At 41.8% G+C, this 576716-nt stretch overlaps 1 protein-coding gene across 12 annotated transcripts; it reads left to right on the top strand.

The window, feature by feature from the left end:
• Positions 1-135219: 135219 nt before the first annotated feature.
• Positions 135220-544876, top strand: MYCBP2 (MYC binding protein 2). 12 transcript variants are annotated; one of them, XM_074962200.1, is made up of 85 exons: positions 135220-135507; positions 155961-156036; positions 168104-168319; positions 182662-182815; positions 197972-198168; positions 200371-200613; positions 200903-200974; positions 202690-202786; positions 209351-209424; positions 212654-212792; positions 213666-213742; positions 227221-227425; positions 233793-233957; positions 234650-234808; positions 243329-243533; positions 244142-244287; positions 251914-252015; positions 264606-264725; positions 266451-266532; positions 270886-271003; positions 272149-272353; positions 272732-272885; positions 280680-280852; positions 292194-292319; positions 292410-292537; positions 300717-300808; positions 311517-311651; positions 311738-311821; positions 318547-318643; positions 320626-320818; positions 321753-322027; positions 323543-323764; positions 331936-332127; positions 336599-336805; positions 339463-339594; positions 340312-340490; positions 345898-346040; positions 347283-347383; positions 351442-351660; positions 357840-358065; positions 358486-358604; positions 363836-363923; positions 381984-382033; positions 387379-387551; positions 387995-388139; positions 392161-392370; positions 399032-399087; positions 399675-399790; positions 406312-406409; positions 411953-412069; positions 412883-413023; positions 430147-430221; positions 432649-432873; positions 433758-433890; positions 438916-439041; positions 450499-450654; positions 467396-467497; positions 469025-470674; positions 472742-472911; positions 483437-483681; positions 484514-484681; positions 485864-486021; positions 486817-487016; positions 487703-487852; positions 494517-494677; positions 495786-495942; positions 496724-496948; positions 501765-501830; positions 504286-504525; positions 505429-505518; positions 508953-509033; positions 510285-510551; positions 515166-515449; positions 515721-515817; positions 520705-520824; positions 524525-524626; positions 526653-526781; positions 529348-529480; positions 532366-532469; positions 535617-535805; positions 536530-536637; positions 540512-540721; positions 542448-542555; positions 542761-542926; positions 544131-544876. In XM_074962200.1, the coding sequence occupies exons 1-85, from the start codon at positions 135224-135226 to the stop codon at positions 544244-544246; spliced, it is 14238 nt and encodes a 4745-aa protein (XP_074818301.1). In that variant the 5' UTR covers positions 135220-135223; the 3' UTR covers positions 544247-544876. The 12 variants fall into 12 exon arrangements, with proteins under 12 accessions (XP_074818301.1, XP_074818295.1, XP_074818305.1 ...); XM_074962194.1 differs by having other exon boundaries at positions 505429-505527; XM_074962204.1 differs by lacking the exon at positions 430147-430221 and having other exon boundaries at positions 505429-505527.
• The last annotated feature ends 31840 nt before the right edge of the window (positions 544877-576716 follow it).

Below are 576716 nucleotides of genomic sequence, written 5' to 3'. Positions count from 1 at the left end.
GTTCCCCATATACAAACTAAGGATAATACCTACCAGATCAAGGTGCTGGTAAGCCTTCATTCCTTAACATCTGTAAAATAAATAGAGGTCCTACAGTAGAAGGAACTATCAAAATGCACATTATTAGTGTTTTTGTTATGTTCATACTTTACAAGGGACATCAAACAGTTTAGGATCATAGTTAAGAAACCTACACAAGTTTTGTCCAGGAATTAAAGAGATTCATCTTCTGAAAAAATGCCAGCTTCCTAGAGATCCTTTGGCTTGCTTACTGAGGGTATAACAAAGCTGCAATTAAAAACCTGGAGTTGGCCTGTGACAGCTGACTTGTACTATTTAATTGTGGTGTAGCCTTCTGGGCTTGGGCTGAGCTCTAGGACCTTGCAAGGTAGGAGCATCCCAGACCTTAGGCAGCAGCCCAAGCCCAGACATTTATACCACAATTAAATAGTCCCTTAGCCCAAGCCCAGAATCAGCTGGCATGGGCCTGCCATTGGTTTTTAGTTACAGTGTAGACATACCCTCAGTGCTAGATTAAAAGATCTACATTTTAAACAGAACGCCACTTCCTGCAACTCCCATTTGCCAGGAATGGTGAACCACGGCCACTGGGAGCTGCAGGCAGCCGTGCAAAGTAAACAAACTGTCTGGCGACCTGCCAGCGGATTACCCTGACTGTCCATATGCTGCCCGCAGGCCGCAGGTTGCCCACCACTGCTTTAGGGCCTGTTCACACTGTGAAATTTGCCTTTGTCCTGAATCGATTTCCAAGAGCCAGTCTTAAACCAGTCTTGGCAACACAGGCCTGCTGGCCAGTACAGGCAGATCATATTTTTGTTTTTTGGAATGGTTATTGAAACCAGCTCAAGAGCATGTAATGAACTAGTCTCAAGTGTTGATTTTAACAAACCATTCCCCTGAGCACTGTAGCCAACGCTGTGTTGGGAAATGCATATCCTGAAATCACCTTCAAAATCAGTTCTGGAAGCCATTTTAGGACAGGACAAATTTTGCAGTGTCGCTGAGGTTTTATGATTGCATTAGAAGTGCCGGGAGTAATTTCATTTAAGAGGTATGTATCTGTGGGACAGGTTAGATGCTGAAAACTCCTTGTCTAGTCAATTGGCATGTGGGTAGTAATCCAGAACATGTAGATTCTAATATCAGTTCTACCAGTGCCTTGCTGTGTGGCCTTCAGCAACTGCCTTAATATCTCTGACTCTCCATTTTACCAGCTGTAAAATGGGATTAATGATATTTACCTAGTGCACCTCCCAAGGGGGTTTGCTGTGAGAATTTCTTCTATATGGATATGTAAGTGCTAAATACTAGACTTTAATAATAGAGGTATGTACATTTGTCATCAAGCTATGAAGTTTTGCTTGGGGTAGGGATGCCACCAGTTAAAGTGACAAATCACTCAGCATGAATCTTGATTTGCAAATATCATAAACTCTCCAAAAACAGTTCATGCAAAATACATAGTGTGAAATAAGTTCACCCGAAAGCAAAAGTGAATAAATGAGCTTGACAAACAAATGTGTGGTAACACTGATCAGCTCACTGACAATTCACAACCAAAGACAGGGCTAAGTTAGATGAATTGGTTGCTATAAATGGTTCACACAGCTCTACAGTACCAATAAAAAAAACTAAACTCCTGAATGTATTCTACTGTGTTCCGTTTCTAAATTCAATTTGTCCCTTTCTATGAGAAAGGGAAAGGGAGGGGGATCAGGTTTTGTAAATTCTTTTCTTTCCTGTGAAACAATGTGAGTAAAGAAAAAGGCTTTATCAGAGCTAGTCAGCAATTCCACATGACAGGATCTAAGTCTGGCATATAGCATACTTTTTTTTTTTTTTGGTAAGCAAAGGCTTCTGTTAAAATGACATTAATTTCTCCCTTCCACAGAGGAGGCTAAAATCAATACAGGAAAACAATGGTGAAGCAAAACAGCTCATATCAACGTGTTGAGGAATGTCCAGCAAAACAGCCCAGTTAAAATGCAGTGGTCCAAAAAGAACTATGGTCACCTGAAAAAATAACCACAAAGTCTCCCTTCATGCACAGTGTGCAGTATTCACATTTTCCTGAATGTGTATTTGATGGACATTAGTTATGTTAAAAGTCCATATTCCAAGAAATGAGCTCCCTCATTCCTCAGGCCTTCTGTTCCCCCCAAGTGCCTTTGACATAGCCATTAGGGCTGGGCTGACAATTCAGCATGAGTCAGCCATGTTGTTCTGCCAAACCATACACAAGCATTGATGGTTCAGTTAATAGATATCTATGCCTTGAACCAAAGACAGAGCTGATCACTTTTGTCATGATCAGCCCAGAAAAGCCCTCAGTTGGAGGTATCATATTTATGAGAGTTATTTTAAGGCTGGTCAGTATCAACTGATCATAGAATCATAGAATATTAGGGTTGGAAGAGACCTCAGAAGGTCATCTAATCCAACCCCCTGCTCAAAGCAGGACCAATCCCCAACTAAATCATCCCAGCCAGGGCTTTGTCAAGCCGGGCCTTAAAAACCGCTAAGGATGGAGATTCCACCACTTCCCTAGGTAACCCATTCCAGTGCTTCACCACCCGATCAGTGAAATAGTGTTTCCTAATATCCAACCTAGACCTCCTCCACTGCAGCTTGAGACCATTGCTTCTTGTTCTGTCATCTGCCACCACTGAGAACAGCCTAGCTCCATCCGCTTTGGAACCCCCCTTGAGATAGTTGAAAGCTGCTATCAAATCCCCTCTCACTCTTCTCTTCTGCAGACTAAATAATCCCAGTTCCCTCAGCCTCTCCTTGTAAGTCATGTGTCCCATCCCCCTGATCATTTTTGTTGCCCTCCGCTGGACTTTCTTCAATTAGTCCACATCTCTCTGTTGGGGGGGGGACCAAAACTGGACGCAATACTCCAGGTGTGGCCTCACCAGTGCCGAACAGAGGGGAATAATCACTTCCCTCGATCTGCTGGCAAGGCTCCTACTAATACAGGCCAATATGCTGTTGGACTTCTTGGCAACAAGGGAACACTGCTGACTCATATCCAGCTTCTCATCCACTGTAATCTCCAGGTCCTTTTCTGCAGAACTGCTGCTTAGCCAGTCGGTCCCCAGCCTGTAGCGGTGCATGGGATTCTTCCTTCCTAAGTGCAGGGCTCTGCACTTGTCCTTGTTGAACCTCATCAGATTTCTTTTGGCCCAGATTTCTGATGGCAGACTGCCTCAGTAAGATCACAGATCATTATGATGAAAACACAGATGTGCTTCAGTATGAATATTTTTCTAAGGCTATATCTACACTAGAGAGCTTACAGCTGCACAGCCATAAGATCTCTAGTGTAGCTGCTCTATGCCGACAGGAGAGAGCTCTCCCATTGACATAATTAATCCACCCCAATGAGTTTCTCCCACCAACATAGTGCTGTGCACACTATCACTTACGTCACACAGGTGTGTGGAATATTCACACCCCAAGCAAGTTTTGCCTACATAAGTGGTAGTGTAGACATAGCCTAAGTAATTTACTTTTGCATAAACCGTGAAGTTCACCCTTATCCAGAGTGCCAGGATCATACGTATGCAACCCAGAATTTAATGTGGAAGAGAAAACAAAATGAAATGTAATTCCATTCACCTCTAATAAGGCCTTCTTGCCTCTTTTTACTATGGCTGTGTCTACACTAGCACTTTTGTTGGTAAAATGTTAGTCAAGGGTGTGGGAAAAAACCCCACACTCCGACCAACATTAGTTTCATGGATAGAAGTGCCGGTGTGGACAGCGCAATGTCAGCGGGAGACACTCTCCCTTTAGCATAGGGCGTCTACACGGGAGACCATACAGTGCCGCAGGTGTAGTGGTACAACTGTGCCACTGTAAGGTCTCTAGTGTAGACATAGCATAAATCTCAGATATTTATGCTAAAAGGAGAGCCAGTTACAGATCATCTTCTTGGTCCTTCATTTAAGTAACTGAAATGGCATTAGTCATTGCACAGAACCAAAGAAATTAGAGATGCAAGCAAACTTTTATGTTAGCTAGTCCTTCTCTAGGCTCCTACAATCCATGGCAACAGACTGGCAAACACAACCATGACTTTGTTGCAAGATGAGGTGAAAAGAGATGCTGAGATGGAAGAGAGTAAGCTCTTATTTAAACATTCAGGTCATAAAATACAGTTCAAACCTGGGTACCTCAAGCCTGGCACCCAAGTCAGAGCGACCTGATTTTCAGATACATTGAGCTGTTGCAGATTTTATTGTAGTCAATGGCAACCACAGGCACTCACGTTTGAAAGTCAGGCCATATTTGTAGGTGCCCAAATATAGAGTAGGGTGCCTAGCTTTAAGCATAAGAGTTTGAAAATTTTGGCCATCTTTTCTCAGCATAACAGAGAGAACAGGGCCTTATCCAGCACCCACTGAAACGGACAGCCTCTCACAGTGACCCGCCTCCCTGTGACAGACTCTGCTAAGGAAATGATCTAACCCAGATCCACCTGTGAGTAGTCCATCACCTAGCTGGCTGGGTGGTAGTTAAATAGTTAAGAAACACCTGGGCCTAATAAAGGGCTTATGATGGTCAATCACAAAGGCCCAGACTACAGAGAGGAAATTCTTGAGAAAAGGGACATTGCAGTGGCACCTGTTAGAGACCTCACTAGAAAAGGGGGATGCAGGAAAGATGCTCATGGACAAAGCAGGCATTGAAAGGGCTATGAGTGGCAGAACCCTAGGAAGGCTGGGTCCCAGCAAAAGGACCTTACCAGGCAGCACCAAGAGGTGCAGGTTGTTGGGGGAAATTACATGCTGCTCCAGAGAAGAGCTGCAGTGCCTTCATCTCTTCAGGGGCCCTGACTCCTTTCCACAGAAGGAACCCCAGGTGATGGCAGAAGGACTGATCCCAGAAGAGTGTCCTGGGATGAGAAGGCCTTACTGGCAAAGAATCTGAATGGAGGAGATGGATAGTCTCACTTGAGAAAGATCGACTAATACTAACTTGCCTCCACCCTTAATTAGGACACTGGAGAAAGGAGGTGCTTGCATATCTGTTCAGCCATTGATTAAATAAATAGACCCCTGAAGGGGTACAGGTCACTATATACAAGACTCACTGAGCTTACAGATATCCCATAAGGGGAAACCAAGGCAGGAACACATCCAGGCCGGGCACAGCAATGTCACTGTTGACGTAACGGAGTGCTCCGGAGTGCAAGTTCCCTTCACAGTTGCCATCTTTCACGTGGTAAATAAGCACCCTGACTTTCACAATAAGCCAAAAATCAAGCTAATCCCATTTCAAAACAAGACTAAAACAAGCCAATCCCTAAGAACCCCAACACTCTATGTGACTAGATTCCCCCAGCATGCAGTCTTGGACTGTGGTGGGCCCTCTGTGCACCCCTGACTCTCTCCACCCCTTGCCCCTGCTTGCTGGGAGCTGATCAAAAAAAAGAAGCAACAAGCTACAAGCCAAACAAGCTAAAACTACCCAAAAGCAACTCACAAGCCAATTAAGCCAAAAACAAGCCCAATTTCTGCGTTTTTTTCATGGGTTTGGCATATCTGGTTTCCTTATTATAACACGGCCATTGTGCAAACATCAATGGGCACTGGATCAGACCCAAAATGCATTTCTATTTTGAAGTCCTCTTTCATATGACGTTTTCTATGGCAGGTATCTAGATAATGCAAAATCACAACAGCTTACACTGTATATGGTTAAATGAAATTAGCCAGAATGACATTTAGTGTAGTATAGATTATATATGAGTTCAAACCAAGCCCCCCGATGAACCCCACTCTGGAGCTGAATTTCTCTAATGATTTTAAATCAAAACACCAAAATGAAACATACCTTACTATACAGGGGTTCAGAGTTCTGATGCATCTCATCTCTTATATAAACACAGAGCTGATGAGGTGCATGCACACACAGTAGAATAGCACTGCATATCTGTAGTATCATTGAAAAAGCATATATAATCAGTACTGGTTATGGGTCTGTTTAAACACAAGTTTGAAACTTTAAAAATAAAATGGGGAGTGATTTTTGCACCAAGTATAAATTTTCTATTGTCATTTTAGTAATCAAAGACAACCGTTTGCAAGAGCATAAAAACAACAGGATTGAATCCTTAGTGTTTTTATTTGGCTTTACTCAAGTTTCCACTACAATCATCTAGACAGATTCCCATTGAAGAGAGTGAGTAAGGAACTCAGGATTTTACCCTGACCTTTGCAAAATGCTGCACTGAAAAACTAGGCATCTCTGGTGTTATATTTCAAAGATGATGCAAAACTGTGCAACCTTTAAATTACAGCTGATGCAAGTAGTACTGTTACTTAACACTAAGAGAGTTGAAGTTGTGTCCTAGCACTCACCAAGGTAATAGGTATTACATTGCATTCTTGTCATTGGGAAAGCTGGAACTCTAATTAATCAAAGAATGAATTAATCCCAGTCTGTCATTCTTTAAGTGCTTCTAGATTCCACCTACAGAAACTCTAGCAGACTTAATACATAATACTTTTCAGCTATGGCTCTTAAAGGACTTTATAAAGGTGAGTAAGAATTATTAACCCCACTGCAGAAAAGGGCAACAGACAGAGGTTGTTACTTGTTCCAAGTCACACAGCAGCTGAATGGCAGTGGTCCAAACTGAACCCAGGTGTTTTGAGTCCCAGTTCTGTGCCCTACCCACTAGACCAGATTTCTTTCCCCTGTGGAAGAATGCAATCTAGTTTTAAAAAATTGGAGCTTTGTGCATGTTACTGTAACAGTAGAAATATTCCACGACAAATTTCATTGATATTTTCCCATAAATCCTGCAGACAGGATTTTTTTAAAAGATGGATGACTTTATTGTGTATTGATGCAAGCTAGGAATGATCATATTATCTCATTTCAGGACAAACTGATCATCTAGATTGAAAGGATTTCCTGCTATCTGGTTGTACAATGCTGTACTTATAGGTGCTGTCATGGGCATTTTCCTTTTGTGTCTCTGAATCACAAGGTATAAAGTGCACCCTAATGAACTGATATGTCAAACGTTACGTTTCACTAAACAATTACCAAGTCTCAGTTTAGCATATAAACAACAAAATTAAAAGAAAATGCAACTGAGAGTTGACAAAACTGAAAAATGTTTCAAGGAAAGAAGTAAAGAATCTCACACAGTCTGTTAAAACCAAATGGATTTGTAGAACAGCACCTTTGAAATCTTGACTTGTGGCTAGATGCTGCTTAGTCCTTATTATGGGAGAAAGGAAGAAACCCCTCTCCCCTTTGCACTGTACATGTATGGGCCAGGCAAAATTGCTATCCTTGTTCTCAAGTCAATACAGGGGTTGCTCCCTCCTTACTACTCAGGGTAGACAGTACCCCAAAGGGGATAGGAAAGGCCTCCACACACACACACATACTGCTGGCCAGGGGAATTGCCAGCCATTCAATGGAGGAGTATGCTGCACACCTTAAAGGGTTGTAGTAGCTTTTGCATTTTCCTCACACACCAGGTGCTGTAAGAGGCTTATTTCAGATTGTAGCCCTCGAAATTCCTCCTGAACAAATATGGCTCCATACTGTCTCCAGTGTCAGGCTTTGGCATAAATGCCACAATTTACACCTTTATGTATCCAGAATTGTTTATTCCATAGACTCAAATTATAAACAGGTATATAATGTTTTTCATTTTAAGAAAGAAGAGAAAAATGCACTCTGAGGGAGCCAAAAAACACATTGCTTTCTTTCCCCTCCCCCTTGGGACTGAACCTATTAATATATGTCATCACAAGATTCAAATGTATGACCCTGGCTGCCTTACTAAGCATCAAGACCTAAAAATGAGGTTTATAATAAAAAAGTAACACTGGAAGCTTGAACTGATGCAAGTTAATTTCTTAAACCTTCTATAAAGATTTTTTTTATAACCTCAGCTTCATGGTTTTCGCACTTCTGTCAATTGCACAGAAATAGATAGTGAAATATCAGGTTTGTGTGGAACGCAGATGAATAGCAATTTAAACTCAGACAGCTACTGCTTTAAGTTGGATTTGAAAGACTGGACTTTTAACATTTTTCTTTTGAAGTACACATTTTTTATCACTTTACAAGGAAGAAGTGTTTGGTTTTAATCTGTAAACAATACAGTTTTCTCTAAAGACTGGGTGTCTTCAGACTCTCTTATGTGTCTAGAGGGAAAAATTCTCAGTCTACAGACAAATCCCCACCAGACTGGCTGCTTCCTCCCCTCCCCCAATTCCTCCACTTCCTCGAGAAGGGCAGCCCATCAGAGCTGCTACATGTGCCTAGTTAATCAACACAGAGCAGCAAGCGCTGCCTCCTGCTGCACGCTCAGGGCTCTACTTATACTATTCTTATATTATTTTAACAGTGTGTGCAAAGACCAGCAAGTCCCTACAGGCTCAGCCACTCTAGCTGCTAGTGGGCTCCCCACCCCACGACTGGGAGGGGAAGTGAGGCTCCCCTCCACTTGAGCTAACCCTGTACCTGATTTGGGAGGTGTGATGAAGAGGCCCCTGTTGGAGGTGCCCCCACTCCCTCCCAGGCCTGAAGAATTGCTGGCACTGGTTCAAGAGGAGAGCATGACCAGGAGCAGCAGAATCAGGGGTATTTGGGAATATGGCCATATTAATTTGGGTGCTGAAGTGGCAGGGGCCATATTAACTTATTGGGGGGTGGAGTCAATATTAATTCGTGAGGGCTGGAATCTGTGTATAAGGGGGCAGAATGAGTTTATATTCTGAGGGTCACTAAGGGACAACAACGTTAAAATTATGTGGGAGAGGAGGGGTAGTATTAACTGGTATTCAGGCCCAGATTAAAGAATGATGGGGCCTCATGCACTGTAGAAACTGGGAGTCCCAACTTCTGTAAACTAGACAGCAAAGCACCCCCACCCCACACACTGACACTCCCCACCGACTGCCCCTCTCTCCATGACACATACCCTCCAACAACCCCCCACCAGCCCCCTCCCACCCCACCACCCCCCACCGCACAACCCAGCAGTCCTGGGAAATTGATATGTACCAGGCTTGTTATCCCAAGAGGAGTCTCTGACATGCTTCAAACCAAATGCACTGCTTCAGGTAGAATAAACAAACAGATTTATTAACTATAAAGATAGATTTTAAGTGATTATAAGTCAAAACATAACAAGTCAGATTTGGTCAAATGAAATAAAATCAAAATGCATTTGTCAAATATAAAGGGAAGGGTAACCACCTTTCTGCATACAGTGCTATAAAATCCCTCCTGGCCAGAGGCAAAGTCCTTTTACCTGTAAAGGGTTAAGACGCTAAGATAACCTCGCTGGCACCTGACCAAAATGACCAATGAGGAGACAAGATACTTTAAAATCTGTAGGGGGGGAAACAAAGGGTCTGTTTCTGTGTGTGATGATTTTGCCAGGAACAGAAAAGGAATGGAGTCTTAGAACTTAGTAAGTAATCTAGCTAGATATGCGTTAGATTTCTGTTTTGTTTAAATGGCTGGTAAATAAGTTGTGCTGAATGGGATGTATATTCCTGTTTTTGTGTCTTTTTGTAACTTAAAGTTTTGCCTAGAGGGAATCTCTGTGTTTTGAATCTAATTACCCTGTAAAGTATTCACCATCCTAATTACAGAGGTGATTCTTTTACCTGTCTTTAATTAAAATTCTTCTGTTAAGAACCTGATTGCTTTTTCATTGTTCTTAAGAGCCAAGGGTTTGGGTCTGTGTTCACCTATACAAATTTGTGAGGATTTTTATCAAGCCTTCCCCAGGAAAGGGGGTGTAGGGTTTGGGGGGAAAGATGTTTCCAAGTGGGCTCTTTCCCTGTTCTTTGTGTAACTAACTTTGGAGGAATGCGGGATTTGATGATACAGGAACAATTCCTGAATATGTCCAAGGAGGATATAAAACAGTGTTTATGGGATAAAAAAAATGGACTCATCAGAAAATCTTGCTTCTTATGCTGATCAATACGAGCAGTCCCAGACTGCCAGAGAGGCGGGGCAAGCCAGAATAAAACGGGTGAAGGGAGGAGAGAGGAACAACCCTGGTCACAGTTGGAGCGGATACCAGAAGGGACACCCTCAGACCACACCCTACTACCAGGGGCAGCCCAAGGCCCCAGCCCAAGGAACACTCCAGACACCTTATCATCCCGCCACACCGTTCTCCAGCAACCCACCTCACCCCAGTGACCCATCAGCTGGACGATGTTTTAAATGTAATGAGCCGGTGCATGTAAAGGCCAACTGCCCCAAGAACCCCAACAGATTACAGTTCATTGCACCGGAATCACACCAGAGGTCCTCAGGCCTAGATGCCTCCCAGATACCCTCAGAGTGGAGGGAAACTGTGAGTGTGGGCGGGAAGAAGGTTACAGCGTGGAGAGACACTGGAGCACAAGTTTCGGCTATCCATGCTTCCTTAGTGGACCTCAATTTAATTGACCCAGAGATCCAAGTGACAATTCAACCCTTCAAGTCCAACTCTTTCAATGTGCCTACAGCCAAGTTGCCTGTCCAGTACAAGGGCTGGTCAGGAACGTGGACTTTTGCAGTCTATGATGATTATCCCATCCCCATGCTGTTGGGGAAAGACTTGGCCAATCATGTGAAGCTAGCCAAGAGGGTGGGAATGTCACACCTAGCTCTGTTCCGGAACCTTCTACCAGGACCCGGTCAGAGGTGATGGAACCGGACCCCATGCCAATGTCTGCAACGGCAGTAGTGGATCCAGTCCCAGAACCGGAACCGGCAGAACAACCAGCACCAGAACCATTGCCAGCACTGAATCCAGTACTTGCAACCCCAACGCCAAAGGGCCCCACCGAACCTGCACCGGCAGCGGCAGATAACCCTACACAAGAGGCTCAGCCGGAGCCTGAACCCCAACATAGTGCACCAGGGGGAGAGCGGTTCACAGTCAATGGAAACAGCCCCATCCCCTACAGTGCTTCCAGAGGGACCAAGCCTAGGTCCACAATCCAATGAGGAACTGAGGTCTCCAGCCTCAAGGGAACAGTTCCAGACTGAACAGGAAGCAGATGAAAGCCTCCAGAAAGCTTGGACGGTGGCCCGGAGCAACGCACTGCCTCTCAGCTCTTCTAATCAATCCAGGTTTGTGGTATAAAGAGGACTTTTATACAAGGAAACTCTTTCTGGTGGACACCAGGAAGACTGACATCCTCAGAGACAGTTGGTAGTTCCAACTAAGCACCGGGTAAAGCTATTAAGCTTAGCCCACGATCATCCTAGTGGCCATGCCAGGTGAACAGAACCAAAGACCATTTGGGAAAGTTGTTTGACTGGGAGGGAATGGGCAAGGATGTTTCTACCTATGTCCGGTCTTGTGAGGTGGGCCAAAGAGTGGGAAAACCCCAAGACCAGGTCAAAGCCCCTCTCCAGCCACTCCCCATCATTGAGGTTCCATTTCAGCAAGTAGCTGTGGATATTCTGGGTCCTTTTCCGAAAAAGACACCCAGAGGAAAGCAGTATATACTGACTTTCATGGATTTTGCCACCCGATGGCCGGAAGTAGTAGCTCTAAACAACACTAGGGCTAAAAGTGTGTGCCAGGCACGAGCAGACATTTTTGCCAGGGTAGGTTGGCCCTCCGACATCCTCACAGATGCAGGAACTAATTTCCTGGCAGGAACTATGGAAAGCCTTTGGGAAGCTCATGGGGTAAATCACTTGATTGCCACTCCTTACCACCATCAAACAAATGGCATGATGGAGAAGTTTAATGGAACTTTGGGGGCCATGATACGTAAATTCGTAAATGAGCACTCCAATGATTGGGACCTAATGTTGCAGCAGTTGCTCTTTGCCTACAGAGCTGTACCACATCCCAGTTTAAGGTTTTCACCATTTGAACTTGTATAGGGCCGCGAGGTTCCCACATCTGTACCCTAGAGTTCAAAGTGGGGAAGGAACCTTGACAGCATTCTAAGCTGATCTTAACACTTTCAGTGCTCTTACAAACTTAGATGCTTCTCACCATAGTCTGGCTGGTTGCCCTTCAGCCAGGCTCTCCCCTTTGATCAGCACTTCAGTTACTTGGTGGTGATGTCTGTAAATGGAGGTAGAAGAGAGAGGAAGAGCATGGCAAACATTTCTCCCTTTTATCGTGCTCTTTCTTCCCTCTTGGCTTTGCCCCCCCCTTCAGAGTCAGGTGAGCATTTCCTCATCACAGTCCCAAACTGACCAAAGGAAGAGGGGTGACTCACTTGAGAGTCCAACAGATCCTTTGTTGCTGCCTAGGCCAGTGTCCTTTGTTCTTGTGAGGCTGGGCTGGGTTTGTCCCATACATGCCCTAATTAGGTATGAACTGCCCCTCTGCTCTTGGGGAGTTTTTGCTTGGGCTTGCTGTAAGCCATGAGGACACATTTTCAGCCTCATAACTGTATACATAAAATTACAACCTATAACAACAATGCTCAGTACATCATGAGCCTTCTGAAGACACCTGACATGACAAATTTTGCATTAGATACCATACAATCATATTATAAGGATGAACATGGGGATGTAGGGTGTTCCCACGAGGTACAGAAAGTCACAAGGGTTTTTTGTTTTTTGGCTAGAACAGGTGGTGGGGTGTTTTGATCATTTAAATTTGTTGGAAGAATCAATAACAACTGAAACTGCAGTAAAAGTTCACACAAAACCCTGTTTAGTGGAACTGCAAAGTTTTACAAACTGCTGTTTCTAAAAAGTTTTATAGTATTGTTATCCCCTACAAAACTATCTCGATAGGCCATATTAAAAGCTAAGATTTTCCTCCTGTCAAAAATTCATTTAAAGCTAATAGGAATTACTCAAACTATAAGACGTCAGTGCCTTAAGAGAAACTTACTTAGATTCATTAGTTTTACACTTGCTCCCCTCCTTGTGAACCATGGAGTAGACAACTGGGGCTTGGAAGGGCTTTATTTTCCTTTCCCCTTCAAAAGGGCTTTATTTTCCTTTCCCCTTTACAATAATAAATAAAGAAAACACTGAATTTGGAACAGAAGCTCATTTATCTCACGGTAGTAAAAGTGGACAAATTTTGTCATGGTGCAAAACTACTAATTAAAGCACTATCACAGCTCTGTTATTTTTAACATATCTCAGAGACTGAGCAGCCTTCATATGTGTTGCCTTCGTCGAATCTTTGGAAACTCCTGGAGGGACAGAGTCACCACTGAGGTTTTCAAGCAGGCCAGCATACCCAGCATACAAACACTCCTCAAACAGAGACGCCTCCACTGGCTTGGGCATGCATGCCAAATGAATGATGGGCGCATCCCAAAGCGCATCCTCTATGGCGAATTGGCATCTGGAAAAAGACCCAAAAGACACCCAAAATTGCATTTCAAGGATGGGTGCAGGCAAGACCTCAGAGAAATGAATGTGGACAAATGGGAAGATCAAATCCAAGACTGCAGCCTTTGGAAACAAGAGCTTAACAAAGGTCTCTGGAGTTATGAGAGAAAGCAGTCCAGCTCATCAGAGGAGAAAAGAGCTCGCAGAAGGCAGAGCCCAAAGGGTCGAAACATCACTTTTAAATGTAACAGATGTGGCAGAGATGGTCTCTCTCGAGTGGGTCTCTTCAGCCATGTCTGCAGATGCCATAAAACCAACTGAGTACATTCTTTACCTGTCAGGGGTGCATACCCAGGGTCTCTCGAGACTGAAGGATGCCTACTGCTACAATTATTAACACTAATAAAAAAAAGTTGTCTATGCCTCTTCACCAAGCATGACCTGGGTATTATTTTAAAATGTGTTGAGTGAAATTAAATGCTGATTTCATCCTACTTATGTTTTCCCTGTGGTTTCAGTTGGATATCATGCTTCACTTTTGTCCAAGCCTGTTCTGCAGTTGTGCTGACCTGAAAAGAGCATATCCTGGATTTCACCCTGGAAATTGACTGCATTTCAGTGAAGGATCAGGGATCCAAAAGATCCAAAACACTTCATGTGACAAGATACAGGAATCTCTTCATGCACCACTGAAATGCAGTTCTTTGATTAAGAATGCAACAGCCGTGTAACAATTCACAACAACTTTGTGACAAGAATAGTGTATCCAGCTGGAAGCACAGGAAAACACAGGTTCTATAACCTGCACATATTTATCCAAGCTGGAATTTGGCCAAGACATCAGGGCTTGATGATCAGATTGTCAGTGTTCCATCTTACCTGCAAGGGGGCACTTTCTGCACCACAACATCCCCTCCCCCACTGCATGGGCATTGGTTTAGTACCTACTCAGCATGAAGAGAGCTGTATACTGAATCACTGGTGCCACTTGTTGCAGCATCCTTTGTTTTATTAATGCCAGCTTGTCAAGGTTCCTTCCCCACTCTGAACTCTAGGGTACAGATGTGGGGACCTGCATGAAAACCTCCTAAGCTTACTTTTACCAGCTTAGGTTAAAACTTCCCTAAGGTACAAACTATTTTACCCTTTGCCCTTGGACTTCCACTGCCACCACCAAACGTTTATCCGGGTTTATTTTATTAGGAAAGAGCCTGTTTGGAAACATCTTTCCTCCCAAATGCCTCCCAACCCTTGCACCCCACTTCCTGGGGAAGGTTTGGTAAAAATCCTCACCAATTTGCATAGGTGACCACAGACCCAAACCCTTGGATCTTAAGAACAATGAAAAAAGCATTCAGTTCTTGAAAAGAAGAATTTTAATAGAAGTAAAAATAAAAAGAATCACCTCTGTAAAATCAGGATGGTAAATACCTTACAGGGTAACCAGATTCAAAATATAGAGAATCCCTCTAGGCAAAACCTTAAGTTACAAAAAGACACACAGACAGGAATATCCATTCTATTCAGCACAGCTTATTTTCTCAGCCATTTAAAAAAATCATACTCTAACGCATATCTAGCTAGATTACTTACTAAGTTCTAAGACTCCATTCCTGTTCTGTCCCTGGCAAAAGCATCACACAGACAGACACAGACCCTTTGTTTTTCTCCCTCCTCCCAGCTTTTGAAAGTATCTTGTCTCCTCATTGGTCATTTTGGTCAGATGCCAGCGAGGTTATTCTAGCTTCTTAACCCTTTACAGGTGAAAGGATTTTTCCTCTGGCCAAGAGGGATTTTAAAGGTGTTTACCCTTCCCTTTATATTTATGACACAGCTCCTGTGGATTTTGTGTCTTTGCTTGGAGGTTTCCCACTGAAGCACTGAGCAGGCCCAACCTTGCTTACTTTGAGAGAGCAGATTTCATGAGATAACAACCGAAGTTGTGTTATAGCTGAAGATTTAGTCACACATCCAGATATGCATGTGTATATGAAGAGATACATCAACCTTAAAACATTAGCCAGTTTTACCTCTAGCTAAATGGGTATAGTTACCACTGTATCTGTATTCTCTTGTGTATTAAACTGCAGGCAGTCTCAGAAGAGTTCCATCAGTCAGTATTTAAGATACTGTCAGGTGGACTAAGGATGAAAAAACAAAAATCATTTACTAGTTTTTTTATAAATTAGAAATGTGAATGTCTGCAAAAGTCATCTGCCAAACTTCCTAGTTAGTTAGTTGTTTCTTAAATTAAGCTGGGTGAATAGAGGACTTCAGCTATCATTTCTAAGATTTTTTTCCCTTCTCTGAATTATTTTGCTGATATCCAAATATTATTGATGCTTAGCTGTGAAAATATAACTGATTTTTTTTCATGACATCTCTGAACTGGAGAGAAATCCAAAAACATTTCCTTTTTATCAAAGAGCTACATTTCAGCTAAAATTCTGGGGATTAAAGAAGTGATCTTAAAGTTTCATCTTGTAAAAATTAATTGTAATACGTTTTGCCTCAAAGATGTGAACTCTGGCCAACCAAGTACTTCAAGCTTGCTAGTTAACTGACATTCATGAACAATTAATTTTTAAGGCTCAAAATGACAAGTGAACCTAAATAAGTTGCTAAACATCACACAATTGAGCCTATGAGAATTCTCATCAAGAGAACTAATGAGGTTACCAGAATTTATATTATCGGAATGATATCACATTATCATTATATCGTGTCACTCTGAACATGTTTTCTTTAAGCTTCAGTGAAACTACTGTTACTGAACAGTAATTCTGCAGAGAAAACAAATAAATACCCTGCAAAAGAAATGAAGCACAAAATGAAGGAATGTTAGCTTTGCCATACCAAACAGATAGTTGATCTGTCTAATTGGACCCGAAACCTTTCTCCATCAATAGCCAGTACCTGGCATTACAGAAAGAGAAGAACTCCATAATGTACCTACCCAATTTCCTAGTGCCAAACATACTTGACCCTACAGCATATTTTCTGATGCAATGTCCAGTTTCATTTTAAATGTCCCAACCAATGCAGCTCCATCACTTCCCTTGGTAGGCTACTATCCAGTATAAATCGAACTCAGTAGTCTAATTTGAAACTGTGCACTGATGCAGGGTTATAAGATTGAGTAAGAACTCCTGGTTCAAGTGCACAGGGGTAAGATTTTTTTAAAAGGGCTCCAGAGGTGACCCTGGCAACTACAGGCCAGTAAGCCTCACTTCAGTACCAGGCACATTGGTTGAAACTATTGTAAAGAACAAAATTGTCAGACACATAGATGAACATAATTTGTTGGGAAATAGTCAACATGTTTTTTGTAAAGGGATATCATGCCTCACCAATCTACTAGAATTCTTTGAGGGGGTCAACAAGCATGCGGACAAAGGAAATCCAGTGGATATAGTGTACTTAGATTTTCAGAAAGCCTTTGACAAGGTCACTCACCAAAGACTCTTAAGCAAAATAACAGGTTTCAGAGTAGCAGCCGTGTTAGTCTGTATTCGCAAAAAGAAAAGGAGTACTTTGTGGTACAAATTTGTTGGTCTCTAAGGTGCCACAAATACTCCTTTTCTTTAAGCAAAATAAGTAGTCATGGGATAAGAGGGAAGGTTCTCTCATGGACTGGTAACTGGTTAAAAGATAGGAAACAACTGGTAGGAATAAATGGTCAGTTTTCAGAATGGAGAGAGGTAAATAGTGGTGTCCCACAGGGATCTGTACTGGGCCCAGTCATATTTAACATATTCATAAACGATCTGGAAAAAGGGATAAAAAGTGAGGTGGCAAAATTTGCAGATGATACAAAACTACTCAAGATAGTTAAGTCCCAGGCAGACTGCAAAGAGCTACAAAAGTATCTCACAAAACAGGGTGACTGGACAACAAAAGGGCAGATGAAATTTAATGTTGATAAATCCAAAGTAATGCACATTGGAAAACATAATCCTAACTATACATATTCAATGATGGGGTCTAAATTAGCTGTTACCACTCAAGAAAGAGATCTTGGAGTCATTGTGGGTAGCTCTCTGAAAACATCCACTCAATGTGCAGCGGCTGTCAAAAAAGCGAACAGAATGTTGGGAATCACCAAGAAAGGGATAGATAATAAGACAGAAAATATCATATTGCCTCTATATAAATCCATGGTACGCCCACACTTTGAATACTGCATGCAGATATGGTCGCCCCATCTCAAAAAAGATATATTGGAATTGGAAAAGGTTCAGAAAAGGGCAACAAAAATTATTAGGGGTATAGAACGGCTTCCGTATGAGGAGAGATTAATAAGACTGAGACTTTTTAGCTTGGAAAAGAGGCGACTAAGGGGGGATATGGTAGAGGTCTGTCATCCAACAGGTCTATAAAATCATGAGTGGTATAGAGAAAGTAAATAAGGAAGTGTTATTTACTCCTCCTCATAATACAAGAACAAGGGGCCACCAAATGAAATTAATAGGTAGCAGGTTTAAAACACACACAAGAAAGTATTTTTTCACACAATGCACGGTCAACCTCTGGAACTCCTTGCCAGAGGGCGTTGTGAAGGCCAATACTATAATGGGGATCAAAAGGGAGCTAGATAGGTCCATCAATGGCTATTAGCCAGGGTGGGCAGAAATGATGTCCCTAGCCTCTGTTTGCCAGAAGCTGGGACTGGGTGACAGGGCATGGATCACTTAATGATAACCTGTCTGTTCATTTCCTTTGGGGCACCTTTAGCCTTTAGCCACTGTCAGAGGACAGGATACTGGGCGGGATAGACCTTTGGTCTGATCCAGTATGGCTGTTCTTGTATAAGATGATACTTGGGCCTACTACTCCCCCCCCCCCCGTCTGTCTTCCCTGCCTCAACACAGGTGGTGAGGAGTAGCAAGGAATGGGCAAAACTTTGGTTCCATTCCTGCACTTCCAATAAGTCTGTGAAGTTCTCATAGGACTTACAGCAAAGTCACAATCTAGTCCACTCTTAGAAATCTTTCCTGCTATTCAGCTTACGTTTTCCCTTCTTAGATTTAAACCACTCATTTCAATGGGGTTGGGATTTCACCTAAAGGGAGTATTTCCATTGAGTTCAATAGGACCATTATTACTTGCTATTTATTTTTATTGTGCCAGTTAGTCATGTCAACTAGGTCTCACTATGCTCTCTCTTCAACTATGGTGTCTACGTGCGTACACACACACTGTAGATATTTATGCACCCTCATAAATATTTTGAAAGTACGCAGCTCTGATAAAAAAATGCTGGGGAATGAGAAAGTATGACATGTCCAAACTGTCTTCATTTCATACAACCTGCCTTAAAAAAATCCTCCGTATCCTTTGATCCAGAACAATCTCAAACCAAGATCTATTAACACAGTGCAGCCATGAGGATCTGAGCACCATCATTGCCAGGAGGCGTTGGAGATGGACCGGTCATGTGCTTCAGATGGAAACTGATTCCGTCATCAGAGTAGCAATAAGATGGACACCTGAAGGCAAGCGAAAATGAGACCGCCCAGAAACAGACAGGAGAGGAGGAGCTGCGTAAGATAGATGGAGGAGGGGATGAGGATGATAAATATTTTGATATAGTCAAGCTATATAATTCATTTACTCTTACACTGATAAGTGAAACCTTCAAGCCTTTTACAAATTGTGTTACACTGCTTTAAGCGCCCTTCGATTTTTCAATAGCTTTCTGATATTAAGGTACCCAGAACTGAATGCAACATTCCAGATTTGTTAACCAAAGCCCATACAGAGTGGTATATTCACTTCACTGCTCCATGACGAGGTCTGTATATTCAATCCTAAATTGCATTGGCCTAGTTTTTTGCTGCCATACTGCACTGTAAACTCATACCTAATTTGTTGCCCATTATCATCCAAGTGTTTGCTTTTCTACCCCAATGAATTAAAGTATGTTGGATTATTTTTCTCCCAGTGTGGAATTGCTTGTATTTTCACTGAGTTTATCATAATCTTTTCTTCACAGATTTCTCATCTCTGTTCTTTTGTGTTACTACTTTGTGCTCATTGATATTTGCAACACCTCATAACTTAGTATCAACAAACAAAGCCATGAACATATTTGGGGTACAAAATATATCGGAAGGACAGAACAGGTCGTGCGGGTGTCGGGGGGGGGAGTGGTACTATATGTAAAAGAAAATGTAGAATCAAATGAAACAAAAATCTTAAATGAATCCACATGTTCCATAGAATCTCTATGGATAGTAATTCCATGCTCTAATAAGAATATAACAGTAGGGATCTATTATTGACCACCTGACGAGGACAGTGATAGTGACAGTGAAATGCTAAGGGAGATTAGAGAGGCTATCAAAATAAAAAACTCAATAATAGTGGGGGATTTCAATTATCCCCATATTGACTGGGTACATGTCACCTCAGGATGAAATTCAGAGACAAAATTTCTCAATACTTTAAATGACACCTTCTTGGAGCAGCTGGTACAAGAACCCAAAAGGGGAGAGGCAACTCTTGATCTAGTCCTGAGTGGAGCGCAGGATCTGGTCCAAGAGGTAATTATAACAGGACAGCTTGGAAATAGTGACCATAATATAACAACATTTAACATTCCTGTGGTGGGAAGAACACCTCAACAGCCCAACACTGTGGCATTTAATTTCAGAAAGCGGAACTATGCAAGAATGAGGAGGTTAGTTAAACAGAAATTAAAAGGTACAGTGACTAGACTGAAATCCCTGCAAGCTGCATGGACACTTTTCAAAGACACCATAATAGAGGCTCAACTTAAAATGTATATCCCAAATTAAAAAACAAAGTAAAAGAACTAAAAAAGAGCCGCCGTGGCTTAACAACCATGTAAAAGAAGCAGTGAGAGAGAAAAAAGCATCTTTTAAAAAGTGGAAGTCAAATCCTAGTGAGATAAATAGAAAGGAGCATAAATACTGCCAAATTAAATGTAAAAATATAATAAGAAAAGCCAAGAAGGAGTTTGAAGAACAGCTAGCCAAAAACTCAAAAGGTAATAAAATGTTTTTTAAGTACATCAGAAGCAGGAAGCCTGCCAAACAACCAGTGGGGCCCCTGGATGATCGAGATACAAAAGGAACACTTAAAGACGATAAAGTCATCGCAGAGAAACTAAATGAATTCTTTGCTTCAGTCTTCATGGCTGAGGATGTTAGGGAGATTCCTGAACCTGAGCTGTCTTTTGTAGGTGACAAATTGTCACAAATTGAAGTGTCACTAGAGGAGGTTTTGGAATTAATTTGAGAAACTTAACAGTAACAAGTCACCGGGACCAGATGGCATTCACCCAAGAGTTCTGAAAGAACTCTAATGTGAAATTGCGGAACTATTAACTATGGTTTGTAACCTGTCCTTTAAATCAGCTACTGTACCCAATGACTGGAAGATAGCTAATGTAACACCAATATTAAGAAGGGCTCTAGAGGTGATCCTGGCAATTACAGACCGGTAAGTCTAACATCAGTACCGGGCAAATTAGTTGAAACAATAGTAAAGAACAAAATTGTCAGACACATAGAAGAACATAAATTGTTGCGCAAAAGTCAACATGGTTTCTGTAAAGGGAGATCATGTCTTACTAATCTATTAGAGTTCTTTGAGGGGGTCAACAAACATGTGAACAGGGGGGATCCAGTAGACATAGTGTACTTAGATTTTCAGAAAGCCTTTGACAAGGTCCCTCACCAAAGGCTCGTATGTAAATTAAGTTGTCATGGGATAAGAGGGGAGATCCTTTCATGGATTGAGAACTGGTTAAAAGACAGGGAACAAAGTGTAGGAATAAATGGTAAATTTTCAGAATGGAGAGGGGTAACTACTGGTGTTCCCCAAGGGTCAGTCCTAGGACCAATCCTGTTCAACTTATTCATAAATGATCTGGAGAAAGGTGTAAACAGGGAGGTGGCAAAGTTTGCAAACAATCCTAAACTGCTCAAGATAGTTAAGACCAAAGCAGACTGTGAAGAACTTCAAAAAGATCTCACAAAACTAAGTGATTGGGCAACAAAACAGTAAATGAAATTTAATGTGGATAAATGTAAAGTAATGCACATTGGAAAAAATAACCCCAACTATATATACAATATGGTGGGGGCTAATTTAGCTACAACTAATCAGGAGAAAGATCTTGGAGTCATTGTGGATAGTTCTCTGAAGACGTCCACGCAGTGTGCAGCGGCAGTCAAAAAAGCAAACGGGATGTGAGGAATCATTAAAAAAGGGATAGAGAATAAGACGGAGAATATCTTATTGCCCTTATATAAATCCATGGTACGCCCACATCTTGAATATTGAGTACAGATGTAGTCCCCTCATCTCAAAAAAGATATACTGGCATTAGAAAAGGTTCAGAAAAGGGCAACTAAAATGATTACGGGTTTGGAACAGGTCCCATATGAGGGAAGATACAACAGAAAACCATCTCGAGCCCCCATCCAGCAGCCTGAGAAAATGAGACACCACCCCTGGGCGCCTCTGAGAGGCAATACTTCCCCATACGCAAGCATAGAGTCTGAGTGTAGAAAAGAAACTTTTAATAAAAGGAGGGAAGTAACTGGGCGTTAATTTGGGAAAACACCACAAACAGGGTTCATAAACATAAACCATGATCAAAAGACCCACCCCCAAGTAAGTTGGTCAGTGTCCTTTTCCCCTGAGGTTCTTAAGTCCAGCAACCCAAAAGTCCCTTTCACGTGCCCAACCCTTCTCTGCACCCCACTCACAGTTGCTGTCCTTGGTCAGTGCAGACCCAGAATTCAGAGATGTATCTGCAGAGTTCACCTCCTTCCACCCCCCCGCCCCCCCCCGGCCGAGTGGAGCGTGTAAAGAGGCACCTTACTCACTCCGCTTCTTGAGCACTCGCTCACCGCCTCTCTCTGTGGAGCTCTGCTCTGGCCCTCTCCGCCAGTTGCCCTGTTGGCCTTGCCTTTCTGCCAACCACCCTGCTGGCCGCTCCTCTCTGCCGGCCGCACCCCTCCACCAGCCGCCCTGCTGCACCGTCCGCCTCACCAGCCACTCGTTTGCCGACTATCAGTCACCTTCTGCTGCCACCTGCCTCTCTGCTGTGACCTCCTCAAATCAGTCTCTTAGTAATTTTCAGCTCTTTGCAGGCTGGGCAGAAACACAGTCCTACCACATCATGGTTTCAGCTCTGACTGAGCATTTAAAATAATAAAGAAGCTCCTAATGAACCCTATTTAGCTCTTTCTTTGAACAGTGGGGAGGAACAAATGTAACCACTCCAAAGAGGATTCTTGGGGAGGCTTTGCAGCCTCCTGGCTCGGACACCAAGCCCCACCCCTCTTACTTTCACAGGGCTCTGGCATTTGAGCCCCTGGCTTAAGGGGGTTCTTTCAACTGAGGGTGACCCCCTTATTTGGGACAGGTTAAGCACAGTCCTGCTTCCCTGTATTCCTACAGTAATTACAAGATTGGTATTTCACTACCCCTGCATTCAGTACTAAGGTGATTTGTAACCCAACACCAGCCAAAGTTAATTACTTTTACACCACTCTATCTGCTGAATATCTAAGTAGGGCAGGAGCAAACTGGATTTACATAAACACACCCAAAGTCTCTCCTCCTCCCAGCTAGCCATCAGGGAAGCATTCATTCAGATCTTGCTTACATCTGAATTCTTTTCTTCCACTGATTTCATAATTCTTCTAAGAAAGTTCTCTGGCATGATTTGTTCTGTATAAGCCCATTCTGCTTGATACTCATAGTTCTGTTATATTCTAAATGGATAATAACTCTTGTCCCATTATTTAAAGACATTAGACTTGCCAAACTGTATTTGCCAGAATTACAGTTCTACTTTCTAAATTGGTAGTCTCCCCCCGACACACACACACCCCATTTAGAAAAATCAGTGATTTCTGATCATCCAGCTTACTTTTTCTTGCATTTCATTTCCCTGTTCATAAAGTGTATAAAAGCACTTACTCTAAAGATCTCTGACTCGAATAACAGTAGTTCATTTTTGTTTTGTTTCTGCTCTTAGCTATTCTTTTAAGCCTCAAATGATTCTTCGTAATCTTGTTCAGTTGCCTCTGCCATTGTCCCATTCATGTGTTGGTTTCTATTTTGTTTTGTTCTTTTAATCCTCAGATCTTTGAACAGTCCTTCATTTAGCCAGATTGGATACTCCTTATTTTCTTTTTCAGTTAATTTTTTTCCTTTATTGAAACATCCTCTTCTATCCTCCAGTCTTCTTCTGCATGAGATTGAATAATTCCTCCCATTGCACATTGTTCAGATTTCTTAATTCTCTAAAGTATGCTTTCTTGACATTTGATACCCATGCAGTAGTGCAGTCTGTGAACGCTTTCCATACTGTATTAAACTAGAGTAGCTCATAGTTGCTGATCACATGATTCCTTGTTCTCAGTCTCAACATTAGCAATAAGCATAAGCAGGCTAACTCTGGTTGGATTCTTTCTTTTGTCTTGTGTCACTTAAGAGGCTCATGCATGATGCATCTTACTCCTTGTATTTGTTACCAAGTGGAGGTCATTGCAGTTGAGATTCCCTCATCAGGACAGTATTCTAGGCTTTCAAGTACCTCAAGAACTGATCTACAAATGTATCATTCATTCTCTCTAGGTCCTGGTGTTATATAGTTAATGCCCACTCAGACTTCTCTCATTTTTCTCACTCTTTTCATCCTTTAGAGAATTTCAAAACCATGCTCCACAAGTACTGCAAATGCTTTTGAAACTGCCACCTTTTTTGTCTCTCCGCTATAGAGCCCATCTATGACATTTATATTACAAAAATCCAATGAGTCACAGACTATCGTGTAGCATCACTTTTAGAGTTATTACTATTAAAATCCTAACATTACCACAAAGGTTCATGTGCAAGGGTAACAATTTTCAGGGTGAGCTCTGTAACTCCTGCTTATTTCACCATACTCTTTGCTTTTTGTGTGTAGACATTATAGTACATTAATACTCCACTTATTATTTGCCTTCTGTTTCCTAGCAACTCCATCTGCTGCCTTATTTTGTATGATGGAAGTATAGATCATAGAATCATAGAATATCAGGGTTGGAAGGGACCCCAGAAGGTCATCTAGTCCAACCCCCTGCTTGAAGCAGGACCAATTCCCAGTTAAATCATCCCAGCCAGGGCTTTGTCAAGCCTGACCTTAAAAACCTCTAAGGAAGGAGATTCTACCACCTCCCTAGGTAACGCATTCCAGTGTTTCACCACCCTCTTAGTGAAAAAGTTTTTCCTAATATCCAATCTAAACCTCCCCCATTGCAACTTGAGACCATTACTCCTCGTTCTGTCATCTGCTACCATTGAGAACAGTCTAGGGCCATCCTCTTTGGAACCCCCTTTCAGGTAGTTGAAAGCAGCTATCAAATCCCCCCTCATTCTTCTCTTCTGCAGACTAAACAATCCCAGCTCCCTCAGCCTCTCTTCATAAGTCATGTGCTCTAGACCCCTAATCATTTTTGTTGCCCTTCGCTGGACTCTCTCCAATTTATCCACATCCTTCTTGTAGTGAGGGGCCCAAAACTGGACACAGTACTCCAGATGAGGCCTCACCAGTGTCGAATAGAGGGGAACGATCACATCCCTCGATCTGCTCGCTGTGCCCCTACTTATACATCCCAAAATGCCATTGGCCTTCTTGGCAACAAGGGCACACTGTTGACTCATATCCAGCTTCTCGTCCACTGTCACCCCTAGGTCCTTTTCCGCAGAACTGCTGCCTAGCCATTCGGTCCCTAGTCTGTAGCGGTGCATTGGATTCTTCCATCCTAAGTGCAGGACCCTGCACTTATCCTTATTGAACCTCATCAGATTTCTTTTGGCCCAATCCTCCAATTTGTCTAGGTCCTTCTGTATCCTATCCCTCCCCTCCAGCGTATCTACCACTCCTCCCAGTTTAGTATCATCTGCAAATTTGCTGAGAGTGCAATCCACACCATCCTCCAGATCATTTATGAAGATATTGAACAAAACCGGCCCCAGGACCGACCCCTGGGGCACTCCACTTGACACCGGCTGCCAACTAGACATGGAGCCATTGATCACTACCTGTTGAGCCCGACAATCTAGCCAGCTTTCTACCCACCTTATAGTGCATTCATCTAGCCCATACTTCCTTAACTTGCTGACAAGAATACTGTGGGAGACCGTGTCAAAAGCTTTGCTAAAGTCAAGAAACAATACATCCACTGCTTTCCCTTCATCCACAGAACCAGTAATCTCATCATAAAAGGTGATTAGATTAGTCAGGCATGACCTTCCCTTGGTGAATCCATGCTGACTGTTCCTGATCACTTTCCTCTCATGTAAGTGCTTCAGGATTGATTCTTTGAGGACCTGCTCCATGATTTTTCCAGGGACTGAGGTGAGGCTGACTGGCCTGTAGTTCCCAGGATCCTCCTTCTTCCCTTTTTTAAAGATTGGCACTACATTAGCCTTTTTCCAGTCATCCGGGACTTCCCCCGTTCGCCACGAGTTTTCAAAGATAATGGCCAAGGGCTCTGCAATCACAGCCGCCAATTCCTTCAGCACTCTCGGATGTAACTCGTCCGGCCCCATGGACTTGTGCACGTCCAGCTTTTCTAAATAGTCCCTAACCACCTCTATCTCCACAGAGGGCTGGCCATCTCTTCCCCATTCTGTGATGCCCAGCGCAGCAGTCTGGGAGCTGACCTTGTTAGTGAAAACAGAGGCAAAAAAAGCATTGAGTACATTAGCTTTTTCCACATCCTCTGTCACTAGGTTGCCTCCCTCATTCAGTAAGGGGCCCACACTTTTTTTGTAGTTAAGCAAAAGCTACTCAACTCACTACTTTCTACTTAGTTAAACCCAACATGGTTAGAACCAAGCTATCCCTTCTGCATAAGTGAGGACCATTTCACCCAAACAAGCAATCTTACATCATTGCTGAAAATATTCCAGCATTCCATGAAACCCAGACCTTCTTTGCAGTCAGTCTCTCAGCATGTGGTTGGCACCATAAAAACTTCAGAAAAGAACACTAATATCCACTTAGTCTTCAGTTGTCTCCCACAGTCCACAAAGCCATCTTTGATGTGCTGGATCTCTTTGCCCATGATGGTTGTTACTCCATGTGCTACAGTTAGTGGGAGTTCCCCAGTATGCACACCCTGCAGGTGAGATAGGTTGAATGAACTTTTTTAATTTTGGAATTTCTCACAGAATGGGAATTCCAGGTTCCAACCAGTCCTCCCAAATGTAGGATGAGACAATGGCAGTATTTTCTTATATTGTAGATAGGGAATACCTCAATATATTAGACACCATACATGACTGCTTCTTGGAGCAACTTGTCCTGGAACTCATAAAGGGAAAGGACTACATCAAGAATTGCCTAAGTGGAGCACAGGATCTGATCCTAGTGATGCATATAGCTGAACCGCTTGGACCATAATGTAATAAATGTAACATCTTTGTAAGGGGGAAATGCCAAAGAAACTTCAAAAAGGGGGAACTACACAAATAACGAAGCAGATACTTTTTAACTTGTTAAACTTAATAGACAAAAATGAAATGCGTGAAAACTGCATGGAGATTATTTAAAACCATAGAGGCTCAAACTAAATGTATACCCCAAATTAAAAAAAATGGACAAAAAATGCTATCATCACTAAACAGCGGAGTAAAAGAGGCTGTTAGAGGCAAAAAGTCAAATCCTACTGAGGAAAACAGAAAGGAGCATAAACTCTGTCAAGTGTAAAAATATACGAAGGCAGGCCTAGAAACAATTTGAAGAACTACCACCTAAAGACAAAAACACCAAACATTTTTTAAGAGTACATCAGAAGCAGGAAGTCTGCCAGACAGTCAAAGGAGTCACTGGATGATCGAGGTGCTAAAGGAGCACTCAAAACAGACAAGGCCACTGTGAAGAAGCTAAATGAATTCTTTATATCAGTCTTCACTGCAGAGGATATGGGGGAGATCCCTACCCCCAAGCCATTTTTTTAGGTGACAAATCTGAGGAACTGTCCCAAATAGAGGTGTCGGTAGAGAAGGCTTTGGAACAAACAGTAGTAAATCACCAGGACCAGATGGTATTCACCCAAAAGTTCAAGGAATCCAAATATGAAATTGCAGAACTACTAACTGTGGTATTACTTCTGGGGAAATTTGGCACCACTGCATGTGCATAATTAACAAGAGTAGTATAAGGGCCCTACCATCAATCAAACCCTGACCCCGCCCCTTGACCCCTTAGCCCCGCCCCCTTGACCCCCTCAGCCCCGCCCCTTGACCTCTTAGCCCCACCCACCGGAAGTCCCGCCCCATGGGTTATTACTTCCGGGGTCAAGGCTGCCACATGACCGGAAGCAAGGTGTGTCATGTGACACCCACCCCACCCCTTGACCCCTTTAACCCCACCCCTTGACCTCTGCCCCCCCCACCGGAAGTCCTGCCCCATGGGGTATTACTTCCAGGGTCAAGGCTGCCACGTGACCGGAAGCAAGGTATGTCATGTGTACCCTCTAACAACTCCTCCCACTGCCCTCTACCAATCAGGATGGGTTTCGCCCCGTAGGACTTCCCCCCCAAGAGGAGCTTTGACCAATCAGGGCGAGTTCCGGAGCGGGGTGTCCTCTCCGGAAGTGGGTCTTGTGACCCCTCTAACAACTCCTCCCCCCCCCCTACCAATCAGGATGGGTTTTGCCCCGTAGGACCTCCCAGAGAGGAGCTTTGACCAATCAGGGCGAGTTCCGGGGTGGGGGTGTCCTCTCTGGAAGTGGGTCTTGTGACCCCTCTAACAACTCCTCCTCCCACCCCGCTACCAATCAGGAGGGGTTTTGTTCCGATAGGACCAAGAGGAGATTTGACCAATTAGGATGAGTTCCGGGGGCGGGGTGACCCGTCCGGAAATGATTCGTGTGACCCCTCTAACAACTCCTCCCACCAACCTCTACCAATCAGGCCGGCCCGAGAGCAGATTTGACCAAAATAGGGCAGGTTCTGGGATGGGGTGAACCACCCAGAAGAGGGGCGTATGACCCCTCTGCCAATCAGAGCGCAGCACCATCACCCCATAAGGCCCAGCGTCGGGCAGAAGAGGCTGTCTTTTACCAAGAGCGCGTGTTTTAGAAATCGTGGAAACATGGACTCCTTCACCACCCCCGTGAGAACTTCGGACTTTGTTTTAGCCCCGAGGGCCTTCAACAAACCGCGGAGAAAGCGCTACATCAGCGACAGTTCCAAGGAGGAGGAGGGGGCAATTGAGGGGAGCCCTTTGGCCCAGCCATTGATGGATACCCCGGACCCTGAAACCCAGCCGCTTGTGGGGCCCCACGATGAGCGTGATGGCCTCTTGTTGGCCACCCCCCGGGAGGAGGAAGGTGATCGCAGCTCGGGGAAGTCACTAGTGGACAAGATGAACGCTCAGGTAAATGAATGCTTAAGAAGTGACGGTCGGGATGGGGTTGTAACGGGGCTAGGAACCAGGGATTGTGTAAATCAAAAACCGAGCAGTGGGGTGCTTACGCTGTTTCTTTTTTGAAAAAAATCTCTCAACAGCTCAATGATGCCTTTCTAGAGGACCCGGAGACTCTGGACAGCGTTGCACCAAGCAACGAAGATGAACCGGGCCCACCTTGTTTTTGCTCAACGCCAATACAAAATGTTGAAGAGGACTCCGAGGATGACGGCTATGAGGAGTTTAGGAGGAGGCTTGGCATGGAACTGACTGAGCCAGTGCCACGTCGTGAGCGTAACAAAGTCATGCGGACTATTGTACGCGTTGCTGTTTATTCTGTTCTTAATCACTGTCTTAGGGAAAAGCTTTTTGAAGATTGTGAGGGCTGTGTCATAGATGCACCAGGCCAGCGGCACCATGACTGTGTGACTTGGACTTCAGTGGATATAAACTGCAAGCTCCGGGGCCTGTGTGCTGAGCTGTGTTTGGAAAGCTTATTAAACACTGTGATTGCCATAGGTTATGCTATGCAATGTCTATGCCTAACCCAAGAACATTTAGCACAAGGGGTGACCTTGATAAATGCTGTGCAATTCAGTGGAGACCCTGACCATGTTTTAAAGAAAATGACCAAACCGGAAGATGCCTGCTTAGAGCGTTATATTGACCGTCTGGTCCGCACAAAAAGTTACAGAACCCTGCTTAAGAAAAAGGCTATTTGTAAGAAATCTAAAAGGATTAAGTTAGAAAATGGTGAGGTGCCAAACATGCGATATACAACTTGGTAGCTGTAAATTTTAAAAAAAAATCTATTGAAAAGGGCTTTGTGACTATTTGTATTTCTGTTAAAAGGTCTCTGGCCCTTAAGGGAGCTTAAAGTCTTTTTTTCTTTCTTTCTTTTTTTAGTGGAGCATCTTGGTTTGTTTTGAAGGAGCTGTATGTCTTTTAAATAAAAAAAAATTGTTTGTGAGAACCTAGCTCTTGTGTCTTTTGTGTAAGAGAGACCCATTTACAGCAAAAAAAAAAAAGCTGAAATGTATGTTGTGGGAGGGGGAAAAATACCCTAAAAATGTGTTTACAATAAAACAAACGGGGATGGTTCAGACATGTGGTTGAGTACAATAGAGTTGACTTATTCTGTTGAACTGAACGGGTTTAACCACCCCCCCCCCTCACTGAATAGCCAGGGTGACTGTGATTACTCACCCTTGTTGCCATAGGGTTAATTTTGATGGGGGTGCACCCATAGTAAGGGAGGTGGGTGGGTGAGGATGGTGAGTTCTGATTAATATGAAATGAAATAAAACCTCAGGAGTTTGCAGATGCTATTGGGCAGTTTAAATATAACCCCTGGAGTTGGTGGAACGCTATAGGCCAGTCTAAATATGGCCCAGGAGTTGGTTGAAGGCCACGGGGCACTTTTTCTAGAAATCACCCCCCGTCCCACCAAACTTTAAGCATGAAAGAACATGTTTTTAAAAACAAAAACAAGCCCCAAGACATTCATTGATATCTGCAAAGGGCCCCTCACTTGAAATGGTTACTGTAAGAAGGCCCTACAGGGTGGGGGGAACAAAAAGTATTTGAACTTAAAAAAGAAAAGCAGCCCAATTGTGCAGAAAAACTTATTCCCCACCCCCGATCACAAAAGGGAATGCTAGGGAGGGGTGATCCAATCAACCTGCTAACTATTTTGAAACAAAAGAGTTAGGATGGTGTAAAAAAAAACAAACAAAACCTCAGGTAGCTTGGAGACTGTCTCTTTCAACAGAAACTCTCTTGAATTGCTGCTGGGCTGCAAGTGGAGGTATGTTCCCTGGTTTTTTTTTTAACTCTGAAAATATATATATATTATATAATGCCATTTTTTGGCCATGCTATCTTAGTAAATAATGGTGCATATCTGTATTGCAGTGTGATCTGTTTAGCATGGAGCCAGTAACTTTAAGTTGCAGTTCATCACCAGGCCAAAGTAAAAACCATTTTTAACTGTAGTTGTGCTTAATAACTTCAGGTATTACATAGGTTGAATAGGGATTTGGGAGCTAATACTAACTAACATTTTGGCTTGTTTTTCTTACCCCAAAGACCCCAAGCACACATGGCTGGGGCAGGGCGGGGGCCAGAACAACCAGGGATCTTTTTAAAAGCATGTGGGTTTATTGAAAAGTATTTTGTTGCAAACAGTGTTTTAAACTCTGTGTGTGTGTGTGTGTGTAAAACATAGGCGGTTTTTAAAAAGTATATGTCTACAAACTGATGGTGATGGTGTGTTTCCAATTAGCAGGGTTTTTACTTTGCAAAATGAGATGTATTTAAAAATATATATATATATTTGTGGGGGTTGTTTTCAAAGTGGTAGAAATAAACTCAAAACCTGTGATTGTTGTACAGCCTGAAATGGATTGTTTTGTTTTAAAGCTATGACTTTTTTAAATAGAAAAAACACTCTAATGGATATTATTTTATTTTATTTTAAAGTTTACTAGACAGTTTCATGTGTTTTATTAGAACGTTGTTTGCTTTACAGCACGGTCAAAACTTGAGCGGGTAAAAATGCTCAAAAGAAAAAGGAAAGAGACAATTGAAAAGAAAAATTCACAAGTATCAGTGACAGATGGATGGATGAAGCCGGGTAAATATATTTTGCTTATTAGTCTGGTTAATTTATGAGGTTTTGTATTTTAAGTACATACATAGGTGTGGGTGAGAAAGCTGGCAAAGTTACATTTTTGTAAAATGCTTTTTTTCCCCCCTCCTGCCCCAAGCAGGCATATGCAGCCCTTCTGACAAGGCTGTAGTGGGAGCTACAAGGACCCCTCCCCGAGAACCACCAAAGAACCAGGAATCTGCTTTGAGACCTTTATCAACGCAAAACAGCACAAGAGTGCAGATGAAGCATCAGCCCAGTCCAAACCTCATTTACATCAAACCCAAGGACAAAACAAAACACTCTGGTAAAAAACATCCATGCAAAGACAACTCCAGTTCCTCAGCGGCCACCGCCACGCCAAGCCCTGAGAAAACTGTGAGCGAAAACGCCCACATTCACAAACCCGGAACAGGCGCTCTAGGGATTGTGAATAAAAAACCAAGGATTGAAAACACCTGCGATGCCAAGGTATTGCAACCATGCAAACACAACTCCAGTTCCTCAGTGGCCACCGCCGCACCAAGCCCTGAGAAAACTGTGAGCGAAAACGTCCACATTCACAAACCCGGAGTAGGCACTCTAGGGGCTCTGAATGTGTGCAGAAACACACACATTCACAAACCCAGAGCAGGCACTCTAGGGGTTGTGAATAAAAAACTAAGGACTGACAAAGATCCCCCATATTCTAGTATTTGGGAAGAGTTTGATGCTTCATTCAGAAAACTGATGGACGCTGTATCTTCGGGGAGTCTAAAACTACGGCATTCTAAAAAGATTTGGAAAAAATACGACGCTTTGTTCAGAAAACTGATGGACGCTGAATCCTCAGGGGGCCTAAAAGAAAGGGGGGCTGGAAAGGGTGGCTCTGATCAGGCATGACTAGGTGTGGAAAGGGGTACCCTCAAGGGTGCACATCAGCTCGTGTGTAAACAAAAGGGCGGACGGCGCTTGGGGGATAAACAGATGGCTGCCAAAAAATTCCAGGCCAGGGTCGCTGTAAAAATTTTAAAAAGGGCTAAAGAGGTAATGAGGGAAAAAAAACAAAAAGAGATGCCCCCTACCAGAGGCTCTCAAACTGGCATGTCTGAAAATGGGGAGGCGAAATCAGACTCTGGTTTAGAAAATTCCCCAGAGTGCTCTCTAGACGGAGGCCCATCGACTCCCAATGCCCCTCACGGAAGCGTCTCAGAGTCTGACTCTCAATTAGTATCGGATGTAGAAGATGCCACTGATGGTTCCGTAGAGGAACCCCCAAGTAACCCTGAAAATGCAGAGGTGTATATGGAGAGAGTGAGAAGTTGGCAACGTGAATTACCTAGATTTGGGGGGTCGGTGTATTGTGAGGAGTTTCGTTTTGTCCATCTTGAGCAAATAAATTCAGCTCAACAGGCTGTTGAAGCCATACACAGAGGGATACAGCTAGTTCTTGATGATGTTAATGGTAGGGTAGGCCCTGATGATTACGTACAGTTACGTTTAGAGAGCCGTCGTTTAACTAACCCTTTGTTTTCAGTCAGAAGAACTAGGGATGAGCTGTCCGTTGAGGATTTCTTGAACCAGACCTCAAAGCTGCTTCAGAGCAATAGAGAATTGCATTTCGATGGGACGTTGCGCCTTGTTGTGACAGTTGTAAAAAATAGGGGTGGGGGAGCTCGAAGAGTTTTAAATTCTATCCTTAGTAGTCAGATTATTCATAAAAAGAGACAATGTTTAGTAGACCTGACTTACACCGGTACCAATCTGTGTTTTGCGGGAGGGCTCTTGGCTGTCATGGCCGGTCATAAACCTACAGATGCAGAATTGTTAGCAGAGGCGAGAAAGTTGCACGAGAAACTGGGGTGGTCAGATCAAAAAAAGGTTATGCTCACTGATGTAGCAAAGTTTGAACAGCATTTAGGAGTTAACATACAGGTGGTGCTGTATGCGGTGAAAGGTGGCTGGGGTTTTTTTAAAACAGGGGGCCCCGTGTACCCTAAGACTTATTTCATCCTGTTGCACAATGAACATTACTATGGGGTTCTGGATGTGAAAAAGTTGTTCGGAGCAAAAAATTACTGTGAGTTTTGCCACACGGTGTACAGTCACGACCATTCTTGCAGGTATCGTTGCCGTCTCTGCTTGAGCGCAACATGCTCTGACAACATGGGTGTGCAGCTGAGGTGTCCTAGCTGTAAACTGTATTGTCGGTCCAAAGAGTGTTTAGACAGACATGTCAACTGTGCGTCAAAAAACCAAGTTGAATGCCTGTCTAAAACTTTGTGCGGTAAGTGTCAGGCGTACGTGGACAAGCAGCACAGGTGTAAAGGGAGGCGCTGTAAGCAGTGTCAGGGTTTGATCGTTGGAGATGTAGACATTCACCTCTGTTTTATGGACAGCCTTAGAAAGCCCGAATCATCAGAAAAGTATATTTTTTATGATTTTGAATGCATGCAGGAGACTGGGTTGCACACTCCCAATTATATTTTTGCAATGTCCCTAAAGCCGGAAAAATCCTGGGAATTTAAGGGTGACGAATGTCTTTCTATGTTTGTTAAGACCTTTATTGGCAAAGAGTTCCGGGACTACACGTTCCTAGCACACAATTCCAAAGGTTATGATGCGTATTTCTGCGTTAGACAGTTACTGAAGGAAAAGATGTGCATAGAACTGATCACTCAGGGCAGTAAACTAATGTGTGTGGAAGTTAAGGCCCTTGGCATTCGTTTTATAGACTCTTTAAACTTCTTGCCCATGAAGCTTAGCAAGCTCCCACAGGCGATGGGGTTTGAAGGTTGCAAAGGGTATTTTCCACATTTTTTTAACACTTTAGAAAATCAAAATTATGTGGGGCCTATGCCCGGTGTGGAGCACTACGGTGTAGAAAGCGTGATGCCCAGGGAAAAAGCAGAGTTTCTCGACTGGTATCAAGACCACAGCTCTGAGACTTTTGACCTGCAGAAAGAGCTTGCGTATTACTGCCAGCAGGATGTAAAAATTTTGAGACAGGCTTGTATCCTATACAGAAAAGAAATTATGAATATGACGGAGAAGGTCGATCTAGTAGAGAGAGAACCCGGTAAATTCACTGAGATAAAACTGTGTATAGATCCGTTCCGGTACATAACGCTGGCATCCGTCTGCATGGCTATGTACAGGTTTATGTTTTTGGAGCCTAACACGGTAGCTCTTCTCCCTCCAGACAACTATCACAGACAGAAAAAGAGATATTCGACCCCATCTATCCAGTGGCTGTTGTATATCTCTCAAAAAGAACATATACAAATACGGCACGCTTTACAGGGTGGGGAACTACAGGTAGGCCCCTACTTTTTAGACGGTTATGCCAATATTGACGGGGTACACACAGCCTTTGAGTTTAATGGGTGTTTTTTTCACGGCTGTGTCGCCTGTCATTGTGAAAAAGCACAAAATCCTATGACGGGGACAACTTTTGGGTTTCTTTATTACAAGACGCAGCTCAAGACCGACTATCTAAAACGGCTTGGTTTTGTAGTGAGGACTCTTTGGGAGCACGAGTGGGTGGTGATGAAAGAAACAGACAGGGAGCTTGCGAGCTTTTTAAACCGAGCCCAGTTATCCCAGCCTCTCATGCCTAGGGATGCTCTTTTTGGGGGGAGGACGAACGCCATCCGTCTATATTATAAACCTAAGCCCGGGGAAGAAATCCACTATTATGATTTTACCAGCTTGTACCCTTTTGTAAACAAAACGAAAGACTACCCTATCGGGCACCCCGATATAGTTTATGACAAATTTGGACCCCTTGCAAATTATTTTGGAATTGCAAAAGTTAAAGTGTACCCCCCACGAGGCCTCTTTTTCCCATTGTTACCTGTCAGAGTGGGCGGCAAGCTTATGTTCCCGCTATGCCGAACCTGTGCGGAAACCGTGCAGCGGGAGACGTGCACCCACACTGACGAGGAGAGGGCCATCCTGGGGACTTGGTGCACTGTGGAATTGAACGCAGCCATAGCGAAGGGGTACGTGGTGGCTAAAATCTATGAAATCTGGCATTTTAATGAAAAATCTGATAAACTCTTTTCGGAGTACATAAAATTACACCTCCGCCAGAAACAAGAGGCTTCAGGGTATCCCAGCTGGTGCACAGACGAAGACAAACAAAATAAGTATGTTAACGATTTCTACCAGAAAGAAGGCGTGCTTTTACGCCGACACGAGATCAGGCTAAACCCCACTAAACGCCAAATTGCTAAACTGTTTTTAAATTCTCTGTGGGGTAAATTCGGCCAAAGAACCAACCTACCCAATACCAGCATCGTGAGAGACCCCGACGAACTCTTTCAGTACCTATTTTCCCCCAACTACAAGGTTTCATCCTGTGAGTTTATCGACGATGAAACAGCGTGCGTATCTTGGAAGCACGCAAAAGACCGTTATTCTGTCTCTGGCAATACCAATGTTTTCATAGCCTGTTTCACCACCGCTTATGCCCGCTTAGAACTATACAACCTCCTAGACAGATTGCAAGAGCGGTGCCTGTACCACGACACTGACTCTGTGATATTTGTGAAAAGGGAGGGGGCCTGGAATCCCCCTCTGGGGGATTATTTAGGGGACCTCACGAGCGAGATCCCACCAGATCAACACATCACCGAGTTTGTGTCGGCAGGCCCAAAAACATACGGGTACAAACTGTCGGGAGGAAAGGCTTGTATGAAGGTCAAAGGTATTACTCTGAACGTAGCAAACTGTGAAAAGATCAACTTTGACAGTTTGAAAGATCTAGTCCTGGACTATTGCACGGGTCTGCGAGAGAACCCCTCAAAAAAGATAGAGGTGCAGCAACCCTCTATTGTAAGAAACAAAAATCAGTGGCAAATAGAGACAAAAACCCTTAAAAAAACACAGAAAGTCGTTTACAACAAGAGGGTCCTAGGAGAAGGGTTTAAAACCCTGCCCTACGGTTTTTGAAAAATGGATACGAGGTGGAGACACCCCTTTTCTGCAATTCTCGCGGGGCCTAGCAACTGCGGGAAAAGTTACTTTATAAAAAATGTATTGGATAATGCCAAACAAACATTGTCTGTTACGCCTGAGAATATTGTGTGGTGTTACAGTTGTTGGCAACCCTTGTATAAAGAACTGCTCTGTAAATACCCCTTTATCAATTTTGTGGAGGGTCTGCCTGATGCTTTTGACGATGACCATTTGTTTCCTACCAATAAAGTGAACATGATTATCATAGACGATCTGATGAACTCCGCTTGTGAAAGCGATGAAATCGAGAAAGCCTTTACCAAGTACGTGCATCACAGGAACCTGAGCATTATGTATATAGTTCAGAACGTATTTTGCCAGGGAAAAAAGAGTCGCACTATTAACCTAAACACAAAATACATGGTTCTGTTCAAAAACCCCAGGGACAGATTACAAATTGCTACACTCGCTCGGCAAATGTACCCCGGCAAAGCTCAGTTCTTTCTAGAAGCTTTTGAGGATGCTACCAAAAGGCCTTATGGCTACCTGGTGGTGGATTTAAATGCTTCCACACCAGAAGCTTATAGGCTAAGAACTGGTCTTTTCCCTCCAGACTGGCCGGCAGTTTATACTTTAAAAAGAACAACAGCCCTGTATAAAAAGAGATGAATTATTGGCAGGTCCCTTTTTAGCAGCCGGGGTTGCTGACTGAAAACATGTCTAGCTGCGTGAAAAGAAACCTGGGCCTTTTAAAATTACTTAGCAAATCGTCCCCACAGCAAAGGAGGGCTATACTGTGCTCGGCCTCTGACGATCTAGTAGCAGCCATCTCAGAAATAGCGCTCAACACCTTAAAAGGAAACGTACCTTTAACACCGAAGCAAGTGCGTGTGCTGAAAAAGAAACACACGCTTATAAAAACTTTGTGTAATAAAAGGGTTTCACTTAAAAGAAAGAAGCATCTGGTGAAGCAGTCTGGGGGGTTTATAGGACCCCTGTTAAGTTTTGCTATCCCTCTGATAACGGGGCTTTTAACTAATCGATAATGGAGTATGCAGAAAAAATGTACCTGGTGCCCAGCCGGCAGTAGGAGCAATTAAGTGCTCCCCCTCCGGCAGAGGAAAATATCAGAACGACTGCAACTCGCTTACTGGATGCTGAAATGAAATCTGTTCTTCAAAGAACTGACTTAGGTGAATATGAAAAGGCTAAACTTTACAGCACCGTGCTTCAAAGGTACCTAACGTACGTGAAGCAGAACGATGTGGACAAAGGAAAACTAAGTCTGTTTCTACCAGAACAGGAACAGAGTGTGACTGCCAAACCCTCCGAAACACCAAAGACCTCAGACTCTGTTGCTCAGGAGGTGTTGGATAACGTGAATAAGCGTTATAAGAAAAATGCATCAGTATTGCTAAATAAGCTGGGCCAAGATAAAAACATTTCTTCATGGACCGATAAAGGGTCTTTTGTGTACAAAGGCTCTGTGGTTAATGGTTCTAACATGCTCGACTTAGTCAGGGCCGTCACCCAGACGCGCTCTGTTCCTAGCAGACATGTACCTAAAGGATGGGATGTGTTTATGAATGCCATGGCGGAACTGAACATGCCATCTTCCATCATGGGCAACGCGACCAACAGAGATCTTTTGGAACGCCTCAAGGCCTCAATCGCCGACACCGGTGTGGACCAAGAAACAGTGACCCCTTTTTTGCCATCTAAAAAACGAAAATTGGCTAAAAGAGCCGAATGGCTCAGTTTGTGATCTTTTTCACGTTCTATTTTTTTTTTAAAAACTGGTAATGTTTTGCTTTAAATAAAACATTTCTGAATTGGGTCATTGTGTTTTGTTTTTTTTTTTTAAAAAACCACGCCAAACATCGATTGTCTTTAAACTCCCTACCTGGGGTGCTTTATTGGGTAACATGACTATGAAAATCGTTGCAAGATACGCATGTCTGGGCTTGTTGAAACATGCTTTGAGCAAGGCTAGGCATGGCCAAGTATTTAAATTTATTTTTTACAAAATTCATCACCATCCGGTCGTTTTGCACTAAGTCATTAGAATACAATTTTAAAATCCGGTCAAAAGATAAACCCTTGCTACGATGGTGTAAGAAAAACACGCAGTGATAGCCGCAGGCAACGGAGCTGGGGTCTTGTAATTGTCTGTTGTGAAACACAATGTCTGTGGCATTTTTGTTTAAAAATTTCATAATGCTTTTAGGAAAGAACACACTGTTCGGGGGATGCCCGTATGAGTCAAAAAACTCTCCAAGGTTACGCTCCACCAGATACACGGCAAGCCAGTGTTCACCCGGTCGGCTGTGTGGATGTGTGTTGACCACCAAACCTAGGGGTCTCTGAGACAGCTTGCCGCCAGGGAGCCAATCGCAGGGAAACACGTCTAAGAAATTCTTTTTCGTGTAAGGGTCTGTTGATAAGACACGTGAGAGCTGCACGGTGTCCATGTTCACATGTAGTCAAACAGAACATTTCTCCTCTGATTTATCTCTATTACGTTGTCAAAAACCCCATACACGATCATATTGACGGTAATGGTTAAAGCCTTCCCAAAACGAATTTCTGCTCTCAGGTTCCCGGTTTTAATCAGGGAATAGTGATCGGCGCATTCCTGGTCGGGGGACAGGTCAAAGGCAAACATGGTGTAACCCTGTGCAAACTCCTCACGGTCGATTAACAGAGAACGATCTTTCATGTGTTTACCGGCCGTCTGTACCAGATTCATGTATTCTCTCACGCAGCGTCCTGCCTCGAAGTCTGGTTGCAGAGGCTTGGTCGGTATCTGCTCACCATCCACATACAAGGCCACAAAATTAATATCGTAATGCTTAAAATGAAAGGGATTTTTAGCGTAACTTCCGCTAAAGGCATCGTTATCCACGAACCCCAGGACAAGCATTTTGGGCAACTGTCCCAAGAACAGGTTCTCCTGGTTACTGACCCTGCTGCCCGCAGGGATGCTAAACACTTTCATTCCCACACGGTCCACAGGGTATTTGGCATTAGCGGTAAGCAGGGCCTCGGCGTGCCCCAGACGAACGCTCGGGGCCACACGTACTTTCTTCACAAAAAGGGATGCTGATAGAATGCGCAGTTTAAAGCCTTCGGTTCCGCTGCCCATTAAACAGAAAGGATCTTTACTGCGCGTCAGTTTAATTTTCACATCCACTCCGTTCAACAATAGTTTTTCTTGAAAAAACAGGTCGCTGTGTAGATGACCCAGAAGTTCTACTGTTCTGCTTTGAGCGGTCAGCTTTGCACGCCTCACAAACCCTAGATTCTCGCCATCCAAGTCTGTGTCTTCCTGTTGTCCGGCAGTGTCTTTGTAAAAGAGGCCAGCAGAAAATTGCGTGGCGAGGGTGTCGTTGCTGTAATTGAGCACCGATTCTATAAAGGCCCTGTAAGGGTAACAGTTGTTGCTTTGGCTTACAAGACGGTCTCCGAGCGTGACATCCAGCTGACTAAAAATAGAGGCCACTGGGTAATTCACCAGGCCCACCTCGGCACCCGTGTTGAGTTCAGTTCCGTCTCCTTTTACAATCTTGCAACACAGGTACAGCAGTGTGTTGTTTAAATCCATATAATCTACGCCATTCCCTGCTATAAAGAAGTCAATGGGGGCAGACTCCGTAACGGCCGACAGAGGTGGCACCTCGATGTAGATGCTTTTCTCAATGCTGGTCTGCGTAGGGGCTATTTGGAACAAGTCTAGTTCGGATTTGGTGCATTCTTCAGACCCGCAGTGAACGAAAGTCATGTTGATTAAAATATATCTCTCGTATCAGCCGGCGAGTGTTTCCTCTTTCGCCCAGGCTTCCTCTTGGACTTTCGCTTATGGCCGACCCTGCGGGTCAAAGCCCTTCTTTTAAAGGGTTTCGGGGGACCTGCGCGTCGCGGGTATGACGCATTTCTCTTTCTCTTCTTCCTCCTTTTAATGTACATCAGCCCCGATCCTTCCTGTGAAGCTGTGTTCCCCACCTTCTCCAGAACAGCGCGGGAGACGTGACCTACCACATCTTTAGCTATGTTTTGAGCGGCGGTTTTTACGTGGGGTTTAATAATCTCTAGCCCCCTCCTCAAAAGCGGTACGGCTTTTCGAAAGAGGCTACGGAATATTCCACCCACGCCTGCCCCATACATCACGGGGGCCCCATGATATCCAGGAAGGGCGTATCCCGCCTGGGCTTTGTAATAGTTTCTGTAGACGTTGGGGTCGCCGTAATTTTTTAGGATCGCCATAATACTGTTTTGCTTTTTTAGAAAACTCGCTCTCTCCGGGGGCGCAGGTGTAGCTTGATGATCACCTTGCCAAAGCGAAATGAGACGCTTTTGTTCTGATCTGTCTTTATTTCAATGGTAATTGTGTCGATGTGGTGTTTACTGATAGGGACGTAATGAGGTTTATCGTAGGTGATGGTGACAAACTCGTTGTTCCTTCCTTGGACGGGGACACAACGTAACAGGGGAACAGAAAAATCCCCCACAAACTGATGTTCTACGATATCCGTGTACAGATACAAGGAATTAAAACCCCCTGTAATGTCTGCCGAGAAAGGGAATTTTTGGACGCTGTGTTTGGGGCCCAAGCCCAGAATGTTAGCTAGCTCCCCGCTGGTAGAAAACATATAAGTAAAAGCGGCGGATTTAAGTCTAATTTTTCTACCCACAGGGTCATAGTTCATGACCATCTCAGGCGGTCCGGGGTGACGAGCTATGATACTGTTCATATGATCCAGTAATTCGGGTATGGACGCGTAATAACCTCGTCGTAGGATGAAACTCCATGCCATATCTCCAAAGGTGACTTCAAAAGGGGTGTCTTCGTTGATAGTGTTCCAGCTGTGCGGGTATTGTATTTCCACTAACCCCACCTCCTAGGCACCCCGGAGATCCAAGGGCTTAATTAGCCGTATTGTAAAGTTCGAGCTGGTGTTTTGGGGAAAAACTGCAGCGCTGGCGTTGCTGGGCAAAGTAATGTAAAACCCGCCGTCGCTCATCTTCTCTGACTTTGCGGGGAAGAATAACTTTTGTTTGTTTGTTGTTTGCGTCTAAATGTCACAGAGTTGAGAAGCTTTCACCCAGCTGTTAAACTTATCAGGCCACCCCAACCATTTTACCAGTAGTTGCTTTTTTCTCCCTTTTCCTTTCTCCGCTAGAACTTTTTCAACCCTGTAAATCCTGTCTCGTTTGGGGTTTACTTTTTGTAATTCTTCAGGGTAAAAAGATCCAGTAACTGTCTCACCCTTGTAGTCTTTTAATCGGTATACAGGTCTGTGACCCCTGGTTAAGCCTTCATCCACTATGAATATCTCATCGGTAAATGTCTGTTCATAACCTTTTTCGAAAGCTCCTTTGGTTTTAGATAGTCTCACGTGGTCGCCTTTTCGAAAAGGGGCAACAACCGGTTTTATTTTAAAATCATCTCCATAAACCATTTTCCATACCTTCAGAGAATTTGAAGGGTTAACATCAGCGGGTCTGGTATGTATAGTTCTGTGAAAGCTCTGGTTGTAACTCTTTATAAAGTCAGGTAACACATCGATGTAGCGAAAGGTGTTATGGGCTGTAAAATATCTCCACATCCTAGTTTTTAAAGTTCTGTTAAACCGCTCCACAACCCCTGCTTTGACTTCATTATTAGTAACAAAATGGTGAATGCCATGCCGTTTTAACAATCTGCTTAAGGGTTTGTTTAAAAATTCTTTCCCCCGATCGGTTTGTAATTTTTGAGGCACACGCCCTTCGCTAAAAATAGCTTTAAAGGCCTTGCATACCTCACCACTCGTCTTGTCCCTTAGGCCTAAGGCCCAGGCATATTTGGATAGAATGTCTACCACTGTTAAGATGTACTTAAAATTGCTGTTCTGTTTGGAGAACTGGTGCATATCCACCAAATCTGCCTGCCATTGCGCATCCACATCTGAAACAATGGTCTTGTTTCTTTTAAAACGTATTCGAGCCGGTTTGTGTAAAGTATAAGCATCCTGGTCTGAAAGCCAAGCTGTTACTTGTCTTCTATTTAAAGTTTTACTATGCTTTTTGGCCACTTGAAAAAGAGGGTTCACCCCGCCAAAGCTCCCAACTTCCCCGGGGGTGTAATATATTTTCTTTAACAGAGCCGCCTGTGGAGACATGACTGTTACTGGTACCATCTTTTACTAACACAAGTGTGGGTGGGGGACAACATTCATATTAACACGTTTAAATAAGTTTTATTAATCGCCTGGTTTAACACAACCTTTTACAACCGCCTGTAAAAATGGACGCCATGACTCCTAACATGAGGGTGTCTGTGCTGGTTCATTCTTCCATTTTGTCCTTTTCCTCTTGAGATCTGTGTCTCAGACATGAGCAAAAACAGCTGACGCATGATACATTTACTCCCACAGGGCTACCGATGTGTAAGTTCTCAAATGCCTCCAGAAAGGCATCATCGAGCTGTTGAGAGATTTTTTTTTTCAAAAAAGAAACAGCGTAAGCACACCACTGCTTGGTTTTTGATTTACACAATCCCTGGTTCCTAGCCCTCCCCCGCCCACCCCCATTACACACCCCCACCCCCGACCGTCACTTCTTAAACATTCATTTACCTGAGCCACGTCTTTTTCATTCACCTTGTCCGCCCGTAACTCCCCCAAGCCGTGATCACCTTCCACCTCTCGGGGGGTGGACAACAAGAGGCCATCACGCTCATCGTGGGGCCTCACAAGCAGCCGGGTTTCGGGGTCGGTTTCCGGTGTGTCCATCAACGGCTGGGCCAAAGGGCCCTCCTCGGAACTCTCGCTGATGTAGCGCTTTCTCCATACAAGTCCAAAGGCCTTCGGGGCTAAAACAAAGTCCGAAGTTCTCACGGGGGTGGTGAAGGAGTCCATGTTTCCACGATTTCTAAAACACGCGCTCTTGGTAAAAGACAGCCTCTTCTGCCCGACGCTGGGCCTTATGGGGTGATGGTGCTGCGCTCTGATTGGCAGAGGGGTCATACGCCCCTCTTCTGGGTGGTTCACCCCATCCCAGAACCTGCCCTATTTTGGTCAAATCTGCTCTCGGGCCGGCCTGATTGGTAGAGGTTGGTGGGAGGAGTTGTTAGAGGGGTCACACGAATCATTTCTGGACGGGTCACCCCGCCCCCGGAACTCATCCTAATTGGTCAAATCTCCTCTTGGTCCTATCGGAACAAAACCCCTCCTGATTGGTAGCGGGGTGGGAGGAGGAGTTGTTAGAGGGGTCACAAGACCCACTTCCAGAGAGGACACCCCCACCCCGGAACTCGCCCTGATTGGTCAAAGCTCCTCTCTGGGAGGTCCTACGGGGCAAAACCCATCCTGATTGGTGGGGGGGGGAGGAGTTGTTAGAGGGGTCACAAGACCCACTTCCGGAGAGGACACCCCGCTCCGGAACTCGCCCTGATTGGTCAAAGCTCCTCTTGGGGGGGAAGTCCTACGGGGCGAAACCCATCCTGATTGGTAGAGGGCAGTGGGAGGAGTTGTTAGAGGGTACACATGACATACCTTGCTTCCGGTCACGTGGCAGCCTTGACCCTGGAAGTAATACCCCATGGGGCAGGACTTCCGGTGGGGGGGGCAGAGGTCAAGGGGTGGGGTTAAAGGGGTCAAGGGGTGGGGTGGGTGTCACATGACACACCTTGCTTCCGGTCATGTGGCAGCCTTGACCCCGGAAGTAATAACCCATGGGGCGGGACTTCCGGTGGGTGGGGCTAAGAGGTCAAGGGGCGGGGCTGAGGGGGGTCAAGGGGGCGGGGCTAAGGGGTCAAGGGGCGGGGTCAGGGTTTGATTGATGGTAGGGCCCTTATACTACTAACAAGCCATATTATTTTTTGTGCAGTAAAAAGCTTCTGCTGGAAAGTTGCTGTAGTTCTGCCTTTTGCCCACCAGAGGGCACTGAGGCAGTAGAAGAGAGCAGCAGCTCCCAGCCTGCTAGGGAAGAGAAAGAGCCTGCCTTCTTCACAGCACCTGTCAGGTCAGGTAAGGAAACATGGGCTATGGGGAGACAGACAGCATGGGGCTGCTGTGGGGTCAGACAGGGCTCATAAGGGATAATGGGGGAGGAAAGACTGGGGTAGGGGCTTAATGAGAGTGGAGGCACAGGACCACGGGGGGGAGGGAGGTGCAGGACCACATGGTGACAGGGACGGGGTGCAGGGCCACATAAGGACAGAGGGTGGCTGAGTGGTAGTGGAGGGATACTGTGGATAAGGGATACAAGGAGACATGGGGGTGTGGGGACAGGGGCAGATGTGCCTGACTGAATGGGAGAGGCTAGGGGTCAGCCAGGATCTGCATAAGGGAAACTCCCCAACAACCTGATGATCATAATGGTCCCTTCTGACCTTAAAGTCTATTACTCTAACCCCTCCCCCCCCCAAAAACCCTATTCTATACTTTTCCCATCAATACCCAACAACTCTCCAAGTTCACACCCAGGCTCCTTCCCAGCAATTATTTCCCTCTCCCTTGGCTCCTCTGTTACCCCTGACTCCCCCAAGCCTTTGCACTGCTTCTGAGGGGTACAGAAAATATGGTTCTATATTGTAGTTTAAATAAATTACTCAGAGTTCTGTATTAATATGCCTATTAAAGAATCTATTTGTCAAAAAACATTTCCTGAATCTTTTTTGTTGTCTGTATTGTTATAGACATACTTGCTGATGGGTATTTTTAAATAAATGACCAAAAATAATTGAAACTGGTGTGATTATATTGTGTTATTTTGACAAATAAAATATACAGAATTTTGCAGAATTTGAAAATATTGTGTGCAGAATTTTTAGGCACAGAATTCCCCCAGGAGTACTGCGGTATGTAACCTATTGCTTAAATCAGCCTCTGTACCTGATGACTGCGGGGTGGGGGTAGCTAATATAATGTCGATTTTTAAGACTCCAGAAGTGATTATGGGGATTATAAGCCAATAACTTTGGTACCAGGCAAATTTGTTGAAACTATAGTAAAGAACAGAATTATCAGACAGATAAATACAGTATGTTGGGGAATTGTCAATATGACTTCTGTAAAGGGAAATCTTGCCTTGCCAATTAGAATTTTTGTAATTACAGAAAATTTGGGTCTAATTCTTGGTCCTAATGAGGTTCCTTCACAGCACTCTGGCTGCACAAAGCACTCTTAAACCTGGCCTAAGTGGCCAGCTGGTGCAGGGGAATCTTTGGGATGGTGAAAAGTTGGTGTAATCAGTTTTATGCCACCTGCCTCACTCCAGCATTCCCTTATAGGGTCATGCCCATATGTGGCCAGACCATACCGTACCCAGACATTTTACAGGCTGCCATAAACAGGGGCTGACCTAAGCCCCAGCCCCACTGATCAAATGGCAATAAAGTCACCTTTGCCTCTCCCCAGGTGCTGAGCTCAGCAGCTGTCTACCTCAACTGCCCTGTATTCACAGTTAGAAAACAAACAGGAACTTTACTGGCTGTTTGCATTTATTCCTTTTGTGGTTGCCACTGGCAACGAGACTATTAAGATGTAGAGAATATAATAAAATATCTATTTTAATCAGCAGAGAATATATTGCTTTGCCAATTATACAAATATATTAGGGACAGAGTAAGTGAAAAATATGGGCTTTTAAAACTGGTTCTATTCTGTACAAATGGAATCATCTATCATAGTGATTAGATTATAGGAACAATAAATGAGTGGCTGTCACTTAAATCATTATGTATCTCCTAGTTTTGCAGAATAGCATCTGCTCTATGATTGTGATTTGTGTCTGTGAAGAAAGACCCTGAGGAATAAAAATGCATCTTATATAATGAAAGCATATTTTTGAATGACAGAAGACTATAGGCCATATTCTGCTGCCATTACACAATGGAAGTTCACTGCAAGACATCATTTAATTTAAAGGAAAACCGTTCGTCAGTACAAAATGGTGCAATTTTTTGAGAATTTAAGTTACACAAAGAGGGAAAGAAAATATGACAAACGAAGAGCCCAAAGTAAAGAAACCAAAACCTTTTCATTTCCCAAGAGACAATACAGATACCCACTATATCCAACAGGTGCTTGGGTTGGACAGGTGTCATTCTCCCTGGCTACAGTGGTTTGCAACACGAAAGATAAGATTTGATGTCAGAAGCCTCCTCCTTAAACTTAGAGCCTGATTCTCCTCTTCTGTGTTGTGTAAATCAGGAGTACATCCACTAAAGCTAATAGAATTACACCAGCATAAAAGTGCATGAAGAACAAGGCCCAGGAACTGGAGTATTGGCTTGTTAGTGATCTATTACATTCAAAGGAAGCAGTTATCCTCAATTAAGCAATCCTGTGGAGAGATGGAGGTATTCCATATGACCTATTTCAATCCATCTATTATTTTCACACCTTTACTAACTTTGTTATACATCAACTAATATTAGAGCTGTATTAAAAATACTGGCAGATTTTATTGTATTTAATTAATTTTCTTACTCAAAAAAATACAATGCAGTTATTACAATTATTAGGAAGTGAGACTTTGCCCCATGTTTCCACAAAAGATTTTTTCTGAGAAAGTAACATCTGAGGTTGTTGGAGCTTTAGTCCTAAAATCAAAAGCAAGCGGTTCTGGCAAAAATCAAAACAAAGTTTTTTGATGTTTTCTTTTCAATACACAAGTGGGGCTTAGGAGCCTAAGGCTGGATCTACAAGAGGATCTAGAGACTCAGCATTACAATGCCAAACTTTTAGACACTCTGACATGTAGTAGAATCCGCAGCCTTGAATTAGGGAGCCTGTACAATACAGGGGGAGAGGAGAAGCCAAAATGCTGAATTGGCCACCTTACCTAATCAACAGGAGGTGGTGATGGGGAAGGGTGTGGCATCACAGCATGCCTACCAGATCAGGACCCATACAGAATAACAGTGGTGCCCTTATACCCAATAGTCCAGTGATTAGCACAGTCACCAGACATGTAGGAGATCTGATTCAAATCTCTCATCTGCCTGACCTAGAGCAATGACTTGAACTCCGGTCTAACACCTACCCTCATTTATGGGATATTTTGGGGCATCTCTCTCAATGTGTTCTCAGCTATTCCACTTTGTATAAATAATTAGTTAGAAATTGGGCCAGAGAGGGAATGACTGACTTTCAAGCCCAGTGGTTAGGGCACTCACAGAGGAGGAGGTGGGAGACCAGTGCAGTACTTGAAGTATTTTATACGAAGTTGAATAGCTTCAACAGGGAAGCTTGTGGGAGACATAGGCCATAGCTCAGGGCACTTTCCTGGGAGGTGGGAGACCTGGATTCAAGTCAGTTTCAACATCAGGTAAAGGGAAGCTTTGAAGCAAGGTCTCCCACATTGTGGGCGAGTGTTCCAGGTATAAAGGGGGTAGCACCTCTTGCTGGGCTGGAGGTTGGGAAATCCAGTAGATTTGATCTGAGCACACCTACTCACTCACACCATGCAACTGAAAAAGGCAGGGGGAATGCTTAATTTGAAAATCCCACCAGGACTTAGGTAGGTGCTAGGTGAGGCAGCTGAGAGTATGGCCACTACCACAAGTTTAAGCACCTAGAAAACTTTACAAACAAAAGTTTAGGTGCCTAAAGGATCACGCAGCTGATGAACAAGGATTCTGAGGATCTAAATTTTGGATTTAGGTGCCTGAAAAGGCAGTTAGATGTCCAAATCCCCTTGTAGTATAGCCCCCAAGTCACCTAGGTGACTTTGAAAATTTTACCTAAAGGTGCCTAGATGCAGATGATAATGGAAGAACCTGAATAGAATAGACCTCAACCAGTCTTGAACCAGAAGTCTTCAGACATGAAAATCCAGAATACCCAGCAGTGAACCTGATAGCACTCTTTCCTGAAGAGCACAAGTGAATCCTGGCCCTACTGAAATCAGTGGCAGTTTTGAAACACATGAGAAGTCATTGAGAAAAGGCTTCATTTGTAAAATACCTTAAATTGTGAAATGCAAAAAAGAAAACCAAGACTTTCCCAGAAATAATCTTTATTTAACTAATTAGGGCAGAGCTTTCCCTCTGTGTGATGTGCACCATGCAGATTTTAAAAAAAGCAAGTCTAACACAGCATCTGTGGCTGCAGATAAATAAATAAATAGGATAGGACATAAAATCTTAGCTTTGACGGTTTGGTTTTGTAATATTAATTAAATGGTTTCTCTGAACTATTGCTATAATATACAATTAATCTAAACAGTTCAGAATGTTGTTAATATCAATAACCTGTTGCTATGATTCTATACTCATTTTAAATTCTCATTTAGGTTACTCACTTATTTACCACTAATCAATGCAGGGCAGAAAAAAAATTTGGAATATATTTTATTTACTACCCTATGACAATTTCTAGAAGGACTCAATGGGCCTCACATCCATCATTTTACCCCCCTGCTAGGAGGTCAGCGGGGAAAAAGCAAAGCATTTTCCAACCCTGGGATTAACAGTAGATAAAGGTTTTTGGTGGGTTTGTTTTTTTTTTAAAATATACTTGGTTACTAAATGTTGGAGATCTTTAAAAAGTTACATATACGCTACACAATCAAGAAATCTCATTCAATGAGAGCATGATGCAATGTGAAGGAAGGCACTTTCATTATTTATGGCTTGATCCTGAGAAGTGAGGACTTAAATGGTAGTTTTAGGACTTCCGCACCTCCTAGGATCAGGCTTTTGGAATAGAGATGCCGAATGGGAATTTCTACAATGGGAAATTTACCAGTGTCACTATTCTGGCATAATAATGCCATTGTAGTTATACCAGTATCCCTCCCCACGTCAGCACTCTTATTCTGAAAGGTACAGTTGTATAACTGCAGTGATGATATTATACTGGAATGTATACAAGCCCTAGGAAGAGATTGTGGCGATTTATCATTCCCTAACCGGGAACTGAAACGTAAGAGGAAGAACACGTTCAGTCTAGCTTTTGAGGGGGAGGGGAGAAATGCACTTTTAAAAGCTTGTTTCGGGGGGTTGCAGGAAATCAGCTACTGCTATGTGAATGCTAGAATACTCTTCCCCATCCTTTTAATTAACTGCAGTACTGAGCAAGAGCCCTACTTGCTTTACTCATGCAAGTGACCCCATTGACTTGAATTAAACTACCTGCAAGATTAAGAACAGAAGGATTAGGCTCCAGGTGTGGAAAATCCATTCCATTCTTTGTCTAATGCAAGTAGAACAGTTGTCAACTTGATTTATCTGCACAGAGCCTGGGACTATGGGGCCCTGATCCTTGATTGTATTGCAGTACACCTGACAAACCTCAAAACTAACAACTCCCAACAGGGTGATTTGGTAGTAGGGTGACCAGACAGCAACTGTGAAAAATCAGAACAGGGAGTGGGGTGGTAATAGGCACATATATAAGACAAAGCCTCTAAAATCAGGACATCTAGTCACCCTATTTGGTATGGAAATGGGATAATAGCTGCTCTAACAAAAGTACATATACTGATTAGAGTTAGGAGGTTTTGCTCAAACAGAAAGTTTTACCTTAACTAGTGGCACCTAAGAGCTGCCACAGTTTGCTATTTTGATCTTCATATCCTTTTATTCTCTTACTTACTGAGGCCAAGATTCTGCCACCCTTTACTGGTGCTCTGTATGCATCATGGCAACTCTTGCATTACAGGGTGTATACACACAATAAATGCCAGGCCAAATTCTGTACTCAGTTTACACTAATGTAAAGCTGGAGCGACTCTGAATTTAGTAAATCACTTCAGCCTTATCCAAGTGTAACTGGAAAGCAGAATTTGACCTGGAATGTCATGTAAAAGTTATTTTAGAAATAAGTAGGCCAGCAAATATTTTATTGCTGTTTTTATTTAATACATGGAGAATCCTATACAAGATACCACTCCTATCACACAACCTAGTGCACAGAGCCTAAAGTATACCTAAATATACTGAGTGCAATTCTGCTCCACCTTTATAGGCAGGTGTGACAGTCTATGCCTCTAGGGTCAGGGCAGCGCAGCCTAGCAGCCCGAGTCTATAGGGGTGGGGCACCCACCAAGGGGTGTGGCAGCCCAGGTAGGGAGGCCCGGGCCCTCCCAACTGCACCGGGCCCCGACCCAGGGCCCTAACAGTGGCGTAGCAACTTGCCACTGACTCAGCGGGGGGGGGGTTCTACCAAAACACACTGAGGTTTCCCAGGTGGGAGGTACCACTCTGTCACCCTCCCTGGGTCACTTCCTACCAGTGTCTGTGCTGGGGTCTCCCATGAGACTTTGGGTTCTCCATGGTCACCTGGGCCAGTCGCCTCCTGTGGCTCCTCCAGTCGCCGGAGTTCAAGTGGTCCCAGGGAGGCTCCGATTCCTGGTGTGCTCAGGCGCTATGGCTGGCCCTCCGCAGGAGCTTCCCAGACAGGTCCTTCCCCTGCAGTCTCCAGCCCAGAATGAGCTGGGCTTCCTCCCTTTATACTACTAGAGCATTTGGAGCATACCCAGTCCTGCCAGGGAAGTGGGACTTCCGCTGTCAAAAATATGGGCTTACCCCTGTCTGGGCTAGTGCAGGGTAAGCAGACCCCGTTACAGAAGGCTACAACCATCAAGCAACTATTTTCGTCAGTTTGAATGGTCACGAAAGGCAGGTCTTTTCTTGCCTAAAGGATGTTTAGAATTTTGTCAGTAAATCAATGTGCTTAATGCATGTGTACTAATAATGCAAAATTTGAAAATTTCTAGTAGGGCTGTCGATTAATCACAGTTAACTCACGCAGTACTCTCTGTATTGCTGTACAGGTCACCTGGACTTTTTTTTTTTTTTTTAAACACACACACACACACACACACACACACACAGAGGCAGACTTGGCACAGCTAGAGGCATTGCACATGCACCATCAGTGCTAAATCCTAAGTATAAGCATAAAGTGGTTTGACTTTGCAAAATGTCCATCTCAAAGATCTGGCCTTCCTTCAGTTGCTCATCATATATTCAGAAGCTCTTTGGCCATGTCACCAGGATGGACAAAAATACCACAGCACACCATGCTTTCAGACTCTTCATTGGTATGCTAAGGGATGCCTTCCTTGGCACTGACCATGGGGCTGCACAGAGACTAATAGATTTTCAGGACTGAACCATCCTGGGAACCAGAGGCGCCAACTGTCTGCCCCAGGCCTCGCCCCCACCCCACCCCTTCCCCCAAGGCATCGCCCCGCTTTGCCTCTTCCTGCCCCCACCCCACCCTTTCTCCCAAGTCCCCACCCCTACTCTGTTCCATCCCCTCCCCCGAGCATGCTGTGTCCTCACTTGTCATCCCTCCCCCACAAGCCTCCTGCATGTTGCAAAACAGCTGATTGCAGCTGGCAGGAGGTGCGGGAAGAGGGGAGAAGCACTGTGAATGAGATTATGGTATTTGGAGGAGGGAAATTTAGCTTTATTAGAAACTGGAGAACCTTATGGGAAAAGAAGAGCCTATACAGGAAGGGTGGACTCCACCTACACCAAAATAGAACCTGATTGCTGACATATAAATTAAAAAGGTCACAGAGGAGTTTTTAAACCAAGGTCTGGTGGAAAACCAACAGGTGCAGAGGAGCACATGGTTTGGACAGAGACATTTATTAACGGGGATACTCTATATCCTACTGAAGAGGAGAGGATAAGAGATGATAAAGTACAGGTAGGAACTGAGGAGAAGCAGTCAAATTAAAGAGTCCAATTCAAATCATATCACATGAAGGCAGACAACTAAATATTGACAAATTGTATCAGCACATGTATAAAAGTGCAAGAAGTCTAAATACCAAGATGAATGAACTTGAGTGCTGGTATTAAATGAGGCTATTGATATAATAGGCACATATAACAGAAACTTGGTGGAATGAGGATAATCAACGGGACATGGTAAAACCAGGGTACAAAATATATATGAATGACAGTAGGTTGCGCTGGTGGGAGAGTGGCACAAAGGATAGAATCAAGTCTAGTAAAAAATCTTAAGCGAATCAAACTGTACCACAGAAACTCTATAGACAGACATTCCATGCTTGAAAAATAAGAGTATAGCAGTAGAATATGATACCAACTACCTGACAAGGCTGGTGACAGTGACTGAAACACTCAGGGAGATTAGAGAGCCTACAAAAAACAGAAGAGGAGGACTTGTGGCACCGTAGAGACTAACAAATTTATTTGAGCATAAGCTTTTGTGAGCTACAGCTCACTTCATCGGCTATCATATTGTTTTTCAACTCAGTAGTGTTGGCTTCTCCAAAAGGGTGTTTTCCAACCCAGTCGCCCTGTGGGGCAGGGCAGCAGATCCTCTTGGTCACCAACATATAGGTGGCCTCCGGCGGGCACCACAGGAAGGTTAAGGATCTGTTATTCTCGCTGCCCCAGTAACTAGACCAGAGTAGGAGGATCAGTGGCGAACCACGTCTTTTCCCCCTAAACTGTGCAGACTAGTGAAAGAATCAGCGAACCTCAAGAGGAGAGGTGCAACCTCCTTATCCAGCCGGAGCCCCGGCAGCTCGGGAGGAGACAACCCCACCTCCTTAACGAAGCTGCTTCTTCCTGCCTCAAGAGCCCGACTCCCCAAAGTAGAACACTTTAAGAGAGTCAAAAAATAGAAAACCCAGTAATAATGGGGGATTTCAACTATCCCCATACTGACTGAGTACATGGAACCTCAGGACAGGATGCAGAGATAAAATTTCTAGACACCATTAATGACAGCTTCTTGGAGCAGCTAGTCCTGGAACTCACAAGGGGAGAGGCAATTCTTGATTTAGTCCCAAGTAGCACATAGGATTGGGTCCTGAACAGCTTGGTAATAGCAACTATATCCTGATTAAACTTAGCATCCTTGTAGGGGAAGGGATACTAAATAAACCCACCACAGTAGCGTTTAACTTCAACAAGGGGAACTACACAAAAAGCAAGGAGGCTAATTAGATGGAAGTTTAAAGGAACAGTCACAAGAGTGAAACGCCTGCAAGCTGCATGGAAACTTTGAAAACACTGTAATAGAGGCTCAGATTAAATGTATACACCAATTTAAAAAAATAGTAAGAGGAGCAAAAAAATGCCATTATGGCTAAAGAGAGTAAGAGGTGATTAGAGACAAAAATTGGAAGTCACATTCTACCGAGGAAAATAGAAAGGAGCATAAGCTCAGGCAAGTCAAGTATAAAGGTATAATTAGACAGGCCAAAGAAGAATCTGAAGAGCAACTAGCAAAAGAAATGAAAACTGACAGGAATTTTTAAAGTACATCAGAAGCAGGAAGCTTGTCCCCCCTCCCACAAAAATATCAATGGGGCCCCTGGACAATAGAGGTGCTAAGGGGGCATACAAAGAAGACAAGGCCAGGGCAGAGAAGCTCAGTGAATTCTTTGTATCAGTCGTCATTGTAAAGGATATGGGGGAAATCCTCACTCCCATGCTGTTCTTTTAGGTGACACATCTGAAGAACTGTCCCAGACTGAGGTGTCAATATAGAAGGTTTTAGAGAAAGTTGATAAAAATCAAAATAGTAATAAGTCTTTACCCAAGACTTCAAGGAACTCAAATATTAAGTTGCAGGACTACTAACTGTGTTATGTAACTTCTCTCTTAAATCTACTTCTGTTCTACGTGACTGGAGGGTAGCTAAAGTAATGCTGACTTTTAAAAAGGGCTCCCAAGGCTATCCTGGCAATTACAGGACAGTAAGCCTAACTTCAGTACCAGGCAAATTAGTGAGGCATGATTTCCCATTTCAAGAGCTGGGTTGACTCTTCTCCAACATATTGTATTAGTGTCTGATAATTCTGTTGTTTCCTACAATTTCAAACAACAATCTATTAGAATTTTCTGAGGGTATCAACAAACATGTGGACAAGGGTGATCCAGTGCATATAGTGTACTTGGACTTTCAGAAAACCTTTGACAAGGTCCCGCACCAAAGTCTCTTAAGAAGAGTGAGTAATCATGGGATAAGAGAAAACGTCCTCTCAGGTTAGTAATTGGGTAAGAGATAGGAGATAGAGGGTAGAAATAGATGGCCAGTTTTTACAATGGAGAGAGAATCTGTACTGGGACCAGTCCTGTTCAACATGTTCCTCAATGATCTAGGAAAAGAGGTAAACAGTGGGGTGGAAAAGTTGGAAGAGGATACAAAATGACTCATGATAGCAGTCATCTTTAGATTTAACTACGTTACAAAGGGAGCTCACAAAACTGGATGACTGGGCAACAAAGTGGCATATGAAATTCAATGTTGATAAATGCAAAGTAATGCATGTTAGAAATACAATACAACAGAGTTTATATTAGCTGTTACAACTCAAGAAAGATCTAGAAGTCATCATTGATGTTTTTGAAAAACTATCTGCTCAATAAGCAGCAGCAATCAAAAAAGCTAACAGAATTTTAGGAACCATCAAGAAAGGGATAGATAATAAGACAAAATATATCATAATGCCACTATATAAGTTTATGGTACACTCACACCTTTAATATTGCACGCAGTTCTAGTCACTGCATCTCAAAATAGAGATATTAGAATTGGAAAAAGTAAGACAAGAGCAACAAAAATGATTAGGAGTATGGAACAGCTTCCATATGAGGAGAAATGAGAAAGACTGGGACTGTTCATCTTAGAAAAGAGATAACTAGAAGGATGTGATAGAAGTGGGGAGAAAGTGACAAGGGAAGTGTTATTTACCCCTTCACATACACAAGAAACAGGGGTCACCCAGTGAAATTAATAGGCAGCAGGTTTAAAAAACAAAGTCAACTTGTGGAACTCATTGCTAGGGGATGTTGTGAAGGCCAAAAGTATTACAGGGTTCACAAAAGAACTAGATAAATTAATAGATCCATCAATGGCTATTAGACAAGATGGTCAGGAATGCAACCCCATGCTCTGGGTATCCCTAAACCTCAGACTTGACAACAAGGGATGGATCACTCAATAATTACCCTGTTCTGTTCAATCATAGAATCACAGAATATCAGGGTTGGAAGGGACCTCAGGAGGTCATCTAGTCCAACCCCCTGCTCAAAGCAGGACCGATCCCCAATTAAATCATCCCAGCCAGGGCTTTGTCAAGCCTGACCTTAAAAAGCCTCTAAGGAAGGAGATTCCACCACCTCCCTAAGTAATGCATTCCAGTGTTTCACCTCCCTCCTAGTGAAAAAGTTTTTCCTAAGATCCAACCTAAATCTCCCCCACTGCAACTTGAGACCATTACTCCTTGTTCTGCCATCTGCTACCACTGAGAACAGTCTAGAGCCATCCTCTTTGGAACCCCCTTTCAGGTAGTTGAAAGCAGCTATCAAATCCCCCCTCATTCTTCTCTTCCGCAGACTAAACATCCCCAGTTCCCTCAGCCTCTCCTCATAAGTCATGTGTTCCAGTCCCCTAATCATTTTTGTTGCCCTCCGCTGGACTCTTTCCAATTTTTCCATATCCTTCTTGTAGTGTGGGGCCCAAAACTGGACACAGTACTCCAGATGAGGCCTCACCAGCGTCGAATAGAGGGGAACGATCACATCCCTTGATCTGCTGGCAATGCCCCTACTTATACATCCCAAAATGCCATTGGCCTTCTTGGCAGCAAGGGCACACTGTTGACTCATATCCAGCTTCTCGTCCACTGTAACCCCTAGGTCCTTTTCTGCAGAACTGCTGCCTAGCCATTCGGTCCCTAGTCTGTAGCGGTGCATGGGATTCTTCCATCCTAAGTGCAGGACTCTGCACTTGTCCTTGTTGAACTTCATCAGATTTCTTTTGGCCCAATCCTCCAATTTGTCTAGGTCCCTCTGTATCCTATCCCTACCCTCCAGCGTATCCACCTCTCCTCCCAGTTTAGTGTCATCTGCAAACTTGCTGAGGGTGCAATCCACAGCATCCTCCAGATCATTATTGAAGATATTGAACAAAAACGGCCCAAGGAAAGATCCTTGGGGCACTCCACTTGATACCAGCTGCCAACTAGACATGGAGCCATTGATCACTACCTGTTGAGCCCGACAATCTAGCCAGCTTTCTCTCCACCTTATAGTCCATTCATCCAGCCCATACTTCTTTAAATTGCTGGCAAGAATACTGTGGGAGACCATGTCAAAAGCTTTGCTAAAGTCAAGGAACAGCAAGTTCACTGCTTTCCCTTCATCCACAGAGCCAGTTATCTCGTCATAGAAGGCAATTAGATTAGTCAGGCATGACTTGCCCTTGGTCAATCCATGCTGACTGTTCCTGATCACTTTCCTCTCCTCTAAGTGCTTCAGAATTGATTCCTTGAGGACCTGCTCCATGATTTTTCCAGGGACTGAGGTGAGGCTTTCTGGCCTGTAGTTCCCAGGATCCTCCTCCTTCCCTTTTTTAAAGATGGGCACTACATTAGCCTTTTTCCAGTCATCCGGGACCTCCCCTGATCGCCATGAGTTTTCAAAGATAATGGCCAATGGCTCTGCAATCACATCCGCCAACTCCTTTAGCACTCTCGGATGCAACGCATCCGGCCCCATGGACTTGTGCACGTCCAGCTTTTCTAAATAGTCCCGAACCACTTCTTTCTCCACAGAGGGCTGGTCACCTCCTCTCCATGCTGTGCTGCCCAGTGCAGTAGTCTGGGAGCTGACCTTGTTTGTGAAGACAGAGGCAAAAAAAAAAACAACATTGAGTACATTAGCTTTTTCCACATCCTCTGTCACTAGGTTGCCTCCCTCATTCAGTAAGGGGCCCACACTTTCCTTGACTTTCTTCTTGTTGCTAACATATCTGAAGAAACCCTTCTTGTTACTCTTAACATCTCTTGCTAGCTGCAACTCCAGGTGTGATTTGGCCTTCCTGATTTCACTCCTGCATGCCTGAGCAATATTTTTATACTCATCCCTGGTCATTTGTCCAATCTTCCACTTCTTGTAAGCTTCTTTTTTGTATTTAAGATCAGCAAGGATTTCACTGTTAAGCCAAGCCGGTCGCCTGCCATATTTACTATTCTTTCTACACATCGGGATGGTTTGTCCCTGTAACCTCAATAAGGATTTTTTAAAATACAGCCAGTTCTCCTGGACTCCTTTCCCCCTCATGTTATTCTCCCAGGGGATCTTGCCCATCAGCTCCCTGAGGGAGTCAAAGTCTGCTTTTCTGAAGTCCAGGGTCCGTATTCTGCTGCTTTCCTTTCTTCCTTGTGTCAGGAGCCTGAACTTGACCATCTCATGGTCACTGCCTCCCAGGTTCCCATCCACTTTTGCTTCCCCTACTAATTCTTCCCGGTTTGTGAGCAGCAGGTCAAGAAGAGCTCTGCCCCTAGTTGGTTCTTCCAGTACTTGCACCAGGAAATTGTCCCCTACATTTTCCAAAAACTTCCTGGATTGTCTGTGCACCGCTGTATTGCTCTCCCAGCAGATATCAGGGTGACTGAAGTCTCCCATGAGAACCAGGGCATGCGATCTAGTAACTTCTGTGAGTTGCCGGAAGAAAGCATCTGAAGCATCTGGCACAGGCCACAGGGCTAGATGGAGCCATAGGTCTGACCCAGTATGGCCATTCTTCTGTTCACTGATACTTCATATTATTGCAGGCTCAATTCTTTCTGTTAAGAAAGCAAACAAGGATCAAGTGGTTCATTCAGTTTTGGAAGGTATAGGCTATTAAAATGTAAGCAAAGATTTAGAGTCAGCTTGCTAATACCTATTCAATGATTTTGTACCAATTATAAATATAGATGCTATGTTGTCAATATTTTCCTCCAACTTCATTGATTGGAAACAATTTCCTTTTAGGCATTGTTGCTTCATACACATGAATTTGGTCTCTGAATATATTCATGGGTCTAAAACAAATGTTTGATAAGCTTGCCTTTTTGGTTTTAATAGGTCAGGTGATAGTATCAAAACTCCAAGTCAGTTCAGTTCTTAACATCTTCAAAGTATATTTTAAATTCATCTGTAATCTCAAGACCTATGAAGCTATAGTAATCTGTTGAATTACAGCTCAGAAATCATCATTTACATTTTAAAGGCAGAGGTTCCTAAACTTTTGTCATAATGTGACCTGTATTTTAATACAGAGTCTATGGACCCTACTCTTCACAAATGGGAGGCAAGGGGGTCCACAGGGTTGTGATCTCATAACATCCCTGTATCAATTTCAGGGATTGCCTACAATGAAAATATTAGGAATGTTTTTACTTTTTAGCTGTTTAATGCAGTTTGCCATCTGAAAATTTGTAGAAGAAGCCAGGCCCATCCATGCCTATTGAAATCAATGAAAAGAGAAATCAAGACCAACAAGCTCTCTGTGGGTCCAGGGCAACTCCTGGGTAGACCACTGTGTAAGAACCTCTGCTTTTAGGAATGTAAATATCAAATGGTCTCATGTTTAGATAAGAACCTGTCAAAATAAAATTCTGGGTCTGCATGGAACCCATCAGCTCAGTTTCTAAAAGAGCTGCAGCTCCTCACTTATGGAAATCTGGCCCAAGGTATCTTAAGTTAAGGATCCAAACAGTGAATGTTTTGCTCTTGGTCAAAAAGAAGGACAGACACAGCAAAGTGGCTGTAAATATTAGAAAGGCTTCTGAAAGTAATTCAGAAGTCTTGTAAGCTGAGCCTAACCCACGCACAGCATAACTGAAGTGTAATTTAATAAATATTTATAACTTAATTATAGTTTAATAAATATCAAATTGGGGGCAGTATCATATGATTGGAGAATAGCAAACCTAGTAACTAAATTTACAAAAGGGAAAAAAAAAGTGATCCAAGCAACAGATCCATTAGTCTGACCTCAATAGTAAACAAGGCTTTAGAACAAATTTTGAAGGAAAGACTAATTAAAGACATGAGGAAAATAGAAAATGGGATAAAAGGCAACATGGGTTTATCAAAGGTAGGTCATGCCAGACTGACCTGATTTCTCTTTGATAAGCTAAATCACTAATTAGAAGAGAGATGCCTTGAGAGATAAAGGTAGGTTTATCTGCACTTCAGTAAAGCACTTGACGTGATACCACATAGGAAATTAATAGTTAAACTGGTAAAGATGGGGATTAGTACAGAAATTGTAAAGTGGGTAAGGAAGATGACAGATTACTAGTGGAGCTCCTCAAGGGCCTGCATTGGGACTGATCTTAGTATTTTTATTAAGCACAGATCTGAGCACAAAAATTTGGAATATGCTAATGACAAAGTTGGGAGGCACCATCAATACAGGAGGAGGACTGGAGCTATAGCAGTGAGATAACATGCAAAGTCATGCACTTGGGAAAAAGAATTTCTGGCATTAACTAGGGACTCATGAGGTGGAAACAGAAAGAGACCTCAGTGATCACAGGATAACTATGATCTACCCGTGTAATGTGGCTGTAGAAAAGGAATCCACAAATGTATCAGGTGAGATATTTCTAACAGAGATAGGAAAGTATTAATGATATTGTACAAGGCACTGGTAAGACCTCATTTGAAATACTGTGTACAATTCAGGTCACACACTTTCAAGAAAGATTAGTTCAAATGGGAATAGGTGCCAAGAAGGGCTATTAGGATGATCAGGGGAATAGAGAGCCTCTCTTATGATAAGGGACTGAAATAGCTTTTGCTTTGCTAGGCTAAACAAACCAAGCTGTGAGGGGTTGTGACTGTTCTCTATAAATACAGACGGGGCATAAGACAAAGGAGGACGAAGAGCTATTTAAGCTAAAAAAGACAGTATTGGCACATGAACAAATGTGTATAAACTGGCCTTTAATAAATTTCAGCTGGAAATTAGAAGGTTCCCAACAATGTCCCCTCTAATTTTGTCCATCCATGTGTGGAATGAATTTTGTTATGTGCATCATATAGAGGTAATGTGCAGATGTGCGCCACCAGTAGAAAGAAAAAACTGAGATAAAATATATATTTTTTAAAAGTTACCATAGGGATAATTACTCCAGCCAGAACAGGTTAGGCATTTTAGAACTCACTACTCAAAGAATTAAATTTAAGCGTGAGAGAAATAAAAATTATGAAATAGACCGGTCAAAAAAACTAAAACAAACTTTGAGAGAATCATCAAGTAGTAACAACAACAAGTATGTGCTGGGAGGTGAGTGACAGAGACATGTGTGCACGTGCCTGTGTGTGTTGCCCCTTTAAGTACGCTGCCCTTTTAAGTAGATTGGCACTCACCGGTCTGAAGCCTGCTTGTTCAGACACAACAGCAGCCCCCAACAAGCTCCCTCCATCCCACTCCAGAGCCCTGTTGCGTCCCCTCCTGCTCTGTGGAGACAGGGTACAGGGGCAGGAGGAGGGGGACACCCTGACATGAGCACCCTCCCTCCGCTCTGCACAACCAGCGGGAGGCTCCCGGGAGCAGCTGGCCAGGGGCTCCAAGGAAGAGGGGAGGAGCAGCGTGGCACTGGGAGGAGGAGCATCTGAAGTGCACGGCCCTTGATACATTGCTGTGTGGCCACGCAGCTCAGAGGGAACTTAGGTTCCCAACCATCACAGGAATAGTCTAGGTCTAGAATAGCCTCCTCATAGGGGTGGTGGGGAATTAATTTCTGACTTGTTCAGTTTTTACACCCCAGCTATTTGTTATTTTTAAAAAGTTAAAGTAAACTTCGCCCTTGGACAAGAAGAACTCCAGTGTATGTTTTCTGACTTTCCTCACATAAGTTCCCAGTCATTCAGGGCCCAGTCCTAGCCCCAGTAAATAGCAAAAGCATCCAGTCAAGACACCTTATAATAGATCATAGTGTCAAAAGTAGTGGATATGTTTACAAAGATATAACAGTACAACTACCATATTACGTTTGTATTTTATCAGTTATATGTAGTTTTGCAATTTATTAATGAAATTATTCAACGTCCTTCACAACTCTACACCACTGCTTATCTGCTCTTCTCTCTGTACAGCATCTCACATCTAAACACCTCTGCTGCTCCGTCAATGAAGCCAGCGTTAGAGGCCAATTTGTCTATTTCTCCACAAGAGGACTGATTTCTCCCCACTGCTACTTATGATAGAACACACTGTCCCTCCTCCCCACACCAAGAGCTATTGTTTAAGGCTAGTAGCAAGAGCAGTGCAGGAACCTGATCTTTTTGTTTTGTGGAAAATTCTGCCATTTTGACTATTTCCTTCATTCTGAAGGAAAACAAAAAAAACCAAGAATTCGGAATTTTCTGCAAATTGAAATCAAAAATATTTCACTCTAAGAGTGAAACATTTATTTGAATTTTGGCTTTTTTATACGTTGTGTAACATAAAAGTTCCAAAATTGAAAAGAAGAGTTTAAAGCAGAAAATAGAAGGTAAAAGTGGAACATTTAGATCTATAGAAGTGTCTCCCTCACCCATTTTTCTTTCAAAATGAAATTTAATTCAACTTGACGTTTCCACAAAGCATGTAGCTTTTGACAAACTGGCATCTTCTGATGGACAAACATTCCATCCGAAAATTTCCAACCAGCTCTATTAACCACTTCTTCAATTCCCACCTCAATACCTACTCTAGTCTGACTGTCTGACTGTCAAAAAGTCAGCCAACAAATATTGACTAGATTGAGTGGCAGTTGGGGAGAGTTGTTTATTTATATATTATTTCAAATAAAACTATAGATTCTTCAAGGCAGGGATAGTGTCTTCCTAGGTCTTTGCTCAGCACCTTTTATAGTGAGACTATGTTCCTGACTTGCGTCTTTGGGCACCATCGCAATAAAAATACTAAATAATTGGGGTGGTAAAGTTCCTAGTTCTGCACAGAACTTTGAGTTTGTCCAGGCTCCAGGAACTTTACAATTGAAAAGCCAAATCCTGCAGTCCTTGCTCAGGCAAGGCACCACTGAATTTCATGAGGGTTTTGCTCATTGCAGACTAAAGAATGGGGTTCCAAACTTGACAGATGTCCTGATTAGGCTGTTATCTGTGTAGTTTAGAAACCAATCCTTCATTCCTTGCACAGGCAAAAATCTGTATTTCCTTTAAATAAATTAGCTCCTTTCAAATAAAAGACCCTGACTTCCCATTCAATCCTCAAAACCAGCTGAGGACCTGGCTCCAAGTATCTCAGCTAGTGAGTCCAAGCAGATGGCATGTTTAAAAGCAGGCCACAATGTAGATACAATAAGTCTTGGCTATCTGGACCTGCACTGTGTGTTTCTCTGGTCTCCACAAGGCAGCATGTATTACAGTTTATTGCTTATGTGATCTGGGATATTGGTGAGAAACACGTTCAACTGCCTCTCTGTGGGGAGGCTGTGTGAACCAACCCTGACTCCAAAGAAAGTACCTAGGCAATCACGTGTTTTAATGTCTGATCTATTTATGTGTCTAACTTAGTCCTCCAATTCTCACTCAGGAAAAATCCTTATTAGTTATAATGGGGTTCAGTGTTTCCGCCTTTGCACCCCCCCTTCTCTTTTCTTCCCCTCTACCAACCTGCTTCTGTCTCTGCTTTTTGGGGAGGGGGGGTGAAAGGGGAGAGAAGAAGAGGAATGAATAATTAAGTGGGGAGCCTCAAAGAAAATTGGATTTGATTGAACTGTCTTCTAGCTTTAATCCCATCTATGAGTCAACACTTCAAGTCCTTCTCCATTCCAGTCTGTCTTGAAGTCATTCCTTAGAACCCTGCAGCTAATCAAATCCTTTTGTACAACAACATCCATCCATCTAGTTTTGGGTCTTCCAATCCTTCTAATACCCTCCACTTCTAAGTTTGACACCATTTGATATATTCTTCCAGTTTTAGTTCCACATGCCCAAACCAGCTAAAACCTGGATTCCTTCAGCTTTTTTAGCATTAGCCCCACCTTCACATTTACTCTAACTTGTTCATTCTGAACATGATCCATCTTGTAATGCCAAGCATTCATCTTAACGTTTTCATTTCCACTGTATTCAGGATCTGCTTCTGTCTTTTCCTCAGTGCCCAGCATTCAGAGCCATACAGAAGTGCAAGCTTGTTGAGCTTACTTTTAAATTTGATAGGAGAATGACTATCACAGACCACTCCACTCACTTCTCTCCATTTAATCCATGCTTTTTCTGTTCTACTTATAAATTAATTTGGTTGAACTGGCTCTGTGTGGGAAATTAATTCTTTATTAAAGACTTAATTTTACAAACAGAAAATCCATCAGGAGCCAAATTATCACATCACTTGCACCCACACACCACTCATGTTGACTTGGACATAGACAAATTTACTGTATGTGCAGTAAGGACATCAGCAAAGTGCACACGTTTGTCCCAGAACAGCCATACAAAGCACCATATACCAATGGGGGCGTCAGGCAAGAATAGTATCAGATTCCCAATGCACAGGAAGAAGGAGAAAAACATTGACAAAAGGAGACAGACCACACCACTGAAAACAAGACAATCATACAAATATAAAAACCATAGTTATTACCTTAGCAACTGTAGGAGATATGCCAGTAAAATCCTTGAGGAAATCCGAAGCACATTAAATTCTTAATTTGATACAGAGATGTTCCTAAACCATATACAACTCAAGTGGCTGACAAGTTTGTCAGTACACACAGAGTTTATTCAACCTAGCAAAGGACACTCATATTTCACAATTTCCTGAAGTGCATTATAAACTGTGAGCTACTGAACATCTGGAGCTGCAGCAGTTTTCCATGAAGAATGGATGAAGTGCATTGGTCTCTAAGGAAAGCATTGTTTCTGATGGTGGCCCAGATTATGTAACTGCTCAGTGTTACCAGGTATGATTGATTTAAACTAAGTGCAGATCTGACACACCACAAGACTTGTCCCAATAACAACACTTTTTACAATTAACATAGTACTTAGATGTTGAAAGAACTTTACAGTCATTTACTAATTACTACACACAATTAGCACTGGTAAAAAAAGTTGAGTATTTTTTGAGAAAACAGATTTTTCACAAAATTTCAGTGTTTTAAAACCAAGAATAGTATTTGTGTCTCTTCCCCCCCACACACCCTTTTCACTGACAAAGTGGAAAAAAAAGAAGGGGGGGGTTCCGTTTTTTAAACTGAGGTGTCATTGTCAGGGTGTTCTCCACACCCACTCTCTGAAAAACTGGAAAATCCTATCCCAATTCTGTGACCATTCCTCCAGAACAAATTGCCCCCCTATAGTGTATAAACTTTAAGGACACTCCCTTTCACAATGCCGAGAGGAACATAATATTGCTGAGCGCATTAGACTAATGGTCCACTTAGCTAGTATTCGGACTCTGACCATGGCCTGTGCAAGAGGAAGGTGCAAGAAGTCTTTTAGTGGACAATTATGTAACAACCCACCTATAGGGAAGTTTCCTCCCAGCCATAGTCAGTGGCTCTTTTGTTCTTTGGAAGAATTCTAGAAATTGGGGGCTGCATGTTTTGACTTTGTCCCAAATGATAAAATATCCCAGAGTGGATGCACTGAAGGGAAGCCACCTCCTACTCTCTTCATTCCCCTTTTTACACAGACATGTGTTGTGGTCTATCAGCAGGGCAAAAGCCAGCTGAGGCTTAGGAACATTAAGAGTACTATTTTCTAAAAGATCCTTGAGTAGGGAAAATCCCTTGTCTTTCCACTTGTACCAGAGTGCACTCTTTGTATCCTAAGAGCCAAACACCCTTTCAAGGACACCTCAAACATTTAAACTCTAGCTTGAGCAAACCAAGAAAGATGAACTTGCAAATACAGCATCTTCCACACCATGTCATTCATCTTTTAAGAATTAATGGATTAGCAATGAAATCACTGACAACAGATGAGCTCAGTGCCTGGGGGAGCTGGATTCACATCACTTGCTTACACCTCTGACCTTCCAGCACCTAGTTCATCATCCTCTAATGAGAAGGATTGCTAGTGTTTACAAGCAGTATGAAAAAAAGTTTTAGATTTTTAAAGTTTATACTTCCCACAGCAACAGCAGCCTGAAATCTTGTAACAATAATCTTTGCTTACTTTCCCCTCCCAGAGAAAAATATTTGAGGATGGAAAAAAAAAAGCTTTCGGGAATCTCCAAGGGAATCATTAACAATAGACTCTAAGAATCAGTTGTCATTTTCAATGATCTCTCCCTTCCCTCCCTCTTCCACAGGGGCAAATGCAGTGGTTTCCATTAAGCAAGATCACTTCTATCAGCATTTCATAGACAGTTCCCTTTAAAAACCCTTACTAGAAAATTTGAGAAGCTTAAATGACTATTTAAACTTGCTTCCCTTTCCTGTGCTAAGTGGATACTGTAGCAAATAAAGAGAACCATGGTGTCTCTTTTTCAGTAAACAATCTGCATTAAGTCAGAGACTTCACATCAGATTTCCAGGGAAGTGGGCTGCAAGAATGAGAGTTTATTTGCTTGTTTTCGTGACCTAGCCTGCTGCCAAGCAGATAAGGGAGGTCTAATTAGTTGTGAGAGCAGAGCCTCATGAGGCTATAAAATTCTTCACTCCTACTATGTGGAGCTCAGTGGTGGAACCTTCTCATTCCTAGCTTCTAATCTGTGGTCTGGGGTTAAGCTTTCCTGATTCAGGCACCCTAGGCTTGATCCAGCAAGATCACTACATACATACTGAGGCGGATTAAAGTTCCCTGGGCAAGAGCAAGTGGGGTGCCCCTCTCCACCCCTTCTGCCTGTAGCCCCGCCCACAGCCCCACCTCTTTCTACCGCTTCCCCAGGGCCTGCCACTGTTCCTCCCACTGCAGCCCCACAACCCTTTTTGCTACTTTCTCCCCTCCCCATTCACTGTGGCCCCAAGACCAGAGAAGCTCTGCCCCCACACCACGGCCCCAGGGCCACAGCGGGGAGCGAGAGCTCCTCCAGTCCCAGGGTCTGGGTGCTGGGGCTTCTTCCGCTCTGCCCATCCAGCATTTCTGCTGGGGATGGGGGCAGGGGCCATGGGCCACTGGGGCAGGGGGCTTCCTCCATCCTGCGGCTTCCCCCATCCCACGGCATCCACTGGGGGCTCCGAAAGCTTAACCCTATTGCTGTCTAACCGTTTATGGCATTTTGATCAATCGCATTTTATAGGATCTAAAGGGGAAGCCATCACAATGGAATGTTCCTCCCCGCACCATATACTTTTTTGTATTTGAGAGTTCTTCACCTCGTATTTACACAGCATGCTCCAGTTACTCCACTCCCTGTCGTGAGACATGTAAGAGCTGGCTACTTTGGCCTTACATCCATTGGGAGCTACCCCAGGCCGGGAGGTCATGTAAGTAGTTTCCACTTCTCTTGGGCTGCTCATGTGGTACATGGGAAGTGGTACAGGGCAGAGAATCTTTCCCTAGACTCTTAATTGTGACCCCTGGACCTTTTTGAAATAATGCTGAGCTCAGGCTGAAGAGGTTGGAAGCACTAGTTTAGGGTGTTTCTCTTGGTGGCAATAAAATGCAGCTGAAACCTTAAACTGCATTTGAGCAATTCTCAGGCTTCCCAAGGTCCCATGTCCATACTGACTGGCACTATGTCTATAACCAGTAGGAGCAACTTACTTTTAGTGACTACTCCCTCGGAGTAGAGGGCATCCAAACTTCTCATTTAAAACTTGCTGTGAGTTAACACACATTCCACACTCACAAGGATATACATTGTGGGAGATACTATATTACATTTGTTACTCTTCAAAGTAATGTGTTTTCAGGTATAAACAGGAGTTGGTTATCATTTGTTCCAATAATATTCAAGGTGCTTTACAGAGCTGCAAAGAGACCTAATCCCTACCCTGGAGATCTTACAATCTATGCAGAAATCTACAGCTGCAGGAATGGGGAAGACAGACATGGCAAAGTTGTTGCTCCAACACACCCCTTCTTAGCTAGATATGGTAACCATAGAGACCTCAGGAGGTCATCTAGTCCAACCTCCTGCTCAAAGCAGGACCAACACCAACTAAATCATCCCAGCCAGGGCTTTCTCAAGCTGGGCCTTAAAAACATCAAAGGATGGAGATTCCATCACCTCCTGAGGTAACCCATTCCAGTGCTTCACCACCCACCTAGTGAAATAATTTTTCCTAATATCCAACCTAAACCTCCCTGACTGCAACTTGAGACCATTGCTCCTTGTTCTGTCATCTGCCACCACTGAGAACATCCTAGTTCCATCCTCTTTGGAACCCCGTGAAGGCTGCTATCAAATCCCCCTTCACTCTTCTCTTCTGCAGAAGAAATAAGCCCAGTTCCCTCAGCCTCTCCTCATAAGTCACGTGCCCCAGCCCCCTGACCATTTTCATTGCCCTCCACTGGACTCTCTCCAATTTGTCCACATCCTTTCTGTAGTGGGGGGCCCAAAACTGGCCGCAATATTCCAGATGTGGCCTCACCAGTGCCAAATAGAGGGGAATAATCACTTCCCTCGATCTACTAGCAATGGTCCTACTAATGCAGCCCAATATGTCGTTAGCCTTCTTGGCAACGAAGGCACACTGTAGACTCTCACCCAGCTTCTTGTCCACTGTAATCCCCTTGTCCTTTTCTGCAGAACTGCCACTTAGCCAGTCAGTCCCCAGCCTGTAGCAGTGCATGGGATTCTTCCATCCTAAATGCAGGATTCTGCACTTGTCTTGGTTGAACCTCATCTGATTTCTTTTGGCCCAATTCTCCAATTTGTCTAGGTCACTCTGGACCCTACCCCTACCCTCCAACATATCTACCTCTCCCATCTTAGTGTCATCCGTGAACTTGCTAAAGGTGCAATCCATCCCACCATCCAGATAATTAAACAACAAAATTGCAGCACACTTTCCTCAGTGCCCCTCCCCCAATGTCCTTTAGCTTACTCCAGACACAAAAGTGTCCCAGCCCTCCAGCCAGATGACTCTGCAGAGTTCTGCCCTTCCGAGGCCACAGAATCCCTCACTAAACTCCTAAAGGAAGTTATACAAAAACAAAAAAACCACAAACCTTCAGTCCAGTCAGGCTCAGCAGGCCAGTTCCTCCTCACAGGTGCAGGCTTCCAGCCTCCAGTCAGGCTTCCAGCTCATTCTGTCTACTCTTAGCCTACTTCCAGGTTGCTTCTCAGAGAGAAGGAACTTTCCACATCCTCTTCCATTGATAGAGTGGCCACCTGTTCAGGTTTTTCCAGGAGCATCCCTTTTTTTGAAATAGTTGTCCTGGCAAGCCCATGAGAGTGCTTAGTATACACTGCCAGCTACCCAGTTTTATAGGGTCATGCTCCCAGTTGTACCTCAGGGCTGATAGCCCTATCTATAGAGGTCAGGTCCCCTCCCCCCACTGGACTTACTCCACTCTTTATTGAAAGAAGTCATGCTCTTCCCCAGCTGGGCATTATTTCTAATTAGGCCTGGCCCACCCTCCAAGCAGGAGCAGACAAGTTAATTAGCTTCTCAAGTCCATATTACCTCACATATGCCATGAAAGGGTTAAACACTCCATCACAGGAGGTAATAAGTGCCCTAAAAGTTCCTAGAAAGCTCAATAGTTCAAAGACTATGAGACCTTTCAGAAGTGCTCAGAATGAGACACTTTCATTAGGAAAATCCTGTGTTCTGCAGAGTTAAACATTTCATACTCTTTGCAGGAATGTGCCTCTGCTGTTTAAACTGTGCAAAATGGTATAGGTATACATAAAAATCTGATAGCCAGATGGCTAACTAACCAGTTTATTAATGAAACATCTATTACACATAGAAATATGAGCAGCTCCATTTTTCGTACAAACTTTTCAACCACTTTTACATAACGTTTTTCCATTTGGGCCCCATTTTACATTGTTACTGTGCTTTGCCAATAGATTCCTTAGGGTAGGGGTAATCAGTTATTTTTTGTCAAGCTCCAGATTTCTTGGTCAAGGTATAGTCCAGGTACAGACTCCAGAGAAAATACAAAAAAACAATAATGATAATAAGTAAATAAAAAGATTTCACAGTCCATTCAAAAGCATCTGATGGTCCAGATTTGGCCCGTGGTCCACCTATTGACTATCCCATCTTAGGCCATAACTTGAATGTTGGTGCAAATTAAGAATAGCACACACTGTTCTATCAACATGTACAGCATGAATTTATAGATTTTGCATAGTAAGAATATCACACACTAGCACTTTGATAACATGTGGTAAGAAAACTGATCATTATGAAGGGGAGACCTGTATAATACAGTAATTTAATAACAACTTGGCATTTTAAAAAATATGATTAAAGTAGTAACAGGCAACATTCAAATTAAAGGGGACAAAATTCTGCACTCAATTACATACTGCAGATTGACAGTATCTCTACTGAAGTCAAAATATGCACATCTTTTTTTTAAAAAAAGGTGATTTCTGATTAATGTGTCAAAATCCACTGTACACTCCAGGGGGCAGGAACTGTTTGCTATATGTATGTACAACGCTTATCACAAGGGGAGCCCTGGTTGAGGACTCTAAGCAGCTACTGCAATGTAAATATTAAATATGGCATTTGGAAAAATTATTAGTTTTCCATTTCTTTTGTTATGCTCATTTGCCAAGTTTTGGCCTGAAGTAAATTCTAACAGTGTAGTTACAAACCACTGTGAAAGTATGATGCACAGTGGAAACAGCAACTCAGTTCTAGATATTCTATAAGAACAAATTTACCTAATCACTAATTTCAAAATTTAATTTCTCTTAATTGATAAAACAAACAGTTATAAAAAAGTCACCAGGACCAGCTGGCATTAACCCAAGAGTTCTCAAAGAACTCAAATATGAAATTGCAGAACTGTGGTAGGTAACCTATCATTTAAATCAGTTTTTTTTAAATCAGACAAGTGAAGGATAGCTAATGTGACACAAATTTTTTTTTAAAAGGCTCCAGAGGTGATCCTGGCAATTACACACCAGTAAGCCTAACTTCAATACCAGGCAAATGGGATGAAACTAAAGAACTGAATTATCAGACACATAGATGAACATGACTGTGAAGGAAGAGTCAATACAGCTTTTGTAAAGGTAAATCATGCCTCACCAGTGTATTAGAATTCTTTGAAGGAGTAAACAAACATGTGGACAAGGATGATCCAGAATGTAACCTTTGGGTAGTCTAGTGTTCACTTCATTACCCTTTTCCAGTGTCTTTAAAGAACAAAAACCCCAGCTCCCATAGAAAAGTAGCTGGAGACCCATAGTTCAGTCTCTAAGGATCTTCAGCAATGATTGCACAGGGTCAACCTCCCTACCTTCAAGTCCCAAAAGGAACTAAAGAAATGAATTTAACTAAATCTAATCTAATTTTTACAGCATAACATGGCTATTTTACAATCACTGTTATGTATAACTATAAATAAAGAAAAATTAAAATCTGAACAGGTCAGTCCCCACAGAAACACATTTATAAGAAACAGAGTTCCCAAAAGCTTAGGTTTAGTTCACCTAAGTCTCAGTTAGAGAGTCTGATCTATACAGTCTGCTGAGTTTAAAACATCTTCCCTCCACTTGCTTGTAGGAATCTTCAGTTGAAATCTCCATGCAGATAATTCCTCTCCTGCAGTCACTGTTTGCTTAATCAGCTAACTGATTAAGCAACCACTCAGTTAAATGTATAGATTTAAAGAAAACCCTGCTGCAAAAGGCTGCTTTCTGCTCCTGGGCTCAGCTTCTTCCAATTCACACAGGGCACATGGCCCTTTGTAAAGCAGCTGCCCTGACTGCTTGCCCTCATGGAGTCTGACCGCAGCAACAGGGAACCTATTGGACCAGACCCTAAACTACCAAACCCATTCCAGAAGCTTCTGGATGTCGAGTGCTAAATCAGCCTAGCCACAGTGACCCAGACACAACTCACTCCTACCTTGAGTCCCCGCAGTGGGTCTCAAAGAGATATCTCCATGCATCCGATGAAGTGAGCTGTAGCTCACAAAAGCTTATGCTCAAATAAATTTGTTAGTCTCTACAGTACCACAAGTACTCCTTTTCTTTTTACAGAACATATAGTGTAATTGGACTTTGACAGCCCTGGACTTTGACAGCATCTTTCAAAAAAGCTAAGAGAATGATAGGAACCATTAGGAAAGGGATAGATAAAAAGACAGAAAATATCATAATGCCACTATATAAATCCATGGTATACCCATACCTTGAATACTGCATGTAGTTCTGATCATCCCATCTCAAAAAAGACGAATTATGATTGGAAGAGGTACAAAACAATTGATTAAGGGTATAAAACAGCTTCCGCATGAGGAGAAATTTAAAAGACTGACTTTTTAGCCTGGAAAAGAGACAAAGGGGAGATATGATAGTGGTCTATAAAATCATGAATGGAGTGGAGAAAGTGAATAAGAAAGTGTTATTTACCCCTTCACATAACACAAAAACCAGGGGTCACTCAAAATTAATAGGTAGCAAGTTTAAAACAAACAAAAGGAAGTATTTCTTCACACAACCCACTGTCAACCTGCAAACTCATTGCCAGGGTGTGTTGGGGAGGCCAAAACGATAACAGGATTCAAAAAGATATTTGTACCAGGGTCCACAACCCACCCCTCTTCCTGGGGCCCACTTGCTGCCCCCAATAAGGCTCAGAGAGGCTTCAGGGTTGTACAACACCAATGTCTTTATTTACTTAACTTTATCCCACCACCAGTGTCCATCTATGTACAGGATTAATCTCCTCCTTTACAAGCAGAGCCAGCCAGAAGGCCTCCAATTCCCTGAACCCCCCCCCCCCCACCTTCTGGCTCCCTCCCAGCCTTTATAGCTCTTGGCTTGTCAGGCCAGCAGGCGTTGCCAATCCTCAGGCCAGCATCAGGCCTTTTCCATCAGCCCCAATCTGTTTCCACTGATTGGAGCTGACTGTAGCAGAGGCTTTTGCACCAGCACCCTGCCACAGTATTAAATAAGTTCATGGAGGATAGTCATGTACAATGCCTGCCAGGAATCAGGGCAAAGCTAATCTCCAGGTAACCCCACCAGTACAGCTGGCCTGCAGCAGGCTGACTGCTTAGCCATGCAACCTGATTGGTTGCAGAGGCCAGCAGTCTGGCTCTTAAGCCAGCAGCAGGGGTTTCCTGGCTTCTCAAAGCTTATGCTTACTGTTGTGAATATGCCTGCCTTATTCCTAGTCACATCTCTGCCCTGTGACCGTGCCTCAGTGGGTCACAACTGAGTATCAAATTCAGGACAAACTGCTGAAAAATAGGGCAGACACACCCCAAAACTGGTGATTATTCTCCCATGAGATATAACAAACCAGCAACCAAAGTAAACTTCTGTTTCACCACACTGGCTAACAAAAACCAGAAAAGCAGTTTCCTTAGATATTCCAGTCCTTGTATCACCACCAAAACCACTAGACTTAAAGATGAGTTGTTCTTTAAAACCAATTTAATCAGATAAAAGGTTCTTCTGATCCCAAAGGACCAGCCACAGACCCAGGTCAATATATAACTCAGATCTTACCCAGAAATCACGCCACTGCCAATCCTTTAGTATCTAAAATCTAAAGGTTTATTTATAAAAAGAAAGAAAGAAAGGTGAGAGTTAAAATTGGTTAAGGAATCAAATACATGCAATAATTGCAGAGTTCTTGGTTCAGGCTTGTAGCAGTGATGGAATAAACTGCTGGCTTAAGTCAAGTCTCTGATTGCTTCCAAATCATTGGAAGGTCCTCAATTCCCTGGTTAGAATGCTCCTATTAGTGTAAGTCCAGAGGTTTCAGCATGAAGGAGGCAAAATGGAGGTGTTTCCAGCGCCTTTTATAGCTTCTGCCAAGGGAAAGGAATCCCATTGTTCTCACTGTGGAAAATTACCGGTAAAAGATGGAGTTTGGAGTCACATGGGCAAGTCACATGTCCATGCATGACTTTGCTTAGTTGTAGCAGGAAAGTCCATTAAGAGTAGATAGGCATCTTCCATTGTAAGTTAAGTGTTCTTTAATCAGCCATTCTACTTGACTAGTTCCTTCACAATGTGCTGGCTAAACACCCTGTTGGTGCTACTCAGAAGCAAACACCTTAGAAATACAGGTACATAGTTAATATTACTAACTTCGGCTACAAAAATGATACATGCGTACAAATAGCATAATCATATTCAGCGAATCATAGCCTTTCCATAGACATCTTACATGCTACATTTTGTACAAGATTTGTTGCAATTATATAACAGTAGTAGCAACAATGATCTACAAGCGCATAGTTTAATCAGATAACGTCACAACCCCTCCTTGCTCCAGTTCCTGATCTGTGGTTTGACTCTTGGCTCTGGCTCCTGATTATGGACTCCAGCTTGACCCTTAGCTCTGGTATGTGGTTTCTGCTTTCTACTTTGACCCTGGGCTTTGGCTTCTGACTAAGGCTCTGACCCTGACCACTAGGCTTGCTGCCTGCTCTGACGACTAGGCTAGACTGGCCTTGTCCTGATTAGCTGGCACCAATAGATTGTTGTGGCATCAGAACTGAAGTAGGCACTAGACTAAGAGAACCTTGGCAATACTGCATTAGGAGGCAATCTGTAGGTGAGAGGTGCAATTACAGGCCCCCATTGTGCAAAGATTTGCACACAAGCAAAAGGTCAGAGCACATGTATAGTCCCCATATAACTTAATATAATAACACCTAGTTCTTATAGTGCTTTTCATCAGTAGAACTCAGAGTGTTTTACAAAGGTAGTAAATATCATTATCACTGTTTTACAAATGGAGAAGCCGAAGTCCTCAAAGGGGAAGTGACTCGTCTAATGTCAACCAGCAGAGCAGTGACACAGCCAAGAACAAACCCTCCATCTGTTGAGTCCTAGTCCAGTGCGCTACATGCTAGGCCCCACTGCCTACATTGCTTAAAACTAAGCCTGTACCTAAACTTTTGCAGGATGGGTTCCTTAAAGGAAACTCCAATAAGTGTTCCAATAGAATTTTTCTTTCTTTTCTGATCTGTAAATTTTGATCATCAATGGACATATTTTTGTTGGTTTGTGCATGTACAGTGAAATCAACACTTATGGATAAAAAGCTAATGCTTCCAAGCCTAAATATAAGCTAAGAAGAAAGGATAGGTTTTCAAATGGCATCAGGAAAAGTTTAAAATAGCTAGGAGCTGCAGCGGGGAAGATTTTCACATCAACAGTGGTGAGATTGTGTGAAAGATGACACTGATTGAATGTTTTCACTATGGATTGCGACCTCAGTTTCTTTGTAGCAGCACTCTGATGTGATATTTAAAGTGTTCCACTGAAATTCTGACACTTCAGAATTTCCTCCCACCCCACTGTCCTGCTGGTAACTGTCCTGCTGGTAACAGCAGGACAGTGGGGTGGGAGGAAGTTTTGTTTCATGGTCTCTGTGTGTACATAATGTCTTCTGCAGTTTCCATGATATGCTATGCATCCGATGAAGTGAGCTGTAGCTCACGAAAGCTCATGCTCAAATAAACTGGTTAGTCTCTAAGGTGCCACAAGTACTCCTTTTCTTTTTTCTTTTTACGAATACAGACTAACACGGCTGTTACTCTGAAACTTATCAGGTAGTATGTGCCTGTTTCTTCTAATCAGAAACATGTAGGGAGAATAGGGGCACACAAACATCTGGATGGATACACTTACATGTTGTCATTCTTGGGCCTTTATATAAGAGCACCCACTGATAACTAACAAACAGAAAAATTCATGTACTAAATAAAAAAATACAACCTATTTGTAATGTAGAAGGTAAGTATACTTGTCTCAAAACCTCTTAAGTTGGGATGGAGCATTGTTTACATTTTATACATTTACAGCAATTTCCTATCCCAAATAAGAGCTGGCAAGAATACTCAAAAGTGTTTAACATGTATTTAAATTTGAAATAGCTGTTTGGTTCAACCAGTTCCATGCCTCTTTTTGATCCTTGTTTGTAAGCATTTCCCTCAAGCATTTTTTGTTATATGTATACATATAATCACGCATGAAAAAAAGTATTTGTGCACAAACAACATTATGCTGCCCGTAGTGATTAGTTATTCCCCTGTTTGTAAATATTTCAGTCATATAATCAGGAAATAGAAATCAAACCATCTGACTCAAGTGACCAGTTACACAGCAGTTTATGAATAGCCAGTCAGCTGAAAATAGTTTGTCTAAACTATTCAACAAATATTTATAAATGACAAATCACAATCAGTTCATGGGTTAGTGGATAGAAAAAAGGACACAATCCATCTATAATTTAATTAAAATGAATAACATGACTAGCTCTCATCCTGATCAATCAAATGTGTTCTAATAATTTTGAAAAAAAGAACAACGCTTTTCCATATGCAACTAGAGTTGCTTAACCGGATTTGTAAAATCTTATTGATAGTAAACATACATTTTCTACATGGTTTAAGATGGGATACTTTAATCTTCATGAAATAGGAATCTGACACTAACCTAGCACCTTTCTTCCTAAAGAACTTTAGAAACCATGGGTCACTATGTAGTTGTCATGTGCACATAAATCCATGCCAGGAAATCCACAGCCAGAAGGGAATCAGTAGATGGACCTTTTCCCCACTTTGTAGGTTTTGGGATGTAGGCAATAAAAGACTAGAGAGGCTACTTTACTTTATATAGAGAGGTCCTATATGACAATGCTACAGAGAGGCATTCTTGGTGGAGACCAAATTGTTATGGGCATACAATCCTTACCCAGCAATGTCATCTAAATTGCCATCCCAACACAGATTATCAGAGTCCTAGCAGAAATGAACTATGGTCTTGTTGATCAGAACGTTTCTTTTGCACTGCTTTTCACTTAGAGTAATTAATTCATCACTAGTAAATTTGATGCTTAATTTTATATCAAAAAACTTAAAGAACCTAAAAGAAAAGGAGTACTAGTGGCACCTTAGAGACTAATCAATTTATTTGAGCATAACCTTTCGTGAGCTACAGCTCACTTCATCGGATGCATTCAGTGGAAAATGCAGTGAGGCGATTTATATACACTCAGAACATGAAAAAATGGGTGTTATCATACACACTGTAAGGAGAGTAATCACTTAAGATAAGCTATTACCAGCAGGAGAGCGGGGGTGGGGAGGAGGGAGAAAATCTTTTGTAGTGATAATCAAGGTGGGCCATTACCAGCAGTTAACAGGAACATCTGAGGAACGGTAGGGTGTGAGGAAATAAACATAGGGAAATAGTTTTACTTTGTGTAATGACACATCCACTCCCAGTCTCTATTCAAGCCTAAGTTAATTGTATCCAGTTTGCAAATTAATTCCAATTCAGCAGTCTCTCGTTGGAGTCTGTTTTTGAAGGATTCTAGGTGGACTCCTCCTGAAGGTCGAAACAACAGACCGGACTTCTACATAGAGTGCTTCCACCAACGTGCACAGGCTGAAATTGTGGAAAAGCAGCATCACTTGCCCCATAAGCTCAGCCGTGCAGAACACAATGCCATCCACAGCCTCAGAAACAACTCTGACATCATAATCAAAAAGGCTGACAAAGGAGGTGCTGTCGTCATCATGAATAGGTCGGAATATGAACAAGAGGCTGCTAGGCAGCTCTTCAATACCACTTTCCACAAGCCATTACCCTATGATCCCACTGAGGGTTACCAAAAGAAACTACAGCATTTGCTCAAGAAACTGCCTGAAAAAGCACAAGAACAAATCCGCACAGACGCACCCCTGGAACCCCGACCTGGGGCATTCTATCTGCTACCCAAGATCCATAAACCTGGAAATCCTGGACGCCCCATCATCTCAGGCATTGGCACTCTGACAGCAGGACTGTCTGGCTATGTAGACTCCCTCCTCAGGCCCTACGCTACCAGCACTCCCAGCTATCTTCGAGACACCACTGACTTCCTGAGGAAACTACAATCCATTGGTGATCTTCCTGAAAACACCATCCTGGCCACTGTGGATGTAGAAGCCCTCTACACCAACATTCCACACAAAGATGGACTACAAGCCATCAGGAACAGTATCCCCAATAATGTCACGGCAAACCTGGTGGCTGAACTTTGTGACTTTGTCCTCACCCATAACTATTTCACATTTGGGGACAATGTATACCTTCAAATCAGCAACACTGCTATGGGTACCCACATGACCCCACAGTATGCCAACATTTTTATTGCTGACTTAGAACAACGCTTCCTCAGCTCTTGTCCCCTAATGCCCCTACTCTACTTGTGCTATATTGACATCTTCATCATCTGGACCCATGGAAAAGAAGCCCTTGAGGAATTCCACCATGATTTCAACAATTTCAATCCCAACATCAACCTCAGCCAGGACCAGTCCATACAAGAGATCCACTTCCTGGACACTACGGTGCTAATAAGCGATGGTCACATAAACAGCACCCTATACCAGAAAACTATTGACCGCTATTCCTACCTACATGCCTCCAGCTTTCACCCAGACCACACCACACGATCCCTTGTCTACAGCCAAGCTCTAAGATACAACCGCATTTGCTCCAACCCCTCAGACAGAGACAAACACCTACAAGATCTCTATCAAGCATTCTTACAACTACAATACCCACCTGCTGAAGTGAAGAAACAAATTGACAGAGCCAGAAGAGTACCCAGAAGTCACCTACTACAGGACAGGCCCAACAAAGATAATAACAGAACGCCACTAGCCGTCACCTTCAGCCCCCAACTAAAACCTCTCCAACGCATCCTCAAGGATCTACAACCTATCCTGAAGGACGACCCATCACTCTCACAGATCTTGGGAGACAGGCCAGTCCTTGCTTACAGACAGCCCCCCAACCTGAAGCAAATACTCACCAGCAACCACACACCACACAACAGAACCACTAACCCAGGAACCTATCCTTGCAACAAAGCCCGTTGCCAACTGTGTCCACATATCTATTCAGGGGACACCATCATAGGGCATTATCACATCAGCCACACTATCAGAGGCTCCTTCACCTGCACATCTACCAATGTGATATATGCCATCATGTGCCAGCAATGCCCTTCTGCCATGTACATTGGTCAAACTGGACAGTCTCTACGTAAAAGAATAAATGGACACAAATCAGATGTCAAGAATTATAACATTCATAAACCAGTCGGAGAACACTTCAATCTCTCTGGTCACTCGATCTCTGACTTAAAAGTCGCTATATTACAACAAAAAGACTTCAAAAACAGACTCCAACGAGAGACTGCTGAATTGGAATTAATTTGCAAACTGGATACAATTAACTCAGGCTTGAATAGAGACTGGGAGTGGATGAGTCATTACACAAAGTAAAACTATTTCCCCATGTTTATCCCCCCCCCCCCCCCCCCCGTTCCTCAGACGTTCTTGTTAACTGCTGGAAATGGCCCACCTTGATTATCACTACAAAAGGTTTTCTTCTCCCCGCCCCCTCCCCCCCCCGGCTCTCCTGCTGGTAATAGCTCACCTTAAGTGATCACTCTCCTTACAGTGTGTATGAAAACACCCATTTTTTCATGTTCTGTGTGTATATAAATCTCCTCACTGTATTTTCCACTGAATGCATCCGATGAAGTGAGCTGTAGCTCACGAAAGCTTATGCTCAAATAAATTGGTTAGTCTCTAAGGTGCCACAAGTACTCCTTTTCTTTTAACCATTACATAGTCTATATCCTCTAGCACTGTAACTTGTTTAAGATGACACTGGGTCAATGTGTGAACAGACTAAAAATTAGGAATACAAATTTCCTTCATTCACTCCTTAATTTGAAAGCTTTGTACAATGTGACCATAAAACATTATTCTATGCTATAACTTTAACATATACGTATTCTGTTTTACACTGTATAGATATAAAGCACATACATTGCCTTTATGATACTGGATTTGATAAATGCCATATATTCCTTGTCACAGAAATTAAACCATGATTTTTCTGGGTAGTTTTAATCATCCTCCATCAGTTGCATCAGTGGTGTACACATTTTCTGTAAAGTAAAAGCCTCCTGTTGTAAACTCTGAGGATTCTAGCATTTGTTTAAGATTCCCTGCTTGGTTTTAATCTTTCAGTTTATGTAAAATTGGTTAATTTGGGCCATTAGCATTTTGTTAAAGGGTCACTGTCAACTTGAAATTTTGTATTGGTGTAGCGCTGTTGGGCCCAGGATGTTAGAGACAAGGTGAGTGAGGTGATATCTTTTACTGGACCAACTTCTGTTGGTGAGAGAAACAAGTTTTCAAGCTTATACAGAGCTCTTCTTTAGGTGTGGGAAACTTACTCAGAGTGCCACTACTAAATACACTGTGGAACAGATTGATAAGCAAAAGTAGTTAAACATTTCAAGGGACAATTCAAGGTAAAGTGGCCTGCTAACACCCCTCTAGTCATAGGGAGGGAATGAAGGAGGTGGGGGAGTGAGCATCCGATGAAATGAGCTGTAGCTTATGCTCAAATAAATTTGTTCGTCTCTAAGGTGCCACAAATACTCCTTTTCTTTTTGGAGATATGACAGTTTGCTATAGTGATTTCAGGTGCTATAGGTAACAATAGTTATTTTAAAAATCAGACAAATATGATTTTATAGTTGTCTGTTGTAAGATCTGCTTGGTGTGAGGGTGGCATGGTTTTCTTTGTTGAATTTATGTAGCAATTTGGACATTTTCATACATTTGCATTACACTGAAAAAAGTCTATTTTATTTTGATTACAATTAATAATAAAATAAAGCAGAAGTATTGCATTCTACTTGTAATAAGGAAGAGCAAGGATTCAGTGATCAGAGGACCAATTAGCTGTACATCAGATAATTTCACAATTATTAGAGTACCTTCTTTAAGCCTTAAAGAAACCATGAACTCTTGGAACACTCTGCTAAGATCCCAGAGAATAATAGACCATAATTGTAATATAAAGGGAGTGATATGCAACCGAAAGTACATAGCCCTGAATGTCCTTTTGGATTAATTGCTGTTTAAAGGACTATAGGAATAGTTATTAGGGTTAGATTTAGAATCTGGCCTATGGGGAGAAACTGTAGTTATCACCTTATTCTCGGCTCCTTCACATACTGCAGTGGCTGGGAGAGCAAGAGAAGGATTAAAAACAGTTTCTGAGCAATAGCACTTTCTGTTTTATGCATTACATTCCAAACATCAAAGCAGTCCCTGTGAATTGCCAAAGTGCTAATAAAATACTACTAAGAAATACGATGCTAATGGCTCTCCTGTATGTCAGAGGATCTGCTAGCAATAGTGGCCTATAACATGTGACAGTTTTCTTATTTTATTCACTGGCCATACATTCCTGGAAACAAATGACTTTTGGGGTTGTGACAAGTGTATCTGATAGGTTGCTGTGTAGAAACTATTAACTTTAATAATAGAAGACAAGCTGTTTATGTAAATAATGACCCATCATTGTGGCATCTGATTTTATATGCCTGCTAAGCCCACTCCTGAAGACTTTACTGAGGCAAAAGTCCCATAGACTTCACAATTGCGTTTCAGTGGGCTTTTTGGCTAAGTAAGAACCCCACTTTTGTAAACTGCCTATTTGTGCTTTTAGCTCAGGAAACAATGGAGAAACTCAAGGCTGCCTACATGCCACTCATAGCACAGTTTTGCATTTATATGTTGTATACATTCATAATTCAATATTATTGGATTGACTCAACTTTTTAATATAAAAACAATCTACAATGTATTATTTACACAAACTGGTCCAGATTAATACTATCATGTATGAGTCTGTAGTAAAAAAACCCCTAATTCCTGTCCAAATTAGATTATTTGAGTCATTTCTTATTCTCTGCTACATATCTCCAAATAAAGACAAGAAAAAAAAATCAGACATAAAAAGTAATACTAACAAGAGCAAAAAATTGTAAAAGCAGCTAGACCCTAGTTTAGACAGGTACAATCAAAGTGAAATAAGTAAATATAATCAATGCTCTTTCATTTATTTTAAATTATGCAGGTCTTTTTTAATGTGTACATAGAAAGCAATGCATAATGTTGTATACATAACTAATCATAATACTACTAAATATTTTACACTCCCCAAGTTTCCACTTCCTACCTGTGCTTTTAAGAGTGATTTTCCCCCCCCTTTTAAAACAAGAATTGTTTAGCTGTAGAACTACAAGAGGAATGAAAATAAAGTAACAACACTAATTGCAGCATTAATGGGGGTGGCGGGGGGGAAATACATGAAAGCATGCAAACACAAAACCTCTGAACTGCAAAAGTACATAAGAACAAATTGTGAACCAGCATGAAGATTGCAAACTTTATATATATATATATATATCAATGAAGCATGCCCAACCCCACCCTCCTACTTACTGCTGTCTTTGGGGAATTCCACTGGTCTGAAAGTGATGATAATCTGATGGTTATTTAGCAACCCAATGTAACATATTGGTAGTCTTAATCCAGCTCTTAATAGACAGAAATGGCTCTTATTGGCAGTTTCAGCAAAGATGGTCACTGATTATGTGGACATGAAAGTGAACTGCCTTCTCATCTCTAAAGATGATTCATCCAGAAACTCTTGAAGCATTTTGACAGGGAACTCTAAACCTCTTCTTCAGACACCTTGTAGCTTCTCATTCAATAAAGTGTTTATTTCCAAGTGACTGGATTTGATCTCTGCTTTCAGCTCATCTCCCAATCCTTTCTGAGACCTGAGAAAAGACCTGTGTATGTTTTCCTTCCTATTAGTCTGGTTTTAAAACTCCCAGCCTGCTTTGATTTCCACAAGCTATTTGTTCCATCTCAGTTCAGCAGGAATACTAGCTCCCAATTTCTCTCCTTGGTAACTTGATCCCTCTCTGATGACCCACTGTTGTCCCTTTGCCAACTGGTAGCAGTGTTTGGAGCCATGAAGGTTAGTTTCCTGTTGAATCGGACATTGGTGGCATAGTCAAGGGATCTCCTAGTATAATTTATTTAGAGAATGTCCAAGTCTCATTTAATTGAATGGAGGTGGACTTGAATGCACACAGGCAACTTCCTGATACTTACATGACACTTTCTGATTCCTTCATTTTCTTCAACTCAGAACAAAAAATGACAAAATTGTTTTTAGTTACAATTTAAAATTGCACAGCACCCATTGCCTTACAACCCAGCATGGGGCAGAAACTGCCACCTCTTGGGAGTTAAGTGATATCTTCTCATCTCTCATTCTCCTTTCTTCCTGATCTCTGTACTGCTTTTCATATTGTCAACCACGACATCCATCCCAACCTCCTGGGACCATTTGTTGGAGTCTCAGCGAACTGGCCGCTTTGGGTTTGCTCCCATCTATCAGAGTCCTCTTTTTTTGGAGCATGCAGCAGAGAGATAGGCTAATCTACTAGATAGGGAGCTAGCCCTGAAAGACCAGGGTTCAGGAAATCACACCCCTTTTTTGTTTTTGAATTACCCACAAACAGACTTCAATTTATGTGATTGTTATTCAGTATTTGAGGAGTGATATTTGAACACTTCCCAGCCCATGTTACTAATAAACTATTTGTTATGGCTGTTCCTTAAGTGCACTGTCCAGTAGCTGCTATTCACACTGTGTGACTGTCCACTTAATTTGCATAGTATTGTTTCAAGTCCCTGTTTGGATGACTCAAATCCCCAAAGAGCTCTCAGGCTGGCCCCATAAAACACTTTTAGTTCAAATACTACCACAGATAAAATGTTATGAGTATTCATCATGCAAATATCTGTCCATAAGCATTTTTGCAAACATTCATTCATATGAACACTGATGGAAGTGAATAAAAGGGCTCATAAATATCAAAAAACCTGAATTTGTTTAGATGTTTGTAATGCCCTGGAGTGAGGGGGTCAAAGGCAGTCCCAATCAGTGGTCAGAGTTCACACGAGGAGTCCAATAACCAGGAGAGCCAATCCAAGGGGAAAGAACACCAAGGCAGAATCAGGCAGGGCAACAAAGTCGGGTCAGTTGTGTACAAATAGTAATGAGCAGGCAACAGCCTGTTGCACAGACAAGGGCAGAAGGGAAGCAGGAAGTTTCTATTCAGTACTAGCCAATCAGGGTCACGTTGGCCCACCTGAGTTTGTGAATTGCCAGCTGATCTAGTGAGTCTGTGTGGCATGATGGTTAAGGCTGTGTCCTGAAAACCCGGGGGGGGGGTCCAAGACCATGCTCCTGATAGGTACATTCTTTTCAACGCTGTCCACTTTTACTATATTTTCCCAGCTCTCTTCATAATCCCTTGTGTATTCAAAATCTTTTTATCAACACTATATTACCATGTGTGACAGAATGTACCCCTGTATCCACACCTTACACTCTGTTGTAGTAATTTTTGTACAAAGTATGCCTTGTGAGGTATCATCTGAAAGCTCATAATTTGCTGGTCACGATTGTCCTGATAATATGTGTGGCAACATTGTATGTGAAGTTATAAGATTTCCCTGTATGTTTATTAATACATGTTCCAAACCACAGCAGAAGTTGGCAAACAGGTCTGTCTCAAACAAAGGAATGCCTACTCTGCTTAATTTGCACTTAAGCAGGAAACAGAGTCATCAACGGAAGGAAAACAAAAGAAGCTCCAACAGTTAAGGAAAAGTAGCAGGGAACATGCTTCCCTATAGACTCTTTGGCTCCGCAGTCCGCAGTGATCCGCTCAAGGTCATGTATTTGTTCAATATCTTCATAAATGATCTGGAGGATGGTGTGGATTGCACTCTTAGCAAATTTGCGGATGATACTAAACTGGGAGGAGTGGTAGATACGTTGGAGGGCAGAGATAGGATACAGAGGGACCTAGACAAATTGGAGGATTGGGCCAAAAGAAACCTGATGAGGTTCAATAAGGATAAGTGCAGGGTCCTGCACTTAGGACGGAAGAACCCAATGCACAGCTACAGACCAGGGACCGAATGGCTAGGCAGCAGTTCTGCGGAAAAGGACCTAGGGGTTACAGTGGACGAGAAGCTGGATATGAGTCAGCAGTGTGCCCTTGTTGCCAAGAAGGCCAATGGCATTTTGGGATGTATAAGTAGGGGCATAGCCAGCAGATCGAGGGACGTGATCGTTCCCCTCTATTCGACATTGGTGAGGCCTCATCTGGAGTACTGTGTCCAGTTTTGGGCCCCACACTACAAGAAGGATGTGGCTAAATTGGAGAGAGTCCAGCGAAGGGCAACAAAAATGATTAGGGGTCTGGAACACATGACTTATGAGGAGAGGCTGAGGGAACTGGGATTGTTTAGTCTGCAGAAGAGAAGAATGAGGGGGGATTTGATAGCTGCTTTCAACTACCTGAGAGGTGGTTTCAAAGAGGATGGTTCTAGACTATTCTCAGTGGTAGAAGATGACAGGACAAGGAGTAATGGTCTCAAGTTGCAGTGGGGGAGGTTTAGGTTGGATATTAGGAAAAACTTTTTCACTAGGAGGGTTGTGAAACACTGGAATGCGTTACCTAGGGAGGTGGTAGAATCTCCTTCCTTAGAAGTTTTTAAGGTCAGGCTTGACAAAGCCCTGGCTGGGATGATTTAATTGGGGATTGGTCCTGCTTTGAGCAGGGGGTTGGACTAGATGACCTCCTGAGGTCCCTTCCAACCCTGATATTCTATGATTCTATGATTCCTGAATCTCATCTGGAAATGTTTTCAAGAGGGGGACTCACACTCTAAAACAGGGGTCTCAAACTCATTTACCTTTGGGCCAGTGCCAGTCCTCAAATCCTCCCAGAGGGCCAATAATATCACTGAAGACGGTGTTCAGAAAAGAAAACATCTATATTGTATTTTTTATTTCGAATTTCTTAGAAATAACAAAACTGTCCTACAACTTTATAGAATTCTTCACCTGCCAGAGAGTTTTTAGTGTTTGCCAGACACCTGGCAATGCTTCAGTTCTGTCAGTTTGTTGATGTTTGGCCTCAGTGACTGAGCAGTTGAAACCTTCAGGATTGCAGCAAGGTGTGCATGTGTTCGGTATTTTGACTTGTTTATATTCATTATGGAAAAAAGTTTCTCACAAATGTAAGTACTACCAAACAAGGACATGATTTTTCTGAAGGTTTTGCAAAGATTTGGGAAAGAGGGTGGTAGCTGTCTGAAGAACTCTGTGACATCCTCAGTTTCTCTGAATTTAGTTTTTAAAGATGTGTTGCACTGTATATCAATGAGTTCCATTTGTAAATCACATGGTGCTGTTTCCACATCAATAGAAAATGGATTAGCAAGCATATCGAAGCTTTCTTTGTGCTTTCTGAAATCTGCAAACCGCTGATCAAATTCTTGCAAAAGCAGGTCAAGCTTAGTAGTGTATTCAGAACAACTGAACTGTATTTCAGAGCCAAGCTCTTCCACAAGTGACTTGCATGCTGGGAAATGAGTGAGATTCCCCTGGGAAATCTGATTTTTCCACAATTTTAGTTTAGTTGTCAATGCTCTCACATTATCATACACTGCTGTCACCAGCTGGCCTGGACCTTGCAGCTTCAGGTTTAAAATATTCAGCTCTTGTGTTACGTCAACAAGGAAAGCAAGATTTGTCATCCATTTGTGATCTTCAAATTGTGGTACAAGCATTTTGATTTCTTCCATGAATCTTTTCACCTTTTTTCAATTCAAAGAATCTCTTTAAAGTGGAACCCCTGCTTAGCCAGTGCACCTCAGTGAAGTAGAGCAAGTCACCGTATTTAGATTTAATTCCCTCCAAGAAAGCACAAAACTGTCTGTGCTGCAAGCCCCTTGAGTGAATGTAATTCACACATTTCACAACAACTGACGTGACATCGTCAGATTTCAAAGATTTACTGCACAGTGCTTGTTGGTGAATGATGCAGTGCAACGCTATTGGTTGCTCAGTGTTTTGCTCAGCCATCGTTCTTTGTACTAGTGCTACCAATCTGCTTTTTTGATCAATGATTGCTGGGGCCCCATCAGTGAGTAAGCCTGCTAACAAGTGCCATGGCAGACTACGTTGTTCCAGTGCTTCTGTGAGGCAGTGAAAAATGTCAACAATGCGCGGTAGAACAGTGGCCAGTGACAAGCTGAGCAATTCTTCAGTTACTGCAAAGTTTTCATCAACACCTCTCACAAATATGGCAAGCTGCACACTGTCAACCAAATCTGTACTCTCCTCAATTGCGATTGAATACGCGGGGAAAGCTGTGCCTTTCTCAATGAGCTGCCCATCGATATCTTTAGAGAGCGCAAGAATACGCCCTGCTACTGTATTTGGAGATAGGAGAGATTTTTCAGCAATATCAGCCTATCAGGACATATGATCTCACCAACTTTAATAAAGCATTGTTTAATAAATTGACCATAAGTAAATGGCTTCCCACACTTCGCAATCATTTCACTCATGACCGAACTTGCCAAAACTGCTGACTCTGACTCTTTTCTCGCTTTCTGAAAAAGCTGCTGCTGCTTCACTAAGTCTTTTTTCAATTGTAAGACCATCTTCTCTCTCTCTTCTCCCTGATATTTATCATATTGCTGTGCACGTTTCGTTGTGCAATGTCGTTTGATATTGTCGTCTTTTAAAACAGCAACTTTGTCTTTGCAGCTCAAGCGTGAGGCAGTCTGTTTGTTTTGTCATTGAGTACAATCAACCGTTCATTTATCTTGGAGTTGGCGGTGTTCGTCATCAATTTTCCTTTTTTTAGGTTGAGACGTCTCTCTGTAAGGCTGTTTACAAGCAACCCGTGTGTGTGTGTGTGTGTGTGTGTGTGTGTGTGTGTCAGAGAGAGAGAGAGAGATGGGTTATTATTATCTGTGCACAATGGGTTATTATTATCCCTGTGTGACAGCTGGGGAACTGAGGCCTGGCCCAAGGTCACACAGGACATCACTGGCAGAGGCAGCACCAAGAGTAGAAACATGGTCTCCCAGGGACCACCAAGCACCTTCACCAAGACCATCCTACCACGAGGCAGTTCCTGCTCCACTTTCCCACACTCCACGCTCTGCTGACAGCAGGACCTTGCTGGGTTGGGCCTCCTTAGAGACAAAAGCGGTTGAGGAGGAGGCCTGCCCACTGGTCAGATGCCCGGGGTGAGGAGCATGGCTACTACCCTAAAGAGATGGGGCAGTGGGTGGTTTTAACCCTCCCTGTGTGTCTGGGATTATGCTCCCATCAGGTTCAGTGCCTCCTGGTGCTCCTGCTGAGATGGCCCTCTCCTACACAACCTACCAACATTACATGGGACAGTGGGTAAAAAAGTAAATAAAGGGCCCCATTTCATTACACAGACCTGCAATGCCAACAGCTAGAAAGAACCTCTTTCCTTTCTTCTTATCTTCACCTTATCGTATCTGCAGGCACCAGGCACATCGCCTCCATGCAGGCACCGTCCCCTGGAGCTCCCCTTGGCCACGGAGTCAGCACTTGGGGAGGGGGGATGGAGGCAGCGTGCCCCCTCGTACTGTCATTGGAGCTTCACGAGTCACGCCACCTCCCAGCCCATTTCCCACCCTTTTCCCTTGCTCCCTTGGCCTCATGCCGCCCTGGCTGACTCTGCCCAGCAACTTGTGACACTGCCTCCATGGCTGACTCTGCCCGGTAACTCATGATGCTGCCTCCATGGCTGAGTCTGCCTGGCGACTAGTGATGGTATCTCTGTCCCTCTCCCCCAGCCAATGGGAGCTGTGGGGAGCGGCACCTGCAGCAGACAGAGCCATCAGTGTGGCTCCATGGGTCTTTCCTCCACAGCTCCGCCAGCAACAGCAGGGATAGGGAACCACTTGCAGGGAGCTGAGCTGCCTGAGATAAATGTCCCCCAGGCCACAGACCTCAAAAGTTTTACAAATGACACGTTGCCGAGTGCAACCCCTGGTAGGGTCCCAGGAGCAGCAGGATGGAGCAATGTTGGGGAGAGGGGCATGTGAATCTCTCCTGCCCATTCCCCTCCTGCCCCTCTCCCCCCTGCCCCTCCTGGCCGGCAGCCACAAGAACCAGATGAAAGAACTTTTTAAAAAGTTTCCACGGGCTGGAGTGCAGAGGCTCTCGGCAGATGGCCTGCAGCCAGGACTTTGAGACCCCTGCTTTAGAAAGAAGGGACAAACATAAGAGACACCCAAGATACCCCCAAACACACCCATTGGTTCACTGCACCAGAAGGAATAAAGGAAGTAGATGTTGGACTGGAGGGGGGTCCTGTCCTAAGAAGTTTTGTCAGTAAGACTGCGGCGAGCATGTGGGGAGAAAACTTTGCTTTGAATTTACCATCATTTAAGTTAGGCACCAGTGGCATCTTATCTTTATTTTTCTTGTAGCCATTTCTTACTTTTATGCCTTGTTACTTGTACTCACTTAAAATCTCTTTGTAGTTAATAAGCTTGTTTTATTTCATCCATTCCAGTGTATTTAAACTGAAATGTTTGGGGAAACTCCATTTTGGGTATCAAGATGTGTACATATTATTTCTATTGATGAAATGACTGACTTTATATAAACTTGTATTGACCTGGAGAAGGCTGGGTAGTACAGGACATACATTTTTAAGGGGAAATCTAGGACTGGGACTGTGCTGGTGTCACCCTGCAATATAACCAAGGCTGATAAGAGCCAAAGTGTGGCTGGCTGGCTGGCAGAGGCATAGCTGGGAGTGACTTGGATGCTGGAGGCTGTTTGTGAGCAGTCAAGGCTGGGGGCTACAGCAGCAAAGAAGGTAAAGGGCACCCCAGGTTAGAGGTCAGGGGTAACAGTTACTTATGAGTCTGGATTGCAGCCTGGTATGTTACATTGTGCAAATACGCATCTATTATAGCCACTATCACGTATGGTCTTTCCATCATTTAGTACATTCTATGCCCATTGGATGTCTATTTTTTCCTGGTTATTTTTACTTAGATTAATTAACTTTCATCAGTCTCCACTGAATTTCATTTTGTTATATTCTACCTATGTTTCTAGCCTAGCTAGGTGCCTGATTCAAAGCCCATTGAAGTAAATGGAGGTCCTTCCCTTCAGTGGAGTTTGGATCAGGACCTATGTCTTTTTTATGTTATTTTTCTGTCCTCGCTGTTGTCTGCAACAGCAGTATCTTCTACAAATTGAAGGGAGCAAAGAGAAAGAAAAGACGAAAGAGCAGTGGGATGGAGTGAAAAGGAAAGAGTGAGACACAGGAAGATGAAGACAGTATCAAAAAGAAAAAGATGGTAGAGGGCCACATTTCAGTCATGGCTGTGCTCATATTGAGCACACCAGTACCAATACATTAATATATGCACAAATTGGAGTTTGCACACACCCGATCTCTGTGCAGGGTATATTGGAATGCCAAAAGGGGAGCACGCACTTCTGGAAACCTTGCACTGTTGAGAAGAGGATAAATTAAGAAAGTATAAGAAGGGGAAAATGAAAATGGGAGACAGAAAAAGTGCAGGAAACAAAGGACTAGGAAAACATAAAAGCAAGAAAAGACAAATGTTAGGGTTAGTATTTTTTATTTATGCTACTCATTTTTGTTTTCTTGTATTTTCCTTGCACAATGGTACAGGCAGAGCCATACCTAGGGTACAGCGAATCTGGGCAACTGCTCTGGGCCCCATGCTTTGGGGGGCCCCACAGGCCAGCACGATTGGCCAGCACAGTCGGTCCTGTGGCACTTCCCCCCCCAGAGACAGCCCAGGCACTTCCCCCCTCTAGAGACGGCCCTGGGTACAGGTTCCATTGTATTAATCCAAAAGATGGCTAAATTTGTGTGTTTGTTTACAAAAGACCTCAGAGTCATAACAGATGCTATAGATTTCCATAAGAGGGCATGACTAAAAAAACTGATTAAATTAACAAGTAAGATTTAGCCTGAATATTATGGAAAATGCTCCTGATGCCTGCATAATATCCATGCCACAACATGCATGAACAAGGCAAGCAGGATTTGGACCAGTGAAATCAATAGACTGTAGAAAATCTCTGACGGGAAGTGGGTAGAAGCTCCATCACTTGATATAGTAAAAAACAGCCAATATCAATACTAGAAAATATTCTATAGGGAACAATCCTGCACTGGCAGCATGATAGACTAGATGACTCACTAAAGCAGGTCTTTCCGTTGCTAATTTGTAGGAGTCAAGAACTAATAAAAATGATTGATTTCTAATGACTGTCACCCTGAAGATCTCGGTATTGCTCAAAAGCATGCCTTGTACCAACAGAAGTGGTCCAATAAAAGATATTACCTCACCCACCTTGTCACTCCCATTTCACTCAACTTTCATGGAAATATTTCCATTAGCCTTGCAAAAACAAAGTGACTATAAATCCACCAATAACATTCTGCTAGTTATCTCTTACCAAATGCACACCTTACTATAATGCTGAAATTACAGTGTCTTCTCTAACAAACCCTCAGCTTTATATACAGCATGCTGTTCTAATTGTAAATCTGCTTTTTCTGGTACTTTCATGTTTCTGCTGTAGAAATAAAAAATAAGCTAAGTTAAGATACCTTCCCTCGCCTCTGAAACCAGAGACAAATGTTCTCACCCTAATCTAATATCAGAATTTAGATCTGATGTAATAATATTACCTAACTGCATGGTGCAAGTCCAAATGTTTTTCTATTGCATTACTAAAGCAGACCAGGGATGCTGTTAACTACCAGTGACTCAATATGCAGCTCTCCTGAGAATAGGTCTAGTAATTGCACATACAGTCATTTAGAGATTGCAAAGCTACCCCTCTCTATTCCAAAGCACGAACATTGTGAATTTATTTTTCCCCTCACACCCTATTTACTCAGGATTAAATTTAGTTTAAGATTTTTTCAGTAATCTCTTGAAGATATTAGGTGAAAAATTCATTCTTAAATTGCCAATAAAATAAAACATAAGAACGATTATATTAACTCTCCGCAAAACTTGAGAAAATAAAAAGATTAACTTTAAAAACTAATGAAAGCTTAGACAAGATAATGTTTGCTAACATCTTGTGTGCATCTCATAAATGATACAGTGCATAGCTATCTGTCTGCATATTATTTTATAAAGAACGCTGATAGCACGGGTGATCTAGAACTTTTGCAAGTTAGAAGACGTAAACCTTCAAGGCTTTATGAAAACATTATACATATGTCTTAGAACTTGTGTAAACAATTCTTTTTTACATAAAATTAGTGTTCATCAACATGGCTTACTCTATGCATAGCAGTGGATAATGCTTATTTATAATGTGTGTAAACTTCAGAAAATAGTGAGATTGGAGGAAAGAGAGGCAATATTGTTTGTAATACTAACACTGATTTAAAGGTCAGGATGGACTAAATAATTACACTCCAAGCAGAACTGATGTACTGGATAAGATCCATTCCTTCGATACAGTAGAATTTATAAAATGGGCAGTAAACTAATTGGTTGGGATTTTCTTATTTTTACAGTAGGGTTAAAATATTCATTTTGTTAATCTTCATCATGATGGGCATAAGCAGGCATGTTGATTGTGTCTGGGCTGGTACATTTTCATAATGCATTTGCAAGATTAGCTTAATGTTTAAAAATTCAGTTATTTAAACAATCTAGATTTTGTTCATATAGTTGTAAATGTAATAAAGTTACTTTAAATATTTAAGGCAATCTATATGCATTTTCATTCCGCATTGTTCCATTCCTTAGATTCCATAAGCCTCTTCTCCTTCACCTTTTTCCTGTTGCTTTAAACCTCTTTCCCTTTTCTTATACTTTTTACAGTTTTCCCTCCCCTTCCTCCCTTCTTCTGCCCCTTTCCTCTCTCTCATTTTTGTTGCCTATGGCTCCTGTACTCACTCACTGCTATTCACAGTCAGAAGTTTGCTCCTGCACTTCCCCAATGCCTGACTTTTCTGCTTGCACTATTGTTTAGCAATTTAAATTGTAGTGACTGATCCTGCTTCCGTTGAGACCAATAAGGGTTTGATTTGAATGAGAGCAGAACTGAGCTCTTAATCAGACACAGGGTGCACCAGCTTCTTCATTACATTTTAAAAAATACAAATGGAAACTAAAAGTTACCAACCAAGTTCCTGGGGGGTTGAGGAAGATACATCAGGCCAAAAAATAGACTGAACGATGGGGAAGGGAGACAGGTCAGCTACAGAGATGGAGAGCAAAAGCAAGGGACTAAAAAAAAATAAAATAAAAAAAATAAAATCACAAAACAGGATAAGAAATATACAGATAGGGAGTAAAAGAATAAAGCCATCGGGAACAGGAAGGGAAGGGATACAAATGTATAGATCAGTATCAGCTATATTCCCCTCACTGAATTAGCACTTCAAAATACATAATTATGGTATTCTTAATCAATGCATGTAGATATTTCCTGATTGTTCTTTCAAACCATTTGATTTAGTTAAATGCAGGAGGCAAAATCCTGCAGTCTTCACTCAGTTTTGATGGACTGAGGACCACAGCATTCCACCTGTTTTATTTTTATCTAGTATTCTGATGTTATCTGTATAAAATATTCTCTTCAACGCTTAGCCGAACAGTCGGCCGTAGCAATCTTTCGCCATTTAGTCTATTCCTGTGTGGGTGCAAGGGCTTGGCAGCCCGAGAGTCCAACATTGGAACAGACTTGATGAACCCATGTAATAGTGGGTCTGCCTCTGGGCCGCCTCCACCCCTTGGTTGGTGGAATTTTATCCCAGATGTTATAAGCCACCCAGAGAATGACATTCGCTGGAACGTCTTGTGGCATTCTCATGACGTGTCCGAAAAGCATAAGGCACCGTCTGCAGACAATGGCCCTAGTAGTCTGTAGACCAAAGCAACCACAAAGATCTGCATTACAGATTAAGTCATTCCACTTTATGCCCAGTATACAACATTGGCATTGTGTGGAAAGCCTACAGCTTTGCCAAGTCTGAGCGGCAAAGTGTCCATGTTTCACAGCTATACTACAGTACGGTGAGGATACAGCTCGAACAGATCCTGAACTGGGTTGTCGTGAGGAGATTATGTTGATTTCATATTCACTGTAGATGACCTATGGCAGATGCTGCAGTGCCAATCCAATGGAGAACCTCCATGTGAGAGTTGGAGGAACTAGTGAGTATAGAGCCCAGATAGCAAAAGCTGGAAACTGCTTCGACAGCTTCATTATTCAAAGAGATAGGAGTCGCAGGTGGACCTGGTCCTAGATTTTGCAGCTTTGTCTTTGATCACAAAACATGGAGGCCAATCTTAGCTGACTCCTCCTCCATTTGCTGGAGTGCCTCATGAAACCTGTTGGGGCTCTGTACTAGAAGAACAAAGTCATTGGCATAGTCAAGATCTGAGAGCAAGAGATCACCAATCTTAATGCCTATGGACCTGATGGAATGCTGCATTATGAAATCCACTGCCTGACCAAAAAGTGTATGAGCCAAGACTCAGCCCGGCCTGACATCAGATACTGATTTAAATAGTTCCGCCATCCCATTCCCCAGACATACACGGAAAATGGTTCCATTATGCAGCTCTCTAATCAAGTCCAGCAGAGTGCTAGGGACATCTATGCCCATTAAGGCCTTCCATAGCGCGACACAGTCAACTGAATCAAATGCAGCCTTAAGATTGACATACGCTACATACAGGGGCTTCCTGAACTCATGGTGTATATCCAACAACAAGCGGAAGGCCTAAATGGCATCTAATGTGGACCTGTTCCTCATAAAGCCTGACTGTTGGGGGCAACGCTTCCAAAGTAGCAGAGGCTCCAAGTGTGCCAGCGCAAACACCTTCCCTGGAATGGACAGCAAAGTGATCAGCCTGTAGCTCTTACAGGCACTGCATGGTCCCTTGCCCATATAAAATGAGATCACAGTACCATCCTTCCAGGAGGTTGGCAAGCTTCCAGACAAAAGATGGCCAGAAGTGATTCAGCTATGGCGCAATAGCACATTTTAGCAGCTCTGGAGGGATGCCATCAGCACTGGCTACATGCCCATTTTTCAGTTTACAGATGACACACTTCATTTCATCCAATGTTGGTACATCAGTACAAGTCTCTGGGTCCAGAACTACAGTGGCTACCAGATTGTCAAGCTCTGAGCAAGCAGCAGCTGGAGGGTGGTCCAGGGCACTGTGATAATGTTCCACCCAGCATAAGAGGATATTGCTAGTTAATCACAAGGTCTTGTGACTGCATGGGCTAATCACAATTAAACCCATGTTACAATGATAGTGTGTGGGAGTATTCTCTATAGCCATGTCTTGTTTTGGTAGGAGTTTTCTTCAGCAAGTTCAATTGATCTCTGAAACACCAATTCCATCACTTTAGCTCCACAGTACATATGGTTTACCTCCTCTGAATGTATTAAGATGCAGTTTGTGCTCTACACGCTCTTGTCCAATAGCATACAAAGCAATTAGCTTCCAAATCAGCAGCACAGACAATATCAAGTGAATCAGAATAAGTGAAATATGAAGAGGCAGTTCTGCTTGACACCATTCAGTTAATTTGGCCACTACCAATTAAGGTGTCATCACAGGGTCTCCACAGGCTTCCTTCCTCTTGAGCCCGTGCCCTGTGTTTAGGCAGGTAAAATAGAGAATCTTCCATGCCTTCTTTTGCAGGATCACCCAAGTGTCTTTATTTACAGCATTCATGCAGTTCCCCCAACAGCTAGTGCCCCACAGACCCTCCGCAAAGCCGGGTCTCCCAGCTTTCAAAGTTTCCTTCTTTAGTAAGGGGACAACAATACCACCCTCCTACCTCCTTCCAAGCTAGCCTCCCCACTGAGGTTTTCCCAGGGCTTTTATAGCCCTGTCATGCCTCAGCCCAGCTGTCCAGCTGTCAGCACTTAGCTCAGCATGTTCCGCTGAGCCAGCCCTCATTAGGGCTTGCAGCTGGGCTCCCTGCTGAATACCTGTGTCTCTACCCCGGCCTTCTGGCCAGACAGCAGGCTGCAGCAAGCATTTTGGCAGGGCATTAAAGGGGTTTACTCCTGCCCTGCCACAGGTGTATTACCAAAAAGAGGGCTAATTGCTATCATCAGGTAGGACAGAAGTACTGGATAACCAGAACTCACTGGTAGTAATGATACAGGGCCTTGGGACCAGTGTTGAACATGGATAAAAGTTACTTGGCTTATTTTCAGTCTGGAAAAGAATGAAGTGTAAGCAGAGTCAGGATGAGCTCCACCCTGACATCTGGTGGTGAGGTGTGGCAAGTTGTGGAAAAGAACTTCAGGGGCTGATCTCATTTGCATAGGCACACCCATCCTGCCTAGAATGAGGTCATAGCTGCCCAAATGGTCACTTTGACTGCTGTGGGATCCCCAGTGTCTCTGTTATTGGGGGCAGGAAGAATAAATTGTTATTACCCTGATTATGGGAATCAAGGACAGTGGAACTGCACTTGGCCTTTTGTTATGATGGAGAGACTCGCCATCAACTAAGTAGCACTCGCTAGGCAAGGGACATGGGTTCCAAAACTCTGTGAATTGAGGGAGGCTAGGGGTAGGTATTAATGCTTAGTGGCATGGGCCCCTGGTGAGGGCCTTACATGCTAATTGCACTTCCTCCTCTCTCCACTGTGGTACATCAGAGCTAATTTTGATTCCATTAGGAGTCTAGTTACAGGCTGCTGAGCTGAATTCACTTTGGGCTAGTAGTGCACCAGCACTGAGGCTCCCCTACTACAAGCTGAAATCACTGAGTGTTGTGTTAAGTAGTGGGGGAGCCTGAAGATATATGGTGGAGCAGTTTGTGGGATGGCGAGCGGAGCAGCTGGTAGAGCAGAGCAGTTTGTTGGATGCCTAGAGCAGCCCATGGGGTGGCTGGCAGAGCAGAGCCCCATGGAGAGGTGGGGCTGTCAGCTTTGGTGCCCCTTAAACCCCCCCCCCCCAATCTCCACCCAGATGGGGAGGTAAAACTCTGCAGGTAAACTTTTGAACTCTGGGGCTGCCCTGATCAGGGACAGAGACTTTTGGGTCATTGGACTTTTGGGACTTTGGGTGATTTTGGGTTGCTGGACTCAAGAACTAAAGGGAAAGGACATGCCCCAATTTGCTTGGGGTGGGTTTTTTGCTCATGGGTTGTGTTATGAATCCTGTTGGTGGTGTTTCCCCAACATAATGCCACATTGTTTCTCTCTGTTATTAAAAGGCTTTTTTGTTACACTCAAACTATGTGCTTGCGAGAGGGGAAGTATTGCCTCTTGGAGGTGCCCAGCGGGGGTGGTATATATTTGTCCCAGGTCACTGGGTTGGGGCTCGAGCCAGTTTTGCATTGTGTTATTGGAATGGAACCCTTAGATACTGAACCCGGCCCTTGTTGCTGCCAACTCTGACAGGCAGAAGGGTTACAGAAGCAATGCTTTTTAGCCAAGGAAGAGCACCATCTGCCAGCTCACTAAGTTTTACTGGGCAGCCATAAGCACCAAGATGTTATACATCACTAGAAATAACTTTGACCACAGACAGTGATCATATAGTTTAAATAGCATTTCCATCCCACTTGGCTATTACAGGCTTGCACCGATGCCCTAGGGACAAATATATCTGTCACATTTGTGTTGATTTTGGGTTGAACAGGTCAGGCAGTTACAGAAGCCAGATCTGCCAGCTTCTGCAAGCTCCGAGATTTACTATAGTTTATACTGTCCACAAGAGAACAAAAGGGTCAGTTTTATCCTATTAATTACCAGTGCCAAGAATCTCACCCAGACCTAAGAGGAACATAAGGCATAAATCAAAACCTAGCATTTCCTTGCATAAAGTGGGAAAACTTTGGCACCATACCTGAGACAGTAATAAGATACACTAGAATTATTGTACTATATATGGCTTGCAAGATAATTCAGTTTTAAGTCTCAATAGGCTTCAGAAAGAAATATCATTAAAGACTGATGTATGCAAGGTTTTAGAGAGTGCCAATTTTATTTCAGCAAACCACTATCAGATAGATACTACACTATTTGTAAACTATGTCTAGTATCGCCAGCCTAAGGCATTAAAAATCATGTCAAGCCCCCCAAAATAACAAAAAAAATAGGGTTCAGTTTGTCTTTTGGTTTCTGTGCCTTTGGGTGCACCCGCTTCACATTTTCAAGCTTTTCTCCGCAAACATGAGGGCTAGACTCTTGCATACATAATTCTCCAAACACTGACTTCAATGGTGCAGTATAGATTTATACCAGCTGAGTATCTGGTCCTATGTTTACTGTTCATCTTTGTTAATCTCTGTCTTCAGGATAGGAGCTGCAGGTCTGATTCTCCACAGCCTTGTGTCTACTGTAGTCATTTATACTGGGCCAAAGTGGGTATGAAACTCTAGTTGATCAAAATTCTCCACTCTGTTGGCCCAAATTCATATCCCTAATATAGAAGTGCTGCACCAGTATAATGTGGGTTTTACATCAATCCAGTCTACTTTGGTAAATTATCAGATTAAGCTGCTCTGGTGTAAATCCCACTTTGTGCCAGTGCAGCATGCCTGCATTATGGGTTGAACAAATGTGACTACACTGATGTCATTAAATGATATGAAAATCCTTAATATAGAGAGGGCTTTATGGCAGTAACATTGACATAAATGTCATGTAGCATAAATGACCAATACATAACATGCATGGCAGCAGAGAATCAGAATAAGAATGCTTATAAAGTTTCTCTGGATGAAGAGTACTACTTGCTGCTCATAAGTATCAGTTAGTATTTGATAATTGGCCATGCCCTCAAAAAGACTCAAATTCTACCTGGTCAGTAATTGATTTAATAGCAATGCACAGTTTATTTAGGAATCTATAGAGAAACAAGAAAACTCTTTGATCTCCGATAGTAATTATGGCCTACTGGAAACAAAAAATCATGGGTATGAAGAACAAAATAGAAATATGTGGGAGAAAAGCACCACATTATGGGCCTCAGTTACTGACAGATGTCAAATTAGCTATCTGGATAAACAGCATCTGTTTAAGTAACTCCACACTAGTCATACAAAAAGAGGAGGGTGCCCAGATAGGGCAGACGCCTACAAAATAGAACTAGTTGAACTATTTAAAAAAAAACAATTTGCAATGTTTGGTCTTGTTTTCTGTTTGCAAATTGTTTGTGAATAAGTTTCTGATTTTTATTAATTTGTTCACCATTCCTAATTATGTGAGGACTGTTTTGTGCAAACAAATTTCAGCATATGGATTGCACATAAACCCGGCTCTGGGTATTTTTGAGGAAATACAAACCCTTTTAAAATGATCAGTGCTAAATTTTATAGGAATATTAATATTTACTGGTTACCAGGAGGTATGTATCTACAACCTGATGAGCCATATCTTCTGTTGGTATATATTGGCATAGCTCCAGTGAAGTCAATGGATTTATGCTGCTTTACAACATCTGAGGATCTGGACTGCATGGTTAAACAATAATCCCATGTATCTAAATGCACATACCCAAGGGATTTTACAGCAAAAGTGTAGCCACTACATAAGTTTAGGTGTCTTCAGGTTTAAACAAAAGTTGATCAGGGATTCTGTGGTTCTTAAAACTGGGACTCAGATCCACAAAAGTATATAGATGTCTATCTCCTAGTATATAAGGGAATACACGTATCGTGTTGTTCATAAATACTAAAAGGAGACAAAAGTATTAGGTGTGTAACACATGTTTGTTAATACATGTTTGTTACTAATATTTTACACTGCATATAATCTGGAAACACATAGAAAAAAATTGCTAAAACAGTGGTCTGTCAGTTTCTCTCTGTCAGTGTCTCCTGCTGAAGCTGTTCCACTTTGTCTAAATAAATATTCACTGGGCCAGAAAGAGACTGACTGACTCTATAGCCCAGTGGTTAGGGCACTTATGTGGGAGGCCCAAGTGAAAGTCTCTGATCTGAGTGAGGCAGAACAGGAGTGAACCTGTATCTCCTACATCCCACATAAATGCCCTAATTACCCTGCTATTGGCGATCATGGGGAAAAGGCTCTCTTTTCTTTAAAAAAAAAAAACATACACACACTCCAAAAGGTCTCAAGTTTGTCCTAATGTGGAATGGAGAATTTTTGAATTCTCAAAAATTTTCACAGGAAAAGAAAACAATTCCCCCCACCCCAGCTCTATAGAAAAGATTCTATTGCAAACCACAGTACTACAATACCACCATAAAAATGGATGGGAGTTTTGCCACTGAGTTTAATGGAAGCAGGATCAATCACTTATTGAATAAATATCTCTTCTGGTAGATATGATCTGTACAGATGGATTTAGAGGCATAGGAGCAAAAGAATCAGAAATAAATATTAGTATCTAGATTCATCCTTGGTATAAGACAATAGTTACTCAGGCTTTATACTGGCATAACTGAGAACAGAATTTTGTCCAGGGTCTTTAAATTTGCACTTTCCCTTCTCCTATTTATCTTCTGTGAAAGAATGTGTACGTGCTTCTCAGAAGAATGCCGAAGTCGAATGCTGACAAGTAACTCTTTCAAAACCTGAAAAACCAGTCAGTGAGTTGAGTTTGGTGTGATGCTAATTATTTAGTACTTTTATATTGCCTTTCATTTTAAAACACTCAAGAAATGCTAATTTGATTAATCCTCACAACGCTCCTCCAAAGTGTTTCTAAATATTTTTATCCTCATTTTACTGATGCAACAGAGAGAAAAGTCGTGATTCTCCATTGCTTTGAACTTTGTATAGTTCTTTCCATTATGCAAAGTGAAATATTATCACCTATGTAAGTGAATAGAAAATTTTGATTTGGTACCATTTTATATTCACTTTGCACAAGTATGGATGGCTTACAAAAGGTGCAAGGCAGTGCATAATCAGTCCTAGAAGAGTTAAGTGATTTGACCAAAGTAAAAAAAGTGATAGTATCAAAGCCAGCTAGGACAGAACCAAGGTGTTCCTATCTCTGTCTCATGCTGTGACTCTGTCATGCCATGACTTTTCTTTGGAGGTTCAAGCTTGTAAAATGCTGGCTTTAATGGAAGTTGAGAATTTTCAGCAACCATGTTCTTCAGTAGCTTCAATTTCTAAACTGTGTCATTGGATAACGAATATGCTGTTCATGAAGCGAGACAATCTCATGCTGATAAATCCCAGGATAATGATGGGAAGGTCCAGATCAGAAAGAAGTGGTAGTAGTGCTTTTCTCACCAGAGGCAGATGGAAAAACATGCTCTTGGCCAGAACTGCTACCTGCGCATCCAGGAGCAGCCCTGCACCTAAAAGAAATCGCAAGACTGCAAACCTATGTCACAGATATCTGACATCTTCCATCTCCCGGAAAGGAACGCTTCAATTTTCCTCTTCTTTGTACTGCCACCAAAAAAGCCTTAAATAAGTAATCTGTGAAACTAGAAAAATATTCAAACAGTCAGAAAACTCTGATAAAAATGTGATGTGATAAAAAGCTGTATTTTAAACAGAAAGGAGGCGCTATACCTTATGTACTTCCCACTGAGAAGTCTTTCTGGAGCACAAATGGAAGAAAAGCAACCTTACATCGCTATCTGGGGTTTGGGGGATGATAGCTATGGTAAGAAAAGTTATTAAACTCAAAATAATCTATAATTTCTGGACTATGAAGACATTACATTTGGAATGGGAAAAAACTTGAACCCTAATGCTTAATTTAATTCTGGATCAATACAAAAAATAAAGACAGAGCAAATGTAGAAAGATTGAGTAGATGTTTGGACATATAAAATTCACAGGCCAACACCTTCTGAATCAAAGAGTTAGCCGCAAAGAGAAAAATCCGTCAGGGTCTGTGAATCATAGGGCGTAAGATATAAGGAGTAATCCTGAATTTCAATGACTGCTTTCACGTGCCAGCCAAACAGGCTTTACCTTTTACATCATTCATCATTTAAGAATCATGTAAAACAACTTTCCAGGGTTTCATATTACAGTCTATGAAATATTGAAATAACTCATTCCATTAAAAATATGGAAATGTTAATAAAAAAGTATGTATAAACTTTTGTAACTTCACTACCAGATTGCCAGCCTGCATAGTAGCCCGATAACTTTGCCATTCCAAAAAACATACAGCCCCAAATGTAACCCGTTCATAGGCTGATTATGATTTTACCTCAAGCTTAATACATCTCCACTGTTTTTTCAGTAAATGTATGCTTGCACTGAGTTCAGACAAATTAAGTCCTATTTCCTAATATATTTTAATCTTTCTTGATTATGCCTAGACATTAATAGCCCGCTTTTCTTATAAAATTCTCCTCCCATTTTAGTGTTAGATCATGACTGTTTACTTTTTAGAGAAACATTTTGAGGGGGTTGGTTACAGAGGTTTAAGGACTATTTGTTAAGATATTACAATGCAGTTTAAGTGTCATTCAGGATTTGTTAATGCTTTCATGTATTTTTTTCTAAAATGTAATACAAGTTCCATATGAAAACGTTATGGAGAAATAATACTAATTATGCTATCAGATTTTAATATCAATTAAATGAGTGCTTCAGAAAATCCCTTGACTTAAGATATAGAAGCAAATTCTGCATTGACTTATTCCTCATACAGACCCATTTTCAAACGGTTGCCCAGGGAGTAATTTACTGTACCACAGTACTTTGCATAATACTGTTGGAAAAGTCTGATATGAGTTAACCATCTTTAAATCCTCCTCAATATTTGCAGTTGAGTTAAATATTATAAAGAATTGCAGAGCCTGTGTGACTGGATACTGAAGACCTCTTTGATCATTACTATATCACCTCTAATATGACACTATGACTAAGATTCTCCAAATTGGCCAATGGATTTTGATGCTGAGGAATCCAAATTCCTTAGGCAGCTTTGAAAATGTCAGCCTGTATTCTAAACAAAAACTATACAGTTATTATTTAAGCCTATGTTTGCTATCATTGAAGAGAACTCAGTAGAAGAATATTACCCAATCTCTAGTGATATGGCAAGTTCCCAACAGAGAAAAATTAAATTAATGGAAGTCCATTGGTGTAGGGTGAAGTAGGAGGGAAATAAAGTAAATACAGTAGTAAATCATATCAAGTAAGTCTCCATAGCATAATCTTTTCACTTCTGGAACCATAGTTAGATCATTATATGGGGAGGCAACTTACATTATATCAATGAAAGCTAGCCTCAAGATGAACTTCAAAATATAACATATATGGTTATTCTGATACATTGCAAAATGCACAGTAGTCCTACTATCCCACTAACATTTGAAATCATACTGTATCATTTTCCAAAATGCACTTTGCTCTGTGCAGTAAACAAACTATACTATCTCTAGAAGAGTCATTCGTCTTTTTATTGCTTTTCTTAATACATAAAACCTATTTTTTGTTTGGCATGGAGAGATTAAGACTTATTTCATACTAGGGTGTGTGTGTGTGTGTGTGTAAAAATATAAAATCTCCCCAACATGGTGTGAAGAATCATTGGAATTTTTCTTTGCTTTTGTAAACATATTAATTTGGAATAAATACACCGCTATCCTCAGAAACCTTTTCTGGCAATGATTATCATTTTACCCCAAGCTCAATGTTTCTCCACTGATTTTCAGTAAATGTACAACAAAAAGTCCTATTTATCTCAATTTCTAATATATTTTAATCTTTCTCGACTAAAGGAAGATCATGTGGGACCTATTATAGCTCAGTAAAGATTGAGTTGAGTTTCTGCACTTAAATCAAGGATTCCATTTCTTTGATATGTATGAAAAATAGTGTCTCCTCCCTAGCATTACAGCACTCACTGAGTATAGATGGAATTTTCTGAGGATTTACCAGTGAGTTTGCTAATTAATTTGAGTTTTAATTTATTTTAAAATGGGCTTCATAAGAAATTTAGCACCCTGATTTAGAACCTTTTTTGTCCCTAGTGATTTTTGAATTATAATTAAAATTCACTGAAATCTTGTGCGTAGGCTATATTTGAAGGGTTTTTAAAACTGATTAATGGTCATTTTTTGCAGTCATTCTTGATCGTTTTTCCTTCAGCAGAGGCTGGTGAATAATCTTCAGAGAATTCCATGAAGAACTGCCCTCTTTCAGAATGTCTGCCATCTTTCTTTGTTCTGAATGGGACTGAGATCAAAGGCTTTCCCCCCTTTAAAAATGTAGGTTTTCTTTTGGAATTATTTCTAAATAGAGAACCAGGTCTCTAAAGAAAAAGAATTGGCTGTTTTTATTTACAGGCATTTTATTCTCACAGGAGAAAACGTTCAATTGATTTAGAGTTGTGACAGATCTCAGCTGGGCTGTGGTTGTAAAAGCAATCTATTAGGAATTAAATAGTTTGTTGCCAGAACTGCCCTAAAAAGTAAACGCTTTCTCAAACTTTATAAACTGTTCTATAAGCTTCCACTTTAGCTAAACACCACTGACTGCAAGTTGATTGGATAATCTGCTGAAGAAGCCATGATACAAGAGTGTGCTATACCTGGTCTAGTAGTATGTTACAGAGCCTTTAGATAAAGGTGTACTTTTCTGAGGGGCTTGTTTAAGTCGCTGCTCCATCTTTATCTTTTTTGTAAGGCAAATTTTCAAAATCCCATGTAAGTCTTCAAAAACTTACTTAGTTAGAGATAAGACACACACAAAAAATCTAAATCTAAGATTTAACAGTTGTGAGTCTGCCAGTTTGACAGACCTGCAGACAGATTATGATCTCATTTACACTGCTGTAAATCCCAACCATCTTCATTGTTTTAGAGTTATTTCAGATTTACACCAACGTAACTAAGATCCACTCCAACGCTCTATTCAGAAAAGAGGTACAGCATGGACAGCATTTGTTAAGTTTCTCCACAATGTCCTGCTAATGTGCTAGAAAGGGGACCTCTAAGCCTGATCCTGCACTCCCTACTCATGCAAAACTTCTCCTGATTTTCCCTTTCCACTTAAATGGGACTTCTGTCTGGTAGGGCTCATGGCCCCAGTTCAGCAGCTGAATTGGGGTGTACAGCAGGAAGAACAACTAAAGATGAGTGTAAGATAAAGCAGCACTCCACCACAAACACATTAATTTACACCCATGCCATCCCCAATATTCCCTGGGCCAAATTCATCCCTTTTATAAATATGTTCAACTACCATTAATTTCAGTGGGAGATTCATTCATTTATGCTACACCTGAATTTCATCCCAACAGAATATCGCATTGCTGTGAATTACATTTGTTTTGCACAGCAAATGCATGATAAATTGATGCAAGCTACACTACTTACATTCCTTATTGGAACTTACCCCACCAGTTATATTACTGCTGAAACGACCTTAATCTTCAACCTGCCTATCACCCTACCCCATCCCATCCTTAATATCCTTTCAGGAGCAGGTTTGAGATTTTCCCTGGCTCATAGAGGTCAGTCTGCCAGAAAAAAAAAAAAAAGATTGCAAGGTCAGGATGAAATCCCTTTGACAAATAGTTGCTTTATAGAGCAAAGCAGTAAGAAAATGAAAAGCTGTGACAGGATGTATCATTCTGTCCCATTGTTGGCAAAAATAGGGTTAACCCTCTCTGCATGAGCAGAGAAATTACTACAGCTGCTTCCTTGCCTTCAGTGCAGGTATTGCCAGGGAGCCCAGCCAGGAGGGAGAAATGTATGTGGTTAACAGGAGTGAGTTAATGTACTCCAAAGGGAAATATAAGGCAGGTGTGCGCTAAAGAGCCTAGCAGCATGTCATAACTTGTCCTAGGGGAAAAGCCCTGACTGAAGAAAGTTTCTCTCAGGAGTTTCTGGAAGAAGTGAGGAATTTTTGTTTGCACATAGTTTTTCCTTTCAGTTTATTTATAAATCGGGACTGGAAGAAGCTCATTAAGAGTTATTTGACTTTTGGACTGTACAAAGGCCCTTTGGATTTCATTTAGAACTGGACTGTGAGAAGCCCTACCCCGTTGAATTAGTAATTGTGTACTCCAGAATAGCTCTCTCTTTGACTATGACCCATCGGATTTGTGAAATGGACCTATCAGATGGAAGATTTCCCTCCTCAGCTCAAATATGGATTGGGGGAGAAAGGAAGAAGCTATGCTCAGCTGGAAAGCATTCTCACAGGAGGAGGGTTTTGAGTTGGAGACTCTCCCCATTAAGTGATGCTGATTGAAAGGTTCATGTCACTGAACTACAGTTTTGCTTCTTGCTAGCACTAGCAAGGGGATACTACACTGCTTTTAGAAGCTCCTGCGAACTGAATGGTCTCAACGAGAGATGGGGAGGCAGACGGCACAGCGTTCTCTACTATCTGAGCATCTTCACAACTTTCAGCTGTTAACAGTGGGAATTACTTTTGGTCTGTTCAGCTGAGCATACAAGGGCCATAAAACATCTTTTGTGACTTGCACACCACAAAAGGCTATGTACTGATTGGAAAGGGCCTTATAAAGCTGTCATGGCATTATATTCTGGTAATAGAGTTCTCTCTCCCACAATAGCTTATTCAAACTGACAACCTCAAATTTCTAATTTAATAACTAGCTCCCTCCACACACCATTTTCAGATTTATTTAAGAAAAATGTCAAATACAATAACTATAACCTTTTATTGACTTTTTTTTTCTTATTACCACCTTCTACTAACTGCACCAGGCAAGGTTCATCACTAAGAGCCTGTCTTCACTGCAAAGTGAATTCAAGTTATAACTCAACTGTTGCTCCTAATTTGAGTTCCATCCATGCACAAAATCCCTTAACAAGTGCAGTGGTGCTTTTGACTCAAGTTGGCTGGCCCATCAGGGGGTATAGGCTTACAAGGAGTTAGCACAACTCATCAGCTGATAACATGACTACAAGTTAGCTCAACTCAAATGCTGCTAGTCCGCCCACGCCATCTATCAATTCCACGAGTGCCCAGAAAGGACAGACAAGTTTTACCACAATTCACTAGGAAATAATTCATAGAGCAGCTTATTGCATTGCAAAGAACCATGGACTGTGTCCCCAAAAGCGAGCGCAGTGCCAATGTGGGGACAGCAGCTCAAGTGTTATATTGCAGGGTGGCTGATTTCACTCCTCTCAAGTTAAATTGAGTTACTCAAACTAGGCTAACTGTGCAGTGAAAATATACCCTTAATAACTCAGAGTGCTGTTTGATTCCATGGAAGATTCAGTCTTGAATCTTCAGCTAAACTCAATTCTATGTAGCAGAAAGTGGAGCTGGAGGAAACAAACAATATAGTTAATTTATATTTTTCCTGTAAAGTTAACTTAAAAAGCTAGATGAGACACTACTTCAAATACACTATGCATAAAAGGAGAATTCCCATTTTCCTCATCACTAATCCAGTTCACTAATTTGTATTCTCTTAGGAGCTGTACTGGTCTTGTAAATGGGGCACCTTGGTAAGGATCCCTTAAATTACAAAAGTGCCTTACTTTAAATTTTCACTGAAGCATTGGAGTTAATCTAGTCTGCAACAGCAGTTCTCTGATTATTAATTTAAAATCACATTTGCTAATCTCTTTCATTACATTGTTTCTTAGTATTTTACATGCACATTCCATAGTCTCTTTTCTCTTCCACTTAAGCTTGTTTTACCTTTGGTGTGTGGGGGGGGGTGTTTCAGCTTAACTTCTGATGCATTTTCTTGCAAGGCATGTTTTCAAAGTTTCTAATATAAGCAACTTTCTCACACATTAGAATTTATTAGCACTGACAGTGTGCTCCGTGCTATTCACACAAATAAAACACATTCCTTTCCCTAACGTTTTCACAATCCAGTACAGAAACAAAAAAAAACCATTTCTCACATCAGGTGCCATTATGAGTTTGAGATGAAGTAATCTTACAGATGACATTTTTGATAAACTTTATGCAAAATGTGTGGTTTGAGAAGAGGTGTTTTGGTACAAAAGAGGGAGACTAACTGTTTCAAGCATGCCGGCTGTGTGGAAGAAGCCATATAGAAGAGAACTGAAAAAGAACATAGAGGGGCAGATGGGAAGAAAACCTGGAAGGAGCAAAAGGAGAAGAAAGAAATGAGGGCAGAGATAATAAACAGGATGGGAGCTGTGCAAGATCTTGCAAGAGAAGATGAGAAGTTTAAATTTAATGTTAAAGGTGAGGAAGAGCCAGTGAAAGAATTTTAAGAAGGGAGTAATTTTAAGTGGCAGGACAGGAGGGTGGTTTTATAGCACCAGCATTTTAGGTGACATGGAGTGAAATATAATGGAGTGAAGTCAGATGCAGGCAGAAAGTCCATTGAGTTAGAGAACAGTCTTAAGTCATTCTCACTCAAAATCCTCAAAACTTCAGGGTCAAAGGTTTATGAGTGAAATTCTCACTCTACTGAAATCAATGGCAAAACTCCCATTTACTTTAATGAGGCCAGGATTTCACCTTATAGATTTAGGCCCTTATTCAACGAAACAGTTGAGCACATGCTTAACTGCTCTGCTGAACTGGGGCCTTATATAAATGTAGTTTGTAAATCAGTAAGTTTTTATTTATTTATTTATTTATGGAATCTGTAAACAGTGTCTGCAAAATGATATCCCCAAAGCCTGCATGGTTAAATTGGACAATAGGAGGTAAAAGCCCTAACTGCAGCACACTATTCAAAAAAATCTGGATCAGATCTATACAAGTTATAGGGCAGAATAAAACTCTCATGTCCTGGTGACTGGAAACTTTTCAGAAGTTAGTAACAAAATCTTACTGGTTCCTGAAGGGAAAACTAAACCAAATTCTTGTGAAATCAGTAGATCTGTTACAGCAGAGAATTAGGTATTTTCAACTCTGCTGCTGACCCATTTTCCTTTTATTCTCCTGTGACCTAGAGCTGGATCTTGTACCTCCAGAAGTAGTGCTATCTTCTTCTATTTGAAAGGAAAACTTTCATATGGAAGTAGAAGTTCAATACACTGAAAGAAACAGCACATGTACTAATTTGAAACTGCACCACATGGAGTTTAATATCCTGCATAATAATCAATGTAGTCCTATGTTTCACCTACAAATAGAAAGTGTCATAAGGATATCCTGTATTCTGAATGATCCATTCTATCTTAGCATAATACTATAGCTCAAAACAAGTTTTGTTCATAAAGTACCCTCCAAAACTATATCAATGCTCCTCCAGCAAGAAGAGAGAAAAGTCTGTAGGAATCCAAAGTTTCCTAATTCTATGTCATTGTTCTAACCTGTTCATGGGCCGAATCTCCACTGCCTGACACTCTCTGGAGTCATTTACAGCTGTGCAAAGTGGGTGTAAAATAGTATCATTTCCCCCATCACAGGTCAATCCCCAAACGGCTGAATTCACAAGCCTTAAAGACAGCATAAAAACTGCCCTAAGGCAGGGCACGAGTTGGACTACATAAATGCCAAGTATTATTAGTATTAATTTTACATCTTGAATTTTTAAAAAATATTCCCTGAGATGTTAAAAGAATTAAACAATTAGCATTATTTTGCGGGCCCAGAAAAAACAATGGTTTTTGCCCCAACTGAAGTAGTAGTTAACTAACAAAAGCCCTGATGTTGCAAATGTTTATGCATGTGCTTAACTTTACTACTGCAAGTAGCCCTGTTGACTTCAATGGTACTACCCGCAGCAGTAAGGTTAAGCAGATATGTTTGCAAGGTAGGATCAGACACTATTATCAGAGCTGTGCAGATCTCAATCAATTATACTAGCTCATATGCAAAATATATTTTAGCATGACAATGCTTTATATACAGGGAAATTGTTACTGAACTGTACTCTAGTTCAATTCAGAAATAATCTTAAAATCCACAAGGTAAAAGAGCTTCTTGCAAAAAAAGAAAAAAAAAGTGGTAAAATAAAGTTAAAGTGCCAAACCTCAAGGCTTAGGCTCCAGCTCTGACTTGCAACTGAATGATGAGACCAAGGATCACAAGACAGCAGCCCAGAAGCTGCACCTACTATCAAATATCTTTGACACAGTGGGGGAGCTGACAGGAGGAACAACAGGCTGAGAGACTTTCTGGCAAGTAGAATGAGAAAAAGTTGGGGTGTGGCTCCAGCTAAAGGAAGCCAATGGGAAGAGCTGGGAGGATAGTAACTGGCTGGCAAGACTCCAGAATACTCAGGAGTGGTTCCCTTGATGTGGAAACTGGGGAATGAGCCTGAGCAGGCCTTCCTTGGGAACTGACAGTGGAGGAGTCAGGGTAAAGTTTTTAAGAGGTAAATGGGGTCATGTAGGAAGTAGCCCCAGCGCTAAGGGGAGTGAATGTAAAACCAGAGTGGACAGTTTCTTCACTTACCAGGGTCTTTAGTCAGGCATGGAGGGGAGTACTGTGCTCTGCTGTGCCCTTATGGTGCTACTTCGAGAGGTATAGAAATCCTGTCACTGAATGGAAACTGGACTGTTGAGCCTGAGAAAGGGCTGAAGGCAGATCCTTGTATTCAGGGGGAAATAGGGTTGTTAACTGGATACTTTTTATTTGGACTTTTGTGCAGATCCACAGTAACTCTAGTTGCAGAAGCCTTTACTTTTGGATCTAAAAAAATATGACTTGGTGGCAATTTTGTTCGATCCTATCTTTAGCTTAATAGATTGAAAGGCCTAAAGGGATGAGTATATTCATATATTCTGACCTCCTGTGTAACAAGGGCATAGGAATTCCCTAACTTCATTTGTTTGAGCCAGAGCATCTTTTAGAAAAATATCCAGTCTTGATTTTAAAATTTCTAGTGATGGAGAATCCATCACAGCCCTTGGTAAGTTGTTTTGATGGTTAGTTACCTTCACTGTTAAAAATTTGCATCAGTCTCACATCACATACATACACAGTTCAGAAAATAGATGTTTCTGTTTTTAAAGTATGGCATCTTGCCAACCAAAATATGTTTCAGGGCAGAAACCATTGTACCAAACCTTGTTTCTGCTATGTTTTACAAATACCCAATGGAGAGAGAAACCGATCAGCTAGTCCTAGACAAAGGGATTAAGAATTGCAATACATAACCTTTAATCACCTAGAAAAATCACTGGAACAACAATGGGATCCACAAAGTCTGGTATAGGTGCAAAGGCTGAGACAGGTACCTAAGAATGGGGTCCACAAACACCACCTTTGGCAGGTAGGGTCATGCTCCTTCCTATTTTCAAAGAATAAAAAACTCTGAGACCTTCCTCTGATCAACTGTCTCTTGGTTTATTTCACCATGGTATCCCCACCCCCTATACAACCTCATGCAGCCCTGTATTTACAATATCATACAATCCTTAGCTCACTCAGCTAAGGAGGGAGGATTCAGAAAGTATCTTCCACTAAGAGCTCTCAACTGAGTCTGAAGAATTCACCAGCTTCTTTCATGCTAGAAGGGCATGAGTCAATACACAGTGTGATGCACCATGTGTAGGTATCCCAGTGTACCACTCATCATTATCCTGCACACTGTATTTTGGGAAATTTTGGCAATGCACAGTGAGGCAGAAATTAGTTGCGCAAGAGTACCTGAGAACATCATGCAATTTTCTCCATCACATAATGCCATCCATATCCTGTAATTTTCATACCTTTTTAGAAATACCACAAACCTGTGTGGCACTTTTGCTGTCTGCCATCTGTGACAGACGCATGGAGCCCATACAGCTCTGCACTATTGTTACAAATGTTGCAAACAGAGAATGCACAATCCTCCGCTATTTGCAGAACTACAAGAAGAACTGCAACATCAGGGGACATGATGAGTTCTTTGAGGACAGATTCCTAAGGAAAGCAGTGAAACCAAATGAAAGGTGGGTGGTGGAGGTCACAGAGCAACTGCAAAAAGCTGAGTACTGTTTCTGGACCTGAGAAAGAGACACTGACTGTTGGGATCACACTGTAATGTAAGTCTGGGACAATGAGCAGGAGCTGCAGAACTTTTGGATGCGAAAGCTCACGTTCCTGGATCTGTGTGCCAGGTTCATCCCAGCACAGGGACAGCAGAGTGAGAATTTCACTGACAGTTGAGAAGCAAGTGGTGATTGCACTCTGGAAGCTTACAATGCCTGATTGCTACTAGTCAGTGGAAAATCATTTTGGAGTTGGAAAAACCACAGTGGGGGCCGTAGTCATGTACATGTGCAGGTCATCATTCAAGCACAGATGCTGATAAAATCCGTGTACAATGTCTAAATTTAGTCTACTAACTAGAGTCTACAAAAAGAAAAGGAGTACTTGTGGCACCTTAGAGACTAACCAATTTATTTGAGCATAAGCTTTCGTGAGCTACAGCTCACTTCATCGGATGCATAACTAGAGTCTAGTACAGTATGAGCTAAAGTTTAGCATGAAGATGCCTGTGTCCCTCAGATATACCAATCATTCCACTTTTATGGTGATATTGATAAATGCATTAGAGCTCAGGATCAACCGCTTAGGAAATACATTACAGTGCTTAAGCACTGACATTTTTGTTGTTAGTGCAAATTAGCAGTCCTTTCTCTATACCTCTTTAGTGAACTGCTATCTGGCAACAATGAGGATTTATTATTTATCTTTAAAGAGCAAGAGCCAAGCTCTGGTCTCGCTTACACTGCTGTAAGTCCACTGGCATCAATGGACTTTAACTAGTGTTACTGAGAGCAGAATTTGACCCAAAATATTTAAAATCTCCATTTTTCAGAAGCAAAAATACAATATAGAAAAAAATATCAAGAAGCATAGGGGGACTTCTGTATGACAAAAGAGTAAAAAAAAAGTAAGAATACAAGGCCTATTTAGAGAAGAGAAGATTAAGAAGAGAGATGACAGAGGCAAATATAAAATAATGGGCTAGAAGTTCCTTTAAGAATTGCCTATACAGAAGGAAGAGGAACATTCACCCAAGCTTATGGAAAAATGCCATCTAATGTAGCATATTCAAATTCCCTGAAATAAGTTATTAACAAATTATTATTATTTATTATCAACTCTGAGGAGGTACTACTCAAGTAGAAATATTTTATACTGCATAAGGCACTTCACCAATAGAGAGAGTTGAAAAGTTTGAACAAAATAGTTTACCATCAGAAAATAGGATTTTGTTGAAATTATAATTTTCCATTGTAAAAGATAGATTTTGGTGGATTTTCTGTCAATAAAATCAGAAACATTTTGTTTTGGGTCAAGTCAACATTCATCTGTGTTCACCTGAGATGCCACAGTGTAACACGAGACTCCCATGGTCCACCATCACAGCTGAGCCAGAAAGTGAGGATTAGTGGTTTAGCTGCTAGCCTATAATCCACAAAATGTGTGTTCAAGTCCCTGTTCTTCCGTAGGCTTCCTGTGTGATCTCTGGCAAATCAATTAGCCTCTCTGTATCTCATTTCCCTATCTATAAAATCAGGATAACTGTACTGTGCTTCCTCCAAGAAGTTGTTGGCATCCTTTCGTCTGCAAGAGACAGTGGGAATGGCAGCCTGTGATGTAATTGGTTTGCCATGTCTCATGTGACTGAATAGTCCAATTTGAGATTTGCATGATCTTTGGCAGTTATTGCAAATGTATGTATCTTGATTGGGGGCTGCTTGCTTCGTACAGGCTCTTTTCTCTTCGAGCTGTAGGAGCCAGCTTCTGTCATGGACTTTGATACCCTGATGGAGATGATGGCACCACTTGGTACAATCAATTGCCAAGATTTCCCATTGGTCAGTATCAATTCCAAATTCCTTCATATCTCACTCATATGTGTCTTTATAGTGAAGCTTGGGATGTCCTGTTCTTGTTCCCTCTGATAGCTCCATGTTTAGCATGTCCTTGAGTATGCGTCCACCTTCCAATCTACTCAGATGGCCCAATCAGCACAGTCATCTTTGTTTGAGCAGGGCTGTCACACTTGGTAAATTTGCCCTTTGAAAAATCTCTGCATTGGTGTCTTTATCTTGCCATTTGGTCTTAAGTATGCAGTGTAAACAACATAGGTGGAAATTGTTTAATCTTTTCTGCTAATGAGCATAAGTTGTTAATGTTTCCCCCCATACATGAGAGTGCTGAGGATCATAGGCGCCGAGTTTCTAATATGGTGAGGGGTGGTCCCCCCAGCTCCATCCAGGCCCCGTCCCCACTCCACCCCTTCCCCCAAGGCCCCACCCCCACCCTGCTTCTTTCCACCCCCACCCCCACTCCGCTCCCACCCCACCTCTTCCCGCCCCGCCCCCTCCCCCGAGCATGCTGCACCTTTGCTCCTCCCTCCTCCCCCCACTGCCTCCTGACACTGCGAAACAGCTAATCCATGGCAGGCGGTAGGCGCTGGGCGGGAGGGGGAGGCACTGATTCACAGGGCCCGACGGTGGGCAGGAGGCGCTTGGGGGCGGGGGAGGTTCTGTTAGGGGGAGCACCCACCATTTTTTTCCCATGGACACAAGCTTGGTACACTAGCATTTTGGTCTTGATGGTAAGCTTTGAGTTGTTCCAGGCTCTTTTAGTATGCTAAAGGTGGTGGCAGCCTTTTCAATGTGAACATTTAATTCTTCATCCAGTGAGAAGTTGCTGGTCATTGTAAAACCTAAATAGCTGAACTTTTGGACTATTTCTAGCTGGTTTGCATTTAAGGTAACTGAAGGATCTTGTGGAACCCCCTGTCCTAATACAACCGTTTTCTTGATGCTGCTGGTGAGAGCAAATGCCTGACAGGCACTTGAAAGACAGTCCATGAGTTCTTGTAGTAGTTCTTCTTCATTGTGGGCTATGAGGGCTATGTTCTTTCCCCTACACTCTTTGGAATTTCTTCTCAGTCTCTTGAACTGTGCGTTTAAGGACATGAAAGATGGAGTGTATCTCCACACAAGATCAGATGGGAAATTCTTCAACCTGTCCCGACATAAGTCAAAGACTTAAGTCAAAAAGGTGCTAATCAGGGAACTTCAATTTGCTGATGATGATGCCCTCATAGCCCACAATGAAGATCTATGTCAAAGGGGTATTATAAGGGAAAGAGCAAACAGCTCTTGTAAAGGCAAATCATGCCTCACCAATCTATTAGAATTCTCTGGTGTCAACAAACATATGGACAAGGGTGATCCAGTCAATATAGTGTACTTGGATTTTCAGAAGGCCTTTGACAAAACCCTTACCAAAGGCTCTTAAGCAAAGTAAGTAGTCATGGTATAAGGGGGGAGATCCTCTTAGAGAGCAGTAACTGGTTAAAAGATAGGAAACAAAGGGTAGGAATAAATGATTGGTTTCACAATGGAGAGAGGTAAATAGTGTGGTCCCCCAAGGATCTGAACTGGGAACAGTGGTGTTCAACATATTCATAACTGATCTGGAAGAAGAGGTAAATAGTGATGTGGCAAAGTTCGCAGAGGATACTAAATTATTCAAGATAGGTAAGTCCAAGGCAGACTGCAAAGAATTACAAAGGAATCTCACAAAACTGGGTGACAGGGCGACAAAATGGCAGATGAAATTCATTGTTGATAGGTGCAAAGTAATGCACATTGGAAAACATAATCCTTACTATACATACAAAATGATGGTATCTAAATTATCTGTTACCACTCAAAGAAAGAGATCTTGGAGTTATTGTGGATAGTTTTCTGAAAACATTGGCTCAATATGCAGCAGTGGTCAAAAAAGCTAACAAAATGTTAGGAACCATTAGGAAAACAATAGAAAAGAAGACAGAAAATATCATAATGCCCCTATAGTAAATCCACAGTACGCCCACACCTTGACTACTACATTTCTAGACACCCCATCTCAAGAAAGTTATATTAGAATTGGAAAAAGTAAGAGAAGGGCAACAAAAATTATTAGGGGTATGGAACATTTTCCATATGAGGAGAGATTATAAAGACTAGATCTGTTCATCTTAGAAAAGAGATGAGTAAGGAAGGATATGATAGAGGTCTATAAAATCATAAATGGTGTGGAGAAAGTGAATAGGTAAGTGTTATTTAGCCCTTCACATAACACAAAAACCAGGGGTCATGCAGTGAAATTATAGGCAGCAGGTTTAAAACAAACATAAAGAAGTACTTGTTCACACAGCGCACCATCAACCTGTGGAAATCATTGCCACGGGATGTTATGAGGGCCAAAAGTATAACTGGGTTCAGAAAAGAATTAGGTAAGTTCATGGAGGATAGATCCATCAGTTGCTGTTTGCCAAGATGGTTATGGTGTCCTTAAGCCTCTGACAGCACGACTCACTCGATAATTGACCTGTTCTGTTCATTCCCTCTGAAGCATCTGCCATTGGCTGCTGTTGGAAGTCAGGATACTGGGCTGGATGGACCGTTGGTCTGACCCAGTATGTCTGTTCTAATGACACAGACATTATACATATATAAGGGATAAAGTTAAAGCATTTGAAACTTAAAGGTAGGAAACTTTCATTTTAATAGATTCTTTTATTCAATTTCCCTTTATTTCACTTTCATTTAAAATCTTTTCAAGCAAAAAATATTGATCATTTTTAGATGTAGTAAGTCTTTACTGGAAAGGGAGGAAAATAGTCAGTTAGTTATAAATGGTAGCTCCTGAACTCTTAAAATCTGATCCTGTTCCTTCTTAAGTCAACTACACACAGGGAAAAAGAGTAGAAAAAACAGCAGAAGATAGAAACTGCAGTTTCTATTTATGTCTTTTTTACTTGTAGACTAGCTGCTGGGTAGGGTGAGAATGGTGAAAGGCTAATCTTAAAAGTGAAAGGAAATTCAAGGATTTGATAAAACTAGTCATCCATGTCAAATCAAACTACCTCCATCCCCTAACGAGAACGTGCAGAGGTCTGTCTTCCAAAGCTAGAAACAGAACCCAGATCTGTGGGGTAGCAGGCCCATATTTTATTGCCTAGACCTTGGCCTATCATAAAAATTGCTTCAAAAATTTGCACTTTGGCTAACTGTAAAATGGGCTACTAATGATTTCCTGCTTTTGGTGCTTTGAAATCTGTACATAAGAATACACTACACAAGAGCAAAGAACTACCATTAGCCATATTTTCCAGATGTGGTAACTAAGGCTCAGAGGTTCAGGGACTGGGCTGGGAGGCATTGTGGTCTAGTGTCTTTAGGCACTGCGTATGGAACCAGAAGACCTGAGTTTTACTCTTGAGTTTGACCCATAAGCCCCAATTTTACAATGAGCTCTGCATGAGTATTGGCGGTCTGCATGATGGAACATGTTGCGTGATCAGGGTCTGAAACTGCTCTGAATTTTTAGCACTTTTGTGAAACAATATTCAAAGTAATGTTAAGCTGTAGTGTGCATGCATACGTGGCCGGCATAGTTAATTATTTAACATGCAACTGTTGTCAGGTGTGAATAGTGGCTCAGATGCATAAATGGATTTCGCTTTGCAATGCTGAGCATTGCAGTGCCTAGAAAATCACAGAAATACTGATCCACAAAGCCTGAGTTAGGTGCTTAGGCTCCCTATACAATGAATGGGGAGAGTTAGGCATCTTAGAATGCAATCCACAAAAGCCAGCATCCTAGGTGGGGAGCTGCCCAAGCTAACCAGTGGGACTGCTCCACTGTGGATAAATAGTTAGTCATTGAACCAGTGGCTTAGAGTATTCTCCTGAGAGGTGGAAAACCCCTGTTCAAAATCCTTTCTCCCCTTCCGGTAGAAAGGAGGGAATTGAACCTGGGTCTCCCACGTCCTTGGTGAGCGCTCCTATCCCTCTGGTCTAAAAATTATAATGTGGGTGCCACCACTTATTCCTTGGGCCAGATTCTGAATGTCTGAATAATCCAATCCGGTAAGCCTCTGAGTATGACTACTGGACTGGGCTCCACAAGCAGGATAGGTGGTGTCAAGGTTCCTTCCCCACTCTGAACTCTAGGGTACAGATGTGGGGACCTGCATGAAAACCTCCTAAGCTTACTTTTACCAGCTTAGGTTAAAACTTCCCCAAGGTACAAACTATTTTACCTTTTGCCCTTGGACTTTCGCTGCCACCACCAAACGTCTAATACCGGTTACTGGGAATGAGTCCGTTGGAAATGTCTTTCCCCCCAAAATTCTCCCAAATCTTACACCCCCTTTCCTGGGGAAGGTTTGATAAAAATCCTCACCAATTTGCATGGGTGACCACAGACCCAAACCCTTGGATCTTAAGAACAATGAAAAAGCATTCAGTTTCTTAAAAGAAGAATTTTAATAGAAGAAAAAGTAAAAAGAATCACCTCCGTAAAATCAGGATGGTAAATACCTTACAGGGTAATCAGATTCAAAACATAGAGAATCCCTCTAGGCAAAACCTTAAGTTACAAAAATACACAAAAACAGGAATATCCATTCCATTCAGCACAGCTTATTTTCTCAGCCATTTAAACAAAACAGAATCTAACGCATATCTAGCTAGATTACTTACTAAGTTCTAAGACTCCATTCCTGTTCTGTCCCGGGCAAAAGCATCACACAGACAGAGAGAGAGACTTTGTTTTTCCCTCCCCTAGCTTTTAAAAGTATCTTGTCTCCTCATTGGTCATTTTGGTCAGATGCCAGCGAGGGTATCCTAGCTTCTTAACCCTTTACAGGTGAAAGGGTTTTTCCTCTGGCCTCTGGATTTTATTCCTCTGGATTTTAAAGGGGTTTACCCTTCCCTTTATATTTATGACAGGTGGCTAAATGCCTGTCTTCTTCTGATTTGTGAATTGCTTTGGGGCTTTGGTGGGATATAGGCATCTGGATGCCTAGAGTTGGACAGCAGTGTGCATTTGCTCAGACACAGAGACTTAGACACCAAGGGAACTTTTACTGTGAAAACTTAGGTGTCAAGTGAATGTAGGCACCTACAGGGTTCTAAGAGTTTTGTTGGTCCCATGAAGCCTAAAACTGGGACTTAGATTCTTAAGTCTGGGGTTTAAGTACCTAAATACCTCTGTGGATTGGGGTCAGTGTGCCTGATCTGAAGCCAACTGATGTCAATGGGAGTCTTTTCATTGACATCAGCAGACATTGGTTCAGCCACAGAATGAAGCAGCGCTCCACAGAAGTCATTAGCTTGGCCAATGCTGTTCTGTCTTTTAAATAAAAAATCTGGGAATCTGGTCATACAATTTAAGTATTTTTAAATTATCTTTTATCTACATGTAATATTGACCACCTCAGACATCATCGGTGAGGATCAAACATGGGACCTCTTGAAGTTAAAGTATGAACCTCTACTGCCTGATCTAAAAGCTACATCTCACTTAGCTAGGGCTGTTGCAGGCTCATCAGTCTCTAAGTGGCCTAGCCACCACTAGAGGGGGACACAGTGCCACACTGAACCGGCAGGGGTTAAATACATAAAAGAAAATTATAAAGATGTTAAACCTAGGAAATTCCAAAACCAAAAAATCCTTTTGTTTCAAAAACATGTAAAGGTTTGTAAATTAAAACAATATAGCTACCTATCACAATTTACAAAATCCACTAAAAAGGAAATGAGTTATTAAGGACATTATATATCTTACACTACAATAAAAAACATATTACTCTTAAGTATAAAGAAATGCAGATTTTATTGCAACAAAGTCTGACCCCAACTAAATAATATTGATGAGAGACAGAACAGTAACAACACAAACCCGTTTTGAAAAAGAAAAATATTTTTGTCAGATTTTGCCGGTACTTACACATATGACCTGAATCATGTGAGTTGTCCAATTGATATTAACGGGAACATTCACATAAGTCAAGTTGGGTGTAAATCTTTTTATGATCCAGAGGTAGATATGTACCTGCTAATGACAAGAGCCTCCAATGCATGTCAACTTACACTCATAAGACCACAAATTGATTATTTACATTTTTTTCTACATCATACTCAAACATCAATTATAATTATTCCTTAAAAAGACTGTATCTGTCAGTTAATAAATTGCTATAGTAGCATTACCGGGTGTTCCTGTTACACATAGTCTTCTACTTTTTTTCTTGGGTTGCAAGCAAATGTTCAGTTTTAGGAAGACATGTTCTCTATGTACATATGCTCTTTATGCAGTGTTGTTGTAGCCACGTTGGTCCCAGGATACTAGAGAGACAAGGTGGGTGAGGTAATATCTTTTATTGGACCAACTTCTGCTGGTGAGAGAGACAAATACACAGAGCTCTTCTTCAGGTCTGGGAAATGTACTCAGAGTGTCACAGCTAAATAACACATCATATATGTGTTAACTACTTAGTCTAAATAATTGGTTCCACCTTGTATTTAGCTGTGACACTACGTACATTTCCCAGCCCTGAAGAAGAGCTCTATGTAAGCTTGAAAGCTTGTCTCTCTCACCAACAGAAGTTGGCCCAATGAAAGATATTACCTCACCCACCTTGTCTCTCTAATGCTGTTGTTGTTAGTTAGGGTTAAGCAAGATTCTGTGGAGAGGCAGCTGTTTGACCAGGAGGAGACTGGCACATGAAATTGCAAGCCCAATACCAAAGATTTTTAATGAATCTGTAAAGCCGGGAGTCATACCCTAAGACTGGAGAATTGCTAATATAGTTCCTATTTTTATGAAAGGGGGAAAAAAGTGATCCAAGAAACTATAGGCCTGTTAGTTTGACCTCAACTGTGTGCAAGGTCTTGGAACAAATTTTGAAAGAGAAAGTAGTTAGTGACATAGAAGTGAACAGTAATCGGGATAAAATACAAACTGGTTTTTCAAAAGGCACCTCATGCCAGATGAACCTGATTTCATTCTTTGAGAACATTACTGATTTTTTTAGACAAAGGAAATGCAGTGGATCTAATCTACCCAGATTTTAGTAAGGCACTTGATACAGTTCCACATAGGAAATTATTAGTTAAATTGGAGAAGATGGGGATTAATATGAGAATTCAAAGGTGAATAAGGAACTGCTTAAAGGGGAGACTAAAATGGGTCATACTGAAAGGGTAACTGTCAGGCTGGAGGGAGGTTACTATTAGTGGAGTTCCTCAGGGATTGGTCTTGGGACCAATCTTATTTAACATTTTTGTTACTGACCTTGGCACAAAAAGTGAAAGTGTGCTCATAAAATGTGCAGATGACACAACGTTGTGAGGTATAGCCAATATGGAGGAGGACTGCAATATCATCCAAGAAGATCTGGATGACTTTGTAAACTGGAGTAATAGAAATGGAATGACATTGAATAGTGCAAAGTGGAAGGTCATGCAGTTAGGGACTAACAACAAGAATTTTTGCTATCAACTGTGGACTTATCAGTTGGAAGTGATGGAGGAGGAGAAAGAGCTGGGTGTATTGGTTGCTCACAGGATGACTATGACCTGTCAATGTGATGTGGCCATGAAAAAGTCTAATGCAGTTCTAGGATGCATCAGATGAGGTATTTCCAATAGAGACAGGGACGTGTTAGTACCATTATACAAAGCACTGGTGAGACCTTATCTGGAATACTGTGTGCAATTCTGGTCTCCCATGTTTAAGAAAGATGAATTCAAACTGGAACAGGTGCAAAGAAGGACTACTAGGATGATCCAAGGATTGGAGAACCTACCTTATGAGAGGAGACTCAAACAGTTTGGCTTATTTAGCCTAACCAAAAGAAGGCTGAGGGAAGATATGATTGCTCTCTACAAATACACCAGAGGGATAAATACTAGGGAGGGAGAGTTTATTTAAGTGCCAGTGTGGACACAAGAACAAATGGATATAAACTGGCCATCAACAAGTTTAGGCTCGAAATTAGGCAAAGGTTTCTAACAATCTGAGGAGTTTCTAACCATCAGCTTTCCAAGGGGAGTTCTGGGGGGCAAAAAACCTAACTGGCTTCAAGACTGAGCTTGATAAGTTTATGGAGGGGATGGTCTGATAGGACTGCCTACAATGGCATGTGGCCCATCAGCAATTGCCAGAAGCAAAAATCCCCAACAGCTGGAGATGGGACACTAGATGGAAACAACTTTGAGTTATTACAGATAATTCTTTCCCTGGTACCTGCCTGGTGGGTCTCATCCATATGCTCAGGGTCTAACTGATCACGATATTTGGAGTAAGGAAGGAATTTTCCCCAGATCAGATGGGCAGAGACCCTGGGGTTTGGGGGTTTTTTGCCTTCACCTGCAGCATGGGGCATGGGTCACTTGCAGGTTTAAACTAGTGTAAATGGTGAATTCTCTATAACTTGGAAGTCTTTAAACCATGATTTAAGAACTTCAGTAATTCAGCCAGAAATTAGGGGTCTATTTCAGGAGATGATGTGTGAGGTTCTGTGGCCTACAATGTGAAGGAGGTCAAGATGATTATGATAGTCCCTTCTGATCTTAAAGGTTTATGAGAGTTTCCTTGTGCCTGGTGTGGGTCACAGTTGAGAATGACAAATTCAGGACAGACCCCAAAAAACCAGAGCTGTCACATCCCAAAACTGGTGGTTATTCTAACATTAGAGTTCACCAAACCAGTAACAAAAGTGAGCTCCTGTAACACCACACTGGTTAACAAGAAGCCAAAGCATAGTCCCCTTAGGCAATCCAGCCCCGATCACCACCCAGACTTCTGGTCTTTATGATGAGAGGTTACTGAAAACCAGATTCATCATACATAAGTAGGGCCCTACCAAATTCACAGTCCATTTTGGTCAAGTTCATGGCCATAGGATTTTAAAAATAGTAAATTTCATGATTTCAGCTATTTATAATAATAACTTTGTGACCCTCCTGCAACTCCCTTTTGGGTCAGGACCCCCAATTTGAGAAACACAGGTCTCCCCTATGAAATCTGGATAGTATAGGGTAAAAGCACACAAAAGACCAAATTTCACAGGGGGAGGCCAGATTTTACAGTCCGTGAATTTGGTAGGCCATGAACCTATACATAAGGTTCTTCTAATTCCAAAGGATCAGCCACTCCCCCAGGTCCATATGTGTACTTTAGATCTTACCAGATATAATGCTGTAGCCAGTTCCTTTTGTAACTAAAAACTATAGGGTTTATTAATATAAAAAGAAAATAAGAGAGTTATTCATTGGTTAAAGGAATCATATACATTACACTTGATTTTAGAACTTGCAGGTCAGGATAAAAGCAATGATGTTAAATCTGCTATCTTATAATAAGTCTCTCTGGTACGCCCATTAGATTAGGGGTCATCAGTCCATTGTGCAAAGCTTTTCTTTGTTAGCAGTCATGTCCAGAGATGTGGAGCAGGAATTAATATAATCCAGTGATGTCACAGCCTCCTTTTATACTTTCAGCCTAAGCCTATGTCTACACTATGCACCTTTTAGTGACAAAGCTGTGCCAAGTCATGCCACTAAAAGGCATGCAGTGTAGCCACTGTTTATAGGCAGGAGAGAACTCTCCTGTGGTCAAAAAACTTCCACCCCCAATGAGCGGCGGTAGCTTTGTCAGCAGGAGAGCTCTCCCGCTGACAAAGCACTGTTTACACCGGTGTTTTTCATCGGTAAAACTTGTCATTCATGGGTTGTTGTTTTTTTGCTTCACACCCCTGAACAACAAAAGTTTTACTGACAAAAGTCCAGTGTAGACAAAACCTAAGTGTATGGAAAGTTACAGGCAAAAGATGGAGTCTGAGATCACACGTCCTTGTCACATGTCCTTACATGCCTTGCTGAATCATGGGGCAGCTCTCGGAAACATCTCCAGGAGGGGCTCATTGGGTGAGCAGATTGTCCTTAATGGGCCATCAAGCAGGCTGGCTAGCCTTGATGCAAATCTCTTGGGGGGGGGGGGCGGGGGTGTCACCCAAGGATACAACACATGTTTGAGATACAAATACATAGCATATAAACAGGATTGTCATATTTATCAGATTACAACTTTTCCATTGATACCTTACATGACATACTTTGTATCAGATTTAGTGCAATTTTGTAAGGCCCTGCCCCCTTTCCTGTCTCTTTCCCCAAGACCCTGCCCCTGCCCTACCTCTTCCACCCAAGGCCCCGCTTCTGCTCCACCTCTTCCCTCAATGCCCTTCCCCACCTTTTCTCCCGAGGCTCCACCCCCTGTCCTGCCTCTTCCCCTGAGGCCCTGCCGCTGTCCCGCCTCTGCCCCTGTTTCACCTCTTCCCTAGAGGCCCCACCCCTTTCTCTGCCTATTCCCCCCTTGCCCCTGTTCTGATCAGACTTTCTGGTCAAAAACTGGGCATCTGGCACCCTAAATGGCACCTGGACACAGAAGCCAAAATCCAAACTGTCTGGGAAAAACCCAGATGGGTGGCAACCCTACTTTCTATACAGCATCACATCTTGGTCACTGAGTAGATCAATTTTCGAGGTAGAGTTGCTCCCTGAGCAGCTGGGTGTTTGGTGTTAGGCTGAGATACTGAAAGAAGGGATTCCCTGCATGCTTCTTTGTAGTCTATTCTATTCAGTTTCCTATATTGCCTTCCTCACACAAATATGTGAACAACTTCCACCAGTGCATTGAGCACTTCCATTCCAGGACTGGAGTATGTATGTGAGTAAAACAAGTTACACTTAGAATTATACCAAAATTCAGCATCACTGACTTGTCCTCCACTGGGAAGCCAGCCTGCTAAGCTCTGAAAGTCTGCTACCATTCCAAGGAGGGGCAATACTGGTGTCAGAATGGAATACTGGTGTTGGAAGAAGGGGAAACAATATATTAAGTGATATTTCCCTTTTAACAGAATCCCTTAAGACAGTGGTGGGTAACCTATAACCCGCAGACCGCACGTGGCCTGCCGCAAGACAGTTTGTTTACATTTGCACGGCCACCCGCAGCTCCCAGTGACCGCAGTTCACCGTTCCCAGCCAATGGGAGATCAAGAAATCAAGTTAAAAATAATACAGTAAAAACATGAAGAGTCCATGGGTCAGAGTTAAGAATACTTTTTGTAAATAATGTGATAGGTGAAATTATTATTTAGCAAAATTAATTAATTTTTTTTTGTTTTGGATCATAGGTATAGGTGTGTTATACAAAGAGAGAGAATGAAATTCTGCATTGGGCAGTAGTCAATACCTACTGTTTCAGAAGAAGCCATAATAAACCCCAAACATACAAAGTAGCATAGCCATGTAATGTTATGGCAGAATTCCTTACAGTTGATCAAATGGGCTCCAAACCCAGCCAGGTAGATTCCTGTTTTCAGTGGTGCTCTGTGTAGGCATATGGGTTCCCTCATGTGGCATTCAGGATAGCATCAGGTTCTTAAAGTGCATCCAAAATTACTTATACATTTTACAGGATGGAGTGGGTATAGAGTTATCCAGCTCAGCAGCTAAAAAATACACAAGCAATAAGAGAGGCTGAGACAGAAGGAGTGACAGCTCATAGACCCGAAGAGGCTCAGTAGATGTTAAAACACTTAATAATAAACAAACAAAAATACTACTATATAATCAGGCATTACATGGTCTTACTGAAAACTTACAGATAAATTGTATTAATTAGGCTTACATAATTCCCATAGAAAATGTCATGACCATGAAAACTTTCACGGAACAAATAACCTCACCAGGTTATTTTCACAGCAGATATGCCAGCACTCAAATGAGATCATCTTTACAACGGAAAAAGTAATTCTTCAGCAACTAACAGTATTCCTTGGTGAGACAATAAAGAAAAAATATTAATGAAAAATGCCTGTTTAGCTTTGCCTCCTGCACTTGCAGCTTGTTTCACTTTGTTTCAGTATTCATTTAACTTTGCTACCAGTGGACAATAGAATCTGTACAAATTTGTCAGTAAAGTCCATATTTCAAGGAAAGTAAAAAATAGAACCAAATAATGTGTTGAATAATGTACTTGATGAATTTAATTATATTTAAAAGCGTAAAAAAATCACCCTGACCCAGGCATGAAAGAATGCAACATAGGTAATAATGAGATGCAAGAGTATATACACCCCTTCAACAAAGTTTCCAATAATAAATGAGGTCCCAATCTGCAAACATTTCTGTACATGCATAATTTTATGCATGTAACTAATCCTATTGTGTTCAATGGGACTTTTCATGTACATAAGAGTTGGTGTGATCTGGTTCTAAGGGAGCAAAAATTGACAAGGTTGTTATGACATCAAAATCCTGAGATATATTTTATATGAGTACAGACACAAAAAAATGATTACCTTTGTGTGTTGTATTTTACAATAGTTTAACAAGCAAAATGTGATTTTAAAATGTTTTAAATACATTTTAATGTAATTGTATATAATTTTAAATATATATAAAAGTCTAAGGTGCTGTTGCTGAAGAAATATTTCTCTCCTGTCACTATGACCACAACATCCTCCTCCTTAAACTCCCACTGACTTAAGTGGGAACAGGACTGGGTCCTAAATTCATTCACTGAATTCCTGCCTTTAATCTTATCAAATTCAAGATCTTTAATCTCACCTTCCAGACCCTACATAGGATTAAATGCTGCTGGTTTTATTCACTTGAGTAGTCTTATTGACTTCAGTTGGAAGTCTTGTATGAAAATCAAGACAATCTGAGGCCATGATCTCACTCCATTCTACATCTTTGCTGTAATTTAGGACCTCAGTAGTTCACCAGCTTTCTGTAGGCCTTCTGCACACGAATTTCACTGTTATCTGAACAGTCGTCCATGCTTTGTCTTCTCTGTGTAAACTGCAAGTTCTCTAAGGTCCTGTTTCAAAGCCTATTAGTTTTAATAGACTTTAATTAGGTTATAAGGAAGGGATCATGTGTTTTATGTTTTAAGTACTTTGAACATTTAGTATTGTATAAATGCTTAATATATCTTCTGTATTTTGTTTTTAAAGACTTAACATCAAGAAAAACAACTGCTTTTAATTTATTCACATACTGCAGTCCTATTTGTTTTGTTTTGGATTTTTCCTCTCTCCTCTACAACTAACTAACTAACTAACTAAAATGAAAAGTAATATCTATGGCTAAAATGTGCTAGTATTTCTGCAATTACATTTTCAGTGTAAACTATTACTGAATGTATTTTTTGCTATAGACACAATGTGTCTATAGCAAAATGTGTATAAGAATAAACATGATGGTATGGAGTGTTCTTTCTTTTTATCTTTCTGCACCCTCAGGTGTGTGGGGCATCCATTAGCTTTTACCATTTATTTTGGTCTTGTGCTGGTAGGTTCAGGCTTCTGAGTGCCATGCTGATTGATTTGGCTTCTTTCTCTATTGTTCTGTGTAATGTTTTGCTAGGTTGTCCTCTTTTTCTCTTTCCATGTGGTGTCCATATTATCACTTGCACCGGAAGTCATGTTATTGGTAGCCTCAAAGCATGCCCCCAATATGCACATCATCATCTTCTTACTATATTTGATGCTTTAGATTGGTTTGGTTTACTTAGAATTTCTGATGCTGAGAGAAACTCTTTTCAATGGACTCTGAAGATCTTCCACAGGCATTTACTTTGAAATGAGTTGATCTTTTTATCTATTTCTGTTGTAGATTTGCTTGACTTTGCGCCGTAAAGGAGGACAGACGTGATGCTGGTGTTAAAAATTTGTATTTTTGTGTCCGTGCCAATCATGCTACTTTTCCAAATCGCTTCAAGTTTATGAAAGTTGTTTGCTGCTTATGATATTTTTGCTTAACATCTAGCATGGTGTCATCATCATTGCACATCTCACTCCCTAGTAGATAAAATGGCTTACTTCTTGTAGTGTTTCTTTGTTCATCTAAAGGTTACTTTGGGGACATCGATAGCCATATATTTTGTCTTCCCTTTGTTGATGACCACACTAGTTTCTGTGGGATGGTAGAAATATTTTATTGACATAAGCTTGAAAGGAAAGCATTATTCATGAATGATGGGACTGTGAGTTATGCAGATCTCAGTAAAAAGTTCTGTTGGCAAAAATCTGAACTGTATTTATTATGATTTATGGCATGACCTGAGCTTCCTGATGGAAATGTAGGTTTGTATTACATTGTTGTTTCCCTTTCTTTATATATATATATATATATATATATATATACACACACACACACATGTAAGCAGAATCAGAATGAGCTCTACCCTGACATCTGGTGGTGAGCTGTGGAAAAGGACTTCAGGGGCTGATCTCATTTGCATGGGCACTCTCGTTTGCATAGGCACACCCACCCTCCCTAGTATGATGGACTGCTTGCCCAAATGGTCACTCTGGTTGCTGTGGGATCCCCAGTCTCTCTGTTATTGGGGCAGGAGTAATAAAGGGTTGTTATCCTGGTTATGTGAATCAAGGACAGTAGAACTGTGCTTGGCATTTTATGACAGAGGGACTCGCCCTCAACTAAGTAGTACTTGCTAGGCAAGGGACATGGGTTCCAAAAATCCAGTGAATTGAGAGAGGTTGGGGACAGGTATATGTACTTGGTAGTGTGGGCTCTAAACACTACATTGACCCTCTCTTTTCTCTATGGTGTAATAACAGAGCTAATTTTGGCTCTATTAGGAGTCTTGTTACATGCTGAAATTGCTGATACCTAGGTCTAAGCATTAGACCTACTTTGGGCTAGTGGTGTACCAGCACTGAGGCTCCCCTACTACCAGCTAAAAATCACTGAAGGCTGAAATCACTAAAGAGCTGTGTTAAGTGGAGGGGCCTGAAGACAAGTTGGTGAGTGGACAGCAGGATGGCTAGCATGGAGAGTGGAGCGGATAGCCAGGTGGCTGGCAGAGAGGAGCGGACAGCAGGACAGCTAAGGGAGAGGCAGTGAGAGTGGAGTGGATAGCTGGGTGGCTGATAGAGAGGTGTGGCTGGTGGTGAAGACTGCAGCAGAACCCCCATGGAAAGGCATGGACTCAGCCATTGACCCGAGCAGTGGAGCATGTAAGATGCCCCCCAGACCTCCCTCCACTTCCAGCCCAGCTGGGAGGTAAACTCTGCAGATGAACTTCTGAACTCTGGGGGGCTGCACTGACCAAGGACAGAAACTGGGTGTGCGGGGGTGACTATTGGGTTGGACTATGGCTGGACTCAGGACCCCGAGGGGGAAAGGACACTGCCAAACTTACTTGGGGGGTGGGTCTTTTGCTCATGGTTGGTGTTATGAATCCTGTTTGTGGTATTTCCCCAACATAATGCCACATTGTTTCCCTCCTTTATTAAAAGGCTTTTGCTACACTCAGACTCTGTGCTTGCGAGAGGGGAAGTATTGTTTCTTAGAGGTGTCCGGGGGGTGGTATGTAATTGTCCCAGGTCACTAGGTGGGGGCTCGAGACGGTTTTGCATTGTGTTATTGAAACGGAACCCCTAGATACTGAACCCGCCCCTTGTTGCTGCCAACTCTGATGGGCAGAAGGGTTACACATAGACACACACACAGATGTCTTTATCTGGGGAAGCAATATAATTGGATAACAAGCATTCTGTGCACCGAGACTATAATGGGGCAGAACTTTTTACACTTTTCAATAAAATAGCCATTTCCTAAATACTCTCCAGAGTGTGTAGTTACAGAGTGATATGTGCATTACTCAGAATATGGAAATATTCAGCCTTCAACTTAACTGACTCACAGTTCATCCAAGACATATTTATATGACATCATAAATACATATCTGATTTATGCAAACTGTTACTAAAATTGCTCACGGAATGAACAGATAAGTAAGAGATAATATAAGGAGGTTTGTTTTTATACTGGATAACTACAAGACTTGGGTGCATTGTGTGGCATGAAAATAAAGACTTACAACCCAAGAAGTGGAGTTATACTTCTTGAAATGTTATTGCTTTCTTCCCATGGAAAGTGAGCCTTGGAGTTCCTTTGATTTTTTCCCCTTCGACACCTACTCCCCCGGCTCTCCTAACCCAAACATAGTTACTGTTTTTCTGGCTAAGAACTTAGGGTCTTGTAGATGTTGCAATGACTCTTCTGGCCAATTCAGTGTGATACTAGGCACTCTCGTCTATCGGAACCAAGTGTGCTCTCATTGCAGTGCATGCAGCTAGCTCACCCGGTCACCCTGCTGTTTTAACAGAAAGCTTTTTTCAAATTGTAATAAAAGCAAATAATTGCACAAGGCAGTACTAATTCCAAATAAATCTTCAGCAAATAACATTCTTCCTTTCATAATTCTTGTTATATGATTGTCTAATGAATCATTTCTGTGCCTATAATGTAAAACTTTATACAACAAAATTACACCATTCTTGGCCTATACCTACAAGTTGTAAATTTAAATGCACTCATTTAACATGGTAGTGTCATATATGTTACCACCCAATCAAGATAGGATGATCCTTTGTGTGTGCACTGTTGTAACATCAACATGGTCGTCAGCGGGCGGGATCAAACCTGGGCCCTCTAAAGCTTAATTCATTAGCCTCTAATGCATGAGCTAAAAGCCACATGGCCCTTAGCTAAGACTGTAGCAGACTAATTAATCTCTAAGTGGTCTCAATGCCACTAGAAGGGATAAAGCACCACATCCAGGAGGTGTGTAAGTTACACTGCACATTGTGACAATTTCATAAACAAAGGGAAATATTTTCCCCAACGTAAAGAATGAAAACTACAATAAAATCTTCCGAGATGAGTTAATAAATCTTCTGTGGATTTAAAATTAAATAATTAAGAAGTTTATATAAAATGTGTATCTTTTTGAGGTAGGTTCTGATACTGTGCTGATTGCCATTGTAATACTATTTTTTTAATTGAAATCACTACTGTACATAAAGGAAATCATGATTCCCACCTCAAGAATTAGAATCTAAATAAAACAGAGTACACAGTATGAAATGATATACATGCTGAAGGTCCAAACTTCAAGAGCAGCAATTTTATATCTATTCAGTACGTGCATTACTGCTGACAGATTTCATATAAGCAAGTTTTAAAAAAGGAATTTGAAAGAGGATTTTAAAGTGGTTGCACTAGGAGACACAAAGGCAGAGGGTTCCCTGTTCTTTGCAAACAACTCTCACTTCAGACTGACAAACTCACTACATCAAATACATTGCTTACCAGGTATTTATCTGTGAAGGGTAACAAGTAAGGTCTATACTGAAAGCTTGCAATGTATAATGTTCATAATCATGGTGTGATATGTGTATGGGTAGTATTTAAGGAATAATGTAACTATGCATCTGATGAAGTGAGCTGTAGCTCACGAAAGCTTATGCTCAAATAAATTAGTTAGTCTCTAAGGTGCCACAAGTACTCCTTTTCTTTTTGCGAATACAGACTAACACGGCTGCTACTCTGAAACCTATACTGAAGTTGTTAAAAGGAGTCACCAGGCAGTGATATTATTCAGTGACGGCCTATTTATGCAGGATGAAGTTGCCACCCTGCCCTCATTATCTGGTGAAGTAATTCAAGGCTCAGTTGTCTATAGGAAAGGAGTACTTGTGGCACCTTAGAGACTAACCAATTTATTTGAGCATCCGATGAAGTGAGCTGTAGCTCACGAAAGCTTATGCTCAAATAAATTGGTTAGTCTCTAAGGTGCCACAAGTACTCCTTTTCTTTTTGCGAATGCAGACTAACACGGCTGTTACTCTGAAATCAGTTGTCTATGATTGCCCCGCCACAGAACAGTTAATGGAAAACCATCAAAGTCAACTGCAAACAATCAAAACCACTTGGTGGTAGAAAAGGAACATTATAACACACAGGGGATCGCCTTGTCTACAAACAAAGAAACAGGTCTGTTTCAGTATAACAGGGTAGGGAGAGGTATTCTGTAACCATTCACTGAGGTGAAAACTTGTGGAGTGGGGATGTTTTCATTAAAGTTTGGATCCTGCTTCCTGTGCAGCCAGCCAGCTCTGCAGCAGACTGAACTTCAAGAGGAAAACCAACTTTATTAGCTAGGAAAGATAACTATTAATAGGTGTAGGCCCTAGTTCATGTTTTATAATTTTGTTTTATATTGTGATAGTTTGTTTTCATCACTCTTGTTTCTATTTGAATCTCTATTCTTTTTTAAATAAACCTACTTTTGTTTTAAGTCCTCACAAGTGCTGTGTGTTGCACAGGGGAATGGTGATTTAAGATAAAACTAGGTACACTGCTTCTTTGGGGGCAGAGGATCTAGGATTCTGTGAGCAGTCAGTGTCACTGGCTGGATATCACAGGGGAACACTTCACGGGGATTCAGAGTCTGGGATGCACCTCTTGTTAACCTACAGGTCAACACTTGCAGATATAGAGGGCTTTGAGTTAAACCAGCCTTCGTAGGGCGCAGTAGGGAAAGCGCTGCAATCTGTCCACACTGACAGCTTCAAGCGCACTGGCGTGGCCACATTTGCAGCAGCATTGGGAGTGGTGTATTATGGGCAGCTATCCCAGCATGCAATTGACTGCAACATGCTTTTCAAATGGGGGGGGGGGGTGGAGTGTGACAGGGAGTGTGTTGTGTGTATGTGGGGGGAGAGAGAGTGGGTTTTTGGGGGGCTGAAAGCATGTCAGCATGCTGTCTTGTAAGTTCAGACAGCAGCAGACCTCCCCCTCCTCCCCGCCTCTGTCTCTCACATACAGCATTCCACAGTAACGGCTTGCTTTGTCTCGGAGCTGGCTGTCAGAAACGGAGCTTTCAAAGGGCATATCTGCATTCCTAGGCGAGTTCAAAACAATGAGAAGAGTGTCCACTTGACCTAAGGAGATTATGGGATGTTTCCGGAGGCTGATCAGAGTGCAGTAATGCAAAACCTCATTCACACTGATGCCCTGGCGTTTCAGCCACTATGCAACAAGCGTTAATCTTCTCGCCGAGGTAGAGTTCAAGGAGCACTCTAGTCGTGGAGTCAGAGCACTCTACGTGCCTTGCCAGTGTCGATGGGGAGTGAGCTAGGGCACCTGGGGCTGCTTTAATGCTCTCTAACTTGCAAGTGTAGCCAAGCCCAAAGATAGGGATAGCCCAGAGGAGAGTGCTTTAGTGGCTGAAAGATTGGTAGAGTTAAGGAGCTAACGTCTAGTTACAAGTAAGTTTCCCTCATGCAGGAGGTAGGGGGTATGACTCTCAGTCCTGGGTACCCTGAGAACCATCAGAGAGGGAGAGAGAGTTACAAGCATAACGGCCATTGTGGAAGAAGGCTTGAAGACGACTGGGAGAAGGATACAAATGGATCTCTTGGAGGAGGGGGTAGGGAGAAATAAAGCAAAAAATGTAGGATAAAATGTTTTTCCATGTGCAAAGCCTTAAAGGTAAGGATGAGAAACTCTAACTTGATGTGAAAAGAAGCAGCAAGTAAATGAATACAATAAGAAAGGAGACATGATTGAAGTAGAAAGAGAAGATTGTTATATAAGAGGCTGCATTTTGTCTTGGGAAAATAAGCAGGGCAAAATGGGATTTGGGTAAGCACAGAGGAGCTTACAGTATTATTGAACTGAATAATGGTCAGATGGGCACAAACAAGGATTCTAGTTGTGGGAATGGAGAAGAAAGTGTGGGATTTAGAACTCTTATAACTGAAGAAACCAAAAGGACAGATGTAGCCCACAGGGGCTATACCAGGGGTGGGCAAACTTTTTAGCCCGAGGGCCACATCTGGGCGGGGAAATTGCATGCATGGCCGGGGCAGGGAGTTGGGGTGCGGGAGGGAGTGCAGGGTGTGGGAGGGGCTGCAGTGTGCAGGAAGGGGCTCAGGGCAAGGGGTTGGGGCAGAGGAGGGGTGCGGAGTGCGGGAGGGGGCTCAGGGCAGGGGGGTGGGGTACAGCGGGGGATCAGGGCAGGGAGTTGGGGTGGGGGGTGCAGTTGGGGTTTGGGCTCCGGCCCAGCGCTGCTTACCTGGAGCAGCTCCAGGCTGGCAGCGGTGTGCACCGGTGCCAGGGCAAGCTCCCGGCCTGCCCCGCTCTGGCCCCACGCTGTGCCGCTCCCGGAAGCGGCTGGCACCACATCCCTGCGGCCCCTGGGGAAGGGGAGGCAGAGGGCTCTGCATGCTGCACTTGCCTGTGGGTACCTCCCCTGAAGCTTCCATTGGCCACAGTTCCCCATTCCCGGCCAATGGGAGCTGCGGGAGGCGGTGCCTGGAGGTGAGGGCAGCACATGGAGCCCTCTGCCGCCCCCACCAGGGGCCACAGGGACGTGGTGCCATCTGCTTCTGGGAGCGGCGCGGGGCCCGCGGCGCCACTGGGGTGGCAATCCCGCAGGCCGGATCCAAAGCCCTGAAGGGCCGGATCCGGCCCATGGGCCATAGTTTTGCCACCCTTGGGTTATTCAGTTAATTTTTTTACAATTTGAACAAAGAAAGACTTAAATATGGAGAATGATTTATAACATCTCATTGAAACCACACCTGTCAATATTTGAAATATATAGATATTTGAGAGTAAAACAGAAACACAATTTTTAACTGTACTGAAATACATATAATTAGGAGTGTTTTGGAGGGACTGAGTAGAAAACATTAAATTATATTCCAAAAAATATAGTCTTTCTATCTATGGGTTGGCAGAACTATATTCTGACATTTTTACTTCAGGATCAGTAGGGCCTTACCAAATTCACTGTCCATTTTGGTCAATTTCACTGTCATAGGATTTTAAAAATTGTAAATTTCACGATTTCAGCTATTTAAATCTGAAATTTCACGATGTTGTAATTGTGCAGGTCCTGACCCAAAAAGGAGTTGGGGGAGGTGTGTGTCACAAGATTATTGTAGGCGGGATTATGGTACTGCTACACTTACTTCTGCACTGCTGCTGGCAGTGTCGCTGACTTCAGAGCTAGGCAGCTGGAGAATGGTGGCTGCCACCCTTACTTTTGCGCTGCTGCTGGCAAGGCACCGCCTTCAGAACTGGGTGCCCGGCCACCAGCCACTGCTCTCTGGCCACCCAGCTCTGAAGGCAGCGAAGTAAGGGTGGCAATACTGCTACTCCCCTAAAATAACCTTGCAACCCCCCCAGCAACTCCCTTTTGGGTCAGGACCCCCAATTTGAGAAACACTGGTCTCCCCCATGAAATCTGTATAGTATAAGGTAAAAGCACACAAAAGACCAGATTTCATGGTCCGTGACACGTTTTTCATGGCTGTGAATTTTGTAGGGCACTAAGTATCAGTGAAGTGGAATCTAGGCATCCTCTCCTTTTTCCTTATCTTTATAGGTCATCATGGTTTAGCGGTAATCTGTAAAAACTGAAGCAAGAAGGAAGATGGCTGCCATGACCCTTGTGGTAGTCATGTGCCAAATCTGACTAATTGTTTTGCTCCCTATCCAGTTAATTACCATTTGTGAGGAAAGCTAGAAAACAAAAAGGCAGCAGCAGGCAGATTCTGGTAGCACAGGGAGATCAAACAAAATGCCAGGCCCCTGGCTGCAGCAAAAATGGGAATTCCATGGCAAAAATGAATTCTGGGGTTAGAAAATTGTGAAATTCACAGGTGAATAGGACAGTTCACGCTTCTTAAATGCATTGTTTCAAACTCAGGAATCTACTACTCCATTGGATTATGCCCACTTTAGGTTATTTCTTCAACTATAAGGACTAGAAAGGTAGTTGTAAAATGAAAGCTGGGACTCTGTATCAAGGACTAAATTCTGTGACTGGAATCACTGAAGATCTAAAGCTTTGACGACTGGGTTGCCAACTCTTGTAATATTTGGTGTTTATCTTGAAGTCCCAACTGCTAGAATTTGCCATACCGCGCCTGCATGTTTATAAAGTGCCTGCCACAATTGAGCCCTCATCTGCTAGGGCCCTCAGGCATTAGTGTGATGCGTACTTTGTGTATGTAGACGAGTGCACTTGCATGCCCGTACGCATAGGGCTGTGGAAGGCTGAGCGAGCAGCAGCAGCCGCCTCCCCTATGTCCGCCGCTCGGCGCTGCAGGGGGGAGCCGGCTGTCTAGCGCAGCAGGTACGAGCGCGCGAGAGAACAGAAAGGCTCGCTCCTGGATTGCCCGGGGAGGGGGCGGTGTTGAGGGGCCTGTCGCGCCTGCGCAGTCCCGCCGTGTGTGGCTGACACACGGAGGGGGTGGGGCCGAGGTGGCTGCGCTGAGGGCGGCGGCGGCTGTGAGAGAAACTCCGCGAGGGGAAGCGGCGCCGGCCTCGCCCCCTGCAGCGGGCGTAGGGAGCCAGTGAGCGGTGCGGGGCCCCCGGGACCCCAGCGGATACACAAGCGCGCGCCCCGGTCCCCAGCGCGGCCCTTCCGGGACCGCCCTCCGCCGGCAGGAGGGGGCTGCGCGGGCGCTGCGGCCGGGTCTCCAGCCGGAGGAGGCGGCGGCGGCAGGGGGCCGCTGGGGGAAGCGGCGTCACTGCGCCCCCTGCCCCGGCCCGGTTGGATGAGCAGCGCCGGGGCCGGTGTTGGCGTTTGCGGCCTCCCCATGGCCGGGCCCCGGCGGTGAAGGCAGCGGGAGCCGCCTGTGTCTGTGTCTCGCCGGGGAGGCAGCTCAGCCGCCAGGGGGCGGGGAGGGGGATGTGCGCGGCCGCCTCAGCCGCAGGGACCGCCGCCGAGACTGGGGCCGAGGGCGGCTTCTTCTTCTTCGCCTCTTCCCGCGGGTCCTGCCCGGCGGAGGCCGGGGGGCCCGAGGAGAGCTCAGCCATGGGGCTCGGGGCGCTGCCGGGGGCGGCGGGGCCGCCACCGCCAGGCTGCAGGGACCGCTACCAGCTGCTGCTCTCGGGCCGGGCCTTGGCCGACACCTACCGGAAGATTTACACGGCGGCGCTGAGCGACAGGGATCCGGGGAGCCACGCGAGCAGGTAACGCACCCCCGGGCCTGCCCCTCCCGGGCCAAGCGGGACGCCCTTCCCCCAGGCAGCTACCTGGCGTGTCATGCACTCTTCTCCTTAGCTGCCAGGGCCGTCCTATGCTAGAGGACTAATGCGACCATTCAGGATGGTAAAGTACCCCCATTGCTACCTAGGGTGTCCGCAGAGGTAACCCCCCAGCTTCCCACCTGAGCAAGTAACGCACCCATGCGCCCGTCTGGAGTCAACTGGCAGGTAGCGCCCCTCCCCCGCCAGGACCCAGAGTTAGATAACGAGCCAGCCAGCGAGGTGATCACCCCCGAATCCTGGGGCTGTGGGGTAGGTAATGCCTCCCTCAGTAGAGCCTCCATGCAAATACCATTCCTACACTTTTCCCCGGGGGGCCACAGAGAACAGAGCTCACAACCTTACTCCTCCCTCGCTGGAGTCCCCCAAACAAATCACCTGGCCTAGTGACTACTCCTAGCAGGGTGATTTTGATAGGTAGTATGTCTAATTTGCTGTCTCCCCATCTGGATGGGTAATGCACTAACCCTGCAACTGAGATCATCCACGTGGTATTACACCCTCACCCCAAGGCAATACACTCAGCTAATGTACCATCATTGGGGCCTCCCAGTTAGGTAAGGTGCCCATCTCTTCTGCCCATACCTGTGTCTCTGAGCTGTTACTCCTGCCTCTGTTACCTAGCTAGCACATGTAATATTTGCCAACCAGCTCACTGGGTGCTTAATGTGTCTCGTGCTCTATCCAGTTCTCTGGGACAGGTAAGGAATTCTCCTCAACTGGATCTGCCTTGGCATGTGTTGCACCTACTCTCTAACCCCCAGACAGATAACACAGCTGGTGCCTTCGGCTCCTGGGCAGGTGTGAGGTCCTCTATCTAAGTTTTAGTCTGCCATGGACAGACATATACTGTGCCCATTCCCCAGTCATTGTTCTCTCCCCAGGGCAGGTTCCGTGCCCAGGTACTTTGACGTAAGGCAAGAAGGCTTCTTGTTGGGGACCTGTGCACCTTCTAAGTCTGCTTCCCCCGCAACCCTGGGCTAGGTACTCTGTCTTTGTGCCAGGTATTATGCTCTCCCCCTCACACAAGCCCCTGTCCCCGCTTTGAGGGCCATCCTTCAACCGATTCTCTTCATCCTAGACAGGTGCCCTCCCCCATGGTCTGTAATACATGGGGTGGGGAGGATGCAGGATCAGAGGTGAGGGCTATCCCAGGAGATTGCCTTCTTGCCCAGCAGCAGCACTGGGAGTATGTGAAGTGCTAGGGAGATGAGATGAGGGCACAGGCACACTACATACTCCGTCCTGCCTAGCAGCAGCTGTGGGAGGTTGCATGAGGCAATCTGCAGCAGTGGTGGGGAGAGGGGAGGACGGATGTGGGTCCCATATGGCCTCTGAGTTGGTTAGGTGGAACCCTGTGGGGCTGTTGGGGTAAGATGGCTGGTGCAAGCTGGGTTCTAACCCTCCACTCTCTGGCTTCTGGGAGTGGGGGTCAGTGTGTGGTGGTGGCAGCAGCTGCTGAGACAGTATGGAGTGGGGTACTGCCCAGAACCGGGGGTGGGGCAGAATGGGGCCCGGTCCAACCAAAATGCTTACAGCCCCATTTGGAATTAGGGCAGCCTTGACCCTGCACATGATTGTTTCTTGCCATGGGCTGCAGTTTAGGGATGTGCAAATGTTACATCTTGCACAGGGAGGCTGCAGTGCCTGATTCTCCCATTCAGCACTGAAGGGGATAGGCGTTAATGTGTACATTGACAGCTTAGGCCCGTCTGTGCTCAGAGTCAACAGTGAGTTTCTGGGGAACTGGGTGTTGGGACCGCCACATGAAAATGACCTAAGAGGCAGGAGCAAGTAGGGTGCTCACATCTCCCCAGGCTGGGTCACAGTGGGGGACCCCCCTGGTGGCCGCTTCTTTGTGCGCAACAGTGGAGAATGTTGCTGTGTTGAATCCCTTTCGTTTCAGCGGGGTCTGCGTGCATCTTTCACTCTTCCCCTCGGAGATTGCTGAGGATTTCAGTGACATGTTCACCTGTCTCTGTTTGGAGACCCTCCTAAGCACAGGAGCTGGAAGGGTGCTGTATTGATTCACAATCTCGAGTTGAATTAAGTTGTGACATAGAGTGAGCAGAGCCAGTCACAATAGAAGTATTAGCTCTGTGAATCAACTCCTTGACTAGTAAATGCTGGTGAAACATTAAAATTAAGTGGGTGTTTTTTTTTACAGTTTGACTTTACTTACTCAAATTATTTTCCCCTTTCGAAAGAACAGGGATCCAATAATTAATTGTAGCCAGTGTGTCTACAAGAGAGAAGTAATTTTACAAACTACAAGAATAATGCAACCTTTCTGATTTATCTGTTAGCCAGTAGGTGGCTCTGGGTCCTGACCTTTAGTGTGTGTGTGTTTTTGTGCACCACCTGATTCGGTCCAAGCTGTATAACCAATAAACTGTCATATTTCAGACTGCACCTGTGAAAATCTTGCTGCTTTTGCTTCTGCGATTCCATGTTTCTCTGTTTTTTAATATTTTCTTCTCATCATGAGCCTTAAAAATCAGTTTAACCTGTTCTGGGACTACAAAGATTCATCCTAGGAAATTCAGGTTCAGCCTTAATTATATGGTTATTGCAAGGTGTTGTGAGAGAATAGAATTAAAGTTGTTCTGGTGTCTTAACTGTATGTTTTCACACCTTAACACATTTGGATTTCTTTTAACATTAATTCTGAGTTTGGGTTTATAATGGTTGGTTTTGGAATAATTAGTGATTGCCATGATTTTTACTCTTAAATTCCAGATATGTCCTCTCTTGGAACTCTGGTTTAACAGAGTTTTATTATTTTTTTTTTTTAAATTAAAAATGTCTTACCTTAAAGAAGAAACAAACTTAAAGATGATAGCTTGTGGTTTCTCAGAGTTAAAGATGTGTAGTATATTAATCTTAAACTATTTTAAAATTGTAAATTAAGGCCAGGTTCACTGGTATGTTTTGGCTCCTTTGAATCACTTCGGAGCAGCACAAAGAAGCCGGAATATATTAGCCAGGTAAATAAGATTTACAGCTGCTTTGTCATTGGAGCAGTGCAAGCAACTATAGAGTACTGCTGAATTTAGCCCTAATTTGCCATTGTCATCCACGGAACATTTTAAGAGCAGACACAGTTGTTTCCAATGCAGTGACAGCAGCTAAGCAATCTCCCAATTAGAACTCATGACCAAAAAAAGCCAGTCTTTATCTCACCACGAACTCATTACAACCAAAAGAATTGTGGCATGCAATTGCTCTGTAGAAGAGTGCTGGTAGTCTGAGTTACCACTGTCATAATAGTTAAGTGTGTCCTAAGTTATTAACCTCACACTGCCTGTAGTCATAAGTAGAGCTGGCTGAAAAATTGAGTTTTGAATGTTTTTGATTTAAAAAGGTAACATTTTCTCTAAAATATTTGCTGAAAATATCCTTTTTTCCCATCCAATTCTAGTCATAACTAGATGCAGTAGTTAATAACTTCGACTGCATTAGGTTGTAATTAAGCTAACAGAGACTATACGTGAAGTTTTAACTGAAGGCTGCTGTTCCATTATTAAAATCATTTGGGTAAGTAATTTTTTTTAAAGGACCCATTTCAAATAATTTAAACTATAACCAGATTTAGAAGTTGACTTGTAAATTCTCAAAAATTTCATTCTGTATTCAGAGAATGCTGTAATTTGGGGCATGATACACTAATTTTCTTGCATAATGAAGATACTTGAATCTTTTTTAACTCAGTTGTAACAGTGAAGCTGTAAGTAATGCCTCTGTTATAGTCAGATTTATGATAAAAGCTTGCTTTTTACTTTGTTTTGAAAAGTTAGAATTCAGAGCAATATGAGATTGACCAAGCACTGCCAATGCAGAGTTAAATATAGATTATTCAAGAATCATGTACAGAATTTATGAATGTATACTCGGAGGTTATTTGTACTAGTTGTCATCTAAAAGTAGTGAGTGAGGTATCACATGCTGAAAAGATTCAGTAATAGGTATTGAAGCAGAGGTAAAGATGTTTCATATTTCTTACGTAGGGTTAGTTACTATCTGTATTTTAACAATGATGTTTTAGTGTACACCATTATCAGAAATGATTAGACAAAAGCTTTTTAAAGCATTTGACATAGCGCTATGACTAATGTCAAACTTCTTGACAGTTGATTAAACTAAGATCATTTGAAAAGATAAATGAACTTTGGTAAATCTACATTTAACCTCTATTTTATGATGACTGCAATATTAGGAAACTTAAAAACAGTGCTATTGTGGTTTGAAACCTTCCCTAGTAATCTAGACCAGGGGTTCTCAAATTTCATTGCACCGCGACCCCCTTCTGACAACAGAAATTACTACAAGACCCCAGGAGGGGGAACCAAAGCCTGAGCCCATCCAAGCCCCACTGCCTTGGGCAGAGGGCATGGGGGGGCAAAGCCCAAGCCCCACTGCCCCTGGTGAGGGGGTGGGGGCAGGGTAGCCGAAGCCAAAAGGCTTCAGCCCCAGGCAGAGGGCCTGTAACCTGAGCCCCACTGCCCAGGGCTTGAGCTTGGGCTTGGGCTTTAGCCCTGGGCCTCAGCAAGTCTAAGCCAGCCCTGGCGACCCTATTGAAACAGGGTTGTGACCCACTTTGGGGTCCCGACTCAGTTTGAGAACCCCTGATCTAGACATATTATTGAAAAGTGAATCTAGTTTTTTAAAAGCTCAATTAAGTTTTGACTCATTTGCTATAAATAAGGCTATATTTTAGTCACAGTTACTTTTAGTAAAGTCATGAACAGGTCACGAACCGTAAACAGAAATTCACGGGCCCATGACCTGTCCATGACTTTTACTAAAAATATCCACTGTGACTAAAACTTGGGTGGGGAGGCCGTGGGTGCTCTTGGGGGGGGGGGCAGTCTGGAGACTCCCCTGGTGCTGGGGGAGGTGGCCCAGGATCCCTCCTGGTGCTGGCGGAGGAGGGGCCGGGTGGCGGTGTGGCGCACAGCCCCAGGACCCCTGCTGGTGGGGGTGGCAGACTGCAGTGCACAGCCTGGGACCTCTGCTGGCGCTGGGGTGCAGTGGGCTACGGTGCGTGGCCTGGGACCCCTGCTGGTGCGGGGGGGGGGGGGGGTGGGTGTTTGGCAGGCCTGCCAGGGGCTTCCTACCCGGCTCTGTGTCCTTGCAGCTCCTAGGCGGTGGAGGCAGGGGCTCCCCTGCTCCTGCCAGAAGTGCTGGCTGCCACAGCTCCCATTGGCTGGGAACTACAGCCAATAGGAGCTGCGGGGGTGGGGTCTGAGGGCTTGTGCAATGTGAAGCACAGACCAACTCCTCCGCTGCCTAGGAGCTGCAGGGGGGCCATGCCAGTTGGAGCCGGGGAGCTCCCCACCCTGAGGTAAGTGCTCCATGTATCCTCCAATCCCCTGCCACTAGCCCTGAGTCCCCTCCCACACACCCAAATTGCTGCTGCTGGCCCAGGGGCTGAGCCATCACCAGCTGCTGCAGGAGTCATGGAAAGTCACGGAATCTGTGACTTTCGTGACAGACTTGCAGCCTTAGCTATAAAATATATTAATTTAACATTATAGGTGCCTTTCCCTCAATTTAGCACTTTCCTGCTTCTTATGTTTATTCCTCCATATTACACTGCCTAATGAAAAGAAGCTGATTTCTTGGTTTTGAATCAATTCTTTGGATTGGTTGCCAAAGGATACTGTTAGGCCAGCACATCCAACCCTCTTAATGGATATCTGCACATCCTCTGTAGCAAGCTGTCCACTAATACAAGTTCTTTTTTGGTCCCTCTCCCTCACTTCCGCACAGTTTGATGAAGAATGCTTCATCAAATGAAGTTTGATGAAGAATGATAAAGATGCTTACTTCCTTCAGACTTTGAAAACTTTTGCTTGCTTTTCACACTAAAAGCCAAACAGCACTTGTCATTTTTGAAAACATTAGGATGCTTTTTACCTTGAGATTCCAAAGTTTTTTAGTTTCATTGCTTCAGAACTGCTTACAGTGCTGAATGCAGCTTGAAAATACATTAGTCATATTTAGCCAGAAATAATGGACTGAATTATAGATTATACAACCATATTAATAACATAATGAGACACTGGTGTTTCTTGTGAAAGGTATGTGCATTATATGACCACATTCTCCATACTTTTTGTAAAATAAGATTTGCTAGCCTGTTCAGAGTTTATTTTTCTGGTTTCAAACTATCAGACTACATTACATTATACATGGATAATTGTATTTTATTGGAAAACCAACAAAAGCTGTTTAATTCAACATTGTAGCCGTGTTGATCCCAGGATATTAGAGAGACAAGGTGGGTGAGATATCATCTCTTATTGGACGAACTTCTGGTGAGAGAGATGAGGCTTTCAACAAATTATGTAACTTCTGAATATTTGAGAATCAGTGATATAGTAGCAGACTCTCTTTAATTTATACATTGTTTTAATCTTTTCAATTTATTGTGATGTTAGTTAATCCTCATGAGTAGCTGAATGCATTTATTTTTAGTCCTGTTTCTTGTCTTACACTAGTGCACAAGGTGTACCACAAGAGGATGTGTACTTTTAAAAGGTGGGTGGTAGAAATTCTGACAAGGCTTAAGAGGTTAAATGTTGATGCACTGTGCTATTTAAAACTATATTAATGATGGAAGTAGTGGAGGAATCAAGTAAACTGATTCATTGTAAAATTGTTAGTAAATGTTGAAAAGGGGCTTTGAGGGAAGGAGATGTAGAAAATCATAATTTGAATAACTACTACTGAAGTCAAAGCAGTTTAAAGTGATGAAATGTACTATGAGTGATTCAAAATGAAATGAGGCATTGAGTAATTTTAAAAATATGACTTTAAGTGTTGGGTATACAGTGGGAACATAGAGTTTATATGTGGGGCTTTGGAAATTAGAAGAAAAATCTTGTTTTGGCAAATGAAGAGGTGGAACAATCCTGACTATACATGCCAAAGGGCATTTTTGTCTGTTTTTGTGGTCTTGATTCAGAACACTATCTTTAAAATATTTTAAATTTTAGACAGGGTGCATTTATTTTGGAGTGGATTAGCTGATTTGATGAAATTGCATTGTGTAGGGATTTTTGGCGATTCTCAAACTTCATTGCACCATGACCCCCTTCTGACAACAAAAATAACACTTGACCCCAGGTGGTTACTGCTGAAGCATGCAAGTGAATCAGGATAGGGAAGTTTGTGCAGAGGTGTTTTTTTTTTCCTGTACGTGCTTTGAGGGAGTGTTTTTTGTGAACAATATATTTTGTAAGTATTAAAAGTGAATTTTAATAAAACAAAGCTCATTATGGTGGAGTGAGGATGTTGAAAGGAACTGCATTTTGAATAGTTTCATCTCTCTATAATTCTGGATTTTTCCCTCCCAAGGTGTGTTGTAAATTACACTCAACAGTCTTTTCAGTTTGTATTATAATATCTCGTTTTGAAGAGTGGTAAGTATTTTAGGCAGCACATTGTGATACATCAGTTTTTTCCTTAATGATTGCATGCTTGCTTTCTTTAGAAGATAGTGATGATTGGGTTAGTGTATGAGTGCTATGGGGTGCTGGTGGCCTGTGATATACAGGAGGTCACACTAGATGAGCTGGTTGTCCCTTTTGGCCCCCAACTCTGATTGTTATCTAATCTTTTAAATAAGTGTTACTTTTTTGTATCAACATTTTTATTTAAAAAAAAATTTCTATATAGAGGGGAAATAAGACAAACTTAAATGTATGAAGAGGTGGAAAGCCTCAGTGTAGCTGTTTGCAGGGTATCCTGCTTTTTGCTATCCAGTCATTTTTGCATTCTTCCTGCCTTGCAGTGTGGTTGAGAGTTACAGTAATCAGTTTCAAATTATATTTTTGCTTTTTTAAGTTTTGTAATATTAGCTTCTGCATGGTCTAATAGCGACATTTAGGCATCTTGCAATTTTATGTATAGATGCTATAGGAAGCTCAGTATGCCTTCTATCATTCTCTTACACAGAAAAATGCGTTCTAGTGCCTGCTGTATGTACTTCCCTGTTACCAAAAAGCTCTGGAAAGCAAGAGTATGACAATTTAAGAAACGTCTTGGTTAACATTAACTAATTTGTCCACTTTATTAAAAACAGGTTTATTTATAAACAGGGAAAAAAAATCTGAAACATATATGCCCTTCTAATGTGTGTTAAAATCTTCAACTGCACTTACAGTGCTTTTGAAAAACATGGTAAATGACCCTGCCCTTTCTGGGAAACCATGTCCTGCAGACGTCTGTAGTCTTGAGGTATTGTGTTGTGATAGTACCATCTGAAATTCTAGTGTTGTCAGTCCTGCTGAGCTCGACTGTCATCTTTTGTCAAGTAATCTGCAATGAAGATTGATCTATTTTCCTAGTCCTGTTAGATTTAGGAAGGATATTAATTTTGTAACTAATGGAATGTGACGGTTAAGACCAGCTCCTGCAGACTCCCATAAGGGGATTTCACGTTTCTCTTCATAGTTAAGAGCAGAGGAAATATATCAAGACTTGATAAGAGATGGGGCCAAGGCAGTTATAAAATAATCATCTCTTCTAATAAGGGATCACACTTCAGGCTTTGCCCTGGTGTCTACCCATATAACATAAGCCCAGAAGGAGACTCTATACTTCATGATTCAGACGGTCAGACTCTGAATGTACTAGTAACCCATAGAATGCCTACTTGGTCGAGTTCTCTTGTCCCATCATATTCTTTTTTTCTTTTAGGGTGAGCATTTGTAGTTCAAGGTCCTTCTGCATGATGCTCTGCACCTTCACTATGGGGGTGATTTTGTTGGAGAATCTCTGGCTTCTCATCTCCACATGGTTGGTTGGTATAGGCAGAATCTGAAATGAGGCAAGTTTTTTGTGAGCTGGGTAGAGTATTTTTACCTATAATTTCAAATCAGTGATATAAAAGCCCTTGGATCAGTTTTTCTTTTTCAGAACTGTTATCTGAGGAATACTTCTGATATCTAGGTATGAAAAATGCCTTATTTTTATGCCTTCTATCTCTGGAATGCTCCACTTAATTCCATCTGCCATACTTCCTTCTTTTGATCCCTTCTTAAACCCCTCCCTTCTTCATTGGAATCTCATTAAAAAATGTATCAAACTTTGAAGGCGCCATGCATGTGTCTTCCAAGTGGCTGTCTTACCCCACAGTTCTCTCCTTTTTCTTCCACTCTCTCCCCGTGTTTTCATCTTCTTCTGTCCCTATCTTTCTTTATATCATAATCTATTGGTACAGAGAATCCAGTCCTTAATCTGTTTTCATAAAGTGTTAGGTACATCTGTGGTCCTATAGACATTATATGCCAAAAAACTACTTTCTTTTAATGTTAATGTTTTTTCAAAACTTAGGAAATGCCAGAATTAAATTTGCCCATGGAACTTCAGTTCTGCCTTCGTGTACATGTGGTGTTATGATACAATCTTTAGTGACATGATTGCTTACTCTTTTTTCCGTAGGACCCTCCCTTCTTTGTAACACTGGATGCTCAGTGCTTATTGAATGAGACAACTATTCAATATTTCTCTTAATTTTCATCATTCAGTTTTTAGGACCATGATTTATTAACTGCACTCCATCCAAATATGCACTGAATAAATTTTTTTTAAACTATCTTAGGGGCTTTTCCAATGCACTTATTAACCATACTATATTAGTACCTTGGAGTAATTAATGAATTTATATCCTAGCATCTTTGAAATAAGGAAGTAGTAGTTTTCCATTTATAGATTGTCCAAAATGTGCAAAAGAATCCTCTGATTCTATCTTAGTGATTGGGTACTTATTTTGAGACATTACCTCTGAAAAATCAGGTATAGTGAGCACCTGCTGATCTCATTGACTTCTGTTGAAGTTGAGAGCTTAGCACTTGAGTCAGGCCACCTGTGAGTGTTAGGATGAGCACCAGAAAACGAGAACCACACACTTAGCAATCATCTCTTAGAACCAAATTTTCAGGTCTTCACAATTCATAGAATTTAAGGCCCGAAGGGATCATTAGATGGTCTAATCTTACTTGCTGTATCTCACAGGCCATTAAATCTCACCCAGTTATCTCTGTATTGAGTCCACTAACTTATATTTGACTAAAGCATAATTTGTTTGGCTAAAACCTATCTTCAGGGAAGGCATCCAGCCTTGATTCTGAAGACATCCAGAAATGGACAAGCCTCCATTTCCCTTGATAGTTTGTTCCAGTGGTTAATCACTCTCACTGTTAAGTGTGTGCCTGACTTCTGTTGTTAAGTTGTCTGGCTTCAGCTTCCTGTGGTTGGTTCTTGTTATGCTTTTCTTTCCTAGATTAAACAACCTTTTAGTACCTAGTATTTTCTCCAACCAAAGTTACACACTAGTGAATTCACCTCTTGATTTTCTTTTCAATAAACAGATTAGGCTCTTTAAATCATTCACTGTAGGGCATTTTCTTGAGTCCTTGAATCATATTTGAGGCTGCATTCTGCTCCTTCTCCATATGGACACCAGAACTGGATGCAGTGTTCCTTTGTTATTTTCACTGATGACATGTACAGACCTTTACTCCTCATTGCTACTCCCCTGTTTACACCACTAAGGATCATATTAGCCCATTTGTTGCAGCCTTGTTATGGGGTGGGTATTCTGTTTCTTGTCTGCTGTGAGCTCTGAATCCTTTTCAGAGTCGCTGCTTTCCAGGATAAAGTCCCCCATTCTGTAAGTGTGGTTTGCATTCCTTTTTCCTATATGTATATCTTTGCATTTGGGTTTATTTAAATGCTTTTTATTTTAATGGGCCTGGCTTATCAAGCAGTCCAGATAGCTCTGTATGACTGCCCTGTCCTCATTATTTAGCACTGTGCCAATCTTTGTGTCTGTGAAGTTCCACAGTGCTTTGTTTCTGCCTTACATCCATTGGTTTTACTTAAGAAAACTTTTGGGAAGGAACTGAACAGCACATTATTGATAAAATATTTTGTTTTTTCTACTGTTTTTTTTTATAGCAACATAAAGAACGAAGAATGGTACAACAATATGGTAACTGGTCTGGGTTCAGTTACTTTGCCATGGATTTTTCGTGTGATTTTTGGCAGGTTGCTTAGTCTACTTGTACATCCAATTTGTGTGGATTAAATGGGGATCATAGTGCTTCCCTACCTCAGGGTTATTGTGAGGATAAATCCACTAAAGGTGCTCTGATTCTATGTTAATGATGGAGATATAAATACCTAAGATAGACCATAGATGTGCATGGTGCTTGGTAATTCAGTTTCAGAAAAAAGTTTTCATGCTAAATTTGGGTTCTTAACAGTGCACTTTTACAGCTAAGTTCTAATTGCAGTACCAAATTCTACCTTCATCTAATATGTTGACAATAGGAGTTGCACAGGTGTGATTGAAAACAGCACTGTATCTGCAGAATCTTTAGTGGAGTGGTATGTGAACAAGAAAGAAAACAGCTCATTTTTCAGAGGCCAGGTTGTGTTTGCCGAGCTGACAGGTGTGTTTTTACTTGCTTACTGAACAAATTTGACCTGGAAATGACTGATTGACCAATAAAAATGGACTCCCTCCCCCCCTCCCCCCCCGAGCCATTTTTAATCACTTTAGAACTGAGCCTAACTTTTCTTTGATTAGTGCCCTGTGGGTTCTCCAGGTCAGGTGTGCATGCACCTCCTTTTGCTTTTGATGGGAGATTTTCAGCAGCAACGCCTGCTTGATCCACACACGCCCCCATCTATCCTCGTGTCCTGTACTGAGACTGTTGCCGGCACCCAGTGCCAGAGGCAAGCAACAGCAGCAGTTCGTTGCCCAGTGTGCATCACCCAATAAACACAACGGGGTGGAGAAGCAGAAAAGTTTATTTGGAGCTCCAAAGAAGGTACAGGGAGAAAAGAATCTCAAATCCTGCACACTGAGCAGGCAGTCTCACATACCTTTATACTCCTTATCTCTATTGCATTACACATCAGCCAAGTAAAACTGCTTTGCCTTATATGGGTTACAACCATACTCTTTCCGGCAACCTTTAATGAGCATTTTAGCAATTCAAAACAACAGCAAAGCCTGCTTAGCCTTGCGATTAATGAGGCAAGTAAGCAGTTATGTCCTTGTAGCTGATTCCTGCCGTTATCCTAACTTGGCGCTAGCAAAACCTACACAAAACAGCTCTATCTGCAGCTGCAGCATGATTTTGGGAGTACAAGGGCTTTCTCAGGCCAGCTAGGACTGAATTCTGTGAAGGGGGGTTGAGCAAAGAGACTTCCTCGACACTCATGGCCTTCCATCCCCTCGACTTACCCTGGGACCCCAACAAGACTATATAGGGCTATGGCGGATGAGCTACCTTCAGTTCCTTCTTAACTGCCTTGGCCTGAGACAAACTGTCTGATTGTGCTGCCTTGTTTTGCTAACTATGCAATTTGTACTTGATAGTGTACTTAACCTTTAGTTTAATTTGTACTAATAAACTAGTTTCAATAGCTTTATTATTTTTTTTCCCAGGAGGCTTTTAACAAACCTTTCCCCCCTACTCTCCCAACAACTTTCCTTCCTTCCTTGTGGGAACTTTCCTTTCTTGAAGGAGCCTTTTTTCTTGGGTCATAACTAAATCCACAGGATTCAAGCATTGCCTCACTTGTTGGGAGTCCTCACCAGTTAGAGATGGCCATTTGCACTGTATCTGCTGCTTAAGGGATACTCAAGTGCTGTCCAAGGGCACGATCTGTTTACGATTCAAGAGTCATTTCAGGAAAGAGAGGGAGGTAAGCTTAGACTCTCATGATGGAATGCTCCCTCTGACAGGCATCAGACCCAGACCTGTGCCCCTTCTTCCCCCATTCAGTGGTCATCAAGTGACCACAGTGTCCCATTACCTCTGAAGCTTGATTGTCCTCTTAAAAAAAAAAAAAAGAGAGATCTGCAAGTGATAGCATGAAGTCCTCTGTCAAGAGAAGCCCTAAATCTCCTCAGAAAGAAGTTGGGCCCTAAGAGACCTGCCATACTGGAAGTGCCACAAAAGGCATTGCTGAGGTTTCAAGGATTCTCTGTACTGAGGGTCCCTCTATATCTAAATCTAGCATTAGGTACCATATAAGCAGGATCAAGGTGCTAGGAGACTCCAGAGGCTCTGTGCTGAGGAAGATGGTACCAACTGTGACCTTCACTTCCTCATCGCTGCATATGGTACCCAGATCCATCAGTTAGCTGATACTGGCGAATTCTGCATCACTCTCAGTATCACAGGTTGCTGCTGCTGAGACTTGTCAGAGTTCTTCATAGAGCCACCCAGTACTGCAGGAATTCAAATTCTCCAGAGACCTGTTAATCTCTGACGAATCTGAGTTTTCATTCAGTGATGGAACACTGCCAATCCCATGACCTGCTTTATCCCTTGTGCCACATCACTCACAGGTACTGACTAGTTCCTTGCAAATGAACAACCTGCTACTCCATCATTGTCTGTCCCCCTTTTGGACTTTGGAGATGTGACAGACTCCCCAGGATGCAACCTGGAACTGGGGAACCGTTGTGCCCTCTTAACTCGCCAGCCTGGCTGCCTCTCTCAGTGCTTTGCTAGTGACAACCAGCAAACCCCTCCAGGCACTGTTATCACTCAGCATAGCAGCATGTGGCGCCCCACACCTGGCTAGATTTATTCCTGAGGGAATTCTGCGCCAAACAATTAAAAATTTGGCACCAAAATATTAAAAATTCTGCACACAATATTTTAAAATTCTGCATGTTTTATTTGTCAAAATAACACAATATAATCACACCATTTTCAATAATTTGTTGAAAAGTACTTTGAAATAAATTACCAAAATAATGGAAAATGTGTTATTTTGTCAAAATAACACATGCAGAATTTTAACATTTTAAACTTTCTGGAGCAGAATTCCATCAACAGTACTAGGGTTCTGTGTGGCGCCGTCTGGGTGCTGGCAAATCAGACCTGGGTTTATAATTGAAGTAATTTTGGACAGAAATTAGGGAGTGAGAAGAACTATTGTCTCCTGTTGCACTCTGTACCTCAAAGCACCACCCTGGAGCCACGTATGCACTCCATCATATAATTATGATATATTTTATACAAAGCATGTCATGTAAGATATCCTATGAAAGGCCATGATCTGCTGAAACCCATTGTTCCGTCAAAATATGTACATCAGAAGTGTTTTTTCTTGTATATGGTGTTGGTTATGTGATAGGAGAGCAACATCATCTGCAAAGTCCAGGTCTTCAGGGCATGAGAAGTGTCCATTTACTGCCTCTTGGCGTGTCTTCTGTTGTACACCGCGTTACCCATTCGATGACAATGTTGGAGGATTGCAGACATGAGACACCCTGACGTACTCCTGTTTTGACTTCAAAACTGAGCTCGTGATCAACACTGCATGTAAAGTTGAAATAGAATCTTTTGATGACGTTGATTATACGGAAAGGAATTCCATATGCCTGCAGAATGCGCTATAGGCTGGTCTTGTGAATGCTATCAAAAGCCTTCTCAAAGTCTATGAAATTTATGTAGAGTTGCCATTGCCATTCTAAGCACTGTTTTCTATTATGTTTCGTAGAGTGAAGATCTGGTCTGTGTATATCACCTGTCTGAAAACCGGCTTGCTCTTTTCTGAGAACACAATCAACTGCCTCTGATATATGCTGGACTATGATCTTACACAACACTTTGCGTGGCACAGATAAAAGTGTGATACTATGCCAGTTATTACAATCACCGAGAGTTCCTTTCTTTGGTATCTTCGCTATAACCTCATTGGTCCACTCATTTGGCACTTTTTCCCTTTCCCAGACTGATATAAATAGAGGGGCCAGGATAGATGCTGCTAATTTAGGATTTACCTTGAACAATTCTGCATTCAAGTTATCCTTGCTAGGAGCTTTCCCATTTTTTAAGGATTTGATAGCTTGAATGATCTCTTCCTTAGTTGGGGTGTCTGTGCTGATATCAAGATCATCTTCTGCCTCCTGGATGTTTGCTTCCTCTTTAGGTGGCTCCCTGTTCAGCAATTCTTTGAAATGCTCTTTCCAGCGTATTTCTTGTTCTTTTTCAGTTGTTAGTAGGTGTCCTTGTTTGTTCGTGATGAGTGTTTGTTGGTGTCTGCTGTTTACCACTGATAAGCCGCGTCATTTTGTATATGGTTCCTTGTTCACCACGAGCAGCTGCATTCTCTGCTTGTGTTGCCAGATTATCAGTATAATGCCGTTTGTCCGCTCCTACAAGACGTTTAACCTCCTGGTGTGCCTTGCTATACTGCTCGTGATATTTGTCCTTTAGCTTCTGGGATTTTGTCTAAAACTTTTTTCTTCAGGGCTCGTCTGGTTTCTGTGGTGGTCCATATGCTGGGTGTAATCCTCTTCTTCCTGTAGCGTAGACAGGCTTCACTGCTCTGTTTATAAATTGATGTTACTTTGTCCCACTTCTTGTTGTTCTCCTCATCTGCATTACCTTCCCCTTCATCAAGGTCTGCAAGTGCTTGAAACTTGTTCTTTAACTTCAGAACGAAGGCTTTTCTGTATTTCTGCTATCAACCTTCCATTAACACCCAACCTACTCACAGAGGACTCAGAAAATATTCTTTACCCCAACCCGAATGCTCTGTGACTCAAGGCTTGGTGCCTGATTGCCTGTTGGGGATAGAACTCTCCTGTTTTACAGAGATTCAAGAGGTTCTGTTGAATAGTAGAAAAGAATCCGCTAGAGAAAACTTATGGGCAGAAATGGAAGAGATTTTACCGTTAGTGTACCCTACAATACTTGTGGCACCTTAGAGACTAACCAATTTATTTGAGCATAAGCTTTCGTGAGCTACAGCTCACTTCATTGGATGCTCACGAAAGCTTATGCTCAAATAAATTGGTTAGTCTCTAAGGTGCCACAAGTACTCCTTTTCTTTTTGCAAATACAGACTAACACGGCTGTTAGTCTGAAACCTACAATACTTGTCTCCTACTGACTCTCACCTCTCAGAAATCCTAGAGTACCTTGTTGATTTGAAGAATACAGGCCTTTCTCTGAGCTCTGTTAAAGTTCATCTAGTGTCTGTCATGATGTTCAGTGCTGGGGTTTTGGTGTGATCATCCTGCAACTTCTGGGTTCATCAAAGGGTTATCTAACCTGTTTCCATATGTCAGGGAGCCCCCATCCTGGGATTTGGACTTCGTCATTAACTCTGATGCAACCTCCCTTTGAACTGCTGGCCATGTATTCGCTCTTATGCCCTAGTCAGGAAGACCGCTTTCTTGTTGACAGTCACCTCTGCTTGGAAAGTTGATGAGTTAGGGGCTTTGATGGCTACACTGTTTTCTTTAAAGACAAGGTACTCCTCTGGCCATATCAATGGTTCTAACCTGAGGTCGTCATGGATTTTTGTATCAATCAGGCTAGTCATCTCCCAGTTTTTCACCATAAACATCATTAGACTAGGGACGATGACATCCTTCACACCTTGGATGTTAGAAGGCTGTTGTCCTTCTGTTTAGACAGGACTAAACCCTTTCAGGCCCCTCTTCCGTTATTTGTTTCTGTCACAGATAGAGTTACAGGAGCACTGGTGCCCCAGAGACTTTCTCCTTTGATACAAAGCTGCTAATATTCCATTCCCTTCTAAGTTCATTCCATCAGATTGCAGGCCACTTCTGTTACCCTACTAAAGAACGTTCCTATTTTCAGAAATCTGCAAAGCTTCCACATGGGCCTCCATCCACACATTTCTCAAAGCACTCTGCTCTAGTGCATGCATCTTGCATAGATGCTGTGTTTGGGACTGCCATCTTCCAGTCAGTTTTAGATCCTTCTCCAAAGCACCCACCACCTCTGAGTACTACTTGGGAATCACCTGAAGTGGAGCATCCACAGGGACATTAAGTGAAGAAGGAAAGTTTATTTAACTTATACAGTGACTGGAGTTCTTCTTGATGTTTGTCCATATGAGTGCTCTACTTCCTGTCCTCCATCCCTTCTGCTTTGGAGTTGGGTTTCCATGGAACTTCTACAGTAGAGAAGTAACTGAGAACTGTTTGTCCGTTACAACCCTATGTACCCCTAGTATGGGGCACAAGGATAGGTGTTTTAGCACTTGATACACTCAGAATAGGGTGAGAGATGTAGCCTGGAACTGTAACTTTTCCATAATGTGAATTTTCTCCAGCTTGTCCTAACTCCACCCCTCATTCCTCATGGAGAGGACTTTGCAGGGTCTGGAGATGGATGGTCCTTTTGAAGACTCTGAAGTTCCCTTTCTGTTTGACAATAGGAGTTCCATATGTGCAGGATTCTTCCATGCACAAATCAGGAGGGAGATGATTGGGACCATTGTTGGTTGATTCGATAACCATTTAAAATTGCATTACTTGCATGATTTAAATAGACATTTGAACGAGGTGAGCCTCATCTAATTTTAATAATAATTGTGCCATGAACTGAGATAAGATGGAGTAGGGATGTTCAGCAGGCTTTGTTTTTCTTTAATTGCAGCCATTTTAGATGACGTTCTAATTTTCTTTCTTTACTTGTGTGAACAGTGTTTCTAAGCCCTACATGCCCATTTTAAAGAGACAATAATTTATTTGACTAGCTTTGCACATTTATGGTGCAATATTGTTGCTATCAAAACAAATGAGAAAACTACTGTAAGCATCAATGTGAGCAGGCGTGTGTCCTTATTACTTAAAGAGCTGGATGCAACAATTGAGCCAGTTTTAATGAGAATTGAATTTGTATATTGAGTTTGGAAGAGAAGCTGATGGAACAGCCAATTATGATTGTATATGGAATTAGGAAATAGATTCAGTAGCAGTAACTATCATTGTAATCAATGCTTAAACAAATTCACTACTTTACTAGCCTGAGCATACCTGGGGTCACTGCCAGCAAGATCCACTGAAGTACCTTGATAAGGAGTTTCTTCTCATCCTAGCATCGAGCCAACAGTTGGGAACGTGAAGGTGGTGGAATTTTTAGTGGTTTCACTGGACACTCTTTGGGGCTGCATATTTGGTATTTGTTCTGGCTAGAGGGTGTGCTACAAATTTTAGATGGCAACATCTTCTAATTGCTGGAAGAGAGAATATTCTCCTCTCTCTTTCTAGAGTGTGGCCGTTGTGAGCGGAGAGTGTAGCATGCAAAGGGTAGTTTCCAAGAAAGTGTGCTTCACAGCCTCATTCTTAATAAGGTATTTAATGCATCCTGATAAATGATCTCATCTTTGCTTTGTTGCCCATAGGGGAATCTTTTAATTATATATGAGTTCAGGATCCCTTAGCTTAATTATTCAACAGTCCTGTGCTCTAAATTGGGGGGCTTTTTGTTAACAAAGAGCAGCATGAAAGAATGTTACATTGAGTATTGTAAGTGCCTAAGGACTTATTGCGTTAGGCAATGTGCAGACACAGAAATAGATGGCACCTGCCCTAAGGAGTTTACAGTCTTAATAGACCAGACACACACACAGTGAACTATGTGTTGGCAGGTGAACACAATGAACACAGTGATGGCAGTAAATTTCATGTTAGTTTCATGACTTATTTTCTGGTAGGGAGTGAGGATGTTGAAAATGAATGGTGAATGAGACATGGTAGAGGGGGATGTGTAAAACAGACTGAGGGATGGAGAGGGTTGGAACAAACTGAGAGTCAGCGCAGGCCTGAAAAAGTGCAGTCAAAACTGTAGAAAATGCTCTGCATGTCCTAAAGTCTTTGTTTTCACAGTTTCTGTAGCTGTTCCTACCAGTTGGAGTCTCTGGATGGTTTCTCCCTGCAGTTTTCCCCCCAAGGCCACATGGAGTGTGTGTGGCACCAGCCCAATATTTTAGCTCTAGTATCCCCAGAGTAATGATGTCTACCCTACAGGGTTCTGGGACCAAGGAATGGTGGGGGGGTTTGGCTCTGCCTGGGCCCCATTTTATTCTCTTTCCTCAGTGCAGCAGTCTCTGCTTTAGCTACTTCTGTAGTTTCTCCTACCAGCTGGAGTCTAGGGCTGGTCATGTATTTTCAGAGCCATCTTTCCTTATGGAGGATTTGGATCTGACTTAAGTTAAATATTTTACTAAAAATGTACACGTTCTATCGTGACAGAAGTACAGAATGGCTGTGTCTGTACTGAGAATTTTTTGCAATTCTTTCTACCATTTGGCCTGCACAGTGCATCACCATCAGGGCTAACAATGGTGAAAATGCTAGTATAGAGAGTGAACAGATATTTTTATTGAGGTGACATCTAAACCTACTTAGAAAGGGGAGAGAAGAGGCCATTGGTCCGGGAGCTCTGAGAGTCCCACTAGATTCAGTGGAATAGTGAAGTATAACTTAAATATCATTGATGCATTCTTTGCACCGTTAGCTATAGCAGGTGCTGATTGCTTTGGGAAGGTACCCATAAGTAAGGCTACGTTTTAGTCATGGGTATTTTTACTACAAGTCATGGGCAGGTCACGGGCAATATACAAAAAGTCACAGTCCGTGACCTGTCTGTGACTTGTACTATACCCCTGACTAAATCTTGGGAGTGCTGCGGGTGCTCGTTTGGGGGGGAGGGGAGGGGGCACACAGGTGCTGGGGGGTGGGGGGAGGATGGCCTGAGGGGGCAGGTGCTTGGGGGCGCTGTGGGTGCTGGGAGGCACCACGGATGCTGGGGGAGTGCCGGGGGAGGGGGGCGCAGGTACTGGGAGGGGTGGTCTGGGGGGTGCCAAGAGTGCTGGAGGAGCAGTCGGGGGAGGAGGGGCGCTGCAGGTGCGAGCAGCCTGGGACCCCCCACTGGTGCTGGGGGGAGTAGGCAGGGCTGGTAGGCGCCCTAGCTGGCTTCTAGGAAGTCGTGACATGTCCCTCCCTAAGTTCCTAGCTCCGCGTGCTGCCAGCTCCGCAGCTCCTGTTGGCTGGGAACTGTGGCCAATGGGAGCTGAGCAGGCGGTGCATGTGGGCAGAGGCAGCGCATGGAGCTAAGAGCTGAGGGAGGGACATTTTGCTGCTTCCAGGGAGCCCTCCCAAGGTAAACGCTGCCCAGACCCCTCATCCCCTCCCGTGCCCCAACTTCCAGCCCTGAGTCCCCTCCCACACCCAAACTTCTCCTGCTGCTCTTGGGAGGGCAGGCAGTGGCCCATGACTGTCCCAGCCGCGGCCGGTGTGTCTGGCCCAAGGGCTGCCTGAACTGCTGGGGCAGTGCCAGAGCCAGCTGCACAAGTCACGGAGATCCTGGAAAGTCATGGAAACTTGACAAACTCTCAGCTTTACCCATAAGGCTCTTGGAACATTCATAGTTTGACCCCAGCAAACTCCTTCCAGGTGCTGCTGCTGTTTCCTGTGGGGGTGTGGTGGTAGAGGCAACAGGGCCAAGTATCTACTAAAAAATTTTTCCAGTTAAAATTTAATTTTTAGTCTCATGAATGTTTCACTTTTTCAGGAGTAAGAAAATCTTAAGCAAGAAAAAACTGAAAAGGAAACAGAAGACTAAATTGAAAGTGAAAACACGCAACAAGGTAAATGATGTGGATCATATGTTCAATTTCAAATAGACCAAATATCTTTGCATTAACCAAAATAATTTCAGATGAGGGACAGATAAAGAAAAGAATGTTAACCAATGCAGTTATTTCTGTCATCTTTTTGAAGAAATAAAAACAATAGTGTTTGTATCCAGAGTGTACAATATGACTTTGGCTGCAAGCTTAGAGTTCTGAAATTGTTTGGGTTCAGTGCATAATTTTATCAAAATTTATTTAGTAGTTATAGTGTTCAGTGTGAAATAACAGTAAATATTTTTGGAGAAATAGTTTATAAATTCGATTTCTTTCATACTTAGTTAAATAATCTGTTAGGTCATAAAGCTTGAAAATTTTACTGTATACATAACAGGACAACATTATTGTGTGAGGAGAGCTTTCCCCACATTTGCTGCTGGGAAGACAAGGCCCCCAAGCGTCTAATCAATTTGAAACCTATGCCTCAGCTATTAGGAGAGGCAGAATTTCAACACTTTGCCCTGTCCCCTTCTGTGGGAACCGGAGTTTGGTATAGACTCTTACCGCTTTCTCTCCCCCGTTGTTCACCAGTGATTGCCTCATGCTATCTTGAACAGCCCATTAAGCTTTATAACACCATTTTATGCCGTTATCTCCATTTAGCTCTAAGCAACACTAAATATGAGAAGATATTTGTAAATTTTACTCTGCTGCATTGGAAAGCTACTGTTTGACCATTAGAGACTGAGGATAGGGTACAACAGAGGATTGTCTAGTTATATGTTAAAGAGACAAGGTGGGTGAGGTTATATCTTTATTGGACCACCTTCCGTTGGTGAAAGAGACAAGCTTTTGAGCTCTTCAGACCTGAAGCTCTGTGGAGTTTGAAACCTTGTCTTTTCACCAACCAAATTGGTCCAATAAAAAATATTACCTCTCCCACCTGGTCACTCTCGTATTTGGGGACCAACATGACTACAACAACAGTGCAAACAATAGTTATATATTACAAAATATTAATCAAATTTTTAAAAAATTCAAAAACAAAAGGATTTGATGTATATTTAGTTTTATCTTTACTTATACCAAAACATTTAGTATTTAAATTAATATGATTAATTGAACATTGTTTTTGCTGAAATTTGCTCTTTCTAAAGAAGTTTTAAACTGTTCTGTATTCATGTGGACATGGAACTGGATCCCTTTGATTAACAAAAAATGGCTCAAATCAGGTAATGCAGATAGCACAGCAAAAAAACAGCAGTTAGAACTACTGTATTTTCTACTCTGAAAGGCAATAGAATACCCCTGTAATGAACAGTTTACTACACGTCAATTCTCTACCTTGTCCATGTCTACCAAGCCTACTGTAGGTACTCAGACTCCAGAAAGATGGGTTTGGAAGGACAAAACCAGAACAGTTTCTCTAGCTCAGAGCTCAGTCTTGTCTCCTGGGACACTTACCATACTGTTATGCTTAACTCAACCTGGGGCTAATCTTCAGGACTGTTTCCTCCAGCAAATAGTTAGTTTACTCATATAAACTTAGTTAATTTCTAAACTATTTTTCAGTTGTTTGGTAATTAGAGGGTAGCTTTTGCCTTCTTTCAGTTACCTTAGCAGAGCTCCTCCATTATCAGATTGGCTTCCAAGATAAAAGACAAAAGTAAGAAGTCTAAGTAGCACTATAGGATGTATTTGGTCTGTGAACATTTCTCAATCTCTCAAGAGCAGTTTGTGCTTTCTTTAAGTAGGACATATCTTCAGCTCTGTACCTTACTTCCAGCAACAGACCAAGGCAGCCTTTTATTCCCTTGATGGTGGTTCAGCGAGGTCACTGTCAAACAGGAGGATGAATCTCAGACCTCTGCACTCCACAAAGCTGACAATAAAGCAGATTCCTTGGGCCCCTTTCTTGCTTCCATTACATTCAGTGGAAAGGCTTGGTACTTGAGGAAGTCATAGGTCATCTTGAAGGCTGTAGCTGCTTCTAATCCACTAGTACAGACTCTGCTCTAATTGACCCTCACAGTTTGCATCTGCCACCTAAGTGATTTGGTTTCCAATATTTTTTGTCTGTGTTTACAATAATTTTCATGTGAAGTGTTAAGCTGGCTTTGTCTTTGAGGCGGCAAAAGTTTTGTTCCTATGCCTCATTCCACTTTTTGTAATAAGGTACACAGATCCTTGATACTGGGGTCTCTGTAATATGCAGCCTTGGAGGCAAACAGGACTTTGTCAGTCAGTGGTATAAGAGGTCTGATTCCACATCTGAGAAGTCTGCCAGTTTTGTGTTTGCCTCTGCAGCTTGAGGAAGTCATGACATCAGCTCATTGCTTCAGAGCACATTGAAAACAAAAAAAACCCTCAAAATTTTAAACGCCCCCCCCCCCCCTTTAGTTGGCTTTAAATCTCCTGGCTCTCAGAATCTGTTTATTGGGACTGTCCATGTACTCCACTGCTGCTCCACATAGTTACTGGGATTCTCCATGTACTCCACTGCTTATTCATGCAGAGTGCAGCATGTCAGACTACTAAGAAAGGAAACGCAAGATACTACTGATTGAGTGCCTGGATGGAGACCTGCACTTGTTTCTGTGGAGACTCAGGCTAGAGCAGAGGTTCCTGCTGTATCCCCTTCCTTGAGTAGTGGTGCTCACAAGAAGCAGTGGGAGAGTCCCATGAAGAAAATCCTCTGGGCTGGGTGCGGGTAGTAGGCCTCTTTTCCCTACACTCTGTGTAGGTTAAAGTGCAAAAAGTTTCCCACATAGCCATCAGACTCTTCTCTTGCAGTTCTGATGGAGCAACTGTCCATCTCCCCACTTCTGCTGCTGCAATGGTGGGATGACGCTGATAGAGACCCAGAAGAGAGAACAAGGAGAGCCTGCTAAATGGTCCCTCAGGCCTAATCCCTTCTCCCATTCTGTAGCATTTCCACCACCCAGTGACTCAGAGCTACTTTGTTTAAGTGATAGGTTTCAGAGTAGCAGTCGTGTTAGTCTGTATCTGCAAAAAGACCAGGAGTACTTGTGGCACCTTACAGACTAACAAATTTATTTGAGCATAAGCTTTCGTGGGCTACAGCCCACTTCATTGGATGCATGTAGAGGAAAATACAGTAGGATGATTTTATATACACAGAGAACATGAAACAATGTATGTTCTTCCCTGTCCAGCCCTTTCCTGGGCAGTTCAAATATTAGAGGTCCATTGCCCCTGTAAGGGATCAAATATGCAACAGGAATATGCTATTTTAACTGGAGCTAACCAAACAGCTCAGTTTAACTGCAGCACTGGGTTAGTTTTGATTAAAGAATGAAACAAAGTTATTGAACTACAAAGAAGTAGATTTTAAGTGTGTACATGTATAATGTATTAAAGTCAGCAATGGTTACAAGAGTGATACAGAATAAGCACTTACTAGAAACTAAAACTTAGCAAACTAGACTTGTTTCAAAATAAGATCTTTATTACATGTTCCCAGCAACATAGCTGACTGAATTTTCAAGTTGGGATCTGCCTCCAAAGGGCTGGTTCATTTGTCATCTTAGGTGAAATAGCGAGAGGAGAGTCTGGTGTGTTTTTGCCCCTCACTTTTATAGTCCAGACTCCCTTGAAGTGGATTTTCTGAGGATTACGTCTCAAAGCAGATTATTCAAACAAGAAAGAAGGTTACCCCTCCGTTGAAGTGGATTTTCTGAGGATTACGTCTCAAAGCAGATTATTCAAACAAGAAAGAAGGTTACCCCGTGCTCGCTCTTCTCCCCTCTGTATGCTGAAATGCAGATTTGCCTGGTCTCCCTCTTGCTGTCTCAAGGATCCTGTTTACTACTTATATGTAAATTGAAGGAAACGCACATTACGTCATTTATGATACACTTGCTTAACCATTCCTACCTAGTTAGGGCTATGTGAGTTTGAGCATGCAGCGGAAATTTGTAACCTTACATATAATGTTGCAGCATACATTTCACCATGATATTATTGACCTGCGAGTTATTAGTTTTCAAGTGATACCCTCACAAGCCATATTTTGTACAAAGATTATTGTACAAAGTAGTGTGTAAGATGTGAATACATGGGTGTATTCAGTCACAAAGGTTTCCACTCTCCAGGGAGCTTGTAAATTGATCTCCACCTGAGGAGGATGGTTACGGGAAACATTTTTTTTTAAAAGAGGGATGTGGGAGGTCTCAGTGCTCAGACTCCTAATCGCACCAACAAGAAGCACAAACCTGCTCTGGACCGATCTGCCTGAGATGGATAGAAAAGGGAGGAGTAAGACCAGCTGACAAAGAGCATGGGAAGAAAAAAGACCCCCCTCATCCACATTGTCTTCTGAGGAATCTGTGGATACCTCAGGGAGGTGCTCTAAGAGACACAAAGCGGAATCTGCTTCCCACAAGAGAGATTAATTTTGATACTCTTCTTGGGAGAGGGTCACCTCTTAGATTCTGTTCTATAGATCATAAAGAGTAGGTGGCTCAGGACAAACTTCTTCCCACTGATTATTTTATCACTATACTTAAAAAGACAGTATCTATATTGGGTTTGCTTCTACAGGAAATCCCTATAAGAGAGGAGGAGGAAAGCCAGTCTAATAGAGAAAGTGAGACCACTAAGCAATATAACCTTTCTGGTTCCAGACTAGAACAATATAGCTATGTAAATCCTCCCGGTCAAAAAAAATTATCAGAGGAAAGGGAGCTTACATGGAAGACCAAAATGCAGAGCGGCATTGCCAAATGGTGCTACAGTGTGCCCCAATCCAAAGTCAAATATGGTCTCCTTTCCTTATGTTGATGCTCTTTTCCTTCTAGTCCAACACAACCAGTCTTTCAGATGGAGATCTATTGCCAAAGGACCTCACAGATTAGGAGAATAGAATCAGACAAGAAAAATTTTGAGGCCTTGTCTGCTGCCTCAGTTTGTTTTGCAAAGGAATTCTGGCATGGATTGACAATCTGAAATACCTCTGAAGCATAGAAAGGCTTTTAAATTAGTTGCATCTCTGAAAAAAGATGTCTTTAGAAGCAGACTTCATATTTGACACCTCCCTTGTTGCCCTCTGGTACTCAGCTAGAGCCAAGATGTGATACAGTAACTCCTCACTTAAGGTTGTAGTTATGTTCCTGAAAAATGTGACTTTAAGCGAAACAATGTTAAGTGAATCCAATTTCCCCATAAGAATTAATGTAAATAAGAGGTTAGGTTCCAGAGAAATTTTTTTCACCAGACAAAAGACTAATATATATTACACACACACACACACAGTATAAGTTTTAAACAATTTAATATTGGTACACAGCGATGATGATTGTGAAGCTTGGTTGAGGTGGTGAAGTCAAAGGGTGGGATATTTCCCAGGGAATGCCTTACTGCTAAATGATGAACTAGCAATGGGCTGAGCCCTCAAAGCTTAACACGTTGTTAATGTAGCCTCACACTCTACAAGGCAGCACGAATGGAGGGAGGGGAGACAGCATGGCAGACAGAGACACACACCGTGTGTGTGTGAGAGATGCGCATTTCCCCTTTAAATACGCTGACCCCACTCTTAAGTACACTGCCTTGTTAAGTAGATCAGCAGGCTGAGACTGCAGCTACTGCCAGGAAGCTCCCTCCCTCCTGAGCCCTGTCCTGTGTCCCTCCTGCTCTATGGAAGATGGGTAAGCGGGGTGCAGGAGCAGAGGTGAGGGTGACACCCTGACATTAGCCCCTCTTTTCTCCCTTCCTGCCGGCACAGCAAGCAGGAGGCTCGGGGAGCAGCTCCAAGGCAGAGGGCAGGAGCAGCACATGACAGTGTAGGGAGGGACAGCTGAACTGCTGGCAATTGATGGCCTGCTGGGCAGCTGCCGCACAGGGAACTTAGGGGAGTGGGGAGCTGATATGGGGGCTGCCGGTGCACACTGGTTCCAAGCCCCCACCAGCTAGCTCCAGTGGGCTGCTCTTCCTGCAAGCAATGGACAAAGCAGGCGGCTGCCAAACGGAGTTATAAGGGAGCATTGCATAACTTTAAATGAGCATGTTCCCTAATTGTTCAGCAACGAAACAACGTTAATCGGGACGACTTTAAGTGAGGAGTTACTGTTGTATGCTGATCCATGTGGCCCTGGGAGTGAAAGAGAGATCCACAGATTTACTGCTCTCAACCACTTCAAAATACTGTGACGGGAAGCTGTTTGGCAAACCTGTGGGTAAGCTGGTAGTGGACTTCTTGGAAAGATCAAGTTCCTAACAAGCAGGATAGGAGCGACTACAGGTCTTACTCTATATCAAGGTAGTCCTTTTACATTGGCCAATATAGAAAATCCCACTGGAAACACTTAAGAGGAAAATGAAACAGATCCAGCGGAACATGTGGTGGCAGAGGTGAGTTCTTTGGTTCAACCTCAGATTCCTCAAAACAAACTGCATCTCTGGCAGACACCCCAGTATAGAGAGCGGCCCCAGATTAGTAGTTGATGGCTGCTTCAGTTTGTAGTGTTCTGGCAAGTGGTGACCCTTGACAAATGGATTTTGGAAACAGTGCAAAGGGGATAGTCTTTTGGATTTTTTTCAAATTGAGACAAATTTATCCCATTTCCCTTGCTAAAGGAAGGGAAAAGACGAGACATAAATGGCCATCGTTCATCTCCTCTGAATGGGAGGAATAGAATCTGTTCATCCTCCAGAGAGGAACCAGTGCATTCACTCCATTTTCTTATTCCAAGACTTTCTGCCCTCCCACCCCCACCCCCCCCCCCAAAAAAAAAAAAGAAAAAAAGTCAAAGGCTGCAAGGCAGTTCTCAGTCTGAAGGTATTTCAAAAGGTTCAGGGAAAAAAAACAAAAATCAAGATGAAACCTTAAATCCACACTAACGGCCATCAACGAGGATACTCTAGGCCAGGGCGTCCTTCAGATCTAGTCATGTCAACTTCCATATCCCAGTTTGGCTGTCTAACAGATGCTTCTTGTGGTTTGCTCTTAGAGAACAGCACCACCAGTACTTATCTTCTGGTTTAGCAACAGCCATGCAAATATTTATGAAAATGCCAGTAGTGTTAATACTAGGAATGGGGTTCTTGCCTATTCTTTCCTGGATGACCTCCTTTTTCTAGCCTTATCCAGAGTCAGAGCTATAGCCAGCACCAGTCAAGATGCTTCAGTACCATGGCTCTGTGATTACATTTGGAGAATAATCATTTTAACACCTTTGCAGTGGATTTGCCACCTCAGAGAGGAGAATAGATGCCGTTCTCCAGAAAGTTTTCATATCACAGGAAAAACAGGAGAAACTGAGGAATCTTATCAAAACTGGTCAGCCCCTCTTGGGTAGTATCCACTCACACATGGTCTATTCTGAGATCAGTAGTCTCTTGTGTGGATAATCTTTAGTGGACCCATGCTTATGTGAGGATGCTACAGAGCATCCTCTTGTCCTCCCTCACCAATCTCTTTTCCACCCTTCAGTGAAGGTATATACCCAAGAGGATACTCAGGTCCATCAGATAGTGGGTTTCAAGCAATTTGAGTCAGGCTTCCTGATAGGCAAACCACTCAGGAAGTTATTGCCACAGATGCCAGTCTGGAAGGATGGGGTGCTCACACCAGGTCAAGGACTTCCTTGGGATCTGCTCCAAATAAGGGAACGAACAAACAGTACAAACTGCTTAGTGCTCCCATATTTGGACACTGGTCATGACAGACAAATACCTTGGTAACGTCCTACATCAATAGGTGAGGGGGAGCAAGGTCCACGTTCTGATAAAGAGGTTACTTGCTAATGACTTTGGCAGATTCTTCTCTGCTCCCTTCACATCCAAGGGAAAAATGAATGTTAGAGCTGACTGGCTTAGTTGGGAACAAATAGATCATTCAGAATGGGAACTATACCCAGATGTATTCTATCTCTTTGTAAAGGACTTTAGTCTCCGATCTGTTTGCCTCCCACCTGAATCATAAGGTTCCATTGTACAGGGAAGAAATGATGACTTTTTAAAAAAAATCAAAGCATAGAAAATTTAATTTGTCCTATCTTCCTAGAGGAGCTCCTCATCTTTGCCTTTTAAGGAGAAGTTTTTGAATGTGAGAGTGAAGGGTTATTCTACCAGAATGTTCTGAAAAAATGTTTAAAAAGAGAGAATTGTCAATGTCAGTTTGACATTGAGAATGAGCAAAGTAAAATAAAATATGAAAATGAAGAGAGATGGCACTAGAAAGGGAGAGAACGTTACACGTATAATGTATTTCTGTTCAGGATCTAAAGAGGAACTTTAGATTTCCAGTGACAATACATTTCCTTAAAGAGAAGACAGGGCTTTGCTTACTCTTGCACAAGTGTTTCAGACACCTCCTTGGATTGACTTTTTGTCAGATTCACAGCCTCAAATGTAATAGCTGGAAGTCAGAGTGTAGCTGGTGTGTTGCAGACCGGCTGCTGGGGTCAGAGTTGCTGGACCAGGCCTATATTACACGAACACTGAGGGTGGGACCCGCATGCTGTTTGTGAGCGGCCCAGAGCTGCAGCAGCAAGAGGGCAGGTTTTTCCATCGGATTCACAGTCTCTTACCTGACTTTGACCATGCCTGCTCTTGAGCAGTCATGTTCCTTGTTGGTGTAGGATATACTGCTTAACCCTAGAAAGCTGTCTACCAGCAAGTGTTCACTACTATTTGAAATGGACCAGTTTGGTGCCTTGGGTGAGGCAAAAATCTTAGGATCTTAATTTGGTTTCAGCTTCAGTTAGGAACTTCCCTTTTGAGCCCTTGTCTGATTGGTCATTGTATTGTTTATCTCTTAAAATGGCTTTCATTATTGCCATAGCCTCAGCCAGAAGAGTGAGCAAGTTAAATGTCTTAATGGCTGAGCCACCATTTATGTCTTTTCAAAAAGTTAAGGTGGTTATTATGCCTGATCCCTGGTTTTTACCAAAAGTGGTGACTGATTTTCACATGAGACAATTAATTTGCTGGTATTTTTTCCCAGAGCCGTATATTAATAAAGGGGAATCTGTTTTATGTATTTTGGTTGCAAGAATGCTCTTGCATGTTGTTTTAGATTCAGGTATTTTAGTTTTTGAAAATCATCTAGATTATTTCTGTTTTACCCTGTAACCCACATGATTCTTAGCATATCTTTCCAGACACTAGAAGGATTAAAAATGTATTGTTGAATGTTACACATCCCTGTACCCATGACAGCATGATTACATTCCACTACAGCTATGGTAACTTCTCTTGCTTACCTTAAGCAAGTTCCAGTTACTGAAATTTGCGGGGTGATGACCTGGACCTCTGTACCCACTTTTCTAAGCATTAGGCTCTTAACTTGGCCATAGGGGGTAATGCTAGATTTGGTAAAGTGGTGCATCAGTCTCTATTCAACTGGAACTCTGTTTCCTCCTCTGGGTTATTTTCAGCACTGCTTATCAAACAATCCCATGAGTGGGATGTAGAGCCACTTGAAGAAATGGAGGTTACTTACTTGTAACCAGAGTTCTTCAAGATGACTCTGCATAGTCACACTTCCACCTGTCTTTTGGTTTGTCTGAGTGCTCTCTTTTTAATCTCTGGGCTGGCAGTGGAGGGATCTGTGGTGGTAAAGGGCACTGCACTCTCTTACATAGCCTTGGAACTTGCAGAGATGCTGAGGGTAGGTATAGGAGAGGGCACAGGAGCTCTTGAATGGTTATTGCTTGGAGAAGTTTTTATTGTTAGGTGCCATTAGGTGGTGCAATACCCATAACTATAAATATACAGAGCCCTCTCGAAGAACTCAAGCTACAAGTAAGTAACCTTCATTTTCAGACCCTGTTGGGCCAGACTGGCTGTTAACATTTTTGATAGGTGATTTTTAGCATACCTCATAGACATTGTGATTATCAGGTCTTTAATGAATTCTGTGGTAGCATTTTTTCACCTATATCTGTTTTTTGGCATCTTTGCCGTTGATTATACAGTGATGATGAATATGAGCACCCTTATGTATATAGCTACCAGACATAAAAACATAATGGCAACTAAATCAACATCTCCTTTCAATTTCTCAACAAAATTGCACCCCTAGCCCTCCAGCCCTCTTTGAACTCCTGCACTAAAAGATAGACTTTTATAGTATGCCCTCAAGATCAATACATTTAGGACCAAGGTGAATAGTGGATTATTCCTAAAATTATTTATCTATATCACAGTAGTGTGTTGGGGCTCCATTTTCTTATGTACAATACAAAACACTCTTTGTCCCAAAGAGCTTACAGTCCAGATAGACAAGATGGAGTATGAGGGGAAATAGAGGCACAACAAGGTGAAGGGATCTACCTATGGTCAAACGGGAGATCAGTGGCAGAATCGGGACTAGAACTCAAGTCTCCTGAGTCCCAGCCCATTGGACCACATTGCCTCTCCAAATTGAATGGGCTCTCATGGAAAATATTCTGCTATCAGCTCTCTGCTGTACTGATGGGGTTCTAGTTTGAATACATCCGCAGAATGTGTTAGCTCAATGCAGAAGGACAGATGGGTTGGAATACCTAAGGTTTGAAACCTAAACTATCAATTAAAGAATATAATGCTTAATACTGAAAGTAGGACAGGAGACAATTTCTGAAAGTTGGTCAGCTCATTGTAAAGATGCAGGAAAACAGTCTGTAATACTTAGTCTAGTGCTAAAAGGGTTGACTTCTGAAGTTATGTGAATGTACGTAAGATGACGTGGCCACCTACTTATAAATAGGGGTGGGTACTGCAACATATATAGATCAAAGCTTCATGCAATTCTAGTGAGAATGAGTTTAAATACAGAGATTTCAAATTTACCGCACAGTAGCTGTCATTGCAATAACATTTGGCTTTATGTGGAAGATGCTCCAAAGAACCTTGATATGTGCCCTACAGTTGTTTTGCAGTACAAGGGGAAGCATTGCTTATGAAATAACTTGCTTTTGATTTGTATAATTAAGGCCAGTTTATTCAGCTTTAGGGCTGAAAACTGAGGTGACTATCTATTTGGCTTATAAATAATTGCAAACAGTCTCAAAAGTTTATGTATCGACAAAATATACTTCTGTATATATGTATTAAATTTTTATGCTATTTAATGTCCTGCTTCTATAGAAATTACATTTTTGTTTTGAGTCTGGAGCTTGTTTTATTTTGAATGAGACATGACAATCTGGTCAGAACAGATTTGTCTATTTTTTCAAGTATTTTTATTAAAAAAGCAGTCATGCTCTGAAAACTGGCATTATGTGTTTTCATGTTCGCTTCTCAGTGAGTTCCATATCAAATTTGTGAAGCTAGTTGGTAAAAGGATGATGGCTTTAACTTCTGGCTTGGCAGTCGCAAATTGAGATCTCAGAATCAGTCTCTATTCTCTAGGATTTGTTGGAACATAGTTAACATTCTGTTTAGTGTGCGACTCAGGAAAAAAAATTATTTCCCCTGTTTGTATTTGCTCTGCAGCTCTAATGAGTAAGAGGTAGTAAAAATGAACTTTTTAAGAAAAAAATTCTTTGAATACATACATAGGGATCTCATCTGTTTAGCATGAATGTGCCTTTTCTGCAGTCAACTTTCCGACCATAATCACATTTTAGTGTTAAATTTGTTCTTCTGTGCCAGGGTTTAGGTTAACATTTCTCTAGGCTTCCCTGTTTGTTTTCATGAGTTGGATTCCCAAATGCATGTCATTGTTGTATAAATTACATTTAAATATAAAAAGGCAAAAACATGTCTTTCTCAGTTGATTCTGAAATCCTGTCATGTGGTTTTCCTGTTGCTGTATTATGCAGCATATGGTGTCATGTAAAATTTCCTAATTTGAAGACTTGTGTGTTATTTAGGGTTATGATAAAGAAAGATACACGTGCTGATTAAAATTGCGTATTACTGTGCATTATGAATGACGTGCTGCTTTTCTCTGCCATATGGAGTTCTGGTCATCCATACTTGAGAAAATAAAATATTAGCCCACTTTTTACCATTGTCTGGCTAAAGGGATAGTGAGACTTTGATATTTCTCTTTAGTGAAATTTGAAAAGTTTATTAAACTTTATACATGGAAGAATTAACTTTCAGCCAAAAATAAAATCTTATTGTTTTTCAGACAGAAAACTTGGAGAGTACAATAACCATACCAGATATCAAATTACACAGCAACCCTTCAGCTTTTAATGTTTACTGCAATGTCCGCCATTGTGTTTTGGAGTGGCAAAAAAAAGAATCATCCGTAACTTTGGCTTCAAAGAACACTGTGCAGAGTGGGGATTCAGATAGTGATGAAGAGGAGGAGTCTAAAGAGCCGCCCCTCAAGCTTCCAAAGGCAAGTCACTCTGGATAATTTTTCATGTGTAACTTTATAGTCTACATGGCACATCTGTGACAATTTTATTCATCAGCATTAATTTAACCCTTTCTCAGTTGGGTCCTTTTACTTTATGACAAGTTGTTAGGAACATAGTAATGGTCAGACCACTATCCATCTAGGCAAGTATCTTCTCTGACAGCGGTGGATACTAAATGCTTCAGAGGACTGCAAGAAACGCTGAGGTGGTTACTGAGCCCTTGTCTACCCTGGGCAGGGGAGATGGATCTATGTTAAGCAACTTCAGCTACGTGAATAACATAGCTGAAGTTGATGTACTTAGATTGACTTACCGTGGTGTCTTCACCACGGTGAGTCAACTGCTGCCCACCTCCCCCCCCCTCCCCCCCCCGTGTCGACTCTGCCTGTGCTTCTTGCAGTGCTGGAGTACAGGAGTTGACGGGAGAGCGCTTGGGGTCGATTTATTGCATCTAGACTAGACTCGATAAATCGATCTCCGCTGTATTGATCGCTGCCCCCCAATCCGGCGAGTAGTGAAGACATACCCTTAGAAATAAGCTACCCATAGAAGTTTCTTTTTTAACTCCCTCAATTAAAACTTGGCTTATTCTCTGATTTTATGAGTGTTTATATTACTTCCAAATATTTAGTTTTTCAATCCCATCTTATGTAACTGGGTATTTTCATCCTCCATATAAATATTTTGTCCTTTTTTTGAAATCTTGCTTGGCTCTTGGCTGCAATGTTTTGTGGCATTGAGTTCCACCAGTTTGTCTGTATATTAAGATTGTTGACAGAATACTTCAGTAATAGCCTTTGGAATTTAATGACTTTAACGATTTTGCTATGAGTGCATGAAAGGATGCTGTTCAATAGTGGAATATTGGAAAGAAAAGCTGGTGGGAATGGTTAAACTGCATCGTTTTTCTTACCTGCATATTTTATTTGCTCATATGTCCGTTTACTAGTTGCATTTAACTATTGAGTATGCCTTTTGTGAATTCTGTTTTGCCTACCAATTAGTGTTTAATATATGTAATCTATTAATCTTGCTTCCTGTCATCTTTCCCTGATGTGAGCTTAAAGGGGCTTGGGCAGAGCAGCTTCACATAGTTCTTTTTTATGTGACTTATTATGATAAGGTTGAATTAAATACTACTAAAATTGCCTTTTTTATGTTGGTGGTGGTGTTACCTGGAAAGCAGGAATCTTACAGTTGTTCGAGTTTACAGATGTTTTGTCATGAAAGGTTAGGTTGCAAGGCCAGAGGGGATGCTGGGGAACTTCAGAGGGACTTAACCAAAGTAGATAATTGGGCAACATGGCAGACACAATTCAGTGTTGATAAATGCCAAGTAATGCATGTTGGAGGGGAAGGATCGGTAGTAATAATGCACTTTTACAGAGTTCTAAATAAACTGTATCATCTCAGCTCATTGAAGGCTTGCTCAATGTGTAGCTTCAGTTAAAAAAGTAAACAAAATATTAGGATGCATAAGGAGTGAGATGAAGAGTAATATGGAAAACAGAATGCCATTTTGTAAATCCGTAGTATGGCTTTAGTACTGCTGACCCTGTATCCAAAAGGATATTTGAGAGTTAGAGGGGGTTCAGAGAAGAACAAAAATTATTACGGGCATGGAAAAACATTTACGAAGAGAGTAGAAAGATTCCTGTTGTTTGTCAGAAAGGAGAGGAGAAAATATGAGAAGAGTCTATAAAATGAATGGTGTGCAGAAGAAAGATTGGGAACGTCTGTTCTTCCTGTCTCAAAACACAAGCACCAAGGGGATGGACATTCATCACAATGAAAGGTGGTAAATTTAAAACTGATAAAACGAATACTTTTTCACGCAGCACTTAAATTGTGAAAAAATTGGAACAGGATGGTTTTTGAGCCTAATAACTTAATAAGGCTCAGAGGGATTGGATGTTTATGTGGATAATTTTGTAATAGTCCCCTCCAACTGCATTACTTGGCATTATCAACACTGAATTGTGTCTGCCATGTTCCCAATTATCTACTTTGGTTAAGTCCCTCTGAAGTTCCCCAGCATCCCCTCTGGGCTTGCAACCTAACCTTTCATGACAAAACATCTATAAACTCGAACAACTGTAAAGATTTCTGCTTTCTAGGCAACAGTGAAGGACAGAAGGAGACAATAAGCTCTGTTTCAGGATGTAAATAATCTCTAATTATAGGTATTAAGATGAGACCTTTGGGAGGTGGGCTGACCCCACGTATATCTAGTGTGGGGTGGTGGTGGTTGGGGGTTTTTTTTGTACATTCCTTTGAAGTATGTGGTGCTGGCCACTTCTGGGAGCAGGATACGCAGCTAGATGAATCGTGAATCTGATCCAGTATGGCAATTCCCATGTGAGGGTACAGAGCCTGTTTTCTTTGTAAATTTGGTTGATAGCTTCTGAAGGTGAAGTTGTAAATGCTGCCTACCTTGATTTGTTTACTTGGGAGGGAAGGGATTTGTGATTTTTAATAGTGAATATGACTTTGTCACCTGATCAAAATGGAATGAGGGACAGCTTACCTGTGTAAATGTGTGTTTAAAAAAAAAAGCTATTTTAATGTCTTTAAATACTATTTGCAGTTTCTAGAAATACTTCCATAGTAAGGCAGTATTAGAGCAGTGTGAATAAAATTTTCAGAAGTGACTTAGGCACCAGATTTTCAGTTATTTTGATACCTAAAGATGCAGTTAGGCATCTAGTGGGGCTTTAAAAAAACACCTACACAGGGTAGGCGCCTAATTTCCATTGTAATAATTTGGAATTAGGCCTCTAAGTTGCTTAGGTGCATATCTGCATCATTAGGCACCAAAGTGCCTTTGAAAATATGGACCTTTTGGAGCCCAACAGCTTGTCTACAGTGCACCAATTGCTGTGCATTACTTGTGGTGTGGACTGTGTTCCAGTGCAATGAAAGTCCCTGGTTGTAGCTTAGTGGACTTTCACTGCTCCATAGCAGTGTCCACATGGTGTGTTACTGTGAAGCAAGCTGGTGTGCTTTAGATTTACTCTAGCTTGCTGCACAGTATCTCTCTGTAGACAAGCCGTATGTTTTGTTGAAAATCTGTAGGATTTAGGAGCCAAAGTGCCTAAATCACTTTTGAAAATGGGACCTAGACTCCTAAGTCACTTAAGTGTTCTTGAGAATGTTACCTTCATTAATAGGTGAATTGCTTTATGATATTTCTTATGCGCGCGCACACACATATATACTGGATTGGCATAGGCTATTGAGCTCATTTTTTGTTAATTTGATATAAATGAGGAGAGTTGTTGCAGATGATTTGAAGTCTCATTTTAATAATTACTAGACTTATTTCCTTTGATTAAGATACTGGGATAAATAGAGAATATTGATAAATATCTTTTATGTTTGTTAAAGAGTCAGAGGGATGAAAATGGAAACTGGAAGAAAATCTTACACCTAACTTTTTCCACTTTCACAACTCCTCCAGTGCTAAGCTTCTTTTGTCTGAGATTGAGGCCTGGTTTATGCTAGAAAACTAGGTCACTATAACTACGTTGCTCACAGGTGTGAAAAATCCACACCCTTGAGTGGTATAGTTAAGCTTACCGAAGTCCCGGTGTAGATAGCATTAGGTCAATGGAAGAATTCTTCCGTTGACCTAGCTATTGCCTCTCCGGGAGGTGGATTACCGGCATTGGTGGGAGAATCCCTCCTGTGGCTGTAGATAATGTCTGTACTGAAGAGCTGTGCCACTGTAGCATTTTAAGTGTAGACAGGCCCCTAGAATACTTGTTTTTTAATTCAAATCCAAAATGGTTTTCCAATTGACAGTAAAGCTGGTAGTTGAAAACAAGCAGAAATTTATTGTTCTTTTTGTACAAGATACATTAATAAACCTCAGTGAAATCTCTGGTTTTGTTTTCTGAAATCCGATAGGCCAACAAGCAAACCAAATGGTTTTGTATAGGCTTTTATTTGAAATATAGATCTGAATGAAAAAGTCTTTGGAGGTTCCTGTAAACAGATGATGTTGGAGCAAAATTTGCTATTTCCTAAATTGCTGTGCCCCTTCGTTAGTCTTAATGCAAGGATTTTGTATTCTTTCTGTGATGAAAGTGTAGTTATCAGTGGTTCACAGTCATGCTGGAAGGGCATAACGAGTGGGATCAGTTCTGGGTCCAGTTCAGTTCAATATCTTCATCAATTATTTAGATAATGGCATAGAAAGTACATTTAAAGTTTGCAGATGATACCAAGCTGGGAGGGGTTGCAAGTGCTTTGGAAGATGGAATTAAAATTCAAAATGGTCTGGACAAATTGGAGAAATGGTCTGAAGTAGATAGGGTGAAATTCAATAAGGAGAAATGCAAAGTACTTCATTTAGGAAGGAACAGTCAGTTGCACACATACAAAATGGGAAATGACTTCCTAGAAAGGAGTACTGCGGAAAGGAGTCTGGGAGTTATAGTGGACCACAAGCTAAATATGAGCGAACAGTATGACGCTGTTGCCAAAAAAAAGAAAAAGTGAACATCATTCTGGGATATATTAGCAGGAGTGTTGTAAGCAAGACATGAGAAGTAATTCTTCTGCTGTACTCCATGCTGATTAGGCCTTAACTGGAGTCCTGTGTGCAGTTCTGGGCGCCACGTTTCAGTAAAGATGCGGACAAATTGGAGAAAGTCCAGAGAAGAGCAACAAAAATGATTAAAGCTCTAGAAAACATGACCTGTGTGGTAAGATTAAACAAACCCAATTTTTTCAGTCTGGAAAAGACGAGACTGAGAGGGGACATAAGTTTTCAAGTACATAAAAGGTTGTTACAGGGAGGAGGGAGAAAAAATGTTGTTCTTAACCTCTGAGGATAGGAGAAAAAGCAATGGGCTTAATTTGCAGCAAGGGAGGTTTAGGTTGGACATTGACAGGAGTGGGTAAGCACTGGAATAAATTGCCTAGGGAGGTTGTGGAATCTTCATCATTGGGGATTTTTAAGAGCAGGTTAGAAAAACACTTGTCGGGAATGGTCTAGATAATACTTAGTGCTGCCATGAGTGCAGGGGGCTTGACTAGATGACCTCTCGAGGTCCCTTCCAGTCCTATGAGTCTATGAGATGCAAACGTGTGTCTGAAACAACAGAGGGTAGGAGAATGGATATCAAGAGAGCAGATACTACCTGTGGTATTGGGACTAACAGTCAGGTTGGCGATACTAGTAGTAGAGTAACTGTACTTAGTCGGGTGAGGAATCTTGGTGTAGCCAAGCAGAAACAACTAAGATGTCTTTACACCAATGCAAGAAGCTTGGGTAACAAAATGGGTGAACAAGAACTCCTGGGTCAGGAAGTGAAACTAGATGATATAGAGATAACAGAAATATGGTGGAATAGTAGTCATGACTGGAGGGTATGTTCTGGTCAGAAAAGACAGAAATACAGGTAAAGGTGGTGGAGTAGCATTGTATATTAATGATAAAGTAGGCGATCCAGAAATTTAGAAGTGATTGGATAAAATGGGCAATCTATTTGGGTCAAAATCACTTTGGCGAAGAAAGGTGTAAAAGAGGCTTCACTGGGGTAAAGACTCCTATGATCTGATATGGATAGAGACTTCTTTAATATTTTCAATGAGATATTCATGCAATTCCCAGTAGTATTTATGGGAGACTTTAATTTCCCAGAATAGATTGGAGGACAAGTGCTACTAATAATGGTAGAACCCAGATATTCCTGGATGTGATAGCAGACAGATTTTTTTTCGCCAGGTACTCACTGAACCAAGAAGAGCTGATGCCATTGTAGGTTTTGTATTGGTAAGTATCAAGGGACTCATAGAAGAACTGGTTCTAGAGGACAACCTTGGTTCAAGTGATCATGAGTTAATTTACTTGAAACTAAATGACAGGATATTTTAAAAAAAGGTCTGCAACTAGGATTCTTGATTTCAAAAGGGCAAACTTTAAAACATTGAGGGAAGTTGTTAGGGAAGTGGACTGGACTGAAGAACTCACGCAGCTGAATGTGGAGGAGGCTTGGAATGATTTAAATCAGAGTTGTAGAAACTATCTGAAGCTGCATCTCAAGCAAGGGGAAAAAATGTGTAGGGAAGGGTTGCAGACCAAACTGCATGAACAAGCATCTCAAACAGGATAAGAGAAAGCAGAAGGTTTACAAGGAATGTAAGAAGAGATCAGCAAGGAAAGGTGACTCTTGGAGGTCAGAAAGTGTAGGCAAAAGGTGGGACCTGCCAAAAGCCAAACAGAGTTGGATCTTGGAAAGGAAATTAATACAATAGTAAGAGTTTCTTTAGACATATAAAGAAAAAGAAAACAAGGGAAGAAGTGAGACTGCTAAGCTCTGAGGATGGGGTGGCTATTAAAGATAATCTAGATGTTTCCCAACACGTGAATACTTCGCCTCAGTTTTAAATAAGGGTATAATATGGCTCTAATAATAGTGGCAGGGTGGCTAATGGAAATGAGGATATGGAAGTAGAAATTACTACATTCTAGGTGGAAGTCAAACTGAAACAGCTTGGGACCAAATGGGGACCCCAGATCATTTCAATCAAGAATATTAAAGGAACTGGCACATGAAATTGCAAGTCCAATAGCACGGATTTTTAATGAATCTGTAAACTTGGGAGTTGTACCCTGTAACTGGAAAATTGCTTATATAATGCCTGTTTTTAGGAAAGGGAAAAGAAGTGATCCCATTAGTTTGACCTCAATTGTATACAAAGTCTTGGAACAAATTTTGAAAGAGAAAGTAGTTAAGTACATAAAGGTAAACAGTAATTGGGATAAAATACAACCTGGTTTTAAAAGAGGTAGATTGTGCCAGACCAATCTCTTTCTTTGAGAAATTAACTAGTTTTTTTTTTTTTAGACAAAAGAAATGCAGTAGATCTAACCTAGGTGGTTTTCAGTAACGCACTGCACATGGGACATTATTAGTTAAATTGGAGAAGACAGGGATTAATATGGGACTTGGAAGCTGGATAAAGAACTGGTTAAATGGGACACTATAATGGGTCATACAGAAAAGTGAAATGTCAGGCTGGAACAAGGTTACTAGTGGAGTTCCTCAGGGATCGGTCTTGGGACCAATCTTCATTAACATTTTTATTAATGACCTTGGCGCATAACATGGGGGTGTGCTAATAATTTGTGGATGACACAAAGTTGGGAGGTATTGCCAATACAGAGGAGGACCAGAATATCATACAAGATTTGTGTGACATTGAAAACTGGAGTAATAAACATGGGATGAAATTTAATAGTGCAAAGTGCAAGGTCATGCAATGAGAATTTTTGCTATACGCTGGGGACATCTCAGTTAGAAGCGACTGAGTAGAAGGAAGACCTAAGTGTATTGGTCAGTCACAGGATGACTCTGAGCTACCAGCGTGATGCAGCCGTGAAAAAGGTTAATGCAGTCCTGGCATGCATCAGGTGAGGTATTTCCAGTAGAGATTGGAAAGTGTTATTACTATACAAGGTACTGGCCAGACCTCATCTAGAATACTGTGTGCAATTCTGATCTCTCATGTTTTAAGAACAATGAATATAAACTGGAACAGGTACAGAGAAGAGCTACTCGGATGATCAGAGGTGTGGAAAATTACCTTACGAGAGGAAACTTAAGGAGTTTCATCTTGTTCAGCATAACCAAATGGAGGCTGAAGGTAGATATGATTGCTCTCTGTAAATACATCAGAGGGATAAACACCAGGGAGAGAGAGGAGTTATTTAAGGATGCTGATATGCTCTGGATCTAACTGCAGATGTAGAGCGCTGGGAGTTAAACCAGCCTTCGGAGACCGCAGTAGGGAAGACTCTGCCGTGTGTTTACACTGTCAACTGGAAGCGCGCTGGTGTGGCCATATTAGTAGCTTTTGCAATGCCACAAAGAGCAGTGCATTGTGGTAGCTATCCCAGCGTGCAAGTGACTGCAACATGCTTATCAAATGGGGGTGGGGGTGGAGTGTGACAGGGAGTGTGTTGTGTTTATGTGGGGGGAGAGAGTGTGTTTTGGGGTGCAGAGAGTGTCAGCATACTATCTTGTAAGTTCAGACAGCAGCAGGACCCGGCCCCCCCCCCCCGCGCCTCTCTCTCTCACACACCGCACTCCACTGTAATGGATTGCTTTGTCCCGGAGCAGATAAGCATGCTGGCTGTCAGAAACAGAGCTTTGAAAGGGGATATCCGCATTCCTGCAGATTTCAAAACAATGAGAAGAGTGGCCACTTCAGGGGATTATGGGACGTTTCCAGAGGCCAATCACAGTGCAGTAATGCAGGACCTCGTTCACACTGATGCCCGGGCGTTTCAGCTGGGGCGCAGCAAGCTTTATGCTTCTCGTGGAGGTGGATTACCAGGAGCGCTCCAGCTGCAGAGTCCAGGCGCTCTGCGTGCCTTGCCAGTGTGGACGCGTCCAGGGCTAGGACGCATGGGGCTACTTTAATGCACTCTAACTTGCAAGTGTAGCCAAGCCCTAAGTTGAGGGTCAGTGTTGGCACAAGAACAAATTCATATAAATAGGCCATCAATAAGTTTAGGCTTGAAATTCTAAACATCAGAGGAGTGAAGTTCTGGAACAGCCTCCCAAGGAGACCACTGGGGGCAAATATTCTAACTGGGTTTCAAGTCTGAGCTTGATAAGTTTATGGAGAGGGATGGTTTCAGGAGAGTGCGTACAATAGCATGTGGTCCACCTGTGACTGCTAGCAGCAAGTATCCTACGGCCAAAGATGGGATATTAGATCAGGAGGGCTCTGAGTTACTACACTGAGTTCTTTCCCACTTGTGTGTCTGGTGTGTCTCGCTGATATGCTCTGGGTCTTACTGATTTCTGCACTGGGGGCCAGGAAGGAATTTCCCACCAGGTCCGATTGGCAGAGACCCTGGATATTTTTCACCTTCCTCTTCTGCATGTGACACCTAGTGACAGAGGATGTGGGAAAAGATAATGTACTCAATGCTTTTTTTGCCTATGTCTTCATGAACAAGGTCAGCTCCCAGACTACTGCACTAGGCAGCACACTCTGGGGAGGAGGTGACCAGCCCTCTGTGGAGAAAGAAGTGGTTCGGGACTATTTAGAAAAGATGGATGAGCACAAGTTCATGGGGCCGGATGCGCTGCGTCTGAGGGTCCTAAAGGAGTTGGCAAATGTGATTGCAGAGCCATTGGCCATTATCTTTGAAACGCATGGCAATCGGGGGAGGTCCCGGATGACTGGAAAAAGGCTAATGTAGTACCCATCTTTAAAAAAGGGGAGGAGGAGAATCCGGGGAACTACAGGCCAGTCAACCTCACCTCAGTCCGTGGAAAAATCGTGGAGCAGGTCATCAAGGAATCAATTCTGAAGCACTTAGAGGAGAGGAAAGTGATCAGGAACAGTCAGCATGGATTGATCAAGGGCAAGTCATGCCTGACTAACCTAATTGCCTTCTATGATGAGGTAACTGGCTCTGTGGATAAGGGGAAAGCAGTGGACATGTTGTTCCTTGACTTTAGCAAAGCTTTTGGTATGTTATCCCACAGTATTCTTGCCAGCAAGTTAAAGTAGTATGGGCTGGATGAATGGACTATAAGGTGGATAGAAAGCTGGCTAGATTATCGGGCTCAACGGGTAGTGATCAATGGCTTCATGTCTACTTGGCAGTCGGTATCAAGCAGAGTTTCCCCAGGGTCGGTCCTGGGGCCAGTTTTGTTCAATATCTTCATTAACGATCCGAAGGATGGCGTGGTTTGCACCCTCAGCAAGTTTGCAGATGACACTAAACTGGGAGGAGAGGTGGATACACTGGAAGGTAGGGATAGGATACAGAGGGACCTAGACAAATTAGAGGATTGCGTGAAAATAAATCTGATGAGGTCCAACAAGGACAAGTGCAGAGTCCTGCACTTAGGACGGAAGAATCCCATGCACCGCTACAGACTGAGGACTGAATGGCTCCAGTTCTGCAGAAAAGGACTTAGGGCTTACAGTGAATGAGAAGCTGGATATGAGTCAACAGTGTGCCCTTGTTGCCAAGAAGGCTTACCGCCTTCTGGGCTGTATAAATAGGAGCATTGCCAGCAGATCAAGGGAAGTGATTATTTCTCTCTATTCTGCATTGGTGAGTCCTCATCTGGAGTACTGTGTCCAGTTTTGGGTCCCACACTACAAGAAGGATGTGGAAAAATTGAAGAGAGTCCTGTGGAGGGCAACAAAAATGATTAGGGGGCTGGAGCACATGACTTATGAGGAGAGGCTGAGGGAACTGGGATTATTTAGTCTGCAGAAGAGAAGAATGAGGGGGGATTTGATAGCTGCTTTCAACTACCTGAAAGGGGGTATTAAATGAGGCTATTGATCTAACAGGCATCACAGAAACTTGGTGGAACAATGATAATGATTGGACACGGGTAATACCAGGGTACAAAATATATAGGAATGACAAAGTAGGTCGCGCTGTTGGGGGAGTAGCATTATATGTGAAACAAAACATAAAATCAAATCTAATGAAAATCTTAAATTAATCAAACTGTACCCTAGAATCTCTATGGATAGAAATTCCGTGCTTGAATAATGAGTATAGCAGTAGGAGCATACTACTGACTACCTGACTAGGATGGTGAAATGTTCAGGAAGATTGGAGAGGCTACAAACACAGCAGCGAACCCAATAACAATGGGGGATTTCAACTACAGTAGAACCTCAAAGTTATGAAAGCCAGAGTTATGAAGTGACTGGTCAACCACATATTTCATTTTGAACCGGAAGTACGCAATCAAGCAGCAGCACAAGCACACATGCGCGCAAGTACAGTACTGTTAAATGTAAATTACTACTAAAAAAAAAAAAAGTTAAAAAAAAATTTGACAAGGCAAGGAAACTATTTTTGTTTGTTTCATTTAAATTAAAATGGTTAAAAGCAGCATTTTTCTTCATAGTAAAGTTTCAAAGCTGTTTTAAGTCAATGTTCAGTTGTAAACTTTTGAAAAGACAACCATAATGTTTTTTTTCAAAGTTATGAACAACCTCCATTTCTGAGGTTTTTGTAACTCCCCCGGGCGACAAGTTTTAGCGCTGAAAAGCTGAGAGCTCTTCCCCCAGCGATAAAGCATGTCTACACTACCCACGTCACAGTGCGGCCGCGCTGTAATGTGGGCAGTGTAGACATACCCTTAGTGACTAGCTATTCCAGGATGCAGTCCTGGAACATACAATGGGAGACAATTTTTGACTTAGTCCTAAAGCACGGGATCTGGTCCAACAAGTGAATATAGCTGAATTGCTCAGTAATAGCAACCATAATGTAATTAAATTTAACATCCTCGTATGGGGAAAATTGCCAAAGATATCCACCATAGTAGCATTTAATTTCAAAAAGGGGAACGACACAAAAATGAGAGGGCTAGTTAAATGTAAATTAAAAGGAATAGTTACGAAAGTGAAATTCCTGCAAGCTGCATAGAAACTATTTTAAAACACCACTTATACCCCAAATTATAAAAAAAACAAAAAACAAAAAAAACCAGTAAGAGGACCAACAAATGCCACCATGGCTGAACAACAATGTAGGAGAGGGCAGTTAGAGTCAAAAAGACATCCCTTAAAAATTGGAAGTCAAATCCTGTTGAGGATAATAGAAAGGAGCATTAACTCTGGCAAGTCAAGTGTAAAAGTATAATTAGGCAGGCCAAAAACAAATTTTAAGAGCAACTAGCAAGACACACAAACTAACAGCAGTTTTTAAGTACGTCAGAAGCAGGAAGCCTGACAAGCTATCAGTGAGGCCACTGAATGATTGAGGTGCTAAAGGAGCACTCAAGGAAGACAAGGCTGTTGTGGAGAAGCTATGTGAATACTTTGCATCAGTCTTCACTGCAGAGGATGTGAGGGAGATTCCTGCACCTGAGCCATTATTTTTAGGTGACAGTTCTGAGGAACTGTCCCAGGTTGAGGTGTTAATAGAGGAATTTTGGAACAGATTGATAAATTGAACATTAATAAGTCAGCAGGCCCAGATGGTATTCACACAAGAGTTCTGAAGGAACAATATATGAAATTGCAGAACTATTAACTGTGATATCCTATCCTGAAGGATGACCCAACACTCTCACAAATCCTGGGAGACAAGCCAGTCCTTGCCTACAGACAGCCCCCCAACCTGAAGCAAATACTCACCAGCAACCACATACCACACAACAGAACCACTAACCCAGGAACCTATCCTTGCAACAAAGCCCATTGCCAACTGTGCCCACGTATCTATTCAGGGGACACCATCACAGGGCCTAATCACATCAGCCACACTATCAGAGGCTCGTTCACCTGCACATCCACCAATGTGAGATATGCCATCATGTGCCAGCAGTGCCCCTCTGCCATGTACATTGGTCAAACTGGACAGTCTCTACGTAAAAGAATAAATGGACACAAATCAGATGTCAAGAATTATAACATTCATAAACCAGTCAGAGAACACTTCAATCTTTCTGGTCACTTGATCTCTGACCTAAAAGTCGCTATATTACAACAAAAAGACTTCAAAAACAGACTCCAACGAGAGACTGCTGAATTGGAATTAATTTGCAAACTGGATACAATTAACTTAGGCTTGAATAGAGACTGGGAGTGGCTAAGTCATTATGCAAGGTAACCTATTTCCCCTTTTTTTTCCTAACACCTCCCCTCTCCCCCCCAGACGTTCTTGTTAAACCCTGGATTTGTGCTGGAAATGGCCCACCTTGATTATCATACACATTGTAAGGAGAGTGGTCACTTTAGATAAGCTATTGCCAGCAGGAGAGTGGGGTGGGGGGAGGTATTTTTTCATGCTTTGTGTGTATAAAAGATCTTCTACACTTTCCACAGGGTGCATCCGATGAAGTGAGTTGTAGCTCACGAAAGCTTATGCTCAAATAAATTGGTTAGTCTCTAAGGTGCCACAAATACTCCTTTTCTTTTTATAATAAAGAATGTAATTATCAGACACACAAATACAGTATGTTGGGGAAGAGCCAGCACGGTTTTTTTAATGGATACCTGACCAATCTATTAGAATTATTTGAGGGTGTCAACAAGCATGTGGATATGTGATTTCATGGATATAGCGTACTTGGATTTTTAGAAAGCACTTGGCAAGGTCCCCTACCAAAGGTTCTTAGCAAAGCAAGCAGTCATAAGATAAGAGGAAGGGTTCTCTCATAGATCAGTAATTGGTTGAAAGATAAGAAACAAAGGGTGGAGGAATAAATGGTCAGTTTTCACAATGGAGAGAGGATCTGTACTGGAACCAGTCCTGTTCAATATATTCATAAATGATCTGGAAAAAGCATAAACAATGAGGTGGCAAAATTTGCAGGTGATACAGAATTACTCAAAACAGTTAAGTCCAAAGCAGATGTGAAGAGTTACTCAGTGGTCTCACACAACTGGGCGAGTGGGTAACAAAATGGCAGATGAAATTCAGTGTTGATAGGTGCAAAGTAATGCATATTGGAAAACATAAACCCAATAATACATACAAAATGATGGGGGCCATATTAATTAGCTGTTACCAGTCAAGAAAGAGCTCTTGTGGTCATTGTGAGTAGTTCTCTGAAAACATCTGCTCAGGGTGTGGTGATAATCAAAAAAGCTAACAATGTAAGGAACGATGTGAGCATTGTGATTGGCACTGCAATAAGGTGATTACACCCTTTGAGCTCCGACAGCAGCCTTAACCCCTCAGTGTGAATGTGCAGAGTCCATCTGAAAGAACTCCAGTTATAAGTAACCTTCATTTTCTGTGTCACTGTAAACTTATACTGTCACAGGCTTTCCAATAGAAGCTATTACAGGTGCTAAAACCAAATTGGGCCTGTGCCATTCATGTGGTTGGTAACCAGGGGGTCTGCAGCCCAGAAAGCCAGTCTAAGTATGGTTGAACTGCATGACTCCACGCAGAGTGAGGTGCAGGAAGCCAGGCCAGTCACACAAGGGATGCATTTGAGAGGAAATAAAGAGGTCCAAGGTATAGTTTGTCCTGTAGCCACGACACTATCTAAAAGTTGAAAACAATCAGCTTTATTCAGGGGTTTTTAAATATTAAATATCTAATTATGTAGACACACATTCTACTCTGAAACCATTCATATTAGAATAACCGTATCTCTGTTTCATATTCAAAATTATACTTTGAGAATTTGGTTTGATTATTTCTGTCTATGGACTGCTATGATCTTCTATATTTACATAGTAGAGTTTGTGTGTTAAGCTAAAGAGAAATTCATACCATTATGTAAATATTTTTATGGCTGAAATGATCAAAGCATCCTGATAATGGGTGTTAAAAATGTGTGTTGTACTTTTTTAGATCATTGAAGTTGGACTATGTGAAGTTTTTGAATTGATCAAGGAGACAAGATTTTCCCATCCATCACTGTGTCTCAGGAGTCTTCAAGCTCTGCTTAATGTGCTCCAGGGCCAGCAGCCAGAAGGCCTCCAATCAGAGCCTCCTGAAGTTTTAGGTAATATTTCATTCTTTTGCTTGAGCTTATGTTTGGCACACACCCCCCCACCCCACCCAAAAAAAAAAAGAAGGTCATTAGCTGTGAATGAGAAGAGGATGGTGTTTTCATCTATTTTAATAGATTATTTGTACAAGGGATTCGTAGGGTTTGTATTCGGTTCTCTGTTATAAGCTGATACATTTAATTGTTCTGGGGCCTTGACTCCCTCAAGGGAATTGGACACTCTTACCCTTTATCTTTGTAAAAGAGACACCTCATTCTGTGCTTTTGACATGCAGTTCTGTGGTTATTGGTACAGTGTAGTGATAAAGAAACCAGAAAGTCCAGCTAGTTGAGGTTCTTTTTCGTTTTACTAATCCTATAAGACATTGGTCTCGGAGAAAACAAGGCAATGCTGTGGAAGGCCACTATTCTATACTACTAGTGCATGCTAAAAAGTTGTATATTTATCTATTGTATAAAAGTTGAATAATACACAGAGAAATGTCACGTTTTGTTTGTTGTCACTCTTGCACAATGGTATTGTTGCATATAAATGTAATATCAGTATTTTGATTCTTTGGTTTTTGGTGGTACTGACAACATGTTGATCTACCTCTTAACAGCTCTGCATATGAAAAGTAGTGAAAGAAGTGCATGCAGTGGAATTAATTACACTGTGGAAATGATCATAGAAAAAGTCTTCACCATAGTAATAGAGTAAGAAACTCACGCTGTCCATGCTTGTACTTGAACATCTATTGTTCTAAAACCTGTTCAGACTCCTTGGCTATTGATACCACTGTACATTCCCAGGCTAGAAGACTAGCTTCGGTATTCACTTGCAGAGATAACCAATACAACTGGTACATATGTTTGCACAAAACTTCTAATTATGGTGAGGGGTACTGTATGAAAAATTGCTAGAAGTTGGATTTGATATCCAGTTGTATATCAAACTACACATTGCTGCTTTGTAATACTGCAGCTGACATGAAGAAGAAGAAACACTAAAGAGGAAGATTTTCTCCGTGTTGTTCAACAGCCAAACAGGAAAAAGAAGTGCATGTGATCACAAATGTTTTTTATTTTCAAGACATAGTTTACAAAAAAAGTAGGGCTGTCAAGTGATTAAAAAAATTCATCACGATTAGTCGCACGTTAAACAATAATAGAATATCCTTTATTTAAATATTTTTGGATGTTTTCTACATTTTTCAAATATATTGATTTTAATTACAGCACAGAATACAAAGTGTACAATGCTCACTTTATATTTATTTTTGATTACAAGTATTTGCACTGTAAAAAACCCAAAAGAAATAGTGTATTTTTCAGTTCACCTAATACAGGTACTGTAGTGCAATCGTGCTTAAATCTACTTTATAAATGAAGAATTATGTTCAAAAAAACTGTTTCATTTTTGAATGCAATGTAGAATTGTAGAGCCTGCAAGTCCACTCAGTCCTACTTGTTCAGACAATCCCTCAGACAAACAAGTTTGTTTCATTTGCAGGAGATAATGTTGCCTGCTTCTTGTTTACCATGTCACCTAAAGTGAGAACAGGCGTTCTCATGGCACTGTTGTAGCCAGCGTTGCAAGATATTTACATGCCAAATGCACTAAAGAGTCATATGTCCCTTCATGCTTCAACCACCATTCCAGGAGACGTGTCCATGCTGATGACGGGTTCTGCTCAATAACAGTCCAAAGCAGTGAGGACCAGCACATGTTCATTTTCATTATCTGGGTCAGATGCCACCAGCAGAAGGTTGATTTTCTTTTTTGGTGGGTCGGGTTCTGTAGTTTCCGCATCGGAGAGTTGCTCTTTTAAGACTTCTGAAAGCATGCTCCACACCTTGTCCCTCTCAGATTTTGGAAGGCACTTCAGATTCTTAAACCTTATGTCAAGTGCTGTAGCTATCTTTAGAAATGTCACATTGGTACCTTCTTTGTGTTTTGTGAAATCTGCTGTGAAAATGTTCTTAGAACGAACAACATGTGCTGTGGGTCATCATCCAAGACTGCTATAACATGAAATATATGGCAAAATGTGGGTAAAACAGAGCAGGGGACATACAATTCTCCCCCAAGGAGTTCAGTCTCAAATTTAACGCATTATTTTTTTAACGAGCGTCATCAGCATGGAAGCATGTCCTCTGGAATGGTGGCCGAAGCATGAAGGGGCATACGAATGTTTAGCATATCTGGTACGTAAATACCTTGCAGTGCCATCTACAAAAGTACCCTGCAAATGCCTGTTCTCACTTCCTGGTGACACTGTAAATAAGGAGAGGGCAGCTTTATCTCCTATAAATGTAAACAGAGTTGTTTGTCTTAGTGATTGGCTGAACAAGAAGTAGGAGGGAGTGGACTTGTAGGCTCTGAAGTTTTACATTGTTTTGTTTTTGAGGGAAGTTATGTAACAAAAAAAAATCTACATTTTTTAAGTCGCATTTTCACGACAGGTTGCACTACAGTACTTGTATGAGGTGAATTGAAAAATACTGTTTCTTTTGTTTATCATTTTTACAGTGCAAATATTTGTAATAAAAAATAATATACACTTTGATTTCAATTACAACGCAAAGAAAAGGAGTACTTGTGGCACCTTAGAGACTAACAAATTTATTTGAGCATAAGCTTTCGTGAGCTACAGCTCACTTCATTGGATGCATTCACAAAAGCTTATGCTCAAATAAATTTGTTAGTCTCTAAGGTGCCACAAGTACTCCTTTTCTTTTTGCGAACACAGACTAACACGGCTGCCACTCTGAAACCTGTAATTACAACACAGAATACAATATATATAAAAATGTAAAAAAAAATCCAAAATATTTAATTTCAATTGGTATTCCATTTGTTAACAGTGCTATTCAAATTGCGATTAATCGAGATACGTTTTTTAAAATCGTGATTAATTTTTTTGAGTTAATCGCATGATTTAACTGCAATTAATTGACAGCTCTAAAAAAAAAGCTAATTTTTGAGTAGCTCGTCATGCCTTCACAGAGACGACATTTTAAAGGTTGGGTAATTAAATCTGGTATCTGTTCAGGCCATACACATCATCTCACTGTAGAGGCAAACTAAATAGGTAATAAGAGGGCCCTGTGGAATGGGGACTGTATTAGTTCATGTTCCACTACTTGATTAAAAAAAATAATGGAGAATTCCCGAGAGTAGTCTTTTCTCAGCTGAGCAGAATACAAAGGCCGACGTTTTCTTTTTCAGTCACAAATCCAACCGAAAAAGCTATGGGTGAATTGTAACCCTGGCTAATTGGTCTTCTGTAGGCCTTTGCTTCTTTTTCCCTGTTGTCCAGAATACGAAGGCAAATCAGGCAAGAAAAGGAATTGCTAATACTAGTGACTAATCCCTCCTGGTGTAGAATGTAGGTTTTTAGACCTACTGGAATTACTCTTTCATCTTCCTCTTCATCTGCTCACAAGGAAACATCTGTTATTTCCCAGGCCCCTGGTTTATCCATATTCTGGAACCTTGTGTCTTGGCTGTTGAATGGTGAGAACTATGCAGGAAAGACTCTCTTCTCAAACTGAAACTTTCCATTTTTCAACAAAGTCATCCAGTAACTCAGACTTTTCCAGGGCTTGAAATAAATTCAACGGAGGATGCCACTCTAGAGGAATTGAGCTCATTTCAAGCAAGGATTACTCGGATTATTGATTTATTCATAGACCAGTGTTCTTATTCATCTTTTAAAGCAAGCACACTTCACAAACATATTTTTGTAATTTCATCTGTTACAAGGTAAATAAACCCACTAATTCTCAGATAAAACACAAGAGAACAGATCATTTAGAAAATAATGAACACCCTAAATGCAATGCCCCTCACTAGCTCTCCTCCAGAGTCCAGGGTTCAGGAAGGGACTTCGGCATATTGGACTGCTTCTCCCTCGGAGTCTTTCTGCCTGGCATGCCTTCTCTGTTCTTGGCTGATGTGTGCCCTTCCTTTCTCCTGCCCAATGGTTCCTGTGTCTTACTCCAAGCTTTACATATTTATATGCCCCCTTTCCAAGAAGTGGCTTTCTTTGTTCTGCCTTTTGGTAAATTTCCACTGCTTCAGAACTCCCCCTTCAGTCAGACAAGAGGATGTCTCTTTCCCCAGCAAACTCCCTTAATCTGCTGGCTAGTCATTAAAAGTTAAGTACTCTTCATGTCCTCAGTCTGGTGTGTACCTGGTGCAGGTCTTGCCCACAATTGTGGATACACATACCAGGGCTTTCCATGATACAACAGTATCATGAAAACTTCAGAATAACTTCATAATATGAACCAAAGTTCATTGTTGCACAGAGAGGGGGCCCTGAGTTACCACTGATACTCCTGATCAAAGCCAGTTCCAGAGGCTAGCTGGAGATAGAGCTAGAGTCCTCAGAGACAATGGTTCTAACACTGTCCATTGACTCTCTCCAGTGTTTGCTGAGGGGCGGCTTATCTTGAGCCATTTTTTCCTTCCGGACTTTTTTTTTCTTCAGACAGACACTTATTGAGTTAAACCAATCAAGTCTTACAGAAAGCACCCCAATTACCAGGCCGACATATAGTATTAATAAATTATTACAAATTTAAATCTGTCATTCTCCATCAGTGACCTATCTGAACACCGTAATGCATTTATCTTGACGATACCTTGTTTGGTAGAGCAGCTTTATCTCCATTTTACAGATGAAGAGCTGAGGCACAGAGAGACTAAGGTCTCTGTGACCCAAGGTTATACAGGAATTGTGTGGCAGAGCTGGGAATTGAACCCGGGTCTTAAGTGCCTTGCTGGCACCCTAGCCATTGAACCATCCTTCCTGTCATAGATCAATGGAACTATTGGGCAGTTTTTATTAGAGACGAGTGAATAATTTTTTTTCGGTTCAGTGGCTGAAATGAAAAACCTTGAAAAAAATGTTTGTGTTGAATCAAAACTGACCTTTTTTTCCCCCCCCTCACAGAAACAAAAACTGAAAAATTTAATTTGGGTCAAATGAAATGCTTTGAATGTATACTGGAAACATTATTTTTGAAACAAAATGTTGATCCAAAACATTTTGGACACAGCTATGCAATAGATTATATGTTGCTTTTCGGAATGGTCATTATTGATGGTTCTATATGGTGTGCAAACACATATAATCACATGTTCTTTTCCCCCAGAAGGTTGCCATCTAAAATTATTTTACAGATAAAATTGATCTTATTTAGGCTGCTTTCATGACTACTTTGAGAAATAGGGTCAGAGTTAGAAGGGAGGAACACAAAGCTTATACAGGTGGTTTATTTAATTTTGTCAGGGATTTGTATGTGCTTGAATAGTTGTGGCAAACCATTTGTGAGATGGACCAATGTATTTCATGCTTGGTTAAAGCAAATAGAGAGATCTTGGGCCTATGACTGAGTGACTGAAGAATAAGTCATACTTATCTAAGCCATGGTTAGATCTTTGCTTGGGAGACCTTCATTAACAGCTTTACCCAATGTTTGTCAAGAAAATTGAGATGAGGCAACCTAGTTACGTTTGGATTCCACAGGTTACTTTGATCGTTATTAGTCTGGAGAGAAGAATAGAGAGGGAGCTATACATGGTAAATATTGGTCACTTCTTTATTTCATCTTTGGAAGGCACTCAGGTACTGTGGTGAAGAGCGTGGTATAAGAACTTGAATGAATTCAGATCTGCGTATGGAAAAGACTGATAAAGGTGGTGGTTATCTGCATGAATGGCAGTGTGTCTAGATGGATTCTGTTTTTCATCAACTTTTTGTGCCTTTTGATTACAAGATATTTTTACTCTTTTGAAAGTGTGAAGAGTGCCCTTCAGTGAATTTCAAGATTTTTTTGGCTTCAGTAAAGGTTGATCTTGATTTCTGGCTCCTTTACTTCAAACCCTGATTCTCTAATCTCATTGCTTCTGACTGTCATGACTGTAACTCAGTCTAGATAAAGTTATTATTAGTAAATATTTCTACTATGATAGTGCCAAAGACTTAGGACCTACTGTGCAGGTGCTGAACAAACACCAAAAAGAGACATTTCCTGCTCTGAAGGGATTACAATCTAAAGACATAAACAGACAAAGAGTAGGGGATGTGGATACAACATACAAGCAAATTATTATTGTGAAGAATTGGCACAGCTTTTTAATGCATTTTATAATTTTTTAAAATTGGAGTTACAGGTGGGGAGGAAGGGAAGAAGAAAAGGAAAGAGGAGGAACAGTTATAACTTGCCTCCTGTCTAGCCATGATCTTCAGGCTAGGTTTTTAGTAGGTATTATGGCAGAGGTGAATATTAAGGAGGGTGTGAAGGAGGATAAGGTAGTGGCTGTTCGGATTCCATCAGGGAGTTTTCTCCCTGTGCATAAGGGGCAGCATGGGAGTAAGCATGAAGATGTTTGAGAGAAGCTGACGGGTGGAAAGAGCTGCTAGAGCAGGGGTGGGCAAACTTTTTGGCCCGAGGGCCACATTGGGGTGTGAAACTATATGGAGGGCCGGGTAGGGAAGGCTGTGCCCCCCAAATAGCCTGGCTCCCGCCCCCTCCCACTTTCCACCCCCTGACTGACTGACTCCCCCTCAGAACCTCCGACCCATCCAACCACCCCTGCTCCTTGTTGCCTGACTACCCTCTGGCCCCTATCCGCCTCCCCTCCGCCCCGCAACAGGCCCCCGGGGACTTCCACGCCCTATCCAACCACCCCTCTTCCCCGACCTCCCCAGAACCTCCACCCCATCCAACTGTTCCCTGTCCCCTGACTGCCCCCCTGGGACCCCCTACCCAACCCTTCCACTGCTGCACCTGCACCATGCAGCTCAGAGCAGCAGGAACTTGCAGCCTCACTGCCCGTGCTCAGGGGCTGGGCAGGATGGTCCCGCGGGCTGTAGTTTGCCCACCTCTGTGCTAGAGCAGATGCCAAAGTCAATATAATGGGAAGTTACTAAATCAGTTAAGTAGGATAGGGGTGAGTTATGAAGGGTCCTAAAAGTAAAGACAGTGAGTTTGTATTTAATGGGGAGCCAGGTCAGGCATTTTAAAAAAGGGTTGATATGATAGGAGTGATGACCCAAGAAGATTTTAGCAGCCCTATTCTTAATACACTTAAGGGAAAGTAGGTTGCCATAGCCAAGACATAAAATGATGAGGACTTGGACAAAAGTTTGATCAGTATGGAGAGAGAGGATGACTGGATTTTAGAGATGTTGTTTAAGAAAAAATGGCAAAATATGGAAAAGACCTGATTATGTGAAACCGGTAAGAGGGTTGAGTCAAAGATGACACCAGATTACAGGCCTTAGTGTATGAATATGTGCTTTCAAGGGTTAAGATGTAGGTGGGCGCCGTTTAAGTTGACTCATTAGACGTTTTGTTTTAACTAATTTTCTTGGTTTTTGGCATCAGTACCTAAGTATTTCTTAAATATGGGCCAAGATTGGACGCTTGAAGTGTAAAAATGGCTTTTGCTTGACAACTGTAATATAATTCAGAATTGCTTACTACAGAGGCATAACAGTGAGTTTTAAAAGAGAACGTAAGTTAAATTTCTTAGGTTTCTGCTGTGTTCCACCTGAGAGTGGTTGATTTCAGTGGTGAGTAAAGCGATTACTGTGATTACTATGTTTACAATGTATATACAATAGCTTCCAAAATATTTTTGGAATTCTCTGCTATGAATGATGCCATGTATAGGATAATATGTTTTGGTTTTTTAATCTCTTTTTGGTATCTCTCTGCTTCCAACAAGCCAACAAATAAATGGAAAAGCTAATACAGGATCTCTACAGTTTTACATGGAGTCTTCACATTTTCAACATATCAGTCTTTCAAATAAATTAGGAATAATATTAATAAGTATTTATTTAGAAGATAATACTCATTTCTGGGCAAAAAGAGAATACCAAATGGCATTTTATGAAGGCATCCTTTGTTTCTCTATAGTGAAGGCTGTGCTATAGTTTACATTTAAAATAGGGTAAAATCCTTCACTAATATTTGAATTTAGTCTCTAAACTTAACACTCAACTCTTCAGGGACAGCTGAATTATTAATAAAATTTGATCAAAGATACTGTAACTTGGGCACAGCGAACATTACAATTTAGCTTCTTTAATAATCTCTTCTCTTGAGTTGTTTTTTGGAGCTGTGTATCTTAAAAGGTCTCACCACAACTACACACAGATACAAGTTATAAGATCTCAAAGATACGTCAATCATAGAAATGAGGACTGGAAGGGACCACAAAAGGTCATCTAGTTCACCCCCATGTTGAGGCAGGATTAAGTATATCTAGACCATCCCTGACAGTTTTAAAATACTGAACCTCAACAATGTTGTTAATCCTTATTGGTCAATTTAATTTAACGAAAACCAGCTGATGGAATTAAGATTCATTAGCTATTCCTATTCTCTGATACTCAGCCTTGCAATCCTCAAATATATTCTGAGGGGTTCAACCTGGGCAGCAAGATGTTGAGCAAAAAAATTGGAAGGGGAGAAAAGGACTGAGCGGAGGGTCTTGGGTGAGTGTGGAGTCCAGCTTCAGGGCACCAAAGCAATGTACCGCACCAAGTAGCGGCTACTAGGTCTCAAGCAGTTCAAAGGCCAATGCCTTGATACGTTGCGGCTGAGCTCCTTCTGCCGCCCGGCCCCCCAATAGCTCTGCTTCCATTCCTGTGTCCCCCTGTACAACCTCCTTTCATTTCTGTGTCCCCCTGTACAGCCTGTTTTCTACTGCCTAGTTTGCTTCACATAGTTCAGCTTTGCTCTTTGCTACTCTTTCCTTCTTCGAGTGCTTGCTCATGTCGATTCCATTGTAGGTGTCTGCGCACCCTCGTGCACGGTCGTTGGAGATTTTTGCCTTAGATTTTCTGGAGAGCCACGCTCATGCGGTGGTATATCAGGCGCCGCCGACCCTACACCCTCTCGGTTCCTTCTGACCAGTTTTTCCGCCTTGAACTTTGTGCCTTAGGGCTTTTGTACGTAGTTTGCATATAGTAGTGTTGTTAGTTGTTTGTTTAGTGTTGGTTAGTGGTTAGCATCCCAGGAGGGGCATGCCCCGGTCTTCCGGGTTTAAGCCCTGCTCGGAATGCAAGTGCCTCCCATAGCAGCTGCCTTAAGTGCGTGGGGGAGTCACACGTTAAGGATCGGTGCCAGATCTGCAAAAACTTTTGGCCCCACACCCAAAAGGAGCGGGATACCCGCTTCAGGGCTCTCCTGATGGAAACCGCCCTCTGCCTGGCTTTCAAGCTGCCAAGGCAGGTTGCACCAAGTGCCTCTGCCTCTGTGAATAGCACACCGCCGGCACCCGGCTCCTCCCAGCACTGTTCATCGCCAGTGCTGAATTAAAATGTGAAGAAGTGATCCCCGGCACTGAGCACAAAGGCCTAGGGGTCATCTACTAAGGAACCTGACCTGGCTGCCAGACTACTCCAGAGCCATACAATCATGCCTTCCCAGCTGGAGCTCCCAGCCCCTTAAAGGTCTGCCACTGACTCCCAGGAGCAGTATGGGACCCAGACCCCTGCCTGCACTGTCATCATCCCAGGCTCCCCAGGCGCAGAGAGAGCTCAGGTCTCTTCCTGCTCCAATGACAACTATGGTGCTGCAGGACCCGTTTAATGCTCCCCAAGAGGGCAAGCCTGACGTTAAGACCCCTCAGAGGGCAGGGAAACACCGCCGGTTGCTGGACAGAAGACAACGATCTTCACCATTGAGTTGAGGATCCTGAGGCAGGTCTGAGATGCATCGTTGGTCACCCAGGCTGATGTCCAGTTCCCCTGGCGCTACTCACTGGCACGGGGGTCAAAGCTCCCCCGTTATTCCTGGCACTGTTAATTTTCTTGCCAGTCATCCTCTAGGCATCAGTCCCGATTGCTGGTGCAGTGAGAATGTTCCCCGTCTCGATACCGCTCTCCCCGGTACCATCAACAGTCTACTACTCCTTGTCAACAGTCAACTGTGATCACGACCAGTCAGCAAAAACAAGTGTCAACTGCCCCTCCCTGGTCACCAGAAGGTGATTCCTCTGGTATGGAGGGCCAGTTCAGCCCATTGCCCAGGTCCCATTGATGAGATTGGGCACAAGAAATTCTCCTTTTGGCCCGTGGCAGCACAGCCAGTGGCCAACACAGTGACCTTATTGGAGTGCTTGGGGCGTATTGGTCATGATGATGCCCCCTTTACAGCATTGCTCGATAGCTGCAGTGGAGCAGCATTTGGCAGCACAGCTGGCACCGGGCCCAGTACCAGAAGCCTGTTCAGAGATTGGGGTGGAGGAACCTGTGCCCACCGCTAAGCCGCCTCCTCTGTTGGTGTTTGAGACCTTGGGACCTCCCACAGTGGTCCAGTTTTCCTAGTCATCCCTGGACAAGGCGGTCTCGGGACCTTCAAGAGCTAGCCTGCCGGATGATTTCAGGGAGCATCAAGCCCTTCTCTAGCTCACAGCCAAGAACTTGGGGCTCGAGGTGCAGGAAATGAAAGAGCAGGAGGATACCCTCTTAAATGTCCTCTTGGCCTCTACTCCCACCCGGGTTGCCCTTCCCGTGTATGAAGGGGTTCTCAAGGTACCCAAGGCCCTGTGGCAGACCCTTCCTCCATTCCTCCCACCTCAAAACAAGCCAAGAAAAAGCATTTTGTTTTGGCCAGAAGTTTAGAACACTTTTATACCCACCCTCCCCCAGCTCATTGGTCGTGTCTGTGGCCAACAAGAAGGACAAACAAGGTCCCACTTCCTCCACTCCCAAGAACAAGGAAGCCATGAAGCTTGATTTATTCGGGAGAAAAATTTATTCAGCTGCCAGCCTGCAATTCCAGGTGGCAAACCATCAGGCCCTGTTGGGCAAATATAACTTTAACCTCTGGGATGGTTCAAAAAGTTCCAGGAATCCCTCCCTCAAGGTCTGGCCCAGGAGTTTGGCATCCTGGTAGAGGTGGGTACTGTGGCAGCCAGATGCTCCCTGCAGATGGAGTGGGACGCAGCGGACTCGCTGGTTAGGGAGGTCGCGTCAGTGGTGGTCATGCTGCGCAGCTACTAGCTGCAAATGGTGGGCCTCTCCCAGGAGAGGCAGACCTTGATTAAAGACCTTCCCTTTGACGGAGTTGGTCTTTTCACTAAACAAATGGACTCCAGGCTGCATAGGTTGAAGGATACTAGAGCTACCCTTTGCTTGTTGGGCATGCACATGCCACAGTCAGCCAGGAAGCGCTTCCGACTGCCAAGACCTGGGCAACCCCGTCAGGCTCTACAAGAAGAAGGGATGTCAGTTTAAGTACTGGCGCCCTTCTTCCTCCCATTCACCCGCCCAGCCTGGGCCTGCCAAACATCTAGGGGGACAGAAGGGGTCATTTTGAGGGTGTGCCCGAGAGCAGCATCCCAGTCAGCAAACCGGATCCTGTCCTCCTTTTCCTCAACCACCTCTCACCGCATGACCAGGCCGAACGGTAGGGAAAGTTGGACCGCTGGGTCCTGGACATAGTAGCTTGGGGCTACACCCTACAGTTTTTGGCTGCCCCTTCTTCCCCCCCCCCCCCCAATTCCCTGTCCCTCTTCAAGGACCCTTCTCATGAGCAACTCCTCGTTCAGGAGGTTGAGAAGCTCCTGTGCAGGACGTTCCTTGGGACATGGTAGATTCTACTCCTGCTACTTCCTAATCCTGAAGGCCAGAGGGGGCCTCAGACCCATCCTGGACCTGCGGGGCCTCAACAAGTCTCTCAAGAAGTTGAAGTTCTGCATGATTTCCCTGGCCTCCATTATCCCTTCCCTGGATCCAGGGGACAGATACGCTGCTGTCAACTTAAAGGACTCCTATTTTCATGTCTCCATATTCCCAGGTCTCAGGAGTTTCCTGTGTTTCATAGTGGATGGGCACCACTTCCAGTTCATGGCGCTAACCTTTGGCCTGTCCTTGGCTCCCAGTGTGTTCATGAAATGCGTGGCACTGGTGGCGGCTTACCTGAAGTGTCGAGGGGTCCAGATCTTCTTGTACATTGACGACTGGCTCATCAAGGGCAGGTCTCCGGAGCAGGTGCAAAGGAACTGTGATCTGGTGCGGTCCACCTGCAGCAACCTGGACCAGTTAATAAACACAGAAAAGTCCACTTTAACGCCAGTCCAATGCATAGAGTTCATTGGAGTGGTTCTCGACTCCACACGGACCAGGGACTTCCTTCTGGAAGCCTGTTTTCAGGCCATGTTGGACCTGGCTCTTTACGTGGTAGATCATTCGCTCACCACAGCCCACATGTGCCTGCAGCTGATGGGCCACATGGCTGCGTGCATGTACATGGTCAGCCATACCTGACTTCATCTGAGGCCTCTGCAGGTATGGCTGGCCTCGGTCTAAATCCCCAACAGGCATGCCCTGGATCAAGTGGTCACGGTGCTGACCCACATCCTCTTGTCCCTGGACTGGTGGCTGTATCCCAAGTTGGTGCTGCAAGGAGTTCCCTTTGCGACCCCATCCCCGTTGCTCACCCTGGTCTCGGACACGTCAAATCTGGGCTGGGGAGCCCACCTGGGTGAGCTCAACACCCAGGGCTGCTGGCTACTAAATGATCTAGCCCTTCACGTCAACGTCAGGGAGTTCAGAGCGGTTCGGCTGGCCTGTCAGCTTTTCTTGTCCCACCTAAGCGGCAAGGTGGTGCAGGTTCGAACGGACAATACCGCCGTAGCGTATTACATCAACAGGCAGAGTGGCGCCAGGTCTTCAGCCCTTTTGTCGGGAGGCGCTCAGCCTCTGGGACTTCTGTGGGCGGCATACCATTCATCTGGTAGCTGCCCACCTGCCTGAAACCAAGTATGTCCTGATAGATCGCCTCAGCAAGATCTTCTCATCTCGCCACGAATAGTCACTCCACCTGGAGTTGGTGTCCCTAATCTTCTGCAGGTGGGGGACTCCCCAGGTGGACATGTTCACGTCCAGGCAGAACAGAAAGTGCCATGTGTTCTGTTCTCTGCAGGACAGGGGCAAAGGCTCCCTGTCAGACACCTTCTTGATTCCGTGGTCAGGAGTGCTGATATGTGCCTTCCCACCGGTGCCATTGGTCCACAGGGTCTTGCTCAAGGTGAAACGAAACAAAAAGCGACTGTTACCTCATAGCCCCAGTGTGGCATCGTCAGCACTGGTCCGGCATGCTGCTGAGTCTTTCGGCAGCTGCCCTGTTGCAGCTGCCTCTTCAGCTGGATCTGATATCTCAGAACCATGGCAACTTGCTGCATCCGAACCTGGTGTCACTGCATCTGACCGCTTGGCTACTGCGTGGCTGAGTATGGACGAACGAGAGTGCTCTGCTGCTGTCCAGCAGGTCCTGCTGGACAGCAGAAAACTGTCTACCAGGGCTACCTACGTGGCAAAGTGAAAGTGGTTCATGTGCTGGGCGTCGGCTCGACACATTCATGCTGCAGAGGCCCTGCTACAGGTCATCCTAGACTATTTGCTGCACCTTAAACTCCAGGGCCTGTCGCTTTCTTCAGTCACGGTACACCTGGTGGCACTCTGTCCTCTGTTTTAAGGCAGGATGGTCTTCGCCCATCCCATGATGGTGTGATTCTTGAAAGGTCTGGAGCACTCTACCTGTATGACTGAGACCCAGTTCACCTTAGGGACTTGAATCTGGTACTGTCAAGGCTCATATTCTCCTCCCCCCTCTCTCTCCCCCTCCGGTCGAACCTATGGCTTCCTGCTCTCTCATGCTTCTTTCTTGGAAGGTTTCATTCTTGGTTGCTATAACTTCGGCCCGCAGGATGTCTGAGATCGGGGCACTCATGTCAAAGCTGCCTTATACTGACTTTTATGAGGACAAAGTCCAGTTGTGTCCACACCTGGGTTTTCTGCCCAAGGTTGTCTCCCAGTTTCACACTGGTCAAAACATTTACTTACCAGTTTTCTGTCCTAAGCCTTATACCACGGACAAGGAATGCAGGCTCCATATCCCGGTTGTCAGACTGGCACTGGCCTTCTACATAGATAGAACAAGACTGTTCCGTAAGTCAACGCAGTTATTCGTTACTGTTGCAGACAGAATGAAGGGTTGCCCACTGTCTTCCCAGAGAATCTCGTCTTGGATCACGGCCTGCATCCGCTACTGTTACGAACTGGCGAAGGTGCCTATTATGAGTATCGTGACGGCTCACTCGACTAGAGTGCAGCAACCTTCCTGGCATAAGTGCTGAACCAAGAAATCTGTCTAGTTGCTACCTGGTCATCTGTCCACACATTTGCATCACATTATGCACTTACCCAGCAAGCTCGAGATGACACAGCCTTTGGCAGAGCCGTGCTGCAAGACTTGATCTGCGAGCCCACCTCCGAGGATACTGCTTGTGAGTCACCTAGAATGGAATCGACGTTAGCAAGCACTTGAAGAAAAAACTTTACTTACTTTTTCGTAACTGTAATTCTTCCAGGTGTGTTGCTCATGTCCATTCCATTACTTGCCCTCCTACTCCTCTGTCAGAATTGCTGGCAAGAAGGAACTGAGAGGGCATGGGGTCGGCAGTGCCTGGTATACTGCCGTATGAGCGCGACGCTGTAGAGGGCGCCACAGCTGACCCTACGGGTACTGCTAAGGCAGAAATCTCTGACTGTGCACGTGGGCGCGCACAGACCTAGAATGGAATGGACATGAGCAACATGTCTTAAGAAGAACAGTTATGAAAGGTAGGTAACCATTTTTTACAGTCCTCTGAAAGGGAGAACTATTTGTTGGGTTGTGGGAGGCAGAGATAGCAAAGAGGTTTATATATTACTTAGTGCCAGACATATGTATGTAATTAGATTAAGCTACCTGAAGTCAGAGTTGTCTGTGCACTGAAGTGTCATTGTGAGGAATTAATGTGTAAGTAATGTGTAAATGTTGTAACTGAAAAGGATTTGAACATGACAGAGGTTTTGATATTAAATTTGGGTGACAAGGCATGTGAGATGAAGCTTGTGTGTGTGTTGGTTTAATCAGGTAATTTTTAATTATGTTGATGTGAAATGCAGATGAGCAAACATAATTTTTAGTTAAATAACTTTATATAGGATAAAAATAACTCAGAATTTGCAGGGGCGTGATGCATGTATTGTATCTTTAAATTTTAAGTTAACTGATTTTACTTCATTGGAAACTGTTTAGTATGATTTGGTGATTTGTTATACCTATGTAATTGTTATATTTTATTCACAGAGTCTCTCTTCCAGCTTCTTCTGGAAATAACTGTTCGTAGCACTGGAGTGAATGATAGTACTGGACAATCCTTGACGGCACTTTCCTGCGCTTGCCTGTTCAGCTTGGTAGCTGCCTGGGGAGAAACAGGAAGAACACTGCAGGCAGTCTCTGCTATTCTCACCAATAATGGCAGTCATGCTTGTCAGACTATTCAGGTGTTGTACTAAACCTGTTCTACTTGTAGAATTTTGATTGGTCATATGCATGAGTTCTGGAAACATTCTAATACAGAAATTAGGGCTGTCAAGCAATTAAAAATATTAATTGCAATTAATCGCACTATTAAAAAAAATTATTCACGGTAGGTGGAGTTTTAATCGCACTGTTAAACAATAATGGAATACCAATTAAAATTTATATTTTTGGATGTTTTCTACATTTTCAAATATATTGATTTCAATTACAACACAGAATACAAAGTGTACAGTGCTCACTTTATATTTATTTTTGTTTACAAGTATTTGCACTGTAAAAAAAAATAGTATTTTTCAGTTCACCTAATACAAGTACTGTAGTGCAATCTCTTTATCCAGAAAGTTGACCTTACAAATGTAGAATTATGTAAAAATAAAACTGCATTCAAAAATAAAACTATCTAAAATTTTAGAGCCCACAAGTCCACTCAGTCTTACTTCTTGTTCAGCCAATCGCTCAAACAAACAAGTTTGTTTACATTTGCAGGAGAAAATGTTGCCCGCTTCTTGTTTACAGTGTCACCTGAGAATGAGAACCGACATTTGCATAGCACTGTTGTAGCTGGCATCACAAGATATTTACATGCCAGATGTGCTGAAGATTCATATGTCCCTTCATGCTTCAACCACCATTCTAGAGGACATGCGTCCATTCTGACGACGGGTTCTGCTCTATGAAAATCCAAAGCAGTGCAGACCAACACATGTTTATTTTTATTATCTGAGTCAGATGCAACCAGCAGGTTTTCTTTTTTGGTGGTTCGGGTTTTGTAGTTTCTGCATCGGAGTGTTGTCCTTTTAAGACGTCTGAAAGCATGCTCCACACCGCGTCCCTCTCAGATTTTGGAAGGCACTTCAGTTTCTTAAACCTTATGTCGAGTGCTGTAGCTGTCTTTAGAAATGTCACATTGGCACCTTCTTCGTTTTGTGAAATGTGCAGTGAAAGTGTTCTTAAAATGAACAACATGTGCTGGGGCATCATCCGAGACTGCTATAACATGAAATATATGGCAGAATTAGGGTAAAACAGAGCAGGGGACATACAATTCTCCCCCAAGGAGTTCAGTCTCAAATTTAATTAACGCATTATTTTTTTAACGAGCGTCATCAGCATGGAAGCATGTCCTCTGGAATGGTGGCTGAAGCATGAAGGGGCATACGAATGTTTAGCATATCTGGTACGTAAATACCTTGCAGTGCCATCTACAAAAGTACCCTGCAAATGCCTGTTCTCACTTCCTGGTGACACTGTAAATAAGGAGAGGGCAGCTTTATCTCCTATAAATGTAAACAAAGTTGTTTGTCTTAGTGATTGGCTGAACAAGAAGTAGGAGGGAGTGGACTTGTAGGCTCTGAAGTTTTACATTGTTTTGTTTTTGAGGGAAGTTATGTAACAAAAAAAAATCTACATTTTTTAAGTCGCATTTTCACGACAGGTTGCACTACAGTACTTGTATGAGGTGAATTGAGAAATACTACTTTTGTTTATCATTTTTACAGTGAAAATATTTGTAATGTATACTTCGAATTCAATTACAACACAGATTACAATATATATGAAAATGCAAAAAAAATCCAAAATGTTTAATAAATTTCAGTTGGCATTCTGTTTAACAGTGCAATTAAAACTGCTATTAATCGCGAATAATTTTTTTGAGTTAATTGTGTGAGTTAACTTCGATTAATTGATAGCCCCAACAGAAATACATTCAAATTTACTGGCTTCATTCACTATTGAAATCAGTTTTGAGAAAGAGAAGAGGAGATCCATTTTGGATTGCCATGCATATTATGGAGTGAATCAGTTGGAGTTTGTAGGAAGTAAATCTTACCTTTTTTCATGTATTTCTCATTAGTAAGAATGAAAGCATAAATTAAGGCTTACATTTTAGTAAAACAGCTTTTTCAGAGATCCAGTGTAGTTGTAGCTGTGTTGGTCCAAGGATATTAGGGAGGGAAGGTAGGTGAGGTAATATCTCTTATTGGACCAACTTGTGTGTCTCATCAACTGAAGTTGTTACAATAAAATATATTACCTCACCCACATCGTGTCTCTAACTTTTTCAGAGCCAGGATTAGTGACTAAAGCTTTATTTTCACTTCTGTATGTTGCTTAAGTTGTAATGTTTTGTACTATCTCATCGGGTTTTCTTTACCATTTAGGTGCCAACTATCTTAAACTCTCTTCAGCGGAGTGTTCAGGCAGTTCTGGTGGGCAAAATCCAAATCCAGGACTGGTTCAGTAATGGGATAAAGAAAGCAGCCCTGATGCACAAATGGCCATTGAAAGAAATTTCTGTAGATGAAGATGATCATTGTCTACTTCAGAATGATGGTTTCTTCCTGTACCTTTTATGCAAAGATGGACTTTACAAAATCGGCTCTGGCTACAGTGGGACAGTGAGGGTAATGTGACTCCTGAAAACTCATGATATCAGTTGTAAAAATTTTAATTTAAATGACATTTTATGATGTCTTGCTTGACTTTTAGATTGTCTTGTAACTTAGTAATACTGATAATTATTTTTTAAATATATTGATTTTAAAATTCTTGTAGTGTTTGTTCACCAGCTTCTCATTTCTTGTTCTGTTCATTTCTCATCGCTGTAGAAGATAATGTTTCTAGATGAGAAAAGATTAACTATAAAACTGTCGTTCTAACAATTGTCAAACTAACTTTTTTGTTACCTTACAGGGTCATATATACAATTCTACATCCCGCATCAAAAACAGAAAAGAAAAAAAGTCTTGGTTAGGGTATGCTCAGGTAGGAGAATACATAAAACAAAAAACATAAAAGAATTAACTTAATATTTAATTCAAATGTAGCACAGTTTAGGACAGCTTTATACAAGTATTACATCGTTCCTTTCTATCTGGCTGTAAAATAATAAAGCCAATTCAGTGCAGTTAAAAATTCTGTTGTGGATAGGGGAGGGACCTCTTTTTGTTTTTCTTTTTTTTATGCTGGCAGACTAAAAAAGGGATAATGCAGTATCTGCTTTAGCCAGACTATATTGCAATATTATCTCTAAAATTTGAAGATCTTGCACTATTTTGTTTCTGAATTCTGTAATAAGACGTAATAAATTTTGTATTTCCCTTTTAGGCAATCAAGCCAAAAAGTATTAAAAATATGACTTTGTGGTTATAAAGCAGTACAACACTGTTTTAGGCTATTGTATCGGAAAGCTCAATTACTGTTTCTAATATAACCATGAATGGCATGTTTAGTTACCAGTAGGTTTTCTTTCAGTACTGTTTTACTACTTTTCTTTATTTTTGAGCTATTTTCTTAGCAAGATTTATTACATCTTAAATCATTTTGAGCTGAAATAATCCAGTGCATTTTGAGCATCATTTAATCGCTTTGTGAAACTGCTGACTTATTCAGTCTTTTATCTTTGAAATTAAATACTACTTTTAAAAATATATACTATAGTATTACATTTATTCCATTTGTACAGTACATCATTTTTTGTTTAACATTTTAACAAATATATTATCAAAATATGTATTAACACAAAATATCAATGCAGGAAGATGTGTTCCATCTGTAGCATTTTTCTGTCTATTGCAGAGTAATGTGGTCAACACAATCTCACTATTTCTAAATTACTTTTCCATAGACAGTCTTGTCTATATTTCATATTTGTACTACTCAAACCTCCCTGATTGGCATCTGAAGAAACTTGTGATTCAGCCTGGGAGAGTACATATGTTTACAGGATGGTCCATGGGCACTCCGCAGGAGTACTCTATACTTGGGTTACTGCTATGTACAGGGCTTCTCCAGGAGGCGAAGAGATGCTGTTCTTGGGGAAGCCATGGAGGATGAAATCTGTAGTCCTGAAGCATGTCCCTCATGCAGCCTGCAAAGGTTGAAAGGAGAGGAGGAATGTTTCAGCAAACTATTTGGGTGTAACCATGTGTGTTGGGGTTGGTGTTATCAGAATTGCTGTGTCTTTTGGAGATATCTTCACTGTAGTGCTTGGGGACAAAAGAAATACACTGGATCTTGTTTTCTGTAAAGCGATTTTTACCTAGTAGGTGACACTATGGTATAAATAGGAATACATAACAGTAAACAACACTCAAAAATTCCATTAACCTTTTAATACATTGATCTACATTCATGTCTCTAATACACAGATTCGAACAGTTGCTATTGTAATTGCATCTTATTCCTATGAAGAGAATCCTGGAGAGGGAGCATGTGGCTTCCAGAGCAGTGTATAAGCACAATGTCACCATTCTGGTGCACAAGGAAGTAGGAATTCCAGAGTGCGTTCAACTTTCATTTTGTATTAGAATTAGCATAGAGAATAAGGTGTGGACCTGAAGATGAGAAAAATCTGATTTTGAAAACAAATAGCTAATGGGGGAAAAAAGTAAATGATTATCAGTTTGACAATATCCCTTTAAAAGTGTTTATGAAGATTATACTTTCATTCTAATGTCTTTTTCTTTTTAATTTACCAGAGTTATTTGTTGTATAGAGATGTGAACAATCACAGTATGACAGCCATAAGAATAAATCCTGAAACCTTGGAACAAGATGGTACAGTTGCTTTGCCAGGTAGGAAATTCTAGACGTTACCAAGAGTGGTGGGAATACTTAAGGGACACCATACCCTGAGATCAACAGGGGCTCTGCTAGAGAAGTAATTCATAGATTTTAGGGTCAGAAAGGAGCGTTGTCACCAAGTCTGACCTCTAGATAACTTTGGCCACAATATTTCACCCAGACATTCCTACATCTATTCCATCAGCTTGGTGAAATTAGAGCATAACTCTTAAGGCTGTGTAGCGTCTTCACACTACAGCTTACGTTGGTATAAGTATTGTTGCTCAGAGGTCTGAATAATCCACTCCCCTGAATGATGTAAGTTACACCGACCTAACTGCCAATGTGGACAGTGCAATGTCAATGGGATAGGCTCTCCTGCTGACATAGTTGCTGCCACTTGTGGGGGCTGGAGTAATTAAGTTGATGGTAGAGCTCTCTCCTGTCTGCTTAGAGTGTCTGCAATAGCAGTACTACAGCAGCGTAATTGCACCACTGTAAGCTCTTTAGTATTGCCATAGCCTCAGAAACACATCCAGTCTTGACATAAAGACTCCAAGTGGTGTAGAATATACACATCCTTTGATAATGTCTCCCAATGTTTGTTTACCCTCACTGTTAAAAATTTGTATTTATTTCCAGGTTGAACTTCAGTAAGTGGACTTTATTATGCCTTCATCTGCTAGATTAAAGAGCCCTCTAGTATCCAATATCTTTTCCTTGACTAAACACTTAGACTGTGATTATATTTTCTTTTAATTTTCTCCTCTGAGCTTGAGCTCCTTTAGCTTCTGTCTGTAAAGCTTTTTCACTATACCATAAGTATTTCTTGTAGGTGAAAGTATGTACCAGAGCCAAAGGAGACCGTTGAAAACTGAATGCCACTAAACTCCCGAATATGCAAATCTGGGATGGTGGTTTTCAACCTTTTTTTTTTTAAATTTCTGGACCCCTAAAAAATTTCAAATGGAGGTGTGGACCCCTTTGGAAATCTTAGGTATAGTCTGCGGACCCTAGGTTGAAATCCACTATTCTATGGTTCAACAATCTTTCGCAGACCCTTAGTATAGTGTTAGATTTAGTGTTAGTTGTAGCTTAAGTATTTCCCTAGTGATGTCCTCACCAGGTTTTAAACATTGTCTGTCATGTGGGGGAGTGATTCTCCAACAACGATTGCTACACATGGTGCTTGCTGTGCCTAGGCAAAGCCCATGGTGAGGAGCAGCGTTTGATTTACAAAACGTTCACAAAATGGATTCAAGTGGCGAGGGATCTCTGTCTGAAGCTGCACTTGCTCGAACAGGCCATGAGGCCTACATTAGCACCGAGGCCCTTGTCATCCTGCGTTTCTGAGTGCTGCCACTTTGCATCCTGGAGCTGGTGCCTCTCCAACGAGGTGGATTAGTTGCTGAGGAAAAGGTCATATAAGACCGACTGAGGCCATTACATTCCCTTGGGGACTCGTCTTCCTCTGCCAGAAGAAGCGTGGATAGGCGTGGGGTGAATGCTGGTGTGTGGGATGGGGCAGGTTCCATCAACTGCTCTGGTACTACAGAAGGAGGCCAGAGATCCTGTGCCATTGACTCCAGTTCTAGCCCTGAGGTGTCCGTTTGAGTGGTGCTGGCACCAGCTGTTTCCGTGCTGGTGGCGTATTGGGCAATAGCAAATCTCTGCCTATCTGTCTAGACTTCGCCCTTGACCCAGGACTTCGACAGGTCTGTGTGCTTCATAGCCCTTTTAGCTGGCTGTGTAGCTGAACCTTTGGGTCTGTTGGCACTTTACCCCGATGTTTCCCTTTTACAGTCAGTAGAAGTGGGGTAGGTTCTGGGCTTGGCGCAAGGGACCTCCTTCACATTGGGAGCGTCTTCAGCAACCCTGTGACTGGTGCTGCTGATGTTACTGTAGTGGCACTCACTGCCATCCGCTTTGGCACTGTCAGTTACCTTGGTACTGCTGCCAACTTCATTGTCAACACCACTTCTGGCACCGGAAATGGTGGAGATGTAGTTGGTGCCACTGGTACTGTTTCTACCATTAACACCAGCTCCCTCTTTATTCTGGGCTATGGTTGAGTTGGACTGTTTGCACTGTTAGGGCTGGCTCCACTTTTATTCCTCTGAAGCCTTGGAAGCTTCGGCATCGCAGTCAGGATCTTCCTCCTTTCTTTCTCCATCGCTTGAGCCACATCGGGGGCCATTCATGGAGCACTATGGGTACCAGGACTAGTGCTTGTATCAGGGTTGGGATGGGGACCTTGGGCCTGGCACCTACTGGCCATCAATGCCTTAGCCATGTCAGTGGCCTCTGTAGAATCCATGCGACTCTCCTCAGTCGCAGAGGTCCCGCTCCTCATCTCGCTCGAAGGTGAGATTACCGACGTGGTCTGTAGCTGTGGTCATTGAGCTGCCAGAGGCCCAGAAGCTGGTGAACCTTTCCCTTGTGGAATCTCTAGGGTGGTCCTGTCCAGGTCCATCAGTTCTGGAGCAGGATCCTGCTCTGGTACAGTAAACCGATTTATCTTTGTCCCCAGACGACTCAGCGGTACCTGGCTCTTCCTCCCTTTTGGTGTTGGAGGACTTCAAGACATAACAGGATCTTTTGTGGTGCTAAGCTGCTTCCTTGGGTATTCAAGAGGAGTTCCTGCAGTGGAACACCTACAAGTTAGTGGGTATCTTGTGGCCATCTATTCCTGGGAGAGTCTCCCTCCCTATTAACAATGCACTCATTGAGCCCATTAAGGTCTTCTGGAGCATGCTGGCTTCGGTACCACTTACAGCAAAACACATGGAGAAATACTACTTTGTTGCAGTGCAGGGATTTGAGGGATTTTACTCCAATCTGGCCCCAAATTCCCTAATCATAACTGCAGTGAATGATAGAGCTAAGCAGGGCAGTTTAAGTGTACTCCCAAGAATAAGGATTCTAAATGAATGGACCTGATGTTCAGGAAGATTTACTCCTCCTGTTCCTTGCAGATGCGAATTGTTAACCAGCAGGCACTGCTGTCCAAGTACGACTTTGTGAACTGGACAGCTATGTCTGAGTTTGCAGGCCAACTGCCTGAAGCTTCGAGAGGAATTTTGGGTGTTCGTAACCGAAGGCTGCTTGCTGGCTAAGACTTTGTTGCAGTCTGTGCTGGACATTGCAGATACTTAGGTTAGAGTGGTGTCCTTGGTGGTGACCGTAAGAAGGGCTTCCTGTCTGCAGAATTTGGGCATTGTTCCTGATATGTAACAGGCCATAGAGGATTTTCCCTTCAATGGCCAAGCGTTGTTTTCAGACAAGACGGACGACACTCTGCACTCCTTCAAGGATTCTCTGGCTACCCTACGTTCCTTGGGTGTATGTTCGCTGGGGGTGTAGAGGTGCCACTACGGTGGTGATCATCAGAAGCAGTATTGCCCACAGCACGTATTTGGGCAGACTTTCCTGCTCCAGAGACAGTGGGACTAACCCAGATAATGGTATAGATCCCATAGGAGGAGGCAGTCTGGTCTGTTGTTCATCCAGTCTACACACCCTCCCCTGGCACCTCCCAAGTGTCCATATTGAATGCTTGGTTCAGAGAAGTGTTCCAGTTGGCTGTTGTGCTTCCACAATGCTTGGGGCTCTGTCGTCACTGACAGCAGGGTCCTAAGCACCAGCAGACTGCTATGCCATCTAGTTCCTGTCCATCCCTCTCTACCCATCTTTCATGGACCCTCTCACAAGATACTGCTTGTAAAGCAGGTTTGCTCTCTGCTGGCTTTGAGAGTGGTGGAGGAGGTTCTTTTGGGACACTGGGGTCATGGCGTCTATTTCCAGTACTTTGTGGTTCCCAAATGCAAGGGAGGAGGGGTTGATCTTCTTGATACTTGATCTTCGCTGCCTCAACAAATATATCATATCTATGAGATTCTGAATACTCATTCTATCAACTGTCCTCCCCGTGTTGTCTCCGAATGACTGGTTTGCTGTCCGGGACTTTCGGGATGCCTTCTTTCAGGCCATAGAAAATTCCTTTGATTTTTATTGTAGTAGAGCTCCATTTTCAGTATATGGTGCTTCCATTTGGCCTATCTTCTGCCCCTTGGGTTTCTACCAAATGCATGGTTGTCATGACAGCATATCTTAGGAAGAAAAGAATCCATATCTGTACGATTGGTTACTGTGGGGTAGGTCCAGAAAGGAAGCTTTCTCATGTCGCCACTACGCTGTGCTTGCTCGACCGTCTGGGTCTCATCCTAAACATCAGGAAATCAACTTTGGATCCCACTCAGATAATCAAGTTCATTGGGGCCGGAATAGACTCTGAGTTTGAGAGCATTTCTGCCAGCCGACTGACCGTTTTCTGTTGATTCATCACCTTTGAATCAGTCTGCAGTCTTAGCCTTCCCATACAGTTCAGCTGTGCTCCTGGGCTGCATGTCCGCTTGCATGCAGGTGGTCTAGCTTGCAAGATTATGTGTTCACCCTGTCCAAATGTGGCTCAGGATGGTTTATCATCTGACTCTTCACCCCCTGGACAGGTTGGCCTGCCTTCCTCAACTGGTCCTGGACTCCTTGCAATGGTGGACGCTTCCAGAGAATATTTGCCAGGGTGTTCCCTTTGTCTGGCCCTTATCAACCAGGTCTCTTGTCACCGACGGCCCCCTGATGGGTCAGGGACCTGAGGTCACTGCAAGTTCAAGGTCTGTGGTTGAGCAAGAGTCCTCTCTGCATATCAACATGCTGGAGCTTCAGGCCATCTACAATGCATGTCACACTTTACTGGACTGTATCAGGGTCTCAGTGGTTCACATACTTACCGACAATTTCACCGCAGTGTTATGTGAACAAGGGACAGGGAGCATACTCCTAGATGCTCTGCCAAGAGGCAGTCATGTTGTGATAGTTCTGCATTGAGGAGAGCATTAGTCCATTAGCCAATCATTTGTCTAAGGTCCAGAATCATCTCTCAGAGCACCTCAGCAGGAATTTTTCCCTGAGTCCAAAAGTGGTCTCTGAAGACTAGTGTTCTCTGGGTCATCTTTGTAGCTTTGGGCATCCCAACAATTGATCTGTTTGCTATGAGGGACAACAGGAAATGTCATCTGTTCTGCTCTTGAAGGGTCCTCTGTCCAGGCTCCCTGTCCAATGCTTTCCATCTCAGCTGGCAGTCAGCTCTCCTCTACGCTTTTGACCCGATCCTGATCATCCCACAGGTCATCCTCAAGCTGAAGGTGGGTCGAGACAAGTTTTTTCTCACTGCCCTGGTGTGGCTGAGGAGTGCTGGTTCCCTGACCTTCTTGCGCTATCAGTTCAGCCTCCCATACCACTTCCTCTCCATCCCGACCTAGTTACTAAGTATTATGGCCATACATTGGATCCCATCCTCAGCTCCCTGCAACTAACGGCGTGGCTACTTCATGGCTAAATGAGAAGGAAGAGCGGTGGTTGGTAGCTGTTTAGCAGGTCCTACCCAACAATAGAAAACCCTCCACCAAAATGGCCTATTCAGCGAAATGGAAGCAATTTTCAGTGTGGTCATTGGCCCTTGGAGTTCAACTGACGTGGTTTCTATCCAGAACATCTTGGAGTACTTGCTGCAGTTAGTTGTTGGGACTGGCATTTGGCTCACTGACAGTGGATTGCACAGTGATATACGCGTTTCTACTCCCATTCAGGGAAGATCAGTCTTCTCCAGTACCATGGTAGGAAGATTCTTAAAAGGGCTTCTTCATCTCCATCCTCCTGTCCAAGAGCCAGTTCCTCTGTGGGACCCTACCATGGTCCTAGTAGCTTTAATCGGACCTCTGTTAGATCCCCTGGAATCCTGTCCCTTTCTGGTTTTGTGTCAGAAAACTGCATGCCTGATAGCGTTAACATCCACAAGGAGTATGTGTGAGTTGCAGGCTCTGATGGCAGAGCCTCCTTACACACAATTCTCCAAGGACAAGGTAACTTTACGATCACAGCCTGAGGAAACACTTGACATAAAAAATTTCAGATCAAATGGGTAAAGACTGACCAAGATATAAACAACTAAAAACAGGGTATTACAATGGGAAGTGTCAGGCAACCTTAATAATGATTGTGCTACCAATACTGAATAAAAAAGAACTAGCTCATTTGGGTGACCTTCTCCTTAAAGCTACTGGCTCCAATAAAATGTTTTTACTTAAAATTGCAAGTTTATATCACTAACAGACATCTTGTTAGATTTTAAGCTTGTTCATAGTAGTCTGGGTTACCCATCACATATATACTGCTATTATGCTAAGCATTTGGTATTGTGGAAACCCCCTTTGCTCCAGATGCTGTATGGTTTTAATAATTATAAAAGAAGATAGTAGTAAACGTTGCATTTTTTGGAAGTTTTGGTGCATATTCATTATTAAAACATGAAAAGAAAATTTTTTGGAAAGAAAAATCCTAGTAAAGAAGAACATGTAAAAACTCTAGTTTGCGTTCTGCAAAAATGGACTTTTAAATTTGGTTGCTTTTTGGGCAACCTCCTTTAACACCAGTGATAGTGCTTTGGCAAAGATACGGAGTAGAATGTCTTTAATTGAGGTGAATTAATGCAGAATACTTCATTTTTTCCTTCCTACACAGATTGCAACACTGAAGGGCAGAATATCCTTTTCACTGATGGAGAGTACATTAATCAGATAGCAGCTTCTAGAGATGTAAGTATTCAATGTATAGTGTAGACATTTTGTGTTTTTTCTCAGCCAACACAGATGTCACTGTACTAAGTGGTCGTCTTTCAGATAAAAAGACGGACTCCTTTTGGCTAGTGTAGATAAAGGCAAAAACGCGTAGCTAGAAAAAATGAAAAATTGCTAGGCATCTGTCAAGAGCTTAGATTTCATACTACTTCATCTTCAGTTGTGGCAAAATATCCTTTTCAGACATATATTTTACGATCAGTTTGGTAGCTCTGCTTCTGTATATGAGATTTTGTGGGCTGAAAAGTTTTTTGTTTATTTTAATGTGGCTGGCTGGACTTGCTTGCTGTTAGGTCATGCTGTATATGAGTATATTTTCAAGGTGATTTGCGTTATGCTTTTCAGTAAAGCCTGTTCTGTTTCAAAAGAACACTGAGGTTAAAAGGGGCATACTTTTAACTATTGTGCCATTTGGAGTTTCTTCACTTTATGATGATGTCTGCATTTCTTTTTAAAACAGGTTTCCTTCAGATAAGGTAGTAAAAAATTGTACGCTTACTGTGATGGATTGAATTCTAGTGTGACATTTGGGAATGGTATCAGGTTTCATGTTCTGTTGAATAAATGATGGATAATTTTTAATTTCATTAGAGGCAGCATTGTCTTGGCAGGAGAAGGGGGAAACAATCTAATAGCAAAACCATGATTGGCTGCTCATCCTATAGTAAAATTAAACACTATAAGCAAACATTTGGTTTTTAAAGCCCCCTACACAAATTCATTGGGTGAGATCTTTCAGCAGGGATTGCTATTAATATGGCAAGTTTATGGAAAGGGTTTATCTTGTGAAAAATGAGTTAAGCAATGAGTTAAGTGATCTAGGTGTTCTCTTTCTGACTCTGCCATGGATTTCCTGTGTAACTGTCGCAGTTCATTTAACCTTTGCTTCAGTTTCCCATCTGTAAACGCTGTCCTTATACTTCGTTTCTTTGAAGAGGTGTTGAGGTATAACCCACTTATGTTTGTTTGTAAAGTGGTTGTCTGCAAGCCATTAAGTACAAAGTATTATATTACTATTGGGAATATCTACCTTCATGGATAATCCTTTAAAAATAGTTACCTACCCTTATGGATTTTCTGTCCAGTTTATTCATTTTTTTAAAAAGGCATTTTGCATTGCTATACTTTGTAAAACTATATGTAAAACCGTTCTTCTCCACACACTTGGCATACTACATTTGAGCCAAGTGTGTGGAGAAGAATGGTTTTACACATACATTTGGGCGTACCTACAGATACACATCCTCAAATGTGAATTTCATTTTTGGTGGTTTTTTATACTGTAGGAACGGAATGTGGGGACAGGTGTTGGTTTCAGATCCTCCTTTCATTCATGTAACTGAAAATCGACTTCAGTACACAAGTATCAAACTTCCTTTATGAAATGTGCTTGGAATAGAAACACATTTTGTAGGTGTAAAACTCTAATCTGTAGTTAGCATTCAATCCAAACTTCCCTAAAGTAAAAAGCTGTTAATATGTGATTTAGTGGTCTTGGTTCAGTTCATCATCATAAAGAATCTGGAGACGTGAAGTCTGGACCTAGATACAGAGCTGAAGTTCCTCAAAATTTGGGGAAGTTTGTCTGTGGGATTCTATTTCAGATCTATTATAAAAAGTAATTTTCTCTCTGATACTCACACCTTCTTGTCAACTGTTAAGAATAGGCCACTTCCACCTTGATTGAATTGGCCTCGTTAGGACTGACCCCCCCCCCCCTTAGTAAGGCAACTCCCATCTTTTCATGTGCTGTAATATATATACTGCTTACTGTATTTTTTACTCCATGCATCTGGTGAAGTGGGTTTTAGCTCAAGAAAGCTTATGCCCAAATAAATTTGTTAGTCTCTAAGGTGCCACAAGGACTCCTCATTGTTTTTGCTGATACAGAATAACACAGCTACCACTCTGAAATCTGTATTTCAGATCTGTTTTGTGTATTTACGTGGTGGGGTGTGTTTGTTTTTGTTTTTTTGCTGTGCCAAGTTCTTGATGATAGCGTTCATGTGGGATAGTTCGTACCATATTTAAATTTTGTGTGTGATCTTTTCCAAATGGCAACTGAGAAAACTCATCTAATATTCTACTTTATTATTATTTTTTAAAACACCTTCTAATTTTCAAGATTTTGGAATTTTTTTTTAAAGCGTTACTTTTTTGTAATTTCCAGCAGTAAAAATGGAAGAATGGATTGAACTTCACATTGCACAGATTGACCTGACTTTTTTGAATACACCGCTGAATTTTTTTAGCAGCTGAAAATTAGAGTATATAGTTTGTTGAATACTTGTCTTCTTTAACATCTACGTTCTTTTAATCTCTGATGTCAGTGTAGTCAGTCCTCTGATTCTTATCTAACGTTTCTCTTTCCTTGTATGTTGTTTTGCTGTTAAGAAGAAAAACGAAGTTGGTATGAGGGGGAAAACCCAATTGCTTAGGTTGTGACACAAATAAATCAGTTTTGATTCTAGCCTTGATTCATTTCTATTTGAGGGGACAAACAGATCTGTTAAGATAGGTAATATGTATGCTGAAATGCCTATGGACAAGAGTTACAAAAGTCATGTTACAGTTTTCATGTTAGCTTTAAAAGTATGTGTTCTGTGTTATCTGACAGTGTTAAATTATTTGTAGCAAGAGAAGTACCAGACTCTGACCATTTTATTGGTTTTCTTATGCACACTTACTACTTAGCTGTTATGAAATGAACCATAAAATGTTTACTTAAAGCCTTTTAGTAAACATACACTGTGAAGCTGCCAAGACTAAAAATTGGTCAGCATAACTTTTGCCCCATGGAATAAACATTAAAAGACAACACGTTCCATGGTTTTAGGAGTTTCAATAACTTGTGTGTCTTGGTTTGGTTTTTAATACATTTGAAGCAGAAGCAGTTATATATTTGAAAAAGTACGGTTTTTAGGCCTATCTCTTCAGGTCTGTCTGTTTCTAAAACATTTTACTTGTCTTTTATTCTTTTTACACTCTTTTTAACCAATTATTAGTCACTTTTCTACCTTTAAAACCCCCCATAATTTTGTCAGTGTGTTACCTACTGATTTGTTTTGAAGGATGACTGGAGATGCACAGTATACTCTTTGCAGGGTGAGATTAAATCAGACTTACTTGTGGCACAGAAACTAACTAAAATGTTTGTTTAATGGTTTAAATGATTTATTTGTTACAGGATGGCTTTGTAGTTCGAATATTTGCAACAAGTACGGAGCCAGTACTGCAACAAGAACTGCAGCTTAAACTTGCTAGAAAGTGCTTACATGCCTGTGGTATCTCATTATTTGATCTGGAGAAAGACTTGCACATTATCAGTAAGACTTCATTTTGTAATGTCGTTTTCTTTCAACATTATAAGTGGTTTATAATACAAACTTCATACTATAATTCAAACCAATATATAAAAGTGAACAAGAACAAGTAAGGGGAGCAGCAGTGGTCTTTTCAGACTGAGAGCTCCATTCAGGAGTGGTGGAAGCTCACTAAAAGTTGGGGGGCCACCTGCGCCTGAACTGCCCCTTATGCTGCCCCTTCTCCAAGATCCCGTCCTGGTCCCACACCGCCTCTTTGACCCAAGATCCCACCCCCCACTTGCCCCTCTCCACCCCCTCCCCTGGGGCAATGCTCCCTCTCCCCACCACCCCTCTGTTCGAGTGTCCCTGGCTCCATTACAAATATACTGGTGACTACTAACATGGACCTTCATAGTTCTTAAACCCATACCCATATTGGTTTGTAGCAATCAACTTTATCCTATGTAAAAAAGGATCATTGTTTAAAATAAGAGTTAGCCATGCCTCTACACTTGGAATCCATGTGGATTTAAAGTGAAACATAGTTGTCCTTTTGGAATTAGTTTAGAACTTTCCCATTGTAATGAAAGTAATTGAAAGTATACTTTCTGAAAACGTTCATGGAAAATATATTTTATTTTAGCTCTGATTTTTTTCTATAATTAGAGGTATGATTGTAAACTTGAAATTTCATATCACTTGGATTAGTTCGCGTTGAAAGAAAGCTTTCTTGAAGTAATTGTTTTTCTGAGGTTCTGATCATATTGTCAATTGACATCAATGACAAAATCTGCTTCTACAACTGTGCAGGATGAGGCACATAAGGAAAAAATTATCTTTAAAACCAACTACATATAAATTGCATACCTAATTTACATCTTGTTATGCTCTCAGGTACAGGGTTCGATGAGGAGTCAGCTGTTCTTGGTGCAGGAAGAGAATTTGCGCTAATGAAAACTGCTAGTGGAAAGGTATTAGAAATATTTCATTATTGATATTAAATTGCATAAATAATGTTACCAGATCTTGTTATGAAAATTAGGTTTGATATATTGGTTTGGAAAAAAATGATTCATTTCTGCTTCTACAAATAATGTTATTGTACATTGACAGTTGGCTATAGTTTTTATATATTTGCTTTCACTGTGATGTAGAAAAGACAAACCAATAAGATTAAGTAGTGTTCATATAGCAATTTAATTTTTTTATAACCCTCTCCTAAACAAAATTATAGCAACAAAAATTACTGGATTATTCTTTCATTAACCAAATGTCATATGTTCACATTTTTTCAGTCCTATCAAAATTAAGTACTAAATTACAAGTAAAGCCTATATGTTCTTTCTTAGTATGTCTGTGTAGTTGAACGTATACAAAACTTGCCTTAAAATTTACTCTCTAACTTTGTCATCTACTTAATTTCAGTTTTGTTAAAGCAGCTTCTGGCTTTTCTAAATGAAAAGTGCTCCTCAGCTGGAATCCAAAAGAATGTCTAGAGTTATTGCTGGGTTACAGAGAGGGAAGGGCCATAAAATGATGTTGTTGCTTTAACAGGGGGTAGCACTATTAGTTACAGCAGTGGATCTCAACGTATTTATCATTGTGGGTTGCATATGCAGCCCACAATGTGTTATGTGGGCCGCAGGTTGAGAACCACAGTGCCCCCCTGCCCAGAGACTCCTCCACAGTGTGGGTCCAGGAGCGGAGCCCTGGGTGTGGGGCCGGGCAGCCGGACTCTGCCCCTGCTGCCCAGGACCGGGTATCCTAAAACCTGGAGCTGCTGTAGCACTCCCCCACCGCCTCACTGCCCAGAGTGCGCCCTGCACCCCAAACCTGCCCAGAGACACACTATCCCGCACCCTGCCCCCCTACGGCACTCACTAGCCCCGTGCTGGCAGGAGCGCTCCAGCAGGCTTCCTGACACTGTCCCCCTCTTAGCCAGCACCGCCCCCTTTTAGATCAGAGCAGCAAATTTTGAGGGTTTTTTAGCACATAACTGTGCTAAAAAATTAGCTGTGTGCTAATTGGGCTGCTGGTTGAGAACCGCTGAGTTATAGTGTTGCATAGTAATTGTAAATGGATTGTTTTAAATTCTTGCATATACGTTTGAGATATTTTTCTTAATGAGTAGCTAAGAAACAGCCTTTAGACCCTAAATGTACTTTCTAAGCTGTACTATCAAATAATTTTATTTTTATGTCATAATTTAGGTTTTGTGTTTACCAAAAAAAAAGGGTGGGGTAGTGGTGGAGGAGAGATTACAAAGCATACAGTGGATCAAATGCTTCCCAGTGCGGAAGTTCTGTGCAACGTCCTTTTCACCACTAAAATGGTTAGTAGAGCTTTGTCCAGATGCTTTCTGGAGTGGTGAGTCTCACTCATTAAGCTTAGACATGTTTTCATGAATCTTTCTTTTACATGTGAATGAAAGCAGGTTTTTTATAGATAGGAATTTTAAACAGTTTTGTAATGGTGGAATTCCATACGCTACTTTAAATAGTATTACGTTTTAGCTCTTGTGAGGTATCACAATGATCAGTTTATCTCCAGTCCAAATTGGATGAAGTGAAGAAAAGAAACAACACAGATGGTGAAAAGTAAATTAAACTTAAAAAATTCTCTTCAGTTTTAAAAAGCTTTTTTGTTTACTTAATTTGTAAAATTTAGTAACTCAAAATGGATTTCAATGTGGATAGTTCAGTTTTTTGTACCTTGTCAGTGCCTCTTTTAAGGAAGCAATATCAATGCAGATTTTTTGTTGGAATACTAATTTTTTAAAGAGGCTGGTATTTTTAAATGGGAATCTTGAGGAACTCAGTGAGAACTATTTAGTTCAAATTGTATGTCTAAAATCAACCTTAATGTGAGGTTGCAGTCTTCTGCAAATAAACAGTTATTTTGCTTGAATTGTTTATCTACAAGCCCTAGATACTTCTACAAACCTTCTTTATGCTGCGTGGTTCTCCACAAGTTCTTAACAGGTTGCTTGTTGCTGTATATTTAGAGTGTAGACCTGATACTTTCTCTTGTACCCTCAGTTGGCTTAAGCCTATTCCTAGTGGTTAGGAAGGTTAGCTCAGCTCAGTGGAAACTATTTTCACTTTTCTCAGAGATATGCTGCATATTAGTTGATGTCTGTGGTTTAACTGGAAAAGTCAGCTGGGGAAAACATTTTATCTTAGTTACAGTTTGTATGACCTTGTGTATTACCTATTGTGATTTTTCCCATTTGGACAACTGTTTAGATTTTTTCACGGCTGTTCATAGCGAACAGTTTAGGGAGATATTTTATTTCCCTAAGATCAGAGTTCTGGTTTTGGCATGGTAGTTTGAACCTATGACAATGGGCATAAAACTTACAAATCCAAATTGTGTCTGAGTCACAATAAGGTTTAACCATGTAAAAATAGAAGTTGCTCAATCTGGAACCTTTTCAAATGAAGGAGATTGCAAATGAATTTGAAGTGGTTCTCTTTCAAATGTACAAAATCCTTTTCAAACCAAACATGGTAGTTTTCATAGCTCTGATCCTCTGTAGTATTATGTTTGATTTACTGACAACCCTGATCTTCTTCAAGAGTGCTGCATGAGGTTTTACATTCTCTAAGAAAGGTAAACTTTGGAGACAAAACAGGTTCAGAGACACTCTGATGATGATATTGTCTAACAGCTTATGAGACATTGGAGATAAAGGTTTCTAAACTGCAAACATAGTCAATGGTGCTGTATGTGGTATGTCAGCAAAAAATTGGCCTAATGTTTTGTGGTTGTTCATCAGTAATATACATGATGATTACTGTGGTATAGTAACAAACATTCACTTTTAATTTACTCATCCACAGTGGTTGTAGGTATTTACTGAAAAATTAATGTTTTAACATATTGTATGTTGAAATCCACACAAAGTATCGTATCCAGTGATATGTCAGTGTGTGGATTCTTTGAGTACTGCAGTGTTTTGGTCAGTTTCATTTTTTGAATCCCATATTTACAAGAATGCAACTTTTTTCTATCAAATGTTTTTTTAAAAAAACATTCCTGGAATCAGTTTTTTCTCCTTTGTTCAACATTTTCAGGATCGGGGTTATATCAAAAAGTAGCACTATGATACTGTTAGGAAGGTGGATTTCAAAATAAAATAAACTAGTCAAAAAGATCCTGAAGTACAAAGTGAGGAAATCAAAATCCTTAGAGCTAGCATGGAGATCATTTAGGAAAATCATCATCATCAGTTATGCACATTCCCTTTTAAACAAAATAAAACAAAAAGTAGAAAAAGCTCAGTATGGTTAAAGGGCAAGTTAGAGAGGTTATTTGATGCTAGTCTTCAGAAAATAACCATCCAGTGTCTAACTTTCCTTTTCTAATTGATAAACTAGGAAAGAAAAGTCTCTGACATCACTGGCAATATCTGAATCCCTGTTGATCAGGCTTCAAGTTAGGGCAGGGTAGAGAGATGATTCTTGTTGCTCTAATAGAGAACTTCAACGTCTCTGTTTAAAAAAAATAACAAAAGAGGAACTATACCTTCCGAAACACTCTGTGTAGTATTTGACACTGCTAATCATAAAATATTTCCTGACCTTCCAAAAACCTGCAGAGATTAATGGAAATGCCCTGAAAAAGTTTGAATGCTTCTCAGACCAAACCCAGAAGGTTGTGTATACTCTATCTCCATAGCCTTTAACTTCAGGGTACCATAATGCTCAGAATTCTGCTATGTATATCTGAAACCATGGGAATAGCTGGTGAAACAGATGCTGAGATGTGAGTGCTACACAGACAACATGCAGTTGTGCATTCATCACCTTTACATCAAATGCAAATAGCACAATCTCTACCTTTTTTAATGCGTCGCTGAAATCAGTAACTGATCAGAGTAGATGAATAAAGTCTGGTAAGAACCATCTCTGGGTATGTCTCTGCTGGAGCTAGAGGTGTAATTTCCAGCTCAGGTAGGTATATCTGCATTAGCTCTGATAGAACCAATAAAGAAGCAAAAATTATTCTTCATAACATTGCCTTCATGCAATCCTGCTGGAGGAGCTGCATAATCCATGCTGTTGTAGATTTTTTGAGTAGTACTTGATAGGAGGTGTGACAGGGTCGGGCCAGATGGCTACAGGAGAGTAATAGAAGGCAGATATATTAGCCTCAGGTTAAGTAGGTCCCTTTTCCATGGGTAAGGTAACAGGGAAGGTTCCAGTACAATCAGGAACCTTCTGGAGACAATTAAGACAGACAGGCTGATTAGAACACCTGCACTCAATCAAGAAGCTGCTAGAATCCATTAAGGCAGGCTAATTAGGGCACCTGGGTTTAAAAAGGAGCTCACTTCAGTTTGTGGTGTGTGGGTAAGGAGCTGGGAGCAAGAGGCACTAGGAGCTGAGAGTGAGAAAGCATACTGTTGGAGGACTTAGGAGTACAAGCATTATCAAACACCAGGAGGAAGGTCCTATGGTGAGGATAAAGAAGGTGTTGGGAGGAGGCCATGGGGAAGTAGCCCAGGGCGTTGTAGCTGTCACACAGCTGTTCCAGGAGGCACTCTAGACAGCAGCATTCCACAGGGCCCTGGGCTGGAACCCAGATTAGAGGGCGGGCCCGGGTTCCCCCCGAACCTCCCAACTCCTGGTCAGACACAGGAGGAGTTGACCTGGACTGTGGGTTCACGAAAACGGCCAAACTAAGGGCTGCCATGAAGCTCCAAGGCAAACAAATCTGCCAATAAGTGCAAGACCCATCAAGGTAGAGGAGGAACTTTGTCACAGAGGGTTTACATATGCATGATCTTCACATTCTACAGTCCATTTACTGCCAGAATAGTATGCCACCCCCCACCAAATCTCACTGAACTCCCTGTAAATTGCTCTTTATAATGCAGCTGGAGTTTTATTAGAACCAGGAGTCCTAGTTTTCGGTGATTTGAAAGAAAAAAAAAAAAGAAAAACACCCAAATTCTCTAATTTAAAAAAAAAATTGCCTTTTTTCCGCTATTAAAATGAAATGCTGAACTTTAGTTTCCTTAGCCACAATATATACAGGTATTAGTTGAACACAATGTTTTATTGATATATTTACAATTTTTAAGCAAGTTTGAAACCACCAATGCCATCAGTCATAATAAAATAAAATTAATGGAATGAGCTAGTCACAGTGCATTGTTTCTTTACTATTGTCAATGGTCCTGCTGTTTCAGCCTCTTGTTTTCATTTTTTTTCCATTCAGTTTTAGTGCTTTCCATGTGTTCTACAATTGTCTGTCTTCGAATGTAATCTACAGCCTTGCTGCATACAGTACAGAACAGCACATTGCCACCAATGTGAAATTTGTCCAGGCCAAACTCATTGACACTGTCTTTAGGGGTGATTTTTAAAGTTTTCAACAACTTTTTATAACTTTAACTATGTCTGGAGGCTGAAGTGAAATTTGAGATGTGCATCCAACGCACTGGAACTGGAGTCTTTTGCCTATCAGTACCTGTAGAGGGGTGGCACTTGCACCTTGTGGCTGTGGCCCCTTCTCTGGCTACATGAAGTGGCGCTGCCCCGACACCCCTCTGTTCCTTCTTACTGCTTGTGGCTGGAGTCGGAGCTCTGTGTGTGATTGTAGTCTCACAACTTTGCATTTAATCTTAGCCTACTTTTATTATATGTATCAGAGTAACAGCCGCGTTAGTCTGTATTCGCAAAAAGAAAAGGAGTACTTGTGGCACCTTAGAGACTAACCAATTTATTTGAGCATAAGCTTTCGTGAGCTACAGCTCACTTCATCGGATGCATACTGATGAAGTGAGCTGTAGCTCATGAAAGCTTATGCTCAAATAAATTGGTTAGTCTCTCAGGTGCCACAAGTACTCCTTTTCTTTTTATTATATGTAGTTAGTGTTAGTTGCTATGTAGTGTTCCCGGTGATGCCCTCATCTGGGTTTAAACATTGCCGTTCATGTGGAGGAATGATCTCGAACAGCGACCCCACATGTGGTGCTTGCTTTTTGTTGGTAAGGCACACCTTAAGAGCGTAGATCATTTAAGGAGAGGACTCAGGTTGCGCGGGAGCTTTGCCTCAAGCAGCACCTGCTTGAACAGGCCATGTGAGATGATCTGGTACTGAGGCCCTCCTTGGGCCGGAGCGCACCCTTGGGCTTGGAGAGCGCTGCTGTCTCTTGTTCTGGGGCAGGTGCCTCCCTGAAGAGGCTCAGGAGCCTTTCTCCGTCATCTGTGCCAAAGAAGAGGTCTCATAAGACAAATTATAATGGTTCCAGGTTGTGGGGCAACTCCTTTGCCTCCCCCAGAAAGAGCTCAGACTGATGGAGGGCTGGCTCTGTTGCGCATGATGGCGCAGGTACCTTTGGCTCTTCCCTAGTACTGAGTAGGGACGTCATAACCCCAATACCATTGTTCCAGTTCTGGTCTCCGGATGTTCGTTGAGTCCGGTACCGACAAGGGTGAGGCCTTACAAACTGTATCCACTGCATCAAAGTACCAGACTGTGGTAGAATTGCCCTGCCTTTCGGGCCCATCCTCATTGCTGGTCCAAGATTTTGCAAGTCAAATACCTTCGATAGCCCCTCCAAAGGAGTTTGCCACCAATCATTGGGCCCCTCAGCATTGTACCCAAGATGCTTCTCCCCTGGTGGCTGGGATGGGTATGCTACCAGAATCAGTACCGAGGACCTCGGTACTGGGACCATCCATAGCCCCGCTACAATTGATGCCACAGCTGCTTCCATGGCAACTGTCACCACCCTCAACATTGATGCACTTGGGTGCACAAGGACTGATGCTGCCTGCGGTACCAGCATGATTGATACTGATGGTACTGCCTTCATCGGGGGCACTGATTCCAGACTCGTTTTGGGCAATGGATGAATTGATTTGTCTTTTGGCTCCCTTGGGAGTTGCTCCACCCATGTCTTTGAGATCACAGGACTCTTCTGCTTCCAAGTTGGGGTCATCCGCCTCCTGCTCTGCTTAGCCTGCCAGTGGACCAGTATGGCTGCCGCGGTTGACATATGCCCTGGTTGGAGGTCCCTGGCCTGGCACCTACTAGCCACCAATGTCCTATCCGTATCAGTGCCTACCTTGGAGACCGTGGGATGCTTCTTGTTAGTGGAGATCTTGCTCCTGGTCCCATTCAAAGGCAAGATTGACAATGGTGGCTGCAGATCAGCTGCAAGCTCAGACATCGGTGGTTTTCCTCCCTGAAGAGCTGCTGGAGTCTTTCTGTCCGGGTATGTCATTCCAGGAGCAAGAGCTGGTTTGGCTCAGCCAAGAGCCTTGTCCTCATCTCCAGATGATGCAGTGCTGCCTGGTTTGTCCTCCCCTTCTATTCTGGAAGACTTTATGGCATACCAGGACCTTTTACGCTGTGGAGCTGCATCCTTCTGCATCCAGGCAGTGTTTCTTCAGGAGAACGCACACACACTGGTGGACATTCTACAGCCATCTGTCCCTGAGGGAGTGGCCCTCTGGAGTAATAATGTGCTCTTCGAGACAGTGAGAGCCCTGTGGAGTACATTGGTCTCAGTACCACTGGTAGCTAAGTGCATGGAGAAGCGCTACTTTGCTCCTGTGCAGGAATTTTAAGGGTTCTGTTCCCATCTGTCCCTGAATTCTCTGGTTGTAATGGCAATGAATGACAGCGCCCGACAGGGTAAGTTCAAGCCCATCCTCAAGGATAGAAACTCCAAGTAGTTGGACCTTTGGCCAGAAAGGTCTATACCTTATCGTCCCAACCGATCAACAAGCTTTGCTGTCCACATTTGATTTTCTCAACTGGTCAGCAGTGTCCAAGTGTGTGGACCAGTTGCTCAAGGGCTTGCTTGAGGAATTTAGGGTGTTTGTTACAGAAGGCTGGTTTGTGGCCAGGATATCACTGGAGTTTCCCCTTGATGTTGCAGGTGCTTCAGCCAGGGTGATGGCCGCTGTGGTTACTCTGAGGAGAACTTCCTGGCTGCAAAACTCTGGGATCACTTTGGATGTCCAGCAAGACATTGAGGACTTGCCTTTTGACATCCAGACCTAGTTCTTGGACAAGACTGACACTTTTTGCACTCCTTTAAGGATTCCCAGGCTACCTGGAGGTCCTTTGGGGCGTATATACAGCCCACGCAGAGATGCTGCTGTGGGGTTCAGCAACAGGAAGCAGGGCGACTACCCCAGAAAGAGGGATAGGTCTCACAAAAGGAATCACTCAGGTTCAGGGTTCAGTCAGTCCATGCCTTCACTTGGCACTTGCTAAGCAGCCATTTTGAGTGCTTGGTCCAGAGCACTGTTCTAATTATTGCTTTACCCTCTTTGTCCCCATGTTCCTTTGGGGACAGACTGTCCCATTTTTACAATGTGTGGGACTTGATTACCTCTGACAGTTATGTTCTAGACACTGTCAGATGGGGCTATGCCATCCAGTTCCTCTACACATGCCATCCGTATCCCACTGTTCCTCTTCAAGGACCCGTCTCACGAAACACTGCTCATTAAGCAAGTCAGCCCTCTGCTGACGTTGGGAGAAGTGTAGGAAGTTCTGCTAGAACACTGGGGCCACGGCTTCTACTCTTGGTACTTCCTGATACCAAAACCTAAGAGTGGGATAAGATCTGTCTTTGACTTTCGCGGCGTCAACATATTCATCAAATACATGAAGTTCAGCATAGTCACTCTATTGGCTTTCTTCCCCGTGCTGTCTCAGAAATGACTGGTTAGTTGCTTTGGATCTCAGGATGCTTACTTTCATATGGCGATTCTAATGAATCACAGGAAATTTTCTTCGGTTTGTGGTAGGAGAACATTTAGCCTCTCTTCTGCCCCCTGACTTTTCACCAAATGCATTGCTGTGGTCATGGCATATCTCAGGAGGAAAGGAATCCATATCTTCCTGTACCTTGACAATTGGTTACTGAAGGGCGGCTCTAGAGAGGAGGTTCTTGCCAATGTCACTATCATGTTGTCTGTGCTCCACCAACTGGGGTTAATTTTAAATGCCAGAAAGTCATCGTTGGCTCCCACTCAGAAAATTGAGTTCATTGGGGCCCTGTTAGATTCCACGAGGTCGAGAGCGTTCTTCCAACTAATTGTTTCCAGGCATTTCAACAGCTCTGCCTCAGTCTGCAATCTCAGCCCTCCATGACAGTCAGGATGTCTCTGAGCCCGTTGGGACATAAGTGGTCTAGTTAGCCAGGTTATACCTTCACCATCTTCATATGTGGCCTCAGGATGGTCTACTGTCCTGCCTTACATTCTCTGGATAGATTGGTTTGTGTTCCTCCACTAGTCCTAGACTCCTTGAGCTTTTGGGCATCCCCATGCAATGTGTACTGAGGAGTCCCCTTCACTCAGCCTTCTCCAACCAAGTTTAGTTACTAATGCCTCCCTTTTGGTGGGGGGGCAGGGAGGAGGGATGCATCTGGACTCAGTGTATGCAGATCCTGGGGTTGGAACAGGAAACCTCGCTCCATATCAACATTTGGGCCATCCACAATGCATGTTGTGCCTTCCAATACCATATCAGGGACTCAGTGGTTCACATATTCCCCGATAATACCACTGCGATGTGAACAAACAAGGAGGAGCACTTTTCAGGTTACTCTGCCCAGAGGCCATCAACCTGTGGCAATTCTGCATCAAAGAAGACATCCCTACGGTAGCAGTCCACTTGCTGGAGATGCAGAATTGTCTTGTGAACCATTTCAGGAGGTTTTTCTCCATGAGTGGTCCCTGACAGCCAGTGTCCTCAAGGTCGTTTTTGCGATCTGGGACATCCCCACGATTGACCTCTTTGTGATGAGGAAAAACAGAAAGCGGGGCCAATTCTGTTTTTGGGGGGGGGCTCAGCCTGGGCTCCCTCTTGGATACTTTCCACTGCAGCATGTAGTTGACTCTGTTGTACATCTTTCACCCTATTCTGATCATTCCTCAGGGCATCCTCAAGCTCAAGGTGGATCGGGGCAAGCTCATCTTAATTGTTGTGGTGTGGCTGAAACAGTGCTGGTTCACATACCTCCTTGTTCAAGGCTCCCATACTGCTTCCTCTCTGTCCCGACCTGCTCACTCAGAACCATGGCCACACTCTCCATCCTGTGATCAGCTCCATGCACCTCATGGCATGGCTGTTGCATGGCTGAATGAAGAGGTAGAACAGTGCTTGGTGTCTGTCCAACATGTCCTATTCAACAGTAGGAAGTCCTCCACTAGGACAGCCTACTTAGTGAAGTGGAAGAGGTTCTCGGTGTGGTTCTTGGCCTGCGGGACCCAACCAACAGGGACTTCCGTCTAGGACATGTTGGAGTACCTACTACATCTTTAGAAATCAGGGCTGACTGAGTTCACTGAGTGCATTTTGCAGCAATATCTTATTTAGGGGAAATCAGTTATTTCCAATACTACCGTGATAAGATTTCTGAAAGGGCTTCTCCACTTACATCATCTGGTCCGAGAGCCAGTCCCATTGTGGGACCTAAACGCAGTTCTGGTGGCTCTAATTGACCCTCCATTGGAGCCCCTTGCATCCTGTCTGCTGCCCCTCCTGTCTCAGAAAACTGCATTCTTGATAACCATTACATCTGCAAGGAGGGTGGGTCAGTTGCAGGCCCCGATGGTGGGCTCTTCTTACGTGCATTTCTCAAGGGGCAAATAGTGCTTTGGCCACACCCAAAGTTTTTTCCAAGATGATCTGAGTTTCATCTGAATCAGGCGGTGTATTTATCTGTGTTTTTTCCCCAAGACGCATTTCTTTCCAAAGGAACAGCTCCTCCATATGTTGGATGTCAAGCAGTGTCTAACCTTTCATCTGAACAGGACTGAACTGTTTCATACTTTGCCTCACTGTTTGTTTCATATGCGGACCTCACAAAAGGGCCAGAGGTCTCTGCACAGACCATCTCTAGATGGATAACCTCTTGTTCCAAGACTGTGTATGAGAGCTTCAGCTATGCCTTCTCAGCAGATACAAATTCATTTGATGAGAACACAAGCAACTCTGATAGCGTTCCTCAGTGATGTTTCCATATTGCTTTTGAGTGAGCTGAGGCCTTGTCTACACTACAGGAAGGTCGATCTAAGCTACGCAATTTGAGTTATGTGAGTAGCATAATTCAAGTCGATGTAGCTTAGATCTGCTTACCGCGGAGTCCACACTACGCGATGTCGACTGGAGACACTCTCCTGTTGACTCCCCTTACTCTTCTCGATCCGGTGGAGTACAGGAGTCCAACGGGAGAGCGATCTGTGGTCGATTTAACGGGTCTTCTAAATCTACCACCAATGCCTCGATCGCTGCACATCGATCCCCCGGTAAGTGTAGACAAGCCCAAAGTGGCGTATATGTCTACATCAACTCCAAGAAGGAGGAATGGTTATTTACTGTAACTGTGGTGCTTTGAGATGTGATGCAGATGTGTATTCCATGACCCACTCTCCATCATAGTCTGCACTTGAGCTTTTGGTGCAAAGGAACTGAGAGGGGGTTGGGGCAGTGTCACCTCAAATAGCCACAGCCATGACGTGGGAGTGCTGCCCCTCTACAGGTACTGTCCGGCTCCAGTGTGCTAGGTGTGGCACACCTAAGTTGAATACATGTCTGCATCACATCTCAAAAAAACACAGTTACAGTAAATAACCGTTACTTCTTCTTGCCTTTTGATGTTCCATGAATCAGGTGAGTCTGTAAAAGAACTGTCTATGCCACTAAGAATGGCACTTAGCTAAAGGGTATGATGCCTGCAGTGCTGTCTCAAAGAAGTGACCAAAAGTACTGCAAGACTGCTTCACAAAATGCTGCCTCAAGAAGTAGTATGAGAGTCTAAAAGGCAAAAAGTAAATACTTAGGTAGAATGGATTTAGCCTGTAGAATTAATTCCCATAAGATATTGAAGACCAAAGCTTGGTGGAATTCATAAAGGGAATAGACATATGGATATTTCAGTCCTAACATATGGGTATAAAAGCTGGAAATCCCCTAGAGCTACAGACAGACATTTAAATGCCTTCCAAAGCAAAATGCCTCAAAAACACTACTTTCATAAATGGAATGAGTCTATAACAAATGCCAAGATTTGTTGGAGTTCAGCAACCCTTTATGCCAACGTTATTCAGAAAAGAAGATGGAAATATATGGGGCATGTGTAAAGAATAAAGCCAGAATAGCTGCCATGATGGGTATGCTATTGAGAAGCTGGAGGAACATGCAAAATGGGTGGATTGAAAGAATCCCTCCACTGAGTGCTACTCAGAGGCAAAACCTATGGGATTTAACAACACAGAGGATATGTGAAGAGTGGCCCAGGATAGACCGCTTAAGTGACAGATAATTGCGTGGGAAGTATTCAGAGATTCAGATATGGAGAAGAGTACGTTACATAGGATATATTTTTTGAATGAACTTCTGTGTCTTGTAGCATAAACCAATAATTAAGCTGATGGGGTTTAAGAAGAAATGTCCTCTGTGGGCAGGTCACTTCATAATTGTGCACTGTAAGGTCTCTTGTAACTTGGTACTGGTTATGCTGCAGACAGGCTACTGGGACCAGGTGCAACAGTGGTCTGATTTGGTATTGCAATTCTTATCATAGGAATCATAGGGTGATTAGAGTTAGAAGAAGCCTCAGGAGGTCATCTAGTCCAACCCGCTGCTCAAAGCAGGACCAACCGCAAATAAATCATCCCAGCCAGGGCTTTGTCAAGCCGGGCCTTAAAAACCTCTAAAGATGGAGATTCCACCACCTCCCCTGGTAACCCATTCCAGTGCTTCACCACCCTTCTAGTGAAATAGTTTTTCCTAATATCCAACTAGACCTCCCCCCATTGCTTCTTATTCTGTCCTATGTTTCTAAAAAAGGAGAGTTTTTGGTATTGGATGATGATTAAATTGATATTTTTTTAAAAGCAATGTTCAGACTGACATTTCTTAATTTAACTCATTTTACCAGTGTTTTAGCATGTGCCTTGTACCAGATCATGACACTAGTACCAAAAGTACAATATGTACTAACATATTGAATAACTGGATAAGTTAAAGAATGTGTTTTTTATTTTGGTTTCCCTTGGTCTTTTTGCTTTGTAAGCATGCTTTCTGTTAATCTGCTCCTGTAATCAAATGAATCCTCATGTAGTTTCGGGTGCATTAATGCGTAATTAACTATCAAAAGGTTTTTGAGCAAACAAAGGAAGAGAGCTATGGCATAGAGTATCTTGGGGAAAAAATACATGTTGCTGTTGTATTCCATTTCACCTTGCTGAGGTCATAGCTGGAAATAAGTCCAGTTATGGTTGTCATTTATAGTAAACTTTTCTAAGGTTATTATTAAGACTGATTTTTAACTTATTTACCATTAAATCATTAAATGGGAAAAATCCTTGAACCCCTTTAATTTGAATCTTGCTTTTATTAGATACAGTTATTGTTTCATTTTAAGTATTATGATACGATAGGAGAACAATATAACTCTTCCTTTCAGATTTATTACACTGGCAAATATCAGAGCCTGGGAATCAAACAAGGTGGTCCTTCAGCAGGAAAATGGGTTGAACTGCCAATCACGAAATCTCCAAAGATTATCCAGTTCTCCGTTGGACATGATGGTTCGCATGCCTTACTTGTTGCAGAGGATGGAAGTGTATTCTTTACAGGCTCTGCTAGTAAAGGAGAAGATGGTGAATCAAGTAGGTTTTACAATTGTATTATCAATGGCTTAATACAGAATTAGTACTCGTAAATTATACCAGTAAAATCAGCATTAACCAGTCCTTAAGGTGTGAAAGGAAAAATGGGTAGACTACGAGAGCAATGCACGAGCATATCATCAACATGCTTGTGCACATTATCTGCAAGTAAACACAAGTTTGTGTTTGAACCCAGCAACTAACATGAAAAGTTATGTTCGCAAGCATGTTAGTCTTTAAGGTGCCACCGGACTCTTCATTGTTCACAAGCAAGAATATTAGTGTTTCCTCACGCACAAATGTAGGAAAACAAGGAAATGCAGAATTAAGAGAGACTTTCTACACAACCTTAACACTGGCCTCTTTGATCCCAGCCCTTAAGAGACCCTCAGAATGTTTACTATTTGGAGCTTTGGGTGTGATTCACAGCTCACATAGACATGCTTGTGCTAGCTCTCATTGACCTAGCACACTAAAACCAGTAGTGTAGCTAGAGTAGCATGGGCAACAGTGACTGGTGGCATGGGCTAGCTGTGTTGAATGCATACCCACTGTGTTCATATGGGTTTATGGCTGCGCTGCCTCTTAACACTTCCTGTGCTACCTCGGTGATACTATTTTTTGCATGCTATTTCAATGAGAGCTAATTTGAGTGTGTCTAATTGAACTGGGAATCAGACCCCCAGCTCCAAGTGTAGATATACTCTCAGAGGGATCCCTGAACCTTAACCCTCCATTAGCTTCTGCAAACCATCAGCAAGTCACCCCGGGATCATTGGTGCTGGAGAGAGTGCAGTGAAGGTCCATTGGACTATAAATTGGAGTGTTGATTTGGAGTTGTATTGGAACAGAGAAGACGACAGGTTTGATTAGGGAAGGGATTAGGATTCTGTTAGATTCTTGCTTTTGATTGATATTCCCATTTGATTAGTTAAGGTGGTTTGACCATTTTGGGTGGGAAGAGTTATCTTAACTCTGCATTTCTTGGTTTTACAACATTTATATTTTCTTATAATGCTGTTGTTGTAAAGGTTGTAGTAGGACGCCTCGCCTCTATGTTGCAGCAGGGTGACAGTTCTGCTATAGTTAAGGTTAAGACCTGCTTTTCTGTTTTAAAGCTTGGCTGTTCTAAGTGCTCTAGAATTTGCATAATTAATCATGGTGTCTTGAAATTTGCTGTGCCTCATGGGGTCTTGGGGTACTGTCAGTGTTCCAAAGTTGGGACCATTTGACTAAGTGATTCACAAGATACAGCCCTTCAGGGGAAAAACAGTTTTTCTTAAAATTGATGCTTTCTGAAGGGCAGAAATCTGAAGTAAAAGAGCAGAAATACTGCTCCAATTAAACTCTATGAAAGGGGGATTTTTATTTTGGGGAAATATAATCAGAATACAGTAGAATATTCAGAAGGCATTGAAACTATTTTTTGAAAATAAAATGAACTCCACAAGCAAATGCTTGCCTGGAGGGGAGGATGATTATGGATGGAAAAGTAGGTAGGACTAGGGGGAGAGAGGCATTTGTATCAGGTGATGTGGAGGAGATGGGTACTACTAGGTGGAGGGGGACACTTGGATGGGGATTATGAGGGTAAGGTGACAGGTGGACTGGGAGATAATGGGGTAGGGGTGCCTGTCAGCCCCATGTTCACCTCCTGTGTGTGTGCCATGATCTGGAGGTCCCCAGCCCATCTACAGGGGTGTGATTTGCCTATCTGTTTCCGCTCCTCCCTGCCATGTGAGCCAGGTTCTGAAAGGGACTTCTCTATCTGGGGTGGTCTGAGCCCTTCTCCTTCCCCACTGCTCCCCCGGTGGTCTGATCCCTGCCCGATGTGAGTGTCAGCATCTGGGGGGTCCTGCCCATCTAGGGGTCTTCCCCCCCCTCCCCGACGCCTCATGTGAGCCAAGTTGGGGGAGGGGAGAGCTTGCCTTTCTCGGAGTGTCTACCTCTCTCCCTAGCCCTTCCCCCATATGTGAGCCAAGATATGGGTAAGCTCTGTCCTTCTGGGTGAGGAGTTTAAACAAGCATGCTTGAAACATTTGCCAAGAATGACAGGTTTCAGAGTAGCAGCCGTGTTAGTCTGTATTCGCAAAAAGAAAAGGAGTACTTGTGGCACCTTAGAGACTAACCAGTTTATTTGAGCATAAGCTTAAGTGAGCTGTAGCTCACGAAAGCTTATGCTCAAATAAATTGGTTAGTCTCTAAGGTGCCACAAGTACTCCTTTTCTATTCACCAAGAATACACTGAAACTGAGATCAGGATCCGAAAAAATGGGTGAGCTTGATATCTTATCAAAACTCTTCAGCCCTAGTGAGGGGGGAAGGGAATACTCACTGACATGACTGGAATAGTTCACATGTCTCAGAACTATTGTTTCAGGCTGTACTCATCTCCATGGGATATTCTTTCAGCAGAGAACTTCTCATTGAGCTGAATGGGTCACTTAACACCTCCCTGAGCTTTTTATGCTGCTGATCCATGTGTAGAGCTCCAGGAATCATATAGTATTATAATATAGTACCAGCTTTGTTCTAGGTAACATTGGGAAGCCCTTCCTGTTTAAACAATAAATCTTCAAAATCTAAAATTTGCATGCATACAAATTGTCTTCACAGTTGCTATGCCTCATGGGAGTGCAAGCTAGGGTTAGTGATCTAAATGTGGGGTCATTTGATACAGCCCCCAGAAAAAAATCATTTCATTAAGTTCAGATCCTAGCAACTTTGAATTTTTGAAACCCACCTTGTGCAGAAATCTGAGAATAAACTAAACACTTGGGAAAAATCTGCCTCTGTCACAGGGTCTGTGTGTGTGTGTGTGTGTGTGTGTTAAGAAATATAATAAGAGTACAGCAGAATATTCAGAAGGCACTGAAAATATTTTTGAAAAGATAAATTACACATGCAAATACTCAGTGGGAGGGAAACGATCATATTAAAACTGTCAAGATTTTGGGGCATAGACAATGGATGAGATTTCTCTCATTGTCCTTCTTAGCAACTATATATTGCAAATGTTTCAAAACACAACCATTTTCACCATTCCGCTATAACAGAATGTACAGGAGTAGGGAGGAGCACTGAGGAATCACATAGTAATCGTGTGGCCTAGTGGAAGACTGCTGAACTGAGACTGTTCCCATCTCTGCCACTGGTCTGCTTCATGACCTTGGGCAAGTCACTTCACCTCTCTGTGCCTTAGTTTCCTATATGTAAAATTGGGGTAATGTTGTAAAGTTCTTTGGGATCTAATAATGAAAAGCACTGTATAAAAGCTAGGTCTCTTGATTATTACCTCGCCTCAGTAGCATATCCGCTTCAAACCTAGATGAGAACTACAACTGTCTAAATGGACCACCAACTCCTATAATAAACATTTCTCTGAATTTCCGGGTTTTTAGAAGTTTGAGTTTTGCTGAACTTGATGTTTTGAAGGTGCAAACTGTCATGGGGCAACCTTACCTCTGCATTAATAAAGTTTGTTACCATTTAATTTCCTGAGTTTCTGATGCTTGAGTTTTAAGATTTAAATTCGTATGTTCTGGAAAGGTATGAGGAGCAGAGGGAGGTGCTAAGTGACGACAACCTAAATTCCCTGTTAAAGAAGTTGTTAGGCCGTGAATTTTTTGAGAAAGTTGAGGTACTGAGTAGGGCACGATTTGAGGCAATTATGGGATGAATGGGTGCTCTGGGGAGGTTTCCTGAGCATTTCTCAGCTGCTAAACTACTAACTGGAGGTAACACTGGGAAGCAGTGGGAGCCCCAAACTGCAGGGCTGTACCAATTAGATCAGCTATTGGTGCTGAATACTAGATGAACTCAGTGGCAGTCCATTAATATAATTTTAGTGGATACTGCCCAGGGTTTAGGTGGGGTCCATAGAATTGATTCACATAAAACTCATCAGAGAAGTCAAGCAAATAGAGAATTTGAATTCATGGTGCTTTGGGGTACAGGCCTCTCTCTGAACCACGGGGGTGTGTCTGTGGACAGGTCATTCACTCAGCCTCTCAGTAACTGAGGTTTTCCTTGAGGAGCTGGTGTTGAATCTGACTGGAGTGACGCCTGAGCAGTTTCCCAAGGCTCAGCTCTTCCTGGTCTCTGCCCAATGTGCCTGTGGTATCCCCCGAGTTTCCTTATTCTCAGCTCGTCTCAGTTCTGTGTGATCTGCTCTAAGCATGCCCATTTTTAGCTCCCCATTCTAGTTTCAGTGGTGAGTGTCTGTGGCTGGCACTGAACATGCCCAACTCTCAACTACCCACCCCAGTTTCCGTACTTGTCTGATTCCTCATTACTTGAAAACTTAAAACCAAGTAATTTGGAGAAGGAACTCGGTGACCATATGGCCTCAGATTTGCACCACAAAGTCTGACTCTGAGGTCGCTTAGCTATTTTCAAATCAATCTGTCTATTTGTATTCCTTTTAAAGCATTTTGAAAACAAAGTTGTGCTCGCCTTAACTGTGAAGTCACTACTGCACTTCCATAATAAAGTGATAGTAAAATTAGATTTCTAAACAGAGGTTGCTAGGCTATTGATTGATCAAGGAACAGTGTAAACTGTTTTAATTTTCAGATCCGGATGATTGAGTACAGAAGAATACCTTTTGGCCTTCTGCCACCATCTGACTGTCTAAGGTCCATTCAAAGAACAGCTGCTAAGATCATCTGTTCCGACTGTGCAAACTTAGGCTGTCTACACTGCGCACTTTACAATGGCGCAGCTGTGCCATTGTAAGGTAAGCAGAGTAGCTGCTCTTTGTCACTGGGAGAGAGGTCTCCCAGTAACCAAATAAAACCACCCCCACTGAGGGGTGGTAACTTTGACGGGAGAGCAGGTCCCGCTGACAAAGCGCAGTCCACACCGGTGCTTTCCATTGTTAAAACTTTTTTCATTCAGGGGTGTGGTTTTTTACACCCCTGAGCGACAAAAGTTTTAACCATGGAAGTGCAGTGTAGACATGGCCTTAGTCTAGTTCTAGTCTGAATGGTGACTCTCTAAAAATGGCATTGTTGAGTTGTGTGTTTGTGTTTTTGACTTCATATCTGATATGCTTAGTTCACAAATAAGGGTACCTCTATACTGCAGTGAAAAAAACCTGTGGCACCGCGTCTAAGAGCCGGGGTCAGTTGATTCAGGCTTTAGGCTGCATGGCTAAAAATTGTAGTGTAGATGTTCGGGCATGGGTTGGAGCCAGGCTCTGAGACCTGGTCCCCTTGCAGGGTTTCAGAGTGTGGGGTCCAGTGGATTTGGTGGGTCCCAAACATTTAAGAGTCCCAAACATTTTCCCTTGTGGTTCAGGTGGCAACAGAAAGGGGCCCCAAAACTCTGGTGGCAAAGTTAGGAGACAGTTGAGAGGTTTAAAACTAAACTACAGTTGCAGCCTTGATTATGCTGAATGTGTCTAGAGGAAGCTTTTAAAATTAGTAGATATATATTTAAGATGTAAAATATGACAGACTGTTTAAAATTTACTTGTAATTTCTAGGTTTTCTGAACAATTGCATGAAATCTTAACAGTAATATCATTGTCGATTGGCTTTCATTGGGGCTTTATCATGTTATAATTTTAGCTAAAATATATACATAGTTGTGCTAATTCTATTAGGGAAGCTAATATTGTGGCTTCTATTGAAGCTTAATGAGACTTACATGGGAACATGATCACGTCTTGATCTGAGAGATTACTGGAAGATTTAAAAATTTTTAAACCAAGATTTTAAAATAATAAAAATCCGGTCTGCAGACTTACTGTGATACAAATGACTTCAGCTTCTGCTTATGCATCTTTTCAGTTTCAGACAAAAAACTTTTGTGAGCAAGTATTGCTTTTTAAAAAGAAAAAAGAAAAGGAGTACTTGTGGCACCTTAGAGACTAACCAGTTTATTTGAGCATGAGCTTTCGTGAGCTACAGCTCACTCACGAAAGCTCATGCTCAAATAAACTGGTTAGTCTCTAAGGTGCCACAAGTACTCCTTTTCTTTTTTCTTTTTACGAATACAGACTAACACGGCTGTTACTCTGAAACCTGTCATATTGCTTTTTAGGATCACTTATTGTTATATCGAGTATAAACGAACCAACTAAAGAAGCCTTGCAGAGTCGTCATAAAAATGTCAGCCTAGGCACAAATTTTGCTTGCTTACCATTCCACTAATGATAAAAAAGTTAATGGTATTTTACAAAAACAACCAAAAAATTACTTTCAGTGGGAGAATCAGCAAACAGACTTTTGTAGGGATAGTCTAAGGAACCTTATTGTATTATGAAGCAAATGTTCATAGTTTAGCTGGTGAAAATCTTATTTTCTTCTTGCCCTCACTTCTTGGTGAAGCATATTTGTAAAATACCTTTCTTCTTTTAAAGCTAAAAGCAGACGGCAGTCAAAACCTTATAAGCCTAAAAAGATCATTAAAATGGAAGGAAAGATTGTAGTATATACAGCATGCAATAATGGGAGCAGTTCTGTCATTTCAAAAGATGGAGAACTCTATATGTTTGGAAAAGATGCCATTTACTCTGACAGCACAAGTAAGTTGATATTTGAGAAACATTATTTAAAGCCAAATAATGCCAGTTAAGTACAGATGTAAGAGAGACATGTCTTTAAAATATTGTTTGGTTGCATTTTTTCAGCATTGACACATGCCAGTTTAAATGAAATGTTAGAGAAACTTTTGTTCCAATTGGATTATGGTTCTGTATGAAATCACTTTATAAAAAAAACTTGTATATTTATTGTATTGACTGGGCAGATTAGTTATGACTGTTCTTCCTTCCTTCCTTTTTCTTCACTACCTGTGGCCTTGTCTGCACTACAGATGCTACAGCAGCACAGCTACAGCGTAGACACTTGTTACAGTGACGGAAGGGGTTTTTTTTCCATAGCTGTAGTTAGACCACCCCCTTGAGAGGTGGTAGGTAGGTCGACAGAAGAATTCTTCCAGTGACCTAGTGGATATCTATACTGGGGCTTTATGTCAATTTAACTACATTTCTCGGGTGTGAATTTTTTACACTACTGCGTGACATAACTAGGTCAACCTAAGCTTTAGGTGTAGACCAGGCATTTGTTTTACTAACTCCAATATTCTACCATTCTCACCTTACCTCTACTCCCGATTAAAAAATTAAATGTTTTTTAGCACTACTTGTGATATAGTGAATCTCTGATCCAGAGAGAGAGAATCCTGTTCATCATCCAAATGTTTTATATCTCACAGGTTTAGTAACAGATTTGAAAGGCCATTTTGTGACTCAGGTAGCTATGGGCAAAGCTCATTCATGTGTGTTAATGAAGAATGGAGAGGTTTGGACATTTGGTGTGAATAATAAAGGACAGTGTGGACGAGACACAGGCTCCATGAGCCAGGGAGGAAAAGGTGAGCTGCTTGTTTTTAGAAAATAACAAGAATGAAAATATAGTTAAACTTTTATTCAGATTGTGTTTGAAACAGTATATTCTTCAAGTGATGGTCCCTGTTGTATTCTACGGAGGGTTATGTGCATGAGCCTGGTGCTAGAACTTTTGAAAGCAGTACTGTTTGGCGGTCCGCGCATACGCCCTGAGCTGCCTTGTGGTTTTGCCTGAGGCGATAAATGGTGCCTGGTTCAAGTTGGAGCTTTTACTCTATGTCCTTGTGTTGCACTTTCCAAAGCTTTTCTAAATATCCTTAATACTGTTCGTAGTTTAGATTTATTATTTGTTCTGTATTCCCTTTTTTTATTTTTGTTTGAATTTATCCTTTTATACCAGATTTAGGACTTGGGATGCCACTTTCGGAGTGTTTGTCACCAAACACTCCCCAGGCCTGGGTACTGGATTATTCTGAAGCCTCTGGGGTTCAAAATCTGTGTTTCCTGCCCTCACTCATTTTCCATCAGCTTGGGGGAAATCCACATCATGTCAAGGTGCAGTATCTGCCTCTCTTTTCCTGCCTGTTCTCAAGAGAATTGGACTCCCACCTCAGGAAACACCTTAGGGAGACTGCCATGGAACTGTCATCGGATCTCGGCCGGGGAATCGCCCCGCACATTGTCCTAAACAGGTGAAGAGTGCTTCCCTGCCATCGGGATCCGCTGGTATCAGTGCTAAGGACCCCGCGCTGGGCCTACCTATGAACCAAGGAAGCATGTGCATAAGCATAGCAGTAAGTCTTCCTCCAAGTCTAAGGATTCGGCACTGTCCATAAGTTCTGTCCATGAAGGAGCCACATGTTCCAAGTCTCAAGACCGAACAACAACCACACCAGTTGCTGGATCCGCTTTTGCTGATCATAGATCCTGCGACTCCACCACTTGTGTCCCCGCTGGCATCCTGGGAAACATCAGTCTCCAGACAGGTGCAGTTCCTGATACTGGCTTCTTCAGCGGAACGGGTACCATTCCCCCTAGGAGACATGGAAGCACTCCAGATCCCCATCTGATGTTTGTACTGGAGGGACTACGGTCTCAGTGGGCCCAGATCTGATCACCAAGTTGAAGGGACCCTTCCCCCGCTATGTTCCTGCCACCTCTGTTTCATCTGGCACTGGCATTTGGCAGGATTTATGATTTGGACATTACAGATGTCTGACATGGTCTACCGCTCCTGTTCCGGAAGCACAACTACCGGAAGATTCCAGTGGTGCTGTGGCAGTTCCCCACCTTGCCTGACCCACAGAATTGGTATCCGGGACTTCCGCATCTCGTCACCACAACTCTCATCAAGTAGGCGTTCCAACATGACACCGGATGACGCGCCAATTAACCCCTTTCCAATGGTACCAATGGATCCGGAGAGGTATCCCTTATCCTCTTCAGATGCAGCCACTTCTTCACTCCCCTCCTCTCCATCGGACACCGGACTGTCATAAGTTCCAAGAATTACTGCGGAGAATAGCCAATGCGCTGATGATCCCATTATAGGAAGTACAAGACAGTCAACACCAGCTGCTTGACAATTTACACACTTTGGTACCAGCGAGGGTAGCCCCGCTAATCAATGAGGCCATCCTCCAACCCCAGCCACATGTGCACCTTCATCAAAAGGGGCTGAAAAAAGGTATTATGTCCCTACCAAATGGTCAGAGTTCCTGTTCTCTTATCCTCCCCTGAACTCATTGGTTATCCAGGTGGCTTTACAACAGCCCTGCTCCAGCCCATCCGATAGAGAGGGTAAGAGACTAGATTTCATGGGAAGAAAGGTCTTCTCCTTGGCAGGACTTCAATTTAATATTTCAAATTACTTAGCCCTCATGGCAGAGTATGATTTTATTAACTATGGGCAATTGGCTGAGTTCGCAGATAAGCTGCCTTTGCAAGATTGGATCTTTCCAGGCAGTTCTGCAGGAGGGCAGGTTACTCACCAGGCCATGCTACAGGCTGCAGTGGACTCCTCAGACACAACTACCTGTGTCTTGACAGTGGGGATTGACATGAGGAGGGAATCCTGGTTACAGTCCTTTGGCTTCCTTAGGGAGGTGCAGAACACCATACACTGAGCCCCACCTCAGTCCCCAGAAAAATCATGGAGCAGGTCCTCAAGGAAACAATCCTGAAGCACTTACACTAGAGGAAAGTGATCAGGAACAGTCAGCATGGATTCACCAAGGGAAGGTCATGCCTGACTAATCTAATTGCCTTCAATGATGAGATTACTGGTTCTGTGGATGAAGGGAAAGCAGTGGATGTATTGTTTCTTGACTTTAGCAAAGCTTTTGACACTGTCTCCCACAGTATTCTTGTCAGCAAGTTAAAGAAGTATGGGCTGGATGAATGCACTATAAGGTGGGTAGAAAGTTGGCTAGATTGTCGGGCTCAACGGGTAGTGATCAATGGCTCCATGTCTAGATGGCAGCCGGTATCAAGTGGAGTGCCCCAAGGGTCTTTCCTGGGGCCGGTTTTGTTCAATATCTTCATAAATGATCTGGAGGATGTGTGGATTGCACTCTCAGGAAATTTGCGGATGATACTAAACTAGGAGGAGTGGTAGATATGGTGGCAGGTAGGGATAGGATACAGAGGGACCTAGACAAATTGGAGGATTGGGCCAAAAGAAATTGGATGAGGTTCAACAAGGATAAGTGCAGGGTCCTGCACTTAGGACGGAAGAATCCAATGCACCGCTACAGACTAGGGACCGAATGGCTAGGCAACAGGTCTGCAGAAAAGGACCTAGGGGTGACAGTGGACGAGAAGCTGGATATGAGTCAACAGTGTGCCCTTGTTGCCAAGAAGGCCAATGGCATTTTGGGATGTATAAGTAGGGGCATAGCCAGCAGATCGAGGGACGTGATTGTTCTCCTCTATTTGACATTGGTGAGGCTTCATCTGGAGTACTGTGTCCAGTTTTGGGCCCCACACTACAAGAAGGATGTGGAAAAATTGGAGAGAGTCCAGCGAAGGGCAACAAAAATGATTAGGGGTCTGAAACACATGACTTATGAGGAGAGGCTGAGGGAACTGGGATTGTTTAGTTTGCAGAAGAGAAGAATGAGGGGGGGATTTGATAGCTGCTTTCAATTACCTGAGAGGTGGTTCCAAAGAGGATGGTTCTAGACTATTCTCAGTGGTAGAAGATGACAGGACAAGGAGTAATGGTCTCAAGTTGCAGTGGGGGAGGTTTAGCTGGATCTTAGGAAAAACTTTTTCACTAGGAGGGTGGTGAAACACTGGAATGCGTTACCTAGGGAGGTGGTGGAATCTCCTTCCTCAGAAGTTTTTAAGGTCAGGCTTGATGAAGCCCTGGCTGGGATGATTTAATTGAGGATTGGTCCTGCTTTGAGCAGGGGGTTGGGCTAGATGACCTCCTGAGGTCCCTTCCAAACCTGATATTCTATGATTCTATGACTATAGACCTCCCATTTGACAGATTGCACTTCTTCAGTCAGAAGACGGATGAATTCCTCCACTCTCTAAAGGACTGTAGAGGCACTCTAAGATCTCTGGGTATTTACATACCAGGACTAAGAGGAAATTCTACCTCCTGCCCCAATCGCATCGTTACAGGGTCTCACAACTATACCATTAACATACCTATGAGCCTTCTCAAAAGCCCTGTAAGGTTCACAGACCACATCTGCCTATGTCGACTGCCAGTCGTCTACTCAGTTCATCCAATTGTCGCGTAAGCGGTATTTCTGAGCGTCCTTAGAGAGACGTCAATCACTTCATACACCAATGTCCATCCTGTCTACCACCTTCACGGGCTGTCTCAAACTCTTTCTGCCGGCATGGAAAACAATAGCAATGGACAAATAGGCCCTAGATATTATCTAGGGTGGCTACGTCCTAGAGTTTACAGTGATGCCCTCGTCTCCTCCTCCTCTGTGGTCCACGTGCATGGAACACCCATGCAATGATCTCTTCTAGCTAGAGACTTACTCCCCATTGCAGAGGGAGCTGTGGAACTAATCCCAGACCCTTTTCACGGAACAGGGTTCTACTCGAGCTACTTTCAAGTCCCCAAAAAGAATGGAGGATGGGGACTGATATTGGATCTTCAGCACCTGAACCGTTCCATTTCCAAATGAAGAGTCCGTATGGTCACAGTTGCATAAGGGAACTAATTTCTTTGGTGATCTCCAACCCTTGGATTATGGCCAAAATCTGCTTTTCTCTCTTGGGACAAATGGCCGCCTGCATGTATGTCATACTGTTTGCATGCTTACACCTGCGCCGCCTTCAACTGTGGTTGCAGAGGGTCTACTCCCCCATGTACTAGCTGATGAACGCTCTGCTCCACATGCCACCAGAAGTTCTCTGCTGACTACAATGGTGGATGAATCTGCTTGGGAATTACCTCCCTCCTGTCCTTGTCCACCGTTAAAATCATAACAGATGCATCCCGCCTGGACGACTACATGACACAAAGTATCTGGACAACACGGGAGGCTAGGATGCACATAAACATATTGGAACTCTGGGCAATACTTAGTGTGCCAGGGTTCCTGCCAGCCATCCGGGACTGGTACGTTCTTCTCATGTCAGACAACATCACCATGGTCTTCTACGTAAATAAGCAAGGGGAAACGTACAGAAGCCTTACGCCTATGGGAACACTACGTTCTTCTGATAGTAGCCTACCTACTGGGCACCCAGAAAATGATTGTCGATGCAGAAACTTTGCAACTGACCATGAATAGGAATTGCACGACTCTGTAATCATGGACATCTTTGACTAGAACCCCAGCAAGGGATCTTTTTGCATCCCATAACACCACTTAGTATTGTTCAAGAGGAGGAACTGGAGCCCAATACACCCAGCATTGTTCAAGAGGAGGAATTGGAGCCCAATCACAGGGGGATGCCCTAGTCAGACGATTGGTTGGACTGCACAAACTATGCCTCCTCCCTCTTACCCTTCCTACCATGAGTAATCCACAAGATCAGACCAGAGAAAGCAACAGCCATCCTGATAGCCCCCTTCTGACTTTGCCAATTCTCCTTTGCATGTAGAAGCAACCTCCACTCATGAGAATCTCCAAGTGGGTTTCTGGGTGCATTACGTGCTGTTATCAGTTATTGGGATGATCCCCACCTGAAGAGATTTGGGCCCATTCTATGACAGCACAAGCAGAAACTAGAGCCGCGCTCCACAACGTACCCATCGCAGACACATGCATGTTGGCCACATGGAGTTAGGTACACACCCTCTCCATACATTGTGCTCTAGTGTATGTTTCCGCAACAGATGCGTCATTTGGAGCAACAGTCCTCCATTCCACAGTCTCCTTGTAGCATCCTCCCACATACCCTCAGTAGAATACAATAGTCACTTCTTCGTCACTCGAAGAAGAAAACGAAGTTATTTACCTGTAACTGGAGGTTCTTTGAGATGGGTGGTCCATATCTATATTCCGAACACTCCCTCCTTCCTCTGTGCTGCAGATCCAACAAATCTGCAGAAGAAAAGGAACTGGAGGTGCTGGTGGCCACTGCACCTTTTATCACCTCGGGTGAAACCATGAGACAGTACAGGGTGCATGCGCAGACTGCCGAACAGTCCTACTTTCAAGAGTTCCAGCTCTGGGCACGCGCATGCACATAACCCTCAGTGGAATTCAGATAGAGACCACACATCTTGAAGAACCTCCAGTTACAGGTAAGTAACTTTTTGTTATTCCTATTGTAGAGTTTACATTTGGAGCATATTATAGTATGACAAGCCAAGAAAGCATAGCACTTTAATGTTGTCTGTCTCTGTCTGTCTCTCTGTTAGTATTGCTACATAGTTGACTTTTAGACATTATTAATATTCTTCTGTTAAACGAATTCATTAAATGTTTTCATTTTGCCTTTTGGTAACTGTGTATTGCCATAATATAAAATATCTCAGATGCTTTTCTTTTAACAGTGGTCCCAAGGCATTTATTGGTTCTTAGATACCTTCCTTCCACTTACATTTACAAAGAGGGTATTTACATTTTACAGTACATTTTACAAATATAGCTGAAAGGATTAGTTAACCCAGAGGATTTTTTAAAAGTGATCTACTACAAATATTAAGAATGAAAAAATGCATAGAATGTCCTGTTTCATAATAGATCTCATTTCTCTCCTCATGTTTTTAGTTCTTTCCCCATGTATCATCCCTGTATTACAACCACATTTCACTTTTTACCTTCCTTTTTGACTATTTTTATTATCTCCTGGTCCTGCCACACTATTGAATTCTTTTTTCTTCTCTTCCAACACCATTTGATCCTCAAGCTTCTTCTTCGTAAACTACTTCCCCCTTCTATACTTTTTCTTTAGCCTTGAAAAAGATAAAATATTTTTCATTCACTTCCCTTTCCTCTCTTCAGAACTCTTGCATTTTTGAACATTTTCAATATAAACACTTCCGAACATACCATTTTGATATATTTCACTTTGTGCCACTTCCAATTATCAGTGCCTTTGATATGGCATTTCTGCCTGTAATTAACATATTTAGTGATCGCTACTGCATTTCAGATTATCATGGCAACTCTTATAATTAATTTAAAAACGATCACTGTGCCAAAAGAGAGACAGGGTTTCAGTGGCATTATCATATGATCGAGCGGTTGGGGAAGCAAGGAGAGACTGCTGAATTGGAATTAATTTGCAAACTGGATACAATTAACTTAGGCTTGAATAAAGACTGGGAGTGGATGTGTCATTACACAAAGGAAAACTATTGCCCCTTGTTTATTTCCCCTCCTGCTGTTCTCGTAAAGTGCTGGAAATGGCCCACCTTGATTATCACTACAAAAGGTAGTGTTCCCCCCCTCCCCTCCACTCTCTCCTGCTGGTAATAGCTCACCTTTCCTGATCACTCTTGTTACAGTTTTCAGAGTAGCAGCCCTGTTAGTCTGCATTCGCAAAAAGAAAAGGAGTACTTGTGATACCTTAGAGACTAACACATTTATCTGAGCATAAGCTTTTGTGAGCTACAGCTCACTTCATCGGTAACTCCCGATGTATGGTAACACCCATTGTTTCATGTTCTCTGTGTATATAAAATCTCCCCACTATATTTTCCATTGTATGCATCCGATGAAGTGAGCTGTAGCTCACGAAAGCTTATGCTCTAATAAATTTGTTAGTCTCTAAGGTATCACAAGTACTCCTTTTCTTTTTACGGATACAGACTAACACGGCTGCTACTCTGAAACCTGAGTAGTTCCTGTATTTGAAGAGGTTATTTTAAGGAAATATATCCCAGGACACTATGATTTGTTTGGGGCTGGGGTGGGGAAATCTATTTTCAAATGAGCTCTGTTTGTTAGTGTGTCAGTTAAGTTTGTCAAAGATTTAATTTATACTGGGCATGCTGCAACCCTCATCCTGGGGCTGAGCAGGATGTTCCCTGCAATTGTTCCTCCCAGGTACTGTGGCTCCAGACCTGGGAACTGAGAGCAGGGAGAGACAGTCTCTTCTGTGCTTTCAGTGCTCCTGCTGCTGGCTCTCAAGCAGCATAGATGAAGAGGAGGAAGTGACATGACTGAAATGCAAAGGGGTGAGGTTCTGGGCCAGAGTGGAGGAGTAGATTGGAACAAGGAACCTTAGGGTGAGAAACAGACTGTGACATGGGGAAGGGTGAAGACAAATCAGATGAGTAACCGCGTGAGACTAGAGCTGGTTGGACAAGGAGCCAGGTGAGGGAGAGTGGTATTGGGAGCTGGGGTGGAAGACCGAATTGGACAAGGACAACCCTGGGACTGGCTGGGAGACCGCTAGGGATGATGAGTCCAATAGGATGAAGTCTGGGGCTAACTAGATGGAGAGACTGGGATGAGAAGGTGGGGAATCCTCTCACTGAATGAGGCAGGAGATTTGTTGAAAAAATAGAACGCGATCATGTTTTTAAAGAGTTTGTCATAATTTACGTGCACAAAATGGCCAAATTAAGGTTGCATTGGCATCTTTAATTCTGACATTTCTCAACTTGACTGTGATGTTGAAACCTTGACATTCTTTTAACATTTTTGATGTGATATTTATTTGTGTGTGTGTGTGTATGTGTGTGTGTATATAGCATATATATATATATATATATGCGCTATACAGTATATTACAAATATATCAAAATACAAATGAGTACAAAAAGAAAACAAGAATGAACAAATTAGAAATAAAAACACAATGATAGACTAGATTTGTGCTTGTTTTCCATGTTTTGGCTGTGCTGTTAGGGAAGCGTTAAAACAGTTCTGGGTCAAATTTTCCAAGGAATTTTGCATGTACGTGACTTTTAGACTCATCTTACCAAAGTTATGTATGCAAAATTGAGCCTTTGAAAGTCTGTCCCTAATTTTGTAACTCTGTTAATTGTATGTATCAAAAGATCCAATTTTTATCTGACTTGCCCTTGTTTTAACATTTTCCTTATAGCACTGTGTATCTTAACATAACTAATGTGAATTGTTGAAGTGTTTCAATATCTTTGTCAATAGGTTTTGTAGTTGAGAATATGGCAACAGCAATGGATGAAGACTTAGAAGAAGAACTGGATGAAAAAGATGAGAAGTCCATGATGTGTCCTCCAGGCATGCATAAATGGAAGCTGGAGCAGTGCATGGTATGCACTGTGTGTGGGGACTGTACAGGCTATGGAGCCAGCTGTGTTAGTAGTGGGCGTCCAGACAGGGTACCTGGAGGGTAAGTGAATACATTCATGCAAATATCTTTCATACAGTATGCTGAATAAGTAAAATGTGTACAGAATGTAATCAAAATAGATGTTTACTTTACTTCACTTCAGACCTCAGTCTTAAATAGCACTGTATCTAAAGAAAATATTGCTTATCTATTTTTAGAACCAAGAATATATTTAACTTTTGTGATTTTTTTTAAATAAACATTTTAGTAATGGTAACAGGTGACTTAAAATATTTCTTATGTTTATTCAAAATAATTCTCACAAAAGCAGAAAGGAGGAAAGTGTGTTGAGTATAAACAAATTTGGTATGCCTAATGACATTGAATGCTGCTATTTAAGGTATGGGATTTCTGGCTTTGGATATAACTTTTTTTCTTAATAAAATGGAAGATGAATAGTAGTTGTAAAACCATAGACGTGGGGCTGGAAAGAACCATGTGTGGTTATCAAGTCCAGCCCTTTGCACAGAAGGCAGGACCAAATAAACCTAGATCATCCCTGACAAATGTTGGTCCAGTCTGTTCTATTACATCTGTAGTTCAAATACTTTTTATGTAATATTGCTTGTCCTGGTAGGTTATGGATAAAACTTATTTGTGTTCTGTAGAATCTGTGGCTGTGGCTCTGGTGAGTCTGGCTGTGCTACATGTGGTTGTTGCAAGGCCTGTGCTAGAGAGCTCGATGGTCAAGAGGCAAGGCAAAGAGGAATTCTTGATGCTGTGAAAGAGATGATACCTTTAGATCTCCTACTAGGTAAGTGAGACGAAACTGATAAACAGACATATGCCAGTGGTATAACTTTTAGTCACACAATGCAACCAGCTTCCCTTTAGAATTAAATTTGGGCTTTGTAATCAGTCCCCATACATACTACTTTCAGAGTAACAGCCGTGTTAGTCTGTATTCGCAAAAAGAAAAGGAGTACTTGTGGCACCTTAGAGACTAACCAATTTATTTGAGCATAAGCTTTCGTGAGCTACAGCTCACTTCATCGGATGCATACTGTGGAAAGTGTAGAAGATCTTTTTATACACACAAAGCATGAAAAAATACCTCCCCCTGCCCCACTCTCCTGCTGGTAATAGCTTATCTAAAGTGATCACTCTCCTTACAATGTGTATGATAATCAAGGTGGGCCATTTCCAGCACAAATCCAGGGTTTAACAAGAATGTCGGGGGGGGGGGTAGGAAAAAACAAGAGGAAATAGGTTACCTTGCATAATGACTTAGCCACTCCCAGTCTCTATTCAAGCCGAAGTTGCAAATGAATTCCAATACTACTGTAACTAGTGGAAAAATAGCAGTTAGTCAAGAAATTGGTACAATCTTATCACTTTTATATGCATTTTGATTTTCTGGTTGTAGAATTTTATATCTTCCATTGCAGTAACACTGCTGAGCTATGTTCTGTCATGACAGTTTTAGTGCAGTAGGTTTTCGCTTCCCCTTGTGATGACACTGCTGGTGTCATGAGGCTGTTCCTCTCCCTCCATATTAGCTCTAGAAGGGAGGCTTGCCACAGGTCTATTGCCAGAAATTGGTACAACAGGATTTTACATAAAAACATGGGGTATTCAGTCCCAACACTGAATAATTTTTCCTCCCAAATTTTTTGGAGAAAGTGGGAGGTGGCAGAAATGTAAAAATAATTAACTCTGTGGAAGAAAGTGAGATTATGTATAACCAGACTAATATTTAAGAGCTGAAGCCAGAAAGAATAAATTTAAAAAAAAAACAAAATGACTTCTCTAAATGCAAAGTTTGGGGCCATGACTTAGAAAATGTTTTTAATATTGTATTCCCTAATTTTATAAGGCTGATTATTTTCCTAGTCTCAACTTCCTCCTCTTACTGTGGTTTATTCAGGTACCCGTTCAGAACTTCATACAACATGGAGTTAATAATGAGGCGATTTAGTCCAGGACCCAATTTTGGGGGTTCTAATGTGTGACAACTAACATCTTCAGATATTTAAAATTTTTCTTTCCTCAGTGTTCATCTCGCCAAGTACTAGCTTCTTCAGAATCAGAAATCAGTGTTAAAACATGTAGCATAACAGTTGGATTTTAAAAGATATAAAATGTTGCAGGTGTTTCTCTTACTGCATTGGTTGAGCAGCAAAGGCAGACCCCATGATACCTGCTATCGTGTGTACTCGTGATGCTCTAATAGCATTGGAGGGTGCTAGTGTTGTGGCACTATAATTATTTGCTGCCTGTTTCTGAAGGATTCTCCTGTTACTTGCTAAGGGGCAGATTTTCTAGTCTGGACTACTGTCAGTTTTAAAAAGATGGGACACATTAGGATTCTTTATTCTGAAATTTGTTGATTTCTGAATTGATTCTGCTTAGTTTACAATTAAGAATATATTTTTCTAACTGGCAGTCCTGCAAATTTACATGTGGTCTGAATCTGAAGATGGATTGTTTTCTTATTGTACGTTGTTCTGATGATGATGGTTTTGCAGAGCAGAAGTAAACTATTGGAATACTGTGAACACTTCTGTTGATACACAAGGAAAACTAGATTCCACCACTTAGCTTTGTTGTCTTTGTGATCCTAATAGAAGTAAAAGCAGTAAACACGTATGCTTCTTTGAGTGTTGGGTCCCCCTATATGGATTCCAAACATGGGCGTGCATGTGCGCCATATGCCAGAGCCAGAAGGTTTTCCTAGCAGTGTCCATTGACCTGCACGTGCATTGTACGTCCCCTCATGCTCATAGCCGAGGGTATAATAGACTGCGTGGGTCGATGCTTCTCTACTTCCCTGAGTCGGAACCCCTCTTCCTTTGCTCTCTTAGCCTAGCTAAGAGAGTGGCCTTTTCATCCATTCTTGTACATAGTTATAGCTAAGCTTTTTGTGTTCTATACTTGTTTTATCCTTAGATAGTCTAGTTAGTGTAGTTGTTCCCGTTTGGGGATTCCCTCCCTCCCTGGGGACTATGCTCTGCATTCCCGGCTTTCAGAACCGTGCCTCTTGCCTGCACTCATTCTCTGTGAGCGATGAGCACCAGCATTGTCTGTATTGCCTTGGCAGGGCTCACATTGTGGTCCGCTGTGCTATCTGCAAATCCTTAATGCCCTGAACACGGGAGGCTCAAGAACGTAGTCGCCTCCATCAAGACCTTCCAGAGGTGATGTTCCCCCAGGCGCCTTCAGATCCTGGATCGGCAGAACTGACGGTGGAGCATCCATCACTGGCATTGAGTGCCCTTCCCAGCACCTCCCAGGCACTGAATCCATTGGTACTGAAGACAAGAGACAAGCCCCACTATGAGGGGGGAAAAAAACATGGCCATGGCCATAAGAGCAGATCCTGGACCGGGACTGCTCATAAGCTCATTGTTTCTTCCATGAGCTCCACCAGGTCAGGTGAGAGGTTGCACTCAGATCCATCTGCACAGGCGTCCAGACTGCCCTGTGTTGATTCCGTGTGGACTCTCTGGCCTCTCCAGAGCTCTGCCTCGCACTCCCAGATGACTGGAACCGCTTCTGTCCACAGAGGAACTGCTCCTCCCCATCTGCGTTTTCTGCTCCTCTCTGGACCTTCACTCACCACCATCCTCCCCTTGGTTGAACCTTTGCTCCTGCTACCAGAAAGACCCGCTCTGTTGCCACATGCAGCCCTCTGGTACTTACGGTCTCCCACACTCCCCTCCCCCCGGAACCATTGCCGGAACCATCTTCCAAGTCTGAGGGCTTCTCAGAGACAGAGTCCTTGTTTTCTCCCGTTCCTTGTCAGAATCTGGAATCATACCCCAGATTGCACTATCCACCAGTTTATGACTGTGCTTCAGAGGCCTGGCATTGCTACCAATGAAGCCCGCCAATGGCCACACTTGGATCCCTACTGGGGATGCCAAGCACCATTGGTCGTCTCATATCAACCATCCTCCATTCGCCCTACAGCACCATTGGTGTATGAGGAAGAAGACAACATGGAACCAGTACTGCCAGTCTCCACTGCTGCATCTTCATCTCCAGACGAGGCATTTATTCTTTTCTTGCTCTCTCCACCAAATGACCACCAATAATACCACATGTTGACTAACCTCATCGCGGAAATCTCTTCATTCCCGCTGACTATAGCCAGGGTCTGTCTGCCTGCCTGCTGGTCTGGTCTGTGTCATGCCAGGCTCCGGATGCGACCCCTGCACAATGGCTGGTGACACTCTCTATTCCCAGTCCTGAGACCCCCTGGAAAAGATTACCACCATTCCTCAAGCGATATTTACCTTGCTGTGTTGGTGGACCAACTACAAAACAGCCCTGGAAGAGGTTCCATTCGACTCTCCACTCCATCGAGTTGGTGTCAGACGCCTGAGACCTTGGGTAGGGGGCACATATCGGCGTCCTCCAGACTCAGGGGATGTGGTCCTCGGATGAAGGGCAGTTGTACATAAAGAGCTCTGAGCAGTCTGGCTGGCATGCGGCATCTTGTTGCCCCACCTGTCAGGCAAGGTGGTACAAGTCCTGACAGACAACACAGCCTCGATGTTCTACATCAAGGGGCAGCATGCTCGGTGGCTCTGTCAGGAGGCGCTCTGTCTCTGGGACTTCTGCATGAGCACGAGATTCACCTGGAAGCTTGTCACCTTCCTGGCATCAGGAATATGCTGGTGGACCAGCTCAGCAAGGACTTTTCCTCTCATCACAAGTGGTCGCTCCATTCGGAGGTAGCCTGCATGATCTTCCGAAAGTGGGCAACTCCCCAAATGGACCTGTTCGCTACCAGACAGAACAGGAAATGCCACCAGCTTTTTTTCTCCTCGGTAATGTCTGACCAAGGGCTCCCTCTCCAATGCCTTCCTCCTGTCGTGGTCAGGGAGCCTGATGTACGCACTCCCTCCAGTTCCGCTTATCGGCAAGGCCCTGGCAAAGATCGAGAGACAAGGCACAGGTCATCATGATCGCCCCGATGTGACCTCGCTAGCACTAGTTCAGCACGCTCATGAGCCCGTCAGTGGCCCCTCCCTGGCCCCTGCCCAACCGACCGGACCTGCTGTCACAGAACCATGGTCAACTTCTACACCCCAACCTCAGGTACCTCCACCTCTCGGTGTGGATGCTGAGTGGCTGAACCCGGAGGAATGGACCTGTTCGGAAGGAATCCAACAGGTCCTCCTGGAAAGTAGAAAGCCCTCAATTAGACTGACTTACGTGGCTAAGTGGACGAGGCTTTCCTGCTGGGCGTCTGAATGGAACATCTCTCCCCACGTTCCTCCATACAGGCTGTCCTGGACTGCCTGCTCCATTTGAGGGACCAGGGCCTGGCACACTCTTCCATTAGAGTGCATCTCACGGCCATCTCCGCTTATCACCCACCGATCCAAGGACAGACTGTGTTTTCCCATGACACGACAGTCAGATTCCTGAGGGGACCATGACAGGAGAGACTCTTCCTGCAGGTATGGGCTCCTGTCCCGCAGTAGGATCTTAACTTGGTCCTCTCTAGGCTCACTGGCCCGCCCTTTGAGCTGCTCCTTTTCCTATCTGTCATGGAAGGTCGTGTTCCTGGTGGCGGTGCCATCGGCGAGATGAGTCTCTGAAATTAAAGCCTTGACCTTAGAACCTCCGTATATGGTCTGATAAGGTTCAGTTGCAGCCCCACCCGGCCTTCTTGCCAAAGGTGTTCTCCACCTTCCATGTGAACCAGAACATCTTCCTCCTGGTGGTCTGTCCCAAACCGCACAAGACCAATGAAGAGAGGCGTCTTCACGCCCTTGACGTCCGCAGGGCCTTGACTTTCTACTTAGAATGTATCAAGCCTTTCTGTAAATTGACTCAACTCTTCATCGCTACAGCATATAGGATGAAGGGTCACCCAGTGTCCTTGCAGAGGATTTCGAATTGGATTACCTTGTGCATAAGGACCTGTTATGACCTGGCGGGGGTTCCGCTGCTGCTGATTGTCAGAGCCCACTGGATGAGAGTGCAGGTGTCTTCGGTGGCCTTCCTGGCACACATCCCTATCCAGGACATTGGTAGAGCCACAACATGGTCCTCTGTTCACCCATTCACCGCACATTATGCCATCACTCAGCAGGCCAGGGATGACGCTGGGTTCAGTAGAGCTGTGTTGCAGTCTGCACATCTGTCATAAACATAAAGATACGGGTAATATAAAATCCCTCCTTGTAGCTGTACTGAATCGCTTTACCTATGAGGGGTTAAGAACCTCAAATAACCTGGTTGGCACCTGACCAGAAGGACCAATAAGGAAAGGAGATACTTTCAAATCTGGGGGGAGGAGGGTTGTTTGTGCTCTTTGTTTGTTCCCTCTCCGGATGGAGAGAGAAGCCAACTACGGACAACATCTCCTGAAAACATACCTGGAATAATCCATCTAAGAATTACAGAAATAGTAAGTGAGGCAAGGAAATGCGTAAGGTTATCTTTTGTTTTAGCTTGTGAATTTTCCCTATGCTAAGAGGTAGTTTTATTCCTGTTTTATAACTGTGAAGCTGAGTGCAATAAATCTTTTTATTACCCTGTACAGTTACCTTCCATCCTGATTTTGCAGGAGTGATTCTTTTACTTTTTTCTTTGTAATAAAATTCTTCTTTTAAGAACCTGATTTATTTTCAGTGTCCTAAAAACCGAAGGATTTGGTCTGTGCTCACATTGTAACCAATTGGTTAGTATATTAGTCTCAAGCCTCCCCAGGAAAAGGGATGAAGGGGTTTGGGGGGAATAGGGACTCCAAGTGACCCTTTCCTGAATTTTTGTATAAATCACTTGGTGGTGGCAGCAATACCATCCAAGGACAAGGAAAGGAATTTGTGCCTTGGGGAAGATTTTAACCTAAGCTGGTAGAATATAAGCTTAGGGGGTCTTTCATGCAGGTGCGCACATCTGTAACCCAGAGTTCAGAGTGGGGAGGGAACCCTGACAACGTCTGTGAACTCCTACCCACCTCCAGGGGTATTTCTTGGGAGTCACCTAATATGGAATGGACATGAGCAAGCACTCAAAGAAGAAAAGACAGTTACCTTTTCCGTAACTGGTGTTCTTTGAGATGTGTTGCTCATGTCCATTCCATGACCCGTTCTCCTTCCCCGCTTTTGGAGTTTCTGGCAAGAAGGAACTGAGGGGGTGGAGAGCCACCGGCGTCCCTTATACCGCACCATGCAGGTGCCACTCTAGAGGGCACCAGAACCAGTCCCTTACAGATACTGCTGAGGGAAAAACTTCCGGCACTAGTGTATGTGGTGAGTACACACGCCTAATATGGAACGGATATGAGCAACACATCTCAAAGAAACCAGTTATGGAAAAGGTAAATGTCTTTTTTTTTTTTTTTTTGAGATGTGTATTTCCTATTTGGATTCCAATACCTGCTCTCCATTCCCTCTGCTGTGGATTGGACTATTTAGAGGTAAGAGGGATACTGGAGAGGCGTCGACCCGCACAGCCTATTATACCCTCGACTGTGAGCATAAGGGAAGTATGATGCATGTGCAGGTTAACGGTCACTTCTAGGAAAACCTTGTGGCTCTGGTGTGTGGTGTGCAAGCACACCCACATTTGGAATCCAAATTGGGAACACGCGTCTCAATGAACCTCCAGTTACAGGTAAGTAACTTCCTCTTTCTGTCACTTAAATAAGCAGTTGTAACTCTGAATACAATCAAGGAAATCTGTTAGATAAAAGATGCCATTTTCATGGTCACTTTTCAGAGTAGAATCATACTTTAAATAAGCTTATGGGTATTTTAATATTAGTGTGTCTCTGTTGCCCTATGCCTGCACTTAGGTTTGTATTAATCTTTCCATTATAACCCCCTATTTTCAAGGTGTTATAACTTGGTATTAAATTGATCAACATGCCAAAAATAACAAGGTTGATATACAAGCTTGATACATAATAAATGGATTAATAAAAATAATGCAACTATTTCTAAAATGAGCTGCTAACTGAAATACAGTGTTATTCATTTTCATGTTGCTGTCATATATGCTGTACCTAAAGAAAAGTTTAAATAGATCAGTATTGTTTTAAATAGAATTTGTCAACTTGTAAGTTCTCTGGTCTTATGTTTACTGGAAATTTGGGGCAAAATTAAAAACAACCAAACTCTTTTTTTAACAAACTCTAAAAATGTGTTTAGCTGATAGATAGGAAGTACAGAAAACTATTGAACGTTGAAATTGTGACAGACTTATGAAAGTAAAGAAATCCAAAATTGAGGCTGACAGTGCATTCTGAAATCGTTATGTTGCCTCCTTCCTTTATTCCTAAACATCTCAGCATAGCTATATAAAGGACAAATTATCGAGCCTTAGCTTTCATTTTCTTGGCTATTACTAGGTTTTGTTACATTCATCATATTATTTGAACATAGATTTTGTATTTTTTATTTATTAATTGATGTAGCTGTCCCTGTTCCTGGGGTTAATATTGAAGAGCACCTTCAGCTACGGCAAGAGGAAAAGCGGCAGCGTGTAAACAGGAGGCATAGATTGGAGGAAGGCAGAGGTAAGAGATTATTTGTTACTGAATCGAGGCTAAAATAAGGATAAATGCACACCGTTTCTAAAAACGGACTAGGCCTTGCGAAATAGGCCTTTTTTTATTGAAAAACTGTCAAACATGAAACAAATCAGGTTTAAGTGTATATTCAGTAGAGGTTTGCACTAACTGAACTTAATAGATTTTTTTAAAAAAATCAATATACCAGTGCAATTTTATAATACAGAAAAGGCCTGCAAGGATTCAGTAATACTGCTGTGCAGTGGCTTGAGAATTTGGCTTCCATTAACCCTATAATGGTGGGATGGGAGACAGAACCACTGAGAATTTAGATCTAGGCCTTTAATTAGACAATTAAAAGATTAGCACAGTCAGAGATTTCACCTGAGATGTACAGGGTCAGAGTCAGAACTCCTAAGCTGTGCTGTTCATTGCAACATTGGTGGCTACTAAAGTATTTGTAGTCTTTGGTTTAAGAAAGAATGGGGTTCTTTGTTGTGCATATATTACTGATAACTGTTGGATAAGACGGCTGGCCCACTGTCAGTCCATATGTTTTCAGATAGGTATTTGATACAGCATGAGCTAAGAGAGTCATAAAGGTATTGTGAGGGGATGTACGAGTATTTCCTTCCCAAAATCTTACTCATCGGAATGTGTTCACTTTGTGTAAGTGCTAAAATGGGAATAAGATTGCGGGAACAAGTGGTTCTTCTTTGAGTTGTGTTTCTGTGAGTGCTCCACCTTAGGTGTATCTGTGTTCCTGCACCTAGGATTTGAGATTTTCAGCTGTAGTGCCCATTTGGGCCTCACATGCACTCCCCCCTTCGCGCACCATGTTTGGCAGTTACATAGTTCTGTGCAGCCAAATTAATCTCGATTCCTTCTCAGCTGCCCTTGTCCTGAGATGGAGTCCCTAGCAGAGCCCTTTCTATCAAGTTCTTAGTGTCTTCGTTCTCATTTGTCATAGAGATAGTGTTTCAGTTAGGATTTTAGTCATTTAGAGTTGTTCCTGTTCTTCTTTTTCCTTCATTCAAAAAAAAAGTCTCCATTATTTATCATTATCCCCTCGATTAGAGTTGTAGTTTCTACATATCTTCCCTTTAGGGAGATAATCCCTATAACGGGTGTTATGCTCAGATCCCCCAATTTCAAACAGTGCCTCTATTGCTGGGAGGCCATCAGGGTCAGTAATGGTCCCTCCCTTTGCATTCGTTGTCTGGAAGAGGCACGCATTCCCCAAAACTGTATGTATTGTCTTAAACTTAAGGTACAGACTCGGAAAAACTGTGAGCTGAAATTAAAATCGATGGAGAGCTCAGCTTCAGATCCTGGTCCTGGAACCCTGCCTGGACAACGGTTGCTGTCAGCATCAACATCAGCCATGCCACCCTCCCTGCTAGTTTTGAAGAGAAAATAACAGAGTCCCTGTGAAAAGACAGTAAAAAGCAAGCTTCAAGTTCACCTAAAAAGAAACCACCAAAAAGAAAGGGGTCCCAGAGAGATCATTAGCTTCGGCACTGACAGGTATGAGACTGAATACCTGTGACACCCCTGGGGCCTCTTGGTAATGTCACCAGTAAGTTCAAGGACCCCAAGAGGGCAGGACTGGATAAGGTGGCATCATCAGGTAATAGGGGTAAGGAAAATATTGGAGTCTCAAAGATGGTACCGACAGCACCAGCTAGACATACCGCACCAAGTGCATCGGCACTGACAAGTCCACTATGGTGCCGCCCGCTGGACACTCTGTGGAATGCAGCGTGATCCCAGCACCGACGACATCGTCAACAGCAGGACTGATGCAAATGTCCCCATGATACCGAGGCAAATTACTTCCATGGTACCAATGAATTTAGATTCCCAATACACTAATGTCTGATGCACTGAAGTCTCCACTGCTGTGTACCAATGTCGCTGCAGTACACATCTCATCCCCAGATGTGCATGCGGTACCTACCCATTTGCCATTACCACCGAGGACTTCTGAAGTACGAGATCCCACTCGAGCTTGGAACCTCAGCCTAGTGCTACGATGCCTCAGTGTTTCCCATTTGAGCCTATGGCAATCTGCTTGTTCATACCTGTGAAATAACATACCCATATCTATGAAAAAGGCCTTTCTTGTGACCATCCCATCCACTCGAAGAGTGGGGGAAATAGAGGCTCTCGTGGTGTACTTCCCTGTACAGTCTTCAAAGATAGTTACATTAAGACCACATCCAAAGTTCCTATCTAAAATACCTTCCTCATTCCACCTGAATCAGCCTATTCATCTTCCATCGTTCTTCCCTAAACCATTTCCTTCCCATGGAAATAAACGGGAGGCCGTGTTCCACATGCTAGGTGTTAGAAGGGTGCTGAGCCTTATATCTTGCACGAACCAAACCTTTCAGAAAGACAGCAAGATGATTTCGTTCTATTGCTGAAAGATCAAAAGGATCAGCCATATCTAAACAAAGGCTTTCAAAATGGATTTCCAGTTGTATTAATCTTTGTTATCGTCAGCATGATTTGCAAATGCCTCCAGGGACTAGAACGCACTCCACGAGATCACTTTCCACCTCAGTAGCTTTCCTGACCAATGTACCAATCACGGACATTTGTAAAGCAGCGACCTGCCTGTCTTCCCACACATTCACCAAGCATTATTTAATCACACAGGACTCTGTGGATGCTCTGTTAAAACTGACTGACTGTTTAATCATCTTGTGACACTCTGTACCTCAAAGTAGCACCCTGGAACCTCCATATTCACCACTCTCGTATAATTATGATATGTTTTGTACGAAGTATGTCTTGTGATTTTTAAAGATTTTGAGCTGTTGGTACACACAATCTAACAGGATATTAATGTTTATCGTATGTGAAGTATTACTATATGAGTTAATAAAATATGTTGTGAGGTTGGGAATGCCCATGGCCAGCTGTTCAGTTACAACAAAGGAGTAGCCATCACCGGCCAGATGGTCGTTAACGGCACATCCATGTACAATGTACTATCCTGGAGGCTTCTTGGAGAAGGGATGTATACCCTGGGGGTGGGCTAGCCCACGTCCCAGCAATGATTTTTGTAACAGCTGGAAGAACATTTGCAAGAAGAAAAACTTTGAACTGGGGAAGTTTGGTCCCAGCTTCGAAAGTGCTCCAGTCTGTGTACTAAGGAATGTAACCTGCTTGTACCATCTGTTAGGGAGAGACACTGCTTGGTTCAAATTTTGCTTTGTCTGAGTTACAGTTTAGGCTCTGTTTCTATTTTTGTTTCTTAGGTAACTAACTTTGATCTCTGTGCCTGCTACTTGTAATCACTTAATCTACTTTTCTATAGTTAATAAATCTGTTTTATATTTTACCTAAAACAGTGTGTTTGTGGTTGAAGTGCTAAGAGAATTTCAGCTCAGGTTACCAAGGCTGGTGTATGTCCATTTTCCTCTGAAGAAGTGGCAAACTAGGTAATGTGCTTATACTGGCCAGTCTTCTGATCCGTGCAAGATGATACAGTTCTGTGGTGCAAGACTGGGCTGAAGCCTCTCCATTGATGGTTCATGAGTGGCTGGGAGATCATTCATGTAATCGGTTGGGTGTGTTCCTGCCTCTGGATGGCTGTGTAAATGCAGTGCCTGTCAGAGGCTTGTAGCTTGACAGCAGCAGCACAGGTTGGTAGGTTTGGAGGGCTCAGCAGTCCCACAGTCCAGGTTGTATCTCCTTAGTGATGGACAGTGGTCCAAGTATCCATGCTAATTTCCTTAGATCTGTCAGCTGCCCTTCATATATTTTGACCATGAAATGTTGTTGACACCTCTGTGGATGATAGCTGGAGTAGATAGAATTACACGTTTCGGTGGGAGGTCCCAGAGGATTGCTTTATGTAATCCTAAGTCCACCGTAGAGGGATTTCTCTTGTGGGGTACCACAAGGTTCTAATCTGCATCTGTAGTTGGAGCTAGGGGTGGGATGCCCGGCTCAAGTAGACCTATCCATGCTAACTCTGATTGGATGAGAGCTACTCTTAAAGGTCTCCTGGAAGCTGACTGTATCTTGGAATACAGCTTTCTGCTGGATTGTGGATATTAGCTTCAGGGAACATTATACCAGTTAGTAAATTGTACTAGCTTTTTATTTTCTTCTGTCTGCAATTAAGGGGGTTTACTTCCATCTACAGGGCTCTCAATGGTTTAGGTCTTAACTGCCTCTTTCCTTGATTGAGGCCAATTTAACTGCATGAGTCAACAGTTCTGGGGAACTCACTTCTCTTGTAGGTGTAACAGAGCCCATGTTTGACCTTATGGGCATGGGACACAGCCCGGCCCACCGTTTGAACAAGCTGCTGTCTGAGGGTTGGGAAATTGCTGTAAATGGGTAGAAATGTAGGTGAAGTCTTTTTAGTTTTGTTTTGATTTTCTTCGACTCTTGTAATTTTAAAATGTTTTGTCATAGAGCAATTAGTACATCCATCCAGAGTACCTTGGGAATGGACACATTTTATATATTTTTAAAAAGTGTATGGTGTGTGTGTGTGTGTGTGTGTGTGTATGTATGTATATGTGTGTGTGTGTGTGTGTGTGTATATATATATATATGTATGTATATATATATACGAAATCTATATAATTGTGTATACAGATATGCTCATATATACATTTATAAATTTGTGTGTGTTTAGTGGAGGGTGTTTTCTGTGTTTGTATATTTTGATTGCTGTCAATCAAGAAATTCAGATAATTTTGTTTATCATCTGGCATCCTTAGACTTCAGGTTAGACCTGCTGAGCTCTGCATGACTGAAACTCAGGGCTTGTCTATACTTACTGGGGGATTGATGCGTGATGATCGATGCATCTGCAGTCGATTTAGCAGGTATAGTGAAGACCCACTAAATCGACCGCAGATCAGTCTCCTGTCAACTCCTGTACTCCACCGGATCAAGAAGAGTAAGGGGAGTCAACGGGAGAGCATCTCCCGTCAACATAGCATAGTGTGTACCCCGCAGTAAGTAGATCTAAGCTACATCGACTTGAGTTACGCTATTGATGTAACTCAAATTGTGTAACTTAGATTGACTTTTCCCTGTAGTGTAGACAAGGCCTCAGAGTTCCCACATAGTTTATAAGCTTTGCAGGAGTTCAGTTTCAGCATTAAAGAGCTTTACAGCTTACCAAAACTGAAGCTTGAACATTCAGGGACTAGCTGCAGTATACTGCTAGTTATCTAATTGGGGAGAGCCAGTAAATTGAAAGTTTACTGGACTGTGTTTGTATATATTGTGGTGTGGCTGTGTATCTCCATTTCAGCTACATGATTAAAATATCAGTTTGTCATGATGGTCTGTTGGTTTCTTACTACGATGTGTTAGTGGCTATCAGTCCTGGTAGATTTGTCGTGTTCAAGCTTTCAGCCTGAGATTCAAATGTGTTTCAGAATAACTCAGGTGGTCACCATCCATAATTTGGGGGCAGATATTTGAGCTATTCAGCTCAAGTAGCAGTTTAAAAAAAAAAACAAGTTAAATCACCCACAAGTCTCTTGGTGACCACTCTGGCCTGGCAGAAACAGTTGTCTCCTGCTTGTTCATGGTTCAGAGGCTGTCTCAGGAGCAGGGAAGTGACAATTGGATAGAGCGTGTTGAGTTTGGACTATCTCCAAGTGGTGTATGGGCCTTTGGTGACTGCAGCTGGCTGGAGCAAATTAGTGCAATCTCTAGATTGCATTAACCTACTACTTCAAGGCTAGTGCAGAGAATCAAGGAGCTATGAATGGTGGTTAATTTCTCACTTCTCTTCTCCTGGCTTGCCTTGGTTGGCCATGTTGGGGATGGGAGTCATCCTTCTCTAGATATTCTATAGTCTCAGGCAGAGCCAGTCTTAAATTCTTATCCTGCTCTTCTTGGGATGGACACGTTCTGTCAGGAAAGCAGGCAATGAAGCAGTCAGATATTCTGCCTCCTGTTTTGTGGTGCAGCAGGACACAGTTGAGATTGAGGTGCCTTAGATTATTTTACTTTTACAATTGTTCCACTGATTTTTTTTTTTAAGTTCATGTTTGGTGTTGTAGTAATATTTATTACTTAAAAGAAGCCTAGGATTTTCAGCCAGTCTCTTTTCTGCTCAAAGATTCTTCTGTTATTGCTCAAAAGCATGAGAGAAGAGGCTTATTTAAATTTACCATTCCTAAAAAGGAATTAAATTTATAAAATTCAGTGTGTTATAAGATATGGTAAGAGTAAATGCTCCTCGTTTACTTTTTAGTTTAGTTCATAGCATTCTCAGTTTGATGCAGGAACCCTTAGATTACCCTCACTGTGATATAAAATTGGTGATTTAGACCTTGGTGTGCTTGTTTTCTTCCCATATTAAAAGAAGTCTGTAATCTTAGTGGTAACTGTCCTAAAGTGAGACCAAAAAAAATCTGGAAGTTGGTTGCATCATACTTTTAGCCAAAGCTGCTGAACATTGAGACAGCATAATCTGGCACTGTCTGTGCCAGGTAGTTAGTTAGAGAGACCGGGTGGATGAAGTAATATCTTTTATAGGACTAGCTTCTGCTGGTGTAAGAGAAAGCTTTCAAGATTACATAGAGTTCTTCTCCAGGTCCTGAAGAAGAGCTCTGTGTAAGCTTGAAAGCTTGTCTCTTACACCATCAGAAGTTCGTACAAGAAAAGACATTACCTCACCTGCCTTGTCTCTCTAATATCTTGAGACCAGCACGGCTACAACACTGCATAAAACAATGGATGGCTAATGGTTTTTGAATATGTAATCAAGTAACGTACTTAACCACTTACTGCTGAACTTTTAAAAACTATTTTTAATACGGCTAATACTTCAGCTTTTTAAATGGTGGTAATATCACAATAAAAATACGCATTTTTAAAGAAAAAATCACACGGTAATTGCAGCTGGATTATTACAGGTTAAATTATTTAAATCTATTTAACATTTATCCAAGATTTCACTTTGTTGACCTTTCCTTGAAATAAAGTTACCAATAGTACTGCTTATTACATGTCACTGAATAACCATCTTAATTTCCAGCAAAATGTTATTCAAAGTGTTACTTTTTCATTAAACATTTGATGAAGTTAACTTTATAGTTACATAAGTTAAATGCATTATCTTGGTGATTCCAGGATCTACTGTTGTACTTTTTTCATAGTATATTATGTGTTTCCTATATCTAGTATTGCACTTTTTTTCATAGTATGTGAAGGATCTTTTATTTACAAACCAAACCAAACCCACCTAACTGTTACATAATTTACTTTTGATAGATCAAGACAAAGCTGAGTTCTTTGCCTCTTCACTCTGATGTTTACTTAAAGCAAATATATTTCCTTGACATTTCACTTCCTTTACCTAGTCCATGTGAATTCAAACCGAAACCTCTCACATACTAACCAGTATAAAACAAACCTGTTAATATATAGTGATATCTTATGAAAAACTCTGAAACACTGGAATCCACTCTTTAATATATATCACAGTAGTATAGATACTCTTGTGGTTTTGGAGGAACTTTATTGCATGCTTCTGCTTGTAGATGCTTCAATTTTACAAGAAGTTTATTTGTTGAAATTGCACATGCATGCCATTGAGCCAAAAGCAAATTTTAAAATTCCACTTGAATTATGTGAATTTTTCAAATGTGAAAATAAATAAAACCCCAACTTTTAGATAATTCAGTTACATTTTAAAATGTCTGATTTGCCGTAGACTCTATCCCCAATGAGGGTAGTGTCTGACGTGTTTTAATGTATATTACAGACTCTGTGTACTTGTATATGTATACATTACATGTACTAAATTATATTAAAAGAATGTCTTGAGGGCATGATTAACTTAGGAAATGCTTGGGCAACCTTAATTTGGAGCCCTTGTGTGTACACATTATGGTATAGTCTTTAGTTACATGATCACATACTAATTTCTTTCTACAGGACCTCTTCATACAGTGAACAGAATATCAGTGCTCACTCATTGAGCAGCTATTTGATATTTAATTTTATCCTCATTGTTCAGTGTGTGGCCACAAGCCTTATTACTCCACACTATTCAAACCATGTTAGGAATACATAATCATACAATCATAAATTTGTAGGACTAGAAGTGCCCTCGAGAGGTCATTTAGTCCAACCACCTGCACTCATGGCAGGACTAAGTATTATCTAGTCTATCCCTGAGAGATTATTGTCTAACCTGCTTTTAAAAACCTTCAGTGATGGAGATTTCCCAACCTCCTTGGGTAATTTATTCCAGTGATTAGCCACCTTGACAGGAAGCTTTTTGTAATGTTCAACCTAACTCATGCTTGCTGCAATTTGAGCCCATTGCTTCTTGTTTTATCCTCAGAAGTTAAAAAGAACAATTTTTCTCCCTCCTCCTTGTAACAACCTTTTATGTACTTGAAAACTGTTATGATGTTCCTTCTGTCTTCTCTTCTCCAGACTAAACAAACCAGTTTTTCCAATCTTCCCTCATAGGTCAAGTATTCTAGACCTTTATTTTTGTTGCTCTTGTCTGGACTTTCTCCAATTTCTCCACCTCTTTCCTGAAATGTGGTGCCCAGAACTGGACATAATACTCCAGTTGAGGCCTAATCAGTGCGAGAAGAGTGGAAGAATTACAATCCTGCTAATACACCCAGAGTGATGATTTTTTTTTTTTTTTTGAAATCTTACCCTAAAACAAAAGGTGACCATAATCAGCCATAAGGACTATTCTGGTCTATTCCTGCCTTGAAATAAAAAAGGGTGGCTGTCAGGATGAAATCAAATCATACATTAATACATTTAATACAGAATACATTATTTTAACCGTCAATCATTATAACCTCTAATACAAATATAAAATCCTCCTTCTCCTCCCTTCCCCTTTCTAGTCTCTTTGCCCTGCTAGACCCAATTTGCCCACCCTCCTCCCCTCATGTTCCTTTTCCCAGTTTCCTCTTCCCTGGCTACTACTCCCTCTGGACTGTTAGATTTGTGATGATGTTGTGAAGATAAAACCTGCTGTAATAATAGAAGCTGTATGAGAAGAAAGGGAGAAGAGTGAAAAATATTACCAGAATTGAGTGTTAGGACAGGGAGAGTTTTAGATGCAAAAGAGATTTGGGGATACAGAAGTGTTAAGTTTTTAGTATATTGAGTTTGAGCATGTGGCAAGACATCCAGGATATGGGAAATAGGAGACTGAACAGAAAGGGAATGGTCCAGTGGAGAATAATATCTGAGTCACTGGGGTAGAGATGTTAGTTAAAGCTATGTCAATGGGTATACTTGTGATAGAAGAAGAAGAGGCAATCTTCTCTGCTACACCAACATAGTGAGATGAATGGATTATGATGATCATGAAAAACTACCAAAGTGTGACAAAAGGTAGAGGTTGGGAGAAATAGCAAGAGAGTTAAGTGTTCAGGGGTTCTGAAATCTGAGGAGAGAACTGATACAAAAAGGTGCAAATGACCTTGATACAGATAAGACAGATTGTCAGGGGCTAGGCTGTAATAGAAGCCTGGAGATTGTCAGGAAGAGTTGATTAGTATTCTTGATGAGGGCTGGTTTAGTTGAGTGGAGGAAAGAGAATTCAGATGTACACAATGGAACTTATGAATATTTGCACACATGAAAGAGTGAATGAAATAGTATTCAGGTCAATGAGATTATGCTCTGTTCAAGAAGCTCAAAGGAGGGAAGGGATACGGGCAGTGGACTGTAAACACAGATTCTGACTTCTCTTTTGAGGTCAATGATAAAACTCATTGATTTCAGTGGGAGAAGGATGAGGCCCTACATTTGAATGTCTCTGGTTACAAAGAATACATGGTGGAAAATAACACGGGATATACAAGCGAAATTTTGTACAGAATTATTTTAAAAGTTTTACGTAATGCAGCTACAAGGCATTTTAATATATCTTATCACATTTTTGGAGAGAGTATCTCAGCAAAAATTGTAGTTCTGGGATCTTTAAAATAATAAAATAAAATATATTCAAGTGTAAATGTGTTCTCCAAATTATGTCCTTTACAAGAAAAGTTTAAAAAATAATTTTAGATTTGAAGCATTCCATTGTAAATATGTCACTATAATAAACCACCAAAGTGCATAGTTTTATATAACAGCTTCCCCACAAAGAATGTCTCTAGGTAGTTGATAATTTGATGGACATTATTTCTGAATTTCAAATTTAGGAAATGTGACCAACCATATAATTTTCTCTGTTTTAGTGTTGATATGGTGATATTTTAATATTTTGTGCCAAATGAATACTTTCAGTATAACAGAATAGCCAATAATGTATGGTATATAAAATTGCTTTAGCTGTAAGACAGAATGTTAACTATTTAGGGCCAAATTCTTCTCCAGCTTACAACTCGTGTAGTCCTATGGGCTTTAGTAAGGTTCCATGTTTATAAATCAAGGCAAAAATCTGTATCTTATGTGAGAAAATTACTGCATCTTTGAATAATATTTTGGTCTTGTCTTCAAGAATTATCAAATTAACTTATTTTTGACCTTGTAAAGCACAAGAGCAATGTAGAATTCGAATCATTTTTTCACACTTTTAATTTGAATTATTTTTTGTTTGAACACACTGTTTCCATTTTGTGAGCTTTCCTATGCATGTGCAAAATGTTTCTCCTCAGGCCCCCTTGTATTTCCTGGTCCTATTTTTATGAATCATCGAGAGCAGGCTCTAGCCAGAATCAGACCCCATCCAGCACAGCTAAAGCATAAGCGGGACAAGCACAAAGGTATTTGGTCTTCCTTATTGACTAGGAGGGACATATGCCCATCCTCCAAGTCATTTCTTCCATCCACTGAATCTTTGTTTTCAGAGAAATGCACAAAAATTATTCTGCTCTTTTCTTGTTAATCTTCTGTAACCTGAGGAGAAAAAACACATTTTATATGTTTGTTTAATTTAAAAGTATGTATGTTTGACACCCTACATCATCTTTGGTTTTCTCTTTTTTCTTTGATAAAGTATGTCATTTTATTTTTCTGTGTCTTTTCTAATTTGTTTAAATAAAACTAAAGAAATTTATACAACTTTCTAATTTTTTCATTGGGACAGGTAATTCAAGTCTGGCATATGCATTGTAATTTCATTTACTTGTCTTAATTTTATGATCTTGTACAATGCGTATCTGTTGCAGTTGCTAAAATATTGTTTATATTGCAGATTCATTAATTCAAGGCTTCTTTGATTTTTTTGTAGGTTTACCATCTATAAGTAAGCCTTTTTTGATACTTCTGGTTTACAAATGTTAATTACTCAGTAAAAAATTACATTTAGATAACAGAAGACTTATGTCAAATGTATTGACACGTATGCTTTCAAAGCTTGCTGCAAGTAGTTGGTTTCCATCAACTTTTGGTAATAAAGCAGTGGTCATTGTAATCCTAAAATGGATGGGGCAATTTCCTCGCTCACTTTTTGAATTTTGTCTTTCTTTTCAATACTAGTTCCTGTCAAACAAAGTTCTGTGGCTTTTTAAGGTCTTCATGGCAAAACAGTATCTACAAGTGTTTACTGACCTTTTGTAGTAGTAGCAGCAGCAGGATGCTCTGGTGCCATTGTGACCAGCAACAGTGGCAAGACTAGCAAATTAAAGGATAGTAACTATACTCTCACTCTTTCCATGGAGCTTTCCCAACCAGCTTTCTTCAGTTCACCAGCTGGTGTAATGACCAGGAGCTTGCTGCCTGGTCTTCTGTTTTGCTAGCTTCCTGCATGTATTATGCAAGCTCCTTCCCTCATTTCTGTGTGCAAATATAACTTCATTGCCAATCTGTTTTACAGTATTCTAAAATGACACCCTAATTTATAGAAAAGGTATTTTAGTTAATTTCCAGAAGTTTACAAAGATATTCTGTTTATTTTGTCATCTCTAAGTCTGTACATGGTACCTAGTGCAACCTGTCTTTACATGGAAAGCAGTAGTGCTAATTTTTTTTAAAAAACCCACTAAAATAGATTCTGAAAAATGTATCTTAAACAAATTTCAATGGGTTTTGTGACAAAGGGTTTACTAGCACTTGTTTGGGATGAAATGCATTTATGGTTTTGTAAAACAGAAGTAACATGGCCAACTCAAACTCGTAAAAAATCTCTCTCACACACATACACACCATTGTGTTTGTATAAAAAGGAGTAGAATGGCTAATTTATTTGTAAATTGACAGCACTATATGCGCGACTGTTATAGTTTTCTTAAAGAAGTGGAGGTGCAGTACAATTTTCATGCAACAAGTCTGTGTATTTAACACCCATACATTATATTAGTTCCTGTTTTGCTGAGTTAAATTAACTTGTTCATTCTGCAGAAGTTATTAACTAGGTTAATAGTTTTTTCCCAGTTCACAACCGTGTCCATTAGCAGATTCTGTTTGCAAATAGAATTTCAGTGTATCATATCTCAAAATCTGCTTTATTACCAGTATATGCATTTTGACGTCTTTAATCTGCTGTACTGCAGGTTGTTCTTGCTGTTACCTTATTCATACGTTTTCGTTTCCCACCCTTGCTCATTGTTCATTATTCTTAAATTTGCTTTTTGAAAAGAATCAGAATATAACTATGAATTATATGTTTGTAGATGGAAGTGGAGAAAGGGGTGAGAAGGATGCCAGCAAAATCACAACCTATCCTCCAGGGGCTGTCCATTTTGACTGTGAACTCCGGGCAGTACAAGTCAGTTGTGGGTTTCACCATTCAGGTACAAAGCTACAGCTTTTATCTAATGTGTGCACTTGTTGAAAAAATTATGTGATCATGTGCCATTCCACTCATATAACTACCATGAACTGCCTCCTTTAAAGAAAGGTGGTGTTAATCCTTACCCAAGTAAGTTTCAAATCATTGGTATTTTTGGGGTACAGTAGAACCTTAGAGTTATGAATACGCGGGGAATGGAGGTGGTTCGTAATTTTTAAATTGTCCGTAACTCTGAACAAAACGTTATGGTTGTTCTTTCAAAAGTTTACAACTGAACATTGACTTCATACAGATTTGGAACTTTACTATGCAGAAGAAATATGCTGCTTTCCCTTTATTTATTTTTTATTTTTAGTAGTTTATATTTAATACAGTACTGTACTGTATTTTTTTTCCATCTCTGCTGCTGCCGCCTGATTGTGTACTTCTGTTCCAAATGAGGTGAGTGGTTGACTGGTCAGTTCGTAACTCTGGTATTCATAACTCTGAGGTTCTACTGTAATTCCAGTCTTCAGCATTCTGTTGGATATCTTGATTAGCCATCTCTGTGCGGGTGCAAAGGAGTGATTAGGTTGGATTAACATCTGCAGGCAACTTCGGTCCTCTTCACCACTGAAGGAGGGTTAAGAAACCATACAGTGGTTAAGAAACCATCCTCTAGTGCTACTGCACTCCACTCTTCCTGCCAGTTGCCACTCTGAACTGTGCCAGTTGCAGAATTCTGAACTGTGCAGGGGATGGGTATCCCATGTGGCCCACATAAATTCTTAACCCCTGTGTGGTGGAACTGCATCTGCTATGCATCCATGGGCCCTCAATTCCAAACAGAGTAGGTTCAGAATTTGACCACAAGGCAATATTTATTGTTATAATAATTTTAGTGAGTTTTTGGGTTAAGTGTAATTTGGAGTGCCATTGGAACAAATTATAATCCAGCATTATAATTGATTGGAGGCTCCCAAATTATCTCTAACATGGAAAAAATTGTTTTAAAGTACAGTTATGATCACAAATCGACTGTGCAAAAATAATATCCTTGTTTTATTCAAGAAAATTGTTTCATGCTGACAATATGATTGGGCAGGTACTGTATTGTGTGTTGTACAGTACTAAAGAACTCTTGTGAAGAAACTTAAACACACAGAAACAAGACATATGAGGAACAGATGAATGAGAAATTAGTGGCCTTGAAAAAGTGGATTTTAATGGTAGGATAATATTTTTCCGCAGAAAGATGAAAATCAGTCTGCACAGGTTCTTAGTAGGCAAACAAATGTAATAAATGCTTATGGCAGTCAGTTAACTGGTAATTTAATCCAGCTGTTACTTTTTCTAATTTTGCTCTGATTGCTACTTTTTGTTTTGTTCGAATGAAAATTTGATGATTTTTGTAATTAAACCGTTGAACAAAACATGTTTGACACGGATAGTTCTGTAATCTGTTTGTTTAAATTAACAGATGAAAAATGTAATTAGTGTTAAACATTTCAATAGCTTTTCTCTTACCAGGGAAAGGCTTCAGTGGGACTACTCTCAGGTTTAAAGTTAATTGTATGCAAGTCTTTGCAGGATCAAGAACTAAATAAGTTAAAGCCAAAGAGGGTAAAATTATTACCCTATACAAATATTTTTAGTAATATAAAGTACACATCAAACCCAGGCATGTGTGAGGTCCTTCAAATTGTCAGGAAAAAAATATTCTGAAAACAAAACATTTTATTTTTAGTGGTTTTGATGGAGAATGGTGATGTTTACACATTTGGATATGGGCAGCATGGGCAGCTGGGACATGGAGACGTTAATTCCAGGTATGTTGTAAATAGGTTAAAGAACACATTTGTACTATTGAATTTCATTCCATATCTATGAATTGGATTACATATAATGGATATATTCTCCATTACTGAGGAGATGAGGTAGGGAGAATATTCAGGAGTGACATAAATAGGGCAGGACTTCCTTAAGCTCTGCTAAAAATTTTAGAAAATGTCTTCTGCGCATATGCAAAATCTGTCAGCTGTTTTCAACTTTATTTTCCTCTAGAATAAGCTAAAAGCATTTAGTCTTCAAAGAACTGTTCACACGAAGGTCTAAATGTTGTGTTGCTCTGTCTTTTTTTAAAAAAAAAAATGGTTACAGGAATTTTGATCTGTGGAAAAGTGGTTCCCTCTATTACCAGTTACTCAAAAAAATAGCAGGAAGGGACTTTGCTCAGACTTTTTAAGAACAAACAGTGCCTGCCTTCTGGCAGATAGGAACCAGGGAAAATTTCAGACTCCAAAGTATTTCAGAAACTTTAGTTTAAGAAAACTATCATACAATTCAAAGTGTTTAGCTTTTTCTTTGGTTTGAAAATTTCTATACATTGTCTGGGCCCAAAGATGAAATGTTTTTGAAAGTTATTGCAGACTCCCTTCATGCATTGTGGTTTTCCAGACATATTAAGACTGCAGTGGATAAAGATTTCAGTGCCAAAAAATCTGCCAACCTTGTGAGTTCCACAAGGTAAAAATATGTGCTGAAATCCTTATGCCCTTAAGAACTTCAGTAAAGAAACTTCTACATATTATTATGTTTCTTACAATAGTTCCTAAAGACCAACCAAGAATGAGGTCCCATTGTGCTAGGCACTGTACAAATACAGAGTAGTAGATGGTCCTTGCACTGAAGAGCATACTGTTGAAATAGGCAAGATAGACACAGCGTGGGGGAAAAGATATAACACCACAAACAAAGTGAACAATGTGATGGCAGCAAATGTTATGCTTCACGGTTTGCGGTTTTTTGGATAGGCTTATGAGACGATAAGCTAAATGGAAAACTTTTGAAGGGAAGCTAGGTGAGGGGGACAGGACAGGAGAGGAAAAGGGTAAGAAGAGTATGTATGGTTGTGGAAGCACATATTAAAGTCAGAGATAATTTAGACTACATCCTTGAAGTGCTTTGCCAGTATACAGTAACTCCTCGGTTAACGTAGTTATGTTCCTGAAAAATGCTACTTGAGGTGAAATGATGTTAAGCGAATCCAATTTCCCCATAAGAATTAATGTAAATGGGGGGGTTAGGTTCCAGGGAAATTTTTTTGGTCAGACTAATATGTATTTATACATACACACACATACACAGTATAAGTTTTAAACAAGCAATTTAATACTGTACACACCAAGGATGATTGTGAAGCTTGGTTGAGGTGGTGAAGTCAGAGGGTGAGATTTCCCAGGGAATGCCTTACTGTTAAATGATGAATTAGTACTTGGCTGACCCCTCAAGAGTTAACACATTGTTGTTAATGTAGCCTCACACTCTACAAGGCAGCACGAATGGAGGGAGGGGAGACAGCATGGCAGAGAGAGACTGACACACACACCGTGTGAGAGAGAGACGTGCATTGCCCCTTTAAGTACGCTGACCCCACTCTAAGTCTTTTTAAGTAGATCAGCAAGTTGAGACAGGTTTGAGTAGCAGTCTGTTTCCGCAAAAAGAAAAGGAGTTCTTGTGGCACCTTAGATACTAACACATTTATTTGAGCATAAGCTTTCCAGAGCTACAGCTCACTTCATCGGATGCATGCAGTGGAAAATACAGTTGAGACAGCAGCTCCTGCCAGGAAGCTCCCTCCCTCCTGAGCCCTGTTGTGTCTCCTCCCTTCTCCCCGCTCTGTGGAGATGGGGACACCCTGACAATAACACCCCTCTTCCCCGCCCTCCCTTGCACAGCAAGCAGGAGGCTCCTGGGAGCAGCTTCAAGGCAGAGGGCAGGAGCAGCACACAGCAGTGGGGGGTGGGACAGCTAAGCTGCCTGGCAATTGATAGCCTGCTGGGCAGCTGCCACACAGGGAATGTAGGGAGAGGGGAGTTGATAGGGGGGCTGCCGGTGCACCCTGGTTCCCACCAGGCCCCCACCAGCTAGCTCCAATGGGCTGCTCTTCCTGCAAGCAATGGACAAAGCAGGCGGCTGCCAAACCACGTTATAAGGGAGCATTGTGCAACTTTAAACAAGCATATTCCCTAATTGGTCAGCAACATAATAACAAAACAACATTAACTGGGATGACTTTAAGTGAGGAGTTACTGTATTATACCAGAAAAGTGCTCCTAATGTGGATGCTGCTTATACTGGCAAAACTAGGCTTTTGCTGGTATAGCTTATTCCAGTCCTCCTGAGCCAAATAAGATTAAGTAGCAAAAGTGCAGTAATATAAGTTATCATTTTAAACAAAAGTCTGTAAATAAAGTCAAAGGACTTGTCTACATGTAAAAGTCTTGTGGCACCCCTACGCACTTCTCCCCAGTGTGATCACAGTTATACCAACGTAAAGGCAGTTATAACAGTGCAGTTTATACCAGTTCCAGAACTGAAATAACCTATGCCAGTATAAGGTTCATTATACCAGCATAACTTAGTCTAAATTAGGGCTCAGCAAAAAAGTCACATCTCTGACAGTTATATCAGTAACATTTTTAAGTGTAGACCAGCCCAGAGTTCTCATAGTAATGCCAAATCTGCCATACTGTCAATGTGTAAGTATATAATATTTTATTCCTCCTTTAATGTTAAAGTGCCTGGTGCTGAAAGGTGCAGTGCACCTCAGGATCGAGCCCTAAATGTGTAATTTAATATATTTACTGTTTGTTTTGTTGTATGTATACCATAAAATATACAGGATTGTGCAGAGATAATGTTCCTATAAGCTCCTAACTTAATTTTCCTTTGTTTTCAGTGTTTCAAATTCTAGCCTTAACATCACATTAATTCACTAAATGCTTTATATTTATATAATAAAACTAAATTTCCCTCATTTTTGTTTCTGATTATCATCAGAATATCTGGTGTTTTACTACTTTAACTATTTTAGAATGATAACCTTTGTGCAGAGGGAACCATGTCTGTCCAAATGAGCATATTGCTGACCAATAAGAACTGAGTTTTCTACAGCATATTAAATAATGTAACTTGCCAAAGTACATTTCACTTGTACATTACCGCTTTTACCCTTGGCTCCAGATTTTCTTTCCTTCATTATATATCTTTGTGTATTTTTCCTGTCATATTCAGTGTCCTTCCTTACCTTGTATTCTCTTTATCTCTTCTCTCATTTTTTTCATGCCTAATCTATCCATTGTCCTTCCCTCTAGTCATCAAGGATTCTCTGCACATGGGTTTCAGAGTAGCAGCCATGTTAGTCTATATCCGCAAAAAGAACAGGAATACTTGTGACATCTTAGAGACTAACAAATTTATTAGAGTATAAGCTTTCGTGGGCTACAGCCCACTTCATCGGATGCATAGAATGGAACACGTACACGCACGTTGGAAGTTACCATACAAACTGTGAGAGGCTAATTAGTTAAGATGAGCTATTATCAGCAGGAGAAAAAGCTTTTGTAGTGATAATTAAGATGGCCCATTTAGACAGTTGACAAGAAGGTGTGAGGATACTTAATATCGGGTTATTCAGAAATAGCTGTTCCACTTTAAATTTAGACCCTGCCTTAATCTGAAACAATTTGCAAGTGTAGGCAAGCACTTAGGCCATGATCCAAAGCTCATTGAAGTCAGTGTTGACTTGTCAGGCCTTTAACTTGCTCACCTCAGTGTTTTGGGTTTTTTTTTTTTCTCACCTCTCAATCTCACTGCTTCTTTTCTCATCTATCACTTCAGGGTTTCCCCCCCACTCACCACTACTGTCCTCTCCCTCAGATACACTCACTACTTCCACTCCTATTGCTGAGAGACAGGTAGGGGGACTTTGGTGTTTTCCTTAAACGCATCTGTATTTGGGAGGCGCACAGAAGACTTTTCAGGTCTTCTGGTGAGATTATTCTTTCTAGTATCTATGGACTTTTGGGGAAAGAGGGATGGTCTAATGCCTTTCCCTCCGTTTGAGAGATGCAGAACCAGGATCTTCTCTCCCCCTCTGCCCCTCCCTAGACAGCTGGGGTAGAGTGTCATCCAGTAGTATTGCCTGCCATGCTTGGGACTGGAATACTAGCCAAATATTCAGTTGCATGGTAATACAAATAGTATTCCAGATAGTGTCTGACAAATGACAATAACAATATTACTTTGTGATCAACTGCACTGTTACTAACATTAATACTGCATGTGTTAAATGTTGCATGAAGATGCACTGATACTGGTGTGGTTTTATTTTGACATAGGGGGTGTCCCACTCTGGTGCAGGCATTACCAGGTCCTAGCACACAAGTTACTGCGGGAAGCAACCATACAGCCATTCTCTTAATGGATGGACAGGTCTTCACATTTGGAAGTTTCTCTGTAAGGAAACATTTATTTTTACTTTTGGAAATAGTTTTTTATCTATATATTGTACACTTAGAGTTACAGTAAATAGTTTTTAGAAAGATTTTTCACGGTTGCATACATTTGCATATACCTAACTTATGCCTGTGTACATTAAGTGTTTGTGTGTCTTTATTTTAAATCTGGTTAGAAAAGCATGAAAACCTGTGAAAATCTCCTGCTGTTCCTTATTTATTAGTAAGTGGGTCCCATATCAAATTTACATGGTTTACAGGGGGAACTGTTTTTTCCCCTTCTAATTGGCATTAAAGTCAAAATTATCTTCAAACTAACATGGTGGGATTTCATGGCATCTGTAGAATATTTCTTCTACATGAGAAGATAATGCAGTGAGAAGGTGGTTAATATTGTTCAGAGCACTCCTGGCTTACATCAGAGCTTCTGCTTGGGCTGCATGGGAAGTTGTGGGAGGCAGCTAGGGAGGCAGTACCTTCTGTTTCCTCACACCAATGGTAGGGCTGATTCAAACTCTTAAGGTTAAAAATTGTAGGATGTAGCTCACATTCATAACTTTGCCAGACACTAAAAGTCATCAGCTGAATAGAGGCTCTGGATTTAGGGCTTATTACAACAATCTGCAACCCACTAACAACAAGCTCCCCCATCCCCAGCTGCTTCCTCTCCTCTTCATTCTCTCCCTATGACTGGTGTGGTGTTAACAAGCCACTTCACCTTGAATGGTCCCTTGAAATATTTGATTCACTTATGCTAAACAATCTGTTCAAACCTTGCATTTAGCAGCCATATTTTGAGTTAGTTTCCCAGACCTGAAGAAGAGCTTTGTGTAAACTCAAAAATGTGTCTCTCTCACTAACTGATGTTGGGCCAATAAAAGATAATACCTCACCCCAGGAGTGCTGGAAGCTCCCTAAAAGTGTGGGGGGGGGCGGGGGGGAGGGGTCAGTGGTGCCTGACCTGTGGCCCCACCCCCTGCGCCGCCCCTTCCCCCGAGGTCACGTGCCACAGTGTGATGGCATTATGAAGTAAACTTTAAATGGGTCATCTTTTTCCAATTTTCCATTTTGTATATGGAAACTGCTATTTTATCCATCTGAAACTATTGTTGCTAGTATTTACCAGTTACTGAATTCTTGCTTTAGAAGGGACAGCTTGGCAGACCAATTTTGGATATGCCATACTGGAATGCAAAGCCAGCATCCATGCCTAATATTGGATCTAAATATGGACGCAAAGCTACTTGGATTGGAGCAAGTGGAGATCAGACTTTTCTTCGGATTGATGAAGCTCTCATTAACTCTCATGTTCTAGCCACGTCGGAGATCTTTGCAAGCAGGCATATAATAGGTAAGAGCTCTTCAACAGTATTGTAAATTAGTTCATTTAACATACATTTAGTGAAGGGACTTGAAACATTACAGTGCAAGCAGTGGAGGTAATAAGTAAAAAATGCAAATTGAGTAAACTCTTACCTTATGAGACTCCATTTTACTTTTAAGGTATTTATATTGTATGTGGTATCCTAATTAACTTACAAATGTAATTTTATTGTTAATAAAAATCCTCCAAGGTACTCTTAAATTTTTAATGTTCCAGCGCAGTTAAAAAAATCTCATCACACCTATGAAATATTGTACTATGAGTGAACTTTCCTTGTAGTAGTAGTATTACTTCAGAGATGGAGGCTAGCATGTGACAGATGGACTATTTGTCTATTTTTTCCAGGTTTGGTCCCTGCTTCTATGTCAGAACCGCCTCCGTTTAAATGTCTTCTGATAAATAAAGTAGATGGGAGTTGCAAGACATTTAATGATTCTGAACAGGAGGATCTTCAAGGGTTTGGAGTATGTCTGGATCCTGTTTATGATGTTATTTGGAGGCAAGTGTGGTTTGTAGTCACAGAAAGGGGGCATCAGTATAGAAATAAGATTGAATTTATTAGAACAATTTTGGGTAGCATCATCTGCTCACATAGGTTCAACTGTCATTTCTCTTACCTATCGTAAGAAGACATCTGTTCAGTCTCCTTTGTATCTGTTGCCAGGGCTGTTGTTTCTCCCTGGCTCCAAAGCATGTGCTGTCATGCCCCTCTTTTCAAGGAGGTTTATTTCTTTAAACAGAGGTTATCAAACAAACAGGAAACAGTCTTAGCTCAGTCCTTGGCCCCAGGCTTCAGGGTCAGCCCTCCCAGAGGTCTCTAGCACACCTGTTCCTGGCAGCTTCCCAGCCTTAATCAGCTCCGCTCCCATCCTGGAACAGCTGCCACAGGTCTGCTTCCCTGAGCCTGTTGGCCCCTTGCTCTAGGGACGCACAATAGGAGCTAACTGCACTCCAGTTGGCTTTTCCTCCCCAGGGCTTAGCTCGCTCTATCCATTCCTCTCCACGGCTCAGCCTATCTGTCTTTCCTCCCTCCAGCTGCCTGTTAGCAGCCCTTTTTAGGTTCAGGTGTAGGCTAGCACTCTTTAATTAACTGAATTGGACTTACCTGCTCCAGTTCAGGGGAACTGGCTCAGTCTATCCACAGCAACCAGCTACTCTGTGACAAACTCTATCTCTGTTTTTCTTCTTCGATGGCTTGCTGTCCACTTAAGCTCAACCTCCATGGCCGAAACAGAGCTGCTTCTTTTTCCTCCTGAATTCTCTTCACATCAGTTGGTCTCTGTTATTTTCAACAACTCCTCCAGGCTCAAAATATTCGGTAATCTTAAATTCCTCCATCTGTGTTCCTTTCATTGTGTCCAAGCCATATTCAGATTTTACTGTTTGTTCCTCCACAACGTATCGTGTATCTGAATCTTCTTGCCTTGCCCAACAGTTAAACCGCTTGTTTATGTCTTAATCACTCAATTCAGTTACTGTAGGATCTTCCTCAGCAGTCTCACTGATTGGAGTTTGAACTGATAGGAAGGGGGAAGAAGTGGTACTCTTCTAAGCTCTGCCCACTTGAGACATAAAAATAAGAGGACATTCCAAATAGATTATAGCTCTTCCTTTGAGTGCCTCTGTATGTTCCCACTCATAGAATGCTCCAACCAGTGCAGCCTGAATGGTAGGATTCTACTAGCAGTAACCATTGGAGTGTCTGTGTGGCTTGGTCCCTATGCGTGCTTCCCTCACCCCTCCCCGCCGGATGTTTTAGGGATTAAAAGTTGCATGGAGTTCCACCACCTCAATTCCTTCAACCGTGATCAGCTGGACGGTTACACTGTTGCTGCGTGATCCTTATGGAGTAGTAGCTAGATAGTTTGTATTGGTTAGTTGTTACCTAAGTGCTTATAGTTATATATTGTTAGAGGTAGGTAGCTAAAGGATAACATGTTGGATCAGAAGTTAACAAGCCTGGATTCAAAAGATGGTTCTCATGACAGGCAGTATTCTCAGCATCAGATGCACATATCAGATGCTTGGCATGTTTGAGGGAAGATCATTCTCACTCTGAATATCCAATCATGCATGAAGAAGGACTAAGAGTGAGAGAGATGAAATAGGCTCCAGTCAGTTTTATTGCAGGAAGCACTGACCGTGGCAGCAGATTCTCAGAGAGTGGTTGTAGTTCCAATCAGTTCAGCTGGGGAATAAAAACAGATTCAGCTTCTATGTCAATGCAAGATATGACATAGTTAAGGATCCAAAAAAGAAAAGTTTTGGATCAGTGATAAACTCTATTTCCATAGCTGTCCCATTTCAGAAAGAATCGGTTGCAGTACCAAGAAAAAATGTGCAGATCTCCTTGGTGTCAGCCTCAATACAAAGAACCAATCTGAGAGTAGCATTTACAAGGACAGAATCTCATTATAGAGCCAGGATCTGACTTAAAATCTCAGCTCAGAGTTGGGAGTTGTCCTTGTACAGATCTGACAATATCACATCTGGAGGAGCCTGTCCTCATGGTGAGATCTAAGGATCCAGTTAAAAGAACTGATGAGGGTTTGTTAACTAGCACAATACTGTTAAAGCGGTAGTTCATCATATGGATCCATCTGTGGCTCCATTGACAGTTGAGCCTGGTATTGCTTCTTAGGACACATCACTTGGGTTGCTGCAAGCAATCAGACTGACTGCTTTTCTGAGAGTCAGCAAAGAACAGGAAAGGATCAGGAGCACTGTGCTGCTGCATTCTATTAAGATCCCTTCATGATCCCTGGAGAAGAACTTCTCTCTGCTCTCCATTTCAAGGAGGTATTGTCTCAAGTCCTGTCTGAGCCTCGAGTGATTTGGAGCTTGAAGAGAAATACAGATCACAGATTAGAACCAGGAAAAAAAAATATAATCAGTTCAGTGCAGGATCTGCAGGCACAGAGATATTTCCAGCTCAATCTGTCCATGGGGGTTTTGGCCTGAGTGGCAGATACCTCCTTTAGTAAGATGGTCTCACTGGCCATTTCAGGCACCTTTTAGGAAGGTGTGAGGACAGATTTTCAGCAAGACTATATCAGGAGGACATTCAGTTGTTGAATCCAACGGATAAGGACCAGCCAATACAGCTTCCTCAGAAGAAGTCACCTAAGGAAATTGGTAAAATATGAGGACGAGCTGGAGCTAGTAGATTCTGATTCAGAATTAAGGGATGTCTTCTCCAAATGGAAATGTGGAGGACATCTCAGTATTATCACCATCAGAAGATGGCATAGCCTTTCAAGAATTAGCATCTCGAGTGTCAAAGATGCTAGATATTCCTTCTGTTTTTGTGTAGGAATCATCACATCCTCTCTGATATTTTGGGGTCAGTGGTTAGGTAACTAATCATATTTCCCTTGTTATGAAATATGTCAACCACACAGCTTCTCTCTAAAGTTGATATATCAGTTCCCTGAAGAAGGACTTGCTATGTTTCATACTTGCGAGCCTCCTAATTCACGAGTGGCATTTCACAGATCAAAAAATGCCCAAGCTCACTGCTCCATCGGATAACGAAGGGAAGAGACTGGATGTGTTAGGAAGAAATATGTTTTCTTCAGAGAAAATCAGCATATGCATATCCAACTATGAAGCTGTCATGGCTAAGAGACCAATACCATTTCTGGAGCAAAATATCCTTTTTTTTAATGTGCTTCTAGAGGAACACCAAAGATTATCAAATGCTGTTTTGACTGAAGGACTGAATGTTGCTAAGCAACAGTTGACTGTGGCTTTGAATCTTCAGATATTTCAGCAAGATCAGTAGCTTTGGCTGTGTCACTAAAGAGACACACCTGGTTAAGATTGGTGGGACTCCCTCATGAGACAGAAATGAGGCTCTTGGACCTTCCATTGGAAGGAGAACGTCTGTTTATTGTTCAGACTAAAGAGGTACCTGAGAGCATGAAAAATGTAAGATATGCTAGATCTTTTGGTTTCCTTAAATAGGGAAGAAATTATATTCTACTTCATTAAACAGGTATCAAAGGCAATATCCACAATTTTTGTCTCCTTCACATCATTACAGGTACCAGAGAAGGGCATATCATTTTCATCTGAAACATACAGCATCAACATCAATAGAGCAAGAAAGTTAAACCTTGTAATAATAAAGGGAAACTTTTGTCATTTTTGTCTTCTGCATTGCCTCTGATGCATCAGATTTGACATAATGACACAGAGCTTCAATCCAGCCCGTATGGGCATTATTTAATCCATAGTTTGGGGATTAGTTGTCCCATTTTTTTAGCAGTGGGAGTTAATAACATTGGACAGATGGATATTAGAAGCTCTTTTATACGGTTACACAATTCAGTTCAGAACCTCTCCCCCCAACAACCCACCCACTTCCTATTTGGGGAGAGATCAGTCATCTTGATTTGCTAGAAATGGATTTCCAATCTCTACTATAGTTAGATGCAGTAGAGGTAGTTCCATAAGATCACAGAGGGAAGGGATCTGGATTTAAGGAAATTAAACACTTTTATATAAAGGAACTTCACTTCTGCATGTTGTCTCTAACACCTTCTCTTTCCCTCCAGGATTGTTTTGCAGCTCTGATCTTAAAAGACCCATACTTCCACATTTCAGTGACAGTAAACCATGTCACTGAAATTTTCCTGTTTCATTGTTGGAGACGACCATTTTTCAATACAAGACCCTCCTGTTTGAGTTATCTGCAGCACCCAGGGCATTTACAAAATGCCTGCCTGTTGTGGCAGTATACCTAAGCAGGCAGGGGATGTATCTATACCTGTACCTAGATGATTTGCTAATAAGGGTCATCTAGGGAAGAGATCTTGTAAATTAAATATATTCACTATTTGTCAGTCTGCGATTACAGATAAACTGTGAAAAGCCATGTCTAAACCCTATTTAAAGGGTTCCTTGTTTAGGAGCCATAGTGGATTCAACTGTGAAGAGTGCTGTTCTCCCAGAGGGGAGAGAGACCAACATAAAAAGACGTATGTATTTCCTCTGCCGCTTACCGAGACAATTGATTCTTTACGTCCTTCAGTTGCTGGGTCTGCTGGCATCAACCACAGCAGTGACTCCTTATGCTGGTCTTCAGATGAGGTCTTCAACACTAGTTAGCAAAGAATTACAAACCAGGTTTAGACAGTATTTCCACATCAGGTGTATCATCATTTAATGTGGTGGACAAACAATCAAAATGCAATGAAAGATGTACTTTTTCAATCTTACATCATCAGTAATAGTGACCATGGATACATCAACCCTAGGATGTGGAGCCCATCAGATCAGTGAATTGTTGATCAGAGATCATTGTTCATCAAAGAAACTTACACATCAATATTTTAGAACTGAGAACAATCAGACTAGCTCTAATGTATTTTCTACCTCAGCTCAAAAACAAAGCAATTCTGTTAGTAATAGACTAATGACAGCATTATATCTGTGAAATTATGTATCTGAACCTTTGGTCCCTTCACTTGACTACGCGGGGAATAGATCTTTAGATAAGCTAGAAGAAAGGCTTTCATTAGAAGTACAGAATGGACTGTTTTAGTCTAGAAAAGAATCCACACAAAAGTGCTATAGTCTTAAATGGAAGAGGTTTTTATTGTGGATTTCCATGTATAACATGGATCCTTATATGGCACCAATTAATTATGTATTTGAATATTTATTGTATTTAAAACATGTCTTTTTTTATCTTCAGTTAAGGTTAATCTCTCAGCCATATCAGCATAGCATGTACCTGTAGAGGGGAAAATCAATTTTTGCTAATGAGATGCAGTTAAGAGGTTTTGAAAAAGCCTTAATAATTTGTATCTTTCAGTACGAACTCCTGTGCTCTCTTGGAATCTGAATGTATTACAACACAATTAATGGAATCTCCCTTTGAACCCATTCTTTTTCATTGTCAAAAAAAAAAGTTTTTGATAGCAATCACTTCTGCAACATGCATAAGTAAATTACATGCATTAATGACTGATCTACCATTCACTATTTTTCATGAGGATAAAGTCGTCCTTTGCACTCACTCTAAATTTTTACCCCCCAAAAATTCTGATTTTCACATAAATCAATCTGTAATTTTACCAGTCATCTTTCACAAACCCCGTACTCATGATGGGGATGCTAAATTACACGTGTTATATGTGAAGAAAGTGTTGTCTTTTTATTTAGAGAGGACTACAGCATTTAAACAGTCTTCCAAGATGTTCATAGCTTGTTGACCAAAAAACAAGAGAAAAGCTGTTTATATACAGAATCTCTCTAGATGGGTTAGATTTTATGAAGCATATAAATTGAAGGGATTATCCATTCCTCAAGGCAGCAGAACTCATTCATCTAAATCAAAGGCAGTGTGCATGGCTTTCTCTGGATATAGCTCTCTGGTGAAGACATGTACAGTAGTAACCCATAGTTGTGTTCACACTTTTAGTAATCATTGTTCTTTAGATTTGGAATCTAGATCTGGTGCAAAGTTTGGCAAGGCAGTCATGCACTCCTTGTTTAACTAGAATGCCTCTTGGGTCAGAGTACTTGTTAATGCATCCTATAGGTAGGAATACGCAGAGGACATTCAAAGGAAGAAATGGAGTTGATTTACCTGTAACTGAGATTCTTCAAGATGAACTCTGGATAGTCACACTCCCCACCCACCTTTCCCCGCTACCTCAGAGTCCTACTTACCAGAGGGCTGGGGGTTGCAGTTGAATGAACTGAGGTGGTGGGTCATCACACTCCTTTTAAACTCTTGCCCTAGAACTCAAGAGGTCAGTAGGGGTAGGGAGGAGAGTGCAAGGGAGCTGCATGGATGCTTCAACAGCTATTGCTGGTAGAATTTTACCATTTGGACTGCACCAATCAGAGCATCCCATGAGTGTGAATATGCAGAGTCCATATTGAAGAACCTCGGTTACAGGTAACTAACCTTCATATATTCAAAATATGATAATGTGGGCTTTGATGGGCTCTTCAGGATGGACTTCCCTTCATCAGAGTTCAGATACACCTATGAACAGAGATGAGTTAAGGCAATAGGTATATGCTTAAGGCTCTACGATGACATCAGAATCTCAGCTTTCATTTAGAGAGAAGTTTCTAGCCATCATGATTGTGAAAAAAATCTTGAAAATATGAGTCAAGTGGAAGTGTTGCATAAATTTCTGCCTGAGTCAAAAAATCTATAGGAAGGACAAGTGGTAGCAGCTATAGAGCCAGGGAGGAAGCCAGTTAGCCCACGTTTGTTTAGAAGGGATGCAGTCTGATTAGGAGGCAGGGCTTGAAAGGCCATCTGGGCTCTGCAGGACTGGATCCTTTTCATAGGGCCTTAGATGCCCTGCTCAAATCTGTGGGATCTGTTTAGATGACCTGCTTGGATCTATGGGATCTACTTTCCCTTCATGTGGCTTTTATATGCTCTTAGGGCTTTGTTTGTTTCCACCTACCCTTTTATCTTCATGAATCGGATGAAGAGGAAAAAGATGCTGTAGGTCTTCAAAATATGATTGTTCTTTCCTTACTAACATGCTTTGATGAGCAGTGAAATAATTTCAGTGTCAATTTTAACTGTCATCATTGGGATACCATTGTTAACAAATACTTCTCACTCATTTCATTCCCTTTCTACATCTTATTCCATGCTGCCCCTACACATAGAAGGTTCTTATAATCAATTGCTACGTTACTGTGTTCAGATCATTCTCCCTTTAAAAAAAAAAAAAAACAAACTCATGATATGGGTCATCCACAAGAAGGTACTGTCTGAAAAAAAACAAGCAAAAATATATTTTGACCCCTCACCCCCATGATTTACGTGCATCAAAACTGCATAACCTTATGACTTTCAGTTGAAACCTTTGCTGTTCTTTGCCTCATCCCCTACTGTTTTGGTACTGTCACTTGTTGTATTGCATCTATTAGATTTTAAGCTCCTGAAGTCAGCAACCATTTTAATGTCTCTTGTTAGCTCTGAGATATGCTTAGAATATTTTCTGGATGTTCTGTAATTTAAATAATCTAATGTTAGTTTGAATTTAAGGTTATTAAGAATGTTTGGGGCTATTGTTATATTTTGTAATAAATAGTGGTTATCTTGCATAACATGTATTTCATTGGTACAGTAGATTGCAATCCTAACATTCCCTACTAGTCAGAACTATCATAAAGTAGTTTTCAGTAGATATTAAAATAGTTTAGCAAGTTTAGATATTAAAATAGGTTCAGTTAATTTTTTGTTACGTTAAATTTAATTTTGTTGCTACATTGAAATCTTTTTTTTAACCTTGTGTTTTTGGGTCAGGTTTCGACCAAATACTAGAGAACTGTGGAGTTACAATGCCGTTGTTGCTGATTCCAGGCTTCCCTCAGCTCCAGACATGCAATCGCGATGTAGTATTCTAAGCCCGGAACTTGCTCTTCCGACAGGATCCAAAGCTCTAACCACCAGGTCTCATGCAGCTTTGCACATTCTAGGTATAAATTTATGGTTGATGAATCAGAAAGCTGAAAAGTAATAGTAAATGCACTCTGCTCTGTGTGTGTGTATGTGTGTGTGTGTTTTTGAGTAGTGTCCCCATGAGTTTTCCACTTCAGGTGTGTTTACACCCCATACATCGGAGAGCAGAGTTTTTTTTGTATTAGTGCTCGTTCGATTTGCATATATGCCCTACGCATCCTCATGCCCTGCACAGAGGCTATATAGGGCTGCATGGTAGAATTGCTCTCAGTTCCTTCTCATCCGCCTCAGCCTTTCTATTCAAAAATAGTCTGTTAGCCTCTGTCTCTCATTTCTATTTATTTTGTTTCAGAGGAATTGGTCTCAAAAGTTCTGCTCTGGGTTTAAGGGCAGGGCTAGGAAGAATTGTGAGATAAGATTTAGACTCTTAAAAATGGAGCATTCTCCCTATCCAGCCTCAGATCTAGGCCAGGATGCCCATCCGCTCACCGCAGACATCGACCTGGGAGTGAACATCGTGCCCCTTTGACTTCAGCACATTCACCTGGATCTGTTGGAGGTAAATCCTCAGAGAAGACCTAAAAAAGGAGAGCCCATTCTCCTCAGAAGGAGCTTACTCTGAAGTGTCTGTCTCCTCCAACTAAGACTGTTTCAGAGACCTTACGTCCTGACCTGGGTACTGTTGAGGCTCCAGGCACCATTGGTACTGACCTCATGTCTGGGCCTCTGGTCTCTTCTAAGAACAGAGACATCAAAAATGCTTCTGTACTGAGTCCATCTGTGCCACAGAAGCAGAGCTCAGCCGCAAAGGAGTTTAAGCACTCTTCTATAAAAGGTAATACCTGGAATTCTTTTGGTACCATCTGTACCTATGTTGCCCTCCAAAACAAAGACATCCTCAATACTGGGTAAACGGCATGCATCTTATGCAATCTTGGTGCCCCTTAAGACTTCTTATCAGTATTGACTAATCTACCAGGAGAGACCTGCTCGAACAGCTTATGTCCTTGGTATCGACAATGGAATATGACCCTGTACTTCAAACTTACCTAGTACCACAGGAATTCAGATATGCCAGAGATCTCCTTGTTTCGGATAAACTGGAGTCTCACTCGCTAATGGGTGCCGAAATACTATCTGTGCTGGTGGAACTATGGTAATTGAAATTTGACCTTTTCCTGGTACTGCTCAATTCTCCAACATCTTCAGAGTGTGGTGGAAAGGCAGGACTTACATAAAACACGGACCCATGCACCCATGACCTGCTTCGAGCACAAGTGGATGCCTCCCCAAGTGTCATATGAATCTGTTCATTGGGCATACTGGGATCCTTGGATGGCATATCACCAGTAATTTTCACAGGCTCATAGTCTGTCGTGTGGGGTCTACGGAAGAATAAATCCATCTACCCTGTCTATCCCACCTCAGTTCCCTTAAGGTCAAGAGTCCATTGAGAAACAGGAAACTAGAAGAGATAAGAAAGTTATGACTTAGACAAATATTTCTTCTTCCTCTACAGATGAGGCAGTTATTCCCTCCCCGACCTTCTACAACTGATGATTTCTGAGACTTCCAGGAGTTAATGAAACATATTGCAGATCCCCTTGGAGGAGGTCAAAGAGTCATAGCATAAACTCCTGGGTATCCTTCAGTAGTCTCCTTCTGCCCATGTTGCCCTTCCCACCAGTGAGGGTTGTGCTGGATTCTGCCAAGACCATCTGTCAGACACCAGCAACAATGCCACCAATGTGTAAATGGGCTGCTAAAAATATTACAACCCAACTAAGGATTCTGAGTTCTTGTTTACCCATCCTGCACCCAACTCCCTGTTTGTGGAGGGAGTGGTTGAATGTGGCAGGCAATACCATGCTAAAGCCACTCTGTACGATAAAGGTTAACAATGTCTTAATTGATTTGGCTGCAAGGTCTACTCATCCACAACACTTCAATTTAGAATAGCAAATTGTCAGGCTGTCATGGCTGTATACAACCATTCAAATTACACCAATTTCTCCATCTTTATTGAACATTTACCAACTAAACAGAGTGAGCAGTTTTAGGCTATAATTAGGGGCAACTGTTAGCCAGAACGTTTTCTCAGGTCTCATTGGGATGCTGCAGCAGTGGTCATATGCACAGCATCCTGGCTTCAGCTTTTGGAATTTCCAAGGGAGGTCTAAAACATTGTTGAGGACTTTACCTTCAGTGGTTTCAAACTTTTTGTGGAATCCAAAGACAAATACTTGCATATCCTAAAGCAGGGGTCAGCAACATTCGGCACATGGCCCATCAGGGTAATCCACTAGCAGGCCACGAGATATTTTGTTTATGTTGACCGTCCACGGGCATGGCCCCACGCAGCTCTTAGTGGCCACAGTTCTCTGTTCCCAGCCAATGGGATCTGTGAGAAGTGGCGGCCAGCACATCATTGTGGCCCGCCAGTGGATTACCTTGATGGGCCGCATGCCAAAGGTTGCCAACCCCTGCCCTAAAGTATTCCAGAGCCACCTTGAGATCTCTTGGGATTTACACACTTGCGTACAAAATAAGGTTTAGTAGATCCCAGATGGCACAGAGATCCTGCCCCACATAATTTTCAACTTTTCAGAGACCTTATGAAGCACTCAAAAAGAAACTGTCTGTTTCTTCAGTGTCGACCACTTAAGTCTCATCAACATATAAACGGCAATTATGACAAGTTGGTCGTGGTCCTGAAACATCCCATAGAACTGAGCTGCATGTGCACCATTCTGCCGCCTCCCTCCTTTTTTGGAAACCACCTCTCTCGTTTTCAGTTTGCATGGGAGTTGATTACATCAGACAGATGGCAGTTGCAAGATTGGGGTATTCCATCTGTTTTTACCTCCTTTTCCTCTTACCCACGTCTCTTCAGGGACCCCTCTCATGAGTCTTTCTTAAGACAGAAAGTCGTTTCCCGTTTCTGCATAGGAGCTGTAAAAATGTTCCAGCTCAGCACAGTGGGAAGGGCTTGTACTCCAACGATTTCCTGGCCCTGAAAAAGAATGGAGGATGGAGATCAATTTTAGATTTAAGACTCCTAAACAACTTTGTGAAATCCTCAAAATTCAGGATGTTGACAGTTGCAGCAAAAATCCCATCCTTGGAACCGGGGGATTGGTTTTCGGCTCCTGAACTTCAGGACACATATTTTCATATGTGATTCCTCCATTTTGCAAGCAATTTCTTTGGTTTCTGAAAGGTCAGGATCACTGGTAGTACTGAGTGCTCCCATTCAGCCTCATTTCTGCCCCAAGGATGTTTTCGAAGGTGTTAGCAATGGTCACAGAATTATACCCAGGCACTGGAAATAAGCTATTTCCATATCTTGATGACTGGCTGTACAAGGGCCAGTCTTACAATCAGGTTTGCCATTCTTATCGCAAAGAGTGGTCTCTGTTCCACAAGCTAGGGTTGCAGCTCAATGTTGAGAAATCTACTTGGACTGCAGTTCAACAAATAGGGGCCTCCTTAGATGCAATATCATCCAGGCCTTACCTTTCTGCAGTCAGATTCCTGGAGTTAATAGGTCTAATCTCAAAGATTTAAACCAACCGATACACATCACAAAGAAATTGTCTGTAATTGCTCGGACACATGGCAGCATGTACCTTTTTGATGCTTCGTGGTAGGCTACACCTTTGATATGTCCAGGGCTGACTCAGAATTGTTTCCACAACTCAGTTTGTGGCAAGACCCAGTCAGGTTTTGTGCAGGAGTTCTTTCATTCAGACTCCTCCTTCCATCACCATAATGACAGAAGCATCACTGATAGACTGTGAAGCACATGTAGGGCCTGTACCACTCAGACCAAATGGTCAACCCAAGAGGCACTGTTGCACATCAACCACCTCAAGTTGAGGCAGTCAGGAATGCCTCTGTCTGTTTCCTAACTTTAATCAGAAACAAGTGTATAAGGCTCTTGACAGACAGCATAGCCTGCATGTTCTATATCAATTGATGGGGAGGGGCCAGATCGCCTTCTCTTTGTGCTGAAGCAATAAAACTCAGGAACTGCTACTTAGACAACTGTGTACTAAACTCTGCTTCTGCTTCTTCAAGTAGTGTCCCTATCGGTACTACACTGTAATTATGCTTGCATCCTTGTGCTGCAGATCAGAGAACTTCGGTAGCACTGTCCATTTTGCCCACGCATGCGCTCTCTCCTCATGTCCTGCCACAAGGCTAGTCAGCGCGTAGGGATTATATATGTATTTATTTATTTCCATCCTTCTTTTTGGGGATCCTTCCTTCCCCAGTGGCCTGTGCTCAGTTCTATGGGCGTCAAGAAGTGCCTCGCCTGCAATGAGGGTATCCCTATCACAGACACGCATTCACAGTGCATTTGTTGTCTCGGGGAAGGACACATTCCTCAAAGGTGCCCTTTCTGTCAGCAGCTTAGACCTCGGTCTCCCAAGGACAGAGAACTGAGGCCGACGATTATATTCATGAAGGCAGCACTCAGACCTTCTCTGGACCTGTGCCAAGAGTCTCCACACAGACATGAGTCTTCCCCACATCCCTCAACATCCAAGGGCTTTTGGGTAAAGAAATCTTCCGCCAACCTCTCTTGTAAGTTAAAAAAGAGAGTGTGAAGTCCCCAGAGTGAGCTGCGAGCTCGCTGCAAATTATCACCAACGTGCTTGGTAACCATGGTACCGAAGACAGGCCAAGCCTGGTACCCATGGCTCAAGGAAGACTACGGTGACAGGCACTGTTGATGTGTCCACAGACCCAGTGGGCATGGGCACAGAGTCAACGACACCTAAGGAGAAGGACAGGACCAAACACTCAAAGGCACCACTGGTACACGATGTCCTGTTGGTACTGACACCTCTTTCTGTACCTGAATGGCCAGTGTGAACAAGATTTCTGTCCCCCATAGCACCACTGTGGCACTGAGCCAGTCGGCACTGCTGGAATTCTGGCACTCGAGGGATCCCCGTGTAACTGACATGCCGAGGCTCTTCTCCTCGGCACTGGGACTTCTGCACCAAGTCTCTACCCAGCACAGTAATCTCCCCTACTGCCTTGCCATGTTCCCCTGCTTTCCAGTGCGGACTCAGATAGCAAACCAGAGGAGGGGCTATCTCTGTACTCCCCCCAAACCCTCTACGGGGCCCGATACCAGCAGGGCCCCTGGGCATATCTTCAGATGGTCCACTGCTGCCATCCTCTTACGGCCATCCATAGGCACCACCACCCAAGTGTCCATACTGGGACCCCTGGGCTGCATACCACCCCCCATGCGTCTTGGGATTCTAGTCCCACGTGTGAGCCCCTGAGACACACTTTCTTAGCCACGGTGTCCAGGACTTTGGAGGAAGTCAAGGATATGCACCACAAGCTCCTGGACATCCTTCATTCATCTTCCTCTTCAAAATTGTCCCTCCCTATCAATGAGGCCCTTCTCGACCCTGCGAGAACCATATGTCAGACTCCAGCGTCGGCTGCGCAGACTTGCAAGCAAGAAGACAAAAAATACTATGTCCTTGCGAGAGAAACAGAGTTCCTCTTCTCCCATCCTCCATCCAACTCTATTGTAGTGGATGCTGTCAATTCTCATGGCTGTCAACATCACATGAGGTCCACTCCCTACTATAGGGACTACCGTTTGGACTTATTTGGGAGGAAGATGTACTCCTCGGCCATGCTTCAGTTTTAGATCACCAGCTACCAAGCGCTTATGGCAAAATATGATTACGAGAATTATTTGAAACTGAACAGTTTTACTGAGCAGCTGCCCAAGTCGCATCGTGAACAGTCTCTCTGCAAAGAGCTCAGTGCCCTCAAAGGGAGGATCTTGGATGATTGCCTGCACCTCCTTCCAAAGCAGTTTCCACCCGAAGATTCTCCAGGTGAATTTCTAATTGTATTATATAGTGCTACAAATCTGCTGAAATTCAGCCTCTTAAGATGTTAGCCCATTCCAGGTGGTCTTGCTCTACCTCTGTGATGCTGCTCAAACATGTTCCGGTTCTGGGCATTTGCAAGGCTGTAACTTGGATGTCAGTACATACCTTTTCTAGAAATTGTGCGATAGTCTAGTCTTCAAGATCAGATGCTGCCTTTGAAATACAGCCTTGATGTCAGTCTTGGACGTGATTCCAAAGCCCCCTCCTACTGTTGTGAATGCTGCGTGGTAATCACCTGAAATGAAGCACCTATGGGGACACTACTCAGATAGGGAGAGGTTATTCACCCTTTGCAGTAACCGGGATTCTTTGATGTGTGTCACCATGAATGCTCCACTACAGTCCATCCTTCTCCTCTTCTTCATAGTTTCCTTTGGGGACTTTGCAGTGGAGAAGGAACTGAGGGCAATTTGACTGCACAGGCCTTTGTAGCGTCAGTGCAGGGTACAAGGAAGCGTAGGGTGCATGTGCAGGTCAACTGAGGACTGCTACCAAAAAATTTTGATCAAAGGTACATTGGGTGTAAGCACATCTGAAGTTGAGCACCCATGGGCACACAAATCTCGAACTGCATTTACTACACAGGGTGAGTAACCTTCCCTTCAGTTATAGCCTTCAGGCTGTTGGAAAACACTTATTTATTTATCTTTTATGTCTTAGTACTATTATGGAGACAGAGTTATGGATAGAAGACCTCAATTTAAGAAACCAGTACTTAGTCTGGTGGCTTTCCAAGTTTTTGGGTTTTTGGGTTTGATTCCTTTTTTTCCTACATTTGTAGCCCTTTTGCCAAACATTAATGGTAATCAAATCAAATGGGTTTGTCCCCCTTTTCAGTCTTCCTGCGAACTGTTTGTGTTCTATACATCAGTTGTATGAGATAGGGCATGCTGACTGACAACTGTCTGATATGGAGGGTCTTAGAATGAAAGTTCACAGGTAAAACAGAATTTCCCCTTAATAGAAGGCTCTGTAATCTGGCGAACAAAAGGTATAACAATGTCCAGCTAGACACATTCAAACTGAAACTAAAGTGAGGATAACCATTTTTAACCATGAGGATAACCATTTGAACAACTTAACAAGGGATCTTTTTGTTCTCTATCACTTAAAACTTTCAAATAAAGATCAGATGTCTGTCTAAAAATATTCTCCAACTCAACCACAAGATATGGGCATGATGCTGGAATTACTGGGTGAAATTCTGTGGCTTGTGTTATGCAGGTCAGACTGTATGACAGGGTGGCCAAACTGCAGCTTGTGAGCCACATACAGCTCTTTTACAGTTAAAAGTGCAGCTCCTGGGGCTCACTGTCCCCGCCCCCTTCTCCTCATAACAGACTGGCTGGGAGGGGAGCTTGTGGTTTCTGCCCTCTGGCGGGGCTCAGGGCACACCTGTCCAGCCTTAATCTCCTCTTTTCCAAACTAACCATATCTGGTTCCTTCAGCCTTTGCTCATATGGCTCGCATTCCATCCCTTTGATCATCTTTGTTGCTCACCTCTAGATCCTTTTCAATTTCTCTGCATCCTTTCTATACAGCTGTGACCAAAACTGGACCCACTACTCCAGCTGTTGCCTAATCAGCACTGAGTAGAGCTGTACTATCACCTTCTGTGGCTTGCATGCTATGCCTCTGTTAATGCAACCCAAAATTGCATTTGCTTTTTTTTTTGCAACAGCGTTGCATTGTTGACTCATGCTGAAGTTGTGATCCATCACATCTCCCAGATCCTTTTTAGCAGTGCGGCTGCCAAGCCAATTATCCCCCCTTCCATATTTGTGCATTTGGGTTTTCTTCCCCATGGTAACACTTACATGTCACATATCTGGTGTGCTTGGAGGAGTCTCACTTACAGGCCTGTAGCCTCAAGTCCCTGCAGGTCTGAGGGGTGAATATCTTCGAAATGACACATTGGGCCAGAAAGTTCTCTGAGGCCCTGAAGCCAAGATATCTGCCCCCAGAACAGTCTCTTGTGCATATCCCTATATTTTGCTGAGGTCCTTGCCTTCTGTGCCTATGAGACACTTGCAGGTATCAGAGTTGGCTGCAGGATCTGGGTTTATTTTCATTACCAACTGCCAGAGGCACTATCTCATGTCAGCATCTTTCAGCTGCACCATACCTAAGAGAAGCCCCCATGACCTCGCACTGATGGCAACCTTGATGGCACCAGCGATTCTGGCACCTGCTCCTGCCTTGGTATCAGAACCACCCAGAAAAGGTACACTATCTGCTTCTGTGCCAGTGTCAACCCTATTTCTTAGCACTGACTTCTACTTCCACAAAACTTCTTCCAAAAATAAAGAGAAGAGGAAACATTTTGGCATGAGAGAACTTGTATATGAAAAAAAGAACATACCCACTTTTCTACACCAAGCATCCCAATTTGGGAGCCATTGCTGCCAAATCAATCTGTGTAGGATGAGTTGGCACTGATGTCAGAGGATCTCGATCTTCTTCCAGTATCTAGGAAGAAGACTGTATCTCCACGTCTTAGTACTTCTGGCAGGGATCCTGGTATTCTCTCTTGAAGTCACAGCCTGTTTCCCAGCCCTCTGGCCAGATTCTTCCAGTTCATGGAAGTAGTAAGGTGCATTCTAAGGCAGGCTCGTGGGTCCCCAATGCCATGCTCTGTGTCTCAGTACATTTCAGCCCATTTTTCACCCTATCCCAGATGTCTCTTGGAAGGAGATGCTTCAAGATCCTGTATAGCTGCTTACATGGCTTTTCATACAAGGGTGAATTTAGGCCCATTTTGAAGCAGCTAAGCTAAAACCCTGGGCACCATCTGACTCGCACTCTAGAAGAGATGTCTCCACTTCTTTGGCACTGGTGAAGACACCACAACTGTTGGCACTAGTACTGACTGTTCTGATACCTACAAATTATACCAGTTCAGCTTGCTGTCCCTTTCAGGGACCTGACACATCGACTAATGGAAGACTAGGATATGGGATATTTTGGAAGAGGATGTCCCTTAGGACACTGACAAATCTGCTGATGGATATAATGTAGAGATCACCTCACCTGATGAAAATGTAAGATTTACTGTCATGTCATCACCTGATGTTTTCAAACAGTTTGCCATCTTCACATAAAGAGCCTAATCTGGAAAAAGGTACTTGTACAGTGGAGCCAACAGATCTCTTGTTGGCATCTTACAGACCCAGGCTGAAGGGGGAAAAAAACCACGATCCCCATTAGCTATAAGTTGTGGTTGAAACCGGCTTCCACCTCACAGGTCTGTAGTAGAACACACTGTATGTATCCCAGTTCTCTTTGAGGAATTCCATTTTTGGGGTAACCCCTGTCCCCAGTTCCCTTGTGGTATCTGTAGCCCAGGATGGATTAAAATGGCCCAGATCTCTTTATTCAGCACCCAAAGATGGGGAAGGCAGAAGACTTGGTTGACTTTCGATTCAGGTTTTATTTTGCAGGCTACTTGGACATGAGAGTGGGAAGTTGCCAGGCTATAATGGCAAGGTATTCCTATTGTGGTCTGGGAAACATTGAGGCCTTATCTGTACACCACGACCTCTTCAGTGGCGCAGATAACATGGTGCTAGAGAAAATTGAAGTCCACTAGGGTCACTGCTAGATCTTGTAGTCTTTCTTAGCCCTTGACCTTTTTTAGAGATACCTACCATCCTTACCCAATTTCATGTTCTACAGATGGGACAGTCTTAATTTGGCAGTGATTCTCTTCACAGAGAAGATTCCAGTCCCTTTCAAGACCCACCTATCATAGGAGGCCTTAGCAGCAATAAAGGAGCCAGCATCCTCAACGATCATCAACCCAGACCATTTCATCTGTTTGTAAGAAGTGGATTTGATGGTGCACCCAATAGATACACACATTTATTTTCACCATCTAATTCCATTCTGTTCGCTCCTTTCAGTCCTCATTTATCCTTCTTTTACACCACCTGATGTGTGATTATTTCCAGTTGCTGGATCTGGGAGACTGTACTTGACCCACTTTCCATCCAGTTTGGCACCAGGCCTCCTCACAACTGTCATCCCCTCCCTCTGCAGGAACGCTTCTTATGAGAAGGTCCTCCTGGAAGAATTTGACCTGCTCCTGTCAAAGGTACCATAGAATAAGTCCTGCTAGAACACCAAGAACAGGAATTTTACACTTGTTGTTTTCTCATCCCCAAGAAAGTAGGAAGTCCGAGAATCATTCTGTACCTGAGGAACAAATAAGATAATCAAGAACTTGAAGTTCAGGATGACCACTTTAGGGGATCTCCATTCCTTCATTGCTGTAAGATGACTGGTTTGCAGCTCTAAATTTGAAGAATGCATACTTCTACATACATTCTTTTCCTTTGTGACAGCTTTCACTGATTGGCCATGCAAAGATAGAACTCTTTGTGGTAAGAGAATAAACAACTCCTTTATATTGCACCAGTTAGATAGGGAAAATATTTTCACAGTTTGCCACATGGCCACATCAACAACAGTATTTAGAACTCCTAGAGTTGTCCAAGGAAACTCCTCACCTGCTTCCTCTTTTCCAATAAAATGGAGGTCAGTTGCAGAATCTAAATCTGACTGGAGGATAATCTCCTAATCTGTATAGACTCTTTTTATGCATACAGAGTGCTGATAATTCTCCTTCACTCAATGAAGGCATCTACCTTAAAGCATTATAGACAAAAATGGACATTTTATGCCTGAGACACCCACCTGGAGAGGTGGGAGGCTGTCTGCCATGGAGAAAGGGACTTAGCAGCCCCCAGAGACAAGACTCCAGCCATGGAGCTGTTGACCTTGGAATATTTCACTTTAGCACATCAGCATGTTCCTACGAAACTTAATTTTGCCAGAAAAATTCTGACCAGCTCTATTTCTAAGCAGAGACTCTCTCAAATGGATTAAGAAGTGCATAGAGCTATACTTAACTTCAGCTAGGATGCCTGTTCCTGCAGCTAATCTCAGTTTTCTACATGTTGTTTCTCCATCCTGATCTTACTGTTGATTCTAGACCCATTTGATAAGAATATGTAGAGACTGAAAGTCAAGTGAGAAACTTCTGCTTTAACTCTTCATTTTACTTATGTATATAAAGCATACCTGATGCCAAAGGAGGAATGTGTATGTAAGGCTGTTGTTGAGAGGTTCTAACATTGGCCACATAACAGGTTTAGTCAAATATTTCTTAGTTTATTGAGAGCAAATTCTTAGTAAAAAAAAGTTGCCTTCGGTGATAAGGCTGTATATTTTAGCACAGTGACTTCTTCAAGCATAATTGGAGGCAAAGTTCTATTCTTCTGCTACAGTATGCTTATGTGGGTGAGGGGCAAGATGATGGTGCTGCTGATACCTTTTTTTCTTTAGGAGCATTCAGCTTTTCATCATAGTTCCACCAACTGTGGTTTCCAGTTACAGAAATTGAATATTTTTTATTTTCTTTCAGGTTGTCTTGATACATTGGCTGCTATGCAGGACTTAAAAATGGGTGTAGCAAATACAGAGGAGGAGACTCAAGCAGTAATGAAAGTTTATTCCAAAGAAGATTATAGTGTGGTTAACAGATTTGAAAGTATGTACTCAGTATAATCTTGCTCAACAAACAGACTTTCATTCCACAAATATGGTTCTATATAGACCTATAATTATTTGTTCCTTGTAGGTCATGGAGGAGGTTGGGGTTATTCAGCCCATTCAGTGGAAGCTATCCGTTTCTATGCCGATACTGACATTTTACTTGGTGGTCTTGGCCTTTTTGGAGGTAGGGGTGAATACACTGCTAAAATAAAGGTAAGAGACGATCTCTTTCAAAACATACTGTTTTAAGGTCATGGGTTTAGAAATGTAATTTAGAATTGATAAGGTTTTTTAATGATTTTACTAATGGGGTGGAAGGAGCCTTGCTGTACAATTGTAAAAGCTATCCATCAAAAAACAAACAAACAAAAAAACCCACAGAAGAATATGAATCGGGCTCCTCACTGAGGCAGTATTGATTCAGTGCCTCATGATGATGGTAGTATGGGGGAGATATAAAACTGAGAGCTTCGCCACTCATCTTTAAAATCCTGTGCAACTTTTTCAAGAACAGGGGTATTGATTGGCACTAAAGTCCTGGCCAAATTTAAATTAAATGCTTTACCACTTGTCCTAAATTCCTAAGTAGCATTTCTGTTAACTTTTGGAGCTCTTCATTGATGGTGGATGAAGTGATTAGAAACTTTGTTCATTGAAGTGCTTTTTGTATCATTCAATACAAAAGGAGAATTCATATCGTATTTTTGAAGAGGCGATATTTTGGTGATACTCTTTTCTTAGACATTACAGCTTGGGCTACTAGAAACTTTAATGTTGAATAAGAGCATGCTGTCATACTTATAGCTGGGGATGGGTGACCCTTATATTGTTTTTCCCCCTAAAACCTCCTGCAGTGTTGTTGAAAATACTGCCATCAGGCGCCTCAAAGCTTAAAATCTAAATAATAGGTTTGGTTATACAGGTTGCCATCTAACCAAAACATGCTAAAAACTATAAACAAAATTCTGAGTACTAGGCTATTCCAAAAGAAGGCAATTGAGGGCAACACTCGGTTAAAATAATGCATTTAATAATTGCAATTCATTTGCTAAATTATGAGTAAAATCAAGTGATTTTTCTAATGATAATTCTTCCTGATTTTTTTGATTATGTGAAAATGGAGACAACATAGGTTCTCCAAAAAGCTTTCCATAATTTTCTGGAATCCATCCATCAAAGCAGCAGTAGTAAGCTTCCAGAAAGATAATGTGATAACTTCCAAAAAGTCCCGTCTTCTTTCCTAGTCATGACAGAAGAACTCACTGTTGTCTAAATGTTTTCATTGACCTACAAGTTGATCTGGCCCTATGCAAACACAGAGATGATACCATCTGTGCCGGAAAGAGATTACAATCTTAGGCCCTGATCCTAGAAACATGCCTGTGACTATCTTTACGCACTGAGTAGCCCCATTGGTGTCAGTGTTGAAATTACTGATTTCAATTAATGTATCACGAAGAAAAGACTTGATACTTCTAAGGAAAAAACCAAACAGGAAAAAAAAGCTGTTTAAAAGAACTTACCCATTATACAAAAGCAAAAAGGCACAAACCATGTTTTTCCACTTTGTAGGTCTTCATTGAGTTACTCAAATGTAACTTCATACAGTCCAGGTTTCAAGATGGTCATACTTTGCTGAGTTGATGAATCTTACCATAAATATGATTTTTTTGTCATTCAAAGATTTTTATATTGATGAATTATTAATTCCTGTTCATAGGGATTTCAGAAATGCCTCAGAGGATGTTGAAAGGAAAGGAACAAGTTAGGTTATCTAATTTACTTAAAACCTGCTTTTTCTGGTTCACAGCATGTCATTCAGATGTCATCAGTTACTTAGTTATGCTGCCTGAGATCTGTTCATCTTTCAAACAAGTGGGATTATTAAGAGGCTCTATTTAAGGAAATTTACAGGCTCTGTTCATCAATAACATTTCTAGAGGGGAAAACTGAAACTGTGCTCATATAAACAGATTGGATTGCCATATGACTAGGATTGGTGCAGAGAATCAGAACTACAAGTGATCAGTAAGAGCTAAGATTCTTCATTTGTCTCTGTGGATCACTCTCCAGGTGTGCATATGCCTCGTGATATCTTTGAACAACAGTGTTTTTTTGGGTTGCACTTGTGCCCTGCATGCTTCTGAGCCTCCTCACCTGATAGCATAATGGGCAGAGCACCTGCCAGCATCTCTCAGCTCCATCTTACTGTACATGACAGTGAGGCGGGCCCAAACTCTGTCTGCCTGCTACTTCCTAGCACATTTCCTATAGCTTTATTTTCCTGTAAGTTCCCCCTTTATTTCTCTTTCTTTTAAAACCTTTCCTTAAATTCAGTCCCCTTAAGAAGGAGGAAAACAATTAGCTTTTTGCTTTGTGTCAACACCTCTTCAGTGGTGGATTCAAAACCTTTGTGCTTTAAACCCTGTGCTTGTCTTGTGACTGTTTCAATCCCTTACAGACGATCATAGCCATTGTTTGTTTTGTCAGTGAGAGCCATGTGCCCGACTGATGCTCCATCTGCCCATCATTCTCCTCAAGCTCATGAAAATTCAGCGATACTTGGCTGAAATTACATCTTCTGGAGCAGTTTGGGAGGAAGTTCACATCCAGAAGAACTGGCATCAACCTCTGTGTCCCAGTCTGTCAGCTTGGGTGTGACTCCCAAGACTGGTACTGGTAAAAAAAAAAAAAAAAAATCTGACCCAGCACCCACAAGCTATAAGTAACAGCAGCCAAGGACCACTTCAGTACTAATGGGTGCTCTGGCATTGAAGACTGGAACCATGCTGTGGAAAGGTATCAGAGCACCGGACTAACCAGGGTTCCCAGCAGTGGTCTTCCCCAAAGAAAGGGAAAGTTGTGGCCTAAGAGCAACTCTTTCATTTATTTATTTTTTTTTTGCTCTCTTCCCAAGAAAAGAGCACTAGAGCTGTGTGAATAACTGATTTTATTTATCTTTTTATTTTCGTTCACAGGCAATTCTGGGGGTGAGGGGAAGAATTGTAGTTCAGGTTGAACCGAAACTAAAAATTCTGAAAAATTTCAGCAAATTAAAGTCAACAAAAAACTAAATTTGATTTGTGCTGAAATGAAATGTTTAGTTTCTGGGCATTTTTGAAATAAAGGCAAAAGAAAATCAATGTCTAGATTCACAAAACGGCTGCAGGAGAAGGTAGTGGTGGTGGTTTTGCTGCTTGCCTTCCTTATAACCTTTAGCCCCGGGATTGGAGCACTCACCTGGGATGTGGGAGACCCAGGTTCAAGTCCCCCCACTTTGCCTTTCAGGGTTCAGGGACTTGAACCCCCCATCTAGGTGACTTCCCTAATCATTGGGGTAAAGGTTATAAAGGAGGCTCCTCCTCCTCCAGCCATTTTGTGAATAGTGCTTAAGTCCCCTTGTGAATCTGCCCCTCCCACCACCCCAAAAAAGATTGGCCAAAACTGTTTGGGTCAATTTTGGGTCAAATTCTTGAATAGTTTAGAGTTGACAAAAGCTGTATTTTCCAGCAAATAAACAATTTTCAAAAATATTTCTCCTAGCTCTACTGAGCACAATGCCCTCTACTGAGCTACGTCCTGATAAACTTTCATACTATAGGGGCAAGTGCCGCTGTTCAATCTCTGACTCTGCATCAAAGGGCCTCAAGGTTACACCAGAACCTGGGACTGGGATAGATGCCTCAGTGCTGAAAATCTCAGTACTGACATCAGAGCTTGCATTGGCAGTTAAGGCACTAATATTCCCTGATGATTTATTACTGATGGAAGCTACTTTCTCTCCAGTATCACCCTCTCTACCGAGGGCACGTCATCCGGCACCAATTTAAAGATCTCAGCTCCCCATAGTGACGTCAGCTCAGAGATCACCACCACCAATAGAGGAGATCTTCACTCTGGTCACTCTCCTAATTGCACCATATTGACACCCCCACCCCTATCCAACCAGCAGTCTTCACTTCCCTACTCACCAAGATCAGGAGATGGTTCCAGAGTAGAACACTCATTTCAGAGCCCCATCTTATCCATCATGTGGATGGCAGTGGCCCAACCTGGTCAAAGCAAACCATGCAACTTCCCATTTGGGCCATAATGGGCTTTCCAGGGCCCACCCTCCAGAATTGGGTCTGCTTCCTGATAATCATGAAAATGTAGCCGGTTTTATTCTCCTGTGGCCTCAGTTTCAAGACCTCCTTCAGAAACTTTTTGGCTTAGTGATGAAGAACAGATGGATGAAGAGTCAGGTTCCCAGCTTCCAGACCAGTAACCTTCAACTTTTCCCAAAGATCATTATCCTTCCTAATGATATAGTTTTTTCTGTTCCTTTACCAGCCCTGGATGATTTCAAAGTCTTTCAGGAGTTGCTGTCTCAAAAATTGTGCATGCTATTGAGATTGAGACCTCAATGATCAAGGAGATGGCCCCTAAATTATTTGGTATCCTCTGTTCTTGGTGGGTTAGCAACGCTTAAAAATAAAGGTATTTTAGAGCCAGCTAAAGCTCGCTGGAGGGCTCCTGCTACCTTTTTCCCAACTAGCAACCAAGTGGGAAAGAGATATTAAGTGTTACAGAAAGGCTTTACAGTTCTGCACACATCCAGTCCTTGGATCTCTGGCGGTCTCTGCAGTGCAGCAGAAAGCCTGACAGTTTGGCTCATCAGAGGCTACTTCCAGAGCTAAAGACCCCCCAAAAGTTGGATGTCTTTGGGAGGAAAGCTTGCTTCTCCACTACGCACAGCAAGTTGCTAAGCGTTGTTATACACAGTGAATTACTAAGTGTAGTACATTAAATATAATTTTTTGACACGGGACAAAGTATCTCCCTTCATAAACAAGCTTCCTCCAGAGCCCAGAGAGGAATTAAAGACTGTAATCTCTGAAGGGTGGAAAGTGATAAAGACCTCTATATGAGCAGTTATGGATGTTTCTGATACTCCAGATGGGTCCATGGCCATAGCTGGTAGAGTGAGGAGAGCTTCAGGAATCCCAGAAGAGGTACACATACCATAGAAGATTTACCCTTTGAAGGAACTGACTTGTTTAGTAACCTCACTTTTGAGACTTTTTACAATTATTAGAAGATTCTAGGGCTACTTTTGGCTCCCTAGGCTTTTTTACCCTGACCTCAAGGTGGAAGCCCTCCAGGTACCAACATCGGCCCAGACTGAGGGCACCCTCCCACTCTCAGCAAGAGCATGTTATAGAGGTGAGGGCTGTCTGAGGAAGAAACCCAGAGCTTTGAAGGAAGTCACCTTCCGCCATAGTCACCATCCACCCCGCAACATCTTTGAGACAGCGGGTTTGACCTGAAGGTCAAGAGTCACACCTGAGCCAACAAGTGGATACTAGAAGTCCTCTTACGTGGGTATGTGATGCAGTTCCAGTCCCTACCTCAACCTCTTCAGGAACCTGTTCCCACAAGAGTCAGCTGAAAGAAGTGGCCTCCTTGCTTTGCCCAAGAGCCATTCAGGCGGTACCTATGGAATTCACATACCCATATTTCCTTATTGTGAAGAAGAAAGGGGGTCTTTATCGTATCTTCAACCTCAGAAGACTGAACAAATATATATTCTGTCTCAGATTCAGGATGGCAGTGCTACCTTTCATCATTCCTTCTCTACTGGCACAATACTGGTTCATAGCTTTGAACCTCCAAGAAGCATATTTCCACATTTCAATCTATCTGACCCATAGGAAGTATCTGTGATTCACAGTAGGGCCCAGTCATTATCAATACAAAGTACAGCCACTTGATCTGGCCACAGCGCAGAGAGTATTAAATGTCTAGCTGCAGTAACTGAATCTAAGAAAACAAAGTCTTGGGTCTAGTTATATCTAGATGATTGGCTGATCTAAAGCAGCAGGATATCACCGCAGCCCTGAACACCATCCTCAATCTGGTCAAAGAGCTGGGCCTGATAAACTACAACAAATTGTCACTCCGACCATCGCAGACAGTAGAATTCATAGGAGTTTTAATCACTTCCAAATTGGCAAATGCACATCTTCTGTAAGAGAAATTCCATTCTATTCAATCAACCCCAGTGCAAACCGGTCTCAAACTTTTAGCCAATGTGTCGATTTTCACTTAGGTGACACTACTATTCAGACATCTCTTACATCTGTTGTGGGACTGTCTGAGCTTTGTGTATCAACTTAAAAAACATCAAGTGCATGCACATGTTGTAGTGCCAGCTCATATCTTTTTATCCCTAAACTGGTGGATGTATTTCCAGATTGTTCTCTACCCATCCATCTATAAAGACGCCTGTCACAGTTGCTCCAGGAACAAGTTGGGGGATCATGCTACACCTCTTTTTAAATGCATAAAATATCATAGAATCTCAGGTTTGGAAGGGACCAGGAGGTCATCTAGTCCAGCCCCCTGCTCAAAGCAGGACCAATCCCCAATTTTGCCCCAGATCCCTAAACGGTCCCCTCAAGGATCGAATTCACAGTGCGGGGTTTAACAGGCCACTGACCTATCCATATGGTCCAAGAAGAATGTGAGACTCCATATAAACGTCCTGGAACTTAAGGCAATTAGGTTGGCCTGCAAAGCATTCCTCTAGCTTTAAAGTATTCTGTCACACAGATCCTTATATACAACACATCTGCAATGTATTATGTAAACAGGTAGAGGGCTGCCCATTCATCACTACAAGGCATCCAGAAAATGAACATGGTGTCACTTTAATGGGATAACCCCAATTGGTGGTCTTCCAGGGACCAACAAGTTAGCAGTCTTTCTCATCAGTCAGTGTGTCACCAATCATAAATGATCTCTAAAGAGCTACGTCCTCTCACTGATGTTTCAGCAGTGGAGAATATCACAGAATTATTTGCCATCAAAGAGAATGCAGAGTTTTGCCTGTGGCTCTGTGGGTGCCTGAACCTAAGATCTATTCAAGATGCGTTTCTCATACCGTGCTGTTGAGGTCTTATATACATTTCTGTCGATGCCCTTGGCACCCTGGGTTATAGGGAAAATCAGGATGCAGCTATACTGATCCTGATAGCTGCTCATTGGCAGAGACAATTCTGGCTAACAGATTTTCTCCAGATGTCCGCTCTCTGCCCTTGTATCACTTTAGGACTGTCCAAACATAACATCACAGAGCTGTGGACAGATTGGGTATGGATGTACAATCACTACACCTAATAGCTTGGATGTTGGCTGGTGAAGGGCTACTACTAACAAGAGACTGTTCATTACAGGTATAAGAAATCCTCTTAGCAAATCTTTTTTCACTTGGAGGAGAACTATCTGGACAGCCCAGGATGACAATGACCCTTTGAAGGCCCCTTCCCCCAAGATCCTTGACTACCTTCTGCAACTGAAACTGTCTGGACTCTCCATTAGTTCAATCAAAGTTCACCTTGCAGCAATCTCAGTATGCCACGTTCTGGTTCAGTCATGCTCTGTATTCTCCCATCTTTCTGCTTCTAGATTTTTAGAAGGGTTGAATCACAGTTACCCCACCAGTTAGGGAGCCCCTTCCCTCTTGGGATCTCAACATTGTCCTCGCAGGTCTCAAGCGTCTGAATTTGAACCCCCTCTCTGAATGTTCTCTTAACCACTTTACTCTCAAGATAGCCTTTTTGGTGGGTATTACATCTGCCAGATGTGTCAGTGAACTCCAAGCCTTCATGGCTAATCACGTCAAAAAGGTGGTGTTGAGACCTCATTCTAAGTTTATTCCCAAAGTTGTTTCACATTTCAACTTAAACCAAGCAATTAATCTAAAGATTTCTTTCTAAAATCCCATTTTTGTCCAGGAGAGGAAAAAAGGCCATACTTTAGATGTTTCTAGGTCCTTGTTATAGTCACTAAAACAGAGTCCTTTACATGGCCTCCCATCTTTTTGTTGGTCTAAGTAGCACTGCTAAAGAGTTAAGCCATCTGCTTTCAAAGAATAACTAAATGCATTTCCCAGTGTATATGAATCTGTCACATGGATGGTGTATCCCTTCCAACAAACATTAAGGTTTGTTCAGTGAGAGCTCAGGCTGCCTCTTGAGCATGTTTTAGAAATATCCCCATACCTGAGATGTGCAAAGCAGCTGCTTTGGAGTAATTTTCTCCATGCCCTTGATTTGACAGCAAGGGTTGGAAAGGCAGTGTTAGTCATTAGTTATTAGCTGATAAGACTCCTCAATACCACTTTCTAGATGAGAAACTGATTGCCAGTCACCTAGAGTGGGATCCACACAGACATACTCCGAGTACTACAGTTACTGTAAAATAAATATCTGTTCTTTTTTATATTTACTAATGGTAGTACACTGTTCAATAGTGTTGCTATAGAGAGAGGCAAGAAAGAATGACAAGCAAATGAGAATGGTAGAATGAAATTTGTAAAGATGGAGAAATATTTTATTTATTTTTGCAGTTGTTTGAATTGGGTCCAGATGGGGGAGATCATGAGACCGATGGGGACCTTCTTGCCGAAACTGATGTCTTGGCATATGATTGTGCTGCTAGGTAAATCATTTTATTTACTTTCTCCAAAAGAGGCTTACTGTCTTGTTGGTTTTGTTTTGGTATGCATCTTAAACATATTTTGAAGGTATGCTAAGTAATCTGTGTTGTTAGACTCTCTAACATGTTGTGCTGCATTTATTATCTTCAACAAAAAGAAACAGAGTGAAAAGAGCAAACAAAAAAACAGTTCAGATATTGTAGGGAGACTGAGATATAAAATGGAAAAGTGAAAGCCTTCCCCGTCCCAGCCCAACACATTTATTTTTCGGTGGAAATGTAGACATTAAATTTTGTATCTATTTGATTAAAGGATAAAGAATAGCTTTGAGAGAGCTGTAGCAGAAGGGCACTTTTTTACATATATGCTAGAAGGTCCAAATGTGGAATGTATTGATATATTTCTCAGAACTGACTAATATTGTGATTACCAAAGGAAAGGACACTGTGTTGTGCTTTATCCATTTTGGGAGTGGGGGAAAAAGAAGCATTCTTCACTGAAATATCAATATGTATGGAATTAGGAGACTTTTTAACGGGGGAGATGGGATGAATTTACACATATGCTGAGGAACTAGGAATGACACATTTCTGTAACGATACTCAACTCAACTCACCTTTCAAAAAGCACATCTGTACCTTGAAGTCTGGATTCTTGAGTGCTCAGTTACCTAGTGATATCTTCAGCCTCCCTTTGAACAGAAATTGTACTTAGATACTGAAAAGGGGTGTAACCAGGAGGGCATATAATTTGCAAATAGAAAGTGATCCACCAAAAACTGCTTTGACTGCCTTAATTATTGTCTGTGTGAATGAAAAACAACTTTTCTTAAAGTTCATTTGCAGCTGCTTTGGCCTTTCATGAACTTTCTGAATATAGGCAAGATTCTTTGTTAAAGCTTGTCATTGGGTTATTGAAATACATAATGGATTTAAAACAATCCACTTCCCATTTTTTTAAAAAACAAAACAGTCACTGGGTAGTAATAGTATCAAATCAAGATAATGAGATTGTCTAAAAGATAATTAATCTTACATTATATTCTTCAAATAAGAGGGGAGCTACTAATTCCTAAATACTTTCCAAATGTAGTGACTGTCCTACTATGAACAGTTATCCTGCCAATATTTTTCACTTAACCGTCCTGCCCGTTGTGAAGTTTTTTTCCTGTAAATGTAATGTGAAAAGGTTCCTAGGCTTTTCTCTGGGGTCTGTTGAAGCTATTAGAAAGCACACCCAGTTTTCTGTTTCATTTGATATTGATTCAGTAGGTTTTGCTTTTTTCATGGGTAATCGTGTCTAAACAACAGGCTGACTATACCTTTCTCACAGTTTAATACAGTTGAATGTCATTCCAAGTCAGTTAGAGTAGCTAGCTTTCTAACCTATGTTCGTTAATTAGATTTGCTAAACTTCCACATGGTCTTTGCACACTTTTACCAAGATATTGTTGCTTTGATTCATCCTTCAGACAAGAAACCAAATTTGGCTCAACAGAGTCACAGAATCTTTTTCTGTGTTAGAGTTGCTCAAACTGTCCTGCCTTCTAAAATTTTATTTCTGGGGGTGTCTCTCTCGCTCTCTCAGCATTTTTCAGAGGTATCTTATTTCTCCATATATTTGAAAATATCCAAATCATACAGTCCAAATAATAGTCATCCTGTTTGTTTCTTACTATCTTTTGCAAACTGTTAAATTTTAATTTTAATAATATCTTAGTTTTTTTAGATTTGTGACAGGGCATGCATTATGATTAGTATTTTAAGAGTTGGTGTATAAATTCTCATTTGTAAATATTTTTTGGAGAAGCACGTTCTTGCTTACCACTCACCTGTTCCACCCTCTCAACAGACTTGAGGTTTTTCTAAATGTTATTCAACAAATTGGCTACTTTGGGAGTATTTTCACTTCCCATTTGAAAGGAATGTGTGACATCATGAATATTTCATGGAGGCACTATTAGTTGCTCCTTGTTGAGTGAAGCTGCTTAAATGTACATATATGGGAGTTCCTCCAAGGCTTGTTAATCCATTCAAGATGTGTATTTTCAAAGAAAATCTATTGCAAGTAACTCCCCCTTCTTTATAGTCTAGGAACTTTCCTTAAAGATTTAGAATAATAAAAAAAGAAACTCCTACAGCCCTACGCTGTTTAATTCAGATTTAGCTCTCCAAGCAAAATTTTCTATCACACTTAACATAAGCGTTAGTTCACACAATACTGTCTCCCCTACTACTGAGTCCTAGGTCCCCAGTTTCCTGTTAGATACACTCATGCAACTGATGAGTTGATTGAGGTCCAGGTTCTTTTTCAAGTGCTGGTCCCTATGTGTATTACAGGTGTGGGTTTGCATGCACATCATGGGTCCAAGTCTGGAAATTCTAACAAGCTGTGTCCCTTGGCCCACACATATGCAGTAGTTCTGCTTGTGCTCCAGACCAAGGGCATAAGAGGAATGGGGGACTGATGCCTCTCCAGTTTCTTCTTACGCTGCGTGGCCTGAGTCAGAATCCCTATGTTCACAGATTTCTGTCTATAATGTGTTAAATAGATGTTATAAATAGTTGTACTGAGTCTTGTTAGCTTTTATGGTATAGTTCTTTCCCCATACCGGGGACTATGCCCAGAGTCCTGAGAACATAACAGCCATACTGGGTCAGACCAATGGTCCATCTAGCCCAGTATCCTGTCTTCCGACAGTGGCCAATGCCACGTGCATAAGAGGGAATAAGAGCAGGTAGTCATCATCTGATCCATTCCTTGTCGCTCATTCCCAGATTCTGGCAAACAGAGGCTAGGGATACCATCTCTGCCCATCCTGGCTAATAGCCATTGATGAACCTATCCTCTCTCCATGAATTTATCTAGTTCTTTTTTGAACCCTGTTATGGTCTTGCCTTCACAACATCCTCTGGCAAAAAGTTCCACAGATTGACCGTGTGTTGTGTGAAAACATACTTTTTTGTTTGTTTTAAACCTTCTGTCTGTTAATTTCGTTTGGTAACCCCTAGTTCTTGTGTTATGAGAAGGAGTAAATAACACTTCCTTATTTACTTTCTCCATACCAGTCGTGATTTTGTAGACCTCTATCATATCCCCCCTCAGTTATCTCTTTGCCAAGCTGAAAAGTCCCAGTCTTATTAATCTCTCCTCATATGGAAGCTCCATACCCCTAATCAGTTAAGCAGTGCCGCTCCAAGAACAAGCTTGGGAGTGGAGGCTACTGCTGCTAAGCCCAAGGACTCCTGATTTAGGGCTTCCCTGGAGAGTAGGCTTTACTCTCATGATCACAAGGACAGATCCCTGTCCAAGTCTGTTCATAAAAGAAAACATCCCTTCTTGATCCCATCCAGGTTGGGTAAGCCTTTGCTCATGGATCTTAAGAGCTTGGGACCTCTGAAAACCCTCAGGCATTGACATCCACTGGCTCTAAGGATATGTCTACATAGCAAAGAAAAGCCTGTGGCTGGCCCATGCCAGCTGACTCTGGCTATGGGGTAGTTTCATTGCTATGTAGACTTCCGGGCTCAGGCTGGAGCCCAGGTTCTGGGGCCCTCCCACCTCACAGCGTTCTAGAGCCCAGGCTCCATCCAGAGCCTGGAAGTCTACACAGCAGTAAAACAGCCCGAGCCCCACAAGCCCGAATTGGCTGGCAAGATGTCTAGTTGCTGTGTAGACATACCCATATCAGTCCAGGACCTGACTCCTGTGTAGTACCAGGCCCTTCCTTTGAAGAACCACCCAACTGTGAACTCTTAAGACACATTGGAACCATTGGTCCCATTCATCAGAATGCCCCAAACACCAAGACATATGGACATTTATACTTCACCGGAGGATATCTTCCTTCCTTACTCTCAGTCCCCTCTCTTCTTGGCCCATCCTCCCTAGGGCCATTTCACACCAGAGGATGAAACTGATGACACAGGAGACATCTCATCTCCAGCCCTCGGGCAGATCTGGTACTGGCTTCCCCTCTAATAGGGAGAGAGCAATTTTAAGACTCGGACAAATCATATGTTCCAGCTAGTCGCAGTCCTGACACAATCAAGGAAATATGGACTCCCTTCTTGCAATTATGCTTTCCCCATGGTCCTCCTGAGACAATTAACTCCTCCTTTAGCCTACTGGCCCCCATGGGACCTGTATGGCAGATGCCCTGGATCCATCTTTGAGTCACGCCATAGCTCACCTGCTTAGCATCTGTCAGAGTACGAGATGGAAGATGTTGATCCAAGTCCGCAGATACTGACTGGAATCTGATCCTCGTTTTTGGATGAAGCAGTTACTCTATCCTCACTGTCTCCACCACTCTTCCATAGACAGTACTAGGAGCTGCTGCAGAGGATAGCCAGTGAACCTGAGATTCCCATGAGAGGAGGTTCAGGACCTCCAACTCCAACTTTGCAGCCTATGTGTGCCCTGTTACTGAGGCCATCCTGGAGCCAGCCTTGATGGTATAAGCAGGCATAGAATCATAGAATATCAGGGTTGGAAGGGAGCTCAGGAGGTCATCTAGTCCAACCCCCTGCTCAAAGCAGGACCAATCCCCAACTAAATCATCCCAACCAGGGCTTTGTAAAGCTTGACCTTTATAACTTCTAAGGAAGGAGATTCCACCACCTTCCTAAGTAACGCATTCCAGTATTTCACAACCCTCCTAGTGAAAAAGTTTTTCCTAATATCCAACCTAAACCTCCCACACTGCACTTTGAGACCATTACTCCTTGTTCTGTCATCTGCTACCACTGAGAACAGTCTAGATCCATCCTCTTTGGAACCCCCTTTCAGGTAGTTGAAAGCAGCTATCAAATCCCCCCTCATTCTTCTCTTCTGCAGACTAAACAATCCCAGGTCCCTCAGCCTCTCCTCATAAGTCATGTGTTCCAGTCCAATCATTTTTGTTGCCCTCTGCTGGACTCTTTCCAATTTTTCCACATCCTTCTTGTAGTGTGGGTCCCAAAACTGGACACAGTACTCCAGATGAGGCCTCACCAATGTCGAATAGAGGGGAATGATCACATCCCTCTATCTGTTGGCAGTGCCCCTACGTGTACATCCCAAAATGCCATTGGCCTTCTTGGCAACAAGGGCACACTGTTGACTCATATCCAGCTTCTCGTCCACTGTAACCCCTAGGTCCTTTCTGCAGAACTGTTGCCTAGCCGCTCAGTCCCTTGTCTGTAGCAGTGCATGGGATTCTTCAAGAAGAGACCAAGGTCACAACATCAGAAGACCACCCCAGCTGACAAGGGCTCAAAGAGGTTGGACCTTTTGGGAAGAGAGGGTGTTTTTTTTCCTCTGCAAGCCCCCAATTCTGTATTGCTACCTTTCAGGCCTCATTAGCGAAATACAATTTTAACAGTTACTCCAGGCTGGTGGACTTTAAGGACATGATTCCCCTGAGGGTAGAGTTCAGTTTCAATCCTTCATCAAGGAAGCCAAGTCAGTGGAAAAAATATCCTTACAAGCTACTCTGTATGCAGCGGATACATCATCTAGAAGTATAGCCACTGGCATAGTTATGAAGCATAAGTCTTGGCTTTACTCTTCAGGGTTCCCCACAGAGCTCCAGAACACCGTATGGTGACCTACCTTTTGACGAGTCAGATTTGTTTAACAAGAAGATGGATGAGGCCTTACATTCATTGAAAGACTCTACTCCCTGGGAATTTGTACTCTGACCCTGAAGAGAAAAAAACACAGGCAGATGTATGAACCAGGCTGCCTCCTCCACAAACATTCTGTCTTCAGTGTCCAGTTGAGCCTCCTCATAAATGACAGAGAAGTCAGAGGTCTCAATTTTCAGTTTCCTCTGATGCCATGACGTTACCCATTCCTAGCCACCTGCCCAGGACTCTTTTTGATGCTTCTGTTGAGAACTGCCAGCCATTACCGATGACACCCATTTCTTCCCCGCTTACCTTTGGGGGCCACCTCTCACTTTTTTCCCCACAATTAGGACCCTATCGCCACAGACAGTTCGGTTTTAGAAATTATCTATCAAGGTTATGCCATTAAATTTCTCTCCTGCCCTTCCCCACAAACTTCCTTCCCGGCTCCTCTTCGGGGACGACTTTCATGAAGAGATTCTTCAACAAGAGGCAGACTCTCTTCCAACGAAGGGCAATAGACGGAGTGCCATCTCAGAATCATGGGGAGAGGCTTTTATTCCCCTTGTTTCTTAATCCCCCCCCCCCCCCAAAAGACACAGGATGGAGACCCATTTGGGACCTTCATAAATGCAACATCTTTATTCAAAAGTTGAAATTCAGGATGGTTACACTAATATCAGTATTCCTACAGGAGGGAATATGGTTTGTGGCTCTCAATATGAAGGACACCTGTTTTCATGTAGATAGTCATCTGTCCCCCAGAAAGTTCTTTTAGTTCATGGTAGGTCAGGAACATCTCCAGTTGAAGCCCTTCTTTTTGGATTGGCAAAAGCACCCAGAGTATTCGCTAAAGTTTTCTCTGTGGTGGCAGCCCAGATCAGATGTCAAAGTTACAGTTTTCTTCTAATTGGACAACTGGATCCTAGTAGGTTGTTCCGCCATGGGGACAGATCAGTGACTTTGTTCCCACTCCATCTTCTAGCAGCCATGGGTGTCTGTGTGAACAAATAGAAGTCCATTTTAACCTCCAGAGCTACGCTGGATTCCCTTTCAGCAAGAGCTTTCCTCCCCACAGAAAGATTTCAGTTTTAATGAGAAATCTAATAGCACGGATTATCCGTCAAAGACTATGGTCAGTGTGCCTTTCTCTCGAGTCACATGATCTCACGTACTTGAGACACCATTCGCCAGGCTTCATCTACAATGCCTACAGGCCTGGCTTCTATCTATCTCACCAGACAAGGACCACATGAGCACCAGAGTGACTGTTGTTCCCACCAGGGTCATTGCCTCTCTTACTTGGTAATCGAACCCGGATCAATTGAGAATAGGCATCCTCTTCAGCACTCGCACACGCAGTGCTACCATACACATCCCTCCAAGGTTGGAGGGCTCACCTGAATAACTACACTGTACAAGGTACCTGACTCCACAGAAGGCCAGACAGTACATCAACTTGCTGGAACTGAGAGCGGTCTGTGTGGCACGTAGGGTTCTTCTCCCTTTCATTCATTCTCTCCATGTCCAAGTAATGTCAGAACAAGGCTTTTTATATTAACAAGCGAGGTAGAGCAAGATCCCTTTGTAGTTAGATGAGGCGCTGAAACATAAACCCTTGTATCAGAGGCCCGGTATGAGGCCTAAGACCTGCAACTAAAGTAATGGTCAAGATTTTGCCAGCTTCTGTGAACAGGGCCTGCCTTTTGCTCAGAACTTAACTTTGCTTTATATTAGCTTCATCTAACTACACCCTTCACCTCTGCATAGAAGCACTCAGGCTTTGGAATTGGTGCATCAGAAACCACGTCACTACCTAAGCCACGTACCTTCCAGGTATTCAAAATTCTGCAGCAGACAACCTGAGCAGACACATTTCTGCGGACCACGAGTGGGAAATACACAGCTCTGTCCGGAGCGAGATATTCGGTCAGTGGGGAGCACCTCAGTGGGATTTCTTCACACCCAAAACAAAGAAGAAACTGCTTCTCTATTGTTCCAGAGCAGCTATGAGCCATGACTCTCAGGGCAATGTTTTCCTGCTGTAATAGACAACAGACCAATTCAGATATGCATTTCTGCCCACTCCCCTGCTACCACAGGTCTTGAGAGAGGTCCTTCAAGACAAGGTCAGAGTCGTTCTCCTTGAACCCAACTGGTCCAGGCCATTTTCATTCCCAAGGAATGACACTTCTGGGAATGTCAGTCAGTCCTCGTATCAGGAGCCGTCCCTTCCCAGATATCTTTACTCAGGAAGGCATCAAAATCTGACATCCCAATCGAGATCCAGTTCACTTCATGGTTTGGTGTTTGAATGGACATCAGATCTAGAATACTCTTGCTCGACAGCTGTCCAAGCCATTCTTAATAAAAAAAAAAAAAATAGGAAAGATTCAACCAGTAGTTGCTATGGAGCTAAACTGAAATGTTTCTCTACCTGGGCACAGTCTTCCTCAGAGTTTTCTGGTATCCCAGTTGTGTTAGATTATTTCAGTGGTTACAGGTACACTAACACATGTATGCCTGTGACAGTGGACCAGCTCAGTCAGTGGCGGGATTGCCCCCACGCCAGATGAAGAGTTAAAGCAAGGTATCCGAACATTTATAGACTGAAACAAACAATCTGGGATAAGCAATTTACATATCATCTTACTTGTTTACCTCCCCTTGTACTTTTCTCTTGATGTTTCAGATAAAATATCCCTATTCATCACTTTTGTCAAACTATTTTATCGTGTGCTTGGTTAGTGTGTTCTTGTGCTGCCCTGCTGGAATGTGTTTACATATTCATTGTGTTTTAGCAATGCTAACAATACTGGTGCCGAGTTCGTGTACTGGACACTGGCTTGCAGGAAAGCACCTGCTTTTGACAGGGGCTGACGGTTGCTCATAGCATAACTTATGCTGACTTAAGTTCAGGCCTCAGGCCTTGCACCAGGCCCATGCTTCAGGCTCTCTCTTTCTACTACACATACTAGTTAGGCCTCTGCTGCCAATGCTGCAGTGGGAACAGCAGTACTTCCAACATCTTTGTTGACAACATCCTTGCACCCACGTCCAGTCTGAAGGGTTGCATACACAGAGGGACCTGCACTTGAAGAAATTGAGGTTGCTTACCTTACAGTAACTAGTCGAGATGTGTCGTCCCTACTAGTATTCCACTACCCATATTCATTTCCCTCTGCTTCAGATCCTATTGGATTTGTGGTAAGAGGAGGAACTGGAGAGGCATCGACCCACACTGCTTCTTCAGCTCTTAGGCTGGAGCACTAGGAGAACGACTGTACATGTGAGGGCGAAAGTACATTGCTTGTTAGAATTTCTGGACGTGGGCGCATGGCACTCATGCATACCCACGTAAAGTATATAGATAGGGACCATACCTCTTGGAGATATGCATATGTCACACCTGTTTCTCATTCACATCAGACAGCTACACTAACCTGCCATTCATTCATTACTTCATACCCTCATGACTAATTCACATGTACTCTGGCTCATCCCCATTCATTTTCAACCTGCTGTCTTTAGTCAGTCCCAGCTCAATCACCAGTTCGTGAACTGATTCCAAAATATTCCCAACTCAGTCATAACTTCATTCACTCACTATTAACCCCATCATCAGATTTATCAGTTCGGTTTTCCGTCTCTTTCCCCTCACCCAATTCATCAGTTCTCTTCACAGCTCCACTAAACTGTTCCCATACAGTCATGTCTCTTTAAAGTTGTGTAGCTGTCTCAACTCTTTGCACATTGTTGGGCCACCGCATAGTACATGGTTGCTCCTTTGTGTCTTTCCCCAGTCAGGTCTCAGTTCTTCCTTTCATAGCAGGTGTTTCACCTCTGCTTCATTTGCAACGTTGCATCCATCCCCTAGATTGTGGAGGGACTGGGGGTTCTGTCCCTCTCCTTTATCTGTGGAGGGGCCAAGTAAGGAGCCAGATATCTTCTCTTCTCTCTGTGCCTGGAGAGTGGACTTGCAGAACTGGGTGAGTGCAGTTGGCAGCTTTAGAGCAGTACCACTGCCAAGCTTCACATAGCCAAAATACTCTGGATCTGGCCTCAGCTAGCCAGGAGATGAAGAACAACCATGTCTTGGTCCAGGAGAGTGGGACGCCTGGAGGAACTGCTGATCATCATTCCTCAGTCAGTATATGCATAAGGTAGGAGGATTCAAAGGATTCTACAGGTGTCATTGCAGGAGTTCTTCACTCACTCACGTGCTGAACTGAGGTAGAGTGAAAAAAGGTCCTCTTACAGGCCCAAATTTGTATCAGCTTCTCTCTTGCCACCTGTCACAGCAGCAGGGCTACATTCAGTTCACATTTCTAAGGTTATTTTTTAAGGTTGAAAGATGACTTTAAAAAAATTAATTAGTTATTGGTGAAATCCTAGTCCTAGTGAAGTTCACTGTATTCACTATTAATCCCATCATCAGAATCAATGTGAAATCATTTCAGGGAAACAGGTCTTCCTTTACAAAGAATTTCAGGATTTTACTTTGTACATATTTTCTGTGTATTCTCTATTTGTGTATTTTGACACCCTTCCATGTAAAGTTCTTATTTCCTTTCATGTGAGTATATTTATATTAACATATTCCTTAGAATTTGTGTAATATCCTGAAATTCTTTATAAAAAGACCTGTTCCCCTGAAATGCTGTAAAGCTGTAGTAAAAATTTGTGTTGACCAGGTTATTTACTACGCATTACTGCAAATGTTAATATTCTGTGTTTTGTTAAACTAACTGCATTCATTAGCCTAGCCAGCATTTTAAATCTGTAGTTGATCTGTAGTCTGCTATGTTTTAAGAACAATTTCAAGTTTAGTTTAGTGGATCACTGGATGTCCTGGCTTTCTGAAAAAAAAACAAATGAAACAAAACAGCCACACTCCACACACTGCCAGCATGATGCAAAGTAGTGTAAACTTGAGAGTGGAAATAGGTAGATATTTCATATTGTCATCATCCTTCTGGTTCATTTGGGTTTAGGATATTTACTGTGGATTCTTTTTTCAGGCTAGTTGATGAATTTCATACAATTTAATTTGCAAATTAATTCAGACTTTTTTTTCTTTAAACTTTGCTTCTCTCAGAGAAAAATACGCAATGATGTTTGATGAACCAGTTCTCTTGCAAGCTGGCTGGTGGTATGTAGCCTGGGCACGAGTGTCAGGCCCAAGCAGTGATTGTGGATCTCACGGACAGGCCTCTATTACAACAGATGATGGGTAAGTTATTTTTGTCTCTCTCATATATTTGTATGAAATAGAGTATCTAATATTACTTGAATGAAAGTTGTTTTTTTTTCTTTCAGCGTTGTTTTCCAGTTTAAGAGTTCCAAGAAATCAAATAATGGTACAGATGTTAATGCAGGACAGATCCCTCAGTTACTATACAGGTAATATTTTCATCCATTTTTGGGTCAGGTTGTGGAATCGTTCTTTTTTTTCTTGTTTTTTTGGAACAGAAGTACTGTAAAGATAAGCCTACCGTGCATGATAGGGCTATTTTACTGGGTTAGAAAACTGTTGTTTGAAAACTTGTGGGAAAATTAAGTTATAGCTGAAAAGATACAAAGAAGGGTATGTGTCATACCAAAAGTTTATTTCCATCTGGTTGTGGTGTGTTAGTATTGAGATTTTGAATTAAAATATTTGCAATATTTCATCCTTAGTTTAGCTGCTAGTTTTGTGAATACTGGTGTTTTATCCCAAAAATAGTTCATTTTTGTGACAGATTGAAGGTCCTAAATGATTTGGCTGGCTCATTGCTGTAGGCTGTTTCTCAAAAACTACCATACAGAATTTCATACTGCAGTGCTTCTTAGACAAAATACTCAAATGGTGCTTATACAGGCCTTGACTATGTATTTTTGTATTGTATTATCACCATTATCATTATTATCATTGTATTGTATTACCACCATTTTGTTCTATGGTTCACAGCTTCAGCTGTAAGTATTTTAGGCCCCAATCATAAAACTTTGCATTTGATTCTGAGAGCCTTGGATTTCTTGGCACACATTCCAAGGCCAGTAGATGACGAGTTGTTAGTAAAGCCCACTCTCACAAACAGTAAACCACTCTGGATTTTTTTTCAGTGTCTTTCAGACTGGTTCCTCTAAGTGCTACCACTGAACAAACAGTAAATATGCATGACAGAAAATATTGCTTAATTGGGAGTTTTATCGAATGTTGCTTTTCACTTTGCGCATACAACGTTAGCTAAGATCAGAGTGTTACTTGGGGATTTCCTTGGTGTGAGTGAATTGACACCTTAAAGTGTGGTAGGGATAAAAAAATGAAATATGGGCTACAAAATCTTGCTTAGGGCATGTCTACATGTACAGCAGTGCAACTGCACTGACGCAGCTGCACTGCTGCAGGGCATCTAGAGAAGACGCTCTATGCCGATGGGAGAGAGGTCTTCCATTGGCATAATAAAACCACCTCCGCTAATGGCAGAAGCTATCGGCAGGAGAAGCTCTCCTGCCATCATAGCGCTGTGCACACTATCACTTATGTTGGCATAACTTGTGTTTCTTGTGAGGAGGTTTGTTCACACCCCTGAACGACATAAGTCATACTGTAGAAGTACCCTTAGGGTTCTTGTGGCTGTGTGAATCTTGCCTACTGTTTTACTTTGATTCCAGTCTCTCTCTCATTCTCTGAAAGGTCAAATGAATGTGACCGATTCAGTTTACATATATGTTCAGATAGTTCATTTAAGACTAGCAACTAGTGAAAAGTTTGCAATTCACAAAGATATCGCTGAAGTAAAGACAGTTTTTTTTAAATTAGTCTCATCAGCGATGCACTGCACTGTCCTCTGCAAAAGAGAATTTTCCATTTGTTTAACTTTCTTAGGATGTAATATATTCCCTGAGGTCAGCTGCCACTCTAGATTCACAGTGTTGGGAAGGGCTGTCAACCTGTAAAAAGATATTGAGGCAGCTCTGAATAATTTTGTTTCTTTGATATTCTCTTAAGTGTTCCCTGTGTTATATTTTCTTCTCTTCCTAATTGCATAATTTTGGGCTTTCTCTTTTGAGGCCCAGCCCTTCACGTAGCCTTGGAGGTTTCCAAGACCCCTTTCTCAAACTCAAGGGACCCCAGATCTCCCGTCCCTCTTGTTGTGAGACTCCTCAGAGTCCTCAGTCTACTCCTCTGCATATTTTCTTACTCCAATACTATCTCTTTGAAATGCTACATGAAATGCTCCATTAAGTAAACTTGCCAGTCAGGAGAGCTTTTGTTAACCTGTTGTTTTCCTGCTTATCTCCTCTTTCAGAAAGCCTTGCATCTCTTTCCCAGCTTTTTTCCATTTCATTCCATTCATTCAATAAACTTACTCCTTCCCCCCCCCCCACTCACCCCCTCCGCACCCCCAATTCAGATACTCTCTCTCTTCTGAGGCTAAAAGTTGAAGGCTAAGCCTCAGACACATTGATCTACCTTTAAAAAAAAAAAAAAAAAAAAAAAAAGTCTAGGAAGCCTAAAACAACAGCAACAAAATATCAAGGCTGAAAGCCAAGACTGGAGAAGCTTGCTCTCTGTCCTTACAGGAAAGAGAAATTTCCAGCGTAGTTTCAAGAGAGACCGTTTCAGATTCAGATGGATACCTGTAGGCTATTTCAAGAGAGTAGAATTGACAGTTGTATTTCCAATGTCAATTAATTCTATATTTTGCTTTACAGTACAGAAATAAAAAAGCACCTGTCCTGGTGCTTAGGCACTTTTAAAGCAACTTTTTAAAGTACAGTAATATGGATATGGGGCACACCACTGATTGGGTTGACATATGTACCCTCTCTGCACACATGCATATCATTACTAAACTTACTTTGTTTTCAATGAGGGTGAGATGTGATGTGGAAATGTCAAGTGGTGCTTTTACCATAGAAATGGACATAAACGACAGCATAACATGTTAAAATATTTGCATTCGTTTCTGTTAGTTTAATGACTGTATTATTTCAAGACATAAAATTGGATTTCTTTGTGACCTCAAAGCATCATAACAATCTAAAGAGTAAACCAAAATCTAATAATGAATTTGTACAGGTATCATTGAAATGAAGGTGACATTTCTAGTCAATATCATTATCCTCTTGTTCATCATTTTTATGTATTCTGTCGAGAGTGCATGGGTTACCAGAGTCTTCATTGTCTTAACATGTACACAGTTCTGTGCAGGGAGGATTGTTGTGACTACAGGCACACTTGATTGTCCTTAAGGGTCCAGGTACAAAGGGGATCTTGAAGCTAAGGTATCACTGGGCCCTTGAAGAATTCATCATCCACATTTTTCCATCCATATTGCAAGGATGATCCAATATCTGGTTTACCTATGTGCAAAGACATCCAAATCTTTGTTTGCTGATATGCTCTTCAAAACTATCTTCACATGGGGGGAGTTTGGCCAGTAACTTGCTCTTTTCGATGGCTAGATTGAGGTGTAATCAAGTCAGATGTCTATGGGTCTCCTTTTCTTAATTGCTCTGGTCATACAGCACGGCTACCAACTTCCTTGTCTCAGAAATTGCAGCTTATCCATCACTCTCTACCAATTTGGCAGGATCTCTGAAGAAGTAAGCTCCTTTTATTTTGACAATGTTAAACACAGATTTTTCCCAATACCAAATAGGGATGACAGAGTCACATCCTGTTGTTGTGTATGTTGCAGAAGTCAGAAGTGAGTGTATTATACATTGCATGCCCAGGTTATGAAGTGACGCGTTTCAGTTGTGCTAGTAATGGTGCTTGTTTCAATCCAGGTTGTCAGTATATTCCATTTTTGGAAGGTAGTGAACAGCAAGGATCAAAACATCTGTACCATCTGATCTAATTACTGTAGATTTGATACCAAGAGACCCAAGAGCCATGTTGGCACATACAGCATGCAGAAACATCCTTGTGTTCGCTGCCTCTTGAATGCTGTACAAGTCTTGGGCTTCAACACCTCTACTGATGATGGACTTTGCTACTTCACCATTGAAAAAGCCTCCAGCTAGGAGGAATGTTTGTGCTGGGTGTGGTTCTGCACTCTCAGGTGCATTATGAACCATACATTCACAGCGGAATTTTACAAGTGACTGCTTGTTGGGTGCCACATTTAGAAACTTTTCAGCGAAGACATAGGAAATCCACCAATCACCTGGTATTTCTTCCATCCAACTTTAGATCCTGTCTGGTGCTGTCTTTCTGCACTTTTCACAGAGTTATTGTTGTCATATCAGTCAGACTTCAATTACAGAATTAGCTTTGTCAAATCCTTTTGGAACCTACATTAAGTACTCAGGAGCCAATTCGTCAAATGTGTGGAATTTGTCTCAGAGCCATCATTTGTATGACAGCCATGGCATCTCTGATATACACTGGTTTCTTTGTTGCGTGCTCTTAAAGCTTGAAAGCTTCTAGCTGATGCCAAAATTCAGCTCTGTCTATTCTTATCATTGTTCCATCAGCATGGAAGCACGGGTCCTATTGGATGACTAAGAACAGTTGCCTTTGAAACATCATCTCTGCATCTTGCTAAAGACAGGGCTCTATGGGAAACAGTTTTTGGATTGATAGCTGCTGTGATTGTCCCCCCGTTGGACTTAAATTTCGTCGTCTTGACCATGTCAGCAAATCAGCCCTTTAGACCCCAAAGCCATTGAACTTTAAATTTGCCATTTTCTTTTTCCTTGCTTTCCATCGTGATCAGGGTTAGACAACTGGATGGCTATACATTGCCAGCATGGTCAGGGAAGGAGGGGAAGCCAAGGCCATTGTAAATAATTTTCGATGTAGAATCCCATAACTTTGATTCAGGTAAATAGTAGGGGCTAAAACACTTTTTTGTAGACTGGGTGAGCCATCAAATACCACTTCTCAACAGCATTTCTTTGACTTTCCCTCCTGTCAAAACTTCAGAAGTTCTTATCCTGTTTTCCAGTCAAGCATGGAAAATTGCTTTCTTATATATACACCTTTTTCTTTCTATGACTCCTTGTGTTTTCAGGAAGTCCGTGAAGGACTACCACATGCTGGTTCTAATTTGCCCATCTTGACCAAGAAGCCATTTTCTTGAGGCCTCTTTAGATAGATCTCCATCCCACAAGTGAAAATATCACTCTCCTTGGACATGCTTCACTGGGCTTTCTGGTACAAACCTGAAACTGAAAAGGAAGCACTAGGAACGTGCATTTTTCCTCACTTGCGCAAATAATTTAATCTTCTCCAAATATTCTGAAAAACAGTGCTTTACAGTTTAAGGAAAGGGTCTTTAGGTCATTGAAATTAAAGGACAAGTCTTCACTTTGGGATTTGCTGGGAGACAGGGTCCTCTTGTGAGGCACACTCATATTTTCCATTTCTTAAAAGCCATTTCTAATCTTAAATCCCATGTCAAGGCTTACCTTCCAACCTGGAATCTCACTTAAGTATAATAGCCTTGACAATCTTTTCCTTATTTTCTCCGGGATGAGTTTCCCTTTTCACTTCAGTGAAGATGTAGTCTTAATATGACTGTGCCTCAGTACAAAAAAGCTCTGTGTTCTTTATTTCACAGACTCTGAGAATTTCCTGTCTAGGAGGGCTCCCTTCCATAAATGCAATAATTTGGATGACCTGCTAGAAGTATAATTAATATATAAGCAGATCAGAATCAAAGTTCTGCAAACCTGCCACCTAATCCTCACTATTTCACCTTTGTGAGGGATTACCATCTAGATGTCCAAGTCTTCAGCCTTGAAACACAAAGGCCTGCAGATGGTACTTCTTTCCTAAGTCATAATTTCTCTGTGTGTGTGTTCGTTTCCTGCCTTCCTTTTGTGTGACACTACTTTGGGCCTGCGTCTCAGTAGTCTTGAATCTGGATTATCAAATGCACTCTGCTGGAGAACGGGACAACATTATTCTGCCTGTAATTTGGGTTTCATAGGAGCGTACCTGCCAATCCATAGTTCCCTCTATTTCTGCATCTTAATTCTGTTTCACCATAAAAGGATCCTGAATTAAGCAAATCTTTGGACGTTTCTCCTGAGGTCATGTGCCTTGTCCTGTATTTTTCTGTGTTCTCAATGCCAGAAGGAAAACTTGCAATAATGAAAACAGAAAAACTCATTAGTAAAGCTCAGATTTCGTCACAGCTATTTTTAGTAAAAATCACAGACGCATCATGAGCAATAAAAAATTCACGGAAGCCCATGACCTGTCTGTGATTTTTCCTAAAAACATCCATGACAAATGAGTATGGAGGAGGGTCCACTACCCACAGCTCTGGGGTCCCCCTGCTGCCTGGCGGCTAGGAGCTGCTGGGGGCCCGTTGCCAGAAGTGGCTGAGAGCTGTGGGGCTGCTTGCTGACTCTTCCATCCTCAGAGCAGAAAATGTCCCGGAAGTGTCTGGAAATCATGGACTCCATGACTTCTGCAGCCGCTGGTGTGGCTTCTGGGGCAGTCTCAGGCCACATACACCCCCAGCAGCAGGAGGAGTTTGGGTGGGGCTGGAGGTTGGGGCACGAGAGGGGGTGAGGGCTCTGGGTCGTGCTTACCTTGGGGGGGGGGTCTCTTTGGAAGTGGTTCCCAGCCAATGGGAGCTGCGGAGCTGGCAGCTCATGGAGATAGGAGCTTAGGGAGGGACATGTCACTGCTTCTGACTTGAGCCCCCCTGGACCGCCCAGCACCTGCACCCCCCCCCCCAAACACTTGCTGCACCCCATGCTCCCGCCTCTGAATACCTGCAGCACCTCCCGGGCCGCTGCCTCCAGCACCCACAGCACTCCCAAGATTTAGTCAGGGGTATAGTACAAGTCATGGACAGGTCACAGGCCATGAATTTTTGTTTACTGCCAGTGGCCTGTCCATGATTTTACTAAAAATACCTGTGACTAAAAGGTAGCCTTACTCATCAGTGTTTGTTTGAAGGACAGCCCTCCTTCCTAATAGTGCAGAATCCAAATTGGCAGATCTATTCCTCTGAGAAGAATTGTTTACTTCACTTCATTTCTAAAGTAACATTTCTAGGTAATCCCAGTAGGATATCCCTGTACTGCATTGTCGCTAACCAGTATAATAAAACAAAACATGCTTAAAAACACAATCAGGGTTTATCATTTCATTTCTCAATTTCTGCTTTCAGACTGCCAACAAGTGATGGCAGTGCATCAAAAGGAAAACAGCAAACCAGCGAGCCTGTTCATATTTTAAAGAGGTCATTTGCAAGAACTGTCTCAGTGGTGAGTACCAGTTACAGTCTTCATTTTCTGTGTATTCTTTTCTGATTGCAAAATCTAAAGAATTTCAAGGAAATTTTTTTAATTTTACTGTATTTTCTGCTACAACTTAATAAAAATTCACATACATTGAGAGGAAGCTAGATGTATTCATGTATTAAAGGCAGTTTTTTTCACTTCTCCGTCAACATTCAAATGCAAACTCATGTCCGAGTAAACTTTGATTATCATTGTGGTTGTCCAGAAAATATAACTGCATATTTATTGCAGTATGTTTTTACCTTTTAATGAGTAAGCTAGTTTGGAAAATTGCCTTCACTTTTGATGTGTAAATATTCATATGTATTGATAGTATCACAAATCATTGTCTTTACCAGCTAATAAGTTGTTAATGATTCCACGCAGTTTTGAGGCACCTAGTACTGTCTGTTGCAGGGGTGGCCAACCTGTGGCTGCAGAGCCACATGCGGCTCTTCAGAAGTTAATATGTGGCTCCTTGTATAGGCACCAACTCCGGGGCTGGAGCTACAGGCATCATAATCTCCTCATTCTCCCCATCTAGGGAACTCTCCTCCCTAGATGGGGAGAATGAGGAGGTCAGGTAACCCAGATAAGTCCTGGGGTAGATAAGGAGGGAGCCTAAAGAGAGAAGAGACTGTAGGTTGGCGTTGGAAGATGCCTGCAAACACTGCAGAAAGGAAGAAGGCTCCTGAAGGGCCCTGATTCAGCAGAGGGAAGTCACCAATGGGGAAGAAGGCTTTGGAAAAGGCAGAGAAAGCTAAGATCCAGGCAAGAAGTACTGGGAGAGCAGTAAGTGAGACCATCAGGAGAAGGGGCTGTGCCCAGGTTGGAACTGGAGCAGAAGAGTGTTTGAATGCTTGAAGGAAGGCAGACAGACCTCAAGGAGGAGTGGCTGTGCCCAGTGTGAGACTAAGGCTGAAGAGACTTTATTTTGAGTTTATTTTATGCTAATAAACCAGACCTCAAGAAGGGGAATTTTTATTGGGCAGAAGTCTTTATGGAATTATTGAGAAGCCTGAGTGAAGAGGAAAATGAGGCAGGGCGCCCCTGACCACAAGGGGCACTAGGGAGGCAGCCCACCCTGTTACATTCAGCAGCTTTTTTTTAATGTCCTTTTTTATGTGGCCATCTGTGTTTGAAACTCCTTTAATTACCCAGTCTGTTATCTGCTGTCCTCCTTTAGGTTTCTCCTTAAAACTTTCCATGTGGCCAGAAAACCCTTGTTGCCTTCTTTTAATAATAGCATTAAAACAAACTAACAGTTACTCTCCATCAAACCTATGTTTTGTCATCCCTTCTCATATCATGTCATGTCTTAACCTGAATTGTAAACTATTTGGGATGGGGACATCCTTTCTCTTTTTCTGTTTAGGGCACTTTATAAATAACCAACACGTTTTTCCCCAGAACTCTTAGGTGTTCCTAGGCAGTGTCCCATCCAAGTACTGACATAGTTTTAAACCTGGCTAGCTTGTAAGCTCTGACATTGACAGCAGCAGGCATGTAGTTATAGATTCTTTTTCATTAAGGCAAGGATGCACTCAGTTGAAAATAAGTATTTTTTGAAAATTGTCCATGGTTCTTATTCAACAACTAAAAACAATTTTTGAAAGCTTATTTTAATTCATTATATATTAATTAGGGCTATCAGCTATGTTGATCACCTGAATATTTTATATATGATAGAGAGGCTTATCTTCAGTTTTCAGTTTCCACTCACAAGGTATTTTTGTATACAATGCAGGCTGCTGGGGGTGTATCTGTGTTATAATAGTGAAGTAGATCCTGCATTTTTCTTTTCTCATACTCAAATTAAAAGCACTCTTTAATGTGGTTAGTAAGGTTTTGTGTGTGTGTGTATTGACGTAAGAGTTTTTTTATATTACAGATGGAGATAGGTGCCATTAGTTTATAATCTTCCTTAGAAATTTGAACTAGACTTTTTTTTTCCTTTCCTGAAATAGGAATGCTTTGAGTCATTGCTGAGCATTCTTCATTGGAGTTGGACAACCTTAGTGCTAGGAGTTGAGGAGCTTCGGGGATTGAAAGGATTCCAGTATACAGCTACCCTTCTCGATCTAGAGCGGTTGCGTTTTGTGGGCACTTGTTGTCTTAGGTTGCTGAGGGTCTACACATGTGAGATATACCCCATGTCAGGTAATATTGTTTGGTCTGATGCATGTGAATCATATTTATCAGCAGACAGGTAACGTACAATATGGAGATAACTTGAGTAATAAACTAAATTTTCAAATAATTGATTTTTAGCAGCTGTAGCACAGTTTGAAATATTTTTATTGGAGCAATTTAAGAGAGTAGGGATTGATGCATTCAGAAATAGGAAACTTTTGCACTATCAATTATGTGCCTAATGGAACATATAGCTGCACATGTTTCCGTAACCTCTTAATTATATCGAAATATATTTTCATGCTTAAGTACATAACTATGTCTTCAGGACTACCCTGTGGTTTGTTAACCAGTTTCTGTGCATAGTATTTGCTTTGCTAGTAAACATAATCCATTAAAATTTGAAAGCAAATGTGTTTGCTGTTTTCACACTTGCAAGCTAAGTGCATCTTTATTAAAATTCAGTAGCGTCTGTAAAAAGAAAAGGAGTACTTGTGGCACCTTAGAGACTAGCAAATTTATTTGAGCATAAGCTTTCGTGAACTATAGCTCACTTCGCTATAGTTCATGAAAGCTTATGCTCAAATAAATTTGTTAGTCTCTAAGGTGCCACAAGTACTCCTTTTCTTTTTGCGGATACAGACGAACACGGCTGCTACTCTGAAAAGTAGCGTCTGTATATCTTTGTTTTGTTTCATTAGGATCTAGGACTGAAAAGATTCAAGTTCTTACGTATATTTAACGTTGCTTAATTTTGATTTGTCTTGCTTTGTGTTGGTATATACAATTACTAAACTGCTTTTAAATTTTCTCTTGTTAAAAATGTGTAAGTACTCTTTTTAACTTTCTGTGTAACTTTTGTGTTTAGCTACTGACTATAATTTACATTTTAATAGACAAGAATATACACTGATATTTTGTTAATTGTAAATTTAATGTACTGCTTCTTGTCACATTCTAGCTACTGCTAAGGCTGTTGTAGAGGAAACTAGCAAGTTAGCAGACTGCATTGGGAAGACAAGAACCTTGCTGAGAAAAATTCTATCTGAAGGTGTTGATCACTGTATGGTAAAGCTGGACAATGACCCCCAAGGATATCTCAGTCAGCCCCTGAGTCTTCTAGAAGCTGTTCTTCAAGAATGTCATAACACTTTCACAGCCTGCTTTCACTCTTTCTGTCCAACACCAGCTCTACAATGGGCTTGCCTCTGTGACTTGCTGAATTGTTTAGATCAGGTATACCCTAAATAACATCACTGAACAGTAGTTCTTACAATGCTGTGCTGTAAAGGGACACAAAAATAAGATTCCTATTCTACTTTTTTTCACTTTTTTAAGCTAGATTAATTTTTATCCTGCTTTTACAATTCGAGTTGTGCTATTCACTTCTATAAACATACTATAAATCCTATAACTGCTGTTTTATGATCTAAGGTACAATATTCTGGGTGGGGTTTATTATGAATTGACAATGACATTCTAAGTATAGTCTCAGATAGAAGGTGTAATAGAAAGGGAAGAAGAGACAAATTCTTAAGGCTTTTATAGATACCCTTTTGGACACAATATTTTGGAAAATGGTGTAGGATGCATTTATTTACTGGATAATTTTTTATTTGGTATTTGTGTTTGTGGGATTTGCCTTTGGATGGAAATATTTAGTTGAAAATGCACAAAACATTTTAATTAGTTAAATTAAAATACCTTAAATGTTCTGGATACATAAGAAAAAAATAAGCATCAGCTTTGCTTTTAAAACTTTAAGAAACAAAGGAAGTATTAACTGTAGTTAGTGAATTGGCAGATTGTTTCTGGTCACCACAGGCTGGATTTTCAGAGGTATTTAGATTCCTAAAGATGCAGATAGGCACCTAGTGGGATTTTCAGAAGTGTCTGTGCAGGTTAGGTTATTTATTTCAATGGGAGTTCATTAGGCGACTAACTCTCATTGAAATAAATGGGAGTGTCACAGTCCCAATAGATCCCTATTGAAGCTGTGACCTAATGTGGTGCAACACATGAATAGCTGTAAATGAAACTGATTCTTTGAAGCCTACTAAGGCCAACTTTTATGGTTAAAATCATTCATATGCTTAAGTTTATTGTTCAGCTGAGGACATAATAATTTTCAAGTTTAAAAGTTGTAATTTGATAATGTCATAAATTTGCGGAAGTAAAACAACATTTGAGAGAAATAATGTGTTAATAAACTTAAGCTAAAAACTGTTTGAGAGCCAAAGAGTGAATGTAAAATTATACAAGAGAATTGACATTTTTATGCTTTGCTACTTACAGCAAACATTTTAAAAATAGCTTTAATAACTAAAGTGCCACTGGAAAAAGCCTTTCACTGTGATGTAGAAGCTTCTTGCATAAAAATTAATATTAGTTTTAGTGGCACAGTAACCTGAATGTTACTAGGAGAGAGGAAACTACTGTGAGAATAGAAGAATGGTCCCTTGTTTAAAGAACTAGACTATAATTCAAGAGGTCTGGGTTCAGTTCTGCCTGAAATATAGCCTGTGACACCTTGGGCAAGTTACTTAGGAACCGAGGAGCAGAGAGACTATCTGTAAAATGGGGTTAATAGTACTTCCCTACTTCACAGAGGCGTTGTGAGGTTCTCAGGTACTATGGTGATGGAGGCCATTTAGGTATGTAAGGTGGAATGTGCACAAAATAGTAGTATGAATTTGAAAACCTATAATTCACTTATTATTTGATATTTTCTTTCTTTTTTTTTTTGTAAAGGACATCCAGGAAGCAAACTTCAAAACATCAAGTAGCCGGCTTCTTGCAGCTGTAATGTCAGCCCTGTGTCACACTTCCGTAAAGCTGACCTCTATCTTTCCTATCACTTATGATGGCGAGGTGTTGCTGCGATCCATGGTCAAACAAGTCAGCACCGAGAATGACTCTGCACTGGCCCACCGTTTCCCTCTCTTGGTAGCCCATATGGAAAAACTTAGTCAGGTTAGGAAACTTTCTGAAATCTATCTATTTAATTTTTTTGTGACAGCAAACCATTAGAATGGAAAGGTAATCTGAGTCCGGTTTATAGGATTGTAGCTGAGGTTGCCTACATGTTTCCATTCTAAGTGGTCTATTTCAGATGCTTACAACTTTGTCAAAGATTCATCTTTTAGGCTGAAACTTCCCACATTTGTTCTCAACTGGAGAGAAAATTAATTTTTGGAAAGTTTAATCAAAAGTAGCTTAGTCATTTGAGTACATTTTGGGAAAATACCCTTTTGTTACTGTTAGTTTTATTACATATTTTTCATTAATAATCTCAGTTTTTTATTGACTTAGCACATGTGACCACATAAGCTGAGTAAGGCTTTTTTTAATGTGTGTCCATGATCAGTGAGACTGATGGGCTTCAATGAATGATCTCATACTACTTTTGGATCATAAATAAGGCAGGAGTGAGCAGTGATTGAGGCTGGTCCTGGGAGATTGGAAGGTCTGCAGTGAATGAGTCAGGGGACCACACATAAGCAAGGATTAAAAAAAACAAAACCCACAAGCCACGCAGCCTCCACATTGAATGAAGCAGGGTCCTGCAGCAATAATAGTATATGTTCAAAACCAGTACTGTACTTTAATGAATCAACGTGACAGATGCTAGATGTTTTGAAGGATTGGCCCGGGCCCAGAATCTTGTATAAGAAGCTTTTGATATGGGTGATAGGATTAAGAGAGCTGCTGTCTCAGCTCTTAGTTGGAAGCCTGAAGATTTGCTTCGCTGCGGTAGTCTGGGTTCCACCAAAAGTTCAAGAAGAAACCTGAAGAACTACCCTGCCCTGGGGAGAACTGCTTTGGGGAACAGCAGAAATCTCTCCACTGAAGGCAGAGTAGATGTTTACTTGAGTGGGGCCTGGCTGTATTTCACTTTCCTCACCACTATTTGTGGTGGTGGTTATGTGTTTTTCTACATTAATGATTGGCTTTCAAGGTGTCCAGTACCTCCCTACACAGACAAATCAGCTCACTAGCAGCAGAAATGAAAGATTCTAGGCCCCCTGTCCACAAGCACCTAAGAAGGGTTTTTGAAGGGTTCCAGAACATCTAGACCAGAGGTGGGAAAACTATGGCCCACGGGACCATCCTACCTGGTGCTTGAGCTCCTGGCTAGGGATGCTAGCCCCCGGCCCCTCCCCTGCTGTTCCCCCTCCCCTGGAGTGATGACACTGTGTGGGCAGCGAGTCTGGCTCCATCCAGGCAGTGGGGCTGCGAGCTCCTGCTGCTCTGAGCGGCATGGTAAGGGGGTGGCAGAGAAGGGCATTGGGTAGGGGGTCCCGGGGGGCAGTCGGGGACAGGGAGCAGGGGGAGGTTGGATGGGGCGGAGGTTCTGGGGCGCGGCAGTCAGGGGTCGGGGAACAGGGCGGTTGGATAGGGTTTGGGAGTCCTGAGGGGCCTGTCAGGGGGCAGGGGTGTGGATAGGGGGCGGGGCAGTCTGGGGACAGGGAGCAGGGGGTTTGGATAGGGGATCGGGTCCTGGGGTGCCTGTCAGGGGGTGGGGGTGTGGATAGGGGTCAGGGAGCGGGGGTGGGAGGTTCTGAGGGGGCACTCAGGGCAGGAAGTGGGGGGAGGGGTGGCTAGGGGGCGGGGACCAGGCTGTTTGCGGGGCACAGCCTTCCCTACCCGGCTCTCCATGCAGTTTCGCACCCCGATGTGGCTCTTGGGCCAAAAAGTTTGCCCACCCTTGATCTAGACAGTCAGCTACTTGCTGTAGTTTGCCAAACCACCTTACTGGGGGGAGTTTGGGGCCTTTTACCATGCCGGTTAGTGGTCCTTAGCTACCTAGAACACATGGATCTTGAGTATTATGGTTTACCTGCAAGATGAAATTTTTTAATAAGCCCAACCTCTGTAGATTGCCCCTGGCCTCTGGGTACACTCTTGGGTATGGCCTTATCAAGAAGGGACACAGTAGGAAGTAAGTTCCTTCTGGCAAAGAGAGCCGTTTATTCCATTTTCTTCCTGATAATCGAAGACACGCAGACTCCAGCCCATTTTGGTGCTATGGACTTGTATCAGTATTTGGTCAAGGAAAAATTCAAGATGGTCACATCTTCTCTTTCCTGCCCTGGATGCTATTGATGCTTGCCTATAGGGATAATTCCTTATCACCACAGTATCTTAGATTAATTGTAGGAGGAACATCATGACTACTTGGGGATCGATTCTGCTTTGAGCAGGGGGTTGGACTAGATGACCTCCTGAGGTCCCTTCCAACCCTGAGATTCTATGATTCTGTGATATTTTCAGGGCTTTGAAGCTGGCATCAGTCCCAGTTTTCACAAAATGCTGGGTGATGGTTGTGGCTTTCTTGCACAGTTTGGGAGTTCACATGTTCCCCTAAATGGATGATTAGCTCACCCATGACACCACTCTGGAGATATCAGATTAATCTAATTTACCACTTACATTTAGGAAGTCTGGGGTGGTTTGTGTTGAGTAGGTTCAGTGTTTGAGCATGGGTCAGGTGTAGCAAAGAGGCGCTATCTACACTTCATTATCTCTTCTTTGATATATCTGAGCTACACCTAAGTTTGTCTTAGTGAAGAGAAGATGTTAGCCATTGTCCTGCAGTACTCATACGCTCAGTTTCCTGAGTGTTCTGTAACATCTGGGTAGAGTGCTAGTATAGGGTGTTGATGTTTTGGGCTGTCAAGTCCACGTTGACACCAACCCAGTCCATAGCGTTTGTAGAAGCGAGTCTAGACTCGATCGCAGCCAAAAGTGTATCTTCAGTAGGACAGGTTCCAGGCCACAGAAGAGCTTGCTGCACAACTTGGTCTAAGCCCACAGATGCAGATTTGCACCTGTTTCATGCCCCTCTGTCATGTGGCATCCTGCATTTGTGTAATCCCATTTGTGAGACATGGTTACCTACATGACTAGCTTCACACAGTTCACTCACCAAACAGAGACAGTATAAACAAGTTAGTCTCCCTCCCACACAAGAGGAGGGAGACTCCCTCCCAACAGCGTTTCTAGCCCTGTGAAGAGAATAGGAGCTTGGTTTTTGGATGGGCACTTAGCCTAGAAAAAGCTTGTTCAGAGGCAGTTGGTGCTATTCTCAACAGTTGGAAAAAGTCCATGAGAAAATGCTACACATCCAAGTGGTAACAGTTTTCCATCTGGGCCAATAATTGTCACATAATTCCAGGAGAAATCGACATCCCTACTGTCCTGGACAACCTCTTCTCCATGAAGATCTCAGGTCTTTCACTTAGCTCCATAGGTGTCCACTTGGGAACTATTAGTGCCTGCCATCCTCTAATCGATGGCTGCTATATTTTGTCCATCCTGTAACAATTTATTTTTTGAAAGACTTAAGTGAGAACTTTCTCAACTGTAAGCAAATCTCCTCCATCTTGGGACTTCAGTCTGGTCCTCTCAGCACTAACAAGGCCTCCTTTTGAATCATTGGTGTCTGGCTTCCTATATCATTTCTCCATTAAAGCCATCAACTCCATTGGATGGATGAAGTGGGAGACTTTGTGGCAAACCCACAATGCAGTCCTTCACAAAGTTAAGATTGTGTTGAGACTGCATCCTAAGTTTATTCCTAAAGTGATTTCAGACTTTCATCTCCATCAGCCCATCACCTAACTTTTTTCTGAAACTTCACACCACTAGCAAATACAAACATCAGCATTTTCTGGATGTTCATAGTGCAGTGGTATTCTATCAGCAAAGAATAAAAACCATTTAGAAAATTGCCTAGGCTGTTCATATCATTTGCAGAATGAATGGCAGGGAAGCCATATTGTTTGAAAAGACTTCCCAAGTGGATCTCAGGGTGCATCCTACTGTGTTATGAACTAACACTGCTCCACTACAAGATTTGAAAGTCCACTTTACCAGAGCTCAGACAGCTTCAATAGCTTTTGAGAGATGTCCCTATTAATGTAATCTGTAAGTCAGTGCATACCTTCTCTAGATATTAGGCCTTAGTACCAGCCTTGAAAGCTGACACTTCTTGGGTACTGCTGTGCTCCCATCTGCAGTGTCCCAGTCTTCCTCACACCCACCACCAGAATAGACACTGCTCATCAATCACGCAGAATGGAATACACAAAGAAGAAATGGGGAGGTTACATACCTGTGCTGTGGCTGGAGTTCTTTGAGATATTTGGTCCTTATCTGCGTTCTACTATCCATCCTCCTCCCTCTGCTGCAGACTTAATTCTTGATTCATGCTAGAGAAGGAACTGGAGAGGGTGATTGGTCTGTACAGTGGCACCACAGCAGTTCTCCCATGTTCCTTTTCTCCTTGGCCATTCTGGTGTGCTTTGCACGCATAAGTTGCGGATGAACAGGTGCAGACTCATGTACAGGATACATTTTATTGTCCCATGCAGTGTTTTATTGCTTGAATCATGAACCGGACAACCCCAGAATTGTCCATTGACTGCGTAGGCTGCAGGACGTGGTAGAATGGAGCGGGGACTCAGCACGTGGAGCTAGAGCTTGTAGCTTGATAGTGAGCAACCTCTAAAAAAGCTCCTGGTGCTGGACCCTGTCCTCCTTCCTCAATCTCTGGCCATGTTGCAGGAACTACACCATCGGTTTCTCCTCCTGCTAGCTAGGTTGCCTTCCTCTGTCTATAGCCTCCTCTTCTCTCTTGTAATCAAGCTGTTCATCAGCCCTGGCCAAAATTCGTGCATCATTTCATTCCTGACTCTTCTTGCATATTAGTTGAGAATCTGCTTCCCCCAGTTCCTGGTTCCTTGTGTCTGTCCAGCAAAGGTGAAAGGATCTGATAAGGAAAATAAGAGCACATTGTCTGATCCGGGTGTGGGGTGGGGAAAAGACGATTGCCCTTTTTCAGGGACTTCAGTACTTCAAGGTCACAGGATATGATATTTTTATAAAAATTGGTTTTATTTTATTTGTCACTCACTGGCCGGTTTAGACGCTCCTGCAAGCCATGCTTTAAGCCAAGAGACACGATAAATTGACATACCAAAATCAATTAAAATAATAAACAAGTCTCCATATTTTTTCCCATTGATACTGAGGTTTCCTATGAAGAGGACCCTGTTACTATGATTTTACAGTCCTTTCAGGCAAGACAAAGTCTGGAGGACATTGTTGTCCTAGAAGTGCCTGAGTAGAAACAAGAACTTATATTACAGACCAGCGGAGGAGCGCCATCCATCTATTCTAAGGAGATTTTTTGGTATCTGGTGTCCGATCACATCTATGAATGAAGAGGGCTTCTGAGCTACAGAGGCAGCCATAATAAGTGTGGTCAGCCCTGGAATTTAACTAACCATCTAGTGTTCCTACTATGTGGGTATGTCTACACAGCCCATGGCAGCGAGCCTCCCAGCCTGGGTTGCTGGACTCAGGCTAGTACTCCAAAACTAGCTGTGTAGGCAGGGCTTTGAAGTTTTGGCTTGGGCTGAAGGTTGGACTCTGAAGCCTACCTACCTCCCTAGGCTTCAGAGTCTGAGCCCCAGCCCAACCCACAATACCAACAGATATGTTTAGCTGTAGTGCAAGGCTGAGTTTGTTGACGCCAGCTGAGAGGCTTGCTGCCAGGAGCTGTATAGACATACTCTGTGAGAAGTTCACATGCATCACCAGCCAGGAATGGGTGAAAAATTGTGACAAAATCAATAAGATTCTGATTTAGGATGGAGACGCATTACAGCCTCCTTACACCCACTCTACATTCCTACATAGACCAAATAGGCAGCCAAGGACAAAATACATTCACTGCTATCATTTGGACTGACGATACTTCAGCTGAGCCAAGAGACGGTCCACTGTGATGAAGTTAGACAGTGCTATACTTGCAGGAATAAGGAATGTAAGCTCCATAAATCTAATACATCAACTCATTTTCCTATCAATAAGAGTGTAGCTAGTAAAAAGTTAACGCTAACTGCTTGTTTAACTTTTTTTTTGCCATTTCCCTGTTTTTTTGCCATCCCCTTTGAATCCCTCAGGGTGAGGGAGCGGCAGCTATGGAAATGGTGTGGAGTCCACCCCCAAAGGAAGCATGCTACCAACCTTTTGCTTGTAAACATAATATAATTTGGTGTATCCTGGAAATCCCTCCCATTCTTAGCAATAATTCCTTCCCCCCTGCCCCCCCCCCCCCCGCAATGGTAGTTGAAATCTCCCAGGCTCCAACTCTCGTGCTTGTTTGTGCTGTTTTTTTGGCTGTGGGCTGCTCCCCAGGGCCGTCCCCAAACAGATCCTCTGAATATGGGCCCAGGATGTTCTGCAGCTGCTCTGGCAGCATAGCCTGATCTGGTACTGGCATCAGCAACAGGGTTACTTTGAGGGGTTGATCCAGCAACTGCAGGCACTCCTCTGGTTCTGCCTCGTGGTTATAAGCATGCCATCCCTGCTCAGGCCTCTTGGTGTGGTCCCCAGCACTTGATCAAATTCCTTGTAGAAGTGGCAGGTAGACTGGGAGTTCTCTGAGGTGTGGTTTCTGTCCCTGGGTTTGTGGTAGGCATTCTTGAAGGACTTAACCTGCTCCCAGCATTGATCTCTGGGCTGGTGGAGCACAGGTGCTGTCAGCCTCTCCAAGATGCTTGTGTACACATGCTCATTTCTTGAGTTCTTGCTGAAACCATGGCTCTTGTTCTCCTCACACCACAGATTCATCAGAATCTTTCTGTGTTCCTCTGTCCAGCTAGCAGTATGCTGAGGGTTAAATGCCAGGCAGTTGTGTTTTAACCCGGAGGTTGCTTCCAGTTCCTGGAAGTCAGATGGGAAAGTTTGGGGATTGAAGGTTCAGAACACACAGGCCTAGGGGACTGTGGGATAGCAATGATGGTCTTTCCTAACACAAGTCTGGTGACCTGGGCTTTGCCTGCATCCACACTCCAAAGCTAGCAGGCTTGGACCTGTGCCACAGTAGGATATTGACTCAGACTCATACCCCTGGGCTAGTCAGCAGGCCTGCATCTTGAGAGGCTTCTGGCACCTCTCAGAAGGTTTTGTGTGTGGATGGCAGGGTGGATAAAAATCTGATTTAAAAAAAAAACCAAAAACCAAGAATGCACTTTTATGTAGAAATCCATGATTAAATCGAGTCTTCCTGACTAGTGATTTAAATCAGATCCACTCTGGTGGATGGTGGGGGGGGGGGGTTGGGTGCAAAGCTGACTCAGAGCCTGGGTTTACTATCCAGTGTAGACATACCTTTACAAAAAGCGGAAGCTTCTGGGACAGAGAAGACATGCAGACTGATACATATCTGCTTAATCTCTGCATTGACTTTCATTGTATGATTCATGATTAATGCTATATGAAAAAAGCTGAGACAGTCTCCTCCAGTAGGGAGAGCTTCCATTGCTGGGATACAGCTATTGATGAGGTAACAGAATATAAGGGTCTATTATGACCGTTGTGGCTATACACAAGCCTATCTAGGAATTGTCTTTCAGGTTATAGCATAATATTCTTAATGAAACCTAGTTTTTATTGTATTTGAGAAGAAAAAACATAAATCTATGTCTGGCTGAATGAATTGTTGAATTGCTACGATTGTACACTAAACATGAATTAGCGTCAACATTTTCCTTAAGTCTTGATTTTTAAAAGTTATGATCTAATTTAAAAAGGTACTGATACCTCAATTATTATTGCAAGATAATTAAATTATTTCATTACAAGTTTACTTTTATGTAGAGGTACTGGTGGTTGAACTGGTAAACCTTATTCTCAGAAAAATTTAGGGTTTTTTCTGTTAAAGTAGACCCACGTTTCAAATAAAAGTCGGAGTTTTTTGGATAGGAGGTGGGTGTTTTCCTTGGAGTGCAGAGTATCGGTGCAATTTTAAGGAATCAAAATTTAAAACTTGCATCACCATTGTAGTTCTGAGATATGTCAGCATCAATGCAAAAAATGCAATGATATAAAAAGATATTTTATACGTTGATGTATGTGAAATTTTACTGGATAAATCTGCTAATCATCTTATTCAGAGCTCATGCAAAATGTAGGAATGTGAATTTAGCGTCACAAATTTTTTCGTAAGGTTTGATTTTAAAGTGATCTGAAGTTCTAATTTAAAAAGGCACTGATGTCTCAATTTTTATTACAAGATGATTTGTATATAGAGATACTGTTTATCATTTCTAATTTTTCTTTTCATACCACAGAATGAGGAAAATATCTCAGGGATTACAAGCTTTCGGGAAGTGCTAGAAAAAATGCTGGTTATTGTTGTGTTACCAGTCAGAAACAGTCTTAGACGAGAAAATGAGCTCTTCTCTTCACACCTGGTTTCCAATACCTGTGGCCTTCTTGCTAGTATTGTGAGTGAACTTACAGCTTCTGCACTGGGATCTGAGGTAATAATGATTATGTAAAATTATCTTTGATATAAGTGTGTTACAATATTTGTACATTATGAGTGTAATATTTACTGTGGTAGCACTTAGTTTCTACCTGTGTGAAAATTTTTACTGGTTTTACTGCTGTTCCTCATATGTATAGGAAGTCTCTCTCAAATCACTAAAATATTTCTTTTTAAATTGTGTAATCACTCTCTATTATTGAAGTGTTGTTCACAATTAGCCATTTTTTTATGGCTGAAGAATACAATGCACCTTCCCCAAAATTACAGCAATTACTCTTTGGGTACAGAATTAATTTTCTGAGAATTTACAAATAATACTGTTCAGGTAGAGTTAAAATTAAATGTCATCTCTTTTAAAGGCGATTTGACCACGGCTTCTTCCTGCTCCTGAACACAAGCCAGATAGCTGTTACTGGCTGTTAAGGCATGCATCCTCCTTCCCTTCAACGCCCTCCACCAATTGGTCTTTTAATCACCATCACCTCTGCCACAAGGGCATTTTTTTTTCTCAAACTAAGTTTCTAATTACCAATATCAAGCCTTGCAGAAGGACTCCCCTAACCTTCTTTTGCTTCCTATCCTGCACAGTATTCATAAGGAACTGTTCAATTTCACCCCAATCTGATAAGGAGTGTTGAGGAAACCCAGAAGTGCCTCCATTTTGACAGACCCACCCACCCAGGGCTCCTTGGACCTCAGAGTGGAGCAACCTGGCCAGCGGATAACTCCAATTCATGGCCATGAGTTTACAGATTATATCCACTAATAGTAGAACCTTATTAATCAAGGAAGGTTCATATAATATTTAGATGAACTGTAATACAGATAACCATTGATATGATGGGTTAACAAGTGCCTTTTGAATACTTCATGACTACATATGGCATTTCAGTCATCCAGTGTAGCCTTTTATGAGTGCAACATTGTTACAGCTCCTCAGCCCAGGAGTCCCATTTGCCCATGCTCCAGCCCATAAAGTTCATCCAGTGGGCAGCTTGACTGACATCTTTAAACTGTCACCAACCTACTCTCCTCCCAGCCATGTCTCGAATGGCAGTATAGCCTACCCCAAGGGTATAAGCGAAGCTGTGGATTAACTTCCTCTCCAGTTCCTTCTTTCCACTGCATGGCCTGAGTCGGAAGACTCTTCTCTCACCAAAGCTGCTTCAGTCGTCTTATCTGTGTACATATATTGTAAATGGTTCTTAGTGTTTATAGTTTTTAGTGCTTTCCTAGTAGACTTTTTAAGTTGTATAGAGCATTTTTTCCCTGCCTTGGGGACTCTCCATGTTTTCTCCCCTTGGAAGAAGGACTGTGCACAGAGTTCCAAGGCTTAAGAACTGTCTCCCCTGCTCCTTCTTGGTCAGCAGTGACCACCAATGCTGCCTTTACTGCCTTAGAGAGGCTCATGTTTCTGCCACGTGCAGCATCTGCCACTCCTTCCCACCCCAAACTTGAGAAGGACAAGAGCTTCAACAGAGGAAGCACCTCATGGAAAAAGCCATGAGACCCCAATCAGATCTAGACCAGGAGGACCCCCCACATCACATACACAGTCCTCAGTCTGCAAGCAGTGCCCCTCCAAGCATGAGCTCTCAAGCTTTTCATGAGAGTGAGGGGCACTCTCACAAATGCAGGACCAGATCCCCTTCTAGATCTGATCCCAAAAGAAGAGATCCCTCTCTGACTCCCTCCAAATCAGCTGAGTCCTCATGCTTGGGCCCTAGAGACTTGGATCCGCCTAAATTTTTTGATCAGAAGGCTAAGGCAGTATCCATATCAATCTCTGAGAACTACGGGCAGTACGAAGGGCCTGCAGTGCTTTCCTCCCACTTACATGGTCCTGCCATATCTGAATAATTTCAGACAATATGATGACTGTCTTCTACATAAACAAACAGGGAGGAGCAAAATCCTTCTGTATAGAGGTGGTCCACTTATGGAACTGGTGTATCTGGAATTACTCCACCCTTTTAGTGATGTACCTCCTTCATGCACAAAACTCTCTGGCAGACAATTTCAGCAGACACATCTCCATAGACCACAAATGGGTGATTCACAATTCATTTTCATTGCACCTGTCGGGCAGGTGTCAGCAGTCTTACTGAATAGTTAGAACTGGGTTGAGGGCATCAGGGACCAAGGGTCAGAGCCAGGAGCTGGGAAGGGAATGCGGGGCTGGAGCAGGATAGGATCAGGGCTGGAGAAAGATAATAGCAGGCAGAGGCAAGAGTGGTCAAAGCTGAGGGCAAAAGCATTGAGTAGTTGGTGACCAGATGCTGCTGATATTAAAAGCAGGCCTGCTGGCTCTCTTCAGCCAATCAAACGGCAATCCTATCACAATTCAGTTGAGCTCATTAATCAGCCTGGAGGCTGGCCTAGCTAATCCTCAGGCTCAGCTGGAGTTGCTCGATCCTGATAGCAGTCAGGTGGCCCAGGCAATTCTGGTTTCTATACCTCCTGCAGATGTTCACCAGTCCTCCCATCAGCATCTAGCCCTTCCCAGATCTGCTGAATCAGGAGAATGGTGGGATCAGATTGTCTGGGTTCTCATATCTCTACATCACAGCCTGGTATTGGGATAAGCATCAGACCTACAGTGTTCATTTTCGGAGTCCAGTCGGACTGTTCTCAACCACAGCAGAAAAGACTCCACCAGAAAATGTTATCTAGCTTAATCAAGGCATTTCTCTTACTGAGCACAACATCATCTCTTCTCTCCAGAGACTCTGCAGGTATCTCTGGTATTGACTGCCTCCTCACTCTCAAGACAATCAGGTCTTTCTACTGGCTTGCAGTGGGTCCACTTAGCAGCAATCAGTGCCTTTCACCCTCTGGAGGAGGACTATTGTGTTTTTATTTACCAGCTTACAACCAGACTCCTAAAGGGCCTCACTAGGACCTTCCCAGCAGTAATGAAGCCCACATACCAATGGGACCTCAGTCTTGTATTCTCAGTACTTAGATTGTCCTTTGGACTGTTAGCTGCATGGTCAGTATCCCACCTCTCTATGAAGATCACCTTTCTTGTTGCCATCGTGTCACAGGAGGGTGAGTGAGCTGGGAACTCTCATAGCTGATCTTCAATACACCATGTTTCGTAAGGAAAAGGTTTCCTTTTGCCTCCACCTGAAAGTCATCCCTAAGGTAATCACCAAGTTTCATGTGAATTTGCCTACCAATATTCTTCAAAACCTCGTGCTTCCAGTGAGAAGAGACTTCATTCCCTTGACCTCTGAGGAGCTTTTAACAGTTTACCTGCAAAGAATGAAATTAATTAGGAAGTTGTCTATTTGTCACTATAGCGAGTGATGGGGGCAAGCATTATGTGCTCAAAGACTCTAGGTGGATCTCTGGCTGTATCAGCCTTTGGTATCAGTTAGCACATTTTCCTTCTCCAGACACCGTGAGATTCCATTCTAGAGCACAGGCAACTTCATTAGCATCTCTTCAGGAAGTACTTGTATTGGACATTTGTAAGGCATCCTTTGTGTTCCATCCAGAACTCCATGAAGTATTACACTTTAGTCCAAGCCTCTTCTGCAGATGTAGTCATCGGGGCAATAGTATTATACATCTATACTGCTGCATTCTTGTACCCCCTCCTAGTTGAATACTGCTTAGCAGTCACCCACATGTGCAATACACACAGGGACCAGCACTCAAGAAGAAAGAAGGTTACTTACCTGTCTTTGAGGAGGGTCTTTGAGATGTGTAGACCATATCTATATTCCACTACTCATCCTCCTTCCCCTCTGCTTGGGATTATATCTGATTTCACGATAGAGAAGAAACTGGGGAGGTGGTCGATCCGCACCTTCCCTTGTAACCTCGGTACTGAGCATGAGGATATCAGGGCACAGATGCAGACCCAACGGACACTACCTGCAAATTCTCCTTTCTCATGCACATAGAGAGCATCCATACCGTGTGTGGAGTACAGATAGGGACCACACACTCAAAGAAACTCCAGTTATAGGTAAGTAATTTTCCATTTAGTAGTACAACAGTACTTCCAGAATTTTGTCATATCCATTCTTAAAACAAAAGCTGCAAAAATCAGCTGAACTTTTTGATGCTTAAGAGTGAGTAAAGTGATTCATTTGATCTGCTAAGAGTGACAGAAGTGATACATGACATTACCATATTGTATATCTTTCCTTAAAAAGAAATTTCAAGCTAAATTTGCCATTTTAAAGTTTCTAAACTATTTCCTACCTAGTTTTGTTAAAAATATGTAGTCAGATATTTTAGACAAATTGAGAAAGAGATGCAGTTACTATAAATCTTTTTATTTTTAACTAAAGTTGCAATAAAGTCCTCTTTTGTGATGTCTCTGATGTTCTAATATCTGCTTTCTAAATTTACTAAGTTAAAAATATGTATATAATTGGGATAATTTTGCTTTCTTCCATTTAAAGCAAAGTATATTCTAGTTGTTGCTTACATTTATTTCTTTACAGGTTGATGGACTTAACTCCCTTCATTCTGTCAAATCCAGCACAAACCGGTTCACTAAAACAAGTCAGGGAAGAAGTTGGAATACCGGTAATGGGTCCCCTGATGCAATCTGTTTCTCTGTGGACAAACCTGGTGTAGTTGTTGTAGGGTTTTCTGTTTATGGAGGAGGAGGAATTCATGAATATGAGCTGGAGGTGTTAGTTGATGATGTAAGTATTGCACTTTAACATATATTATTTTTGTTTGTTTGTTTTTAAAGTAGGACGTGTATATTTTTACTCTCCAAGATATCAGTGCACCAATACAGTATGTTACGAACTTATATTAGTATTAATATTAGTAGCATTATTCAAAATAAAATCTTTAAACTCTTTGGATTTAATAAATACAATTATAGCACTAAAGAGAGAAGCTGTGGTAAAGAGAGGTCATATCCTTTCAGCTGAGTTTTATCAGTATATAGATAAGTTGTTTCCCACCTCAAGGGTTGGGAATGCCAGCCTATTCAGAGATGGGAAGTGTGGCGGAGGGAAATCTGAAACAGAATCGAAGTGAGAGTAAAGTTGTTTCCCTTCCTCCTTACAAATGTGCAGCTTTAACTATGAGTAAAGTAGCAGTTGGCTTCTGAAACGTGCCCTCCATCTTTCCCTGCTTTCTCAATTAACCCTAATATAACCATACACGGAAGAAGCTCACATGTGCATAATTGTGAGTCAGGTATTCCCTGAGAGAGAGAGGATGGTTTTTTGATTGCAATGATGGACTGGGACTCAGAAGTTTTGAGTTAATTCCCATCTGTGACATAGACTTCCTTTGTGACCTTGGGAAGTCACTTACAGCTTTATCCAAAGCCCACTGAAATAAATGGAAGTCCTACTGTATATTTCAATAGGCTTTGGATCAGGCTCTTAATCTCTCTGTGACTAATAACACCATCTATATAATGAGGGGTAATATTTCCTTTCACCCTTTGGTTTAGATTCTTAGATGTTCAGGACAGGGCTTGTCTCTTACCATGTGTTTGTACTAGCTTATTGCAGAATGGGTCCCTGATATGTTATGGCCTCAAGGTGTTACTGTACTACAAAAAATTAATCAGTAAATTACCCCAAGTTTTTGTTCTTTGCTCTTGTGGCACTCATCTCAGGTGCAAAAGCACATGTATTCATATATTCATGTATGTATTTGGGGGAGGGATAGCTCAGTGGTTTGAGCATTGGCCTGCTAAACCCAGGGTTGTGAGTTCAATCCTTGAGGGGGTCATTTAGGGATCTGGGGCAAAAAATGGGGGATTAGTCCTGCTTTGAGCAGGGGGTTGGACTAGATGACCACCTGAGGTCCCTTCCAACCCTGACATTCTATGATTCTATGTATTCTGGTCTCTGAATTTGTCCTTAGAAATTAGTTCCTACTCCATATGGCATGTAGCTTTCTGGTGAGTGAGAGAAGGGAGGAAAACACCTAGGAGAGTTTGGGGTTCTGTAGGACAGGAGAAACCAGAGGGAACCCCCAGAAGAAGGGAAACAAAAAATGGGGGATGGGGATAGAGGAGGAAATCTTTTTGAAAGCAATATATACAGATAAGAAAAAACAAAAGAGGAGGTAAAATAGCATAGACAGAAAATTGACCAAAAAAAGGCAAAAATATACGAGAGTCTGGTGTGAGGTTTGGTAGATGGAGAGATCACATTGGTAGATGCGCAGGTGAACGAGCCTCTGATAGTGTGGCACCATCATAGGGCCTAATCACATCAACCACGCCATCAGAGGCATGTTCACCTGTGCATTTACCAATGTGATATATGCTGTCATGTGCCAACAATGCCCCAACATTGGTCAGACTGGACAGTCTCTACGTAAAAGAATAAATGGACACAAATCAGACGTCAAGAATTATAATGTTCAAAAACCAGTCAGAGAACACTTCAGTCTCTTTGGTCACTCGATTACAGACCTAAAAGTGGCAATTCTTCAACAAAAAAAACTTCAAAAACAGACTCCTGAATTAGAATTAATTTGCAAACCGGATACAATTAACTTAGGCTTGAATAAAGACTGGGAGTGGATGTGTCATTACACAAAGTAAAACTATTGCCCCTTGTTTATTTCCCCTCCTACCGTTCTTGTAAAGTGCTGGAAATGGCCCACCTTGATTATCACTACAAAAGGCCCCCCCCCCCCCCCCCGCGCTCTCCTGCTAGTAATAGCTCACCTTTCCTGGTCACTCTTGTTACAGTCTGTATGGTAACACCCATTGTTTTATGTTCTCCGTGTATATAAAATCTCCCCACTTTTTTTTCCACTGTATGCATCCGATGAAGTGAGCTGTAGCTCACGAAAGCTTATGCTCTAATAAATTTGTTAGTGTCTAAGGTGCCACAAGTACTCGTTTTCTCTTTACTTTTTATGAGGAGAGCCTTAGGTTACATCTACATTACAAACTGCAGCAGTACGACTATACACTTGCGACACTGACAGAAGGGGTTTTTCTGTCACTGTAGTAAATCCACCCCCTTTAAAGGCAGTAGCTAGGTGAATGGAGGAATTGTTGTACTGACCTAGCTGCATCTACAGTGGAGATTAGGTTGACCTAACTAAATCGCACAGGGTGTGACATTTTTCATAGCCCTAAGTGACATAGCTAGGTTTACCTACGTTTTTGGTGTAAATGAGCTATTTATTTGCTGAAGGGTTTTTAACTCTTTAAAAACAGTGGTATTTGTGGTACACAGAGTTCTGACATAGTGCAATCTCTGTGCAGGAAAATGTAACTTTGAAAGTATTATTATTAGAATAAGTGCATAAGCTGAATAAATGGTTACATTTTGTACAAATTAAAAATTGATTTTATATTTCCTCAAACTAGAGTGATCATGCTGGAGATTCAACTCATTCCCATAGATGGACATCTTTAGAGTTAGTTAAAGGAACATACACCACAGATGATTCCCCCAATGACATATCTGAAATTAGACTTGACAAAGTTGTGCCTCTGAAGGTAAATAAAAGGAAAAGCTGTGTAATTCCCCATTTATTGTCAGTAAATGCTATGGATTTTTTATTTAAAAAAATTAAATATTAGACTTAAATTTGTGTTGAAAAATAGCTGTGGTTCTATTTCTTTTATAGATGTGACAAGTACATGCTTCATTTAAATTTATATTGTTTTGTTGAGAAATAAAAAACACAACATATCTAGAAAAAACTGTCATTTCATTAGCTACCCAATAAGTGTCAAGTTCAAATCTAAAATGAATGAAATTTTATTTTTGAGTGTCAGTGTTCAATAGAATATAACTTGTATACTAATTAAAATATAATAAATATTTTTAGATGCACAACATTTTTGCACATATATATGTAGGCAGCTAATTTTGCGGAGTTTCTAGTCAATGGGGTACGTTATCTTTTAGTTATTTTTTAAAAAAAAAGAAATAATACAGTTTACATCACTGTGAACAAAAACTTTGAGGGCAGACACTTCTGACTTTTACTAGATGCCACACTTTTTTCCACTTAAGGGAATACTCTAAAAATAAAATTGAGTTGAAAGTTAGTGTGTGTAAAATACTTTTCAGCCGTGTACTGTTTTTAATATAATTGAATCAAATTATATTAAGTAGAAATGTGCTTTCAACATGAATACTACAAACTATTATGAAACAAATTTTGTGTACCAGTCTAATGTTTGCTGTTTCTGGCTTTTGTTTTGAAGGAAAATGTGAAATATGCAGTCCGTCTGAGGAACTATGGAAGCCGCACTGCCAATGGAGATGGAGGAATGACCACAATCCAGTGTCCAGATGGTGTGACATTTACGTTCAGTACATGTAGTCTGAGCAGTAATGGTACAAACCAAACACGAGGACAAATTCCACAGATTCTTTATTACAGGTCTGTGAGCTCTCATGCTTGATTAAAAAATATTTTTCATAAAAACTTAACATAAATCCATTTGAGAATTCACAGGAACTAACAAATCTAAGTTAATTTTGTAGAGATAGCAGCTTTGGTTAGAACAGTATCTTGCTCTTCCAACTCAATTATGTTGTCTTTAGCTTTATTTTATTGAAAACAGTTGGCTTTCTGAATCATGATCTGTCCTTCTCACCCAGGACATTTGGGTTGTGCCTCTCTGCCATCAAATCTTGGAGGCAGTTTAGACTTGTCCATGAGGCTCTGGTGCAAGGCTACACTTCTGATCTCACTTCAGATTCTGAGCTCCACTCTGGCAAACTTTGTGGTAATTTAACTCTCCTGCTTTGTCCATTGTTATCCTGACTTTTAAAGCCAGATTTTGGAGCATCAGTAAGTGACATTTGTTCTTCCCTCTATCTTTCATGCAGGTTACACATTTTGAGGGGGATCATTCCTGGAATGGGATCACCCCCTGAGAACTTTTCCTCTATCTTGTACTTCCCCCACCTCTCAAAGAATCAGATTGTATATAGAAATGAGTCTGTTTATACAACTTCTGCCTCATTTGATTTAGAAGTTGAAAGGTGTGTAGAGAATGAGGCAGGGAACTGCAGGAAGAGAAAGTGGTTACGTCCATTGAATGCCACCCAAGAGAAGGCTCTGCCACAGACTTCTGTGTTACACTGGGAGAGTCACTAAAATTAAATTTTTTGCAGGTGGCTACTAACTCTGTTTCTCATTTTCTGGGTGGCCAACTTCAGACACCTAGGGCCTGATTTTGACAACATGTCAATATAGGAATTGTTGTCATTCCCACTGTGATAAATAGTTTAAGTTCTCTGCATCAGAATTAGGACTCCTGTGAGATAGTTGATGGGTCTGCACTTTCAGGGAGTAAAGGGAGAAGCTGAGGATAAGAACAGTGTATCAAAGCTAAATAATTTCTTTCTGTTATTGTTCGCTACAGAATATACTGGGGAGATACCTAGTCCAGACATAAAAAAGAAAAGGAGGACTTGTGACACCTTAGAGACTAACAAATTTATTTGAGCATAAGCTTTCATGAGCTACAGCTCACTTCATCAGATGCATTCAGTGGAAAATACAGTGGAGAGACGTGTTTTCTTACCAATTAATAAAAATGACATACTGTCAGTGATCGAAATTGTGGTAGAGGTGGTTCTGGAACAAACTGATAAAATAGCAACAAGTCTCCAGGAACAGATATTTATCCAAGATTTTGAAGGATCTGAGCATGAAGAAACTAAGCTGCCAACAAAATGATATAGTTCTATTAAAGATCAGCTACTACACTGAGAGATTGGAGGGTAGTAAATGCATCTAATTTTTAAATGTTAGTAAGTGATGTTACATAAGAATGTCCATACTGGCTCAGCCCAGTGGTCCATCTAGCCCAGTATCCTGTCTTCTGACAGTGGCCATTCCAGGTGCTTCAGAGGGAATAAACAGAACAGGTAATTTTCAAGTGATCCTGTTGTCCACTTCCAGCTTCTAGCAGTCAGAGGCGAGGGACATCCAGAGCTTGGGGTTGCATCCCTGACCATCTTGGCTAATAGCCATTGTTGAACCTCTTCTCCATGAACTTACCTAGTTCTTTTGTGACTCCTGTTATAGTTATGAATATGTTGAACAGCACTGGTCCCAGTACAGATCAATGTAGGACACCACTATTTACCTCTCTCCATTCTGAAAACTGACCATTTATTCCTACCCTTTGTTTCTTGTGTTTTAACCAGTTACTGAAACATGAGGGGACCTTCCCTCTTATCCCATGACCGCTTACTTTGCTTAAGAGCCTTTGGTGAGGGACCTTGTTAAAGGCTTTCTCAAAGTCCAAGTACATTATATCCACTGTATCATCCTTGTCCACGTATTTGTTGACCTCCTCAAAAAATTCTAATTGGCAATTCTGCTAGATTGGCTTGATTGCCCTTTATATAAGCCATGTTGACTCATATTGGTAATTTAAAAATTGAGCCTTATTTCCGTACTATATAAATTGGTTGAAACAAAATTATTTAATACCTAACTGAATATTGTATTATATGATATAGGGACAAAACAACACAGCTTCTGTAAACAAATGGAATAATTAAACCTATTCCTAGACACTGAGTTTTAAATTAACTGTACCACTTAAGAAAAAAGACCCAGACACTGTGGAAAACTCAATGAAAACATGTTTTCTCCTCAATGTTCTGTGCCAGATCAGACTCTAGTTTGGTTCCTCCTTTCAAGCAGATGGAGACAGTGCATATAGAAGTCTTTCTGGCTTATAAGCTCAGTTGTTCCTGTCTACAGCAAGTGATGAGTTCAGTACTTCACTATCACAAAGGATTGAAGAGAAAATAAGGGTCAGGGACCTCAAAAAACATGATGGGTCTGTGTGGCTGTCCTAGGCTATACTCAGGGACTTATGAAAACATTTGTTTTGCCTTTCTCAGCTTGCGGTCTGTTTGTTGAAGATTTCTGACTCTTGGATGATCAGGCCTAGGAAAGAATAGGCAAAATAGAGGACAAGATGTTGTCTACCAGAGACCCCTTAACAGCTAGGAAATCCAAGGAGAGCACAGGACAGGGGAGCATCCCTCTCACAAAAGCCACAGGTAGTGCTCTACTGAGCTAGTCAGTGAAAACAGTGGGAGTGTGGGGAGTTCTGGCATATCTCACCCTGGATCCAGGGACTAGGGATAGGTGAATTCCCCGTTCAAGAATCAGACTACCTTTCTAGTTATAGTAGTAGCCCTTGCTTCTCAGGGGTAGACTGCCTACACTCCTCTGTCCTAGCAGCATTTTTCTCTTGGTCAACCCACCCCTCACAAGAAAGGTTTCAGTCTGCCTACAATGGAGACAGCCCAGCAGCTGCACTTTGCTAACAGTCGCAGGGTGTCCAACTCAGACTCTGACTTCAGATTTAAGCTCTAACTTCAAAGGCTACAAATTGAAGTGAGACTAACCTAAGAAAAAGAGGGAGCATGGAACTGCTCCCCCTCAGGTATAGACGTCTCCCAAAGCCATCTTGGATGCACGGTAGTAAAATTCTAAGCATGTATTCAAGGACCATTGTTTCTGGTCCAAGACTGAGGTCCATAAAATCTTTGGGATGCACTTCCAACTGCTTTCTGCAGTCAAAATGACTTGAAGGTGGTGGCTAGAAAGCAGGAACCTGCAGAAGAGTCACCCCTGATGGTTGAGTCTATGGGTGGGAGCCTGTCAGGGAGGGAAGCCTATCTTTGAAATGTGGTAGCTCAGGTTAAATGGTTAAGTACCAGTTAGGTACAGACAGGCAACATGATCTTTGTTTGGTACATAAACTCTCAAGAAGTCCAAGAAGCAAGGACACAGCTAAGGAGGTGTTGAACTTGCTTTTGATGTGGGCAGAAAAAGAATAGAAAGATTGATCAGTTGGCACTGTTTGTAGAAAACTGAAAAATAGCATAGAAGGCTGTAACATCTCAGTATGCAGACATGGTAAATGTGGCAGCAGAGTCTCAGTTCTGGGATGCATTGACAGCACATCTCCTAATACATGGTTCCATTGTCAATGACTACAGAAAAAGATATGGTGATTTCAGTTTTGATGATCTCTCTGGAACAATGTACCACAGTACATCATGTGTTGGTTTGGCAAGTATTCTCTACTTGGTGTGACAATTGAAGGATTTACTCCAATACTGTAGTCCCCAGTGTTCTGGATATTTTTGGGGGTGGTCTGGATTTAGGAATAAGTTCTAGTTCACTGAAAATCCACTTGGCGGTAATTGTAACCTTACAGGATCCTTTAGATAAAATGCCATTAAGGGCATGTTCTGGTCATATGTTTCCATAAGACTCTGAAGAATCTGAGGCTGCTTTTCAGGTCACCAGTTACACTATGGAACTAGACTTGGTCCTGAACACGCTTGCCAAACTACCATTTGAGCCATTACAAAGAATTTTCTGTGGCCACTCTCACTTAAACTCCTGTCCTTGGTTGCCAAAAGTTCAGCCTCTTTCATTGTGTTTCATCAGGAGGAGGAAGTGCTTAGGACAGTTCCAGAAATTTGGCTGAAGGGTCTCTTTATTTTAACCCCAAATATAAATATTCCTCCTTTGTGTCCTAATCCAAGGAACAGTAAGGAACCAAGATTGTACTGTTAGTTTGTGATTGATCAGAACATTAAGAAGGTCCCAAGAGAACTCAGAAGTTCAGGGGGTCAAGGAGGCTTTCCTTCATGGAAAAAAGAATTTAAGAAGGGAAAAAGCAACGGCCAAATCTACCCTGTCTTATTGGATAAAATAACTCCCCAGTGAGGGTTACATCAGTAGCAGGAAGGAAGTCCCAGAATCACTCAAGAACTGCTTGTCAGAATTATTGGCATAAACATCTTTGCCGGTGTGAAGAAGTCACTTGGACATCACTCCATGCCTTTTTCAAACACTATTGTGTTGAAGAAGAGGCCCAGGCCTCTTCCAATGCAGTATTCAGAAGGAGCATCATATGTGGTGCATTGTGGGATGCTAGTCCCACGTAATGGTCTAGACTGATACTTTGGAAAATCTCAAGTGTCTTGGCTAGCATAGAGAGTCCAGGAGAGAATGGGACATTTTCCTTATCCGATGACTTCTCTTTGCGTTTGACAGTTGAGACCCTCCCCCTGTTCAGAGTCTGGATATAGTTTGTTTGGGTTTAAAATAGTGTGTGTTTAAAAATATCATATGACAGCTTTCAAAGTGTCTACTGAGCTGTCTAGCACCTTATGTGCATGACTGGAAAGGTTTTGTGTACTGCTCAATTAATTCATAGGGAGACACTATGTCCTAGCATAATCTTTTTCAAAGAAAAAAGTTATCTTGTAGGAAAATTTGCCCATCCAGGGCTGTTCATCATAAAATTATTCCGTCAGTTAAGAGGGAAAGACATTTCCTAAGGAAGTGCTATCACTAAAATTTCCATTATAGAAGTTTTATACATTCCTGTAGTGAATCTGATAGAATCTTTTGTTGGATTAGATGGACAATTGACCTAGTCCAGTATAGCAGTTAGGATGTTTCTGTGGTAGAAGATTTGAAGAAAGCATCTAAATAGAGGAATATATTTCAACTTTGATATACATTTTCTCTTCAAATCAAAATAAATTGATTCGGAAAGGTTTTTATGTAGCTGTCACTTTCAGTATTTCTTCCATGGTCTCTCACTACATGCAGTATTATTTATTTTGTTCATTTTTGTGCTGTTTCTTTATAAATGAATTGATTATCTTTGTGCAATTTAAAATAAGCCTCTGTCAAGATTTGCTTTAAATGTCAAGTGTATGTAATCATATCCTTTAAAGGTAAAATTTGATATTATGAACTCACTTTAACTTAATCCGCTATCCAGGAGTGAGTATGATGGAGATCTACAGTCACAGCTTTTAAGTAAAGCTAATGAAGAAGATAAAAACTGTAGCAGAGCTATTTCTGTTGTGAGTGCTGTGGTACGAGCTGCCAAAGACCTGTTACACAGGGCTCTTGCTGTAGATGGTAAGACTTTTTTTCTAATTGAAACTTAGTTTTATTCTTTGTCAACACGAATTAATGGTAGAGAGATCAGTGTCTCTACAGTATAGATAGTATTAACATAAAATTCTTCCCCCTCCTGACCCCCAGGAATATTCATCTACTGTCAACGGTGCTGGAGCCTTCCCAAAAGTGGGGGGCCTCCCCCCCCAAGACCCTGTCCACAGCCAAGCCAGAACAGGGTTGGGGAGCCCACCCACCTTGCTCCCAGGGAGTGGGGGGCCGAAAGAAGCCCTCTGCCCGCCCCCTGGAGCTCCTGCCTAGGACAAGTGGAGGGGTCCGTTCCCTGCAGCTGCCAGCACTGCTCTCCCCGACCCAACTCCATCTGGGGGAACTGCAGAGCCACAGCCCTGCCATGATAAGAGCCAGGCGGGCAGCTGTAGGGAACTGCGGCAGACCCTCAACTGAGGCTGCGCAGCCCATGTCCCTGTTCGCTGGGTCCCCTGCCTAGGGCAGGTTGAGGTTCTGCTGCGGTTCCCCACAGCTGCCCAGGCTTTCCGGCTGGGCTCCACGCTGGCCTGGTTGGAGGGTGGGGCCTCACAGGGAAGAGAAGGGGAAGGGGGCAAGGTCTGCCCCAGTGAAAAATGGATGGGCCATGACCCACACTTTCAAAAAGTGGGAGGGCCCTGATCCCCTCCCACCCTCCCCTCGTTCTGGTGCCACTGCCTACTGTATACAGCATGCTTTTAATTACCGTGTTTATCAGCAAAACTGTTGAAGATAATGTATTTGAGCATTTTCACAATAAATCCCCATTTTTAGGAGGTTATCATTTGGTCTTAAATAATTTAGTGTTGTTTGGGCTGCTACTTCAGAATAAGGATTAATTGACTCTAAAATATTAGACCATGTTTTAGAAATTTGTTGTAGATTTTATTTTTGAATTTAACAGTTTTTATACCTTTAGTAGTAATATTTGACAGAATACTTTTTCTGCTCTAACAAATGAAGCTTTTTATAAAGTGAATGTTTTAAATGGGGATTTTACCTTAAAATGAATTTTGCAGGCTCTTAAGTTGACTCTGAAACAGGGTGTGCTTTATGATGAAAATAATTTATACTGAAAATGCATCAGTGTAAACATAAGTTTTTACTCTATAAACCATTACTATACAGTTGGCAAAACAGAAGAATTTAATTTTGTCAGAGCTATAATACATTCATTATAAAGAATGATATCTAAGTATTGTAATTATCTTTGTTTAGCTGAAGACATTCCAGAATTGCTCAGCTCTTCCAGTCTGTTTTCAATGCTGCTTCCCCTTATAATAGCCTACATAGGACCAGTAGCAGCAGCTATTCCCAAGGTATGTTCTTCAGTAGCCTGTACAGATGATTTTTAAAATGCTGTATAAGAGATGGCTGTGGTCTGAAAGGCACTTTTGTGTTTGTGTATACTTGTGAATTCCTGATTCACCTTAGAACACTTGACACATTAAAGGCTGCCTCAGAAGTGTTAGGGTTTTTCAGCCATGGTAACAAGAATTGCCTATAGGCACTTTCTCTACCCTTACCTTTCTCTACTGTTGTCTCAGAATATTACTTATGATCTAAAAGACCAATTTATAGCAATGTTTTCATAGCCACTTTTTCATAGATTCATAGAAATGTAGTGCTGGAAGGGACCTCAAGAAGTCAGTAAATCCAGCCCCCTGTGCTGAGGCAGGACCAACTAAATAAACCTAGACCATCTCTGACAAGTGTTTGTTCATCCTGTTCTTAAAAATCGCCATTGATGGGGATTCCACAGCTTCCCTTGGAAGCTTATTCTAGAGCTTAACTACCCTTATAGTTAGGTTTTCCTCATATCTACCCTAAATCTCCCTTGCTGCAGATTAGGCCCATTACTTCTTGTCCTACCTTCAGGGTCCCCCTCAGTCTCAAAATTAAACATGTCCAGCTTTTTTAACCTCACTTTGTACCCCAACCCCAGTTCATTCACTAACTCAGCATTTAGATTCGTCGTCGTCTTCTCCTTCTTCTCTAACAGCATTTTCCAACTGCCTCCCCTTCTGAAGTCATCCAAGCCCCTTCCCCAGCTTGAGCTATTCTCCAATGAGCTGTTCCCTTCCCAGGTCAGCATTCCATGCTGCTGCATCACAGCTGCAGGCCCTAATAGCATGTCAATAACTCAAACCTGTAGCAGGTGCTAGTGCTCTGGTCATGGTTACTACACAGTGAACAATTGATAACTACTCTCTGACTACGATAGTTCACCCAGTTCTGCATGCACCTTATAGTAATTTCATCTAGACCGCATTTCCCTAGTTTGCTTATGAGAGTGTTATGTGGGACTGTGTCAAAAGCCTTACTGAAATCAAGATTATCACGTCTATTGCTTCTCCCAGTCAACTAGGCCAGTAACCCTGTCAAAGAAAGGAGTTATGATTGGTTTGGCATGATTTGTTCTTGACAAATCCCTGTTCACTATTCCTTATAGCAGGTTTCAGAGTAGCAGCCATGTTAGTCTGTATTCGCAAAAAGAAAAGGAGTACTTGTGGCACCTTAGAGACTAACCAATTTATTTGAGCATAAGCTTTCGTGAGCTACAGCTCACTTCATCGGATGCATTCAGTGGAAAATACAGTAAGGAGATATATATATACACACAGAACATGAAAAAATGGGTGTTATCATACACACTGTAAGGAGAGTGATCACTTAAGATGAGCTATTACCAGCAGGAGAGCGGGGGCATTATGCTCTAGGTCAGCGGTTCTCAAACTGTGGGTTGCGACCCCATTTTAATAGGGTCCCCAGAGCTGGCTTAGACTTTCTGTGGCCCGGGAGCAAAGCCCGAGGGCTTCAGCCCTCGGCATCGGGACTCAGGTCCCCTGGCTGGGGCTGAAGCCCTTGGGCTTTAGCTTTGGCTCCCCTTCCACAGGGCGGCTTGGGTTGGCTCAGGCTTCGGTCCCCACTCCTGGGGTCGTGTAGTAATTTTTATTGTCCAAAGGAGGTCACAGTGCAGTGAAGTTTGAGAACCCCTGCTCTAGGTGCTTACAAATGGATTGTTTAATAATTAATAAATAATCTTTCCAGGTGTTGGAAGATAGGCTGACTGGTCTGTAATTCTCCAGGTCCTCTTTGTTCCCCCTTTTTAAAAATAGGTACTATGTTTGCCTTTCTCCAGTTCTCTGGGACAGACTGTAACTGTCCTCCATGAGTTCTCAAAGATAATTGCTAATGGTTCCAAGATTGTCTCAGCTAGTTCTTTAAGTACCCTATGATAAATTTCATCAGGACCTGACTACTTGAATACTCTCTTTTTAATTTCTGCTGTTATAACATCTTCAGTCCACATGGCTGTAACTTGCAGCCTCAACACTAATTTTACCAAAAAATAACACAAGATTCTTTAAGATGGACGCTTTCCATCTTCTGCAGTCCATTGGTCACCCCAAAGTAACAAAAATGAGGCTTATTGATAGAATTTGATATTTCATCATTCACAAATTAAGCAATAGCCTCATGGGATTTAATTGTTTGCTTTAAAATGTTAACATTGCTGTGATTCTGGATCTTGAAATGGGATTTCTTTGTTTTAAAGAGAGACTTTCCCGTTTTTTTGTGTGAAAATAACTTTGTTTCTGGCTGGGTGAAATCTGTGCCCCTCTTTAGAAAATTCATATGTGAGGGTGATTCTCTATTCATCCATTTGAGGGGGGGGTTGTTCCCCAGTTTGGTAACTTTTGTGGCCTATGTTGATGATTGATCATCTGCATATTGCTGTGAATGGACATTGCACTATAGTTTGGAAGGTCAGTGGCAGATGTGGATGGCCCTTCTCTGAAGTGGGCTTAAAATCTAGAAACATAGGTTTAAAGTTAATTTTACATTGTTTATAGATATGTTAAACCCAATTGGAGGAGAGGGACATATTTCATGTTTAATTATGCTCAATGGCAGGGATACAAATTCAAGACTTTTTATGCCCCTAAATTCACAATAGTTAATGTCTGTAGGAGGTTTGCATAGGGATCATGGGGAAAATACAGCATTTATGTAGTAACTAAACTTTTATTTACTATTTATTCAGTGTCTTATTTTCTAGGGCTGTCAATTAATCGCAGTTAACATAAACGATTAACTCAAAACAAATTAACTCGATTAAAAATTATTTGCGGTTAATCACACTGTTAATAATAGAATACCAATTGAAATTTATTATAAATATTTTTGGATGTTTTTCTACATTTTCAAATATATTGATTTCAATTACAACAGAGTACAAAGTGTACAGTGCTCACTTTATATTATCATTTTTATTGCAAATGTTTGCACTGTAAAAAAGATAAAAGAAATAGTATTTTCAAATCACCTCATACAAGTACTGTTGTGCGATCTCTTTATAGTGAAAGTGCAATATAAGAAATGTGGATTTTTTTTACAAACTGTACTCAAAAACAAAGCAATGTAAAACTTTAGAGCCTACAAGTCCACTCAGTCCTACTTCTTGTTCAGCCAATTGCTAAGACAAACAAATTAGTTTACATTTATGGGAGATAATGTAATAATGCCTGCTTCTGATTTATAGTGTCATCTGAAAGTGAGAACAGGTGTTTGCATGGCACTCTTGTAGCCCGTGTTGCAAGGTAACTATGTGTCAGATATGCTAAACATTTGTGTGCCCCTTCGTGCTTTGGCTACCATTCCAGAGGACATGCTTCCATGCTGATGCTGCTCATTAAAAAAAGAATGCATTAATTAAATTTGTGACTGAACTGCTTGGGAGAGAATTGTATGTCTCCTGCTCTGTGGTTTTGCCCGCATTCTACCATGTATTTCGTGTTATGGCTGTCTCGGATGATAACCCAGTACATGTGAATCAATTTAAGAACACTTTCACCACAGATTTGGCAAAACGCAAAGAAGGTACCAATGTGCGATTTCTAAAGATAGCTACAGCACTTGACCCAAGGTTTAAGAATCTGAAGTGCCTTCTAAAATCTGAGTGGGATGAGGTGTGGAACATGCTGTCAGAAATTGTAAAAGAGCAACACTGATGCAGAAACTACAGAACCTGAACCACCAAAAAAGAAAATCAACCTTCTGTTGGTGGCATCTGACTTGATGATGAAAATGAATGTGCATCTGTCTGCATGCTTTGGGATCATTATCAAGCAGAGCCCATCATCAGCATGGAAGCATGTCCTCTGGAATGGTGGCCAAAGCACGAAGGGGAGGAGGGTGTGGGGTTGTTTTTTTTTTTTTTTTTTTTTTTAAGTAAACCAAATTACATGACTGAACATTGGTAGTGTTAATGTTGAGACTATTCAAAACAAGTACTATAGAGAACTATAGGCTTTTTGACTTTTTTCTTCCCAATATCATATAATATGTTATCTTCTACTGTGTCATGCTGCAGGTTGCTGTTGAAGTCTTTGGCCTAGTACAGCAGTTACTTCCCTCTGTAGCTGTTTTGAATCAGAAGTATGCCCCTCCTTCCTTTAATCCCAATCAGTCTACAGACAGCACCACAGGAAACCAACCTGAACAAGGGCTCTCAGCTGGTACTACCTCTAATCACTATGCTGTCATAGAAAGTGAACACCCTTATAAACCAGCTTGTGTTACCCACTATAAGGTAAGGACCATTTCTGTGTCTGTATGCAATTTTTAATATCATAAATTCAAATTATGCATAGATTTTTTTTTTTAAGAACATCTCTAAAGTTGTTACCTAGTTTGTCTCTATGCTGTGAGTATACAGCGTTTGCACTGTTGTTTGATTTTATATATATGAATCTCATGCTATAATGAGTTATGTACTTGTTCTGAGGCAACTGATGCAAAGCTGTACATAACCTAAGTCTTTTAGTTAAATTCTCATTTTGTATACGCATTTTTAACAGTTGCTATAACTCAGTTTCCTGATGTTTTCACTGTTGTAACATACTATCTGATTTATTTTCTGTTCAGCAGTGACGGTCTTTTTGGATGGTTTCTTCAACAGTGTAAAGTTTTATTTCTTGTTATGAATCAAAATAAACAAAGGATAGTTTAATATATGTCACATTTTCAAAGTTTAAAGGAACAACGCTAGATAGTTGTGTAATGCTGTGCTTTGACTGAAGCACCTTCCTTGTGAGCTCCTGGCAAACTCCTGCCTATTCATGAACCTAACAAATAATACCCCACAAGTTTGCTCTCATAGAGAAAGATAGTCCAAATGCGTATCCCCAACATTCTTATTGAGTGCTAAAATGTACTCTTATGAAATCTGATATCAGAGCTTTGAGTGTAAGTATAGTTAGCTCTAGGCAAGGGGAGACCCCCGATGCTGTAGCACCACCAGTTTGTTTTGTTGGCCAGGAGATCTGGCAGTTGAAATTATTCGTGAAGTCTCCTCGAATCTGACCACCATGTAGGATGCAGAATTCTCAAGAGGTTAAGTCCTGCCTGTAGTTTTCAATAAATCATATTCATTTCTAGAGTTGATGCGTTTCATAGTGAAGTCAAAACTGTGAAGCAGAAGGTTGCAAGTACTGAATCAATACGAGCTGCAATTCATTCATATCTGCTGCTCTTGAAAATAAGGAGCTCTATTTAGAGAGCAAGGCAGCTGATGCAGAAAACAGAAATAATCACCTGAGCTTTAACCTCTCTGGGCTTCCTAAAGGAGTTGAGTTTCTGACCCTGTAATATTTTCTCCATACATGGAACCCCCGAAGTTCCAGACAACATACAAAGAAATCTCTTAATTAGTATGAGTTAAAATTAATATAAAAGGGTTCATTTAAGAAACTTAGCACACTGTCAGATCTTTTTTGTCTCCGATGATCTCAATAACATTTTAGCGTACTCCTTCAAACATTGCCAATAGATGATTTATTAGGTTACATTTCAGGAAATGATACCGAAATTAAACTAACTTATTAGTAATTGTTATAATTTGTTGAGTTACTTCTAATGTTACAACAGCCCCATTTAAGATCAACCTGATCATCAGCTTTCCTCTACAGTTAATTTGCATGCTTAATTCTGTTGATTGAAATGACTCAGTGATGAGGAATTCTGTACATATGTGTAAAGAGTTCCTTGGTAGAATACTAGGTCCTCAGCTCTCGCTTGTCTTGAAGTTCTGTAGCTACATGCTGACATACTAAGGGTCTGATTCACCAGTATGCTTCAGTTACTTTGTACTGTTTTAGGAGAGCACAAAACAGCCAAAGCATACCACTGAATCTGTCCTTAAAAGTTAATACTCAAAAAGTTATCTAAGATTGATACTATATATGTTCAACTCTGGTGGCATTCTCTTTGGGTCTCTTGTTTAGTGTTTATATATGAAACTGATTGAAAAATAAATCCTGGACAAAAACCATTTAAACCATTTAATATTGACCGTGCCGATCAGTAGTTTTAAGGGGAAAAAAACATTCTGTGGATATTGTAATTATCCCAAGACAAACATTACAAACCCGAGAAATTTGGACTTTAAGGTTAAGATGAAAAGAAGTCCAAAGAACAAGGCATGGAATTGCATAGGTAAGGCACTCACATGAAGTAAACTGTAGGTAAGGCCATCACATAAAGTAAAGATTAGCCTGATTTTTAAAGAGATTACTCTGAGACAAAAAACATTAAATCCATTAATCATAATTGTGTGGTTATTGCATGGAATATTGCATGGTAAAGCAGGAATAAGTGGCAGAGGGACTTAAAATGATGACAAGAAGCTTATGCTTGATTTGGTTGAGAATGGGGGAGCCATTAGAGCAATGCAAAAAGAAGGGGGAAATGGTCTGGAAAATGGGTAACTAAGATGAATCTGTGTACAAAAGATTGTTCTCGTGCCTCCTTCTTTTGGATTTCTTTTCAAGGATGATTGGAATCTAATAAGGAGAACCGAAATTGCAGACTAGTTTCCCACAGTCCCCAGAAGTCAGTCATTTGCTTCTATTGTTTTAGATAAAAATAACCTGTGTTTTTTTTGAGTACTTATCTACATGTGTGTCACTTCTGGTGTGCATGTGCCAGAGATTGGAATATGTTAGCCAGTGGTGTCCGTTGGGCCATGCCTGTTCCTTTCATGCCTTTTAGCACCCTCTCCCCCCCCAAGAACATAAAGGGGGTGGCACAACCAGCCAACTCTCATTTCCTTTTCACTGCCTGTGGCTGAGACATGGCGCTGACTTAGCAGTTTTTGGTCTCTTGTACTTCTGCTCCCACTTTTCCCAATTTATTGTAAATAGCTGTCCTTAGGATAGGATAGTTTTAATGTAGTTTAAGACAGTTGACAGGAATCTTATTGTGTCTTAGTGTAGGATTTAGTTCAGGCAAGTTCTTTTCATTCAGCCAGTACCAGGAGTCAGCCTTAGAGATGGTCAAAAATCTCTTGGCTTCAAAATATTGTTCATTGTATGAGGCAGCTCTACCCCCAACCATAGACATTCTACATGCTTATTTTGCCCTGGGGACGAGCACATTAAAGACAAATGTACTTTGTAATGTACTAGTAACGAACTGCTGAATCCAAGGAGGCAAGATTTAAAACTTATCTCCTGGATAAATTCATGAGACCTGCCTCTGGTCCAGAGAGGCAGGATCCATCTGGTTTGGAGTAATCTTCAGTTAGAATGCTTCTGTTACGTCCTCATCTTCCAGGACTATCTCTGTCCCTGTGAGGCATTTTCTTGCGGCTTCCATGGCTGCTCCTTCCTCACATGTTGAGAGAGGTAAATCCCTGCTCAACTTCTCTAAGGTCTCTAAGGAGCATACGAGTGGGTCTCCCACTAAAAGTTTTTTGGGAGTACAAAAAAAAAGGGACAAATCTCTCTGTTTCTGCTAATAAAGACACTTCAAGGCTGAGTCATAGTGCCCAAAAGGACTTAACTGTTGCTCACTGCTTGGTACCACCCCAGGGCCTTCTCATACTAGTAGGCATCACTTACACTTCAGCACCAGTAGTTATGGTATCAACTATATAGGCACTGTTGAATTTGGTACTGACCCTTTCAGCTTCTGTTTTGGCACTGATGCAATTGGTACTGATGTTTTTTATATCAGAGATTTGACTCTGTCCTTTTGCTTTCTTTGTCCATATCGGGTTTATCTCCAGCACTATCTAAAAGGCTCCAGCACAACATAATTCTCAGATCCCAATCAAGTCTGCTGCTCCATTTGAGGGAGATCACTCCTTTCTCTTTTCTGCTGTGGACATAAGTGGGGGTGGTTCCACCCTCCAACGGTCCCTTTTTTATGACCCATATATTTCAGACAGACGTCCCAAGGATGGGGGTCAGGGTAGCTTAGGGAAGGACCCCCTGCCTGCTATATCCGCCTCCCACTCTTTATCCCTATATATCCTCCTCCTGGCCTTATTGGGCACTGTGGTCTGTTTAGCACTCTAGAAGACAGTAATCTACCTGAAGTATAACAAGTCAGACCTCCATCCCTGCAGCAGCCATCTACCATCAGCAGCAATAACAGTCTGTCCATATGTTTTATACAGATGTTTCAGGCCATTGGTGAATTACCTCATCATCAAACAAGATTGTTGAGATATGGGTATAGTAATGTATCTTTCTTTCATACCTCAAAATCCAGCTCTCGATCTACATGATCTATATTCCCATTCAGCAAGCACAAAGGCAATATCTCTGTTTTGTAGTTGGTAACTCACATTAGTAATACAAAGTGTTCCATTTTGGATTATCAACATCTGTATAGCAGTAACAGCAGCCCACCTCTGAATTGGCTAGCTCATGGAAAATCTCCTCAGCAGGTAACAATCAATATATACTGTACCTATTGTTGAGGTTGGGACTAAAAATAAACAAAACAAATAACATTTAATTTCTACACAGAAAATAGAATCTATTGTAGCTCTCATAGACTCCTTTATGGTGGAGGTGTGTCTGCCTCAAACCAGATTCAACAAGTGTCTACGATCACCCAGCCCCGGCAGACTCCTGAGATGACCCTGAGGACACATCTGCATTTGCTAGGCCATATAGCCTCATGGACGTTTGTGATTCCCTGTCCCAGCTTCATCTAAGTTGTCATCCGAGGATAGCTGAAGTCTTTTTATCATTTCAGTTTGCACAGCTTAGACATGCAGATCCAAACTGGTGGAAGGACGTTCAGCAAGTATGTCAGGGTGTTCCTTTCTCCCTGCCATTTCCTGTAAAGTATATAGTGACCCATGCCTTGATGATCAGATGGGGAGAGCATTTGAATGCCCTCACAGTATAAGGTTGGCAGTCCAAAGAGGAGGCTTGTCTGCATAGCAACATCCTAGAGCTCAGAGCAGTACGTCTGGCTTGTATGGCTTTTCTGACTCACATCAAGGCCCAAAACATCCAAAGAGTGATGGTCAATACCACTTCAATGTTCTATATCAACAAGCAAGGAGGTGCCAGATCTACTCCCTTATGCAGAGAAACTATTGTGCTGTGGAATTGGTGTATCCACCACTGGATAATCAGAAATTAATCTGACAGGTCTTCATGACATATTGGCAGATCATCTGAGCAGACACTTGCACAAAGAACCACTTCATACAGGACCTCAAGTGGTTGATAGAAGACTCTGTCATCAAGTCAGTATTCAGGCATTAGGGCTTCCCCATGCAGGTTTGTTTACAATCAGAGGAAATAAGAAATGCAAGTTTCTGCTCTAGAAGAGTTTGAGCCCTGGTTTGAAGGCGGATGCTTTTCTGATTCCATGGAATGACAGTCTCTATTATGCCTATCCTGTAATCCCATTAAGACCTTGCAATTTGAGGAAAACCAATCAGGATTCTGCATTAGTCATTCTCCTAACTCCAGCCTGGCCAAGGCAGTATTCATTTCCAAATCTTCAGACTTTATCCAAATATCATTTCCTCTTTTGCCAGACTTGGTCAGTCAGAACAACTGAAGCACACTTCATCCAGATCTTGCCTCTCTCTATCTCATGGCCTGGAAGCTCTCTAGTTAAAAGATATGGAGAAAACTTGCTGTATGGATGTGCAGAATATCTTGATTCAGAGTAGAAAAGATCCTAGTAGGTTTGTTTGTTCTGCAAAATGGAAGTGCTTTTCTAGTGGTTAGCCTAGCGTAACCTCTCCCTATCAAAGACAGAGATCCCTCATATTCTTGAATATTGACTGTCTTTGAAAATATCTGGATTATCTATATATTCTCTGTTTGTTTGGCATCCATTTCTGCTCATCATCAATTGACTCAGGGTCATGTTTTTTTCTCATCATCCCGTGATCATGTTTCTTTGAGGACTCCTTCAGGTATTTTCTACAATCCGAGGACCAGCCCTGTCCTTGGATCTTAGTATCATCCTTAGGTTCCAATGCAGAGCCAATTGAACAATTATGACCACACATTTGTTAGATCGTCTTTCCCTGAAGATGGCTTTTCTTGTGACAATTGCCTTGTCATGAGTGGGTCAACTTCAAGACCTTATAGCTGGTCCTCCTTATTTGATCTTTCTCAGAGATAATTAAGGTGTGGTCTAAGTTTCTCTGAAACTCAAATTTTCATTTGATCCAATACATTAATTTGCCTGTCTCTCCTCTTCCCCCCCCCCCCCACCAAAAAAAAGTTGATCAAAAGGTGTAGCCAGCCTGCACCCTTTAGATGTTGTCCACGTTCTAGTATTGTATTTACCCAGAACAAAATCATCAAGAGATAAGTAACTTTCCTTTATCTTTCAGTACTTGACCATTTTTAAATTTTAAGTTTAAAGTAAGATACTTAAACCAAAATTAATGAGAAGTTGTACAATGATTTTTGTGTTTCGTTTTCTGACTAATATTTGTTTTAGGTGACTTTCCCAGAATGCGTCAGGTGGATGACAATAGAATTTGATGCTCAGTGTGGCACAGCTCAATCAGAGGATGTCCTTCGCTTGCTAATTCCTGTCAGAATTCTCCAGAACTCAGGATTTGGACAAAAGCAAACTTCTGTTCATGAAAATCTTAATTCATGGATTGAATTAAAGAAATTTTCAGGCACATCTGGATGGCCTACCATGGTTTTAGTGTTGCCAGGTAAAAAGAGTTTATAAATTGCCTGTTTCAATAAAATGGAGGGTTTGGGAGTATAACTAACAAAAGTGAACTTAAATTATAGTAATTTCCAGAGAAATAAACTTTACTTAGTCATCAAAAGTCTAATTTTGACTATCTTAAATAATGAAACTGAATTATCCAGTTTAGTTTTTAGAATATAAAGCTGAGGAGAAGCCAGGATGAGTGGAAAGGTGGGCCAGTTATAGCAATTGGTTGGATATCATGGAGTAATTATTTGCTTTCTTCTATGTGGGATAGATATGTAGATTGTTCAAGTGTTTGTTCTACCAGTTATTTTTAAAGGCTAACTTTCATGTTTATTTTTGTGATACAAAAGTGGGTGAAAAAGGAGGAATTCACATAGATTTATTTTATGTTAATTTAATTGTTTCCTCTTAGGAAATGAAGCACTCTTTTCACTGGAGACTGCATCAGACTACGTGAAAGATGAAAAGGCCTGTTTCTATGGCTTCAAGTGTTTTGCAATTGGATATGAATTTAGTCCAGGATCTGATGAGGTGAGAATAAGTGAAGCTACTAAAATTACACCAAATAAATGTGCTTTTCTAAAGGCAAATTATTTTATACAGCCCTTCCCTAGTCACATTTTTGCCTACATATTAGCAAAATGATATTTTAAAATGGTCTCAACATATTTTTTGAACTGTAGTTGTATGGAGATTCATTGTTTCATGCCTTTTTGTCCAGCTGCATGTGCATTATCCTACTGTACAAGGGTTCTCAAACTTTAACAGTTGGAACAGTCTATGGATATGTAAGGCATTATAAAATTCTATTATTGATTAAAAAATATATATTCATTGCATCAAAACTAGTCTGTATCTCCTGTAATTCTATCCAAGACATATGCCCCGATTCCATTATGCTGAGATATTCAAAATCTAGGAATGCTCTATAATAATTTATTAATCTGCAAGTACATTTTATTAGCATAGGTCATTGTAGGAACAGAGTCTTCTATTCTTTTTCCATCATTGGTCAGTACCAGACCCTTCAGAAGATAGTATACAAACCCCTAAAATAGAAAATAATGCGGTAAGATGCTTATTGAGAGAAGTTTCTTTCAAACACTAGGTGTTGTCTGATGTTATGAAGAATGAAGATTAATATTCCTTATAAAATTTTATCTTAGTGTAATTACAGATACTTTAAATCTCTGAAAAAAGAACTGGAGTACTTGTGGCACCTTAGAGACTAACAAATTTATTTGAGCATAAGCTTTCTTGGGCTAAAGCCCACTTCATTGGATACATGCAGTGGAAAATAGAGTAGGACGATTTTATATACACAGAGAACATGAAACAATGGGTGTTACCATACACACTATAACGAGAGTGATCAGTTAAGGTGAGCTATTACCAGCAGGAGAGAAAAAAGACCTTTTGTAATGATGATCAAGATGGGCTGTTTCCAGCAGTTGACAAGAACATGTGAGGAACAGTAAAACTGTTTGTTTGTAAAACTATTTCCCCGTGTTTATTTTCCCCCCCTCAAGTTCAAGTTATTCTTTCGTGTAAGAAACTATTCTTCCTTGAGGGCCTCTGTGAATTCTTTCTCTCATATGGTGTCCCTGGTATGCACTGAACTGCCTTGAAAAGCAATTTTTTGTGGGGGAAGGGAGCACAATTGTTCTTGTGTAACGTTGACATCACCACACTCTTAAGGGAGCTCCCCCACCTCCCAACCACCTCAGTTTCTTTGCTGCCATGGAGAATGAACAGAATTCCTTTGTGACTTCAGGACTTTCCCCCTCGGCCTAGTTTAAGACCTTATTGTAAATATTTAGGCCAGAGTAGCATAGGATAGTTTAAAGAAAATAGCCCTTCCCTTGTCTTAGGAGCCTTTGGACCTTACTCCTTATAAGGGCTTTAAGAGGTGCACCTCTTGTTTGACAATCACAGTACATCCTGCAGAACTCATCACCTTCAATGTCACATTCATGGACTCCACTGAGCCCAGAGCCTTTGTTCCAGAGAGAAGATTCTTCCAAACTTGAGACTCCCTAACAATTCAGGGAACAACGAGTTCAGACCTCACAATTTTTCTGAAGACTAGTAGGCTTGATAGCTTAATTGGACCTACATCATCACACCCTTTGCTTTTCTGAATAGGAAAACCTTGCAGCACTGGATGGTGGGTATGATATTCCAGGTGCAATCCAGACCAGTGAGGGGCTGTCTCACTGCTGCCCTGCAAACCTGGGTGCGTCACAGTGCTTTGCTGCTGTAGCTTCCACCAAGGCAACTCACAAACAGTCATCCAGCATGCAGGTTACACCCTGAGTATCTGTGACTCTGATCTGAGCCCAGCAGCCTGTGACCGAACATCAGAGACACTTTGGCTTCCACCAGCCTTTGGTTGCTAATTGCAGGGTGACTCCAACACAATCCCACTCCCAAATTCCCTGCCCCCCCACCCCCCAAATGTGTGTTCTGCACTATCCAGCCCTCTCCTGGGCAGTCCAAATATATTAGGTCCATTGCCCCTCTAAGGGGATCGATATGAATAGTCTGGTACTTGAAAAGGAGTACCCATGCAGTTCACAACACTGGATTAGTTTTGATTAAGAATAAAACAAGTTTATTTAACTACAAGGAGATAGGGTTTAAGTGAGTACAAGTATAAGGCATTAAAGTCAGAAATGACTAGAGAAATAAAAGTCAGATGCTTCCTAGGACTAAAACTTAACCAGCTTGACTTGGTTCAAGATAAAATTCTTACCATATGCTCCCAGCAACATGGCTGACCAAATTTCAGGTCCGGATTTCTCCCAAAATCAAATGGCCTGGTTTCTTTTGTTGTCTTAGGTGAAAGAGCAAGACATGGATAGGGAGATCTAACTTTTTGTGTTTTTTCCCCTCACTATTATAGTTAGTCACTCTTTGAAATACATTTTCTTGAGGGTTACCCCTAGATAGAGTTCATTCCCACTGTGAGGATGGAGGCAAGGAGTATGGTGGTGAAAGAGGTTCCATGCTGTTGTTTGCTAAGGTGCAGATCTATTTGTTTCTGCCCCCCTTCCATGCAAAAGAACGGCCACTTGATTACCCATCAGCTTTGATGACACCTGGCTAGAGGTGTGAGCTTGTCCTTTGTCTTTGAGAAATTGGTTTACCCACTCCCCAGATTTGTCTGGAAAACACATTTGAGACCTAATTTTAGTTTGTTTATAACTTTACATACAGTGATGCTACACACATTTCATCACTATATTATTGACCAGTGAATTATTCTTTTTCAGATGATACCTTACAAGGCATATTGTGTACAAAGATGATTACAGTAGTATGAACAGTGTGAATACAGGGGTGCATTCTATCACAGTGATTCACTATACAGTGAATGTACACAGCCTTCAAAGGAAACTGGCCATCCAACCTCAAGTATTCCAATAGCTTCATTGGTGGGAGAACAGGGAAAAGATCTTCTGGGGAGGAGGAGAAATCTTCATTGCCCATCACCTTACCATCACAATCACCACGGTTACCTCCAATCTGGCCTGGGGTCCACAGTACCAAGACCTCTAAGTACATGATTGTTGAAACACCTTAGTCCAGATTCTCTATCAGCATGCTAGAGCTCAGAACAGTGCAGTGGGCCCTTAAAGCCTGTTGCGGATCCCTGCAGAATTATATAATACAGTTGCTTACAGACAACACTATAGCCATGTGCTATATCAATAAACATGGAGGCATGCATTCCCAGCTCTTATCTGTGGAAGCAATAAAACTATGGCTGTGCTTCATCTAAAGCTAAACATCATTGTATTTCACCTTGTAGGGGTGGATTAGATGGAGGTAGATTTGATCAGCAGGCCATCTAATGATCAACAGAAGTGGTCCTTGAAATCAGTGGTGACCTTAGCATTATTTGACGAACGGGGCCATGCAGTAATAGACATCTTTGTGCCCAACAAAACTACCAAATGCCAAGTTTATCACAGAAGAGTATACAGGAACAAAAGCTCCCTCTTAGAAGCGTTCTCATTTCCCACCCATCAAGGAGCAACATCAATGGGGAGAAGAGCCCCAGAGCTTTTTACCCTCCCTGAGGGCCAGTATATGGGGAAGAGGCTGTAAGGGGCTTCTCCTGAGGACCAGCAGCTGGGTGGAAGGAGAATCTGGAGTCCCCTCAGACAGAGGCAGTAGGGTAAGAAAGGGGGAAGCCCTTTGAGTAATGGTACAGTAACTCCTCACTTAAAGTCGTCCCAGTTAACATTGTGACGTTGCTGATCAAGTAGAGAACATGCTCTTTTAAAGTTGCGCAATGCTCCCTTATAACGTTGTTTGGCAGCCGCCTGCTTTGTCCACTGCTTGCAGAAAGAGCAGCCCATTGGAGTTAGCTGCGGGGGGGGGGGGGGGGGCTTGGAACCAGGGTGGACCAGCAGCCTCACTATCAGCTCCCTGCTCCCCTAAGTTCCCTGTGCAGCAGCCCCCCAGCAGGCTATCAGTTGTCCGGCAGTTCAGCTGTCCCTCCCCCCACTGCCATGTGCTGCTCCTACCTCTGCCTTGGAGCTGCTCCCAGGAGCCTCCTGCTTGCTGTGTAGGGGGAGGAGGAGAGGGGGGCTAATGTCAGGGTGTACTCCTGCCCCCCGCTTACCCCATCTCCATAGAGCGGCGGGGGGACGCCAACAGAGCTGAGGACAGAGGATGCTCGCTGGCAGCAGCTGCTGTCTCAGCTTGCTGATCTACTTAAAAAGGCAATGTACTTAGAGTGGGGTCAGCATACTTAAAGGGGCAATGCACTTGTCTGTCTCTCTCTGCCATGCTGTTTCCCCTCCCTCCATTCGTGCCACTTTGTAGAGCGTGAGGCTACATTAACAAGAATGTGTTCACCCTTGAGGACTCAGCCAAGTGCTAGTTCATCATTTAGCAGTAAGAGATTCCCTGGGAAATATCTCACCCTCTGACTTCACCACTTCAACCAAGCTTCACAATCATCGTTGCAGAGTACAGTATTAAATTGGTTGTTTAAAACTTATACTGGGTATATATATATTTTTCTGTGTACGTGAATTTTTTTTCACTAGACAAAAGACATATATATAGTCTTTTATCTGGTGAAATTTTTTTTCTTGGAACCTCACCACCACCACCCCCCCCCCGATATTCATTAATTCTTATGGGGAAATTGGATTCTCTTAACATCGTTTCACTTAAAATCACATTTTTCAGGAACATAACTACAACGTTAAGTGAGGAGTTACTGTACCTCTAAGTTGCATACATGAGTGAGTTCATGTATGCTGTATACATGAGCACATCTTAGAGGGAACATAGCTTTAAGGTATTTATGCATGTATCTACAGTTGGTTTATCTAGTAGTATGTTTCCAAGTTCCTTTTCTTTTAAGTGAATGCTACAGACTAAAGAAAACAGTTATCTTTTGGTAAGCATGATTCTGCTGAGTGTAAAAGCCTAGCAGCCACCTACATTTAATAAATCCTGTTAATCAGAGAAATAGTTTTCAACCTTTTTTCTACTGTGATTCCATGTTACAACAAAAAAGGGTCAGGACCCTCCTCCCTTATAGTCATAAAGCAAGGAAAGTGATTATAACTCCATGAAACCTGTTTGTGACCCTAAGGATGAGCACCCCTGAACTAGAGCACAGTAATTTTGTCTCTCACAATCTTCAGTAGTTTGTGGGCATTCTGTTGATACTACTATTCGGCTTTTCTTTTCTGAAATTGTACCTTTGTCTTTAAATTCTTCTCTTATTTTTGAAGGGTATTATACAGCTTGAGAAAGAATTGGCCAATCTAGGAGGAGCATGTGCAGCTGCTTTGATGAAAAAAGATCTGGCACTTCCCATTGGTAAGTCTCTCTTAAGGAACATAATTTTTTCCTTGATAATTGATTTATATTATATGTTGTGAATTACTAATATTCTATGAGTTTTAAGTTTGGTTCCAGTTGGAGATAAAATTTCTGTTTTCACTTTAAGACTAAAAATTAATCAACACAGATAAATAATGCTGTTTTGCCACCCACTCTACTCCCTTCTTATGTATAGGGAGGAGGGAAATCTAGTATTTAAATCTGAACCAGCTCACCCCATCTACAGGTAGAGTGTGAGTGTATGAGCTATATTCTCCAGTTTCTTAATGGTACTTCACAAATGTTCAAGTATCTTACTACTTATGTTTTTCTTATCACTGTTCTTTCTTAGCACACTCCACATCAATCATTAAGGAACAGTAGCTGTGGTGCTGACTTGTAAAATGTGCAATTATTTGTTTAAAATTAAGTGGTCATGAATATCTGTAGATCTTGGAGCCTAAAATAATAATTCTCCAAATTTTAAAATTATCAAAAGTATTACATTACTTCATAAGCAGACACAGTACACACAAGTTTTCAATAATACAAACACAATTTCAAATGTACCACAAGTGACAAAAATGAGATTCAGCAAAAGTGACTGGAGCAGAATATTGTGACTGAAGTAGAACTGGAAAGAGGGAGAGATCCTAATTCTGACCTCTCACTAGTTTTATCCTTGTGCAGTTCCATTGTCTTTAATGGAGTTATTCTTGTTTACAGAAGGCTCACAGTTTCTTATAAGGTGTCTGCATAACTATTTAAATTCATTGCTAGTTTCAGATTAGTGATTAGCTTGTTAAGTTAAATGCAATCAAAGCCATTACGTATTCGCATATTGCAAATGAGAGTGCTTAATAAAAGGGCATGTTAATGAGCAAGGGGACATTGATCAGTGTGCAGTTGCAAGCACAAAAACATAATAGATTTTTTTTTAAATCGGGTATTTTCTTGTGCACTTGAGCATGCAGATCTTACTTTCAATCACAATAGGCACTTCTCGTAAATATTCATTTTGTTCTCAAGAGTATGTTAGGCAATTCTGTAATATTGATTAGAATCCCTCTTTCCTCCACCCTTGATTAGAGGTAGTTAAAACTTACTTCCATTGATGGCACCTGCTTACCAACTGCTCCCTTTATTCTTCCATGCAAGAGAAAAAAACAGAAACTAAAATGCTCCCAACTTCAATTTCCTGGCTTTTCTAACAGTGAATTATCTCCAAAGACGGTTTTTGACTACAATGCAATTCCCTCCTTGCTAAAGGGGATAGTTGTTAGACTTTGTGTAGTCTTATTTTAATACTTTGTATAGTATACCACAGTGCTGTGACCTTCCCTGTTCACTACTGGGTAGCAGTTTGTTCAAGACCGAGGAGCATGGCCGAAGGGAAAACAGTGTCTCTGCCCTTCCTGGAGCACTCTTCTTCCAGCAGGCTTTAGGCTCACCTCATGTTCTTGAGGACTTCAGAATCCCACAATAAAGGCAAAAGTTTGAGACAAGGCAAGAAAAGGGAGTGGCTAGTTTGTCCTACTCACTTTCTCAGCGTCTCCCACTATTCTGATATGCATGGGCTGTTCCCCTCCTGTCTACAGTTTCTAGAGGCAGTTCAGAGCTGTATCACAGTCCGTGCTAGCCAACCCCCTTCTTCTTGTCAGAGATCTTCTGCCTCTGACCGCCTTTAATTTTATTCATTTGTGGGGGGCAGTAGTGAGCAGCCTTTAGTTCTCCTCCTTCTCCTGGATTGGGTATTGAGCAGTGAAGTAGTCTCAGCCAGCATTCTGGTGCTTCCCAGTCATGCTTCTCTGCCCCCATTCATGCATAGCAGAGCTGTTGCGCAAACACCAAACTAAATTCAAGCGGTGCTCTGTCTGTGAAGCAACTTTACAGGCTCTTAGGAGAGTAAATTGTGTTCTCACCCAGTGAGCCCTGGACCTACTAAGGTCAGGGCTCTGAGTAGGACAGGCATGTTGTGTCCTCCTACCCCAAGAAGCCACAACTCTAGTACAGAAAAACCCAATCTGAAGATGCAGAGCAGAATGGGGAGAGACTCTAAAGTAAGAGGAGGGGTAAGTCCTGGGGAAGAACAGGACTGGGGGAAAAAAAAAACTCTTAAGGGGCTCCAGCTCCCCCGAAGACCTAAAATGGGTCCTAAGTTCCCTGGAAAGAGAATCTGGGCTCATATTCAGCTCCCCTTCTTCCCAACTCAAATCAAGGAACTCCACCTCAGCTGCACGGGGCGTGGGGCAGGACACTGAGTGAGACATATTCAGAGGGCTCAAGGCACTGCATAAAGCAAACCACAAAGGCCATGCCCTGTCCACAGCTGGGTGGCAATGCTTGCAAAGCTAAAGTCTTTAAAAAATAAAATAAAAAAGGTGGAGTGAGGGGGACTAAAGAAAAGATATGAATGACCTAAGAGGTATTCATCCTCTTACTCAGACATCTCCTCCTCTACTGCGGAAAGGGAGCTGTCACTCAGGCCCTGATCAGGATGTGAAGAAAATGCAACAAGGGTTGTTTTTTTTTTTTTTTTTCCTCCTGCTATGTTTGAAATTGTGCAAAAAGGTTGCATCCATATTCCATGTCCAACTTGAGCAGGTGCTAGAGGACAAGCTTTTTAAATCCCCACCTGGGACAGCAGTCCTGATTCGCCCATCCTTGTAGGATGTGATCAGAGAGTTATAGGAAATCCCTATAAGGGTAGGTGCATACGCAGCCATGCATTTAGATATCACAAGCTGCAAGAGCCAAAAAGTGCTGTGACGGATATAGCAAAGATAAGTGCTGCAATAGCATTTCTAGCAAAAGATACGATAAACCTGCTTGAATGGGATGTCTTTCCCAAAGATCCAACTGACAGAAAGGTGAAAGCTCAGCAGCTAGATGTCACATATGGCTTCAGCCCTAGAAGACTGATGCTCATTCCAAATAGATTATCTGCTCATCTAAATTCACAGGCTCTCTCTTCTGCGGGGAACGAAACTAGACAAAATAATGGCAGAAAGTGCTGCCAAACTGAAATGGACCCTCTCCGCCGTGCTCTAAGGACAGACGAAAAACACTGCTTTTGTCTATCCTTCTCACAAAAGTACCAGAGGAAAGACGACAGTTATATGAGGAGAAAACCCTGGAAATGAGGTCTGGGTGGAAAATCCAGAGATGGAACCACCACCTCTAAGAGTCCACTGTGACAACAAATAAATGTGCCTCTACTGAGACCTGAATCTAGGAAGCAGAATTTTCCATTTCTCCAGAAGAATGGTCTTGATCAATGACAGACAAGGGGGTGAAAGAGGTAGAGAGTCACAGATACTCCCTCAGACTAAAGGCCCCACTCCATCCCATCCTCTATCTTGAAGTGACTCCATCAAATATGAGCTGGTGTTAAATGAAATTTCACATCTCCTGGATATAAGAGCAATAAAAAGAGTTCCTACAAAAGAAAGATTAAGACCATACTCCATTTTCTTCCTTGTCCAGAAGCGCGCATGGGTGGGAGGGGAGGGGAAGTTAGACCCATTTTGGATCTCAGGCGGGTCAACAAATGGATGAAGAAAATAAGATTCCCGATGGAGACTGTAGCTTCAGTGGGAGCATCCCTGTCCCAAGGGGACTTCCTTGCTTATATGGAGCTAGCAGATGCATATCTCCACATTCCCATATGACCATTCCACCACGGATTGCCAAGACTTACTTACAGCATGGCTCACCACCAGTATCAAGCACTTCCTTTCATCCTTTTTTCGGGCCCAAGGCTCTTTACCAAGATGCTGGTGGTAATAATAGACTCAGATCTCAGTGCACTCACCTTTATCCATTCCTAGATGACTTCTTGGTCAGAGCTTTGACCAAAACATCAGCAAGGAGTGCCACAATCCAAACACTGGATTTGCTTCAAGCACATGGATTTATGATAAACACTAAGAGCTCCTTGATTCCCTCCACAAAAGTAGTTCACCTGGGAGTGGAAATATACTTCCATGGCAAAGATCTAGCCATCACTGTACAGATTCCACAGGATCCAGAATCTGACTGATATCCATGTTTGTAAAGTGTGCAATTTTGACCATAGTTCAGTGTCTACAGCTACTAGTCCTTCTGGTTTCATGAATAGGAATTATTCATGGGCAGGGTCCAATATCAGGTGCCTCCAGTCCTTTCTCTTGGAAGCATGGAACCATAGGAGGATCAGGTATTGGTGCTGGAGTTCAGGTGCTGAACTCTCTCAGATTGCCCTCGGGGGGGTCTTCCCATATGCCTTCCAGATCCATAGGAACTCACAACTGATGCCAACCTGATAGGATTTGGAGCACAGGACAGTGCAAGGCACCTGGAACCCTGGGGAAAGGAACCAGAACACCAGCCTGTTGGAGCTCTCCACGGAGGTTCCAGAACTACCTACAGGGCAAGCATGTTCTGGTCCAGCTGGACTGTGTGACCACTGTGGCTTACATCAACCATCAAGGAGCATTACTGGAGACAAGAAGTGAATGGAGATAATGAAATGGGTAGAAAATACTCTATCTTCCATAAGAACAATACACATAAAAGAAGAGCTGAAACAAAAGGCAGACTCATTCAGCAGATGCAGTCAATGATTAAGAATGCTGCCTAGACTGTGAAGTCTTCATTCTGATTTTGCAGAAGTTTGATCTGGCATCGACCTGTTTGCCAGTTGCAAGAAAAGAAAGCAGCTGAAGTACTTCCTGGGGGAAGCAGACTCCAAATCTGGGGATTGAGGCTCTTTTGCACAGATTCCCATAAGGCCTGCTATATGCATTCTTGCCCTTTCTACTTCTAGGAAATGTGATCCAGAAGACAAGGGAGAAAAAGCAAAAGTGATAGTGGTAGCTCTGCACTGGCCAAGGAGACCATGGTTCCCTGGTCTGATAGAACTGCAACTGGAATCACCACTGCAGCAACCAGTGAGATCAAGCATCCTTTTATCAAGGCCCACTCCTCTATCCAGAGCCTGACTGTCTACATCTGGTCACCTGTCTATTGAGAGGGATATATTAGTCAAGCAAGGACTGTGCTCCAAGGTGATTGGAACACTACTTTCCTCCAGGAGAACTTCAGTACTAAAGGCCTACTTCATTATTTGGACTATGTTTTGCTTGTGGTATCAAGAACACAATAAAAATCCCAAGGATCCTTATATCCCAGTGTCACAGTTCAGTGTAACTGCACCTGCATTTTCCCTCATGGGTCTAGCAAGGACACTCACTCTCACACTTCAGGCTCTTGCCTTTCTTGGGTCTCTCTCCTTCTTGGCAGGGTTATTTCCAGGCTAACCAGTTCTCTGCTTTCACTGTGTTATTCCCAGCAAAAGTCAGTCTGCCTAAGCAGTCCTGTTTACGTTCTTTTCAGAAACTAGTAACAATGTAATTACCAACAGTTATAAGTAACAACACAGATTTTTTTTCTAAGAAAGCATATTTTATTCTTAAGGTGAAATCACTACAGAGACAACATTTAAAAACAAAAAAGAACCTACCTACATGCATGCTAATAAGCTTACTGAAGATTACCCCTTACAACATGGGCTCTGGCAGGAACAGCCACTCGAAACCACACCCCAGAGGTTTTTCTTTGGTTTCAAGTTCCTCATTCTCTTTGCTCAGAATCCAGTCTTACGGGGCCCCAGTAGGCCAAAGCCCTTCCAACCTTTCCCCAACGATTGCGGCCTTTTGTGGACTAGAGGTCCTGTCTATTTTCTGAATCAGAACAAAAGCTCTGACTCAGTTTAACTCGGGTATTTATCCCAACTTCCTTTCTCTGTCTTCTTTTCTCTAGAGAATCCAGTTTGAGCCTATGAAGAGACTGTGACTAGGTAATTAGCAAAATAATGTGTCCCTTCCCTAGGGTGAAGGTTCAAAGAGCTTATAAGTGGAGGAATTACATTAGCATACCCCTCCTCCTAGAGAGGTTACATATAGTTTCACAATAACACAAACAATTGCATTTTTAACAGAATGGACCTCAAAGATATTAAACTTGGATAAACCTTACTGAATTATTATATATTTGTCATACCTGGTTACCCTGAACTTTCTTCAGTAAAGCATTGACAAGAGACTTCAGCCCAGCCTCATAGTGTGCCAGGTGTCAGCTAAAAGTAGTGTCCTGTTCACAGGATCCTCTTGTTCCTTGACAGAAAACTGTCAGGAATACATATTTCTTAGAACAGCCAGACTAACTAAAGCTGCAGTTGACCAATCTTTCCTAAATGGGACCTACCATTGGTGTTAAAAGTCCTAACTACGCAATCTTTTGAGCCACTGATATCAATATCTCTATTCTACCTATCCATCAAAACCTGCTTTCTGGTCAGCATCACATCTACTGCATGGACAAAGCTGCCAATTCAGAAACATGTATGTGTGTTTCATTATGACAAGGTGGTGCTAAGAGTCCCAACACTGTTGCTGCCTAAGATGAGTTCATCTTTCGATGCTTGCTAGGAGAGAGTCTTTTCTTCATTCTGTCCAAAGCCATATCACCTGACAGGAAAGCTGTGGAACAGTTTAGATGTTTGAAGAGCTCTAAAGATACCTGTCAAGTGTACTTAATAGACAAAAAGATCAGGCTCCTTCTTTCCCTCCTTTTATCTGAAGTACCAAGGGCTTAAGCTATTCAAGCTATCATTACTAGATGGGTCAAGTTATGCATTGTAGAAGCATATAAGGCATCAGGCATGTGTGTTGCAGATTGCATCAGGGCACACTCCACAATGATCTATGGTGACTTTTCAAGCAGAAAGAGCTTGTGCTTCCACTCCTAAGATCTGCAAGACAGCAATGTGTGCATTGGTTAATACCTTTTTTTAGATACTATAAAGTGGATTTTGTGTTCTCTGCAGAGGTCTCCTTTGGCAGGAAAGTGCTGCAGGGGATGGCCCAGTAATAGCACTGGCATTTTAGACAATTAACTCTGGGAGGTCTTCCCTGTCACTTCTGTTTTTCTTATCCCTCTCTACTTATGTTCACTGCTCGCTGCTTCCCATGCATATCAGAATTGTGGGAGACACTCAGCCTCAGAATGCCAAATTTCTTACTGGATAATTTCCTGTCTGCTAGGAGTATCTCCCAGAATTCTGCCTTCCCTGGATGGCTTCCTGGTGAAGGGGACATAATTTAATTTTGTTAGTAATGCCTGTAGGACATAGTCTATTTTTTATAGGTTGGCACTGAAATTATCGTTACTAGTCATACTCTGCCAGTTTTTACACAGCTTTGGAATGAATTATCTGGCAGAAGGCTGGAGAGGGGGGCATGGCTAGTGTGGGCTCTGCTACAGCTTTGAACTGCCCTCACAAACTATAGATAGGAAGGGGATAGCTCATACGTATTAGAATTGTGGGAGAAGCTGCTATCAAAAAGGAAATTATCAGGTAAGAAATGTACCATTCTTATAGAAAACCTTTTGCCTGAAGCAAGCAGGTAGGTAACTGCCTGTGAGAATGACGGCAGCTTCAGCAAAAGCAACTGGATGTGAACTTCAAAACCAGAAGGCATAATTAACTGTCTTGACTTAGAGAGTCCCAAATTTAAATAAGTACTTCCATAATAATGTAATTAAAACATCTAGATGTTCACTTGTCATCTGTACTGATGCTCCCACCTGTCCTAAGTGGGTACTGCTGATTAGGTTAGAAAGACAACAAATAGGTATGACTGCTTGCAGTCTAGCTCTGCAGTTCCACTTGATTCTGTTGAGAGGCCAAGACTGACTAATCTATAAAAAGAGCAAAACAGTAGCCTAAGAAAAAGGCTCACTCAAAAAGGAGCAAGCACCTTAACCCTGTCCCCAAATAATTTGAGACCATTTTAAAGGTGATCAAGGCTCTTGGCCTTGAAACTGAGAGAGATGATATGTAGCTACTTGCAGGCTATAGTTTACTCAGAGTTTAAAGAAGAAAATGGGAAACTTACTAAATACTATGGTAGCAAATAAGGGGGAATAACATTTTGAAATGCCTCATTAGATGCAGCAATGAAAGTCCACAAAAAGTATAACATAATCATGCAGGAGAGAATTCTTGTTTAGGAAAACCAGACAAGAGGATAGACGTGACCTTGAGACAGAACTACAGGTTGTCATTGGCATCTCTTCATGTCACCTTAACATGAGCATGATTTCTCAGGGTGGTTGTTACTTGGTTTATGGAGTTCAGGGAAGTTACTTCCCACAAATACAGGTTCCTGTCTCTCAACTAGCTGTAGCATTTATCGCAGACAGGTCCATGGACTTGTTCAAATATTCCTTTAGTCCCATAGCTAACAAAGTGATGTGAAGGTACCTATATCTACAAATCTGGATAACTGAACCAAAACAGTTTTGTGATCAACATTAAGAAGAGCAGTATAAGCACTCCTTTTAGGAGTGTACAGTGACACAAACATCAGAATGTTTCTGAATTGAGAGATTTGATAAATTCTCAGATTAACCAAATCAAATTCTACAGAAGCTAATTCCATCCGATCCTGGCTACTAATGTAAAGGAATTGTGATCCCATGAATAGAACTATGTCTCTAGGTAAAGTTTCACCTAAGGATCGTGGTTCATTCTTGATGATTGGGATCCAGTCCTGGATCATCTGAGTTCATGGGGTTTTTTTCTTTACGCTGTTGGTCATCAGATCAACTGAATATGAAGGAAATTCCATTCCATTCACTTCTGGTCACTAAAGATGGTGTAGCTAAAGGCAGTCCACAAGTAAAGGGGAAAATAGTCTGAACAATATGACCTTCCACTGGATGATTCACTACAGAGTTCAGCATGGACCTGTTTGTGTCAGTCCCAAACAGGAAGGCAAATTAATGCCGGTCTGGAAGGAGAGTCAGTGGAACTCTGGCAATGGATGATGCAGTGAGGTGTATGTGACCCCAGCTACTTTTGTATATGTGTTCACATTTACTCCACTCCATTGTATTTTCTCCACTGGCTCTCTAAAATTATTCTAGTGTCAGTCTTAGAATCAGTATTAATAAACATGTTTCATACCACATATGCTTGTTCCTGAGGACAGTCTCTCCTGAGCACTCCAAGGCAAATTTTGACTAACAATTGTCTGCTTCTTGTTTCTTCTTGGAGTGATTGCTCATGTGTATTCCAGAATAGGTGTGCGTGCTCGCCACGTGCACCAGTGCCAGAAGTCTTTCCTCTAGCAGTATCCGTAGGTGGGGAGCGCCTGACCCCTGGAGTGGCGACTGCCTGGCACGGTATAAGGGGAGCTACGCACTCCCCCCACCCTCAGTTCCTTCTTGCCACCAGTGAAGGTGCATTGGAATTACTCTGCTCCAGCTTTGCTGTAGCTCGTCCCCAGAACTGTTTGTTCATTCAGTGTGAGTATCTGTAGTTAGTTAGCTGTTTAGTTAGTCAGTGAGCCCGGGACGGGGCATGCCTCGTGCCCCGGGGTTTAAGTCATGCGGCTCTTGCAGGTGTTCTGTGCCAAGAAGTGACCCGCACACAGACTGTTTGTGCTGTTTGGGAGAAACCTATATCAGCGAAAGGTGCAAGATTTGCAAGTCATTTAAGCCTCGGACCAAAAGAGAAAGGGACATTAGGCTGTGGGCCATCCTGATGTAGTTGACGCTGACCCCGACTCCAGCACGCCACTCCGAACCAGTACCCTGCACCGCGGCGTCGGTACGCAGCGACCCTCCGGTGCCATCAATCAGTCAGCACCACTCTCCGAACACGGGGCACGCCAAGAGGGCCAGGAAGACTCCCTCTTCACAGCGGCACTGAGGGAAGTCTGAGACAGAGACTAGGCCCATATTGGGCAGTCCTCGATCCCCACTGGGCCCCAGGCCTCCGACTCTCATTGAGCAGAGTAGCCCAGCCCCTTCAGAACAGGCCTCTCCGGATGTCCGGATGCCATCCACGCCTGAAGCCCTCCAGGCGGCCCAGGACATTATGTCCATGCCGGTGCCCAGAGTGCCACCGATGTCAGCCCCACGCTCCAGAGGCAAGCCACCGCTGGGATCTCCACAGTCACCTCCGGCCCGGTACCGGTCTCGGTCGAGGGAACATTCCCAACGCCATTCACCACCAGCGACCGTTTGGGGCAGAGTCCATGTGGATCGCCCTCGACACCGACAAGACTGTCTGGCTGGGTTCCGTCCTGCCAGGACTCTTAGCACCACTCGTCCACAAGGAGTGAATATCGACAGGACCACGGCAGGCGTCGCCAATGGTCCTCGTCTCGGAGGAGGTACTGCAGTTGGTTAGGGCACGGTCGTCGACACCTTTCCCGCTCAGACTCCAGCTCCAAGTCTCAGCCAAGACATTGCAGCCCTGGGCGTCGATCACCGGTGTCTCACTGTCATGGGTCTGCCCATCGAGGCCTTCGCGGAGCAGCTGTTACCATCGATACCAATCCTCCACATTGAGATTGCGGTCCCATGGCCGACGTAGATCCCAGCACCGCCACTCCTCCCGGTCCAGAAACAGCAGCAGATCTTATGCCAGCTCAGCCTCCATTCGTAGCTGTCCTTCGATGGGCCAGGCCAGCCAACCCAAACAGCCGGTCCCGCCAGTGCCACAGCACGTGCAGTGGCACCAAGTGTCATGGCCAGTGGTACCAGTGGGCACCGTGGTCTCCGGCGCAGCCCCCGGTGGGAGCTCGCTCAGTGGCTGGAGCTTCGGAAGCCTCCCTCCCCAGATCCTCGAGAAAGGAGTCGGTGGGACGTACGTCCTCGGCACTGTGCCTAGAGTCTGACCAGGTGGTGGATCCTCCAGTGCCGGCTGATACCTAGAGCACCACACCAGCCTTCTCACCCTGCCCAGAGGAGGTGATTGTGGCTCCGCCCCGCAGGAGGACTTCAGGGCCCATCAAGAACTCTTAAAGAGGGTGGCAGCAAGCCTCCACCTCAAGGCCCTCAGATTCCCTGTTTAACGTGCTGTCCCCGTCGGCACTGGGTAGGGTGGCCTTGCCTCTCCATGAAGGAGTGGCTAAGGTTTCAAATGCCCTGTGGCAAACACCGGTCTCATTGGCCCCATCTCTAAGAAGGAACGCAAGTACTTTGTACCCACTAAAGGGCGTGAGTACTTGTATACCCACTCAGCGCCCAATTCCCTGGTGGTCGAGTCGGTCAACCACAGGGAACAGCAGGGTCAGCCAGCCCCGACCCCAAAGAACAAAGACGCTCAGAGACTGGACTCTTTCAGAAGGAAAATGTATTAGTCTTCGAGCTTCCAGTTACGAGTGGCAAACCATCAAGCTCTCCTGGGCAGGTACAAATTCAATCTGTGGGGCTCCCTGCCCAAGATAGGAAGGCGTTCAAGGCGCTAGTGGAGGAAGGGGCAGCGGCTGCTAGGGCGCCCCTGCAGACAGTCTTGGATGCTGCGGACACGGCCGCACAATCCATGGCCTCTGTGGTGTCCATGAGATGGGCGTCATGGCTCCTGCTCTCTGGGCTGTCCAGCAAGGTGTGGTCTTCCATGCAGGATCTTCCGTTTGATGGGAAAGCTCTGTTTGCAGCGGAAACAGATACAAGGCTGCATGGCATGAAACACTCCCGCATGACCCTCCAGACTCTGGGCTTCTATCTCCTGGCTCCTGCAAAACCTAAGTTCAAGCCGCGGCAGACTCCCGCCCAGACCGCCCTCCCAAAGTATGAGGCTGCCCATAAGAAGCAGCGGGACTATTAAGAGACGCCCTCAGCGGCAGTCTCGGGCTGCCCCCCAGCCTGGGTCCTCCAAGGGCAAGCAGGCGGGGAAAAGGCACTTTTGACGGGACACTTGGGGGGCATCCCACCAGTCCTCATCAGGGATCTACCCCCAATAAAGCTTCCCTTCTCCAACCGGTTGTGTGCTTTCCTCCCGGAATGGCTGCGGCTAACTTCAGACCAATGGGTCCTCAACACCATCTTCTGGGGTTACACCCTCCAGTTTACTTCCTCGCCGCCCAACCACCCCCCGCCCCTGTCCCTCTTGGGGGACTCCTCGCACGAAGCTCTGCTCAAGCAGGAGGTGGGGTGGCTCCTAGGATTAGGAGCGATAGAGGTGGTGCCCGAGGAGTTCATGGGCAAGGGGTATTACTCCTGTAATTTCCTTATCCCGAAGGCCAAGGTGGGGCTCAGGTCCATCCTGGACCTGCGAGGTCTGAACCCGTACATGGTGAAACTCAAGTTCCGCATGGTTTCCCTGGCTTCTGTCATCCCCTCCCTGGATCCCGGGGATTGGTACGTTGCCCTCAATCTACAGGACGTGTACTTCCACATCCACATATTTGAGGGGCACAGGCGCTTCCTCTGTTTCATGGTGGGACAGAATCACTACCAAGTCACGATCCTCCCGTTTGGTCTGTCCACTGCCCACAGGGTGGTTACAAAATGCATGTTGGTGGTAGCAGCCTACCTCAGACGGCGAGTGGTCCAGATATTTCCCTATCTGGATGACTGGCTTGTCAAGGGCACCTCCCTGTTGCGGGTGAGGGATCATGTGGCTCTCCTCCTGTCCACATGCACCACCTTAGGCCTGTTGGTAAACAACACCAAGTCCACGTTAGTCCCAGTCCAACGCATAGAGTTTATCGGGGCGCTCCTGGACGTAGTGTTGGCCAGGGCCTCTCTCCCACCAGACAGATTCGAGACCCTGAAAGGTTCCCGGTGACAAGAGCCAGGGTTTGCCTGCAGCTCTTGGGTCACGTGTCGGCTTGCACGTACGTGGTCCATCACGCCAGACTCAGGATGTGACCCCTCCAGCTCTGGTTGGCCTTGAAGTTCTCCCAGGCCCCAGACAGGATGGACAAGATCTCTACGGTGGTGGTCCGCCCCAAACAACATGCTCCAAGGGGTCCCGTTCAGGGACAGGGCCCTGTCGTTGGAGCTGGTGTCCAATGCGTCGGACCTGGGTTGGGGGGCCTGTGTGGGGAACTTTCAGAGCCAAAGCCTGTGGTTGGCTCAAGATCTGACCCTAGATATACAAGGAGCTTAGAGCAGTGCGGCTGGCATGTATGGCCTTCTGCTCGCACCTGGAGGGCAAGGTAGTCAGGGTCCTCAGGGACAACACTGCCTCGATGTTCTATATCAACAGGCAAGGCGAGGCCTTATCCTCTGCCATGAAGCCCTCAGGCTATGGGACTGCTGTATAGCCCACAACATCCACCTGAAGGCCTTCCACCTACCGGGTGCCCAGAATGAAAGGGCGGATCGCTTAAGCAGGGACTTTTCCTCGCAACACGAGTGGTCCCTCCACCCAGAAGTGGCCCACCGGCTCTTCCGAAGGTGGGAAACTCCCCAGGTGGACCTATTCGTAACTTGGCAGAACCAGCGATGCCCCCGGTTCTGCTCCAGGGGAGGTCTGGGGAGGGGTGCTATCTCCAATGCCTTTATCCTGTCCTGGTCAGGCTGGCTTCTCTATGCCTTTCCCCCATTCCCTCTAATCAGCAGAGTCTTAGAGAAGATAAAGACGGACAAGGCCTGGGTTCTCCTGACTGCCCCCGCGTGGCCCAGGCAGCATTGGTACGGGACCCTCACGGGCCTGGCAGTAGCTCTGCCATGGCCGTTGCTGCTCCGCCCGGACCTGCTCTCTCAGGACCAGGGCCGCCACCTCCATCCCAACCTAGCGGCTCTTCACCTTGCAGCGTGGCTGCTCAGGAAAGGACGTGCTCAGAACAGGTTCAGCACATCCTCCTCGAAAGTAGACAGCCCTCCACTCGCTGTGCTTATTTGGTGAAGTGGTCCCGGGTTTCTAGGTGGGTGGCGGACCAGGGTGTCTCCCCTGTGGCCGCCCCGATCCAGTTTATCCTTGATTATCTCCTCCACCTGGGGGCCCAGGGTCTGGGGCCCCCATCAGTAAAGGTGCGCCTGGCAGCCATATCGGCCTTCCATCCGCCGGTGCAAGGGCACACAGTATTTTCCCATGCTATGGCTGGCTGGTTCCTTAATGGTTTGGACCGTCTTTTTCCGTATTCTAGACCCTCAGTGGGACCTAAACCTGGTGTTGGCTCGTCTCACGGGGCCCCTGTTTGAACCACTGGCCACGTGCTACTGGTCTCACCTCTCGTGGAAGGTGGCCTTCCTGGTTGCAATCACTTCTGCCAGGTGAGTCTTGGAGCTCAGGGCTCTGACCTCCGAGCCACCATACACGGCCTTTCATAAGGACAAGGTCCGGCTCTGCCCGCACCCCACGTTCCTCCCAAAGCTGGTGTCCGCCTACCACATGGGTCAGGACATTTTTCTACCAGTCCTCTGCCCCAAGCCTCACGCGTCCAGTGTGGAGTGCCGTCTCCACATGCTCGATGTGCGGCAGGCTCTGGCTTTCTACCTCGAGTGGACCAAGCCATTCAGAAAGTCCTCGCAGCTGTTCATCACCTCGGCTGAGCGCACGAGGGGCCAGCCGATGTCCACTCAGCGGCTTTCCAATCGGATCATTTTGTGCATCCGTTCCTGTTATGAGCTGGTGGGTGTCCCCCCGCCACCCATTGTGAGGGCACACTCGATTCAGGCGCAGGCCTCATTGGCTGCCTTTGTGGCCCATGTCCCCATTCAGGACATTTGGAGGGCCGCCACGTGGTCTTCGGTTCACACGTTCGTCTCGCACTATGTGATCATCCCCCAAACCAGGGATAACGCCGGGTTTGGCAGGGCTGTCCTCTGTCCTGGGAACTTGTGAACTCCTACCCACCTCCAACAGATATAGCTTGAAATCACCTGTTGTGGAATACACATGAGCAATCGCTCGAAGAAGAAAAGACAGTTACCTTTTCCGTAACTGGTGTTCTTCAAGATGTGTTGCTCGTGTCTGTTCCACACATCTATTCCACACCCCGCCGTCCTTCCCCTCTGTTGGAGTTGTCTGGCAAGAAGGAACTGAGGGTGGGGGGAGCGCGCAGGTCCCCTTATACCGCACCAGGCAGGCACCACTCCAGAGGTTGCAGGGGGCGCTCCCTCCCTACGGGTACTGCTAGGGGAAAGACTTCCAGCACCGGTGCATGTGGCAAGCACACACACCTGTTGTGGAATAGACATGAGCAACACATCTCGAAGAACAACAGTTACGGAAAAAGTAACTGTCTTTTTTTTAATGTATCAATAGTATACTTGAGAATACAACTTGGACTCACTATTGGCCTATGGAATAGGAAATGAATTGCCGTAACCCTTCAATCTGTAGTTTGTTACGGTTCCTGCAGGACAATTTATCAGTAGGTCTGAGCCCCTGCTGCATAAAAAAATCCTCTATCCAGGAAACTGATAGGTGCCCGAGGGCTTGTCTTCACTACCGGGGAGATTGCTGCTGCTGCAATCGAAGATCTGCTAAATCGACGGCAGAGCACTCTCTGGTCGACCCCAGTACTCCATCTCCCCGAGAAGATTAAGGTAAGTCGACCGGAGAGCGTCTCCCGTCGACTCAGCACAGTGAAGACACTGGGGTAAGTTGACCCAAGCTACTTCGAATCCAGCTACGTTATTCACATAGCTGTAGTGTAGTGTAACTTATATCAAATTACCCCGGTAGTGAAGACAAGCTCTGAGCAAGTTGTCACTGGGGAAAAAACTTGTTTCCAAAATTATTTTGTTTTCCCACTGTTAGGGCCTTGATATCTGAACTATCTTTATCTAATTTCTTATGTGGCTCCCATTTCTCTATTCTGAGTGCCTCCTACAAGTAAAAATGACAACAATAATTTTATTCCCTTTATCCCTGATGACAAGAAACTGCCTTGAGTTGTGGGGTTTTTGTTTTTTTTTTTTTCCTAATTTGCCATATATAAAAATGAAAATGAGAGAACTGAGAGAAGGATGGGTCAGATCTTCCTCTTCCCTGCAAAAGTTAAGCAATTAGAGAGTTTCCCTTTTTAGGGGAATAGGCCAGAGAGCAAAGTCTTTTTTTTTTTTTAATTTGGCCACTTGTTCAGATGTCTAAGTATGGATCTAGGATGCTTATTTTAGGCAACCATTTGTGAAATTGTTGTTTGTTTTTTTTTTAAATCCCTCATCTCTAGGTTTTCCTTTATTCAGTCACGTGTGGTGAGCACAGGAATACTAACACATTTCCTTAGCAATATCTGCATTTTGAAAACATGCAACAATAATGTTTAAATCCGCTGAGATAAGTGTCTACAACAGAAGAAAAATCTGGAATTGCAGGATCTCAGTAGTACTCTCTTTAAACCATTGCACTCCCCATCCTTCTGCTTTTTTAACTATTAAGGTAACAACCATAGTGTCCAAGCTGGGATGGAAGGGAAAGTCTAGTGTATAAGACACTGGAATGGGACTCAGTAGACCTTAGGTACAATTCCTGGCCAGTCACAGGTGTCCCGTGTGATCTTGGGCAAATAATTTCATCTACTTTATGCCTCAATTTCCCATGTAAAAAATTGTCATAGTACTTCGCTACCTCCCCAGCAGCGCTGTGAGAATAAAATCCATTTATGACTGTAAGACTATGGTGATGAAAGATAGATAGATATATGTAGAAAGATGGCAGAATCTGGGGAATTAGGATGTCTGAGTTTTGACTATCAGTAGTGGACCAATACGGTACATTTCACGGACAAGATGGTTTAGAAGATTTCAGAATACTTCCTGATTAAGGTCACATCTACAGTCAACAAGGCCCTGAAGATAGCACTCTCTTTTGTCCAGTGTCATCTAGTTGAAGTAAAAATAGTAGCACTGCACAGAAGTGAGAAGGACAGTTAATTAAAACATACATCAACTCTTAAATATGTAAAAAATCCACATTTCTCTTTTGCGCTTTTTCACACAAGGAGAACGTGGCTAATGACCCTTTTTGCAGGTCACTTTTCATTTGCATATCTAAAGCGTACAAGAAGCACTATAAGGACAGTGGTGGGCAACTTGCGGCCTGTGGGCTGCACACAGCCTGTCAGGGTAATCTGCTGGCAGGCTGCGAGACAGTTTGTTTACATAGATTGTCCACAGGCATGGCTGCCCACAGCTTCCAGTGGCCGCGGTTCGCCATTCCCAGCCAATGGGAGCTGCGGGCAGCCGTGCCTGTGAACGGTCAATGTAAACAAACAGTCTCGTGGCCCACCCGTGGATTACCCTGATGGGCCGCAGGTTTCCCACCACTGTATTAGGCTCTTGCAGCAGGTATCAAGAAGGTGCACTCCACAAGATTGATGATGATATCCTCTACAGACACAGCACCTGCACTAATTAAAGAAAATAAAAAAGCAAAGTATCATACCAAACTGCTACAATTGACTGGATCAGTATATTGAATGAACGTTATTCATTATTTGATTACGTTGAGTGGATTTAGCTTCTGATACAGGTGTCTACATCTGTGGACATTTTTAATGCATTAGAACTTGAGTCCTTCTTTTTCTGTTCCTCTTATCTCACTAGTGATTACATCCTGTGTGTGCAGAATTGCCTGACGTTTTTGAAAGAGTAGAAAAATGTTTTCCTTCCCTGTAAATTTATTTTCTGTAAAACAGCATGTTTGTGAATTCTGGCCACCCTGGAATCAAAGTTTAGAACTATGTGTCTGAGAAAGAAGTATGAAATACAGTTACATTGAACACATTTGGATTTAATTTTTACAAAAGAATTAATAATTGGCTAGCATTATTATGTTGTTTTAAAACAGTTATTTGTATAAGCTCCTCTGAGGAGCATTTGGTGGATGGGTCCTAACTACTGCCATCTGGAAGTCAGCTCTAACTGCCTCCAAAATCCCTGGAAGGTAGACCACCTATCCATGTGCACAGAATTGCCAGACATACTGATTTGGAGAAAATACATTTAAAGATATAAGAATAATTTTTTCTTTATATAAATTAGTGTCATATTTGTTTGTACACTGAATTATACCATACTGCATGTTTACAGTATTGCATGAAAATAATATTTTATCTGTTCATTAAGAAGTGCTGTGTAACCTTCGAACATTTTCACATGGCTGGGCTGAGCAAAATGAGGAAAGTTTTTTAGGTTCATAACAAGGTTAATATAAAATGCATTGCTAAATGGAATTAGAACCAAATTTAAAATACTGAAAGTATGTAGATTTATCTTTGTTTATATTAACCATATTTGCATTTCTGTTTATTTGTACAACAGCTAATGAATTTGAAGAAGATCTTGAAATTCTTGAAGAGGCTGCGTTGCAGGTATAGCTTTTGCTTTTAACATCGCAAGGCATTTTGGTGCTAACTTCCATTGTCACTTTCTTTTTGCTGATTGCCAGAGAAGAAACCTGTTTGGAAGATCTTGGCAGTATGAAGGAAGCTAACCCATTATTAGTAAACACAGTAAAACTTCTTTTGAAACCTTCAATGAAAAGGCTCTTAAATCAAGCTAGTGGGTCATAGTATTTCATTATTTACTGGTATAAACATGATTGGGTGGATATTAAGAGCTCTGGATAAGATTTTCAAAAGTGAATAGTGATGTTTGTGTGTCTGAATTGTATGTGCCCAACTTGACACCTCAGAAGGGTCTGATTTTTCAAAAATATATGCTAAGCACTCGGCCTTTGAAAAATATGCCCTTTCAAGTTGTCTCATTGAGCACCCAAAAGACTAGTCATTTTTGAAAGTGACTTCTTCCAAGACTGATATTTTGGAGAAATTGCCTCTTGGTGGAGGAAGAGTAGGAAGGCATACATCTTGTCATCATAGAATCGTAGGACTGGAAGGGACCTCGAGAGGTCATCTAGTCCAGTCCCCTGCACTCATGGCAGGACTAAGTATGATCTAGACCATCCCTGACAGACGTTTGTCTAACCTGCTCTTAAAAATATTGAATGATTGAGATTCTGCAACCTTCCTAGGCAATTTATTCCAGTGCTTAACTGCTGTCAAGGTTCCTTCCCCACTCTGAACTCTAGGGTACAGATGTGGGGACCTGCATGAAAGACCCCCTAAGCTTATTCTTCCCCAAGGTACAAACTTTGCCTTGTCCTTGAACCTTATGCTGCTACCACCAAGCGTTTAAACAAAGAACAGGGAAAGAGCCCACTTGGAGACATCTTCCCCCAAAATATCCCCCCACGCCCTACACCCCCTTTTCTGGGGAGGGCTTGATAAGAATCCTCATCAATTTGTACAGGTGAACACAGACCCAAACCCTTGGATCTTAAGAACAATGAAAAATCAATCAGGTTCTTTAAAGAAGAATTTTAATTAAAAGGTAAAAGAATCACCTCTGTAAAATCAGGATGGTAAATGCTTTACAGGATAATCAGATTCAAAACATAGAGAATCCCTCTAGGTGAAACCTTAAGTTACAAAAAGACACAAAAACAGGAATATACATTCCATCCAGCACAGCTTATTTTACCAGCCATTAAACAAATGGAAATCTAACGCATTTCTAGCTAGATTACTTACTAACTTAACAGGAGTTGTGAGGTTGCATTCCTGATCTGTTCCTGGCAAAAGCATCACACAGACAGACCAAACCCTTTGTTCCCCCCGCCCCCTCCAGATTTGAAAGAATCTTGTCCCCTCATTGGCTATTTTGGGTCATGTGCCAACGGGGTTACCTTAGCTTCTTAACCCTTTACAGGTGAAAGGATTTTGCCTCTGGCCAGGAGGGATTTTATAGCACTGTATACAGAAAGGTGGTTACCCTTCCCTTTATATTTATGACAACCACTGTGACAGCTAGGAAGTTTTTCCTAATGTCCAACCTTAAACCTCCCTTGCTGCAATTTAAGCCCATTGCTTCTTGTCCTATCCTCAGAAGTTAAGAACAACAATTTTTCTCCCTCCTCCTTGTAACAATCTTTTATGTATTTGAAAACTATCATCATGTCCCATCTCGGTCTTCTCTTTTCCAGACTAAACAAACCCATTTTTTTTCAATCTTCCCTCATAGATCATGTTTTCTAGATCTTTAATTGTTTTTGTTGCTCTTCTCTGGACTTTCTCCAATTTGTCCACATCGTTCCTGAAATGTGGTGCCCAGAACTGGACACAATACTCCATTTGAGGCCTAATCAGCATGGAGTAGAGTGGAAGAATTACTTCTCATGTCTTGATTACAACACTCCTGCTAATACATCCCAGAATGATGTTCACTTTTTTTGCAACGATGTTACACTGTTGACTCATATTTAGCTTGTGTTCCACTATGTCCCCCAGATCCCTTTCCACAGTACTCCTTCCTAGGTAGTCTTTTCCCATTTTGTATGTATGTAACTGATTGTTTCTTCCTAAGTGGAATACTTTGCATTTGTACTTATTCAGTTTTATCCTATTTACTTCAGATCATTTCTCCAGTTTGTCCAGATCATTTTGAATTATAATCCTATCCTCCAAAGCACTTGCAACCCCTCCTAGTGTTTTATTATCCGCAAACTTTTTGTAAGTGTACTATCTATGCCATCATCTAAATCATTGATGAAGATATTGAACAGAACCGGACTGAGAACTGATCCTTGTAGGACCCCACTCATTATGCCCTTCCAGCATGACTGTGAACCACTGATATCTACTCTCTGGGAATGGTTTTCCAACCAGTTATGCACACACCTGATAGTAGCTCCATCTAGGTTGCTTTTCCCTCATTTGTTTATGGTAATGTCGTGCAAGACCATATCAAAAGCTTTACTAAAGTCATCCTTTGGTAGTTCTTAATAGCTGATTGACTTAGCATAGTGATTCTTTTGTATTATCTTATTTCTGATGGTTAGCTCTCTGTATTAAGAGGAAAGTAGTCTGAAATGAAATATAGTCTTACTGAAAGACAGGGATGGGGTGAAGGAATTTGACCTATAAGTGGGATATAAAGCCTTTTAAGGTTTACATTTGAACACAACATAGGTCAATAATGAGCCCAAATTATCATTTGACAGCCATTAGATAAGTCCATTGTCCCCTCTTGGTTTATTTTGGGTATATGTACACTGCAATTAAACACCCATGGCTGGCCCATGTCAGTCGACTTGGGCTTGTGGGACTCGGGCAATGAAGCTGTTTAACTGCATTGTAGGTGTTCAGGCTCAGGCTGAAGGCTGGATCCTGGGACCCTCCCACCTTGTCAGGTCCCAGAGCCTGGGCCTGAATGTCTACACTGCAGTTAAACAGCCCAATAGCCTAAACCCTGTGAGTCCAAGTCCACTGACACAAGCCAGCCGTGGGTGTTTAATTGCAGTGTGGACATAACCATAGTGTCTTACATGGAGCCATGCTTCTATTTACTTGTTAGAACTGGGGTCTCATTTTCATAAAGAGAAGCAGTATTTATTACCAATTGATTTAAATTGTCATATTATATGGAAGTAAATTATCTTGTGGGGCACACTCATTGATTGTAATGTTTTCCGTGGGGGTGGGGGGGATATGAGAATATGGACAAAAGGAGGGCATCCCAGTGCTTGTGCAATAGTATTTAGAAGAAAGCTAAAAGGATTTTATGGAAGTGTTTATTATCTGTTTAATATTTACATTAAGCACTCATTATAGTAAAGTTGTCAGAACATATATTCAAACATAAATATTACAAAATGGAGCTGTGGCTTATTTATATTTTTATTAAATATAGTATTTTTGATGTTATAAAATTATTTTTCTTTGAGTAGTGTTGGTGTGCCTAACTCATACAGGTGGCTGAGTTGTGTGCTTACCTTCTGTGTAGCTAACAGCTGATGGCAAATCAGGATAAATGATCATCTCCCTCCCTTCTGAGTTTTTTGCAGGCAGATGCCACTGTTGCTTCCAGGTTTACAGCGGAGAAGTAGCTAGTGCCATAGATTAGCACCATTTAGGGGGCCTTGAATCTTCTTCAGCCACCAGGATGGTAAAATAGGGGAAAACCTAGAGGAGAAGAAACAGTTCAGGAAGAACAAGTCATGCCCTTCAGTGCTGGGATGTAAATGGCCAAGCCTAGTGGTTATCGTAGGACTGGGGACCGGGTGCTCATGCAAGCTGGGGTTCAGAATCAAAGGTCAGGAAGCAAGAGTCAGATACCAAGAATCATGTTGAATCAGGAAACCAGGAGGTCAGGGTCAGGAGACGGGTGCGGGTAGCACTGGATGAGCATTCCAAAGGAGGGTGGAGCCCAGTCGTATGGAAGACTACTTCCTCCTTCCAACTTAAGTAGGGTGAGCCAGCTATTCAGGAGCTCCAGTGTTTCACCAGTAGGAACCTTCTATCTGAGCTGAGCTTCAGGGAGCTCCAGTTCTAGCTGATGCCCGTAAGCCGTTGGGTGGAGGTTTGGAGCACGATGACCCCCAGGATCATGACACCATGCCTTGGCTGCAGCATTTTTTTTTCAGTCCTCCATTGTATGGGCCACTAAAGAAGGACAGAGGTAGCCTCTGTTAGCACAGTGCTGGTGAATGGTGTGCAACAGTACTCTGGTACTCCACTGCTCTGAGCTCCTTAGTCACTCGCACAAAGGGGAATACTCTTGCACTCTTCAGACTCTCATCTTTCTTACGCACTCCTCCACATGGGAGGAAGGAAGGGAGCAGTTAAAGGACAAGGAATTCAGATGGGAGGAGGTGAGACATTGGATACAGGGCAATTCCCTGGCCTGTCCAGCTTCTCTCTTCCCCCTAGAAGGGATTTTTTATATTGTATCCCATCAAAAATAAGTTCCTTAAGATGGATTCTTCTCCATTGGCTGTATCTCGAGCCCCTTACTTAATTTGTTTTGGGACATTTTCACTGAAGCAAGTAGAAGAGCTACTTGCAGTATTCTCCTGGAAGTGAAGAGGACTCTTCTACCGGGAGGGTTAAGTCTACCTCTTTTTTATTCCTCCTCTCAGCACTCCTCCCCCAGCCCCTGAAGCGGGTTTATCTTTTGAGATGACACAAACCATCAAGATTTCCCTTATAGAACAGAAGATAGCAGAGGAGGCGTCAGTGACAAGCCCATGGGCAGTTGCGCCCTGTGCTTAGAGGAGGAATAAGGTCTAGTGGCTAGAGCAGCAATCAGTAGCCAGGAATTGGAGCCCAGGATCAGATCTGGAGTCAGTGGCCAGGTGCTAGAGCCAAGGGTTAGAGCTGTAGTCAGGAACCAGAGCCCAGGGTCAGAACCGGGTTACTTGCAGTGAGGCAAAGCTGGGTCCAAGGCTGGGAATAAGTAGGCACAGGAACTGTCACAGCTATAGGCAAATGCTGAACTGCTGCTACTTCTGGGTTTGAGTCAGTCTTCAGACTCAACCAACCAGTCAGGCACAGTAGCCAATTAGGCAGCCCCACTGCAGGCCAGCTGCACTAGTTAGGTTGCCTGGTGACTGACTCTACTGCAAGCCCTGGGTCCACACTGGCACTGCTGCAGCCCCTGTTTCTGTTAGGAGAAGGCCGTCCTCCTTTTGTGCAAAGGAGAAGACATTTTCCATGATCACTGTACTGTCATTGAGAGTATGGAGATGGTGTCCTGCTTTCCAGGTGAAGTGGAATCCTACCCCAAAAATCTGTTTTTACCAGTGTTGTCACATAATTGAAAACATCAACATGTAAGAGATTTGTTTAGCTGAAAATCTTTTTTTTTTTTTTTTAAGGTGTGTAAATCTCACTCAGGCATTCTTGGAAAAGGTTTGGCACTGTCTCACTCACCAACTATCTTAGAAGCTCTTGAAGGAAACCTTCCACTTCAGATGCAAAGCAACGAACAGTCATTTTTGGATGATTTCATAGTCTGTGTACCAGGGTCTAGTGGTGGACGGCTTGCAAGGTGATTTGTGTGTTGTATGAATGAGCCTATTATTGCATTATTTTCATTTTTAACCACGGTAGCAAAATATAGAACTTAAACCATTTCTAGGTATTGTTTTGCTTAGGATCATGGTTTTATTTATGTTTCAAATTACTGGAATTTGAAAACTACATGTTTTAGCCCTCTTGCTTATCCTGTAGTAATACATTTTTATAACTGTGCCTTTTATTGGTATCTGTATATTAGAAAGGCCTTGTTAATTTGGGCCTTGGGTTTTTATTAATACAGTCATTATGAAAAATATTTAATTACTTCAGACTTGACTCTGTTTTTGCTCCTTAATTACAAGTATGACTAGAGGCTTTTTGTTAGGTCTCTGTATTTGTCTTTATTATGGTTAGAAGGTAGTACAAAACATTCTAATGTTATGTTAAATATTTTTTAACTTTGCTCTGTTCTAGATGGCTTCAGCCAGATTCATATGCTGATCCTCAGAAGACATCTTTAATCCTAAACAAGGATGACATACGATGTGGTTGGCCAACTACTATTACAGTGCAAACAAAAGACCAGTATGGAGATATTGTTCACGTTCCCAGTATGAAGGTAATTGTGTATGAACTAGAACTCTTGGCTGTTTTCATTCTGCAGTAAATTTGTCAGCATTTTTGGTTGATATCACACACAAGATTCTTGATTAGTGCAGAAAGTGGCGTTCTGAAATTTGGGTAGTCTGTGGGACTTTCTTACATTGGTGCAAGACCACTGTGTCTAGATCATGCGGTTAATTGCGCTTGCTCAACCCCATTTTATCCAGATTAAATCATTCCAGTCTATAATGGATTTATGCAGGTATGGCTAAGGACCTAATTTGGCCTGCATGATCTTTATTATTGGTAGTGATGTGTAAGAAGAAAAGAACCAACTTTCAGCATGCAAGTTAGGAAAGTTAGGAAGTTAGCCTTTGACAAGGTCCCTCACCAAAGGCTCTTAAGCAAAATAAGCAGTCATGGGATAAGAGGGAAGTTCTTTCAAAAGACAGGAAACAACAGGTAAGAATAAATTATCAGTTTTCAGAATGGGAGGTAGATAGCAGTGTTCCAAAGGAATCGGTACTGGGACCAGTGCTGTTCAACATACTCATACATGATTTGGAAAAAGGGATAAACAGTGAGGTGGCAAAATCTGCAGATGATACAAAATTACTCAAAATAGGTAAGTCCAAAGCTGCCTGTAAAGTGTTGCAAAGGAATCTCTCAAAACTGGGCAACAAAATGGCAGATGAAATTCAATGTTGATCAATGCAAAGTAACATACATTGGAAAATGTAATTCCAACTATACATACAAAATGGTCATGTCTAAATTAGCTGTTACCATTCAAGAAAAAGATTTTGGAGTCACTGTAGGTAGTTTTCTGAAAATATCCACTCAGTGTATAGTGACAGTCTGAAAAGCTGGCAAAATGCTAGAAACCATTAGGAAAGGGATAGATAAGATGACAGTAAATATCATAATGCCAGTATATCAATCTTGGTATGCCCACATCTTGAATACTGGTGTGCAGCTCTGGTCTCCCCATCTAAAAGAAGATATATTGGAAATGGAAAAGATAGAGAGAAGAACAACAAAAATGATTAAGGGCACGGACTAGTTTACGTCTGAGGAAAGATTAAAAGGAGTGATTGTTCTGCTTGGAAAAGAGACAATTAAGGGGGGATATGATTGAGGTCTATAAAATCATGACTGGTGTGGAGAAAGTGACTCCGGAAGTGTTATTTACCCCTCTACATAACACAAGAACTAGGGGTCATCAAATGAAATTAATAGGTAGCAGGTTTAAAACAAACAAAAGAAATACTTCTTAACATAATGCACATTCAACCTGTGAGACTCGTTGCCAGGGATTTTGTGAAGGCCGAAACTATAACTGGATTCAAAAAAGAATTAGATAAATTCATGGAGGATAGGTCCATGAATAGCTATTAGCCAAGATGCTCAGGGATGCAGTCCTATGCTTGAGATATCCCTAAGCCTCTGACTGCTTGATGCTGAGACTGGAAGATGGGATGGATCACTTCATGATTGCCATTCTTATGTATTTATGTTCTTAAAACAGTATTTTACATGTAAAGTGAATACATGTCATATAAAATCAGCAAGGTATGAGCATGCCATTTTTAGAGTTGCTTTCTGAAAGTAGACCCACACTTTAAATAGAGGATCCCATAGTCAGAGAACCTATAGTCGCTCAGGTTTCAGAGTGGTAGCCGTGTTAGTCTGTATCCCCAAAAACAACGAGGAGTCCTTGTGGCACCTTAGAGACTAACACATTTATTTGGGCATAAGCTTTTGTGGGCTAAAACCCACTTCATCAGATGCATGGAGTGGAACATACAGTCAGGTGGTATAAATACACAGCATATGAAAAGATGGGAATTGCCTTACCAAGTGGGGGGTCAGTGCTAACGAGCCAATTCAATTAAGGTGGAAGTGGGCTATTCTCAACAGTTGACAAGAAGGGGTGGAAATCACTTTTGTAGTGCTAATGAGGCAGTGTAAACAAGGTGGCCCATTTCAAACAGTTGACAAGGTGTGAGTATCAGCAGGGGGAAATTAGTTTTTTGTAGTGACCCATCCACTCCCAGTCTTTATTCAGGCCTAATTTGATGGTGTCCAGTTTGCAAATTAATTCCAGTTCTGCAGTTTCTCATTGGAGTCGTTAAAGTGAAGAAACAAATTGACGGAGCCAGAAGGGTACCCTGAAGTCACCTACTACAGGACAGGCCCAACAAAGAAAGTAACAGAATGCCACTAGCCGTCACCTACAGCTCCCAACTAAAACCTCTCCATCAAGGATCTACAACCTATCCTGAAGGACGATCCCTCACTCTCACAGATCTTGGGAGACAGGCCAGTCCTCGCTTACAGACACCCTCCCAACATGAAGCAAATACTCACCAGCAACTACACACCACACAACAGAACTACTAACCCAGGAACCAAACCCTGCAACAAATCCCAGTGCCAACTCTGTCCACATATCTATTCAAGGGACACCATCCTAGGACCTAACCACATCAGCCACACCATCAGGGGCTCGTTTACCTGCACATCTACCAATGTGATATGTGCCAGAAATGCCCCTCTGCCATGTACATTGGCCAAATTGGACAGTCTCTACACAAAAGAATAAATGGACACAAATCTGACATCAGGAATTATAACATTCAAAAACCAGTAGGAGAACGCTTCAGTCTCTCTGGACACTCAATAACAGACTTAAAAGTGGCAATTCTTCAATAAAAAAATTTCAGAAACAGACTCTAATGAAAAGCTGATACTCACACCTTCTTGTCAACTGTTCGAAACGGGCCACCTTGTTTACATGGATTTTTCCCACCATCCAATTAATAATTGCCCTTTCCAGCGTCTATAAATCCTGGCATACAAAACTGCTTGTGACAGCAGCAGTTGGAACCCAATTTCTTCCCAGAATTCCTGTGCAAGGGAGCTAGAGAAATTGTGCAAATATTAACATTTACTTAATTGCAATAGAATTATTCAGAGAAATTCGAAATTAACAAAAAAAATTGAAGTCAGGTTTCATCTACATTTTAACATCCCAGTATCACTTTGGACTAGTTAAAATGTTTTCAGGACTTTTATTTACTGAACCCCCAAATTGTTCTAGGTACAGAACAGAAACAGCATGGCTCAGAAAGAAACAGGAAATACATGGGTCTTTACTGAAGAGTTTACAGTCTAAACTTATGTGATATGATAACTGAGGGTATCAAAGTAAAGATAGATGGATGATGGGAAGGTAAGGCCACAACAGTAACACCACGTGAGATTCAGATTAGCCATGTGCATAACTCGATGGCACAGATGAAAGTTTATATCTGTCAAATCAATCTATAGTTTGTGGTTGTAGACTCCTGGAAGTGAGTCTTAAAAACACTTTAGGAAACTTGTCTGAAAGCAATGGTCCTAGACCAGTGATCAGGAAAAGGAAATGTTGATCCCTGCTGCCAAAGTAATTTCTGGATTTTTAATTTCATTGTGATTTCCTTACCTGAGTGTATTAAAATCACTGATGTTTTAAATTAACTTGACTGTAGGTGTCCATGGGTATCCATTTATTCAGCACTCCCCATTCAAGCCAAACTCCCATTTAACATATTCAAGTTCAGATTAATGGCACTATAATCAGTGCTGGGCTGGACTCAATTGTTTTAGAGCTTAAATACTAAAAAATCAACTCATCTTCCCGATTATTTGTTTACTCTTCATCTGAAAGTTGCATAGCAAATAGTACTTGTCAGAAATTCAGGTACCTGGGAGTGAGGTGAGGTGGGGCTGAGACCTTGTTGGGGTGAGAGGCTTTTAGACCCAAGTGGGGTTGCTGAAGAGGTTGCTCTAACCATTACTACGCAGAGTGGAAGAGTTACTCAATAAGAGATGTAGAATTTGTAGAGGAGGAAATAAAGGCATTTCAGGAAAGTGGTAGTGGGAATGTAGGGGTGAGATTGTAAGTAGTTTAAAAATAATATGAAAATGGAAATGAGGGACAAAACAAATACAAATTTTTAATCATCTTTTCACCTCTTATTGCATTTTGGCAGGTGGAGGTCAAGGCTATTCCTGTTTCACAGAAAAAAACATCTTTGCAACAAGAACTGAAAAAACTCCAACGGATACCAGGCAGTCCTGCAGCACCCACTTCCTCTGGCACTGATATGACTTTTGGAGGACACCCTTCACCAAAACTTGATGCTTCATATGAACCTATGATAGTGAAAGAAGCTCGCTACATTGCTATTACAATGATGAAGGTAAATTATTGTCGTTTAAGCAATGACAGTTATACCGTTCTCCATGTGAAAAAACAAAGGGACTATATACAAGTGAATACAAAGATCTGCAAATCTCATTTTATTCGTTATAACTCTCTTTCTATTTTGAGGTATTTCGATTTATGAAATTACATATACTTGATCTTTCTAGAGATTTTTGCTTTTTTACAAAAATCAAAATGATTTAAAAAATTTTGTGGAGTGACATTAAGTTGTCTCCTGTGAACCAAAGCAGAGCTGGTCAGGAATATTTTAACAAATCACTTGTCATCAAAAAATGTGAATTTGTTTAAACCAAAAGTGTTTAAGAAACAGGGTTGGATTTGACCAAATTCCTGGCTCAAAAAAGTCAAGAAAAAAGCTTTAAAATGATCTAAACATTTTTGTTTTGACATTTTCTAAATGGAAAATGCTTTTTTTTTTTGTTTGTTTGAAAGAACTTTCTGTTTAGAAATTTGAGGTAGTTAGACTGGAGAAGAAAGGAAAAAAAGGTAAAAATTGAAAGAAAACATTTCACTTGACCCCCAAAAAATCAGTTTTTCAGTTTGTAAATATTTTACAAGATTGTGATGTTAAAATAGGAAAAAATTTCAACTTCTTGAAGATATTGAGGAGACAGAAAACAGTTTCCCACCCAGCTCTAGTCTAAAGTGCTCAGTGCTGCTGCATCCTTGAAGGAGGACACCCCTCGGTAAGGTGGACTGTATTTGTGGCCTTTATGTCTAAAGCTCATAAGGTCAGAGATCTGTATGAAGGTTTTCCTTTTGTAAGAAGCCTTGAAGCCACCTCGTCTTTCAGATTCATTTTCTTAAAAACCGAACATGTATATTTCCAGTCCTACCTACATTCCAAGGAAATTGGGCTTGCCTGCTAAGTATCTGACTCCTGTGGAGCAGAGCCCAACTTTAGTTTTCAGGACATTCTTTCAGACAAACTAACAAAAAAACCCTCCCATGCATTCCAAGGTTTTCTTGGCAATGGTGGAATTTAAAGAGCAATATTTTTAGAAGAATGTCATCAGTTTAGAAGTTCCTTTGCTTCAGTCTTTCAGTTCAATCAGGGACATCTTATTTTTAGTATCACGCTGTCTGGAGTGGTTTATGACTGAGTGCCTATTCTAGACTGTCAAAAACAGGGCAGGCGCCCTCGAACTGGTAGTATATTCTTTAATTAGATTTCACCAAGCCAGTAACAAATATGAACTCCTGGATCATAGAATCATAGAATATCCGGGTTGGAAGGGACCTCAGGAGGTCATCTAGTCCAACCCCCTGCTCAAAGCAGGACCAATCCCCAACTAAATCATCCCAGCCAGGGCTTTGTCAAGCCTGACCTTAAAAACTTCTAAGGAAGGAGATTCCACCACCTCCCTACGTAACGCATTCCAGTGCTTCACCACCCTCCTGGTGAAAAAGTTTTTCCTAATATCCAACCTAAACCTCCCCCACTGCAACTTGAGACCATTACTCCTTGTTCTGTCATCAGCTACCACTGAGAACAGTCTAGATCCATCCTCTTTGGAACCCCCTTTCAGGTAGTTGAAAGCAGCTATCAAATCCCCCTTCATTCTTCTCTTCCGCAGACTAACTGTTCCGCAGTTCCCTCAGCCTCTCCTCATAAGTCATGTGTTCCAGTCCCCTAACCATTTTTGTTGCCCCCCGCTGGACTCTTTCCAATTTTTCCACATCCTTCTTATAGTGTGGGGCCCAAAACTGGACAGAGTACTCCAGATGAGGCCTCACCAGTGTCGAATAGAGGGGAACGATCACGTCCCTCGGTCTGCTGGCAGTGCCCCTACGTGTACATCCCAAAATGCCATTGGCCTTCTTGGCAACAAGGGCACACTGTTGACTCTCATCCAGCTTCTCGTCCACTATAACCCCTAGGTCCTTTTCTGCTGAACTGCTGCCTAGCCATTTGGTCCCTAGTCTGTAGTGGTGCATGGGATTCTTCCATCCTAAGTGCAGGACTCTGCACTTGTTCTTGTTGAACCATCACTGTAACAGACTTTACCATGGAGTCACAGGGCAATCCCCTTGGGCACTGCAGTCTGTTTTGCCACCCAGGCAAGCTGGTCATAGAAATAAATGGTCACTTATCCCCAAAATTACAAAACATTTCAGGTTGCTCCCAGTTCCAAGAGGCCAGTCACCCAGTTGATCTGACACCAAAGACCATTCTTGTAGCCAATCCTATAGTAAACTAATTAAGGATTATTGACTAGAAAGAAGAAATGAGAATTATTTACAGGTTAAAGCAGGCAACATATATGCACAAATAAGTTCAGCATATGGTTCCAAAAGGCGACAGAGATATAGTATTCAGTCAGCATTGAATGTCTTTTCAGGGCTCACCCTGGTTGACCTTGCAGATCTCTGCTTTTTGTTTCTTAGTTCCAGCCCTTATAACAGTCCAACAGCAAAGAGATGAAAAACTTTAATGTGAACTATCTTTATTTCCCTCTTCCAGCATTCAAACCAATGGGACAAGGCCTTCTGCAAATACTTTTGATGGGTGAATAGGGCAATCAACAAAGCTTTTGTCCTACAATGGCCCACTTAATTTTGATAGTCCTCCTGGATGGGCAGGACACTTCCCATCTGAGACACTTCCCATCTGAGTTCACAAATTCAGAACAGGCATTTTTACAATTATAAAACAAACTTTTATTTTACCTTGTAGCATGGAATATAGAAATTACAAGTAAGATTAATACATACAGCAACTTACAAGCATTTTATAGTCTGAACCAGTTGTTGTCAACTCGTGGCCTGTATACTGGGTGCAGCCCAATCAGCACACAGTTGCAGCCCATGTGATATCCTCAGGGCCATACAGGTGGTATATATATATTGTGTGGATGCTGCCCACACAACACACACAAAGCTGCATATGTGGCCCCCAATGGTAATAGGTTTAGAACCACTGGTCTAAACACCTCCTTATAAGACTAACACCTGTCTTGAACAATATTGACATATAAGTGAGCTGGTGTGCTTTCCAGGTATGAATTTGTCAGTGCTCAGTTGATGCCTACAGAATTGGCCAGAGCTAGCACCTCATTTACCAGCCTCACACTTAGGCTTCATTACCCTCTTTTGGCTTTCCTGAAAAGGAGGAGGAAGCATGGCACTGGACAGTATTATTGGCACTGGCTAGAAGAGCTGTCATCCTGCTACTTCACATAATTTATGTAATTCCTCATCAAATTCCTCAGACATAAAGAGATCAGGAAGTCTCAGATTCTAGGGTTTTGTCATGGAAACTTCCAGCATAGCTACTTATCTTCACTTTCCAGCCCTTTCATGGCCTGTCTCCACCCTAGCTATCATCTCTCATATGCTATCAACATTTCAGCTCCTGTCTCCAATTGGCTTATGATGCCAGTCTTCATCATCCACATGTTAAATTTTCAAATAAGCACCTTTGTGTTTTTTCCCATACAGTCCCTCACGCTTGGGAGGAGCTTCCCATAAACATCTGCAAAGCTAACTATTTGTTCTCCATCAAATCCCTCCATAAAACTCTTCTTTGCCAGGATACCTACAAAAAAATTGACAGTGGTTAGACAGCTGGCACCATTGCCTGTCATGCTGACCAATATTGTCTCACTGATTCCTTGTGCTCCCCCATCTGCCTGCTTGTATTCACCTTGTTGTGGCATGTCTTATGCTTGCGTTGTAAGTAGGGCTGTCAGTTAATCGCAGTTAACTCAAGCGATTAACTCAAAACAAATTAACTTGATTTAAAAAATGATTCACGATTAATCGCAGTTTTAATCGCACTGTTAAACAATAATAGAATACCAACTGAAATGTATTATAAATATTTTTAGATGTTTTTCTAAATTTTCATATACAGTACAGACCCGTTTAAACGCAGATGTCGGGAGTCAAGCCGTCATGACCACGTGTTAACGGACCGTGGGTTAAGAGGGCCATGCTGGAAAAAGTGTCTATGATTCACTTAGGAAAAAAAAGCCATTATTTTCTCCTCTTTCTGGCTCACTTTTTTTTTTTCTTATGAAGTCTGTCATTCGCTGCAGATGAAACGCGTTCATGGCCGATTTATCAGCTGATCGGCTTTCTCCAGAAATCAATACCTGCGCTACGCCATGACGCTTTTTAAAATGACTTATAAACCCCTTGCTGGCTTGGAATGATTCATCCCCTGTTAAATGTCCAAATTTTCTCACTCGGGCTTGAAGAATTGGCCCACTTAGCAGCATTCCTTTCAGCCTTTTCTGAGCAAACCACGTGCGCATGGCTTTGTCTGTTGTGGGTTTTGCTGAATAGCGCACACATTTTCGCTTAAACCCCACATCAGAATCGATATTTTGTACCCAGCCATTCAGTTTAGATTTGTTTTTTAGCCATCCTCGGAGAGTAGATTCAGCAATCCGAATATCTTTTGAAACTTTGGCCTGGGTTTCTCTGCTATTTACTTGATCTATTGCAGCTAGCTTTTCTTCTCAGTGTAGGAACGCTGACGCTTGCCCTCTGCCATTATATTAGGCCTACGGTTAAAATTTTCTAATGTAGTATATATATTACTATATAAGTACTATATATTATATATCTCTCTAGCGTGACAATGACTAAGCGTGCGTGATGCATCTTTACCAATATCAGTAAAGACGTACAACAAATTTCCGCTCTGCACTTCCTGTCTATTTCTGTCAGTGAGTTAGTGAGGAAATCTGTAGCGCTACATAGCAAGTTCCTGTACCGCGTGTTAACGAGTCTCGTGTGTTAAATAGGTAGCACTGGGAGGCATGGCACAACCGCGCTTTAAGCGGATTCGTGCGTAAACGGGTCTGTACTGTATATTGATTTCAGTTACAACACAGAACACAAAGTGAACAGTGCTCATTTTGTATGATCATTTTTGTACAAATATTTGCACTATAAAAAAGATAAAAGAAATAGTATTTTTCAGTTTACCTCATACAAGTACTATAGTTCAATCTCTTTATTGTGAAAGTTCAACTTACAAAGGTAGATTTTTTTTTTATTGTTACATAACTGCACTCAAAAACAAAGCAGTGTAAAACTTTAGAGCCTACAAGTCCACTCAGTGCTGCTACTCGTTCAGCCAATCGCTAAGACAAACAAATTTGTTTACATTTACGGGAGATAATGCTGCCTGCTTCCTATTTACAGTGCCACCTGAAAGTGAGAACAGGCATTCACAAGGCACTTTTATAGCCAGTGTTGCAAGGTATTTACGTGCCAGGTATGTTAAACAATTGTATGCCCCTTCAGACTTCGGCCACCATTACAGAGCACATGCTTCCGTGCTGATAATGCGCTTTAAAAAAAGTGTTAATTAAATTTGTGACTGAACTCCTTGTGGGGAGAATTGTATATCTCCTGCTCTGTGGTCTTACATTCTGCCATATATTTCATGTTATGGCAGTCTCGGATGATGAGCCAGCACGTTATTCGATTTAAGAACTCTTTCACTGCAGATTTGACAAAATGCAAAGAAGGTACCAATGTGAGATTTATAAAGGTAACTACAACACTCGACCCAAGGTTTAAGAATCTGAAGTGCCTTCCAAAATCTGAAAGGGACAAGGTATGGTACATGCTGTCAGAAGTCTTAAAAGAGCAACACTCCAATGCAGAAATTTAAGAACCCAACCACGAAAAAGGGAAATCAGCCTTCCGTTAGTGGCATCTGACTCATGATGATGAAAATGAACATGCGTCAGTCCGCACTGCTTTGTGTTGTTATTGAGCAGAACCCATCATCAGCATGGAAGCATGTCCTCTGGAATGGTGGCTGAAGCACGAAGGGTTTTACAAATGTTTAGCATATCTTGCATGTAAATACCTTGCAACACTGGCTACAAAAATGCCAAGTGAATGTTCTCATTTTCAGGTGACGCTGTAAAAAGGAAGTGGGCAGTGTTATCTCCCGTAAATGTAAACAAACTTGTTTGTCTCCGCGATTGGCTGAACAAGAAGTAGGACTGAGTGGGGGAGCTTGAAGCCTTGATGGCTGTCCCTCTGTACGTGGTATTCTAGCATGACAAAATGACACTACATCTACAATCTTGCTTTCTTCCTAAGGTTTCCTCAGAATTTGATGTGAATCAAGAGATACAGCTACTTGTGGTTTTATCCTAGCCCTCACTCTTCAAGAGAAGAAATGAGCCTTCATACACATTCTAGATCCTAGTTGACAGGTGTCCACCTCATATAAATGCCACTCATTCAAACCCTTGCTGGCAGATTTAGCAGGGAAATCAAGAATGGATTGAGGATAGAGGATTAGCGGCCTTCTTACCCCTTGAGAGTGGTCCCTTCAGAATTGGGGTCAGGTGCATTAGCAATGTGGAAACTGGGCATACTTTTACTCTTCCCTCCCTGCCTCAAGCACCGTTAATCAGCACCTTGCATGAGCAATAATTACCGTTCTCATCTAAAAAGGTCGCTTTAAAAATGTGTATTTTTGTGTACACTTTGTATCAATTTGTGGTTCCCTATTCTACACTTATATGAGCAATTAGAGTAACATGTTTTGAGAAATTGTTTTGTACTGATTTTAAAAAATTGACAGTATTAGTATAATAGCATTGACTGAGTTTTGATTTTGTTTTAGCTGAATGTTTTTTTAATTCTCTGCTTTTCAGGTATATGAAAACTATTCATTTGAAGAATTACGCTTTGCCTCACCAACACCGAAAAGGTAAAAAACCGTCTTGCAGAGAATTACACATTGACTGGAATTAAAAGTAAATATATCAACTTTTTAAAAATCATGTTAATATCAGAACTTTATGTGAATAGGTTTATTGTTCCAGCAGAGTTATTGTAATTTCTGTTTAAAGAACTGTTGAGACTTCAACACTCTGAAAAATATTCTGTGTATGGGAAAACAGTGAAAATCTAGCACATTTTTCTTAAAATTACTGGGACGGTTCCATAAAATCAATCTTTTATACTTAGTTCATTTGCTCCAATTGCATATTCCTCACCTAAATTCACTTTCTGAATATGTTATCACATTCAGTTACTCTAGAAGGCTATGATTTCGTAATAAACAACTTGAAGAGCGTAAGTGGCTTGATTAGATGAATTCCTGTGGATCAAAGATCCTGTTTCCATAGAAGTGTCCCTGGTAGACCACAAAAGACATTGTAGTTTGGGAGCATATGGAGGGAAAAAAGGCAGAAAATAAATCAGCGGAATGGCTTCTAAATAGAATGCTTCAGCAGCTTTTCAATAAGTTAACATTCGGTTAATTGTTTCAATGTCTATTTTGTTTTTGTCTAGACCCAGTGAAAACATGTTGATCCGAGTCAATAATGATGGTACTTACTGTGCAAATTGGACCCCAGGAGCTGTTGGTCTTTACACCATTCATGTTACTATAGATGGCATTGAAATAGGTATCTAATTTTCATTAATCTTATATAATAACCACAGGTGCTTAACATGTATGTATCCACAATGGTATGCGAAGATTTCTGTAGGTAACATGTCCATGAAAATTAGCACACTGCTTTGGGGGATCCAAGATCATTCTATCCATTTTCCCTACGTCTTCCTCCCTGCTCCCCCCTCCCCCCCGCATATTGTTATCAAAAAGCTGAAAGTAAAGACATGACTGACAAAAGTGTACCTTCATAAGGAGCTTAAACCAACTGTTTGGAACTCTTTTCAAATACTGTTTCAATTTACCTTTAAATATTTTTTTCTTAAATTAAGCTTTCATTTCAGTAGTAGAATATCTGTGTAGATTTTACTGAAGACAACTAGTGCTCAGGATTCTTTTTTCACTGCAAAAGTTAATGACCTCATAAACCTTTCTAAAGCACTCCTTACAGGTGTTTGAGATTAACTGTTGCAGGGAAAAAGAGAAGAGAATCAGAATTTGGATCCTAGTAGGTAATTTAATAATTTATATAGCGTTGTAAATTTACAGGGCACTAGATAGTAATAGGTCAGTACCAATCAGATCACTGACCCAAAGGGCTTACAGTCTGAAGCTCAAGTGAAGATGCATGGAACAAACAAGACAGAAGAGAGCAGTAGTGTAACCCTGTGTTTAAACTAATATTTTCACTGAGATTCCTGATTTTATGGAAAACATGACACTGACTGCCATGAAAAACAAAAAACCTGGGAAAAGGAGATTCACTTCTACCAGTTTCATTTCCTGCACATGTGCAATGAAAACCCTCAGACACTCGCTTGAGAAATGTGAGAGTAGTTGTGAATGTGCAGGAGGTGGTCAGCTGCTGTGCTCCTTAGTTCTTTGACGTTGATTCCACAGATCTGAATACTACGAGTAATACTGGTTTTTCTCGGAGAGAAGACCCGGTTTTCTTGCTTTCTTTTTTCCTCTTTTTCATGTTGCTTTCAGTGGTCTTGCGTATAAGGAAAGTTTCTTGTTTAAGCTGCTTGAGGGGGATCTGACAGAAGTGTAGGAGCGGGGAAAATCTTAAGAAACCAGGGATCTCAACGCTCCTTACAAATACTCTTGTTTCCTCTGTGGAAAGTTGGGGGTGGGGGCAAGTCTCAGTTCTTTCAAATATTTGAAGTTTTTAATTTTGCCCCCACTTCTGAATGGCTTAGTTTCCTTCATGACCTGCAAACCCTTGGCTACTTCACTGGCTCTAGAGAACAACAGTGTGAGTTATGGTACATGGAGCATAAATGTTGAGGAAAACCAAAAAAAGTGGCTGTATCTGGAAATTTAGCATATTTCCATATCTGAAGTATAGGAGTGAAATATTCGTCTCTGGATATATGTGCTGCATTACCTGTAGTATTCCAGATTATCGTAAAAGCTACATTTAGTGACTAGTAGTGTGTGAGAAGAAATGTCTTGAGTCTGCTGCAACCTGCTTTATGGTTGCAAAATAGTAAGCAACAAGATAAAACAAAGTTTTCTTTATTCAGTGGGAACGTTTACATATGGTAATATGCCAGTCAAAACTTTTGATTTCTAATGTACCTGGACACACACCTGTTGGTAGTAGTTAAAAAGTACTTTCCAATTGTCTTAGATAACGAAATAAAAATTATAATAGTATTCAAGGTATGTCTTGTAGTTAAAGTATTGGGAAGTCTACGTGGGAATACTACAGAATTTGAAGGGAATGTTGTCTATATTAGATAAAATTTGCAAGTTTTTCATTACTACCGGTGTGAACTCTGCTGGATTCATATTAATATGTCTAGGATTGTGAATGGTAGGTATTTATGATAAAACATCTGGCAAGCTCAGGGCCAGTCTTCAGAATTTCTTCTCTTGGTATAATCACGGGTTGAACTTTTTTTTTGCTGTTTTCATCATGCAGAATATTTCAACCACAACATTTTTTTCTTAAGAGATCTGCATGTCACCATGTAAATTTGTCACAAAATATCAAGCACAACATTAAGAAGGAAATGTATTGTGCACCCATTAAGCATCATTGTAAATGCTTATCTGGGAGAGACCAAGTGAATGCTCATCTTGCATATGACTGGTTTTTGCTACTGTACTAGAAGCATGGAACTTGAAAAACACCAAAGTGAGTTGTCCCTAGGAGTTGCCTGACTGCATGGAGCAGAATGGTTGTTTTTATCAGCCAGCCAATTGCAAAACTCTTTAAAGCAGTGTAAAATAACCTTCCAATACTTCCTACATTAGTATTTAGAGTATCAGTTCTATACAGCATACTACAACTGAATGAAATACCTATTGTAGAACTTTTTAGAAGTTTCTTTTATTAAAATTGGTTGTGTTTTAATGCTTGGAGATTTTAAAAGTGACCCAACAAACTAAAATGAGAATAGAAATGCCCTGTTTCTACAAGTATGAACTGAAACACTTCTAGAACCTGATAAAGCACGGTTAGGTTGATCCTGCTCGTTAAAATGTGTCTAAAATTTCACACTGCCCTATTAAACTTGATGTTTTGTTCAATTTTTTTTGGAAGTGGCACATTTTCAAGGGGGAAAAAAAAGAGCCTTAGCCATTAGAACCTGAATACTTCTCAAAATAGGTGAATTTAGTAGTCTGTTTAGGGGGAGAGTAGTTGGTTGGTGTATAATCATGAATATGTTATTTCAGGCTCAAAAGTACAGCAAAAAAGTGTAGAAATGGGACTGGGTGAAGGAAACAGGCAGAAAAGAGAGAAGGAGTTGTAGGAGAAGATAAGTATAGAAATGTAAACACGGATGACATTATGGAAAACCATGAAAATGAGGAGAGGCTTGAATTTGATAAGAAATGGGAATCAGCAAATTGATTCATTGAAGATATACGCAATTATGGAGACTTAGTATGTACATGATCTCATTTTAAAATGTAATTGGTATTTTTTAAGTCTGTTTAAAGAGATTCTTTTGCTGATTTGAGATTCCAAACTGGTCTCTTTTCTTAAAAATTCTCAATTACACTTTAAAAGAAATGCAGGTTATATGAGTTCTGAGAACAGTGTGTCTCCCATTAGTGAAGACTTTAGCAGTAGTTCATACAGTCAGCAACTATTCTCTTAAGCCAAAGCAAGCCTGGCCAATTCCTCACGGTGTATGGGCCTTTGGAGAGACAGGAATTCACAGTTGAACCTAGCAGGGTCACTGATAGCCCACCAAAATGTTGTGCCTCCATATTAGAAACAACCCCTTAGAGTGCTTCCCTGAGCTTTTTGCCCTTTTAAAACTTATCTTGGGATCACAAGCCTTTCTACCCCACTCAGTTTTTTCTTTTTTCCCTCACTACTTCTGTTCTTCCTTCTTCCTCACCTGACTAAAGCACTACCAGCTGAACTGGAGAGTGGTCTCCTAAGCTATTCATATTTTCCTTTTCCTTCCCTGAAGCAGAAAAGGAGACAGGGATATGGAAGAGGCAGAAGTGACCTTTCGTAGGTTCTTCTGTGTCTATCCCAACTCAAGCAAGGCCGTGCAGAACTAAACAAATTACAAGACCCGCTAAGGAGCTATGGGCTCTTGCTCCTCTTCTAGAATGGAGACCTCAGACTGGTGGTTGGGCACTAGAGTGCTAGCGAGCTTCTGTCTCTCTGCTTTGAGGTAGGAATGAGAACAAGGAGATATATCAGAACTACAAGGAGGTAAATCAGTAGCAGGTAATCAGAATGACTCCTGGTCCTCCAAGTTGTTCCACATCACAAGAATGCTCTATTCTTGAATTTCCTAATAAATTTTACATGTCCTCATTGGATGTCTTAGTGGCAATAATTTTGCTTAAAGGAGTTCATATCAGGAGACTGAATGAAGCCTATCTAAATATGATGTGTTATCAATACAAGATACTTTAGTTTGTGTTCTTTTCTACCTCCAGAGTTTTCATGAAAGTGCTGATGACCCTGCTAGCACTGTTCTGAACCAGACGTATTCTCTCCTTAATTAAAGCAAGGTCCATGAACTGCCCACTAAGATCACAATAAAACTATTACTGAGATCAGCCACAATAACATAGTTTACAAGAAGAGTTGCCTGGGGTCCTCAGTCTTCAGTTCACTTGGGAATGCTACTGTATACCAAGAAGAGCATGTATATGACGAGATAATGTATGCCATGGAAGTATCAGATAGAGCTCTGTCATATTCTCAACAAAGAGTAAGAAATTCTACTCTGGGAACTCAGAATTCAGGTCCCTTGAGTCCGGACATGCTAATCCAGGAATAATGTTTTGTTTCTGTATCCATTTCTTTTAATCTACTGCTATCAAGATTATCGCAACAAATAAATCTCAGCGATTTTCAGTAATACTAACTGTACCAAGCTGACCAACAAGGCAATGGTTTTAAATTCTAACCAAAATAAGAACATGGGTCCTGGTAAAGCCCAAATGTCCTAAACCAGTGGCTCTCAATCTTTCCAGACTACTGTATCCCTTTGAGGAGTATGATTTGTCTTGCGTACCCCCAAGTTTCACCTCACTTAAAAACTGCTGGCTTACAAAATCAGACATAAAAATACAAAAGTGTTACAACACCCTATTACTGAAAAATTGCTTACTTTCTCATTTTTACCATATAATTATAAAATAAATCAATTTGAATATAAATATTGTACTTACATTTCAGCATATATAGAGCAGTATAAAACAACTCATATGAAATTTGTTTTTACTGACTTCGCCAATGCTTTTTATGTAGCCTGTTGTAAAAGTAAGCAAATATCTAGATGAGTTGAGATATAGGGGACTTCTGTGTATCCCCAAGGGTACAAGTACCCCTGGTTGAGAACCACTCTCATAAATCAAGGACCTATAATACATCCAAATCCATCCAAAACTGAATTTGGCAGATTATTGATGAGAAAGATCAGTACTAAGATGTAAAGGATATTTGGAGAAAGTAGTAAGTACTTTCCAAACCTTGAAGAAAAAATCAACCATGTTAGTTTCTTGCAGTGTATAGATCCATTTTAAGTACTGGTATGAGAGAGGAAGAATGGCCTGGTGAATTACCTGGGAATCAGTAGATTTTCCTGTGTGATTTTGGGCAGTTTACTTAGTCTCTCCGTGCCTCAGCTGCCCATCTCTATAATAGGTATGATGATACTTCTCTAATTCTCAGGAGTGATGAGGATAAAGACATTCAAAATTGTGATGCATTCAGATTCTTGAGTCGTCTTAGCATATGCACAACATGCCTCAGGTGGCACTTCACCAGAAGTTATCACCAAATTTGCTGGTTGGATCATTGGCTTGCCCGGGCTGGGTACTGACATAATGTGGGCCAGATAACTACCTAATATAAAGACATTAACCATCAGAAATCTGATATTTACCAATTACTCCAGTTTCTGCAGTGTAGTCTAGGTGCTGGCCTCTGCACAAGGTGTCTCTGAGAGCCCTATGTTGGGCTGCAACCCAAATAATTCCTCTCAGAAGATCCTCATATTAATAGATTCTTAAAAGCATGGCCTTCATGTTCACAGTCCAGAATACTTAAGTACTCAAATATTCTATTACTTTTTCCCTCAGTTCCAAATTCTTCTTCTTTTGGGGGGCCTGTGCTATAACTTGGGCAAAGGCTCTTCTCCTTGGTTCAGGTGTCCCACATCCTTCTGGGGGCCTACACTGTGATTTAAGGCCAGCTTACCCCGGCCTATCAGTAGTCAGGTTCTAGCCCTGTTTCACAGATCTCCTCTTGGTTCAACAGCCCACAGACTTCCTACGGGGACTGTCCTTGTAGACAAATATTCTCCTTTCCAAGCTGTCTACCCTCTCTTCTCCCCCTAAGGCTCTCAGTCTCTAGAGGCTTCTCTCTTATCTCCATCTTGATTTAGCCACATGACCTGCCTGTCCTGTATCTGATAATTTTCCCCACCTGGGGAGGAGAACAGAGGGAATCATAGCTGGGCCTGGACCTGTTACTTCTTAAAGGAATTAGTCATCCTGTGACAGGTTACAAATTTAAATGATCTTTCCTTGCTTGTAGATAATTATATTTGTAGTGTCTTAGTACACTTGTTTTTAATATTAGTACAACTTCAGGATAGCCAGTTTTGGCAGGCTTTCGCTGGTCTGGTAGTTATGAAAGGAGGTGGGCCCTGCTGAATTCATCTCTGAACTACATGGGGAAGGACCAGTCCACAGTGTGGGATTGCCAGATATACTATGTCTGTTAACTTTAGTTCTGAGAGACATTTCTCTCCCCCCCCCCCCCCCTATCCTTTTTTTCCAACCAAGGAATAAAATAAATTTCAGCTGGTTTATTTTAGCCAATTGAGCACACTACGTATTCATGTCCTGAGGCAATCTATGCTGCAATCTATGGACCTTCAGTTGTAATTTTATGTTGACTGAACAAGATAACATTTAATAGTATAGTACCTAACCATGCCAATAACGATGGATAATTAATCTCTTGTGGAAATCTATCCCCTTAAAATGGTCTTTTTTCTTTGTTTAACTTTTTCATTTTTAACTTTTGTTTGTTTACAGATGCTGGATTAGAAGTGAAAGTAAAAGACCCTCCAAAAGGGATGATACCACCTGGAACACAACTTGTCAAACCAAAAGTAGAACCTCAACCAAACAAGGTTTGGAGAACTAAGAATCCAAAATACTTGGATTCTTTGTACATTTTGGTGGGTTAAAATGGTAATTCTAAACTAGAATATTTGCAAATTACCTTTATGTACCGAATGCCCGCGCACACACAAAAGGAGGGGAATTTCAACTTGTTTCTAGTTAACCTCTTTTCCTCAAATTGCAAAATCGTGCAGTTACTGGCTTCCATGTGGTTTGACACCCAAGCATGCAGATCCTTGGTGACTCCACGCCTATCATTACACAGCACTGAAACGGTTTACCAAAGGAATGGTAATTTCTTTTATTCAGCACTATGATTTATGAGAGGGACAAAACAATTTAAAGAGACTTCCACATTTATTTTTTAGTAATCCTCTCTTCTCTGTCACTGGGAATAAAATCTTATCTTTGTCTGTTTCCCTCTCCCTGAATTGTGTTCTCTACCTCCTCTCACATTTTCTCTCTTCTTTCTCCTCTAAATTATTTCTTCCCCAAACCCTTTTCCAGCCCTCTTTTAAACTTACCCTATCTGTAATTTTTAACTTTCCCTTACTGGCCAACCCTGTACATGCACTCATATAAGATTTGGAAATGTAAACCTGCCCCTCCGCGCCCTTCTCCCCTTCCCCCCGCCCCCCTCCACACACACACACACACACACACAACCTCAGTCTTGTGAGCTTGGGAAAAAGATAACTTCAGGTTGGAACTTGCCAGAGATGTGAGCCATCCAGTGCATCTGCAGAAGCAGTTTCAGCAGAACCTATATCCACAGATGTCATCAAACTGCTCTACAGCTTTTACTCAAATGTTCTTTCTCCTTTGCTGATTGTTTGCTACTTCTTGTCCTCCTTCCCTCAGTCTCTTCATTGTCACTTCACCTGCCTACCATGATTTTCTCCTTCTGTCCTCCTTTTTCTCCCTATCCCCCTTATCTTTCTCACCATTACATCCATGAACTCTTTAAGTATTCATTATTTCTGGTGTAATGTTATACTTGTGGGTGGCTACCAGTCTAGCTAAAGAAGTTCCAGCATCTGTCATGTTGTGAAGTACACTGAAGATAAGCAATTCAGAGAGAGAGGAGTGAGCGGAAAAAAGCAACTGTTCTAGCTACCCAATGGGGTAGGGAATGAGATTTGGTGTTGTCATGGATCATTGTTGACAAATGGTTGCTCAAACTAATATCCAAAGAACTTGCTCTGGACTTCATCTTGGATCCGTTGAGACAGATTCTGCAGAATTGAAAGCCACCAAGACAGCCCCAGAAATTTACAGATGTGCTCCTCTTCACATTTTATGTGCCACAGAGAGAAGCCTTTATACATCTTTATTTTAGCATTTTGTTTTGAGGTGTCCTCCATCTTTTTCATGGTTCTAAAGATATTGGGCAGTCTGACCAAAGTAATGGTTTGCCAAGCATTCAACAAGTGCATGAAATGTCATTAGTTGCAAATGCAGACCCTTTTATCAGTCTTCATGACCCTGCCATTGGGAGAATTTAATTACTTCATTTCAGCTGGAGAGAGACACTTGTGTCTTATTTAGACAAGTCAAGGGTTTCTTTAGAAAGGAATAAAACTTGCAAAAATGACTGCAGGAGGTTGCAGAAGGAATTGACAGATTACAGGGTGCTGGTAGTTGTAAAGAGATGCATCCCTTCTGTATAGGGACTGATTCGCAGTCCAGACTTGTTTTTCATGAGCATATCACCCTTTCTGGCTTAGGAAATCTAGAGCTATTTTGGACAAAACATTCCATTCTCAGTGGAAATCTTGCTTGGTCTAATTAACAGTAAAGAACTGGAACTAGAAAAGATTAAAATAAAATATTTTACAGAAAAGCTTTGGAATCTTCCAATTTCTTAGCCAACATGACTAATCCTAAATGTGCCTGAGCCCCAAAGAGTTTGAAACATGGGTGGCAGAACATGATTCTGAATTCATTTTTCCTTTTCTAGTATTTAAAATGGAAGGTCTAGATTTCTGTTCCAAATCTTTGTTAGTGAAGGTTGTGTCAGTTTCATCCAGTCCTGAACCATCTGAATACTCAGAACAAGTACCTCTTTTCTATGATTGTGGTGGTGATCAGAGTAATTGAATAGGCAAGAAATTCCACACTACATTCTATCAACGGAATCCATAAGGACAGATGCAACCTGTGGATCCTGTTTCAGTATGTTTGGCACAACCATGAGAAGAACAGTATCAGTAACTAACTGGATCTGAGGGCAGCCAAACTGGTACAGTAACATATTTTGATGATTGTGCACTCATGTAGGCTACCAGAAAAGAATAAGAAGCCAGTCTCTAATATGGGAAGCAAGGATATTCTCCTCATCAGCAGAAAAACTACTTATGCTAACTGTGGCAAACCTAAAGGGAGCCCATGAGTTAAAGGGAATTGTAGCCTGAACAATAAGACCTTCTACTGGATATTATCCATGCTGCAGGAACCTCAGGTAGACCTGTTTGTATCAGCCCCAAACAGGAAGTCAGGGAAATGCTTATCTAAAATGAGTAACAGCAGGGCTCTGACAGTTGGTACACTGTGGTACACTGTGACAGGTGTGGACACCTCAACTGCTGTTTCCCCCCGAACTCATTTATTTCCAAAGGTCATATAAAAAAATTGATATTCCTTGCCGCACACTTGAGTAGGAGGCCCTGGTTCTCCAAAAATAGTCCAGATATTCATTTGAAGACCGTTAAACTTGATGATCAGAACATACTTGTAGATAGGGATCGATTCGCGGTCCAGACCTGTTTTTCATGAGCATATAAGCCTCTTTGGCTTAGGAAACATAGAGCTGTTTTGGACAAAACATCAAAATATTTCTTGCACCTTTTTACAAAACAAACAAAAACTGTCATACGTTATGGGATATGGCTTGGAATCAATAGGGAACAAAACTCAATGAATAGACAATGTTCCTGACACTGTACTAGGCACAAAATGGAGACGATATAATGGAAACAGACAGATGGTGGGATCCACTTGGAATCTCAGGGCATGTCTACACTTACCGGGTATCGATGCTGTGGTGATCGATGCACTGGGGGTTGATTTAGAGGGGCTATTGAAGACCCACTAAATAGATCGCAGATCACTCTTCCATCCACTCTGGTACTCCACCAGAATGAGAAGCATAAGTTAAGTCGACAGGAGAGTGTCTCCCATCGATCCAGCACGGTGTAGACACCAGAGTAAGTCGACCTAAGGTACGTCGACTCCAGCTATGTTGTTCACATCGCTGGAGTTGCTAACTTAGGTTTACTTGCCCCCATAGTGTAGACAAGGCATTAGAGGAAGAAATAATTTGAGGATTTTTTAGATGGAGGGAGGAAGGCATTATTGGAATATTTTATTTGGTTCACTTCTTGTGGGCTCCATGGTAGAAGTGAGTGGTCAGAAATAACTTTTGAATTAAGAGAAGAGCTGTGGCTTGACTACTGGTTGATGTAGAGGACATTCAGTACATAAGGGGCAGAGTGGGAAAAGGAGACTAACAGAGCATTGTAGCTGGCATCATGGGCAAAGAGGAGGTCATTGCTGAATCAGTGGAGCCTTCTAATCTGTAGTATATTGTTGTTTCTTCAGTCTGTCAACAGTTCTAAATCTCACCTACTCCTAACTACAGTAAGAAATCCTGAATTTGATGATCGGCTGCTGCAGGGAAAACAACCTCTCCTCAGTCATCTGCATATCTCTGAGCCATAGTGTTAAATTCATCATAGATTGTGTCTCCCTGAAACTAAAATCTGTAATTCCAAGATTTTACCCATCCACCGTTTGAATCGTTGCACTCCTTCACTTTTTGGGTGCTAATACAGCAATCCTACTTCCCATAGCTTTGGCAACAAGTTGGGGACGCTGTCAGTAGTGAATTAACACTCTGCATTTTATAAAGATGAATGGTGTTACGAGAATTCAAAAATGTGTGCAGACCAGATGCTACTTTCCGCTGGAATGAGTACTTCCTTCTATTCATCATAAGTATACATCTTTATAACATAGGTGTGTGAAAGATAATAAAAATATCTACATAAATAGGACAGAATTGTTTAGGAAATCCATATTTCTTTTTTTTTTTTTTTTTTTTCCCCTTTCACCCAAAGGGGAAGAAGGTGGCTAAATACCCCAGTGGTCAGGAGGCTTATAAATAATATACCTGAAGCATACAGCAGCAGCTGTTCTGAATGCAGGTCTTAGGGCTGTTCTACACTAATGCTGTAAGTTGATCTAAGTCGCACTAGTTCAGTTACATAAATTAACTAACTGAAGTTGACGTAATTTAGGTCAACTTACAGTAGTGTCTACGCCGTGCTATGTCGACAGGAGAGCGTCTCCCATTGACTTAGCATGTATTCCCCAGACTCGCTGAATTGACACCGCTGCAAATTGACAGTGCCAATTTAGCTGGCCTTTGTGCTGCCTGCTGGAAGAGAGATCTTTCTCTAGATCCCTTGAGGGAGAGGATTGCTAGTATGAACATAATGCTAAATATAGTGTCTTGAAGTGAATAGATGTACAGAAAAGATGTAAGGATCATATTTTGCTTTAATTTATTACTATTTTCTAAAAGGATTTTTTCAAATGAAAATGTTTGCAAAAAGTGTTATAAATTCTTTTAGGAACTTAATATTGTTTCTTTTAAAAAGAGGATTAATGCACTTCAGAAGGTTTAAATATCTTATCTTGAATACTTTTTTTCTTAACAAGATTCAAAGGGTCTGTAAAAGATTTTGTGTTACAGTATTGTTAGTTTTTACATGAAAACTGTTGATGCTGGAAAACTTAGTTTTAAAATATAGATTGCAAGAGTGAGGAAGAACACATATTCCTTAGACTGTATGTATATCTTAAACCACTAATCTTCAAGAGCTTAAATTCACCCAGCATAGGGCACAAATCTGATAGTAGGGTAGGATGGGAGAAGAATGGCAGTAAGATTTGGGTGGAATAGGTACTATTGCAAATCAAAACAGCAATAAGGAGGGCCTGATGTAAACTTGCTATGAGGAAGGGATAAACAACTGGATGGTTACGACGCAGATACAATGAGGGATGGCTACTGGCTTTAGATTGGTGTTTGAAACATTATTTAGGCAAATTTTGACAGATATCAATTAGAAACAATATTTCTCCAAAGCTGTAATGTTGAGATGCTCCACCAAATAGAAACTAGTGATCTTGGGCTGTACAGTTATTACGGTTTATGGACCTGTTAAAAAAAAAAACAAACCCCTAACACTGAAACTTTAAAGAAATAAAATAAAATGTGAAGATAGTATTTCACAGAAGTGTCTGATGTTCATATGTTCATATTATAATTTTTTTTAGTTGAGCATAGTTTTGCTATAAGATTTTGTATTGGTTATAAATAAAAATGGAAGCTTTATACAGCAGCCATGGGAAACTAGCAACAAACTCTTGAGACTGCCATCTCATCACTGTAACGTTTCAGAATCTGTTGAACCTATTTCTGTATACTCTTGAGCATTCTCTTTCAATTTTTTTCTACCTTACTGTCTGCCTTTGCCTTTCTTAGGTTCGCAAATTTGTGGCCAAGGACAGTGCAGGGCTTCGTATCCGTAGCCACCCTTCCCTTCAGAGTGAGCAAATAGGCATAGTGAAAGTCAATGGATCCATCACTTTTATTGACGAGGTAATTCATAAGAAACTGCTGTTTAAATAAAAGGGGTGAAGATGTAAATAAATGGTCTAATTTTCATGTATAGACTTTGCCTTATCTGTAATTAAACAAATGTACATCAAATATTTAGATTTTTGTATTTTACATCAGTTCAGTTTTTTTAAGATGTCATTTTACTTATTTTTATTTATTTACTTTTTTTACCTACAACAAACTTTGAGACTACAGCCTGAAGAAGAGGAGTAGTAATAGTAAAAGCTCATTATGTTAAACATTTGGTATGGTATCTCTAGGGATTGGCTGTTCTAACATTTAATCTATATATTAAACACTACATTAAAATTTTGAAGTTGTAGAAAGTATTTTTATGAATCTTTCTTTTACGTTTCTGAAAGATCATAACATTGAGTAATTGTGCATGTATTTTCCTTATAATGTAACTTCATATTTAATTGAAGTTATAAAAACCAAAGTGGTGCTGATGAAACATAAAAGTGAAAGGTGGGGAGAAGCAATTTTTATTAGAAAAGGCCTGGCTTTAATTCTTAATGAATTTTTCTAGTGTTTCTTTTTACTTTCAGTGCCTGGTACAAGTGACTTTCACAACTTAGCTTCTTAAAACTTATTCTTCATACTGCTTTGGCATTCTTTGCTGCTTTAAATTTCTCAACACTATTCCCTATCTTTCCATGTCTCCTACCACAATAGCAAAGAGCTTATCTCTAATGTTACCATTTTCTGCCTGGTCTGAAATCTTTTAGTCTTTGCTAGCTATGTATTAGTTGCAGGAAGGCATGGCTTGTTTTTGTTGCTTGTTTCCCATAGATCCACAATGATGATGGAGTATGGCTGAGACTGAATGATGAAACAATAAAGAAGTATGTTCCTAACATGAATGGTTACACTGAAGCCTGGTGCCTCTCCTTTAACCAGCATCTTGGCAAGAGCCTTCTGGTCCCTGTTGATGTAAGTAAAAGGTGCCTTTGAAGATTACTAGCAGTACACTCTGTCCTCATTACAAGGTTTTCTTTAATTAAGGCTGCAACTGTTCAGTCCTGAGGTAAACCACATTGTACTACGTATTGCCTTATATTTGTTTGAATTCTTCAGGGCTACTGTGTAATGAGGGTGGAGTGTAGAAAGGTTAAGGCCCTTTATGCTGAACATTCCCCCCCCCCCCCAAAAAAAAAGAAAAGAAAGAAATAACAAAGCAGGGACCATGACTATAATTGTGCAATGAGGATCAGTCATATTGGAGAGTATGTGGTCTGCGCCAGTTGTTTTTTATTTTAGTCTAAAACTTAATTATTCATAACACTGCCCATTGATGCTGTGATTTGCATACATTAGCTTAATATTTATTTGTTTTATAACAAATGGGGAGGAGTTTTTCATTTCATGTTTGGGTACTTTTAGTCTTTTTCGGAATATTATTACACCCACTTTATGGCAATGCAGTACAATTGATGATAAACCATCTAAGGTGGAATGGTGGTGTTACTGGGAGTAAAAATTTTAGACTGTTGGAATGCTCTTTAGGGTCTACTAATTTTTCATTGGTCAATCTCTTTGTGGCTTTCACAGTTGAGTCTTCACATTAGCCAGCAATTTCTTGCCATCAAAAGATTTTTCCAAGAGTTTTTTGGGGGGGGGGGGGAATCATGTTAATGAATTTATAATAGCAATAAGCAAAATGTAGGTGCGTGGCTTTTAGAAGAAAATCACAAGCACTAGAACTTGAAAGTAGACAGTGCCTTCTGTTGTGTCATAGTATCTAAATGCATACATCAGTTACATCATGAAACCAAAACCTTTAGATTTTTCCTTCTTGCCAGTAAAATCGTATGTTGACAGAAAAACACTTTTTTATTTTGGGATCTTTCCCAATAGAAATCATATCAATGGAAGTATCTGGGTAGAAAACCTATTGCATTAAGAAACACACCGTCGTCTTTGAGTAGAGGACCTGTGCCACTTCTGTTCCTTCTCAACTGCCTGCAGATTGAGATGAAGCAACTGTGGTGTCCACTGCTTCCTAGAAGCTTCTTCTCTTGCCTTTTATTTTACGTTAGTATTTAGTTTTTACTTGGATATAGTTTTGGCTTGGGGGGGCGGCGTGTGTTGCCACTCCTCCCCCTAATGTTCAGCTAGGACAGATTCCTCAGTCACTTTGGTCATTGGCCTAACTTCGGGGATATGCCAAAGGCCCCAGGATTCAAACCTTTCTGGACCTGCTTTAGATGTTTCCCCTGGAGCAACAGGCACTCCAGCTGTCACTGGTGTCTCAGACATTCACAGTTCCCATCCATGTGCAAGTTTGGCATGAGGTTTAAAAGCAGATTTCTCAAAGAAAGAAGAGTGATGTTGGAATGTTCCCTAAGGACCACAGGGTCCCAATTCCCCCTACTTTGGCCTCATTCTCTCAGATTGTACAGATGACCAAGGCTGCCTCAGACAAAACACTATAAGAAAAGAGAGCCTCATTCCCCTGAAAGCAAGTCCAGAGGAAGGAGTAAGTCACCCCTTAGAACCTACTGCAGAGAAACCTCATGTCCAATAATAGATGCCACTAAGATTTCAACAAACCCCAATACCAAGGCATCAGTACCACCTGTGATGATGATCCACCCCAGTAAGCCTGCCAGTAAGAAGCACCAGGAGGTACCATCCTCAGTATTGTCTGTGGTATTGAGACTGTGCTAAAATGAAAGGCTTGAAAAAGCCTAAGGCACTCGTATTGACATTCTCTTGGAGTTCTTATTGAACCTCTGCTCCCTCTCCAGCACTATCCGTTTTGGGTTGTATGCATTCAGAGCACGGAGATATGGCTTTGATGGCCACTTTGATACCATCTTCGATGCCAGCTTGGTTATTGTCACCGCCAAGGGATCCGGTACCACTCCCAGTTCTGACTATCCACTACCATAGCCCTCTAACATCCTCAAGATTCCTCTCTCATGAGAATCAGTTCATCTCCAAGGACCCAGAGTCCTCCCTTAAGGGCTACCGAGAGACACTTCCCTCCGGTACTGCTACACTGTCAGTCATCAACCCTTTACACCTGACAGCAGGAGCCAACCTTCCAGTACCTATCTGTCCTTCAGTTCGTCTAGCACCTTCTTGGCCTCCGTTACTGGCCTCAGCACCAATACCTAGGAGTCTTGCCTTTGGACTCCGAAATTTTGTTAAGCTTTAACTCACTACCTTACCACCCTATGCCTCTTGAAATGTACCCCAAGGGGGACTCATTAGAACCCAGAAGATGCCCCAGGCATTCCAAACATGAATACCCCAGGGACCCTTCCCTTACCTGGCAGCACTATGGTGCTATTGGAATTTCTGAGCCTGTTATGGGGACTGGAAGAGGCCATTTTTGGAATACCTGTCGGTGCCATAACCACCACTGGCACCACAAGTGCAGCCACTGGGATCATGTCTCCCTAACACAAGTAGTATAGGAGGAACAACAGCTACCAATGGAAGAGACATTTCCATCACACAAGTCCGCCGCCTCCTATGATGAGGTGTTGATACCACCACCACCACTTTCCTATGCAGTCGATTTTAGTCTTGTGGACACCATCTTTAGGATTCTCATGTCTGTGATAAGTTCCGAAGAAATAAAATGGATAGTGGTGCCCGAAGGGAGATGGGGTGGGATGGTGGGTTTGATCAGCAGATCTGCAGGAAGGGGGTGTTTGTGACACTTGTCTAGGTTGTCAAAAGGAAGTCACAGGTAGGGAGATCTCTACTCTTTCCCCAACTCTCCTCCCCCTCCCTCTGCGGGGACCACTCTCAGAAGGTCTCTTAAAGCAGGAGTCCATTCCCTCCTGTGTCTGGATACAACAGAGCTAGTTCTCCCAACATTTGTCAGAATAAAGTCCCCAAAAGAAACAGTGACTGAAGGCTAGTCTTGGACCGCAGAAACCTGAACACATACATTCTTTCACAGCATTTCAGGATGGTGACTCTAACTACAGTAATCCCACCCCAAAATTAGAGCAATTCGTTTGTTGCCCTTGATCTTCAAGACACGTATTTTCATGTTGCTATGCACCCCTCCTATAAATACTTTCTGTGCTTTGGCATAGGTACAGAACATTATCAGTATTGGTTCCTTCCCTTCAACCTCTCTGTGGCACCTTTACAAAGATCCTCTTATTAGTCATGGCTCACTTGCATTGAAGGGGTATAGCAATCTTTCTTTGTCTGAACAATTGGCTCCTCAAGGGCCACCCCACAACAGTTGGCATCCAAGAAGGTCCTAGCCCTGTTTCAGTCTCTGGGCCTATGCACCAACCTTGGAAAATCCATACCTTCAGCAAATAGATTTCATTTGGAGATACTCTAAACCAATGGTTCTCAAAGCCGGTCTTCCGCTTGTTCAGGGAAAGCCCCGGCAGGCCGGGCCGGTTTGTTTACCTGCCATGTCCGCAGATTCGGCTGATCATGGCTCCGACTGGCCGCGGTTCGACACTACAGGCCAATGGGGACTGCAGGAAGCAGCATGGGCCGAGAGACGTGCCCTTCCCGCAGCCCCCATTGGCATGGAGCGGTGAACCGTGGCCAGTGGGAGCTGCGATCAGCGGAACCTGCAGACATGGCAGGTAAACAAACCGGCCCGGCCCGCCAGGGGCTTTCCCTGAACAAGCAGCGGACCGACTTTGAGAACCACTGCTCTAGACTCTCTAACTACTAGAGCCTATCTACTCCTATCTTTTCCACCATGTCTGCACTGATCATGTGACACAGTGTCTGCTGAGACTCATCAAGCCCTCAGACCACTACCGCTTCCTACTTATTCACGTGGGCAGCAACGATACTACCAAGAATGACCTAGAGCGGGTCACTGCAGACTTCATGGCTCTGGGAAGAAGGATAAGAGAGTTTGGGGTCTAAGTGGTGTTCTCGTCCATCCTCCCTGTTGAAGGAAAAGGCCTGTGTTGGGGACCGTCGAATCATGGAAGTAAACGCGTGACTACATGGAAGTAAACGGCGAGAGGGCTTTGGCTTCACAACAAGCTCATGTTCCAGGAAAGAGGGCTCCCATGCTGGGATGGGCTCCATCTATCAAATACTAGGAAGAGCAACTTTGGACATCGTCTGGCTAACCTGACAAGGAGAGCATCAAACTTTAAAAAGGGCCAATTGGGGATGGTGACAAAAATCCAGCCAATATGCAGCTAGGCTCAATTAATGAAGACAAGGGGAAGAGGCTGATTTTTGGAGAAGGCACTAGAAAACACAACTACATTAAAAAGGCAAGACAAAAAGCAACAGGGCAGTCCACAAAATATCTTTGATGCCTATATAAAAAGTGGAAGTTAAATCCTAGTGAGGAAAATAAAAAGGAGCATAAACTCTGGAAAATAGAGTTTAAAAATACAATTAAATCATCTATCATTTAAATCAGCTTCTGTACCAAATGACTGGAGGATAGCTAATGTGATGCCAATTTTAAAAAGGGCTCCAGAGGTGATCCCGACAATTACAGGCTGGTAAATCTGACTTCAGTACCAGGCAAACTGGTTGAAACTATAGTAAAGAACAAAATTGTCAGACACATAGATAAACATAATTTGTTGGGGAAGAGTCAACATAGGTTTGTTTGTTTTTTTTTTAAATGGAAATCATGTCTCACCAAGCTACTATAGAATTGTTTGAGGGGGTCAACAACCATGTGGACAAGGGGGATCCAATGGATATAGTGTGCTTAGATTTTCAGAAAGCCTAAGCTGTCATGGGATAAAAGGGACTCTCATGGCCTGGCAACTGGTTAAAAGATAGGAAACAAAGGGTAGATATAAAGGATCAGTTTTTAGAATGGAGAGGGGTAAATAGTGGTGTCCCTCGGGAGTCTGTACTGGAATCAGTCCTATTCAGCATATTCATAAATGATCTGGAAAAGTGGGTAAACAGTGAGGTAGCAAAATTTGCAGATGATACAAAACTACTCAAGATAGTTAAGTCCCAGGCAGACTGCAAAGAGCTACAAAAGGATCTCTCAAAACTGGGTGACTGGGCAACAAAATGGCAGATGAAATTCAGTGTTGATAAATGCAAAGTAATAAACATTGGAAAACAAAATCCGAACTATACATATAAAATGATGGGGTCTAAACTAACTGTTACCACTCAAGAAAGAGATCTTGGAGTCATTGTGGATAGCTCTCTGAAAACATCCTCTCAATGTGCAGCGGCAGTCAAAAAAGCTAACAGAATTTTGGGAATCATTAAGAAAGGGATAGATAATAAGACAGAATACGTCATATTGCCTCTATATAAATCCATGGTACGCTAACATCTTGAATACTGCATGCAGATGTTGTCACCCCATCTCAAAAAATATATTTTGGAATTGGAAAAGGTTCAGAAAAGGGCAACAAAAATTATTAGGGATATGGAACGGCTTCCGTATGAGGAGAGATTAATAAGACTGGGACTTTTCCGCTTGGAAAAGCGATGACTAAGGGGGATATGATTGCGGTCTATAAAATGACTGGTAAGGAGAAAGCAAATAAGTAAGTGTTATTTACTGCTTCTCATAACAGAAGAACTAGGGGCCACCAAATGAAATTAATACATAGCAGGTTTAAAACAAAAGGAAGTATTTTTTTTCACACAACACACAGTCAGTCTGTGGAACTCTTTGCCAGAGGATGTTGTGAAGGCCAAGACTATAACAGGGTTCAAACAAGATCTAGATTAGTTCATGGAGGATAGGTCCATCAGTGGCTATTAGCCAGGATGGGCAGGGACGGTGTCCCTAGCCTCTGTTTGCCAGAAGCTGGGAATGGGTGACGGGGACAGGTCACTTGATAACCTGTTCTTTTCGTTCCCTCTGGGGCACCTGGCATTGGCCACTGTTGGAAGACGGGTTACTGGGCTAGATGGATCTCTGGTCTGACCCAGTATGGCCGTTCTTATTTACAAATACAAGGAGTATGGGAAACAAGCAGGATGAACTGGAAGTCTTGCTATATGAAGAAAATTATTAATTAATAGGCATTACAGACACTTGATGGAACAACTCCCATGACTGGAGTACCAGCTCTGAGGGATATAGCTTGTTTCAAAAGGATAGGTATGGAGAAAAAGGAGGTGGTGGTGCACTGTATATCAAGAATGTATACATTTGCTCTGAGGAAACGACAGACCTGCTGAGAGTCTCTGGGTGAGGAATAAAAGGGGAAAGAACAGCAGCAATGCTATGGTGGGAGTCTACCACCAAAGCAGGAAGAGGAAATGAATGAATCACTCTACAGCCAGGTAACAAGATTAGCTAACACACACAAGCTAGTACTAATAGGGGATTTTAACTTCCCTAATATCTGTTGAAAGACTGTTACAGCAAAACATAGTATATCTTGCAAAATCTTAGCATGTCTAGGGGACAACTTTGATTCAGAAAGTTGAGGAAACAACTAGTGTCATCCATTTTGGATCTGGTCTTGACCAACAAAGATGAATTAGTTGCAGCTATGAAGGTGGTTGGGAACTTGGGAGGAATTGATCGTGATCTGATAGAATTCAAGATCTTATGGAAAGGAGGATACGAGAACACCAAAATAAGGACACTAGATTTCATAAAGGCAGACTTCAAGCAACTCGGAAATAGTAGGCAAGGTCCCACAGAAAAAACAATTATGAAGAAAAGGAGTCAAAAGTGGCTGGCATTTCCTAAAAGATGTAATACTAGAAGCTCAACATCAAGCTATGGAAAGATGAGAAGAGCCACAGGAGGCCAGTGTGGCTGCACAAGGAGCTTTTTTAGCTATCTAGAACCAAAAGAGATACATACAGGAAATGGAAGGAGGGGCATGTCACCAAGGATGTACACATGGGAATAACGTAAATGCGTAGGGACAAAGATTGAGTAATAGCTGGCAAGGAATGTTAGCAGCAACAAGAAGGGGTTCTTCAAACATGTCAGACAAGGAAAGATCAAGGATGGTGTGGGTCCGCTGCTCAGTGGAGAAGGTGAGCTGGTAATGGAAGATGATAGAAAGGTAGAGCTGCTCAATACCTACTTTGCTTCAGTCTTCTCACAGAAAATAACGTGACCAGAAAATTAGTGAAGTTACCATAGACAGTAAAGGAGAATGGATGCAGATCAGGATAAATAAAGATTAGAGATCTTCTGCCCAATTTGAATGAGCTAAAATCAGCAGGGCCTGATGCTATTCACCCGAGGGTACTCCAGGAATTAACTGAAGAAATCTTAGAGCCTCTGGCTATAATCTTTACAAATTCATGGATGACAGGAGAGGTCCCAGAAGGCTGGAGAAGGGCTACCAGAGTGCCCAGCTTTAAAAGGGGGTAAAAGGAGGAACCAGGGAACTATAAAACAGTCAGCCTGACTTCGATTCTTGGAGGATGAAGGGGTAATCACTAGCAGCCAAGAACAAATCATGTCAGACTAGTTTTATTTCCTCTTTGACAGGGTAACTGGTTTGGTGGATGGGGGAATGCAATGAACATAATCTACCTGGACTCCAGCAAAGCACTTTCTCCATGACATTCACGGCCACTCAGTCACAGTAATAATAGACAATATACTCCTGGGTGGATTCTGCACCACTGCGCATGCGTAGAATTTGTTCCCTGCTGAAAAATGACTTTCTGATGGGGAAGCCATGAGCGGTCATGCAACCCTCCCCAGCAGTATGCTTCTGGGGCCCAGGGCAGCTGGCAGAAAGGTGTGGCAGGGGAAGACACAGATGGTGGCTCCTACTGTCAAGGCTGATTCCCCACTCTGGCACTTGGAGTGCAGAAGGTGGGATCCTGCAAGGATTCTAAAAATTAATACTGGCCATTCCAGGCTTGTATAAAAGTCCCAAGGTTACATTTTTTCTCTCTGACCTTGGATGGGTAGATGCTGCTGCCACCACCCAAATGCAAAAAACCCCTTTGAAACCAGAAAGGTGCACTTGGGAATTTCTTCCTGTGGGCTACCCTCAAGACCTTTCACGCACGCCCCCCCCCCTTCCAGGAAAGAGCTCAGAAAAAAACCCAAACAAAATCAGCTGTTGCCACCAGCTAATTAAACAACATAAGCACAAACCAAAAATCCAGTCCTGTTCTTAAAACAGGTAAATTTTATTAAAAACAGAAAGAAAGAAAATACATCTGGAACTTAGGCTTTTGCTAGATTTAAAAAAAACACTTACAAAATTTAAACATCAAGAATAACCTTCTTGAGGTCCAGCTTAAAGGTTACAAGCAAAACAAAAAGTGTTTGGGGTTAGCACAGAGGAGTCCACAAGTCAATAAGAAATAAACAGAAATAAACTTAATCACATCTTCCTAGACTTTTCCTAATTTACTTATATATTTGGGGTTTCAGATAAGCAATCTTTAGGTATGATCTGATGGTTTTTCATACCTGGTTTTCAGCTTCTCACAGCATAACTTCTCCCTGTTTCCCTCTTTCCCAGAGAACCACAACACACAGACAAAGGGAAGTTTTTTTTCCCAATTTTAAAAAGTTCTAGCCCTCCCATTGGCTCTTTTGGTGAGGTGCCCACTCCTTTCCTTTTACTGGTGGGCTTGTTAACCCTTTACAGGTAAAGCAAGTAGAGAACAACCACCAAGAGGATTCCATAGCCAACTGACTTGGTGTTCACAAAAGGGAGCGATCCCCCCTCTCATTTATCACACCTACCCTGCACTGGGCTCAGCTACTGGTCCCACCTGGGCTGGGAAGGACAGGACTTTGCACAGCATCCGGGGCTGGGTCAGACCCACCCCCAGATTTCTCACACACTGAAGAAAGCTCTGCAAACTCTCCCTCCCTCCACCCCCTGCTTCCTGCACCCATCCCTAGCTGAGCTGCAGGGGGAGTGATCCCCGTACAGGGAGCTGCTCCCCCATCCACCCAATCCCTGTGTATCCAGGCCCCCTTATACCCAGACTTTGCCGCTGAGTCTCATTCCTGCCTGCACTCAGAATCCCCTCCACACTGGGATCCTGCCTTACTGAGCCTGCCTGGTCACACCTGGTGCAGAATTTTAAAATATTATGTGCAGAATTTTTATTTTTTTGGTGCAGAATTTTTAATTTTTTGAATGCCCTCAGGAGTAACAATAGGATGTCAATTGCTATAATTGATAAGGGGGAGCAAGAACTAGTGTAGTAATTAGGCCTACAAATTTACCATAATTGTACATTTAATTGTAATAAATATATGAACGTTTATAAGATGTTACAATAACCTGTAATAACAAATGTTAATGAAAAGTAGGTCAAGTTGTTTTTAGTAATGAATGTTTTAAACAGATGTAAAGACACCAGACAGAGACTAAATTAGTCTAAACAAAAAAAGTCATGTTAATAGAATTCAAGGACTCGATTAAAATCATGCTTGGTAAAATTAGAAACTGTGGAACTGGAAATTGATTAACTGAAATTAAGTGTCAGATAGCTAAGTCCAAGAAGACTGCAAAGAGTTACAAAGAGATCTAACAAAACTGGGTGAGTAGGCAACAAAATGGCAGATGAAATTCAGTGTTGATAAATGTAAAGTAATGAATATTGGAAAACATAATGCCAACTATACATACAAAACTATGAGATCTAAATTAGCTAAATTACCACTCAAGAAAGAGATCTTGGAGTTACTGTCAATAGTTCTCTGAAAACATCTGTTCAAGGTGCAGCAGCAGTCAAAAAAGCTAATAGAAAGTTAGGAACCATTAAGAAAGGGATAAATAAGACAGTAAATGTCATAATGCCACTATATAAATCTGTGGTACGCCCACACCTTGAATACTCCATGCAGTTTTGGTTGCCCCATCTGAAAAAAGATATATTAGAAATAGAAAAGGTACAAAGAAGGGCCACAAAAATTATTAGGGGTATGAAACAACTTCCATATGAGGAGAGATTAAAAAGACTGGGACTGTTCAGCTTGGAAAAGACATGACTAAGGGGGGGTATATGACAGAAGTTTATAAAATCACGATTGGAATGGAGAAAGTGAATGACGTGTTGTTTACCCCTTCATGTAACATAAGAATCAGGGATCATCAATGAAATTAATTGGCTGCAGGTTTAACACAAACAAGGAAATGTTTCTTCACACAGTGCATAGTCAAACTGTGGAACTTATTGCCGGGGGATGTTGTGAAGGCCAAAAGTATAACTGAGTTACAAAAAGAACTAGGTAAGTTCATGGAGGATGTATCTATCAATGGCTATTAGCCAAGATGGTCAGAGATGCAACCCCATGCTCCAGGTTCCCCTAAGCCTCTGACTGCCAGTTGTTGATAGGGGATGGATTACTTGACTATTGCCCTGTTCTGTTCATTCCCTTTCAAGTGTCTGGCATTGGTTACTGTCGGAAGACAGGAAACTGGGCAGGATGGACCATTGGTCTGACACAGTATAGCCATTTGTAGGTTCTTATATTAGCCCAATTGGTTGACAAAAATAATGATGGTATGAATTCCACTCATCAGTCCCTTTTTGGGTCCTTAAAGAAAGAGATTTCAGGGAGGAAATAGGAAGTACAAGACACAAGCTCCTGAAGCAAGCTTTACCATCGTGTCTGCCACCCCCACCATCTCCTCAGACCCCAGCCTTCATCATTCTAATTTTGAGAGATGGTGTGACCAGGCCAGAGAGAGGTAACCAAATATCACCACCTCTGCTAGCTCCAGCTGAATTCCCAACACCATCTGGAATAAAATAAAATTTAACTCTAACAGCTCCAGCTCATTTCAGCTAATTTCTTCTCTTTTTCCCAAAACAATATTTACTACCATCTTTAATTCTGTCTAAGAGACTGTCAAACAAGAAGGGTTTTCCTTCTAAGAATTCTCTCCACTAAAGGGAAAGGGAACCAGGGATGTTGTATTAAATAAGCTTTCATTTTAACTGTAAATTGCAAATGTGGTAACACTTTTTCCTCCTTTATCTTTAATAAAAGGTTAACAGGATGCTTAATTGTGCATTTGCCATGGTGTTAAGCAGGCTGAGGTCTCTGTATAACAAACCTCGAACCTTATTTAACACTGTTTAATGTTGGACAGTGTGACTGGGTTATATTAACATCTTTAGCCCATATATTCCATCTAAATTAATACAGCTGATCCCGGTCCTAATGCATTGTCACTAAAACTATGGAAATCACAGATTGCCCACCACATAGAGATCTCCAGTTAACTTTAGGGCTTTGCCCAGACTGTTCATATCCTTTGCTGAAAGAATGAAGGGACAGTCTCCACACACAGACTATCAGTGTGGGTTTCGGGTTACACCCTGGCCTACTATGAAGCTGCTGGGATGTGTCCCTCTCCTAGAGTGACAGCCCACTCTACCAGGGCTCAGTCCACATCCATAGTCATTCTTAAGGACGGTCCCATACTGGAAATTTACAGGGCCACAATCTGGTCCTCAGTTCACACATTCTCCAAACATTATGCTGTCCTACCTGCCTCAAAGACAGAAGCAACTTTTGGTGATGCTGTCATCCGAACCATGTTGGATCTGCCTCCTCAGCACCCAACTCCATTTGCGTTATTGCTTGCGAGTCTCCTACAGTAGAGCAACCCATAGGGACATATACTTGAGGAAGGATGAGAGATTCCTTACCTGCACAGTAACTTGAGTTCTTCAGATGTTGGGTGTTTCATCTCCATCATCCCTTTTCCTCTGCTGCAGAGTATTCTAGGCTCTATAGTTAAGAAACTGAAGCAGTAGGGGTCCACTCTTCTCTGTACACCCTTGCTCTAGAGAACAGGGTTGAATAGTACACAGGTGGGGACTCAGAGATGCTGCTAATTTAAATCTCCAGCTGAGAGCACACAGGCGCGCACACATCCTACAGCTGCACACCATAGGGACAAAACATCTCAAAGAACTCAAGTTACTGTGCAGGTAAGTAATATGTTCTCCCACCACAGTCCGCTGCCTGACACTATGGTAACAGGCATAGTGAATTACATTGATTCAGAATCCATGGAAGTAAAATACGTGGAAATGATCATTTTAAGATGTATTCAAAAGCTAACCCACATTTTTAACCTTAAAAAGTGGTTCTATACCTCTACTCAATTAGTGCAGTACTTAATACTATGAAATACAACTATCTCCACAGGATTTTGTGTTAATCACCCATAGTAAGGTAGTTGATGATATTATTCTTTATAATTTATTATTAAGGCCCTACTTAATTCACGATATTGCAGAAATTGCGGACCCTGGAATAGTAGGCTTCCACTGAAATTTCGACGACAGGAACCCCACCATACCCAGTGCTGACGGAGTCCTGTCTGCCCCAACAGTGGGAGCCCCTACTGTCAGCCCCGGGCAGCTGCTATCAGCCCCAAGCGGAAAACAGTGGGAGCCCCCCTCTCTGCCCCCAGGTGGCTGACAATGGGCTGCCAACAGCGGGAGCTTCCACTCTCAGTCCCGGCTGGCCCACAGCAGAAAATCACGGAAAAGTAATAATGGACCTTATTACTGCAAATTTTGGACAATCATCAGTGATTCAAATAGGGCCTTATTTATTATTTATTATTAACTAATAGTGCTTCTAATTTCTCTGTAAAAACCAGTCTTCAGTTTAAAAGGTATTTTGCATCACTGGAAAAGTAGGCATTTATATCAGCAAGTTCCGGCTTGTCAGTATTTGTCAGATAGTTCAAGACCGTTTTATATTACAGCAAAGTTGGTTTCCTTTCTGGGTAGAATGTACAGTCTGTTCACTCTCAAAAAGAATGATTCACCAAAGATTAATGTCACTGTGCTATCACAATAAAGTATTCAGAGTTGAATGAACATGTCAAAAACAGTGAAACATGAAAAATTAAGGACCATCAAAATTACATTTAAGGCTACTTACTCATAAAATTCATGGAAAATAGAAACATTCATGCAATTGAAAGTTGAGATGAAATATATTTGGTAAACTTTGTATGATAGAGGACTGTGGACTCATTTTGATGCCATTTGAGCACTGGTGATAGGGGAATTACTGATTTTTTTAATTTTTTAAATAATTTTAAACAAGAAGCTGATATTTTCATCTAGTTGGTTATTTGGAGAGTGTTTTGGTGAAAAGTTGAATCATGCATCATCACCTGATAGTGTAGGACTCTTGATTTCCTTTGGGGGATTGTTCCAGAGACAAGGGACTATTTTAAGAAGGTTCTAGCATCCCATTCCTTTGAGTTTTTGTGTGTTTTTTGTTAGATCAGAATGGACTGGATTATCATGGCAGACTTTGGAAAGGCTCGCAGTTTTGGGGAGACATTTAAACTTTGTAGTATCAGAAGACCAAATGCTAGATCACTATGTACGTTCTTATTTACTAGTGAATGCAGAGCCAAGCAATTTGCAGAGCACTGGGATAATTTTCTCTTAGCCTTTTCCTTCTTGGTTGGCCTTTCATATGCCATTTTCAGCTTCTTTGTGAACATCACGAAATTTAACAATGAATTGTTACATACTACCTATTTAGTGGAGCGTTAATTCTGTACTGCATATTGTAGCTGCAGTATAGCCATGTTGATGCTGGGTGAACCTTTACATTTGAAATTCTTACTTTTATGTTTAAATTCTTTGTCCTAATATTGGATATATTTTTTCATTGAATTTATAGATGATGTAACTGTATATGTGAAAAGATTGCTTTCCTGTGTGCTCTAAGACAAAGTACTCATTCCCTACTTAGAGTGAAAATTCATCCCCGCCCTAGGGTTTAACTCTGTTAACAAGCAAATAGAAGACATGGATTAGACTTTAACTCCCATGATTTGACTGATTTTAATATTTCTTGTTCAGGGCTACTCATGCCATACAGTAATATCTAAATGAACTACTGCATGCTGTGGGATACTGACTTGTGAAATTTCATTTTTTAAAATGCTATTTTAAAATTATAGAGATTAAAAAAAAGTTCTGTAAAGTTTTTTAAATTTGTACGGGTATTATATTGTAAAAATGTAATTAATGGGTTTTGATGATTAAAAGACAACTCATTCTAGGCTAAGATTTATTTATGCCAAATTTCAGTTGGAGAGAATTTTCAAATATCTTCAAAACATTGAAAATGGGGTTTGGACTAGAAACAGCAACACATTTGGTTGAAGAACAGTATTGTAATTGGTGACACTATTATGTTGCTCATTTCAATTAAAAGATTCAGTTTAGGGGCAGAAGTAGTTAAAGCAAAGAATCTGGAATTCATGCGGCCATGGTTCTGTTCCTCGCTCTGGCCCAAGTGGATTGTGGTTTTCGACAAATTACTTAATCTCCCTATACATCGGTTTTCTCATTGTAAAATGGTTCTAATACCTAATTCGTATGGATGTTGTGAAGTTTAGTTCATTATGTACAGAAAGGATTTTGAAAGGATTTGTATTTATGTAGCATCCTTCTTATAGAGGATGCTATATAAATACAAAGTATTACTAATAACAAAAAGGTATATGAACCATTGATCAATATGTAATGGGGAGAAATTTAGGTTTCTCTTGTGAGAAACTAGATTAATATAATTTTGAAGTGTGGTTATGCTCTAAAGAGTGATACTGTAAAAATGGTATTCTGTGTTTGTGTATCTCTCAATTACTTAATTTCAAATTTCATTCATTAAGAAGAAAAACTCTTCTGCAAGCCAGACATTGCTCTGTTACACTTGTGCCCATTGTAAGCAAACAGGTTCGTACAGGTGTGCCTGCAGGAAGAATTTGGCCTCCTGAACCTTTATTGCAGTGGCAGGGCATAAAAAGAAAAGAATCAGATATAAATTCCAGATCACAGGTTTAGTTGGCTGAGTTTAGTGGGGGGGGGGAGTGGGGGGGGGGAGAGTATCTTGTAATCTGAGGGAATTTGGTATGAAATCGTTGAAGCACATTAAAAATTGATTCCCAGTATGTCATTTTAGAGTTGTTTTCAGAGTAAAAGAACACTCTAAGATAGAAAGATGATTGTAACACTGTGCTTCAGAAAATTCGAATGAATTAAAATTGTTAAACTCTCCCCAAATTCTCTGCTAAAATATGTTGTTCTTTAAGTAATTTGCATTTAAAATATTTTCAAATCTTAATGAAAAAATTGTGTGTAAGGAATGAGATTTTTTTTTTCAAAATTGGTTTGCAAAGGAAAAAATAGGAATTGAGAGTCTACAAATGGCAGCATAAGGGCTAATATGTGACACGTTTGCAGGTCTGTCAATCTAATTTTTTCTTCTTCAACATGGAAACATTGTTTTCAATCTGGCAGAATTTTATTAGGAGTTTTTAAACCAACATACACATGCATGTACATTCCTTTAAACTGGCATTCGGCAAATTGTAAGCCAAGAAAACATGATGTTTTAAGGTTCTAAAAGTAAAACAAAAGAGAAATACTAATTCGGTATATTCATTGTTGCACAGCCATTATATTGCTTTTTTTCCTGCTGATAATTTCATGTTCATTGCTTTCACATACAGCTTTATAACACAAAAATAATATGCAACTTTGAAAGAGAGCACCAGAAAAATCATTTTTGATGTTGTTTTATGTACAGAAAGTCTGCATTTCTCTGTTAAGAATAGACATTGAGAATAAATGGCAAAATTAGACATTCCATCTGTTAATATAAATTGAATTAAATAAACTGATCAGACAGATATAGGCTTTAATAGTTCTCTTAGGTTTATGCTAAATGTCTATGTCTATATTTCATCTTTCTACCTTAACAGGACGGATATCAGCCACCTTGTTTGTGTATAAATATTATGCCTATTCAAGCATTACATGGATATAATGTTATTCTAAAAAAGTTGTCAGAATTAGTACTGTTCTGTTCTAGTTTTTAAAATTGCAAATTTTTCATGTTAGTAAAACTTGATCTGTGTTTGAGATGGTTTATTTTAGGTTTTTTTTTTTTAACATGTACAACCTTGGAAAAGCAATGTGTGGAAAAACTTGTCAGAAGCTTTCTGTATGACTTTATTTTTTATCTAAGACAGTTCATTACCTCTCCTGTATACCATTGTTAAACTGTAATATGACTGCTGTTCAAGGATTTTATTTAATTTCCTTGTCAAAATAGGCCTAGGAAACATGATTTTAATAATAAGCATGTTTTGTTAGTCTAGATAAGTGTTGCTGTTCCAAAGAGATGCTGCAGAATAGATTCATTTTGATGATGATTAATTAACACGCTGCGTTAAATAGAGATGAAATTTTGCTTGTGTATGACAGGAGCAGGGAGAGTTTCTTTGAAGTGGAAAGAAATAAAGTTTGTATTTTAGTGTGAGAACAGGTTGTTTTATGAATATTTTCCTAGCTGCATTGTGAAAGTTTTATTTAAAGTGTACAGTAGAACCTCACTAATTCCCACTGAATGGACAGCAATTGCAGCTTGCTAAAACTCATTCATTTATTTTACAATGCATTTCTTTTATTTTATAATGTACTAGTAAATGTATATTTTGTACAAATTCTTATATATATCTTGTATATACCCAATCCTTAATGATGATCCCTCCTATCGCACTCTATTTTAGTTTTTCTTCTGGTATAGTGGGGAGAGGGTGCTATTTTTGTATGCAAATTTTAGGTGTGCATACTAGTGAGGTTGTACTGCATGGCAATAATTTGTTTTCCAACTTTTTTGAAGACAGCTTAATACTTTATATATCTTTCCTGTTATGAATTGAGTGACTGAAAGTCCACATTCAACCATGCCACATTAATTTGCGTAAATAATCTTTAGAAAGCAGCAGACTCTCTTGTCATAAAACAAATCTGGCTTGCAGTGGAACATATATTGTTTCACTGTGACAGGAGTGTGGGGTTTGTCTTGCACAAGTCTCAAGCTTTAACAGATGTCTGGCTCTTATTTCAGTAAATGGCATGACACACTACATCCGTTTAGAGCTTTTGACATATGAATCTGTTTTTGTTTAACAGATGATTTGCAATGGTGAGCAATGGACTCAAGTGACTTCATTTTTAAAAGTCAATTTATTTTAATATTGATGTTAGAATGCAGACAATTTGAATTACAATGTCTCTAGCATCTTCTTCCAATGTTCTCTTGTTCCCATTTCCTTGTTGATATTTGTCTTTTTTTAAACTTTGTTGCTCAGAATGTCTTTAATGCTAGCCAAGGAGTCAGGGATTTGGACTTTTTTTCATGGACTTCTAAAGCTTTCCCCCCCCAGGTGAGTTAACTGTAAAGAACAGTAACATTATAGCCTGATGTTTTACATTAATAAATACATTTATATTAGATAACCTTTTGAAGTCTGCTGTATTCTGATGTATTTTTGCAGGAAATGCTAGATATGTAAATACCATACTGTAGAATTGTGTATCTACTCCTTTAATCTCACTGTACTCTAGATTGAAAAATTATTAGTTCAAAATGCTAATGATGGTTACTGAACCTCCAGCAACACAAAAATAACAATTTTCTTTTAAATATATTACATCCTAATTACAATATTCACGAGAATTGTTGGCCGTTTAACATTAAAAAGAGAACCTTCCAATCGCTTATGTTTATAGACAAGGTATACTGCTAAACTTTTCTTTCCCTGTTTTCAGTGCTGTACACCCTAGTCCATTGCAAAAATCAGTAAATTGAACATAATAGGCTCCTTATGAACTGGGTCAGTTCAAAAATATTAATAAACACAGCTGATGAATAAGGCTTTGTGTCTGTCACGGAGGTCACGGAAGACACAGATTTTGTGACCTCTGTGACTTCTGCAGCGGTCAGTGTGGCTGGCTCAGGGGCTGCCCAGAGTCTGCTCCGCCAACCCCAACATCCCCCTCCCACTCCGTATCAGTGGGGTCCTGGGCTGTGCACCACCGCCTAGCACCCCACACACACACAGCACCAGAGGAGGTCCCGGGCCACCCCGCCCAGCACCCCTGGTGCACCAGGCCACCCCCCGCAGAGCACCTCTGGCCCAAGTTTTAGTTAAGGGTATATAGTAAAATTCATGGACAGATCATGGGTCATGAATTTTTGTTTTCTGCCCACGACCTGTCCATGACTTTTACTAAAAATACCTGTGCTGATGAACACTACACTAACTTCTTTACTAATCTATTTCAAAATTTCCATAATTCCTAGAAAAATATCCAGTTGTATTATATATGACTAAGTGTTTTAAATATCTCTCAGATGCTTTTGTAAATGATTAAGAAGGCTATTGCTGCTTTTTAGGCAGTAGTTTCCATAGAAATTTTTTAATGGAAACTATTCTCAATAGTTACGCATATTTGTTCAGCGACTTAAAAATATACTTTTTCACTGTTTTTTTCCCCCACAACAACACTGAACTGCTTTGCTGCTCTGTAGATATATAGAAACTTTAATTGACAAAAATGCTTAGCTTCTAGTTGCTGTAGAACATTATACTTTTTTCCCCTTGAAACAATTTACTTTAGAAAATCCCACAACTAGAAGTGAAAATTCCCTTCTTTGCAGAACAACTTTATACTGTATAATGGCTCAGTTGCAGTATTTTTCTTGGGAAAGCTATTATAACATTTGGGAGGGGTGTTATAACATTCTGGGCACAATACACAGGAATCAACACCAAATAGAGCTGAAAACGGAACAGTGCAAAAATTTTGATTTTAATAAAGAAATTAACCACACTTGCAAATGGACTTTGTATGCAGGTCACACATCTTGTTTTTAAGGTACATCAGTCATTGCTACTGCTACATATTTGTTTCTTTGTGATATAAAGTGTGTATGAGTGTTCCTCCCCATTATCTTCATGTATACTGGAAATTTTATTAAATTACAGCCAGTGGAAGAGCCATGCCAGTATTCCTCATTTACAGTGCAGGTTGGAGAGTTGCCTAAGAACTCTAAACATATGGAGTCGTCATACCTTAGAAGTATAACATCAGATCAGGCCTGGGTTTGTCCTTCATCCTTGCTTAGTTCTAAGCAAAATAAGTCTGCTATGCTACTCCAATTGTCACAATTAAAATATAATAATAAATACACACTAGTATTTTATTATGTGCATACAAGAAACATGGGGTTGCTGCTCCACTTGGCCTTAGTAATAATAATTTTACCTTTATTCAGTGTTTACAATATATTCCTGAAATTGAGTTCAGAGAAAGGAGCACGTTTAAATTGGAAACCAGCTAGCATATACGTCTCCTTTACGCATGCCTAGATCAATCACTGGTTACTTTTACCTGTTATATTTGCAAGATATTCAATCGCATGTTTGGATTCTCTGTGCTGATAAATGACAGTACTAAACACAAAGTACTTCATGAAAATGATGGTGAAAATAATTTTATGTCAAACTGCACATATGAAAATATCTGTATATTTAGTGGCCCAAATTTAAACAATTTATTTTCCACTGAAGTGCCTGTTCATTTGAAATACAGCAGTAGTTGAGTTGTGTGTACCTCTGCAAGCTAAAACGGTCAGCTGGAAAGGAAACTTACAATTCAACTGGCATTATGACCAGTTTTTTTTCTCTTTCTAGGTTAAGAAGTTAACTGTTCCAGACTCAGGGAAGAGGTGTTTCTAATCTAAAAAGTGCAAAGGCATTATTAACAGGTTCTATTCTGTTTTTCTTTTGCTTCTTTAAATTTTTCAGGAGCCTAGGTCTAATACTGATGACTTTTTCAAAGACATAAATTCACGCTGCACACAGGAAGCAGTGATGCAAGAGCAAGATATGCCATTCCTTCGAGGTGGACCTGGAGTGTACAAGGTAGTGAAGACTGGCCCTTCAGGTCACAACATCAGAAGCTGCCCTAACCTTAGAGGTATCCCAATTGGAATGTTAGTTCTGGGAAACAAAGTCAAGGCAGTAGGCGAGGTATGGATCCTTGTAGCTTCAGTTCATGTCTTCATAGATACCAGTTTATATCAGTAGTAAACGCAACAAAAGCATCTTCCCCTACACAAGGTTTGCTTTTCCAACCCTGGTGATTAAATGTTAACATTTGAACTTGATTATTATAAATACTAATTCAGTTATGTGTTTTGCTTTGTAGAAAAGTGTTAATTAATTGGAGTTACATTAAACTTGAATTTTCTGATACCACAATTACCTACGCTTATTTATATATTTGTTACAGTATGGTTGATTCATTGCAAAATAAGATTATCTGTTTCACTTACTGATCATATGTATCAAAGTGAATTTACCTTGTTGGAGGAATCATTTCCAGGGCTGTGATCAGTTCAAAAATTATCCTATTTCACTGTATTTATTCAATTGTTATTGTACTTGTCATCATGCTTTGGTATTTTCCTGTTGAGATGGGCTTGAGGATGTAGTGTGTCATGCTATTTTTCTCAAACAACATCAGGAGCATAATTAGCAAATTTACAAATATTTCATATATAACTAGACATTATAACTTATTTTGGTGTTTCAGGTGCCAAAAAAGCATGGAGGTTGTTGGATAACACCTTCTAAGAGCTTATTTGGGTTTGTGTGGTTGGTCAAATATTGAACTTTTTTTTCTAAACATAAACTGGCCTAATATTATGAAAGTATTTATAATTTTAAACTTGCCATACATGGAATTGGTTTTTGTTATACCTCAGGCTGTGGCCTTAATTTCAGAAACAATGTTTTTTGTAATATCATGATGGAAATGAGCATATTGTTTCAAATACTGAAGCATGTTGCTGGATCTGAGCACTGGATTATTTGAAAAGTGAATAAACTGCTTTTTTATGTGTGTGTACCAGGTGACTAATTCTGAAGGTACATGGGTGCAAATGGATAAGAACAGCATGGTAGAGTTCTGTGAGAGTGATGAAGGCGAGGCATGGTCCTTAGCTAGAGACAGAGGTGGAAACCAGTATCTGCGGCACGAAGATGGCAAGTTGTCTATTTTTTTTTTAAATTAACTACTTAAAGTGTTTGCCAAAATACAGTGGGGGGAGGGGAAGTTTTAAGAAAGAACTGAATTTTTGAAAAGATGTAAAACAATAACTTAACCCAATTGGAGAAAATATGAAGTCAAACTTTTTTCAAAATTAAAGTTTACAGTAGTCATCAAACATTTAGATTTTGCAAACATGACATTTTTGTAAGTGTTTTGAGTCATTCTTCTGTATAAATTTTGAAGTAGAGTGTTGTCCTTTTTTCTGTTTATGGGGATTCAGTTTTCAGACAACTAATCTTGTACTTCCTAAGGCAACTTTCTACAGTCTACTTTTGTCTCCACCTGAAAACAAAAAAGGACTGAATGAATTTGAACTGCATCTTAAATTTTTTTATTTTGAGTTTAACATATAATCCCAACCATTGGATTGGGGCGACAAAAGTACCCTACTAAAAACTGCCAACAAATTTTGAACTCCATATATGAAATGAGAAGAAATCTGTAGTTGGTAACCTAATGTTCTTTTGCTCAGTGCTTCCTGTTTTTCCTATTATAATAAAGGAGTGGTGAATGTTAAATTAGGAATGGCAAAATGATTTCCAGAAAATGCAGTAAATACAATCACGTTTTAGATCATTACAACCAGCATATTTTGAGCAAGTTCTGTGGATTTTGACAGAGCTCTCTGAGCTTTTCCTCTTGGCTAGAACAATATTTTTCATTATCCCTGTCACTTCCTGTGAAAATACTAGCTTAATTACCTCTATGATCAGTTAGAGAGTAGAGTGGGATATTTTCTCAGGATGTGTTTTTGTATGTACCTCAACCAAAATAGATCTTTAATATGCCATTTATTTAACCTAATTTAGGATCCAAGCACACTACCGCTAACATCTGCTTAAAATCAGAGTTTTTTCCCTCCGTTTCGAGGACACTATCCTTAAAGTAGTAGTACTGGGGCTTTCTTTGGATCTAAGGAGTCAACTGGACTGCTTTTGACCGTTGTACTTAGATTTAAATGTGATAGAAATGTAATATCTGCTACAAGCTCCTTTAGGGAATTTTATCTCACATTTGCATGAAAGTAGCCTTGATCTTATAGGTCTTTTAACTTCTGTGTAATCCTTTTTCCATTTATTCTGCTATCCTGTGATGATGTCCTTTCTCATCTGTGGACATTCTGAAGTAACCTTGTCTTATTTCATTATGATGTGCAGAAAACAAACTTATACTGCGGTATAGGTGTATAGGTATACTGCCTAATTCTGTGGGGAGGTGTGTAACGTGTAGTGAGCAAATAAAGGCACACATTGAACAGTAAAGATAGAAAATATTTAACAACTGTTCTTTGACTGATTGCACATGTGCATTCCACTGCAGGTGTTTGTGTGCTCCACTGCACAATTGAGTTTTTTCCCTTAGTGGCACTAGTCAGGGCAGCATGAGTGCCCTGCTGCCTTGTGCACCACATGCAGGCATAAAGGATCAAGCTGCCTTGACACCCTTCTGTCTCTCCTCCACCCCCGCTCCTTCCTACCACCCATGACGATTGTTGTAGGTGTCCTAGCTCTCTGAAAGTCTTTAGTCAAAATATATAAATACTGCCGGTTATGTGTAGTTTAGTGTTTGGTTGGTTAATTTAAAATAAATGTGTTTGTTCTTTTGTGTGCTTTTGGCAGCTAGGCTGGGTACCCACCCCAGTACCACAGATATGCAGCACACTCCAGGTTTCAAGCCCTGCCATTCTTGTGGTAAGGCAACACCTAATAGTTACCCTCACCCCTGTTGTCTTAAGTGCTTGAAGGAGGTCCAAATGAGTGACACATGCAGCGTTTGTAAGGGCTTAAAGCCCCATTCAAAAAAAAAGCGGGGGGTGGGGGGGGCCGATTAAAATACATGCTGCTGAAATTGACTTGGGAGGACATTCAAAGAAGAAACATACCCCAGAGCACACCTCTAAACAGAGGAGTTGGTTGGCTTCAGAGCACGGCATGGGCCTGTTGTGACCAGTTCCCGAAGCACCTTTGCTGGTCGCATGCCCTGGTACCAGAGTGTCGTCTTGGTCATTTCTACTCCTGAGATGTTTGAGGCTGCAAGAGAGTTGTTAAACTTCTCAGTGCCACCATCTCCAATGGTTCAAGAGACTCACCCGGCACTGGCACCCAGCACCTTCACCTCCATACTGGGCAATTCCATCAAATTCAGCCATCAGGGTACCAATTAAGGTGATATTGTCTACGGGAAAGCCACAGATGATGTGCTAGCCACATCTGGATATGGAAATTGTATGGCGGGCCATGAATGCTCACAAAATTAGGGCCTGGGGTGCAGAAGGGGGTGAGGGCTCTGGGTTGGGGCCAGAAATGAGGAGTTTAGGGTGTGGGAGGGGGCTGATATTTCCTGATCCTGAAGGCAAAACAGTCTCACAGGCCTATTTTAGGTCTAATACCTAACTTAACAAGCTAAGCGAATTTGAAGCAAAAAGGTTTCTCTCACCTTATGCTTATAGCAGTCTGGCTGGATTTCTCAGCCAGGACCCCTCTTCTAGTCCAGTGATGCTGCTTTTGTCTTTCAAAAGTTGATGCTGGGAGTAAAGATATGGGGGCAGAGGTGATTTGTGTCTTGTGTTCTCCATAGCATTTCTCGTCAGAAGTGACTGCTGTGATGATTTAGTCTGGCCTCCTGTATAATACAGACCACTGAACTTCCCAAAATAATTTGTTTTAATTTGAGCATACCTGTTAGAAAAACATCTAATCTTGATTTAAAAATTGCCAATGATGGAGAATCCACCACAGCCCAAGTAAATTTTTCCTATGGTTAATTACCCTCATTGTTAAAAACATACACCATTTTTTCCCCAGTCTGAATTTGTCTAGCTTCAATTTTCAGCCGCTAGATCTTATTCTACCTTTGTCTGTTAGATTGAAGAGCTGATTATCAAATACTTGTTCCCCATGTAGGTACTTATAAACTGTGATCAAGTCACACTTTAATCTTCTCTTTGTTAAACTAAATGTATTGAACTCCTTGAGTCTCAGCACTAAATGATTATATCAACAATAATTCCCTTGTTTACTTTTTTTGCTCTTTGTCAGTCCTGAATTTATGCAGAGGAGTGAAGCCTTTAGGAAAACTTTTCTACCTGTAAATTTAGTTTCTTTAATTATTTCTCTATCGGTCCGATACTCACCTATAGTCTGTGATGTTGGGTCTAGAACACATGAATTTAAGGGTGTGGGATGATGTTTTGCTTCCTGTTCAGATGTTATCCACCAGAAACTGACTGTTGCTTTCTTGCCCATATGCTCAGGGTCTAACTGATTGCTATATTTTGGGTCAGGAAGGATTTTTCCTCTGAGTCAGATTGGCAGGGGTTTTTCCCCTTCCTTTGCAGCATGGGGCATGGGTCACTTGCAGGTTTAAATTAGTGTAAATGGTGGATTCTCTGTAACTTGAAGTCTTTAAACCATGATTTGAGGACTTCAGTAACTCAAACAAAGGGGTCTATTACAGGAGTAGGTGGGTAAGGTTCTGTGGCCTGCAATATGCAGGATGTTGTATTAGATGATCTTCATGGTCCCTTGGAACCTTAAAATCTATTAATCCAAATATGACTGAAAATAATTGCTCAAGGGAATTGTCAGGGTTGGGTTTTCTTGGTGTTTGTTTTGGGGGGAGTAGGGACAGGGGAGGAGGTAAATCCTACAGTACCAGACTGATTCAGAAGAATTCAAAGAAGATCAATTGGCAGGTAGGAAAAACGTTTTTCTTTTGAGGTTCTTTTTGTCTTCAAAAGACACTTTTTCATGTTTTAACATTTTATCTCTATATGTTTTTAAAAGAGAGTACATTTTCTCCTAATAACTGCATATTTTTCATTTGGCCGATATTTTTCTTCTTTTTTAACTGAGCTAAAATTATGTGGCTGCTTTTGATTTTGCTACTACATTTTTATTTAGTGTTATGTCTTGCTTTGTGTATGGTTGTCATACATGTCCACACAGCTTTTAGTTTTTGTTATATTCATTTTGCTCAGTTCAGTATTCTGGAAATTTACGTGATGACAAGCACCAATTATAGTTAACATTTTTAATTAAAATTGACTTTTTGAGACATCTTACTAAAATGTAGCACTGTTAGATGTGTTAGCAGCCAGAGGATACCAATTAAAGCAACGGGAAACTCATTTACCATCTGTTTTAATAATTTAGTAATCAGAAACTGCTATATTAACATAACATTTAAAATATTTTTAATTCCTGACACCTACAATTTAAAATGAATGAGATGCATTAAATGATGGTGAGACATGCAAATGAATGAGGGGAATTTTTTATCTAGCTAATGGGAAATAATTTGATCCTCCTCCCTTCCTCAATAAGTCAGGTTTTCCAAAATACAGCTATTGCAGACAGTAGATGTCTTAGCTGCTTGTGCAAAAGAGTGGCTGATACATGCCATTATGCATATTAGTGTATCAACAATAATCATGTACTTTCAATGGTTATTTGTTTATGCTAGTTCCTACAGTGCATCAGCTTACAGATGTTTGAACATGGACAGTCTCTGCCCCAAAAAGTGTAGACATATTTGCAAACCAATAAATTTGAATTTAATATGTTTTAACTAAAATAATAGTTTGTCATTACTGACTCTCCAGAACAGGGGTAAGAGTACTGGTTATTGAAGGAGATGATGATGAGCCAGCTGAGTATTTTCTCCTCTACAATAATTGCCTCACAGCTCCATCAGTCTGTTAAGAATGTTAAGTAAAGCATAATGAACAACTGTATTTCATTACATTCCTGAATATTCAGCTTAAGTCTGGTGCCCATTTTCAGTAGTGTATAAGCTAGCTTGTGACATGAGTGATTTTACACTTATGGTGTATATTTGGGGGGCCTAACAGAAAAATAACATTAAAAGCTTTCACTATTTTGTCTTGTGACTCATCTTTCCTCTGCAAATCAGTGATAAAAGAAATATTAACTCTGAAGTGATGGCTTGTTTTACAGAGCAAGTTCTGCTCGAGCAAAATGCTCAGACTCCTCCTCCAAGCCCTTTTTCAATACAAGCTTTCAATAAGGGATCTGCTTGTAGCAATGGACAAGGATTTGATTATGGCCTTGCAAATAACAAAGGTAAGTTTATAGCTACAACTATTTTGTAAAACATTGTTTTCAAACTTTAGCCTATGCATTTTTTGCTACTCATTTTCCATGACTTGAGTAGACATCAGTGCCATTTGCAAAACCAACAGATGTGCCCCCACAAAACCATCCATCATTATGGTGAAACGAGTTGCTGAGAATTGCAGTGGCATTTCTGCTGTATTTTATGCAGTTAGTAATATTGTAACTTGTGTAAATTTCTGCTTTACATAGATGTAAAGGGAATACTTTTAGACTTACTGGAGTTTTATGTTGGTCCCTTTAATTGCACTGTTGAATAGCTTCATTGGTAAGTTAATGTCCTGTAAATTCCTGTCAAGTTAGCCACAGAATTGTAATACAAGAATTACAATTTCTTACTCATTGAACCAGAAAGAGTGATAACATCCAGTATTGTTCAAATTAGGCTTCAAAATCGTTAGGTTGGAAAATTTTCAAGAAGACCATGAGGATTCTGGCTATCTGCTTAAAATAAGCTTAATTTTTAAAAAGTGCTTTTACATTTAGATGATTGGGTGGAAGATTAGGTTTGATGTTTTGATTATAGTTATAATACTAAGCATTTTTATAATAGCATGAAACTGCTCTGTCTAGATTATAGGCTTGGAAATCTCACATTAAAGTAGAATATTAATATGGAGTATAATGATGGTGGTAGTTAAATTGGAGTATTGCTTTGTTAGCAAAAGTATATGTAGGTTTAGAGTTTAGATTGATAAATATAGGAACCAAATAGCTTAATCCAGATGATATCGTACAATAAATCACAGCAACATATAAAACAAAAAGAAATGCAGTTTCAAGTTTGGACAGTATTAACATAGGGCAAATCACCTGGTATCTTCAGCAAACTTTTGTTCACTCATTACTTTTATATGCAGAAGGCTAAGTGAACTGGAAGTTCTTTTGCGTAGTCATGTGTTCTTGAGGAATATCACTGAAACGTGGAGCTTTGCTGTTCTAATCTTCTATTTCTGTGGTCTAGGTCAGGGTTTCTCAATTCGTGAGTTTCTCAATCTAATATTGGGTCACCAGAACATTTCAAAGGGTCTCATGGCAGTTCCTGTGGCTCCTGTCCCACAGGGCTGGCTAGGCTCGCCTCTCTGCTCCAGGCATTGCAACCTCTAGGGTCCCAGTGCCACTCAGGTTTGGCCCAGCTATCCTGATGGGAATCCAGGGAGGCCAAATTTGAGTGAGTGGCACTGCACTCCCATGAGCCAGGTCACAACCCCACTCTCACAAATTTGGTCCAGTCAGAGGGGCTGGGCCAAACCTGAGTGGTGCTGCAACTCCAGAGGTTGCAATGCACAGAGCAGAGAGCCAAGCCCAGCTAGCCCCTCAGCACAGGAGTGGCAGGAGCCACACCTGTGGGCGGGGGGAGGGGAGTGTACTGGGCAAGATCCAACTAAAACCACCCCAGGGCAGGGCCATAACCAGGGTGGGGCAAGTGGGGAAGCTGCCCTTGACACAAAGCCACAGGGGTGGCTCAGGCTGGTGATTCCACATTGCTCAGGCCAGACCCAGGCAACGGGGAGTGGCTCGGGCCAGCCCCATGGGGTGGAGCTCAGGGAGGGAGCGCGACCTCCACCTGTAGACTCACCTCAGCTGGTCATCCAATCTGTCTTGGTTGGGGGAGACACAACCAAAAAATTGTGGGGTGACTCCGCAGTCCCCCTCCCTTCACCTCCCTTGTCGCCTCTGGTAGGGGGCACAAATACACTTGCTCATCCCGGGCACTAAAATGCCTAGTTACATCTCTGCTCCAAAGCCTCCAGACTATTTACTGGATTGCAACAGGCCATAAATATATACAAATAAGACCTGAGCCCCAAAAGGTTGAGAACCACTGGTCTTGGTGACACTTGCTTTTGGGGTGGGGGGTGAAACTTCCATTTAACACTAACTAGAGCCATGGGCACACTTCAAGAGTAGGGTAACTTGGTTTTGGTCTTGAAGAGGCTTTTAGTAATTAGAATATTTTATTTTTTTAAAAGGGAGGACAGAAGAGGGCTTTATCTAAACTTTCTGAATTAACTATTTTTCACTGTTCATATAATTTTAAGGAACATTGAAATACAGGATTTACATAATTTTACTGAAATTTTAATATGTGAATGAAGTTTGTCTATTCTTTATCATAACTCAGTCCATCCCTAATGGGATCCCTTTTTCTGGATGAAGATTAGAGAAAATTCATGCATTTTGATAGTTAGAAAATTAAGCTTTGCCCACGCCACTTCCCACTAGAAGTTCTGCCTTCACTGGGAGCAATAGTTTTTTCCCTTTTTTGTTTTTACTTCTTTTACAGTTTACATTGTAAGAAGTAATTATTTTCTTTGCCTTTACTACTAAGTCTTTTTCTGAGGTTTTCTGTATTATTTAGCCCATGGTGTAGTAATTTCCCCTGTGAAGTACTCTTTTTTTCCCCAGCCTAGCCATCCTCATTTCAAAGTGGTGACTCAGACCAGAAGCACACAAATGCAAGAGATACTCAGTTTGTGGGGCAGTATTACAGATTACTAGTGAGCACAGGAATTGTGTAATAAGAATAAAACATTAACAGTGATTTTCTGTGATAAGATTAAGAGAAAGGAAGTTTCCTCTCATGGTTTGTCAGAATGAATAAAATCCTGAAGAGAAACTTGCTAAGGTCAAGGGTATTTGTGAAGGTGTTGTGGTTCATTTGACTAGCTCCATAGTGGTTTCTGTGGCATGCCACTGGATTATTCCAGCTGTGGAAAAGTTAAATCTTCATTCTGTTACTAGCTCCCAAACCTTTTATGCCACATTAGTCTTTTTATTTAGCTTCAAAATCTAATGCATAGTTTGGGTGAGCAGTTCTGTAATCATTGTTTAAATAGGTTTCAGAGTAGCAGCCGTGTTAGTCTGTATTCGCAAAAAGAAAAGGAGTACCTGTGGCACCTTAGAGACTAACAAATTTATTTGAGCATAAGCTCTCAAGTGAGCTACAGCTCACGAATAAATTTGATCCAATAAATTTGTTAGTCTCTAAGGTGCCACAAGTACTCCTTTTCTTATTGTTTAAATAGGTATCTTCATTTACCTCCTTATCTATCTTGTACCGCTTGTGCATTTCCCGAGAGTGGAGAATCTATAATTACTATACTTGAAGGAGCAGAAAGTTACTTCCATTAACTGGAGTTCTTCGATTATCTTGTCAGAACAGACCACATGTTCTACCATAGATCCCCAGTTCTGTAGAGTTTGTATTGAATTACAAAGGGATGGAAAAAATAAGTGTGTGTGTGTCATGTGTTTTTATATAATCTCAACCTGAACCCTATCATGTCTTGATGAGTCTGTGTGGTCCCACAATCGTCCACTTTCCAGAGGCCTTCAGAGTTAGTGTGTAGATATACCCAGAGTTTAGTTCTGTATTGGTAAGCTATTCAAAACTCCAGTTATAGATGAGTAACCTTTCTTTCCTACAATTTAAAAGTACTCTTCTGAAGATAAATGGAATGGATGAGCCTTACATCCCAAGCATTGTATCACACACTTGAAAAGCGTATGTTCTTCAACCACAAGAAACAATCAGTGACAGATTAGAGTTATATATTAATTCGAAAAAATAAGTTTATAGGTGACAAAAATGTCATAAATCTCATTGCATCCTCCAATCCACCGATTGTCAAAAGAGACACATGTGCTTTGTTTACGCTTCAGCAAACTATATGGTACAGACCTGGCCAGTTTAGATATTCCAGGACAAAAAGATGAATGCACTAATGGATTTTTTAAATGTACCCAATTCATATGTCATACTGAATGTAACATCTAAAATGTTTTACTCTTGATGTTTTTAAGAGATAAAACATACTTATAAAAATGGGCTGAGAAAAAAGACTGACTTTCACAAAGTTGTTTACATATAGGAGAGAGTGAGGCTTGTTAGCATGATTTGTTATAGCAAAGTACTTGATATATCAGCTATCAGAAAAACAATAATGACCCAGAAAGAATAGCTAGTCTAATATCCCCAACTGTCAGCTAAGAACATAATAAATCCTCCTCCTCCAAGGAGTATGCCTGTGGGTGCTCCACTTTAGGTGTCTTGAAGCCTATGCTTGTAATCGGAGATTTTTAGTAACAGTGTCTGGTTGGGCTGCGCACATGCCGTAGCCATCTTGTCACTCCGAGCTGTTACATAATGGTGCACTGCCAACGTCCCCCAGTTCCTTCTCTACCACCTTTGGCTTGAGTCAGAGCAACAGCAGTACCCTCTCTTACCTCAGATAAGCTTAATAGTTCATAGTTGTTCCCAATAGTGTTAGCTTAGTTGTCATTAGCTACCCTATCCCCTTGCCCTTTATATTTTATATTTTACTTTATCTTTTCTTCTAAAATATATATATGTTCCTTCTTTCTTTTACTCCTGCGTCCTCAGCAGGTACTCAGCTATTCCCTTAAAAAGAAAGAGGAAAGAAATAAAAGCAGAGTTTATCCCTGTTCTTTCTCTAGAGGACTTTCTCTTTCAGGAATGCCCAGCTCACCTGGCTTTAAATGCTGCCTGACTTGCAAACTCTCCATACCAGTTTTTGACAGCTACGCACGGTGTTGCCTTGGCGAGACATGCAATACCCAAACTGTCCACACTGTAGAAAACTGACAGCCTGGACAAAGAAGGCCAGGGATCTCCAATTGAAAATCCTTATGATGGAGAAATCCCGGAGACCAGCCTTATACCCCGAATCCAGGACGGCTCCTGACCAGCGGTTGCCAGCAGCAGCGTCTGACGGCATCTGCTTCAGCAACAGCTGCTAAGGAGCCTGCTCCTAGAAAGGCTACCAAAAAAGCAGCCACGCTTACCCCCACTCCGAGAATTGCCTAAAAGAAAGCGATCTACAAATGAAAAAGCTGCCCCAGAACTGACAGCACCGAGAATGTCAGACCGCAAGACACCAGGAACACCCAGTACCAAGACTTCCCTATGAGCTAAAGATCCTATGTGGGCAAGCTCTAATGGAGTTGCATGCAGCAAAGTCAAACCTCGCAGCGGGAATCTCCTCTAGTCGATACCAACGGTACCCCATCTAGACTGGGACCAAGTCTAGTAACCACTCCCTGTGGATCAGCCCCTCCTATCTCCAGTGATGAGGATGAAGCAGTAATATACACTCCTTGCCACTCCTCACCTAAACATGGACCTTATCACAAACATCTACAGACATGCGGGGCTGGTATGGTCAACCATGGGCACTGTCCCCTATACCATTCCCACCCAACTGGCCATACTGGGATCCGTGGGCAATAGAGCCCCAAACCTCAGGCCCCCTAACCCGCCTAGGTCCAGAGCAACATGGGCCCCTTCACCAACTGTCCCAGCACCCTCACAGACACAAGAGGAAGAGACCGAGGAGCCTGGGGACACAGCTGAAGGTGACACTCTGCCGCCCACTCACATCTCATCTTCGTCACTGGATGAAATGATGATGCCACCACTCTTCCCCCCACCCCCCCCCCACACACACACTATGGGGGATGATTTCAAATCTTTTCAAGACCTCTTCAAAAGGTTAGCTGAATCCCTGGACATTTTGCTCTCAAAACTACCAGAGACCCAACACAAGCTCACGGACATACTCTAGACATCCCCAGTAGAAAAGAGAGCCCTGCCAATTAATGATATCATGGAGCCTGCAAAAATAATCTGGCAGACACCTGCTACAGCCCCTCCCTCATCTAAGAGGTCTGACAAAAAGTATTACATGCCAGCAAAAGGAGCTGAATTTTTATTCACCCATGCTGCACCAAACTCTCTCATGGTGGATGCAATCAACCAAAGGGGAAAACAACACCAGTCCATACGGACTGGAAAAGGCTAGACCTCTTCGAACAGAAAGCCTACTACTCCGCCACACTCCAGTTCCGCATAGCCAAATATGCAGCCCTACTGGCAAAATACACACACAATCTGTTTGTGAAAATGTCAGAATTTATTGAATGTTTACCTGAGGACAGAAAAAGCAATACAAGGCAAACATTTCTGAAGGGTCTCTCATTGCTAGGATGGCCCTACAGGCCTCTTGACTCTGCAGACACGGCACCATGGTCTATCACTACCTCAGTGGTCATGTGCTGTACATCCTGGCTCCATCTTTCTGGTTTCCCAAGGGAGGTCCAAGCAACTGTTGAGGACTTACCCTTTGAAGGGCAAGAATTATTCGCTGACAAAAAACTATGATTTTCCTCACACCTTAAAGGACTCAAGGGCAACCTTAAATATCTTGGGCATATAAAATAGAAATATCTGCAAATAAAAAGAAACAGAGCATGTTTTACAACCAGAGATTCCAGTCTACACTATACTCCCAGTCACAAAGACAGTACAATCAACAGTGTAAACAAAAACAAAACAGAAGTTGGCAGAACCAAGATGAATCTTCGACATCTCAACCATCCACCTCCAGACAATCATTTTGAATGTGTAGTTGAGGGCACGAGACCTCCACACTCTGATTTCTGAACGAGATACGGCCCCCCACCCATTCGGAAACTGTCACCATGCTGCCCAGTCTGGAACACCATCACAGCAGATCATATGGGTTCTAGAGATTATCCAGAAGGGCTACTCCATCCCCTTTATTTCTAGCCCACCTAACCATCCCTCCTTCCCCATCCCTCTTCAGGGACCCTTCTCATGAGCACCTGTTAGAATAGTAAATAAATCACTTCATACCATTAGGTGCCGTGGAACCCGTACTATCCACACACACGGAGAGGTTTTTATTCCCGTTACTTTCTAACTCAGAAAAAAACGGCAGGTGGAGACCCATCCTGATTTTACAAAAACTCAATGAATTTGTGAGAACACAACATTTCAAAATGGTGACTCTAACCACAATAATTCTGGCATTAGAGAAAGGAGATTGACTGTCAGCCCTCAACCTCCAGGACATTTATTGTCATATTACCATTCACCCGTGACACAGAGGATTCCTGAGGTTCACCCTAGTGAAACAGCATTTCCAATACAGAGTAATAACCTTCGGCCTGTCCACTGCCCCAAGAGGTTTTTTTTCCAAGGTTCTTGCTGTCATTCCAGCTCACCTCCGCAGACAAGGAGTGATGATATTTCCATACTTAGACGACAGCCTGATAAGGGCACCAACGCAGCAAGGCGCAATAAACGCCACGCAGACTGATAACCCGGTTCACAGACTAGGGTTGCAAATAAATGTTCAAAAATCCACACTGGTTCCTGTCCAAAAGTTGGAATTCATAGGGGCCTACCTTGATTGTCTCTCAGCAATAGCAATGTTACCCCAACAATGCTTCCTCACTCGTGTCAACCCAATTTCAGTGGTGATGAACAGCCTACAGGCATCTGCCAGAACATGCTTCCAACTCTTGGGGCACATTTTGGCAACAACATTTGTTGTAAAATATGCCAGACTCCACATGAGATGCTTACAGGCCTGGCTTCGAGCAGTGTATATACCGCATAGACACTCTATCGACAGGTGCCTCAAAATGCCATGCAGGGTAAAAGACTCACTTACATGGTGGTCACAACTATACAATGTCTGCTCAGGAGTCCCTTTCTAGTAAAAAGCTCCAACCATGATAATCACAGCAGATGCTTCCCTAGTTGGTTGGGGGGCACATCTTCACGACAATATGATCCAAGGCTGCTGGTCCCCAGTGGAGTCCAACCTGCACATAAATTTATTGGAGCTAAGGGCCGTCTGAAATGCATGCGAGCACTTTCTCCCTTTAATCAAGAACAATGCCATCAAGATCCTTAAGGACAATATAGCATGCATGTTCTATATAAATTGCCAAGGGGGAGCAAGATCATACCCCCTATGTACAGAGGCAGTACATCTCTGGAATTGGTGCATCACCAACCACATAGAGATATCAGCATCGTATCTGCCGAGATGTCAGAATACGACTGCAGATCAACTAAGCAGGGATTTTTCACAAACCCACAGGTGGGAAATGGATCCCAGAATTCTCAAAACCATATTCAAACTGTGAGGGTTCCCCACCATAGATCTATTTGCAACACCAGAATGCCAAGTGTTCACAATATTGCTCCCAGACCGGATTGGGACACCACTCCCTAGGCAATGATCTCCTCCTAAAATGGGAGGCACCACTCGTGAATCATTTCCCCCAACTCCATTCTTAAGCCGAGTCTTTCACAAGATCAGGCAGGACAAATCCAGGATCATTCCCATTGCACCCACATGGCCCAGACAAACGTAGTTCCCGTACCTGCATCAGATGACAGTGAAACTGCCTCGAGACCTTCCCTTAATACCTCACCTATCACAAGATGCGGGACACGTCTGTCTCCCCAACCTTGCAGTACTGCATCTCAAGGCCTGGTTACTCCATGGCTGACAGGTTGGGAAGGACTGTTCTGAAGAAGTGAAAGATATACTACTGAACAGTCAGAGACTAAGTACTAGAAAGACATATCCATAAATGGAAACGATTCTGCACTTGGTGCCAGGACAAACAGATCTGTCCACAGTCAGCCCTACTGCCAAGAATCCTTCACTACATACTGGGCCTTAAAAAATTGGGGCTCTCCACATGCTCCATCAGAGTACACTCAGCTGCCATCACCTCATTCCATGACAAGATGGACAGTCACCATATTTGCTCACCTGATGATTAAATGCTTCCTTAAAGGCATAAAGAAAACTTATACCACACTAAGAAACCCTACACCCATGTGGGACTTCAACCTTATTTAATGCAGTCTCATGGGAAAACAGTTTGAACCCCTTGCAACTTACTCCTTGTTGCACTTCTCAATGAAGGTGGCTTTCCTCATTGCCCTCATGTCCACAAGACAATGGGAGAATTAGGTGTCCTAATGGCACACCCACTTTATACAAGATTCTTTAAGGATAAAGTAATCCTACGACCGCACCCTAAATTCATACCCAAGGTCGCCTCCCCTTTTCATTTAAATCAGCCTATTTACGTAACTGTATTTTTCCCGAAGCCACGTGCTGACAGAAGGAAGGCCTCACTCCAGACGCTAGATGTTCACAGAGCATTAGCTTTCTACATAGAACAAAAGCATTCAGAAAATCACCTAGATTATTCGTTTCCATAACAGAACGCTCAAGGAGCCAAATCATCTCAAAACAGAGGCTATTCAAATGGATATCTGGATGTATACGTTTGTGCTATGAAAACAACTATCTGCAACCCCCATCAGGAGTTCGCATACATTCCAACAGATCGTTACCAGCATCTGTAGCCTTTCTCAGTACCTATCATTGACATTTGCAAAGCTGCTGCCTGGTCATCAGCCCATACTTTCGCTAAACACTATGCTCTAGAACAACAGTCAACAGCAAATGCTCAGTTTGGACTATTCATCATCAACAGACCAACTTCAAAGCCCCTTCTCTCCACTGACAGCCCCTGCTCAATAGACACCTAAAGTGAAGCACCAACAGGGACACTCCTCGAAGAAGAAGAAGAAGAAGAAGAGAAGGTTACTCACCTTGTACAGTAACAGAGGTTCTTTGAGGTGGTTGTCCCCTGTGGGTGCTCCACTACCTTCCCTCCTCCCCTCTACTTCGGAGTTTCATGCTGATTCTCTGAGGTGGAGAAGGAACTGGGGGACGGTTAGCTGCACACAGCTATATAACTGCTCGGAGCAGCACAAGACGGCTATGGCACGTGTGCCGACCAACTGGGCACTGCTACTGCAAATCTCCAATTACAAACACAGGGCGCCAAAGCACCTACAGTGGAGCACCCACAGGGACACCCATCTCATGAAGAACCTCAGTTACTGCACAAGGTGAGTAACCTTCTCATTCATTGAAAATATGTGCCAAACAAAGATAATGGATCTTATCTCTAAAGAGTTTCTTTGGAATTCTAAAAATGTACACATTCTTAAATAGTATTTTTTTTCCCCGAAGCAGACATGGAGGGAGTAGTTTTATTTTTTACAAAAATTACTAGTTGACCTAACTTTCTTTTGTTGATATTTATATATACAGAAAAAGTGTAATACAACTCTTGACCTAGAATTCATTGTTCTGAAGATGGGCATTTTGAATTTGTGAATTCTGCACTAAACATGTCAGTTGTCTTTAGTGTAGTGTGGGATGGGGTAGTAGTTGCAGAAGTAGTGATTCTTAAGGTTTTTGAGTGCCATATTGTTGTAACACTGAAATAAAAATGGTTACACAGGTGATTGTTTGCGTATAGGTGCTTCAGTTCCAGCTCTTCTTTCATAGTAATTTTGATTTCTCATTTTTAAAACAAAAATATAGTATTAAAAAGAGAGAGAGAATAAGGAAAATATTTAATTTTCGTGGTGTTGGATCTTGTAGGAATCATTAGATTCTCTAGTCTTTTTCTCCTTTTAAAAAACTAGAGAATTTATTTTAAAAATCTAAAAAACTTCAGTTTTAAAGTGAGTTCATCTGTTTTCAGTTTGTTAAAATTATTTTTCCATTAGTGCTTCTATAGTACTGTCAAAAGTGATATGGGATGTCAGAAACTGTATTTAAATAAAGGAACACTGTTAGGGTATAGTAGATAATAGGGGCCAAAATTATTGCTGCTAACATCTCAAGATTTGACCTTAAATGATTTAACCTACCTTTTTTATTGTATGCACCTTATGTTTGCAACATATATCTAATTCTTTCTTTTCCTTTTTCCAAACAAAGGCTTTCTTCAAAAAAAAAAAAAAAAAATCACAACTTTCCTCAGATACCCTCCAACAGCCAATCCAATGTGCACACAGAGTTTTCTTAAGGAAACAAATTTCAGTTTAAAATCAAAACATGGTTGTAAATAGTGGGGAGCTTTTTTTAGCTGTGAAAAATGCCTTCACAATGTTCTTTTAAGATATGTGCAAAAGCAAGCAAGTACTTTCCTAAACTTGTCTCTCACACACACACACAATATGCCTGCCAATGCTTAATTATATTTTATCTTAACCCTTTTATTATCTTAACCCTCTCATCTGGCGATACTGATCTGAGAGTTTTGTTTGCACTTGTGTGTATTTCTGTGAATGGTAGCTGATTTTTTTGTGTTTGGCTGCTTTTGTTTGTTTTTAGCAAGATATAGGTGATTTGAGATGCACTTTGGAATGTTTTAAATAACAAGGGTAAAGAAGTCATGATTCTTACAAACCTTGTTCATATTTTTCAGTATTTGCATCACCATTCATGGGGTGAGGCCTCTACGTTTAGCCATGTGTGTTTTATGGTTCTAAGGGATTTTTTCTCCAATTGTGTAAAAGTTTGTGCCGTATCTTAGAGTTCTGGAATCAAAACGAACTATGTCAGAGATTAGTGCGGTCTTTATCAATTATCTTCATCTAAACTTCATTCAGAACCATTTACTCTGCCTTTGTGGAGGATGAAAAATAACAGGTTGTAGTTTTGACTGTTTTGCTCACTACAGGTGACCAACTGAGTACCATACTGAATTCCATTCAGTCACGGCCTAATCTCCCAGCTTCTTCCATCTTTGATCAAGCTGCAAAACCTCCCTCTTCCCTAGTCCACAGTCCATTTGTGTTCGGACAGCCCCTTTCCTTCCAGCAGCCTCAGCTTCAGAGTAAGTCTGTCAGCCTTACCTGCCTCATCAGTCCATTTCTGAAGCTTTGTCATTGCTATAAGTCTTAGTTGCTTACCAGCTACTAATCATCCATCAGTGCATCTGTCTAGTTTTGTTCTTTTGAATTAATTTTTTATTATTCAGAAACATGAGTGCTCCCAGAGAAGCATACTTGTGCTACTTTTATTTCAGTATTAAAATTACTGTATTGATTTGTATATATGTTCTGCAGTGTAGGTAGTGTACTTACGAAAGTGTGTTTCTAATATAGTGTATTGCGGTAGGATAATAATTAAGGTCAATATTGCATACAATGCAAAATATTGTAATTCCTGTAACATTTAAAGAAATTTTGATTACAGCTAGATAAACAGTAGATAAATATTTCAGTTTTCTATTTTAAAATGTTTGTTGCCTCCAACATTCCTTACTTTGTCATAATTTTTCGTTAACACACTTGAAACTTGGAATTGGGACAACTTAATTCAATAATTAGAAACATTAATAAGAAAAGCATTTCTATCTAGCATAGGTAGCCACTGGCGTGCTCATGACCATTGGCACCAAAAAGTTGTTAAACATTAACTGCTGATGGGATGAAGAAGAAACTGTTAAACTTTTACTCAAGTTAGAGGTCATTAAGGATGGCAGATTTGATCACCCTGGAGAGGTATTTCTCTTTATCCACAGAACAAGTATAGTACAGGTAGCAATAATACAAGCCTCCCACACACACTGTCCTTCAGAGGTGCCTTATTATTTTCTTGTAGAAACCATTTCAGTCAGTTCAGTCTCTGCCTCTTCATTCATTGGCGTCCTCGCTGAGAATAAATCAAGAATGTGAATTGTGATAGTGGTCTGTAATATGTATACTTACACAGTGAGAACTAGACTGAGCTCTCCAGTTCATTTCACAAACCCTTCACCAAAAAGCCTTCAAGAACAATAACTTTTTGATTATACCAGAGTCAAAAGAATGGCCTGGAAGTGAAATACTAAGCCATTTAGACATCCTCTGAGCCATCCAATATCAGGGAGGAATTCAACTATAAAATTAGCAATTTTGTAATTGAATAAAACTTTTCTTTATCATTTTGAAAATATTTTTCTTTAATGGAAATGAGCCTCCTTTCTGTCTTACTGATACATACCTTTATTTAATTAGTCTGTCCCTGTGTATAGTAAATTAAATCACATTATTTTAAAATAAGGGTAATTTCTATTGCCTGGATCCTGCGAGTCTCTGCAAACAGGTGCACTGCTGCATCAGCATAAAGCCCTGTTGAAGCCCCTGGACTGCCACAGTGGCACAGTGAATTGGAGGACTTGGGGCATCATTCTAAAACTGTCTGTCTGTACAAACTGTTACTTAAAAACACTTTTTAGAAAGGTTGAATTTTCTATTGGATTTCGTTTTCCTGAGTAAGTTGCCTTTTTTTTCCCCCCATCACATCTTTCATCATGGGGAGCTGGACCACAATCATCTCTTCATTTTTGTCACGCTTCATTTCTACCATGATTCTTTTTTTTCCCCCATCCCCCAATCAGTGGAAAGAAATTTAAACTTTTCTTTTAAAAAAAAATCTTCTAGGGTGGTGGTTTGCTTTTTTAACACATTTGTCAAATTGCATTTAAAAAGTATCCATTGACCCTTTTCTAATGAGGTAATCTAATATTCCAGTTATCTCTGAATAAGGGTGGGTAAGAGTATCTACTGTTTCTTTTTCAAATTATATCATCCCCCATAGTTCCGGGATGATATTTCAGCTGTCATACTCTTTTCTTCTTTGAATGGGCCATGTCTTCTGATCGACCTTGTTATGTCAAGACTCCTCTATTGACTAGACAGGAAGCAGCTAGACCTGTGCATTTCTATGAACTTCATGCCTGTCACCATCTTTCTGCTGTGTGTGCTTGCCACTACATGGCAGAAAAGGGATCCCATTTCCATGTCAGACAAACTTCTTAATTCCCAAGCAGGATTGTCCTATTTCCCCTCTCTTCAAATTTTCTTTACTACTTCAACTCGCCACTTTTCTAATAAACTGTCTTCTACCTCTTTCCCCTTCTGTCCACCATTATTCACACCCAATAAAGTATTGTCCCTTTCTCTGAGAACACAGGACAATAGCTTCAAGATGGCAGAATGCAAGACGGAAGACTTATGAAGTATGTCTATCAAGGAATCCTCTTCTCTAGTGGGTATAGGAGTCAGTATTTTCTTTAATCTACTTAAATATTTATAGTGCAGTTATCTCTGAACCACCTCGTTCTCACAGTGGTTCTTCCCAATATGAAAATTTTGACTGATCATAATGGGAAATTGGGCTGCCTTCACCTTTACTACACTGGCCCCCACAAATCCCCATAAAGCGTAGTGAGGCTATGCCAGCGGCACTTTGGACCAGCAACTGCATAAAAGAACACCAAAACCATCCTCAAGAAATCAAAAAGAATGTCTGAGAGAATGTCTCCCTTCTCAGTCACCATGATATACAGGAAATCTTGTATATCAAAATACTATAAACAGTGTAAGGAGGAAAAAACCTCAAAAGTTAAACCAAACATTTCAGATTGCTTCTCACTAGAGGAATAGGATTTGTCAGCATCTGAACACTCAGAGGCACCCCCGCAGGGCAGGCTTCTATCAGTACTTTGAAACTACAGTGAAGCCTATTCGTTTGTTCAAACGTCCTTAACATTATACAGGGAAACAAAACGCTGCTCCCACTTAAGACCAAATGAGTCTAGGGATTGTTAACAAAATTACAATTGCATTATCCTTCATAACAGGAACCAGTATTGATTTAAAAAGATAATCCTCATAGATGGCCTTCAATACCGTCACTAGGAAATCTCTCTCTATCTGTAAAGCAGACCAACAAGAAGAGAAACTGATAGCACTAGCCTGCACAAAGTGGTGTGACACAAAATTTTGAAAAGTAAAAGCTGTCATGCCCTTCTTTCCGCTTTAGCAGTAGAGGAGAGTTAAGATAGTTCAGTATGTATCAAAGTTCCTTTCTTTCCTGAAGATATTCCAAAATCAGTAGACTAGGAAATCAACAGTGAGAGGTGTGGAAATAGGAGTTTCAGGGGTTGAAAGTCCCACCACGACCCTGTTTACCCTTCCTTCAGGTCCAAGCCATCACATTGGCTACTAGGGATAGATTGAGAGTCCCTTCTTATTGGTGGAGTCTTCTCATTTCAGCATAATTTAGGAGATCTTTCTATATAGGCAAATGATCCTTTGTGTGCTCATCAAGAGGGAATTCAGTTGAGCTGGAGAAATTCCTGGGAAATCACATAGTTCAGTCATAAATAGCAAAAATATTTCAGATACTGGACAAGACATACACAATAATATGTTGTTGAGATAAATTTGGAGTAATAAGGATACTAGTATGGAAGTTACTAGATTGCAGACCATAGTTCTCATGGGAGACTTCAATCACCCTGATATCTGCTGGGAGAGCAATACAGAGGTGCACAGACAATCTAGGAAGTTTTTGGAAAATGTAGGGGACAGTTTCCTGGTGCAAGTGCTGGAGGAACCAACTAGGGACAGAGCTCTTCTTGACCTGCTGCTCACAAACCGGGAAGAATTTGTAGGGTAAGCAAAAGTGGATGGGAACCTGGGAGGCAGTGACCATGAGATGGTCAAGTTCAGGATCCTGACACAAGGAAGAAAGGAGAGCAGCAGAATACGAATCGTGGACTTCAGAAAAGCAGGCTTTGACAACCTCAGGGAACTAATGGGCAGGATCCCCTGGGAGAATAACATGAGAGGGAAAGGAGTCCAGGAGAGCTGGCTGTATTTTAAAGAATCGTTATTGAGGTTACAGGGACAAACCATCCCAATGTGTAGAAAGGGTAGTAAATATGGCAGGCAACCAGCTTGGCTTAACAGTGAAATCCTTGCTGATCTTAAACACAAAAAAGAAGCTCAGAAGAAGTGGAAGACTGGACAGATGACCAGGGAGGAATATAAAAATATTGCTCAGGCATGCAGGAGTGAAATCAGGAAGGCCAAATCACACTTGGAGTTGCAACTAGCAAGAGATGTTAAGAGTAACAAGAAGGGTTTCTTCAGGTATGTTAGCAACAAGCAGAAAGTCAAGGAAAGTGTGGAGGCACTGAATGAGGGAGGCAACCTCGTGACAGAGGATGTGGAAAAAGCTGATGTACTCAATGCTTTTTTTGCCTCTGTCTTCACGAACAAGGTCAGCTCCCAGACTACTGCACTGGACAGCACAGCATGGGGAGGAGGTGACCAGCCCTCTGTGGAGAAAGAAGTGGTTTGGGACTATTTAGAAAAGCTGGACTAGCACAAGTCCATGGGGCCGGATGCACTGCATCCGAGAGTGCTAAAGGAGTTGGCGGATGTGATTGCAGAGCCATTGGCCATTATCTTTGAAAACTCATGGCGATCAGGGGAGGTCCCGGATGACTGGAAAAAGGCTAATGTAGTGCCCATCTTTAAAAAAGGGAAGAAGCAGGATCTGGGGAACTACAGGCCAGTCAGCCTCACCTCAGTCCCTGAAAAAAAATCAAGGAGCAGGTCCTCAAGGAATCAATTCTGAAGCACTTAGAGGAGAGGAAAGTGATCAGGAACAGTCAGCATGGATTCACCAAGGGCAAGTCATGCCTGACTAATCTAATTGCCTTCTATGATGAGATAACTGGCTCTGTGGATATGGGGAAAGCAATGGACGTGTTATTCCTTGACTTTAGCAAAGCTTTTGACACGGTCTCCCACAGTATTCTTGCCAGCAAGTTAAAGTAGTATGGGCTGGATGAATGGATTGTAAGGTGGAGAGAAAGCTGGCTAGATTGTCGGGCTCAACGAGTAGTGATCAATGGCTCCATGTCTAGTTGGCAGCCGGTATCAAGCGGAGTGCCCCAAGGGTTGGTTCTGGGGCCAGTTTTGTTCAATATCTTCATTAATGATCTGGAGGATGGCATGGATTGCACCCTCAGCAAGTTTGCAGATGACACTAAACTCGGGGGAGAGGTAGATACGCTGGAGGGTAGGGATAGGATAAGAGGGCCCTAGACAAATTAGAGGATTGGGCCAAAAGAAATCTGATGAGGTTCAACAAGGACAAGTGCAGAGTCCTGCACTTAGGATGGAAGAATCCCATGCACCGCTACAGACTAGGGACCAAATGGCTAGGCAGCAGTTCTGCAGAAAAGGACCTAGGGGTTACAGTGGACAAGAAGCTGGATATGAGTCGGCAGTGTGCCCTCATTGCCAAGAAGGCCAATGGCATTTTGGGCTGCATAAGTAGGGGCATTGCCAGCAGATCGAGGGACGTGATCGTTCCCCTCTATTTGACATTGGTGAGGCCTCATCTGGAGTGCTGTGTCCAGTTTTGGGCCCCACACTACAAGAAGGATGTGAAAAATTGGAAAGCATCCAGTGGAGGACAACAAAAATGATTAGGGGACTGGAACACATGACTTATGAGAAGAGGCTGGGATTGTTCGAGGGAACTGGGATTGTTTAGTCTGCGGAAGAGAAGAATGAGGAGGGATTTGATAACTGCTTTCAACTACCTGAAAGGGGGTTCCAAAGAGGGTGGCTCTAGACTGTTCTCAGTGGTAGCAGATGACAGAACGAGGAGTAATGGTCTCAAGTTGCAACGGGGAGGTTTAGGTTGGATATTAGGAAAAACTTTTTCACTAGGAGGGTGGTGAATCACTGGAATGCGTTACCTAGGGAGGTGGTGGAATCTCCTTCCTTTGAAGTTTTTAAGATCAAGCTTGACAAAGCCCTGGCTGGGATGATTTAGTTGGGGATTGGTCCTGCTTTGAGCAGGGGGTTAGACTAGATGACCTCCTGAGGTCCCTTCCAACCCTGATATTCTATGATTCTATGATACCACTGGTCCTTAAGACCTTTAAGTGCACAAAAGATGCAGATGATTCCAGGTGCAGTTCTCCTCAACACAGAAGGTCTATTCTACTGGCAGGATTGTCTCCCCTCCACTGATCTTAAAGGCAAACCTGAAGAAACCGCTTAGATACATACAGATAATTCCAGATGTTTGCACCTCTCCTAATATCAATTTAAAGCTCTCCTGTGCAACCTCATGACCATCTTGTGAATATTTACCAAAGTCCTGGGCACAGTTATTGCTAATCTTAATGGCAAAGGAATACCTTTATATCTGTTCTAAGGTGGCATCCACCTTCAGGATGTGGATTTCTGTAGTACGCTACTGTCATAAATATAAAGGGAAGGCTAACCACCTTTAAATCCCTCCTGGCCAGAGGAAAAACCCTTTCACCTGTAAAGGGTTAAGAAGCTAAAGATAACCTCGCTGGCACCTGACCAAAATGACCAATGAGGAGACGAGATACTTTCAAAGCTGGAGGGGGGGAACAGAGGGTTCTCTCTGTCTGTGTGTGTTGCTTTTGCCGGGACCAGAGCAGGAATGCAGGTCAGAACTCCTGAAAAAAAGTCAGTAAGCAATCTAGTTAGATATGCGTTAGATTCTGTTTTGTTTAAATGGCTGATAAAATAAGTTGTGCTGAATGGAATGTATATTCCTGTTTTTGTGTCTTTTTGTAACTTAAGATTTAGCCTAGAAGGATTCTTGTATGTTTTGAATCTGATTACCCTGTAAGGTATTTACCATCCTGATTTTACAGAAGTGATTCTTTTACTTTTTCTTTAATTAAAATTCTTCTTTTAAGAACCTGATTGCTTATTCCTTGTTCTTAAGATCCAAGGGTTTGGGTCTGTGTTCACCTATGCAAATTGGTGAGGATTTTTATCGAGCCTTCCCCAGGAAAGTGGGTGTAGGGCTTGGGGGAATTTTGTGGGGGAAAGACGTTTCCAAGTGGGCTCTTTCCTGGTTATATTTGTTAGACTCTTGGTGTTGGCAGCAATAAAGTCCAGGGACAAAAGGTAAAATAGCTTGTACCTTGGGAAAGTTTTAATGTAAGCTGGTAAAAATAAGCTTAGGGGAGTTTTCATGCAGGTCCCCTCATCTATACCCTAGAGTTCAGAGTGGGGAAGGAACCTGGGCAGCTACGGACCATGGAAACCACTCTGAGAGCCCTGCAGAAAATAGGTCTTTCATGAACATCCAAAATAATAAATTGTCTCTTAGACTATCTTTTCCATATGGGGAGTGATCATAAACAGGTCAGAAGACATCACATCCCTGACAGCAGATACAAGAAACAACAGACATTTATAGCCTTAAGGAATTACAAAGTCTCGTTAGCATTGTAGCTAGTCGTGTTAAATTGCTGTTGTGGGCAAGTTGATAAATAAGATCCCTTCTCATATATCAGCCTCTCCAAATGTGCAAAACACACCACCAGAATGGCAGAGTATTGCTAGGTGTTGAGAAAATTTAGGACCTCCTACACTGATGTACTTCCCAGGAATTATTAATCAGATAAAAAAAGAGAACTAACAACCAATACCAGCATTGGATGGAAGGTAGATTCTGCTTTGCAATAGGCCAAAAGATTGCCATCAGTGAAGAAAAATAATGCTCTTTAAACTTACTTGAATTTCAAGTGATCCAGTTGACCTTCTACAACCGCAGTCCTTGCTGGAGGATCAGTATATCCTTGTGATGTCGTCATCACCACAGTGGCCTACATCAATAGGCAATGTGCCAAAAAGACATCCAAGGATTTAATGAGGTGGCAGTACTTCTGTTCTAATGGGCAGAGGAAGATGTGATATCCGTTGAAGTGATGCACTTAGAGCATGCTAAATGACACCTAGTTAAATCATAAGAGACTTTCCTTATGCAGTTGAAGTGTCCTTGCAACCGTCTGCTGAATAACATTCTCCCTTCATCATGCCTGGAATGGCAGACAACCACAAGGCAGAAGTGTTCTAGGAGAAAAGGCCAGAGAACAGGGACATCAAATGCTCTATAATTGGACAGGTCAGAGGATCTGCTATACATCTTATCTTCCATAACACTTCCAAAGAGTCAAGGTGGGAGAGCCAGGGTCTTTCTGGTTCCATCTGCATCAGACACATTGGTCCTTCCATCTCATACTGTAAATGACTTGCCCTTTAACATAACTAGACCTGCTTCCTCAAGGAACAGTCAACCACAGCAGTCAAACTTGAATCTAGCACTGTGATTGTTGAACAGAATGAGACGAGTGTCTATTCCAAAAAAAGTCATCAGTTCCTTACTTGCTGCTCAACTGGATCCTTTTTAAAAGATCTACTTAACCAACTGATACAGATAAGTGGAGTGGGCTAAATGGTAATCTATACAGTTGATCTTTCAGTTCCTTTAGCACCTTATGGGTTTACACTTTGATTTTACGATGAAACCTTTCCTGGCTGGTGGAGTGGCCACTGATAGACCAGTCACATGTACCACAATTTCCCAAAGCAGCAGCAAAGATAAAGCTTCCCTAAAGTTTTAGTGCCTGATTTGGAGTCCCAGTTTAGTGCAACCCTTCAAACCATTTTGCTCAGTTGCCCTGATTTTGTATTATTTAATCTGATGGAGTCCAGAGTCCACAGTTGGGTTTGGATCCCTATTCTGCAAGATGCACAGATACATAGGAAGACATGGCCCCTCCCCCAAAGAGGAGTGTACAGTCTAATTTAAGACAAGATGCACCAGTGGTGAGTGAAACAGAAAAGACTTGGATATATTATAAAAGTTACCTTCAGAAATTAAGAATTGTATGCAAGTAATTTTCTCACTTGAGAACTTCCTCAGTTTTTGGAAGTGTGTGTTGATTTGTTTGCACTCAGTTCACCTAAAGGTCTGTCTCAGTATACTGTCTGGAGGCTTTTAAAGCTACATTCGTATAGTTATTCATTCAAGACTCAAGGAAAATATCTCATTTTCATATCAAATTTTACAAGAAATTTAAAGCTTTTGAAATTAAGCATTACTTCTGTCAACAATTTAATTAATAACTTTTTTTGTTAGCGCAGCTGTGTCCATTAAGATATCAAATTGTCATTTTTTCAGAGAACTGGGTTTTCAGTTTTAACATCCAGAATTAAATAACACAGTTGAGATTTTTAGAATCCTGACAGATTGAGACAGAGAAATCCTATTAAAATCTAACTTGCTTAGTCTTTAAAAAATCCCAGTCTACAACGCCAATATAGGATATGTTCTAGCCAACCTGTGTTAGGGCTAAAATGACTCTCACTCTCATCAAGATATTGTAATATACAATGCAATAAATATTTTATCATCTAATTTCATTATGAAACATGGTATCCACCAGCTCTGTGCCTTTGATTATTCTCATGGAAACTCTCTCTCTCTCTTTCCACCTCTTTCTATTTGAAACCTCCAAAATCCATGTATTCAGAATGAGTAATAAGTGTGTGTTTGCATGTGTGTTTTCATCCAAGGATTCAAAATTCCTTACAGATAATTAAGCCTCACAACTCCTCTATGTTAAATATCAAACCCATTTTACAAATAAGATTCGTTAAGAGATGCTTCCTAGGGTTTCACAGCCACATCAGTTGTAGATCTAGGTACAGTGAATCCAGGAGTTCTGCTTCTAAGTCTTATGCTCTAGCCAGTAAGCACTTCCTGCAGTAATGCATCACAAAATTGAAATCAATAATTATATTCAGGGAGAGTTAGACATCAAAAGGAATCTGTGTCTTAATCATTTAAAAACAGCTGAAGCTGCTAGAATCTTCTGACTTATTTTTCTGTAGATATCAGTGATGTTTAAATGCAAGCTTCCATGGTTTTATACTTAGTTTAAAATCTTGAGTTTTGTCCATATGGATTAGAATGTGTTCATTCACTCTTTTTAAGGGTGCTTTACTGTGGTGGCAAAGCTTGTAAATTCCACATGCAGAATATCTTAGATTCAGGATACTTGCATGCTGAGTTACGGGTAGGTATATGAGAGCCTATGCAATTTGAGATCCAGTGTTGGGGTGGGTGAGGAGAAAGAACCATTAGAATTAACCCAGAACTGTACTCTAGTATAGGTACAGGTTGAAAAGACGTGTTTTTGTGGTGGTGTGGTTTTTCCTCTTGGTAAAAATTCATGCATAAATTCTGCCCCAAACCATAGTTAAGTGTTAATGTTGAGAAATCAAGCATAGAAAAATCAGTACATTCGAAACGCCAAGTTTGTTTTGTTCCCATTGGTAACACTGCATGTTACGTAGTATTTTGTAGTCTTTTTCCTATTAAAATGTAAAGCTTTATATATCTATTTTTTAACATATGCTATAAAAACTTGTGGTGTGACAGGTAAGGTTGCTACCATGTTAAACTTTTAGATTTTCATGGCCCTAAACATTGCATTAATCCTGGATGGTTTTTAATTTAATTTACTATTATGTATAAGTGTTTTGGGGCTTCCACACATCTACTCATACTTGCTCTTCTTCCTCAATTTTTAATTTTGTATATGTTTAGTTTTCATGTTATTCATTACTGATTTACTAAGATCTCCGTGTTCTGGCACTACTAGGGGACTGTCGGTATTCCCAAACTGATTTCCTTTCATGCACTCCAACATTCTTTCTTCTCCCTTGCACAAGAACAGTTTTTTTGTCACATCTGCACACACAATGAGTTATGGCACACTCTCTTAATAATCTTTTAGTTTGTACAGGGTCTCCTATGTAGCTTGAACTCTAGAAACACTCTAATGGATAATATAAACTCTACATGGTCCCTGATGGAGTTTAGAAATAGCTGAACTTGGAATTATGGCAAACATTTTCCCTGCAACACCTCGCATGGTCCTTGTCTCCTAACCACACAAACAGCAACCTTGCCATCACACCAGCACACAACCTGCATCAGTGTACTCGCTCCCGAGTCACTTCTAAGCTCACCTTAAATCTAGAACCTTAAATCAGGTACACCTTATATTTAGAACATTGTGGGCACTACCATAAACAATTAAGAGTATTGAATTAGACTGTGTTGGAGTCCACATGCTTTACCACCATAGACTTAATCAGCATTTCTTAAAAGTGTGGAGAGGGACACAAAGGACTAATTGCTGGGGATAATGCACAGGTATGGCACCCAAACAACCATAACTCTGCCCTATAGGGACACAATGAAGTGGGGGAAATGTAATGTCTTCAGAAATCATTCCAACCTAATCTGGGACCACAAATGAAGAAGTGCCTTAATCATACAATTATTGCATGGTATTACTTTGGAGTAGCACAAAGCAATCAGAGCATACTGTCCAGTTAAGCTCTTTTTTGCAGTTGCTTTGCATTGCCAGAGGAGCACAGAGAAGCTGGAGTGTGTATTTGAATTTCCTATCAGTCCTCAAATTTCTCCTCCCTTTTGCACTCCACCTTCCCTTGCACAGAAGCACAGCATTTTCCCCTCCCACACATACATACCTTCTTTTGGTATGGTCAGGTGGGTAGCTTTTGAAAATGAACATTTAGGATTAATGACCACTTTTGCTATTAATTTTCATAGCCAAGCATTCTTCTCAGTAGAGGTTGGTACATTAAAATGGCCTCTTTCAGAGAAATTTGTGGAGAATTGCTCTTTTTCCAAATTGTCACTATCTTCTGTTGTTCCCAGGGAACTGAGGCTATAGCAGCCTTCAGTTAATGTGCCTTTTTTTTTTCAAAATGGCCACTACCTTCTTGTTTCCATTGTGGGTGAAGCCAGCAGCTATTTATAATAGCTGCCTGTGGCCTAACAACATGGGAGGAGATAGCCATTTTGAAAGAGTGCAGTTCTCAGTGGACTCCTTTGTAGCAGAATATTTGTCAGCCCTGATGAAGAAGAGGGGAAGGTGTGGGGTGCAGCTGAGGTGACAAGACTTTTAGGGGGAAGGGAAGCTGGGTGGGTTGGAGCAAACAGCCAATCAGCACAATACAGAGAAAGTCCAGTCAAAACTGTAGACAGTTGTCTGAATGTTTAAAGGACCAAAGATTCCTGGTTTGGCTGCTCCTGTTGCTACTGGATGGCTCCTCTTTGCAGTTATCTCCCAAGCCCACAAAGTGGGAGGGAGGCACAACCCAAGTCCGTGTGTCCCTAGAGTGCGGGGTGAACTCACCAGCAAGGTTTTGGATCCAAAGAGTTGCTGGAGGGGAAGGGGTGACCATGGCTGGTGCCCCCTTTTACCATCTCCCTTCCCAGTGCAGCAGTCCTTGCTTTGGATGCTTCTGCACCTACTAGCTGGAGTTGCAACAATCCAGCCATTCCTCTTTGGTTACATAGCCAAAATTCTTATCCAAGTATTCATAATTCACATCTTTACTACAATGGCCTCTTCATTTTTGGCCTTTACTATTGCAGCCTTGGTCCCATCTAGGCTTTTCAGATTGTTACTGCTAAAATCATCTTGGCTCATTGTTCTGATTATGTGAATGCTGTTTTTGAGTCCCTCCACTGGCTTCCCCTTCAACTCTACATCAAATGCAAACTTCTTGTCTTTATCTTTTCATTACTTAGTCAAAGCTTCTGCTACCTGATCTAGTAACGTATCATAACGTTGATCCCTACCTTTGTTTCACCAGTGTTTCCAACCTTTACTGCCCATCAGTCAACTTCTCCTGTAAACACTCCATGCTTTCGCCGCATGCTGCCCCTAAGCATAGGAAAAACTCCCTGATAAAATCCAAACAAACGCTACCCTATACTCCTTCAAATCCCTCCTTAAGACTCACCTCTGTCACCATGTCTACAAAACCCAGCCTGGTGATCATGGGTAGACAGGTGACAAGCTGTGACTACTCTTCTTTTCCTTTTCTTCTCCATTCCTTCTTACCTGTATTGTATTTTTTTTAACAGGGTGTACATGTAACTAAGAAAGTTGTATTAATTCTTCACCAGTTTCATTTGCGTGTATATTGTATCCTCATCTTTTGTCTGTTTGTATCTATAGACTGTAAGCTCTTCAGCACAGCGATCATCTCTTTTCTGACTGTACAGCACACTGTAATCTCAGTCCTAATTCAAATTGGGACCTCTGTGTGCTAGCATAATAATAAATATTTAATAATAAAGCTTAGGCTCCTTTGAAAATCCCAAACTAAATAGGTGGTGAAAGAAGGAAGGCAGAAGGGGATTAATGAACGCAGATGGGATAAGGAAGGAAGAGTGCAGAGAAAATATTAAGAGAATGTGACATATGGAGAGGACAGGCAGAATGTGAAGTGACACTGAAGTGAAGAGATGGGTGACAGGGGTTGGAGGAAGTAGCCAGTCAGACGAGACCATAGAGTCTTTGGTTGGAAGAAATGAGCTCACTAATGTAATGGACCCAGCTAGGCTTAGGTTGTTGGGTTTTTTTTAAAGGATATTTTGTAAACTGGAATATCCAAGCATGTTCTCTCATCACAGAAAAAAATTGTCTATGCTGGAGTATTTTTTTAATCAAAAATACTACTTCATAGAGGAAATTTGAAGAGGAATTAGAAGTGGGTATAATGGAAATAGATATGGGATGACTACAACTATGAAACTTTGACTCTTTTCTGCATCAGAGGCAGCTGCATTATTATTATTAATATTATTATCACATACACCCTTAGTGCTAGGTAGCTCACAGTACAAATAAGAAATGGTCCCTTTCCTAGAAAACTTAAAATATTTTAAAAGGCTTGAATATGCCCCAGTGAGGGAAATTCACAGACTGTTTTCCAAGATCTGGAACTGTGGCATGTATTAGCTATCAAATATTTTTGACACATCAGATATTTTTGTGGGGAACAATAAATGTGGCATTGGGCTTTTACATGTTTATTATTCTAGGATATCTGGATGTGAAGCTTATTTTCTCTGTGGCAAATTTTGTAAATTCCAAAACATCTCTGGATGAATCATGGTATAAAGTTTGGAAGAAGGGTATAAATTGCATTAAGCTTGATTTTGGATATATCTTAACAGTTTGAACAATAATTTACTCAGATGTTACAGTTGAATAAGAACTATTAGGTCATTTTGTGCAGCCTTCTTGAATATATTCAAGTTCATTGTCCAGATTTAAAAAGCTTGAATGATCTAGCTCCCACTATTACCCTGGGGTAATAGATATTTTTCCCACTGGTACTACACCTCAGCTTTCCTTTGTTGAGATTAATCCCATTACAACTGCTGTCAGAGACTAATTCTCTCCTTTTTTTAATATTTGCATATTCAGGTATTTGTAAAATTCAGTATATTTTTAATCATAAATTAGTGAAGAGGCTCCTTGTTCTACTACCACTGCATTTGTTCTTTCGGGATCTATAGAAATATAAATATATTATAATATTTCAGGTTTCAGAGTAGCCCCCCACTCCCGCTCTCCTGCTGGTAATAGCTCATCTTAAGTGATCACTCTGGTTACAGTGTGTATGGTAACACCCATTGTTTCATGTTCTCTGTGTATGTAAATCTCCCCACTGTATTTTCCACTGAATGCATCCAGTGAAGTGAACTGAGGCTCACGAAAGCTTATGCTCAAATAAATTTGTTTTTCTCTAAGGTGCCACAAGTACTCCTTATAATATTTCAGAATATGCAGTCATATTGTGGCCTGTTCTCCATTCTGGTCTGGTGTAAGGGAATAAAAGGGGCATAAGACACCCCATGTGGGAGAGAACCATACCTCTGCTGCTTGTTCAGAGTCACTATCTCCCACCATCATGCTTGACTTCAACCCCCAATATGCCTGGATGCGTCGTTACGCCAGTGTGTCTTGGAGCATATGCTGTGACAGGTATAGATGAGTTGCACTTTATTCCCTTCCCAAAGGCAACAGGGAGACTGGGATGGATATTGACTCTTTGAGCTGCAATTTCCTTCCTGCACTGATTTAGAGGCAGCACAAACTGACAATCTCTAAATCTTAATGAAAAGTAAATACAGAAATTGTAAATATATAGGATGAAAAGATCTTGGGAAAGTTACCAATACAGACACACATGTTAGGAACAGAAAATCATGTTATAGTAAGAAAAGCATGATGCTTGCATATCAAATTAAAATTTTTAATTTTTACTTAGCATACTGTTCCTCTAATCTTTGTTAATCCTTCTTTATTTTGATATCCATTACTGTAAAAAGTTTGTTTCTAAGCGTACATGTATGCTTTTTTCCTAGTGTGTTTTTTTTAATTAGTGTTTATTTTATCTTTGTGAAATAAACTGTCAGTGTACGCAAGATCTGGCATCTCTGTTATATCCTGGAAAAATAATTTTCAAATAAGAAATAATAAGCTTAATGGTGGGGGCATCCATTCACCGATCTCAAGTTTATGCTAATGTTTGAGAAGGTGAATGTAATCATTTATGTTTTATTATTCTGTCTTGAAGAATGGGATTGTTGTTTCAAGTGTTCAAAGTGTATGTGAAATCAATTTTGCTTACCCACTACAACAACTACCCTTAAAACTTAGGTCGGGAGATACTTATACTTAACCTTTTTGTATGCTTCAGTAAATAGAACACTAGAGACACAGGCAACAAATCTTTTATGAAATACATGGGTTGATACCACAGTTACTCAAATACACTTGCCTCTTGAGCTTCTGCAAAAAAGCTTTTCTAAAGCATGCTATTTTCTACTGCATATGCAAATTAAATCTCTAAAGACCATTATTACAATAACTATTTGATTTAATTTTACTAAAGGAAAAAGCTAGGAGTTAAGCTTAAAAATTGAATTTTACTGCAAGACAGAACTAGAGTTAAGGCTAAAATTCCATGCTAACATTTCCATGTCACTTACATTTTACAAGTCTAGAGTTTTGTTATGACATACTTTTTTTTTAAATTATGGCACACTTAGTATGTATGGAAATATTTCCTTGGTTTTGTGGCTTTATGTTAGATCAGCTACTTTGACTCAGTGGAGCAAAATTCATCCTTGATGTAACTTCAGTGAAGTTAAGCATGGAGTTATACCATGAATGCATCTGGCCCATTGTTTTTAAAGGCATAATTCTTGCCCTTCACAATTTTGGAAGCATTATTAATAAAGGATCTTTCTTATAGAAGTGTGGGAGTTGACATGCCAAACTCCTCTTCTGTTTTTATAAATAGATTATATATGGATAAAATTTTCAATCCATAATTAATTGTTTATTAGAATCTCATATAATCCTAGTCATGTCATTCTGTAATACTGATTAGTTAAAAAGTTCGTATTATGCATGTTAGGTTATACAAAAAAACCACCATTACTGAGTTGAGTTATAATAAATTTTTTGCATAGATAAAAGGAAAAATAATTCCAATAAAAGCACTGAAACTGCCTTTAAAAATGTAACTTATTTTATTTTTGTAATTGGAATTTTCAAAGGTGAATCTCCCACGTATTCTCTTTAGTTTCAGTTAAGAACAGTTTGATTATTGCTACACAAAAATGCCATATTACAATTCTAAATCATGCATGTAAATTTATAATTATAAAAATTTCAAATTGAAACACAATTAAGATAGTCATTATTGTATCATCCTTTGTTTTTATAATAAAGTATAAACCCTGCTGTCTGTCCCACAAATACTTGGTTATCAGTTTTTCAAAATGCATGTTTAAATCATAAAACATTTCATTTTTACTCTTTAAAAAAATTATGTAAACCTTTTGAAAAAATGTTTCAAAATTAAATACCATTCTCATATAAAACATGTTTAGGAGAATGTATTTTAGCAGTGAAATACAATATATTTAGCAGAGTAGAGACACATCATTTGAAATGCTTGTTTTGCTTGTTTTTATCTTTGCTAATCTTTTCCATTGAATCTATGCTGCTTCTGTGCCACTGTTTTCCACTATAGAAACTCCATCCCGCTGCCTTGCTTCTCGTGAGCGCATTTACAAAAGTAGGGATGTAGCTGGGCCTGCCTCTGCTATTTCATCTCTGTCTCACAAACTAAAGGGTGGGTATGCATGCAAACACAGACAGGTTATTCAAATTTTACATTAGAAAATGGTTTTTCTCCTTCCGTTCATTTTCATTCCATTCACTTGATAAAACACTTTTTCAAAATGAATGTTAACGTTTGATATGTATGAGTGTTCATATAATAGAACAACTCACTGTTGCTTATTTAATTGTAATTGTTTCATGACTTGTATGTTGAAGATGGAGTGTTAGTTTACAACCAGTTAAGATACTATAAACCAGACTACTGTCATACATGTATGAATATTTAGACAACAAACTAGTGAAATTTTGGAGGACAGGGAGAGATTCATTTTCATGTTACTTATTTTTTCATTAGTTTATTTATAGACTAACATTTAATACAGTATTAATTAAATATTCTATTTTTGTGCTGGTTGAGTTCAAAATGCTGACACATTTGTAGAACTAATTGTGTTACCCTGTATATCACAAGTGTTGCGATCATTGAAATCAGTGGGATTAATCACATGAGCAAGGGAATTGCTGTATAAGGCCAAGGAAAGAGGAGGTATTCTAGATTTATTTATTCATGATTACTCAGTAGCTTGCCAGCATTGTTCATAAATGCCATCCTGTAAAATAGATTCACTACATCCATTCATAGAAAACAATATATGGACAAATTACTTTCTTCTTGTGAGCTACACTATTCAGCCTTGTAGACATGTATTTTTACATACATTTATAAAAAGCAATTACATAGATAATCAGATTGCCAATCAGATAATGGATTGGCAATGAATTGGAGTAAATATAACCAATTACACTGTCTGCATCAAAACAAAAAAGATGAATTAGTAGACGAGTTGTCACATATATTTATTCTCAACTGACCTTAATAATATGGCAACCTCCAACTTGAGCCTGACTTTTTTGCAACATGTCTGGAACATGCTTCTTATCCTAATTTACTTGTGTAGTTTCAGTTACTTTCTATATGTCCTTTTTGTCCCTTAAGCATAGAAGAAAAATAAATAAGTAGCCAAGAGACCATCCTGCAAGTTCCATATTTGTAGTCAGTCTAACATATGTAAAACTAATAAATAATAATTTTGTTGTGACTTCGGTAAGCTTAGCTATGGTAAACTTAGGTAATAATGCTTTGTATTGTAGCTTCCAAGTAAACAAATTACTTTCCCTTATTGGTGGTTAGTGGAGGTTGTGAACTCAAATTCTCCATACGGCATAGTAGTGCTTTTGCTCTCTAGGTAATTTCACAAGAAGTGCATTTTCTATTAAATACTTTCTTGTACATGTTTTAAAAGCATACTCATGTATATATTTGTGCACCCTTTGCAAAGGAGTTTCAAGTAATCAGTGGTTGCATTATAATTTCAAAAAAATCCTTTTTATCAGCTCTGTTGACACTTTGGGATGTTAACAGAAGCACCTGGTTGAATTCTATTTTTGTGTTCAATTCTCTGTCTTTTAATTTGTATTGTAATGGGTATCAGTTATAAAATGTAGTAATAATTTCACTATAAAATGTACCATACAGGTGACAGAGTGAATTTCACAGCCACTGCTAGACCAGTTTCTCCAGCAGGAAAATCGGACATATCAAAACACAGGGCTGAGAGCAAGTCACCCAAACCTGATGGACGTGTGATCAGAACTGTTGCTGACCAGAAAAAAACAAGGAATACAGAAGGCTTATCTGCCAGTGAGTCTCTTATGTTGAAATCAGATGCTGCAAAGTTGAGGTCAGATTCTCATAGCAGATCATTATCTCCAAACCATAACACTTTGCAGACACTAAAATCTGATGGGAGGACAACTTCTGGTCTAAGAGCTGAATCTCCAGGACCAGGAACACGGTCTTCCTCACCAAAGCCAAAGCCACTCACAGCAGGAAGATCCAGCACTTCTGGTGCTAGTTCACCACGATCATCATCTCCACACGATAAGACTCTACCTCAAAAAGCCTCAGTCCCTGTAAAAACAAAGCTTGATCCTCCTCGGGAACGATCCAAATCAGACTCTTACACACTAGATCCAGACACACTTCGCAAAAAGAAAGTACCACTAACAGAGCCATTAAGGGGACGGTCCACTTCACCCAAACCAAAAATTCTACCAAAAGATGCAAAACCTGTGACTGAAACTGAAAATAGAGCTCCTTCCCCTCACGTTGTACAAGAAAACCTTCACAGTGAAGTTGTTGAAGTTTGCACTTCAAGTACTTTAAAGACAAATAGCATTACAGATAGCACATGTGAAGATAGCACAGAATTCAAAATTGTGGATGATAGTTCTAATAAAATTCATTTTAGCATAGGAAAAGCACCACTGAAAGATGAGCAAGATATGAGAGCTTCTCCAAAAGTGAGCCGTAAGTGTGCTAGTAGGCACACAAGACCCAAAAAGGAAAAATCTGGCTTACTTTTCAAAGGAGATGGATCCAAATCCGTAGAGCCAGCCAAGCAAGCAATGTCGCCATCTGTTGCAGAATGTGCCAGAGCTGTCTTTGCTTCGTTCCTGTGGCATGAAGGAATAGTCCATGATGCTATGGCTTGTTCATCTTTTTTGAAGTTTAATCCAGAGCTTACCAAAGAGCATGCACCAATAAGAAACAGTCTTAATCAACAACCTACAGAGGAAAAAGAAACCAAGTTGAAAAATAGACACTCATTGGAAATATCATCTGCTCTTAATATGTTTAACATTGCACCTCATGGTCCAGACATATCTAAAATGGGCAGCATCAACAAAAACAAGGTCCTGTCTATGCTTAAAGAACCACCTCTGCATGAGAAATGTGAGGATGGAAAAACTGAAATTACCTGTTTTGAAACAACAAGTCATTATACTATGAAATCTAAATCTCCTCTTCCCTTAACACTGCAGCATTTGGTAGCTTTCTGGGAAGATATTTCTTTAGCAACTATCAAAGCAGCATCCCAGAATATGATTTTCCCAAGCCCTGGTTCCTGTGCAGTATTAAAGAAGAAAGAAGGCGACAAAGATAACAAGAAAACCAAAAAAGAAAAAAAGAAAAAAGAAAAAGCTGAGGCTAGACCAAGGGGAAATCTTTTTGGTGAGATGGCCCAGCTTGCAGTGGGAGGACCTGAGAAAGATACCATCTGTGAACTATGTGGAGAATCCCATCCATATCCAGTGACTTACCACATGAGACAAGCTCATCCGGGTAAGACTTTTTTTTTCCCCCCCATAACCCAGTCCTCAATCAAAGTTTATTTTTACATAATTTGTATTTTGACAGTCTTTATTGTTATGAAAGTAAATCAGGCCTCCTTAGCCATAGTGGGAATTGTTTTAATTAAAAGAATAAAGAAATTGAAGACCTTGATTCAGCAAGGGATTAAGCATGCATGTAGTTTTAACCACTCACGTTTAAAGTTACAGGCGTATTTAAGTGCCTTGCTGAATCAGGACCTAAAAGCAGTTAAAAAGCTGAATTTACAGTACCTATTTGGAAACACATTTTTTGAGCTAAAATCTTAGTTTGTGGCTATGTAGGGAAAATGAGAGGAGATAAAAAATAAAAGCCTAACTTTAGTAGGAGCTCTAGGTTGCAAAACATTTCCATTATAACTCCATGTTTTCAGTCACTGATAACTTTCTGAAACTTTAGACTAAAATTTTCCAGACCTGTTCTCTGGACAAGAGTGAAGATTCTTGGCAACTTCGAGCAAAAACTGTTCAGCCTCTTGCAAATGGGAGGAAAAGTGAGGGGAAATGTTTACTTTTGCCACTATTTTTGTTGTTTTTTGTCAAGCAACACTTGTTCTAAAATGCTGTTGTGGGGAGAGGGTGGGTAGAAAGTTGAAATTTGACAGAGAAATAGTTGTCTGTGTGAAGTATCCTGGAGTGCTCCGATGAAACTTTTCATTGGAACAGGTTACAGGGGTTTGAAAACTGCGCCTTGTAAGTGAAGGAAGGCTATGTCACACATGCATGCCTGGCTTACTTGACTTCACAGTAAACATGCTTCTATCCTAAGATGTGTCTGAAGGAGAGAGGGCTCCATAGACGTCCTCTTTCATTCACTATGATCACCAAGGGAATCACCTACACATCTTTACATGTGCATGCTATTTCAGACTAGGACTCTACAAAAAGCAGCATGGGCATTTTAAAAAAAAATTTAGTTTCTGATAGTACACCCTTTAAATAATACATTCTGAACTTTAAAAGAAATCCTCTTCTTGAAAATAAAAATTTTTGCTTCATTTTTATAAGTGCCTTCTCACCAAGGGAGAAACTGGCCATATGTAAAGACACATGCACTACACAAAGTCAACAAACTGAAAATACTGATTTTTTGCTAACTTACTTCAGCTACAGTAATCTTGGGTTCTCCAGTAGCTATAGTATGTACATAATTTTCACACAGAAAAATAATTTTTTTAAAGTTGAAAATGTCCCTTTATTTTCTGAAATTTCCTAACTTTTAAGAGCTTAATTTTTCAACCTTAAAGTTTTATTACATCTAGGGTTGGATTTTTGTTGTTTAGAATTCCTTAGATGTTTATTTTAAAGCTGAAGTCGGCAACCGTCGGCACGCGGCCCATCAGGGTGATCCACTGGCAGGCCGCAAGATATTTTGTTTACGTTGATTGTCCGCAGGCATGGCCCTCCGCAGCTCCCAGTGGCTGCAATTCACTGTTCCCGGCCAATGGGAGCTGCAGGAAGCAAAAATATAGAATCCAGTTGAAATTTGTGCTCCCTCTTTTAGCTGTGCAGCAATTAGCATACATTCCATGCACTTCCCTGAATATGACTGATACCCTTTGAACACAAAAAGAAACAAAGCTTAAAAATGTGTTTGCAAATGAAGAGGGATGAAGTTATCAGCAGGGTGGTAGCACCACCTATCATGAAGGTTGCATGACATTTCTCATTTTCAGATTTATGAGCCTTTGGGATCGGGGACTGTCTTCCAGTGTGTCTGCACAGTCCCTTGACTTTTGGGCACTACTGTAATATAAATAAGTAATAAAGAATGTAATTCTCAACCTTTTAAAAAGCTGTTCTCATCAACAGACTTTAAAAAGCAAAAACTTTCCAAGCATTGGACACCACCCATTTTCTTTCAGAATATAGCTTTCAAGGAATTCAGAGAGAATAAAACCAAGCTAACCGAAAGAAAATGAGTCTTCTCCTTCCTATTTTACAGATAGGAAAAGAAGCATTAATTGTTATTCCTAAAAGTAAAGTTATTATTTATGGATCTTGTCTTCATTATTTCAAGGTTGTGGCCGGTATGCAGGTGGTCAAGGTTATAATAGCATTGGACACTTCTGTGGAGGATGGGCTGGTAATTGTGGTGATGGTGGTATAGGAGGAAGCACTTGGTATCTGGTTTGTGATCGATGCAGAGAAAAATACCTCCGTGAAAAGCAAGCAGCAGCAAGAGAGAAGGTATATTTATTTGTTTCTCCAGTATTAGTATTAATAGTTCAGGTATATCTTGATAATTTTAGAATTTCAGGATATTTCCATGTCGTGAAATGTTTGCTTGTATTAAAAGTATTTTAATATACTGTGATTTAAAAAAAATGAACACTTCTGGTTTTGTACTTAAGATCCAATTTATTCCTTGTGGGGGAAGGAGGAGAAGTCATAACTGATCAGTTATTAATCCAAATTATTTTATAGTGTATTTACTTATTTTCAGATTCAAATTTGTAAATTAGTTTTTAGTTTTATGCTAACATATTTGAATATAGAAGCTAATATCTTGCAAGCAATGTATGCAAATGTCTTTGAATAAGTCATTATCTGGCAAATAACATGCTGTCATTGTACAGTTGGTTAAATGTCAATTTAAGCAGATAGTCTCCTCCTTGAATAATTGTTTTAAGTGATTCTAAGGCAAATTCTTATGCTCATTGAATCTCGAGGATATGTCCCTGCCATATGCCAATGTTGCAGTCTCACTAGAAATAACTGTGATTTGCTGTCCTGGACCAAGCTGTACCCTATAGCCTATATCTGAGCAACTGGCTGCTCTGAGCTGGTTCAGAAGCTTCAGCCAATGCATCAGTGAAAGACAGTAAGGCTTATTTGGGAAGGCAGGGGCTAGTGATAAACAAGAAGAGCTCCTTCAGTCCCACACGAAACCTTATGTATCTGAAGAATTCACAATACTAAATGGGCATTTCTTGTGTAGGACTCTGAGTAAGCTGCAGATCCACATCAGAACTTTTAATTCATCACTCAAAGAGCACAGTATAGAACTGCCAGCAGGTGCTAGGGTCAATGGCAGTGAGCTTCAATTTAGTGCCCTGAATATGCTTCTACATTGCACTCTCTTTAGTGTGTCTTCCTGTTATCGGAAGTGGAGTGAAGAGAGAACCTCAAAGAGCCTGCAAATATCTTCAAGACTCATGGAGTTAATAGCTAACTGAGGAAGATTTCAATAAACCATCCTCTGGGGTGGAATTTTTTTTTTTAACATTGCTGCAATGTTCATCACTAGTTCAAAGGAAGTCTTCCATAAACAAGCTAGAGTCCAAGATTGTGAGGATCTCACTATGTTACACTTCCAGAGAAAGCTAATATATTCATCCATAAAAATTCAGTTGGACATTGCCACGATCTGTAATATACATCTGTTACCAGGGACGCACAGGAAGTCAAGATATGTTCAGAGAAACCTGTTGATGGCTTAAGCCAAAAAGAACCCTACCAGTCAGTTGGCAATCGCAGTCTGAGGATGAGAACCAGCACACCTGACTGAATGAGTAGAATGCAGTTAAGTTTAGAGGCGAGAGCAACAGGGTAATGTTGTGGTGGGCATGTGCTATAGATCACCAGATCAGAAGGATGACGTAGACGAGGATTTCTTCGGACAACTAACTGAAGTTTCCAGAGCACAGGCCCTGGTTCTAATGGGGGACTTTAATCATCCTGACATCTGCTGGAAGAGCAATACAGCAATGCACAGACAATCAGGAAGTTTTTGGAGAGTGTTGGAGACAACTTCCTGGTACAAGAGCTGGAGCAACTGACTAGGGGTCGTGTTCCTCTTGATCTGCTCCTTACAAACAGGGAAGAATTGGTAGGAGAAGTAGAAGTGGGTGGCAACCTAGGCAGCAGTGAGCATGAGATGGTTGAGTTCAGGATCCTCACAAAAGGAAGAAAGGAGAGTAGCGAAGTACAGACCCTGGACTTCAGAAAAGCAGACTTAGACTCCCTTCGGGAACTGATGGGCACGATCCCCTGGGAAGCTAATATGGAGGGGCAAGGAGTCCAGGAGAGCTGGCTGTATTTTAAAGAAACCTTGTTAAGGGCTCAGGAACAAACCATCCCGGAGTGCAGAAAGAATAGCAAATATGGCAGGCGATCAGCTTGGCTTAACAGTGAAATCTTCGGTGAGCTTAAACTCAAAAAGGAAGCTTACAAGAAGTGGAAATTTGGACAGATGACTAGGGAGGTGTATAAAAATATTGCTATAGCATGCAGGGGTGTAATCAGGAAGGCCAAGGCACAATTGAAGTTGCAGCTAGCAAGGGATGTGAAGGGTAACAAGAAGGGTTTCTACAGGTATGTTAGCAACAAGAAGAGGGTCACAGAAAATGTGGGACCTTACTGAATGGGGGAGGCAACATAGTGACAGATGATGTGAAAAAAGCTGACATACTCAATGCTTTTTTTTGCCTTGATCTTCACAGACATGGTCATCTCCCAGACTGCTGCACTGGGCATCAAAGTATGGGGAGGAGGTGACCAGCCCTCAGTGGTGAAAGAACAGGTTAAAGGCTATTTAGAAAAAATGGACGTACAGAAGTCCATGGGTCCAGATCTAATGCATCCAAAGGAGCTGAGGGAGTTGGCTGATGTGATTGTGGAGCCATTGGCCATTATCTTTGAAAAATTGTGGCAATTGGGGGAGGTCCTGGACAATTGGAAAAAGGCAAATACAGTGCCCATATTTTAAAAAGGGAAGAAAGAGAACCCAGGGAACTATAGGCCAGTCAGCCTCACTTCAGTCCCTGGCAAAATCATGGAGCAGGTCCTCAAGGAATCCATTTTGAAGCACTTGGAGGAGAGGAAGCTGATCAGAAACAGTCAACATGGATTCACCAAGGGCAAGTCATGCCTGACCAACCCGATTGCCTTCTATGATGAGATAACTGGCTCTGTGGATATGGGGAAAGCAGTGGATGTGATATATCTTGACGTTAGCAAAGATTTTGATACGGTCTCCCACAGTATTCTTGCCAGCAAGATAAAAAAGTATGGATTGGATAAATGGACTATAAGGTGGGTAGAAAACTGGCTATATTGTCGGACTCAACAGGTAGTGATCAACGGCTTGATGTTTATTTGGCAGCTGGTATCAAGTGGAGTGCCCCAGGGGTCAGTCCTGGGGCTGGTTTTGTTCAACATCTGTGTCAGTGATCTGGAGGATGGCGTGGATTGCACCCTCAGCAAGTTTGCTGATGACTCTAAACTGGGGGGAGAGGTAGATACGCTGGAGGGTAGGGATAGGATACAGAGGGACCTAGATAAATTAGAGGATAGGGCCAAAAGAAATCTGATGAAGTTCAACAAGGACAAGTGCAGAGTCCTGCACTTAGGACAGAAGAATCCCATGCACCGCTACAGGCTGGGGACAGACTGGCTAAGCAGCAGTTCTGCAGAAAAGGAGCTGGGGATTACAGTGGACGAGGAACTGGATATGAGTCAGCAGTGTGCCCTCATTGCCAAGAAGGCCAACGGCATATTGGCCTGTATTAGTAGGAGCATTGCCAGCAGATCGAAGGGAGTGATTATTCCCCTCTATTCAGCACTGGTGAGGCCACACCTAGAGTATTGTGGCCAGTTTTGGTACCCCCACTACAGAAGGGATGTGGACAAATTGGAGAGACTCCAGCGGAGGGCAACAAAAATGATTAGGGGGCTGGGGCACATGACTTAAGAGGAGAGGCTGAGGAAACTGGGGTTATTTAGTCTGCAGAAAAGAAGAGTTAGAGGGGATTTGATAGCAGCCTTCAACTCCCTGAAGGGGGGTTCCAAAGAGGATGGAGCTAGGCTATTCTTAGTGGTGGCAGATGACAGAACAAGAAGTAATGGTCTTAAGTTGGAGTGGGGGAGGTCTAGCTTGGATATTAGGGAACACTATTTCACTTGGAGGGTGGTGGAATCCCTTAGAGGTTTTTAAGGCCTGGCTTGACAAAGCCTTGGCTGGGATGATTTAGTTGGTGTTGGTCCTGCTTTGAGCAGGGGATTGGACTCGATGACCTCCTGAGGTCTCTTCCAACCCTAATATCCTATGATTCTAGGAATCAGGAGAATGAAATCTCATTATACCCAGGAAAAAAATACTTCAGGTTCTAGAAAGCAGGAGCAGGCAGAACAAATTTTCTTGAATGTCAGTAGACCTCAGCCAAATGGATATTCCCCTCCCACCCCAGCCCATGATCAGCATAATCCTATAGAAGGTCTGCCAAATCAAGAGGAGCTTTTTTTCTTATAACTCCAAACTGACTGAGAAGACCCTGGAACTGGTGAACATGTCCATGTCCACCCCCATTCAGGCTCCTGTTTATTCTGAACCTGTGCATGCAAGATCCTTAATTCATGTGACACCCAGTACCGTTGGTAGTCATGACTTTGCTATTGAGTGTACAAGACCGAAGAAGACTGGCTTATCAGATGCTTTGGAAGATCCCAAGCATATTATCTGTTATAGAAGATCAAAGGGGGGGGGGGGGGATTATCTTTATCTGTTAATTTTCCTTCATTAAAGCCTTTTTATACCAGTCCCATTCACCTCCTTGTAAGATATGAGTGCCTAACTCATTGTTAAGAATTTTGATACAGAGTCACTGACAAACTGAAATTATGTTTAACATTTTTTTAATGGTTATTGATGAATTGGTTAGGTTCCTACTTGGTACTGCTTCTGAAATATTCAGCTGCAAGCTGAGATAGCTAGACCCTTATACGGGAAGATATTGCATTATTTAAATTCTTGTTCTTCATCTGGTGGTTTGTAGGGTCTATAATCGAAGTATACGGCCTGATATAGAAAATCTTGAAGAAAGAATATTAATAGGAAAGGAAACTTTTTCCCTAGCCTTGTCTGATATATCGTTTTTGTTTCCTTTGTAACCCTCCTCTGTGTTTTGTCATTTTAGTGCGATGTGAATAAAATTGCTAACAAAAAATTACATTCAAAGAATGTTAAGGTTTCAAAGTCAAGCACTCACCCGTAAGAGGTGCCAGAATTAAGTTTACTGATGCGAGTGGTTTGGAATTGGGGGACAGAGATTTTATAATCAAAAGTGACCACTAATTTGGGATGCTCAGTTTGGTATGCATAAGGTCTAATTTTTCAGACTACTTAGAATTATATAGCCTTAATATCTTCAAAACATAGTTCACATTGACCAGTTGCAGCTGAGAGTGCACTCTGCAAATCAGACCGGAGGGCCTCACATTGGGAACCCAGAAAATGAGCATGTTAAGTGGCCACCTGTGAAAAGTTTGGTTTAAGTGACTTGCCTAGCATCACAAAGGAACTCTGTGACAGAAGCAGGGATAGAATTCAGTTCTCCAGGGCATTTAACTGCCTTAGCCATGAAACCATCTTTTCTCTTCTTGTATCCTATGCTTCATTCATTACAAGCCTTCCAATTTCTTGAATGAATGAGGCAAGGGGTCTTACAGAAACAACGGTGTCCTTCGCTACACAACCCTTATTCATTCCCAAAGCATGGTCTATGCTATGCACTGAACAAGGCAGGAGCCCTATGGAAAAATTTTTATGTGAACATGTGTGTCAAAGTGGGAATTTTCTGTAACATTTTTATGAATCCTAAGCATGTGTCAGTTTCCCTCTGTGTTGCATGGCTACTAAGGGTATGTCTATGCTATGGAATTAGGTCGAATTTATAGAAGTCGATTTTTTAGGAAGCGATTTTATACAGTCGATTGTGTGTGTCCCCACTAAGTACATTAAGTCAGCAGAGTGCGTCCACAGTATCGTGGCTAGCATTGGCTTTCGGAAGGTTGCACTATGGGTAGCTATGCTACAGTTCCCGCAGTCTCTAACGCCCATTGGAATTCTGAGTTCAGCTCCCAATACCTGATGGGGCAAAAACATTGTCGCAGGTGGTTTTGGGTACATGTCGTCAGTCGCCCCTTCCTCCGTGAAAGCAACAGCAGACAATTGTTTTGCACCATTTTTCCGTGCGGACACCCTACTGCTTTCAGCAGATGGTGCAGTAGGACTGCTATCCATAATCATCGCACCACCACTTCCGCTGCAACTTTGCTCTTCTGCTCTCCTGGTGCCATGAATCCACTTCACAGGTCCTCTATATGACCGTCGTCATCCACCACTTCCACTGCAACTCTGCTGTCCTGCTCTTGTTTCGCCATACCACGGCAAGCGTGCAGCCCCATCAGCTCAGCTCACCGACACCGCCGCTGTTGTGTCCTGGTGCTGCTGGCAGCAGACGGTGCAGTAGGTCTGCAAAACTGGTCATCCAACCACTGCTTCCGCTGCAACTCTGCTCTCATGAATCGACCTCACAGGTCCTCTCGTCGTTCTCTATAAATATCTATTCTCGTGGCATCCATCATCAGCCACCACTTCCACTGCAACTCTGCTCTCCTGCAGACGCCATACCACGGCAAGCATGGAGCCCGCTCAGATCACCACAGCAGTTATGAGCATTGTAAACACCTCACGCATTATCCTGCAGTATGTTCAGAACCAGAACCTGCACAGGCAGGCGAGGAGGCGACAGCAGCGCGGTGACAAAAGGGATGAGGACATGGACACAGACTTCTCTCAAAGTACGGGCCCCCGTAATTTGGACATCCTGGTGGCAATGGGGCAGGCTCATGACATGGAATGCCGATTCTGGGCCCAGGAAACAAGCACAGACTGGTGGGACCATGTAGTGTTGCAGGTCTGGGATGATTCCCAGTGGCTGTGAAACTTTCTCATGCGTCAGGGCACTTTCATGGAACTTTGTGACTTGCTTTCCCCTGCCCTGAAGCGCAAGAATACCAAGATGAGAGCAGCTCTCACAGTTCACAAGCGAGTGGCGATAGCCCTCTGGAATCTTGCAACATCAGACAGCTATTGGTCAGTCGGGAATCAAGTTGGAGTGGGCAAATCTACTGTGGGAGCTGCTGTGATCCAAGTAGCCAACGCAGTCACTGAGCTGCTGCTATCAAGGGTAGTGACTCTGGGAAATGTGCAGGTCATAGTGGATGGCTTTGCTGCAGTGGGATTCCCTAACTGTGGTGGGGCTATAGACAGAACGCATATCCCTATCTTGGGACCGGACCACCTTGGCAGCCAGTACATAAACTGAAAGGGGTACTTTTCAATGGTGCTGCAAGCACTGGTGGATCACAAGGGACATTTCACCAACATCAACGTGGGATGGCCGGGAAAGGTTCATGACGCTCGCATCTTCTGGAACTCTGGTCTGTCTGAACAGCTGCAGCAAGGGACTTACTTTCCAGACCAGAAAATAACCATTGGGGATGTTGAAATGCCTATAGTTATCCTTGGGGACACAGCCTACCCCTTAATGCCATGGCTCATGAAGCCATACACAGGCATCCTGTACAGTCATCAGGAGCTGTTCAACTATAGGCTGAGCAAGTGCAGAATGGTGGTAGAATGTGCATTTGGACGTTCAAAAGCGTTTACTGCTTGCTGTGTGCTCCACAATATCTGAGAGAGTAAGGGGGAGACATTTATGGCGGGGTGGGAGGTTGAGGCAAATCGCCTGGCTGCTGATTATGCGCAGCCAGACAGCACGGTGATTAGAAGAGCACAGCAGTGCACGCTGCGCATCAGAGAAGCTTTGAAAACCAGTTTCATGACTGGCCAGGCTACAGTGTCACAGTTCTGTTTGTTTCTCCTTGATGAAAACCCGCCCCCTTGGTTCACTCTACTTCTCTGTAAGCCAACCGTACTCCCCCCTTCAATCACCACGTGCAAAGGCAATAAAGTCATTGTTGTTTCAAATTCATGCATTCTTTATTAATTCGTCACACAAATAGGGGGATAACTGCCAAGGTAGCCCGGGAGGGGTGTGGGAGGAGGGAAGCACCAGGAGGGATGGTGGAGGAGGGAAGGACAGGGCCACACTGCACTTCAAAACTTATTGAATGCCAGTCTTCTGTTGCTTGGGCAGTCCTCTGGGGTGGAGTGGTTGGGTGCCTGGAGGACACCCCCCAGCGTTCTTGGGTGTTTGGGTGAGGAGGCAATGAAACTTGGGGAAGAGGGCGGGCGGTTACACAGGGCTGCAGCGGCGGTCTGTGCTCCTGCTGCCTTTTCTGCAACTCAGCCATATGCCGGAGCATATCCGTTTGATCCTCCAGTAGCCTCAGTATTGCATCCTGCTTCCTTTCATCATGCTGCCACCACCTCTCCTCTTGCTCCCGCCGCTGCCTCCTCTCGCGCGTCCCTCCTGTCCTCGCGTTCATTTTGTGCTTTCCTGGACTGTGACATTGTGTGCCTCCACGCATTTTGCTGAGCTCTTTCAGTGTGGGAGGACTGCATGAGCTCAGAGAACATTTCATCGCGAGTGCTATTTTTTTCTTCTTCTTATCTGCATTAGCCTCTGGGACAGAGATGATAAGGGGAGCTTTGAAACATTTGCAGCTGCAGAAGGAAAAAATGGGAGAACAGTATTTAAAAAGACATATTTTAGAGAACAATGGGTAGACTCTTTCGCGGTGAACCAAGCTGTTAACATTACATAGTACATGTGCTTTCGGTACAAGGTCACATTTTGCCTCTTATATTGAGGGCCTGCCAGTTTGGTGTGTGAGATAACACACGCAGGACCAGGCAACAGAATTCGGCTTGCAGGCAGCCATGGTAAGCCACAGTCTTTTGGCTTCTTTAACCTTCATAACACGTGGGAATGGTTTCAAACAGCAGCACCCTCATTTCCCATACCAAGCACCCGTTGGGTTGGCCATTTAAAATGGGTTGGCCAGTTAAAAGGAGGGGCTGCGATTTTCGGGTGAACGTGCAGCACGAACCCAACTAAACCTCCACACACACCCAATTCTCTGGGATGATCGCTTCACCCCTCCCCCCACCGTGTGGCTAACAGCAGGGATGATTTCTTTTCAGCCACAGGCAAACAGTCCAGCGGGAATGGCCACCTCTGAATGTCCCCTTAATAAAATTCCCCTTTTTCAACCAGGTGACCATGAATGATATCACTCTCCTGAGGCTAACACAGAGAGATAAAGAATGGATGTTGCTTGAATGCCAGCAAACACCGGGACCATACGCTGCCATGCTTTTTTATGCAATGATTCCAGACTACGTGCTACTGGCCTGGTGTGGTAAAGTGTCCTACCATGGAGAACGGAATAAGGCTGCCCTCCCCAGAAACCTTTTGCAAAGGCTTTGGGAGTACATCCAGGAGAGCTTCATTGAGATGTCCCTGGAGGATTTCCGCTCCATCCTCAGACATGTTAACAGACTTTTCCAGTAGCTGTACTGGCCGCGAATGCATCCCAAGTCTTCGGGGCAAACTAATCATTAAACACACTTGCTTTTAAACCATGTATTTATATTTACAAAAGTACACTCACCAGAGGTGCCTTCTCCGCCTTCAAGTTCTGGGAACCCGGGTTGGGAGGGTATTGGGTCCAGGGTGATAAACAGTTCCTGGATGTCGGGGAGAATGGTTTCTTCCTCATCGTCGTCTTCTTCGTCCCTTAAATCCTCATCTCTGTTGTGTGAGACTCCCCCCTTGCAGGAGTCTACATACAGGGGTGGGATAGTGGTAGGGGCACCCCCTAGAATTGCATGTAGCTCATCATAGAAGCGGTATGTGTGGGGCTCTGACCCGGAGCGGCCGTTTGCCTCTTTGGTTTTTTGGTTGGCTTGCCTGAGCTCCTTAATTTTCACACGGCACTGCTGCGGGTCCCTGTTATAGCCTCTGTCCTTCATGCCCTTGGAGATTTTTTCAAATATTTTGGCATTTCGTCTTTTGGAACGGAGTTCTGATAGTACAGGTTCATCTCCCCATACAGCGATCAAATCCAGTATCGCCCGTTCGGTCCATGCTGGAGCTCTTTTGCAATTCTGGGACTCCACGGTCACCTCTGCTGATGAGCTCTGCATGGTCACCTGTGCCACGCTGCCCAAACAGGAAATGAAATTCAAAAGTCCCTGGGGCTTTTCGTGTCTACCTGGCTAGTGCATCTGAGTTGAGAGTGCTGTCCAGAGCAGTCACAAGGGAGCACGCTGGGATAGTTCCGGAGGTCAATACTATCAAAATGTGTCCACACTACCCCAAATTTGACCCGGCGTTACCGATTTCAGCACTAATCCCCTCGTTGGGGAGGTGTACAGAAATAGATTTTAAGAGCCCTTTACGTCAACAAAAATGGCTTCGTCGTGTGGACGGGTGCAGGGTTAAATCGATCTAACGCTACTAAATTCGACCTAAACTCGAAGTGTAGACCAGGGTGCAAAATGGCTAACGCTGCTCCCAAAACAGTGCTGGAAACAGAAAGTGTGTGCGTGTGTCACATGGGAGTCTGGGTGGAATGATCAGGTCGTTAATGAACTGATTGAAACTGACCCAAATGAACAGAGGATGCAGCAAGACAACAAGCCACCAGCTACTGAATAATCAACACGTAACAGCAGTCCCTGGGGAGAGCGGTCTCTGAGGGCCTTGGAGCAGCGTGCTGCTGAGGGCAGTCAGCCCCCCACACACACTTGAGTAGGGGCCCCCCAGATCAGCGGGGCCCTAGGAGCAGAGATTGTCATCATGGGTATTTATAGTAAAAGTCATGGACAGGTCATGGGCCGTGAATTTTTGTTTATTGCCTGTGACCTGTCCATGACTTTTACTAAAAATACCCATCTCTAAATCTAATCCTTACTTGTAATAAAATAATGATGTGAGCATGTAACATTTTTGTATTCTAGGTTAAACAATACAGGAGAAAACCAATGCAAGTTAAGACTCCTCGTGCCTTGCCAACCATGGAAGCTCATCAAGTGATTAAAGCCAATGCTCTGTTCTTGCTGTCCCTGAGCAGTGCTGCTGAGCCCAGTATTTTGTGCTATCATCCTGCAAAACCATTCCAGTCGCAGCTTCCCAGTGTTAAAGAAGGAATTTCTGAGGACTTTCCCATTAAAATGCCATGCCTCTATCTGCAGACTTTAGCAAGGTAATGAAAGCTACTCATGAGTTCATAAATCTGTTTATTCATAATGTTTGAATAAAAATAAAATGTGTATTTTATGTACTAAACTAAAATGTATATATAAAAATGTGCTGCTCTCTGGAAGCAGTCTCATGCTTCTTTGTCATCTTGTCCCCTGACTTTCTCTCCATCTTTCATGGTATTTTCATGTCTGTTTAGATTGCAGTTGCTCCAGGGATCAGAGCTACTGAATTTGGGAGGTACCCTAACACACTTTTGGATGCTTGATTAATAATTCTTAAAACTTAAATTTCAGTGATTTAAGAACTTGGTAGCAGAACTCCATAATAAGACTCACATTATGACTTGAGCCTAATATACATAGCCCCTCAAACCTTCACTCAATTCAGAGCATATAAGCATGTGCCTCTTTGTATTTCCCAGTATATTTCAATTTAGTATATAATGTTCATGAGCTCTAAAATGGTTCAGGATGAAATGAGGAAATTTGGTTCTGCAATAAGTAACATCATCTTGAGAAGCCCTGCTGTTTGCGAAACATTAGCAAATGATAAACAAATCCACATCCTTCAGCACCATATTAACATTTACATTGCTTCAGTTTCTAAAGGCCACAACCAGGTTAGGCTCAAATGCAGTAGATGTACAGACATGGTAAGTGACAATAATTGCTAGCTAATTGGCCTGGAAAGGGTCAGTTGGTTTTGAAAACTCTTTTTTTTTTCTGCGTTTGTACAATGCCCAGCACAATGGGGTTCTGGTCCAATAGGTTTCTTAAGCACTGTGATAATACAAATCATCATCATCATTAGTTTAAATATCTACTTTAATGCAGGCATCATCATGAAAACTTTGTTGTCTATCAAGATGACAACCTCTTCCAAGATGAGATGAGATATCTGCGTTCAACTTCAGTACCTGCACCATACATATCAGTCACTCCTGATGCATGTCCTAATGTCTTTGAGGAACCAGAGAGTAACATGAAATCCATGCCACCAAGGTATGCCAGTGTAGTTCTTGATAACTGTTAGCTAACATACTAGCACAGCACAGCACTGAAGTGAACACAAGGGTAATGGGACTTGTTGCTGCAATAGGTAGCCAAAATACCAAGTCAGCTCAACGCTTGAATTATAGCCATAACTTGTATACGTTTTTGGCTTATAGGCTACCAGAAATCGTACTTCTTTACAGAAAGACAACAGTCTCTCATATCTTTTTGAACACCAGCTCCAATTCTGTTCAAAACTTTAAACTAATTCATATTATTTTATTTTAACACAGAATTGCTGCAAGTCTGAACTTTGGCACTAAAGCAAACAAATGGAAACAAAATCTGGGATATTTCATATATCAGGAGGACATAATCAGCCACAAAAATTTTACATATTTTTTTCTATGTCATCGAACTTGACATATAAAAACAAATTTATTGAATGCCAATATTTAAACATGACCACCTTCTGTAAAGATAACGAGGTATCTGGTCAATAGATCTCAAATCTCTGCTCTAACAGGATTATCTTGGTGTAGCCACCTTGCCCCTATTGAGACTTGGGGCAGTGGGGCTCTCCCATGCCCTGTGGGAAGATTGGGAAGCGGGAGCTCTTCTGCAGACCATACGAAGTTCACACAAAGTAGGGAGTGAAACGTTCCAGGGGCTTGGCAACAGCAGATCAGAACTGGCTGGGAAACGTTATTTCCCACACTAAACAAACTTTTAAATTTCATGTAGGAGGCCCATGGAGTTTATAAATCTGTGTCTGCATCATACATTTGTGTATCTGAAACTCAGTCATCTGAATACTTTGGATGCCTCTCCTTGCCCCTCCCGCCATGAAATACTTGGATAGTTTAACTTGTTACATCACAATTATATATTTTAAGAAATACAAGATACACGTATATGTTGAAAGAATTTGCAAGAATTTCTTTTTGGCCATACTATATGAACAAGTATATGAGTTCATCTAGTTATTACTATTACGTTGCATAAGGTAAATTTTCATACATCGGTAGTATTGCCATTAACCAAATGTATGCTGCTTTCTAGTCTGCTTCATTTCCAGTCTTTAAAGCATAGTTTTTTAATGATAATAGTGTAGTTCTGAATTTTGTCTGAGTTATGTCATCACTGAAACTTAAAAAAATAGTTTTTATGACCTCACTGATTTCTTTGAAGTTTGGAGACCAGTCCAATAACAGATACAGACCTGGCAAAGCGCACAGTCTTTCAAAGATCATACTCAGTTGTTGCATCAGAATACGACAAACAGCACTCGATTTTACCTGCACGGGTTAAGGCCATTCCCAGACGAAGAGTCAACAGTGGCGACGCAGGTAAAAATAGACATCTCAAAGCAGAAAAAGTATTTCCACTTTTCTAAAATATCTATTTTTAGTTTAAAAAAAAGTAAATGGAGTTTAAGGACAATAGGATTACAGTTCCTCAGTGAAAGACTGTAGGGGAAAAAATTACCGTTTGTGATAAATATATGTAATTAATGGAGCTGGGCAGACTTTTTTCAGTGAAAAGTCCCTTTTCCACATCAGACAAAGGGTGAAAGAAACCTCCTCCTTCTCAGTCTCTGGTTACTTTGTGAATCTAGTCCTCCTTTGCTTTTGAAATGAAAAATTCCGGGTCGGTCAAAATGAAATGTTTTGGTTTGACCCAGTTCAAAACTTTTTCAATTCACTGAAAAGCTTTCAAAATGTTGTTTTCGTTTCAATCTGAAATTAAACGTTTTTTGATACTTTGGAATTGACGGTGAACCAAAAAATCCATTATTCACCCAGTTCCAAATACCAATAGCTTGTCAAACATTAACCGCATGTAAGTTATGAGAAATATGCAGAGCGTTAAGAGTGGCTCAGGAATTTATTCAGGTCTGAAATAAATTCCTGGGAGTTTTCTGCTTGGTTTTAAAACTCAGGAAGTATTCTTGTGATTTTTAATGTCTGCTTACCCTGAAGTGAAGCACAATTTTTTCACTTCAGGGATTGTATTATATTGTTCTACAAGGAAAAAATACTATTTTATAAATACTAGCAAACTAATACTTTGATTTTTGTAGCTGCAGTAAAAACAATTACACAAAGAATCTAATATATATATTTCTTTATACTTTTAAATAGAAGTGGGATCCTCTCTCCTGAGACATCCATCTCCTGAACTTTCTCGGTTAATCTCCGCCCACAGCTCTCTTTCTAAAGGAGAGAGAAATTTCCAGTGGCCAGTTCTGGCATTTGTAATCCAGCACCATGATCTGGAAGGACTTGAAATAGCAATGAAACAAGCCTTACGGAAATCTGCTTGCCGAGTCTTTGCTATGGAGGTATGAACGCATTAATGGATCTAACTGTAATAAAAATGACACATCAGTTACTTATCCTTCTTCCAGAGAAGTTTTGAAACAAATTTTTATATTAAATTAAATACTAATACAAAAAAGAGAATGCTCTTTTACTAATCCCAAATTGAGACTTCCAACAAGTTTTAAAACAAGTCTAAGTAGCCATAATATCTGCAAAATCAGAAATATAAAAATAGAAATGTTAACTGTAAATGTGCTAGTTTGGATGGTCAGCAGTGTTTCTTTAATCTTTAAATGTGTCTAAAGGACTTTTTTTTTTTTTCAAGCTTTGTTTTAAACTGCTGTTCTGTAACAGAGTCCACATGATCGCCGCATGATCAGTTAGTGTGTGTCAGGCTAGAGCACTGTAGAGTCGCCCCTCAGCTTGCCGCACACTGTCTGTGTGTACGAGCCGTCAGTGTGGTGTATTCCCTATGATATATTTACATCATTGTAAGAAATAGTTTATAGCTTAATAAAAGGGCTTGTGCAGCAGTGTTTTTGATAACTTTTCAAAATACTAGTGCCTCTCCTGTGACATGTTTAAAATGAATCTTTTTGTTGAACTCTATATCCATATCTCCAACTTTCCTTACCTAAATTATAACTTTCCTTACCTAAACTATAACTTTCCTTACCTAAACTATAACTATCTACATTTGTTTTAGGCTTTTAATTGGCTTCTCTGTAATGTCATTCAAACAACTTCTCTTCATGATATTTTATGGCATTTTGTGGCTTCACTGACTCCTGCCCCTATGGAACCTGAGGAAGACGAGGATGAGGAGAACAAAGCAAATAAAGAAAATGCAGAGCAAGTATGTGAGATTTTAACATGCTACGCATAAAGTATATTATGGAAATTGTAGGTATGACTGCACAAGTAGTTTAAAAATATTTTCTGAATGTGTAAAAGTGAAAACAAAGATTAATCTTGTATGTTGTGTAACTTTTAGTGAAAAACAAAATCTTAACTATGGAATGGGAAATTTTAGTTCACTTTTTTCAAGAACATATCTATGCAGTATTTGTTTTTGTTGATCACCCTTAAATTTAATTAGCTTTTCATGACTGCTGAATGATATTCTGCTGATCCATTGTAGTTTTGTTTTGTCTTTGTTTTAGTACATTGATTTGCACTTAAACTGTTTAAAACATTCTCTCTAATAGAAAATGCTGTTTTTGACAAGTACAGTAACTGAAAACTATGCTTAGATTGCATACCAGAAAACTGAGGGAAATTTTCTCTAAGAAACTCTATTATTCTTAGGGCTTGTGTAAACCACAGGTTATGCTGGCGTAATTTATGTCGTTCAGTTGTACCACCTCTCCTGTAGAGGCAACTATTCTTTTTGCTATAATGAAGTAGTCTTGCAAAACTCTCCTCACCCACTTGACTGGGATGAGTAATTTTCTGGCAGGCGAGTAATTGGCAACAGTTTTTCAACTTTGTAGTTAAGTGTGTTCCAGGATTTTTTGCAAAGCTTGGTAATGAAATTATTTTAAATTAAGCTAATGTATGTGGCCTTGACTTGTATTTGAATTATATTTCTTCTCTTTAATGGTGTGATCTTGTGATGAAAAACACTACTGTAATGTATACTCTTTTAAAGTAACAGATTTCAGGTAGTGTAATGATCAGTGCAAATAGCCTCTACCAATAAATGGTGCTGTATCTCTCTTACTGTTAGGTTGTAGTCTTGTATATTACATTTCTATATCTGATCTGGGAGTAAGGGGAAGTGCAGACCCTGGGGAGTTGGGGGGGGGGCAACTCTTGGAGGCTTAAAGATGCCTCTGCCAGGCCTACAGAGTGACAGAGAAGAACTGCTCCCTGTGATGGCTTGGAATAAAGTTGTGGTGAAGCCAGGTCATCATGCAGTAATGCCCATAAAGATAAAGGACTGCTGTAGTGAACCTGAAGGAGGGTGTGAAGCTACAAATATCCAGTCAGGATTGCTGTTTAGCAGATCTCTGTATTGAGCTGGACCAAAGGGTGAGTTCTGGGTAAGAGCAGTTAATGTCACTGACTAGGAAGTGCATCTAGTGAAAAATCAGACCTTGGAGACAGTATACAATGGTTGATATCTAAAAACCTCTCATGGGGCAGAGATTAAAAGATGTAAAAGAGCTATGTGTTGACTTGAGAGATGCTGCCAGAGAAGGTGACAAAAAGAAGTGGTTAGAACAGCAGCTCTTATGGTATGCTAGTGTGTTCTCCAAGAATAATGAAGATCTTGAGAGATGTGATCAGGTACTGCCTCGGATTGTTCTTAAGTGAGGGAGCGTTCCTGCGAGGCAGCTCCAATATCTGATTCCCCTGGTATATTAGCAGTAGAAGAGAAGCTACATCATATGCTGCATGATAGCCTGATTGCACAGTCTACATCATCTTGGGTATCTCCAACTATAACTGTGAAAAAGCCCAAAGGAGACCTGAAGATATGTTCACTACAAGAAACTTAATTCACAACATTTTAAGATAGTTACTCCCACATAGCAGACTCCCTGGATAAAATGTCAGGAGCAAAATATTTTAGTAGTTTTGATTTGGTATTTGGATTCCATCAGATTAAAGTGGCACCTGAGAATCAAGAAAAAAATGCCTTTGTGACACACTGTGGATTGTCTCAATTACTTATTAATGCACCAGGATGTTTCAGAGGGTAGTAAATGACTTAACCCAAGTTTTGAGAACTGAAGACCTCCTCATGTACTTAGATGACTCTTTGTTTCCACAAACCCCATTTAAATCCTGACTCCTTAAAAAGTTTTAGAATCCTTTCCACTTCTACCAGATGCTCCTCCCATGTTTTGAGTTCACATATATTGACTTGAAAGGCTCACTACCAGAAATACCAGCTGTAAATCAGTATTTGCTGGTCTGACACCCTCTCAAAGTATGTGGTGGCGCAACTACTGAAGCATAAAGGGTTGAGACAGTTACAGCTGCATTGATGAAACATGTAGTATTGCAGATCAGACCACCAAGCTGTATCTGTAGTGATCGGGGAAGAAATTTGAACCATGGTTATTGCACAAGGTTTGCTGACAACTCCAAATAACCAATGTGAGGCCCAATGTCCCTCACTCTGCGAGTGATGTAGAAGTGGAGAGAGTAAACCACACCACTGGTTCCATGCTTAGCATCTGTCAGTGAAGTCCAGCAAGACTGGAATACAAAGTCATCTTTACATATAATGCTGGCCAGCACTCAACTATCTATTACTCTCCTGATAAGATTATTTTTGGACTCAGCAAACCCATGCGTCACTGTGACTTGATGTTCAGGCAGCAAGAATCAACTCGCAAGGTCCCCTGCATCTACATAGGTGGGTGACATGGCAGAGTCGTATATGAGTGATGTGGGGACAGCATTCCAGAAGATGGAGAAACAGATGAGCCGGAAGCGAGCATGCCAGGCTTAAATGCCAGGAAATAGGGGAATTATGTGCCCATCCAGGAAGGGGAGAAGGTGTGGAACCTTATGCAACTGGAAAAAGCAACCTGGAAAAAGTCCCAAACTTCCTCTTTTTGTGGGGGAACCTTACCCAGTAATTAAAAAACTAAACTACTACTAATTTGAGTGATTGTCCCTATGTGTGGTACACTTCAGGTTGTGCATGCACTCCATATACCCGGGACCAAAGATTTTTTCCTAGTAATATCTGTCTGGTTTTGGAACTCCCCTCCAGGGTGGGGAGCGAGCCATTGCTGTACCATTCCCGCCCTTCAGCCTCAGCCTTCCAGTGGTTACAGGACCAGAGTAAGTCAAGGATCACTGGTTTAAAAAGTTGCGTGAAGTGCCACAAACCCTTCTCAGTCACAGACTTTCACAACCTCTGTCTGTACTGCTTGGGGAAAACCCACTTCCCTTCCAGGTGCAGTATCTGCAGATCATTCCCAAGTAGAACTAAGCATTCTGGGGAGTTTTGACTCTGTAAGTTCATCATGGAGGAGGCTATGAAGGTGGGATCAATCTCTGATGGGGAAGACCCTCCTGTCTGTTGGCCTGAAGAAGGTAGCAGTGACTCCTCTTTGTTCCCTGGCAGCTCCAAAACCAGCACCCCTGAGAGAGTCAGAGTGGAAGGGGCAGGGGGAGACAACTGCTCCCACAAGGCCAAGAGGGAAGGTTTCCTGTCCAAGCTCTCTACAAAGAGGCAGAAGTCCCTGTCCCATTCCAAGTCATTGGGAGCTTCCTGGTCCATAGCAGGACCAACCAGTACTGGGAAGAAGCACACTGGGTCTTCCTCACAGGGCAAAACAGCAGCACCCTGCAGTATTCGGACTGCTGCTTCAGCACTGTAACCCACATCAGCACCACTGGATCTGATGTGGCTGAGCCAGGGACATGATTCCATTGACTCAGGCTTAGTTCTTGGCTGCAAGCTACCTTTTAGCGCTCCTGAAAGTGGCATCACCACTTCTTTGAAGATCTCAACACCTGGAAACAGGACTTCAGCCAGTATTGGTATCCCTGCAGTACCTCTCTTTGTCCCTGTCTACAAGTAGGGGTCAAGCCAGACTAGTACCGTCAAAGAGAAGAGACACATCATCACTGCCTCCTCCAGTCTTAAGGGCTCCCCCGCTGGATCCAGATTCCAAATCTTCAGAGACAGAAAAGAGCTATTGGACACACCTACTCCCAGACTTTGCCCCCTAGGGTCCCTTAAGGAGACTCAGGCTGGACAGAACATTGGGAGTCTCCACGGTATCTCACTATTCTCACATGAGAAAATACCCTCCGTATAGCTTCTGGCACCCAGACCTATGCCATGGGGTTATGAAATTCTGTAATGGCAGCATTGGGGCCCAGGATATCCATGAGACTACTGGCCGATATAGTCACCTCATGAGATAAGGAACCCAAGGAGATCCAGAGCTCCCAGAGGAGAGAAGAGCTTCTTCAGCCTTATCAAGAGGCATAATTTCAGCAGCATGAGGAAGACAAGCAACAAAAACAGGAGGATTCTTAACTGGTGACCTTTTTCTCCTCTTCCCCAGACAAGGCAGTGATTCCAGCTTCTCCACCTGTGCCCTGATGATTCTAAGGCCTTCCAAGTCTTGCTTTAGAGGGTGGCATAATCACTTCAAACCCCCCTGGAAGAGGACTGGGAAACACCACACAAACTAGGAGTGATACAACTAGTATCTCTAGCAATAAGGGGAAAGAGATTCTACTTGAGGTAGGTTTCAGAGTAGCAGCCATGTTAGTCTGTATCCGCAAAAAGAAAAGGAGTACTTGTGGCACCTTAGAGACGAACAAATTTATTTGAGCATAAGCTTTTGTGAGCTGTGCTGTAGCTCACGAAAGCTTATGCTCAAATACATTTGTTCGTCTCTAAGGTGCCACAAGTACTCCTTTTTACTTGTGGTACTTCCTTGACTCCAAGAAGACAAGGGGATGGAGACTCATTCTGGACCTCACAGAGGTGAAAAGTTTCATCTGCCACCTAAAGTTCAGAATGGTGACCCTGTGGTCAATTGTCCTGTCTCTGGATCCAAACAATTGGTTCATGGCTCTCAATCTCAGAGTACCTGTTTTTCATGTGGACATACATCCAGCACACAGGAGATTCCTGAGATTTGTGGATGGCCAACAAAATAACCAGTACAGATTTCTCCTCTTTGGACTCTCGATGGCACCAAGAGTGTTCACCAAGATATTGGTGATGGTTGCAGCTCACTTTCGCTATCAAGGAGGGATGGTTTACCCTTACATACCTAGCTCCTAAAGCTATGATCTTACCAGGAAATACAAGAAGAAACCACCATGCTTCTGCATCTGTTTGAGAGGTTGAGTCTCAGAGTGAACCTGGAGAAATCCACCCTGGAACCCACAGAGTCAATAGAGTCTATCAGGGCAGGGCGAGGCTGAATGATGTTACATTGCTTACCAGACGGTTACATCTTCTCCATTAGTGGACTCATACAGAAAATCCAAATGAGCTCCAGGATGTCCGTACAGTCCTGCCTGGCACTTGTGGGTTATTTGCCAGGCTTCATCTCAGGTGTCTGAAAGCCTAGTTGTGGACTGTTCATATTCTGGACAAGCACAGTATTGACAATGCTAGTCATGGTTTCTCAAAATGTCTTAGCCTCCCTTATGGTAGTAGGACAGGGGAAAGGTGAAAGGGACCGGGGGTGGGGGGGTGGGGAGATGTAGTTCAACTCCCCACTTCCGACAAAGACTATAACCCCAGGCGCATCCTTCTTAGGTTGTAGAGTATACACGGAGTGGCGGGTAAAGCAAGGGATTTTGTCTCTTCAGGAGCCTATGCTTCATGTCAATATGCAGGATGGGAAGTAGGGGGTAGATTAGGATGATGGGTTGAAGGGTTTGTAAAGAGGTACAAGAGGCAGGGGTGGTTTGGAAGACAAGGAGGGGAGAAATTGGGGTGTACACTCCAGCTGGTTTGTGCTACTCAGATGAGGGGGGGAAAAAAATAGCTGTAAACACGGCTTAATGGACCAGTGGGCTTCCGCTTTTTACTGCTCCAGAGTGGCATAGAACAGCTGGTACATACTGATGAATTGGGCCATAACCTGTTTAATTTTTCCAAAAAAATTAAGGTTGATATTTCATATTTTAAAATAATTAGAAATATCATGTGGTAACATTCTCTTTTCAGTTTCTTGTTCGTGTTCATGTATGAAATTTTTGATTTTAAAAAAAGCCTGGGAAATTCCCAGACAAAAACTACATTAAGTTGGTAAGAAGGTTAAGAATATGTTTCAGAGTAACAGCCGTGTTAGTCTGTATTTGCAAAAAGAAAAGGAGTACTTGTAGCACCTTAGAGACTAACCAATTTATTTGAGCATAAGCTTTCATGAGCTACAGCTCACTTCATCGGATGCATACTATGAAGTGAGCTGTAGCTCACGAAAGCTTATGCTCAAATAAATTGGTTAGTCTCTAAGGTGCCACAAGTACTCCTTTTCTTTTTGCGAATATGTTTCAGTAATTTTAAGATAAAATACATTTTAAAAATGTTGTAAAAAAAACCAAGTTTTTTTAATAAACCCAGGAAATTCAGAGTTAAGTTTAAAAAAGAAATGAAGTATGGTAAAGTATAGCATTGCAGATTTAGGCACCCAAACAACCTTCACTCTGCTTGGTAGGGACACTGGAAGGATGGAAAGAAAAAAGCTAATGGGACTTTAAATTATCAATTTAAACTAATGCGGGACCGCAAACTCTAAAATGCTTATATTGCATGGTGTCAATCCTAATTGTGCATTTCTGTATTTTAACCTCTTTAGATTTCTTTTAATGTTAACTTTATCTCTGTCTTTCCGGCAGTTTATAACAATTCGTTTGGGAATAGTCACAACATCCCCAGGATATATTTTATTCTAAATTATTTGTATAAACTCTCAACCTGAACTGTTTTAATGTTGTTTTTGTCTGTCTATATATATTTATTTTCTGAAAGCCACTTAATAACAGAGCCAGTGTAACATATTTCCTTTGAATCTTAGGAGAAAGACACAAGAGTATGTGAACATCCACTGTCAGATATAGTGATCGCTGGTGAAGCAGCTCATCCATTGCCCCATACTTTTCATCGTCTGCTTCAGACCATCTCTGATCTTATGATGTCTCTCCCCAGTGGTAGTTCATTGCAACAAATGGCCCTAAGGTAGGTACAAAATAGGGGAAAACTCTGAAAGGCCCAACACATCCAAGCATTGTAAACTACCTCATTAGAAGATTTTGTAATGTATTTTAGAAGTCTGAAGTGCCTGGTATGCTATTTTAAAAAGGAGAAAAAATGTATTTATTTAACCCTGGCATAAACAAGGGGTTTATAGAGAAAAATGTATTTGATTTTAAGTTTTGTACCATGTCCATTACTTTTAGTGTAAAAATAATTAGATCACTGTGTTCTTTAATGTACATGCATAAGCCGTATATAGCTTAAATACCTTTTGTTTGAAAAATCTGTCATTTGGCTATTCCCCAAAATTTTCTGTATTCTTCATTTTGCTATTATAGCTACCATAAAGGAATATATGGAATAATTATTATTGAATTCAACTCTCGTGTGACTATAACAAATATTCCTGCTTTAGACTTTTCGCAGTGCTAATGAATATTTCTTCTTGCCTTCTTCAAAATGATACACAATATGTTTCTGATCCTGATGTTTCCTTTCAAAACGTTTATAAAGCTTAAATTTTTAAAATTATGCAATAATTAAAATAATGTACCGTATATGCTCATTCATTAGCCCATTCTTTTATAAGCCAACCCCCAAAGATGGATAGGTAAAAATAATAAAAACTGTCTGACCCTTTCATAGCCGACCCTATATTTCAGGGATTGGCAAACTTTGGCTCACAGCCCATTAGGGTAAGCCGCTGGCGGGTTGGGACGTTTTGTTTACCTGGAGCGTCTTCAGGCATGGAGCCTCTCAGCTCTCTGTGTCCGCAGTTCGCTGTTCCCAGCCAATGGGAGCTGCGGGAGGCCTGCGGACACAGGGAGCTGAGAGGCTCCAGGCCTGCAGACGCTCCAGGCAAACAAAACGACAATGTATAGATATTCAATTCAAAGATTTCATAGAGTTTAAAATCATCAAATTTTGGTGTAGACCCATTTATAAGCCAACCCCCACTCTTTGATGCGTCGCTTTTTTACCAGAAATATTCGGCGTATGAACGAGTATATACGGTAAATACTAATGGTGCTTGCAAGAGTGCACTAATATTGAAAACATCTTTTAATAAACTTATTTTTAATGTTTTCAGATGTTGGAGCCTCAAATTCAAACAATCTGACCACCAGTTCCTGCATCAGAGCAATGTCTTTCATCATATTAACAACATTTTGTCCAAATCTGATGATGGAGATAGTGAGGAGAGCTTTAGTATCAGTATACAATCTGGCTTTGAAACCATGAGTCAGGCAAGTTTTATATCAGTAAATATCACAAGTTATCAAAATGAATTAGTAGATAACCTTCAGCACTATAATCAAGCTGTTTTAGTTTTCAGCAATCATACTTTATTATATATAAATGTATTAATAATAATTGCCATTTATTTAAATATTTTATTTCAGTAACAAATATCTATCATGATCAGGGCCTTTGTGGATGATATTCCGATTGTTATATTTAGATTTAAAAATTCAAATATTACCCCTCAACCTGAACCTCATTCAAATGGGTATTTTGGAGTAGTGACCATTCCTACTTTCTGTTACTGGTTGCTAGGGTCAGGAGCAGGAGGGCCTTTATGTTTGAATTTAAATTCATTCAAAAATTGCTTTTAAAACTCATGTTCTTTTTCCTACCTCCACTTATTCACGGTCCCTTCTTCCTCACATTTCTTCTCTCTCCTTTTGTTCTTTTGAAGGCACACATTGCTGCTTTTTAATGAGCACTTACAAAGGAAAGTACAGTAAAGAGAGGGTATGGGAATTGAGTAGGAGAAAATAAGCTGAGCATTGTTTCCAATTCTTAATACACTTTTTAGCAACTGAAACTGTTCTCAATGGTATTTCCTCTGGCGGCTGGAGCTCAATAAACCAGGAGCTTTGATCATGTAACTTACTCATTGTGACAGGTTTCTTCTTTTAATTTAGAGAGTGTATTCATCTTAATAAGTATTCCTTTAAAAAGTCTGTTAGACATTTTTTTACTTGGGCTTCATTTCTGAGGTTTTGAATCATCTTTTTGATACAGGAACTGTGTATAGTAATTTGCCTAAAAGACCTAACCAGCATTGTTGACATCAAAACATCAAGCCGACCTGCCATGATTGGCAGTTTGACAGATGGGTCTACAGAAACCTTCTGGGAGTCAGGAGATGAAGACAAAAATAAAACTAAGAACATCACAATTAATTGTGTCAAAGGAATCAATGCTCGCTATGTCTCTGTTCATGTAGACAACTCCCGAGATCTTGGGGTAAGAGAAAAATTGTCTGTCTTCACTAAAAGTGCATAGCCAGGGCCTTGTGTATTATTCAGGCACAGATTTTATTAGTGTCCTCCTCCCCACCACTTTTGCCATCCTGTTTGGTTCAGAATTCTACTCCAGAATCTAAATCTCATTTTGAGACATTAAGTTTCTAATTTTTTTTGGTTATGAAGAAAAGCTTCCAAACATAAACAGAATGTAAAGTAAGCCTCATTCTCAGTGGGTTGTTACCTTTGAAACCTAATGATTAGAATTTAAATATCCATATTATTAACTGTTTTCCTGCTAATTGTTTTGGAGACTTTGTTCCTAAAATCCCAAATGGCATCCTTTGCCTCCCCAAGTACCAGAAGATCATGACTGTCTCCTGTCCTATTGCCACAATTTCTACTTTTTCTCCTGAAAACTGACACATTATTTGTAACACACTGAATGTTTAAATTTAGGGGCTGTGTGAAATACATTGGACTTAATATAAAATTAAATGATACAAGGAATACTGCACTGATTTATTGAATTTAAAACCTCAACTTTTTAGTATATCTGAAGCTGCTATGGTATAGAATCATAGAATATCAGGGTTCGAAGGGACCTCAGGAGGTCATCTGGTCCAACACCGTGCTCAAAGCAGGACCAATCCCCAGCTAAATCATCCCAGCAAGGGCTTTGTCAAGCCTGATCTTAAAAACTTCAAAGGAAGGAGATTCCACCACCTCCCTAGGTAACTCATTCCAGTGCTTCATCACCCTCCTAGTGGAAAAAGTTTTTCCTAATATCCAACCTAAACCTCCCCCACTGCACCTTGAGACCATTACTCCTTGTTCTGTCATCTGCTACCACTGAGAACAGTCTAGATCCATCCTCTTTGGAACCCCCTTTCAGGTAGTTGAAAGCAGCTATCAAATCCCCCCTCATTCTTCTCTTCCGCAGACTAAACAATCCCAGTTCCCTCAGCCTCTCCTCATAAGTCATGTGTTCCAGTCCCCTAATCATTTTTGTTGCCCTCAGCTGGACGCTTTCCAATTTTTCCACATCCTTCTTGTAGTGTGGGGCCCAAAACTGGACACAGCACTCCAGATGAGGCCTCACCAATGTCAAATAGAGGGGAACGATCATGTCCCTCGATTTGCTGGCAATACCCCTACTTATGCAGCCCAAAATGCCATTGGCCTTCTTGGCAATGAGGACACGCTGCTGACTCACAGCTTCTCGTCCACTGTAACCCCTAGGTCCTTTTCTGCAGAACTGCTGCCTAGCCATTTGGTCCCTAGTCTGTAGCGGTGCATGGGATTCTTCCATCCTAAGTGCAGGACTCTGCACTTGTCCTTGTTGAACCTCATCAGATTCTTTTGGCCCAATCCTCTAATTTGTCTAGGGCCCTCTTATCCTATCCCTACCCTCCAGCGTATCTACCTCTCCTCCCAGTTTAGAGTCATCTGCAAACTTGCTGAGGCTGCAATCCACGCCATCCTCCAGATCATTAATGAAGATATTGAACAAAACCGTCCCCAGGACCAACCCTTGGGGCACTCCACTTGATACCAGCTGCCAACTAGACATGGAGCCATTGATCACTACTCGTTCAGCCCGACAATCTAGCCAGCTTTCTCTCCACCTTATAGTCCATTCATCCAGCCCATACTTCTTTAACTTGCTGGCAAGAATACTGTGGGAGACTGTGTCAAAAGCTTTGCTAAAGTCAAGGAATAACACGTCCACTGCTTTCCCCTCACCCACAGAGCCAGTTATCTCATCATAGAAGGCAATTAGATTAGTCAGGCATGACTTGCCCTTGGTGAATCCATGCTGACTGTTCCTGATCACTTTCCTCTCCTCTAAGTACTTCAGAATTGATTCCTTGAGGACCTGCTCCTTGATTTTTTTTCAGGGACTGAGGTGAGGCTGACTGGCCTGTAGTTCCCCAGATCCTGCTTCTTCCCTTTTTTAAAGATGGGCACTACATTAGCCTTTTTCCAGTTGTCTGGGATCTTCCCCGATTGTCATGAGTTTTCAAAGATGATGGCCAATGGCTCTGCAATCGCATCCGCCAACTCCTTTAGCACTCTCAGATGCAGTGCATCCGGCCCCATGGACTTGTGCTAGTCCAGCTTTTCTAAATAGTCCCAAACCACTTCTTTCTCCACTGAGGGCTGGTCACCTCCTCCCCATGCTGTGCTGCCCAGTGCAGTAGTCTGGGAGCTGACCTTGTTCGTGAAGACAGAGGCAAAAAAAGCATTGAGTACATTAGCTTTTTCCACATCCTCTGTCACGAGGTTGCCTCCCTCATTCAGTGCCTCCACACTTTCCTTGACTTTCTGCTTGTTGCTAACATATCTGAAGAAACCCTTCTTGTTACTCTTAACATCTCTTGCTAGGTGCAACTCCAAGTGTGATTTGGCCTTCCTGATTTCACTCCTGCATGCCTGAGCAATATTTTTATATTCCTCCCTGATCATTTGTCCAATCTTCCACTTCTTGTAAGCTTCTTTTTTGTGTTTAAGATCAGCAAGGATTTCACTGTTAAGCCAAGCTGGTCGCCTGCCATATTTACTAATCTTTCTACACATCGGGATGGTTTGTCCCTGTAACCTCAATAAGGATTCTTTAAAGTACAGCCAGCTCTCCTGGACTCCTTTCCCTCTCAGGTTGTTCTCCCAGGGGATCCTGCCCATTAGTTCCCTGAGGGAGTCAAAGTCTGCTTTTCTGAAGTCCAGGGTCAGTATTCTGCTGTTCTCCTTTCTTCCTTGTTTCAGGATCCTGAACTAGACCATCTCATGGTCACTGCCTCCCAGGTTCCCATCCATTTTTGCTTCCCCTACTAATTCTTCCCAGTTTATGAGCAGCAGGTCAAAAAGAGCTCTGCCCCTAGTTAGTTCCTCCAGCACTTGCACCAGGAAATTGTCCCCTACACTTCCAAAAGTTTCCTGGATTGTCTGTGCACCTCTGTATTGCTCTCCCAGCAGATATCAGGGTGATTGAAGTCTCCCATGAGAACCAGGGCCTGCGATCTAGTAACTTCTGTCAGTTGCTGGAAGAAAGCCTCGTCCACCTCATCCCCCTGGTCTGGTAGTCTATAGCAGACTCCCACCACAACATCACCCTTGTTGCTCACACTTCTAAACTTAATCCAGAGACTCTCAGGTTTTTCTGCAGTTTCATACTGGAGCTCTGAGCAGTCATACTGCTCTCTTACATACAATGCAACTCCCCCACCTTTTCTGCCCTGCCTGTCCTTCCTGAACAGTTTATATCCATCCATGACAGTACTCCAGTCATGTGAGTCATCCCACCAAGTCTCTGTTATTCCAGTCACATCATAATTCGTTGACTGTGCCAGGACTTCCAGTTCTCCCTGCTTGTTTCCCAGGCTTCTTGCATTTGTGTATAGGCACTTGAGATAACTCGCTGATTGTCCCTCTTTCTCAGTATGAGGCAGGAGCCCTCCCCTCTCGTGCTTTCCTGATCATGCTTCCTCCTGGTATCCCACGTCCCCACTTACCTCAGGACTTTGTTCTCCTCTCCCTGGTGAACCTAGTTTAAAGCCCTCCTCACTAGGTTAGCTAGCCTGCTTGCGAAGGTGATCTTCCCTCTCTTCATTATGTGGAGCCCGTCTCTGCCTAGCACTCCTCCTTCTTGGAACACCATCCCATGGTCAAAGAATCCAAAGCCTTCTCTCCGACACCACCTGCGTAGCCGTTCATTGACTTCCACAATTCGACGGTCTCTACCCAGGCCTTTTCCTTCCACGGGGAGGATGGACGAGAACACCACTTGCGCCTCAAACTCTTTTATCCTTCTTCCCAGAGCCCACGTAATCTGCAGTGATACGCTCAAGGTCATTTTTGGCAGTATCATTGGTACTCATGTGGAAAAGCAGGAAGGGGTAGCGATCCGAGGGCTTGATGAGTCTCGGCAGTCTCTCCGTCACATCGTGAATCCTAGCTCCTGGCAAGCAGCAGACTTCTCGGTTTTCCCGGTCGGGGTGGCAGATAGATGACTCAGTCCCCCTGAGGAGAGAGTCCCCAACTAACACCACCCGCCTCCTTCTCTTGGGAGTGGTGGTCGTGTAACCCCCATCCCCTGGACAGTGCATCTCATGCCTTCCAATCGGTGGAGTCTCCTTCTGTTCCCTTCCCTCAGATGTATCATCTAGTCCACTCTCCACATTAGTACCTGAGGAGAGAACATGAAAATGGTTGCTTACCTGTATCTGCGTTGCTCGTACATGGATTCTACCCTTTCTTCTTCTGGTGGTCACATGCTGCCAAATTTCTTCACCATCCTTCTGTCCCCGCTGTGCAGCCTGCTATGAATCTTCAGAATGTTGTGTCCGTAGAAGCATAGAAGGTAGCTCTAGTCTGGTGTATGGAGTGCCCCAGAATCCAGCAGCATTGCCATGGAGTACACAGGGTGTTTGCATGTAGTATGTAACCATACTGGTAGATCTGTAATTGCAGTGTTTCGTATATGTCCTCATTTCAAGTGCACATAGTGATGCAAAAAGAAGAGGTTGCAGATTTAAATGGAACTTTTCTGCAATTCTTCATTGTCCTAAGTTTTCAATATAAAATCACTTTCATTTTTTATTTATTTATACACTTTCTTGTTTCTACTTTTGTATGTAATGAGAACTTTAGGTTGCCTTAGACATACAGATATCTTATGTTTTAACTCCATTAATTCTGTCTCTCTGAAAAGGCACTCCATAATGTTAATATGGAAGAAATTACCCTAATGCTACTCACCTTCAGAATTAATTGTGGAGGTTTTTACTTGTCTTTTTGATTTTGCTTGTCTGTCGCAGAACAAAGTGACTTCAATTACTTTCTTGACTGGTAAAGCGGTAGAAGATCTTTGCAGAATAAAGCAGGTAACTGATTACAAATGTTGCTTCATGTAAAAATAACAAGTCTTGTTAATGATAAAAATAATAATCCTTTGTATGTATACCACACAGCCCATCTGAGGAAGTAGTTTACACGTGTTACCATAAATCTCAAAATGCTTTACCACTGTTTAACAAATTAAGCCTCACAACACCCTGGGAAGTTAATTACTTCTTTACATACAGAGAAATTGAACCCTAGTGAGATTTCATGGCTTGTCAGAGTCTCATAGGAAGTCAGTTGCAAGCCAGTGTGCTTTTAAACTTCATACCACAAGACCATCCTTTCTTGTTAAGATATTGTCATCACTTTTGAGCAATGCCCTTTCCATAGAAAGCTTTGTGTTAGACATTGTACAGAGGTGGGGGGGGGTTAATTGTGCAAATTGCACAATCTGCTCCTCTGTTAATCTATGGTGAAATGCAACAGCTGTCAGGACCATGAAACTTGATTACTGTAATTCCCTCCTGTGGAAACAAACTCCTAGCAGGAATTCTCTATCGCTTGTAGTTCTTCAGAATACTACAGTATGTTTCCACACTGTTTTTGAGCAGTCATGATCATATTATGTCTGCCTTATATTGTTTACTGTAGCTTCGAAGAAAAAAATGGTAAATTGGCATTGTTACTTTGATCCTACTAGTTGTTTAAGCACTGGCAACTTCTTTTTAAGTCTTGAACTAAGTGGAAGATCAGACACCTTCTATCTTTTTAAGGCTCCTACTTTTTGTTTTATAAGCTAATGGGCAATAGTGTCCTTGATGTGCTGTGTGCCAGGATGTGGTACTCCCTCCTTATTGGCATCACTGTCAGTTCATCCCTCCGCATTTGTAAACAACATCTAGAACCCTTTTCTTGCTAAATGTGTTTTTAGTATGACCATTATTGGCCATATAGAATCATAGAGCCACAGAAATGTAGGGCTGGAAAGAACCTCGAGAAGTTATCAAGTCCAACTTCCCTTTATTTGAGGTAAGACCCGGTAAATCTAGACCATCCCTGACAGGTATTTGTCCAACCTGTACTTAAAAACCTCCATTCCACAGCCTCCCTTAGAAGCCTATTCCAGAGCTTAACTACCCTTATAGTTAGAAAAGTTTACCTCATATTTAACCTAAATCTTCCTTGCTTCAGATTAAGCCTATTACTACTTGTCCTTCCTTCAGGGTCCCCTCTCAGTCTTTTTCTCAAAACTAAACATGCCCAGTTTTTTAGCATTCCATCACAGGTTAGATTTTCTAAACCTTTTATTATTTTTGTTCCTCTCTGGACTCTCTCCAGTTTGTCCACATCTTTCCTAAAGTATGGCACCCTGAATTGGACACTGTATTCCAGCTGAGGTATCATCAGTGCTGAGTAAAGTGGGAAGTTACCTCACCTATAGTGGTCACAGCTCATTTGACTAGGGCCCAGGCAACAGCGCACTTGACTGGTGCAGAGGCAAAAACAGTTGCTTTCTTGAGACATGCCCCTATTTAGAACATGTGTAGGGCAGTTACCTGGTCCTCAATACATACATTTTCCCAGCACTACTCTCTTTTGGAGACATCCAAATGGGATGCTAAATTCTACAGAGCTGTCCCACAATCACTATGTAGATAGACTCCTAGCACTTACCTCCTACAATCTAGATCCCTGCTTGATAGACACAGTGAATACGTATATGGATAAGCACTCAGAAGGAGAAACAGTTATTCACTCTACGCATCTCAAAGAATTATAATTACTGTCAGGTTAGTTTCTTTTTGTGGATGACTTATCCAAACAGTATAATAATTATTGCTTTTCATTAACTTTTTTCTCCAGAGAACTTTGAATCTTGTTTTAAATGGAACCTAAATACTGTTTTGTGTGATTTAAAAAAAACACACTTGAGATGAAATCTTGGCTCCATTAAAAAGTAAATGGGATATTAGCCACTGACTTCAGTAGGGTCAGGATTTCAACCTGTATTTCTATTTTTCTTTTTGTCTGACACAGAATTTGAAAAATTAAGTGCTTTTAACCATGTTTTATATTTTAGACAACTACTTTTCTTACAGAAAGTGAAAGAACTTTACATCAAAGTGATTTACATGTTTATAAATTGCTGCTGAGAGCATGAAATAGACTCTGGTACAACTGGATAACCAACAAAAATGACTTTTTACTGATTTTTTTAAACTGGGCTTTAAAAGTGAGAAGAAAATGAATAGTTACGTGTCTTTTTTATTTATAATTTGAGACTTTGAAATCTTAACCTGTGAAGATTGGTAGTTTTATAGTAAAAAAAGATTTGTAATCTTGTTGTTCAGAACAGACGTTTGTGTGTCACCTAAGGTATAATTGGTTTCTACACTGTATGCTGGATAATTTGTACCAATAACTCACCAGGAGTAAGTGACTCAGTTAGCCTGATACTGTGTTTCAAAGTCACATCTTTGTATTCCCGTTCATCAGGTTGATTTGGATTCAAGACACATTGGCTGGGTAACAAGTGAACTTCCTGGTGGAGATAATCACATCATCAAAATTGAATTGAAGGGCCCAGAGAACACACTAAGAGTTCGACAAGTGAAAGTACTAGGATGGAAAGATGGGGAAAGCATTAAAATTGCAGGCCAGATCTCAGCAAGTGTAGCTCAGCAAAGAAACTGTGAAGCTGAGACACTGCGAGTATTCCGCCTTATTACATCCCAGGTAGGACATTGCAACTATCTCATATGGTGAATCACTGGAGAACATGAAAGCTGCTGAGATTTAATTACTCATTCTTTTTAAAAAGAAGAAGGCTATTGTTTTTTTTTCTGTGTGGGGGGTGGTGATAGAGTGGTAGATAGCTATGGTAGAAAAGAACTTGAATTACTACTTCATACAGTGATTAAACATGTTGATGAAGTAAATTTCCTTCTGGAGCTTTTCCATTGTACTGATTTACAGTGATTTGTTTCTTTTGCCTTTCTTTGGTTTAAACAATCCACTGTCCTGCAAAACCTCATTTCTTTACACTACCAACAACATACTACTTTATATTCCTCTCCCATGTTTTTTCCCCGTTCCTTCCTTTTGTCCACACCCGCTACCTCATTTAAAAATATGCTGTATCTCTTTCTTGTTTATCTTGTCATTTTAGACTGTAAACTTTTCAGGGGAGAGATTGTCTTTATTTGTGTACAGACAGTACATAGCATAAAGATCCTGACCAGGGCCTTTCGGTGCTAATGGAATATAAATAATATAAATTCAGACATTTTGAATAACCATTGTGTGTGTTGGTGATAGATATTATCACAGAAATTGGAGAGCAAGCTAGACATTTTAAATGTAGAAAGACAGGCTTTTTAAAACAGTGACATATTGTAATCAAATGTTAGCGGCTGAAATTTCTCTGATGCTGACTGCCAGTGCAGACTCCTCTTTACTATATTGTTGCCAGCAATCAGAAAATCTGATACATGGTCCACAAAACTAAGCAATGTTAATCTGTTTTAAACTACAAAGAGTGACTGTATAACCCTCCTTATTTTATCAGCTTGAAAAGTTTTATGTCCATATGAGCCTAGTTTTGAACTTTTGTTTAACCTTTGTTGTAACTTCTCACAGGTATTTGGAAAACTCATCTCTGGAGATGCTGAGCCAACCCCAGAACAAGAAGAAAAAACACTGCTGTCTTCCCCGGAAGGAGAAGAAAAAGTACACAATGTATTATTTATGTTTTTCAATTATTATTTTACTGAAATAAGTTGTCCAAGATGTTTTTTCAGTCTATTTTGATTTTACTCATATCATAATAGATCCTCTTACTCAGATATTCTTTACATCCCAGCAATATTATACTGCTGCCATGGTCTATTTTAAAAAAAAACATAATTAGAGGGATTTTTGTGTGACTAATACTTTTGATTACTAGATTATAATTGTGGCTATAGGTTTTCATTAAAGAGTCATTGTAATAATGGTACAAATCAGTGATACTCAGGCTCGGGAGCCGCAAGTGGCTCTTTAATGTGTCTCCTGTGGCTCTTTGCAGCACATGATATTAAAAAACTGTGTGATTTAATTATTAATCAATCAGGATGCTTTTACTATGTTGTTAACTAGTTGTAGAATACTCTGTCAGTCAATTTGTTGTGAGAATAATATACTATACTATACATAGAGTGTGTAAATGAAATGAATTCACGCTGTGGCTCTTTTGAGTAATGATGATTGCTAATTTGGCTCCTGAACCACTGAGGTCTGAGTATCACTAGTACAAATCATACTAACAATTATGGAAGTCAGACATCTATCACAGTGAGCAGAAGAATCAAGTCTCTGAATTTTGTCTGTAACTACTCAGAGCTAATTACTTATTTATGGTAGGAGATGCTGGCACTCCCTCTTGCTGTTATACACTGTTTCTTGTTTTATTTAAACACTAAATCACATTGGTTTGCACAGGAATTTGGCATGGGAATCATTCTGGAGTTGAGGAAGCACTTGTTGCTCCATGAAAATAATTTGGCTAAGATCAGCTATCAAAAAATCACAATTTGCTGTCTGCATTGTGTACAATAGAGCTGTCTTGAGTCTTGCTGGTAAAATTTCTCAACAGTCAATCCATACTATCTTCCTCAGTGTCTCATTTGAGAATGCTATACAGAGCTAAATCTCCTGATAGGACCCACCACATGACTACTGCCTCCATTGCTCCTCCCCTTTCTCCTCAAACAAAATAGCCTTTTGTTTATGAGCAGGTGTGCTGGGCTGGGAATTTGGAGAAGTAAGAGTTTTAGATCCATTCTCTTCTAAGAACTGGTGTTAATAATTTTGTGCCCTAATTATTGAACAAGGTCTCATGGTCCACTGAGAGACTCTACAAGCTGGGAATAGAACCCAGGGATGAAATCCTCACCTTACTGAATTCATCACAAAAATTTAATTGGCTACAGTGGGGTAAGGATTTCTTCCCTGCTCTCCAATATGGCGTACCCAAGTGTCACTGGGTTCTCTGCTCACTGCTACGGCACCTTCTTGTGGGTCATTTGGGGAATAGCTCTCAATGAGTCTGATGCCCCCTCTTTCAGTTGCTCACCATGTGATCTCTCTCTCTTCCTCTTCATGACTCAGGGTGATCCCTCTGACTAGGTCATCATAGCTCTTCCTTTCTGGGGTATCAAAGTCCTAGTGGACAGACTGTCTCAGGCAGTCATGTTGTCTACTGTCCTCATTCTGCCACTTTCCTAGGGGCTGGTAGGGGAATCCGGACCCATCTACTCCTCCAGGTTCCAGCCCAGGGACCCTATGTTTAGCACGCATGGTCTTCACAGTCCCAGACACTGTTTCCGTTTCCCTCGCCTCCTTCCTACCTTTCTTCTCTAGCTCTGCCTGCACTCTGGGTTATCAGTGGAGCTTCCTCTGTTCCCTATGGCTGTTTCACCCCTCTCAGGTTCTTGCAGGAGTCTGTATTCCAAGGATCTCAGGGCTTACTTCCTGCTAGAACTCCCCCCTTGTTGTTGCCATCCCCCCCTCCTCTCTAGGGAGTGCCTGCAAGTTCCTTCCTGCAGCCCCCTCTTACCACCAACTTCTCTCTCTGTGCCTGTCCCAGCTCCAGCCCCAGCTGGGCTTCTTCAGTCATAAGGCCTTATCAGCCCTGGCTCTTCTTTAGGTGCAGCCTAGCAAAGGGTTAATTGGCTCTTTCTTCCTTCTTAGGCCTTGGGTGTGGTAGACACTCCGTCACACCAAGTCTCATCCACTGCACCACACTGTCTATCAGAAGGATTAAGAAAAATCTGTTAAGATTCTGCCAAATTCTGTGCTTTCTTAAAAAAGACTACTCATACATGTGTAACCCTCTGTTTCAGGGTGCTATGCATCCTCTTCCTAATGGCTGGTGTGCAGATGGTAATGGCTTATTCATGCTGCCAGATGTTATAGTTAGTCCTTTTGCTGAAGTGGTGGAGTTTTGTGGTGAAGTGTAGAAGGTCCAAGGTTCAAACACTGCTGAAGATAAATGACAGGAGGTCTATTACAGTTGCATATGAGAGAATTTGGTTCTGTCTTTATTGCTTTTTGAAAAAGTCTAGGAAATTCCAAAGAGAAAAATGCCAGAGTTAAGGTCACCTGTGCAACCATAATTTTGTCCCCTCGTGCATATGCATTATTACATAGTCTTTAATTGCATGATCACTTGCTATTTATTCCACAGGACCTCTGCTCACTCATCCATTCTTCCATTGTCATAATAAAATCTGTTTAAAAATGGATATATTTTAAAAATCATGAAAATTGTGGAATTATGTATTATTGATCATGGCAAAGTTTAAATCATATTAGAATTTAAAACTAATAGAAAGTGGTGGGCTCGTGACTGGTAATAGCATTTGGAATCTTTCATTACCATATTGCTGGTTTAAAGCTGTCCCAGTTCCTAGTAACTTAAAAGTATAGTTTTCATTGGATGCTTTTTAAGTGGCCCAGGCCTACTTGAAAAGATTTGCTTTTAGTCCAGTGAGCAAGTTATTTTTTATGACTCCTTAAAGTAGTTCATCCAGAATGGGGTTAAGGCCCAGTGGCAAGGCAGGACTTCTGTTTCCAGTGTTGTCAGCTCAGCACATTTCACAAGTGCTAAATTAACTGCAGATGATTTATGGTAGATCCTGAAAAATACATTGTCTGATTTTTGTTGCCTTTACATATTATAAATCATGGAATTTTATTTTTATTTTCATTGTTGAGTTTCTCCTTCTGGAGACATTTAATTTAAAATACGTAAAGATCGTAAAACTGGTCCGTGTTACGTTAGTTTCTAAAGACTTAATCATTGGTGATCAGTAGTAAGTTGAATTCATAAGGGTAGGTCTTAGAAGACAGAATTTCATTTGTCTGAGCTTGCTGGAGATGTATCTGCGTATCTGTACTTTGACCTTTTATATTTTACTTATATACCAGGAAGGAAAGAAGCACAGCTGACCTGTGCCAATTTTCCTAATTGATTTATCTTGGCTACATAACATTATGCTATACATCAGTATGTTACAAAAATCTGTTCACTTTTAGCATAGAATAGATTGACATTCCACATTCATTGGTGTGAAAATACTTTAGAAAGTCTTAATCTAATGTTATTTCTGCTTCTTATAAAGGCAACTTCAGATGCAGATCTGAAAGAGCACATGGTTGGAATCATATTCAGCAGGAGCAAACTGACAAATTTACAAAAACAGGTTTGTGTAATACAGTTCTTGAAGTGTTAAATGTTTATCTTAAATTGTAACTACTGGAAAAGAGCATAATTATAAATCTTTTTGTTGTTTGACATTTTTTTACTTGAGTATTTTTCATCCTTAATAGTATTTGCCATACCTAAGGCTCTGTTTCCCTTATAAATTACATCTTTAAAGATTTATAATTTGGCTTTAAAATTTAGCAGTGAACTGTAACTAAAAATAAAATTTTATCCTGTGAACCTTCTTTTAAAATTATAGTTAAGTGGAATACAAGTTGTCCTGTGTTTACTACTAATAGTTAATGCTGTCGTACCTCGTTCAATTTTCAGATGAGTCTCAGCTGCCAATTTTGGGTACTTATTTAAAACACATTTCCCCTTCTATGCCACCAAATAAAAGTTTAGATTTCTTAGATTATGGACAGGAACCAGCAAGGAGATCAGGGTTTGGACTCTGAAACTACCCCACCCACAATGTCTTCAGATGTTTGGATCTGGGGTTTTGTTTAGCTTCATCTGTTTTTTATTTTATTTATTTTACTCAAACATAGAAAATTGGCTACTGTGCATCTGAGGTAACTTTAAGAAATTTCTTAAGATTTTTTTATTTAATTAAATTCTCCTTTCACATAGTAAGATTAGCCATTTTCTGTGGGCTGAACGGTATAGCAGAGATTTTCAGAGGAGCCTGAGAGGAACTAAGTGCCCATCTCCCATTTAATTTCAACAAGGTTTAGGTGCCTGTTTCCCTTTTGCACCTTTGAAAAGCCAAGCCTTACAAGCTTTAAAATCTTTTAAATATGTTTACTTTTTTAACACGTTATTGGGTAAATTATATGCATTTAATAATGTGTATGTATACATAACAATAAAGGTTTTTTATTGTCTCTAAGATTTCTTAAATATGTGCTTAGAAAAGAGATTATAAAGTGGTTTTAAGGAAGTATTCTCTTTTGGGAAGGTATATGTATCTTTTTGACTTCCAGTTGGGTGTTTTCCTGGATTTTAAATAAAAACATAGTTAAGTGATATTGCCACAAACTCACAGAGTCCAGCAAATTCAGTATTATAGGTACATCTTTATCCTTAATTTGCATTTATAATGGGGAGTAATAGAAAAATCAGCAATATTTTATGGGCTTTTTTGGTTTACATTGCAGTCTTGAAGGTGTTTTTGCATTTTTTTTTTTTTTTTTTTTTTTTTTTAGTTCTTACTAAGCTACTGTGTGTGGGGCATTTGTTTGGTTAGGTATGTGCTCATATAGTCCAGGCCATCCGAATGGAAGCAACCCGCGTACGTGAGGAATGGGAGCATGCAATCTCTAGCAAGGAGAATGCCAACTCTCAGCCTAATGATGAAGATGCCTCTTCTGATGCTTATTGCTTTGAGCTGCTGTCCATGGTTCTGGCACTGAGTGGTTCCAATGTAGGTCGTCAATATCTGGCTCAGCAGCTGACTCTACTCCAGGATCTCTTTTCACTACTGCATACTGCCTCTCCCAGGGTACAGAGACAGGTGAGTGTGCTAACTACTTCTTATTTCTTGCAGTACTTACAGCAAAATAATCCAGTGCTAAAAATTAGATCATAACGGGCTTGACAGTACAGAATGTATGCGAATTGATTTTTATTCAATTTAGTTGTTTGCCTCATTTCTGATTTTTATTAAACAAAATATGTGTGTATAATTTTCACTGTCAAATTCAAAATGTCCTCAAATATGAGATATGAAATAGTCTCAAATAAAATAAAAGCATACTTTTGTAGTGTGACTACATATGGAGGACAGTTAGCCTGAACAGAAAATGATTCAAAAAGTTGAGCATTTGAAAACAGGGATTATAGTAGAATCTGGTTTTGCAATCAGAACTATGACATCTGTTTGGCCACTCAGTATATATTCCCAGCTGTCTGTGGACGGTATTGCTGCTCAGGATCTCACTCTGCATCCCCACCCATCTCATCTCAAAAGGTTTGCGATGCAAGCCTTTTGTGGCAATGTGAACTGCCTTGTACAAAATTTACACCAATGGACATTCTCTCCAGATTAGCACAGGGATCTAATGGTCTTTTTGCATTATTATGTGACAGGCCCATAGAGGAGAGGGAGAATCACTTGTTTTAAATACAAAAATATTTGCAATACAGATTAATACAGCTCAATAGCCCTTTTAATATGAAAAGAATTATTTTCTCCATTTGTCATTTTTTTTTCAGATACATTGCATAGATAGTATCTTACCAAGAAAAGACACACAGGAAATATGTGCAAATAACATGAAGAAAAGTGCAATATTATGTAAAGAAAGTCCACAAACTAGTAGGCAGTTCTAACAATCATCAATTCAACACAACCTTTAAACTGTGAGCAAAACTGGTTTAAGACAATCTGGGGACCTACACCCATCATTAGAGGGAGTGCCTTCAGCTGCACCCCCTTTGCTCTGCCCTCATGAAGTGATCCTGTGGCATCAACCTTCTCCCCCAACTTGGAGTGCTAGTGACAGACAGCACCCTGCCCTCTTCTAGAGTGGCTGGGGCAGCAGCATAGGGCTCCTTTTTTCTGCTACAGAAGTGATAGTGGGGTCCCTCTTCCCCTCATGGATAACATGAGTGGTAGCAGACATCACCTCTTTCTCCGAGATTGGCAGAGGTGCCAGTAGGGGAACTCCCCATGTGTCTGAGTGTACCTGCTCAGGTGGGTGGAGGGCTGGCTGAGATAGTGGCACTTTTCCTGCCACAAACACAACTTTGTTTGGACAGTGTTGTCAAGAAGCAGTGAGTGTTGGAATTAACACCCCATTGATATTCATAGAGGAATTCATACCACTCTGAGCCAATTCTTTCACATTGTTTGCAGATTCAGGCAGACGCAAGTTGCACTTGTCACTTTTTCAAGCTTTTCCTCAAAATCATCAGTGCTAGAAGCTTAACTAAAAAGAAAACATAAAAGCTCTGATTCTGAAATTATTACAAGTCTGTAGTTTCGTAGTGCCTATACCTTTATCTGGTCCTGTTAGTGAATGTAAAACAAGTGAAATCCATTTAAAAAATAGCTGTTTCAGTTGCTTGTTGTTACTTACAAAGAATGCTATCACACGGCAGTATTACAAAATTATTAAAATACAGGAAGCAGAAATTTTTCTTTAAAATCTTAGAGCCATACTTCTTTAGACATAGGTACAGCAAAAATTATTGAAATTTGAAAACTGAAATTCTGTATGCAAGCAGCTCTTAATGAAGAACAGCGTCGTTGTTGGGGACTGGTTGAGTGCTCCAGGCCAACAGCACTGCCTAATGGAGACACTCCAGGATATACCGCTAATGGTCAGAGTCCAAAGGTCACTTTGCCTAGTGGCATTATCACAGGGTAGAATCGCCTACTGGAGAGAGTCCAAGGGCAATATTACTAGTAATGGCACACACTGACAAGAGTCCAAAGGCTGCTATGCCTGGTGGCAATATCACAGAGCCCACTAGCAAGCATGGGGCGGGTAGGAGAACCCGGCCCACCCTACTCAACCAGGTTCCAACCCTGGGCCCTTTGAAACAGTGTACCCTGACACAGCATTCAAGTCCTGATACCCCCAAGCGTGTGCCCTGGGTCCCTTCCTACCTTTATTTCAGTCCCTCTAATGTAGTCGTTGGGTTGGACACGGGGTGGTTCTTGTGTTCTCTCTGATTTGTCTCTGGAGTTTTCTCCACTGACAACAGCAAGTGGTCCCCTTCAGTTCCCATGGACAACTGGCTTCCCATGGCGCAGCTAGGAGGCTCAACCCTGGCAGCTTGGAGTCCTGGCAGCTTCCCGGCAGGAGGTTGCTGCAGCTGCTCTCCTCCTCAGTCAGCCTAAACTGAGTTGCGCTGCTCCCTTTTGAATATTCCCTCCATTGGGAGTGTGCCCAGCAGGGGTGAGTGGGCATGGCCTCTTGGGTCCAGGGCAGTTTGTTAACCCTCACCTCTCCAGTTCAGGGTTGGTACACCCCGTCATAGTCATTGCTAGGTTTGGAGGGGAATAAGAGATTGGCTGGTCGCTTCTGAATATTTGTACGATTTTAGCAGAGCCTACTGAATTGCTGCTCCCTTTACATCATCACTACCCTTTCTTTCTGCCCAACCCCCCAATAACGTGGCTGCTGCTGGAACAATATATGTGATTTAATGTTAATTTTATTTTATTGTGTCACTGAAATACAAGCAAAAAAAAGGTTACCTGGTCATAAGCAATAGGAGAAAACGTGGATACTGGTGTTTTTGGAGTCTATTCTCTGTTTTGCTACACTATGTAATACATCATACTGCATGTTACAAGCTTTTATTTAAAATAAAATCATCTGTTTCTGCGAAGATGATACCCTCATGTGTAAACAAATGTGTGTTGCCCACTTAACCTACCCTTGCAGAAACTATTTGCAGCCAGAAATAGTACTTCCATTAAATTCTGAGATAAAAAATTAATTGGCATCTAATATTAAGCACAATTTAGCATCTAATATAAAGCACAATATTTTATTTTTTCTGTTTCAAAATAAATTAAAAACACAAAACTAGGTCAGTGCAATGTTAAGGCTGTACAGTTTATAGCTTAAAATTTGAAAATCAGGAAATGGAGGAGTTAAGTTTCCAAAAGTAATTTTAACCTGGTCACATTGCAAATCCTTTGTACTTTACATTTAACAACATAAACAGAAGTATATTAAAATAGAAACAGAGTAATATTTCCTGTAAGCAGTGTGGCCAACCTAACATTAAAGTTATAACTTAGTGTTGTGTTTTTTGGGTTTTTTTTTTAATTTCATTGTGGTTTTTATTTTAACCAGGCAAACCAGTATTGTATTAGAATAGGGAAATTTATTGCACTATTGATAGTAGAAGTTTGTCTAGGTTTGAATGTCTTCCAAAGGCAAGAGATTTACAAAATTAATGAAAGGTAAGTTATTGGGGTGGGGAGAAATCTTGTTTAGTAAAATAGCTAATTGTGGCAACTGAATGACCTCTACTGGAAAATGTTGATTTTAACTGCAACCAAAAATTGCAATTAGGTTTCTTTCCTTTGAGTTCCTGTAATAGCAGTTTTGTGTCTGCTCAATACTTAACTGGAGCAAATTTAGACCAACTCTAATAAGAGTACTTGTGGCACCTTAGAGACTAAGAAATTTATTTGAGCATAAGCTTTCGTGGGCTACAGCCCACTTCATCGGATGCATAGAACGGAACATATAGTAAGAAGATATATATAGATATATACATACGTACAGAGAACATGAAAAAGTAGAGTAAGAGGCTAATTAATTAAGATGAGCTATTATCAACAGGAGAAAAAAACTGGAGAAAAAAACTTTTGTAGTGATAATCAAGATGGCTGATTTAGACAGTTACAAGAAGGTGTGAGGATACTTAACATGGGGAAATAGATTCAATATGTGTAATGACCCAGCCACTCCCACTCCTGACATCAGGAATCATAACTTTCAGAAACCGGTAGGAGAACACTTCAACCTCTCTGGCCACTCAGTAACAGTTTAAAGATGGCAATTTTGCAACAGAAAAGCTTCAAAAACAGCATCCAACGAGAAACTGCTGAGCTTTAATTAATACGCAAACTAGATACCATTAACTTGGGTTTGAATAGAGACTGGGAGTGGCATCAGTCAGACCTAAAATGACCATTTAGTGCCTGGCTATTTCTTCTTACATCTCCCTACCTTCTTGTTAGTAAGTATTCTTAGTGTACCACAGAGAGCTTTTGAAAGTCTCAAGCCTAAATTATTAATTTATATGCTGTGTTGCATTCTGTATTCCAGTGTAAGTAATCAGATTTTCAGTATAGCAGCTTTTAGTTGCATTTGCATAAGGTACTTGGATACTCCTTTTTATTGCAATTTTTCTATAAGTAACTGCGTTAATAATAACTATGCTTGAAATTTATGTAGCACATTACAATTTACAAAGTATGGTACAAACATTACAACATTTCTGAGAGAGATGATTTAGAAGTTAAAAAGTAGATTAACTGTTCTTATGAAAATGACATACCAAAATAGCTTATAAATAAGTAAAAGGTGCTTTTGAATATAGCTTTAAAATTCAGCTATCTCCTTTAATTTTGTGTTGCTTTGGTTCTCCTACTTAGGTCACATCATTATTAAGACGTGTTTTGCCAGAGGTGACCCCTAGTCGCTTGGCTAGTATCATAGGAGTGAAGTCTCTGCCACCAGCAGACATAAGTGATATTATTCACTCAACGGAAAAAGGAGATTGGAATAAGCTGGGTATCTTGGACATGTTCCTGGGGTGCATTGCCAAAGCACTCACTGTACAGCTAAAAGCCAAAGGAACCACTATAACTGGAACTGCTGGCACTGCTGCAGGCAAAGGAGTTACTACAGTTACACTTCCAATGATTTTCAATTCCAGGTTGGTAGAAGCTATATTTATGTCAAGCTAAAGACAAACAAAAGCCAGAGAGTTTAAAGTAAAATACACTCTTTATCTCTCCCTTTTATAATCTGAAAATAAATACTTTTGCCCTACTATTAGAACTATTTAATTTGACATAAAGTGTTACTATGTTGATGATGTAAAAAGCAGGGTACTAAATAACTGTAATGTTCCTTTGATTACTTTTGAAATATACTAAGGCATTGCCTTTATTAATTTCATTTATCTGATTTATTATCTTTTGCAGCTATATTCGCCGAGGTGAAAGCCATTGGTGGATGAAGGGCTCAACTCCTACACAGATTTCAGAAATCATTATTAAGCTGATTAAGGACATGGCAGCAGTAAGTTTCCATGCTCTGAGTGTTACTTTGATGTTGAAACAGTTCTGATCACTGAACAGTTCATGTATTGTGTTTTTCCTGAGGAACCCTGCTTCATTCAATGCACTGTGAATGAGGTACAGGTCTCAGGAAGAGAATAGACGGCCTTTAGGTTAAGGCATTGAACTGGGACCAGTGAGAATTGGGTTCTATCTCTGGCTTTGCCCAGATTTTCTGTATATTGTTGAATAAGTCACTTAGACAAAAATTTCAGAAGTAGCGGCTCACTTTGTTCCTCATTTGTTAGATGGCCAATGTGAGACACCTAGAACCTGATTTTTCAGGAGTGCTGAGCATTCACAATTCCATTTGAACTCAAAGGAAGTTGTTAGTTGCACAGCACCTCTGAAGTGTCACTGGCAAGTTTAATTATTGAATTTTTAGTTTTTGAATGTTTGACTTTGCAAATGTATTATTGTTTTTATATATTTGTATGTAATTGTTTTAGGCAAAGGTGGTAGAACCACCTATTGCTAAGGTTGCCCAACACTTCCCACTGTAAGACCCTATTTCCAGTTCCTTATTACTTTGGCAAACTATGTATTACATCTATGACTTCTGACTATAGAAAAGGCTTGCTCAAAGAATGTCTGCTGGGTGACTGGTATGATGGTCCTAATAGTTTAAATGCTGCCTGCCAGCAACTGTTTTCAGTGATTTATAATGGAATACCAGAAGCGTTTTTGGCTCTTGTGAGAGCTTGATCAACTTTGTGTTGCTATTCAGGTATCATCTTGTCTATAAATGAAGTTATTGTTGGGAAACTTTTGGATATAGTAGTGTAACCAGGCTTCCGTGGGTCACAATTGAGAATACCAAATTCAGGACAAACTGCTGAGAAATAGGGCAGGTACACCCCAAAACTGGAGGTTATTCTCCCATGAGACATACCAAACCAACAACAAAAGTAAACTTCTGTCTCACCACACTTGCTAACAAGAAGTCAGAACAGCAGTTTCCTTAGGCATTCCAGTCCTTGTATCCCCACCAAAAACACTAGACTTAGAGATGAGTGGTTCTTTAAAACCAATTTAATCAAATAAAGGTTCTTCTGATCCCAAAGGACCAGCCACACACCAAGGTCAATATACAACTCAGATCTTACCCAAAAATCACGCTGTTGCCAATCCTTTAGTATCTAAAATCTAAAGGTTTATTTATAAAAAGAAAGAAAGGTAAAAGTTAAAAATTGGTTAAAGAAATCAAATACATACAATAATTGCAAAGTTCTTGGTTCAGGCTTGTATCAGTGATGGAATAAACCGCTGGCTTGAGTCAAGTCTCTGGTTGCTTCCAAATCATTGGAAGGACCTCAGTCCCTTGGTTAGACTTCTCCCATTAGTATAAGTCCATGGTCCAGAGGTTTGAGCAGGAAAGAGGCAAAATGGAAGTGTTTCCAGGGCCTTTTATAGCTTCTGCCATGTGGAGAGAAACCCATTGTTTCAAACAAAGCCCTCAGCACAGCTAGTGGAAAGTCACAGGTGACAAGATAGTGTTTGGAGTCACATGGGAAAGTCACATGTCCATGCATGATTCTGCCTAGACACAATATAAGCCACTGCCTATGCCTCAAACAGCACATTCACAGGAAAGTCCATTCAGTGTAGAAGGACATCTTTCATTGTGAATTAAATGTTCTTTTGATGGGCCACTCAATTTGAATAGACCTTCCAAGATGTGCAGGCTAAATACTTTGTGGGCGTTACCCCAGGAGCAAACATTTGAAATCTAGGTATAGAGCCAATACTCATAGCTTCAAATACAAAAATGATACATGCATACAAATAGCATAATCATATTCAGCAAATCATAACCTTTCCACAGACATCTTACTTGACAATCCTTGTACAAGATTTGTTGCAAATATATAACAGTGGTTGCAGAAATTATCTATAACGTCACAAGTAGGTTGAAATATCTGTTGTGTTCCTGATGACTGAAGAGGCAGACTTGAATGCACAAGACTTCCAGATTATGTTGTCACAGAAGGAGGACTTCAGGATCGAGAATGTTTGTTGCAAGTGCAACCGCTTTCAGTGTCTTTTGTCTCAGACTCATTTTTTTAACTTCATTTCTACTTAAGAAAGATTTTTTAATGTTTGCAGGACATTTCATACATACAATGATGCATTTGGTCATTCTGATAGCATTTGGAAATACATATTTCATTTAGCAGTACTTGCAAAATACAGATTCTTCTTTGTCTGTCTTTCACTGTGGAAATGACTCCATATGTTAGAAGAGGGTGTCACCATTTTTGCTGAGGGAGAAGAAAAATAATAAGAACTCCTCTATGCTGGGTGCATTTGGTTCTTCCTGTGAATCTCAGGGTCAGGACTCGGAGTCATGATCCATTCCAGACCCTTGAGATTCAACATGAGCACATACAGATGTTTTTGGGTGTGATTCAGAGGTGGACCAGCTGGATACCTTGCAGCCAGCTCAAGTGGCATGTCAGGGGAGGCCAGGGAGGCTTGCTGGGCAGAGGCCTCACAACAACTTCCAGAGGACATGGAGGGGAGGCAGACACGGAGCACCCTCCCACAGGATCTGCTTGAGGAAAGCAAAAGAAGCAGAAGGGAAGCCTGCCCTCACCTCCTGGAGCACGATAGGGGACACATGGGGTGGGACAGCCCAAGCACGATGGGATCCACCCAATCCTTGCATTCGTAGTCCAGGAGTTCTCTAATTCTGGTGGTGCCAGCCAAGACCAACTTCCAGGGCACCAAGGGGGACTCCGCCACCTGCACATCAAGGTGTGGGTTGTATTTCAGACAGGCTTCCACCTAGGACTGGGGATATCTTTTAGTCATCTGACTTCCTTAAAATATTGGGAATTAATCTTTATCACTTTTAGCATTTTTCTCTACACCAATTTAGTCACTAATGGAACTTTCCTGAATAAGGTCAGTCCTTTTATTGAAGTTGAGCTGATTACAGATCTATAGTTAAGATTACATTACAGATTTCAGTTTGACTGTACAAATAGTTAAAATTATCTGGTCAGTCTGTGGTGTTTAGCGAGAAATAAGAAATGTAAATTACAGATGAGGAAGTTTGATGTATTCGCATTTCTGGTGTATTGAAAACGGAACTTAGGAGGTTAGTGGAATTACTATTTTAATTCCTAAGGATAGCTCAAAAATCTATTTGTTTCAAGGCAGATTTTCACCTTTTTTCAGACCCCTCCAGCACATAAATTATAATATAGAAATGCATGGGATTTGTTTTATTAGTTAATGGGTACCTAAGGATGGGAAGAATGTGTGTTAGCTACTGTATTTTACAAAAATGCATCATTTCCCTGTTAATGAAAAGTAAGTACATCAGTTTTAAGCCACTGGATTTGTAAATGTCTACATTACATCTGACAACATTGATGAAATAACTTTATACATCAATATTATTTTCAATTTTTAAAATGTTAATAACAGGACACAGCTGTTTTACTTTCCCCTATACATGGGGCACACAGTTTTGAAGAGTATTTATAATTGTGGTTTTATTTATTAGTTTCATATATACACTTCCTCTGTCTGTCACCTTCAGCTGTGCTGGACAGAGAGGGAGCTGTGTGTGAGGGGCCTGCTCTTTCCTGGACTCTTGAAACAAGTTGCCCTTTGCCCAGCCCTCAAGGGACAGGCTTGGAGGGTTGTCCCTAAAACTGAACGTGCACTGTAATGCAAACATTGAACTCCAGTCTCTGCAAATGCATGTGTGTTTGTGCTGTTCACATGGTTTACTCTTTAAATTCATGTTGTTACATGTTTCTAATGAAAGTATGAGGTCGGAGTTGAGAGTGCAGTACAGTGTGAGTTACAGGAATGTTTTGTGGCATTATATGTTTGATCAAGAGGAGGAATCTGTCAGTGAAAATAGTTAACGTTAGGGATGAGTGACAAGTAAAGCAGAGTCAGCCCTAAGGTGATCATTTGACACTGGCTGCTGCATCCTACATTTTCCTCCCTTCCCTCTGGTAAGTATTCCTATTATATTTTCCCTTTCTCTTATTGCTAAGATGGAATGTTGTTGCAGTTCCTTCTATGTTCCCAAAGCAAGTTCTTAGATCAGTGAGGGTTATCCACTCTTCCCCCAGTTGTCATGCTTTCTAGATGATTCTTAGTTCGTCAATGATACCCTTAGAAACTTAATCTGCGGAGGCACTACACGAAGAGTAGGTCTACATTTATGGTGATGTGTAGAATACAGACACTGCACGCCCAGCTAGCTCAGGAATAAATATTGTAGACAGTAAGCTACTCTTTAGGTGGGTGGAGTAGAGTGCCTTATATGCCTGAACCTTAGGGCACATACCATACACAGCTTTCTACAAGCCCAAGCAGTACTTCTCATGTCTACACTGCTGTTTTTGGCCACGTAGTCTCTGACTGCCAGAGCCCTTCCCCATCATAATGAAACACTCCGGAAGCAGGGAAAGGCTCCAGCAGCCTTGCCACTGCGGGAGCCTTTCCCCTCTGCCTCCCTCTGCTGGAACCTTTCACTGCCATGTGCGTTTGAACACCTTTCACTGCAGCATGGAGCTACATGTACCCTACATGCTCAGCAAGTGTAGACAAGGCCAAAGTTGGCATTTGCCAATAATTACCACATAGGTATCTGAGACTAACCATTTTTCTGTATGCTTAGAAAAAGAAATAACTGGTAACTGAGTTGCATTTGCTGGAGAATGCTGACTTTTTAACTGTGACCACTGTACTTTAAATTCCCTTATTTCTAGCTTCCTGTTGAGTTTAATTGCAGTTTCATTTCTATTTGATACTTTAATGAGGAAAATAGTAATATGTTAATGAGTTTTAGAAAAGTTATCTACAGTTCCCTCTTTAACAGGGTCACCTGTCTGAAGCTTGGTCCCGTGTGACAAAAAATGCTATTGCTGAAACCATCATTGCTCTGACTAAAATGGAAGATGAATACAGATCACCAGTGCGATGCATTGCAACAACCAGGGTAAGGACTTTGTCAGTTTGTTGCACACATTTGATAACAGCAACATTCTATCTAATGGCACTCCCACAGGTTAGCATAATGTTTGGTTCCGTGTGTCCGCACAGTAGTAAATTTTGCATACAGGGAACAGAAATTACAATTGCTTCGTTATGCTGGGGATATGTCCTGTGATATGTATCCTGCCTACTCTGTACAGGGTGGTGGTTGGCAGAGCCTTTACATGTGTATTATTTTGTATGTAACAGTTTTGGGGTACTGTGTACCTCCGTTTTGAAGCTCTAATTTATAACTAATTATGTACAAACAGTATGGTTTATGTCACACTAACGTATATACAGTTTTTAATAAAGGTAAACAGCAAAACTTTTTTAAAAGATCAGTAACAATGAACATTTAAACTTTCATTTAAAACTGTATTTAAAATTTGTTTCTCCTCCATTTATTTATCTGCATTGAACAAAGTTGAGGATTCTGTATTTTCTCTGCAACATGGATAGAAGACCTCAAAAACCCGATATCAGCAAATGATATTTCGTATGAAATCATAGAGCACGTAATATTTAATTTTTAAGTTGTGTGTGTTCCTACGGTGTGAAGGAATAATGCTATTCCACTTGGCATTCATGCAATGAAAAATAAACATACAAAGCTATTTGCTAACTGTAGAAATATTTCCCATTGTTCGAGGAAAATAATAATTTAAAAATTTCTGGTTGGAAGAGAACTTTGTAAATTTTAGATGATGTAAAATGCCTAATATTTAAAATTTCTTTCATAGGAATGCATTTGCCTCCGAGATTTGTAAGCCCAAGAAGTTAGATATGTAATAAAGTTAAATAGATGTGCAAAACCCTTTTTAAATCTTTTTTTTTTCCCAACTCTGAAATATTCTGGTTCTGGTTCACTGAAGATTTCAACATTATAGATACTTGAGTCTCATGGTAATCCATGATATTTTATGTCACCAAATGATGCACACTGAGATGATATTGCTGAACCAGGAAGACACCAAGAGGATTTCACAAACAGAGGGAAGGAAGGAATCTTTTACGTGTTAAATCTTCAAAGCCATACTGTGACATCTAGTCAAGGCCCTCTCATTTGACAGTATCTAGAATTGTATGTCCGGAACTGGATGCAGAGAGCCCTAAAAAACTCACTGGTCTGAGAGCACCTACATTTGTTTATTTCAGGGCACATTGCAAGGCCTCTGTTAATTCAGGCTTTTTATCTGCATGAGGAAAGGATGTCCTTTTGGCGAAAGGGTGGTGGTCTCATATGCTGACATTTTCAATTTAGTGTTACTATTTTTTGTTGTTTTAAAAACTGTATAAATGAACCCAGATGTATTTAATACACTTCTTAGGAAGTGTTTAATACGTAAAATGGTAAATATGTAAAATGAATGCCAAATATTTATACAGAATGTGAAGATAATTTTCTTTTATTATCAACACCAGATATGTTAAAATAATTTACATAAAATAATATTTTGTGAAACTGTTGGTAGTAAAAATATTCAACATTTTAGTCCTCAAAGGATTTTCCATATATCTTCTTGGGTAATCTTTGTGTATTCTGATTCAAGATAGTCCACATATTTCAATTTTCTTCTGTATGAAAGAAATATAGCACATTCGTCAAATTGAAGAATTTTCTTGGAGCAGCTCTAAGCATCCTCCACAGAATGAACAAGAGTTACCATCTTCCTTTCATTTTTCCTTTCTAGAAATGTTTGCCTTCAGTTAAACTAATCTCAGAAGCTTGGTTTGTGAGATTTTCAGCAGAAAAAATGCTACTCTTGGATAGAGGAAATTCATTTACTCTGTCCCTTGGGCTTTCAACACTCCAAACTATTATTTTATGTTGATCTCAGGTTCCTAATATTCATAGGCCACAAATCTCCATATTTTTAGGCTGTGAAGAGCACTACTCAGCAGCAAAAGGCCTCTGGAAGAGATAAACCAAGCTTTGTCTTTGTTTAACTTCACCCTGGGACATACTATGTTTCTGAGCCTTTTCTTCTTCCGATAGTCCTCTTTCATTTTAAAAATAAATAAAATTAAAATCTTTTGTTGAAACCTGGCCCCATGATGTGGCTTCCAGGATTGCTCCTCTCACTTAAAAATAAAAAAGTTAGATTAAGTAGTAAGTACTGCTAAGTGACATCTTTTAAAACTTCTTCCAGCCCCACCTTTCAGGGTTGAGGTAGCTTCATCATCTTAGTTCATGTGCCAAAAGTATTTTAGACTTGTTGACTAAACAGTGGAGGGAGGATTTAGTGCTCTCAGTTGAGGATTGGTCTCAGAGCCCTAGTCAAATATTTTTGGCTGTAGTGGCTGGCATTTCTACTCCTCCTCATAGAATAGTTGTGTGAAGAGGGAGGTACCCAGCAGCTGCAGGTATTTTGCCATCAAGGTCTATTTTAAAATGTTAAGCTAATTCCCTTTTCCATCTCCTTCCTCATCTGTTCTCTGCATTTTGAGTGTCACTGGGTCCTAGTCCCCTATCATGGAAAAGATAATGCCATCACCCTCATACGTCAGTCAGGACTTAGAGTAGCTCCAAACACCAGATTTCTTCTCCTGGCAAGAGCTCAATAAAATCTGTAAATTGAAAGATGATAAAGCAAAGTTATAGTTCCTGGCTCCAAAAGTAAAATGCAGTGGATTAAAAAATGAACCTCATTAGGGCAATGCTGTTTCCCAGGAATCTTGATAAGTGATTCACCAGCAGTCCGAAAGATGCCATTTTATCTCCAAATGGAAGGTCATCCCACATTTGCCATCTCCAGCCCTATTACACAAAATTACATGTAAGATTCAGGTGAACAAAGCAAACAGTGTTAGGAGCCCAGAATTCTCAGAGCATTCTGCCTGTTTGACACCCTCACTAACTTTTGGGGCTGCCACTTAGATACATTAAGGTGTGAAGTAACTTGAATCAGTCATAGAAAACAACTTTTTATCAGCAAATGGTATTTCTCTTGGTTAGGACAATTCACACAGACCACCCAGCTGTTCTGTGAATTCCTGCTGTAACTTTAGCTTGTTTTTTCTATTGGTATTCTTTATCAGCAGTGTATACTGACATTCTATTTTATTTCTGTATTATTCTTTAAGTGTATTGACAACGCTTGTTCAGTTTGGCAGTAGTTGTGCTTTATCTGTCCTGTTTCTCTACAACCTACTATGAGTGGTTTTCCTTCTCTGCCTCTCAGTTGTATAGTTAACTAATATGTTAATAGAAAAGGAGTACTTGTGGCACCTTAGAGACTAACCAATTTATTTGAGCATAAGCTTTCTTTTTTTTGAGCATAAGCATTCATTGGATGCAGTGAGCTGTAGCTTACGAAAGCTTATGCTCAAATAAATTGGTTAGTCTCTAAGGTGCCACAAGTACTCCTTTTCTTTTTGCGAATACAGACTAAGACGGCTGTTACTCTGAAACCTGTTAATATAATTTTAAGGCGGGGAAACTGGAGAGAGATGGGTTAGTCCCGAGATTTGCACGTCAGTAACTTTTATTCACGTCCCTGACTCTCTTTATGTGGTGTGTTAGAAGAATCCATACTAAGTGGCTTGACCTGAAAAGAAGGCAGTTGAAAATTGTGTTTATTCCTAACCATAAGAATTGCATTTATTTTAGTCTTTTATGTCTACCTGGAATATTTCTATAATACAACCCTCTCTTTCAACAGCTCTGGTTAGCCCTAGCATCCCTGTGTGTGCTTGATCAGGACCATGTAGATAGACTGTCTTCTGGAAGATGGATGGGAAAGGATGGACAGCAAAAACAGATGGTAAGACTTCGAATTCAAGAATTTTTTTTCTCTTTTAAACTTGGATTGTATTGAATTTACTTTTCAAACAAGCAGTAACAATGACAAAGATTACAGTAGCACGTGATATGTAGAACAAACATTCTCAGATTTCCTCAAGAGGTTATACTAGCCAGACAGTGCTCAGAAAATGGAAATCCAACCCAAGGATATATCCAGTAAAAAGGAACTTATAATATGGCAGCCAATATGTAAGATCAAATAGCAAAAGTTGAAAAACAAATACATTCTTTAAATATATCAGAAATAGAAAAGCCTTCAAGAGAACTGGTGGTTCAATTGGCCCACCAATGATTAAAGGGAGCAATTAAGGAGGATAAGGACATTGCTAAAACATTAAAAGGTTTTTTTGCACCAGTCTTCACAGGCGAGGATGTTGGTGAAGACACCTACCCTTGACCTACTCTTTGCTGGTAATAATCACGACGTATTGTTAGAGCTGAGTGAATGATATTTCAGTTTGCTGGTTTGAGCCACATCTGAACTTTTTCAGAATGTTTGGCCAATCAAAAAAGTGGGCAAAATGTCCATTTCAGGTTGAACAGAATGTTTTGTTCAACCTGAAACATTTTTGTTTCTGTGCATTTTTAAGGGCCAGAGTCACAAAAGAGAAGGAGGAAGAAGTGATGGTGTTCCCCCTTATAACTTTTAGCTCAGTGTATTCTGTGGCGGTCTCTCTTAGTATCTTCTGTTGAAGCTGTTCCACTTTGTATAAATAATTAAATAGATAATGGAGCAGGAATTGAATTTGGGTCTCCCCACTCCCAGATTAGTGCCCTAACCAGTGGGGAATAGGGTAATCTAAGGTGGGGTTTTTTTCTATCCTGTTAAAGTTGTTCCACTTTGTATAAAATACCTGAATAGTCACTGGGAGTCAGAGAGAGTGTGAGAATGACCCTATAGCCTGGTGATTAGGGCACTCACATGGGAGGTGGGAGGCCCAAGTTCAAGTCCTTGTTCTAATGACTATTTAAGTATATTATACAAAATGGAACAGCTTCAGCAGGAGGGATTAACTGGTCGTCACTTAAGGTTATTTGTAAGGTTAAATGTTAATGTGGACACCGCACAAACATTTTGTTCAAGGACACAAAAAAGGATTGCTTTCTGCCTTCCCAGAACCTGACTGCAGTTGTCTCTTCACCCCTGTTTTCCCCCAAGGGGAAGTTAACTGGATTACAGTGCAGGCTATTTGCATTGTTCAATGGAGACAGACAACAGGGCGTGGGGAGCCAGAGCTGGAATCCATCTAGCAGCTAGGAAGTAGGGGAAGTCAGAAGAGTAGGCTTGTGAGCTAGGCAGATGAAGAACTAGTGCAGCAGTCAGGGAGAAGAGCTGCTGAAGCCTGCTTCAAGTTCCCCACTCCCTTGCATACCTAGCTGGAAGGAGGATGTGTTTGTGTTGCAGTAGAGATGGAAATGGATAGTGTGTTATAGCTGTAGAATAAATTAATGTTACAGTGGAATTTAGGGTTTGTTTCCATGGAATTTGTTCACACTGTACTGTGGAATAACCTCTGCCTTGATTATTTATCTTGACAGAAAAAACAGCATATCATATCAGGGGAGTTAAAGGTAGATATCTTGCCATTTTGATGGATCTTTGAGGGTTCCCCCTCATCAGTTTCCATAATTTTTTTCTATCAAGTGTAGCATGCTCCCAAAATTTGAGTAACATGTCAGTTAGCACAGTCTCACTCTTTTTGAAAACAGATTCCCAGACATTTTAGTGATGAATATGAGCTAATTTTCCTAAAACAAAGCAAATCTGGGTTTAGAGGCATTATTGTACATTTGTTTTACATTTCTGCCAGGCATAACTGTTCTTAGATATTGATCATTTCAAAGCTGACAATTTATAGTCTAAAACAAGTTCAAATTGTCCTGTTTTAATTTTCCTTTTTTGGGAAGCCCACAGGGAGAGGGGAGTTGAGGGAAGCAGATTTAATGTATAGGGAATTATTCCACTATTTTTCTTCTTTATTCAGCCAATGTGCGATAACCATGATGATGGTGAAACCGCTGCAATCATTTTATGTAATGCCTGTGGGAATTTGTGTACAGACTGCGACAGATTCCTTCATCTCCATCGGCGAACGAAAACTCATCAGAGACAGGTAGAGTAAATAAAACTCACCAAGTAGTGTGCATTTCAGTAGCTTTTGTTGGGTGCGGGGATTGTTCCATTGATAAATTAGATTAGAAAACCGTTAGTGGCAGTGAGCAATAGATCTGCAAACTGTTCTCTGTGCTTTCTGAAAGGAATGGATAACATTGCATTTAATTTTGCATTTGATTCTACTCGATTTTCTTGTCCTTAAAGAATGTTCTTATGAATAGGACTGTAATGTCAGCCCCTAATCCCTCAACCCTGGCTCATAATCCCCACCTGTTTCCTTCTTTCCTATTCTAACATCATTGAATTCAGACTTCCTTAACTAAAAATCCATCCATTACTCCCTCAGAAATGTTATCTTTACTTCTCCTTTCACATGGTGTCCATATCTATGAACACAATTAATTGTTTTCCCTCTTTGACACCCTCTTTAAGCCCTTTCTCCTCCTCAATTCTTTCCCTCTCAATTTAGGGCCTTACATACTTTTCATGAGTTTGTTATAGCTCCCTTTTTTTCCCCCATTCCTCATTTCCATGCCCCTTGCCCTATTTCCTTTTTTCCTTTACCCCAGTTACTCACTCAAAGGCTACTCACCTGTTCACCACAAATCTCTCCATCCCATCCTGATTTGTGAACACCATTTCCTCTGCCCTCATCCCCTTCTTTCAAGCACCTTTTCTTCAGATACAAGTGTGCTGTAATATTCATACTGCTTCAGTGACAACCTTAAAAAAAAATTGTTCTCATTGTATCCCCTGATCTTCTGCATATCTGTCTGACTTATCTTGCCTGGCCAGTTCATGTTTCACATGGCCAAAATATTATTCCTTCTTTTTCTTTCTATTCCCTCCCTTTGATCTCCTTTCTCCACTGCTGTTGACATCACCTTCTTCCTGTTTTTCAGGCTTGCAATGTTGATGTCACCTTTGATTCCTTTTCCTTCTCTCCACATACCTACGGTGTCAATAAATCATGTCACATCTATCTTCATTTCAAAAATTAACCCTACTTTCTGTACCAATATACCCATGTCAGCTCCTTCCATGGCAACTAATCACCACCTCCTGGTCTCCTTGATGCCATATTGCTTCTCTTCCAATTCGTCCAAAATGCCTGCCAGTCAGACCACGTTACATCTAAATTCATGTTTAAATTTCTAATTCTCATCTTCAAATCCCTGAAGAACTACACTCTGGCCTCTACATTGTGGATCTAAGATCTTTCTTGTTCCACCTCTCTCCCTTCTCTCTGTTTATGTTGGCAGCTCAACACCTCATTTTTCATTCACCCACTGCTGTCTTTCGTGCCTTCTGCATGAAAGAAACAACCTCCCAGTCATTATCACCCTCTCCTGCATATCCTTCTCCAAGACATTCCAGCATTTTCAGAATTTGGTTCCTAAACTCTTGTTTTGGCACTAATAAAAGTGTCCTGATCTTTAGAGTCCCACTGAAGTAAAATGGAAGTAGAGTTGCTCACTTTAATTTATTTACTTAACTATGGATTTAAGAACCTAATTTTGGACCACCTGGATTTGGAAATTTTGGCTTTTTTTTCCATGAGCCCCCACAACTGGAAAACCAAAATATTTTTAAATCAGTGCCTACAGTTTACTTTTGTTCTAGACTGGAGACTCTTATGGCAGGGATTATTTTGAAATATTTACTTTATATTACTCTCATAGTCAGTTTTAACAAATAATAATTTGTCATGGTCAATTTTAGTAGGTTACAGATGGTCATGGTGAATAGGGCAAACATGGGAATACTTTTTTTTAACAAAAAGGCAAAAGTTAAAAAAAATTCTGTACTCAAAAATAACATTTTTCTACTTCTGTTGCAGACAAGAACAGTATGTATTCTGTGATAGCGAGAGATCTTATATATACACACAGGAAGCCTCTCTCACTTTCATTACAATAGTATATGTAAAATCAATTCAAGCAGAGCCTTCCTAACCAGGAAAGGCAGAAAACCAGAAGACTGCAAGAAGTCCTTTTGGGATCTCGCTATCTAACTGTAATTTACCTGGGAAGTGTTTAGTTACTATAGTGATGGACATTATAAGAAACCTTAAGACAGAACAGTTTTCAATATATTTTTTGCCATACTAGAGCCTACCTTTTATAAACCTACACTGATTTTTTTAGATGTAAACAATTTTACTTTACACAAGAGGTTGTAGGGTAATTTAAGTCCTCCTGAAGTTTAAAGCTTTCACTGAGAGTCTTCATATCATTCTGGTTCTTAGCATAGCTGCATTGCTTTTCAGTATTCTTGTTTTCTTTGTTGACTCTTTGGCCAATCCAGGTTTTAATTTTCTAGCTTTTACCCTTCAGAGTGTGTTCCAAATCATCATATCATCCCACTCTTTGCATGCATACAAATTACAGAATGTATAGAAGTCGTATTTTTAAAACTTGCAATACAGACTCCATAACACCATGAGTATTGCAACAAAAAATGTAAACTTACAGGTGATACCAAAACTAAAGTTTCTTATAATTGCTTACTGACTCAGCTTTTTGTAAGAGTACTATTTAATACCCATATGGTTAAACTGATAGGTATTCAAAGAAGAGGAAGAAGCTATCAAAGTTGATCTTCATGAAGGCTGTGGTAGGACCAAACTTTTCTGGCTCATGGCACTAGCAGACTCTAAAACTATGAAGGCTATGGTGGAGTTTAGAGAACAGACAGGTAAAAATCAGATATTTCTTGTTCCTTACTCATCCTGATTACTTTTTTAAGCTTCTCCAAAAGATCAGTTTCTAGAAATGTGACTCTCTGAATCTTTACATTAATGCTTTATTATTTGTATTATTTAACAGAAAACACTGAATCCTGGCAAATTACTTATTGCCTTGGCAGTAGCATGATGGTGGTGCTTTGCAACACCAAGTAGATGCTTGAGTTCAGAAATGTTGTAAGCTCTTTGGGGCTATGTTTTTGTTCTGTTTATGTACAGTGCCTGACACAACGGGATCAAGATTAGGGCTCCTAGGTGCTGCAGTAAAGTAAACAATAATAATAACAACTGGATATTTAGCTCTTTGAAATGCTAGAAGTTTTTAAATGTGGCATTCTTGAGTTGATACTACCACTCTTTATCCACTCGTGCAACTCCCACTTCCATCAAAGGTAGTATTACAAATTGAGAGCAGTAGCCCATAAATAATTGTCATAGAATCATAGAATATCAGGGTTGGAAGGGACCCCAGAAGGTCATCTAGTCCAACCCCCTGCTCGAAGCAGGACCAATTCCCAGTTAAATCATCCCAGCCAGGGCTTTGTCAAGCCTGACCTTAAAAACCTCTAAGGAAGGAGATTCTACCACCTCCCTAGGTAACGCATTCCAGTGTTTCACCACCCTCTTAGTGAAAAAGTTTTTCCTAATATCCAATCTAAACCTCCCCCATTGCAACTTGAGACCATTACTCCTCGTTCTGTCATCTGCTACCATTGAGAACAGTCTAGAGCCATCCTCTTTGGAACCCCCTTTCAGGTAGTTGAAAGCAGCTATCAAATCCCCCCTCATTCTTCTCTTCTGCAGACTAAACAATCCCAGCTCCCTCAGCCTCTCCTCATAAGTCATGTGCTCTAGACCCCTAATCATTTTTGTTGCCCTTCGCTGGACTCTCTCCAATTTATCCACATCCTTCTTGTAGTGTGGGGCCCAAAACTGGACACAGTACTCCAGATGAGGCCTCACCAGTGTCGAATAGAGGGGAACGATCACGTCCCTCGTTCCCCTCTGTCACCTGTACTTACATTTGAATGATTTATAAAATGCTTTTATTTTCTTTTGAGGAAGGTGGGCACACCATATAGAAAAGAACCTAATCTATCAAGAACAAAATTGAACTGGGTAATTAGAAAAAATTATGTAAATAATACTTTCAGTACCCTTGAACGATGTAAATGCCAATTTCTCCAAAAACAAACTTTTTCCATTGCCCTAAAATATAAACACTTCTAAAGTATCCTTAGACATAGTATTGTGATGACTACTGCTAGAAAGAAAAGACCACAACAATGTTTAGCTATGGACAGTGTCCAGCGTGGCATTTGGATAGTCATTACATTCCAAGTATTGTGTTACACCTACAGAGCATTTGGGTGGTAAAAATACAGCCATCCCATAGCCCTTAATTACAACCCTTTTCACAGTGATCAGAATGTTCAGATATGTTGGCCTCTGTGCAACACTATAATAATAAGAGAAGCCAACTGTGTGCCTGCCTGCTTCCAAATACTCCTCTTATGGTCACAAATTAATAGGAAAGATGCTCTATTACAGGGGTAGGCAACCTATGGCACGTGTGCCAAAGGTGGCATGCGAGCTGATTTTTCAGTTTCACTCACACTGCCCGGGTCCTGGCCACCGGTCCGGGGGGCTCTGCATTTTAATTTAATCTTAAATGAAGCTTTTTAAACATTTTAAAAACCTTATTTACTTTACATTCAACAATAGTTTAGTTATATATTAAAGACTTATAGAAAGAGACCTTCTAAAAATGTTAAAATATATTACTGGCATGCAAAAACTTAAATTAGAGTGAATCAGTGAAGACTTCTGAAAGGTTGCCGACCCCTGGTCTATTATCTTACCCTTGAGTGATACGCTGAACAGCTCAATTTTAACTTTGATAGCATGAGGTTGGAGCGGGGGCTCCCAAGAATTAGAAGTACTTTATCTTTCATTAGATTTAGTAAAACAAAGAAAAAATATATATCATGTTTTTCCATTTTCCCCCTTCCCTCCTTAAGGAATGCTGCTCCTTTCATTATGTTTGGTGATCTTTAGAGATGAAACTGATATTGCTTGTAAAATGTAGTTCCCAATACCCTAGTTTAAGCTTTGGGAATGCAAATATTTATAAATTAAGCAGGACTTGGAAGATTTCCTGCTTTCTTTCTCATGTAATTGAAGTGACAAATACTTGACAAACTCCCCTTGTGAAGGGGAAATATCTTAATATGCATTTCATAAGAATACAAAACATCTAGTAATGTAAGAAAGAAAATAAATGAGTTGAAATTCCAAATAAGGGTGAATTAAACTAGGATTAATAATTTTTGTAATCAAGGCAGTTCTAGCTAGGCATGAGATCAAGTAAATAAAGTGTTCACATGAGGTAATTTTAAAAAAAAACAAAGCTTTCCTCTCTCCACTTTGGCTGTAATTTGTCTTAAATTGTAAAGTCTTCAAGACAAGAAACCATCTTTTTTACATGTATATAAGGTGGCTGGTACACTTTTTTTAGCTATTATCACATAAATAACAATATTAATGTATTTCTGTAAGCTTTTTCTGCCAAAAATTTGCAGTATTTTTCATATCCTTGTGTTGTGTTTAGTGGTCTTTAGAGATGTGATTCTGTGGTTACTGGTGAAAATCCCATGAGCATAGAGTTCTGCTAGCCCATGCATGAAGCAATTTAGTCTAGATTCATTTAATTTCCTTAGTATTTACTTTTTTCCTGCTTGTTTCATGAGATAGTTAAGGCTGTTATTAGTGTGTTGGTTGATAAACACTTCATTTTGGTAAATTCTGATTTTTTTTTTTGTTTTTGTGGGTGTAGGTAAACCAACCACCAGCAGCTCTGAAGCATGTCGTTTCTGTGGTTGTAGGAGTGGAACAGAGTTATCAGCAGTAGGCAGTGTCTGTTCTGATGCAGATTGCCAGGTATGTATACAAACCTCACTTTATCTCATGAAGATGAAATATTAATATATAGTTGAGTCTACAACCAGCCATACAAGATAAAAGCTAAATTTTAGGTCCTGTCATCCAAATAATTTCGAAACAGCAGACTGGACTTCTACATAGAGTGCTTCCGCCGACGTGCACGGGCTGAAATTGTGGAAAAGCAGCATCACTTGCCCCATAACCTCAGCCGTGCAGAACACAATGCCATCCACAGCCTCAGAAACAACTCTGACATCATAATCAAAAAGGCTGACAAAGGAGGTGCTGTTGTCATCATGAATAGGTCGGAATATGAACAAGAGGCTGCTCGGCAGCTCTCCAACACCACTTTCTACAAGCCATTACCCTCTGATCCCACTGAGAGTTACCAAAAGCATCTACAGCATTTGCTCAAGAAACTTCCTGAAAAAGCGCAAGATCAAATCCGCACAGACACACCCCTGGAACCCCGACCTGGGATATTCTATCTACTACCCAAGATCCATAAACCTGGAAATCCTGGACGCCCCATCATCTCAGGCATTGGCACCCTGACAGCAGGATTGTCCGGCTATGTAGACTCACTCCTCAGGCCCTACGCTACCAGCACTCCCAGCTACCTTCGAGACACCACTGACTTCCTGAGGAAACTACAATCCATCGGTGATCTTCCTGATAACAGCATCCTGGCCACTATGGATGTAGAAGCCCTCTACACCAACATTCCACACAAAGATGGACTACAAGCCGTCAAGAACACTATCCCCGATAATGTCACAGCTAACCTGGTGGCTGAACTTTGTGACTTTGTCCTTACCCATAACTATTTTACATTTGGGGACAATGTATACCTTCAGATCAGCGGCACTGCTATGGATACCCGCATGGCCCCACAGTATGCCAACATTTTTATGGCTGATTTAGAACAACGCTTCCTCAGCTCTCGTCCCCTAACGCCCCTACTTTACTTGCGCTATATTGATGACATCTTCATCATCTGGACCCATGGAAAAGAAGCCCTTGAGGAATTCCACCATGATTTCAACAATTTCCATCCCACCATCAACCTCAGCCTGGTCCAGTCCACACATGAGATCCACTTCCTGGACACTACAGTGCTAATAAACGATGGTCACATCAACACCACCCTATACCGGAAACCTACTGACAGCTATTCCTACCTACATGCCTCCAGCTTTCACCCTGACCACACCACACGATCCATCGTCTACAGGCAAGCTCTGCGATACAACCGCATTTGCTCCAACCCCTCAGACAGAGACAAACACCTACAAGATCTCTATCAAGCATTCTTACAACTACAATACCCACCTGCGGAAGTGAAGAAACAGATTGATAGAGCCAGAAGAGTTCCCAGAAGTCACCTACTACAGGACAGGCCTAACAAAGAAAATAACAGAACGCCACTAGCCGTCACCTTCAGCCCCCAACTAAAACCCCTCCAACGCATTATTAAGGATCTACAACCTATCCTGAAGGATGACCCATCACTCTCACAAATCTTGGGAGAAAGGCCAGTCCTTGCCTACAGACAGCCCCCCAACCTGAAGCGAATACTCACCAACAACCACATACCACACAACAGAACCACTAACCCAGGAACCTATCCTTGCAACAAAGCCCGTTGCCAACTGTGCCCACATATCTATTCAGGGAACACCATCACAGGGCCTAACAACATCAGCCACACTATCAGAGGCTCGTTCACCTGCACATCCACCAATGTGATATATGCCATCATGTGCCAGCAATGCCCCTCTGCCATGTACATTGGTCAAACTGGACAGTCTCTACGTAAAAGAATAAATGGACACAAATCAGATGTTAAGAATTATAACATTCATAAACCAGTCGGAGAACACTTCAATCTCTCTGGTCACGCAATCACAGACATGAGGGTCGCTATCTTAAAGCAAAAAAACTTCAAATCCAGACTCCAGCGAGAAACTGCTGAATTGGAATTCATTTGCAAATTGGATACTATTAATTTGGGCTTGAATAGAGACTGGGAGTGGCTAAGTCATTATGCAAGGTAGCCTATCTCCCCTTGTTTTTTTCCTACAAACCCCCCCCCCCCCCAAGACGTTCTGGTTAAACTTGGATTATTGCTGTGCACATTGTAAGATGAGCTATTGCCAGCAGGAGAGTGAGTTTGTGTGTGTGGTTTTTGGAGGGGGGGTGTGTGGGGGGGGGGGGTGAGAAAACCTGGATTAGTGCTGGAAATGACCTACCTTGATTATCATGCGCATTATAAAGAGAGGTTTCAAAGAGGGATGGGCTATTACCAGCAGGAGAGTGAGTTTGTATGTGTGTCTGTGTGTGGGGGGGGGGGGGGGGGAAGAGTGAGAAAACCTTGATTTGTGCTGGAAATGGCCTTCCTTGATGATCACTTGATGATCACTTTAGATAAGCTGTTAGCAGCAGGACAGTGGGGTGGGAGGAAGTTTTGTTTCATGGTCTCTGTGTGTATATAATGTCTTCTGCAGTTTCCACGATATGCTATGCATCCGATGAAGTGAGCTGTAGCTCACGAAAGCTCATGCTCAAATAAACTGGTTAGTCTCTAAGGTGCCACAAGTACTCCTTTTCTTTTTTCTTTTTTGAATTGTGAATAATACTTACTCTCCCTGCCAATTTGTGTGGTCTTCTGTTCCCATTTTTCTTATTTTTTTAAATGTTTCTTCTCACCTCTGTTACTGTGAACAGGAAAGTGACTGATTACACAGGGTAAGCCGTGAATCTAACCATATAAAAACTGCTAACAAATGCACAAAATATGTACACCGGAAGAACAGAGAAAAACGGTTTCAGGTTCTGTAATGCGTGTGATCAAAAATATTTTTTCTTAAAATAAAGTTTCATTAGGGTTCTGTTATTTAGGTGTCACATAGCAAAAGCAAATTAAAACATCTGTTTCGCTTCAAAGTCCTAGAACTCAAGATGTATTCCTAACTATACTGATGTCTGTATTATACTTAGACAATTACTGTCACTGCTCCCTAACCTGGGTTTTCATTGCAAGTAGTAAGACTACTTCAAGAAGCAACAGAATAAATATATTACAGTGTACAAAATGGTTCTTTGATTAGAAAAAATGTTAATTTAAGAATTCCTTTTTAATAGGAGTATGCTAAGATAGCTTGTAGCAAGACTCATCCTTGTGGTCATCCATGTGGCGGTGTTAAGAATGAAGAGCACTGTTTGCCGTGCCTGCATGGTTGTGATAAGAACGCCACAACTCTTAAACAAGATGCTGATGACATGTGCATGATTTGTTTTACTGAAGCACTTTCAGCAGCACCAGCTATCCAGGTTTGCCTTTGCTATTTAATAAATCAATTCTATACAACTTTGTTAAATTTTTAAGAGTTTACAATTTCTTTTGAAGGGATGAATTTTTAAAAGTTTCAGAGTACGTACTGTCAGTGAGCAGAGGATCACATTCTGTGTCTAGCACTACTGCTCTCTCTACTGTTTGAGAATGCAAATAGGATCATTCAATGTGTACATTTCCTCTATTTTGAGCATTGTGTTTGTAACTGAAAATCCACCTCACATAGAAGTATTTTTAAGAGTTTTAAATCACCACTCTTTTCTTCCTTATGTACCACTCTTTGTATGCAAGGGACAGATCATATTAAAATTGTTCCCATTTCTTATACATGTAACTTGTAGCATATTCAAAAAAAGGGCATATGCATAGATCTTGTAGATAGTGTACATTGTATGTCTGAAGATTTTATTGTAGTTAGTATGCTAACTTGGTCACTTTTGATGATTTCATATGTCCAGTGGTTAGTGTTATGCAAAAGTTTGTTTTGTAACTGATTTTAAAGGCCATTAATATTCTTTCTTTTCATGGGTGGAAAGGCTTTTCTGATGTTAAGATTTTAAATTAATACATGAATTTGCAATTTGACACCTCTGTTAGTTAAAATCAAAAACTCAAATATAATGGTGTCTCATTACAGTAGCTATTGAAACTTTTGAATTTACAGTACAGTAGTTACTCATACATCTTTCTTTTTTCTTAAAGTTGGACTGCAGTCATGTATTCCACTTGCAGTGCTGTCGTCGAGTACTAGAAAACAGGTGGCTTGGGCCCAGGATAACTTTTGGGTTTATGTCTTGTCCTATTTGCAAGGTAAGGATGATGTGTTTACTATATGTAGCACAGAATATCTACAAGTGCTTACTTTAATGTTACTTATGATGGACATTAGATATTGCTTATTTTCATTCCCAGAGCTTGTCTATGCAGAGACTTAGTATGCAGCAGGCTGTAAATCTACAATGCACTAGCTTGCCACACGCTAAGTGACGGTGTAAATCCTACTGCTGTACACCTGAAGTTCTGTAGTGTGCTTTGACATACTTCCATTTCAAACAGCTGTATGCCAAAGCACCCTATGGAATTTTTAGTACACGGCAGCAGGGCCCACATGGCCAGTTTTAGTGCACAGCAGGCTAGTGAGCTGTTTGCTCACATCCCAGTTAGCCGTGCACTAAGCACCTGTGTAGACAAGCCCTCAGTTCTTCTTTGAGTGCTTGTCCCTCTCTGTACTGCCCTTCAGGTTGCACATGCACCCAGGAGCAGAGATTTTTCCCTAGCAGTGTCCCTCAGGTATGTGCCCCACATCTCCTTATACTCCGCATCAAAGGAATAAATAGGGCATATTGGACCACCACCAGTTTAATTCACTCTTACTGTTCATGGTCTAGGACAGAGCTTCAGTATTTGTTCTAACTTCTTCAGCTTCTCTGTAAAAAGTTGAAATATATTATAGTTTTTAGGGGTTTGGTTCCTTAATTCTTGGAATCCTCCATCTGGGATGGGCAGATATTTCTCAACTCTCCCCTCTTTCCCCCTCCCAATCCTAGTTCTCCAGCGGTTGGGAGAGAGTATACCAAGGATTCCCAGCCTTTAAAAGCTGCATCAAGTGCCACAAACCCTTCTAGGGCACAGTTTCCTCAGGAATCTATGCTGTCATCAGAGTGTATGAACTGAGAGCAAGCAGGCTGTCCTGTGAGCAATTCCAGTCAATCCAGGTGTTATCAGACAACATGATGGCAGTCTGTTCCATCAGCAAGCAGGAAGGAGCACACTCCTCACAGCTTTGCGTGGAGGCCATCACCTCTGGAACTGGTGCATTTCCATGCAGATTACGCTGACTGCAGTCCATTTGCCAGGAATCCAAAACACCCTGGTGGACTCCCTAAGCAGACATTTCTCTACTCAACATGAGTCGGAACTGCACCAGTTCCAGAGGATGATGACCTCCATACAAAGCTGTGTGGGGTGTGCTCCTCTCATACAGTGGCCGGGAGTCCTGAGTTTTACCTTCCCCCCAGTTCCCTTATTACCATTGGTATTGAGGAAAATCAGACCAGACATGGCGCAAACCATTCCTATAGCACCTGCCAGGTCTGGTACCCCATTCTATTACAATTGTCTATATCTGTTACTCTGATGTGACACCTCTTAACGCTGGCTGAGGGAAGGACTTAACACTCCAACCCAGCCATATTTCACGATAGGGCTTGCTGTTTAGGTGGATGTCAGAATTAGAATAGTTCTGCTCAACTGAAGTCCAGGCCATCCTGAACAGTTGTAGAAAGGATTCTACTGGGAAATGGTATGAGGCTAAGTGGAACAGGTTTATGTTTTGTTGCAAAGAGAAAGGAATTTCCCCTTTATGAGCAGATTCCGGATGTGCTGGACGTAGCTCTTTACCTTAAAATCCACACAACTGTCTCTTACTTCTCTCAGGATACACCTGCCAGTCACCAGCACATTTCATCTGCCAGATACTTACTCTGTATTGTCTTACCCAGTCACACCCTGTTTCCTAAAGGGTCTGATTAGAGTGTTCCCTCCAGTGGCAAAACCTGTACGAGCCTGAGACTTGAACCTGGTTTTATCAATGCTAACAAACTCACTGTTTGAGCGTACGGCAGGCTGCTCTCTTCTATGTCTCTGTGAAAGTAGCGTTCTTGACTACTATCATGTTGGCCAAAAGGGTTAGAGAGCTAGGGACACTCAAGGCTGATCATCCTTACAGTTTTCCACAAGAAAAAGGTATACATGAGACTACATCCAAAACTTGTCCTGAAGTTGGTGTCTGACTTTATCAACCAAAGTATCCCTAATCCTCACTCTAGCATGGAAGAAATGTGGCACTCACTGGACATATGTAGGGCTCTTACTTTTTATCTAGAGGACAAAATCATTTAAAAAGTTTCCAAGACTCTTTATCATTTGCAGAACAAATGAACAAGAGGCCATTCTCTTCCCCTCTTCTTTCCCCTCCCCCCGAGGCTGTCCAAATGAATCTCTGGGTGCATCCTACTCTGCTATGAACTGAACATTGTTCCTCTTGAAGGAAGTGTGAGATCACACATATTGAGAGCTCAGACAACATTGGCAGCTTTCCTTACAGATGTCCCGCTTCTGACATCTGCAAAGCAGCAACTTGGAGCTCTGTACACACTATGGCTAGACACTGCACGGGTGTAAGCAGCTGCTTCTGATGCTTCTTTGGGCAGGGCATTTCTGCAATCGTTGTGTCACAGGACTCCAGACACCCACCTCCTCAATAGAGGTATTGCTTCTGAATCATCTGAAGTGCATTACACATAGGGACAATGATTCGAAGAAGAAGGATGCATTACTCACTTTCTAGTAACTTGAGTCCTTTTGGGGCGTTGTCCCTGTGTGTAGTGCACTATTCACGCTCCTTTCCCTCTGTCTGATTTCCCCCTACTGGGAATTGGCAGCAGAGAAGAAATTAAAATGGTGGTAGTCCAGCAGTCCCTTTATCCACTCAGTGCAGAGTATGAGAACGAGGAGAGAAGGGGCACATGTGTAGACCAGACAAACATTGCTCAGGAAAAATCTCTGCTCTGCCGGGAGCACATGCACAACTGGAGATCCTTGAGATGTGTAGTGCAGGGGAACTCAAGTTACTACAAGATGAATAACCCAGCCTTTCCAACATAGCTGAAAGGAAAGAACTGTAAATTGTGGGTATGGGAGGGTCCTTTTTTAAAATTTCCTTGCACAATATGCCTACAAACATGGTTTCTCATAAAAAGTGAAAATAATGTAGAATTGTAGTCCTTTTTAATTATTTTTATATACTTAGATGTTTGTATAATATACTTTTATATACTTAAAATTTGTAATAATTCAAGAGTTGGATTCAGTGTAGCACTGCAAAATAAGTGAAGACTTTAAGTCTCTACACTCCATGCTTCCCTCAGTTTAGCCTAAATTATCTCAAACAGCAGGACTGGGGTAGCTCCACCATTAGCAAGATGCCTTTTTAACCTGTCTTTCAATACCACAGAAGGATGGTAATGAATAGCACATGTGCATAGGGCTCAGTCATCTTTATGAAGCTGCCCAAAGCTCCCTTTACATTCTCTACTAAAAGAGAGAGATTACCATCACTGCCAGAAAAGAGAGCATATTAGAATATAAGTACGTTGAATTGATCGGCCTTTAACAACTCCACCGTGCTGGACTTCTGTATTTGCAGTCATGATAGGAGCTTGTGACAGGGTGATCTTCCAGTGGCATGGATCCAATATAGGGGCTCTTATGTCACACACCCTCCTTGTTGCTGATGAAGAAGGGAAAAGGGAGCATGGATAGAGAAATGGTGTATGACTGGGGTACTCCTGTGCTGCACTGATCTTCTGCTGTGTTTTTTAGTCCCCTGTGGCTGCTACAGCCCAACGTAAGCTAGACCCGCCCTCAAGCTTACGGATCTGAGTTTCAAAAATTTGAGGTAAAAGGGTATTCCTGTTTACCATGAGTGCATTAGCTGAAAAGAATAAGCATCTAGTGTAGGCATCCCTCCTTGAAATATATATTCCGTATTCTTTTCTATGATTGATCAGCATCCAGCACAATGGAGCCTTTTGGCACTACCACAATATAAATAAATACTTCTGTTGTTATAATGAAAGTATTACAGTATTCCAAGTTTCTTATCAGTTGTTCTTTATTTTAGAACAAAATTAATCATACAGTATTAAAGGACTTGCTTGATCCAATCAAAGAACTCTATGACGACGTGAGGAGGAAAGCTCTAATGAGGTTGGAGTATGAAGGATTGCACAAGAGTGAGGCCATCACAACACCTGGCGTTAGATTTTATAATGACCCAGCTAGCTATGCAATGAACAGATATGCTTATTATGTTTGCTACAAATGCAAAAAGGTATGACCGCTAGCACTTTCTCAGATGAAATTGATGTAATGTTGCCAAAAAGTCACTTCTTTGTGTATAGTGTATGAAAACTGGAAAAGCTGCACTGCACTGTAAAATCCAAAAAGCACTAAAAAAGAACATAGAAAAAGACACATCCCTGGCCCTGTGAAACCAACAGTAGAGAGAGAGAGTGGTTCAAAAATCAGACACCTTAGATGAACAGAGGATGGTGCCATCTCAAAAAAATGTGGACATCCTATTTTGTTAGAAAACTCCTCTGGCCATCCACCCTGTTCCGTTCTGTTCCCATCTCCCACAGTTAATCAATGCTCACTCCCCTGTTGTGACTCTCAACCAATTTAGCTTTTGGCTCCCCTCCCAATAAAGGTATTTTCTTCTTCTGCCTCTCCCCCTCCCTCCGTCACACCTTCTGCTCTCATTACACATCATGCTTTCTTTCCAACATGCTGTACACGCTCATATTTCATTCTGTACTCTCTCCCACACATGCATCCCCTCTGTATTATTCTGTATTGACTCCACTTCAGTATTTTAGTATTCACCCCCGATCTGTCATTTAGTTAACCTCAAGGTACCGACACCTGTGATTTTATTTAATTCCTGAACCCTCACTCACTCAAATGCCTAACGTTTAACACCTGAGCACACCCTTTAGAAGTCTCCTCTCTCTGGTCTGCAGGGTTGGGGTTCCAAAAGGGTTTTCCTTCCTGGATAGTGGCCTGGAGACTCCTTTCCTTATCTCTTTCCAGATTTTTTTTTTTTTGGGGGGGGGGGGGAATCTGGGGGGAAATATCATCCCCCTAGGCAGGAAGAGGGTGCATTTCAGGCAATGCAGAGATAGCAGGAAGCAGCTGCTGTGTTAAGAGCCCTATAATTCAGTATATCCAGTAGCTCTGATTAGCTGTCTTTCCCCTGGAGGTTGGGAAATGGGGAAAGGGCAGCTAATAAGATGGGATTTCCACCCACGAATCCATAGCAGTGTCTGAAAACGCTTAAGTATATGAGGAAATTCCACAGAGTAGGCAGCCCTACTTAGTGTGTGTTTTATGGCTGCCCAGTGTGCCTTGTGCCATAAAACCAAAAACTCAGAGCAGCAAAATGCCTTGGCCACCAGGACCCAGAGCATGGGAAAGAAGGAGCAATTCATTCCCTACTCCTCACTTCTGCTGCCTTTGCCCACCCTGCTGCTCTCCACCCAGTTGGAGAGCAGTTTCTCTGCTACCTTGCCCATTTAGGACTTGGCTCAAGGCAGAGGGAGTGGCACTTCAAGCCAGCTTCACAACCCGTTGGGGCAGGATTTTCCCCTCCCCTGAATCTGAGTACTGTGCTGGCAGGTGGAAAAGTAGAAGGGAGGGAGAAGCTTCCCTTCAGCTCCAGCATCACCTCAGCAGCACCAACCCTGCCCCCACCTTCTTGATATGCACTCATAGATGGCCAAAAAATCATCCCATGATCCAAACCCTGCAGTCTTTTGCACATAGTAAAGACATGTATATGGCATATGTTGGATTGCTGGATAATTTTGGGCCATTTTGACGGTCATGGGGGGAAAAGATTATTTTTTTAAAGGTTTAAACGTATAGAACATCATAAAGAGATTGTACTAACAGCCTTTATCTTCTTCTCCATGCGTATGAATTTGGTAACAGGAATATAAACTGTTTGTCCCCAATCTCTTCAGTTTTAATCTTCAGTCATTTGTGTCCCCATTTAGGCATACTTTGGTGGTGAAGCTCGTTGTGATGCTGAGGCTGGACAAGGAGATGATTATGATCCAAGAGAGCTTATTTGTGGTGCATGCTCTGATGTTTCAAGGGCACAGGTAAGCAGACTAGTTTTGAACTTGTTTTCTTTTAAAGATTTTTAAATACAGTTATCTGAGCTATACAGCAATTAGATTTATTTGTAGTAAAATATACATATTTGTTCAATTTTTGACAGATGTTTCAAATGTGTAAATATGTTGCTTAAATGTTACAGTTTGGTTTCTAATGTTAACAGCACTTTTTTGTTTTCTTTCTATGCAGATGTGTCCCAAACATGGTACAGATTTCTTAGAGTACAAATGTCGGTACTGCTGCTCAGTAGCTGTGTTTTTCTGCTTTGGGACAACGCATTTTTGCAATGCTTGCCACGATGATTTCCAAAGAATGACAAGCATCACTAAAGAAGAACTTCCACATTGTCCTGCAGGTAATGTTTTTTACAGAACAGTTTTAGAAATCTAAATGACCAGAAAATTATTTAGTCAGACAGTTATTCTATTACAATTGAGCTTGCTAATTTTTAGAAATATAGCAAAATTAATCATGTGATGTCTTAAGTTCAGCATTTTAGATAATCTTCAAAGGATGGATTATTTTGTTCTGTGATTCATTTCTTTCTGGAAATATTGGTTTCCAAAATGGGCAATGCTATTATCACAGTAAAATCAATACATCATTAGATACTTTGAAACTTCCTTTCTTCAGCAAATTGCCTCCACACACTACTGGAGTTGCATGCTACCACGTGGACCAAAGAGATAAAATAAACAAACTTCCAAACATGAAATGGTGTAGCCAGACCTGAATACTTATCCTGCAACTATAAAGGAAAGCACTTTGAACTGTGCTAATCCCTTAGTTCCTGGCATCATCGTGTGCCACTGATCTGATGGTCTCACCAGAATTGTGAATTTTAATATTATGTTTCATGTGCTCCTTGTAGCTTTCACATATTGTTTTAATGTAGTGTTAGAAGATTACTTAGATAATTTGAGGAGAAAAGGCAATATATACTTTTACTACATTGTTTAATGTTTCACTTATACACCAGAGAAGTAATTGTTGGCCTAACTCCTGAATTGTTCTTCAGGTGAAATTTCGTTTAACAAGTATATGTTATTCAGATGTAAAGGTTCTTGTTTCATATTGGGCTGAAACTTTTTTCACTGTATTGAAGATCCATTTAAAGAAATTTTAATTTTCTTTCAATAAAATTTTGACTGTAAATTTTCCGTAATTAATTTGGTTTAATATGACTAGATAGTAGTCTAATAGTCTGGGGTTTTTCTTCAAATTTGTGTTTAATCCTTTACCTGAAGTTGTAAATCTTGTAGAAGCCAACAGTTCTGGCCCTTTTTGTTAAGCTTAGTCAAACTGCTCACAATTACTCACTTTTCATCCTGTAAAAGTTCTAATTTTTAAATGCCTGATAGAAGCTGGTCATGTGAAAGTGGCCTGTTACTACTTTTTCCTATACCCACTGCATTTTTCCCAAATCTTTATCGGTGTCCTGTAAATTCAAACAAACTTTTTTCTCTATTTAATACTGTGTTTTTCAATACTTGTACAGTTTTATTTACATAAGATTTGGAAGTTTTGAAAATGACTTTTTCCCTTTACACTGATTGCAGGTCCCAAAGGCAAACAACTTGAAGGAACAGAGTGTCCACTTCATGTTGTCCATCCACCCACTGGTGAGGAATTTGCTCTGGGATGTGGGGTTTGCAGAAATGCTCACACTTTTTAGACTAGAATTTTTTTTACCAGAGCAAAACAGTTGTCCTCATCCCACAAGTGTCCTAAACAGAATATAAAGTCCAGTCAGGATGAGGATGGGACCATTTCATAACCCAGGTAAAAGGAACAATTTACAGTGCAAGAAGGATGCCAAATACCATGTACCATGCTGTGAGAAATTGACATTTTTTGAACCAAGACATCAAAATTGTGAGATGTTTGCATGTGGCCATTACAGTCATTGGCTATGAAGCATTGGACATTTACAAATAAATAATTGCTATTAAAGGATCTCTGTGTCTGTGGACTATGAATGATGCTGGTTTTCAGATGAAGAAAGAAAAAATGGATTATTGTATACTGACTTTTTGTAATCCTGTACAATTGTAACTGCATCATGGGTGGGGGAGGGAAAGAGGAATATTCTCGTTTATTTCCTAGACTGTTAAAAAAAATTGTGTTAGGAAGGCATAAATGTAACAAGTATCACGCTGTATATAAAGAATATCAATGTTTGTCCTGTATAAGAATTACTGAATTACAACAGCAGTTTCATTTAAACTTCTGGGTTACGTTTGAGCCTGAAATTTTAATGAAGTGCAATACTGAGTGTGCCTCATATCTTGCAGCTGTAAACATAATGGAATGTACATGTCAATAAAACCACTGTACATTTTTATACAGTGAAAGTCTAATGAATGTGTAAGACTTTATTTTAGAATGGCTCAAAACCAAATCATTTCATTTCACAAATAAAATGTATTTGTTTTTTAAAGAAGAAAATTCAAAACCAGCTAGTAAACTGTTGGTACTTATGGCACTATTTATTAGATAGAAAAAGTTTGCTTGAACATCCTTTAAGAAAAGTGGGTAATCTTATTAGACTTCACATGAAGTATTATATTTGAATTGATGAACAGGTCGATAAGCAGTTCCTGAAGGCTTCATGGTAATATCCTGGAAGACTAATTTTTAATTGGTGTGTATTTTCTTTTAATTTTAAAGCTCTGCAGATACCCTTTTCTAGTATGTATGGACCCAAGCCATGAGTCCAGATAAGTTTGGTCAGTGCTGTCCATTGGGGCTGTACATGCATCCTCTCAGCTTCCCTACCTGTGGGCAGATAAGGGAATGCCGCACCAACTGCACCTGTTCCTCCTTAGTGCCTGTGGAAGTGACTCACAATTCAGCGGTGTCCACAGCAACTTATTTTTAAAATGTTAGAAAATTAGAAAATTAATAATTCTCATAGTGGTTGCGGGCGGGAGAGTAGTTGTCCTTTTGGCAGTTTTTAGATAGATTTTGACCTGTCAGATGACTGATTAGCACAAGGACCGCTTTCCCACTGTATGGCTGAGGTAAAATCTTTAGGGTTAAAATTCTGCCCGTGTGACAGACTGAGGCGCAGTGTGGCGGGTCACACAAAGTAACTTTTCTGCCTTGGGAAAGGTCATATCTCCAGCATATTCCCAACCTGCTGATCCTTCTTCAGACAGACCTGATGTGATACCGACAGCCGCCTGACTATTTTCACCGGCTGAACAATGCATGAATTTGGCTTCAGGCTTTGAGCAAGAGGACCTTCCCTCGTGATCCAGAACCTGGTCCAAATGTGCAGCACTGACCTATACTGCAGAGGTGCCTACCATCTCAGGGCAGTTGGCCTCTGCTCTAATGGGCCAGTGAAATCTGGTTGGTTTCAACAGATAGATGAGGAAAAGCAGTTGGGACCACCTTCTCAGGTGTTTCAAGCACCAAAGCTGGAACCAGCACCAAGAGTCAAGTGCTGATCCACCTTTCTCAGCATGATACCCCGCCACATCAGACTATCCCACATTGCTAACATTGGCTCAAGTCCCCTAGATGCCAGGAACTCTGCAGCCCTTTTTGACCTCCTCATGTTCTCAAGCTTTCAGAAATGTATTACAAACAATGAATAGAAAAGCTGTTTTAAAAAATAATTGGATCTTTTCAAAATTTAGACTGCTAATCACACAGACCTGTTTTACTGACATACTTGTTAACTCTCATCACAGACAGTAGTGTGTTTTAACAGCAATGTGAAGGACCACACGAGTGGGCAAAATAAAGTATGATGATCGATTTAGGCCCACAATATGGTGGTTATCAACATTTTTAAAGAAGCAGCACAGCTTTATTGTAGATCTTGACTGGCAAAGCACAGACATAATTAAGGAGAGGAAAAAGTAAGTCCTTTGGAAATAGATTGTTTTAATATCACTCCCAATAAAAAGAGGAAACTTCATCTGTAAATTGAGGTAGCTTTATTATGGCTGTTTCTAACTGTCACCTAATCTATACTGATGAATACTTGCTACATGTTGCATTTTCTAGTACATAATGTCTTTGCTTTCTGTGTTCAGTAAAATCTAAATAACTGCAGGTAAAGCTAAATTATTAATAATTTCTAAATTTTTTGTAGGTGATACTATGCATTTTAAATGTCTTTTTAGCTTTGCTTGCTAAATGCATTCAGATCATAAAAGCCCCTTAAATCTAATAATCTTCAGGTACTAGACAAACTGATTGACAAATAACAGATGGAGTCACTTCAATGCTCATTTGCTAATCCCATCTAGAAAACACTGCGTGAAAGTATTGGTTCAGTAATGACTCGGGTAAGAGTGTCACTTACTAAATGATGTACCTGCATTTGTCAAGTGCTTTCCACCTGAGGATCTCCAATACACTTTAAAAATATTAATGAATTAAATTTCACACTACTCCTGTCCTGAGGTACATGAATTTTACTTTTCCTCATATTATAGATGAGGAAACTGAGGGACCAAAGCCTAAGTGAGTTGCTTGAAGTCTCTCAGTCTGTGAAAAAGATGGGAAGAGAACCTAGGTCTTCTGACTCACAATCCTGTGCTTTACCATGGGCAGAAAGTCCCCATTGTGCTCTAAACAGTAGCACCCTGGGGTTTCCCTAGAGATCACACATCTTGGTTCTGATCAGACTACCTTGTTTAGTTTTGAGTTCTGACAAAATCACAATCTGAAGTGGTCAGGCTGCGAGCAATTGGTCTTGTGGCTGAATCAAAAACAAGCAAACCAGTGTATTCCAGTGTCTGAAATCTGGGGAAAAGACTGAAAAGATACAACATGAAGTAGGGAGACACAGCTCCCTGATGTACCTGAAGCCCTTGAGCAGATCAACAGAGAGCATCACTCTAAGGCACAGAAACAGTAGAAACAACAGTTTGGAGGAAGTTGAGCAATGGCCAGGGTGTTGACACAGTGATCATAGCATCAAGAATCAAGCAGCACAGACCCAGTGCAAAAGGAAGTGGGAGAGAAGGCAGAGATCCTTGAAGAATTTAGACAACATGGGAGAACTGGAAAAAGGAAGAGAAGAAGGAATGGATGACTGGCAATGAACAGCAATTTATTTGTATATAACTTTTAACATTCAATCTTAGATAAAAAATCATGGATACACTAAGACAAAAAATAAGCAGCAACATTCTGCAAAGCCCTCTACAAATTTCTTTACTTCACCATACAGTATTAAGCAAGATTAGATTGGTGTATGTTTCTTCCAGTAATGAGCATTAGAAATAGACTTAGGTTTAATTCTGTTTGCTGATGGAAGAGAATGGTCAATAGATCAATGGATAAGAATTCACTGTCAAAAAGCATACTTTGTTGTTGTTTTTTACTGCTGGTGGCTGTAACTACTTCAGTTACAATTGGATCCTATCAAACTGCCAGACAATAAAGCAGGTGAGTTATATGCACTCTAATCACTGTTTACTTTTTTGACCCTGCTATTTATGCTTGCTGCTTGGCATAATGTATGCTGCCCAGCCTAAAATGAGTAGAGACTTACAAAATACAGTGTATAGCTGAATCATTTGTTTTATGTGCTTTTTTCATTGAACCGCTACTTCATCAAAATTTTCGTAATGATCATTTATGTATTTAGAAAGCTCCACTAGAATCCTCCTCCTCTGCAGGGGATTTGCTAGCAAAAATGGCAACAAAAAATAAGTCCAATAATCAGTCCAGGGTCATTGTAACTAAGGCTTGGTCTACACTACAGAGTTAAGTCGACGTAAGGAAGTTTATGTTGACCTTATTATGTCAGTGTACAGCCTTGCTCCCGCCAATGTAAGTGATTGAAAATCTTTTGCCGGAGGATTTTTTCCTCTCAATCCTACTTATAAAACAAGTGCAACAGCAGTGAATACAGAGTGCCTGCCAGGGCACGAACAGAGGTGGTGCAGCAGCATGTGAAGTGGTGCACTCCACACACAGATCCGTGACATGGCCCAATGGAACAAACTGATAAATCATTGTTAGTGGGGTATGGTTGGGAGGCTGCTTACACTGCAAAAAAACAACCTGCCAAACTGGCTAAAGGAAGAAATGTCATCCTAGGCTGCTAGCAAGGGTAAAACACAGTTAACTGTGGTAACAAGTGTTATTAATAAAGCTGGCCAGGAAACAGAATTTCTGTCCCATGAAAAATTTGGAGTTTGCAAAATTTGTCCCATGCTTTATCAAGACAAAAATCAAAAACTTGTGGAACTGAACATCCTGTAATACCAGCTCCACATATTTGGCCAAGTGGAAGCGTATTTTCTGCTGGTGCGCCCCGAGCAATACTGCCCCCCTGCAGGCGTCAGTACCTGCCATCTTGGACTACCTCTTGTCCTTGAAACAGCAGGGCCTGGCAGTTTCATCCATCAGAGTACACCTGGGCGACAATGGGTGCTTGGTCTTCTCCAATCCCATGGTCAGCAGGTTCTTTGAGGGATTGGAACACCTGTACCCGCAAATTCAGCATCCAGCCCCTATGTGGGACCTCAACCTGGTCCTATCCAGACTCATGGGTGCCCCGTTGGAGCTAATGGCCGCCTGCTCGCTCCTGTACCTTTCCTGTACCAAGGAAGACAGCCTTCCTTGTAGCTATCACCTCAGTGAGGCGTGTCCGAGCTTAGAGCCCTCACGTCGGAACCACCGTCTACGGTGTTCCATAAGGACAAGGTACAGCTGCCACCACACCCTGCCTTCCTTCCTAAGGTGGTGTCTGCCTTCCATGTCAACCAAGACATCTGCCTCCGTCTTCTATCCGAAGCCGCATGCTTCTTGACAGGACCAACAGCTGCACTCCCTAGACATTCGTAGGGCCCTCGCCTTTTACATTGAACGAACAAAACCTTTTAGGAAAACAACCCAGCTGTTCATAGCTGTGGCAGACCAGATGAAGGGCCTTCCGGTCTCCTCCCAGCGCATCTCGTCCTGGATCACATCATGCATCCGTGCGTGCTATGACTTGACTGGTGTCCCAACTACGCACCTTACTGCCCACTCCACTCGGGCTCAAGCTTCGTCCTCCGCTTTCCTGGCTCATATACCCATACAGGAGATATGTAGAGCAGCAACTTGGTCATCGGCACATACCTTTGCTACCCACTATGCGATTGGATTGTCCAGCAGTCAAGGGATGATGCGGCATTTGGCTCAGCAGTTCTGCACACCGTGACATCTTACTCCGACCCCACCACCTAGGTAAGGCTTGGGAGTCACCTAATTGGGATCGATATGAGCAAGCACTCGAAGAAGAAAAGACCGTTACTCACCTTTGTAACTTGTTCTTCAAGATGTGTTGCTCATATCCATTTCAAACCCGCCCCCCTTCCCTTCTGTTGGAGTAACAAACAAGAAGGAACTGAGGGGGCGCTGGGTCGGCTGGGGCATCCCAGGCTACCATCAGCCTGGCTGCCCACACTTTTCCACCCTTTTCTCATTCCTTCTACTAGCTTTCTCTCAGTGAGTCAACACAGTGGTCTGGCCTATATTGCCAACCTGCTGATGCCAATTAACCCTTCTGTTCTCTTGGCTTCCTTAAATGTAGCCTAATACAGTCCTTCATTATACCATTGCTTTCTGTGTTCTTACTTGATTCCTCTGGAGCATCCTGAAATATAGCCCCAGGTGCCAGTAGTCCTGTTTTCTTTTTAGTCTACCCTAGGTCATTGTGATCTAAATTTGTCAACCTGCTGGTTGCTTTTCTTATCAATGTAGCAGAGCAACCTACTTAGTCATTACTGCCAGCCTTCATATGCCATCAAAATAGCTGGAATCTGCAGCAGTTAAGCTCTTCTCTTTTCAGCGTCTCCTGGCAAATCAACCTCACTGGACGTTTTATGGAACCTGGCAGCCTTCATCCAAGTGACATTGTTTAGAGTATCCAGTTGCTAATACCATCAGCCTGCATATTTCAGTGGACAAGCTGAAAGATTGTGATCATGCACTAAAATGTCAAAATTAAGGGAAGTTTAACTTCAGCAAGGCTTTAACGCTTACACAGCAAGGGGCTTCAAGCATGAATGCTTGTGGCCAACAATGCTCTTCCCTCTCATGCCCCCCTCCCCCACCAAACTCCTTATCCCCTACTTCTATAAATATGTTCAAAAGACAGCAAGGGATTCTTATGTTTCTTCAAGGGGTAGACTGGAACAGCAGCAAAGCTGTATTCTATTCTAAATGGGTTCTTCTACCGTGCTCATCACCACCATATTTAAGAACTTCCAGTAGTGTATTAAGCAATGTCTCCACACAGCTGTCATGGGTGTTCTCTCATCTTCTCCCCAGGAGGAGCAGCACATGCAGTGGAGTATCTTGTTTTGTAGGTTTGGGTGGTTTGTTTTTTTTTTTTTAAATATTCATGTTCCTATGTATGCTAAAGAAGGTGAAGGAAAAGAAATGCACCTTCCATGTGGAGCAGAAGGTGCTGAATATTGTGATGGTTTTTATTCCTTGGAGAAGTTCATTCCATAGTCTTGGACAGTGCTACATGTGCACACTATCCATTTGATTAGAATATCAGGAACACTTTGCACTTCTCGAATACATTTCACCCAAGAACCTTAAAGCACCTTACGAAATCAATTGAGCCTTCTCACACCAGTGAAGTATGTAAATTTCACCCCTCCACAGAAATGTCACGATTTCTGAGTGAACACAGCAGCTATTTAAAAGCTCAGAGCAACATTAAATTAGAAATTGAAGTGAGATAGGCTGTATCCAAATTAAACCTCAGGGGAATTTAAGTAGGACTATAATTACCTGCATTAGAATGGGGCCAGAATAGGGCCTTAACACCCCTAGTTAGACTAAAAATGGTATTGTTTATATGGTATACATCAGAAGTTTTGATGTTAATCAAATTCATGGTAGGGCCTTTGAGTCAATGGAAACCTTGTTCTATACACATCTTTCTGAAGGTCTCATTTTAGCAGTCAGGAAGGTCTCAAAGTTTCTCCTTCTGTAGCACTACTTCAAGGCAAAGACCACATACTTCTGTGGCTGACTACATCTGCTTTCTCAGACTCTCCTCAAAAAGCAGATCTGAGTAAATTTCCCTACATATAACAGTCAAAATAAACCAAGCATTTATTGACAACTGTAAATAATGAAAAGCAAAAATAAAATGTTATGTCAGTTGGCTAAAATTGACATGACAGGTTTATTCAAGGTAAATCTACACTTAAGTTACAGAATTGTCTAACGTACCTTGCACCTCGCATGTTAGCGAACTCTTGTCCTTCTAACAGCCTAACCTGGTTTTCTTTGTTATCTGTCCAAGTTGTCTCTGGGATCGAGATCTTCTAAGACTGCAAGGTATAGAAACCAGATCAGTTTATAGTTCCTTCAGTTTTTGATACATCAGTATCATAATCACAAGGTGTCCATTCATTAGAGTTGTATGAAAAGCCATATTAGTTTTTGTTTGATACATTTTATTCTTCTTAAGTCAATCCAACACACACACACACAAAATGTCTCATTTGCTGAGGTTGATTTAGGATTGATGTAAGTTAACTTCAGACAGGTTCTTCTCCATGTGGAGAACAAAACTTTCTTATATAAATAATAGATCATTCCAAGGCCAGGGAGCCTGGGCAGCTCACAGAAGTCCAGAAGACTCCATGATATGGTCTGCCATGGACCAGAATTTAACTACCTGCACAGGACAAAATATGCCTGTGTATATTTGATACAAAATACACACACTACAGTATTTTGCAGCCTATAGCATGCCACTCAGTAAAATGGATGGATGTGGACTCATGGCAACAAATATTATCAAGCTGCTAAACCCTGCCCTACGCTAACATGCTCCCTGACCCATCCACTATAAATGGAGGAAGTCCTCCATATCCATCAGTAATGAGGCCTTTTACACAGGACTCAAAAATCCATCCTATGGCTATGTTGTTGCTTCCTTCTATTTTCTCTTTCTTCCTCTTCCTGCCCTTCCTGCCTCCCCCCCAAACCAATCCAGCCATCTTCTCCTAAAAGTCTTTCCACATCCTCATTGCTGCTCTCTCCTGCCATATATTCCTCCCCACACACTAAGACTAGCCTCACGCCCTCCAAGTGGGCACAGGTTAGAAACACTGTACTGTAGCGTGTTCTATCCCTCAGCAAGATTACCAGCACTCATCAAATAGTACCATGATGCTGTGAGCTTCTTGAGGTAATGTGATGTAGTGTGAGTGTTTATAAACCACAGCTCCATATTTATCCGCTTTTATTTGTTTTATAACGATCAAAATAGACTATGGAAAAAATATACAAAGTTATTTCCACTGGAGAAAGTTTTACATACCTAGTAATCAATAGACCTGCTCAATCTGTATTCATTATCATATGATATATGCTTGTTTTACTACAGTGAGAAGGTGGGCGAAGTAGTATCATCTTGAATTGGCCCAACTTCTGTTGAAAGAGACAAGCATTTGAGCTACACAGACCTGAAGAAGAGCTCTGTATCAATCTAAAGCTCATTTCTTTTGCCAACAGAAGTTGGGCCAATACAAGATATTACCTCACCCACCTTGTCTTTCTCTCTTCGCTTGGGACCAACACAGCTACAACTCTAAACAATGCTTTACTAAAATAAATTCTTATAATCTTAACTCCTGTTAGCAGTGCAGACTATGGGGGGAAAGCTGTATTCTTCTTCGAGTGCTTGCTCATGTCTATTCCATTCTAGGTGCGCGCCCACGTGCACAGTTGTCAAAGACTTTTGCCTTAGTAGTATCCAAATGTTCGGCTGTGCCATGCTCATGTGTCAGTATATCAGGAGCCGCCAGCCCTACCCCCTCTGTTTCTTCTTACTGCCTGTGGTGGTTAGTAAGAGTGCCTCTCTCCCTTACTTCGCAAGTGGTCCGCAGCTTTCCTACTCTTCCAACCTTGTGTTCCAGCTGTAAATAGTTTGTTTTTATTGTAGATTAGTTAGTAAATAGCTGTTAAGTACTGTAGTTAGTCAGTTAGGGTCCTGGCAGGGAATTTGCTCCAGGCGGGGCATGCCCCAGTCTCCAGGTTTTAAGCCCTGCTCTGACTGCAACAGGCCTATGCCTGTTATCAATCAGCGTAGTAACTGTCTGAATTGCCTGCGAGAATCCCATGTTAAAGAAAACTGTCACATCTGTAAGAACTTTCATCCCAGGACACATGGAAGCCACTCTTCGCCCAGCCTCAGAGCCCGCCCAGCCAGACGCAATGCCCAGCACTTCGGCCTCCCCGAGCACACCCCCAGCACCAGTGCCCAAGAGGGACCCAGCACCAAGCAAGTCGGACCAAGGAGCATTGAGTAAAGGACCCTGCTTAGGCCACCCACCCACACCAGAGCCACAAGGGGGCACATCCCAGAGAGGACTTCCTACCCCGTAAGGGATCCGCCACAGACTCTGGGAAGTGGTAGGGACCCAGACTGATGGCACAGTCAACGCCGTCTCAGCTCCCGGTGCCCAGAAAGCAAAGGACTCTCCCACCGCAGCAGCACCGTGTGCGGCGATAGACCCAGCAAAGGCTCCCTATGAGGGCAAGCCAGCCTTGAAGGCCTCCCAGAAAGTGAGTGAGCACTGCCGGTCTCCAGAGCCAAGACAGAGCCCTTTGTCGCTGCGCCCTTGGTCTCGGCATCAGCCCAGATCACCAACACCGCGCTCCCAGTCTCCGCCCTCACACCGGGCCTTATCCAGAAGCAAGCACCGATCACCATACAGCCAGCAACTGTCATCTTTGTGCCGATGGCCACCATCACCGAGACCTGGATGCTCCACAACACGGTGCAGCTCCCCCTGCTCCTGGCACCGGTTGGACTATTTGAGGCACCAGCAACCCCTGGCGTCGGTTAGGTGCCAAATGCAGGCGTCAACAGCCAAGCCCTGGTCACCGGAGGGGGATTTCTCTAACACAGAGACGGAGTTCAGCCCCCCACACAGACAGCACCGTCACGACTGGGCTCCGGAGGTTGCATCCATCTCAGCAATGCCGACCTGGCAGCAATGGCCTTACTGAAATGCCTGGGGCATGTGCCAGTTATGCTGATGTCTGCATCTCATCAGTCATCAGTCGCCGCATCGGACAAACTCCAATTGGCACCAGTGGCACCGGGCTCAGTGTATAAAGTGCTGGCGGGCACCAAGGTAGAGGGACAGGTGCCCACCCCTAGACCCGCTTCCCCTGAGGGGGATAATGCCCCAGGCTCTCCCCCGGTGGTTCAGTCATCGTCGTCCTCTCCAGGTGAGGCGGTGGCAGGGCCCTCCCATGCTAGCCCACTGGACGACTTAAAGGAGCATCAAATCCAGATCCGAGGGGTGTCTACTAATTTAGGCCTAGAGATGGCAGAGAAATCAGATACTTTGTTCAATGTGCTCTCCGCGTTCACCCTCACGCGTGTCGCACTCCTGGTGCAAGAAGGGGTCCTGAACATTGCCAAAGCCCTCTGGCAAACCCTGTCCTCCATCCCGCCCACTTCCAAGAGGGCTGAGAAGAATTATTTTGTCCCCACCAAGGGTTTGAATACTTATATAGCCACCTGCCCCGGGTTCATTGGTTGTGTTGGCGGCCAACAAAAAAGACAAGCAAGGGCATGCTAGTGCCACCCCCCAAAATAAGGAGGCCAAGAGACTGGACCTTTTGGGGAGGAAAATTTATTCCAGGGCCAGTCTCCAATACCAGATCACAAACCACCAGGCTCTTTTGGGGCATTATAATTTTAACCTGTAAGACTCCCTCCACAAGTTTAAGGACTCCATGCCCCAGGAGGTGGCCCAAGAGTTTGGGACCATTATGGAGGAGGGTACTGCAGTGGCTCAGTGCTCCCTCCAGATGGCCTGGGATGCGGCCAATTCAGCAGCCAATTCAGGGTGGTGACCTTGGCAGTGGTCATGAGGCACAGCTCCTGGCTTCAGACCACCGGCCTATCCCGGGAGATGCAGTCCTCCATACAAGATCTCCCGTTCAATGGAGTTGGGCTGTTTTCAGAACAGACACAGGGCCGGCCTTAGGGAAAATGGCATCCTGGGCGAACTTGCATTTTTGTGCTCCTGGCCCCCATTGCCTCTGGCCCCCAAAAGCTCCCCAGGATCCCCACCCTCCCTTCCCTCCTAACCCGTGCACTGTGCACCCTTGCTCCCGAAGAGTCATCTGGCTCCGACAGCTGGTTGTCCAACTGCCCCCTGTAGCTCATGTCTCTCCCCCTTCCCTACGCTGCTGCTTGCCTGCCTGCCATGCACCTCCGTCAGTCCAATTGGCCTCTCGGCCACAGGTCAGGTGGGAATCCAAACCCTGTGCACAGAGCCCCCTTCGGTGGGCCGTCCTTGGCGGGGGCCTGTACAACCCACCCCAAAGGCCAGCCCTGAACAGACGGATGTGAGGCTGCACGGTCTGAAGGACACTCGGGCCACCTTCCACTCCCTGGGGATGCATACACCTCAGTCAGCAAGGAAGGAATGCTAGCCGCCCCACACCACCAAGACCTTGGCAGGGATGTACGAGGAGAAAGGACAGTGGGTCCAGTCACCCCTGCCCTTCCTCCTCCCATTCACCTGCGCAACCTGGCCCGGTGAAACACCACGGAGGCCAGAAGTGGGTGTTTTGAGGGTATGCTCGAGAGCCATGCCCCAGTCACCTCCCCGGATCTGCCCCATCTTTACCTGAACCATCTCCATCCCTACCTGTTCGGCCTGGTCGAGAGTCACCTCGGACCATTGGGTGCTAGAGATTGTCGCTGGGCTACACCCTTCAGTTTTCAGCCATCCTACCCTCTCATCCCCCTTTCCCCACCCCTCTTAAGGGACCCTTCTCATGAACAATTCCTCATTCCAGAGGTGGACAGCCTCCTACAATGGGAGGCGGTGGAGTAGGTCCCTCAGGAAATAAGGGGGAAAGGTTTCTACTTCCCACTATTTCCTAATCCCAAAAGCAAAAGAGGGCCTACACTCCATTCTGGACCTGCGACGGCTCAACAAGTACCTCAAGAAGTTAAAGTTTTGCATGGTATCCCTGGCCTCCATTATCCCCTTCCTGGATCCGGGAGACTGGTACACTGCTCTTGACTTGAAAGACGCTTATTTCCATATCTCTATCTGCCAAGGACACAGACGGTTCCTCCATTTTATGGCGGGACAGTGCCATTTCCAGTTCTCGGTTCTTCCCTTTGGCCTCTCCTTGGTCACGTGGGTATTTACAAAATGTCTGACCCCAGTAGTCACTTACCTGAGGTGTTGCGGGATCCAGGTTTATCCTTATCTCGACAATTGGCTCATCCAGGGCAGATCGTGGGATCATGTAAAGCAGCCTCGATCTGGTGCAGTCCACATGCCGCAACCTGGCCCTGCTAGTGAAAAAAAGAGTTCATCAGGGCGGTTTTCGATTTCACGTGGGCCAGGGCATTCCTTCCGGAGACCCATTTCCGAGCCATGTTGGACGTAATCTCCCGTGTGAGGGGCCACCTGCTCACCACTGCCTGCAGTTGCCTAAGACTGCTAGGCCACATGGCTGCCTGTACTTATGTGGTCTGTCATGCCCAGCTTCACCTCCGGCCACTGTAGTCATGGTTGGCGTCAGTCTACATCCCCAACAGGCATGACCATGACCTGGACCTGGTAGTCAAGGTGCCGGACCACATCCGATCATTGCTGGTGGTGGTTGGACCCCGCATCGGTGTTGCAGGGAGTCCCCTTCGCAGCCCCAGCCCTGTCACTAACTCTGGTGTCCGACGTCTTGGACCTGGGCGGGGGAGCCCATCTGGGTGATCTCAGTACACAGGACTGCTGGTTGGGGGGCGACTGGTCCCTCCACATAAATGTCAGGGAACTCAGGGCGGTTCGCCTGGCCTGCCAGGCTTTTCAGTCCCAGTTACAAGGCAAAGTGGTTCAAGTCCTGACGGACAACACCACCACGATGTTTTATATTAAGAAGTCAAGGTGGAGCCAGGTCATCAGCCCTCTTCCAGGAAGCCCTCTGACTCTGGGACTTTTTTGTGCAGCACGCCATTCATATCGTGGCAGCGCATCTCCACAGAACCAGGAACGTGTTGGCAAATCACCTCAGCAGAACCTTCTCATATTTCCAAGAGTGGTCACTCCACTCCGCTGTGGTCGACCAGAACTTCCAAAAGTGGGGGTCTCCCCAGGTGGACTTGTTCATGACTCGTCAGAAAGAGGACGTGTCACCAGTTCTGATCCTTTTGGAGGGTTGACAGGGGCTCCTTGTCAGGCACCTTCCTACTTCCATGGTTGGGGGCTCTGATTTACGCTTTCCTGCTGGTGCTGTTGCTTCACAGAGTCCTCATGAAGATCAAGCAAGACCATGCCAAGGTTATCCTGATAGTTCTGGCTTGGCCTCACCAATACTGGTTCGGCCTGATGGAACTCTCAGTGACAACCCCGATGCAGCTGCCCCTCTGGCTAGATCTCCTGTCACAGAATCATGGCAGGCTCCTGCACCCAAATCTGGCAGCACAGCACCTCACAGCTTGGTTGCTGCATGGTTAACTGCCGAAGAGCAGGAGTGCTCGGCCCAAGTCCAGCAGGTCCTACTGGGCAGTAGAAAGCCCTCCACTAGAGCGACCTACCTGGCCAAATGAAAACGATTCACGTGCTGGGCCTCAGCCCAAAGGGTTAGGCCTGAGCAGGCCTTTCTGCAGTTGATCCTGGACTACCTTATAATCTCAAGTTCCAAAGTTTGTCCCTTTGATCAATTAAAGTCCACTTGGTCGCTTTATCAGCCTTCCATCCTCCATTCCAGGGCAGGTCAGTCTTCGCTCATGCCCTTCTACATTGACAGGACCATGCCATTTTGCAAGTTGATGCAGTTGTGGCAGATAGGATGAAAGGTCGTCCAGTGTTCACCCAGAGAATTTCTTCTTGGATCACTGCCTGCATCCAATTTTGCAATGATCAGGCAAAGGTGCCTTCGCCAGCTATTTAGTAACTGTCGACTCAACCAGAGCACAAGCCCCGGTGGTGGCCTTCCTGGCCTATGTGCCAATTTCAGCTATCTATATGGCCGCCACGTGGTCCTCCACACACAGTTCATGACTCACTATGCGCTTACCCAGCAAGCTCGAGACGATGCTAGCTTTGGTAGAATGGTGTTACAGGCTGCACATCTGTGAACTTTGAGCCCCCTGCCAGGGATACTGCTTGCAAGTCACCTAGAACGGAATCAACATGAGCAAGCACTTCGAGAAGAAAAAACGGTTACCTACCTTTCATAAGTGTTGTTCTTCAAGATGGTTGCTCATGTCCATTCCATTACCCGCCCTCCTGCCCCTCTGTCGGAGTTACCAGCAAGAAGAAACTGAGAGGGCGTAGGGCTGGCAGCGCCTGATATGCTGATGCACGAGTGCGGCACTCAAGGTGGCGCCACAGCCGACCCTAAGGCAAAAGTCTCTCACAACCTGTGCACGTGGACGCACACACACCTCAAATGGAATGGACATGAGCAACACATCTCGAAGAACAACAGTTATGAAAGGTAGGTAACCATTTTTTCATTCCAGCTCATAGCGTCAACAACATTGACTAAATTCCAGTTGCAGAACCTTTACTGTTGATGATGTGTGAGCAACAAAAGACTAGTGTAACTGTCAGATTCCAGGTTGCGTTTGTAGGAATTAAGAAACCATCTTTTTACTTGTAAACTGTTTCCATTAGGACTCATTGATAGAAAATGAACACAGATACAGTCATTTTACAAAGTCACTTTTTAGAATTTTTTGCATTGGTGTTTTAATGACAGGTTTCAGCTCTTCTTCCCATGCCCTCTGCATATTCCCACTCTTAAACTAGGCGCTGACCAGTGGGACCTTCTGTAAGCAGTGCCTGTTAGAATGTTAGTGGTGGTGCATGTGCACAAGCTCTCCCCTCAGCATTCTAGCACGTTCTGAGGGCAAGCCTGTAAAAGGGGGCACAGCAATGGCTGCCACCTCAGTTCCTTTGAACAGCTGATCTTAATGGATGTAATCTTTCAAATACAGGGAATCTGTAAGTCCCTTGTTCTTGAAAATTTTTAGCTAGTTTATTACTTAGTATTAGTCTAACATAGTTTTACTGTTATTATTAGTTATTATCTGTAGCTAAGCTTCTGGAACTGGGTCAGAGAAAAACTATGCCCTTGTCCAAAACAGTTATGAACAATGGGCAATCTATGACTGAGATCTATGGGATCCAAGGAAAAAGAGGCCAAGATGAAGAATCTTTTGATGCGGGAAAGACCACCAATCAGTAGTTTCTCATTTGAATTGGAAAATTCACCAAGGATCCAAACCTTAAGGACTCTCTACCATCAGATCATTCAATCTCTACAGTTCCAAAAAAACTGTCAGAGCCAAGTACTTAATCATGAGAGGTTTCAGAGAGCAACAGGAGAAGATCTCCAGCATTAAAGTTTTTATACCCATTCTTTCCTGGTTCCAAAAAGAGATGGAAGTTTCCAACCAATCCTAGAGCTGAGAAAACTAAACGACTACGTCAGGAAGTTCACTTCAGGATACTGATTCTCAGTTCAATCATTCCCATAACTCGACAACTGGCTTCTGAAAGCCGATTCCAAAGATGGGTAGAACAAGGTCATTCTCTTCACGTGTTCTCTATTCCAAAAAGTAGATTTTCTGATTAACAAGAAAAAAATCCATATTCTGTCCAATGCAAACAATTCCTTCATAGGAGCAGTTCTTGATTCCAGAGTAGCAAAAGCTTATCTCCCAGAGGAAAAATTTTGAAACTGAAATCCAACACACAATGCTTATTCTAGTAACCAACACAAGCAGTACTGTTCTTCCTCATCCTTCTGTATCATATGGCATCAGCAATATATGTTACACCTTACACAAGACTCAGAGTGAGACCTCATAGCAACATGGGTTTCAAGGAATGTCAGGCCCACAATGCACAACATGATGCTTATAATTCCAAGGAAACTTTTGAATACTCTACTCTTCTATGATGGTGAAAGGAGTGATGATAAACCTCCGCTTCCTTCAGTAATAATTACAACAGACACTTCCAAGACAGGTTGGCGGGGGGGCATATCTCAACAAATTATTAACAAGGGGTCTCTGGAATCTGCAAGAAATGCAACTTCACATCAATTTTGGAATTACATGCTGTTTAGCACTCAAATCCTTTCTCCCTCAAATTCAAGACTCTGCAGTTCAAGTCACCACAAACATTGGTAACATATTATGTAAACAAACAAGGAGCAGCCTGTTCATCACAACTTCATTGAGAAACAATGAAACTATGTGATTGGTGTATATGTCACAAAATGTATCTGATTGTATTGCATGCAGCAGGATCTCTCAACCAAGTGGCAGACCAAATCAGTAGAGATTTTTCTCAAATTCACAAATGGTCTTTGAAGAAATCCGTGATTTGGGACATCGTCAATCTTTGAGGATTTCCACCTCAACAACCTCTTAACAATCAGCATCATTACCAAATGCCTTCACTTGAGTTCAAGAGCAGGGACAGACACTCAAGTCATTGACAGATGTGTTTTTCATCCATCGGGGGACAGAGCTGATGTATGCTTTTCTGCGTTTTCCATTAACATTGAAGGTGATAGAAAAGATCAGACAGGTCTCAGACAAAATAATACTCTTTGCTCCAGCATGGCTGAGACAGCAATGGTACACAGATTTGTTTCTCCTCTCCAAAGGGAAATTCAAACACTTACCTGTGTCACTGGATCTCCTATCATAATGGAAGGAGAATGTACTCTCCGTCACTACATCTCACTGCCTGGGCGGTAGAACTCTGACAAATTTTGAGAGCTTTCTCTTGAGGTGCAGCATGTACTGCTTAGTTCTAGGAAGCAACCTACTAGAAAACATTCTGATCTAAAATGGAAGGGATTTCTACTATGGGTACCAGATACGGGTTTTGTTCCAGTATCGGCACCTATTCAGTGTATTTGCTTTTCCTAAAGAATAAGGGATTATCCATTCCATCCCTTAAGTTACATCTACACTGACAGTGGCGTCCAGAATGGCACTACACGTGTAGTTACACACCACAGTGAAATAATAGGGTGCATTCACACTTGTCACGGTGGTCTGTAGCTACCCACCACAATGAAAGGCTCCAGCAGCGGAGAGGCACAAGTAAAGGCCCCAGCAGCTCCCTCTGCAGCAGGGAGGCAGTGGAACACTACACTGCTAAAAATAGCAATGTAGATATGTAGAGAGCCCATGCAGGGTTTATACCCTTGTGGGCTTCAGGCATGTAGGGCACTCTGCTCACTTAACCCTTGCCACACCAGCATCTACACTGCTATTTATACCCTTGCTTCAAGGCATGCAGTATCTGTACTCTACACACTGCTGTAAGTATGGACATACCTTTAGACTGCATTTAACTGCAGTAGCGGCTTTTCACAATCCTGTGGATGGAAAAATCTATATTTTCTCATTATATTGTCCAAAAGTTTTTAAAAGGTCTATTAAGAGTAAGAAGTCCAGTAAGAGACCCTATTTTTCCATGGGACTTAAGTTTAATGTTAATGTAACTCATGTGTCCACCATTTGAACATTTATCAGCTTGTTCTTTATTTCACATTTCCATTAATACAGCCTTCATTATAGCAGTTACATCACCTAGAAGAATTATTGTATTGTATGCCTTGATGGAAGAACCTCCAATTACAGTTTTTTATAAGGCTAAAGTAGCATGGCCATACGCAAAATGTTTACCGAAAATATTTGCTGATTTTTCAGTGTATTAACCTGCCAGTATTCATTCCAAAACCTCACCCTCATAAGAAATAATCAAAGTTACATTGTTTGGATGCTAAAAGAGTTTGATCTTACTACTTAGATACAACTGAAGAGTTCAGGGCCTTACAAATGATTCATTTCTTAGGCAGATAACTGAAAAGGAAAAACTGTTCCTGCTCAAACTTTATCTAGATGGGGGTCAGACAGTGCACAGAAGGGACTTACAAGAATGTTTCACATTCTTCTACTAGTATTATTAAAACACATTTTACCTGTGCAATTGTGTTCCATTAATTGAAATTTGTAATGCAGCCACATGGAGCTCAATTCATACTTTTACTAAACATTACGCATGTAGCTGGTAGGTCTGATGTGCAATTTGGCAGGGCTGTTCTTCAATCCCCTTTTATTTAAGACACCTTGTCTCACTATCCTTTACAATGTACTCCCGACGAAACTACCCCAACAGTGGAAATATGCAGAGGACACTCAAACAAGAAATGAAGGTTACTTCATGAGGGTAATGAGGGTTCTTCGCAATAGACTCTGCATATTCATATACCCTGTCCTCCTTCCCCTCTTCTGTGGAGACCTACTCTGCATTAGTGATGGAAGGAACTGAGGCAGCAGACGTTGCTACACCTCCTTTTGTGCTTTCAGAACATGTTACAACACTATGGGGAGGGGACAGAAGGGGGCATGTGCATGCACCAGCATTAACATTCTAAGAGGCATTGCTTACAGAAAGTTCCACCATTCAGTGGCACCATTTAACATATCCCAGGAGTGGGAATACGCAGAGGACACTCGAAGAATCTTAGTTACAAATAAGTAACCTTCATTTTAAAAACTGGGATGCTACAGTAAATGTCAATTATTCCTATGAGCTACTACAGTCTAACAAAACATAAGCTGAATAATAATATGGTACTTGTCTTTATATGAAAGGAACCGTATAAAAGCTTTTATCTTCACTATCTTAGCTATTAATATGGCAACAATTATTGTACCCAAGGAAAAGAAATACCACTGAGACAATTTATGAGCCTTTAAAAATATCTCAGGCTTTTACTTTTCTTGTACGTGTTAGTTTTTAGTTTTTTCTTGCTTTCGTGGCTTTAATTGAAGTCTAGTTCCTGGTATTAAAATATAGTATATTTCATTAGTATTAAAAGTGCTCTGTACAATACAGACACAAAAATACCTTCCTGTCTGAAAGAGCTTATTGTGTAAATAAGAGGATTGCCCAAGGAAACTCAGTAGTGGAAAACAGAGGCGATTTTTCCTTATTCCCTCCCCTTACCCCAACTGTAATAAACTCTTTTCTTATAGTCACTGTGGAAGAAGTGATTTTTTTCCCCCAGGGTTGTGTATGAGGAGAGAGTGGTGGGCGAATGTGTTGGCTTCAAATTGGGCAGGCATTCGGTGCTCTGAGAGCTGGCCACTTCCCCTGACCCCATTGCATCTTGTGCTCAAGAATTGGAACTTTCATTTAAAAAAAAAAGAAACAAGGTGTTCCTGTGTTCTTCAGTGTATGTAAAGTGGGACTCAGCTGAAAAGTGACACAGTGATGTCTACAATGGCCATGATAGTTGAGGAATGAATTGCTGTAATTCAGGTCAATGATTGTTGATTCTGCAGCCTGATAATGGCATGTATGTAAATTGCTATGCAGTTATCAACATCATGGCTGATGAAGGCCTCTGAGGGCTGACTCTGTATCCACTGCCTGTAGGAGCTACTGCAAGGGGTAATCACTGTTGCCAACTCTTGTGATTTTTTTCTTGGATCACCAGCTTTCAGCTGGAGCTGCAGCCAGCCTGCAATGGCACCAGAAGATCCAGCCCATTTCCAAATTTCTATCCGGCCTGAGGGTAAAGCCCCCTCTGATTGGTTGCCTTTTTCATTGCCCTGTCTCTCAGGGAAGAGGAACCAAGTAAAGCTGCTGCAGGAATAGCATTGGATGTTTCACCAGTCCAAAAATCACTGGTCAATTGACCAGTCAAATATTGGTCAAACATTTTAAAGCACCAATTTATTAGAACAGTAGAAACAATGACAAAAAATAACACTTTATGGTCTCTGATGAGCTTAGCCTTAGACATACTTATGCCTAATTAATTACAAAAAACACATTACTGAACTGACTTATTTTATCTCAGAAAAATGTGAAACAATGAATTGAAGTTCTAAAAAAGGAAAGAATAACATCACTTTTTTGGCGATGTTAGGTTAACATTTAAATGAACATTATTCAAGACCGAGCAGTTATAAAAGAAAATTTCAATTAAATAAAAACAAATGTAGCAACAATACAAGAAAAAAAAGACAGTTTTAAATCCACTTATGCTAGATAGACAACAGGCCAACTCTTCAAGCTGCTCAATGGCTGTGCCTCTTTCCTTGATGTGCTACGGGAGTCTGTTTAATGACTGTGGATCCTTCTCTCCCCCACTCCCTTCTGAGTTAATTTTTGTATGTTTATCTAGTCAGTTTAGATTATAAACTCTTTGAGACAGGGACTGTCTTTTTAACTTGTGTTCTTTGTAAGCTGCCAAATAAAGATACAGAGACATAGAATGTTTGTTCTAGAAGATTCCAGACAATCAAGCTGCTCGGCTTTCAGTTAATTCACCTTTTTCCAACAGGTGGCAATAACACGTAATTGTAACACTTTGTGGTTCAACATAGACCAGTAAGGGGTCAAGTCACTGCCTGGCTTATAACCCTGGGTGCTTCTTATGCTGTGCAGATGTGGCTAGGAGCCCTAATACCAGCAGCATGCTCACTGCACAATAGCCTCACCCTGGCTTCCACCAGCCTGGTTACCTCTTGCACAATGCCACCAAGAGTCCTTCCAGCCCTGAGTTTCCCCAAAACTGTCTCCTTTGTAGCGTCCAGTCCCTCTCACTAGAACACTCATAAAACATTATCAAATTTGCTGCTCCTTTAAAGAGCCAATATGCAACCCCAGCCTGTTAGTCCATAGGATTTCACACTGTCATGACTGGGTTGTGAGCAGTCTGACCTATGGTCCAAGCAGGAGCTGAGAGTCTAGCCTGGCCAGAGTCCAGGAGGTCAGAATCCAAGACAGGCCAGAGGGCAAACCGAGAAACAGGAGTCAGGAGGCAGACAGGGTCAAGTTACCAGGAGTTCAGGAGCAGATATTGCAGGGGAAACAGTCTTAAGCAGGGAGGACCCAGTTGCATGGACAACTTCCTCTTCTTGTGCTGGGTTTATATAGCAACTGTGAACCAGTCAGGACCCCCCGCTGTTCTCCCAATTGGATTCCAGGACTAGCGTCCTCTGTCAGGGTTCAGCTTCTATTCTGGCTACTGTTAGGCGGTCACTGGGTGGCAAGTTGGGACTTGCTCGTGCCTAAGAGCAATGTAGACCAGCATTCAAGACCTGACATCTTTTCTGTTTGAAACACTAGGCTGAGGTGGTTGTGTAATAAAACAAGATTAAGTTTATTAACAAAGAACAGATTAGTAGTGATGGGATGTTTAACATAGTGAATGCCAGTGACAATGAGGTAGAATCAGAGACTAAAATAGGGAAAGACCAAGTTAAAAATTATTTAGACAAGTTAGATATTTTCAAGTCACTAGGGTATGATGAAATATACCCTAGAAATACCCAAGGAGCTGACTGAGGGGATATCTGAGCCATTAGCGATTATCTTCGAAAGTCATGGAAGACAGGAGAGATTCCAGAGGACCAGAAAAGGGCAAATATAGTGCCAATCTATAAAAGAGGGGAATAAGGACAACCCGGGGAATTAGTCCAGTCAGCTTAACTTTAGTACCCAGAAAGATAATGGAGCAAAAAATTAAGCTATCAATTTGCAAACACCTAGAAGATGAATAAGGTGATAAGTAACAGTCAGCATGGATTTGTCAAGAACAAATCATATCAAATCAACCTAGTAGCTTTCTTTGACAGGGTAACAAGTCTTGTGGTTGGGGGGAAGTGGTAAATGTGATATTTCTTGACTTTAGTAAGGCTTTTGTTACTGTCTTGCATGACCTTCTCATAAACAAACTAGGGAACTACACCCTAGCTAGAGCTACTATAAGGTGGGTGCATAATTGATTGGAAAACCATTCCCAGAGAGCGATTATCAGTGGTTGACAGTCAAGTTGGAAGGGCATATTGAGTGGGAGGCTGAGAGCTCGGTTCTGGGTCCAGTTCTGTTCAATACCTTCATCAGTGATTTAGATAATGCCATAGGGAGTACACTTATAAAATCTGCGGACGCTACCAAGCTGGGAGGGGTTGCAAGTGCTTTGAAGGATAGGATTAAAATTCCAAATGATCAGGACAAATTGGAGAAATGGTCTGAAGTAAATAGGATGAAACTGAATAAGGACAAATGCAAAGTATTCCACTTAGGAAGGAACAATCAGCTGCACACATACAAAATGGGAAATGACCGCCTAGGAAGGAGTACTGTGGAAAGGGACCTGGGGATCATAGTGGATCACAACCTAAATATGAGTCAACAGTGTAACACTGTTGCAAAGAACATGAATATCATTCTGGGATGTATTAGCAGGACTGTTGTAAGCAAGACGCAAGAAGTGATTCTTCCACTCTACTCTGCACTGATATGGCCTCAGCTGGAGTATTGTGCCCAGTTCTGGGTGCCACATTTTAGGAAAGATGTGGACAAACTGGAAAAAATCCAGAGAAGAGCAATAAGAATTATTAAAGTGGGGCTGTCAATCGCAGTTAAACTTAAGCAAATAACTGAAAACAAATTAACTCAATTTAACTGGAGTGCAGTTATGTTAAAAAAAAATTCTACATTTATAAGTTGCACTTTCACGATAAAGAGATTGCACTACAGTACTTGTATGAGTTGAACTGAAAAATACTATTTTATCTTTTTGACAGTGCAAATATTTGTAATAAAAATAGTAATATAAAGTGAGCACTGTACACTTTGTACTCTGTGTTGTATTTGAAATCAATATATTTGTAAATGTAGAAAACACCCCAAAATATTTAAATAAATGGTATTGTTGCTGGCACCCAGCGCCGAGAGGCTGAACAACAGCTTGAGTTGGTTCGCTACCCAGTGTGCTACAACCAATAATCACAACGGGGTGGAGAAGCAGAAAAGTTTATTTGAAGCTTCAAAAAGGTACAGGGAGATTTGAATCTCAAATCCTGTACACAGAGAAGGAAGTTACACAGGCTTTTATGCATCCTTTTTCCCAGCATACTTATCCAATAGCAAGCTGCCCTAAGTATCCATATAGCCAGCCAATCCAGTTCCCAGCTAGTTCCCTGGTTCTCTGTATCATTTGTTAAACTATACATAAAGCTGCTTTATTCAGCATTGTTCTTCCATATCTCCCCTGTGTGGCCTTGCTTAGTTTCAGGCAGTCTGACTCTGCAACATATTGTTGCAGATTCTCAGCATAACTACTGTGTGTGCCTCCAGGCGGGGGGGCCAAGGACACTTGGGCCTAGTACGCAGAGCTGCTGTGAGTGCCTCCAGGCGGGAGGGGGGGGCCAAGGACACCTGGGCCTAGTGCGAGGGGGTTTCATCGACACTCGTGGTCTTCCATCCCCTCGAGTTACCTAGTGGCCATGCCCCAGTGTCCCCAACAGTATTCTATTATTGTTTAACAGTGTGATTCAAACTGTGATTAATCACAATTTTTTTTAATCTCACAATTAATCATGATTAATTGTTTGACAGCCCTAAATTAAAGGTCTAGAAAACCTTTTCAGTCTTCTCTGAGGGAAGATTGAAAAAAATTGGGTTTGTTTAGTCTGGAAAAGAGAAGACTGAGAGGGAACATAACAGTTTTCAAGTACATAAAAGGTTACAAGGAGGAGAGCAGTAAATTGTTCTCCTTAACCTCTGAGGATAGGACAAGAAGCAATGGGCTTAAATTGCAGCAAGGGCAGTTTAGGTTTGACATTAGGAAAAACTTCCTGTCAGGGTAGTTAAGCACTGGAATAAATTGCCTAAGGAGGTTATGGAATCTCCATCATGGCAGATTTTTAAGAACAGGTTAGACAAACACCTGTCAGGGATGGTCTAGATAATACTTAGTCCTGCATGAATACAGGGGACTGGACTAGAGGACCTCTTGAAGTCCCCTCCAGCCCTATGATTCTATTTAAGTGATACCAAGTACAGTAGACCCTCAAAGAGACGAACATCAAAGTTACGGACTTATCGGTTAACTCAGGGGTGGCCAACTTGAGCCTGAGGAGGAGCCAGAATTTACCAATGAACATTGCCAAAGAGCCACAGTAATATGTCAGCAGCCCCCCTCCCCCACTACCTCCTTCCAGCCCTGAGTGCCTCCTGCCCACCGGCAGCCCTGCCAATCAGCACCTCCCCCTACCTCCCCATGCCTCCCGCAGTCAGCTGTTTTGTAGTGCGCAGGAGGCTCTGGTGGGGAGGGGGGAGGAGCGAGGGCATGGCAGGCTTGGGGGAAGGGGTGGAGTGGTGGCAGGACCTGGGACAGAGCAGGGGGTTGAGCAGTGAGCATCCCACAGCACATTGGAAAGTTAGCATCTGTAGCTCCAGCCTCAGAGTCATTGCCTATGCAAGGAGCCGCATATTAACCTCTGAAGAGCTGCACGAGGCTCCGGAGCCACAGGCTGGCCACCCCTGGGTTAACTGGATACCGTATGGACCCAGAAGTAATCAATCAGGCAGTAGTGGTGACAAAAAAACAAAATTGCAAATACTATATTGCCTGGGAGCTTTAGCCCTGTGTCTCAGGGCTTCAGCCACGGGGGTGGGAGGTGTTGGGGCTGTAGCTGCAGATGGGGGGGCAGGCCTTCTGATGGGGCGGGTTCTGACCCTCGGGAGCAACGTGGCTCAGAACTTTAGAACCTGGGGTGTGTGCGCTGGGGCTTGAGGCTTCAGCCCTGCAGGGGGCACTGGGGCTCAGGGCTTTAGCTACAAGGGGGGTGCCAGTTTCAGCCCCAGTGCTCCCCCCGCATAGCTAAAGCCCGGCGCTCCAGAGCCCCCTGCTGAAACCGGGAGTGGAGCCATGGGGAGCCCTGATGCCGCCCACAGGTCAGAAGCAGGGAACAGAGTTGCAGGGCTGAAGCCTCGGTGCCCTCAGGTCTAAAGCCCTGAGTCCTGGTGCTCCCGCAGGGCAGAAACCCTGCCCTCTGCCCAGAGCCTTGACCCCCATGGCTGCAGCCCCAACACTCCCCCACATAGTCCATAACGTCTTGTTCAGAATTATGGAACAATTCAGTTACGCACAATCTCCATTCCCAAGGTGTCCATAACTCTGAAGTTCTATTTTAGAGTAAATGGGTTACAAATGGTTACAACTAAACAAAAGTAAAGATATGTTTCTAATAGTAAAACCTCACCTAGCAACTACAGTCTTTTGTTCAAGTAGATTTTTCACCACAGTCCTTCTTCCAGCATGGCTGGCCAGTCCTTAGCCAGGGTCCAACACCCAGAACCCAAAGCAGTTGGTTTCTGTCTCCTCACTTGAAGGATGTCAAAATGGCTCTCTCTCTCTCTGCTTATATCTACCAAAGTTCAATAACCTTGCTTCAGGAGATAGGAAGGTTTTCTGGAGCTGCTGCTTCCATCCCTTTTAGAGAGTGTTAAGTGGCCCTCCCCCGCACAGGTTTCCCAGATGGTGTTGTCTACCTTGCACGTTAATGTAATTTCATTGTCTCTTCTTGCTTAATTTATACTGGAGACACGTTCAAGCAGGTGGAATCACATTCCTTTTTCTAGGATAGGGCGATTTAAACCCTGCCTGCCAAACACCTTTTAAGAACATGTTTTCAGCACATTTTTTCATGTCACCTGTACATACACCATGCAGTAATATTAATGATCAGCACATTGCCAGTTCACATATGATACCTTTGAAGATACAGATGATGACAACAGTGAATTGGGGTACTTGAGCTGGTCAGGGCAACTGAGGCTCATGGTTACACACCAGAAGCCCCTTGTCCTCTCGTACGGGGGTGCTCTTAGGTCACAGTAATAAAGTGAGTGATTGTCAAGGTTCCTTCCCCACTCTGAACTCTAGGGTACAGATGTGGGGACCTGCATGAAAGACCCCCTAAGCTTATTCTTACCAGCTTAGGTTAAAAGCTGCCACCACCAAGCGTTTACACAAAGAATAGGGAAAGAGCCCACTTGGAGATGTCTTCCCCCAAAATATCCCCCCAAGCCCTACACCCCCTTTCCTGGGGAGGGCTTGATAAGAATCCTCACCAATTTGTACAGGTGAACACAGACCCAAACCCTTGGATCTTAAGAACAATGAAAAAAGCAATCAGGTTCTTAAAAGAAGAATTTTAATTAAAGAAAAAGTAAAAGAATCACCTCTGTAAAATCAGGATAGTAAATACCTTACAGGGTAATCAGATTCAAAACATAGAGTATCCCTCTAGGCAAAACCTTAAGTTACAAAAAGACACAAAAACAGGAATATACATTCCATTCAGCACAACTTATTTTATCAGCCATTTAAACAAAACAGAATCTAACGCATATCTAACTAGATTGCTTACTAACTCTTTACAGGAGTTCTGACCTGTATTCCTGCTCTGGTCCCGGCAAAAGCATCACACAGAGAGGACCCTTTGTCCCCGTCCCCCACCCCCCAGCTTTGAAAGTATCTTGTCTCCTCATTAGTCATTTTGGTCAGGTACCAACGAGGTTATCTTAGCTTCTTAACCCTTTACAGGTGAAAGGATTTTTCCTCTGGCCAGAAGGGATTTAAAGGTGGTTAGCCTTCCCTTTATATTTATGATAGTGACCATTTAAGTAGAATTCCTAACAGATGGCACCACAAAGCGATCAGAAAGATCGGCCACCACCTACATCAGGGCATGCGTGCTGGAATATTTGACAATATTTGACTGTAGGCAAATAGGCAGTCAATTGAGATTATCTGATCTGTCATGGTATAGCTACACTGCAGTGTAAGCCTGGGCTCAGAGTCAGGCTTTAACCCAACCCCCCCACCCCCCTTCCATCTACACATAATTCTGTCTGACTTGGCCTTGGCCCCAGCAACCCACAGAGTGGATGGATTTGACCTCAGGTCCCATTGGAACTTGGCCCAAATGCCTTCATTTTGCACTGGGGACACAGCTCAAGCCTGGGCCCCCAGACTTGGGCCCTGACAATCTACCAGCGCTATCCCACAAACTCATGGCCTGGTGTTCTCTGTCCATTCTATCCCAAGAGTAGCCCATCGACTTCCAGGAAATGGAAGCAGCTCCCCTTGTTCAAGTACAGTAGATTAGCATTTAACCCTTCCATTTTATTCTGACCGCTGAGCTGCAAACACAGTGAATCTTCTCCTGTGTTTACAATGGCTACTGACCAGAAGAAATTCTTTGCAAAATGCGCTGCTTCCTGGTCACAGGATCACAGCCAAATTTTGGTGAATCTCTGGTGTGAGGTGAGCAAAAAGTTTGATTTTTAGTAAGAGTACCAGGAATGACTAAGTGTACCAGGAAATACTGAAGAAACTGGCAGTATTGGGAATTCTCTGGACCCATGACCAGTGCAGGGAGAGGATTACCAAAAAGCCTACCTACCAAAAAGCCAGGGATGAGAACCACGCCTCTGGGATCTCACAGACCTTCTCCTGGGATCTTCTCCTTTTCTGAGGAATTTGACCAGTTGCAGGGTACTGCACTGAGCATGGAGCCAACAGTGCTTCACAATGGCCTGATCAACTGGGATGGCAGCCTTCTGACCCCAGAATCCAGTTTAGGACCAGCGGGGAGCCAGAAAATGCTGGATCAGGGTAGCGAAGTGACTCTGGTACTGGAAGAGGTCCCGGTCCTGAGATCTTGCCACTGAAGCAGCTCCAGTACAGCCTGGGTCCTTACTTAGAGGAACTTTTTGATGCTCCCCTTTACTCCCCAAGGAGCAGTCTGCCACAGAACCAGGAGCGGAAATGGAAGTGATGGAACACCCCCTAGAGCATTGTAAGATTCTGGCTCCATAATTGTTTTTATTAATGTAGGAACAGAAGCGGTTTCCAGATTATGAACCAATGCAAAAGTTATTACTAGTGACTGGCAGCAGAAGGTATCCACTAATGGTGGATTGTATGGCAGTGTCTTAGTGACCCCCCATCCCCACCTCACATGGAATTAAATATGGAGACCAGGAAGCACAAACAGTGAAACAAGCATTTAAAAATTAAGTTTTACTCGAAACTCCCACAGTCTTCCTAAAATGTGCCAGGATGTTAAAAATAAGAACCTTATATTGCCTTTTCTGTTAGCACACTGCTCTGCACTAACACAATGGTGTAACAAGCTGGCCGTAAACAGTGAACTGTCTGGGGGGGAAGTTGACATGTAGTCCATTTACAAGTGTGGTCTATTTAAGCTAAATGTAGTCCAGGTAGTACATGGGTACAAAATCATTTGTCTGAAATAAGGCTGGGGAGGTGTATGCAGTTCAGAAATGTGCTGGGATGGAGGTTTGCTGTGCAGTTCTTTCCAAGTTCATATTAGCATGTGTACTTGCATACAGTCAATAAAAGGCTGTATCACATGCCATGGGGAGGCAGTAATCCATGCAGATGGTAACAGAGCATCCTGTTGATTTCCTCATGAATGAAGCCCTAATCCTGGGTGTTGATAGCCATAAACCTTTCCCAGATTGGTATCACATGTCAGGGAACAGCATATTTTCCAGTGCCACCTCAGGAACTGACCAGCCCACTCCACTCATACATGAGCTGTTCAGTCACCATAAATTTGAATACTTCAGTGGGATGCACACTTGCCACTGGAAGCTTGGAATAAAATCTCTTTGCCATGCAAGAACCACAAGAATTGTTATGTTCTCTAAAAAGTGGAACGTCTGAAAGGATAGAGAAGGCTTATGTACTATGCTGCAGTCACCTCCCTTTCCCGAAAGCAGTCTGTAATTTTTAAACAAAATTGTGACTTTTGACTTACCATTCTCCATATATTCTTTTCACTGCAATTAATCCAGCTGTGTCCCTAGAGCTTCGACAATCTGAAGCGTTCTCACAATATACTGAAGTTCAATTTTACAAAGTATAATTTTTTTGTCCTTGAAATTCCACAAAGATTTTTTTCTTTTTGTGCTCATGCACTGAATCATTTGAGAAGTACTGAGACAATAATTTTCTGTTTCATGTCAGCTTGCAGGGACTGTCACAGGCTATTGTACCTTGGCAGTTTGCACAAGTTCCAGCTGAACCTTGGGTCTCAGTATCATAACTGACTGGTCCAAGAGGAAGTTTTTCCATCATGAACTTATGCCTGAAAATCTGGACAAAGCCAACAAGTGCATGCAATATCGAGAGGATTCACGGCAAGTGGAGAAGCAATCAGAAAGGCACAGGCAGGGTGCAGAGCTCCAGAACAGAACTGTAGCATTAGATCAGATACTTGCATTGTAGTTCCTGGAACAGGAACGTTGGTATACAGAGGAGGACCGAGCACAGCAGAAAGCCTTGTTTGAATGGCTGCTTTTGCTAACGGCCATTAGTGCAGGCTTCTGCTGCATCTGCACCGTGGCCTGATTCCCCTCCACAGTAACATGCACCACATAACAGGAACATGTTCGACAATTCCATAGTTGGGTGGGTCATGCAACTGCGATTTAGCAGCAGCTGGACACGGCAAGTCTACCCCAATTTACTTGCACCCCTATGGTAACCCTTTCCCCTCCTGAATACTTCCATCCCCATGCATGCCCCTTTCCTCTTGCAGTCTGCCACCCCACTGCACACCTCCACACTTGTGCAGTGCAGCAGTGCCAAGTGCATGATAATCGCTGAATAAAAAGAAAGGAGAACATGTTAGGGGACATGCAAAATTAAGGGATTTTTGTGGTGGCACTATTTAATGTTTGGTTTGTGCTCTTTGTTTTATTACTCTTTGTGGTGTTGGTGTATTACAATTGTTTCTGTGCTCTAGTGACAGCTGGTCCTGCCTGGCAATGCTCTAATATTGTTATTTTTGTAATTCAAATAAAGGCTTTTTTATTTTATTAAGAAAGTTTGTCATCACTACATCACATCTTATAATGTGAATTCTGAATAATAAAGATAAACATGGGGTAAGGCACAACAGGTACGTTGCATCTAAACACAATTTCTCAAAATATATATGCACATTAATCAATAATGTAAATGCACTGTTTCCCCACACATTACATTGTCATGTCATCCAAAATAAAAATTCAGGACAATCAATACCTCCCCCTACTCATTCTGTACGTTGACAGTACAGCCCATCCCCTATCCCCATTTCATTATGTGATAGCACCTCATTTACTGTAAACAATGCTGAAGAAAAACTTTCATAAAAGTATTATTCTCCATCTTCCATTGGTCCATCCATGTTCACAACATGGGAGCACAGAGCACCCCTGATTTCTGTTGTTCGGGTGCATCCTGCCCCAGATGTGATAGGTGCAGTTCTCATTGAGTATTCAGCAATCCACTACTGTCATAGGTCCATTCAGTGGTAAAGGGCTCATCTTTGGCTTCACAAAGATTGCAAAGGGCACAGCAAGTCACAAAAATGCAGACAGTATTGATGTCAGTGGAATCCAAATGGGTTTGTAGACAACGCCAGAAGGATTTCAATCTGCCAAACTCACATTCAATCACCATTCTACACCTGCTTAGAGTGCAATTAAATCTTCTTTTGCCAAGCTCTCTGAGATCAGGATATGGTTCCATCAGCCAAGGCAAAAGGGGTTACATTGGGGGACCCAAGCTAAAAAATTCTTAACCTAAAGGTCACCAATGAGTGTGGACACGCAAGCCCTGGGCTTTCAAACCCAGAGTTCATGAACTCAAATCCCAGTAACCCAGGTCTTACACTGCAGTGTAGCGATACCCTCAACTGACCAGCCTGCCAAGCCTATGAAGGAGGTGGACAGAGCGCTTCACCCTCAGGAGTCAACATCATTCTTGCAGGAATGGAATGAACACAACAGCCAGAATGAGTCAGATCAGTGGTTCATCTAGCCACGCATCCTGTCTTTTGTCAGTAGCCAACAACAGATGCTTCAAAAGGAATGAATAAAACAAGGCAATCATCAAGTGATACATCCCTGTCATCCAGTTCCAGCACCTGGCAGTCAGAGGTGTAGGGACACCTAGCGCATGGAGTTGCATCACTGACCACCTTGGCTAATAGCCACTAATGAACCTATCCACCATGAATTTATCTAATTCTTTTTTTAATCCCGTTATAATTTTGGCCTTCACAACATCCACTGGCAATGAGGTCCATAGGTTGACGGTGCACTGTGTGAAGAAGTACTTCCTTTTGTTTGCTTTAAACCTGCTGCCTAATTTCATTGGGTGACCCTTGGTTCTTGTACTATGTGAAGGGGTAAATAACACTTCCTTATTCACTTTCTCCACACCATTCATGATTTTATAGACTGCTATTATCATATCCTCCCTTGGCTGTCTCTTTTCCAAAAAGCTGAATAGTCCCAATTTTTGTTCTCTCTCCTCTTATACAAGCTATTCTATACCCTTAATAATTTTTGTTCTGAACCTTTTCCATTTCCATTTTTTTTAGATGGGGTGACCAGAACAGCGTGCAGTATTCAAGTATTCCCAATGCTTCCGAATATTCTTTTAGCTTTTTGCTGCTGCTGCACAGTGAGCAGATGTTTTCAGAGAACTATCCACAGTGACTCCAAGATCTCTTTCTTGAGTGGTAACAGCTCATTTAGACCCCATCACTTTTTAAGTATAGTCGGCATTATATTTTCCAGTGTGTATTACTCTGCATTTATCAACATTGAACTTCATCTGCCATTTTTTTGCCCACTCACCCAGTTTGTGAGATCCCTTTGTAACTTTTCATAGTGTGCTTTAGACTTAACTATCTTAATTTTGTATCATCAACAAACTCTGCCTTCTCACAGTTTACCCCTTTTTCTAGATCAAGCAGGAAGAGCCCAGCAGCTCAGGGTAACTGTTCCCTTCCCCCCGACTCACAACCAACAGGACAGCTCCTAAACCCTTCCCCCAGCTTGGTACTGGTAGGGTGAAAGTCCCAGGAGGGGCATGGTGGGAGAAGGGGTCAGGATTGGCTGGTGTAACCAGGCCCTCTCACCAGTACTCTTTTACTGTTTTCTTATGCTCACCTATCTGCCTGCATGCATCTGTTTTCTCATCTTGGACTGTAAGCTCTTTGAGGCAGGTCCTGTGACTTTGTTCTGTTTGTACAGCACCTAGCACAAAGCGGTCTTCATCTATGACTGTGCCTCCTCAGTGGCACTACAGGACTACTGATAATAGTCCTTAATTTGGGGGTTCAAGGCAGAGTCAATTGCTGGCCAGCGAGATGCGGGGGACAGGTAGGAAAACTCCTGCAGCAAGAGTCAAAACGCGCCTCACGGGGGCAGGCACCGGCAGCAGACCACTTGTTTAGTTTT

The sequence above is a fragment of the Natator depressus genome, chromosome 1, assembly GCF_965152275.1.
Source record: "Natator depressus isolate rNatDep1 chromosome 1, rNatDep2.hap1, whole genome shotgun sequence".
In the NCBI taxonomy this organism is placed as follows: domain Eukaryota; kingdom Metazoa; phylum Chordata; order Testudines; family Cheloniidae; genus Natator; species Natator depressus.
Note: the sequence above shows the minus strand (reverse complement) of the source record. Positions and strands in the feature narration are given on the sequence as shown.

Coding starts and splice junctions, on each gene's coding strand:
- MYCBP2 (XM_074962194.1), top strand. CDS start 135,224: ATGTGCGCGGCCGCCTCAGCCGCAGGGACCGCCGCCGAGACTGGGGCC. Junction 339,595..340,311: donor ACAAAGTTGTGCCTCTGAAG/GTAAATAAAAGG, acceptor TTTGTTTTGAAG/GAAAATGTGAAATATGCAGT. Junction 510,552..515,165: donor CTCCCAGGGTACAGAGACAG/GTGAGTGTGCTA, acceptor TCTCCTACTTAG/GTCACATCATTATTAAGACG.